Source organism: Platichthys flesus, chromosome 23 (genome assembly GCF_949316205.1).
Source record: "Platichthys flesus chromosome 23, fPlaFle2.1, whole genome shotgun sequence".
Classification (NCBI taxonomy): Eukaryota; Metazoa; Chordata; class Actinopteri; order Pleuronectiformes; family Pleuronectidae; genus Platichthys; species Platichthys flesus.
In genome coordinates, this window is record NC_084967.1 from 7,940,740 (window position 1) to 8,455,668 (window position 514,929).

The window sequence follows — 514,929 nt, forward strand, 5'->3', positions numbered from 1 at the left end:
CCGATGACTGGATACTCCAGCATTTCAGTCCTTTTTGTAAGTATAGCAGATATCCAGATTTTTCATTTTAAAAACAAGTCAAGCTACAGAAAAACAAGTATCCTAGAATCTCCATAATCCAATTCAATCGCATATATCCTTAGATCCTAACCACATTTCTCAAACCCCATCCCTCTGGTTTGTGTCCCATATTGTTTTGAATTTACAAACACAAGACAAATCCCTGACAACTTTATCAGGTTGATTTTCTGAGACTTCAGCTTCTTCTCAGAGCCACACAACACATCGTGCAACTGCTTAAGTAGACTGCTACTCTGTATGAAGAGCAAACATAATATAATGTATAAAAGCCGTGGAGGGCCTCTTTGACCACACTTAAATGGAACTGTGTGTTCATCCATGTGACCAGAGAAAAGACTGCAGCTGTCTTCTTCTTTCCTCGAGTCACCTCAAGCCACTTATTTTGTATTGTGCATGAAATTGAGCCAGACTGTTTGCACATACACAAGCATGTACAACACACACAGCCACAGTCGGGGACAGTGAACAGTGACTGAGCACATGTGACAGATTTAAGCACCTGATAACCAACCGTTTTCGCTCAAACTGAAACCTTTGCATTCTAATTTAGCTGTTCACATGATATCTGTTGCATGCTCACGACAAAAAAAACCAAACAGCAACACCTTCTAAAAAAAAAAAAAAAAATAACATCAGGTAAAATTTCTGAATGTCCACGCAAGACATATTGACACCTGTTTGCATCCTGACTGAGTTGTCCTTGAACAGCAGAGGAGGGGGTGTGTGATAACTGCTGTCTGGTGCAGCAAACCGCACAAGGCTGTGAAACCACTGCTGAGGTCTTAATAATGAGGAACTATAACTGTCAAGTTCAGACGACCCACACAACACAAAAACACAAGATCTGAAACCCTAAATCCCCAACCCAGAAGACGTCAAAGATTTCATCTGTTGGTTTAAGGTAGAATCCCCTGAAGTGAAAAGTCGATTTATTAAACTAGGATGAACGGCGGGGAAAACACTAGACAGAAAAGTTAATGATTGACCGAAAAGGGGGACAAGGAAAAGCCGAAACGAGACAGACACGTCTGGAGCGATTTCATCATCCATTTTGTCCTGACCAGCCCTTTCTATATCAACAACAGGCACCTGATCAATATACCCACACATACAGGCTGAACACACATAGGTCCTGCGTGAGTGCCAGCCCGCTTCAACACATGACTCACATGCTCTGGGCTATCATTAAAAGTGGGTACATGATAGACATGTGGTGAAAGAAATGGCAGGAGCGTGAAGAGAAGAAGAAGGGGGGATGTGGAGGTCAGCGGGTTCTTTTGCGCTCCACTTACTGGTCATACCGCAGATTCACTTCTAGCTTCTCCTCCCCCCGCTCTCTCTCTCTCTCTCTCTCTCTCTCTCCCTCTCTGTGTCTCTCCCCCAACAGACATGCAGCCTTACCACACTCTAACGGTCTGAGTCAGTGAGCGGGCCGCTTATGAAATCCAGGTTTGCCACATCGTCCCTTTCTATACACAAGTCAGCTCTGACTTTCAGCACTCATCCCAAGATGCAGCACTGAGCCGATTCGCTGCCATTACAGTATATCCCAACCTTCGTGACACAAAACAGAAACAGGTGTGTGCGTTTGCGTGTGTGTGTGTGGGTGTGTGTGTGTGCCTGCCTGCCTGCCTGCATGCTTGTGGCCTACTTGTTGATATACGGCCCATTTAATCTTCATGGCTCGGCTTGGTCAAAACAAGCTGATTGAACGACTTAAAGCACTTGGCACATGTTCAAAAGCAATATGGATCAAAAGTTGATCCAGGAATTTATGGCAGGAAACTTATTTGCATATAAGAAAAAAAAGCACAACTTTGTTATCTAAATGTTTTGCAGGGAAAAAAGCAAGTAGTCTATGCACAAAGTAGTAGATGACGAGGGAGATAGAAAACATGACCCGAAGCTCGGAGGTACACACGGCTGCTCTACACAAATAAAATAAACCAACCGCACAATTAGAGTTGAACTTTTTGGGTTTGCTTTCAGTTAAATAAACAGAGAGGAGTAACAGAGCAATGTGGCGGACATAATGACACACAATTAGTTTCTTCAAAGTTTATATGTTGGTGCAGTAAAAGTTTCCCATCATCCTCAACGTTCACATTTTCCACGAGAGAGCAAAGATGGCAGCCCAGGATGCTTCAGCTGTGCCGTGAAGACATTGTTCCTAAACGAGCCGTACATGACGGCAACAATAACAACAAAAATACTTAGTTTTCCATTAAGTCCTTGGCCCAGTTGCCCCCAGGGGTGGGGCCAGGGAAGCACTGGCCCCAGCTGATTGGCCCTTTAAACCTTATCCTTATTAGTTATTTTGAAGTAATGTGCAATGATGTGTGGGTTTGCTCAAATACATAGAGCAAACAGTGAACAAGGAATAACTTATATGAGCACTTTACTGAACCAGGAACTGTATAAGGATGTTGGACATATAATTGGGCCCCTCAGTGTAAAGTGTGGCCCCTTTATTGCCCCCAATTGAGATAAATCCTACATCCGCCACTGGAATGCCGCATACCTCCGACAACTGGACTGCGACAAATTGTAAACACTCATAGATATGAGTCCTCTAAATACGCATGATTTTTCTTCCATGACAACATCACGTGACAGAGGTCAGGTGAGCATACACAGGAGACCTCAGTGGTCAAGGTCATAATAGAAGGTGAGACAAAATATCCCTGTGGTAACAACTAATAAATAGGATAAAGTCTCAAATGAAGATCATGTGAACATTTGCCAGTAAAGCTCTGCAGGTAGGCCAGTAATTTAGTTTTAGTAACTGTGGATTAAGACTCACTGACAACAACACATACACAGTCATGTGAGTCCGGGTGTAGAACATGACTGTCACTGATATGTGCAACCTACACCCAACACATCCAACTGCCCATCTGACCTCTGACCTCCCAGAGGAAAAAAGACTCAACAACAAAATAACAGTGGTGATCAGTTACAGCTGTTTGAACAGCGCACTACAGCATGCATGCATGTTACTGTCTAAATATACATTTTTTTTAAAATATTTTCCAGCAATATACAATTTAACTTATCATTCATTTGGTGGAAGTATAATTTATTTTTGTTTCATTTTATTGCTGTTAAAAAAGGAGATAATACCATTTTCTAAATGTTCAACATTTTTAATCTATTTTGTGACCTCCATCAAAGATTTAGTTTAAACCATCTTTATTTTATTTATTTGCTAGATTTGATTTTTGAAGGTTCTCTTCATCTTTTGATTCACTACTTATTTTCATATATATGTATCTTCTTAAATATTTGTATAGTTTTATATTGCTACGTTTGTAAAGCACTTTGGCTGAACATATATTTTTTTAATGTTCTATGTAAATAAATGTAATGTCACTCGACTTTGTTTCCTCGTCTTTTTTATGTGGTGTAAGAACTCAATGTCTGAAGAGGAAGTGACTGAACATATATTCACTTCCATCTCATGGCAAAAAACTGAAGATTTTTTAAGAATTAAAACAATAACCGGCAATCACAAACGACCTGTTTACACAAAAATGCACCACGGTCGCTGATTAAGATAAGCAAACACTGCAATGACAAACATGTAATACATGTGCTGCTTATTGGCATGTTGCCACTGTTTATCAAAGGGATTTAGATAAGTCATTTTTCATGTAGTGTTTGCATTAAGTCCTCACTCATTGTATATGTAATGTAACCCAGAGATCAAACTGATGGAGGTTTATTTCTAAAGAAGTTTTATCCCATAAACAAACATGTGTTGAAGACATCAATCAAACCAGGTATATGATTCTAAAGCCGTGGCGTCAAGAAAACCAACAGTAAATGAATATCGAAAGCAGAAAAGTGTGTCTGTCTTCTAAAGATAAGATAAGATGTCAATTCAAAATTGACATAAATAACAACAATAGAAATTACAATAAAAGCAGAACCTAAAATAAAATACGATATACAATAAAAATAGAATATATTATTTACAGGGCTGTTTTTCAAATTTTATAAAGATAAACTGTGTAATTTCTCCATTTTCTTGCAGTGTACAGACTCCTGTCTGTCTCCTTTCTCATGAAACAATTCCCACTTTTAAAAAAGTATCCCTTTATGTCACCAATAGAATTTCCTCGTAGCGATGTAGTCAGGATTGGCAAGGAGCCCTCTAACACACCCTCACACCCCACCATCCTGGCAGGTTTACTAACTGAAGGATACTGTGGATATCAAGGCCGACTACAGCACCACCAAGTCACATTAAACCTGCATCCAGTCTCACCAACTACATGCTCATTCCCCCCCCCCCCCCCCCCCCCCCCGCGACAGTGATAGAAGATCACTGTCGCGCGGCCAGTAATTTTCCTTCAGGGCTCCCGTGAGAGCCATACATTTTCACATATGGCAAGCTCAGTCTGGGTTTTATTGGGTGAATTGTTTTGGGATTCTGTGAGAAGAGAAGGAGTAAAATTTTAACTGTCAGTGGCAAGACAGAGAGGGAGAAAGAAAGAGACAGAGGGAGAGAGAGAGAGCCAGAAAGGGAGAAAGAGGGAGAGAGTTTTTTTTATCCCTCAGTTTAACTGTTGTGACATGAAAAACTGTTGAAAATTCAAAGTTATTGGCTCCATCTAATACACACTGATATAAAACCAGCACTCTGCACTTTGATGTGCGCTTCCTGGTGTTTCTTTTGTCTGCTGTTGCAACACTTTTCCAAGCAGCGTTCCATCCACACACACACCCCCACACACACACACACTCACACTCTTACAGGAGGGGTTGTCTCATTGAAATTCAGTGTTGCCGTATGACTACGATTAGGATCGGCTCATGGCCTCTGTTTGCAGGGACCATGTCTCTCGATCTCCACAGTTTGATGCGTATAAGAACCGAATGCACCGGGATAAATGAAATGCATCAATCGTTTATCACAGCTGCACTTTCATTTGTAGAAATAAATAATGCGAGGGAGTGAGAGTTTTACAGCACTTAGTGAGCTGGGGCCTTTTAACTTGACCTCAGTGATTGTGCACCAGGCAGACCAACTTGAATTCACTGCCCCCTGCTGGTAATAGAAATGGAGGATTAAACCTAAAGTGGTATTGAGAGAGGCCTATTGGAGATTTCAAATACATTCTGCTTAAAGCTTATTTATCTGTGAGAAATTAAACATAAAATTGATCTTGATTCATGTATTATGATCCTGCAATTTCTGACATCAAAAAGTAGACACAGGTTTGATTACACCACATGCAAACACTCAGTGTCTCGATGTGGGCTTCCTCTACTCCCACACAGGCTCATGAGATTAATCTAAAGGGGTCATCAGAGGAGGAGGATGATTACTGGATAACAAGGACAGGAAATAAGAAAAGTAGAGTCTTCTATGTACATTTTTTAGAGCATTAGTTAGGGTTTTATCTCTCCAGCGAAAACAGCCTAACAAGGGAGAATCCCTCCTCAGATCACTTGATCGTAACTCAGAGATCTGTGAATTGATCGGGTCAGTTTCTGTCCTGGAGATGCATGCTTGTCTTTAACTGGCCTGTAGAACCAGTACCCTCAAATGATACAGTACAGAACAGAGATGTATCTGCATCCAGATTTTGCAGATTACATAAGAACAGATAAAGACTTGGTTCAATCCACATTTACACACGTTGATCTTGTTCTAATATGTACCGAAATCAATGTTATATTCATCCTCTCCTCTTTTATATATCCACTATCTATATATTTATGTCCTTTGAGGACTGGGGTGGGGTCAGGAGTCGATCCCAGTTGAGAATGGAGGAGAGGCAGGGTACACCCTGGACAGGTGGTCATTGTATCAATTTACAGAGAGAAACAACCATTCACTCTCACATTAATTCAGAGTCTCCAGTTGACTGTAACCCTTATCTTGATGGAACTGTTTGAAGAAGCAGGAGGACCCAGAGAAAACCCACAAAAACACATGGAGAACATGCAGCAGGAACCTTTTGCTGTGAGGTGAGAGAGCCAACCACTGAAGCAACGTATCGCCCCATCTGCATACAAATAGTCTGATTTCCATAAGAGTATAGTAAAGAGGATTTGGTTAAATCCACACCTCCTCCTGTGGTGCCTCCCTGTTTAACATGTTCTAAAGTTTGCCATGACCAACTTTATATCGAAATCATCAACAGTTTCAACTTCTGTCAGTCTTTTTGGTGCTGTAGCTCAAAAATGCTCAATTCAACAATAGGTTAAAGTGCAACTGGAATTGCTGCTCAACGTCTTTCAGAATCTAGATGTAGAAAAATGGAGGCAGTCATTTAGGGTGAGGAAAAACTTCAACCTTCAATGTGACTTTTAAAAAAAACATAAATTGTAGCTCCTGCAGTCGCAACAGTCGAGCAACTGGTGTCGATCATCAAGCCTATCAACACCCGGCGGGTTATTTTATGGTCAATTTTTCCTAGGGGGCTGTAAAACTTGGACTCGCTGCTCTTTCAACAAATCTCAAGGAAGTTCCTCCAGGATAAGCTGCTGTTAACTGTGTCCTTCTCCTCTATTAAAACCGCGCCCTCGTCTGGGAGGATAACGTCTCCCTTCTTCCAGCTCAGCTTCTCACCTACAGTCTAAATAATTAAAAAGGAAAAGTAGTCGTCCTTCCTTTAGCCAGACCCCTGCTTACGTTCAATATGAGTCATGTTTGTCTTTTAGCTTTTTGGTTTCTTTTTTGGGTGGTATTTCATCGAAAAGAGACTAATTTCAACAGGAACCGGTAAAAGGAAGGTTAAATAAAACTTCCACTCCCCCCCACACCTTCCCCTCCACTCCAAAACAACCTGTACACGCCTGATTTATTGTTATTACAGCTGAGGAGAATCAAAGAGTGGCAGGGGCACAGACAGGAAAGGCAGCAGAAGGAAGGAGAAGCTGACGTGGCCTGAGGCTACGATCCGCAGATGGTACATGGACTTTTAAACGGAGCGGGCCAATATGGCATTTTAACATGTCTGGTAACTGCCATTTCCTCATGTGGGCCGGTTTGTCGTCTGGTAGGAAATCAAACACATTTCAGACGGCTCAGGGACACAGGTGGTATGCACTGATATATATTTGTTATGTGTAATATATGTTATTATGACAAAATATGAAAAATTCATGGAGGAAAACATTTAATTAAACCCCCGAAACTTGACTGATTCCTTGTTTTTCTTTATTTTCTGTCCACCTCTGCTCATGTTCTGCCAGTCTGCTTAGCTTTACTCGTACTCCTACCTAAAACATATCAGAACATTTTTAATAATTCAGATTTGTCATAAAGTCCAATTCACGGAAGCCAGGATTCACTGATGACATATTTTCGAGGCCTGGACGCAGCGTAATTCTTTTTTTCCTGTCGTTAGTTCTTCACCTCATGCTCTCAGAAAAGCACGATGAGTTAAATGGCACAGGCCTCTCTGTGCCAAAGTCTCATGACTGTTTTGCAAAAGCCAGGAGAGCAGTAATTGACCAGATGTTCCATAGTTTTTGACTCTCTTTCAACATAATACAACTGTATACAGTCGTGCTGATTGACTGACTAATTCACTCAACAAAACCTGCTGGGAATATGTTTGTAATCAAAAATGTATAATCCTTTCAGTATGGTGAAGAAGGGCTCTGGGATCAGTGATGGCTCTGGCAATATCCTATAAGTTTGTGTTTTTGTTTGCCGATGCAAAGGTTCGTTAGAAAAGAGCAGCTGAGAAATGACTTCTTCAGGTTCAAATGGCTTGAGGAGTGTTCTAACATCTGTGTGATGCGGTGATGAAATCCTTGTGTGAAGGGTGTTTGAGTCTGATTAATTACTTCTGCACCAACGAAGCAAGTGTCGGATTCAGCAAAACAGAAATTACATCATTTTAACATCTTTTTCATTTGATTAATGTCAATAAATGTAAATAGATCCGGGATAACATTTTGACAAGTTACAGTAAACCTGGCCCAAGCTTTTTACTCTCGCTTTTTTCCCTATGGCCTTTTAAGACTTACATACAATCTCACAGCAAAGTCCACAGATATACAGATTGATAATTTATCATCTAATGTTTTCACCGTGTACAATTTGCCCTGTTCCACAGATTACAACCTTTAAACTGAGGTCATGAACATCAACGAGAATCATGAACTCAAGGCCACAGATCCTCATTCTGTGCACTCTGTTCCGTAACGAATGGATGGTAAATGGATTTATATAACTGTATCTATATAGTGTTTTTCTAATCTCATCGACCACGGTACAAGTCGCAATTTATCATTTACAAGCACATTCATACAGAGCCTCTATGCACAGCAGTTTTTCTATCTTACACCATTGACAGACTTCAGGCAATATTGAGCTGGGGAATCAAACCTTCTGGTTGACTCTACCACCTGAGCCACAGCTTCCCACGATAATGGTGTATGACCACATATCCGGGTGAAGAAGTGGAGTCATACAAATCAAAGACACTGACAAAGCACTGCTAGGGTTACTTTGAAGATAGTTTCCTGACATTTCCCCTTCATGCACAGGACCGTAAGTTTGGAACAGACTCTTCCAAGCGCTGTGCTGTGCTAATGCATGTTGTGCTGTTGCATGGATGCAGCATTCAGCTCATATCTCAACATATAATTAGATGCTCATAAAGTTGTCAGTGCACTTCGGATGCATGCAATCTGTGTGTTTAATGGTATTTCACTGGAGCAGGAGTTGTAAATCTGTCTCAGCGTACAGAGGAATATGTCAAGTCGGTGAGAAATTAAAGTTGCAACATGTGTGGGATTTTTTTTTTTTTTTTACCAGAATATAAGTGTAACACTTACACACTGTGTCCCCTCGACCTGCTGTTTCCTGCTTCCTAATGCCCACGGCTTCACACGCTAAGTTCCCACCATCCACTCCTTCGTCCCTCATCCCTACTACCTCTTTTCCCTTCCCTCCATGCAGTTGCCTATATGGTTTCACATCCACTTACGGGATTCCATCCACACCTAAATCCCTCTTCTCCACTCTCTCTTTCTTCCGTTGCTTCTCGTATTTTTCCGGACCCTGCTCTCGCCTTATCTCTTTGACATTGCATCTATCTCCGTTCCTCCTCCTCAACGCTAAAATCCAGGTCCAGCTGAGTTCTGCTGGGAGCCAGAGCTACCAGATGACACCAGGCAGAACCCAAACATCTGCATTACCCAACTCGGCCCAAGTGGGGCTCCCAAGGATACGCAGCTGTGTAAACAGCTTGTGTGTAAAAATGCAAGCTATGCAGCCAAACACAGGGGTCCTCACCGGGTCGCTATGAAAAGAAATATTATTAATAATGATAATAATGAGAGAGGAAATACCTTCGCTTGAGACGTGACTCTGTGCTCGTGTGACAGTGGGGCATGGGAAAGATGACAGAGGCCTCAGGCTAAGATTGGATACACTACAGGGCACAGCTTGCCGCATTAAAAACATAATTCATTGCAGTTATAGTTACGCACAGTATCAACAGAGCCACAAAGAATAACTAAAGGAATAGTGACAACACTCTTGGGAGATTTCTTGCTTAGAGATGAGAAGATCAATACCACTCTCAAAGTATCTACTCTATTATCCTATGTTTTCCAGTTCAATATTCTGTTAACAAACATTGATCCCTCCATTGTGTTGGGGTAATAGGGTTAACATTGTTGAAACTTTAACCCCTGACCTCTCTATAAAAAATATGTGAATTTTGCTAGTCTGCTGTAATGGTATGAAAGCTACCACAGACACACACACACACACCCACGTACGCATGCCCGCACTCACACAGACACAGAGAAATATCCCCAAAAAGTCCCTTGTGGTGAAAGTTGAAGAGCACACAAAGGCCAGGATAAAGTGCAACAATGGGGCAGCACACAGCGCATGAATGACTAAGCCACGCTAGATGGGTTTTGGGCTAAACTAGGATTACCTGCATGTGGACCGTAACACAAGTATCTAGTCATACACGGCCTCTCAAAACTCAACAAAAGCCTGATCTGTCTTGTGTCTATTCAGTGTACATTTTAAAGAAACACAGATTTGGGCAGTTCTGTGTTTATGTGACGGGGGTGGATTATAATAGCTTATCTCACGGGGAGCCAGTGGCCTATTCTCTTTTGCCCCAAACTCCAAAACAACACTCAGGCCCACTTGAGAGTCCTCTGGGCTTGGATTAGCTTTGCCTCTGGCACAGAGACATCGACACAAGAGTCTGGCTGCCGCCCAAAGACAATATTTGTCAGAGTAGCCTTGTTTCAAACCTTTACTGTTTATTACATTTTGCAGACTCTACTCTTTTTTTTTGGCATCAGAGATGGGGTTCCAGATTCAGTCTTATGATTCCACTGGAAAAGCTTTTCATGTTTTTAATTGTCCAAAAACCTGTTCAAAGAGTGCAGTGTTTTTTCATCAGGCTGCACAGCTGCAGTAAGTGAAAAAAAAAGCCTGCATTCATTTTTCATCTGCATCATATGGTTCAAATAATTTTCCGCTCAATATTCTTTAAGCATAGCTTTCACATTGCACGTCAGTCTAGTGCAATCTGGGTTTGTGAATAGTTATGAGCCACACTGAAAAAATCACCTACTTTTAAATTCCTGCTTTTCTGAACAACATCCCATCTGGATGGAAAAAGTTCAGTGCCAGATTTAGATTTCACCTCCCAAGGTAAAGTAAATCTCCTATAATTGTTTTAATCAAACTAAATTTTATGCAATAACAACACAAACATGTCAAAGTGAATCTACTGGGAGGTATATTTTTCAATGCAATCACTGAGTAAACACTGCACTATTGCACAATCTAACCTTTGACCTCTGCTGCTGTTTGGTTGCGCAAGCTTTGACTGGTGGAATGTAATTTGTTCCTGTTCAATTGAATGCATTACTGAATGCTTGAAAAAACTTCACAGACAATGCAACAAGCCTTTTAAGTTGATGCAGTCAAGTATCAAAAGGCGGCAGACCCACAAGTGCCAAGGGTGTAGAGCAGTCAACTTCCTACACCTGCAGACTCAGCATATGGCAGAAGTCTGGACCTCCCGTGATAAATTATTCACATTATTCAAAAAGACAAACTTGCTTTCCAGAAGTGTCTGTGTGTGTATGTGTTTGTGTGTGTACATTTTAGCTGCTAAATTAGCTAACAGTTTTAACTTTGGGTTCATTTGTGACTGTGAGACTCTAAATTGACCGTGTGTGTGAATTGCTGTTTCTTTCTGTGAGTTGACCCTGCTAATGGATAAAACTGGACTAGATTTAATTTGGTTGTACCCAGTTTCTGTCTTCTCAGCAACAGCATCGAACTGCTTTGAAAGATCAAAGCGACATACGTGCCGTCACATCTGAGCGTGGGTGCTCATATTTCTGTGCTTGGTGCCAGCTTCTTCCTCTTAGCTGCAGCCTGTACAGTGTGGATGGCAAACAGCCACGATCCTGGTTCTCCATCATAAAGCACAGGAAACCCCTGGTGTCTATTGTTTGAAAACTCTCCCGACGGCACCACAGCCGCAGCTCTCAACAACGCAGATTCGCAAATGTTCTGTGTAACGTTAATAGAAAATGAGTGCAGAGGTCTCCCTTGAATGACTTTCCAGCACATTACTGCCAGGAAGCCGTTCATTTTAATGTCAGTGGTGTATTAGTGGTGCTATATAGTGTTTTGACTGTAACTATCGCAGCATTTACTCTAAATATACACACAGCATTTTTCTTCTGCTGAGCGTATCTTTAAGGCATACTTAAGTAATTACTGGAGATTTTAAAATAAACACATCCGGTGCGCAGACTCGGTTTTGTTAACAGTACGACTGTTACCACCCTTTCATGGTGTAGATCCAGGGCTGAATAACACTTGAGTCATTTCCCTGCTCAGGGCTTCTGTCCTGCATCTCACTTCTACAGCATCCTCCATATTTCATTCTGAACTTTTCATTTCCAAGGCCCTGGTGTCCTGGTTACTCAAGCTGCCTGGCATGAATGGTATGTGACCGCAGTGTTGTGCATTTAAATCTGGCTCGTGTCATGCCCCTTCATTTTCTCCTCTTCCTGTCTCACCATAGAGCAGTCACTTGTTGCAGTCTAGTTGGGCCTTATGTGGAAAACTGTACAATAAAGTGGAAATGCGTGCTTTTATAACGTTTCCTAGATGTTTTTAACAAATATTCCCTATCCGTTTTTCAAATATAATGTGAAATGCACCCATTTTTATATTATTTAATATAACTAATCTCTTACTATGATTAATCTCACACATTGTCCAAGGGCTAACATGCTAACATGGAGGTTGCAATGTCGACCTCGTAAATTTGATTTGAGCCTTTGTAGCGGCAAAACTCTGGCCAAAGAAAAATAACGAATATATATAAAAAGTACTCTTGGTTGTCTCCTGACATAGAACGTGTAATAACATTTATAATTGAGTGCAGTGTGGCTATCCAATAGCAAGCTTTGCCCTGTCATTGAGGACACCCCCCTCTGTCTGGCACAAGTCAAACGTATTACAGTTACATGCTGCCCTCTCTTCACAAAGAATGCTTGTTTTGGCATACATTTGGATGTGCTCTCCATTAGAGGCTTTAACACTCTCAGTGGCTGCATTATCTGCGCCCATTAATGACTGTCAAAACACGGGAGGGAGGTTGCATTGCCAGACACAGGATACTTGACACCACTTCTAATCTTTGCCTGCTTGAAATACCAAGCAGAAGTACATGAACAGAGGTACAGACAGAGGGACGGAGATTGTTGAAACGATGATGATTAATGACAGTGAAGTGGTTTCAGAGCAACGAGTAAAACGAGTAGCCATTCTGTTGAATGACTCTTGTAAACTGTAACTCTACATCCTACATATCCCATCAATCTTTGAAAAGGTGGTTGTGGAAATCATCGATTCTTAGTGTGGATTTTTGGCCTTTATTTGTGAAATTGTATTTAGATGAGAAGATTGGTTGTTTCACGTCTGTAAGCTAAATATGAAGCTACAGGCAGCAATCAATTAGCTTAGCTTGACTAAACCTCCAGGCATTTCCTTTCAAACACCTGCCTTTAAAATCTGTTTTCTGGTTGAGTCAGGTTAATTTGACCAGATGCCTTCTCATGTGCCTCAAGCCCCATTAGATCCTCTTTAACTGCCTGTAATAAGTGGTGTTTACCATTAGCTTGGAGAACTGTGTGTTCTAATTCTGATGGTAATCACTTTAATGGCACATTTTAGCACAAGCTGCTTTCTCTAAATAAAACTCAGGCCTCCTGTTTGATGTTTCTTTACACCCCTCACAAGCTCATGCGTTTCTCAAAATTCACTGTGAAGCTCTCTGTTTTGAGACAAACTCGAGCTGCTGATGCTGATTTGAGGCCCACTGCATCGGTGTGATTCATTCACTGAGCTCTGTTTTCTGTTGCCTTTATAATGAGCTGGTTCAGGGCCCGAACCAAACCCTTGGGAGCAGTAAACTCACAGTTTAATGAGCTGTATCAGGCCAAGTGCAGAGAGCTGAGGGATTCCTGAGTTCCTGAGGGGGCTACAGATCCTACCTGTTACCCCAAATGCTCCCATAACCAAACACCAGCATTTAATAGCAGTTAACCACAGTTTGTACGACCATTCTTTACGCCTGTATTAGCTATGGCTGATCAAGCTCATATTTGTCAGCAAACTTTAAAGGCCACAGGCTTAAATTGATTCATTTGTGTCTTTTGTAGTGGGTTTTAACTGGTACACATTATAGACTATATTGAGATGGACAACATGAGGGGCCCATAAAAAGTGAAGCCCAAAGTGTCCCAATCGCTCCCCTGTGGCTTGCTGCAATATTTTTCAGAAACCCCGCCCATCCATGTTAGTGGTTGGGACATATATCTAACAATAAGTCAAATTAAACATTAAATAACCTATCTCTGGTTTCTGTCATTTGAGATTCTGAAACGGCAGATTGCAATGTGCAATTGTATCCATCACAGCTCGATGAGACTATACAGCAAAGGCAATGACAAGCTGACAAAGTTCTGGTTAAAGGTGTCTTATTAGGTCTACCTCTTCTATGATGTGGAGGGAAGTTGATCCTTACCCAGTTATATCACATCTAGATATGTCCAACTATTTCTACATTTGAGGAGTTTGATTATCCAGCTTGCCAGGTACAATCAGTCCTCCTTATGGATATGTCTTCTAGCTCTTGTGAATATTGACCTTAGAAAAGTAAGTTCAAAGTCTTAGTACCGCCTGCACACACACAACGTAATGTGGCGTTTGAAATGTTTATATTCGGCACCTGTTATTTCTGGAAGAAGATGACTGGAAGGGTGTGCAAACTGGAAGCACTACAGATGGTATTACCTGGAGAAGCTGTTTGCAGGGTCATTTTCACTTCAGGTCACATCAAAGTACTGGGAACTCCTTTAATAAAGTGCCACACACAGGAGCGTAAGGAGGATTTCGAATATGGGAAAAACAGAAGTTGTTTTTATCAGTTCAAAGACAGAATTAGCTCTCTCATTGAATGCCAAGGCAGGTTTAATCATATTACACCCTTTGCAGTGAGTATGTATTTTTACCTGAGTTCATTCTAATATCTTCATTCTAGGCAGTTTTAAATGTCATGGTCTTCATTACCAGGTCTGGTTGTGTTATGGTTTCTTGTGAGTGGAAACTGACTGGAAGGAGACCCTTTCCCGGAGGCAGCTCTGTAAGAGGGCGACAGCCAAGATGTATAAAAGGACAGAGTCTGTGTTTGTACAAGTGTTTCACATAGGACCGGTCCCAGACATACTTCTGAATGGGACTAAGTGACGGACGATTTTCGGAATCAAAATTTTTTTCCTCTTGGATGAGTCCAGGGAGATTCCAGGGTCCACAGACGCCTGCCTCATTTCTCAGGAATTCATCCGCTGGCGCTACTGTGCTATACCCTTACATTTCTAAACACAGTTTTCATTTTTATTACCGGGGATTTTTTGCATGACCTGCCAAATGATGGTGCCTATCACAATTTTTTAGATTTCTCATGAAACCACTGAGCCTGAATCTCCAGACCACCCGCTCCCAGGTTTATTTGACATTCCAACACCTGATTGATTATAAAAGCTGCTGAAATGTAAACTGCATATTTGCAAGTCGGGCCAGGTTCTTCTGTTTACTACCGTTTCTCTCCTTATGTCTTTTGGGTTCTGAGGAGAGAAAGAAAAAAACGATGAGCAACGGCCTCCACCACATTACGGATCTATACTAATTGATAACATGTGTAGAAGGAGGTAACTTGATACTAAGCAAGCGCACAACTCAAACACGGGACACCTGCTGCGGTTTTTGGAGTTAGCAGCGTTTATCTCTCATCGCAGCGGTGGCCTGTCTGATTCAGGCAGTTCAAATGAGGACGGCCTGGTCAGAGTCCATAATTCAATCAATCTGCTTGTTCGCTTAAAAGTACAAAGTTGAAAAAGGTTGGGCAAGAGTGGGGAGGTTGCCTTTGCGGGAGTCAACTTCCAGAATACAATATTCGACTTTTGGTGAAAGTTATTTATCACTGTTCCCGAAATAAAGGGTCTCGAACATGTCAAAGTGGTGGGTTTTTTTCACAGTTTCATTGTGTGCTGTTTGGCGAGACAAAGTTTCACCTTTTCCTATAATGGATATCTCATTTTGGAACCCAATGTTCAGATTCAGGGGTGAATGCAGCCAAATTGACCCATATGTCATTCAGAAGATTTCATTAAATGTCTCTAGCCTGCAGTCATTGAATGTCTTCTGGTTTGCTCTCTGCCAAGTACGAGCTTATGAGCTGAGCGCAATCACACTCTTTACTTTCCCTCACAGGATTTTTTTTTTTCTCCTTCCATCCAGACAGTTTTGTACATATCGACTCCTAGCGCAGTGGAGCATCGTGGGGGAAAGGAGTTGAAACCTCTGCACTGTCTCCCAGACTCCCTCTGTGGTACAGAGAGACAGGCCCAAAGGCAGCTGCCAGCTACCACACACGCAACTGTGCTTGTCACTCCTAGGACACAGTTACAGTCAGGGGCTTGGACAGTACATAGATAAGATAACACGAGTCCCAGACGCTTCCCCTTTTCCCACATTTATCAAAGTGAGAGCCAGCTACCTCATGTGAACTGTACATTGAGTACAGTATGTCCGCCATAACATCACTATCTGTTCCCTGCAGCAATGAGCAATGCAGCTAATTTAAGAATGCCCAGTCACGTACTTTCAGCTTTTTCAGAGCACAATGTTCTGAACATGCTGGTGTGAAAGGAAATTCATTACTAAGGAGATAATTTTACAGGCAGCTTGAGTGTGTCAAAGTCTACTTGCTGCAATTAAGTTTTGGATTAGATAAAAGGTATATTTAACAGTAAACCTGCATTTAAATCATTTTATATGATTATTGCATAAAGTAGTGGATTACATGATATGGCTAAATCCGCATGATACATATTTTGGAACCACTGTTCAAAACATATGAAATCCATTGCAATCTATTCCAAGTTGACTGATACATGTATTTGGCTTAGGTCTTTGTCAGTATTATCAAACATACTGTACTCTAACACTATTAAAGAATTACTGCACCCAGCTTATAAATCCTGCTCGCGAGTAATGTTGAAAACAGGCTTTTCCCACAATCTGTGCAGCTGTGATGGCGCGTGCAACTGTAGCTACATCACAGCTGGGTGTGGTTGAAGAGTTGTCATCCAAGCCCATGCAATGCTTGTTTTTCCTCCTTCCATAATGTATTATGGGATCATCAACCCATGTGCTCCAACACAAGCCCCTTTAGCATGAATCTGATCTGTTCATGACGTGAGGCTAAGAACAGAGGCCTGCTGTATGTGCCTGGTGTCCTGAGGAGCTGACTGTTGGACACGTATGATTTGCACCAAGTTACAGAGTTGAACTGATGCCAACTCTAGCTCTCTTTTTCACACACACACTCACACACACACACACACATGTTCCAATGTATTTCTCATGTGCTTGGGATCTCACCGTGCCAAACTTTTTTACTGCTCCTCCCTCTCTCTTCTCTGGGCCCCTCAAATCATCTAAAGTGATAACATGTCACATATATTTCAGCCCTCCATTATACTTTTTTCCTTTTTTTTTTATGATAATGGACTTTCAGTATTTAAAACATCAGATTCCATCACATCGGGCTTGTTAAAAACCTATGGTCAGACCTTTAATAGCAGATTGAAAAACCCATCCTCTGCGATCTGCAGTGCTGGAACAAAAACCTCCCTTGTAACCCTTTCCAGATCTTTCCAGATGTACACAGGTTAAATACCTGCAGGAGCACAAATCAAAGCGAAGACCGGCTGAAGTGGAAAATGAAGAGGACTTAAAAAAACAAACAAGAATTTATATTTTTTTAATCCTGACATGTTATCTATTACTGTCATTTTAAGTGGAGAGCAGCAAGAGCCAAAGTATTACAGTAGAAATACAATGATCGGAGCAGGGCGCCATACTGCACGGCGTCAGACAGTTTGTTGGCAGGACGTGAAAGACACCTGTTGAAAGCTGCTTGGACAAAATGTGCAGGAGCTTTAGTGATAGCGATTGTCATTGTCAGCAAAAATAAGAGGAGAAAAAAAAGATGTTAACCACACCAGTGTACTGCCAGTTCTTAACCTGTCAGTTTCGAATGGGCTGTTTGCTGTTGTCACTTTTTTATTGTTTGTGTGCTTGACGTTGTGTGCTGGACGTTGTATGCTAGATATTGTGAGCTGGACGTTGTGTGCAGAGCTTTAGTCTTTGGTGCAGAGTGACGTTAAAAAAAAGGATACAATTTGAATTGTAGACAAACCAGGTAGAATGAACACAAAGTTTCCTATTAAAGAAACTCAAATAGCTTTTCTAAGTTTTGTTCACCTACAAATTCAAAGGAGTTGCTTAACTGCCTTTATTTTTTCCAACATTGCACCTCGGCCATTTCAGCAATCTGCACAATCGTCAGACCCAAATTCATAACTTTTCACAATAAAAGCACTGTGTCTTTATAGACAAATTGCTGAAGGGGAAGTGATGTATACATTTTGTTGGCATGTTGGAGATCATAACTCCCATCAATGCCCCTGTCAGTCTGATATGGTGAAAATGTAGGTATTATGATTATCTGGCGATGATTTCTGATCTGCAGTTTCACTCTGTTACCAGCCGCTGCTGATGTTTATCTTAGGACGTAGACAAAGATTAAACTCAGGTGGCAGACTGACAGATAGCCTCCTGACCCCACCCCACTGACTGTGTGTCAACTGGGAAATCGATTACGTAAGTGGTTCGTGAGACTCTTGTGGAATTAGTAGATAAAAAAACAGAAGTCGTACACCTGAGTGAAGGCGTGGAGCATTCTGGACATGCACACCCAGAGACAGCAGCTAAATGCGCTCTGGAGGAAAATAAACACGGCCACCAAAGAGATAAGCGTCCCCCCCCCGAATAAATACACAGGGTGATGAATGGCTGAGTGACAGCTTAGAGACAGAGCCTATTTGTATGGGCGTACTTCCTCATGGCAACATTACTCACAGGCAGCGCGTACAGTTGTCAGGCAATTTTCTCTCTCTGCAAATAGCACCGCTCTCTCAACACACTCGCTATTGCTCGGGATGCCGGCACATTAGGCCCCATTCTCTGAAAAAAAAAAAAAAACTCAATTACTCCAGTTGACATCAATGCCAGTATATGAAATTATACTCAACTCATCACCACGAGTGGAAAAACAAGCCTTGATTTCTTAGGAATACATACATAAAACACGCACGCCCAAACACGGGCCTGATGTTAATGTGAAAACCACATGTTACTGTATATTTCACCTTCCTTTTTTTCATAGCCACAGTAATTGTCAGTCAAACTGTTTTATGTCAGGCTGACCACTGTACTTTAAAACTGCAAGTGTGCCGCAGTGAGCGCCAAACAAAGGAACGAGTGGATCGCGTTTCATCCAGATTATCATGTTAGCAGATGGTCCACTCATACAGGAAAAGATATTATGATTGTGGTGTAACTCTGGTTGGCGGACACATTATCGTTGGAAAGCTGATGAGACGCTGAAGCTGAAAGGTGAAGGAGAAGATGCCAGGCTGCTTCCAGCTTTCAGATGAATTACCATAAAATAGCAATACATTAAAGAGTTCATCCTAAAAATAAACGTTGTGCATTCAAGTTGCATTGTGCACATGATTTACAGAGGGCATGTCGGCGGACTTGTTCAATTCCGCACCAAGTTCCTCACGTTCGCACCATGGGCTGCACATAAAAACCACATGAAGAGTGATGAGTCTCCGCACTGACACTTTCAGACTGGACCACCCTGCAACTATACTCTTGACAAAGACTCCCGTGCGACCGGCCTATGTCAGTGTGAGTGCGTGTCTGAGTGTGTGTGTGGTCATGAAGGTCACTCCTCGGGCTCCAGACAGACTCCTCTCTCTCTCCGTGCTCAGAGTAGATACGGAGTCAGACGATGTAAGGTGAGATAAGGGAAAAAATTGGGGGTATGACCCTTTAAAGGGTCTTTTTCCAGCTGAACGAGTGAGTGAGAGAGAAAGACAAAGAGAAAGAGAGGAGGATTTTAACCCTCGTCGTCGGATGCCATGACTAATGGTGGTGTAATAGTGGTGTGGATAAACTTGGACACATCCAGCCGACCACATGCAGACGGGCCTGACTGACTGACGCACCCTCAGGCCTGAAGAACGATGTGTGTGGCCCGAGCTTCCCTTCCCCCCCATCCCCTAACGGACTCTCCCTCCCTCTCTATGGCTATCTCCGAGCCTCTCTCACCCTTTTTTCTTTCAAAAATTGAGATTAAAGGGAGAGAAAAAAACAGTCGAGCTGCACAAGCCACAATGGTTTTCCTCTCCTCCTCTGTGACACGCTTTAGCAGCGAGGAAATGGAAAACCCTCCCTTCCTTCCTAATCCCTTTTTTCTCTCTCCTCTTTACTTCTTACCACTTCACTCCTTCTTCTGTCAAATTCCCCTCTCCTCTCCTCTCCTCTCCTCCACCGTTCTCTCTCCTCTCACCTCCTCCTCTTATGTTCTCCACATGCTTTGATGGCTCCTCCTCTGAAAAAAGGGGGGAAATGATTCAGTTCCCTGGCATGCATGCCAGGGCTGCAGCTGGACACTGCACCTGCAGCTGCGAAAAACAAGCTGACGGGTGCATGTTTGGAGCTCTTCACATGTGTGTGTGTGTGTGTGTGTTGCACATGTGCAGGCATTTTCGTGTGTGCACGGCCGAGCATTCCCGCTCTTTTCTGCACCCGCCCCGCCTCCTTTCTTTTTTTACTCTACTACATTTGGTATTCCCACACTTCTGCTCCCACAGAGGCAGCGTTAGACAAATTAGAATCAGTGTGAGTTGGCGTTAAGAGGAGCGGCGGACTCAATCACAGCCTCCAGGGGTTTTCAAGTTCGAGGCACGAGAAAACTCAATGGGCGTCGTATTTGTGTTGTGACAGCAGAAGAAGTCGGAGGCACCCGGAAGTTACAACCATGCTTTTGAGCACATTCAAATCTGTTTAAGAGCCGATTTCCAAAACGTTTAGTTGAGCCTTGTGGGAGAGAAGGTTTAAAAAATAAATTATGGAAAATTACATTACACTTTTCCTTTTGATTGATGGCGAATGCTGCGTAGTTGCCGCACCTCCTTGCCTCCATAGATTATAAATCATGATACTAGCAGAGGCAAGAGCCTGAGAGTTTCAAATATACGTTTGCATGCCTTGAAATGAGGTCACTATGTCTTCTGAGAGATTTTATAAGTGAATATGTGGTTGGTTTTAATGGACCATGATGTTTGTTTGGTTTGATTTCTGCTGAGAATAACAGACGTCAGCGCCTGTGATCAATGCACATCCGAGTCTTGCAGCATGTCCTCGCAGGTAGTGAACACAATGTGAGCACTGTATCTCTTGAAGGTGGAAAATCCAGTCAGATAATAGGGACCTGTGAAAACAACTCTGAAGGATGATTAGTTTAAACAAACTATTGTTGTTTCTAAGTGGCAGATAAGAGGGCTCTCTCTCTCTCCCACAAGTGAAAGTGCATGACATTTGTGTTTGCAGTGGTGAGAGATATTCCACACGCAGCTTGGCAGTGGAACTACACCAGTGCAGGATGTGAGGCTATGCGAGCGAACGCGTGCTTACTGGAATTAATTGAAACCATAATTACCTCCGCACTAACGAGCCAGTTGTCTTGAGCCGCAGCCAGGTGTTCAGCAGGAAACCAAATGTGACACTTTGGGTTTGGTGTTCACCCGTCTGCACACACACACACACACAGACTCACTCGTGTTCCAAGAACCTGAGTGAGTTAAGCAAACATTTCGCCAGCCGTCAGAGCTCGTCTCTCACCACATACATTCATCTTCCTGAGACGCTTCCTGTCCAAAAAGCAGGGCAGTTCCCCCACCTTGGGAGCCAGATAGGAAGCTGCGGTAGGATTTCACCGTTTGTTACTCTGTGACAGCTTCACTGAACATATTTGTTTCAGGACAGTGGTTTCTTAACAATTTTGATCTGATATACACCCTACCCCCCCCCCCAAAAAAAAAAGCCATAATGATCAACAACATCACCCATAACCTTTCAAATGTGCTCATTTCAGTTGAGCTTGAACCAGAGCTTTGATATATAACAGTGGCCCTTAACTGAATAACAAAATAACATGTAGTCACAGACCCTAGTCTGATCTGTCAATCACAATGTTTAACCTCGTGGTTAAAACCAAACATTCCCGGTAGATTGAGCACTTGGACGTGCTTTGGTGTGATGAGAACAATACCGAAAAAACATCTTAGTCACACATGTTCGGGGTGTCCTTTGACTTTCGATTTAGTCCACGTCCCATCCACTAACACGGAGGAGGCAGGGTTTATGAACTATACTGTATCATGCCACAAGAGGATGATCAAGATGAATCTCTTCACTTTGGGGAAGCTTTTATCTATTGCTTAGCTAATCTAATATTTTTTCCACACAACTGCTTATCTATCTAAGTACTTTCAGCTAAATTAGTTTGAAATCATTAACCTAATACACCCAGTCATATCAGGATTATCTATTGTTTTATCTTAATCATCCATAACCTTTAGCTAACTATTAATAATTGATAAAGGTTATCAGCTAACTGTCAACAAAATTATCTGCTCGATTGCAAACCAGTTTTGGCATGGCAACTTGGGTTAGTTGTACACTTGGGTTAATCAGTGTATAAACTCTGTGCGCCCGTGTATTTACGTCAACATCTGTGTCGGCCTGTGTGTGTGTGAATTTGCCACCATCAAGGTGACAGGTTCGGCACCTAGCGATGCCCGGGGGCCATCCTGCTTGCTGAGCAGGCACGAACTGAGAAACACTATTCCCCAGACAATACACGTCTATGCTCTGCTCTGCACCTGTGTTATGTTTTCAGGCTGACATAGATGTGCTTTGTTTCCATGACTCAGAGACTAAAATAGTAAGGCCACCACCAACTCTGAACTCGGGGCCCTTTGTAGTAAAACGACCACATAACTTCAAACACAGCAGCGACTGGTTAGAAACAAGGTTGTTTGCGGATTGCTCACTGTGTAAAACTGGCACACAAACGCTGAGTGAACACAATTTCCTTGGCTTTTTATTTGCCTCTCAGGATTTTCCAGCGTTGTAACCAAACTCATATTGTCAAACTGTTATTGGATACACTGTGTATTTACCCAAATGTGATCTCATGGCTCATAATCTGCAAACTGGAGGACGGTGGGAAAAGAGAAGTTCACAAAAAAGTCATCCAAACTATATAAACCAGCAAAGCAAGGAATGAGACGTGGAAAAAACATGACAAAGTTAACAAAAAACTCAGAGCTTCAATGACATTTATTTACATTAGTGTCAAAGTTATAGTGATGTTGTCACTGTTACGACTTAAAGAAAATTAAAAGCATCAAAAAGCAGGTTTATGTCATTATCATCAAGATCATATAACTAGAAAAAAATATACTACTGCCCCCTGGTGGATTCAGAAAACAAAATGCCTATGAACTGTCAAGTCAAATTACAGAGTGACAAACATACTGTGTAGCATATAAACTTCAATGCTTGACAGACAATGCCCTGTATAGAAGCACCTGCACTCAATATGATTCATACACAAACTTTTAACCTTTAATAAATCATCTTTTATATATATTTTACACCATGTTATCTGTTTGATTCATGAATGTCTGAGGAGTATCCTATAAAAAGGAACCAGCCGTTCCTTCCTTGAAATGAAATACAGCAGCATTTTCCTTTGGTAGAAACACAACAGCCACTTTCTGTTGAGTCCTAGAGCGTAACCCTCTGTCTCGCTCGATATATAAGAGGAGGATGAATATGGGATGAAAATGAGGAGGTGCTTATCTGAATTCCTTTTTTCTTGTATCAGTGCTTCAGGGCTTTTTTTTGTTAAAGTTGCATTATTTCTTGGAAAGAAATTTCATTTTGTTTCCTGGAACAAAGGGAAAGTATCCAGAGGTTTGAGGTTAGAGAGCTTATGATAATTTGCACAGAACAAACTCTGGCTAAGAATAGCTCAGAGAGATCCTTACCCAAGCCTTTGAGAAACCTGTTCACCCTCCGATGTTCATTCTCATTGATTGAGTCCAGATACTCCTGCAACCTCACTTCGAACAGTCCTGAGAAAGGAGAAGGAATTGTGAGCCTCTGTGTCACCTGACCAGCATTTGGGTTTGAGGGTGACCTTGCCGCTGCACCTTTGTACCTGTCAGAGCCTGCCTGTGGAGCTCCCTCTCCTGGATGAACCAGCCAAACATCTGGGTCTCCATGAAGACCTCCAGGAAGCGACGCACGGTCTTCGAGGGGATCGCTTTACGAAAGCCCTCCCGCTGGAAGGAGCAGGGGACCGGGGAGGAGGACGAGGAGGAGTAGCCGTCCTCCCGTTCACCGGTGATGAAGAGCGGGTAGTGGCCAACTAGCTCCACGAAAAAACGGACAAAGGCCTCAGATACGACCGTGCTGAGCTGTTCAGAATCTGAAAAGAGGAAGATGAACCACATGTTCATCGGTGTTGCTGCAACGATGCAAGAATTAAAGAGGTGCTTTGTTGTAGTGAAATGTCTTACCACCCGGTGCGTCTCCTCTCTCATTGGCGAGATCCCTTCTCCTTTCGAGAACATTCTCCAGCGCTGATTGAAGCTTGGAGGGCAAGATGGAGTCCTCATCGTCCAACTATAAGGAAAAGGACAAGATGATATTCTATCATCTGAACTTTTTCCACATCCATAATAATCATGCAGAGCCATAAACACCAACCAAACACGGGTCAAATGCATGCAGCCTACCTGTCTGAGAAACCGACTGTTTCCTAGATCCACAACCAGAACCTGTGCACAAGAAACATAAGTCATCGTAATTCAAAAGAAATCTGTCTGTTGATATGATAAATCTATTAACACCTTCAGATAACTTCAATTTCTAAGAAGCGGTTCCTCTCTGACCTCCTCCAGGGGCAGGTCAGTGAGCTGGGGCAGCGAGCTGGACAGCAGGCCCACGATGAACGGGGTCGGGGTGCACACGATGTCGAGCATGGCAGAGGGCAGCACGGGGATGTAAGTGTGCTGCCACACGAAGGGGTACAGCAGGGCCACCACGGCATGGCAGCACTGGGACAGTGTGCTGAAAGGAGAAGGACGAGGAGGAACAGAGGAGGAATATGAGGTTTTACTAGTTTATAAATAAATAACCGGTGGATTTGAATGTTTACACCCACTTTGAAACGCTTTTTCAATTTGTGATTGAAAGCAGAGCTGGGAAAGGATAAAAGAGAAAGCAACAGATGCAAAAATGACTTCATTCTCGCCACATGAGGGCAGTATGATCCAATGAAGCAGATTAATCCCTCAAGGTCCATTTCCCACTGAGGGAAACGAGGGTACATTCTTCTTTCTTTTAACGTCACTGAGACTTTGCATTCCTGTCCTCTGCTCATGTGACCACACTCTCTGGCTCTCACTGGCTTTTCTCCTGCAGCACAAACAAACTGGCCCCAGCACAACAACATCAACCAGCAGCCTGCAGGGCTCAAAATATCTCTCTGGCATGTTCCCTGAATAAAACTGGGACTGCCTTCTATTTATTTAGATATGAGGGGCTATGGACCACCCACACAACCTCTAACTTCATTATGAAAACATCATCCCTTCTGTCTTCATAATCATGTAAACACTGGGAGACTCATTTACAGCACAGCATTTTGTTTTATAAGAGATAGGGGACACATGCAGACATTAAGGGGATGCGTCACACAGACCTGAGTTTGTCAGCAGTGAAGATGACCCGTCGCTCCAGCAGCAGAGAGCCGAACACCCGCAGGAGCAGCCGCAGACTCAAACAGGAGAAGAGACACTCAAAGTTGACGTGCTCCAGGCGGGAGTCAGAGGGTCGACAGAGCTCCATCACCTGGGAAATAGCATTGGATCAAAAATTATATCAGATGAAACATTTAGAAAAGTCAATGCTTTATTTTAGATTTGAATAATTCAGGGAAGAGATAAAAGAGACAACACGCTCAAGTCTCACTTCTGTCTTCTACACTAAATGATATTAGCTATGAAGCTACTGTTCATTATCGCAGGAAAGACAAGTAATCGTTTCCTCATAATATCTTGGTGCTCACAGCGTCGCTCACCTCAGTGCCCGAGCCAGGCAGGAACGTTTTGACAGTGATGGTTCTGCCCGGAGCAGGAAACTGGGCCTCCATGATGGCTCTCATGAAGGGCTGAACCAAGGCTGGAGACAGAGCCCTCCGCCTTTCCACCTCATCCAGCACCTACACACACACACACCAACACACTGTCATTTGAACCCTTTGAGGAGACTTTGTTTTTGGGGACTTTTGATGTGTTTGGAACTTTTTTTGCTGAGTGATTTCTTTCTAGATCTTGGACGTAATGTTCTCGCTCATCACAATAGAACATATAATGCTCTTAAATGGCCATCTCTAAATGTAAGAAGACCCATTTAGTGGTTGCTGATATTAACTGTTAACTGATATTCAAACATATGCACTTCAGTTACCCTTATTATTTACAAGAATATCTTGTAGCGTTTAATTGAAATTATCAAATAATTATTTTCTTTTATGTTGGCTCCACCTCCCTGTGACCCTCAAGAGGATGGATGGCCTTTTACTCTTTTTATCATCTTAAACTTGGATGATTGCACAATAGTGAAAACATCACTTGGATCATTTTATTTATTTTATTTTATATTATTTTATATTATTTTATATTTATTTTCTGCCAATAGATCCCTTTCACCTAAATCTGACACAATGAAACTTTAAAGGTGGTCGAAGGTAAGGTTGGATAATGGTTCACAAACTTTGAAAATAAAAGAATATCTGCCATAATTTGGCATCTGCATCTGAATCTAGTCGTAACACACCTTATTAATAGTAATATTATAGTAGGGCACCAGTGTGAGAGATTTACCTTGGAGAACAAGTTGAAACAGCCGAGGTGACTGACGATACAATAGACCTCTGGCAGACGTTTGCCTTTTCCACTGGGCTGAGGAGAAAAACAAAATGTACTTGTGGAAAACCTCAATGTCTTTATTCAGTTAGTTGATAATTTCAGTCTGAGGGTAAGAAAATGATTTTACAGGGGCAAAGCATATTTTATTTTTAGGAGATACTGTAATCTCATCATTGTGAAAATAACCAAATTGGAAAAGCAAGGTTTTCATATGACAGGAAGAATATACTTCTTTCCTCTTCAATTTATTTCTGACCCCCTAAATAATTTAAAAAACACACTCAAATACATCACAAGATGTATAGAAACACACATATACACTTTCCCAGACTCACACACTTCCTCCCAGACTCTGACATGGACTCTTAAATTTTTTTCCCACAGGCACGTAGACTATTTTGGCACGCTTATTTACTCAGCCGTCACCGTGGTATTTGGCCACTTCCTGTCCAGTACAGCAGTGACACTTATTTCTTCTGTTCATCTCTATTTACCAGTAAACGCCGGCAGTATCCGAACCTCCTGGTCCCGTCCTCTCCAGTCAAAACAAAGGAGAACATCTCACTGTGGGGGACGCAGCAAACACACAAATAAACAGGATTCATATTTTGAAAAATACACAGTTATTATTATTCTAAACTGAGCTTTTTCAATCAAAAGCCCACATCGACAGTCATGTGCAAGTTTTCGAGAGGTAATAGGAGCGACATTTGTGTATGAAGAGGATCTGGGAGAGTATTTGAAACTACTTGTTGGACAATTGGATTCATTTTATATTCTCACCTTGGGAAGTTCTCCACCGACTCCCAGTCTTTAGCATCAGGGAAGCAGAACTGAGGAATGATCCTCAGCTGATCCTCTGTCTCCCTCATGAACTTGAAGCTTCGCTCCAACTGCAGCCCAACAGAAAACCAAACTTTCATACATTTCAATAACTTTTAGCATAATTTTATTTCTCACTCATGTAGAAATCTAAATTTCCAACATGTGCAATACTGCAACACTTTGTATATATTGTTTACATTGTACATATTACTAGTTTTTATAGTTCCTTGTGTTAATGTTCTATTTTTTACTTATTTATGTGTATTTTACTGTTGAAACTTTGCAACTCTTTAAGCTGAATCCTTCCACTGTGGGACTAATAAAGAGTCTTAATTTAGATTAATTGTAATTACTTCCGCCCGGTTATGTTTCCTTCCCTGTCAGTTTGTTTGTTGGTTTGTTAGTCTTGGTGTTAGCAAAATTATACAAAAACAACATAATGGGTTTCCACGGAATTTTGTGGAAGGATGCAGGATGGGTCAGTAAAAGATCCAGATCAGGGACATTTTGAGATGTGACGTTTGTTGATGTAGTCTCAAAATTTCCCAGAGAACAATTCATGGATCTTAATTTAAAACATGTTTAGGCAGCAGACATGAATGAGTGCGCACAAGTGCAGTTTGATGAATTTAAGGAGACTGTTGGCGCTTGGTAGAGGGATACATTTTGCATCTGCATCTCCAAGAAGGTTCCCAGTTCGATTCCAGGTTTGCTCAGGGTCTTTCTCAGTGGAGTTTGGATGCTCTCATTGTGTCTTATTCATCAGATGAATGGATGGATTGCAACTTAAACTTAGCCAGATCTTGTGTATTGGACTTGAGCTCGGTTATATTATTTGAATTGTTTGACTCTACCTTTGCCTGCCTGTGTGTGAAAGATCTTAATTTCTGTTTTGAGACATTTACTCCACACCATTTAAAAACAATGCGTCCCCTGCTCCTGACCTTAGGGGGGAACTGCTGCATGACCTCCGGCAGATAGTGGACACCGGCCTTCGCCTTCTGCAGAGACACAACCAGGAAATACTCAAAGAGCTTCCGCTGGTGGAGCTCCTTGTCCAGAGAGCTGCTCCTGCTGCTGCTGCCATTGTAGTGGACCTGGGTCTGGCTCGGCCGGCTCAGTATGGACTGAACGGACACAAGGCGCTGGCGCTGGCGGTGAGCTGGACGAGAGGAGGTAAGATAGCAGTGTAGTTAAAAATGTCATAATGTCAAAATTCAAAAAAAAGATGAAAGTTGTGTTTGAGGACAAACAGCCTTGGCGATGGACGCTACCTTTAGCTCGTTCTTCAACTTCACTCTCAGAGTCACTGTTTTCATCTGTTACTGTAAAGACAAGTCAAATATTTAAAGGCAAAAATCCACAATTTATACATTACATTCTCAAGTTAGGAAGCATTTAACGACATCACCTCTTCCTGAGGTCGTCTCAGCATAGTGGTAGATCCTTCTCAGATGTTTCTTTCCGATTCGAGCTTCAAAGATGCTGTTGATCCTCAGAACAAGCTGTGGGGAAAGAAAACTCAGACTCAGTGAAAGGATTTGGCAGCTCTGGCAGCTGTAAAGTAAAACAAATATCTGTGCTCAATTTGAGTTACCGTGAAAAAGGGTCAGTTTGCACAAAAACAAATCATTTCTCCATGTTTGTGATCTAGCCGAGCTGGCCTAACACTGGAACATATACAGACCGTTGGTATCCTGCGGCAGGTACGGCTGTATGGATCGCCGGGCAGCCACGAGGGGTGTTCTGGACCCGTGGGGGTGGAGGGAGGGCTGAGCCGGGGTGGAGATGACACGCCGCCGCTTCTGGTACCGTGTGTCTGCTGGTGGCCCCGCCGCAGTTCCAGCAGCTTAAAGCTCCTGCCCGAGTTCTGCCTGAAGAAGCCCGGCCGTGACGTCTGCGAATGAAACAACTCGTTTTTAATCTTTTCAATGTTATAAGTGTTGAAGGGTTTTTTGTAGCTTCTACTGCAGGGACCTTGGCTGTATCAGCACCAGGGGAGGAGGGCAAAGACTGCTGGGAGCACTGACTCTCCAACTCTATGTCCTCGTATGGGTTCTCCTTGGGCGAATCTATGGAGAGAGCAGAAGTGAAATGTATAATTCATGCTTTTAACTTTTCACCAAATATTACCTCCACCAAGGAGGTTAAGGCTTATTGCTGTTGGTGTGACTGTTGGCAGGATTAAGCAGAAACTAACCAACCAGTTCTAGTTACCTTCACCAAAGAAAATATGTGTGGGAATACCTCAGATAACCATTTAAGTAATTAAATAAAAACAGAACCTTTGCAAAAGTCCAATCTCTTTTAGTTACTTCCTCTCTGACACACCTTCTTCATTTTCTACGTTATCTACATTTCGTACATTTTGCTTGGCACAGATTCTAAAAAAGGAAATCGGTGGAGGATAAGTGATGTGTCTGACCCTGGATGTCTTCGTAGTGATGTTCCTTAGATAGTGTATGAGAGAAGAGCGGCCCAGTCGACCCTGCAAGGTCTTCAAACTCAAAGGATTTCCTGTCACAGTGAACAGAATGTACAAAACATTATATGATGACTCCAGGATGTTGGACATCATTATATTTAACATTACTTTAGCTCTGGTCAGTACATCAGCAAAGAATTGACTTTTCAGACCCGTCTCTACCTGTTGATGTTGTCTTTGACTCTCTCACCCCGGGGTCTCCCGGGGACACCAGAGGGAAGTTTTGAAAAGGATCTTGTGGAGATGGAGGGCAGCGGAGGGAGGTTCCTCAGCCCTCCGCCTTGCCTCTGACTCTTCCCCATAGGGCTGGCAGCTGGATGTTGGAAGGTACGTCTGGGTTTGGGGACGGGGTTAGTAGGGAGCTCTCCAGGTTCTGTGTAGACGTTCTCCTGGGGCTGCTTCCCATTTCCACTCTGACTCACAACTTCAGATTCTCTCTTTCTCACCTCCACCTCTTTGTCCTTACTTGGCGGGCTGAAGTAATTTCCAAGCTCCGGAGGTGTTTTCCTGTGGTGGTCCCCCAAAGCCTCCAGCGTTTTAAAAAGAGTGAACACTGCTCTCTTCTCTTGGCTGGTGTGTTCTGCCGCTCTCTTGTCACTGCTCTTCCTCAACGTTCCCCCCTGCTGCATCACCACCGTAGGCGAAACCGGCCTTGAATCTGCGAGCTTTTCCACGTTCTCTTTCTCGTGGTCTTGGTTTTTGTTTTGAGCCACTCTTTTACAGTCCGCCTCTCGATGGGTTTCATAGGGTTTACTGATATTGAGTGTCCCTCTCAGCTGTTTTCCAGTTTCAACGGGTGAACAAGGCCTTGAATCCCCCAGTTTTCCTATAGTCTCTTCCCCAAGATTTTCCTTCCCAATCTGAGCCACTCTCCTGCAACTGTCTCCACTCTGCACATCAGTAGTCTTATTTTGGCTTTTTGTCTGGGATTCTGTCCCTTTCAAAGTAGTGCACTGGCCCGAAGAATCTGAGGTAATGGGTGAGTGAGTGGGTTCCTTTCCCTCCCACAGAGAAATCTTGTCCTTTATCTTGCCTCCATTGGATCTGGGGAGCTTGTTGCCTAGCAAGAGAGTGTTCTCAGTGCCGTGAGCATCAAAGTGTGGCCTCCTGTGAGCCATCATGGGTGATTCTTCCCTCTGGTTGATCAGGTTGTCCAATGTGGTGAAGGGAAGTTTCGGCGGAACCTCTCTTTTTTGCCCAGATCCCTTGTTTTCCACTGAAGCAATATGGAAACCACTTCTACCACTGAGGTCGCCCTTCTTTAGCCTTAACGCAAAGAGAAAAAAACTTAGACTGAGTTCTACTATGTTACAAATGAACATAAAATGATTAATTTCAAGAACATTGTCAAAATACACTAGTAATGCAGAGAGGTAAGCAAGTTAATAGCACTTATTACCAGCCAGGATTACATGTTCAGTTAAATAAACAGTATAGATTATCATAAATACATACTAGATAATAATAAAATAAATGGATAATGCTAAAACTACAAAATAAACAAACAACTGTATAATACTTTTAGGATAAAATAATGAATTCATAGTTGAAATAGCTCAAATTAAAGGATAAGCATTGTAGGTCATGAGCTGAAAGTCATACATAAACCACTTTGCCCAAAGGTAATGGCTAAAGCTCCAGCTTCTGCCACTGTAAATAGTATGAATACAAGCTTATTTTGAATTGATATGTCCTTTTATATATACGAACAGATATTAAATAGCTTCTGTGCTGTGGGGATATACCAGAATTAAAAACTTCAAAATAATTCCTCAGTAAACCACATGTCTGCTAACGTATGGCTGCGCAGCCGGCTGCTTCGAGAGTATCCTTAACTTCCCAGTACGTTCACTGTTGCTGCCACTTCGGGGACATTCTGTCTTTTTCTGGCCACAGTGGGAAAATTCCTCCTGAGAGTAAATGCCAGAGGACAAGCCTATGACCGAGCATCTTCTTCTCATCAGCCTCGCTAAATAAACACATACTTGGCCCAGGGCCCATTTCATCAAACTGTTATGTTTTAATAAATAAACTGGAGGAAATGGGAAGCCCTGGGTTGAGAGACCTTTCCTGACTTTTCATTAATGGACGTGAGGAGTAAAGGGCAACATAAACCCTGTTTCTTATTTCTCAGGCTCAGGAGGGGGTTATTGAGGTATAATGACTGCTCTGATACAAACCTGTTGACAGTGGAGTAGATGCAGTCTTGCTTTGTTCTCATTCTCTCAGTGGCCTCCATGATGACTGAGCACCTGAAAGAGGGGAACGACAGAAGCATCTTCAGTCACCAACGTCACTCATTTCTCAGTTTTGTTGCGTGAGGGATTCAGAGTTGGATGTGATAATTGACATCCTGTCTGGCTTGGCTCCAGTTAATAATTACTGTCAGGCTTTTCCCAATGAAATAAAAAAATCCCTGGACTATTTCAATTGGATTTGGGATTAATTTGACTTTAAACAAAAAAGGAAATCCCAATAAAATTAAACACACTCATAGATGTCAGTGGTTTTTGCATAATCCTGCTGATAAACTCATACACCAACAAATCACCTAACCAAACTTGTAACCAGGGAACTCACCAATCAACCTCCCAATCAAGCAACACACCAACCAACCAACCCATCCAACCTACTACCAACACATCTACTAACCTTTTCCTCTAGGAGTGACAGAGTCATGTCTGGTTTTGAAATATCACAAGGATCGTTTATAAACTGCAGTTTACAGTATCTATACCACCACATGTCTACACATAAATCAATATGAGATAGGGTCCATGGTGAGACTGATATTTTCTGATTCAATCGCATCTGGTAATGTTCAGTGTTCAGGGGCCAGCTGGGTAGACTCAAGGGGAAAACATGACAGCATCTCCTGTGAGCAGTTCATCACACAAACCAACATTTCAACAGTCATTAGGTGAACTGTTAGTGATTGTGACCTTCGTCTTCCTGCCTTCTTTTCTTCAGTGTATTCTGCTGCCTCCTCCACACAGGAGACCAACGACCTTTGACCCTCACAGCAGCAGAAATGCTCTGTTCTCCTCATCCGACTCTCATATTTTCACGTTGCCAAGGCAAATGTTTCAAAGTTCAGTGGCCTCTAAGATAGCACTTGGTAAATTCCCAGATCTGGAACTGGTGCCATCATTTGTTTAGCTGACATGTTTCCCAAGATAATGTGCAGTCAGCCTTTACAGCAGGATCGCTGATTAGCTGGGACACAAGGCATTCAGATACTTAAGTGATGGGGACTGGATCCTGAGCCGTGGAATTAGTCAATCATGCAAAAAAAGAATATTTTTTAGTTAAAAAGTGACAGAGGGAAAAACATCTCAGCCAAAATACAGAATTGATTGATTCTTCTTCTTCGTGCATGCGCACTGATTGACTTAAGCTATAGCATTTTTTCATTAACTAAGTCACTATGTGTTTTCATCAAGGGTATCTAGCCTGTGACCTGCAGGCATCACCCTTTTTATTGTCTGGAGAAACAGAACACAACAGAAAGTGAGGAAAAGAGGGATCAAGGGAATAACGTTGTGATCCATTATGTTCCTGGAGTATCTGAAGAACAACACGTTTCTTTAGACGTCTGGAAATAAGTGATACAGATTAAGACACAGCCATGACGCCACATCCATCATGCTTAATAGATGAGCTTGTATGTTGTGTATCCTTCCTCTCTCCACACTTTGGCCTTTCCATCCCTTTAACCGTAAGGTCTCATGAGGACATAAAACAATCACATGACTTTGTGTTTCTTTTACTCTGCACAAAACCAGTTTGCATAGAAAACAAGTCAATGAATACACAAGACCGCAGCCTATCACATGATGTACATTACATACAACAAATGTTATGTCTCTTACCTCATTCTGTCGTAAAGATTCCATGTGTTCATTCGTGACATGGCAGCATTTTGCCAAAGATGCTGCTGTTACAGTATCCATTGGAATAAGCTCCTGTGTTGGTTGTGTGTGTCCAGATTAAACAGTCTAAATCTTCTTATTTAATTGAATCCTTCAGTTGTCAGGTGAATAGAGACAGGAGTCTCAAATCAAGCAGCTGTACATGCACTCGTCTCAAGTCTTTGACTTTCATTCACTCTCTCGCCTCCACACAGCTTGAATATGACTACCCCCTTCCTTCCTTACCTCCCTCTCTCTCTTTCTCTCTCTCTCTCTCTCTCTCTCTCTCTCTCTCTCTCTCTCGCTCTCTCGCTCTCTCTCTCTATGTACGGGGTTTCTCTCCCAACACTGACATTATGAGCTTGCTAAATACACTGAATGTTTAGTGTTCTTTAGACTCTTAATACTGACTGAGACCACTTCAAATCCCTAATCTTTCATGAATGATCATTATGAATGATGATCATCATTTCTGCTCCTCCAGGGAATCTGAAGTTTGCGGGAACTCACGTCACAGCTGCTCCAGAGCTACAGTTGGTCATGCAGCTGCTCTACCGAACTCAATAAAAGTCTTCCAGAGAAATTTGGAAACCACAATTTAGTAAGAAATAACAAGAGGGATCTAAATTATTCATTCCTCGGAGAAGTGTTTTTCTGCTTCAATACAGACTACATAAGGGGTAACCATTAAATGATACATTCAAATTTCCAGGACAATGATTTTAAAATCAGTACAAACAAAAAGCCTATATGACATACACTACTTTGTTTAACTTCAAGTGAAATTTCTTTCTTTTTATTAAAGTTTTTATGTATTTAAGATCCGATTATAAACTGCATTGTAAATCTTTCTATTTAAATATATTTTAAGTAACATTTATGGCATATGTACATTTTAGATTTATAAACATATATATCAATACATATATTTCCCGATACTTATTTTTCTATACTTACTTACTCTCATCTGCTGTCATTGATGGTATATTTTGTATTATATCCTTTGCTTTCTTTGATTTTAGAAGACATATAATCATATGCTTCTTCCGCTCTTAAACTTAATAATTTTATCTTTTAAATGATGTACAATCACCCCCCGTATATACAGTTTGAACTAACTCATAGATAATCCTTACAAACTGATAATACATTATTAAAACAGGCTTACCAGTATTCAAGCAGGCACTGCTGGGTCCCTGTTGCAGTGTCAAGCAGTGAACTTGGACTCTTTAATAGACTGATTTTTGGCGGTTACACATGTTAAACTATGCTGGAATCTGACTGCAGCCAATGACAAGTTGGGTCCACAACACAAGTCAGTGACAGGTGAGAGCTCAGCAGCTGTTTCTCCCTCAGCCCTCCCTCTATCTCGTGTTTACACCTGTAACTCCACCCCGGTCCTGCTGGTGGCAGCAGTGCGCCGCAGCGCTCTGCAGCAGTGCCGGGGACATCCGTGACACGAGAGTCTACAGTAAACACAGGGAGCCGCTGCCCAGAGAAACGAGCTGCTGAGCGACAAGCCGAGCTGAAAACGTAAGAAACCCGTTTGTTTTGCTTGATTCATTCAAAGGAGTCTAACTCTGTAACTGTCTCCTGTCTGTTCGTGGAGGGATACTCTGTGCTTTCGCTTTGATAAACCCGGATCTAGCTAAAACTGTCCCCACATATCGTGATGAGCCTTGTCACTCAGTAAGGAAGAGATGCAGGGTGGGGGGGTTGGTACCGAAACTGGCTGATTGTTCCTTTTAAGCATGTGATGTGGCTATTGTGTTGAGAAATAAAGACATGGCGCTCACACCTACGTCACTGCAACAAAACAACACCTCCTCAAACTGAACAGTGTCAATTAAACCAGGGGCACAAATCAGAGCTCATCTGTTGTGAAATGTGAAGGACATTGATAGCGTCTTTTGAACAGCACGTCCTGCTCCCATGCAAAGAAAATCCTCTCATTGTCATTATTGGGTGTGTTTCTTCGAGGTTGCTGCTGAAGGAATGGATGAGATGAAGTGTTACAATCCACCTGTGACTGTGATTATGTATGATACTGTAGATGAAGCCCAGTTTCAATGCAACTCCTTCTGCAAGAAGTGTTATTTCATCAATAACAGCATCTATCCCTTATTGGAAACTTGTTAAAATAGGAATCAGCAACTTTTAGATTTGTCCCTTTTGTCCTAGTAGATGATTAAACACAGAATCATATATGGATCACGTTGTTTGGCATTCAGCAACCTTTTCTGGGTGGTGTCGCAGAAAATAAGGTAATAGAAATGAGGCCACAGATGTTATCATCAGTGTGTCTTTGGCTCCTGGCCATTATAAACAAAGCCAGTCACAGTATAAAGACACAGTGTCCACAGTGGTTTATTTTAAGAAGCAGGCACACTCTGGCAGGTGTACAGGTAATTGCCTGTTCTATGCCAGTGAATCCATCTATTTCTCCTTTTTTTGGATAATGTGGTAAACAAGCCAGTTTTTCATACCACAGAGTTTTCTGGTATAATGAATATCTCTTAAGGCTTATATAACTTGATGAAAAGAAAGGAAGTGGATAGAGGATCAGATTGTTCACAACTTTCAGATACACACAGTGTAAATCTTAATTCAGAACACGAGTTGTTGCATCTTGACTACCTGGTTAGTTGAGTCCTGTGTAAACAGCGCAGCTGAGGCTGAACGTGTTGGTGGGGAGGAGGAATCAGAGGCTGTAGACGTCACAATTGGGCCATTGATACCTGAGGCAGTGCACAACTCAGTGTTCAGTCAAGACAAGTCTATTAATGGTCTTCTTTCACATCCAAAAGCAGGTTCTTACATTTAAATGCAGTGAAATGTAAAATAAATATAGTTCATATGGTTACTGCAAGTTATGGTAAACTTTTAAACAAATGGAATATGCAAGAGACAGCTGGGATTTATAACGGACTACTAAAATGTGTCCATTAATGTTGAATAGAGTTCTTGATGATAAACATTAATACAGTTAACTGACTTAACCCTGATTTCGTCCCTTTGCAGGCACAGCTTTGTTGTTGTTCTAGTGATGTCCTTGTCCCACGTGGCCTAGTGGGACTGTAGCTGCCCCTTCCCCTTATCCTGTCGCTGTTCCCCCCTGAAGACCTCCACCAACTCCACCTCCTTCCTCGTCCTCCACCTCCTCTTCCTCCCTCCAGCCGCCCCCTGTGATGCCTCCCTTGTGCTGTGGCTACCTGTCACAGTACACCAATCATCACCTGGTTGCCTTCCTCCTCACCTTCTTTAGGTAAACCCGGCCCATCCCGTGTCCTGGTTGTACGATTTTGCCCAAGTTGAAGCTGCTGAAGTGTTTATACCCGTGATGATAAGAGTCATGTACTTGGGGTAACGGAAATCCCAGTGTGGACATGATTGTTGAGCTCATCAGTGACCAGTGGGATGTCATTGTTGTCAAAGCAGCGAGAAATAAACTTCACTCTCATGCGGGGAAAAAATAGAGAAATAATTTATTGCATGAAGAAAAGCAACTTATAACTTATGACCTTTGCAAAAATGGCTCATCATGTACACAGTGACCAGGATTCATTGCTTCACTTTATCTTCCTTGGCTTGGATGACATTTTCACCATGGCATCATGAAATGGAAATTTAGCCAGTTGTTATTTTGTTGCCATTTTTGTTTCTTGTTCGCCTGGCAGCCTGGTGACCATACATGTGTTTGCATTTAGTTTTTTAGACTACTTTTAATTTGCTTGCCGCTTGGTTAGCTATTCACAGGAAAGAATTGTTTGAGATTTTCAACAGAAATTTGCAGGAGTTATAAAACATACATTTTTAAACTTCTTGTCAATAGACTGCTGAGCTGTGACAAGAGTGGAGATGTATAGAGGATGCAACATGAACAGGACATTTTAATGCACTGTAGCTAAAGTAGAAACACTGGATGTGAGCTGTCAATTTAGGTGAAAGGTCTTTGGGGGTGCAAGGCTAACTCTGGACAGACATTCCCTAGATAGTACTAAGGGTGTATATTGATTTCTATCATTCAGGATGGCAGCAGTTCACAGCCTGAATGTTAGAAAGTATGACATTTATTATTTTGTGGTTGTGATAAGTTTTCTTTATAAGAAAAGAACATTACAAATACTTGAAATATTGTTAGAAAATACAAATAACCATTTTTTTAAGTGTAGATTAACTGGTTGGACAAAACCTTTTATCAAACCCTGCATGTTGTTTTGAAAAGGAGAATGTGCGGGGATGTTGAACAGAGCAGAGCATGTATCATGTTTATGACCGTCTGGTAAACTTCAAACTTGTGCTTCTTTATTTAGACCCAACTCATGTATAAAAATATATATATATATATATATATATACTGTAGTCAATCATTAATCACTGGTTGTGATCTCATACATCTGTGGCCAGGTCACCATAGTCATGACTCACCTTATCAGGAACAGTGCAACGTACCGTCTAGAAGTTTGGAGCAAACAGTGAACTCAGCAGAGACGCTCTGTTTGCATTGTGTTATTTCCCCCATTTCACACTTCTTATATAATGCTGGACAACAATTCAGTGTTTCCTGTTAATGGATCAAACTGCTGCAACTTTGGAATTGAAATGTCTCCAAATTAAACTTCTGAATATTATGTATATGACCTCGTCCAATCATTTTTAAGGACTTTTAGTAGTGCTAGTAGTATATTGTGGCATATCAGCCATTTTTCTCAACCATTAGCACTTAATTACTCAACGCTTGATAAATGTACAGGAATAATTAAGTATTTGCTTTCCCTTCCTGAAATGTGACATTTTACCTCTTCCTACTTGGATACATTTAGTTAAATATATCAAATAGATTTAGCTTTTTAGTTTCTGACTAACGTGCATTTCTGTCTCTGCAGCTATGTGTTGCTGCATGCATCACGGAAGACATTCAGCAATGTGAAAGTGAGCATCTCGGCCCAGTGGACGCCGTCCACCCAGAATGTCAATGGGTCAACTTTCTCCCCTGGCGAGGTACAGAGCACCGAACAGAACAGCTTGCATTTCAACATAGAACAATATTTCACCAACACATAGTTTAGATGCAATGTTCAATCTCAATGAAAACAAGATGAAAAGCTGTGTAGCGGCGTCTGTGAAAAACTCCCACTAAGATGCTATGCAGGCTCTTTGCTGTGATGCATTCAAAGTTATCCAGGGGTCAAAATACGTTGTGGCGTCGAAATACAAACTTAAAACAAGATGTAACTGTCAAAAGTAAATATCAGAGCTCTACTCCTGTCTTAATATAATATCTATATAATTATCTGCAGCCTAAATAAAATATTCCCACCACAGGTTAAATATTTATTTTGGCTCACACAAGATGATCAGTTCGATTTCGATCCTGTGAGAAGGACCTTAGGGTTTTTGGCTAACATTGCCACTGAGACCGGTTACCAAGATTGAGATATTTATTTGACCTGTTATTCAGTTAATTTTTACTTTTGCTGTAAAAGCTTTTCACTTTCACCTTTGTGATTTTACTACATGCAGTACTGTCGACAGTCCTATTTAAGTCGTGGCCTCTATTGGTCCCTTGATATAATGCATATAACTCAGTATGTTTTCTGTCCCAGACATGGGAGGACAATCATCTGTTTGCAGATGAAAAGCAGGCCACTCTCTTCCTGGGAGCTCTGGACTCCATCTTTCTCTTTTCGTACGCCGTGGTGAGTATGGAACATTGTATTATGTGACAGTGAAATAGATAATGTCAAGGAACATTCCTGTGACATGATTAAACAAACCTGACCTGTAGTCGTCTTTTTTCTTTAAACTGTGTCTTTTTTCTTCCTGTCCACACAGGGTCTGTATTTGAGTGGTGTGATTGGAGACAGAGTAAACCTGCGCTATGTTCTCTGCTTCGGCCTGTGTGGCTCTGCTGCAGTGGTACGTACACATACTAAAGGTTTTATTAGGTCTTATATTATCATGTCACACCGTTAAAAAAAGAAAAAAGCCTCAAACTGATGATATGCATCTTAAAACTAGTCTTAGTCTAAATAAATAGGGTCATGTAAAGTACATAAATGTTGTGGTGTAATTATTAGAGAGTGATTTTCTTTTCCCCAAAAGAGTATGCACATTAAGAAGCGATAGTCTGTATTATTCATCTTCCTGTGAGTGAAATATTGATTTTAGAACAGAAGTCAGTCTGATGAAGATTTAATCCTGGTTTGTTTTACTATGATTCTGTTTGTTCCTGTGTTTGCAGGGATTTGTGTTCGGCACTCTGACAGAGTGGCTCCACATATACAACGTCTACCTGTACTGTGGCCTGTGGATCCTGAACGGGCTGCTGCAGTCCGCCGTCTGGCCGTGTGTGGTGGCCGTCATGGGCAACTGGTTCGGCAAGACGGGGTGGGTGACATTTCTCTGTTTGGAAAACCGTTACCGGCATCTGTCCAGCCAGAGATATTTACCAAAGAGCTTATGACACACACCCACACTCAGACACACACAAGCCCACACTTGCACAAAGACGTCCATTTATTGGTGCTGTTGCCAAAACACAGACGCCATTTAGACTCAGTTTTCCATAGTCAAAGAACTTGCAAACATAATATGCTGAATATACAGAAATAGTAGGAAGTCACTGAGCTATTTTTAATGTAGCATTACACCCTTGTTACCTTGTCTTGTGTTTATTGAAGTTAATTGAACTTTTTTAGATTTTGAGTAGTTTCTTATTTTTACATATTGTATTTTTACACTTTTAAATCTTTATAAAAGGGACAATTAGATATTTTTAACTTTTCCAAAATTTCGTTGTGTTTCGAGAATAAAGTTCTCGAATCTTGAAGTTTTCATTTTATAAAATATAGTACATTTAGTATTTTAAGTGTTTTCAAGAGATGGTATCTAAAGGGTTTTATAATATGCATATCTTTAAATAATTGTACTTCATGATGTTGTTCTCCAGGCGAGGCTTTGTGTTTGGTCTGTGGAGTGCTTGTGCCTCTGTAGGCAACATCCTGGGGGCTTTCTTAGCTTCTAGTGTGCTCAAGTATGGATACGAGGTAACGCATTTACACACACACAAACACACTTTGCTGTTACTTTTTAACATCATATTCTGAGAAGCTAAATGCTAACATGATGCTGTGCGCAGTACGCCTTCCTGGTGACGTCAGTGGTGCAGTTTGCTGGCGGGGTGATTGTGTTCTTCGGCCTTCTGACCTCCCCAAAAGAAGTCGGTAAGAACTGCCGGCAATATGCTAGTAAATGTGTGTATAGATGGATCTCAACCTTATCTAAATGCGGCTTATTTATTCCACATTTTCACAAATGTCTTTTGGAAAATATCTGGATTTCAGTGCATGTCGGAAAGTAGCGTCAGTTTACTTTTAATTGAAGTTTTTCCCACTGAAACCTATTTAAATTTGTGTCACAGTTACACTGGCAAAAGTGCACCTTCTAATATAGAAAAAAGTGTGTTTGTCATAACCTCAAGTCTTTTCTTCGTTTAGCCACTCTCCCCAGCTTGACTATGTGTTTCTGTGTGTGTGTCAGGTTTATGTATGGAATCCGAGACTGGCCTCAGCCCGGTGGAGACGGACACTGACAGCCACAAGCCTCTGATGAGCGACGAGGAGGATGAGGTGGAGGTCTATGGCGCACGACACCAGCCGGCTCAGCAGCTGGATGAGCCCGAAGAAGAGTCCCTTCCAGCTGTTGGCTTCTTCCAGGCCTTCTGTCTACCGGGAGTTTTACCTGTGAGCCCCACAAGTGAAGACTGATTAATTTACAAGAAGCTATCCACAAGTTTGACTCCATGTTGACTCTGTTTCTGTTTGAACTGCAGTATTCGTTGTCTTATGCGTGTCTGAAGCTGGTCAACTACTCCTTCTTCTTCTGGCTCCCTTTCTACCTGAGTAGCAATTTCGGCTGGAAGGAGGCCGAGGCCGACCGCTTGTCTGTGTGGTACGATGTCGGAGGAATCATCGGTAAGTGGCAGACAGCAAATTCTAGTTATCATCCTCTACTTGAATCATTTTAACACATACCATTGATTTTTTTTGATTTCAAAGAAAAAACAGAATTCATGTATTTAATAGATATGAGGCCAGAGCTTTTCTGTTTTGAGCTTTAAAGTAGAAAGGCTCACATATAAGCTGGAAATTAATATGAGCTGAAATGAACAGAGGATTAGTTGATGGAAAAAGACAAATAATCTGCAGCGATATGTCCTTGTCTCCGTGTGTCAGGAGGAACAGTTCAGGGTCTGATCTCTGACTGCATGGGTAAGAGAGCCCCGGTGTTGGCGTTGAGTCTGGCAGTGGCGATGGGAGCCCTGGTGGGATACAGCCGTGAGTACGCACACATTTAATCTGTAAATCAAACGCACTCTTTGGAGACACAGGGTTTGACTGATTAAAATAAAATAACAGCATGGAAATTAATTAATTAGCTTTTATTATGCCTTTTTTTCATAATTGCTGCTTTTCATTATTTCAACACAAGCACTTGTTCAATACATTAGACTTTTTCATGATATCTGCACTCAAGGCTTAAACATATATAATATATCCTGGTTCTCAGTTTACAATTGCGACTCTCTCTCCTCTCAGGTTCACCTAACGACCAGGTGATAAACGCCACACTGTTGGCCTTAACCGGCTTCTTCATTGGCGGCCCATCCAACATCATCAGCTCGGCCATTTCTGCCGACCTGGGGAGACAGGAGGCTCTGAGGGGCAGTCAGCAGGCTCTGGCTACTGTTACTGGTATAGTGGATGGAACCGGAAGTATGGGAGCTGCAGGGGGACAGGTAATCCCAAATACAGGATGTAACACAAGGAGACTTCAGATGATTTTACTTAAGAATCCTCAATGTCTTTTTAAACCTGTTCTTTAATAATGTCTACGCCTCCGCACCAGCCAGTGGCCGGAGGTGTTACGTATTAGCATTGTTCATCCGTCCATCCGTAAATCCATCCCGTTCCTGTTAACGCAATATAAAGTCAGACACACAGCTCTGGGTTCAATCAGAGGCCTTTCCACAGAACGATGTTCATTCTGTTTCTCCTTCGCCTTCTAGTACCTGGTGTCCCTGATCGAGAGCAAGCTGGGCTGGATGTATGTGTTCTACTTCTTCGTCGTCATGGTAAGATCTCCTAAAATTAAAGCAGGCTTTATTCACAAAGGACTTTTTGACAGTTTGCAGAGAACAGGTGCAGTTCTTAGTTGTTAAAAAAAAGAAAACAACTAATAATGCACATTAAGGGGCATTAAAGCTGTCCTGTCGTGTTGCTAGGTTAAGGAAATAAGGACGGGACAAGCTGGTGGTGAAATTTTCTTTTGACCAGAAGGTCACATTTTACTTCACTAGCTGCTAAGACCGAGTCGTCTGAACAGGGCAGTCCTCGAATTGAGACACAACTATAGAATGAAAGACTGCTGAATTCCATTATGCTGCTTCAGAACCCATCTGTGATGTCTTTGTTTCTACGTTCCAGACAGGGGGCAGCATTGTGTTCATCACTCCCTTGCTCCTCAACGAACTGCGAGCCATGTGGAGGGACAGACGAGCGCTGCAACACCAGCTATGAAAACCTCAGTGCCTTCCATCCGCAGCGTTTCGACCATTGGCGCAGACGGCCTGCTCAGAAACGGTTCTGTTTAGGTGAGTTGTGGGATGTGATAGGATGTGGTGGATGAAGTTTCTCACAGTGGTGAACGTGACTGAGACTCACACCCACAACCACCAACACACCGTGTATGTGTGTGCACGTGTGTGTGTGTGTTTGTGCACATGTGAGTTTGAGCAGGCCTAGCGTCGTTGAGCACAACACTTGTTTTTTTTCCACTCTGTAGATAACAAAAATGTAAATGTACAAAGTGTCCAGCTGAGCCAAGCTTTAAAAGGGAACTGACCGTCTGTTTGCGCCAGGCTTTGCTGAGCCGTCACAGAATGTGCTTGTGTATATATTTAATGTTTGAAATGGATTTAATATTTATAATGTACATGCGATGAAGTCATTTGAATTTTAAACCACAAGTTCTTAATTTAAAAACGAGACCCTTCAAGACATGTTTAAGGTCGGTACGGCTTAAAGAATGTGAACAATATTTGTAATGTAGACATTTATTGTCAGATTTTGTAGATATGTATGATATTTAGCTTTTAGTTGAAACAATGAACATTGCACTCTCAAGATTCTCACGGAGACGAGATGGAGTCTTAAAGGTTTTAGTGAACCACTTTTATCTGGGTTTTTAGAAATGTTCACCACATATATTTGATTTCTCCTGTGTACAGTTTTGTTTTATTGGGGTAAATAAGGATGCTGTCAAGATTGGTCACGACGGGGACTGGTTCTCTTTAAAATGTCACTTGTTTCTGTCACTATTTTGATGTATCATAATAAATCATTTTAAACTCGCTGGTCACTATTTCTCACACACACGCACACAGTAACAGACACATTTTACTCTGCACTCAATCTACCATGTTTTTCTTAAAGGGATAGGTCATCCAAAAATGAAAATTCACCTATTGATTGCACTGTCCCTCATTTTTTCTAGTGGTACTGCTCCATTTCTTCTGATTTATCAGCAGCTGGTTGATCATTTACATGTTGATGTTTATCTTCATTACTTGGATACTTCTGACTCACTGGAAGGATGATTCCTTTATTCAAACCAGTAAAAGAGACCAACATTTTCCAACCACTATGGTCATTAGACACAACAGGTAGTTTGCACCTATGCGTGCAGATACATGGATCATCATCTCGACTATTTTTAAGAATGACAAGAGGATGTAATATAATCTGGTACAAGTTACTGATGCCAAACCTTCTAAATGCTCTTAATGCAAAGGAGAAGTAATGAGACTTGAACCTCTAGTGTCTCTGAACTTGAACTTTAAATGTCATGGAAGGTACCTTTTAAATGTGTCTGTTGTGTATATTTTTGTTTGTTGACTTTTCAAGTTTAAACCAATGTAAATGCAACGGTTGTAAATAAACGCAAATTTAATTTTTTGCAATTCATGAACATTTCTTTCACTTTGAATACAATCTTGAATTATATCTAAGATGCAATAATATTACTGCAAGCGACAGAATGACATCAACTTCATTGTTAACATGTGCAATGTTATATCTACACCACCAGGAGGTGCTATAGATTCGGCCCCTTTTAGTCCATCTTCATATACTGTGAAACAAAACTCAACACCAGTATTTTTAAGGCTTATCATTCATTAACATTTAATTATTCTCAGCACACTATGTGATCAACATTGTAAAAAAGGTAGCAGTGCACCAACAACTCAACAGATTCCATACAAATATCTATTAAAAACGAAAAGGATATGATTCTGATCCCATGCATATACACTTCTTACACGTTGCAAGGATACACAAAATCGGTATTAAATTACAATATCATTATTACAAATCGTTTACAAAGATTATCATACATTCATGCATATACAAAAGTAATAGAGAACACTACATTTGTGATATAGCTGCGACAGTTAAATTAGGAAAGCAGAGTTTGCTTGGGCACTAACAGACCTGTTTTGAAACCGTCATTATAATTTATTTCCTGCCAATGGACTTAAAAATTTGAGCGTGAATGGTCCAGTGGGAGGAAAACGTCTTTTTCGTCAAGAAAATCTGTGCCTCAGTTTCTCAATGAGGATTTGTGTGTTCTTCTTTTAAAGATTACTTAAAAAATATATTTCTCTTGTCAACAATGTTTTAAGTAGTGCAAAGATGTAGTTTCAGAAATAACACAATTAGTTAACAATAGCAACAAAAAAAAAGGGAATTTGTAATTAGTTCCCTGAACAAAAACAAAAGATAGAAACCCAAAATAAGTTAATAAAGACATTGAAAGTTTTGTCTTTAACACGCTGAGAGGATAGTTGCACACGAAACAACACGGTCTCACACTCACACACATAGATAAATTAACAAAAACAACAAGTAATCCTGGTGAACTATTTTAAACAGCCACGTGTGCTCTGTTTAAATCTGGGAGGAAACAGCCGAGTAGAGCCGTGAAAAAAAGCCAACGTTGTGTTAACATGATTATGAGCGGCTGCTTTGTAGACAATACTTAGCAGAGACTGAGGCGGTTGGTTTATGAAAGAGGGACTGTGTGACTTTTTGAGGGGGGGGGGCGGCAGACAAAAGCTAAATCACAGGCCTCTTGTGTGGAGGGAGAAATGCTTTTGCTTCCAGGATCTGTTGTGTTCCCCTGAAGTATCTCGCTTTAGAGAAGCTTTTTATTCCGTGCCCTCGTTCCCACAAACACTAAACTCCTCTGCTCTGTCTGTTTCTGCGAAGCTGTCAAAGCAGAGAGAGGCAGTGAGAGAGACCAAAACAACAACCCAGCCCCCTCCTCCTAGAGGGACCAGAGTTTCCTCTGCTCGGAGTGCCCCCCCCCCCCCGCTCTGACACACTGACTCTTTTACCTTGTGTGAAACTCTACACTTCAGCGCTGAACTCTCCAGCTTTTAACCACAACTGATTCGTGGCTTTATTTCCTGCCTAAAAACACAAACGACCTGAGCATTGTTCTTTTTTAGTTTTTGAGTAACTGGATGATGAGGTAGTGAGATTTGATTAATTCAGGTTATGGCTTTTTATTCTAATGCAAACTAAATTATTGAAGGTAAGGAGAGAAAATAGGCACATCCAGTTTGAGTCAACTTAAAGTTACGGATCCCATGAACATAGTAAACCAGATATAAGAACAGAATTTTTTTCCTTTCTTTGTGCGCTTTCACTTGATAGTTGAATATTTGGAGATGTGACCTTCTCTGACCCATTGCCAATCACTCAAACCATAAGCAACTTGTTTCACTGATGTGTTCCTAATTGAATGGCACAGCAATTTTCTCTTTGGTTAAACTGCCTCAGCTGCCACAATTTTTACTACTGGTGAAAACCCGAAGATAAGAAAAACACACCGACACATTCGTACACAAACACGTATATGCACACAGACACGATAAAAACCCTTAAAAACTGCACAGCGATACAACATGTGATGCAGCTCTTCTGAACATTTAAACGTACAGACAAAAGTTTTGATTCCTTTTGAGCTGCAACACAGTGAGATAAATCTAACCGAGTGGGAAAATGCTACATCGTTAGAAGCATAGCTGAAAATAAAAAAACATACAACCAAATAAGGTATATTCTGGTGTGTTGCCAAAATATAAACCTTTACAACCCGACAAAGCAAAAAGGGAATAGTTTGCAATTTGTATATTTTTTGCTATGTTGTGATGGTGTTAAATATTACGGGCAATACGGTGAGTAATGTATGAGCCATGAGGAATTATAGTCTTTAATTTGGGGGAAATGGCACAGGTTTCAAAAGACAACTTATCTGATTTCGCTTTTCACATTATCCTTTTATTTTTATTTTTTTTACTTTATTTAGTTGATGAACTAACATCGTGAAATGATAAATAAATAGTAACATATGGAACACTGCTATTATTACTCAGAATTTGAAGTCATTATCCTACAGGGTGTGGCTGCATTACCTCATCGCCAAACCTCAACAGTTGACCTTTAACCTGGCGCTAATCGCAGACACGCAGCTGAATTTTGAACCCTGTGTGAGGTTTTGTATCCGAGCGATCAGGGAAGGGCCGCGGGATGAGACTTAAAGCTGTGTGCCATGTGAGGCCAAGAATAGTCACTCATATAATCGAAACCTCTAATGACTTTCAGCAAGAGGGAGACAAAAAGGTCAAGGGTTGAGGTCAAATACTATCAGAGGCACGTTCAGAGGAAACTAAACCTCCAGGAACTAAAGCCGGTTTTTCTGTTGTTTCCTGAAAGAGTGCATTCAAAAAGATTTCACAGTATAGTCAGCTAAGGAAAACAGTATATAGAATATATACAGTATATATACAGTATATATATATATAATTTATAATTATCTACAAAAACTGTAGAATCCAAGCTTGATTAACTACAAAAACTGTAGCTTCCTTGTGCTGAAAGATTAAAAGGTACGTTGTGTCGGAGGAGTTTTGTAAGCCCATGCTGAATGAGTTTATGGACAGTCAGTTACAATTTGCTACAAGTATACATAAGATATGAGACATATCTATGTGAGGTGACACCTGGAGGGATGGGGACCATTTATCCTCCACCCGGTCTCGTTGTGGTTTTCATAGCCGGGAGGAAGATTTGTAGTGCAGAAGCCTGCTCTTCTTCACCTTGAAGAAATCTGAAGGGAAAAAATAACCCAAAAGTCAAAGAAATCCTACTGACAGATCAATCTAAACCAAAACGGCAGACTATTTGTTGTGTGGACTCACCTGTGATGGCGGACTGTCGACGTTTCCCTCTGCAGCACCTCTTGGTGCTCAACTCCAAGTACTCATCCCCAGACCCAGACGAGCTGCTTGACGTCGGGGACGAGGACAATGTCCGCTTCATCCCCTTCTTTGCCTCAGCCCCGGGCCCGACCACCGGCCTAATCATGCAGCTGTGGTAAAATGCTGGGACATCCTGGCACTTGAGCTCCTCCCATTCAATGTTGGAGCCCTCTCCAGGCACGTCAGCCTGGAAATTGAAGTTCCACCGCTTGTTGGCCATCTCCATGCTCATGCAGAGCAGCCTCTGGAAGTCCTGCTGCAGCTGCTGGTGGTCCAAAGGCCCAAAGAGATTCCTCCTCACGGGCCCCACCTTCATCTTCAGGGCCTCGATGCCCCCTTGACAGGAGAGCGCCGAGTCAGACGCCGTAGGTGATCCTGTGGTTGATTTTGATGGAGAGGCCATTGCCATGTCCCTATCAGAGAACAAACACAGACACACAAAGAGTTAAAGGAAGGCCAGAGGTCAAGTGCTTGATTTGTCAGCCCTGCAGAGGTTCAATGAGGTGTGATGTGCGGTTTTACTAAAACCCACACACACCTCAGCTATTAAAAGCTCAAACCCCCAACATGCTGTACGCCTGCTTGGGTGTGTTTTATATGATCAAATCCATGTGTGCTCTAACCTGCTGAGTAATTACTGCAGTGACGGATAACTAAACCAACACCAAATAAATCTCCTGCAACATTCACAGCCGCGACGCCTCCACTTCAACCTGATCATCCACCTGCTCTGGTGTTTGAGGGGGAAAGGTCGACAGTAAAGGTCAGAAGGTCTCATGGAGAAAAGGCTTGTGTGCACCACTTGTGAGGAATGTTTTCTGCATTCCCCATCTGACACATTTCATTAGAGTAAAACTGTTGAATACTAACCTGGACTGATCATTGGCTTTCTACCTGGACTGTAGATTGTATCACTTCCAATCTAGATGATTTATTTTACATGGCGGTGTATAATAACCACACGCCTGGTGTCAATGATCCTCTTGTCTGACTCCCTGCAGACAGGCTGCTCAATGCTTTATCAGATGTGTGACGGCAGTAAAAGCTAATTATGTATCTAATGGGAATGTAACTACTGAATTGAGATATGTAGCTCTGCTGCTGAATACTATACTAAACGAGTCCTCTTTCAAAGACTGGATGACCAAGCCTGGGGGCCCAGACCATAAGGGGACCCTCAGCAAATGCAATTTGGGTTGGTAATAGACATCAGACACAGACACAGAACTCTATCAAAAAGGCCTTAAGATGATTTTATCTTGTCATGTGCCTTTGTCTCTATGTTCAAATATAGCAATAGTACCTCCATTACCAGGGCCTGACCAATTTATCGGCTAGCTTATCTTTTTCTGTTTTTCCGTTTGCTCATTAAGTGGCCCACGTTTGTGCAGCCATGTACTGACTCCTAGTTAAGAGATGAATACAAGTACAACTCATTTTGCATATACACTTAGCTTGGCAATGCATTGGACATTCTGATGTCACACAGACTCAGAACTGGGCAATAATAAAATATCAATACTTACACCAATATCCTTTTTATCAATAGCATGTCAACAAAAAGTCCATATAGCGATATGATGCCTATGCTTGAGGATGTATGGTTAATCGTTTAAACCACAGCCTTCACAGAGTCAAAATAATTACGTGACATTTATCATGATAATTTTCAACCGCTGTGAAATTGTAGTATCTTAATTTTGACCATATCGTCCCAAACTTGGACCCAGGACTGAAACATTTTAATTTTTGTTGGAGGTTGTTAATAGAAGTAAGTAATTTGTAACATTTGCTAAATTTAAAAGGGCTTTGTTGGTTCTTTGCACTTAAAACAATAAAAAAAAGAACAATGGGACTTCAGCACCTTATCAGCCTGAAGACAGAAATGAGAGGCCGTGTTTTAAAAACACCAGAGGGTTCGAGGGTGGAGGTGTCAATGTTGCGCAAGTGACACACAGAGAATACATCGCTGAGAAAAGCACTTTCTCAAGTCCTATAGGTTTTATTTATCTGTCTGTCCATATAAACTGTTTGTCACAGTGTCAGGTCGATTTAAACCGCATCACTCCACTTTGATCGGCTCGGTTTCATTCACAGCGGAATGATTATGAATACAAAAATAATAGGAAAAGACATAAAAGTGTGTAGTTGCTGCCTTTGACCGACAGGGCTGCCCCAGTCTGTCAGTGAAAGTTGTTTGCGTCGAGAAAATGAAGTGGGCGCGGTTTTCAGATCAGGTTTCCCCGCGGTGTACCCGGGAAATAAAAAAAAACGCACACTACCTCCAACTTTTCACGCAAACTAATCCCTACAACACAGCGGTTACAAATTCGCCATTTATCAACGCAAAATCCAAACACGCAACCGGGCAACGCAACGCGGAACGACACCGGGAAGTGATACCACAGAGTTTGTAGGAGCGAGGGAAGATGCGGAGAGAAGACGCTGGTGACGCAGTTCCACTACGAGAATGTGGGTCAATGAGATGCGACACACTTACAGCAACTTGTCAAAGCCTCACCCTCGTTTTTAACACGCAGCAAACACACAACAATCCCCTAAAACACTATAAACCACAACTAAACAGTGGCAGCTTGACATTTTCACCAGCACCGACTATTTAAGCGCTTGTTAATGTTTGGAAAAAGCGTGTTAAACTTACGCAGCTATATGTTTATCCGCGAAAAAAAAACACTAACACAAAATGACAAAAAATGTTAGCGTCATAGCTACACAGATACTGAAGTATCTAAACGTTTTAGAGAGTGCGACGTGACTGTGTCAAAAACCATCATCCACAACAACTCTAAACACACGCAACAACCACACAACACTCACTTTGTATAATATTAACAAGTACAAAAAAGTGTTGGCTTAAAATTGAAACCTGTTATTACGTTTTAATGCTTAAATAATGTTGAGAAAAGCGAAGTAAATGCGTCAAGAACGTATCGGCAGCCTTACATTAATCCGCATCACTTGTTAATCTGCAAGAGCTCTTCCAAACACAAAAAGCAATTTAAAAAATGCGTGGAAAAATTACTATAAAAACATGACAACGTTGAATACTGACAATAAAGTAAAGATACAGGTTCAGATAAACGTGTTTCTTACCATCAGCGTCAGTAGCTCAAAGGGTCGAAAATGCGGAGTTTGACGTTAGCTCCGTAAACTGCGCAGTGTCAGAGCAGTGCGAGGTGTGTGTACTCCACGGACCCACGGGAACAAATACTGTCACTCGGAGGCGTGTGTGTGTGTGTGTGGTGTGTGTCTTTAAAGTAGACCCGATCCACGCGATGATTCCTTCTCGTCCTGGCTCTTATCTATCTGCGACGTGTTTGTTGTGGACTCACTGAGGAGGGGAGTGGACGAGGGGCGGGGTCGCCCTGCTCGAGCCTCTGGGTCACGTGATTCCCTTCATAACAGTTGGGAGTCCCGGAGTGGAGCCAGGAGGTAAACAACAACTCGATCAGCTCTGACGACAGCACAGTTTGCGGGTGCATCGCTGCAGAAGTGCAAAGAAAAAACACGCCAAAATGCACGAAAGGGGGGAAGGGAACCATTATTATGTTTATTACTCATATATGCAGTATTATGAAGTATAAATGCACGCATGGAAATCCTCGTAACCTGTATTCTGGAGTTATACAACGCTTCCCTGTGCGCTCCTGTTATACAAACCTGTTGCTCCTTCCCTCCGCTGCGCCCCTAGTGTTCTCATTCGTCTTCCTCTAGTAGTAGGTCAAATAACTTGGCAGTGGCCGCCATTTGCTACTCCGCCTAAAATGTGACATATATCCTCGTGGAGCCCTTGCATCACGTTTTGCCTTAGCACCTCGTGCACGTCCTCCAGTCCCGTTGGGCTGCATCGTGACAGGGCAAATCCATTATGGACTTTGGGCATTTTGTCCACCTTTCTACCACACATCCCCATTTGGTAACTATATGTGATCAAGTGGATGAAGTGGTAACACACACACAAAATGTAGTGAAACACGCCCTGTGTGTCATGCACTCGTAGTTGTCTGTTTGACCTCTGCACAGACTTATTTTAGATCTGATTCATAAGAAGCTGTGTGAGAAAAGTGCATTGAAACAGAGAATGAGACTGATCTGATTTAACCACAGGAGAAATTCACATTTTAAGGCTTATTTTATTTAACCATATTGTTCTAAAGCAGCGCATCTGAAATGTTTGCACTATAAATCCTTAACTGACTCAAACTATTTTAGCAATTCAATATTTTATCACAGGTTAGGAAGTTGAAATTCAGTTCCAAAGTTGTCAGACATTCTGTCAGTGTATTACACATGAATGAAAATGAATCACACCCCTTTTTTTCCTAGGGAGCCCCTGCCACCCAGAACCCACTTTGAGAACCCCTGTTCCAACGCTTTCAGGATGAAAATCTTCCAATAAGAGGGATGGTCTGGTGAGTAACTAATTATTGAAAGGACTCAACAGATAAAATGATCAACAGAAACTTAATCTGTCATGAATTGGGAAATTTACTCATAATTAAAGTCATTTTAACAGTGAGAAATGCAGCTTTCTATGTTTTTAAGATAATATACTAATATGATGCAATGTGGTACTACGGGATACAATGTGATGCAATACTACGCGATAAGCTGCAATATGAGGTGATAAGATACAATGTAATAAGACACAATGTGATTAGATACAATGTGATTAGATACAATGTGATAAGATACAATGTCTCACATTTTCATGTATAAGTTGCTGAGTATTGATCCCTTTAATCATCGTGACTTTTGAATTTTTTTTTTCTTTTTTTTAGATTTTGCCAAAATCTTTATTTACAATTATTTAATGACAACTCAATTTCCTGTCTATATGGCACCACCTGCTTCCCATTACCCAGTGTCGATACCTATTATGCCGCGCTGTGGGCTCCCCTTTTCTCCTGTCGTTGTGAAATATAGGTTCTCCTGTTTCCTATTATTACACAGGCTCTGTTTTATTTTGTATTCACACATTACACAAGGAGCAGTCTTATTGTTGCATAGCTGTTCAGTGACATAAGAGTCATCTTTGAGGCTTGCACACTGACCCACATTCAGAGAGGTTATTCCCGGTTTTCAGTTCCGACACCATTCACTCTAATCAAATTAAATTTTTCAATTAAGCACAAATTATGATAAGAACTGTTTAAGTAAATCCAGCTTGGGATCCCCTGCTGTGAATTCTACAGACTTTATAATAGGTCAGGAGGATGAAGAAGTCTGAAGAGACTACAGAGTGTCTCAGACATTTGCGTTAATGCATGAACCTCCTCTGAAGAAAATACGGAGGGACTTGTGGAGTTCAGTGCATGTCTGAGAGCAGCTAATGTGATGTTTCCTGGCTGGGCTACGTCATATTTTCCCGTGAGGGGGCAAGTAAGACAATATTCGAGATAAGGATCAAAGCAAATTAACCATGCAACAAAGTGCATTACAAGTTTGAATAAATCTCAATCTGGGATCTAATTTACTTGGATTCTTAAGGGACTGTATGGACGTGATTAGGCGGGGGAACAATGATAAGTCTCTTAATTAAAAAAAACGTCTCGATGGATAATCTGCTCCTCCGCTGACGTCACCTCGTCAGCGCAAACCCTCTCAGGGCTGAGTTTCGCTCCCATCATGACACTTAATAGTCAAATTAGGGTTGTGCCCCAGTTCCCTAATGCCCCTCTAATCTGGGTGATTCAACGTTGCTTTATACTGTGTCATACGTGACAGGAGACAATGAGGCCTCAGCAGAATCATCCCTCACTGTTAGTTCAGCCCTGTGACCTGTATTCACAGTTATTGTTCTTCATTAAATTCCTAATCCTCTGCTTGTTGTCTACAGTGCTATGTGTGTGTGTGTGTATTTGTTTTGGTGCGACCCCCCCACCCACCCACCCTTAATCCTGCGTTGTTGTGTTACAGTTGGTTATTGCAGTCATTAAGCCCATTGTCTCATCTCCACGGTCAGCGCCCCCTTTGAATGCGTTATAGTGTGTGTGAATGTAAAACAACAGTCACATAGTAATCATGTGACTCTGGGGTCAGAGGATGATGGGATATGTCCTGGTGAGCGTCATGAGCCCCAAAAGAACCTGATTCACCTCTTTTTCATTCAAGTGCTTCTTAATTACTGAATAAGAAGGCAAACAAAGAAGACGTCATTGAGGCTGTTAGGAGCTATGTGAGTGCACGTAGCCTGCATGGATTTGATTTACTACAGAGGATACTGATGAGGAAATTACTTCAAAACCAAGCCACATGCAACACAGGAAATGTATTTAAGACAAAATAAATGTTTCATAAGTAGCCTTTGAGCTCTTTTAAGTGTTTAAAGTGACTTTAACAACTAGATTCCCACGTTTAAACACCTTGATGAGTATATTGTTAAAGGAAAAGATTTCAGTGTTAATCAGTTGAAAGTTATGAAATGTAAAAATCAGATCAGGAGGAGAATAATACACATTATCAAAGGATGCTGCTTGTGAATGAAAGGGATTCAATAGTGAATGATTAATGTTATGTATTACTGCAGTAATTTCTTTTAATTTCGTTCAAAACCAAGCAACAGCAACACGGAAAATGAATCAGAATCAGAATCAGAATTATTTTTATTGCCATGTATTTTTGCACATACAACAAATTGCCTTGGTGTGGTTGGTGCACTGTACAAACAACAATATAAAAACAACAGTATAAAAAACAACAACAATATCGAACAACAATATATACAGTAAGTAGAGTTACGTGCGGTTCTAAGGGGCAGAGATTGGTGATAATGCCAATAATAAAGAGTTTATGTGCATACATTGACTTTAGTTACCAGATTTAAACACCTTTCTGAGTCTGTCTCTCTCTGATTGAAGGAAGAGATTAATATCTCGGGAACTCAGTGTACTCACTTTATTGTTAGAGAGTTAGATGAGAAGAGTGATACCACACATATGATGCTGGTAGCATAATGTCAAAAACTCGTAGTTAAAACAAGGGGAACGTCGACCATGTTGACTCAGACCGAAGGAAAACAAGATCTGCCAAAGTTCAGTCAAAACAAAGTGTTCAAATTGAAATTTGTGGTTTATTATTTTTAGCGCGCAGCGAGAGGCAGAGCGATCGTCTCATGCTGTCTCAGGAAGAAAGCGATAAAGTGGATTTCACACAATTCCTTGACGCCCATTATTTACCAAACAATAATAAATAATGATATTCATTTTATTTATGGGAACTTTTCAAAACATTCAAGGACTCTTAACAGAAATAAAAATAAAAAACAGCAAAATATCAGGACATCAATAAAACAATATACAATAATATGCCACTAAAATAATGATTAAAATCAACAACGGTAGACTTCATGCAGGGCACGGTCACACAGAATGAGCAAGTATGTGTTAATGCAAAAGTCTGAGTGAAAACTTTCGGACTTGCTGAAGAATTTCTGAAAGCCTTGAAACTCAAGAGTTTAGTGCTAAAGTTGCTCTCTACCGAAACACCACGATTAGCGGATGCACCGTGCCATGTGGCAGTCTGAGAAGAACAGGAAGTCTCTGGTGAAGGGGAAGCTGTGACGCAGAGAGCAGGATGAGGAGGCGGCGGTGTTGGTTCACAGGTGCAGCGTGGGGCTTTCCACATCCGTCTGCCCCTCAGTTGCGGGAGCAAATACTGAGAAGAGGCTCGCCGCAGAGGAGTAGATTGTTTACGTCAGCCATTATTTCCTCACGTACCACAACAAATCGTGAATGAGAGACTTGACATGGATCAAAATGAGCAAGATCCAAACTAAAGGAGGGGAAAGAGAAAGAAAAGTGTGAAGCATCATTCAGTCAAGCTTTTAAAGCTGCTCATTGCAGATTGGGGACATGAATATGCTGTATTCATCTGTAAACTTCATTTATTGCATCTGATCAGGGCGTCCATATGTGCTGACATGCAAACATGTATGTTTATATGCAAACAATTATACTGCCGATGGAGATCTAACTAAAAACAAGCGATGCACAGCAGGGTTGAAGGATGCCAGGAGGCTATAACAGTGCAGATTATTTGTCAAATTAAGTGATCCCAGTCCACATGGAATTGGAGACCAACTGGTTTTACAGGAATTGCAGGAATGAGTAGAATTTAAAGTTAAGTATAAAGAAGTTAAATATAACGTTTTACATATTTTGTGTCTGTTGTTTCAACAGCCTTTAATTTGATCAGCCCTAATCGTCTTAAAGGTCTAGGATACAGGTGAGAGGGATGTTTTCACTATTAAATTGTACTAATGGTTGTTTTCTTTACCCTAGAATGGGCCGTTTATGTTTACATCGGGACCAGGTACTCTTTATGGATTAGACTGGACAAACTACACAACCTTTGAGTTTTTAGGACAACTGAAGGCTACCACAGGTCCTCTCTCATGTTTGGAAGGTTTCATCATTAGTAATAATTAAATTCTGAACCTTTAACTTAGATATACAGGGTAAAAAGGTTGATTAAAACTTATTACCATGAAGCTTCTCTACAGACTACTTATCATTTTCTGAAACATCATGTTTAAATATGCAAATAAGGCAGTTGCTAAGTATATATGCACTAAGCTGTATCAAAACAAACATTTGAACAATGGATGAGCCTTTAAAATATCTTGTTTCACTTTGTTGTCATCGCATTAGATCTTGTACACATAACACATTTTATAAGTGCACCTATATGAATAACATGTCAACAAACCCCTTTACACACCTTTAAAGACAGAAAGTAATGTTACTTGAAATCTACAGAAGAAGATGGCAGTCAAATAAAAACCTAAACATGTTTTTTCAAAATGTTCTCCCCATTAATAATAATAGAATAAAAAATAAAAAGGATTGATATCCGCTGTTACAATTTCACATTTGTACACGTTTGTATTTGAGTCTGTCTGAAGTTTCCAAAGCAGATATACAGGTGTTAATTAACATGGTGATTTTATTTTCGATACATGTCTAATATCCTTCTAAGAAGTTTCTCTTGTAATGTTCTTTCACAGACTAAGTAGAAGTGTCAAGAAATCATGAGGCGGGGAGGTTAACCTATATGTCGAAATATTTTCCTCTTGTAAATAATTGAATCTGTTCTCATTGAGATATAGACAGAGACATTTATTATCCAGGCCGGGATACCCACAGCAACACAATATGCTTTTTATAAACACAAATGATCCCCGGGGTGTAAACTAAATTTGGAACTTTGAACCCTGTGAGAGGGGGAGGGGCGGAAAATATACAGAGAAATAAAAGTCAGTGAACCCTAAAATGTCTCACACACACACACACACACATTCACACACACTCCATATATAAGTGGGACGTGTTTCCATGGGAGCATTTGCCCAGCTGTGGAGGCCACAGGTGGGGCTGTGGGGGAGGGTGGAGGAGTGAGCTGTGCTCTGATTTCATACTTGTCTGTGTGTGTGTAAGAGAATGTGTGTGTGTTTGGGGAAGGTCTGCAGAAACGTGGGGTGCAGAGGGGGGCTGCTGTTGCTCGCTGGCAGCTGGATATTGTCAGGGGTTCACCAGGGGAGCCTGCGTGTCAGGGTGAACGGGTTTAAGATGAAATGTGCCCAAGAAGACCCTTGCTCACTGTGTTTGCTTTGGGGGGCTCCTCGGGGTCCTGCCTTGGGGGGGGTCTGGTGTAACGTATATATTTATTTTCTTTAAGCACTGGTGGCCGGTCTGAGGGTTCATGTGTGTGTGTCGCTATGTGTGCACATACCTGTACATTTAAGGCCCTTCTTGTTCCTGTCAGTGCAGCCTGTGGTTCGAGGTGATAACATCACGCTGTTTGAAATGTTGTTTTTGCAGATTGTGGGCGTGAACAGAGAAGAAGAGGAAGAGGAGGAAGAGGAGGAGGGGGATGGATTCAAGGGCGGCACGAGCAGGGTGTAAATTGATCCTCTGTTTTTGTCCCTTTGGCATGTGTATGTGTAAGCGGGACTTGTTTTGGTCTCAAGCCAGTGACTTTGAGACTTGTTCAATGTCAGAACCAAGGAGACACAAAACATTATGTCAGAGTCGAGCAAAAATAAAGCAATTATGTCTCTTTCAACCAAAGAAATGGAAAATTTTCCATTTAGTGATGCTTCCAAACGGAACCTCTATTGCCTGATAATGTATATACTGATCTTCAATGCCACATAATGTAAGCAAGTTCTCGGAATTATTCTTATAAACATAAAAATATACTGTATGTGTCGTTCAGAACTTCTGGTGTGAACTTCTGGTCTTTACTCCGTGCAGCTGAGGTGAAAAGGTGGTACACTTCAGCTGATGTCATTTTCGCCGTTATCTGTTGGGAACATCTGGTTCACATCTGGCTCGGCTCCGTGCAGTGTCGGGCCTCATAGGCAAGCGTGACAATATGTGTGTTTGTGAGTGAGAGAGGGAGGGAGAGGGCATGGAATATGTTTGGGAGTTTCGGATATGAGTGCGTGACGAGGGGTTAATTGAATGAGGAGGGGACTCTATGTCTGTCTGTGTGTGTGTGTGTGTGTGTGTGTGCGTGTGTGTGTGTTTGTGTGTGTATGTGTGTGTGGCCTGGGAACAATAGTGCTCTAGCTTTAAATCACAAGAAGGCAGGACAGAAATCCTTAGGTTTATAATAATTCTGACTGATGTGACTGATGTGATCACTGGAGAATATAAGTGCATGATTGGCAGCCTTATCGATCACTCAACAACTGGATTATGTCATTTGAAAACATCAGTGGATAAAGTGAAGAATGAGTCTTAAGAATACCCCAAACAATTTGCATCACCATGTAAGAAGGGGAAGCAAGTGAGAGATGGTAGAAGAGAGGAGGAAAGAAGAGGTCTTCGATTTTCTAAAGGGGGTAGTTGGTATTTTGAGACCCTGTGCTGGGGGCCCATGGTTTGGAAAGAGCTCCAGCTGGACTTGTGGGTAAGACTTCAGAGAATTTTGTGTGACGGAACCTGTAACAAACAATGTCAAGAACAAAAAAGGTAGAATGCGTTAAAACCTGTTCAGGAGTATTTCCTAGAAATGTGTTCTTTGAAAGAATATTTCCACTGGGGTAAACCGGAGACGCTGTAGCTGTACAATGGCAAATGTGAAGAGCAGAGCCCTGAAGCCATGTGACATGAATACGCTGTCCCCACATAGCACATGCATGTTTAACAGTTTGGTTAGTACAGACATGTTCAGTAGTAACTTCTCTAAAGGGAAAAAAATAAACTATGTCCCAGTCCACATACACCCCAGGCTGATGACAAAAACCAAACAAAGCAAAAGTGCTTATGATAGGGAACTAGAGTAAGTAAAATAAATTATTATGAATAAAAACAGTATTTAATCAAAATTAAACAAGTTGGGAGAAGGAAGGGAAAGTGGGGGAGCAAACTACCCAGTATTTCATTTAAATACCAAGTGAGTGCTGAAAAACGATAAAACATCAAATAACTTTAAACTGGTGGAAAAATATAGAAACATAAGAGAGAGCCACATGTGAGGGATTCATACACCAGGAAGGACCGAAGTGTAATATGTTATTTGTAGCAGATTTACAACTAAAAAATAATAATATAATATGCACAACCTTCATTACAAAAGTAATTAAAAAGTATTAAAAAAAGTAGTTTGGTGTGTGGATACATGAACAGGCCTAGTTATGATTCCAGCCAGTGAGTTTCTATGTTAAAAATCTTGCTCAGGTGCATTTATATATCCAGTGGAGCAAGTTTTATCTTAGCACCATTTTGCGTTTGCATTGTTTTTTCTGAAAAATCCAGTGCTGGGTTTTTGTGACTCAAGAGATGGAGGTGAGCGTCAGTCTCTAATGAGGCCCCTCGAGACACACTTCTATCATTCCTGTGTAAGTGTGTGTGTGTCTGTGTGTGAGAGAGAGAGACAGAGACAGAGACAAAGAGCGAGAGAGGCTGAGGGGGTTACATATCTGGATAAGATTCCTGGGAGCTATGATCTGGAACAGTGAGCCTTGACTGGCCAGTGCTGGCGTGACCCAGAGAGGCGAAGGGAGCGCAAGGCTTCTTTTGGCCTGTAATATTGTATCAATTCCTTGTGTGTGTGTGTGTGTGTGTGTGTGTGTGAGAGAGTATGTGTGTGTTTGTGTGTGTGTGTGAAACAATGAAGGTGCATAACATTCCAGCTGCTCGGGTGCATGTGTGTTTGTGTGGGTCATTCTCATTCTTTGTGGTTTAAACAAATATGCATGTGTGTGTGTGTGTATGTGTGTGTGTGTGCCTGCGTGCGTGCGTTCGTGAGTGTGTATGTGTGTGTGCGTGAGTGCGTGTGTGTGTGTATGAAGGAGTTAGACAGGAAGCATCTAGGGGCCCACTCTTGGCCGCAAAGTAGTAGTAGTGACTAAAAAGTGAAGGGGAACATCTCAAAGCAGTATGTGTACGATATGAATGTGTGTATTTAAAGCTTGTGAATACACTCTAGCAATGTGCATGCTATGTGTGAAATGTGTCTTGCGTATATATATATATATATATATTTACACTGTTTTGTTTGACGATGAACTTCCTGTTAGGGGGCCCCCAGAGGAAGCTCAGCATGATTCTCAGTGCATCTTTGTGATTACGGGGAACTTTCAGGTCGGTGGGCATCTATAAAGTGAAAAGAATTATAAATTCAACACCTTAAATCTCTTGTACTCCTGTGTTTGCTCTCACAAAGGTCATAAATCAGCTAAATCTGTACTGTTGAACACATGATTGTTCTGTTTTCGTTATATCAGGAGACCCCTTTAGTGCTTAAGGCTCTTTTCCGGTCACACGTCTTATTAGATAATGCACGGTCATGGGTTCCCCTCAGGCTGCGTCTCTGGGATGCTACAGCTCAGAGACTCCTTCCTCTATAGCAGCTTAATCCCATGTTTTTCACCCGTGCCTCAGCTCCAGTGAACTGTGCTCACGTGAGAACTGTAGCTTTCAGTGCCTTGAGGGATCATCCACATTAAAGTGACAGTTTAGTTTCCTCGTCTTGAGTCAATGAGATGAGGTTCGTGTTGTTTTTCAGCGTGTAACGAAGAAGTCAAACTACGAGCCCTATTATTGGAACATGTTGCGTCTTATGCAAGTTGAAATAACAGAAGTGGACCACAGCTCAGGGTGGAGAGAGGCTGAGAACACTTGACATGCTTTAAGGCTCTCCGGATCCGTAGTGTCGAGCGCCACCTGGTGTTTTGTGGAAGGTACAACTGCAATATTTAATGAAAATATCAGGAGATACAAAATGTCAGCTCTGTCTGAACTAAGCCTCACTTTAGAGCGTCCCCTGCTGGTGAAAGAGCAGGACTGCAGCATATAATCATTCAGCAGGCTGGATCTGTGCTGATAGAGTCTAACAGGGAGGTTTATCTTCAGGAGAAACAGACTGAGCCGCTGGACAATTTAAGCTCAATATATGATTTATATACTGCAACCATCGACCCCGTTTAGCTGGGGGATGGTTGATTGATCCTGAGAGCGGGTAAATTACAAAAACTCTGAGGCCTACATTCCCCACAGTGCAGCTCAATACTGTCCCCATGTCACCTCTGTCTATTAGATCAATTATTTATTTACTGTCTGTTCTGAAAGTTAAATTTAAATATATATTAAGTAACTTGTATATTCAAAAGGTGTATTGTAAAAATGTGGCTAGAAACTGTATAAGTCTCAACTGTATGATTTGCATGATGTAACTGTATGATACATACTTTTACCAAAAGATATGAGCACTTCCAAGCTGTGATCATACACACCAATGAACTTTGACCTTGGCTAAGCTTAGAAACCAGGATTTAAATAGGGAAACTAAGGTCAGAGAAGGTTTGTCACATGAGGAAATCCCACCCTTCTTCTACATATGTGACAAGACTTAAATGATTCAGTGTTACTCCAACGGCCAGTTAGGCCTGAGGCGGTTGTTATAAAAAAAACACGTGCCAGGGATTTTCTGTGCCGACACTGTGGCTGAAATCCATCTGCACACCGCCCTGCATCCATCCCCTCTCTGTTCTCATGAACACAACTCTCCGATTTAATAGGGCTGTGACCTCCACTGGCGTGCTCGTCCCCAGGTTATGTCACATTCCAACATGAGGGATGTGTTGGGACAGGGAGAAAATAACACACCTGTACGCTCTTCTCATTGAGCAGAGGGAAAGTCAAGTCTCCACCTAGGCTGAGGGATGATGTGATTTCTGGTGACGCTCTAGCTCAAAACTCTGTTGTTTTCCTCCCTTGTTTCTTTAATGATGACATTTATGATGACAAATATTGTTCATCTACACCCTCCTCTTAAATCTCACATTTCCTGCTGTATCTCATTCTCTGTTTTCTTTGACCAGATACCCAACAGTTTTACCCTACCTCCACATCTCTCTCTCTCTCTCTCTCTCTCTCTCTCTCTCTCTCTCTCTCTCTCTCTCTCTCTCTCTCTGTTTGCGTGCGCCACTATATGTCGATGAACCAGTCATGGCAGTGACATGTGGAATTTTTCATAACCTCGCCCCGGGGGCACCACGCTGCCTGTGCCTGTGTATCATGCTGCTGCATTTTTTTCCCCTACTCCTGCCTTCTATCTCTCGCTCTCACACACACCCACACACACATACACACATATTCATTCTCTCCCTGTGCTATTATTCAGAGTCAGCCAGTGTGGTTTGTTGTTTGCTGTGCAGGCGGCTGTATGGGCTAGTATCCTGGACATCAGTAGAGACTGATCTCCTCTCCATGGCCTGTCATCCCTCCAGCTCAGGCTCCTACACAGTGGTGATCATCCCACTCAGGAACAGCCTCTACAGCCTGGACGCATTGCGCTTCTACCTATGGGTGAGGAGGGGGGGTGATAGTGTGTGTGTGCTTTTGATTGTAATCTGTTGCATCTCCCCTGTGTGTGAGTCAGTGATTCGACCTTGTGTATTCGTAGGTGTTTTGCTTCCCGTGTTCTCAGCAGTTTTTTATCAACAGTCGGCAAAATGACTTTGTTGTCATCTCAGTTAACTTCCAAATTTTGACTTATCGCTAAACTTGAGTCTTTACTGCTTCTCATGTTTGTGTGACCATGAAAACTTTGACCCTTTGGCCTCTTCTACTTTTCAAAACTTTTACATTGCAATATTAACTTACACTAAAAGTAAATCCATAAAAAGTGACATACATTTGTGTCGAAAGACGTTTTTGTTCAGTTTTCTGTATTGAATCTGAGACTAAAATCGACATTCCGTTCTGTACATGTTCATATATGTAAAACATCTCATTGTAAGTGGAAACAAGCAAGTACAAGCCAGTAGGAAGGAGTGCCTCAGTACAGTAGCAGCAGGAAAACAAGGCTGTTACCATGTGTTGACTGGAGCTGAAAAACTGTCGATCATTTTCATAATCGTTGAATCCAAACAATACAGCAGGAGAAATTTTACTGAAATATGATCTATGTAGGCCAACTAATCGATTATTGAAAAATTTGCTTATTGAATAATGAATGATTCTTTTAAGTTGTATGTCTTGCAGATTTCATTTCCAAGACATTTGTTTCAGAGCCTCTCAAAACAGCCAGGAAATATAACTCAGACAGAAATACTGATTTGTATTTTTTAATCTGTTGTTTGATACTAAGCAGGATTGTGCAAAAGCTACAGGACGAATTTCCACAACCGCGGTGGAAGTATATGTTATACGTGAGGAAAGAGTTGTTAAAATGTTGGAGTAGATTCGGATCAGGGGGCAGATCCAGGATTAAGACATTATTCAACATTTCCCCTGATTTCTCAGAGAAACTTTGTGGATGTTGAGAAATCTGTCTATTTCTGTCTTTAAAACAAAAACATAAGGGGTTTGATAAAGAGTTGAATTCATAGGGAGGGAGCTTGAAGCATTGTGGAATTTTTACTTCACTACTAAGGAGGGCAGGTTGTTATAATGCAGATAGAACAGGTTTTATTTCCTTATGAAGTATCAAATCAGAGGCATGTTGACTTGTCTGACTGGATTTTAATATCAAGAGCCTAACCCTCAGCCTTTCTGAATCGAGTTCATTCAGGAGGTAATTTCACTCATTGTAATTTCAGTTTGAATTAGTTTAAAGGTAAACAAAAATATTCATATAAATCAGATAGAAACTAGAATGTACCGGATTTGTTTTCATCAGATTTAATGATTATTCTCTGCGAAAACGGTGGAAATGTTGAAATACGTCCTATCTTGCAATGTTAAAGACAGAGAAACAATAATCCTGGATCCACCCACTGATCTGGAACCGCACCAGAATGTAATGGGTTCTTTCTTGTCCAATCCCACATCCTCCATCTAGTTTCATGATGATCCATCCTTTGGTTTTTGTTTAGTCTTGTTTAAATTCCAACCATTAAACAGGAACAAGTATCTAATCAGGGACATGTAGTGATAACTCCTCTTATTATATTATTAATGGAAAGAGCATAACCCTAAAAACCTTTCTAATCTGTTAGTGCATTTTTACAGAAAATGTTCACCTTAAATGGTCTTAAAATCTGATCTTTAAAGGGGAAGTGAATTATTCATATAAATCCAACAGAAAGTAACATTTCATGCTGCTTGTCTTCCTCTAAAAATACTCAGATTTTCCATTTGTGCTCCCTGAGGGTTGTTTTGGAGGCAGCACAGCTGCAGTCAGACCAGTGACACATTCCCACATGTCAAGTCTGCTCCTCACAGTCTTCTGCTAAAGCCTCAGTGCACGTAACCTGGTTTCCACCGACTGTCGACATGGTGAAATCCCCAAAGTGGAACTTATCTGCATCACCTGAAAATGTTTAGATAGACCACATTAGTAATTCACCAGTGATGCAATGGTGTCATGAGTTTCTAATGTCCTCCTAATCTATAGCTCCCTGCTGATCTCCTATAACATGACCAAAGTGATCACAACGCCCTGACCTCATGATGCCAAAGGTGGAACCACCACGTTTTCTGATTGCCTGCCTGCTGCAGAACGGTTACTGTACCTCTGTTCAGGCCTGTATGTGCATGTTATCCAGCTGAGTGTAGACAATGGGAGTAAAAGGCCCCCTGCTGCTCTGTAGATTGGCTCCTCTCAGAAACAAAAGCCTCAGGGCCTCTGGAAGACAACAGGCCGCACTGTGCCTGTCACTTTACATCAGGCCGCCCAGTCGGGTCAGCAGTGGTCCGGATTGTTTAGCCAGCCATATACATGTAAACAAACAAACACCTCACAGAACTGGGTATATGAATAATCTCTAACATTCTAGTTATTTTATGGTTCTTTATGAGATAGTAGAGGGGAAATATGACAGGAAATTAATGTTATGGTTTGCATTGTCTTAGCACTCCAGTTTTGGTTAGTCCAGTTCAGAGTGGAGTTTACAGGACACAGATTAAAATGCAGTCATTAGAAAATAAAATTCCAAGGTAGTTATACCTGATCATCGTTCATCTTATTTCAGATTAAGCGCCTGAAGGATCTAGAGAGGGAGAAAGACGCTCTGTGGTCTGGGCTGGAGATTCTAGAGAGGGCTCGATTCTGGTACCTCCAGCGGCTGCATGAGAACCGAACCCGGCAGGACAACATCGAGACCAAAACGAGGCTCGGCTCCTACAAGGAAGATCCAGCTGAGGTACAGAGCAGTTTAAACAAGACATAAAACCTTGTTTATTTCAATTGGGGGTGACAATAACCATAAATATCCACAAACTGTTTGGTTAGTAATTTTAACACAATACAACACAACTTTATTAATCCTGAAGGCAATTTTGTTTGGGCTTAAGAGAAATTGGGAAACAAAATACAGTCATCCATTCAAACAATATCACAATAAATGGTAATTTATTTATATATAGTACTTAAGTCTTGATGACCACTCATTGCACTTTACAGTATAGTTTTGTTGCTTACACACACTCATACAGTGCGTTTATGTGCAGCGCTTTTTCTATCACACAACACTGGGCTTCAGTGTCTTACCCGAGGACACTTTCACATGCACAATGGGGGAGAATGGGATCAAACCACCAGACTTGTGGTTTGTGGACGACCACTCCACACCCAACAGTTAGAAGTTTTTCTTTGCTTTTCCTTTTTGATAATAAACCTTTGAATGTGTTCATCTCATGGACCAGGTCTTGGTCCCTCTCACTGTCCTCTCTGTCCCTCTCCAGACTCGCTCCTGCCTCCTCAGGTCTCGGATCCTGAGGGTGAACGGCTCCCTGGGTTCTGTGATGACGGAGCCCAACGTGATGAGCAGCAGCAACCCCTCTCTGCCTGAAACTGTGGCGGACAGCGACCTCCGGTGGCACAACTCAGTACTGACTCAGGTAAGGAAAACAAAACAGGTACCTGGTGGTTTATAATGGTCAAGAAGGCAGAGAGTAGTTAGATATGTATTGACCATAAACAGTTTTTCTTGGGTCTTAGGATTTTTGTGTTTCTGCTTGACTCATGTTCTGAAACTTTATGTAGATTCATCATTTTACTTTATCTCAGAAAAATCTGTAGGCATCAAGCTGAGGCTTTAAATATCTGTTTGTATAAAGTTATGCATTTTTTCCCCATCAAGTTTCTTTTTACAGCTTCCCCCAATATTGTGTGTGTGTGTGTGTGTGTGTGTGTGTGTGTGTGTGTGTGTGTCTGTGTGTTTGTGTGTGTCTGTGTGTTATGGCAGTGCATGCTTACCTTACTTAATTTGATTTCTCATCTTTTAAAGGGCGTGAGCGACAGAAATCGTCAGATCTCCGTGTTGGAGCTGGAGAAAGACGCTCTACTCGAGCAGCTGGATGAACTGCAAGTCTACTGACAGCACACGTACATAAATATACAGCCCTGCCATACTGCTGATTTACATTTCACTGAATGTGCCACAGCTAATTGCTTTCTAACATGTAAATATGTATTTAAATTAATAAATTACATCTAATGATGCATCACTTGTTCCGTGAACCAGTTTCTATGAAGCCAGGCCCTGCTGTCACTAGATTGATAAAATAGTTAAAGCTCATAAGTGCTTTCAAGAGCAGTTTATACAATCGATGATCAATATAAGAAGTAGATAGAAGAATTAGTACATGCAACTTATAGTATCAGTTTATTAAGGTTGACGTATTATATAGTAATATAGTATATTTACTAGACAAACACATATGTCAACAATAATGATCCAATAATACAATATACAGTAAAACACTGATTGGAACCAATCTGTCCTGTGTAAAGAGCATTTTTTCATATACAATGTAAATTTGTTGGAAACATTTTTTATTGGTAATTTATTTTTGCTTTATTTTTGTTTTACTTTAATGTTTTAATAGTTTGGTATTTAGACTTTTAATTAAATAAATTGTCTAAATCCCACTGTACAAGACCATATCACTTTTCCCTCAAATTCGATGTTAAGAGCTCATGTAACATTTTCATCAACATAGAATAAAAGCTGAATTTAATTCTCAACTGATATCCTGACCTACAAAATCTATATGTATTAAGTTAAATCTCAGCCGCAGCGAAAGAACCTCAGTGTTTATTCTGAGTTGATATTTTTCTGCAGCGTTTACAGGAAGGACCCAGCATCACCGTGTGTCCTGTAACTGCCAGGTTCTTCCGTTTCCGATCCTTACATGCGGGCTCTGTGTCTCGACACGTAGTAGCAACCCTTTCCCGGTGGTCCCACACTGATCTTACTTCATCTGATAATCTTTATCTAACCCAGTCATCATGCGTGTTTGCAGGAGACATTCTCTTCCAACTGCACAAGTGTGTTGCAGAAAAAGGCTTAAATCTCTTGCACACTGAAAACATGTGTCCAACAAACCACTTAAGATTTTGTAGTTCCACTTTACTTCTTTACTCAACTTTTTTATCAGTAACTTGTTTATATATTTCTTGCCTCACATCCTCAATCCATGGCCCATGGTAGGCCTGTGTCTCTGCCTGAGTGTTTGGAAGAGATATAGTTGTTAATCTGAACTGCAGAGCCTGACCCATACCCCAAAGAGTCGTAAATAGAGCTGAGAGTGAGCAGTAAGTGGTGTACGGGTGTTTTGTTCTATTTGTTGGTTTTAGACGACCAGGATCTGTGCCGTTTTTTGTGGCATGTGACAGATTAAAAAAGATAATCACCAGTAAATTGGAATCAAATCACATCCATATACGTCATCAGAAATACTAAAGATGTCTCTTGCCCTCTGTGTAAAAACACATACGTGCATTAGGGAAACAGGGCAATGTCTGCAGGGAGTCTGTACAGGAATCTGATTAGAATCAGCAACAGGGATGAAAACATCCATTATGGCAGAGAGGCTTTCATTTAAGTAGCTGCATGTTCTCTATCCTCACAGTGCCACTGAACCATCAAGCGCAGGGTACCAGCACTTGGCTAATTATTGGGTCTAATTCAAAAACGGCATCGCCCAACACCTTTTTGTTGATGGCTTGTCATGCCATCATGATCGTCAACGCCATTCTTCCGTAGCAGCAAGGTTCACTGGAGCTGCACTCTGCTGGTCTCTCACTTGTATAGCCTGCAATATAATGTTTACTATTCCGTTCGCACCCCACATCCCTAATTTGTCGTTGGGGTATTACTGAAATCAGAAAATGTGAGCTGAGCTGTTTCCGTGCAGGTCAGCGGAGGTGGGAAGCATAAACACACAAATAGGGTGGAAGTTGGGTGTCTGCATAGGTTCCTCTCGCAGGGCTGAGGGCTCCCTGATAAAGGCATTCCTTCCGCTATTAGGGAGAAATACACTTCCTGAGAAGGTGGAGATTTTACAGTAAGTAGGTGGTCTTTGAAGAGCACTCAGGTAACTGAAAACAACGATGGAAACCTTTCTCCGTGCAACCACCTCGGGGTATGAGATGTCATTTCTGCGCAATAAGAACCAGATGGACCTGTAAGAGTGTGACATAATGTTCCTGTCTGTGACTGAAATGTTTGGAACAGAATAGGAGATGTTCAAAGAAGACTTATCAGTAAATGCATAGATGATATAATCAAAAGCTGTTATTTTAGTTTAACCTGGTGTGGCTGATCAAATCCTATCAGTTTAACCTGCTATTTATATTCAATTACATTTTTTTATTTTAAATGGTTTACCTGATGGCTGTTATATCCTGGCCAATTTAGCTGCTGTATAGAATACATTTAATTTATTTATTTCAAGTTATTTTAACCTGATGGCTTTATTTTATTTATCCCATCCAATTCAGCTTCAATCATTGTTATTTGTTTTCATTTTTGTATTATTGTGGTTGGTATTGTTATTGTTATTTTTTACAGTTATAACAGCAAAGTGTTGTGTGTAGAACCAGGTCACTGTCACCCAATGCTCTTAGTCCAATCATCTCCTGAGTTGTTGTTCTCCTCGTGCATCTTAACCCACTTCTTCAGCTCACAGCCTTTGCAGACTTGATGATACAAAACCCACGTTAGCCTTCCTGCAGGTGCCTTAAGAAAGTGTGTGTCGTGATTTGGTGCTATAAAAATAAAGTTCAATTGAATTGATTAACAAAACACCATGTGTAGGTGCATTTGAACACTTGCACTACACCCATTTGAACAGTTGCACTACACTGTTACCTTTTTTTTTTTTTACTCCTGTATTATCCTCCCTATAGTATATTCATATTTATATATTTATCTTGCTTAAAGTTATTATATCATACAATACCTGTTAACAATGCACTACTTCAGATATACTACTTACTTCTCATAGTTCTTATATCATACAAAAGCTGTTAATACTGTACTATTTCCTTTATTACTGCTCATAGTTCTTATATCATACAATACCTAATAACTAATCTAATTCGAATGAGGCCAGACAATCAGTAGAGGCTTGAGTACATGCACTCTACATGTCATGATGGGACCAGTGCACCCATGCTCCATATACCCACTCACTGAGGTCGCGTCTTGCTTAGTGTGCCACACACAAACTACAAAAACTACAATGAAGCAGCTTCCTGTAATTACGCGAAGATTTGGAACAAACTCCCACTATACATTCCAAATGTCTCCTCATTTGATATCTTTTACTGTTTTAATATGTTCTGGTTTTTGCCTTATGTTGTATATGTAAAGCACTTTGAGCTGCATGTTATGCTATGAAAAGAGCTATATAACCACATTTATTATTATAAGTATTATTGTTATATTATCTGAGAGAGTAAGCGGTCCACTTAAACGTAGGATTTATTATTTTAGACAATATCACCCCTGGTCTGCACAGAGAGTGTGTCTATGTAAATTTCAGATATTAAAATCTTCCACAACCTTTGTCCTGTTCATTTGCTTCGACACAGAGTCAATAATAGCTTATTGTAATAACTTCTCCAGAAGACTTTATTACAATACACAAAATTATAATTTCCCTCAAGCAGTGGCTCAGTTTGTCAACTGAATAATTCCTTATTTATGTTGAAACAAGCCACTTTACTCGTCAAATGTTCCTGCAGAGAAGTAGAATGAGAAAGACTGTTTAAAGAATTTACATAACACCACTTTCATTGATCGTCATTATCCACGTAGTCTTGGTTTGGTAAAGACTTGGTTCACTGAAGCAGTGTATAGGTCAATAAGCAGCCAAAGCCAAAGGCCTCATTCAGGCACAAAGCACCAAATCACAAACAACTTTTCATCTCAACTGCATTCAAATGAGCTTAAACATTACATTTCCACAGATGAAGGTTTATTGTTCTTTTCTTTTAATACACAACAGAAAATATGTTCTTCTTCCTTCCTGCATACGTGTAAACAAACTATACCCACTTAAGTTTAACAGAATACTTAAATACAGTAGGCATGTTTTATTTAATTCTGACCCTTTATTTACACTTCAGTGTTGTATAATTAATACACATATTGTCATAGAAAAGTTGAGTGTGTGTGAAAACTATACAGTTTCTCCACTGTCACTGAGGCCAGCTTTGGATTCTCCATCACTGCTACACTCTGTCCTCTGCGGCCGTGGCGCCCGGCAGCGCTTGTCTCCAAATGTCTGCATCTCCTCCATCCCGGACACGTTGAAGTCCAGCAGGCTCTGCAGGTGTTTGATATAATCTATGGCCGCCCGCAGAGTCTCCACTTTACTCAGCCGCTTATCCTCAAGCTCCTGTGGCAGATGCTCCCGGAGCCGCGCGTAGCCCTCGTTTACGCAGCGCACCCGGTGCCGCTCTCGCTCGTTCCTCTTGCGGATGAACGCGGGCTCGAAGGAGTAATCGCACACGCCAAGGGCTCCATGGAAAGGGAAGTAGGACAAGCGTCTGTAGGGCAACATGTGGCCGTGCACCGGGTCCAGGTATGAAGCGTCCAGGTGCAGGGGCAGCCCGAACCGGAGCGCGTCTTTGGTGTAGTGCGCACCGCTGTCCTCCATGGAGAGGCCGTGCAGAGCCAGTGAACACTTAGGGAACATGCTCCATTCACTCCTCCTGTGATCGGACAAATAACTCAGAAACTGAAATAAATAAGAAGATAACAGTTAGGAACAAGTAAAATAGTTTAAAAGCAAACAGTTCTGCAACAAATTATCCTGCACTCACCGCGTCAGAGTCTCCACACAAACATGTGTCTCTTTGTGGAAGAGGCTCCTCTTGTATCTTTTATGATTAAAGATGTCTGGGTTTAAAAGTCCTCTGTCTCCGAGCAGGACACCGTCAGTGGCAGCTTGTTTGTGGGGTTTTCAGGGTATACACGGTAGGGAGGGTGTGACCCGGGGCGGGGATGTAACCGTGAGTCTTCCTTCCTGCTACGATCCATAATACAACAACAAATCACAAAATATGAAGACAAGGTGTCCATCCAATCAGAAACGAGCCTTGTGGCTGGTATACCTTTTCTTTAGTAGTTAAATCTTTTTGTTTTCGTGTAATTTGTGGTTATAGTTATTATTTTCTTTAAAGAGGGTAAATAAAATATAATAAGAAGTTTTATGCTGATTATCTCTACATTCTAATTAACTTGAGCGTTTTTCACCATTTGTAACCATATTCATATTTATTCTTCATGTTTCCACTAGATAAGCTGTTGACCTATAAGAGGTTTTATCCTCGCAGCCTTAATGCTTGCTGGATGGTTGTGGTATTTCATAATTTTTGTTCTTATCAGTAAATTTTGACGTATTATTTTCACATTTTATTTAAATAAAAGAAGTCATGTTTTTATTGTATTCTTTTTATTTTATTATTACAGTCCTATTATATAAATATAATATATATATGATGATATAATTTGGCCAAATTTACATATTGCATTGTTACTAATGTATATTATATTGTAATGTTATGTTATGTTATTTTGTATTGTATCGTATTGTATTGTATTGTATTGTATTGTATTGTATTGTATTGTATTGTATCATATATTATATTATATTAAATGAGACCATGATCATATGCCCCTCCACTATGTGTCGCTCCTGCGCATGCGCACTGGGGCGGTCCACTGCCATGGTCCCGGCCAGGGACGTGTTGTGCTGGTATGTTGTTGTTTTTCAGGCTTCCTGCTTCTTCACTATTTAATATTTAACAACGAACTCACACCGACGGATATAAAGAAGATGGTCGCTCTGTTCCAAACTGAAACCCTTCACTTTTACCTGTTTTAACGATGTATGGAGGCGTAAGTTAGCAAGGCCAACGTTAGCATTGTGTTAACACTGGTTGACAGTAGCTCAGCAGTCGTTTAACATATCTCGTGTGCTTGTGCACTGGTTGTGTTATAAACATGAACTGTGCCTTTGGCTGTTTTCATACCGTCTCTTTTAATTTGACAGGCGGAGTAACACACAAGCTGAATTCAGCAGAACACTGTTACTGATGGACACTAGCTGTTGAGTTCAGGTAAGCTAACGTGGCTAAATCTGCTTACGTTTGTTTCTTTATATGCTTTCATGAATACCGAATATGAACCATGTCCTCGTGATAATGTGCTGCACTAGTTACAATATATCTGAGGCAAAGACAACATTGTGTATTTGCAGTAAAAACAGACATTGGATCGTAATGTAATAATGTTGTTTACATTGTTTGGTTGTGTTTCCAGGATGAACGACATGAACCTGAGTCCTGTGGGCATGGATCAGCTCAGTGTGCCAGTGAGTGCCGGCCACCTGGTTCTGCCCACGTCCCCCACACACAACCCCATCCCCACTCAAGGTATGGAAGATGTTAACAGGAGGGTTGGCCTGAGACTTAATTTAGCCTAAACAAATAATTAAAAAAAAACGTATTCAGTCCCTCACCCATTCAGAAAAGACTGATGGTGAGACACAACACGTTCTGATTATATTGTAAACTTGCTGAAACAATTGGATCATTAATCAATGTGTCCGGATTCAACCGGCTATTTTCCTGAAATGTTTTTGAGGGGCTGTGTGTGACAACAAGACATGTAGGAGACACAGACACTGGTGGTTGTGCTGTAAACAACGGAATTTATACGCCATTTCCTGCCTCCTTTACTTAGCTTTTGTTGTGAATTTAACAACTGTTTCGTAAAGAAAATACATTTAAAAATCTGTAATATGTTTTGCTATATCTTGTATAAATCCATCATAATCCATTCTACATTGTATTCTGCCCTCACTGATCTCATGATGTTTATTTTGGTGTAGGCATGCCAGTGGCCATCCCCAGCCTGGGTCCTTCCCTGGGCTCACTCCCCTCTGCCCTGTCTCTGATGCTTCCCATGGGTCCACTGAGTGACAGAGGAGTGATGTGTGGCCTGCCGGAGAGGAACTACTCCTTGCCACCCCCTCCATACCCCCACTTGGAGAGCAGCTACTTCCGACACATATTGCCAGGTCTGTGTGTAAAATATATAAATCATTTCTATCAAATATCTAAAAGCAATGTATGATATTCTTGTAGTGTGGGTCTTTCTTGAATCTGGATTTGACCAAGATGCTGTTCGAAGGGTACACATTCGCATGTTGCCTTTTTAAGTTAGTGAAACATGAATGCACATTGCCTCTCTCTTCTCTCTGTAGGTATCCTGTCTTATCTGGCAGACCGTCCACCACCTCAATACATTCATCCCAGCAGTCTTAACATGGATGGGACCCTGTCAGTGGCCAGCAACAACCCCTCCGGTCTGGAACCTTACAGTGGCCCTGGCGGCCCACTGGAGCAGGGCCTGGTGCCCATGGATTCCAGACAGGTCAGCGGGCAGGGAGACCTCCACCAGACCGGTGCTCATGAACTGGACTCCACAGGATTGGCCATGGAGTCACGTGTCAGCAGCCCCATGTCCCCTGACAGGATGGGAAATGAGCTGGCCTCTATGGATGGAGTTGGGTTGGTGTCCGACAACCGGCTGCAACTTAGCAGAGGAAGGCAGCCTCGACCGCATGAAGGTTTAGCTGGGGTGGACTCATCTGGTGGCGTGTTGCCTCTCCATGGGCCCCCCGTGCTTGAGCTACCAGTTGTAATGGAGCCGGATCACATGGGGGGCCGAGTTGGAAACGCTGGGGGAGGAGGACTCAGGGTGCAGCTCCACTCAAATGGAGAGATGAACTCTGGAGTTGTCAGCGTTGTGCTCGCTGGCTCCATGGCCAGTCAGGGCCAGCTGGAGCCGGTGCCTCTCCATGGGCACTCTGGGATGGGGCTGGATTCGGTGAACGTGTCCCCCATCACTGCAGACGTGTCACTTGGGCCAGAAAACAACCTGGTGTTGGTGAACTCCACGTTGCAGCTCGAAGATTCTACCTCCAACAAGGAGAACATGGTCACTGCCTACACCATCTGTGAGTTTGGAATTTTATTCCGGAAGGAACGGAAAGAAATCATATTTGGTTATACAGCTTCAGAAAAAACGTACACTAAATTGAAAGTTGAAAAAATCTGTCATAGAATTAAAGTGAAATGAAGATTGTGTACAAAAGCAAGATCTTGTTCCTCTATTCATTTTTTGTGCTGGTTTGTCGTCTCGCAGGGTGCACACTGTGCGAGCGCTCATACACCTCAGACTGCCCAGAGCACGGCCCCGTCACCTTCATCTCTGACGCACCCATCCAAAGCCGGGCTCGCCTCTCGCTACCACGTCCACTGTGCCTTCGCATCTCGGTGGCTGATGAACCACTTGGTAAAAGAACACACCCATTTCAACAGTGTGCCTGTTAGAGTAGGAAAGACCTGGGTCATTATTCTGTGGACTGATATCAGATCTATAGAGTAAGGACAGAATGTGACCCCCATTTCATTAATGCATCATTTGTGTAACTGAGTAAAGTTTTATGGACACAAACATGATTCTTTTAACAAAGCAAAGGCACAAAAAAGGGTTGTGATAAATACACAAAGTTAAGTAGACCATCATGGAAATTGATGATGTGCCCACTGTAGGAGTTTTTGCACGAGACGTCATTCCTCCAAGGACTTGCTTTGGACCAATGGTTGGCCAGCATTGTAGCAACGTGGATCTGTCTGATTGGCCAGAAAAGGACACACCACAGATATGGAAGGTTGGTCCAAGTGGCTTTTTGTTTTTAGCAAGAGATTTTCATAGTTCTAAGGAGTTAAAGATGATGAGCCATTTTGTCTACCGCAGATGTATCACAACAATGTGCTTGAGTTCTACATCGTGACAACAGATGAGAACGAATGCAACTGGATGATGTTTGTCCGCAAAGCAAGGTAAGAGCCAGAGTAGCAGCCGGGCTTGTATAAAATGTAAATGGTTTTACTCTAGAATCATGTACAATGCAACTGTATGGTGGGAGAGAAACCTGTGTACAGCAAAAGACCATGTATGATACATAGGTGCAGTTCAATTCCCTACCAATATGATCAGCGTTCAGATTGTTGTTGTTTTATTTAAATTAATCCAAGAAGTTAATTAAGTGTTCTTTATTTGTTTGTATTTAGGGCTCGTGAGGAGCAGAACCTGGTGGCGTACCCTGCCAATGGTAAACTGTTCTTCTGTACAACCACAGAGATCCACCCGGACCAACAGCTGCTCTTCTACTACAGCAGAGACTACTGCAGGATGATGGGTGAGATGATAGATGAGTAGAAATCGAAATTTCAACCCTTTAAGACCTGAAGCGCAGAATAAAAACGCAAAGTGTTATTTCTCTTCCTTAAAGGTTCAGTGTGTAGAACTTAGTGGCATATAGTGGTGAAGTTAGATATTGCAGCTGAATACCCCTCACCTCACCCTCAACTTCTAAACATGAGAGAGAACCTGTGGTAGCCTTCAGTTCTTAAAAACTCCAAAGGTGTTTAGTTTGTCCAGTGTGAGCTACAGTTAAAACATGGCGGCTTCCATAGAGCGGACCCACTCCCGATGTAAATATAAGGTATTTAAATGTAAGGGCTCATTCTAGGGGAAAAGAAAACAACAATTCGTACAATTTAGATGAAACACACCAGTGAAAACAAATGCTCAATTATATATTATAATCAATTACAAGCATTACTGACCCTTTTGTTTTTGCTAACAGCTCTTTCTGCATTTTACAGTGATTCAGCTGCTTACCATTATGTCTCTTCAGGTGTTCCACAGGTGCCTGAGGGTCAGATCTGCCAATGTGGCAAAGAGTGTTCCTCCTTCTCAGAGCTCAAGTCTCATCTCAACAGCCATAACAGCAACCACAGCCATAATCCACCTCCACACAGCCACAGCCCGTCACAACCGGACCACTCTCAGCAGCAGCAGCAGCAGCAGCAGCAGCAGCAGCAGCAGCAGCAGCAGCAGCAGCAGCAGCAGCAGCAGCAAGAGCAACAACCTCAGCAACAGCAACACACTCACCAGGAAGAGAAGCTGACCAGCGGGACCTCAAGCTCCTCCTCGTCACCGTGGCCCTGCCATGCTCAAGCTGGAGCACAAACAAACAGTGACAACAACAGCAGCAGCCGGGGCAGCGCTAATAGAAACTCTAATAATATTAAATCCAGAGCTAGAAGGCAGGGTCACGTGCGGGAGAGGAAATTCAAGTGCAGCATGTGCTCCCGGGCTTTCATCACATCCACCAAGCTGAACGTGCACTTCATGGGACACGTGGGGATGAAACCCCACAAGTGTGAATACTGCAGCAAGGCCTTCAGCGATCCCAGCAACCTCCGGATGCACCTCAGGATTCACACAGGTACGGAGAGGAACAATGGAAGTGTAAACCGTCGGACATACTATATTTGAGCCGCCATATGAGCCCCATGGTTCTTCCTACTCTAATACAACAGTTTTTTTTCCAAACCCTTGTCTGATAATGTGCAACAGGTGTTAAGCCTCACAAAAGAATAGAACATTTAAGGAAAATCTCAGCACACTTGAAACATTTTAAAACATCATCGTCCTAAAGGTTCTTAAAGGAACAGTCTAACACTTCAGACAAGAAGAACAAAACAAATGTCACATCAGTCCAATGTAGAGTGCTGCTTGGGCCACACATGCCTGACAGGAATTCTGTTTTCTGTCTGAAACTGGCCCGAGCTTGATGTTTTTGCCAATTCCAGGCTTGTGCAATGTTAAAAAAATTAAGTAGATCACTCAACCAACTCAACTGTATCCAACCCAAGCCCAAATATTATTTCAAAGTTTTTGTCTGAGGTCATGACGGCTCCTGGCGGTCTAAAGTCAGGTATCCACACTCTTGTCCAGTAAATAGTTTCATTTGAAACATGTTTTAAACTCTGCACCTCCTTTTCCGACTCACAGGTCAGAAGAACTACAGGTGCACAGTTTGTGAGAAGTCGTTCACGCAGAAATCCCACGTGGCGTCACACATGCTCATCCACACCGGAGCTGAGAAGCTCAAGTGTGACCTCTGTGAGCGGACCTTCTTCAGGAAGCAGGATCTGAGACAGCACATGGTCTCCCACTCGCAGTATGTAACTTATTAATTGTTCTCTGCACAAAGCTCTGAATTGTAGTACTGAACATTTTTTCACTGATAACTGATGCTTCATTGTTTTCTTCCACAGTGAGCGGCGGATTCAGTGCCCGAAGTGCAACAAACACTTCATCAAGACCAACCACCTGAAGAAGCACATGAACTCTCACGAAGGCCGCAGAGACTTTGTGTGCGAGAAATGCCACAAGGCTTTCCTCACCAAATACCACCTCACCCGTCACCTCAAGATATGCAAGGGGCCCAAGACGGAGCGAGCGTCCCGCAAGGAGCAGGAGGTTGATGAGGAAGAGGAGGAGGAGGAGGAGGAAGATGATGACAGCAGAGGAGGGAGGGGAGAGAGACTGAGTGACTCGGCCAATAATGAAGACTGTGGTTTGGACGCAGGAGGATATAACTCAGAAAAATCCCTATCGCCCCCTCATTGACCACACTGTGCCTCTTGACATGTCTTGTTTATTTGTTTACTACAAAACTGATCTTTACCTCTTTCCCTTTTGCCAAATATCTGTTACTACAAACCTTTTTTTATAACATTAACACAATCAGTTGACTTTAATTTCCACATTAAGAAAACAGATATTTGTTTCTTCTAAAACACTCTTCGTATCATAACTATTTGTATTTCTATGACTCTTTTTTCACTTAACTGAATCTGTGCAATATTATTGGTTGATGGGATTCATATAAGCTGTCATTCGCTGTTAATCAGATTTTCCTGGTTCGATATATTTTCATTTGTAATTGCAAATTAACGTCAGCAAAAATATCTGATGCCATAAATTTACATAGGAGACCTGATCATGTGTAATTTGCTCAATTGCCTTTTATTCTTTATTTATTGAAAGCATTTTTTTTATTAATATTATTTAAACTGTGAATGGATTTGAAAACAGATGCCTGGGCATTATTGTTAAAAGACTTCACTGTGTGAATGTTGACTAAATGTTGAAATAATGTTGTAGCTCCATCCTATCTTTGCATTATGTAAAATAAATGAACTTGTATAGCTGTTTTATGTTTTTTAATATTCATATGATAGAGTTTAAAACATACATTTGAACCTTTTTGTGACCACATTGTTTTTTATCATGTAAGCTTTCAGGTGTGGTCATAGTTAAACCAATCGTCTTCATATTCAACACACGGTCACACATGTCTCAAAGCACATGGGTAATTATACACTTTGGAGATAGCGCCCCTAGTGGCCATGTATATATCTGACCACTCCGCCTGCCTCCTGTAAATCACAGTCTATTTTTATGAATAACATTAAAAATATCTGAGTTGTACCCAATTTTAGCTCCTTTAGATATATATTACTAAATTTGGTTGTGAGTCCTTCAAGGTGAAATTAAATAAATTATCTGAGAGTAAAATGATTAATGTAGTTGAACAGGGTTTCAAGCTAAAAGCCTAAGGAACAAGTTTATTTATAATGCATTACATTTAATAACAAAAAGTAATGTGCTTTTATAAAACTTATATTTCATTAATTTGTATTTCTCCAGATGTATTAACTATCAGTATCTATGTGATAAAAATATAATAATTGCTAAAAACTGTGGGTAGATTAAGTTTTTGCTTTTTAAAATTGTAAGAGAATTGGCACTACACCTAGCACCTCAGGCTAAGGGAAGTAGATACTTATGTTTTCTCAATTCTTTCCGAGGGAGAGAATAAAACAGTACACAACAGATAACAACCACAAAAAAAAACTTTGATACATAACACAAAGATATTCAAATTAATATGTATATAATTGGTTTTGATAACCTTTTTGTTAATAGGTTTATGTATCAGATTTATGTATTTGTTTAAAATCAGATGACACGAATAAGTTGTTAGTACTAAATTAGAATTTATGGATACAAAACCTCTTCATGATAAAAAATATTTATCTTATTATTATTTCATGTAAACTACAGATTTTAGTGTACCCAGTCCAGCAGGGGGCGGTAATGCACTTGTATGCTGGTTTGTCAGCCGCCATTAGACCAAGAAGAAGAAAATCCTGCACCTTCCGGTTAAGTACAAATTATGCAGCGCTTCAGTTGTTATTCACTTCAGCGTGGTAAGAAATATTTAAATGAAAATTTTGCCCATTTGTTCTTTACTTGTGTCCTTTTAATAAACACTGTATTGAATGATGTAACATATAAAAGTAAATCTAAACCCGCCCAAGCGCTCTCCGCAAATTCTGTGTTTATTTGTTAGCTTGCTAATTTTAGCCCAATGTTAGCTGGGCTCTCAGTCCAGTTGTCGTCAGGCCACACAGTCACTCCTCACATCGGGTTGAAGAGCAGCAGCTAATCAGGCCGCGTGTAAGTGACTTAATTCAGTGGGTTGTCTCGTCTCACGGTGTTCGTCTCCTCCGTGTCTCAGCCTGAGCAGAGAGGTGGCGCCATGTTGAGCCCACAGAAGGAGGGGATGCCCAGTATGATCGACAGCGCGCTGAGGATGAGGAGAGAGGAGCAGGCTCGACAGGTGGTCCTCGCCTGGGCTGTGCTCAACGTGTCTCTGGCCGGGATGATTTACACTGAGATGTGAGTCCTGCATTCCTCCTGAAACACTCAACACATTCAACCACAGCACTGCAGATCCATGTAGCAGCTTGTATATTGTACATGGACAAGTGTTGGCTGGTGGTTGAAGGAAACACCTCTTTTTACTTTGGGGAAAGAAACTATACACAGGATTACAGATAAACAAGCAACACTTTAGATAATCTTGGCCCTTTTGTCAATGAATTTACAATATTTATCTCATATTGGATGAGTCCGTGTAAAGTTTATTGAAGCAGAATCTTGAATATATAGATGGATAGAGATAAAGAGAGCATTATGAATGTTGAACATTTAATTATGTATTTCACACGTTTATTTAAGGTAATTATAATTACAAGTACAATAGTACAATATGTACATAAGGTAATTTAATTTAATATGTTTGTATAAATTGTTGAAGGGATAACAAATGTAAGTTTGTTTACATTCATTAAAGTCCTTTGTTGCAAACTAATATAAGTTATTGTTTATAATGTAGCACTGATGTAACTCTCCCTCCATCTCTTCTCGTTCTGATGATGGATGTGTGTCTTTCTTTTCTCTCAGGTCGGGGAAATTGCTAAGCCGATACTTTAACGTCACCTACTGGCCCATTTGGTACATTGGTGAGGTCCCACAGCACTTTAATTTATTATAAGGATGTTTGCTGTTTGGAAAAAGTAATAGAATATCTCAGTATATGTTATAATAGCAAAAAAAATATGATTAACTAAAATTGTACTTTCTTATATCATCAGACTTTGAATCTTAAACAGTAGAGTAGGTCTACTATCACTATCACATCCCAGGGTTTTTAAATCAGACACTGAAATTTAACATGACACTTTAAGTCACCTTACTATTTATACTTTGTCACAGGAGACCCTCAATGATATATGTCTCATTTTTTCTCTTTTCCTTCACAGAACTGGTGCTTGCCTCCCTCTTTAGCCTCAATGCTCTTTTCGATTTCTGGAAATATTTCAAATACACCATGGCTCCATCCACCATTGCTGTGTCCCCCCATCAGCATCGTCTCCTGGGCCTGAGGAACACAAGTCAGGCTCTGTTCTTTTACCAACAGACCTTTAATACTTCAGTCCTTTTGCTTAATTGTGAATCCATGCATGTACATGGACTCATTAAGTACCATCAATGTTGTCTGGCTGTCTTGCAGGTATTCAGGCCTCTCCGCCACAGAAGCCAGAAAAAAAGGAGACCCCGGCTCCAGACCAGTCATGTCCCTTGCAGGGTCAGAGTGTTCTGAGTTTCAGCCCCTCCAGACCAGCCACCACCAGCCCCAAGTTCTCCCCCAGTTGTGTATCTGGGTACAGCCCTCCCCTCGGCAGTCCATCCACCCCAAACAGCGCAGGGGGACCCTTTTCCCCCTCTGTGGCCTTTGGAAAGGTACGTTCATCACAGCACTAATATAGAGTGTAGGATAATCTCAAGTACGTTTCGATAACTCCATATTCTGTTATTTCTGCTTCAGGTGTTGAACTACAGCCCCTCCCCTGGTTCCTCTCCCTACCCCAGCAGCATTGGTCCAGCAGAGGGCTCCAGCCTGAGGGCTCGATACCGCACTTCACCCTCAGTGTTTAACTCCCCAGGAAGCAAGGAGGACTACATGGAGGATTTGAAAAGTCTGGAGAGGTTCCTCCGCACAGAAGAAGAGAAGGGTCACCGCAGCCAACTAGGTAGAGCTTTGTAGGAACCTCACTGCAATAACTAATTGTTTATTGTAGCTAGAGTCAATGGTATATCTGAGTCTGACCAAGGAATTGCTTTTAAATATGATTTAGTAATAACAATTATTTTCTCAAAATGCGGATGTATATCGTATGAAATTAAACCTTTCAACTAACGTGTTTAACTGATGACCTGTGTAGGAAGTCCAGAGTCTGTGTCTCCAAACCACAGTCCAACATTTTGGAACTACAACCGCTCTGTGGGGGATTATGCTCAGAGTCTGAGGAAATTCCTGTACCAGCCAGCCTGCCGCTCTCTGGCCCCGTCCGCCCACAAGGATGAGACAGACCTGGGTTCCAAACAGGCTGCAGAGGAGGTCTGTACTTTATTATCGTATGGGAACCTGTGTGATATCTTAATAACAAAAATGTTCTTTGGTGTCTAAGTCGGTTGAGGACAGAGTAGTATATATATTTAGCATGAATTTACGTCTTTCTCCCTTCCTGTCACGCAGGTGTGGGCCAGAATCACAACCAGTCGCCCGGTAGTGGACCGCATCGACAGCTGGACAGCCAAGCTTAGGAATGTGAGTTTCACACACATATACAGGATACATGTTGAAGAAGTTTAATTTCTGGTCTCCATCATAACACACAGAAATACTGCATAATGTGTGTGTTAAGAAGTATTTTTTTGTTTGCAGTGGATAAGTGACACAATCTTGGTCCCTCTGGTGAAGGAAATAGACTCTGTGAACAGCCAGCTCAGGAGGATGGGCTGCCCTGAGCTCCAGATAGGAGGTAAAACATCTGCAGAGAACAGATCGTGGCAAATATATGAATGATAAACTGCTGTTTCCTTCATTCAGGAACTGTGGTTTATACGGGACCAAAGAAGGAAAATCAGTGTGAAACCATGTAGTAACTCAGAAATCTGATTGGTCAACGTGACAAATTATTATACAATTGATTTTCTTCTAATGAGACAGAGCGCATGGATATCTAAATGAACATGCAACGTTTTTTTAGAAAACTATTACACACTTTACTCTACTTGAGACAATCTTATTTATTTTGGAGTCTCACTAGTTCTGCTCCCTTCCACCACCAGAGGCCAGTATAAGCAGCCTGAAACAGGCAGCGGTGATGAAAGCCTCATCCATACCCACCATGAACTCTATTATCCAGTACCTGGACATCACACCCAACCAGGAATATCTTGTGGAACAGATAAAAGGTACGTTCAACTATAAAGGTCTCTGATGTGTGTTGATGTGCCTAAAGTCCCTTTGACCAATATGTTGTGTGCAATTGTGTATATGTGTGTTACATTTAATATTCTAATGTACAGTGAAATCGACAAGTACTTAGATCATTTGCTTTTTGTTATTCAGGCTCAGATGTAATTGAACATTTGGAGACTACATGTTTTATGTGCAGGTTTATGTTTGTTTCTGTGTTAGTTCATGAATTAAAGAGATTGATGTGTGTGGCTGTATGTAAATTTGTTCTGCCCTATTAGAGCTGGCTCACAGCGGCTGCATGAGCTCCTTCCGTTGGAACCGGGGTGGAGATCTGAAGAACAGGAAGTGGGACACAGACCTCCCCACTGACTGTGCTGTGAGAACACGCACACAAAGATACTAACATTTACAGATCTAGTAAATTTTATCCCTTCACAGGATCAGCTAAGGTTTATTTTCACGTAATCTACTTGAAATTTTCTTTACAAATTAATTTTTTGACCTCTAAAATGTTAATATTATTCAAATTGAAAGGGTCCAGAGACCAAGGTGATTTCTTTAGATGCCTTGTTTTGTCTGACCTCGTGTGAAAGCTCCAACTTACTCAGTTTACTATCATAAGATCCTAAGAAAACCCCCCAAAAAACTACATCTAATTACTGAAACTAGCAATTTCCTTTAAACATTTTTTATTTAATTTTCAGAAATATAAAATTGAATCATTTACTTATAGCTATTCATTTCACTTGCAACTTTGAAAAAATCGAAACAGTCTTATTTTTTATACCTTTCACAGAATAATAATAAAATAAGACCCAAAAAAAAATATGATAAAGAAAACATGCTCTGCAGTTTGGGATTAGACAACAAAACATACAAATGGCCATTACACTTTGAAAGTCGCTGTGCCCTTCATTGGGTCTGTTGACTGTGGGGGCTCTGCTCCAGTTGTTACATTTACAGTCTTGGTGACTCCCTTGTAAAGTACCTTACACTGATCAATACATGCTTAAAGTTTAGCTCCTATAGTCAGGTCACTGTGTTTGTCTGTTCTCAGATCCTCATGCACATGTTCTGCACATACTTGGACTCCAGACTACCCCCTCATCCAAAGTATCCAGACGGGAAGACGTTCACCTCACAGCACTTCAGCCACACCCCAGACAAACCTGGTAAATGCACAAAACACACATGAAGGAAGAACAATCAAAGACTTGGGATTTCCTGTGTATGCTTGTTATCTTTGATAAATCTACTTTATTTTCATTATGTTATACTTCACATACTCGCAGAATTTCAGTTTTTGTGCCCTTTTTATACCTCTTTGTAGATGTAACCAAAGAGAACCTCTTCTGCATCCACCAAAGCAGCACCACTCCTCCTCACTACCAGTTCATCTACCAGGGACACATCTACAGTCTACCCAAAGTGAGAGACAAACACTCAAGTGTGATTTTATTACGTTTGGCTTAAGAACAAACTGAACTGAAACCCACACTGAAACAATTTGTGTTTACTGTCTAGATTGTTTTCCTCTTCATTACAAGACAATTTATCAAATATATGCACTGTGTAACTGCTGTAAATCTTAGAACAGACATGTCATTCATAAACAGTTCAGGGTGTGTTGCCCTGCTAAAACACTTTGACTGCGGCAATCTGAACCCACCTTGATTTCTATCATAGGGCCGGAACAACCTGTTCCATACGATCCTCATGTTTCTCTACGTCATCAAGGCCAAGGAGTCGGGGATGCTGGGGTGAGTAATTCTACTGCAGAAATCCTATAAATACCCAGCTTGCCAAAAAGTAGGGAATTATTAAATATTGATTTGGTTCCACCAAAAGGTCAGATTGCTTTTTGTTTGAAAGTATTGGTTTGACTTTGCTTGGCTTCTGAAGGATGGATAATTAAACTACCTTTCATATTTTTTCAGGAGAGTTAATCTTGGCCTCTCTGGTGTGAACATCCTGTGGATATTTGAAGACTGATGCATTGTAATTTACAAGCTGCCTACACTGGTTGGAGTATCCACCTTAGCAGAAGGACTGCTCTTTACGGGACACATGGGGGTGGAAAAAGCGCTTCTCTCTGACAAGAAATTCATATTTTTGGACAGTTTCACAATTTATATCTACACATTGGCAGCATGGGGTATTTTCATTGATGCAATGCTGTAACACCACAGTGTGCTTATGATACAATCCATAGTTGCATTTTTAACATTGTTTGGTTTTCTGATTTTTTTTTTTTTTGAGAATGCACCAGCATTGTAGCCTTGTAAAAAATATACCTTATAACAGGTGGATTGCAAAGGGTTAAGGCTTGAATGTAAATACAGTTTTGCAGCTTTTTCTTGTTTGTTTATTGTCTAAATTGTTGTTGAACGAATGACATACTCCCGACATGTGCTTGAATTTACTTTAAAAAAATTGACCTGTGCAAAATGCGTCAATGCTCCAATAATGTAATTATTGGAGTTTTGCTTGGTCACAAATTTTTGTCTGTGCACATTATCATGTTCAGTGTTCATTTTAATTGTGACAGAGAACAGATGAAAAGCCTCTGGATACATGTCTTCTACAAAGGAGCTTTGGGTGTAATTTATCCTGACCTCTCATCACCATTCATTAAATTTAATACTTTTTCATCTTTGCTTGGTTTCAATGATGCTATTTTACAACTGTCCCCTGAGACATGAAAATAAAATTTAGATATATAAAAAGAACTTGGATTTAGGTTTTTTTTACCAGCGTTCTGCAGTTTTTCTGACCATCATGGGCATCCACTTGGTGTCAGTGTAATACCTTTTTACTTTTTTACATAATATGACCTTACTCCTGTCCCCATTTTCTCTAATGTCACTGCACATCCCCTGCATTGTACTTTTATGATGCTGTGTGTTGTGCAGGTAGATCCAGTGACGTAAAGGTTCTGATAATAAAATGATTCTGGGTCAACGTTGGTTGAGTGTGAGTTTCATTGGGAATTGGTAGAGTAACAGGATGCCCTTCAAAAAAGTGCATTATTAGAAGTGATATTAGTACTTTAAGAACCTAAATATGTGAAATTGAGAGTTGAGGATATATAAATGAAATGATGTTTAAAGGGAGATGTAGAAAGAGATGTGATTGCTCTGTGAGCAGACCGCATTATCTGGCATGGGCCGTGTTTGTTTTGTAGTTTAACGTTGCCATTTTTATTATGAACTTCTCTTCCCATGATGCATTCCGGAGCGCAGCTTTACCTGCATGACAATGTAGTTAAAAGATCAGATAAAACAGCTTATCCGCTGGTTGGGAACACGTGTCAGTTGTGTTGTTTACAACTCACACTGAAAAACACTTTTTAAAATGTCAGTCGTGTTTACATAATTTGTATTTAAGGTGGCATACAGGTGGGAGGGTTTGAGATACTAATAGGAACTACGGGGACCACAATGCACCTCGCCCGCAGTCGCTCTGCTACGTTCACATCCGCTTGACTCGCCACTGTTGGAAAAAGGACTTTGTGGAAGTGCAGCGATGTCAGTCCAGGTTGTGGCAGTGAAAATGGCAGAGGTCGAACTCAAAGACGTCCCCAGCGGCAAGGGGCTGCCGGCCGAGTCTCCTGTGACACCCACGTCGGAGGGCAAGAGCCTCGGCCGGGGCGACCTCCACGAGGCCGGCTCCTCCGCCGCCGCGTCCCCGACAGCAGAGCCCTCCGTGAAAGCCGGGGACAGCAGCCCGGGCTTGCTCACTCCGAACCCCGCGAAGATGCCGCAGGCATCGGCTATGAAGCGCACGGACCCGCAGCAGAACGGCGGGGAGGCTTTTGTCAACCGTGACGGGACCGTCGCCGAGGCTCCGCGGATGAAGAAGGTGAGAAACGGGACATGTTTTTCCTCCATACGCACCGACATCCTCGCTGTTGCCGCAGAGAAAGCTCCGCGGAGGAGCTGGCATTGTGCGACGGTGCTAGCAGGCTAGCTGGCCCCCAAAGCTGATTCAGCTGCGGCAGTTTACGCTTTAAATGATGGTGTCTGGTGCTAATAACACTGCGGAGAGGCTAATGAGGGGCTGAACGTGTTTTGAAACAGATCTGCTCTCTTTATTTAGGCTGACATCGCCAAAACTTCAGGGCATGGACGTTAACCGGAGTGTCCAACTGTTGTCAGTTGTCACAAGTTTAGTTGAAAATAGAAGGAGAAGGTTTTGAGCTAAATGGATGTTTGATTTAACAATAATCCTGCACCTTCCACATCATACTGAACACGATACTGTCAGATTAATAACAGCCACACGTTTGATTAAAAACTTAATTCACTGTTGGTTCATTAATTTCGATTTTGATCAACTGTTTAAAAAAAAGAAATGGACTTCCACTCATGGTTCACGTGGTGCTCTGTCTCATCATGATAGCACATGATAAACTGTATGTATGCTTGTTTTCAACATGAGCGTAGTTAGATATCTAATTGTAGGTTGATACATGATCAACATATACTTAACTCTAGTTAATCCGTTACAAACATTACTGTTGCTGGTCTGTGTGCTTTGCCTTGTTGCATCTGTTATGAGGGTTTTTATTATCTGTGGGTCTTGTTCAATGATAATATGAGGATATTCTTATTTCACCGTCTAAAATACTTTCCAAAGATAGGCCTGATTTATCTAATTTGTACAAAACTTAAGTCAATAATTTGTAAACCCAGGGAACGCCCATCACCTAGTGCTCTCCTATGATTAAACCTATAGAGCCCCTCATCTGATACAGCCAGTGATAGCAACTCTTTCCCTTGTGTCTACACTCAGAAATCACACTTGGCAAGCAGGGATCTCAGAACTGCCCTGCAGTGTTTGCACCTTGAATGCATCTTATCTGGATTAGAACAGTAGTGGATGTTAGGGGCAATGTTCAAGGAAAAAGCTGTTGTTGTATTTCGATAAGGGATCCTTTGAAGAGGCTGCCAGCTTTATTCCTTTATTTGATCCCAGTTATTATTTACAGTTGATAGTGATTTATAGTCCCTCGTCAGTATAGTGTACTTTTATCAGTGGTGGTCAGATTCAGGATTTGATTTCAGAACTTTCTAATTTCTTAGATTCTGTCTGATACATTGACGTGATGTGGGCAAGCTAATTATACTTTTTTGGTGGGTGTGATTCCGTGCAGGTCACCTCCATCCTCCGCTGCTTTTCCATTATTGCAAAATACAAATTTAGTGTGTTTTCCCAACAAACCAGTGAGATAAAAAAAACTAAAATATTGGGCCTGTCAGAAGTAGAAAAGGTTGAAACAAGAGACGGAGCAAGTGGGATGGGACTCACTCAACACCCACATCCATTATTACGCCCCAAAAGTCACCCCATCCCACTAGACAACCCCTATGGACACCACAACAAGACCCACTGGGTATTTTATTGTGAGGATGGACTGCAAGCGGACAGCAGCTCAGAGCAGATGGCTTTACATACCTCACACTTTCACAGCAAAGACGCACAAGGAAGTCACCCAGCAGCTGGAAACACTGGGCCCACAGGGTGAACAGCACTTGAGAGGCAGCGCAAAGCTTGACCTACCAGACGACAACAGCCACATCTGGATTATTGAGGAGACGAGGTTCGATTACAGGACCATGGTATAGAGAATCAATTTTACTTTATTAATTCAAACTATCACAATTAGCAGTTTGTCGTTTATTATCTTATAGAATAAATAAAGATAAGATATTTATAGGATTTTGTTGTAAAATGTTCCCTAGTGTTGCATCATATTTGTTTGGAAATGTGTACACTTGCTCACAAGGCTAGCTAATTGTCATAAACATATATTATATCCGAGTGTAGTAAATGTTTACATCCTTGATGCTTTTATAATAAATTATAATAATCTAAAGAGAAAATGTAATTTAACCAAACAGGCTGCATTGTTGAAGATCTGTGCTTATATTTGTTTATTTTATTCATATAATCTAGAGACCACTAAGCCTGAGTAATGGATAATACACACTCCACATAGATTGGGACAGAGATCCATCCATTATATTAATGTAAATACCCTGTTGTCACTACATTTCTCTGATCAACCAAGTCAGTGTATATCCAGTGGGACAGCAGGTTGCTTGCAGCCTATTTATAGGATTGTGGGTCTTATGGCAAGCTGCATTATAGATATATGACCACAGCCTTGACTTGAGCTTCTGCTGAATTCTGCCCGCCCAGTGCAGTAAAGGGTAAGTGAAGCAGCGGTGATGCTGATGCAAGTACGTAGGCAGCAGCGCTGACTGAGTGATTGGATGACGGGCCGGCCTTTAATCCAAGCCTTTATCATGCCATCACATGAGGGGGATTAAAAGGCCAGCGATATGTTGTAGGTGGGCCCAGATGTGAGCTTTTGGAGTCTAGGCTGAGTTTTGCTGAAACACGCACGGCACAGCATGCACATCCCTTGGTTCTTACTTCTGAGAACTTCTGGGCGAGACCTCCAGTTGGGAGGGAAGGAAATGAGCAGACCTAGTTTGTCACCCTCATGGCCACAGTGTATGTTACTAATGGCTAAAGGCTCAAGCTTTAACTAGTCTAGTTGTAATCTCATACAAGGTCACAAGGTCTACCTCATTGTATATGTCTTATTTGAAGTAGATGATTAACCTCATCGGCAAGGCGGACCAAACACAAGACCTTTAACCATCATGGTAAATTACCTTTGACATTTGGGCACAGCTCAACATCCTGTCAGGTTTAAGGAAGGCATGCACAGTGGTATTTGTAAACGACTCCAGAGAATGGTGTGTTGTAAGATCATCCCTCTCTGATGTAAAGTTATGTCACCTCCCTCTAAGCCGGTGTTCCTGGTAATGCTCGCTGGTTAACAGGCTTATTGTGACCTGTGGCTGCTCTACCTGGGCCGAAAACCCTGCGGAAGAGATTCTATATGAAAAAAAGACTAAAAACCTTTTGCAATTTAAAAATGTAGACTCTACTTAGAGGCTCAAGTTTGTCCTCTTTGATGCTGCATGTTCACTGACTGCACCATCTCTGTTTTCTGACATTATTACATGAGAATTGCAACATTTCTGTCAGCCTACCTTTTTACTCCTGACCCATGGAAAGCCTCTGTAGAGTCCTGTTATATTTACAAATGTGATGAGATAAAAAAGGAGACGGGGTGATTGTACTTATTGGATACATTAGAGCTAACAGAAGGCCCCCAGTAGGAAGTAAGTTCTATAATATAGTAATTTATACCATTCATATTCTTACAACATTACAAAGTTGTATAGGGAAGTATAAGAAGTCTGGTTTGTCAGCATTGTCATATTCATACAAGTTCTCTGATCATCTTCATCTGCCTGCCTATGTCCTTTACTACAAAGGAAAATGTATCACTTCCCTTCCTCCAGTCTCTCATTTGTGAGTAACCTCGGTGATTGAGCAGGTGTCTGTTAGTATGCACGTACAGTGGTAATCACACACTTTTTTTCCCGTGCAGATCCTGCCTTCTGCATCAAAGTGTAGTCATCGCCTAATCCAACTTCTGTCGTGAACAAAAAGGTTCTGAGTGACTTTTTTTCAGCCTGCAATAAATGGCGCCGGATATAGTGATCAACATGTCCGTCCATTAATCTGTTCAGCTAGAGCTGCGTTGTTTCCAGTTGTTTTCAGTGCAGAAGCCAAAAAACATCTGAACGTTTTTCATAAAACTTCACAATTATGTGGGTAAAGTAGCGAAGTGATGATATAAGAGTTGATATGTTGGCTTTGCCTGCAGGATGTCATCTGCTGATGACTTTAGTTTAGTTATTCAATAAGTCACCTGAGTGAAAGTCACCACTTAAGTCACCATAAGTCTGTACATATACGTATTACAATGTGTTCCTGGAGTGACTTGCATTTGGATTGGATAAAAAGTATGATTGCAGTTATGAAGATGTAATTAGTGTTTGTAGAGAAAATGTTCATGTCAAGATCTCATTGGTTTTGAAAAGGTCTATCTCCAATCCACACTACCACAGTGACTTTTTAAATGTCAGTGGAATGTGGCACCACTGTGACTTTAGAGATATTCCCTGAAAAAAGGAGACAAAGGGAATGTTGGTTAATGATCTAGTGGTCACTCAGTCTTCCACATTTGTACATGAATTTTGAGCTTTCATCCATTTGACTGGCTCCCAAATCCCAGATCACCCACAAAGTCCTCCGGCTCACTGACAAATCCCTCCAAGGCCTTGCTCGGCAACACATATCTGACCTACTTCGACCCTACACCCCATCAAGGAATCTGAGTTCCTTTGAGTGGACTCTGCTCACCATCCCCAACACCAGACTGCGGAATTTTGGAGACAGAGCTTTTAGCGTGCGGCCCCCGCCCTCTGGAATGCTCTTCCAGTTGAGATTCGCAATGCCACATCCCTAGTGACATTCATAAAACTACACAAAACTCATCTTTTTGAAAATCCACAATACCTGATCTGATACAATCTGTCCTTGTCTTTGTCTCTGTCACCTTAAATACGTCCTTCTCCCTCAAATATATAAAGCGTCCCTTGAAAGGCGATATAAAATTAGGTTATTAAGTTATTAAAATAAATATTCAATATTTACAGTTGGTGAGATCACATAGGGTGTTCGTGAAATAATTGAAACTGCCACACAGTATACCCTTTTTGTGCTTGCATAGACTAGTAGTTTATAATGTTATTTCACCTCTAAACAATCCATAATGGTAGAAAACACTGATGCAGTTAAAGCATATTATTTGAATAATCGACTGTAGGTGTCAGACGGGAAAGACATAAACATATTTGATTGTGGTATGCTCAGCTCGTTTTTAATTATAGCCAGGCTATCCTTCACAACAGGCCCAACACAAATGACTGAAATGTTATCATATTGAAATGTCTAAATATGGCTGGCCCGTTCATATTGAGAGTATCATTCAAATGCGTTTGGAAACCCAGTGACAGGAGATCACCTTAAAGTCCCTGCTTTCTTCTGGCAGCACTGTATTAGATTATGAACAGTTGTGCGGATTCATGTGCTGACAGGAGATTTCATCGGTTATTGAGTCATCAGGGAGGACAGGAAGTAAGTTTGACCATTGTCAGAGGTCATTGAGGTGCCCTGCAGGATAATGGACAGACCATGGCTCTGAGTGAGAAGAACACAACAGAGAAAGGAAGAGAGGCTGACATTGTCTTTTCATTAACAGTACATAATAAGCCGTGCTGTGTCTGATGATTTGCATTCCCTTTACCCCCTTTTTTAATGCTGTAGGTATTAGATTACAAGTCATGTAGCTAGCTAGTTTATGCAGGAAGAAAAGATGGTGTGTACCATTTACATTCTATAGTTAGTATCTACCTGTAGCAGGAAGCTTTTGCTTATTAAGGGCTATTTAATCATTTTATAACATTCTTCGAGGGCCGTTCTTAATTGTTCAACATTTATATCACACTATATTCTCTAATGTTATGACTGGAGTACATTTTCTAAAGCAGGTTTTCCAGTCTTGGGTGAGTCAGTCCTGATCCGAACTGAACTGAGAAAAGTCGGTTTTGAGGACGCTTCAGAGAATAAAATGATCCCAAATGTAAACTTAAGTGCATGTCTCATCAGAGGCTGTCTGTCTTCAGTCACATCAGCTGTTCCACTTTAAACTGGAGCAAATATATTCACTTCCTTTTGTTTACTTTTGATGTTCTGAAACCTCACCACATGCCTGAAAGAGTTTTAAAAACTCTACAGCACGTTCAGATGTCACAGCAGGATTTTGTTATTGCAGAGGAGAAAAAGTGCAATCAAATTGCACTTGTCACAGCATGGATGGGTCACAAAAACAAGTGATCCCTCCTATCATACTCAACAGTGATCCCAATCAAAAAATGACTAATTGGGTAGTATTTGTTAAATCTGTTTGTTGTTGGGCTCACAAATTTAATCCAAGCATGTTTGTCATCATAACTCATTCAGTTTATCTGCACATATTGCATCTAAATAAAAGCTTGTAGGAACCCAGTGGTGCTATTTTGTAATATGACTAGTTTTAGCTGCCTCCATCACCCATGGAACAGGGTGTATATTTGCCCAGCTTTGCCATCAGTGCACTTCTCCTTTGGGTCACCCGCTCTTTTGAATGACCTATGAGCGAGGGCTTCATCATTCTTGTCTTTCTTTGGTGCTCTCACGCTGCTCTTCCTGAAATTACCACAGCACCTCATTTTAATTTGATACATTTTCACTTAATCTCATTTCTATGTGGGGCTGGTCCTGTTTTATTGCCTCATTTTTACCCACTCAACAATACTTGTACTGTACTTTTCATCAAATCAATCAATAGACTACTGAAAATAAACCTCAACTAAGCAATTAGTCCTCTCTATCTAGATTACAATCTACAGCCCTCACAGAACACCACTTCCTCTGGTGTTTCTTGTTTTCAGGCCCCATGTCTTACGTTCTCACAGTCTCATTGTGTTGCTGTACCGGCTGCCCTGTTGCAGTGTCATCTCACACAGCAAAGGCATGTGTGAGATCACACTTCACTGACCAACTTCATACAGGCAACAGAGGCCGAAACAGGCGGTCGGTCATTATAGTTTCTTTCCTGTTTGTATGTATTTAATAGATTCACCAAATTTTTCTTGAAGAGGACAGACACCTATTAAAGAATGAGTGTAAATAAATAGATGTAAATCTGCAAATGTGTAAAGTAAAAGTAAAATATGTATTAATATTCACAGATTTTAAATAGGCATTTCAAAAAAAGAATGTTAACCCATAGATCAAAGCAGACTGCTTTTATTGTGTAATTCAGCGATGATAGTAGTACTTAAGCTACATACTTAATATGTCCATGGTCAGTTTTGGCTGTACTTGCACACTAGAGTGCAGCTACAATGTTCTGTCTGAACCTGTCCGAGCCTGAACAAACTAGAGCCTGACCGGACCCGACTTGCATCCTGTTATTTGTATCTGAACCTGACTTGACTCCAATGTTTCCCTGATTACAGGCATGTATAGTGTAAAAAAATGTAGTTGATGGCTAAGCTAGCGTGACCGAACTCAACCTGATCTCGTATATTATTTCTGAATTCTTGTCTGGACCTTGCCCAACCTGTCGACGGGCCGACAGGCTCAAGTCATGTATCTGTACTGCATTACACACACACACACACACACACACACACACACACACACACACACACACACACACACACACACACACACACACACACACACACACACACACACACACACACACACACACACACACACACACACACACACACACACACACACACACACACACACACACACACACACACACACACACACACACACACACACACACACACACACACACACACACACACACACACACACACACACACACACACACACACACACACACACACACACACACACACACACACACACACACACACACACACACACACACACACACACACACACACACACACACACACACACACACACACACACACACACACACACACACACACACACACACACACACACAGAGAGAGAGTGACACTCAGTGTGTTTCTCTGTGCGATATTGGGTCAAATCTGTATGCAGTGAAACCCATGTATTGGTTTCAATTAAAGCCATATCCAAATGATAACGCACTTCAATAAATGTCAGTGCAATTTGAATACTGGTCTTTAGCTCTTGGAATGATAATAGCAGACCTTTTATGACATTTGCAAAACAATAGTTAATGAGGATTGCCTTGACATTAAAGATGTGTGGCTGTTCTCTGTGGGATTGAAAATACGCAAAACACTTGTACTTGAACTACCAGCCCCTTTCCAGGATTTCTGTCAGCGTCTGCTTTGATCAACGTTTGCTGCCGAATTGTTTTTCTAACTGAAGTTGAAACCCACCAAACTTCATCTTTCTACCCAACTTTAAAATTTCAGTCAATAGCTGATAGAATGGCACGGGCTGTTGTACTTTGAGCCGGGCTCGACATGCCATATTCTATTTTCACACTCACTATATTGGAGTCCTAACACTTCCCAAGGCAGAGAATCAGGTCAGCTTGGCCCTGGTTTCTGACATGTGGCTCTTTGGATTTAGGACTTGATTTCTTTGGTGTGGTCTCTATTTTTAAGCTGGTATTGGTGTCATCGCCGTCTGTGCCTCACTGCTCCTGAGTGTACCTCCCACACATATCCGAACGTGTGGCTCCCCAGTTGTAACTCATTTCCTGCATCGTCATTGCAGCTTGATCTAACTGAGCATGTGCAGCTCATTGAGTTACACATCTCCCCATCTAAAGCTATCTTACAAGCGTCTGGTTCCTGGAATGGTGAGTGAAGGGAAAAGGAGAGCGCTCACTTTTCCTGGAACCTGTTTCTTCACAAGGAACCAACGTAGTGTGAAATTTTAAACCCCTTGGTGCCGTTAGAATTGAACAAGTGAGCGAGCATTAACCCATTCGTAGTGTGTGTGTGTCTATGTGTGTTTGGTCGTGTAGCTTTAGGATCAGTAGACAGTAGTGGACATTTACACTGAACTCGCTATGCAGCATGACGAGGAATGCAGCTCCATACCCGAGCACTGCATGCGAACAAAGGGCCAACATTGTGTTCAAAAAGTGCTGCCTCACAAAAGGGCCCACTCAAAGCCTGAAATGAACCCCCACACACCCATCTGTCTGCCCAGCTTCCTATTAGGCAGACCAAACCACTGATACCCTGGAAGACAGGAAGAGGATAGCAGCTGAAAACAGAAACTCTACTGTATCTGTATCCGTACCAACATTTTATTGGTTCTTTCTAGGCCCATGTCTCATCCTTCCAACAAATATTCTTAGAAATCAGTTCAGCAGTTTCTGCGTAACCTGCGAACAGAAACAAATCAACAACCAAACAAACGGGTGCGAAAAAACGTAACCTCCTTGGTTAGCTAACACTAACCAACAATATCAGAAAACATAATCCATTTAAAGAATTGCTTCACACTCTATTTAATATAGATTATTGACCCCATTATGGGTTATTCAGAAATAGACCAGCACAACCCCCGTCTCTGTGACTTTGATGTAATTATACTTTCCCTGCAGGGAGAGACGTCAATTTTTGGCAAATCAAGAGTAGACGAGAAAAGACACAAACATGCCATTCCAGAGATGCTTTAATTTGGGTCTTTTGTATCTGGTAATCTTAACAATTTTTTCTTTTCTTTTTTCTCTTCTGCTTATGGAAGAGTTCCTGGTGTCATTTAGCTTAATGATAGACATTATCAATCCATTTGTTTTTCAATCTGACGAAAGGATTTGTTCTCCTCTTCAGAGCTGGAGTGGTAGAATATGTGGTGAAAAGAGTGTCCTGATGGGGATGGATGGTCACGTTGCTGGATAGATGGGTTGATGGATATACAGTAGACATAGCTTGCTGTTTAATTTGCGTAAAATCCATAGAATTGTTGATCCATCACTGGGTCAAATGTCATCTACTGTATGCAGTAGATTGTTTTCTCTCTCATCTGAGAAAACAGTATAGAGTAGGGAGCAGTCAGTCATAGTTATAATAGTTAAGGATAATATAACACCTGGATGCATATTTATATGTAATTTAGGGTAAAACCATATTCCTGTAGTGATTAGCTGCATAAAAATCATAAATTATTAAAAAACACATTCAACGATCCTTTTTATTTATTAATACGATTAAAGGAAAACTGTTAATTAAAATGGGTTGCTTGTAAGAAAGAAGCCTGATGAAAGCTCTGACTTGTCCTTGAAGGACATTTGAAGCCTGCATTCTTAGCACTCTCCCTCCCGTAAGTGGAAGATAACAAGGAGAAGCCATGTGAAAGAGAAGAACACATAAGAGAGGAAGTCCTGAGTGGGAAGCCTGTTCTCATCTCCTCCCTCTCTGTTAAGAAGCAGGTAGGGTTTAATCTGTCACTAAACCCCATCATTCATTGCCTGTTCTCTTCTAGTATTAGTGTCCCTGGTTTTTACAATGACTATCGGACCATATCAGAAGGACAGAGATTGTTGTAGTGGGTAATGCTCACATTAGACAGCCTTGGATACTTTCAGTCGTTTTATAGCAGCACTGTGGTCATGCAGGGCCTTGCAGTCAATTACAATTATCAATTTATTTATTTTCACCAAACCTAGTCATTTTCATTACCGTTACTATGTTTTTGCCCCTGTTTGTTGGTTGATGGTTGGCTTGTCAGAAATTGAAATTTCAATAAAACCTGGTGGAATGATGTGACATAGGCGAAAAAGAACCCATAAAATGTTGGCAAAGACCCAATATTTTTGTTCACTTTCTCAAACATTGTGACTTAGTTTTTCTTGACATTTTCACACCCTAAGGTCATGGGTCTTCTCTTATTTGTACAGTAATCCAATATTGCCACATCCAGAGATAACGTTCATAATGTCAAAGCATCTTTATTCAATATACACATTTCCGAAGGATTTTTTCCCTTTTGTGCTAACATGGAGCTGACATTTGTTTGTAGTACAAATGTGTGGGGGCACGCATAACAGCACTGGTAATAGCATGTGGGATCAGTCGCTGCCAAGTGTAGGCATGGTAATGGATGTGTGAGTGTATTTTACTCATGATTGTGTGTGCATGTGCGTGCATGTGTGCCATTATTTACGATTTGAACACTTGTCTCTGTATATTAATCAGCAGGAGTCATTCTTACGTCACAGGCCCCTTAGGGCAGAACACTGCACTCTGATACACACACGTGCACAGCACACACACACACCAACGTACTAGCTGTCTCCTCCCTTCTTCTCATCGTGCTTGGAGCAGCCACCTTCTGTTTGAGGACTTTTGCCACTTTTTCTTTGTAGTCAGTCTCATTTCTTGGTGATGCCATCTAACTGCCTGTTGTTTGTCACAATAGGCATAAAAGCACTTGTGCATTGGAGTGCCATTCTGCCATATTGACCTAGGAATGACCAATGTAATGTCAAGGTCATAACAGCTGGCTCACACATACCACCCATCTCTACTCATGAACATTACACAAGGGCCTACATTGACAGGCATTCATTCATGGTCTCTTCATGCTCTTGTGAATATTTACATACATATTTTCATCTTTTTGTCAATATTTCTTGTCTGCATTGCTCCCTGCCTACACATGCCTGTGTGCAGTCAGGGCCAGAGATTAGCAACTTCAGAGCTGTAACACTTAAAGCGAGAGTCTTACACCAGTGGTCTTAACTTCAGGCAGAATGTTTTTTAAAATGCCTACTGTTATATGTAATACATTTTTTTCAAAATGAAAGTTATTCTTTTGAATTTACACAACAGGTTTAAGAGCCTTCAAACATCAGAATTGTTTGTCTCAACTGCAAGAGAAAGGAGCTGTTTTTGCTGTTCTTGCTTTTTATTTCTCTGACTAAGCATTTTTCTCATTAAGAAGACAAAGGTGATTCTACTCAGTAACTTAACTCTTAGCTTAGAAAGTGCCACTGATGTACAAAACGGAGCATTAGTCAGACGTTGGGTGATAATGACATTTAACATGCATGCAGCCCCCTGCTGGGCGATTAAATCTCAACAGACTTTACGTAAAATTGGTTAGCTGGTATATGAATATGCAGGTTTGACCAGTATATAAATTCATACATGAGAGACTATGGATCTAGATGTAGGAGTTTTATTTATTTAAATACATTTAAAAAGTGCCCTTTTCTCAATGCTAACTTAAATAAATAGATATACAAAATTAACACAGTAATATAGCGTAAGTATTCCCCACTTTGCTGTTTCCCATTATAGAAGCTGAGACCACTGGTCATTCAACTTGCCAAATGTCTGTTAGTTGACAATCTACTGGTCTTGTGTCTAAGTGAAGCCAGTAATCCTCAAGGGACACTGTGGCCCAGTCTGTGACAGACTGTCCTATACTGTGCAATAATGGCATCAGGCTTGATTGTCAGTGAATGTGTCAGTCAACATAAGAATCAAACTTGTAGGGCCTGTCTTGTTAAACATCAGTGTCTTTGAGTCTGTGGCAGTAAACAGCACAGTCTCTATCTTTGTTATTGTTGGACATCAGTGCTGTGTGAGTTGAATCAGAGGACAGCTTATCCCAGGTTCGCTGGGATTGTACTTGATGTAGCTTAAAAATCAGATCCAGGGAAGTTGTGAGACTATGCAGAGTGGTGGTAGAACGGCAAAGGGAGACGAGCAGAAGGAGAAAAACACAGACCCCTCTCTGTCTGATTTTCTATTTTTGGTTTTCTTCCACACAAGCACAAAAGTAATCCAGGAATAGCAGTTGAAAATGCTGAGAATCATGTCTGCACCTCTTTGAAGTGTCATCCAAGGGCTTCTTTAAAACATGCAAATAATAAACTGTGGTGTACTGTCCAGGCTGCATCAAGCTGTGTAAGGAAGAGGGTTGTTACTAGGAAAGAAGGAAGGGAGAACGGAAAATCGAGGGGGGAAGTGACTAAAACGCAGAGAAAAGAAAGAATGTGTAAGTGCACATCTTCTGGTGTGCGTAGGAGATCTGAAAAATCAGACACCTGTTGCTTAGTCCCCCAGCCTTGCATCATGCAGGGCCTAAAAGATGGCTAAACAAAAGGACTGCTTCTAGAGAAAAGGCCAAATGTACAGGTAACTAGATGATACAACAATATGCTTTTCCATCACAAGGTCTTGACAGCTCTAGCTACCAACAAATCCTTTGTACCAAGCGTCTGATGATAGATGAACACACTGCTGATATTTATATGCACCCTAGGGAGAATCTGATGGACTGAGTTGGATTGAGACCCTTGGTTGTGACTGCTAACAAGTGTGTGTGTATGTGTGGTTTTGTGTGTTTCAGTGTCTGCATATGCTTGCGAATAGTAGATTATTTCCCCCAAAATCATACATTGATCATTCTGACACAAATTACAAGAATAACATTTTAACTGATTTAAAAAACACCCTGCAGTGCAACCCTTAATGACAGATGAATGAAGTGTCAAGTGCCACACAACAAACATAATATTTTCTCTGAGTTGTGTCTATAGTATTATAATAATGCCAGAAAATCTTATGGTTAGCATCCAGTCAACTTTGATGGGTTTGTCAATCCAACACCCTGGACATTTAATTCACAGCTATTAAAGGGCCACCTCATCCTTTCTACACAGTGAATTCAGTTTACTAATAACAGTGTTACAAACTCACTAACCAATGAAAACAGCTGTCTTGTGTCTTTGCTATTTCTGGCGGCGCTTTACCGTCATCAGTCATTTGACTGTTCATAAAGATGGATGACAGGACAGCACCTATGAGTGAAGCCAGGAGAGCCGTTCAGATCTGCTTCTTATTCTTTAACTGTTCTGTCAGAGGCTGTTGTGGACTTACAGGCCTGATTTACCTGTCCCTAAATTACTTGCAGATTGGGGACAGTCTGGCAGAAGCAGTTTTAGGATTTGGCTTTGAGGATATTTCCAGACATTTGTTTGTAGCATTAAGCCGTTAACGGAACATGTTCCTCTTTTCCTCTCCCTGCACCAAGTCTTTTTTTTAACACCATCACTCACTTTTCCAGGCCTTTTGGCAGACGGCATCTAAACATAAAGCTATTAACAGCCCAATGCCACTTTGATTTAAGAGTACTCATCCTTGCACTTAGACCTGTCTGATCTGTGTGTTCTCCTTTTAACTTTGTTTAGTCATCAGGTATTATACTGTTATCATCACATGGAAACTTGGCCTGATTTTACCGCCAAGCATTACGGTGGGGGAGAAATTCATCAAAGCAAGACACTAGATATGCTGGTAAAAGTCATCTGAGGCTATAGAGATTATCTAGAAGGAACTTTGCTGCTAATTTGTCCGTATATCTGAAAAGCCCACCACTGTGATTGTTGTCTTGATCTGTATTGAATGTTTTCTAAAGGTGATTGGTCTGTGTGATGTCATCACAAGTCTGACTGACATGAGCTGCTTTGTGCCAACACACTCATCCACCCATCCCCGATACAGAGTGTCTGCGTGGTAACATGAGATTTCCTGGTCAGTGCTAGCTTCCCGTAACAGTGTAGGTGTTGTCACATCACTTGAAAATACCGTAGTAGCAACTAATGTTTTCACTTTGAAATGGGTCACCACTTCACTGACAAGTTTCGGTCCAGTGCGGCCAACTGCTAATGGTGTGATTCAGGCTTGAAAAGCACCTTTTGCTACAAATTTCCAGTATTGATCACATCCCATAAACTGAGTAGAAGAGATATATTTTAAGCTGCTCTCATACATGCCTTGAAGTCCTAACATTTTCCAGAGGGGCTTCACGTGAGAAGAGAATTCAAATGTCTGAGTCCGCTGTTTCCCGGAAGTATTCCTACGTAGCGAGCACACAATGGAGGAAAAAATATAATTGGGAGACGTCACCAACTAAGAGGTCTGCTTGGAAAAACAATGACTGTTGGGAGCTTTTGGTGATGAGCACCAAGCGAGTGAGGATGTGCTGTTAACAAAAATGTGCTTCCTTTGCAGAATTTACACGTCATGTCCTGCTCTTCACAGTCGTTATCCTTCGCCTGATTATCTGGATATTTTCCTGTTGTAAACGCACCTGACCCAGATAATATTGTGTTGCGTTCCTCATATATGAAAGAGAAACTCTGGAAAAAATGTCTGAACCTTTAGTCAACATTGATCATCTAATATCAGTTCATTGACAAAGAGGTATTAGCTTCTAAAAATGTTGCTTTTATAATTAGCATGCTGTCAGTTTGTAATTAGTTGTTTGTACTAGTTGTTGCCTTTAAATTCTGACTAGTGTTATGAAATGGTGAAATATAATAGTTAAATGAGTATATTCTCTGCAACTGTTGGTCCTGTGTTCAAAGTGCAGACGCATCAAGAAGAGGTACACTATCTCTCAAGATAATGCACAGAAAATACAGACCTTTTGATTCCCTGGTGTTCCCCTGGCTGTCTGTGTTGCCTGCCACAAAGCCCCCCCCCCAAGAGGGGAGCAGCATGAGCAGGTACAAACAGCTTCCCTCTGGTTCTGGTGGAGAATGCTAACTCCTGTTCTCTCTCCTCGTTTCCGTGACGGAGGATGTTTCACCAGGTCTCTGCTAGCCAGGCCTGGTTTGCTTCTTGTGCATTTCTCAATCTCTTGCCTGGTTCAGGTAGATTTCCAGACTCCAGATTCACTGGATGATAGACTGCAACCTCTTAACTAGTCTTCCATCAACCAAAGAAATATCCACATGATTCATTCTCTCCAAGGTTGGCCTTAGTTTGTTGTTGGATCAGCAGGTAGGCAGATCCATCACTCAATTATTGAGGCTTGGTCATGACTCTTATGTGGCTTGACTAACTCCTCAATGTATTTGTATTGTGATATAACTCCAGTGACTTAAAATAGCTTCATCTTGCAGAAATTTTTCACTGACGTGGATAAAAAAAACCCTACTTAGCTGTTTTGAGATTTCATAGCAATCCTCCTTGTTCAGTTTTACTTCAACAGTCTTTCATCAGAAAACACAGCTGTTGTAATTTGTCTCTATAGGGTTGTAATAAGATGTTCTACAAATGATTGTTTTTGAATTTAATTTAATGTTAAGAGACTTTGCTTCAGTTTCCTCTTTTATACTTATCTCTGTTGTCCTCAGTTCACCAGGCACATTCCTCCCTGGTTCCCAATGAGCTACTGAGCAGAGGCTCACAATTTAAAGCTGCTGTAGAACATGACGCTGCATGCAAATATCTTTCTTAGTCGAATTTGAGTTATCTTTATGTAATAACATTCAGAAACGTAGTCCTGTCCTTTGAAACCATAAGAATCGGGTCTGCTTAGTTTGTGCTAGTATGGTCTTCTAGCATAGAATGACTAAATGGATAAGAAACATGTTACACAGAAGGTTGTGTGCCCTTATTGAGCAGTTCAGGATCAAGGGGAGCTGAGCAATGCAGTTCCAAGACTGTTTTAGTCCACCTGCATTGCAGCAAATTAAGCCAAAGTAAACCATTTGCTTCATGGACATCATCAAATGTCAATTTTCTTTACAGCACATTACCTCGTGTCAGCAGGGATATCCCCTGAGTGATTATACAACCCCACTGCTTTCTGTTTCTCCCTGCTCAGCTCAGTAAACACGGCACTCTGTGAACGAGTAAATGTACGCCCCGAGGCTTAACGTCCACCTAGTCGTGTCGGTGAGTGATGCAGCAGGTAGTGGGATGGTACGCAAGTCAGGCCAGTCAACGAAAAAAAGACATGACTGATGCCATGCTCTTACATGGCTAGTTTTTATGGTAGCTTTCAAATACTTCACTCAGATCCAATAACATCTTTCAACCATCTTTTCACAACAATATTTGTATTGAATTTTATTTGTATAGCGCCAAATCATAATATACATTATCTCAAGCCACCTTGCATAGGAGGTCAATAGGGAGGTTCAGGTGACATGTTTCCAATGTGCGGAGACTAGCGAGGACCTAAGACCCGACTCGACAGCTCGAGAGGCCCAGTGTTGTGTTGCTGCAGGGGTCTCTGCTCCATCCCATGACCCCATTGTGTTTGATTAGGATCAAGTTCCTTCCTACACAGGTCTGGAAACACATACGATTAATCTCTTCTGGTGTGCAATGACTTCAAATAAAGCAGGAAAGGCCCTCGTACAGAGATTCATACCTCATGTAGTCATAGCCTAAGGCCTGATTTTGAAAAACTGAAATTTTTAGAGGAACACCCACAGAGGCAACCTGTGAGTAGGGGATTTTCAAATGGGACAGATGTAAACCCCCTGCAGACAACACAGCTGTGCAGACAGAGCTGTGTGTATCACACACCAGCCTGTATCTTTATAGTGGCAGCTGAGTAAATACACAATAAACATAGCGTTGCATCAAATGACAGCATCTCAACCTGCTTTTGTTGTAGAATTAATCTATATTTTAAAAAATGACCAACTCTGATATATGCTTAGTACAGTATACTCTAAGAAATAATGAACAATCTAAGTAGTTTATATCTTGCCATTAACTCTATATCTACCAGTGAATTATTTTTTTATTCTTCTAAAAAATTGTTAATTTCCATATCATTACACTAAAGTCCCAGACAATGTCTTCCAATTGCGTATATTGTCCGACTAACAGCTCAATTTCAAAGATAATCAGTTTAGAATCATAAACGTCAAAGAAAATCAGCAAATATTCACATTTAAGAATCTGGGGCCCTCCAAACAAAACGATTTCAGTCGGTAATAACAGTAAGTGTGCTTCCACTGGTCAGCTGTTGTTTTAACTTTGTGGGTATTTGGCAGATTTTGCATACTTAAACAGCCGTCCCTGGCTAAACACAAGCCAAGGTAAACTGGGTGATGTCAAGCCTACGTAGATTCTGTTATAAATGTGTTAGAGCGATGTTTACTGACTATTCACCCGTGAGTGGCATCACTGAGGATGCAGTGGTGGTAATTATTTAAATTTTAGATTAGTCTTCAACATTCACTGTTGATTTTCTGCCAAACATCAACCTTTTTCATGCAGCCTTTGAAATTTTTTTCTATAATGACTTGCAAGGAGTATGAAAATCTTTTTCTGTTTTTGAGTTCAGCTGAAATGAAGAGTTAGACCTCACATGTCTATGTTTCTCTGCGATATCTACAGAGTTGTTATTTGTTTGGGGGGGAAATAAAAATAAATAAATTCTAAGCTGTTCCTGTAGAACACACATTATAAGAGACTGGTTATTTAGCTTTCACACCTGTTTGGAACATTTCGTGAAAACTTTATAGGTGGATCTGTTGTAATCCGTCACCTAAGACTCAAGTTTCCTACACAAACAAGTGTACCTGTAACCAAATCCTCCCTCCTTGCATTGTTTTTGCTACAGCATCTGTAGTTAATTTTTGTTCTGCCTGCGTGTTTGTCAGGGTACACTCTGTACAAGCAGCAGACAGGAATTTTCTCTCCTGTACTCTTGAGTTTACTTATGTTTGGTAGCAGCACCAAAACATTCTCTCCTTGAGAATGTTTTATAATTGTCTCCTTTATTGAATGAGGCTTAAAAGGAAACAGCATGGTGGAGACTGGTGGGTCTGAGAATGATGGAGACAAGCAGAGAGTCTCAGCACAACAAGGTAATGCTGAGTATTTGTTTGTGGTAATGTCAGTGCATCAAAGTGCTGCATTTTGTTTTAGATATTCAGAATAGATAACCTTATCCTCATTCAAGTTTTTAACAATATTCAAAACCAGAGAAATCCCCAACTTTATTCAAGGCAATGTTATGTTTCATGTCGGTCGCCTTTTAACTGTGTGATATTTGCTTTACCAGCTGCTTTATATTTGTGTCAATAACTCACTGCTAGCCAGTTATCCGGTCATCTTTTTTTCCCTTGTTGGTCACTCGTAATTTGATCACATTGCTGCATAATGTGAATGAATCTTGAATACATTATTTTATACATCAACATGATTTGGATCAGGTAGATTTTCATCAGAATTAGTAGCTACAATGACGCCTCCAGTGATCCCACGACATCATGAAAAAAGGCTTTTTGATTTGTTTTGATTGAGAGACCCCTAGTGGCCAAAGTTACACATTGTTTATATAAGTCAATAACCACAGACATCGTCAAGCCTCAGGGTCTGGCCCTTTGTTGTCTTTCTTTTCGCCTTGTGTTTTTTTCTAGTAAAACTGACTCAATTCCCAGGGATGTGAATAGAGCAAGATGCCAGGTCAGCAGGATGAGCTGCCTCTGCAATAAATGTCCATGGTGGGCAAACCACCACGGATCCTTTCTCATCACATTTGCTGCTGGAGTACATCTGCGCCTGTTTGCTTTCCTTTCACTCTCGTCCAGAGGGGTTTCTGTTTTTTCACCGAGCCGGCTCCGGTGTTCTCTCCATCCTGCATCACAGCTCCCATGGAGTTCAGCAAGCTTGTTGATCGTGTTCTGCTCGGGATTCACCCTGTCCTGAAACATAATGTCCCAGCACGTGAACAGAACAAAACCATGTCCTCTGGAGAGTTGGCATGCTAGTTATATCAGCTGGAAAGATTAACATGTATTCAGATTATTAATGTTAAACCATCACCATCTCACAAAATTAAATTTTTTTTTATACTTGTCCTCCTGCTAACACAAAAATCCCTCTTATTAGGGCCCGAGCAACGAAATCAGTCGGAGGCCCTATTGAATTTGTAATTAAATTTCTGTTTTTATTGTATGATCAAACCACTCCGTTCCCCTTCTCGACCAAGTGCAGATCATGTTTCCTTTTTAGAAATGTCATAGTTTGGAACATTTTTACCCAGCTCTAAATCTGTTAGAAGTCTAGTCTGTGTTTTTGTTGTTGTTTTGATTTTGGTACTTTTAGTTCTAGAGTTCAGAGACCACCATTTGTAATTGTTGCTTAGCAACATTAGGAGCCATTATCAGTGCTGGGTACTTGCATCAGTGTGGAGTTTCTGGCGTTAAAAACAAGTGTGAACAAGCTTTCCAAGTCATCCTTGCTAAACTTCAGAGTGACCTGGCTTCCCTCTCAGTATCCCAGACATCCTTTCTCCTGTACTGTTACTTGTGTATTCTGGTAACTACTGAATTTTTTCCTCTGATTTGAGTTTGATTAACTCATTCTCTTGGTTCCCTACAATCCCATTTATATGTGAAGCACATTCCCAAACACACAGATGAGACTATGGAGGCAGACCTGAGTTAGCTCTCATGGGCCCTAATATTGAATTAACATTCATTATTCACATGTCATTAGTCTCCCAATCAGTCATTAGCCTCCCAATCAGTCACTATCCATAATGTAAAGGTGTGTGCACTGCAAGGTCAGCTAAACGGAGACCAAATGGAAGATCGTAAACGTCAAAAAATAAAGGTGGAAAAAATAGACCGTCACAGGAAAGAGACTGATGGTGAAGAAAAGTTTGACAGAAAAAAAGTGATATTCATGTGTTCAGTCCACAAAGGCGGGTAGGTTTTCAGCAGGATCCAACAAAAACAAATGCAGGGATTAACATGACACTTGATGGAGGGATGCATTATGGGTCAGGGAAGAAGGCATAAACTTTTGGTGCCGATCAGGGGGCAGATCCAGAAATTTTCAATCGCTTTCTTCATCATTGCAAGATGGCGAAATTGTCGCCATTCGTGTGTATAATTTGGTGCAGCTTGATATAATTTTGCACCTTGGCTGTGGTATCTGCTCGACTGAATGCTAATCTAGTTTTGCCTGTTTTTTATGCTTCCATGCAGGTGATGGCCTGAGGCATTATGTTTTTCCTCTTGGTAAATTAGTACGCCTGTATGGTCGCCTGCCTTTCCCATTATAGTGGACACAGTATCTCAGGAGCACCTCCTTGGACTCCTTTCAGATTTCGGACAAAGAAGCACTAATTTGAATTTGGGGATGAGTAGGTCAAGGTCGCTCTGAGTTTTTATAAAACACGTTTTGGTCTTGTAACCACAACATTTCAGGAAAACTTCTTCATATTTTATACAAGCTTTCACATGGACTGTATTTGGACTTGATTTTTTGGCTGGAATTCAAGACTAAGTGATGTTTTTGTGAAAGTGATATATCAGCAACACCATGTCAGTATAAAAAAAACAATTGCATAAATTAACAATTGAATATGTTCATGTCTGGAAAATAATAAGTAATACATGTAAAGGGAAGTCTCCAGCTGCTCTACATTTTCAACAGATTGAAGGAGCTCCACATAATGATTTTTCAGCAGCTGCTGAATCATGCAGACTTATTCCTGGGTAGCACTCCAATGTACCAGTACAGGAGCAGAGTGTTGCTGTTGTCGTTCTGTTACATAACAAATCTCTCTGAGCCTCATGTCATGTCAGTTCTATAAACAATTGGTATTATATGATAACATTCCCGCAGATAACAACCCTACACTGTGTTGTCTCTATGAATGAAGTCAGAATCACAGATCACATTCTGAATAAAATTAAAAAACCTGCATAATTTAAGGTAAGAATCAGCCATAGAATAAAAATCAAAATTTCTTGTTGCCATCAGAATTTATATCTAGATACTATAAGAGTGTAATGTTTGTTAAGAAATACCTAAGGGGTGAAAACAGCATGGATTACCTCTGTCCTCTCACTTGCTCTGTCAGAAATGAGCAAACCACTGTGTCACACTCTGGCAGTACCCTCTGTTCTGAGGCCTGAGCTAACCTTTGGTAATCTTTTCCTAAAAACGTCTCGTAAGCCCACTCTATTTCCTCCTCCTGAGCTCCCAAAAATGACCCCCAATCCTTTACTGCAACTCTGAGCTCCTAAAGCCCGTCCTCTAACCTCCATCCTATAAGCCAGAAGAGACCAATGGAGCTATTATTACCTGTTTATAGAGGCCAGGGTTCATTAGCACCATCAACCTCTCATAAATGATGAACTACCACTCTGTATATTGCTCTCTAGCCATTTGCAAGGACTCTTTTATTGGCTGGAAAATTCGGGTCACCTCGTAATATTTCATGAATAGAGTCCTAATATTAGGCAACACGCCATTTTCCAGGGGTTGTATCTGACGATTAGCCTGCATTATAATGAGAAATGTGGAACATCTTGTTGAGTTATTCTTTAGCATACATTTCACAAATCCTCAGGTATGAGGACTTTGATTTATTGATTATGTTGTGACTTTCTTTGCAATTCCGACATATTACTTTATTCTTGTAAATACTTTACTACCAAAATCTATGAATTTATTTTTCTTTAACATGGCCCTAATACTCTATCGCACTCTTGGTTCTTGATAGAAAGACCTTTCATAACAGTTGATGGTACATGTAGTACAACAGCTCCACTAAGTCCCATCCTACTTTTTTAGCAACACTTCTAGACATCTTCAGGACCTCCATGCTTCCTCTGATAGATTTGTATATATGCATGGGTATGAAATCATCTTCATTCTTATTCACAATTGAGTGATTTTTTTGGTTTAACTGTATTTAATCAAGTTAAACCTCCCCAGTAGTTTTCCATCACTTTTTCAATAACCAGTCCTTCCAGCGCTGCACTTAATAGCCAGGGTCAACTGGGGTAAAGCTTAGCTTCGGTTTTGATTCAAGGATCCCAATCTCTCGAACAATCAACAATTAAACAAGAATACAGCGGTAGGAGAGAGAGAGAAAGGGAGGGGGTAGAAAGAAAGGAAGGGGGAAACAATTTGTTGTATTGTGTTTGTTGGCGCATGGTCTGACCAGTTGGAGCTGGATGCAAGAGAAAGCGGGGGCCAAAAAGTGGCTGAGGGAGAAGAGGTGTAGCAGCGCTGAAATGATCAGACCTTGAATGATGAGGTCCATTCACTGCACTAAGCCTTGCATTGCACACACACATATGCACATTTGGCAATGCTGAAGAAGAAAAAGGATGGGGGAGTAGGAGAGCCCCGTGTGAAAAAGGTAAGCAGGGGAGAGAATGGAGGACAGGGCGGATTAATCTGGATTTGCTGCTGGTTGCAGGGAGATGATGCTGTGACTGGAGGCTAACATAACAGTTTTGCCTGTTTCTGTGTTAAATGTCTCTGTCTATTTGGAGAGCTGTTGATGCTTTAGTCCACAATTTCATTATCGGATGTTAGGAGATCACAGAACTGGAAATTTAAGCAAATCCAGAAATGAGAAAGCGGTTCATTGTGTTACTGATTTCATGAGCCTCAGTCTTTTTTGATTGGACAGCAGCTCTGCCCTGTGTCATTCACACAGTGCCTTGCACATTGAGAGAACGAGTGACTGAAGACACCCACACACACGCAACCTCTTGTCGTTTGACGTACAAGCACACAGGGCTGTGTCTTAATGTCAGAATTGTTTTGTAACCTCTTTTTGATAAAAACCTGAAAACATGCGCTCAAGGACAAGCTTTTTGAGCGAGGAATGACGCTTGTTCCGGCACTTTTTAATCAACCCCTTAAAGCTTTTCAACACCACCGTCATAAGACCCTGGCATTGACAGAAACTCTTGCTTTCCAATTCATTTCTTGACAGAATGAATGCTGATCCGTGGGTATTATTCAACAACTTTGAAAGACATTGAAAAAACACAAATTAGTGTTTTCTTTCTTCAATACACCCCCACTACCTTTTTTTGTTCTTGTTGAGAGGTTTCATTGCAGTAATAAATCAGCCATTCGTACTCTAATATTATCAGCACATAAATGATGATGCACCAGACTATCGGCTCTGATGTAACGGCTATAAGATTAACATGGTGATAGAATCATTATCAGTGCAGTGGGCTGACTACAGTGAACAGCCAATCACCTCCCACTCATTTCACAGGACCAAGATGAACTGTCAAACCGCGTCTGGCCTTGTCGCTGCTTCATAATCGCCTCATTGTCTTAATCTGTTAAAAGTGGGAGTGAAATCAAAGCTGGTCTCCTTTCCTAGATACTGAGGTGTAATTATATATATTTTCTGTTTACTATCTGCTTCTGTGTTTCTTTTATCTCAAACAGTTTTTCAAAAATATCTCTTTAAATGCAGCATAACCCGACTCGAAAGGATTAAAGATGAAGTCAAAGTTTGATTTTAATGGTCATGGAATTTTAAGTGTCATCATAAACTTGTTAATATATAACCACACTGTGTGCTATTATACGGGATCTGTGCATTTGAGTGTTCAAAGCCTGGCACCTTCTTTTAGTTAATTTCACGATGAGAAGGCCAAGTTGTTAAACCAAACTGAGTATTGATCTCTTGCTCTCTCCCTCAGATCCAGTTTGCCGACCAGAAACAGGAGTTCAACAAGCGCCCGTCCAAGATCGGCCGGCGCTCTCTGTCCCGCTCCATCTCCCAGTCCTCCACAGACAGCTACAGCTCAGGTAAATGCACACATTTACACACACACACTCTCTCTCCCTATTGCTCAATCCCTGTAGCTACTTAACAAGGTTCAACAAAGGTAAAGACTGAAGAGGGGGGATAGAAGACTGTGAGCTGAAGTATTGGGTGTGGTTTCAATTGAATGGCATGGGTGACACAAATCCTCTGTCTTATTTAGGACTTTAGAAGGTTAAAGATGCATACATATTTGCAGCACAGATTTATAAACCTTTCCATCAATCCATAAACAAATTATGAAGGTTCCAGGCAACCAGGGGAGTCTCCATTCACTAGAGAAAAGTGAAAAAGCCTGCTGCATTCTCCACTTCTGCACTTCCTTATTCTCCTCTTAACCCTTCTGCCCTCCCTTCTATTCCTCATCTCTCTAAGAGCAGCAGAGTTTTTAGCAAATGTTTATTTTCTGCATAAGCTGTTCCGTGTTTGGAGGCTCTCTGACTTCCTGCCGTGCATTCAGAGTGCACGGGTCTTCCAATGGCACCATTAGCATAATAAATTAATCTGTGTGTGTGATACTGTTTGGACAGCATCTCTACTCATGGCACAGTATGATGGACAGACAGATGGATGGCAGATGGACAAATGGACTCTGAGTCAGTATTAGTGGAGGGCCATAATCAGTCCCTCGGGTTAAGGGTTCTAAAAAAAGTATTCTGAGTACTCTTACTGAAAGAAGATGAAATATTTTGGTCCTGTGACTTGCCATCGGCACATTTGCTGGCTGCTGCATGTTTTTGGAGGCAAGCGACACCAATCGGGGTCAGCTGAAAAAACGACCTTGTGTTTTAGGAATAAAACAAGATAAGACAATAAATAATCATTGCTTCATTATAAAATTAAGACACACAGCCCTTTTGTCATTCATTAAGCTTTATTTTAACTGTGGAATACATTGTGGTATAATATAGCTTAGCAAAGAAATAAACATTCCAGGACATAAAGAAAACACAAATAAGAAACACTAAAATTTGCAAAATAGCATAAAGAAGAACACATGTAAAAGCCTTAGGAAAAGAACCCAGTACTTACAATGAATCGTAAACAAATGAGTTGATTAAATTAAGAGCACCTGCAGCTAAATAAGGTGAGATTCAAAAATGTTATATTACCTTTTGGATTATAATGAGTGGAGCTTTAGATTGTTATGTATGTTATTCCTTGCGTGATGAGCAAAACTGGATTTACAGTCTTGAGGAAAATCAGTTGGCGCCTGAAGTGTCATTTGAGATTATTTTGTTAGAAAAAACATATTTTGTTCTTACATATTTTCCTTAGAAAAAGGGCCTAAATTATGATGCGACCTCTCCCCTGGACTTAATCTCCTGTCTCTGGTCTGAAGCTTAAGTCATGAAAGCTTTTTTTCTTCCTACATGTTACAAGGGTGATGAGAGCACTTATTCAGCATTTATGTCACTCATTGATTCGACAAGCTCACTTTCAACTCCACTGTGGCGTTCTTATGTTTAAACTTTTAACAGCAGCCATTATAGTTTGAGTCCAGAGTCGTCAATGCTGCCAATATTAAACGATTTCTCGACATTTGTTTAACCCACTGTCGTCTCGTCCCCCTTCTTTTGAATTCTGTTCCATGCTCTTTCTTTTTTTCTTCCTCTCATCCCTCTCTGCTGATTGCCTGTCTTCTCCCATAAATCCTTCACTTGAGTGCTCCTTATTTCTCTGATGGTTCCCACAGCACAGAGAACAAACCAGCAGCACTTTTCCCAAGACCATTAATTTCACATTTGTTTAACGCAAAGCTTTAAAGATTTATAGAGTGATATGATCAAAGTAGTTGCCAAATTGTTAAAAGGGAGAATCCTAAGAAGCTTTTAGGTATCAAACTGAGACCAAACATTACATTAAGTCATTGTCATGGGTTATTTATAATCCCCTTTATCTTTTATAGGTATATAAAACCATTCTGTATTTGGAAAAAGACATAATAAATCCTCCCGGTTGTGATTTTCTTTTCCTTCACCTTCACACTCTGTTAGGCTGTTTTACAGTATCCCTTGGAATTTGCAGCACATCCCTCCTTAACCCCCCTAAGATCTCCACCACTCACATTACCCCCAGTATGGAGGCAAGATTTTGAAATTAAGATTTTTTTTTAGGAATGATACATTTATTACTAGATTTTCTTTCAGTTTCTATGTTTTAGTGACACCTAGTGGCGAAGTTGCATGTTGCAGCTGAATACCCCTCACCTCACCCTCTCATTCCAAACATGAGCCAGTGGTAGCCTTCAGTTGTCATAAAAACTCAAAAGGCATTTAGTTTGTCCAGTCTGGGCTGCTGTCAAAATCATTGCATCCTCCGTAGAGATGACCAACTCCTGATGTAAATGTAAACGCTCCTTCTTGGATAAAGAAAACTACAATTTGTACGATAATAGATGAAACACACTTGTGAAAACATCACTAGGAATATTTTATCTTCAATTTCGATCCCTTTACCTAAATCTTGCACATCTTTAACTACAGCATCGTTAAAGGCCCATGTTTTATGTAGTTCTGGTCCACATTCATATCGTGTACCTGCTCTGCACAAGCAGAACCAGCGCATCTCTCAAATGAGGATTAATTTTCTTGCACATAGCGGCAACATTTTTGCTGTTTGGGTGAATAGTCTGACATTTTTAACATGTTAAGGTGTTTTTAACTTTTTCTGAGATTTTATTGATAACATGATTGTTTAATGATAAAAATATCTCTAGTTGTAGCTTTTGAAAAACAAATTTACATCGCAACAGGATGTGCTTGACATACTGCCGATAACATTTTGCATGTCTGTCTTTCAGCGGCATCATACACAGACAGCTCAGACGATGAGACGTCTCCTCGGGACAAACAGCAGAAGAACTCCAAGGGCAATGGAGACTTCTGCATCAAAAACATCAAACAGGCCGACTTCGGACGCAGAGAGATCGAGATCGCTGAGCAAGGTAAATGAAAAATCTTGTCACAGCTAATCGTACAAACAGAAAACATGAGGGTAAGCGGTGTAAATTAAGTGAAGATCAGATAAACCAACGGGAAAATAGTGTTGAAAACAAAACTATGTTCAAGTCACATTTCATATGGCATGTTTTTGTGTTTACATTTTACTTAATCACTATTTCCTTTCTTTGATGCAGCAGATAAAAACATTAGTTAAGACATAACAAATACAGCATCATTAGCTTGGGGTCAAATTGTATTCTGCGTGTTTGAGTGTATCAGCTCTCTACACTGCTGGGTGACCATATGTCCCCTGCCACCACAAGTGTAAAAACTCAACACACTATTACACATGATTCCCTAATTACTTCACAGATCATGAAGGAAGCCAAACACACACATAATCAAAATCACACAATGATAATAAATTATTGGAATTCTGTCCATACACATCCAGCTGATAGCTTTATTTACTTTTTCTTTTAGAGATGCCAGCACTGATGGCTCTGAGGAAGCGAGCCCAGGGGGAGAAACCTCTCGCCGGTGCCAAGGTGGTTGGCTGCACCCATATCACTGCCCAGACTGCTGTGAGTAGGAAAGAAAAACACAGACACTCACATACACACACTCATTCACAGCCTAAACAGTGTAAATACAGTGTCTTTTCAGCAGATCCATCAGAAAGCTAAACATGATGCTCCCCGCTCTTCCTTCAGGTGCTGATGGAGACTCTGTCAGCTCTGGGCGCTCAGTGCAGATGGGCAGCCTGCAACATCTACTCCACCCAGAACGAAGTAGCAGCTGCCCTGGCAGAGGGAGGTGAGACTCTTGGGAGTTGCTATGTGTGACACCTGCCTTTTTTCATCTCTGCTGTCTTTCACTCTCTTAAATAATCACTCATCTTCCTCCTGTTTGATTTATCAGTTCCACTCTATCTTTTATGTATAAAACGCTTCCTATCTCTTTCTAGGTTTCAGTGTATTTGCGTGGAAGGGTGAGTCGGAGGATGACTTCTGGTGGTGCATCGATCGCTGTGTCAACGTGGAAGGCTGGCAACCCAACATGGTAGCACATCTACATTCTAACTGAAGCCTGCTAAAGCATGCAAAAATCATCTTACCATTCATTTACATCCCACAGTGGCACATCACCTGCTTTTTTTTTACCAGGAAACTAGATTTTGCATAATGGCTGTTAACTGCCTTTGAGGCTAGAAATATAGGAAGGAGCCTTAGGAGATTAATGTTTAAAAATGTATTTTGTGAACCATAACTTTTGTTTGCCATTCAAGACTGCACTGAAATAAGTTATTTCAATAATTTTATGGATAAATTTGAAGAAAGAAACAGTTTAAGTTTCAGTTTTAAGCTGGTTCCTTTTTATTTTCATCACTATCTTCTCTTAATTGTTCTCCCTCTCTTCCCCGCTTCATCTCTGCTTCTGTGTCAGATCCTGGATGATGGCGGAGACCTGACTCATTGGATTTATAAAAAATACCCAAATATGTTCAAGAAGATCAAGGGCATCGTAGAGGAGAGCGTCACCGGTGTGCACAGGTACAAACCCACGCTCCTCTTCTTGTCTGGCTTCTATTCATCGTAAAAGTCTGACTCAACGCTGTGCTTTGCCAATAAAACCACTTCTCATTATTTCAAATGAGATAGTGCAAGCACATTTTTACACACTCGCACAGTTTCTAATGTGGTAACACCACCATCTAGTGGTGAACATCCTCTCTATAAACACAGTATGATTACACAACTATTGCAAGGCTTTTTCTCATAAATTAAACTGTGTAAACTATCCTAAAATAAATAACCAATATTAAAGCTCGATAATGTTTTCTCAAAATGTTACTGTTTATGTGTAGGTTGTATCAGCTGTCCAAGGCAGGGAAGCTGTGCGTCCCAGCCATGAACGTCAATGACTCTGTGACCAAGCAGAAGTTTGACAACCTCTACTGCTGCAGAGAGTCCATCTTAGACGGGTGAGAATCAGTGTTTTGTTAAAAATTGAATCAGTTTGGTAATTCATCCTCCTCCTTTCTTCTCCACAGTCTGAATAAATGTCAGGCTGCCAGTGAAATATTTGTGCTTCTCTCCTCAGCTTGAAGAGAACCACTGATGTCATGTTCGGGGGAAAACAGGTGGTGGTCTGTGGATACGGAGAGGTGAGGCTGACAAATACAGGCTTATACATAATGCTGAAATACTAACATACACACATCTATATGTAGGTTAGAAGACAAGTAAGAACAGTTTGCCTACTTATAAAGTAACTGGACATTAAAGGTTGCGTCCTTCCAAACCAACCAGGCTGGCAGATTGTTTGTCTCTGCCAGCATTGCACTGCTGAATAAACTTGGAAAAGAAAACACTTTAACATCAGTGGGGAATGATACAGCACATTGCTATTATATAATGCACTGTAGAGTCCTTCAGGTTGTGTCAATTGAGCTTTGGTGTTTTGTGTATTGGATTATGTGGAGTTTCTTCATTGTGGAGGATGTTTTTGTCAGTCATTGATGTCTATCCGTTTAACTTATGACAAACGATGAATTTCCAAGAGGACCCAATCAACAATAACCGGTGTTGATTATTGATCTATCATTATAAATTATTGCATCTCATTTTCTTCCTTAGGTTGGCAAAGGCTGCTGTGCTGCCCTCAAAGCGATGGGCTCCATCGTCTATGTCACAGAGATCGACCCCATCTGTGCCTTGCAGGCCTGGTGAGACTCCACTTTTTTGAGTTTCCTTTGAGTCCCTGTCAGCGTTGACAGCACATTCTTCTAATGTTTTTTATTCTGTTTCTCCTCACTACAGCATGGACGGATTCAGGCTGGTGAAGCTGAATGAAGTAATCAGACAAGTGGACATCGTGATCACCTGCACAGGTTTGGTTCTGGTCTCTCTTTGACTTTGTCTCAAAATATGTTAAAAACTCTGCAGTGGGAACTTAACATCCTCGACTAATCACCTCCTTACAGCTGCATGGGCATTTTTTACCCACAAAGAATAACAGATTTCATTAAATGCACCTAAATCATTGAGGAATTCACTATTCTGTCACTGTTGTTTCAGTAGGATTGGACAGTTTCAGCTGCTGTCATCCGTCTGCAGCAGTTACTACATAGGTTCTCAGCTCAGCAGCTTAATGTCTTGAACACTTATTCAGGGCAGAGAGTTATTGAGTCTCTGCTGACAGGCCTTGAGCTTTGGACAGAAAATGCAGTAGAACAGGAAAGATATTGATAAGAGAATAATGAGGTATTTCTGCAAGAATCTGCCAATAAAGTTACAAAGTTCTGTGAAATAGTGAAACAGTACAAGCATTCGCTCTAATAAGGTCACATACTGGGGACGCTATTACTGTCGTCTCATTAGAGCGCCTGTACCAAACTTCAGAAAGCTAATTGGAGCCCTATAGAGCTAATTGTGTGATGATTGTTAAAAATAATCTTCATTTCTTAGCATCCCTGTAGTTTTGAAAAAAATTACAGGGTTAGTAATTTTAGAAACAAGCACATATGCCTAAAAAGGCACTACGTAGGCAGGTGAAAGACTCAGACTAGATCACACTCAGACTTAATTAACGATGTCTAAGCACTATAATAAGAAATAATTAAAATACTGGAAAGAATAGACGGATGGAGAGTTTTTAATCCCAGTGGGAAACTAGAGTGTCGCAGCAGCCACTTCACATAAATCACAGAAAGTAATGAGGAAAAAAATAATATGGTCCCAGTTCTCTTACTCTGTCCTCTGTCCGTCGGCTGTCATAAAGAGATATGAGTTTAACCTTTCCTGCTTTTATCTTCTCCCTCTTTCCATCAGGCAATAAGAACGTGGTGGTGAGAGAGTACCTGGACCGCATGAAGAATGGCTGCATTGTCTGCAACATGGGACACTCCAACACTGAGATCGATGTGGTCAGTTAACAGACAACACCAACTTAATAATGCTTGTTTTTCTTTCAATATCTCTGAGAAGGAGGTCATGTTTTCATTTGTGTTTGTTTGTCTGTTCATTAGTTAGCAGTACGACTCAAAAACTGCAGAACAGATTTTTATGAAATTGTGGAGGTATGGCACCTGAGAGAGAGAATGAATTAAAACGTATCCAGAGAAATGGGTGGCTCCAGGTTTTTTTTTCAACATGGCAAGATAGGGTGTTGGCTTTGGCGATAGGTATGCACACTCCGGGGGACCCTCTTGTTTGTATTTGTGGTAACTTAAGAGATTCAGACACAAGAGGAAGCCGTGACTCAGTTCTCTGCTGCTTGCGCCCTGGAAAAGACCAAACATGTGTTCTCAGCTTTTGGCCAATAGTAAAATATGGGTGATCGTTTGTCCTAACGGAAATGAGAAAGCAAATGGATTAAGGCAAATGATCGTCGATGGTGTTTTGTTCACCCTGCAGACAAGCCTGCGGACTCCGGAGCTGACCTGGGAGAGGGTGCGCTCTCAGGTGGACCATGTCATCTGGCCCGATGGCAAGAGGATAGTGCTGCTGGCTGAGGTATACACACACACAGGACTTTGTAAGGGCAGGTCATTGCAACTAAACTCAAATTCCATGTTGAGTCATGCCCAGTTATTAAGAAGTTCACTGAACTTTGTGGAAAATCCTCAACAAACAAGGGTAAGGAAATTGTATTATTTGAAGACATGCGCTACCCTGCATAGACACATTTTTAAAATGTGTGTGTATTACATACTGTGACAGAATGAGAGCAGTCTGACATGGACAAGCAGACAGACAGACCACCAGCTTTAATCTGAAGCAGGGTTCAACCCCTCCTCCATCCTCATCTCACCTCCCTCCAGATTACAATGATCCAAACAGCTCTGATCCAAAATGGTTTAGTTCCTAAACTGTCACCTATCATTTTTCATATATCTAAAATATATAGCATTTAGGTAACATTTTTTTTATTTTCAGCTTGGGAGGCTCTTTGTGTACACTATGCAAGGGTCAACACAACACAACAAGAGACCAAAGAAAACATTTTCTACAATTAAATACACAGTTTTACTTCACCTCACCTTCTGCAGCACTTGATCTCCACCAAAGTCTCTCTCTGCAATGCAGCATCTCAGACAGCTGCAGTTCCTTATTTTGGAGGAAAAAAAACGTATCTTTTCTGTCGTGTCTGCTGGTGTAAAACGATGCACCACAGCAACATACAGAGATGGAGCAAAAGTAAACTGGTCAGAGTCAGATGTGAGAATGGTTAAGAGATTTTTTGACATTCTAAACTTTGAAAAGAGAAGATTCTCACATAGAAATTACCTCGCTAAATAATTTTATTTGCAGTAGACATTTTGAGCACACAGCTCTTTTCTCAGACTTCTTAATATCCATCTATTCTAATCTTTTATGAAATGAAAGATAACTGATTAATTCTTCAATAAAATGTCTAAAAACAACTTGACCTATATATTTTTATGTTATATAACATTGTTAATATTTTTAAAACTTCAAACTTTTTGTCATCTTGGCAAAGCCTCTGAGTCTTCTTCCCTCATTTACTCTTTAATCTAACTAAATTACTTTTCCTTCCTCTTCAGGGTCGACTGCTGAACCTCAGCTGTTCCACTGTGCCTACTTTTGTGCTTTCCATCACTGCCACGACACAGGTAGATTTACGTTTGTCCTATTTACACTTTGGTACGTGACTTTTGCCTTGCACTTGCTTTGATGGTTGGTTATAGAATCTGAAAAAGTTACACTTGTTTCTGTGCAGGCGCTGGCTCTGATAGAGTTGTACAATGCCCCAGAGGGACGCTACAAGCAGGATGTTTACCTGCTGCCCAAGAAGATGGGTAAGATTAACTGGCTTTGATGTGTCAAAGAAAGACTGTAAAACTAAAGAACCGTAGTATGTAGAAGTCTTAATCTCTCTTAGATACCGTAAACAGTAAGTGATCAGGCCAGGGAGAGGTATAACCATGTTGGCTTGTAAAATTGCCACCAAGTGAGGAGCTGATAGCAGAGGGTTTGTTTTTGCCCCAGCAGAGAGCCTGCAAGCTTATTGCATTTATCTCTATAGGCGACTCACTCTGCCTCAACTGTTGTCCAGTCGTCTCCCTGGATAGCAAAATTCTTCACAGTACAATGAGTCCTGCATACGTTAAGCCCACAGCATGTGTGCAGCGCTGGCTGCCACATTTGCTATCAAACATGCATTGCACAGACAAACATGCAGGGAAATGTAGGTCACACTGTCGGTGACATCACACACACACACACACACTGACAGAAAGATGATGGCGAGAATGTGAGGTGGAATGCAAAGAAGGAAGGAGGGTGAGGAGATGGAGGACAGAAAAGAGATGGAGAGATGATGAATCTCTGAGTTTCTTCCCTCTTTCATTCCAATGATTTATCTGCCACACACGCCGGCTGTATGTTAACATGTTCCTCCTCTCTCTCTCCCTCCAGATGAGTATGTGGCCAGCCTACATCTGCCTACGTTCGACGCACATCTCACAGAGCTGTCAGACGAGCAGGCCAAGTATCTGGGCTTGAACAAGAACGGACCCTTTAAGCCAAACTACTATAGGTATGAAAACGCCCCTGGACACGCAGCCTGGACAGCTTTTAAATAGATTATCAGTTGTTTTGAGTGTGTATAACAGTATCTGTGGTTAAGCAACATTTTTACCAAATCTGATTCAGCCACTGTTGAATCTGCTTATTCAATTTTAAACCTGTTTCTTATCAAATCCAGTTCTGTTTAGAATCCTATCTATTAAATAATTAGTTTCTCAATTTAAAAATGCATTATTGTAGTTTACATTATTAATGTAAACTACTCTGTAGCTACATCCAAAAATTAGATTTTATATATCTGGCGTAATATCAGCATTTTGAAAGTGTCCCATCTGCAAACATGGAAGAGGCAGCGTTTATGACCTACACAATAACCAACCATCAGGGGGCAATCCAGATGTTTTGGCTTCACTTTGGGCAGCTTTCATGACACCCATCTTTATATAGCGTGTATTGATATATCAGTGATCTGTTAACCGTCGTCTCATGGAACTGTAATGATCCCAATCTGACTGAAACCCCTCTTTGTCTTTAAGGTATTAAACCAGTGTGGGAGTCGGACTGTGGAAATACGAATTCTCCATGAATCGCACAGACTTGCAGAGGAGGACGGAGAGGAGGACAGAATAGTCAACACACTTGCTTTATATTCATGGGGAGGAAGGGGGGAGCTCCGACCGAGCCTGAAGAAGAAGGGGCGTTGGCGGAGAGGAGTGATTTTCACATGCTTATGGCGGCCGTTTTATTTATTCATGCTTGACGACAATAATAATAACATTAACTCTTAACTCTGCGGAGCTGCTCCTGCCATTCGCCACTAGCTAGCTCCCCCAGCGTCGTTTTCTTCTGGGAGATGTTTTACTTCCCTTCCGCTCGGCGTCACACCACCACTTTCTCGTTCTCTTTAGACGCTCATTTGTGTGTCGAGTTTTGCGTAAACCCCTTCATCCTCCCCTCCCCATTGCCAGATCTTTTATTGTTTAACTATTAAAGATGAAATTATTGATGCTAAAAAATATATATACTATATAAAAAAAACTTGATTAAAAAAAATCTGTGTGAATGAAGGTGACCTTTTGAAGATTTAGTGACGGAAACTTTTTCCTGTCCTTTTTTTGTTGTCTTTCTTTTCTACTTGTAATTATGTTTTTGTTTTCTCTTGTGTAATATTTGCGAGGGCGGGGTCCAATCATATCAGTCATTTCTTTCATCATTTTATTGAGATTCACAGTCGTATCTGTTTTTAAACACTTTGTATTATGCGGTTTGGTTCTTTCCGAGCAGCCTGTAGTAATTGTTTAATGCTTAGTATGACCAGTGAAACCATCTCATTAGCTGCTTCTCTCTCGGCCTCCAGCTGCTCACATGTCACCAATGTTGAAGTCAGAGAAAGTATTTCAAGCTTAGTGAGCTCTGAACCTTTTTTCAGTTTGTCTTTTCCTTTACAAAGAGACGATACTGTAATCGAAGCATGACAGGTTGTCAGATCATTACAAGGGTTATACTGTATATTTAGATATTTATATAGAAAACCTACGATTTTTCTATCTTTCTCTCTTGCGCCATCTAATATAAGTTTTGGTGAAGAAATCAACATGCGTCATAAAGATAAAGCAATTAAATGTTCTAATGATAAGTGTGATAAATGTACTTAAAACCTGGATTTCTAAAACTGTGACAAAACACAAACCAAATGTGGAGCAAGCTGTTGCCAGTCCGGTACTAACGCAGATTTCCTCAATCAGGTCGTCTTTAATGTGTGGTGCTGTGTAGATGTACTGCACTGACCATGCACAACACTACTCTTTGGTACTCGCTGATACAGTGAATCGGTTCATCTTGAAAAATCTGAATTCCACAAGGATTTATTTTCTTTCCATCCAAGAAACACAACAAGCTTCTCTGAAAGTTCATGTGCATTTTCCTGTAAGGGGATTTTTCAAGATCTCAAATATATAGATCTTCTTCCTCATACCTGTGAGGCTTAGATGCTTCTTGTATAATGAGCTGCACAGTCGTCATCCCCCGACAGCTCTTTCCAGGTTGGCCTGATAAAGGAAATTAGAAAAACGGTCATTTCACCTGACAGCCGAGTGAAGCCTGCTGCCACCGGCTCTAAACTGCACCTGAACCGTTCTTTGCTGGCCTGCTGGGAGACACCGCCTGCTCTGCTCCTGCAGAAAGGCTTCAAACTGTTTGAGCACACCAGTTTGTCGGCTGAAATGTTGTGGTGTGTGGAAGTAAATTTGATTTTGCATTGAACAGGTGAAAATAGCACAAAAAGCTTTACCAGTATATTAAATACTTTGACTTTAATGAAGTACAAATATTTCAACACAATTTATGCAATCTTTAACTTTTGTGACATGAGTAATATCGTTATACAGGAATAGATAGGAATCTGCTCATTTGCTTTCTTGTCGAGAAGCTGGATACCACATATGTTCTTTATTCTAAATTTGCAGCACTAGCTAGTTAGCTTAGCTTAGCAAAGGACTGGAAATGGAGGGCAGCAGCTGGCCAATCGTAACACATGTCCGCCTGCGCCTCCATAGCTAATAAGTTTACTAATTTTAATAATATTGTTTGCTCAAATTGTACTGAAACAGAATGTCAGAATGACCGTTTGACTGTGGGATTACTGATATTTTTTACACTTGTCATTAGTAAAACCTTAAGAATTTATTAAATGTAGTGGTCTGTATCGATTCTGGTGTCAGAAGCAGTATCAGTTTCCCCTCGCCTCCACATTTTGCTCCACTCTTTAAATATCAAACTATTCCTTTTAAATTCAAAGCTGTGTAGACAGACCTACTCCTCAGATAAACCTGCTGCACACCCACATGACGATTCCTGAAGCTGTGTCACAAAACCATGTGACCTCAACACTACTCTGCCGATGTTTGTGCACGTCACCTTGTGCTGTTGAGACTCCCCCTCTTATCCAAGCGTGACCTGTCGTCCTTGTAGTTCTTAAGTCTTATTTCTCCGCTTTGTGTATTGAGCGTGTTAAAGAGTAAATGTACCTCTTGAAAGCTGAGGTGTGTATGTGAGTGTGTACCCATCCTCTCTTCTAGGCCTTGGTTGCTTCGTTAACAGCTGCCTCAGGATCCTAGCCTGTGTGTCGGGGAGAAACCATTTATTTTATAAAGTTTTTATTTGTTTTTGTCAGTTGTGAGCTGACCGTGAACGTGGGCGGGCGGGGGACGACACCAGCATCATATGTGTATATATACCTATTATATACATATATGACAACCTTTAAAAGTATAGGAAGGAAAAAGAAGAATCGACTCCTGTATTTATTGTTGTAAATCCTCATGCAGTGCAAACTGGCAAAAATCCCAAACATGTTTTAAGTTGTCTAATAAAGAAAAAAAAGTACCCTATGTTTAAATATTGCAAGTGATAATGTTAGATGATGAGCAATAATTACAAAATTCTGTACTCTTAATGAATAAAGATGTAGAAAATTTTAACCAGTTTTTTTTGTCCTGATTTCCACAAATATTTTCAACAGTTAATCACCTGCTTCGTCCTCATACATGTTTAGTGTGTGTTCCAGTGTGTTGTATTAGTGGACTGATTGTGTGTGTGAGTGTGTATGTTCGTTCCAGGGGGTGGGGCATGTGTGCAGCTGCTGAAGTCTGTTGAAGGCACAGGAACGTCTCGGACATGCTCAGATCAGTCGTTAGATTTTGTTTACTCCTCACACACAAATTGCAACACAGGAATCAACAAAGTTTCTGCCCCGTAAAAGCAAAACAATTATAATTTACACCTCCATCAACACAATATACATTTAAAAAAAATATTCAATAGGTTTTATTGGCTTTATATCTATGTCAGACTTGAGTCATCTGTGAATAATTATTCATCATGAGCTCCCCTGCTGTCCTGCCATGTGGTCACACTCAACCAGGAGCTCCCGCCCATATTCAAGTGTGCAATCCAATCATGTCATCTGAAGTGGTTTGCACAGCCAGGCTCTGTGTGTGTGTGTGTGTGTGTGTGTGTGTGTGTGTGTGTGTGTGTGTGTGTGTGTGTGTGTGTGTGTGTGTGTGTGTGTGTGTGTGTGTGTGTGTGTGTGTGTGTGTGTGTGTGTGTGTGTGTGTGTGTGTGTGTGTGTGTGTGTGTGTGTGTGTGTGTGTGTGTGTGTGTGTGTGTGTGTGTGTGTGTGTGTGTGTGTGTGCACGCACGCATCAAAAATGTATTTTTGATGAATTTTAAAAAAAATGAAGTGGCTCCAGAGTAGGTAGTGTGACAGGAGGTGAAGGGAGTGCATCTAATGGTCGATCCACTCCTGTTTGCCAGATCTGGGCACAAGTAAGTTCTCCTGTCAATCAAAGGTGTCCCAAATTTGTTTTAATTTAGACAAATTATTAGTCAATGAACTCATTGGATATTTTATAAAATGTGATTACTGTTCCCGTTTATGTCATTGATGTTTTGGCACATGAATATTTCATCAATGGTTAAATATTCATAAAATCCCATCAGATCAAATTTTATCTGTATAGCCCAGTTTCACAAATCTCAATTTGCCTTATAGAACTAAACAAGGTGTGACATCCTTAGTGAATGAAAGGGTTAGGATCAAATTCTATTTCAAATATTTTGTGAGTTCTTTTAAGAGAAAAGAAAAAATAAATATACAATAAAATAATTAGTTATTAATACATATCAGGATCAATTGATTGACTGATTATCATCCCTCTGTACAATCTCCATTCACTGTGAAAAGCTCTCTCTCTCTCTCTCTCTCTCTCTCTCTCTCTCTCTCTCTCTCTCTCTCTCTCTCTCTCTCTCTCTCTCTCTCTCTCTCTCTCTCTCTTCTCTCTCTCTCTCTCTCCCCCCTCTCTAACCCCGCCCTCTCGGGGCGCGCAGGGACAGTGAATCAAACAGACTTGGCTGGTTTGCATGCGGAGGAGAATCAGACCCTGAACTTGTTCTCCTGACCGAGTCGCTTGGTGTGTGGGTGTGTGATTCCGCGGAGCTCCCCCTGGTGCGGCGAAGCGTCAGCAGCTCTACACGCCGGCCCGGCATGCACCAGTCGCGGGGTACGAGGAGGCAGTGAGCCGCAGAGACCCGGAGAGATGCAGGCGGAGGACATGGAGGTGCCGATCATCCATAACCTGAACGACACCGGAGACAGACTGAGGCAGAGGGGGAAAGATGTGTTCAAGGAGCAGCAGAAGGAGTCGGAGGTAAATCCGAGAGGCGTTTGTGTACAGTGGGAGACGCCAGCATGTGGTGTTGGGGCGCACTGGAGGTGTTTGTGTGTGTGAGTGTGAGTGTGTGTGTGTGTGTGTGTGTGTTTGTGTGTGTGGTTGTGAGGTATAGAGAGAGAGAGAGTGTGAGTGTGTTCGTGTGTGTGTTCGTGTGTGTGTGTTCGTGTGTGTGTGTGTGTGTTTGTGTGTTTGTGTGTGTGTGAGTGTGTGTGTGTGTGTTAGACAGAGAGAGACAGAGTGAATGTGTGAGAGGGAGAGAGTGGTGAGAGTGTGTGTAGTTGTTGCTGGGGAGTTTTCAGACTCAGGTCTCCATGTGTGTGTGTTTGTTTGTGTATGTGTGTGTGTGTTCTGAAGCATACACATGCAGACAGACAGGCTCACAGACACCAAGGTGCTATTTTGGCACTGGCTCCTATAAATAACCCAGCAGTAATCCTACAGTGGTGCTCACTGAGGGGGAGGAAGGTGGGGAGAGGTGACTGCTGCTGTCAGGACCTCCACCTCTACCACCACCACCACCACCAGACCCACTAATACCACCTAACCACCCACTGCCATCACCATCCCTAAATCCACCACTACCACCACCACCACCAGATCCACCACCACCACTAAACCCTACACCACCACTACCAACAGCACCAGATCCAGTCAAACCACCACCAGACCGGCTTCCACAACCACCAGATCCACTACTACAATCACCACCAGACCCACTAACATAACCAAATCCGTTACTTTCAATTAACAATCTTTATCCAGTCAAAAAGGCTGAGACATAACCTCATATCACGTTTATTATGATGAATGTTTGGAGTCGCCCTCTAAGATATGGACCTGTATGTCTCCTTTGGTTTTTATTCACATTTTGTGGTTAAATGACAAAAAGATGGGTTCATATTTGTGGGTTTCTCAGCCCCTAAACAGATGTCTTCATCCAGGGCCAAAACCCTCCACCTATTGTGTGATCACATTGAATGTTTTTGAAGGAATTGGAGCATATTCATGTCCTACTGTACTGGGAGGGGTGGGGGGGGGGGGGGCGTCTCTGATAGTGTATTGGATGAATGACAGAGACATTGAAAGCACTTTTCGATGCCGTGGGCTGATGCTGATGCTTCCTCACTGCACTAGAGACCCGGCGTCTGTGATGTTAACCTCAAATCGGAGTCGCTCGTGTGTGCGTTGACCGTGAAGCAGTCATGTGTTGTCCATGTGGCAAATGTTGGTCAGAGTGGGGGTGTTGACGTCGTGCCTGGTGATAGATAGCACGCTGATGTGGTGCAGGGTGTGTGGCCGTGCCAGGTTGGCGTGGGGACGGATATCGCTGTCAGCTGGTGGAAGTTGGGGGGGGCAGTGAGTGAGACTGGAGAGGGAGAGAGGGCGAGGAGGAGTGAGTGACTGAAAGAGAGTGAGAGGGTTGTCTGTGTTGCAGGGAAATCTCAGTATGCTTTGAAAAGAGCAGTCAGTCACTTCAGGTGACAGTGGGCTCTTTAGTAAACACCTCAGGGACGGGGCCACTTGGTGATTTTGAAGTCTTTGAGTCAAACATTCCCCAAAAAATTCATCTCAACTCTTTATAAAGGGACATTGGTTGGTTCCAGCTTTTTAAATGAGAGGATTTGCTACTTTTCTCAGTTTGACACTTTTGCAGATCAAGAATCATTTGGTTTTTACTTTTTGGGGTCAAAATAGGAGACATTTTGAATGTGTGCTCCAACAAATTGAGACAGGTATAACTTGTGACACATCATAGTAAAAAGCTTATTGATTTAATTAAACAGTAATTGAAGGTTTAAAGTGAAAATCATAGTAAGTTTAGCTTCACACTTTATATCACTAATTTACAATCTTTAGACTCCTGTCCTTTCTTTTTCCCCAAAACTATTTTCTTTTCATTCTTTTTTTTTACATTGATATTAGTTATATTAATTCAAAGGCGTTTTAGGGTTATTTAATTTAAGGGCTACTCCAGCAATTCACTAGTGCACTTCCACGAATGGGATTCAGAATAAGCAGATTTTAAAAAGAACATGGGATAGTGTCAATTGAAGTCCTCAGCAACAAGCCCAAAAAAGATCCTTCTCTTACTGTAATATGCAACTATTATATTCTTGAGTTCCGGCTGCACCCACACCTCTAAGCTAGAACACTTATTCGTAAGTGCTTCTTTAAAAAGGGAACTTGAGTCGTGGGTCCTCCATTTAATTCTGATGATCTGTTGATTGGACAAAACAAACACATATTAAGATGTCCCTTTGGCCTTGTGGACTGAACTGATCATAAAAATGTTTGTTCATAATCATAATTTTTTTTCTTTCAGTAATAAATAAACTTGAATGTGAACGGACTGTACAGTGATGACTGTTGGTGTATGGTTTTTTTTTTTATATTTTGAAATTTAACTTTGTATAGTTTAAGCAGCAACCACAAAATCAGCAACATGTGATTAAACTATTAATAAACAACAAGTATTCATCCATAAAATTATGATCCAATGACACGGTCACACAAACTCGAATACAGGCAAATGTTGAGGGTCAAAGTTTGCTGAAGTTGAACTCCACAGAAAGCCATGTCGCAAATTTGCTTCACCACAGGAAGTAATGGTTTTATTCGGCCCCTCGCTGGCAAAGATTAGAGGAGAACAGGAGGTGTGCTACTGATATATATTCCATTATTTGTGACTGTACACTAATAAGAATTTCTGCACATTATCATATGAGAGCCAGCAGTGAAATTGCTGCTCCTAATTGGCCCCTTGCAGCTTGATCACTACTGAGCAGTTACCCAAAGGTGATACTATGTCGTTACATTAATTTGTAGTGTTGGACGCTTAAGATGAGACCAAAGATGTATGCATAGCTTTTGCCTTTGATCTCAAGGCCCCCCCGCCCTGTTGTGGGTAATTTTGTGGTGAATCATCCGTGCTCCCAAGCGTTTTTTCATTTCCTGGTTTACAAGTGCGGTAATGACATCAAACCACATTACTGCGGCTTGGCGTCATAAACAAACCGGTGGCTGACGTGCTGCTGTGTATTTCAGTTGGTGCTGACTCGGAAGCATCAGGTATTTATACATGACAGCACACAGCAGTTATTCACCCAGGGCCGCTGACTCAGAGCACATCCTTATTTACCGTCGTGGCCTCAGGGCGGCACTCGAAGGGTTTAACACGTCTGATGCTCGGATCCTGGAGGCCTGCCTGTGATGTCCTTTAAATCTCATTAACATGACATGAATCTGTAATCATCCTTGTAGGGAAATGTCATCAGTTCAAGTCTCACACCCAAAAGATAAACAGAGAAAAAACAAGAATATTCCTGTCGCCAGCTTCATTCTCTTACTTCTGTTTCCCTGCTGATCGTCCCAGGAGGTGATCTAAGACGTTTCCTTGTTCTTTTATTTGATTCTTTTCTTTATCATATGGACTTATTGGAAATCCACTACCTGGTTTGTATGACTGCAGGCTTTTTTTATTAGCTTGCTTTTATTGAGGTGTGACTATATGTGTACTGAGGATGTAAACTCCTCTTTGAGCCTGTTTGCTTGTGTAACTGACGTGTGTGTGTGTGTGTCTGTCTTTGCACTTCTTAACTAGTTTTACATCATTAGAAAGAATATGAGGTTGTATTATAATCTGTATACAACGATGGACGAAGCCTCCATCTTGCAGTTTTGACATCATTCAGAGCCAGAATCTGAGCAGTAATGATTGAGGTTTGGAGCTTTGGCATTGACGTCCTGCTGATAAACACGCTCGACCAATCACAAGATAGTCTCAGCTGTCAGTCACGACTTGTCACCCCATTTTTATAGCATTAAATAACTATGGTAACATGGAGGTGGCATGCTTTATAACCTTTACTGTAGCCAGCCACCATGGGGTGATCAGCACGGTTTGGCTTCTCTTTTGAAGCTGTCATGTGCCTATCTTTGTATTAAGTCTATGGGTTGTACTGTGCTTTGAGACGAGCAACAGCACAACCCACTCAACATCACAATTCTAACATAGTGATGCTTAGAGCTTCAGATTCACTTATCCACTGCTATATTTATTCTATTAAACACCTGCTGTATGTATATATATTCTTATGTTAAAATATTTATTCATTCAGTCCTGTACATATATACTTCATTCAGCTTAACTGTACATAATTCATGAAAGTATTACTGCACCCACTTTAATCATTCAGTATTTATTTACCTTCTTACAATCAGTTTTCACGGCCGTTATCATGTTCACCGTCCTTTTACACTCATAGACACTACTCTCACTTGTTGTTTTTGAATTGGAATTGAATGCTCTTTTGAGTAAGATGTTATTTTGTAAAAAAGTATTTAGTAAGGAAACTTACACAAGCATATTCCAAAGTTATCAACAGTGGTTTGGATATTTCAGTCTGGATCTCAGTGGTGGACTGACATCGTCAGCCCTGGAGCCGCTATCGTTTTTCATTCCTGAAAGCTTGGACACGTGCTAATCAGAGGGGGAGGCTGAAGTCAGATCTGAGAGAAAGTCTGGACACAGCAGCTAATCTGCTCTGCAACCGGGGCCATGTCGACTCCTGCGTCCTCTCTTTCCTGCGGTTTATTGCTTCACTGGTGCAGCAGGACGGACGAGAACCTCCTTTGACTGTTCAGTCTTTCTGATTAAAGCGGCACTGTAGCTGTGTGTGCCCATTGAGAGCACCTGTAATTGTGAGTGGCTCCGGATAAGAGGGAGTGAGAGATACAATTATGTAAATTACTTATCAGCAGGGTGTTGAGATCCAGCAGATAACACACACACATGATCAGGCAAAATTGTGAACGAGCCTGAAGCGTGTGTGTGCCTGTGTGTGTGTGTCTGAGTGAGTGAGTGTGTTTGTGTGAGTGAGTGTGTTTGTGTGTGGTTGATATGGAGAGCTGAAGTGTGTACGAATGCAATTGGAGTGCAGAGTAGTGGTAGCTGTTGCAAAGTGCGAATAGCCTGCAGTGTGTTTGCGTGTCTGTTTGTATGTGGGTGTGAGGGCATCTGTGATTGGCTGAGTTCAGTGTCACACTACTGCACAAGCTCATGTGTGTTTTCTTGCGTTCACAGAGCTCCATGGACTCTCCCAACCTGGAGTTCGAGTATGGAGACACGGACACAGTCACCGCCGAGCTCTCAGGTCAGACTCCTCCACAACTCACAGTGAAATGTTTTAAAATCAGTTTTAAACTGAATCAGCTCTATTTGCAAACACACTTTTAACCCATCATTGTTTTCATGTCTGATGTGCTGCTGAAGTCATGAATGGTTTTCATGTGTGACATGGGAACTAACCCACACAATCCACATAATACCTCTGGTTTCTACTCAGCTTGCAAATTACTGTGTGCTAATGAGTGTTAGAGTGCATACCTCTGCCAAAGCCCTTGAATTCAATCAAGCCGCCCAGAATCATGAAACGCTAGAGTGCAGTGCCTGTTCTAAACATGCCTGTTTGTTTGGCCTGTGGTGATGCTGGCTACAGTTTTCTTTCTGAAACTGTAAAAATGTCCTTCAATAATTGAGCTGTGACAAAGTAAAGACCGGCTGCTGGAGTCAGTCCACAGAACCCTGTTTATTCAAAGTTCAGTGAGGCAGAACCCCCGAACGTGAGAATCAGTTATTAATATTGAACGAGTCACACCAAGTTCAACACTGCACTTCCTTGAGCCCTCAACAATACAAAGGCCAAGTGTGAAGATTATATGATGACAAGTTGTGGAGGAATATGAGCAACACACAGAGGGACAGAGATTTGGGATTATTAGATTAGATAGTTTCCCATAAAAAGTGAAAATTAAAGTCCAGGATTTGTCCCATGGTCCAAATCTGCGCCTTAATTTAATGTCTCTCTCGTGGTCAATGTCCCATTCTTTCACCAAGTCTTGTGGAAGTCTGCTCAGTAGGTTTTGGGTAATTCTGCTGACGAGTCAACAAACCAACACACAAACCAATGGACAGGGCTGAAAACATGGTGGAGGTCATAACCCGACACGTTGTTAAAAAGCTGAGAACCAAATGTTCTGGTCACACACGATCTTCATTGTGTGAATAATGTTATGAGTCATCATAAACACTGATTATACATTCAGGCTCCAGTATCTGTGTATATGGTAACAGTTTATAAATCCCAAAAGTGACAGAGAAACCAAATTCAACAGTTTTTTATTGCTGTTTTTTATTCTGCTCTTAAATATCGTTCCCCTAAACCAAGACATTAACAATAAATAGAAACACAAAATAAAGACAGAAGTATAGAATAAAGATATTGTTAACATTTTTTTTAAATACACTATCTACTTTAGGCAGCTCATATCTATGAATGTGTGTAATTTGTTGCAGCTTGATTACATTTTATTTGGACTGTTTGGCCTTGACCGATGTGGGGTTTGGCTATAATTCTATATTATTGTGTTCACAGAGCTCTACAGTTACACAGAGGAGCCGGAGTTCGCCCTCAACAGAGACTGCTTTGAGGAGGACTTCGGGAGCCATGGTACTGTGTGTGTCTGTCTTAGTGTGTGTGTAGCCTGATTGCGTTGTCAGGTTAAGTTCACCCAGATATCAGAAAGATATCCTGGGTATTTTGAACTCACTTTGTAGTAAAGACCATGGATGTAACTGTCAGAGCCACTTGTACAGAAACGTTAACACAAAACAGGGTCACAAACAGACACACTCAACCAACACAAGTCCACAGCCAGCCGACCAGCGCTGCTGCTGCTGCTGTGGCTGCTGCTGTGGCTGCTGTTGTTCCTTGTTTATCACAGAGACCTTGACAGCTCCTCCGACTGTGTGGCTTGTGTTGACTGACACAACAAGACTGAGTCCCTTTGTGTAGCTCTGAATCCCCGACTGGCTCCAGATTACTGCCAGATAACAGCGTCCCTAAGTGAAAGGTTGAAGGTTTACAAAATGTTTCCATGCAGCATTGTTCTGCTTTCTCAACACAGTAAGCAAAAATAAATTAATTTAAATACAAGAAATATCTACATTTCAGATTGACTAACTATAATTATTCTATTGTAAGTCCATTTCCTTTGTTTCTTTCCTTTTGTGCATTTCTCAGCTTCACACCAAAAGCTGTGAAAACTCAGTTTTTCTCACGTCAGACGTCCAACGTGAGCCAGAGCTGCTCTTCACTGTGCGTCTGTGGGTTTTTATTTTTTAAGCCGAGTGGTGTGAGGCGAGGGTGACCAGGAACATCAAAGCTCTGCTCTTTTAATATGTTCAAAGACGGAATTTCCCCACAGATATTGATGGGAGGGGCCCCCATCACAACTATGCGATTAATGTGTCTTTGCAAAGAACAAAGCGGCTTTTCCGACGTGAACTTTGACATTTTTGCCAGTTTAACAAAGAGATCAAGCTTTAATACAGTGTTTCTTTACTTGATGTGGAAAAAATATTGAAGTACTTAATTTGCTGGACAAATTTGTACAACAACACACAATCGTGATTGGAATTTCTTAAAATGTCAGAATCCATCTCTGAGACTCATCTCTCTGACATAGAAGTTTTTGTTCCATCCAGATACATGGGAGCCAATAAGACGATTTGGCTTCACTTTTGAGGAGTTGTCATGATGCCCATCTTTATTTGTACAGATATATACAGAGAAATATCCCTGAACACTTCCCCTCAGCTATAAGGGGTGTTGTAGCCTCTTTTACGTCATTGTTTTGGATTATATACAGCCTATGGTTTATTTTCAGTTTCCCCCATTTAGTGCTTATCATTTCAGTAACAACCCATTTCTTTGGAATGAAGGACCAATAATGTTGAAAACATTGTGTCACACAAAGACCATTGTGGGAATCAACAAGATGCCACAAAGGACCCAGGGCTCTGTGAGCATAGACAAAACAAAAGCATCTTTCCGTTTGGACCAGAGCGAGAGAGCCAGATGATCTGTGTCCTCCTCTATCTCACAAGTCCTCTACGAGCTGAGTGCAGATGAATAGCAGGATTAGATGAGAGCTCCGGCTACTGTTTTTCAGAGATAGAGCTCCGAGCTGCCTCTTTGCATTACAGGCTTTTCATTAGTGTGTCTGTGTTTGTGTGAGCACTGCATGTGAGCTGTCAAAGGCTGGTTTTACTGATTTGCTTGTGCTCTTTGTGTGTGTGTACATCACGTCCACTGACAGTTTACTAATCGGTGTTTTCCGCATCTAGCTTTAATTTCTCGGTCACAAGAATGACAGTGATCATGACTAACATGTCTAATTTTAAAATGTGAGTTGACAGTGTAAGTCAGAGTCTCCTAGTAGAAGATCACTGCTCCTCTGATCATGATGGTCATCATGACTTTTAAGCTGATTACTGTCTACTTAATCAAATTCTTTATCCAGAGAAGGCCTGCTTGTCATTTAAGTTGTATCTTTTTTGTAGTAGTGTAAGATCTGCTTTACATAAGACTAATTTTTGCTAGTGCTAATAATCCTTGAATACATCTGCGTCAGCCAATGGCCTGGGGCATTATCTTTTTGGGTTGTTGGTCAGTCTGTCGTCCGATTTTCGAGAAAAACGCGATATCTCAAGAATGCCTAGAGATAATTTCCTCAAATTTTGGTAAAAACATTAATTTAGACTCAAGGAAGAACCGATTTGATTTTCTTGCCTGAAGGTCAAAGGACAAGATCACAGTGGCCTTACAACGGTGTGAATATGATATTCGGACTGTCCATAGTGAATATCATCTGGTACAATTCACTTGGACTCACTGATTAACTTTCAGTGTTCAAGGTCAAGGTCACAGCTGCTTTGACAATGCATTTTTAGCCTATTGAATGTCATATCTCAAGACTGCTTGAGGTAATTTCTTCAACTTTTGATCAGTTATCACTTGTACACCAAGATAAAGTGATTGTGTTTCAGGGGTCAAAGGTTAACCCCTTCTATTTCTTCTGCTTTTAATATCATATCTTTCCTCGAACTCTGCATTGTGTTCTAGGCAGGAGGTGGATCGAGCTGGCGGTGGAGGAGCAGAGGACGTACGTGATGAGGCTGCTGGACGCTCTGGAGGTGACGGACAGAGACAAGAGGCTGAAGGTGGCCCGAGCCATCCTCTACCTGGCCCAGGGTACGTAGACCTACCACAATACAGCCAACAGCTTTCACAGCAATCCCACTGTGTCTTTATAGAAGGAAAAATAAAGCTGTCACTGATATAATTAAATTAGTGGTTCCATTCTATTTTCGGGTCCTATAAGTCATGACATTGGGTTAGCATGACTAGTAGCAGAACTAAATGGAATTCGAGGCATTGTTTATTTTATATCCTTACCTGTGCGCTTCCTACTTTGGCACACATAGTTCTGTCACTCTTGAAATAATTATGTTGACAGTCTTCTTCCTTCATTTATTTTGTTGCTCTGAATCAAATATTTAATGGTCGCCATTAATGTCGTTGCAGGCCTGCTTTTTTGGTCAGGATTTTCTGAAACGTCAATATAGAAAATGAATGGGAAATCTTCTTCTCTAGTCTTTCTAAACGTATTTTATGTTGTGTGATGTTTACAGTTTGAAACGCTTTTTATGTGAGAGAGAATAATGTGCTATGGATCTGGGAATAACAGAAAAATTATAATCACATACCAAAAAAATAACCTTGCTTTGTGTCCTATTTTCCTCGCACCTTTACCCAGGAGTGTTTGATGAGTGCGACACCGAGGTGGACGTGCTCCACTGGTCCAGACACAATGTCTTTCTGCTGTACGACATGGGCATCTTCACGGCACTGCTTGAGCTGCTCAGCATGGAGATAGAGTGAGTAGGCTGCACTGCACATACTGGGGATATATGAGTCCTTAAAATCTTTTATCTGCTTCTATAATAGAAAAATACTGCCAGATCACCAATTAATAATATAAAATCAATAGCATCTTTCTTAGGGAGGAGCAAAACAGCTCTTTTTAAAATTAATTTCCCTCTTGGGTCAGGGCCTGCAGCAATAAAGGAATGGAGAGGGCTGTAGTATCGGGAAAAAAACGGATTTATGATTTCTTATCTGGAGGTCTTTCATTGAGTGGGCAGCAGGTTTCACACCTCCAAAAGGTCATAGGTTCAATGCCAATAAGAGTCGACATGTTTTTTTGACTCGTTACAAGATCAAAGTTCTCCCAGAATACTCCAATTTCTGAAGTTCGGGTTCCCGTCCAAATCCCCCATCTCCTTTTTTACAGCTCACTCAAATGACAGCAGAAAAGGTTTCTGGGCTTAGAAATACACACAGAGAGAAACCCAAATGCAGAAACACAGGAAACACGCCGACTGTGATCCACACTTCAAACCATCCGGTGAAGACGCAATGTGGCTGCGCCTCCTTGAAGTCAGCTCTGCTGCTGCTGGTATCAGTCACAGTTGGGATCCAGTGTTTCTTTGTGGTTACATAAGCTGCTCTTCGGCATCATTGTACAGTCTGTGCTATCGCCAGGCTGCACAGCAAAGCAATCCTGAAAATGCACATGGGGCTCTGCAGGTCATGGCTGGTTATACCAAAAAAAAGGAAAATAAGAAGGCATCAAATGGAAAATGAGAGTGGGTTTGATCTACATAACGTATCATTATTATGTGGTGGTCATACAGAATTGTATATTCTCACTTGTCCTCTATTTGATTGCTTTAATGTGCAGTCTGGCTTATAATTGACTATTAAACAATAAAATAATGTAATTGTTTACTTGTGTATGTGTTTGTAAAGCAACAGCCAGGCGTGCAGCAGTGCTGTGAGGAAACCTGCCATCTCTCTTGCAGACAGCACAGAGCTCAGGTGAGGAGTATAACCACAACACTCCACATTCTTAACATAAGGACAAAGCCAATAATTCATAGGCAAAAATATGTATATGTTTTTATATTGGATTTTCCTATTTCTCAGTTTTATGTTTCCTCTCTTGCTGTTTACCCTTGTGTTGTTCGGCCTCATTTATAAACAGATGTGCAGACTTACCTGCATGAACACGTACACATCTAATCCACAAAATGTAATTATCTTCAGTGTTGCTCACATTCATTTTCAATCTTTGCTTCCACTTAATGGGATTGATTTTTTAGCAAAATTGGCTAAACGCTCCTTTAAACACACACACACCCACACACACACACACACACACACACACACACACACACAAACCCAAAGCTCCCCTGTGCAACCCCCTGATGAACACTTGCATATAATTACAGGCTAGAGGAGTAGATTTGCAGCTAATTACAGCCGTTAGATTGAAAACCGTTGTAGTTAGTTTGAAAAAAGTGAAGCGTATCAAACCCATCAGGTGAATGTGGATGGATGCTGCATTATTCATCTGGCAGAGCCCAGGAATTATTTCCTCTCATTTTTTACAGGCAAAAGCAGACTGCAAATACCCAGTGTTTTTTTTGTTTATTCGCCATTTTATTGTTTTAAAGTTTTTTTGTACGTATTTATGCTGTTTAGGGCGCCAGTTATATGCCTCTCACACACACACAGTCAAACTTACCTGTGTGCATGTTTCTTTTCTTTGCAGAGTGTTACTGAGTATCATGTATTTGATGGTGGAGACCATAAGAGTTCCAACAGAGGATGACAGACCTGAGTGGATCGCAGCCAGAGAGGTCTTCAAGAATGAGTTGGGTATGTGTCATTCACTCCTGGAACTACACAGTGCTATGTTCTGAGAGAGATATTGGCTTGACCTCTGTCTCGTTAGGTTCACCTCTGTACAACGGAGAACCCTTTGCCCTGCTCCTCTTCACTATGGTGACCAAGTTCTGCAGCATGAACGCCCCACACTTCCCCATGAAGAAAGTCCTCCTGCTGCTCTGGAAGACGATACTGGTTAGTATAAACATGCACAAACATGCCGGGACGGAAGATAATAGAAAATCTAAATATTAATAATTGCTCCACTATTTATTTGATCAGCTTATCTATTAGTGGGTTGTATTGTATTTTAGATGTGTAAAGACTATTTCAGATATGTGTTGAATCTAAATTGTATCAGCTGAAGTGCTAACAAGTCACAGACATTTTAAACTTAACATATTATGTTGTATTTATGAAAATTACTGAAAAAATGCAAAAACCACAGGTTTATATTTATATATATATATTGTGCATAGCATTACATTTCCCCACGCTTTCTTACTGTTGGTCCATCCTTCTGTCCAGTTCACCATGGGGGGCTTCTTGGAGCTCCAGCAGATGAAGGTGCGGGGCCGGGAGCGTCTCAACCTGCCTCCGCTACCGGAGGACAGCATCAAGGTGGTCAGGGCGATGAGAGCGGCCTCGCCCCCGGCCTCAGCCATGGAGCTCATCGAGCAGCAGCAGCAGCAGAAGAGGGGCCGCCGCAGCCGCAGGGTAGAATCTCCCTCATCCTCCACACACATAATCTAGATTTATGAATAATTACCTGGGAATCTGCGAGAATGTCTAAAATGTTGCAATTAGACAGAAATGTCCCGGATCTACACCAAAATTAATTGGGTTCTTTTCCAGCCCATGTCCCATCTTTTCACCAAGTTTCATTGGAATTTGTAGTGTAGTTTTTGAGTAATCCTGCCGACAAACAAAGGAACAGGAAAACATAACCTACTTGTTGCATGTAGAACAATCAGTGCTTAAGTTTCTTCACAATAATTAATAAGACACTTGCTGTTTAACCAGCTGTTAATTTATCTCAGTAACAGAAGACTAGGGTGTGTTTAATGTCTTTAACTCAACAACATAACTATATCACTAACATCACATTATAAAAGCTAACCAAGACTCATCTCTATAGTTTGCGCTTTATATTGTTGGACAGCTCAACTTTTTGATTTGTTAAATTCCCTCTGTACCTTTTCTTCCCAAAAGTCCAACATCATCAGTACCCTGTTGTAAGTCAGTGACCACAGATGATCTCGGTGCGGGTGTCGGGGCATCTCAGCCCCTTGAATTTTTGTAGAGCTTTGACCCGACAGCCTCTTTCTCTCTCTCTTTCTAACTGTCTTATGGTTTCTCATTGCCCGTCTCCCTTGTTTCCCCACAGAGTGCCTTTGTTGATAGCTTGGAAGGAGACAGTCCCTTTCCCAAGAAGCAGGTCTTTACCCACAAATTCCCTCGTTTTCTTTCTGCATTTTCCTCTCTGCATCGAGCTGGACTTTATTGCACTCCTCTCCCACGTCCTTGCAATCTTCTCTTTCTATTTTCCTCCTCTATCTGCCCCATGCCCTTCTTCAACCTTCTTCCTAATTGTTCTGTCCTTCCCTGATCTTCCTCCTCCTGTCATTTAACCCTATCCAAGCTTGTTGGTGTTTGCCCCAGTTTTCCCCTCGCATGTAGATTTAGATCTGATCTGTGTCAACAAAGAAATGGATCGGAAACTCAAAAGTTAAAGTTTGAGTCATTGTGTTGTTACCTTGCTCTCTGCCTCTCTTCCTTTTCTCCACCTGCTTATTATTCACTTTCCCCCTCTTGTCTTCTATTTCTCTCTGTCCTTCACTCATCTTCCTTTAATGCTTCATGTTTTATTTTTAATCCCCACCTGTCTCCTCCATACCCTTGTGTACTTTTTCAATCTTACTTCCTCCTCTGCTCTTTCTCCTCCCCGTCCTTCCTGTCCTCACACTTCCCTCCCTCCATCCTGTGCTTTTCCCTCTGTCTTCACCTCTACCCCCTTATCTGCCATCATACAGTCCTCCCCTCCTTACCTATTTCTTCCTCCTTTGCTCTCCCTCCAATCTTGTCATCCGCTTGCTGCTATTCCTCCCACCTTCCTCCCACCTCTCTGTGCTTATCCCAATGTTTTCATCACTTCTCCAACATCATACCGTCATCCCCTCCTCTCCTTATCCTATTTCTTCTTCCTCTGCTCTCCCATCTTTCTTATCCCTGTTCATAGTTCTCTCTCCATTTCCCCTTCATCCTCTTACTGCTTCTCTGCTCTTCCTCGCACTTTCCTTCCTCCTTACTGTGCATGTTACCTCCCTCTCCAACATACTCCTCTCCTTATTTCTTCCTCCTCTCTCCTCCTTTTCCTTCTCCTCCACTGTGGCCTGCTCTGTACATGGGTATGGGGTTTTGAGAGATAGGGCTGACTTGCTGGCTGTTATCATTGGCACTGGAGCGTTCACTGTATCCACTGTCCCCATAAAGACGGTCACCTCAGACATCTGCAGTAGTAGCATCCCCTACCCTGTGTAGTTTTCATCACATTGCTATTGGGTTTGGCCTCAAAAGAAATCACCTTGCACTGTGGACTCTGGACTAGGGGTCAATGTCATGAAGATGCATTCATGGAGGAGGTGAAGCGAGGTCATTACGAGCATTGTTTTACCTCTGCAGGTGTTTGGGTTTCACTTGACCTCTCTCTGAAATGGATGTCATTGGAAGCGTCTGTCCCCTAACCCCGACGGAAACAACATTTAGCTTGACCTCTCTCAGCAGAGAATGGCTTCTCCATAGAGAATGGCTCCCAGCACTGTTTCTCCTCCTCCTCCTCCTCCTTCCTCCCTCTCCACCATACACTCCTCACTTAGCATTGTCATTAGCATTAGCACTGTCACGGGCGCACCATACCTCGAATGCACTATCTCAATTAATGTCTAGGCCTCTGACTCATATGCCTGATGCTTGCACTATTGCCACACTCATTCATTAGAGAGTTTGATACTGTGTGTGTATGTGTGTGTTTAACGCTTGAACTAAATTGGATTGTTTGTTGATGAGAGCTTAATATACAGTTTGAGCCATATGGGCCTTGCTTGCATTTGTTGCTGTTTTTGTTAAACGTGTGGTAAGTCTAATTGCTAATGTTGCTTGAAGTTGCTGTGGAAACTAAAGATAAATGTGACATTGATCTATTTATTTATTTTTTGGATACTTAAATGTTATTTTTTTACACTACGTGACAGAGGTCAATGTAAATTCATGTGACTTTTCCAGTCCATTGTGACGTCTTACAATCTACAAACTACAAACACACTACAAACATTACAAATTTGATTACTTTTTTCTAGAGTAGCCCGATCAGCAGATTGAAACAGTTCACACGCACATATTCGATTTGTTTTCCAGTTGAGGACCACATATGACACTGGCATGAATCTGAACTGAAAATGCCTGGTTAAGTGCTTTTCTTTGTGTTCCTTGTGTTACCTACCTGAGGGAATGAAAATCCTGTTTGTAAGTTTACCTGCAGTGCATTTACATTATTCATACGGTCATTGGGGAGACACCAAACCTTTAGGGGGAATACGGGAAAGTAGATGTAGCTATCAGCCAATAGCCATTAATCCAAAACAATTTCAGTTGTCTCCTAAACTTCACCTCTTCTAAATAATGGCATAGTGGCAAAGCATCAGTATTGTAATATTTAAAGCTTCCAATGAACTCTGACTGTTTTACTTTGCTGTTTTCAAATGTAGGTTTCAAGTTGTTCAAATCAATTTAGTCCATTTTGTTTGACAGTATCACACAGTGTATACAGTATTCTGATCAGCCTACTGGTTATGCCATCAGGTAAAGTGTGTGCACTGGTTTTGGGTCAAGTCATTATGCAGTTGTATGATTTTGCAGCTGGATTAAAAGAAATGTCAAAATCATTGGATGGATTTGTTACTCAGTCTCATTCTAACCACCTGTCCTCTCTCTCCCAGCCCCTGGTCAAACAGGACAGCCTGGACACGTACAACGAGCGGGACCCCTTCAAGAACGACGACGCCCGGGACGAGGAGGAGGACCCAGAGGACACGGACAGCGGCATCGAGGGCGAGGTGGACCCTCTGGACCGCGAGATCATCATCCAGCCTCCACCGCCACCGCCTCCTCTGAGACCTCCAACGGAGAGGGTCAACTTCCCCAAGGGCCTCCCCTGGGCCCCTAAAGTCAGGTTAACTGCTCAGTTTATTTGTTTCGGACTCAGCTTTCAGCAGCACCCAAGACACTTTTTAACAATTATAGGCTGCGGCTTTGTTAGGAAAGAAAGATAAGGTGCTGTACCCTTCAATTTCTCCCATACTTTGTAATGATATATAAACACTTAGAGCACACAAAGCTGTGTTACAAACCGCTTATGTGAAAGCTTTCTATTGAAAGTAACACAGGCACTAATTGCTCCTAAAATGATCCCCAGCAGACGTTTAAGTCGTCTAACAGCACTTATTCCTAAGAATACAACCTCCAAGTTAATGTTGGCCACCTGCCATGTTAACCACTACATCAGAGAAACCTTGGCTGGACAACCAGGGCTGAACGCCATTATCTTTTTGGAAGCTCTGAGAAATTAAAGCTAAATATATGAAATCGTCTCTCCTCGCTCTCTCATCCAGCAATATGTTCTCCATCTGTGTTTTCCAGACAGTCGCCTGTGTGTCTCCGCAGGGTGCAGGCTCGCTGCTGCTTGGAGGACATGAATAATGCATCTCAGAGAGGACACTTTATATTATTTATCATGCCTCAATATCTGCAAACCTAAATATCTGCAGACCTAAAGTGTGTTTATGTCCATGTCTGCAACTGACAGGCCTGATCAGTGGCAGCTTCTGAACCCACTGCACAGAGAGCAGCAACTGATAATGTGACTGATAAGATTTGAGAACGCTCGTGTGGGTTTGTGTGGGTGTCTGCTTGCCTTGAAAATCCTGTTAATAGTTGCCTGTTTGAATACATAATTTTAGCAGCGGGCGTTCAGACATGGATCCAAAATCTGACTGAAGCCTATCTGTGTGTCCTCAGGGAGAAAGACATCGAGCACTTCCTGGAAACCAGTAGAAACAAGTTCATCGGCTTTACCCTGGGAAAGTGGGTATTTCTTCTGAGACGTGCTCGTATTATTCTTTCCTCTCAGAGTCTGGTCTAACTGAGGGTTGTTTTGCAGTGACACAGAGACCTTGGTGGGCTTACCCAGACCCATCCACGAGAGTGTCAAGACTCTGAAACAGGTGAGCTTCTCATTCTCTGTGTAGTTTTTAATCATTTAAGAGCAAATGTCCTTTCTTCTTTTCTTTGGCTCATTACAGTCTCCTAATCAATACTCCCTCGCTGCTGAATCCCCCGACACTGTTCTCCCACTTAAAAATCCATACGTCCTGTTTACAGACTGAGAAGTGTAGTTACACAGATTAATACCCCTCTGGTTGTCAGTCAGCAATGCTAATTAACACTTCTACTTTGATTTGCAGTATTTACTGTTTTTTTTCTTTTTCAGCACAAATATGTGTCTATTGCTGAGGTCCAGATCAAGAGGGAGGACGAGCTGCAACAGTGTCCGATGACTCTGGTCAGTTATCTTTAAAAAAATTTAACATGGGAATTTTAAGCTTTTCTCAAAATCTTTGAAGACCACACATGAAATTAATTGGAATTTCTAAAGTGATGAATACTTGATGAGGAAATGTTGTGTATTGTTTGTTCAGGGGGAGGAAGATGTGGAGGAGACTTCAGCAGAGATCCTGTACCTGGGTATGCTTCCTAACCTCTCCCAGTATGTGGTGAGTAGCTGATAATACTAAATACATACACTTCTATTGTTCTTTGTTTAATGTGGTCGTCCTTTGCTGCATGTCATCCCCCCTAATTCTCACCCTTAATCACTGTCCTATCAATAAAGGGCTTACACTTACAAAAATATATTAAAGAATTTAAATCCTGATCTAATTTAAGTAAGATGAGGGCTTGAAGTTAAGTAGGAAACAGATCTTGAAATGTTTTGGAATATCTATAGTATGTCTTTTAGTACGTTTTTTTGTCGCTGCAAACCTCTACGTGGATAAACAGTAATTATCAGATGTATTGAGGAACAGCAAATTAAGTTCAGGGGAGATTGTCTCTATAATCAGATAGAGGAACCATTTCCTTTAAGTAACAAGGTTCTGTTGATGTGTGAGACGCAAAGGTCTTGAACTCGGCTAAATTCACCCTTCTCTAAGATGATGAATGTGATGTTTTTTTTCATGTGGCAGATTGCCCTCCTCAAGCTGCTGCTGGCCGCAGCTCCAACCTCCAAAGCCAAAACAGACTCTATCAACATCCTGGCTGACGTGCTGCCTGAGGAGATGCCGTGAGTCCTCTCCCAGACTTCTGTTTTCATGCAGCCACAGACATACAGAGCCCCATATACAGTAGCTGTTTGTTGAGCATTAAAGCACTCGAGTCACAAATGTTCATATAAAGCAATCTCCTTGCTTTTCCTCTCTTTATTTGTATAAACATAGGCAAGAGAAGTTTAGTTTGTATAACATTTATTTTTTATGGAAAACTATCAGAAATATGGTTTCTCTGGGTTGTTTTTCTGCAGGTGACTCACTGACACTGAAAGGTTACTTATTTAGAAAAAGATTGTAAAAACTTTATAAATTCACAACCCAGTCTGATAGTTTTATCACTGAAATCCATTCAGCTTGACATCGATGGAAAACTCTGAACTGAAAGTATACTTGTTTTAAAAGAGGAATTAGCTGTCAGTCTTCTAATCCTTTGTTTTCTTTTATGGAGACAAAGCTGTATTATTATAGATACGAAGGCCTCACAGTCAGTGTGTGCGTATGTGTGTGTGTTGTGGGTCTGTCGTGCCTTCCAGTATCACAGTCCTTCAGAGCATGAAGCTGGGAATTGACGTGAACCGTCACAAGGAAATCATAGTGAAGGCCATCTCTGCTCTCCTGCTGCTGCTCCTTAAGCACTTAAAACACAACCATATCTATCAGGTAACACATAAACACACACCCACACATATAAACGTGCACAATACACACCTACAGGCAGCTCACATTAACATCCATTTCTCTCCATCCGTCATACATGCACTAATAACCCTGCACCTCCCCCAGTGCCACCTAGCCCCGCCTCCATCTGATTATCCGGTCAAGCATTCCAATTTTCCTCCTCTTTTCATCTTTGTCTCCTCCCCCACCTTTGGACACACAGCCGCCCACATCCCAGCCTCCATCTCAGACTGACAGTCGGAGCTCTGTTCATCTTAATGACAACAAAAAAGAGATTGAAAGAGAGAATATGGATGAAAAACTGCTTCTTATTATAACAATATAATATAATTTAGCAAAATACTTGGTTTTATTTGTATTAATCTCTGCAGCGCTTTCATCCAATCGCTTGCAGATATTTTCTGTTGCTAGGAAGGGACATTCCTCCACTGTGTTCTAATTGGCTGCTCCTCACAGTTATGGTTGTGGCGCCCTCAGATGCCACAAAAAGAGATTACATTAGCAGAATGCGGCTGATGTGGGGAGTCGATTCGATTCCTCTTATTTGATCACCACACAAACATTGTATTGTAACAATGGACAAATCGTTGTACGCAGTAAAATAAAGCAGAATCTAGCACATTTTCAATAACCACTCAATAAAATACTGAATTATGAGCTGATGAGTTTCATGAAGTGAAGGACTTTCATCATGATAGAAACCCACTGGTTCTTGACCTGTTCTCTACACAGCAAACTCATCAATGGGTTATTGGTTATAGGTTCATCATATTCATCTGTCCTTTTCTATTACATCTAAAAAGTGATACATGAATTTAACATTAAATAATTTTCTATACGGACAAATGTTAACAAAAATCTGTCTAGTGAATTTCTTCTTTGTGTGAATTTGAATTTATCAAAAAAGTGCAATACAAATAAAGCTCATCATATTATTATTATAATTATTATGTTGTCAGCTGTTACTCTTTTCCACACTGTCAGACTGTCTAACTCTTCCACACTGACGCCTTCTCTGTTTCTGCAGTTTGAGATCGTCTCCCAGCACCTGGTGTTCGCCAACTGTATCCCACTCATCCTCAAGTTCTTCAACCAGAACATCATGTCCTATATCAGTGCCAAAAACAGGTAGGATCCTGTTCTCTGTCCCTCTTAACACTGGTGACGTCTCTAAATAGCACAGTTTATCTCTCTATATCCCACAGAAAAGAGCAAAACTGAGGCGAGAATTGGACACTTTGTTTTGTGTGTTTTCAATTCAGCATCTGTGTGCTGGACTTTCCTAACTGTGTGGTCCATGAGATGCCTGAGCTCACAGCTGAGAGCCTTGTGAGTCACAACGCACATGACACATCCTAACTGCATGAAGGTCAAGTATGAATATGCTCTTCCAGAATTTACTAGGACCTGAGTCTGTGTGTTCTTTCAGGAAGCAGGAGACAGCAACCAATTCTGCTGGAGGAACCTGTTCTCGTGCATCAACCTGTTGAGGATCCTGAACAAACTGACCAAGTGGAAACACTCCAGGACCATGGTGAGGAACTCGAATCACAACAGACTCCGGAGATGTGTCTTAAAATCTAAATTTCTAAATACATGAATCTCTTGCCGTCACCTTTGTCCTATCAGCATCTGACATGGACTTAACACTAATATGTTATTTAAGTCAGATCCAGGGCTCGATCAGATTGAAAAGAAAAACTAAGGAGAGTTACAGAAAACATTTTCCAGACATGGATTCATATTTAAATTGTAAAACACCAGGTCTGCTCTTCTCTTTTTCCCTATAATAACCTTCAACAGATGTTGGTGGTGTTCAAGTCGGCCCCCATCCTGAAGAGAGCTCTGAAGGTGAAACAGGCCATGATGCAGCTCTACGTCCTCAAGTTGCTCAAGATACAGACCAAGTACCTGGGCCGCCAGTGGAGGAAGAGCAACATGAAAACCATGTCAGCCATTTACCAGAAAGTCCGTCACAGGCTCAATGACGACTGGGCGTACGGAAACGGTAATGAAGAGTCTGGGGAACCAGAGTCATCAACTGTTATAACTGTTCACTTTGAGCAAAGCTGAACTGGTAAAGAGAGAGAGTTTAAAAACAAAATGAGCCAGATTGTTCACAGTGTATTGCAGATAATTTAAAACTTAATGTTTTTTGCTGATGGAATTTTCTCAAATATAGTTTCTGTCATTATAGGTTGTTCTTATGGAACTCATTATGTTTGAGCAAGAACCAATTCACTTGGTTTTCATTAGTTGAGGGAGGAAGGGGAGAGATTTTGTCCATCTTTATTTACAGTCTAAGGTACAGAGAGTAAACAGTTTGAATAATGACAAAAAAATTAATAAAGATTAAAGAATAAAAATGCATTCACTCAAAGCTGTGATTTCAGGTTAATAGATTCTAATTGTATACTTAATGCTGCGTTTATGTTTCTGTCTGTATGGTAACACTATGTTCCAATATGTTAGAACTACACTGGCACGACAGCCTCTGGCGACTGGGGCTGCGTTGCCATGGCAACAGAGAGACGGGGGACTTTTCAGGGTCACAGTCCATTTTGTGGAAGAGCAAGTGATCTGTCACCATTGGTGTTAGAATGAATAGATGGATAAAACGAAACAAAAGGGAGAGCATGAAGAGAGAGACACAAAAGGACTGAGAAAAGATCCGAACATTTATATGTATATTTTAAAGAATTTTTCCTCCTCTCTTCCCAGATATCGATGCACGGCCCTGGGACTTCCAGGCGGAGGAGTGCGCCCTGCGTGAGAGCATCGAGAAGTTCAACAGCCGCCGCTATGACAAGAACAAGAACGGCGACTTCATGCCCGTGGACAACTGCCTGCAGAGCGTGCTGGGCCAGCGCGTGGACCTGCCCGAGGACTTTCACTACAGCTACGAGATGTGGCTGGAGAGGGAGGTGTTCTCGCAGCCGATCCAGTGGGAGGGGCTGCTGCAGGATCCGTGATGGAGATGAGAGAGCGAGGGGGGTGGGGTGAGAGGAGGTGGAGTCAAAGGTCACCCACACACAAGCCTGTCCGTTTGGTTGTAGGGGTGCTGCTGTTGCCGCAGAAAACAGAGCCCTAGGAGAATAGGAGTGAAGAGGGTAATAATAATCTGCACATCAGTGATGTGGAGGAGAGGAGTTGGACGAAGTCGCCTCTTGGGCCCGGATGAGAAGAGATGGAGGAGAAGAGGTGACGAGCAGACGGAGCTTCCTGCGACGAGCTCGGCACAAACAGACGCCACACGCATGCACACACACTTGACGCTAACATGTGCCTACGACTACTATGAAACACATGGACGTGACAGGTGAGAAGAGAAGTAGCAGTTCACAACAAACATCTGATATGACCGTAGCAGGAGACAGCTCTCGCCTCTTTACTGCCCCTTAGTGTTACACAACAACAGAAACTCTTCTGTCCCCTCTTTCTAAAATGTTGGTGCTTTTTAAACTCACTGATATTTCTTTTCTTTGTTGCGATACTGAAAGTTAAATGTTTTATGACAAACCATTTTTTTCAAAAGAAGATGTAAATTAAAATGATTTCTATTTCAGTTGATGCCTTTTTTTTATTTTGAGACGGAGCCTATTGGGTTGTAGTTTCTCGGTGATGGATCAAGTTTTTCTTATGTATTTTGTAGAAGAAAAATGCCTTTTGGAAGCAAACCACAGGGTCATTTTGATAGTCCAAATAAGTACAAGTTCTTTGAGCTATTTCCTCCTAAAAGAAGGCACCAAAAATATACAAATATATATATATATATATATATATATATATACCAGCTGTACATGTATGGTTTGTTTGTGGATGTTCTAAATATAAAAAAAAAAATGCAGAGGATGGTTATTTGGGCACAAAGCAAACAGAATCTGCTTGAAGATACTGCATTTTGAGGTAGGTTTTATTTACCTATTTGATCTCTTTTAAACTGAAAATCCTCTTAACACTAGAATCCTTGTTATTCCAGAAAAGCTCAGTATCTTTTACATCACAAAATAAGATCCGTAATAACTCACTTCCTCCAGGATCCATTTGTGTGCATGATTAAAACCCCAGCCATGATCAGAGTAGAAGGAATTCTGTTTGGAACTTCAACCTGCTGACGTGCTCTCCACCAGTCTGACAACAGCACAACACGTAAAACTACTAAGTATTAAACCAGCTCCCCGTCAGCGGCCGTTGCCTCGCTTGTTTGAATGAACACAAAAAAACACATGGTGCTGTTTTTCTAGTTCGTCTTCAACTGAACCCTATTTATCAACTACCTACCACCTGAGATGAGAGCTTTCTGTGCTTGAAGCACATTCACGAGCACAGAGGCCAAATAAGCGTGGCCACCTTTTTTTTCCACGTCACTGGTTCAGATTGTTACCGACTTGTGTCAATGGGTCAGGAGCCGTCATGTATTATCTGTGTGTATAGAAGGATCTTCTCTGTGGGAATGTGCATGGCCGCTGTGTAGTTTTGAGTATCTGTTCACACTTAAATAACTGTATGTGGAATGTCCTTTATTTGTCTAATGATGTATCCAGCACAATAAGTGTAGTTTTTTAATCCTAAAGACACAGTGTGCTGCTTTACGTGGGGTTTTATTTTTCTTTTCTTCTTCAGGAAGGTGACATGTTAGAAAAAAGAACTATAACAGATTCTCAGGTTTATGGAGATAATATATTGCAACAGTTTTACAAGCTTCTGTCTCATTGTCTAGCTCACGACATGTAGTGATGAATACACGTTTTTTGTCAGATACTAAAATTACACCTCTTGTCCATGGACTGTTTATAAATGTCGATGACACCTGTTCACTTCCTCCTCCTATCCAGAAATGAAGCTAAAATATCCCGGATACGAACCCTGTTATCTTGTGCATTTGGAGTCAGTCTGCACAGTAAAGATAAAGGGATGGAGCTGTGCGAACGAGGTCCTGTCGCTACACATGCTCGACCAATTACAAGTCAGTTTCACAAATTAAAACCAAATTGGCGCTTGAGCAAACATCAGTGTGGTGAGAACTACCTAAAGTGACAAAAATCATCTTTGAAAGAAATATATTTGATCTGTTCCATCTGCTAACAGGTGGAAGGATTTATGACATATACTGCAGCCAACCACTAGAGAGCGATCAAGATGCTTTAGATTCACTGTTATGTCATCCATCTTTAGAAACAGTTCATGATCGAAACATTTACTGAGTAAGCAAAGACAATAACTCGTTGGTTAGGATTTATGTATTTGTTGTATCTTGTGCCAAACTAGTGTGCCATTTTCTCTTTTTATTTAATTATTGTTGCCTCCATGACGATATGTATGTTTTTTTCATTTTTCACCACTAAGGTTTGCAATACAGAAATGTTATTTTCTACCTGAAAATTGTACAATCAATGAAAGTGCTGTTTTCTTGTATCTGGTACAGTATCTTACCAGACGTGTTTAGCATTGTTTCGATATTACTTCAGTATTTATGTGTTTTTTCTTACATGCATTAACATATCTGTATCGTATAGATGAATACTCAATGCTGAATTTTATTCAGGGGTATGTGCAATTACAGATCAATAGAGGCATTATCAAATAGAATTATGAATAACAATATCAGAGTTGCTTATTAAACAATGTTGAACAGTTGTGATTGTTGGGGAAATAATTATTTGTCAGCTGTGGGAGTTGTGCAGGGTGACAGCGAGTGGGAGAGCTAGGTTAGACACACACACACACACACAGTGAAGGTCACACTGACCACTCACTCACATCACACACTTCCTCGGGCCAATGTTCCAGCAGTTCGGGTACAGCTGCTGCGAATGGGGTTGTGAGCATATGCCCTCCTGTGATGTTAAACGGCGCTATGCTTGTCGTTCAGCCTCAGAGTCAAAATACAGTGTACAGTATAACAAGTGAAAGGTGATTCAAATGTTCAGGTTTTAATCACTAGTCAAAACTAAAGTGGGGTCGAAGCAACTAAACAAAAAGTTTCCAAAGAAATATCTTGACAGAAAATGTCCTGGATTTATTTGAGTCGTGCATTAAAAGTTAATTATGGTAAGAAAAAAATAACCCCTGAGTGATATTTCCTGCTCACACAAAAAGACACTCTGAGCAACACAACTAGTAGAGCAGGATACAGAGCTGAGAGCGTGACTCAGAGGAAGATACATGACTCACTGGTTGCATGGCTATTTAACAATGAATACACAGAAACACATGTGATCCTCAGTCAGTATTTAATTCACAAATCTGCAGATTATAATTCCTTAATGGAATAAATAATTTTCTGATTCACAATATAAAGTATTGTACAATGTTTTGTACACAGCAGAACAATAATGTTTGATCTGGCTTAAATATTGTGCTGCATCATCAGGCCCAGCGCTGCTTTGCCGTGAAACTCTCCCGTCCAAACCATGCCTTGTGTGTTAGTGAAAGCTCCTTCTCCTTCCATCCTAGAAACACACATCAGTTCAATCATCCGTAAGATACTAAGACATCGATAAGAAAAAGAAAAAATGGAAACAGTTTGGAGGAAAATGTTTTATTTGACTTAAAAAAAAATCAAAACCAGAAACATGGCTGGTGCTGTCTTAAAATAATGTCCTGTCTCTGAACCATATTAGGGGGATAACAGTGGGGAAGTATACAAGGGCTGCATCTAATGATTACTGATGTTATCAATTAATCAACTGATTACTTTTCTCGATCAATATGGAGAAACGCTTATCCCATGTTCGTGCAACAGTGCAAAACCCAAACGTTCTGATTTACTTACTTAACGCATAAGACAAAGAAAAAAGCTAATCAACACAGGCAGCACAAAATAACATTGCAAAATTGATAAGTAAAACATATTATTTATCGGCCTTTGACTGTTAATTGACTGATATGGAACAGGAGCCTTCCAGCTGCTTTTGTATTATGACCCTCATATACAGTATATTAATGTGAAAACTCTAAAAAACACAATGGTTGTCTAAACTGACTTCTTTTTACCTGTTCTCGAGAAATTGACCTTTGTAATTGGAGCCATCTTGGAAGGTATATGTTCCCATGCCGTGGAACATGTTGTCTTTGAATTCTCCTTCGTACATGACTCCAGAGGGATACTGCAGGGTCCCTTTGCCATTCATCTGTGGAGTATGTGGGGAGAAGGACAGAGGACGAACGTGACTAACCCCAGAAAAAACACAAGCGTCCAGGCTTGAGTCACAGATGCCCGTGGGCCATTGAGACATGTAGTTGTTGCATTACCTTGTCCTCTAGCCACTCTCCGGTGTATATGATCAAATTTGCTGTTGTCTGTTTACCAACACCAGTTCTCACCATTACTCCAGAGGCCGACTTTAAGGACTCTCCTTCTGTGGGAGGAGGAGAAGTTCAAAACAGACCCCTGCAATGTAACTGTCTAGCTTTAACATCACATACTCACCATATCTGTCTCCATTTGGAAAGATGAGGGAAACCTTGATCACTTCTTCCCCTGCAAACAAACACACACATATTTACTTTAACTGTCAGATATTCTATTTCTATGTTTGAAACTTGGATAATTCTCATGATTTAAAGGATCACTTTCCTTCTTTTTCTGAAAATGAAAATAAATGAAATTAGGCATGTGTGTGCGTCTTGTTTTCTGGTACAAACACTGAGGTTATGGAAAAGATGTGAATTGTAGTTAGGTTAAGAGTAAAGGTTTAAGTTAATGTCGGGTTAATAGTGTAGGTTTAGGTCAATGTTGGGTTAGGGTAAGGCAAGTAGAGGGTAACCTTGATGTTACAGTAGGAAATCATTGTAAGTCAATACAATGTGTGTATGTGTGTGACCCTACCAGACATCAGTGGTTCTTTCTCTCAGCTGGCAGCTCTCTCTCTCTCTCTCTTGATCAGCACCGACAGGAAGGGCGGTGGTAATTTCTGTCAAAGGACCAATTGCAAAGTTGTGGAATAAAATGAATTGCTTAGTTTACTAAATTACCCTCAAATGACATTAATATAATAAGCGAGAAAGAACTCGTCTGTCTGTGTTGCTGCTGCTCGACACAAACTGCTGTTACCATGGTGACGGGTTTGCCAGGGTTACAGAAAAGTCATTTTTTTAAATAGTGTCACTTAAATCAACAAATTTTAGTTTAGTACAACAACAACCAGATTTTTTCTTAATTCATATTTAAAAAAAAAAGGGTTTAATATATCCTCGCTCCCACTGCCACCGGAAGTGAAACTTTAAACTCCAAGTTTGGACCAATCAGAGAGCTGCAGGCTGACGGTGATTCAACAGCTGATCACAGGTCTGTCTCCACCAGTTGTGACATTTTTATTAATGTTACTCTTTCAACTGGACTGAGGCTGTACCTCTCAGCTATCTTATCAGAGTAAATACAACTGTAAATGGTTTATATGCAACTGGAAAGTAACATTTTGTGCGTCTCTCTTTGCTGTCTTCTAACACAAAAACACAGAATCCTTTATTCAGCCTAGCGAGAATAAATATATATGGAAAGTGTGCTTGGTCCTACCCTTACTAAAACCGTTGTTCCTTTGTGGTATTTCTATCAACTGTGGTACAGTTGTAGTCAATATATTGATACAGAGCAGTTGCATCTCTGTACATCATTGCTTGCATGTAGTTATCACCATCTTATGTAGAATACAAGGAAAAGATAAACATAAAAATGTCTCCTTTTTTTGAACAGCCTTTGAAGCAACACTGTTATCAGAGGCATGGGAGTTTCTGTTGACTGCTGTTACCATGGTAACGGGTTTGACAGGGTTTTAGGAAAGTACTTTTTTTAAACAGCGTCATATTTGTAACTCAACGCATGTCAAGTTTAGTTTAGTAAAGCAACATCCAGATTTTCTTTTAATTCACATAATCAAGAAAGATTTTAATACATCCTCGCTATCACGGACACCGGAAGTGAACCTTTGAACTCCGAGTTTGGACCAATCAAAGGGCTGCCGGTGTTTCCACAGCTGATCACAGGTCTGTCTCCCCTTGTGCTGAACTTAGTTTTTTAAAGCGCTGTATCGGTCGTAATGCTTCTTAATCTATGATTATAGTGTTCTTAAGCATGTTACTCTTTGAACTGGACCTGTGAGGCCGTTCCTCTCAGCCGAGCTAACGCTAGCTTGTTAAGCCAAAAGTGATGAGGTGTGTAGCCTGCTAGCTAGCTAAAGCGTGATACTCGAAACTAACCAGACGATAGGTTTGATCCCCGAAAACGAGTTGTGCCCTTCTCTCGTGTAGTTTAAGTCAATAAAACCCACTGAGAGTTAGCCGAGGATGGAGTTACACGGTCATCGCTTCTCTGTGGGGTGCTCACGGGCTGCGTGCTCGGGTTGTGTTGTATAACAGTAGCCACCAGCGCTGCGTGTCAGCCACCAGCTCACTGCTCGTACTGGAGTCGCAGAGAGGAGAGAGCCACCTCACAGGCATGCACTGCGCTGGGTGATGTGCAGTAGCAGCTCAGCCCCGAAACTAGCAGCTCATCTAAACACACTTGCTGCCTCTCTTCTGAGATTGTTGGCTACTATGAGGGGACACTGATCTTTGGCTGACAATTTTCTTTGGTAGTAGTGTGTTTTAAGTAGCCCATTGTTTTAAGTCCATAACGTGTTGTTACCTGTGATCTAACTGCTGCATTCACGTTTTCACAGAGAAATGAGTGCGAGGAGAAGAGGCGGACAGCCAAACAGAGGAGGGGGCAAATTTAACAAGCCAAGAGGAGGTGCAAGAGGTCGTGGACGTGGTGGTGGTGGTGGTGGTGGTGGTGGAGGTGCTGGTAGGAAAGGTGGAGCAGAGCGATGGGACGATGACGACGATGGTGATTTTAGCCTTGATTTTGGACCTTCTCATTCCAGCAGGTATGAATGGATTTTGGAAGAAATCATGTATATCATATTCATATCAGATTCTAAATGATCACATTCTTGTGTTTGTTTTGTTACTATTTGTGTTTACTTTAGTTGTTTTTATTTGTTTTGTCTTCTGTTGCAAAATAGCAAATCATTCATGAATCAGATCAAATAATTATCTTGTTGTCCTCATTTCATCCTCTCCCCTTCATCTCTCTGTTTATTTGGCTCTATCTCCAGACCTCAGAAACAACGAGGCGCTGGCAGCCGTGCTGGTGGAAGCCGTGCTGGGGGCAGGGTAGGAGGCAGGGATGGAGGCAGGGGTGGAGGCAAGGATGGAGGCAAGGATGGAGGCAGAGGAAGGGGAGGGAGGGGACGAAAGGATCTAAACGGCAGAAGCGATGGGAAAAGTACTGGCTTTCCTAAAACTCTCCCGAGCTCCCTGGCGAGAACCAGGATGAGCCCAAAACCAGTGGATAGCAGCAGGTTGGAGTTGAGCTCCATGCCCATGCAAAAGATTTTCATGACCAATGAGAACCAAGAACAGCTCAAGGAGCTGCTGCGGGACCTGCAGGCACAAGACTCTTATGACCCCTATGAGTAAGTACACTGTAGTTACTGTGCATGGAATAGGCAAGATTAAGTTAACTGTTAATTTTCAACAGATTAACATGATTTTACAGTTAGAAAGGAGCTTTTACGGGTGACTATAAGTCCACATGGTTTAACACCATCCTCTCTTCCTCAGTGAAGAAGATTCCGATTATTCGGGGGAAGAAGCTGATGAGGAGGAATATGATGAGTTGGATCACCGTGATGAAGGCCAGTTTTGGAACACTAATGATGAGCCTGTGGAGAGAGCAGAGAGTCCATCGTATGACATAGAGTCTGATGATGAACGGCCTCCCCCTGAACCTATGATCTCTTTATTTGCCATTGGCAAACTCTGCAGGTAATGTTCAGACCTGTGTTTTCTCTTTTTGCAGATTTTGGATGTTTGAAGCTTTTACAATCATCCTGCTTTTGTGAAATTCATCTGTAGTTTCTCCCATTTCCTCTCTGCAGGTTTGGGTTTGACAGGGAGCGCAGTAAGCTGGCTCTCGAATCATGTGGGGGGGATTTTGGGGCCACCTTGGAACAGCTCCTCCACCAGGTCTTCAGTGAGCGCTACGGCCAGAAAGCAGTGTCCCCTGACAACCTCAAGGGAGTGCCTATGGATGAATGTTTCAGCCAGAGGCAGGAGGAAGCTCTGGTTCTCACTGCAATTTTCGGTGACCGCTTCAGTGAGCGCATTTGTAACGCAGTATGGGTAGTGAGCCTGGACCTCTCATTCCTCCCAGTCAACAATGGCAAGAAGCGGGAGGGTCAAGGTGGTGGAAGACCTGTTCACATCCGTGACGTCTGCAGATTCTTCCTGAAAGGGCAAGGCTGCCGCTTTGGAAATAAATGCAAGTTCAAACACCAACTTCCTGACAAAGGGAGGTCTGGTTCCCCAGACCCAACGGGCCCAAGTCAGCCTGGATTCAGCAGCTATTCTCCTCCCGAGTATGAACTGGAAATCCGTTTCCCGAAAGGAAATCGGTACCCATTTCAGGCACCGATAGTCGCCTTCAGCACCAACAATGAATCTATTGGAGCCCCGGGGAGGCTCAGCGTGACCGAGAGATTATTTGAAGAGGCACTCTCTTCAGCAAAGAGCAGCGAGCCTGTTGTTTACAATCTGACTACCTTGTGTGAAGATGAAGCCATGATGATGGAGCTGCTGGCTGTCAGTCACCACAAATACAGCACGCCTCCGCCTGTTTTGTCAGTTCCTCCCCCCTCTCTCGCCATAGCTAAGAGTAAGAGTGTGAGGAGCAGTACAGCAGAGGAAAGCCGGAGTAGTAGTACCAGTAGTAATAATCACTCTCACAGCAGAAGGAGTGCTCCATCCAACAACCAAAGACCATTAGATAGTGAGTCAAACAGTTGATTTACTAAATTTAGAGTCTGTTTTCATTTAATATAGCTGATAATTGTGTGTATTTGCTTCTGTATTTAATCATTCACCTCCTTTGTTTCAGTGAAAGAGACAGTGGAGGTAGAGGAGCTGGACGAGAGAGATGAAGATGAAGAAAACGAGGCTGTTCCTGTTGTTACAGAGAGTTACATCAATCTGAGGAAGAAGATGGTGACTAAGCACAACCCAAGGTTAGACAACGTACTGCAGGAAAACAGCAAGCTGTGTCGAGAGTTCAAAATGAAAAAGGTAAAAAATAACTGCTTTGATTGGTTTATATATTCTTACTTTACATAATTTTCCAACTCTATCAATCTATTATAATGATTTGCTGTTCTCTCCTGCTTCTCTTCACCCAGTCATCCAGGCGCTTCAGGTCCATGCTGGAGCAGAGGAGGAGCCTGCCGGCTTGGCAAGAAAAAGAGAACATCCTCGACATTTTGGACCGGTGTCAGGTGCTGGTGGTCAGCGGGATGACAGGGTGGGTCACACAGAGAGACAACTATTTGCATTCACAAAGATTCGTATAGACGAAGTGCTATGCATGCAATCTGTATTTGGATTCATTGAAGGAAAGATAAAACTGAATTGAAGCCCAGAATTGCTGCTGCTCAGTAGCATCCTACATCATTAGATCAATTGGATATAAAAACTAATCCTGAACATTTATTTAAAGTAACAGACTAAACATGCCCAATCTTTCTATTCCACACTCTGTATGATTCTATTGAGTTTTATTTTCTCTATACCTCTCTGCAGGTGTGGTAAGACCACCCAGATCCCTCAGTTTATTCTGGATGCCTCATTAAGTGGTCCAGCTGGTCAGGTGGCCAACATCATCTGTACCCAACCACGCCGTATTTCTGCCATCTCTGTGGCCCAGAGAGTGGCACAGGAGCGAGCAGAGAAACTGGGCAACTCCGTGGGATATCAGATCCGTCTGGAGAGCGTCAGGGTATGAACCTATTCTGCATATACATCAAGTTAATAATATTATTAAGATGGAATCAACAAATCAATTTCTGTAATGTTGTGAACATGTAATTTTGAAATCACCAACAGAACGTCAGTAAAAAACAAGAGGGTCGTTCGTTGTCAAATCATCACACTTTTGGGATGCACATAAAAGATTGTAATGCTGTCACAACCTATGGAATCAAATTGAACCTGTCACGGATCTAATTAAGGGCGATATGGGCTAATGGAGTTTGAACTTTGGTTAAATCGCCTTTAATATAGCTAACAGAGTGAATTATTTTAAAGCTCTTTTTTAGTTTCAAATTTATCTTAAAGGTATATTGAGTGGCTAAAAAATGTAAAGTGAATTGCAAAAACCCATATATTTTAGAATTGGTCACCAAAGGTACAAAAGGTACTGCATTTCTTTTCAGACGTCTGCAACGAGACTCCTGTACTGCACTACAGGCGTGTTACTGAGGAGACTCGAGGGAGAGGCCGACCTCAAAGGCATCACGCACGTCATTGTGGATGAGGTACATGAGCGCACGGAGGAGAGGTGAGACTGTGCAGATCATTCATCTCTGCATTATGCATGTTTGGATCTTACTTCACATCTTTGGAAATGTATTCAATCCCTTCTTAAAATACATTTATTCACACACTTTTCAATGTCTGTTTTTCTTTCTTTTTTATCAGTGACTTCCTGCTGTTGGTGCTCAAAGACCTGATTGTTCAGAGACAAGACTTGAAGATCATTCTCATGAGTGCCACACTTAATGCCAACCTCTTTTCTGAATACTTTTACGGCTGTCCCTCTATCCATATACCAGGTAATACATGCAGTGTCTATTGTACAACATAATCGGAATCATATTCCTCTCGCATGTCTTTTGCGGCTTTCCCCCCTAAATGAACATGTATCTCGTTCCAGGGCGAACTTTTCCTGTCGACCAGTTTTATCTGGAGGATGCCTTGACTAAAACTGGGTAAATAAATTCTCCTACATTTCAGTAAATTCAACTTATAATCGTTTTAGAAAAACTATAAGCACGTAATGAATTATCTAGGACTTGTTCTGTCTCTGATACACTTTACTTTGCTTTATTTTCATAGTTATGTCATTGAGGATGGCAGCCCTTACATGCGCTCAGGGAAACAAAATATGTCTGGTGGACGAACGAGCAAAGTAGAGCCGAGGAACATGGTGGATGACTTGGGTGACGACATGTGGAACTTCATGTCCTTCAGTAAGAAGGACACTGTCAAAGACTCGATCCCAGACCAGCAACTCAGCCTGCAGGACCTTACGGTCAGATACAGAGGTGAGTTGAGAACAAACGTCATAAATATAATTTATCTTGTCTCAAACTGCACATCTGGGTCATATTCACATAAACTGCTAGTGCACATCCATGCTTTAGCATCCCATTTTGTTTTCGTGATTAATTCAGATACTAAGAAGTCTGTGCTGAAGACGATGTCTGCGATGGACCTGGACAAGATCAACATGGACCTAGTGGAGAGTCTGCTGGAGTGGATTGTAGATGGAAAACACAACTATCCTCCAGGTAAGAACAAAAAACATACTGAATATTTAGTATACTTGTCGCTTTGAACCCTGTGTTTAGTTTAGTTGTGTTTCTGTCTCCAGGTGCAGTGCTTGTGTTCTTGCCAGGCCTGGCTGAGATCAAGACGCTCTATGAACAGCTCCAGTCCAACAGAATGTTCAACAACAGGGGAACAAGCAGGTCTGTGTCAAGATGAGTGTGTGAGAGTGTTTGCAGTAACGTTTGTTTTATTGTTCATTATTTACAGAGAGATATATCACATCCAAATTCAAGTATTCTAGACTTAATCTACTTTGATCTTTTATTTCCTGATCACAAAAAATGACATTGGACTTTCCTTCATATTTAAACTGAGAAATATCAGATGTCAGCAATCTATTTTGGTGAAATAATTTGTTCAGAATTATTTAGAGTCATTTCCAAAGTGAAGTAAAGTGTGAAATTGATATTTAACTAAGTACTAGTCAAATTATAATGTATGTGTGTGTGTGTGTCTTCCCATCAGGTGTGTGGTGTACCCACTCCACTCAACCTTGTCCAACGAGGAGCAGGAGCGAGTTTTCAGTCGGCCACCTGAAGGCACCACAAAGATTATCATCTCCACCAACATCGCAGAGACCTCTGTCACCATTGACGACGTGGTTTATGTTATCGACTCTGGCAAGATGAAGGAGAAAAGGTGATCTAATGTTTCACCTAAATTTTTACACTTAATAACAGTGTATTTTTGTAAAATACACTGACAATAATGGTTTTACATTATATTTTATTCCGATTTTGGTTGGATTTTCAGGTATGATGCATCGAAAAGCATGGAGAGCCTGGAGGACTCATGGGTTTCACGGGCCAACGCACTGCAGAGGAAGGGTCGAGCGGGTCGCGTGGCTTCAGGAGTCTGCTTCCACCTCTTCACCAGTCACTGCTTCCAACACCAGCTGTCGGAGCAGCAGCTGCCGGAGATCCAGAGAGTGCCTCTGGAGCAGCTCTCCCTCAGGTAGCTCCATCTGTTTGCTCTTTGCACACAATGTTAACCTGCTTTGTCGTCTCTTTAGATACATATAATAGAGGTTTATATACAATAGGGTATCAGGATTCATGATTTATGAAAATCTCACCTGAGAACATTGCTGGGACATATTGGTATTTGTCTAATCTGCCTGCTTCATGAGGCATTTTCTTCTGCTAGGCCTTACCTGAGGTTTTGTCCAGAACATGCAAAAGCAGCTGTTACCCATGCTAATATTTACTACCCTCTCTCTACGACAGGATCAAAATCCTGGACGTGTTTGCTGAACAGAATTTGGAGTCGGTCTTCACTCGGCTCATCGAACCCCCGGAGATGGGAAGCTTGGAAGCAGCCAGGCAGCGCCTGCAGGACCTGGGAGCTTTAACTGCAGACGAGATGCTGACCCCGCTGGGCTACCACCTGGCCTGCCTTCCCGTTGACGTGCGGATCGGCAAACTGATTCTATTTGGCGCCATCTTCCGCTGCCTTGACCCGGCGCTCACCATCGCTGCCAGCCTGGCCTTCAAATCTCCTTTTGTGAGGAAACTAAACATCATGATTATTATTGACCTGAACATTTTTATGCTATAGAAATAGCCTCTTTATTTTGTCCTCTCTCTTCCAGATGTCTCCATGGGATAAGCGAGACGAAGCCAATGAGAGGAAATTGGCCTTTGCGGTGAACAACAGCGACCATCTTGCTTTGTTACAAGCATATAAGGTACCGACAAGGATTATTTAAAAATTAGCACATTATTGATATGTTAAAATATTGGATGTAGCATGTATTTCGATGTAACGGATTCTCCCTCTGTTGCAGGGATGGTGCTCTGCTGCAAAAATCAGTAAAGGGGCCGGCTTTGCTTACTGCAGGGAAAACTTCCTGTCATGGCGAGGCTTACAGGTCAGACTGTGTGTGCTTTCTGAGGCTCACTTCTCTTCTAAAGTAGTGTAATGCTGGCTGGGCTCTAGAGAACTGTTTATTTTTACTGGATTTACCCCAAATGCTGACATTATTAAATGCTAAACCTCCCTTTATCTGGAAACTTAAGTTTTAGTAGATGTTTATCTTGCACTTGAGTTTAATTGTGGTTGAAAATGTTTCTGTGTGCAGGAGATGGCCAGTCTGAAGAGGCAGTTTGCTGAGCTGCTGTCTGACATCGGCTTCATCAAGGAGGGACTGAGGGCCAGGTTTATAGAGCGCATGTCCTCTAATGGCTCTGATGGTGTTCTAGAGGCCACTGGCCATGAGGTAACACACACACATACTTTGTCTTAAGATAAGTGTTCAAATGTAAAGTATTTGTTAAGATAAAAAATTATACGATTTATTTTTGTCTGCTACATCACCTCCTTACCTCTTCAGATTTCTGAAAGATCCACTTTTCATCCACTTAATCTTGAGTCTTTGTTGCCAGGTTGTGAGTAGGGATTTGTTGTGTTGTGTTGTTACTTGCTAAATACCATAAATAGAATGTGTAGAAAAGGTAGCTGTCAAATGCACAGATCATTTTTTACTCATTCTTGCCGTCGTGTTGACAAAAAATAGAAGATTCATAATGCTGCATGTTGTCCCTCTCCAGGCAAACCTGAACTCAGATAACATTGGCCTGATGTCTGCCATGCTGTGTGCTGCCCTCTATCCCAACGTGGTCCAGGTGGATTTTCATTATCATTGTTAATTTAATGGAAAACCTAAATCCAGTAATATACCCTACTTACCTTCACGTTCCTGTGTTATGATTCAGGTACGAGCTCCTCAGGGAAACTTCAAGATGACCAGCAAAGGAGCGATGAAGATGCAGCCTAAAGCCAACGAGCTTCGCTACATGACCAAAGACGACGGATGCGTCCACATGCACCCCTCATCTGTCAACTACTTGGTGAGATAGAAAAGCAACTTTAGAGGATTATATTCAATAGATAAAAAAACTGAAATAATGACAAGCACCGTGACTCTTTTTGGTCTTCCAGGTTCGTCACTACAACAGCCCCTACCTGGTTTACCACGAGAAGGTGAAAACGAGCCGCATCTTCATCAGGGACTGCAGCATGGTGTCCGTTTACCCGCTGGTGCTGTTTGGAGGCGGTCAGATCAACATGGAGCTATTCAAGGGAGAGTACATCATCTCTCTGGACGACGGATGGATCCGATTTGCTGCCTCTTCTCAGCAGGTTAGGGATAAGAAAGAAAAAAAAAAAAAACAAGTTGATCACTGAGTTGGAATTTCCCTTGTCCGTGAAAGGACCATTCCGATTTTTTATTTTGTGATAATTGGGAAACACAGTGATCTATTTATGATAAGCAAAACAAAACTCAATGCTCAGTTTAGAAGCTGTTTGTAAACTTGTAATGATCTTTCAAGATTTTGGAGTTTTAAAGGGACTCCAAAGAAAACTAACGACAGCCACATATGTTAACAATTTAAAAGGTTATTTAGTATGAGCATAATTCTAATGAAAATAGCTTTATAAATTAGTCATAGTTTGTGTTAAGATAAATTATTGTTTATGCAACCCCAAATTTACAGATGACCGTGGCTCTGTAACATGTGTTGTGTTTGTCGTACTCAGGTGGCCGAGTTGGTGAAGGAGCTGCGCCTGGAGCTGGACCAGCTGCTCGAGGACAAGATCAGGAACCCAAACATGGACCTGTGCAACTGCCCCCGCGGCTCCGGCATCATCCGCATGATTGTCAACCTCATCACCACACAGTAGCTCTGCACTTCATTAAACCCTTTGTGTCACTATCAAGGGCTAAAAATGCATGAAGTTCCAATGTCTTTGTGTTCCAGCAGCTCTTCTACATAACACATCAGAATATGTGGAATCGGGCTAAACAACCTCAACACTGGTAAAACTAGAATTATCATCATGCCTCTGTCAATCTGTATATATATCAGTGTGTATACATAGGTTTTTCCTGACTCGAATTAGGTCACCGTGACCTTTGACCACTGAAATCGAATCAGTTCATCTTTGAGTCCAACTGGACAAACTTTGAAGAAGTTCATGAAAGGCAAACTTTAAAAATCATGTCAAAAGGCCAAATACATGTTTTATTAGGCCACTGGGACCTTGCCCTTGGACCCATCAAAATCCAATCGGTTCATCAGTTGGAACTCATGGACTGACGTACACCCGGAAATCATAGTGCCATTTTCTTTGTATTTTTTAGAGACAGATTATCTTGGCAGATTTAGTTCTGGATTGGAAGTCCTCTGCAGTAGTAGTGAGGCATTTTTCTTACTGTTACATCATTATGGATAAGCCGCGGCTGTGTTTCTGCACCATTGATGCTGGCCCTGCCGGAGGTAGGGTCTAATGTTACCTGCCCAATCAGATTGGTCAATTTTTCTTCTCGATACTCATTACTGAAAGTGAAAAGTACTTAAATAAATCTACTTAAGTAAAGTACAGATTCCTTATTTATACATACATCATATACATACATTCAATTAAATAAAGTTGAGCTTCAAGGGCAGGTTCACAATCAAGTCTGGTTTAAAATGAAATCACATGGAATCAGCTTTTCCTTGCTAACTTGTCAGGAAGAAATCCTCCTCATACATTTTCATTAAGTGATGAGGGACAAATTCACAGCCCTTCTGTGGACCCCCCCCCCCCCCCCCCCCCCACACACACACAAATAATCTGAAGTACCACTTAACTGCTAGGGTCGCAGTCACCACTTTATTTATCACCATCGAAAGGTATTTATTCACACCAAGGTGTCATTGTGATTCTTCACCAGAGGCTTTTTATGGCAAATTCTGCCTTGAAAGAAAAACATAACTCTGTGCAGGTGATCAACAAACCTCAAGCAGTGTTGTTGACGTTTGTTTTGATACCGATAGAAAAAGTAAAAGACAGTTGTTTTCCATACCAACTACTGTTTGTGCAGTAAATCGGCACATTGATTGTTGAATTCAATGTCAGACACAGGGTGTAAACTGCATTTTTATTGGAGGTTGTGTGTTTTGCTCACAACTGAGAACTTCTTAGGTCCATATTGGACTTATTCTTACAGTAGGTGCACACTTGTTGTGGATATTTATTACATATATGTGATGCATGACGGACAGATCAAGAGCTTCTGCATGAGTTTACATTTGCTGAATGTATTTAAATGCTTCAATAATGTCAGAACCACACTTTTATAATGTGAATGCAAGTATTTTTTTTTAAATCAGGAGATTTAGGTGGGAGCGACCAAAGAATCTGAAAACGTACCATCTTGACAAATGATTCTATCGACTGCTCTAAAAATAAACAATTAAAGATACTCAAAGACGCTTTTTGATTTATTTTATCTATAATTTCTAGTTAAGTTTAATGTTGTATTTGGAGACTCGCTTTGTGGTGGATGCAACGTAGGACTTTACAGGCATGTGGACGAGACCAACCCCCGTCATTCATGAGCGAGTCCACTCTGTCTCTATGACGACAAAATGTAAACAAATGGGTTGTCTCTGTCGGAGTTGAAGCCATTCAGTTGCCACTTAGAAAGGTGCCAAGTCCAGAGCTGGTAAGATACATGAATACAGTCTAAATTTGTTTGTTACTAAAGCATCTTGTTTGTCTTGACAATTACTTTTATGTGATTCTTATTATAGAATTCAAGTGTGTATTGTATTTTGCAGATGGGTAGAAAACCAACTCACACTCGAAGTAGCCTTGACGTTTTTCACCATGGTAAAGTATATTCAGGACTTTTTTATTCTCCTTTGAATTGTAATGGTTAATTGTGAACAATTCGATATGGTCTTTGTGAAGGATCAAAACTTATTGTGAGTAAATTTCTTATTTTTCTTCAAAGCCCACCAAATCCAGGAAATCGAGTTCTAGTCCTGCCAAGAAGACCGGCGGTCTAAAAACGCCTAAAAAGAGTTTGTCCAGTGCCAAGACCACCAAGACAGAGGGGGACATCTTCAGTCTAGCAGCCAGGGAGAACGTCTACTACATCTCCCACAATGCAGTGGACTGTCTGGCATTCAGAGGCTTTGGGTGGCCAAATGCGAAGAAAAAGAAGAAAGGGAAGAAGAAGGGAACAAAAAGGAAGAAGAAAAAGTAGATCATAATTTTGCATTAGATGGAGTTACATTTGAATACCTTGGTAATGGTACCATCTAGTGGACAAACATGAAATAACACCCCAGATTAACTTGTAGTAATGTAGTGCGTCATCAGTTCCTCACTAAAATCTTACATTAAACAAAACTTTCCATGAGTCAGACTTTTTATCATCAGATTTATTGTAAGATGTCCGATTCAGAATTGTTAACTCAAACATCATAAAAACTTTGGCAGCTGTTTGACAATTTTAAAGCTTTGTGAAAGAATCTCCTTAAATGTAGTCGAATACAACACAAAAGAGCAAATAGACACTCGTGTAATATAAATTTATCTTACAAAAATAGGCTACAATGGGAATGTGCCTATTAAACTAATGGAAGCAAATACTGTTCCAGGCACTGTTGATATTATCATACATATATTATCAGTCCTTTCAACAAATGTACACTCATATCACAACCCTGTAAAATAAATAGATGCTCTGCAGAGTCGATCTGTTCTTGCTTTCCTCAGGGTGCAGCTTCGCTCACTCTGGAGGCTTCTTCTTGGCCTCCACGTCTTTCTTAAACGCATCTATTTTCTTGGCTATGTTTGGGACCTAGGAAAGAAACAATATGGTTAGTATCAGTTCTCAGTTCATTAGGTTCACTGCTGTAAAGCAATGCAAGACATCATGAAGGGTATAATGTTTCAGTTTCTGTTGTACCAGTTTCACAGTGTAGGTTTTACACTGTACGGCATTATACTGAGGTGTTACTTATATCTTAAATATGTCCAAGAAAGGGTGACCGATGTTGAACTCCTCAGAAATAATCCTGATTCGGTTTGCATGTTTCTCAAGGTACTCCAGCTTCCTCCCTCAGTCCAAAACCATACATATTATTAGGGTAACATAAGGGTAATTGGAGATTATTAATTGTCCGTTGGTAATAATGTGAGACTGTAAATGTTGAATACACTGGCAATCTGTCCTGGGTGTATCCAGCTTCTTGCTCATTGACAGCTGGGATTGGCTCCAGCCACACCCTTGACTGGATCTCCAAACAACTACTGACACAACACCTAACCACCAAAACACATACATTAATAACACTTGAAAGGATACGATTTATTTCAGACTATAGCAAGTATCGTTCTAACTGGGTGTACCACTGGGGTGGGGTGAGGATGGCTGCAGGGCCACATGGGACCTCGTTAACTTATTGACCTGTAATTGGGTAAGGTTTATGACTAAAGATTAAAACCAGACAAACTTACATCATAGTTCTGAGCGAGGTACATCCCCACAACATTCCCCAGAGTGAAGCCAGCCTGAGGATGAGGCAAAACAAATGTCAATGACGAGATCTAATGACGAACATCACCTTCACACGTATGTTCATGTTTATTCAACGTAGTAGTAAAGTGTTGACTTTGTGTTGGTTCATTTAAACAGTCTCCTTAAACTGACAACTTGAATTAGCATGATAATCATCGGTTAAGTCTACTGACACATAGTTTCCACTATGCTAACATATTAGCTAAAATAGCTTCGCTGACATCTTTCAAAAGACCTGACAAACATCGATATTTTGACTGACGATGTTGATTTAACTCACCAGGAACTGTAACATGGTGGTTTAACGACGTCGTTAACGAATTGTCCACAGTTAAACAACCCGCTGACTGACAAACAGGCAGTGAGTTTAGAAGTTGGACTGAAAACCGACTGTTCAGCTAGGCTAACCAGTTAGCCTGTCACCAACACTGCATGGACGCATGCGCGTGACAGCAGACTATCGCAATATTTCCCTTCGCCGCCATTTTGTAGTCTTTACCTCTGTTTGAGCTGCAGCTCTCGGCCGCAGGAGAACTACACCTCCCAGGACCACACGAAGAATCAGCTACTCTCCTCCAGCCGGTGGGTGTTGCTGTAATGGTGGTGTCGGTGGGACATTGAATGACTTTGGCTCCATCACGAAATTAGCCGCTGTTTGTGAGATATTCGGTGCAGCACAAACATGGAGGCTCTTATCCCGGTGATAAACAAGCTGCAGGACGTGTTCAACACGGTGGGGGCGGATATCATCCAGCTGCCGCAGATAGCAGTGGTCGGGACTCAGGTAAGATGCTGGTCGTGTGTGCATTCATTTAGCTGCCATGCTAGCTAGATAAGCTAGCTTTAATGACAGGTGTGAATGAAGGTAACTCTGCTAGCTGTGTTTACTCAACTAGCATGCTACATATTCAGACACCACAGGTATTTAGTGGCTGCATGAGATGGTTGTTACCCAGGAAGCTCTGCTAGACGCCACTACACATTGAACTACACATTGAGCTACACTACACATTGAACTACACACTGAACTACACAACTCACTGAGCTAGACTGTACATTGAACTACACTGCACATTAAACTACACTACACATTGAGCTACATATTGAACTACACTACACATTCAACTACACTACACATTCAACCACACTACAAATTGAACTTCACTATACATTAAACTACACTTTGAACTACACTACACTGCTGCAAAGCTCATCTGCAGTCAACTCTGGCAGAGGCACTGACATCTATTTTGATCATCTTCAATCACTGAATCTCTGTAGGGGATACCAGGTCAGTGCTTGAGTAACAGACAGGTGCAATGCAGCTGTGCAGCCTCTATCTCTGGTGTTGATGGATACAGCCCCTGGCTTCTCCCTCATCTAATCACTGCGCGACAATAACTAGTATAAAAGACTATCATGTGTATGTTTTTTAGACGAAAGTCATTATGTGACTCATAACTTGCTCATATTAAACATTCTTTTTTTAACCTTGAGAGGTGGCCTGTATTTCACGTCACACTTGTTCATGGTGACCCTCACTGTCAGTATGTAAAGCTTCAGAATATTTTACTGTAGAATATCTTTGAGAAAATAAGGGGAAAGTCCAGTACTTTTTCAGCATGGCACTCATAACCTTTTGATATTAGTTATTGTTTTAAGAAATCCCTGAGAGGTGACACAGATATTTCACCTCACACTTGTTCATGGTGACCCCCCCCCCCCCCCCCCCGTCTACATTTCAAGTTTCAGGAGATTTTACTGTAGAATTTGTTGGGAAAAAACTAAAGTTGGCAAAGTTGGTAAACTTTAAAATGTTGTCTTAAGTTTTTTGCTCCAAATACCTTAACCGTAAGATCACGAAATAGATGCACATACATTTTCAAAGTGGAGGGTTGCCATAACCGTCATGGACAACATGACCTAAATATCTAATCCCTGTCTCCCTCTTTATTCTGGGTCTGTAGAGCAGTGGTAAGAGCTCGGTGCTAGAGAGCCTGGTGGGCAGGGACCTTCTTCCTCGTGGGACTGGCGTCGTCACTAGGCGACCACTCATCCTCCAGCTGGTCCACGTGGATCCTGGAGACTCGAGGAAAAATGACGACGGTGGTATGTACAAACATCCCTCTGACCTCAGCAGGTTTTCACTGCTAGGACTTCAACACCCAGGTCGGATGCCTGATTATAAGAACCTCCGACTAAGGGTCTGCATGTGTTTGTTATAAAGCAGAATTACACAAGAACTTGGTGGATGATGTGGTATGGCTTAGGGAAGAACCCACTCAATTTTGGATGCAGATCTGGATCAAGGGAGGATCCAGGATATTTTTTTCACATTGTGAGATGCAGGATTTTAGTCAACTCCAAAAGAAACGTTGCAAAGGTATTTTTCCCAAAAATCTGGGATATGCTGATATCTTCCTACGGGGAAAATATGGTTAGGATCTGGATTAGGATCCAGTTATTAAAAACCTACTTTGCCTGTTTTCAGTGTGAACTGTTTGTAGATAATTTCTGTGTATGTATATGTATCTGATCGCAATATTGGCCTTTCAGCCATAGGAGGGTGTGTGCTCTCTTAGTGCTCTCTAGTTGAGCATATTAACAATATTTAGATTGTTCTCCACACAAATGGAGGGCACATGATTAAAACTGTTGTTGTCCAGGTTGAATAGTTTCTTGTATATATGTTGTTTTCCTCGTCCCCAGATGCCAGCGACAGTTTTGAATGTCTGTTTCTTTCTTTCTAATTACTTGCAGATCCCAGGGTGTGAAACCCCACTGTTCTTCACTGAGGTGCATTATACAGCTTTGAAATAACCTAATTCAGCCTCCTAGCTCTACCCCCATCCATCCTGGTGCCTTATTCACAGGACTAGTAACTCTTGACAGTTCTCGATCCTTATTGTGCATCTAGTGGTTTCTGTGTTTGCTTAGCCGCCTGCTCAGAGTAGTTCAACACTTCATTCCTCCACGTTGAGAGGGCTGAGTGAATGGCGTGACCCAAACTGCTTTTATTGTGATTCGCAGGTAGAGAGGGTGAAGAGTGGGGCAAGTTTCTGCACACAAAAAATACGGTATGTGCCTCTGAGAAGTGAAGTGTTTCACTAACAGCCTTTTGTCCTGATTTTTTATTTAAATTTTTTTATTTTTCTTTACACAGATCTACACAGATTTCGATGAAATCAGGCAAGAAATCGAGAATGAGACGGAGCGGGTGTCGGGGAATAATAAGGTGAGATGATAGATAATGAAGAGGTCTCTTGTGTTCTCTGTATTTTTTAAAGCAGACCCCTGATTTACTGCATTGGGTGTGGCTGAGTTTATGAGCTATTCTACAGCCTGCCACCAGGGGCTGAATGAGAGGCTTTGGCTTCACTTTTGGGGAGCTGGCATGTTGTCCATCTTTATGTAGAGTCTATGGTGAAGACAATGCATAAAAAAAGAAAAAAAAACACATGAAAAAATCAGTTTGACGACCAAGGTTTGGAAAGAGCGGTGGAGATCAGAAATCTAAGAAAGATATTAAATAATGACATACAAAGCTACATTAATGTTTAGGTGCACCACTATTGAACTAATGTAACTGTTAATGATGGGAGGCTGGAACATGACAAATATAATCCTTGCTACTTTACTTTTTTACTTATAAAACTAAGCACACATTCCCAGGCTACCTGCAGGCAGAACCAGGGATTAGTGACAAACGCATATGTTCAGAGATTTACAATAATCCTGACACTGTGAGATGAAAGCTTACACAACTTTTGTTACACATCTGACAATGTGAGTAATGCTTGAGTTTGAGTTTTGCCCTGAGCTAAGAGCAGCAGATTCTACTGCAGAGCTTATATAGTAGGTTTCCCAAGTTTGAGACCACAGCGGAAAATCAAGCATGTAGCTCAGGACAACTGGGACCCAAAGGGGGTTTGGAAGTGCTTCTTGAAAGCTGAGGAGAAAGCAGATAGAAGAAGGAGCTCGTAACATAACCACACTTCTATTATTTTTGTTTCGTTTTGTTTTGCATCCACCGTGGTTAAAACATAAGGGTAATAAACATCGACAACACGCCCACTCACTTGCTGTTCATTTTCCAGACATTTTGCCACTCCATTCTCACAGCGGGATGGGTGGAAATGTTCCAGATAATGTCCAGAGCAACTGACTCAGACATTTGTGTTCTCACGTACAGCCCTTCCGACCAATATCCGGAGTTCAGTGCATGTCTGCAAGCAGCTTTAGTCAAAACACTTCCAACAGGCCCCCCCCATCCTCCCCACACTCCTCTGGGTAGCCATTAAAGACACTTAGCCACAGTTTGTGCCTCATATTTTACTTAACCTAAAACCTAACCCTAACCCTACCCCAGGTCACAGAGCGATGCATCCATTTCTCTGAGATGTTTGAAAAACCCAAGAGGTCATGTAACAACAGTTCCAGCTGTTACAAAGTCATTTTCATTTACGTTTAAAACTCTTTGGATAAAATAAGCAATAAAAACTAGAGGGGCTCAGAGATATTGCACACAATTCATCTCAGGCTGAAAGTCTAAGACGATTATAAAATTACTTTTCAAACATTTCCGGGTATTTATCATTAAGAAAGATAAGAGCTGTGCATGAGGGAATTAAAATGTTTCATCTAATATCATTATCATTCAAACTGTCATCCAGTAGGCAAAATCTGTGCTCTGACAGTTAGTAAATTATTTTTAACTTGTTCTAAGATGAAAAATACACCAGTAAGTGTTGTGTTTTTGTTCCTTTGCAGGGGATCAGCGATGAACCCATTCATCTGAAGATATTTTCTCCTCATGTTGTCAACCTAACACTGGTGGATCTGCCAGGAATCACCAAGGTAACCCATGTCACCCCCCTCCTTCTCCTCCTCCCTAAGATGAGGCTTTACCAGATTTGTCTGGTCGATGCTGTTGTGTATTTGATATTTGTACAGAGCAGTGAATTATGAACTCTTTGTTACTACGTCTAAACTTTCAGACTCTGGGTGTGTACAGGCTTTGATTCCAGCCACATTAGTTCCTACCCTCTGGTGCAGCATGTTCATTTGACACGTTGTGTGTCTTTTCCATCGCCTTATTGTCCCCTTCAGGTTCCCGTAGGGGATCAGCCCAAGGACATTGAGGTTCAGATAAAAGATTTGATCCTGAAGCACATCTCCAACCCAAACTCCATCATCCTGGCTGTCACGGCTGCCAACACAGACATGGCCACCTCGGAGGCGCTGAAGGTGGCACGGGAGGTCGACCCCGATGGTGAGAGAGACTAAGAAGAAGACATCACAATTTAATGATAAACGGCAAATAGATCTGTGTTGGTAAGCGTTTCTGTGACTCACCAGGCAGGAGGACACTTGCTGTGGTGACCAAACTGGACCTGATGGACGCTGGTACCGATGCGATGGATGTTCTTATGGGCAGAGTCATTCCTGTCAAACTGGGCCTCATCGGAGTCGTCAACAGGTCTGCAGAGTTAATTGTTTACTGTACTGAATATACTATACTACTAAATTATTTAATAATCATGATGGAGATGTGTGTAATAATTGAAAAAGCTCAGTAGAGATGAAAGTACCATAATACATTTTTAATGCTGCTGTTGAAGGCAGATGTATCACTATCTATCTAACTATTCATCTATCTATCCACCTGTCTATCTCTATCCATCTACCTTTCTCTCTCTCTCTATCTCTCTCTCTCTCTCTCCATCCATCCATCCATCCATCTGTCTAGCTTCTATCACAGTAATTACACTGTGTGTTGTTGTTTAATATGAAATGGCTTCTCCCCTTTTAATGTATCATGCAGTTCACTATAGTCAGCATCAATCAGACTCATATTAAACTAGATATCATGATATTTATATAAATAATGTAAGATGTTACTAATGGTATTTATTGTTATTTATGGTTATTGTCCAGCTCGAATTATCTCAATGTTATGTTGCCTTCAGGAGCCAGTTGGACATCAACAATAAAAAGTCTGTGGCTGATGCCATCCGGGACGAATACGCTTTCCTGCAGAAGAAATATCCGTCTCTTGCCAACAGAAATGGAACCAAGTACCTGGCCAGGACCCTGAATAGGTAACCACAAACAATATCATGAAAAGATATAACGGCAGTCAGTAGAGTGTGTACCTCCAGCCCACAGTCGCCTTATGAAACCACAAAAAATGCCAGATCTGCGCCAAAAGTTATTGGGTACTGTAATTTTTGCATAATCTTGCTGATAAACAATCAAACAAATCGACTGGGGCAAAAACAATCTATCACATAACAACAGAAAACGTTTATCAAGCTTGAATAAGGAAATTAACATGATTTATCTTGGTCTAACTTGTAGAAGCAAAGATTTTCTGATAGTGAATTATTCAAACTTAGAACAGGATTTGGACTGTGCTCAGAAGGATTCATGAATGGTTAAAATATGAGAGTAAAAATGAATAAAGTAAATAACTGAATTATTTTTTTCCTCATGAACGATAACATTTTAACCAAAAGTTAAATGAGTGACACAGATGTGTGTGTATGGATTTAAACACCAGGACACATTAGGCTATGTCAGCAACAGTGTGTTGAATGTTCTGGCATTAATCAGCCATCAAGGGGAAAATTATTATCTCTCATTCAGACAACAGGCATTTAGCTTCACTATAGTTCACACATCTGCATAAAATCTGAGCCCTCTGCCCTTTTGCCGTCACAATGTCAGGTTACTGATGCATCACATCCGAGACTGTCTCCCTGAGCTGAAGGCACGGATCAACGTGTTGGCAGCTCAGTACCAGTCCCTGCTCAGCAGCTACGGCGAACCCGTCGAGGACCAGAGTGCCACGTTGCTCCAGCTCATCACCAAATTCGCAACAGAATACTGCAACACCATCGAGGGCACGGCCAAGTACATCGAGACGGCAGAGCTGTGAGTACCGGCCCACTTCCTCTGGTTGGCCACAGAGAGGTGCTGTCTCTCCAGCGTTGGGGAAATGAGCAAAATAGCTGCATTTGTTTCATCATTTAATATGACACAACTTGTGAGTTGAGGCACGCACAGCCGCTGTGAGGGAAGAGCTGACAGGAGAGGAAGGCTTCACACCACAGCTAATATCCCCCCGCTGCTGTCTTTCAGGTGCGGCGGAGCTAGAATTTGTTACATATTCCACGAGACTTTTGGCAGAACATTGGAGTCTGTGGATCCTCTGGGAGGACTCAGTACCATAGATATCCTGACAGCCATACGGAACGCTACTGTGAGTGTCGCTGCATCATCCTTATAAAGAGTGACATTGTTACAAGAAGAAAACATGACCTTTTCTGCTCGATGCAGCCTATTTTAGTTCTTTGAACACAAATTGCCCAAACACTAACCTGCAGCTCCCTCCTCACACCAGGGCCCGCGCCCGTCGCTGTTTGTGCCCGAGGTCTCCTTCGAGCTGTTGGTGAAAAAGCAGGTGAAACGCCTGGAGGAGCCCAGTTTGCGCTGTGTGGAGCTGGTCCATGAGGAGATGCAGAGGATCATTCAGCACTGCAGCAACTACAGCACACAGGTTATCAGCTCTGCCCACATCTTTGTCTGGGAAAGTATTACATTTTTTCCCTCGATTATGGACATTCATATCGTTCTTGTCATGCAGGAGCTGCAGAGGTTCCCTAAGCTACATGAGGCCATCGTGGAAGTGGTCACCTCCCTGCTGAGGAAGAGACTGCCCATCACCAATGAGATGGTACCTGCATTTTCCACCTTCTACTAGCATGATCTCATATCTCTGTGCTGAACTGCCGACTGACATTTTCCTCTTTACTTGTCACAGGTCCACAACTTGGTTGCGATTGAGCTGGCCTACATCAACACCAAACATCCAGACTTTGCAGATGCCTGTGGTGTCATGAATAACAATATAGAGGTTTGAACTCTCTCTCTCTCTCTCTCTCTCTATATATATATATATATATATAGAGATATCGAGCAGAAAAGGTGTATATATATATATATATACATAATACATACATAATCATGGCAGAATAAATAGAGAAGAGATGTGGATGTTACTTCTTACAAGGCCTAGCAGTGAACACCAGTATGTAAAAAGTATTTACTGTCATTCAATTAGAATATACAAAAGTAAATGAAAATAATCTTAGATTCAAGATCCAGACTCAACAACTTTATTGTCATTTCACCAAACATCATCTGTGCAGGGCAGAAGATCAGCTACATCTTTTAATGTCAGACTTTGAGAAGGTTCTGCCGTTCACAATTTCCAGTGTCAAATGTTTTACATACAATTTGCTTAATCCCAATAATTTTTGTCTAAAACAAGTCACGTCTGGTAAAAGAAAAAAAATCTAGGTGATAATTACAAAAATTCAGAAACCAAAACAAAGTATAGAAAAAGCAAACTTGAATATCCAGATTATTTAGGAAACGTTTTACCTGGAGCTTTTAATTGATTAACTTCACACACCCAAAATGACAGGTAGACAGAAATGGTATGTAAAAACGTATTAATTTTCTGACAGTTCACCGGGTTTTTGCCTAAAAGCAGGGTTTGGCGATGAGACTGGTGAAGGGGATATAGAGTGCATTTACTTGAGCTTACAGCATAGAAAGATGCCACACCTAACTGGTTATATATTCCTTTTCTGTGGAGAATGAATTTGACAGTTGGTCAGTTCTTACACATTGCCCATTTTAATGAGTTAAGAGGAATATTTCATGCTCCACCTCGTATAATAATTCCTCTGGTGCCCTCAAACATCTTTCTGTAAAAAAGCATATTCACTTCCAGGGAGTGCGTAGGCGTAACATAATGTTACTACGACACCATCTATGTTCCTGAATCAAGAATGTATCTTCCTTCCTTGTGATATTACATTTGAAACCCATCATGTACAACCTGGTTTATAAGATGAGGATGCACCCTAAAAAATCCCCATTCTCTGTAGTTTTCATACTTGACTCAAGTAGGGTTTTAATGATGGCTTTTCCAGTAAATTATCTGCAATATGTTGAAATAATTTAGCCAAAACCAGTAAAATCAATTTTTGTGTGTTTCTAGGAGGAAAGGAGGAACAGGATGAGAGAGCTGCCCGCTGCAGTGCCTAGGGATAAGGTGAAAGAAACAGTCTTATTTGAAAATGTAATAGCAGAGAAGAATAAGGGGTCTTGTGCAGCGTTAATCACTCGTAGCACAGCGGCGTGAGGATCTGTGGACCAAATGCTTCGGGTAGTTTCCGTCCAGGAATTTGATCTCGCCTCTCTCATTCCAGAGAGCGTCTTCTCCTACCATCAAATGTCTTTCCACATTTCCTCTGTTTTTCTCTCTCCACTCCTGCTCTCATATTCCTGCTAGTCTGTTGGCAAAGGCCCGGCTGGTCCAACTGTGGTTTCTGTCGAGCCCCCCGCGTCTGGAGCAGACATGGATGGTGCCAAGGTGGGCACGTACGCAGCTCGCTGGCTCTGTGTCTGGCTGGCAGTGGGGCATGGATGGGCATGGGCTGCTGGCATGCACTCTGATCTTTGTCTGCTGATGCCGTGCTCTTGGATTGCTTCCCCTCGGCCTGTGTGGACGTGTATTAACAACTGTTACTTTCTCTTCAGTTTCTCTCTCCCTAAAGCTGGTCCACCTGTCTCACACATAAAGCCTGCTCCCTCCTCTCTCTCCTTTCCTTTAAACACTCAGTCTTTTTGTACTGAAGTCGTTGGCTGTAAATTCATATTTAAGGAGGATGAACACTGACTGTTATGTGCCCATTTTTAAATCTATAGCTTGTGGAATCTCTGCCTGTTAAACCTGTGGTGGCTGTCCTGCATAGGATTGTAATGTTATATATCCATAGGCTGTATATAAAGGTTGACAACAGGACAGCTCCCCAAAAGTGAAGCCGAAGTTTCTTGATTGCTCCCTGGTGGCTGGCTGCAATACAGGTCATGAACCCTGTCTTCTCCATGTTATTTTAGCTAGTTCATATCACACTGATATGATCAGTGTTTATTTTTCAAGTTGTTTGATGCTGTAAACACAAGGTTAATGTCATGATTGACAGCTGAGACTAACTCACGGTTGGTTAAGTGCATGTATCAGCAGGGGCTCAACACAGCGGCATCATTCCCTGATCGCCACTGCACAGACTGGCACCGAATGCACAAAATGTCAGCGTTTGTACATACAATATTTTGGCTTTATTTCTGTATAGTGGGAGGAAATGGTAATGCATCGTCTATCTTTATATACAGTCTATGTTTATACCCTAACCATCCTCTCCTGGTGAACCCTGTTCTGATGAATCACTGGCGAGGGTGGTTTGATGACAGCGTCTACATTTTTCTTCTTGCTCGTCAGGCTGAGCAGGACGGCACAGGCAACTGGAGGGGGATGCTGAAGAAAGGAGAGGAAGCCCCCGGCTCTGGACCTGGAAGCCCCTTTAAAGGAGCCGTCAACCTGCTGGATGTGGTAACGTAACGTCCACCTGTTAGCATGCCCCAGTACGAGGATTACAGTGACCGACTGGAAAAAAAACACCTTTTTCTACACTCTCCCTCCAGCCTGTGCCAGCCGCCAGGAAGCTGTCATCACGTGAGCAGCGGGACTGTGAGGTCATCGAACGCCTCATCAAGTCGTACTTCCTCATTGTCCGAAAGAACATTCAGGACAGGTAGGTCCTCCCAGTCCGGTATAGATGATTTTATGAAGGACAACTCTGTCCTTCTCACAATAATCAGTCAAGGCAGTTTATTTTGACAAAATCCTACTTACACGAATCTACTGCTGTAGAAACTTAATGTTGGCACAAATAAAATGTATTAATTAAAATAAATGTAGCATTTACTCTTGTTTAAGTTGAAAAACAGCAGGCCTCAGCTGTTGTAGGAAATTACCTTAAGAGAATAAACTAGCCCAAAGATTGTCTTATCAAATCTGATTTCCTAAAGAAAGTATTGAATATATTTTTTTTATTTAGAGTCTCATCATAATAATTTGAAAAAACAAAACAATATAAGAACTTGTATCTCCTTACCTAATAGGTCAAATTTGATCTTACCAAAGAAAACATTACAAATTTTCACCATATTGTTGGGGTGCAGGGTCCCCCGAGCTCAATTAGGCTACATATCTTGTATTTAGCTCGTATTTATCTCCCCTCGATACCTTGACAGCCACACCTGCTGGGTCAAACTTGAGCCCTTCCATCTGGAGGAGGACACAATCATCCGGCCGTCTTGCTGCCTTGTTCTCAACCATCTGTTCGATTTGTTTTCCCTCTCACTCTGTGTGCCGCAGTGTGCCGAAGGCAGTGATGCACTTCCTGGTCAACCATGTGAAGGACAGCCTCCAGAGTGAGCTTGTTGGCCAGCTGTATAAATCTGGCCTCCTCAATGATCTGCTGACCGAGTCAGAGGATATGGCTCAGCGGCGCAAGGAGGCCGCGGACATGCTACAGGTAACACACTCCACCTTGATGGTGTGTATTTTTTCTCGATGAGCTAAAGCTCTCTACAGCAGCTTACAGACATGCACTGATCTCTGTATAATTGTCGGACATTCTCCAGAGAGGCTTTATGTGATAATGTCCAAGTGACAGGCTACAGATTTTCTCCGGCCAGCCCCCTGGTAATAAGTCTGGAGAATGTCCAGATGAGCTGATGTGCCATACACCACAAGATCTTTAGGTGATAAGAGCTGACTCTGATGTAAACAAAAACGTGATGTCTGCAGCAGAATTAATTTGTGAAGTCCTGCCTCTGCCTGCTGCTCCTCCCCTCACCTGAACGCTCCAGAGATTTCTGTGTTGTTGTGAATGCATCTCCTGCTGCGTTGTCCATGTTTTACAAGCAAACTCTTGATCTAATGTTACGGACAGCCTGCAGAGATAATGTCTTAAAATAGCTGATGGGTGTTATAATTTATTTTGCACAGGCGTTGCAGAAAGCCAGTCAGGTGATTGCTGAGATCCGGGAAACTCATTTGTGGTGAAATGGAGCTGAACTTCATCAGTTCTCTCATCGTTGTGCACAAAGGACTGACGCTCCTTGAACCTATCATCTCTGAACTTGAAGTTAAGGTTTTGCAACCATGAAAATGCACTGTTCTGCTCCCTGCTCAGACCTACAGTAAGAACAATTTTGTCTCACAGGCTAGCTGAAAGAAATGTAAGTTGGCTTCATTTGTTATTTAAAAAGCTTGGTGTTATATTGAATATTGGAAAATACACTGCTTCTCGTAGGCTAAGGTAGAAAGTGTAGTTTGCTCCTGGAGCAATCAAAAGGCAAAGAACTGTTCGGCAGACAGCGGTTAACCAGTACGAAAATAGACTTTTGTTTGATGAGGAATTAAAATGCACACTTTGCTCACGAATCGCAGAAAACGTAAGTCCTGTCACTTGTGTACATAGTCCATTATTTTTTTGCACTGTTGTCACCACACTGTACTGTATTGCCAAAACGTTTATTTAAGTATGTGGATAATGTTACAAGCACTATTGCAGCGTGCTGCTGTAGGTTATTTAATTATGTTTACATATCTATCGACATGTGAAATTTACTGTGCACTGGGTTATCTGTGGATGGCTCACAAAAGAATAAATGTAAGTATTTTATTGCCACTTGAGTTACTTATTAGCACCAACACACAATATAAATTGTCTTACAATACCATCAGTTTTTTAGTAGTATGTCAAAGAAAGTTGATTGAGATCCATACCATAGAGTCCTGCAACCTTTGTCAGACTAGGAACCAGCTACAGCGAATGGAAGAGGCAGTAACAGTCTCAAGGTAAGAAACCAGTTCTCTAAATTCCTGACTTTGAAACACAACATATTTTGCACACAAAGAACTGTGTCTTGGAGCTGTCATTTTGCAGGCAACCCTAGAGATGAACACCAACATCCCTTGGCTTTCATCAGCCACACTACGGTGAAGACAGAAGCCCTCGAGTGGATGGCCCCATCACGCAACCATTCTCATCACAGTACATACAATCCCGGCAGACACAATGTAACAGCAGATTGTTGCTTTAAATCAAAAATGAAACCAGTTGAGTGTGTTTTTTTCTTGATTTTTGACTGTATTCTACATTTTTTAACTAATACCATTGTGTTTTGTAGATTTGGACCCCACACTATGCTGTCGTGTTTTCTTTTCGAGATTTTCGTCGCGGCACTATATACAATGTTTATTTTTAATCTAGATTTTGAAAGTTGCAATCCATTGTCGTTTTTTTCGACTAACTTTTTGAAAAATCAACACACACTATGTTGTCCTTTCTGGACACCACACTATCGTGTTGCACTTTTCTAGATTTTTGATGCCACACTGTCATGCATTTTATACCTGGATTGTGGACGCCATACTTGTGTTTTCTACATTTTTTAAGCAGTACCATATACTTGTTTCGACTGCTTTTGAGATTTTGGAAGCTGCACGTTTTGTGATGGCACATTATTGTATTTTTCCAGATTTTTCGAAAACCCACCATGAAATAGTTCTAGATTTTGTAGATCTGGGCATCTAGATTTTGGACGCCACACAATGCTGTCCTGTTTTTATATCTGCAATGGCACACATCATGTTTTTTTTTCTAGATTCTTATTTCTTTTTTCCCTAGCTACAATCTAGAAACAGTGGTTTGGTGTCCAGACTCTAGAAAAAAAAACAAAAACATTATAAGTGAGGTAACCAAAAAGTAAGTGCACTAAAGTGTGGCTTAAAAAATGTAGAAGTACAGTATGGTTTCAAAAATCTAGAAAAAAAAAACCACGACCGCAGTTTGCCACTCCAAGAAAACAGACATACTATATGTGCGGCTTCAAAAATCTAGAAAAGACATTATGACGGTTTCTAGCAAAAAGAACAGTGCGACGCCCCCAGAATCTAGAAAAAATAACACATTTTATGGTGCCTGGTTCCAAAATCTAGAAAAGGAACACAGCCGTGGAGTGTGACGCTCCAATAATCTATATCATATAACATATGATCCGGCTTCGAAAATGTAGAAAAAAAATGACTGCTCAGTGCGTCGCTGCAAAAATCTAGAAATGGACAACATACCATATGGTGTGGCTTCAAAAATCTAGAAAAAAATGACAGTACATAGTGTGGCAATCAAAAGGAAACACTAGTGTGTTGTCCAATATATAGAATAGTGGCTCAAAATCTAGAACAAACAACAATAGTATAGTATGGCATCCAAGATCTTGAAAAAATAACACACAAGTGCAGTGTCCAAATCTAGAAAAGAAACACAGTTGCACAGTGACAGTAATGTTGGTATTTAAAATCTAGGCCAAACTTGCGAAATATCAATACATAAAAGGCATTTCATTAAAAGGGTATTTGAGTTCTGCTCTTGAAATGATTATAGACTGACCAGCAGATTGACACCCTGACGGATGGAGGACACACTGTCCACTATACCTCCCACGAAATGTCAGGCACTATGTAATAAATCTGATTCACCACTGCTGCACGTCTTCAGATGTTCCCTCAGAGAACTCCTATCGCAGCCTGCCTTTGGCTTTGACTCTTCCCTTGGCGCTGTGGATTCACAGACAAAAAAGCTACGTGTTAGAAAAACTCCATTACGTGCATTGTTGTTATTGTTGCTCGGGTGTAACCCAAACAAACAACTTGTTTAAATCTGTGTTTCTGTTGTTTTTATAATATGGAGAAACGTCAGGAAACATAGTGTGGAGCTCTAAAAAAAAAGAGAAGATTGCAAACACTAAAGCTGGATGCTATTAAAGGAGGGCAAAGCACGAAGATTCACACAGGACAAAGCTGCAGCCTTACTTTTCATACATTATTTTTTTTGCTGTCCTTTGCCCTTAAGATCTGACACTATAATCCTAGAGAGGGGCTCAGCAGGGCAACACATGTTTACCTGAATTCCAAAAATGTTCATCGGCAGATGGGGACCCACATCAAGTAGTCTATCAATCAACTAAATCCTAAGGGGTGAGGCAGCAGAGGCTCAGAGCTGCAGTGTTTGTGGCATTTTGGGTGTTCTTGCATCATGAGCAGTCAAAATGTCCCTTTCAGCTACAACTGAGGGATGAGACACTGACAGCAAAATGGGACTAAGATCAAATAATCCCTGTCAAACAGATGGAATTATGTTGTGGATATCTTATTTTAGATCAGACTGTGTTAAAAAAAAATTTCCATGAAAGGTAGTGGATTTAAAGTAAATGAAACCAACGCCTCCAGATACTACATTTTATGAAAGATGCTTTTCACTTAATAAAATGATAAGATTGATACAACTCTGGTGTTAGTCCACCAAATGTGAAGTTGAAACGAGACACAGGTTAACTTAGCACAAAGACCGGAAATGGCTAGCCTGGTTTAGTCCAAAGATCATATTGTTTAATAAAGAATTACCTGTACGCACATTAAAATTGGGGATGGTGGTTATTTCTGGCAGCTACAAAAATTTGGAATAATGTGTGAATTCTTCTAAATTGAGGGAGAGGGTTTTCCATTCTGCCAACATTGCATGAATATCTCACTTCAAACGTCTTTAATTAACGAGTTTTTTGCCTTTGGACAGAGTCTGGCCCAAGCTGTTAACTTTACACTGCGCAGATTGGTATTGATCTCTACATGAAACTCACATTCAGAAACCAAATGATTTCAAACATATATAATTATTGTCTTGTTTTTCTAGTTTCTTTAAATGGTGCCTACTTTAGTGGTGATACTGGCTGTAGCAACATAATCTGACTTTTTGGTACAACTTTCACCTACTGTTTGTGTTGATCCCCGCTGCCCAGGACTCGGTTGCTGAGCCTCTAGCACACAAACAGCAATAACTACACAACCAGAGCCTCACACTCATTAACTATTACTCACATCTTCTGCTGCACAGCGATTCGGGTCTGGAGCACATTGATCTGGAAGTCAGGCCACATTCTTTTTAGATAGTTGCCCCGAGGACAGTCTTGCATTAGTGGTTCATACGTTTCGGCTTTCACATTATTTGGCTTTTCAGAGAATCAGTATATCCCATTGATATAAGCACATAAATCTAAGCTAGATTTTAGGCACATCATACTTCATTGATTTCTTGTCAATTAAAAAACTAAATTACATTAAAAATGTTGCAAGCAAAGCTAAAATGTATAGTGTGTACCCTTTGGGAAATATGTTTGTAATTAATTTTCCAGTATCATATCTGTATGGAGCTGGATCCAGATGCAATTTAAAAAGAAACAAAATTAGCCCAGCACTTCTAAAGTTTAATAGATATGAGCTGTGTTTCAATTCAGTAGACAAACTCTTCTGAAGACGCTGTCATCCCACTTTTCTACCGATAACATGGTTAAAAAATTTAGTTTGGAGAAAATGACTTTCACTCGTGTAATTTCACAGAGTAATCAGCACATGAACATCCAGAGGCGAAGTACTTACATCATATTTCTGTCTCTTCAGTTTCTCGGTGAGCTCGTACTTCTCAGCCTCCAGTGTCATGAGCCAGTGCCACAGCTCATCGGCTATCTCCCTGTCGAGCAAAACCTAGTTAAAAAACAGAAAACTAAAAGACCATGTCAAAACTAATACAGGGAAGGGGAAGTTGATGGCAGTTTATACACAAACAAATCACATAGATCAGACTAGAAATGTGTCCGACTACAGCGCTGGTCATAGTGAAAACTCTCCTCACTTCAGTTTGACCTCACTGAGACGGTCGATGTTGAGCGGCTTCCTCCGGTCGGCAAGGATCTTCTTTTTCTTCTCTCGCTCTGTCTGCTTCCTAGCTCCCTTCCTGCCGTCCTGCTGGATGGAAGAATAAATACAGGAGGAAAGGATAAAAGAGGAAGCCAAATATGATTACCTTTATTTATTTAAACTCTAAACTCAAATACATGTTTGTAAGCCGTCTGACCCTTTGTTGGACGCCGGCATACTGGTGAGTCATGTTTGCCAGAGCTTTCCTCTTCTTGGCGTCCTCATCCTGCTTCTTGCTTGCGTCCTCCTGCTCCTTTCTCTCCTTTTCTTCCTGCAGCACAGATTGTACAACAATGACCGGGGGAATAGAAACACCTGTTCACCGGCCAACGACTTAGGTAACCTTTAGAGTAGCTGCAAGAAAATCTGTTCATCATAACAACAAGTTTGTTATTGATTTCTAACAACATGTTTTGGGCCTCTTGTGGGCAGCAGAAACAAGCTGTAAACACAACACTGACATATAATCACTACATTGATACCACACAGTTGTCCATTTACCCGGCTCATATGAAGCAACTATGTATGGGCAATAAAATGACAAAATAAGTTTTTATAAGTACCAATATAATACAACTTCAATATATATATTATTGATATACTGCTTATGTATTGTGCAAAGACAGTGAAGAGGTATAACACATCATTTTTCTTACTCAGATTCGTAAAATATTTTGCCGTGACAATTCTGTAATGTGTAATCAGTAAGCAGCACACTCATATTTCAAAGATTGGCCTTCCTCTGCTGCTTTACAGGATATGACAATAAAGAAATATAGGTGAAACATAATGGATAGGGTATTTCTTCACTGTTGACAGGGGCTTTTACACCCAGTATCTGTCACTCCCTGCAGCCTGAGAAGATTGCTCACCAGGACACACACAGTCCCAACTCCCTAATCATATTTGGGACACTAGGTGGAGCTCCAGGGTGCCAGTCATTTATTTGTTGTATACAGCGTCATGTCTTGAAAAAGATGAGATGGCGGCGATTACTCACAGCAACATGTGCCAGTCTCTCGTTCTCCTGCTCAGCATGGATCCTCTGCTGTTCAGCCCTCTCAGCACGACGCTTCTCCTGCACATCCACACACACACAAACACATGGTATGATTCAATGAATCACTCCAGCGATCTTGGCCAGCGTTCCTGGAAGACTTACGATCCTGTTAACGAGAGTGATGAGTTCCTGCTCGTCCTTCTTCCGCTGGATGAAGTGGGCCTCGATCAGAGAGTGCAGCTCAGCAAGATCCTTCTCCTGGCGCTTCTTCTGGATGTCCTGCAGCCATATACACACGTGTGAAGTGCTGTTCTTAAGAGGACCTCCATTTGTAACATTCTCTTCTCAAATTCTAAGTAAGACCTAGTACTAACCCTAGTTCACCCCCTTCTGTATGTTTGTTTGTTAGTCAGCAGAATTACACAAAACCAACTGATTGAATTTCCACAAAACTTGAGAAAAAAGAGGGTCTTTGTTTTTACTATACTCTTAATGGGAAATAATCAGGCAATTTAAGTTGTGATTTTATCTGTGTTGCTCAAAGACCTAGTTTGACTTTTGGGAATTAAACTTATAGACCTTCTTTCTGTGCACTAAGGATATGTCTAGTCAGTTAGTATAGTTTAGAATGGCATAGCAGAGCGTGGAGACTGTTAACTGTGGCAAACAGCTAACCGGGCACTATCACAAATACACTAATTGAAATGATCTAAAGCAATCAAATATATCTTGATTGGTTCACCTGTACAAAAACCGTTGGTGTAAGAACTGCTTCCTGTCTTTAGGATAAGCTACTGTAGCATCATATTTCTGAATAAATTAATCATCTCATCAAATGCGCTGCAAGAAAATCCCCAAATGTCAAACATTTCTTTTGAAACGGCATCAATCACTCACATCAAAGTCGCCTTTCTCTCCCTCTGGTATCTTTGGCACAGCCATCGCTGGAGTAAACGCTCTAAAATAAAACATTAGAAGAAGAACTTTACCCAGTTTGTCAGCAGTTGGACGATATAAACAATGACAGAGGACTTACTTTGGTTTGGGTTTTGGGTCATCAGCTGTCGTGAAAAGAAGGGACATTACAGTTAAGATACCACCTTATGCTCATATACAGTTTATTTGTATTTGTTTATTGATTTGATCTTTTTAAGACTAAGATGTTAATATTGACAAAACAGTATATTTGTCTAAATTGTGCATCTCACGTCACATTGTATGATCCTCGATAGATAAAATGACAGAGGTCACAGAGCTTGACTCGCTCCCATGGTATGGGAACATCTAAGCAACAGATTATCTATCACCATACAATACAAACACTCTCAACACACACTCTGACATATGTACTGTGTCTGTAAATAAACTCTTTCTGGATTCAGCACAATGGTTTTTGTGTTTTTTTGTTACATTCTTGTCTGTAGCCATTTTATGCACGATGTCCAGTGCAGCTGTCACATAATGAGCAGCATGTGTAACACAATGTACAAGTGAAACAACGATGGGATCTTCATAATATCCCAATATCCTGTTTTTGAAATAACACACAGCTTTTACTCTGGCAAGTGTTTGTGAGCATGTGTTGCAGAGCAGTTGTTTTGCAGCAGTTGTCAAACACACACATCAGCTAGACAACAATAATGATCACAAAATCCTCCTCAGCAGCGAACAGTACCTTCATCTGCAACTGGAAACTCTACAGTAGAAGAAGAAAAAGGAAAAAAAATCAGCAGGCAGAACATAAATGGATGTACTTTATTATTTGCAAATGCTGTTTCCCTCCGTGCTGATATCTGCTTTTGTATATTTTGATTTGGAAAAGTTTCCTCACTTCCAGGGGAAGAAATAGAAAGTCTAAACAACGCCTGAATGCTTTTTCATATTGAGTTTACAGTAAAAGTATTATCTGGGTTTCAGGGCATGAAAGCTTTACCTTTTGACAGTGGAGGCAGTTCTTTTATAAAAGTGTATTATCAGAATAAATATAAAGGCATGAGGGGAAGAATAAAAAAAGCAAAGCATTTACACCCAATATGAGTTAATCTGAAAGAGGGAATTTAAAACGTACTATTATTATTTCCAACAAATATAAGGTGTAAGATCTTCTCTCCTGAGCTCAGTGACTGTGAAACATGTTGGGGTACAGAAGCCAGAGTGATATAGTGTTATTCAGTCACACCATGCATTAAAGCTTAAAAACAACTATATGCTACCTTCTTCTGCAGGCTCTTTGTGGAGGTGATGTGAGCAGACGTTTCAATGATCGATGGAAGAAAGGGAGAACAGCTGATCAGAAAATTATCTGTTTTGTTTAGCTACGATGCATGAACATGATCTGAGGTAATGGGTCAGAATGTGCAGTTGAGTTGGTCGAAAGAAGAGGACAGTTTGTTTTTATTCCATTTATAGTATTTTATAGATTTTCCTTCACTTAAAAGTACTCATTAATTTACTGATGTTTACTTCTGACTTCCCTTGCTGCTCGAACATCGAGAATTTTCCCCGTTGTGGGACAAATAACAGTTGACCTTATTTTAGCAAAGATCAAATTACAAGGATCTTTTTTTCCAAATATGAACAAGAATAGCTTAAGCTCAAGTCAAAGTCTATTGTTGATTACCTGACGAAAAAATATGAGAGTAGAACAAGTCATTACCTTCAGTGGTGGGAGGAGGTTCTGAGGTGGTGAGAAACAATAATTAAATAATTACAACATGATTAGATGCAATAAGACACACAGTAGAATAAACAAACAAGGTTTCCAAAATGTTCAAATTAAAAAGAACAGTTTGAGATGTTTATAATCTGTTCATCTTCAATCAGTCAAATTGTAAATGTTAAGCCAATATTCAGAACTCACACAGGGCTTAACAACATGCAACATCATCTGTCCTTAACACTCAACTACAGGGAAAACCACCAAAAAACCTTTTAGGGAGGAAATAATCTTCTGCAAGTAAATAGATAAAATATTCTGAAGTGTTTTTTCCTTGGATCCCAGTTCTAATTATTTGTCTGAGTTGAGTGTAGACACACGTTTCACAGAGCAGATTTTGGAATGTATTCAACAAATACTAACTCAGCAGGCGGCTCATTCGCAGCCAAAGTTGATAAAGGTTAACGAGAGGCAAACATTATTTTACTGTTAAGTGCAGGCAGAGGCTCTAATTGAAAATAAAAGGTTTTTATATAGTTTGTACATAATGCAAAAGCATTGATATGAGCAGCATTACACACAAGTACTAAAATAACTACTGTAATTTCAAGTTTACAATTAATGTTATCCATTTTCTACCTATTTATTATTCTATAGCAGAAGCAGTTGGGTTTATACTGACAAATACAACAATAAAGAGATTTACCTTCTACTTCAGGTGCAACTTCTTTGATGTGCCAAAAAAACACAACATAGAATAATGAGGACAAAAGGGTTGTTGTTGGCAAAATAACACAACAACAGGAGGCTGCCAGACACACACTCCACTACAATAACATCCCACAGTTTGTAAGTAAAAAAAAACATAAATAAAAGGCATTATTTCCAGACAAAAACTATTCATACAAACCTTCCTTTTTCAGTGTCTCCATGACTGGGCAAGCAGACTATGGATTAGTGGATCAGTGAGATGCTGGCAAACTGCTCGCAGCTGGGATTTGGTAAAACTCTGAGAACTGTGATATTGTCTCTTGGGAGAAACTGAAAAACCCACTGCTGGTATCTGACATTCAGTCTGAACAAAGCTAACACAGGGAACAATGTCGGATCACAAAGTGAGGCTGTGTGCTGTTTTGTAAAATTTTACATATCAAAGCAGAATCTCAACATGTGACAGAACAACAGGAAAGAAACATGTATTTTGTGTTTACTTTGTGTAATTTTATCCAGTGAGAATGAGAAATACTCAGAACAGGGTTTCTGCAGGTTTCAACAAGTCCCACTTAGGACTTTTAGGACTCATGTCAAGTACGACATATATGAAGGAAAAACCACAATACCTGAAAATTCAACATTAATTAACAAACTATTCATGCAGTGAATTTTTTTCTTTAATATAACTTATTTTAAAGCACAACAAAAGGAGACAAAGGGAGTTAAATATACATTAATATAAACGTAAATGTATTTAAGACTAGCATATAATAGTTTGATACATTAAAGACGTTGTAGGGCTGAAAATTCATAACTTTCAATTTCTTTAAAAAAATATATATTTGACAGATATTTTGTGAAGTAAAAGTAAAGATAAAGCCACTCAAGCAACTGTGCAGTAAGGGCGTTTTATAGATTAAATGTAAATATCAAAAACAAACATGATGATTGACAAAATAACAACATGGTTTAAAAGCCCCAAACATACTCTTATAAGTTCACTTGAGAAAATCTCCCTCGCAACCTCTGCCAGGAGATTTAAATATACAGATGTACGAAGGCTCAAAATGGGATTGAGATAATTTTGATGCAAAGTGACAGTTACACATGAGCCGACGGCCCATTCAAACAGAAAACATGGCTTTCATCGCTGACAGCAGATATGTAGGGAACGATACTGTACACACACACACACACAGTGCCGTGCAGAAGTTCTTACCTTCCTCTTTCTGTGTTTCTACCCCTGAAAAGACATAATCGGGTCAGCTACGTCTAGCGATGTATCTTAGTAGTGACATTTTGCTTGAAGAAAAAAAACACTAAACGCTCTCAAAGCCTTTACTTACCTTTGTCTCTGAGAAGAAAAGAAGTGAAGATTTGAACTTTTAGACCAATAAGACAAAAATATGATCTGCACATAAAACACAGGAATCGCTCGGAAGAAGAAATAAAAGCGCTTACTGCATCTCCTCAACTTCCTCTTCAGACATCTTGGATTCAAATGATCTGAATCAAAGAGGAAATCACACAATCAATCCAAAAATCAGACATCAGCACTTCAAAATACATTTTTAACGAAGCCCCTTTTTTGGTGTTAAGAGTTTTATCATGTAACTCAGCTGTTACGATGACACACACCTCTATGCTCACTTCTCTGGGGTTCAATATAATTAGGGCTGTTCACATTGATTTTTCTATTTGAAGGATTTTCTTGTTCTGATTTGTTGTTTAACTTCATTATATTTTCCTCTTTATCTTATCGACTGTAACGTTGTAATGGGCACTTGAGATTTATTTCCCTTGGACAGATGGTTTCTCATCTTCTTCTCTCCGCTTTTATCATTTGTGTAAACAGCCAAGTAAAAACCGACAAAAAGTGAGAAAAGCTTGGCTACGTGATGGGAGATCGGAACAATTGTAGAATTTGAAATGATTCCACCATGGGCACTGCGAGCAGGGGCCCAGGGCTTTCAAACAACTCCAGGCCTAATCCTCCGTCATTTCCTCTTGGCACTGATCAAGGCTGCAGGCGGCCGACTGGCGTCTGAGCAGCTCTGAAACTACCGGCACTGCACAAGTTCTTCAGGGACGCTCTGACGCACCTGAAGCTACGCACGTTGTATCAGCTTCAATACAAACACTCAAAAAAATTTTCCAGGAGCTCAAAACACTTTGAGGACCTGCGCCGGAAGAGATATCCGTCATATCAAATGTGATTTGCTGCTCAAATGTAACGTCTTTTATTCAAGTGAAAAAAGCAAGAGAAGTGAAGCCAAAGCATCTTGCGCACCCTGATGACATGCTACAGTAAAACCACCCTCCTCCTCCTTGATGTTGGAATGAACAAAATCAAAGTCTCAAAGATGCTTTCTGTCATTTTATGTAGTTTTTCTGCTGGAGAACGTCCATATATAATAGAACAATAGAACAACACTGGGTTGTTTTGTGTCAAGGTCACAGGGATGGATTCATGAGGCTGCTGATCCACTGGGTTCCTTACTTGTCGAATATGACTGTGCACAAGTCATATAAATCAAATCACCAGATCATAAAAACTGGGCTCGGTAGGTCCAAACCGTGGTGGGAGGGGAGAGCAGGGGTCTATTTTTAAGAATAATAGAGCATTCTTTTGAACAGGTGTTGAGTTGCTCCTCCAGACAATAGGTTGAGCTCACCTCAGCATTTATACAGTAATGGGGGGGGGGGCACATTCATAGGCTATTTCTGTCATTGCGGTTGACATGGGGAACATGTTTTGTCTTTCAGGGGTTTGTCCTATTTCTTAAACATCTCCCTCATCACAGAGACAAGTCCAGTGCTTTTTTTTTTGTTGGTACTAGCAGTAACATGTTTGATGCATACATTTACAGGGTGATGTTGGGATATGAAAAGTGGTTCCACACGTGGCATCCAACCCTTCTCCTCCTGCTGCTTGGCTGCAGTTCTGTCTTTCCAACCAGTTTCAAAGGCCCAGCTGCACATTCAATCTCTGCATGGCATATTAACACCTTCCCTGCATATGGTTTACAGTAAAAAAAAGAAGTCATGCTTCTGTTAAAATTCGACTACATCTCTACTCCAATTCAAACGATGTGGCGCTTGGCGTCCCAGCGTGGTTGTTACTTGTTTCATCAGATTGAGCAGCTGACGTTGAAAGAAAAAGAATGAGAAATGTGAAGAGAAAGAGAGCGAGACTGGGGAGGGCGGAGGAGGAGGAGAAAGACAAATACCAGATGGCTGAGGGAAAGCACTGCCTGGAAAACCCAGAAAGAATTCACAGGGCTGTCATGGCCGGGGTATTAAGCATGCATTTGCTTTAATGCATGTGGTCAGTCCCCGTCTGGCTGAAAAGATGGAATTACACAGAGTCTGACAGTGGCAGGAATGTTGCGGGTGCTGGTTTCTGGCATTAGGCGGCATTAAAGTCAAACCCCGAAGCATGCTAGAAACACGACAGCCTCAGGGGCGAGCTTAGCACCTTCTTCACCAGCATATGCACCCCTCGGATCAGGATACATCACACAAAAAGCTATCATAAAATCTTAAAGAGGCTACTTAGGCAACGTCTAAGCCAATTTCATTCAGCATTCAAGGCTTTGTATGAGTGGCAGCAAGTTCTTAGTTCATGCTGAGAGGTTTTACAGATTTGACTCAAGTCAAATCTGTAAACTCAAGTTTCTGTAAAATGTCATAAAAAATACAAAATATATCAACTTTACATTGATGCAAATTCAATGACATGCATTGAGTTGTAAGGGTTTTGCAGCTATGTGCCCAGAGGTCATGTTCTTACCTCCTTGTGTTTCCCAGAGGAAGAGATGGGATTACCAGTAAGGTCAGGTCTTATCCTCACATCCAGACAGACACAGGTTCAATCATCCAACCCACCAGGAAGCATAGTTAACACAGCCTTGGCCGTCATGTGACCACATATCTCTTCTCTGACTGGTTGGGGTTGTCACTTCTACTGGTGGGGTCAGAGAGATGAGTTGTACCTGGAGAGGAATGCTGCCTTCCAGTGCTCCGCGTAATCTGCTTCATTCCGGGCCTGAAATTGGACTCACAACTTGTTTCCACTTCAAATGACCTTTAGGCCAGAAAATAAAATTGATCTTGTGAAGTTTTGTTGTTTCCTTGTTTATCGTTTATTTCAGTTTCTAAAAAAATAAAAAAACATCCGCACTGGGCGGCTCTGTGCTGCTGAAGAACAACATGAGAAGTAGCAGAAAGCAGTGCGAGGGTTTGGAGATTGTAAATTTATGCAAAACTTTTTCCCATCAACCATCAAATATTCAGTGCTGCTGTGGAGTCTGCTTGATGGTGATAAAACGCCCAAACAAAAACATATTACATTTACAAGTCCACAGAGCCGTGAGGAGATTATCAGCCAATGCTCACATTCAGGAAACAATGAAAATGCTTTTGATTTGTTCGACTATAAAAACGTCACGAGGAAAGTCAAAACATATAAACAAGCAACACAATGAATGATAATGTTGTTGAATAATCAAGATATTGAAGAAAGAATTCCAAAGCTTTATACTTCACCTCCATTTGGTTGACAGCAGCAAGTCACACTAGCTAAAAAGCTAAAGATAAAATGTTTACATTTTTACATTTCTGCTCATAAAGCAGCACAATGCAAAGAATTCCTTACTGTTAAATTTGACTTTTTATAGAAGTGTCCATTTCTAAAAGTTCACCTCCTGTTGGTTGCTAGCAGCAAGGTAACACTAGCTAACAAGCTAATGCTACTTATATCTCATAACATGAGCTAGCAGGACTTCAGGGAGCCGCAATATAATTAACTTAGCAGCTATGACCTAACTCAGCTAGTGCTAGCGTGTCTCACCTGTCTCATTAGCACGGTGGCGCAGTGACCGCAACTTCCGGTGCCGAGAGAGGAAGCCAATGCGGAAGTGCAAAAAAGCGCGTAGTTCTTTAATTGTCCTCTAGAGGCAAGTAGAAGTTAAAGGAAAATTATTATTTTAACAATGTAATTCAATTGTTTATCTAAGAACACTATTTATGTGTTAACTCTTTATAATTCATTTAATATTACAAAATCTTTCATTTATATATTCACCTATTATTTCAACACCAAAGACCCTTTGTAATAATGATCAATGTGACGGCTCCCAAAAGTGAAGAAAATGCATATCGACCGGCTTCCATTGAAGGCCTCCTCTATGTTAGTGGATGGGACATGAGCCAAATTAAGATGGAAAATACACATCAACAGATTTATCTTAAAGATGGTTCATTCATTTTAGGCCGCTATAAGCTAAAGTGCAAATTTTTTCAGCAACTCTGGTTTTAATTTGTGATTTTATGCTCTAAAAAGGGTTTGAACATCATTATTGACAGTTGACACTTGTGATTGGACACAAGTGCATGCCTCCATCCCCCGATTGATAGTTCGCAGACTCTGGCTCTGAAAGACGTCATGGCTGCAAGAGGGCAGCCTTCGTCTCCAGGATATTTTGGCTTTGTTTCTGGATAGCGGGAGGAAGTGGAGATGTGTCGTCCATCTTTACAAACAGTCTAAGGTAAACACAGTGTATAATGTGGAGACAGATCATGAAACAGAACAATGTGGAATACCTCAAGTCTTTATTGCTGTTGTTGAGTAAAAGGGTACAATGTTTAAAACATCCATCCAGTTGGAAACTGCCCACTTGTATGACATTGGGAGTGTTCAGAGAGACTACAGATAGTGTGTTTTGCATAGGCTTAGCGCTACACAAACAACAAAGTGTCTGGTTAAACATGGAAATAAAAGCATAAAAAAACATAAACATACAAGGTTGTAGAAAAAAAAAACAATACGGCATTATGAAACCACTGTACTAAAACAAAAAAATAAATGTCACATTAAATCACGCTTTAAAATATTTTGGTCAAGCTCCCCTGCTCTTTTTAGGAGCCATGGAATGTGATTGTCAGACTTTTGAGCAGTAACATGGATCAATTTAATGCCCGGGCAAACCATTCATACGCTTGTCAAAGCTTCTGCCGCACAACTATTGAAAGGGAACACGCTGCTGTAAGACCACGTCAGTGAAAAATAAACATGAAATCCAGTCTTAATTTCGTACTGAGTTGCTTGGAGGCTTTTATGTACTGTACCTCAGCTGTCACTGCAATCATAAGGGCCAGAAGAGTTACATAGTGGTAAATATCCTTGTACTGTACTTGTGTCTTGCTAAATGCTTAGGCACCATAATTTTACTTTGCATGCCCTAAATTAGAAAATGATTGCTGAGCAGAGAAGTTTGCACAGACTAGAGGCAAAAAAGTATTAAAAAAAAAAGTGGTTTGACGATTTCCCACATTATAAAACCTGCGTCTTTCAAGCAGCGGCGGCACTTGGAGCACCTGCTTTTCAAGAGAGGAATGTCTGAAGATTTTTAAAGTGATCAAACAGGTACAAAAGCTACAAAAACAGCTAGAAATAGAAAAGAACAAAACACATTAAAACATAAATAAAATGACATAAAGGATAATAAGAGTCGTAATGGCCTTCTGAATATTCAACACTCCTATCACCTCCAAAGTGAATTGCCCGTTGGTGAATAGTATCTGGATACAAAAAAAAGCAAACAATAGCTTTTGTTTTTGAGTATAAAGATGTTATATACGATACAGTATGATAGGTCATATTCAAAACATCACATGTGCTAACATATATTACTCAGACCATTGCTGCACTATTGGTAAGACAAAATAAAAAGTGAAATCAGCTAAATTCTATAAGTGCTTATATTTCTATCCTGAACTGGTGAACGTTGAATAAAATAGCAATGTGTGAAGCTTTTGCTTTAAATATAAATTAAAAAAAAGAGAGATGGAAAAGGATCCGTGTGAGGGAGAGAACTGATTTCACCCATCTCTTGTGAATGTGGAAACGTTTATCTCATCCATTCTGTCTCTTATCAAAACTGTTGGCGTGGAGTACAAACAAGATAAATCTAAATTTAATTAGTTTTCCTTCTTCCTGGCTGAATTGTATAAAGTAATTAGTAACAGTAATTACAAATGTCCAAATTTCACAGCATTTTGTTTCTTTTAGAAAGCAAAAAAATAAAATCATTGTGCAAAGGCACTATTTGTGGCAACCGTACAAAAATTTGATGTTGTTTCAGTACAGTGCTCGGACAGCATCTCTCCTGTCCCTCTGTTCTCTTGGGGTCCCCTCTTGGGCGTGTGGTCATTATTTGGTTCTTAAGACAAAGTCAAAGGAAGCGTCTTGGATTGTCGTGGTCCCCAGAGTTAGTGGCTTCTTCAAGACATTAGTGCCCCATCCCTGGTGAGAGACACAGATCAAATCTATCAGAAGCTGGACTAAGTCTGCAGACAGGTGTTGGCTAAGGACAAGGACCCTCAGACACAAAGGGTCAAAGCAAGAGGCAGACGCCACAGTGAGTCAGGCAGTTAACTGCAGTCAAAATGCAGTTTACAGGATATTTGATGCCGGCTCCAGGGAAACTTAGACTGTACGCAACTTGTTAGAAAAAACTCAAAACTCTTGTGAAATAGTATCTCTCCACAAGTCATATCAATAAATGTACTGCTCTAACTTGTTTGTTGGTTGCATTTCTCAAGAAGTATTGAATGTATTTAAAATGGTGCTTTGAAGGTTTGTGCTTTCCGAGTTTTCAGGCTACAGCGCTGCTCCTCTGAGAGATTGAGGAAATGGCAGCAGCATTTACCCATTTTCAGATATTTCTTCAAAGGACTATGATCTGTTCCATCTCCAAATACACAGTCTTAAAGCGCTTCACACCATCTGGAGTATTTTATCTCCTGATCCAGCAGAGGGTGATCATTGTCATCTTGACCTATTTGGGATGACCTCTTGACCTATCAATAAAGTCAACATGTAATAATGCATTATGTTATGCTTTACTAAGATAATGAAGGACGCTAGCAAGCAAAGCCCTCGTGAGTCGGCAGTCATGACACCAGGGTAGCATTGTGTGGACGTGTTTAGGGTTCTACAATAATAATGAGAACTACGACTCTGTGAAACTTTTCATGGTCCAAACCCAAATATCAAAACGAGCCTCATCACTTCATACTTCATCGGTTTCCTGATGCAAACTTGGAGCAGATCAAATTGTGCTTTAGTGATATAATATTGTGCAGCGTAATACTACTCCACATCACTTGAAATCATTCTAATTTTAGTGAGGGTTCGATTTTTATCTACACCAAACTTGGCGGCTCTCTATCCCAGCCGAGCATGTGGAGCGTGTGTCTCTGTGAACTTGCATGTGGTCCAGGTTTGGTGTCAAATGTCTGTAAGGTCCTGCAGCCAACGACTGGCAAAAACACAAAATCTTTACAAAGCCTCTTGTCATCCTCTGAGTCAGACTGTGATGCTGTGCTAATCTCCAACATACCAGCTATTAATGTGACAAACTGGCCTGGCAGGGGCAGCGGCTCTGGAATGGAGAGAGGCAGGGCGCAGCACAAGTGGATGTGCACAAGAGTGGAAGAGCTGCAAGGTTTGAGTGGCGTCGAGATGGCTGTTGAGTGGGTTTACAGAGGTGAAAATGGTGTGTGTGCGTGTGGAGGGGGGGCAATAGGAGGAGGAGGCTGCACTCAGATGTAATTTTTAAAATAGCAAGCAATGTTTAAGTGGTATCCTAGCAAGCAAAAGGCCAAATAGCAGCATGTAAAAGACGCAGGGGAGGATATGACAAGATCAGTTATTGGTTTGTGGACACAATAACTTATTTAAATCTATGATTGGAACTCTAGTCATGACAACAGTAGCTTCCCCCAATCAGTTGGCTTAGACACATTTCCACAAATTGTATTTCACCTCTCGCTTTAGTTCAGTTGCCTTTTTATGGTGTTTTCTTGTTTTATTATGAAACTCACATCTTGTCTTGTTACAGGCTACTTCTCTTCCTGTTCCCCCTGTGTCCCCATGTCTTGTCTCTTTTAGTATTAAACTACTGAGTTTCTCACTAGTTTTGCCTGTTTATCTTGACACATTTGAGTTCAGTGCTCCAGTTAAATCATGCGTGACCTCTGATCCTGCTTGACTTACAATTTCTCTCTTGGACTGATTTTTTGTCTACTGAACTTTTGTATAAAGGAATTTTGAGCCTCACCCCGTCTCCATTCTGAGTCCTTTCCGTCAGACCAGTGTGATAATGTGAGCCTCTGTGTTGACACTGCAGAGCCACAAGTTTAACCGACAACGGAGGGTTCACGCTCACATGCCTGCCCACGCATTTATATCGTTGCTTGCACACAAATTTACAAGCTCTGCAGTTATGAGCCAATACTTTCTGGTGCCTTATAAAAACTCACCGTTGGCGACTGATTTGGTGTCCCCTCTGCCTGCCACCTGCAACACACGAAGACAGGAAGTCATAAAGCAGCAGAGATATATTTAGCCAGACAAACATACCTGCAAAGCTGCCAGTCAAAGCCGCGAGCAGTCTAACATTTCCACCTATGCAGACTCTCGAATTTATCCCGATTCCAATCACAGATCGTCATCCTGCTCTCTTCCCTTCCCTGACATCACAGCATAGCATGGTTAGCTAATGACACGGTTGCTACCCGCCACCTTTCCTGTTCAGGCCCCTTTTTACGTCAGTGCAGACCACGGCCTGGTGCCCTCCAACCCCGCTACCCGCTACCCGCTGCAGCGGACCACAGCCCCCGGCCTGCTCAGCAGCTGTTGGCTGCAGAAACCATCAGAGTAGGGAGGAAAGTTTTTATTCTTCTAAACGTGGGTAGGTAGGATTTCCTTGTCATGCTCTATTTCACAATGCGGAGTTTCACTTCAATTGAGGGGCTCTTTCTTCTTGGTTTCTTTTATACACAGAAATCAACATTTGGAATGTATTTACATCCGGTCAGACTTGTTTGAAAAGGCGAGGTGATGACAGTGATTCATAGCTGTCAAAGTGCCTTTGCGAACTCAGCACTGAGCCCGACTTGTAAAGAGCGCTGTAAACATCAGGGCAATAAAAAGTCAAGTGAAGCTGGACAGAGAGCAGTGATTTGTGGTTGTCAGAGGAAGGAGCAGTGATGTGATACAGCCATTTGTGAGAAGCACTCAGCCTGCTGTGGGACATCAGGCACACTGTTTAATATTATTACGGCAGAATTTATACTGAACTGTAATCTTCTGGATTTTGTTGAGTCTGCTATAGCAAGTTATGAATGTTAATAGAGCCAAGAACATAATCCTTCTCTGGATATGGCTTCACTCTGGCTCTGTTGATCAGTTCATTCTGTTCCTTTTATTTGACACTCAGAAGATGTCGTGACTTTAGTGTTTGAGGAGCTGTGACAGTGTTAACTTCAATAAAACTGATTTGTTATATTTTGTCAAAAATGTGTCTGAAGGATCTGGGTACAGGCACTGCCATCTTTTGCTGTTGATGTACCAGTGTCTGCACAGAAGAGATTTGGAAGTGCATTGCCAATATCTCATTTAGGATTGAAACACTTAGACATCTATTATCATAGAGCTCAACAGTGTGGCTCTGGATGTAAAAGTCCCATTCATTATCTGAATACAGATTTTGGTTATCAGCAATCATATTTTAACCCTCCGACGTAGGCTTCCCACAAGCTGTAGAAGCCACAAATCTGTGGAGATAAAACTATTATAAAAAAGGTAAAATCTAAGAAGTGCAGCGGAAGTAATTTGAAAGGGATCATTTGCAATGGTTTCTGGGATGTGTCACGCTTTCAGTCTTAAAAGGCTTAAAACACTAAAGCATCAATGGAGAAAAAGTGGGCGATTACTGTTGCGCTCTACTATGTATGTATTATATAAACTTTATTAGATAAGCAGATGTGTCCATCCACAGCAGAACAGAGCTCAGCCCTGCCGACGTCAGAGAGCATTAAGGTCGACAGTGTGACAGCAGAGTGTGAGGTCACTGTGTGATCAGCGACTCTGAAGAAACATTGATCAAATACGACTTTACCTCTTCAGGCTTAGTCCAGATTTAATGCTGAGGTCAACTAGCTATCAGAGTTCTTTAAGACAAAAACAAACACGAGCCATTGTTACTGCCACACCAATTCAAATAATTAAACGTTATTATTTCAATATTACATAATTTCTTTAACAAAGTATCTTCTTGTGAAAAACCATCAAAAAATCCTTCCCAGGCCACAAACCAATTACAAACTACAGACATGTTATTCTAAATGAACTTTCCCACTTTATAAAATGAAAAATAATTACCTTGGTTGGAGAGCCACCTTTATTTTCCCATAGACTCCTCTTGTTGGTGACATCCACAGGCTTCAGGTCCTGTGAGAGGGAGACAGAATACCATCATATCAGTGAGATGAAACCTGAGATGGGCAGGGAAGGAATGACGGGAAGTTTAGGCGTGAGAGCAAATGTTGACAGACACTATCACTTCTTGGAACCTCTTTTGTAAATATTTGTATTCATGATGTGCTGCATGGAAAGCTCTCTCATAAATATTTGGATGAATATCACTGAAGCACGTATATGGAGCTTTATACAAGAGCATGAGAGAAATAAACTCATGGAAAACTGCAGATAAAATCCTTAAGCGCCATTATTTACTGTTGCCTGACTTAAAACATCCAAATGCCCTTTATGTAGGTATTTTTAAAAGCTCTGCTGTTTTAATCAGGAGCCACCAGGTGGTGCCAGACATATAGTCTCACTAATATACACAAGGACATTCTCCACCAGCTTCCACTTCATCGTTTAAAAAATATTATAAAAGATGTTCAGCATCATCATATAATAATAAAAGTGAGCATTTTAAATGAACATTAATGAATGTGTCAAGTTCTGTCTTCACTCAACTCAACTTCACATCACATAAAGCCACTAAAGCTTGATAGAACCCCTTATTCCTCAACATTATTGGCGGGGACATGGAGCAAAATAAAAAGTCATAGTACAAGTCAATTCAATCTTTCTGAAAGATGGTTTCTGTCAGTTTAGGTCGTTCTTATCACCATGATGTTTGTGATTATGATCACATAAAAATCATCTAGTCATTTGATTCTAATGAAAATGGGGTAAGCCATCGTGATTGACGGCTAAGACTTGTAATTGGTCAGCAGTGTGTATCCGCAGGATCTTAACTTCCACTTCCTAATCACTACTGTGCAGACACTGGTTCCACATGACGTCAACAGCACAAGGTGGCAGCGCCCGTATCGAGAATTCTTTGGCCTCATTCTTAAACAGTGAGAGGAAGTGGAGTCGCGTTGACCAGTTTTACATACAGTCATTGTACAGTTCTTGTTAGTAGTAGCTGCAGGGGTTGCTACAGTGACGACCTACCGCTGGCCTTCCTCCTGGTGTTTTGCCGCCCTCAGGGGTTTTATTCAGCCAGTCGTTGATGCGGCCCGCCACGCCTGTCTTCATCACAGCTGCTTCCTGTTTGAACAGAGTCAAAGGTCAGCTAGGCCTGGTCGTCATCTGCAACAGGGCCGAGCAGGAAGTGCCAATGAATTGGTCTCTTTCCTCTCTCTCTCTTTGCTCCAGTGACACACACAAAGTTTCATCAACTTTCCTCCACCCACCCTGACTTTTACCTTGAACGTGTTCCCGCCGCCCCCGGGTGAGCTGAACACGCTGCCTCTCTCCCACATGCTCTTGATGTTTCGTATGCTGTCAGTGACCATGGGCAGATCAACCGCTCCGGAGCGAGGGGATCGAGACTCCTTGTTCTCTCTCTGCAGAGACAAGGTGGTGGGTTAAAACTGGTGAACAGTAGGGAGAGAAACATGACAGAGGAAAAAGGGAAGACAAAGTATGAGGGAGACACATGACGTGCCAGTTCTGAATGACTGTTCTGTAATCAGTGGTAATAGGACAGAGGCTGGGTATTAGTGGGCAAATTTTAGGCCCAGAATGACTCCAATAAGTTGATTATCTATCATATAATAGTTGGAAATATGTGTGAGTCTTAATGCTCAAACCTGATTTCAAATTACTCTTTATGCCACTTAGAAAACAAGAAAATAAGAGAAGGACATTCTCTTATTTTCCAGGGATGATCTGGCCCAGGATAATTTAATCAAGAGCTTGAATATACTTGTTTTATAAAATGTATTTCTATCAGATATCTGTCAGGACTTCCCTGCCATCCTTAAAAAATTATTTAAGTCAACTTTGATTAGATGAATAGTTTGGATGGTTAGAGGTGTATATTAACCAGTTAAAAAGGTAAAAGGTCCATTTTAGTATACAGCCTGAAACAAGAGTACTGGGCATATTTGTTACAATCACACTCACAATTATTCCATAACTAACATAATGGAAAAATACTTGAGACTATTTAAATTAAATTTTAAAGTTTTAAAACCTTAGACATCAAGATTGTTTTCTTCTTACTGATGTGTTTTCCTAGAAGATGTTTTTTTTTATTTTGCTGATGTTTGACATACACTGGTGTTGTGTAGGGCCTCGACAATAAAAAAAAAAAAGAAGTGGAATCTAAGCGAACCTGAGCAGCTGAGGTGTACTGCTCCAGCCTGTTGTCTATCTTGGACACCATAGGAGAATGAGCTGCCTTCACTGTGCTGCTGGGCAAAAGCAAACAGTTAGAATACAGCACATACAAGAATGAGGCAGCTTGTATGTGCTCACTTCTGGGTTTCACGCTCAAATAAAAAATCATTGAGACACAACATGATGCTTCAGTTGTGGGGTTAGGGGTTTACCTTTTCTGTGCTGACTTGTTCAGGAACTCCGCCCTCTCTCCGATCTGCAGAGAAGGGTTAGAAAGCCCCTGGGTTATAAATATGGCAGTGATGTTCCACTCGTGCATACATCACTGCAACACAATATTATTCCTTCACTCTTCAGCAACCTCAAAACAGATGTTAAACCAAACCCTCCTTTTGATTTCCATGTCTCTATTGTTTCTTTATTGTTCGTATGAGGAGTTTCATTTGTAACTGAAGTTTATGGGTCGATACAAAGACACACACATGGTTCTGTTCTAAATAATTACAGGTCCTTTCAACATTCATAACTTACACTAAATAGTATTAAGCCCTCTTGTCAATAACCATTTAACTACGTCAGATTGTATTAGTTTAATAGTGGATATTTAATTTTGTTTCATAAGCTCAATAAGTTGCATCAGGATCACAAAATGTAACTAATTGTATCCTCTGTGCATGCACACCACACAGACACACACACACACACACACACACACACACACACACACACACACACACACAACATGTTTTTCCCTGTCTTTGGACTGTGGAAATGCCAGAGGGTTGTTTATGATATACAACAAACAGGCTAAACAAGGGGGCCACATATGCTCTCCTCAGACGCTCGCAAAAAAAAAGAAAAAACTTTAAACAGACAAAAGAAGGAATGGAAGAATGAGCTCTCTCCCCTCTCTCTCTGTGAAATAAAAGGACCTTGCGCTCTGCTGCTACCGACTGTGGGAGTTCCTAAAATACTCCCCGACAGGAAATTCCCCATTCTCCAATGCATTTTAAAGAGCTGTAGCCATCCGAACGCAGTTACAGTAATCCTGTTAACCATAATCACGTCTCTGCATCCCCGCAGTCTGTCCTTCATTCTGTCTCTCCATCCTTCTCCAGCACAGAACACTGTACTTTATCTGTCGTGTGGAGCAGGGTTATGCTGGTTTACTGCTGATAACATGAAGGCGAGCTCCTGGGACTGTGTGTTCCTCCGGGCAGTGATTGCTGATAGCGAGGGCATAATTCTCCTTGTGTTAGTATAACAAGTGCCATAAGATGGCAGTTGTCAGGCAAAAAACACACAACGGTCAATGAGGAAAACAAATATATGTTTGCCGTGATATTAAATTGACTGGGCATGAAATTCTCTCAGCACATAAATCTGATATATGTGACAAAAATGGAAAAGCAGATCTATCTGCAGCTCTGTAGTGTTTACATGGCCCTAGCAACATATATAAGATAGATATGAATCCCTCTCTGGGCATTCCTTTTATTTCATGAAATAATCGTGTGCTGTGAGAATAAAAACATATTATAAAGCTGCACAAACCAACAGTTACCAAACTATCCATTTCACATCAGTGCTATGGACCTTTTGTAGTGTCTTTCAGCTCATTGTTTTGGTTTATAGGCTGCCACCTCAATGTTCTGCTTCAGTTTCACTGCCTTAGACACTGCTTCATTTTAATCTCAACTATACATCTTCATTTGTGTTTCATGATGCTAATACGGTCATATTATCTGTTTACAGGCAGACAGACACCTCCTATGTGGTAGTTTGTGCTCAGTAGGCGCCTCAAGGACCACGTTATGTGATCGAACACCCCCCCACACACACAGTCGAAATTAATACCAGTGATGTTGTCGCAGCTAATAATGGATTCGAAGTCGGAAAAGAAACGACACGTAGCCCAACTGTATTATGACCATGTAATACAGTCTTACACCACAAAACAAAAATGTATCACACTGCAAAGCCAATATTCATATGCACAGTGGTGTGCAGTGTATGAACTATGCAGCAGACAGTTGCACACACACATACACACACACACACAGCTGTACCTACAGTGAACATGATGACAAAGTAAAGCTGCGTCTGGGGGGAAAATACAGTTGAACAACATTAATTTCAAAACTGGCCATAAACAAACAAAGCACTTGATTCTGGTACGATCAGGTCTCACACACCATTCGAGCTGAGCTCTGGAATCTGAAATCTCACTCCTAACTGTCACTAATTCGATTTTCTACACGAGCAGAAAATCCCCCTTGATTTTCAGTATGTGGGATTTGGCACTGGAAACATTTATTCACACTTGAGTTTATTAAATGTTCCTTTGCCATGAAAAGCATTTAACTTTGGACGAGCTTGGGGAGGGCATGCACTGGGTTGTTTCCACTGGGTGGGTTTTTCAATGTATTTCTCGTGACAAACAGGTTAACAAGTCAGCAAAGTTTTAAAGTAAACAGCCCAATTTGCCAGAAGCTGACTTACAAATATTTCTCTCACAGTGCATTGAAGTTCTTTTCAAATACGAACTCTCCTTCATCTCAGTCAGATAACAATTCATGCAAAGAGCTAAAAGAGGTGAGAGGGGCAGTTGCGGGTCATCTAGCACTTAATCTCTCCAAATATTTGTAATGTTTAGCTGGAGCTTTGCTGCACTGCCAGCTGAGTGGGATTTGCAAGATCTTTTATACTGACAACTGTGTTGGGAAGGTATGCTAATGCAGCACAGGAAGATAAATACAAATACATAAAAATGAACTTTCTAAAAGTTTGAATGTTGCAAAGCCAAAAACAACACAAAAGAATTTGTCTGCTGTAATGTAAGCTGCTAAAGTTAGCATGTGTAGCTACAGGTTACATTGTTTTTTTACCCATTTGAATGTTAGAAGGTAACTTTTTTAATGTGACAACCAAAGCTACCTTCGATAGCCCCGTGTTCGTGCTCACCTTTTAACACTTTCTCTTGAAACATTGAAAGTGAAACACACTGTGTGTAAGTATGTAAACAAAGCGGACACACAGGGTTATTTTAAAATTAATATTAACTAGAACAATGCTGTTCTCTGCTGTGTTCAGAGGAATCGCCAGCAGAGGAATTTGGGCTTGTTGGCTACATCCTCAGTCTATTACCACTAAAGCAAGTATAATGCCATCAAGAACATGTTAAAGTTCAAACTTTTACAAGATCATCACTTATCACAAAATAACATAATAATATATATCACAAAAATATTTATTTTATTCCAGAGCTAATGTTAGCCACACTAGAGCAGCTAGCTACAGCTGATACATTTTTCCAGTGACTTTTGTTTATTCAGGTGGCATAACTGACATTACTGTGTGAAATCAAGAATTTCCAGTAGCAAATCTGCCGCAATGATCATCATAAACTGCACATGTGCTGTGGCAGGGAAGGAAAATGGTTAGATGGCAACTTAAAACTGGTTGGAGACTCCTTGGTCGAGGTCAGAGGTAAAAAAAATGGTGGACTGACCTTCAGGGAGGAGCCTCGGGGGCTGACACACTTAAAGGGTTTATCATCGCCGTCCACAATGTCCTCCACCTTCTGTCTCTTCTCAGCCGCCTCTGCTCTCCTCCGTTCAATCTCCTCCTTCATCTTCCTTTTCTCCTCCTGAGAGAGCGAGATGTGTTTACAGTCTGAGGTTCAGCAGATACTCTTCTCAGAAAAACATTAAAATTATGTTAAGTTAGGAGCAATGCTTAATTTTTTTCTTAAGGCAAAAAGAATAGATAACCAGAGTGCAGCTGGTCCAGACAATAGATATATGCCATTTTCTAATTCATTTACTTACTTTATCCAATAAAGGAGGTCAGGGACTAATTAAGTTATCCCTGAGCTAATTCTTATTTATGGGGATTGCCTGTCTCAGGAAGCAAAATGCTATTTGGAAAGCTGGAGAAATGCACAGTTCCAAGAGCCCCCCCCCCCCCCCAAAAAAAAAAATAATGTATCAACCATTTGTACTGTATTAAGAGGAGGGTCGGTGGTTGGCAGTATATCAGCCCTTTCCAACAGCCTTGTCTTGGTTAATTAGTCTCTCTGTATCTCTGGGCCATCTTTTAATTACAAACCAAAAGGCCTCATTAACATCACACAAGAGGAGAGGAACAGCGGCTGATAGTGAGAGACGGGCTGCCACATTCAGAGCCAAGATCAACAAAGACGACCAGTCTGGCTAATAGTAAGAACGCTGGGCGGAAGCATGAGCAGCTGAAGGGGAATATTATGAAGCAGGGTGAGAGCGGGAGGTTATCATGTTCTAGATACATAGGGAAGAGGAGGAAGAAGGACTGACATGTCTGAGTTAGGAGAGGGGACCACATAGGCTGAGTCATGATAGCAGTGAACTATAGGGAGATAATGTCACTGAGGCTCTGGTTTGGTTGTAAAGCATAGGCTTCAGCTCAAATTGGTGTAAAGACTAAATCATCATGAAGGTAGTGCGCAAAATCTGTGAAAAAATGAGCGTGTATGTGGGCTGTGGAATAAAGACTTCGGGATATAAATTTAGGTCCAAAAGCATGTACATCCTTGGTATTTGTTTTGTTTTACTTATTACATCAAAGCAGTAATCACCGAAAAGTGCTTTTAGTTTCCAGCTGTGATAGCGCTCTTAGAATTTTGAGATCTTTACGGTAATCAAATTCATCTAATCGCATTATTGTTGGTCGTTTCTTGGCACAATCTGTGATCCCATTATCCTGTACATTACTCTGTACGTTAGTAACTGTACTTTGCATCGTAATGCTAATAACAATGCGATGTAAATGTTGAGTTTACAGGACTTCTTGTCGCTCTGAGATTTGACAGTCTGTTTATGTGTCCTCTTCACATCTGGACCTGGATCAAAATGATGTCATGGGTTTAACACAGCAGTGTTCCTATACGCGCCATTTTGGCTTCATGTCTGGATAGTGGGAGGAAGTGGAGATGCTACGTCCATCTTAATGTTCAGTCTCGGACCTGGACCCATGAAGGGGCGCAAGAAAAAACTAGCCATACCCCCTTCTTTCTAATGGAGGAGAAACACGGCACTAACATTAGCAAGCTAAACCATTAAGCTATTGGAAAGACTTAACAGCAGGATGAAGTGTTAAATTGTTGTAATCAGAGGTCTCAAATCTCTTTGAGTACATAACCAGCACTATGTGGATTTGTTTAAAAATGTGCACATAAACAGAATATCACATAATGTCCCGTAGTCAGTCATTTCATTGTCAGTAACCGATGGTCATGGGAGACACACCTTGGAGGATTTAACTTTATTTTCAACTGCATCAAATGGAAACAGATTATATTAGTTGAATAACATCATATCATATCTCTCTCTTCTTCCTACCTCCTCTCGGTTTTTCCTGTCTTCCTCCTCCTGCTTCTTCTGCTTCTCCTCCTCATCCAGCACCTTCCTCCTGTCCTCCCTCTTCCTCTTCAGCTCCTCCAGCTCAACTTCGGCCTCCTGCTGCTTCTGCCTCATCCTCTCGAACTCCTCACTCTCTGCATCATCGCGGCGACGCTTCAGCTCCTCTAGCTTGCGCTCCGCTTCCAGGCGAGTGTCGTCGTCGTCCTGCTCATCATCCACCACGGACACCTCAGTGGAGCGTACACTTCCGCGACTGGGTCGGAAGCATTAAACCAAAGATTAGAGCACAGAGGTAGATTACAACAGAGAGAAAACCAGTGCAGGCGTGACACAAGGCTTGTTGACAGACAGGTCAACACCAGACATGTGATACAAACTGAATATTTAAACATGCACTGGAGGACAGGCAAATCGACACAGACACAGAACACTAACGCCAGCCGTAACCTTTGCAGAGTTAAAGCAACAGCTCAGCTGAGGTTTCATTCAGTGTTTCAAACGGAATTTACTGTAGTTGACCCATGTCAAAAACACACAATACTCTGCTACCCCTCAGTGCTGAACAACAGCTCATTTGATTGAAAAACTGATTCAGAAATGATCTTCAGTTATTCTGCACGATGCCTCAGGGAATACCTGAGTGACAAACAATAAGTGTCAGACTCTAATACAAATAAGTGCCTGCCTGACTAAACTGCCCCAGTTCAGCATATGCAAAGGAGTGCTGAGAAAATGGATTGCAGAGAAAAACATGTAGAATTCTCCACGATTCCAAACTAAGAATCACCAGTACTAATAAGGTGAATTTAAGGGGGATATATTTACTTTAAAATGTTCTCTCTTCTGTTTTAATGATGTGAAATTTATTGTTTTTTAATGTGTCTTTTCTTTGCACTTCTGAGAGTCTTATTTTGGAAAGAAACAGTGATCTTTGTTTGGTAACTTGATCTTTTCAGCTGACCTTTGTGTCGACAATATTAAGTTACTGCAAAAGGTTTCCACAGCTGGACAAGTGGAGAGAGGCACTGTTCTATCAGGTTACTGCAGAAATTATATATGTTTTAAAACATGACTTTATTGAAACCAGTGCAAATGTGACAGCTACAAACTATTAAACAGTTTTTTTTGGTCCAAACAGGTTAAAAAATACCCCAAATGAACACTGAATTAGTGATAACTTGATAAATACAACCAAATTATTAAACAGCATTTGTATGGGAATGAGTCCGTCCCAAGCTTTTTGATCTATATAAACGGTTGATCACTATATCTGTGATCAATATAAGCAGTTTAAACTATTTTAACTTAGCATTTTGTACCAGAACCATTGGAAAATCATTGAAAATGCCAGAGAATACTGGGGGAAAAGTTTCTTGCATAATGAATACTTGACAATGATCCTCAGTGTGAGAAGTAGGTAGTCATTTGCTTATGTCATTGTGTCTGTACCTCAGGGTCCTCTCAGGTTCCCTGTGTTGTTTGGGAGCTTCGTCCTCGTGCAGCCCTCCGTTCTGCTTCCTTTGCTCATCCCTCTCCTCCCTGGCCCCGCCCCTCTCATTCACCTGTACAGAAACAAAGACAGGGATCGAAAATGCAACTGGTGGATGGGCTGAGTGGGCGGGATCTAGCGTGTGACCTCACAGGATGTAAAAGACAGAGAGCACATCCCCAAACAAAATAACACAGAACATCACATCAAACAGGGTCCACTCCAGAATTACTGCTGACAGCGGATTATCAGGTGATTAACATGGGAATGTCTCCAGCAGTGTGTAAGCTCAATGTATACACTGCAGGCCAAGCCATACAAATAATACTGTATTTTATTAATATGTATCACTGAATAAACTCTTATCCTCCTGATGATGCCATCTAGGATCATCATGAGGTCTAACAGGTCTTTGTAGTTATCTGAGAGGCCATGATATAGAAATTCCAATGTGGAAATAACACGTTTTTGTTACGGCACATTGACACCAGCACCGGCCCTTAACGCCAGAAGCTCTTGGATATTGTTTTCTTTTCTAGCTTATATCTTTGTCGGCATCTACTACATGTATGGTAAGAATGACTATAACATGTGTAGACATAACATGACATCTCCTTGTAGTATACACACACTGATTATTACTGGGTAGGTTACGTTTATCTGCTGAAGTCAGATCTCAGAGTGGACTCAGTGCAATGTGAAGTGTTGCTGCTCTCATAGCTGAGGTGGAAGACATGCAGGAGTGTGACCACTCTGTGGAGCAAGGCATTAACCTTATTAAAAAATCTTACCACACGGCTGCAACCACACCTCATAAAAACCAAAGGCTCAGTCACCACCAGTTTTCAAACGGTGCAGACCACACTGTGACGAAACAAGGTGTCTGGGTAATTTCAGCATCTGGCCCAGGGAATGAATCACATCAACAAGCCGACTATGTGGCCTTATTAAGGGATTTCTTGCGGTTTAGTCAAAAAAATATTTTTTTTAATATCACATCCCTGAATGATGCACTTGGACAGTGAAGTTACCCAGAGAGAGTTTCTGTGCTGTGCAGGACACCTCTACTGAAATTCTTACCACATTTATGATACCTCATTATCCTCTGAGTGCAGTATCTCAGATACCTCATTGTCCTCTTCAGTATCATTTATGGGTGTCAAAGGCTCATTCTCTGATGAATTATCTACATTATCATCCTCTGGTACCTCTTCTTCCACGCCTGATTCTACTGCATCCTCCTCAGCCTCTGAATTTGCTGACATGGCCTGATTTGAAGCCTCACTTACTAATGAATGCGTTTCTTCTTCAGTGTGTTCCTATGAAAAGGGGATTATAGTAGTTCTTTGAAAGAAAAGTCCAGTGATCAGCTCAACACTGCGGGTGGCAAAGTCGATAAATCCATGTGCATACCTTGTTTTGAGTTTTAGGCTCTTCAGCTGATTCCTACAGAAAAAAGCATCACATTCCCACGATATGTGAGATACAAAAAAAACAACAAATTTCCTAAGTAAATGGAGTATGAGCAGATGACTCACCTGTTCCCTCAGGTAAGACCTTCTCGGTTTGTCCTCCACCACTTCCACTTCCTGCTCCTCCTCTTCATCCACACCCTCATCTGCTTCCTCTCCGCCCCCAGGAGCAGCCTCCTCTTCTTCTCTTGGCTCCTCTCGCTGCTTCTCGTCTCTCCTGGAGCTGTACGTGAACGTCTTCTCCTCTTCCTCCTCATTATTATCACGGTAACGACCCCTACGACAGGATGAGGACCTCTCCTCCTCCTCATTGTTTTTCTCCATGGCGACGCTGCCGTTGTCCTCTGTCTCAGCGGGGTCCCCCTGCCTCTGTCTCTCCAGCGCCTCTTGCATGCGCCTCTGCCGTCTCTCCTCGCGTTTGGCCATGCGGTCCAGCAGGGCTTGGTCCTCGTCATCCCCACCGCCTCCATAAGAACTGCTCACAGACACTGTCTCTGTCACACTAGGAGGAGGGAGAGGAAACAAACAATTCACTGTGTTGTAGGGAGGAGGAAGTGTTGAGGAAAGAGATGTCAGCTGTGGAAATTTGTGCATCATCAATTTGTATGTTACCATGAAGATGAGAAAGACCCATAAAATAAACCACCATACTACAAACAGAAGATGAGAGTCTTGACCTAGATATATGCTGTTTATACTGGAAGCCCCAAAATACTGGTCGTTGCCCCGAGAGGCAGATTTATTGTCAAATGATAGCTGATGGGCTCCAAACTGAATGGTCGCTGATCCCTCAAAGAAGTAAATGGTCAAAAAACACGAAATCCCTAGCCAACTTTCTTTGTGGTTAAAATAAATACCTTAAAAGGAAATCAAAGTTTGCAGAGTGGCTATAAATGGCAGCAGACATTTGGCCTAATTGACAAGGCTCCACCATATCTGTGAAATATAAACTAATGGTCAAGACTGAAAATAAATTCTGACATTTTCACTCGTATTACTGGTGCAAGTATCTGTCAACTAAGAAAATGTGGTTGACAGTCTGTCCGACTGACTGACTCAAAGGCAAACTCCCAAATATTGTGACCTAAAAGTCTGGCAAACATTATCCTTACATCTACACAATCAACAATGGCTAGTCAGCACACAATCCTGCCTCAGCATCCTCCTGCACAATCCCCTTGTTGTTTGACCGGCCCAGGATGTACGTAGCTCATAGAGGGGAAACATTCATGGCCACAAAGCATCGACTGTGTTGCAAGAGGTCAGAGCAACCCACCATCTCTTCCACTCTTGCCAAAATTATTGATCTCATAGCCTTAAAATTCATAGAAATTGATATTTTGCCCCTTTTTTTCCTATAGGAGTCTCTGATGGATGAACATGAGATCATGTGTTGGTTGTTATATTGACAGCTGGGACTGGGTAGGGAGTGGGGTTCAGCTCTTGAACTTGTTGACTTCAATATTATTTCAGAACGCAACGCCTCACAGTATTACAATATTTGGCCAGCTTAGCAACCATAACTGGGCTGATTCACTACATGTTAACGCTTTACAGACCATGACCTGTACCAATGGACAAAAATTCTCAAAAGTCTCGGTCCGGCTGAAACCAAACCATAGTTCAGATCCTTTGCAGTGTAGAAACACTTTTTGGGATATTTCAAACTTTTAGTACCAATACCGTAATGATATTGCATCGACAAAGATATTAATGCAATTAACTGGTTCATTCATTTTCTCACTTTGCTGCTGACGACATGTTTATTTAAGACAGAGTTTGTGATGCTGTGTGTGTGTCACCTGTGGCTATTGGTCATGACCAGGCTGTCTTGCTGTCCACTGGGCTCCTCGCCGTCCCTGGTCTTCAGCCTCTCCTGGCGTGCCCTGCGCCTTCTCTCACGAGCTGCCTCTTCTTCGTCATCATCATTCTTCGCCAACCTGTGATGGACAAAACAGGAGAGAAACTGAATAAGGAAACAAAAGAGAGACATTTCTTTTTTTTCTCCCCCAAATTCCAACTTTTAACCTTTCATCTGTTTCTTCCCTTCCTCCATTTAGCTTCTCGGTTTGAAACTTCAAAGTGAGCGATTCTTTAAATTGGACTGTAATCATCACAGTGACCAAACCTGGTGGATTTGTCCTGAGCTTTTTTCCCCTTCTCTCCTATCAAGCTGACCTGTCAGCTGTGCAACAACTAATACTTCTTATCGTGGCTGCAGTTTTCACGAGCTGATAAAAACGTAGTCTGGAGAAACAGCTTGGCTGAGGATAAGAGAAAGACACAGAAACTGCTCCTGGCCCACAGTTTCGACTGGTCTGCTTAGTGCTGGAGCACATCAGACTGGGGTGAATAGGTGTGATTTTTGTCATGCAAAACAACCACTCGCGTTAAAAGTTTATATTTCTACAAGGAATTTAATACCACATTAAATCGAATAATCGCATTCTTCTTGAAGTTAAAACATATCTCTTGTCAAAACTACTTTTCAGAATTTTGTGCTGATGCCCTAAAAGATCATAGTTCATGTTTTAATAAAATAGCAGAGCTCCGTTTTGCTGAGATGCACATTTCAATACAAATATCACATTCCCAGTCTAACGGAGTTATTCAACGTTGTGCAAAATACACTAATTTGCTCTATTGGCAAGAATTAGATGGGGAAATTGACACAGCTCTTATACTGTATATGTGTGCTAAATATGAAGATACAGCAGAAATGTTGAACTATTCCTTAAAGAGACTAAAGCAAATCTACTCAACAGAGAACAAAGCTTCAGGGTGCCTGGTTTTAAAGATACTGCTTCTGGAATACTGCTAACATGACAGATATGCACAAATTGCACCAGCACTTTAAATATCCACTGACTGCCTGGTAAGTTTTAACCCTTACAGTATTAGTTCTTCTTTCTCCACTAATATATTTTGCCTTAAAAAAGAAACTAAATCCAACCAGCCATGCAGTGGATTACATGTCTTTTTATAATTGTGTATTAAGTAAAGGGTGCGGGCTCCATGTATTCATCAACACGACTCCATTGTTCAGGAGAGCTACTGTGTATTTATGTGCTTAAAGTTGATTGAGAGCAACATGTTCAGACCGTTCTCTGGGGCCACGCCAAAGTCGTTCAAGAAGTATTAAGTGATGTAGAAGGAGACAGGTTGAGGGAAAGAGGCAACACCCAAAAAGAAAAGTACACTTGATACTATACTACATATTTAAGTGTGATGAAACCCGAGATAGAAATGTTCTTGTATTCCAAATTTTTGAATCAGTTCCCGAACAGCTTTTCCTCGCCACCTGACATCCATGAACTCGGCTCCATGCTTCATCTGTGTTCGCCCCAGCCGACCTTTACACCCACGGCTGACCACATGCCTTGCTACCTAACATCACAGCGCAGCCCTTTGAGGTCGGCTGGTGAAGCGTGCTATTGCATGTTAATTGCAACATGTGTGGTGAGCCGAGCTAAAGCTGCTTGGATTTATGTGAGGTTTTACAGCTTGTGAACAACAGTTTCCCCTCTTCCTCTCCTTACCCCTCATGTCGTCCCCCCATCAGCCTCCCGTTTCTTTTTTTCTTTCTCTCACATGAGGGATGTTGTCATAACAGAACGGATGAATCAGTAAACGCCCAGGCCGGACCTACGGGACGGTGACATCAGTGACGTAACGCAATAATGTACATGTCTGCATGAGTAAGGGCTTGGTTCAGATAAGTCCGAACCTTTGCAAATATGTGACTAAGGATAAACACCGGCAACATTTAGATTTCATCAAGTCAGGAAAGCGAGAATCTACAGTATCTGAAGTTTCTCAAAGGCTGCACCTCTTGCTAATTTTGGGAGGATATCTAGAGTTAGGTGCTTGTCTGAAAGCAGTTTTATTCAACTTTCTATCCATGTTAAAGAGTAAGTAATTTTTTCACCTAAAAAGTACTGCAGTAGTTTTCTTCATAAAGTCCATTTATATTCCATCAACTTCACATGACTTTCCCTGCAGTAGAAACAACATTAACCCACATTTAAAATGCCACAGTGATGTGTTGTTTCTGTTAAAAAATAGAAAGTTGCGAAACAACTGCCTTAACTCCCAAAGGACCGCAGCGTCCCAGAAACAGCAGCAAATGTCATGAGAAAGAGAAAAGTGACAACAGCCAAATATGGAACCAAAAAAGCTTTGGTAGCTGTGACGACGACAATCTCAGGGTTAAAGACTCCTCAGTAGGAGGGAAGAACAAACTCCTAAAAGCTGAATTAGCATTCCTGTCAATCACAGCTTTGGCTGGAGACGCATACACAACCAAAGCCCCCGGTTTAATATCCCTCTCCTAACCTAGGCCCCAAACTCTATCAGCATACTGACACAAAAATATGGGGAGAGGTGGGAGAGAGGAGGGGGAGGGAGAGGAACAGAAAGAGCGAATGAAATGGAAAGTGAGGATAAAGAGGAGAAGTAAGAAATGAAAGACAGGGAAGGAAAAGGAGTGCACGATAATGGAAAAAGGAGTAATCTGCAGATTTTATCGCAGACAACACTTTTTCCTGTACAGAATGATGTGTAGCTACAGTTTGAAACTGCAGGTATTTGTTTCTGCCTGTATAAAGTACGTAAAAGACTAATTTTCCCCGGGTGGCCAAGTACAGCAACAGCTAAGATGGACCCGACACATTTAGTTTTGCATGTGCAAGCTGATACAGCTGCAGAGGAAATTAAAAGTTTTCTTACACATGCATAAATTCCTCATTCTATTCAGTCGCCACATGCTGCATAGCACAGGAAAGCTGATTAAGGCAGTATTCTGCATTCACAAAGGAACACAAAACATCACCATCATTGAGCCTATTAGAGAGGAAATATGTCCAAATATTTTCTTTAAAGCAAATATCTCAGAAATGTCAGTGAAAACAATTTGGGAGAAGCCCATGAGAAAAGACTTCTTCACCCCTCCCCTGCGAGCGAAGAGACGAGAGAGAGGGGAGGAAAAAAGTAAAAAAAAAAAAAGATGAAGATAGAAGGAGAGAGAGAAAAGAAAAGCTGCTGTGAACAGGGGGAGGGGGAGAAAGAAGGGGAAAGAGGGTGGGGGCCTGCGCTGTCAGAAATGCTGACCCATTCCCACGCTGGTCTCTCTGGACTGTTTCCCTTCCTACCGCGGGCCCGAAGAACCACATCGTACCCCGTCTCTCCCCCCCCCCCCCCCCACCCTGTTCTCTGCTGGGCCGCCTCCAAGAAAACACAATGTGAGGGCTGAGAGAATTCCCCCAGACTGCATTTATTCTTTCTCACAGATGAATGAAGCAGTAAGTAAACTACAGTAAGTAAAATCAGGCTTTCAAAATCTGCAAGAATAGCTTAAATCCTCTCCAAGCCCATGTGGTAAATGTAAAGTTGGCATACATGGATAAACCTCTCCCTCCAGATCTCTATCTCTTTATCTATATCTCCCTGTCTCCTCCTGTCAAATCCAAAGGGTTTACGATGCACGACTGGGTCATGTTTGGAATGGTCCATTCACTCAGGGCGGGGGATTCGCTCGGCATGGCTCATTCTCAGAGGATGGGTGTTATTTCCTCAGCCCTTCCTGGTCTGGAGAGGACGCAGAGGGAGAAATGGATAGAGAGAGGGAGAGGAGATGAGATCGAGAACAAGATGTGGGCAATGAGACAGATGGTGAATGGAAAGAATATGACATGTCAAAAGGAAGGAACAGGGATAGGATGAGAGAGGGGGAAAAGGTGAAAGTAAAAGATGAGGGAAGGATGTGGCAGCAGAGAAGCAGGTTTTTTTAAATCACTAAAAACCGCCAGTAGAATTTTCGGGTTTTATGTGTGGTAAGGGGGAAACACAACACACAACAGGAAGTTTTCTGCAAATGTTGCAGTATTTACACTTTTTCAAACTTGTCTGCGATTTCCGATCACATGCAATTTCAGATCAATTGCATTTTGCACGATGCAAAGTAAAAAAAGATATCACTGTTGCACGTTGTTCCCGAGCAGTTAAAAACTATAAGTACAGAAACGTTCATGGCTATTTACGCATCAACGCCTTGAAGTTCAACGATCTTCACAACATGGTGTCGGAAAAGGTACATGTCAGCATCAAGACTGACCTCATTTTCATATAGCTGCACATCAGACAAAAGCCAGAAATTTGGGGAAATAAGCTTATTCCCCTTCTATGTGGGACTAAGATGAGGAGACCTAAGTCACTCTTATTTCGGCATGACAAATATAAAAAGCCTGCAGCTGTTTACCTTAGCTCAGAATAAGACTGTGAACAGGCCTTTGTGCCTATTAAGAATACAGTATCATCGATATATGAACAATGTGTAAGTATTCTGTTGCAGCCAAGTCTGGGACCAGCACAAGTGTTTTAGCTCCTTTTTAAAGAGAGTATCAACAGCTTATTTCTTTTAAAGTAAATTATACGATCTATCACTGTAGCAGAAGACATTTTTTAGCTGACACAAATACACTTTGGTCAGTGAATTGACTGGGAAAATTCCCCATCCATGTGCTCACTTTGGACAAAAAGATGGGAAAAAAGAAAGACATTCCCATGTCAGTGAGTGTATGTTTCAGTGAACAGAAACATACTAAAGCACTGATGACCAGCACGTACTAGGTAATTGAAGAACATGAGTGTGAGAAACCTTAGTAGAGAAGGAAAAGGTCTGTGTGTCTTTAAAAAATACAACTATCAGGGATATTGAGGCCAATTGCGCACCTCAATGTCAATGGTAACTTTCTTACAACAATAACTGACAGTGATGTGAGACAGAAAACCAGACACATGCACACACACACACACACACTTGAAAAGTGAAGGGAGCTTGTCAAGCCATCATCACCTGATGCTGATCCAGACACACATGCACACTAATGTGAATATCCGCAAGCCTAACTGCATGCACACGCTCATCCTAACCCCAATGCAAATGCACAGCCCACACAGACATGAGCATAGTCTCACAGACTGAGACACAAAAACAACTCACAAAAAAAAGACAGAAAAACACAGACACAGGTTTGTGCAGCTATTCTTGTTGGGACTTCGCATTGATTTACATTAATTGTGGATAGTGTAACCAAATCCGTATACCCTCACTTTCACCAGAGCCTCAGAAACTTTATTCAGTTTCATTAGGACCGAGCTGTGGTCCCCATGAGGTCTACTGGTCCTGACAAGGTCAGTGTTTATGCCTAGCTCCTGAAGAAGTAACAAAAAGGAGTCAGACACAGATGAATGCACGCACACGCACACACACAAAGACAATCTCAGTGTCCCAGCATGTAGGAAACAGCTCAAGGAGACCTGACCAGTAAACACTTATAATAGCCAGGAATTTGGCATTCCTGCAGCAGTTATTAAATGGGCCCACACTCTCCCTCCGCTCTCCGGCTTCTCACAGCCCGTTCAGTGATGGTTGAATGGGAGCCGGCCATTGAGACGACATGTGGTTTTGACTAGTCTGACCAAGAGGGGCATGTAAATATTGATTGTCTCAATATATTGGCAGAAAGGGAAACAATGTCGAGATATAATCTTTTATCAATAGCATCAGCAGCATGTCGCCTACCAGCTGACATTATGGCTGCTCTGAACACGATAAACAGAACATGAGCAAACTCCTGCCGAGCTTAAAATGTAAACGTCGAAGATGCTCACAAGTCAAAACTCTTGTTTGTTCATTGGTCCATTTTGTCTATCAGTCGGTCAGGCCTCATATCGAGTCTCTGCCGACTCTTCTTAGTCTACATCTTCTGCCAAATTCCATCTTCTCCATGTACATTAACATTCCAAAACTGCATAAATAATTCTAGCAGCAGGGGGTTCATGAGGGTTGTATGAAGGAAATGTAACAACAGCATTACCATCCAATTCAATCAGCTATTTAAAGTGCGCCTGGGATATAAGGCTGAAAAGTCTAAAATAGATAAAAACTACATTATGCCAAGAAGACGAACATCGCATAACTGGTACGGAAATTTGTATTGACTGGCTTTTCAATGGTTCTAGGAAGTTGTCTCATGGTGGAAAGGCTTAGCTCTAAGCTATGGTTGTGCTTGACTGGTTGGTCATTGTGCACTTGAAATGAGATGTCAACACGATGCCTTTCCCCTTCTGAATCGCTCTTAGGTTACAGTCACTCAGTGCAGTGTCTTCTCCTGAACAAGAGCTGTTGCTGCTGAGAAAAATGTGACAACACTGCCAGAAAAAAGGTAAAGAAGAAGAAGAAGAAACACAAAGATAACAGTTTTGGCACAGGCCTCATTTCCTCCAGGAGCAACACTTTGAGCTTGAGAGTACTTCTTTGCATTTACCAGTCATTTTTTTTTTTTTTTTTTTTTTTCATAGTTCCCTGCAGAACACCACGTCCCTCCATGTTGGGTTAGAAATACTATTTTTTATTAACCGCACATCCAATAAGGATTAGTCAGACCAATACTCCACTCCCTACAGCCTGAGCTCTACGCAACTATTCAGGACCTTTCAGTTCATTGTTTTAGCTTTGTCAGCCCAAAAATGCTGTTATCATCAATAACTTTTCCAGCCTTTACCCGGAAAATATTTTCAGCGACAAAGCTTTGTTAAACCCACAGTGCACGCCCTGCTTGGTATCCAAATGACAGACGGACAAAGTCAATGAACATAACAAAACTTTTAGAAGTTCAGAGAGCTAAATATTATCTCTAGAGTTGGTTGTGAACAAAAAGGAGAACAACTATTTGCCAGGTTTCCTGAAACATGACACCAAATTAATGATGATGCTGCTGCTAGATGTGTAAATAAGCAACTGTTACAAAATATGACATGAACAATGGGACTAAAATGTCATATTACATGTCCACAATGATTGAGCGTTAATATCAGAAATATGGACATACTCTATGGACAGGCTCTGTTCTCTTTCTTTTTATCATTCTTACCAACGGTTTTCAATAAGCTAAATTTGTCCTAAAAAATGATTATCATCTAGGAATTCAGCAGTGATCAGACTTTTTTTTCATCAGCGATGAAGTGACTGGCTGTAATAAAACACTTCTCACAAGATGCATCAAAAAGGCGACTGACCTTGGTCAGTATCTGACTCCTAATCAACCTCATTCTTAATTGCAAGGGCTGCACCACGGATGAAGAGGCTTTTGTGAAAAGGCCCCATAAAAAAGCCTCCTTGGCACCATATGTATTAAGTTCCAACATTAAACCCCCTCCCTTTTTTTGGTACTATTTTGGATTACTGTACTTGGCGTGTTACCACTCAATTTACTGAAATTAACTTTAGTTTAATCAATTTCTTCCATTGAATCCAAAGGGGTGCACAAAGCCCCGGTATCTGGGAGAGAAAATTGGAAAGAGGGAGGGAGGGCATGATTGAACATTCCAACTTAAAGGTCATCACATTGCTTATCAGATTTCTTATCAGGCCTTTTTTTTCTTCCCGTCAGAGTTTATTATTTGCTGGGCAATTTCTTTAAAGACAGAGAGGAGGGTGCAAGCTATTAAAGCTAGCTGCCTATTTTTCCACCTTGGCAAGAACTTCAGAGGAGGTACGCTGTGAACTGACATCCAGAGCTTCATTACACAACACAGGCTGCTCCCGCAGCTTCACAGAACCTCGGCCGCACGATTATAAATGACAGTTACTTCGCCCCCTCTGGACAGCAGGACCTTTGTGGCTCCAGCTACAAATAAGGCCACTGTGGAGGGCTCATTGTTTAAACACTTTCTGCTTTGCAAGAAATCCCGGAGCACGCATCTGTAGACATAAGTGAAAGACAACTAAATGGGTCTTACCTTTCGGCCTCCAGGCGCATCTCCTCCCGCTTCTGCCTCCTCAGCTCCCGGCGCTGCTCAAAGTCCATTTCCTCCATGATTGTGCCCTGTGGGATGACATCATCGAACACAAACACATGTTAATTTACTCAATTTTAGGAAGGTGGACAGTTTTGAGAGGGCAGACATACTGGCTTACCAGTCATATAAAACCCTAACATTAACAGATATCTTAAAAAATGTCCTTAGATTGAACATATTTATGGTCGGCTTTTTCACAGCCATGTTGATTTAAAGCATAGGTCTTCAACAGGGGGTCCGCGACCCCTAGGGGGTCCGCAGAGGTACTGCAGGGGGGTCGCAAAATCTTTTGTTGATTAAACAATTTTTTAAATTTTGTATAATTTTTTATTTTTTTTAATTTTTGAACCAATTTTTTTCCCCACAAATTGAAATGTCTTTAAATACACATTTACATGCGTCCAACATATTGTGAGGCTGATATGACCCTCTCCCGGGAAACCTCCATCCGTCCAAGATTAGATAAATTGTGTGCTATCCATCAGGGTCCGACATCTCACTAATGTGGGCGTATGTGTGCCATCCACAGATGGCTTGAGGATTCACTGTCTCTTCTGCATGCAGCTTTAAAATAAAAACATGAATCTGTGAATTACTAGCTCAGTGTTGAATGCAAGATGTATGTTTATAAATGGCAGTGGCATGGCAACCCTGTACCTTGCACATGTTTAAATTAAAAACATGAATAAATGAACCCTTGTAATATTTGATAAGCTTAGTATTGATTGCACAACAACAGGGTAGCTATGTTTATACAAGGCACTAGGCCCAGTTTAATATAAAACACAATTTTATACTATATATATATATATATATATATAGTAGGGGGTCCGTGCTCCATCTCTTGCACAGTTTGGGGGTCCTTTGCCTGAAAAACGTTTAAGACCCCTGATTTAAAGTATATACCTCAGGTAATTACCTCTCTATATATTAGTTTTATTGGCAGATTGGTGATCTGCTTCAAAATATACAAATGCAATCATGCATTGTCAATTTTTACATTGACATCAAGATTTTCCAGGTCCAAACATTACAGTCAGAAACAATACACGTATACTTCTCACTAAACCGTCCAAAGATGTAAAAAGTCCACATATAAGTATCACAGGTTCAGTAAACAGCATAAAAGTGAACAGGAACCCAATAGGACCTCATACATACTGTATTATATCCACATAAGCATTTTTTTTTTTTTTTTTTTTTGTTTGCTGTCATATTAAACAGCAGTTTCCCTTATTTGTTACCAGACCACCAGTGTCACCAAACCAACCATGGTTGAAATCCAAAGGATAACCGACTACACATGGTACTGCCCAGAGGTGTGTAGGTATATCTCTTAATGAAGAGTCCTAAGTTAGGTGACCAAAACCTGGCTGGAATGAATGCCAATAAACTTTGTTGGAAAAATGAAAGAAAGAAGAGACAGACAAAAGAGAGGAAGGAGAAGCCAAGACAGGATGTTAACTCAATCAGTTAAGAACAGCTCTCACTAAAAATACCACGCTAGGGTATGTGACTGGCTACGCTGTGAGGACAGAGACCACCCAGGAGCTGCTCCCATCATACATCTACGATTACAGCTAAACCACCGGCAACATCCACTGTACACAGGAGCTGAGCAAACACACACAGGCCACAAGCTGAGCAGTGGAAGGTAAAATACATAGCTGGGTGACACCTTGGTGAATAAAAGGACAGAACTGAACTAAGTCATGTTTCATTACTCAACACTTTGTTGTGATACACTTGAAGAAGAAAGCAATGGCAGAAAACAGGATGCTTAAAGGTGCTTACAAATGTGTAACAAAGAAGTGAGCCATACCTTGAATTATCCTTCAGACAATGTCTTCCCCTTCACACCATACCAGCTGCCTACAATGTCTTCTCCAAGCAGATCGACAAAGCAACAACTTCTAGTAATCGTATCTAACAGTCCAGCCTCAGCTGAAAAAAAAGGCAAATACTTGTTCCTTCCCCTCCCTGCTAGTCGTCCCTCCCTCCATCCCTCAGTCACCTCCTTCCTTTTTTCCCCTCACTCCCTCCCCCCTCGGTCCCGTCTCTCTTTCTCCCCCTATCTCTGCTGCTAACTTTTCCTGTGTTGTTTATCGACATGTCAGAGCTTGGCTAAACTCTGCACCAGGACATGACTTGTTGACTCCTGAGCCCAGTTTCCTGTTTGTCATAAGCATGTTTACTGTCTGGATTCCCCCCTCATCAGCAGGAGAGGCCAAATAGTTAATCTTTATGCAAAGATATGAATATGTGTGCATGCACCCATGGATGTAGGTGTGCATGTATTCCCGCTTGTACTACAGAGGAAACACAGGTCTGTACACATGGGGAGGAAACACACATAGGAGGGAAATGCGACAAGAAAGCATGACTCCGAGGGATCCTGCTAACCCTCGCCCTCCCCACTGCATCTTCTCACCCAGTCTCCTCCCCCCATGCACCCACACAGGCTTGCCTCCCCCTGCTATTACACTGTAAAATACAGCAAGAGCGGGGGCGAAGATATTTTAAATACCACAAAAATCCACTCTGTGGTTAGATGCGTGCTCAGTCTCATTGGTGAAACTGGCGAGCTTGGTGGTGGAGGATGACGGGGGCAACTGCCCCATGGATCTGGGGCTTTTCATAAAACCCTAATTAAGACAAAACGAGAGCAGTAACGACAACCGACGAGGCCTCCAAACATCACCAGTCTAATCACACACTTCCGAGAACCGGCGACGCCAACGGAGACAAAGTTATTAGTAATGCAAGCACAGCGGCATATAAATGTAGAGTTATTGTTGCCGATAATGCAAGATTTATGCGGCTGAGAGGGCTAAGCTTTCATTTGCTGTTAAACTTTACACAAAAATTAGTTATAGCTCACTTTAAAGACCCATTATTTACACTTAGAGAATGATCACAAAGTAAATTAAAATAAAAGGTTTGTTAACAAAATAATCACTTGATCATATATATTCAAGGTTTTATGTGAATAATAACCATAAAATAATTACGTCTTCAACTGATTTATGATGTCTGAAAAGGGCTGAATGCAGTATAGCCACATTGTCTCGTCTCAACACGGGGCAGCGCCATACAGAGCAGCAGAAAAGACCCTTGGTAAGATGTACTACCGAACTGTACGTTGGGGGCAGGACCACCCACACTCTGCAAAAGCGCACAGAGGCAGAATGAAGAGAAAGACAGCATTCCATAAAGTTGAGCAACCTCGAGTCACAAGTTTGTAACATTTTCTGACTTTTTTACAAGGTCGGCCTGTCTTAGCCTGTCAACTGCAAACCTCTTCTTCCTCACTTTGCTTCATTTGCCCAGTCACTCCATCATTTATCTCCATCCAACAAACTTCTTTCTTACACAGTCTCGCTCTTATTTTCCTCCCCTCCCACTGTTTCTCTTTCCCCGTCTGCCCAACCTTCCACAGCGGCTATAATGACACATTTACCAGTCAAATTACTACCTGTCGAGACTGCCAGACCCTGGCACCGTACCCAGTGTCTAAGTGCCTGCCACTAAAAAAGCCCTAAAAGCCAAGTTGATATTATCCTGGGATTACACCACCTTATAATGCCACTATCTTCCCACAGAGACTTGAATTAAAAGCAGCTAAACACAAGGACTTTATCAGCCAAATGAGTCACAGAGTAGATTAAGCAGAAGTCTGGGAGTTGGGCTGAGGAGCAGGTATGAGCCGGCAGTGCATCTATTTTTGGCTTTGGTGAAATGTTCCTTACGGTGGCTTAGCATTCTGTGAGAATACTGCAGCTCGTTGGTCAGATTTGTTACAGTGATACTTTGAGCTGCGATCGCCTCACAGCCTTTAGACAAACACATTAATCTCCACATTATGGCTATAGAGCTATGCGAGGAATGCTCCTATTTAACCTCTGATTTTAGCTGAAGCGACTTGAAAGGGCCTCCAAATTACTCATTCACAAGGCCAGTTAAAATGAGCTCCTCTTGAATTGTGTGTGCAGTGACTCTTTGGTTTTTGAGTAAAATGCATTAATGCTAAGATAAACAAGTAAAACATAGATTGTGTTTGCCAGCTGTTAGATAAATAATAGGAACAATGGTGACTTGTTACATCTGCACAGTTGTCTTTCACACATGCCCAACACAGCAGGAGGTTCTCTGCACAGTCACGTTCACAACGTCATCAAATCCTCCACATTATTCAGGAAAGAGGTGGAGCCGCTGGGTGCAGCTGGCAGAAGCAGGAAGTGACGAACACAATCTGCTGCAGAGATCACGTGATGAACACTGGTGTCAGCTCTTATCACCAGTAACTTTCTTGACATATTGTTGTGTCTTCCATGTGTCGCTTTTTCACAGAGAGATATTTTTTTTCACAACCGTCACCTTTTAGGAGCACCATCAAACCCCCCACTCACTCTCTGTGTATCCAGTGAGGATCCCCATGTTGTGTTCTCACATTGACTTCTCCTGGATTCCTAAGGACTTTATACTAGGATGATCCTGATGAAAAATAAAATGGGCATATTTAAAAGACTGATATCTAGGCTGACAGGGCGTTTAATTTTGCGGAAATATAGGTCTTGGCAGGGGTAATTCTAGTTAGCAATGGGTTTACAGAGCAAGCAAATAAAAGCACAACACTGTCTGTTGCTCTCCTCTTGGTTTCCAGGGGAACACACTGTTAGTCTAGAGCTCAGAGGAAAGGTTAAACTTCCAGCAGCTATGTACTTGCAGCTGTGCAGGTGTCCAGGTGAAGAGAAGTATCCCAGTAATCTGGAATGTGAAAGCAGCACTGGCACAATGCCTGGATTTCAAAGCGTTTACATCAAGGGAAGGGAATATTTTGACCACCCGTGGTTGGTATGTTGAAGACCTCATGAGCCTCTTCCATTCTTTAACCAAACAGCAATAGATATAGAGGTGCTATCGTGAAATATGTTGTGACAAGATAATGTATAAATATCTCTGAGATAATATATAGAAATGGCTGTAATCGGAAGCCTAAAATAAGACCACATGTGAAGAACATGTGAAAATAAAGTTTTAACAAGGTAGGATTTCAGTATTTTGCCATAAGCTCTATTCACCCAGACTCAAAATTTAGGTCGGGAAATACAATTCCCCCTCTAGGCACATTTGAGGCTTATATAGTGACAGCAGGATTGCCTCTCTTCAAATGCTTCCATGGGTCAGTCGGGCAAGCATGATTCACCCGTCATTCACATACAAATAATTACCACAAATCTCCTCTGTCCTAATGTATTTCTGAGAAACACCTTATGTTTACATTCTCAAACAATGCATTGTGTGTGTCCTTAAGGGCTGAATACATTTCCTTCGTGCAAAGCTACATTTTTGTGTTGTTTGCATCCGTGTTTCTATATCTATATTTCTATAACCTTTCAAAGTAAAATCTAGGAGATTGGAAACCAGGGATTAATGTGAATTGTGCATTGGACATGTGAGCAAATCTCCCTTGAGTTCAATCATTACAACATTCCTCCATAGGATAACCTACAGCAAGTTGACCATTTAGGGGAGTGCGGGATGTTAACTTCAGAGGAGTTGGACACACATTTTGTACACACACACTAAATGAGAGGTAAAGGAGACTCACTCCTGTGGGAAAAGAGATAGAGACTGAACTCTATTTCTTCTATCTAAGCAAAGAGAGATGGGCAATGTGTTTTGGCAAAGTAAGAACCATCATTTTATGATTATTTTATCACACAGATAAAGCTTGTGCAGTAAAGCAGGGAGGAACAGAGGAATGAAGAGAGAGAGATACTGCATGCCTGTAGGTAGCACACATTAACAGCTGTTTTGGCAGAGGCTCTGGGGACAGTTTGCGTTGGGTAAACCTTGCGTTTTCTGCGGGGGTAAAGAGTCTCCTGAGAGTAGGCTGACAGGGCGTTTAAATTTATATGTTCAGACTGTGTGTGGGGGTGTGCACATCATTAGAAATGCTTTTCAACAAACAGGATTCACATTTGTAAATGTGTGTTTTTATGTAAATGTGCATTTTGGATGTGATAAACGACTTTTATTTTGTGTTGGAATGCAAGTGCATACTTTAACAACTCTAATACTGCATATATGCAAGACCAGGTATGAGCCAGCAGTGCATCTATTTTTGGCTTTGGTGAAATGTTCCTTACGTTTGCTTAGCATTCTTAGCAAATGTTGCATTCTGTGAGAATGCTACATTTAGTACAGCTCGTACTAAATGTGTGTTTATGGTATGGTAAATGTGTGTACATGTGTGATAGCCATCACCAACTTTGTTTGGAGAGCTGGCCATGTGGTTGTGGGTTTCTGTGCTATGTGTCTCCAGCATTCGGCAGCATTAACACGTTTACAGGCCCAGGTTGCACAGCGGCCGTGGATGAGCATTCATAAATTCCCTGGAGGTTTTTAGCACAACAAGGTCAAGAGTTTCTCTCTTCCTTCCCATCTTTGCTTGTCCCTCGCTCAGCTTCATCTCTCATCTCTAGTCACTTTCTATGCCTGCCTTTCAGAGCCTGACTGATTATTATTAAAATTGACCACCACCATACACTTTTTAACTTGAATAATTTAAAAATCAATTATTCAACTAAAAATAGCATCTTCTAATACATCAAATGTCCTGTCAATCTTACCACTGCAAGAAACGCTAAGAAAATGATAAACAGAGGCAAGTCACATTGAGGAAGAACAAACAATATACACCTACCAATGAAGAAAGAAATTGATAAAAGGTTTTGAATTTAACAAAATAGGTTGGAAAATGAAGCTGCAAATATTCTTTCCATGAATGGAGGCACAACTTTATAACAATATTTAGGTTCAGGATTCATTGGTTATGATCAACTCTATTTGACCAAGTTGTGCTGAGCATCAGATTTAATTTTGTGAAAATGCTTGTCTATGGGCACATTTTAATTTAAATGTTACACTGAAAAATATAAACTTAATTTACATAGTCCTCATCAACCATGTTTAGGTTTTAAAAATAGTTACTGCCAAGATACTGTTGAACTCTCAGCTATCCATAAAGTAAATCCTGAAGGGGTTGACTCTTCATACAGTTTACTTGTCTTTCTCTTTCACCCTTTTCTAACAGATTCTTTTCCTTCTTTGACCACAATGCAGCAGCATAGCCAACAGCTGCACGTTATGTGTTCAGCTACAATCTGAAGAGAGACGGGATTGCTTGGCTATGACCAACACTTAGTGCTGGGTTTGAATTTTATAGGATTTAGCTGTATCTAAGCAGCCAAGCTTCTTTCTGCATTTGTCTGAGTCTGCATCTGCATGCCGCAGGGTGAATATCAACCACAATGGCCTCTGTTGTCAAAGCCCCGGTCTTCAGCTGCAACTATATATTCTGGGCAAGATATGAGGAGGCCAACTGCATCAGAGCACGACTCAATCTCAATACCATCTGCTTTCCACTAACACTCCCCCCAAAACAAATTTAAAAAAAAGTGTGACTTCAGCTCAAATGAGGAAAATTTTCACCGAGTATGAGCAGACGGTATTCATAGGCAAACCTGAGATGCTAATACCACTGCGACAATTGATATGCAGTCGGATAATGTGCCGACAGTTTTGAGGTTTAGGAAAAAAACTGGGCTTGGAACCTTGAATGCCTCAGACGCATTGTCATTAGTGACTTAAGATGTGCCGATCATACACACACACACCCTTAAATTGCCCTCTGACTCTATCAGATACAAAAGGGAAAAGACCTGAAGGTTAAAGATGTTAAGTTTCCATTTGGTGGAGAATAAGGAGTCTCCTGCATTCCCAGACAATGGTTCACATTCCGTAACATGTCTGTGTGCTGTGTGAATCATACACAGAGACAGACAGACTGAGTTCATCTGTTCACACACTCAAACGCAGCAAAGGAAATCTGAATGGAATACCTCAGAATTATTTTGTAAAGGGTGCTAGCAGGCTAGAGTCTGCACTTCTGGGTTAACAAACCACTGAATTCATCACATAGTCATTGACTGAACCGATCACATGTGCAATCAAACTAATAATTAATTCACCAGCATTAACAGAATCTAAACTGTGCAACACTAAATGTTTTGAAAAGTATTTTAATTGTACATGATTCACTTTAATGATTCAGAACTAAATGAACAACAATCACAGATACAGATGGTCCAACCGAGTTCTACTTTTGTAGGTAAAGCTAAAGTCTAGGAATGCAACAACACTAAAATACATCCAACATAGGGAGCATGCATACAGGTTAGCGGAAATTATTTGAAGCTAAAACAAAGGTACATCCCTTTAAGGGCAACTTATCCCTGAATTCATTGTACACCGGTGACAAAGCTTACAAGTTAATTATGCGTGTGACTGAGCTGCAGTAAGTGTAGCTGCTAAAAGAAGCTAATGATGCAACAGTTAGGGCGGGGCAAGATGGTGAGGCAAATACAATATCCTCCATTAACCAAGCCATTTCTTTTGAGTTTGGCCTTTGCGGTTCTCGAAAGGATGCAGCCCCTAAATTGGGAAAAGCTATAGACTTGCTTTAAAGACCCTCTTCCTGATTCAGCATGGGCCCGTTATACTACGCTGTATTATTAGCAGCGTATTTAGGGTGCTCTCAGGTTAACCTTGAAATAAATTGGATTGTTAAAGACCTGTTTAGTGGTCTGAATCCTCGAGTTTCTTGTTGAGTTGGACTTTGTTGTAGCAATATCAATTAGCCTTTTAATTTGATCTTTTTGAGAACTGCGTGCAGCTACAACCCCTCTAAAGAATGCCATGCCAATAAAGACTTAAAAATGTCTTTTAAACTGACAAACAAACTTTAGGAAGTAGGCTGTAGCTTAATACTTTCTAAACTTTTATGTTGCTCCGATAGAAACAAATGACTCACTATGATGCATATTTGAATCCTTTGTTTTATTTTCCACTGTCAGGGAGATAGCCTTACTATACTTTGAGCACGCTGTCATCGGTTGTATATTTAGACTATGACTCACTTTTCTTTTAATATTTTTCTCCTCCCCTGGTTCCGCACATGGACGGGAACTTCAAAATTGGGGCTGCGCTACATCTGTGGGTATTATGACCTTTCCCTTCGGTGGAGCGAAAGCTGCAAACACCTGCGCTTCAACAGCAAGCGCCCCCCTTCAGGCTGAGCTTGTGTTTATGTGTCCTTAAACCTCACGCCTGAAGTGAAGTCACACTTAAATTGCAAGAAAAACATTACCCTAACATGCCATATCCATCATCTGAAGTTCGCAGGTTTCTGACAGGCAGCTTTTTAGCACCATTTACACTGCAAACATATCTTCTTAATTTTCACTAGATATGAATAAATCCAGCATCAGCAACTTTCAAAATCTCACTTAAGGCCTTTCACAGTTCACAGCTGTGAGAAGAGGATACATTATTATATGTCAGTTGCTGATCCAATTTACAGAATTACAAAAGGAACCAGAAGGAGTTAATGCAGAAGTTGGCTGAAGAAGACGACAGCTATAAAACACTGTCTCTCTTTTAAACATTGGTTTTAAGAGAGATATTTGCATTAGGAGTTGGATTCCTACCCATTATAATCATAAATAAAACTGTAAAAGGGCAACTGCTTTGTGAGAGAGCAGCAAGAACCAGTCCAATTCCACTCCAGTCTTAAACTTTTAAAAGGCTTGTGTCCCTTTTTAAAAGTTCAGATGCTATAGCCACAGTGAGGCAGAATTGGAGAAAAGGCATTCCAAAAAGTACAAATCCCACACAAAATAGGGATGTTTGTACGGCATCAAAAGGCTACTGCTCCCTGGCGGTGCTCCATATGACCAAATATGGAAGGAAAAAGTGCTGCCTTTTCCCGTAACCAAACTGGGAAAAAAGAGAAAAAAAAAGGAGGAAGGTTTTCTTGCATGCTGTGTACACAGCAAGATAGAGCTCTCACACTACACAGTGGCCAGAGAGCAGGCTCCCTCTCAAAACAGCATGACTGATGGTGATGGTGGACCTGTCGTGACATCTCAGTGAACACCGTTGGACGAGCACACACATACAATGCACACACCTACACGATCCACGAGCCTTGAAAGAGAGGCACATCGATCTTTGCGCTGCGCTGACATTTCCTTTTTAAACACACAAAAGCTTTCTTCACTTTCGCATATGAGCTCTATACAAGAGTCTCGGCCTCGTACTCTGTATCGGAGCCCCTTGGAAGGGAACATTCCTCTTGGTGAAAAAGCAGCCGTCTCAAACACCACAGTCCTCTGCTTAAGTTAGAAACAGTTTGTTTATCCAGCCCCCCTAGCTATGTGGAGCGGCTCTGACATTCTCCTGCCACTGCAGCGATGCAAAAAAACGTTTCTGTGTGGGTGTGTCATATCACAGGAAACAAAATATAGCACCAAGGCGATACATAGAATGACTGTAAATAACTGTCGAGCTGAAAGTGTCACTGAACATGTTAAAGTATCAGTTTTACATTTTAAACATGCTCGCAAACAGTTTTAACATTTATGCTACGCTTGGTAACCGAAATTAACTAAAACAATAAAACTGATTCTCATGTTAAGTGATAATGCAATGATATACACTATGTTGAGAAATGATTAGCTTATAGAAATAATTAGCTTAGCCTACCTTAAAGACAGTATCCTAGTTATGCTCAAAGGCCCAAAAAACACACACACACAGCTTAATTTGTTTTCTTCAATGACGCAACAATAAAAAACAGCAACCTGTGGTTTAACGTGGGTTAGTACTTTGTTTACGCTAAATTAAGCTACTTAGCTATGTGAAGGTAAGTCAAGCAACAGCTAGCCTAACTCTGCCTGGAGGTAAAAGGAAAAAAGGGTTAGGGTTAGGGTTAGTATGGTTTTACAAAGTTCTTTGTCTCCTTGCTCCCAGTTTTTTTTTTAATGCTAAATTAAGCTAATAACCTAAGCGTCGACAAGTCAAAAAACCTGTTGATGGGTGGCCTCTAAAGAGCTTCCCTCAAAACACAGCATTGAGCTATGTTGAGTACACAAGGACAACATCACCCAGTCTCTGCGGTCGCATCTTTTAAGACTATTAAAGAGGATTGTAAATAAGTAATGACAGACAGCTGCTGAATGAAGCCACGGACCAAACAGCTGATAGCAATCTCAATGCACTGAGAAAAACAACTCATCTTCATACCGGGTAATTCAATGATCTCTGATACCTTTTGCAGCATTAGTAGAATTTCTAGACTGAACACAAGAACATTTGACAACCCCTGCCTCATCCTTCTCTTGTTCCATTTCCAGGGGAAGAGCAGTCTCCTCTTGTTCCTTAAGGACAAACCAGTCTTGACACCTGCCTTCTGTCAGCGTAAATGAGGCCTGGGCAGGAGTCTGTGTCTCCTCAACAGGACATTAATCTGCTACTAGAGAGCTGACCAGGGAGACTAGTGGAACCAGAGTGCTGATATATGACGGGTTTTAGTCTAAGCACTGCTACTGCCGACACTGCAGCGAGGGAACACTTTATCCAGGTGATGGCAACGGAGCGGAATCGAATGGAAAAGGGTAAAAACAGGAGGGAGCAGGACAGAAATGACCTCTGTGATGCTTAAAGTCATGCTTTCTTTCAATCTGTGGAGTTCTTATAACGTGTAGCTGAAGGGTCTGAGTTTCAATCACAGCAAAAAGGCAGTGTGTCTGACTGAAAGGCCCCCAGGCAACATCTTAAACTTGCACAATTTTAATAAGAGTAAGTCACACAGGATATGCATCAAGGCTCAAACACAAAAATGTGTAAAAGTATACGTGATTAGCATGATTCAGACTCACAGCAGCCTCTGGTACACCGGCTGTAACATGACATACTGGGAACATTAGTGGAACATAAAAATATATTTCTCATAAAGCTTGAGAGGTTCCTGATGTGTTTCTTTAAGGCAACAAAGAAAATGGTTCTGCTGAACGTTTGTGACATGCTTCCTGTAAAAGCCACGTTTTTGGTCGAGGTGGACATGCGGCTCTTTGTGGCCGGAGAAAAATTAAACTTTGGTGAAAGAATGAGAGAAAATTGGACGGATAAAAAAAAGAATATAAACGGCAGAGTGATTTATGTGGCTGGCTCAAACCACACTATGAGAGGACGTCTTCCCATCATACCTTACATGGAAACATGCATGAGGGTAGAGTGAGGCTAAAAAGCATGATGCAATCTCCCCACACACTGAGACACTGCTAAAAACATGACAGCTTTGTGCAAACCCTGACATAAGTTTGCCTTTTTTGCACATTCACCAGAACCCAATCTGAAAACACAAGGAAAACCACTTTCACAGAGGACACATTTATTTAAATCTCACCGAAATGCCATAAATCTTTATCTTTCTCGCCTTGTTTTAACACACAAGTCGGTAAATCATGCAGCAGAGGGCCAATTTTTTGAAGTGCGCTGCAAGGCTTTTCACGGGTATTACATGACAAGGTATTTTTCAAAATAAGGGGCTGCATTCCTGGAGAGATAGGAGGAGATTAAGGGGTGGGTGTGGTGGGGGTGGGCGAGCGATGCCCTGACTGAGAGGGTCTATTACTCACAGTGGATGTCCAGTTCCCTTGACGGTGCTTTCAGCTCAGTCTTACTGAGGGAGAATATGAGGGATTCTGAAGGGAATGCATAGACAAGACCCAGGCTGCATATACGCACTAGTGAGAAGTAGGTATGATAATAGAGAGCCTTTTCACGAGAGACAGTCAGGGGTATTTGTTTTAATCCTATGACTCTCTCTCTCCCCCTCTCTCTCTCTGTGTATTTATGCAGCCGTGACATGCTCTCAGTGAATTGATGCAGGACCAGGAGTTTTAATGAAGGATGTGCTGAGACGCTTCAGTCAGGTGTACAAACTAAAACCTTTCTCTAAGCTGTAGATATTTGATAAATGGGCTTCAGAGGTAATGATATTGACTAAGAAACGATTACCTGCATGAGGCAGTCAACGTGCTTAGCTTACACTGGCTGTCACTGTTAGATCACCTTGAGGGTGTTGTGTGGAATTTTCATTTGAACTGTTGAGTTGACATTCTATACTAAAAAGTATCCGTGTGAATAGATCACTGACATATTACCACCTTACAGTGTTGATAGGGTGCACACTAATATTCATCTGGAATCATGTTTCAGGCCCCTTGGCAAATGCAACCCTACTATTCTCTCTCCTTTTATCTTTGTTTTGTTCTCACCAGTTCTTCTGCATAAATACAATAGTAATACATTTTATTTAGAAGAGGCTTTCAAGACATCCAAGGCCACTGGGGACAGGGTATAGCTGGATCTTATGCCTCTAAATGCTAACTGTTAGGACCTGGACATGGAGCATAGAGTGTGTTTACGTGGTACATAAAACCACAACAGTTTACTTAAAGCCTCTTGAAATACGACTGTAAATTTAAGAGGAACTCAAATTTGCCTTATCTGCATCAGTGTGCTATTCCCCTGCCTTTACTACATTACTACATTATAACTATCAACTGTTGATTAGCTGCACAGTGTGAAGCATTTCCATCTTCTCTTATTCTTTATGCTCTTTGTCTTGCATCCACTACATACGTCCAATAATCTATTGCCCTCTACAGTCAGCAGGAATCTATACTGTACTGTCTCACTGGCAAACATTTCAACACTACCTTTAGTGTGTTTCGTTGAGATTGAATTTAATATTGAACCTCAGGATGTTTACAGTGATGCTTCCTTCAAGTGAAAGCTGGTGCAAACAGAGGGAGCAAAGAGCACATGGAGGGTAATATTTACAGGAAGGAGCAGGATTGTAATAGAAAAAGCTGGAGCTCTCGAAAAAGGAGCTCTGCAGAAGTCAGCACAAAATTCAGTGGAATATAAGAGAAGTAATCCCAGTCCACCTATACTGGTTGACAGATATGATGCCAGGAATTAGAAATATGACGCTCTTTCATCCATGCGAAGATGAAATCCCAACAAACATCACACCCCTGTGGAAAATGTGACTTTTTTCTTTCATCTTTCACTGGTTTGCAGTATCAAATTCGAAGATATTAAAGCATTAGCATTGCTTTGGAATCAGCGGATGCACATTCCCTAAGTGACAGGCAGCTCACCTCTCCTTCCAAAAAATACATTCCACTCTCCTCATACCGCAAATCCTTTCAGGGCTCTGCCGGGCTAAAGTTCACAAGCTTTACCAGATCTCATTTTCGTGCATGGCTGTGCTGGCTGTTATTATTAGTGTGGCCGCCAGCCAGCTTGGACGGGTACACGTCCTCTGTCCCCCTCAATCCCCCTGGAGGTGAAAGGCCCAGGCCAAGGTCTTTAATCTGTGGGTATATACTAGGTAATATATGCCACTTTATACTCTGCACTGTGCTGCATGTGTTTGAACTGTGTTCATCGTGTCCGTCAGTTTTGAGTGACCACCGGAACAAACAGCAGAGATCGTCATACCTCCAGTTTACGGGGCAGAGGAGCCATTTTCAGCCTTAAAGTGAGACTTGGAGAGTTATCCCATGTCTTCCTCTATTCTTCCTCTCTTTCTGTGGTTATGTGACTTTTGGATCCACTGCCAGACATTTCAGGAAACCTCACGAGCTGCATGAGACATAACAAAGATCTCTCTCTTCTCCGTCTTTGTCTCTTTCACTGTAGATTACACTATGTTTCTCTGTCTGACGTCTGCGGGCCTGGAAGCTCAGCGGCACGTTCTCCCTGGGATCTGAAAGTCATTTTATTCAGTGGCCGATTGACTCGTATTATATAATTTGAAAAGGTGGTGTTTCTTACTTTTAATGCCTACGCTAATTCCGGACCACACAACAACTGCAGAAGACACAATCATTGTTTAATACCATTAGCATGATGTTGAATTTACTGCTAATTTAGGGATGAAATTCAGCCTTAGAGGATAATACATGTGCTGTATTTAAGCCCCCTAATTCCTAAATTCATTAGAATAACACATATCTCAGACAGCCATGAAATTGTAAATAATTGAGCGGTGCTCTTAGGAGGCTTCTCTGGTTGCTCTGCCTTTTTTTTTAGCTGATGGCAAAACTGGAAATGAGATTTGATTCACAAAGCAGCGACGCTAAATGGGAATAATTCCAAAACCACGGCCCGACCTCCCCCCCGGACACTAATCTGTCCATGGGGGTTTCACCATCTCCTCTCCCTCCAAATTGTCTCGTCCACCTGCGTCAACCTTGCTCTCCAACACACAGATGCATGTCTGAACGCCCTCATTCACACAGACAGGCACCTACAGACATACCTTTCCACCCCTCCACCTTCACCCACCACCCACCTTGTGTTTATGTTCAGAGCTTGAGTGACTGGTATTTCATTTCGGCCTGCCCGGAGCCCTCTTGCACAGTTTGGCTTGGCCAGTGTACCATTACTGGTCATTAAGTCTAACCTGAACTAATAGGGGCCCATTTTCCAAGGTGGTCTCCCAGGTGGCTGTCATGGGAGTGAGTGGCACTGGAGGGCTCAGGGTTTGACTTAGGCACACAGGGTTTCATGAAAAATCTGCTGGGATGCCAGCCAGGCTCCATCATACATTGGAGACAGACTCTTTGATAACAAGAACCCATTGTTCTGGTGGGGTGTCTGGGTGTTTTGTTTCTCATTAAGGCAGGTTTAATGAGGCCAGCCAGAATATGTACCCCAGCCCATCTCTCTTATACACTCTGCCTTATTTTTACCATTCAACACCAGACCCAATGAATCATCGACATCCTTCCTAAAACTATTCAGTCTCAGTGAAAAAAAACATGTCTGGCCACGAAACGTGCAGCAAGAATATACTGATATTCAACCTGGTAGCAAGGAGAGTAAGATGATACATTATTCAGGCAAACATCAACTTCTTATCGGTATTGGTAGATGTGTATCGAGGTAAATTATGCATTTATGATCCTCATCAACAATTCTCAGCAAAAACTACTGTCCACCAAAATATAATTACCTGACCCTTGACAGGTCACCAGTGTATCACAGAGCTTACATATATAAGCAACCATTCGCACTCATATTCAAACCTACAATCAATTTAGAGTTTTGGATTCACCAAACCCTAATCTGCATGTCTTTGGAATATGGGAGGAGGCTAGAGAACCACTACCCACAGAATACTGTTGACACAAGGAAAACATGCATCTCCACACAGAACCTGGATTCGAACCAAGAACCCTATTGGTGTGAGGTGACAGTACTAACCACTAAGTCACAAAACTTGTGCCGACAGAAAATACCCATAATCAGAGCTTCTTGAATCCCAAACTCAAGTTTATTAAACTGCTTGTTTTGTTTGTTTACAGTCAAAAACACGCGCCTTATAAGGGTTCCTTCAAATAATATACTGTAACATGCATATGTCCATGATAATTGGATAGTTACAGTCACATTTCACTATATGCAATACTACTCTTTCATTCAAGGTCACTAAATATAATCACATGATTTAAATCATTTTCATTACAAAGCCTTGTCACATAAACAGACTGTCAGCATAAATACAATCCGATTTCAAGATATAAAACTATGCATGTTTAAGCTGTGCTCTCCTCCGTGTGACATGTGTCACCATTAATCAGGAAAGAAGGAGCCATTAGTCTAAATGTGGGGGTAATTAATCCACGCTCACACCCCATTAGACGTCATGCTCAATTTGTGCAGAGAGCTGTGTGCTGGGTAAATAAGCAGAGATGACGGGACCGGCAGTTCTTATTCCTGAATACCTCAGCTGTTATGATACAGCTGAGGTGCTAACGTGCATCTTCGAGAAAGCTTCCATCTAAACCTGTGAGTTCAAGAGGACATTACAAATTAAATTAGAAGTAGAACAACATGTGCTGCTGTTTCTATTAAAAATAACTTGTTTTCAAGTGACTTTTTACATAGGAAATTTGTGAACTTTGCAGGCTGATCAGAGGATAATTGTTCACATATGTATCTCGGCCATTAAACAAAATGTGACTGGACTTCAGCATTACAGACAAACCATATAAGCCTCCAACAAGGTTAAACTGCAGTACAGGCATACAGTATGAATCAGCCCTTAGTTTAATAAGTACCATTTGGCTGTCACCTCCGTGGCCGTAGAGCTGCTCTATTACAGTAAAGCCCCTGCAGTACAGAGCTGGGGTTATTCAATAAAACCCTGACTGAGTGTTTCTCCCAATCACCACTGGCAGATCTCTGATGAGGTAAAGAGCTCTCCTGTGCCAGCCCCCATCCCTGCGGAGCACTGTCTGATTAAAATGGTTTTGTGAGACCATATTTTTGTTCTCTTTGTGCCCTTGCCAGACCTGAGTTTGAGTACAGAGAGAGAAATTGACAAATTACCTAATGCATACTGAACGAATCCACAAAAAACTGATTTAATCTATACATGTTTCCAGTAGGTAGATAGATGAGAGCATTGGATTTCTTGCTCTTTTTGAGAAATCGCTGGTATCCATGTCTCAAAGACACAGGAGGAGAATGCTGAAAGCGTGCCTTAACATACTCTACATTGTTTTACTGGTGTTGAGGGAAGAATGGCTTAGCATTAGCCATTCTGCTCTTTTGATCTTCAGCCTTAAGCTTAATCTTCAACCCCCCCACACACCACTTATCTTACTCGGCCATGACATGAAGTGGAAAGAAATGGCAACAGTTGAGTGGCGCACCAACTCCCCGATTTTCTTACTCCCCCGTCCGTTCGGCTCGCTTGTAATACATTCCTGAGCCATCGTCGCAGGCTCATATGTACATGCATGAGTATGCTTCTGATTAGGAGGCACAAAGAGTACACTCTATAAATGCACTTTTAAACAATTACCACTGCTCCCGACTGCCGCCTTGACACAGACCTCAGACTGCGCTGCTGCCTCCCTTGCTTATTCAGGTGGGGAAGATGGATACAGACCATTTACGACACTGTGCCTTGCTATAGGACACGTGCGGCGTTCCTGACTTTACATACCAGACTATAAAAGGGTTGAGAAACATCAGTATTTTCCTTATATCCACTTATCTGTGGTGGCACTGACTTCCACATATTGTCCTTTTTGGGAAATGTTACCTCCATTTCATTGTATCTCAGCCCACACTAGGCAGGGATCCACATTCATCACCCTGAGGCTAGACAATTGATTAAATGATTAGCTGACTGAAAGAAACGGTGTTTCATGCACTTTAATTGTCGACAAACCATTTGAAGCTGCTATAATCAATATTTTTACAGTTGAGATGCAATATATAGTGGTGCCAGGCTCACAGTGACAAACTGTCGGCTATAAAGAGAGAGTTTGTGTCATTTTAGACATTGTTTTGCTTTCACGCCCTGCAGCTTTACTGTTGGTTCACTGCTGCAGACTCTGCTAAACCCGATGTCCACTACCTGGCCGGCACCAAAACACAGATTGACAAAGTTAGAAGCTAATTGGAAACATAGTGCTGCATTGAAGAGCTACTGAGTCAGATATTTTCCTCAAGAGTATGTGGAAGTATAAATATTTGACTTACATCAGACAGGTGTCAGGAGATACTTCTCTAAATGAATGGTAATGTTGCTAATGTCTGCTCGATGAGCAGCTGGTTGCAAACACTTCAACCACATAGACTGTATATAAAGAAGGACGACATGGCTGCTCCTCAAAAGGTGAAGCCTACTGCAAATTATTTGAAGGGATAGGGACCAAACTAAATACATTTTCTTTAAGATTGAATATTCTTATGTGTGTTCAAGTGTTTTTTCCATTAAGTTTGGTTTCATTAGTTATTGGATGCTATAAAAATGGTGTTAAACATTGACAGCTGATACTGTCTCATGATTGGTCGAGTGCATGCATCGACAGCGGGCCCCCTATCTCGGCTCCATCCTCCCATTTGCACAGACTCTAGCTCCAAATAAGGAAGACGGCAGCATTTGTTTATCCAATATTTTAGCTTTATTTATGAATAGTGGAAGGAAGTGGAGACATGTCATCTACCTTTATATACAGTTCATGGTCAAGCAGACACGACAACTTAAAAGGGGATAACATATCAGTGTTTTGTTGAAAAAGTATTAATGCCCTCTAGAGGGCAAAAACTGTTGATAACGTTCTGCTTGTCTCAGTTTTATAATATTATTAATCAAATAACTGTGTCTTTAACATGTTGGTCACACAAAACAACCAATTAGAAGATGTAACCTTCAACTCTTGGAACTGAAAGATAATAATATTTAAGTGACTAATCCAGAAAATCATCAGTCACTGCTCTAATAAAATAACATGAATTAATATATTAATAATTTGTGTATAATGAATTTTCATTCGATTTTGCACCAGGACTCTGGTTGGAATAAAAACCTACTTTGAAGCTTCTCCAAAGAAATAAACAGAAATCTGACTCATGTGAATACCCATGTAAGGACACAGTGATTGTTTTATATGTATGAGGTAAGTCCTCACTTCCATCATTACCACATACGAGCCTGATCTCGCCCACGCCAAGTCTCACTCCCATGATGGCGGCCGTTCAACATGGACTTTGCGAGCTGTCCTTCACGTTTGCTGTACACACTACAATGCACACAGCAGCACCTCTCTAGCCGCAAGCATAAATCCAGCAGGCTTATAACTGACTTGCACGCTGCCCTGTTGCACCCCCGCCCCCATTCGATTCATAGAGCAGTTAACCTTGCGAACTGTGTAAACATATGACCTCAATGTTCATGTGCTTACACTCAGTGGTATTTTTCACACATGCCGCAGGGATTTACATCACCTTATTACCTCCACGTTCCCTTAATTCCCCATTACCCTAAAATATGGGACTTTTAAAAGGTGATATGACAGGCTCTTGATTAGCACTGTTTGTTTAGTTTTGGGGGTCGCAGTGGGAGGAAGGCGATAGGCTGAGAAGAGAAGGGGGGAGGAGGTTAAGAGAGGACAGATGGGGAGAATGGAAAGCTGGAAGAGGGAAGGAATAGGGTGAAGTGAGAACAAACGTTATAGTAATCATTTATTTCTGGGAGAAAAGGGCTGAGGCAGACTAGATTGGTGTCAGAGAAAAAGGAGCGAGGCGAAGGGAAAGTTAATTCGGCTGTTACGCGAGAGACGAGTAAGGTGGTTTCTCTGCCACAGGGACACACTGTGCACGTCTGAGGTCCCAGCGGGAGGACGCTGAAAGGAAAACACAAGGCCAATCAGCTAACTGAGACATTTCCTGTGCTTGTTTTATCAGATGAGAAGAAGCCCAAAGGCTAAATGTCCCTCTCAAAGAGTGTTGTACACCTCTCAGAATAACCCGCTTTGGGGAATGAAGGGGAGAACATGCATCTTTGTGGGATGACATCAGGAGCAATGCTTCGGAGCACTGACCTCACTCTCGCACAATCAATCATCCACAAAACAAAAAAAAAGAAATGCAGACCACGTGAGCAAGAGAGGAGGTTTTACCTTTTACGATAGAAAGCAAGGCTGCCTCATGAATTAAATCATCACCCACTTAAAAAGAAAGATTTAGTTCGGTGAAAAGGAATACAATATTTTTTTTTTTTAAAGCCATAAAACTTCTGGTGCAACTTGGCATCTGGTAACTAGCAGATGGTGAACCAATATACCAATTACCAACACTGACATGCCATGCTGCCTATTAGGCAATCTGGCCTTGAGTGATAGCACTTTTAAGTCTGAAAACGCCACGAGCGAGAGGCTGATCTAACAAACCCTCTTCATCAGAGTGTGACTAAAGCCCAGTGGAATTCACACACAGGTCTTTCATGCCCCACATGACTGCTTCAGTCAGGATAATCAAAGTTTGGGAAATAGTTTGGAAAGAAAGGAAGTGGAGATATGGGTCCTAGGAGGAAGGATCAATGTGAGATTCCTTTTGCATGTGCAGTGCATTCAATCTTCAAAAATAGCAAAGACTTCATTTGGTGGTGAATCTATTATAGTCCAGGGAATAGGTCGACGAAAAAATGAGGGGAAAAAAAAGATTTCAATCACCCAAGAGACAACCAGAGTGCAACGAACAAACAGCAGAACATCCAAGAGCCACGTGGATATTCCCATACAGAACTGTTCCATGTCATCTTGGCTTCATAATGAGTATCAACAAACAGAATAGGAAGCTAAATTACACAGAGGAAATCTCATGGCATGAGAGTTTTTTTCAATGGCATATAACAGGAATTTGAATCTATATCACAAATATCTGGAAAACTCATACTGCATATTTTCCAGGGCCTAAATAAACATCATCTAATGTTTCCTGCCCTTGTGTGACTTCACAGGCAATTAAGCAGCACTACCAGCTTTTGTCTACCACTTGTTGACTGTCATTACTTGGTGAAAGAGTTAAGGATTCTTTTCCAACCCGGGATCAGCCCGCCCGTACAAGCTCGCCATATTATACAACTTAGTGTGCGGTTCTGGATGCAGCACATTCAAATTATATGCTAGCAAATTCAAAGGCGAGTGGGGGAACAGCACAAGTACGCTGTGGGGCTCAAGTCCAGGGCCAGAGTCCCATGAGCGCTAGCTGCACGTCAATCACACTCGCTTCAAATGAGCTGAACCCTGTCCTATCCTGCTGTTGTCCAGAAGACACAAACCTAAAACCTAACCTTAGCTTCTTTTCCAAGGAAGCAGTGGACCCGACCCTAATGACAAGGACACCGTTGACGAAACAGAAAGCAATGGTTTTGCTTGTGGTTCTCCAGGCATTGGGAGGCTGCATCTCTATCTCAATCCACATTCTTAGGACAAAAAAAGTCTGCATAAAATTAAGCCAAAGGGCAAAATGTCTAGAACACAGGAAACGTGCTTGACATAGTTTCACTGGTCCTTTATGAGGAGAAACCAGAAAATAAAGTTCTGGCACCTACTGTGCAGAAACAATGTATGTTTGGACTGACGTGTCAGAGTGTGATCACTGGAAACTGACCACATTTGAAAAACCTTAACACGGAACACAGTATAGGTAAACATCTATTTAAAAAAAAAGAACAGAACGCTCTGATCATTTGTGTTATAAATTTATCTTTGCCAGTTTTCCACTCCATTCAAATTCATCTTGCCACTTGGTTGGCTGCCTTCGCTCAGTGGTGGTAAGAAACTATTGCCTTGCAGGGAAACTCTGGATTCTTGCTTTGGAATTCGATACCGTGCTGGATTATGAGTATCTAGGATCAGGGTTAACAAACTATAACAAAGCGTCCACACATGATGCACGCATGTAAACACATAATTGTATATGGACAGAGTAATGAATGCTCCATGCTTTAGCAGACGTTGATTATGATAAGAGCAAGGCACAATAATAACCTGATCCAACATTTAAATTTGATCAAGTGTATGAGGGAAGGGAGGGAGGAAAAGAGGGAGCCAGCATACAGTAACTAGAAGCCTTCACCGCACTGTGCAGTCCAGAGCCAGACTCCGGAAATGCATGGCAGTGTTCCCTACATCCTGCCTGCCCGCCCGCCCAGCCCTAACCCTGGCCCTGGCTCTAGCCCTCCACTGCCAAACCCCTGTTATCACTCTGTGCAATTACCTCCAGATTCCTCTGCACCCATATCATATCATGCCAATTATAAAATCCCCCTCTAAGTACACTACAAAGCACTACATGCATTTGACTGTAAAGCCTGCTGTTTTCTGTGTGTTTCAGCCCAGAAATAGCAGTATGTGTGAATGTACAGTATTGATGTGGGCTGGCATGCAAAAATTGAAAAAAAGTTATACATAAATCCTACAGCAGGGATTCCAAACCTGGGGTATTTGTGCGGCTGCCAAGAGTACTCGCAAAGGTGGAGTGGGTCAGCTATGATCTGATGAAAACTATATATCCACATACTAACTGAGTCAGCTGTATCAAATGAACATGTGTCGATTGATAGGGTGTGAAGACTGGTTAGCGAGTAAGCTGAGAAGATAGAAATGTGTAAATATAATAAAGTTAACCCTGTTCTTATTGAAATTTAAGGCAGTTTATGTCCAGCCGATAACCTTAAAAAGTAAAAAGCTAAGTTGTTAACAGCCAAAAGGAGAAAACAACTGTTGTTTTTCAAGGGTTAATATATGTGTTAACTTGCAGCTAACATGCAGCAATGCAAGGAGAATAATTATTGAGAGTTACCTGAACTTATCCTACAAGTGTCCAAATTTTGTTGATGACTTGCAACAACACTGTCTGTACAAAAGCAGTGTTTGGAACATAAAGTTACAACCCTGAACTCCTACTGTAATACAGGAAGTGGTACTGTATATTGTTATTAGAGACAAGTACCAAAAGAGGACAGACTGGTTTGCTCAGGGTTGATCCTACAGTGAGATAATGACCCAAAACACTAAGAGAACAGAAGCAGACGGAGGTTTCACATGATTAAGAGCAGCTCAGTGTCCAGACATACACGTCATGGAGCTGGTTTGAGATGAACTGGATATATGAAAGAAAAGAAAGTGTGGAAACTTGCAGTTTTGGAACAAACTACATTGTCTATTTGTTTATTTTTTTTCTATGCTTCTGTTTCAATAACACTTATGTCTATACATTTCGATAAATGCAAAAAATTGGTTTTCCAATTCCTTTGACACATACAGTAGTGTACTACCTACTAGAAATATCAAAACGTTATAATGCATGGTTAACAACTTAGAAGAAATGTATGTGGTTCAATTAGTTATCTGAATATGACTAATTAATAATGGAAACAGATTGCATAAAAGTGAGAAATATATGGCTAGAAGTGGCTCATAGTTCATAGTAAAGAAACCGAAATGCACCTAAACTTTAAGGAAGTTGGTGAAAGAAATTAAATAGTGAAGAAATGGATGAAATAGCTAAAGGATGTGGATAAATGCCTGCATTGTTCAGCTTCTGTTTCTCCTAATATTAGACTTGAACTTGAGTAAAACTGACCAAAACTGACAGTTAAACTGTGTGAACGAACTATCGTAGCAGCATGTTTATATAAGTTATACAACATCAGGTTTAAATGAACATATGAACATTTGTGCGATGAGACAATGTTGACGTTAATTAAAGGAAACTGAGGGCATTTGACAGGACTGTGAGGCACATCAGACTAAAAACATTGGGAACCACTGTACTAGAGGATTGTTATGTGCTGCATTCCAGAGGCTATTCCAATCATCTGTCACCAGGTTGGGCCTGTGCCTTATAAGGAGTTGATGGCATTCTCCATGTGTTTTCCAAACACTGCACAACTTATCAGATACAGTTTCATGGACAATTACTATGCTGTCTCTAGCCCGAAGCATTATCAAAAAAAAACTACAGATATACCCACTGCAGCTTCCTCCCACCGCCCGCTCCCATTTTCCATGCTTCCATTTCACAGATACTCATATGTAATAAAGCACAAGATCAAAAGACTTTCTACCCAACGCATGTACAATGAGTGAGAGCAGTGGAGTCTCTTTAGCCTCGGGGGTGGTGGGATGGTAAGAAAGTGATACTTTGAAACGATGAGAGGTGGATTCAACCGTGGATGAGTGGGCCGAGCCTTCTGCAAGGCTGCCTGTGGCTTTGTCTGCAGGAGATGCTGTATGTCTTCACACCAAAGGACATTTGCCATGTGCAACCCTTAGGGTCACATTTGATCTTCGTGAAGCCAAGCTTGCCATGAAAGCACTTTGAATACGTTCTACAAGTCAGATTTCAGCTGGTTTATCCACATCCTGCTGTTATGGCTGCATTTTTTTAAGGGTTTGGGGGGGTGCAATTGACAAATGTGAATCGTAATTTGGCCTGAGAAAGGGCAGTGCTCGCATTGGTGTGCGATCTGGACACACTGTTCCAGCCACATGATTGGTTTGGCGTGGCGCTAATCTCATTATAATTGTCTGTTCATGTCATCTGTCAAAACATGGATGGAATGAGTTCTATAGACGTGTTATTGTCCGTGTCTTAGATTTCTAGTGAAGGAAAAGTTATTTTGTGAAGATTATCTTTATCGTTCTATCGCCGACCTTCTATATTAATAAAAAAAACTGAATGGCGGACTATAGAATCATCAGTGCAGAGAAACCGGATAGGATGAATACTAAGTTGTCTCACTACAATAGCAACGACAATCCAAGCGCACACAGAATGTGAACGTGTACTGTAGAACTGTTGGACAATGACGAAGAAGTAGAGTGTAGCTGTGGAGCATTAACACACTGCACGAGTCTTATCCCTAAAAAGTAGTTCCAGGCTGAGGTTGACCCCCCCCCCCCCCCCCCCCCTCCCCGTCCCGTCCCGTCAGACTTTATCTCGATAAGAATCTGAAGCGGTGAACACGGTCCAGGGTTGGACCTCCGCTTTTGGCCTCGAGTCTCTAACTTTAAATCGGCGTCACAGAAAAGTTTCACCCACGAGTTGCAACTTTACTTCGACACGAGTTCGCGGGAAACGAGAAGGTTAGCGCACAAAGAAGAGGGAGCGGAGGAGAAGAACCCGGGGTAACAGTGGACGGACACAATGTGATGCTCCCCCCCCACCCCGGCCCCTCCGCCGTGCTAAATACCGCGTGTAAAGCGACACGGGGTCGTGAACTCCGCTGGTTAAACAGCGACAGAGGTCGGATGAGAGGCTTGGCTCTTACCTGTGGATCCTAACGGGACAGATTTGGAGCGGTAGAGTCGAGTGAGAGCAGTGGAGAGGAGAAGGGGCCAGTCTGCAGTCGGTCGTGCTCAACAAACCCTCCGTGATAAAACCAGAGTCTAGCCCCTCGACAGGCCCCTCCCTCCCAGTCAGAGCAGCTCCAACATCCCCTCTCCTCAGCCCCAGTCTACGACACAGCTCAGCCTCACAGCATCCGAGTCCAACACATTAGAAATCAACCGTGTCAACAGGCTGCAATCCTCTGCGGCCGCAGGGGCTTCAGGCAGAAAGTCCTTTTTTGGTGATCCTTCAGAAAACCATGAGCGAGCACATGAAATGTTAAAGTTGGACAAAAAACAGGACGGGTTGTTCAAAGGCAGATCATTAGAGCTGAGGGGTTTCATGTTAACAGGCAACTTGATAAACGAGTGGGTGACCTCAACTACCCACCTTCATTGTCAATACTATAATATAATATTAACAATGATAAATCAATAACATGTAGCTTAAGTGTTTTTTTTTTGTATATGAAGACGGAAGACCACTTCCTCCCATTATTTAGAAGTTTAGCTAAACCATCAAGCACTGCCATCTTGCACATTCGGAGTAGCAGCAGCCACCGTCAATACACACACTATTTACATTTTATTTATATTTTTTGTTTATTTAATTTCCACCAGTTTGCTTACTATTCTTTAACCGACAAATTGGTATGATGGTACGATATGATGAAAAGCTTAGAAAGAAAATGACGTATACACCATACATAGGACAGAAAATATAAGACACCTACATTCAAAACCCACACGTTCATCTATGGGTAACAAATACATCCATCCTCCTCCCCCCACACTGTCCACTGCTGCCAACCCCCACCTTGTTCTAATTCCATGTCCTGTATTCTCCACCAGAGTTCCCCCCTCCCTCCCAACCCTGCGACAAGGTTAAGAGGTGCTTTTGAAATGTAAAAGGTGTCATAAATATACTTCCAGATCTCACTCAAGTGTTATGTTTAAATGTTATCGTCAGACAATGTTTTTTCTATCTTTACCAGACATGTCACCTGGTTTGAATTACAACAAATAACACTTAAAAAACAAACTTACAAAGAACTGAACACTTGAACCAATTTCCGTGTGATTCACTTCACTTTTGAGGTGCAGTAATTTCCTCCATCTTTTTGTACTGTTCTAGTCACAGAGCTCAGTGGCTTCTGATCTTGGAAATAAAATATATGTGGCGATACCGGAAAATTCCAGGTCTTTAACAATTCTCCCTGCTATTTAGCATAGTAGCATATTAACATCTGTTCATATTGAAAAAAAGAAGAGAAAATAGAAACTTTGACCTCAGTGGTCCAGTACAGGAAAAGTCAGGGATCACCAAAGTGATTACAAAGAATCCTGACGGGGACATTAACCAAACTTTGAGAGATATTTCAAACAGTTACAAACTGGGGCTACTAAAAATAACTGCACAAAATCCAATTTCTATATGTTCATTTACTCCAAATATTAAGCACACAGTTCAACTGAATTGTGCCTCAGGCAGAGAACAGAGGTCTAAGCCAATCAGAACCCTTCTCTGATCCATACATAATTTTGCCCAGGAAACAAAATAAATGCTCTTAACTAATTTATCCAGTTTCCAGAACATTATCCAGAAATGCTATTTCCCTGTAGAACCCAAAACTAACAACAGTTTGTGCAAAGCTATCAGAGAAGTTAAAACTACACACAAATGATGAATAATACAGTTCAAATTGAGAGAAAAAAAATCTCAAACTCTTAATTGCCTTAGGGGATAACTGTACTATTTTATTATTAAGGATTAATTAACTAATATGAAGTAAATTCACAAATGTATTGTAAAATAATTGTATTATCTTGGAGGTACGGTTATTTTTACAGAAAATATATAGAGGACATGACCTCAGCATCCTCAATAAAAGCCACTTAAACCTGATTTGTCTTTGAACAGTATTTCTCTGAAATGACGATCCTGCATCAAGAACCAGTTTCTGTGTGTACTGCATGTACAGTATTTTAGGGAGGTAAAGAATAATAATAAAAGTGCGGTGTCATGTTTAATTTCCTCCTCCCAATGCAGCCCTGCTATTTGTGACCTTTTCTCTGTCAGCAGTTTTGCAAAGGATGCAGGGAGTTAAGAGGTGACGGACACAATAGCCGCAGTGTTCTACTTTCTACTATGAAACAGCAGCATGTGGACGCTGCCCTGCATTGTCTCCCCTGTTTAAAACAATGATGCTCATGACAAAGAATTAACTTAAGAGCATTAGGCCACTGGTGCGGAAATGAGCACCTTATGCGCCAGTGGTCGTTTTGCACATGTTTTTTAAAAGATAGAATAAATGTCTGTGTGCAAGTGCAAAGTCAGTATTGTGTATGTGTGTGTGGCATGCATGTGGCTCTGTGTATGCAACAAAAGGAGAGGGAGAATGAGCGGGGGGGGGGGTTCAAGCGCCATCCAACTCAACAAATTTGAAAAATGTATTTATCTTTATTCCTTTAAAAAGTGATGTATTTCAAGATAAACCTGTCATCATTCGATTTGCTGTTTTTTTTCCAGACCTAATCTCCCGATCCAGTTTGCACACAACATCTTGGCCCCAGAAACCCTCATCATCCTGATCCAAAATAACTTCATGGCATAATTTGATTGCCAGAATGATGCCATACCTGGGGCATGTTCATACTTAGTAAAATGCCTCATTCGTGATGATCAGTTTGCTATATTTGCATCATAGGCTCATGTTTTTACCTCAGTCTCCTCAACCTCCACAGCATTTGAGTTGAATTGAAAAGAGGAGCCTTACTACATCTGAAAGCCATATTAGTGCCAGCAGAGGTAGCTGCGAACATATGGACACTGGTTCGTGTTTATCTGGACAAAAACCAAAGAGGAAACATTATGGCTCTTGGCTGTTGTGCTTTCTGTAAGCTGCTCACAGCTGCTGTCAGAGAGGCACAGATCTTTGGAGCCCTGAGCCAGAGAGATTTGTATTGCCACCTGACATAAATGCCTTCAGAATGTTACATCAGATGAAACACAGCCAATTATAAATGTTTTAACACCACATTGCTTTTAACAAACCTTTGACGTTTTCTCTATTACATCATATTTTTCTCTTCAATCAAATGAAAAGGAATATTTTGCCATCTTGAGTGAAACTGACATTATTGGAGAGGATTTGCCCTCAGTAAGTTGCATTCAGCTTTATAAAAGTTATATTGTCAATGATGAAAGTTGCATGTGGTATTCTGCAACTGCATTATAACAGCAGTTTCCATGACAACAACATAAAATGGCCCCATGGGACATCATGGGGTCACTGCAGTTTTAAATCTAATCAGGATCTCTCGATTTAAGAATAAAGTTAAAGTTATTAATGTCACACACAAACTTGAAATGGATTTTCACACTGCAGCCTCAGACTGAGTATGTATGATGGATGATTGGTATCTGAGATGTCCCGGTGGTTCAGCCGGTCGATGTGCATACCAAATACCTGCAGCATCCTGGGTAAAATCCAGCCCTTTTATCATTCTGATCTGTCCCCTGATCCTCTCTACGTCTCTCTGCTTCGTAACTGTCAAACACAAGAATATCAACAAAGGACAGGCACCTGCAGCAGTAAACATCTGGATTGTTTCCCTGGTGTATGGTTCTTGTTTGGCTTAATACTGACAAGTGACCTGTCACATTCCTGGGAAAAACAACAAGATTATCATAAGGACGTCAAATTCTTTGTCTCTACCCCTCCACTGTTCTGAGTATTTTTAACAGATGTAAACACTACACATAAATACAATATATAAACGGAAAAGTTTATACTGTCTTGACATTGATATATATCTACAAGGCTGATGTTATCTACGCTAACATAAGCATGCTAACTAATTGGGATGTATTTAGTCATAAGCCATATTATTGGACAAATCTATTAAGTTTTGACTTAGCAGTGGTACTGAAGGAACAATAAAGAGATCACCAGATCACCAAGAATTTACTCTGAGGATAATATGAATGTCTGCAGCAAAAATATCAAGGGAATTATTCCACAAAAATATGTGATTCATTATCTGGGAACCACAAATGTTTTGCCCCAACCCCTCTTGTAGATGTTGAGATATTTAACTGGTTATGTGACAACTTTGTGCAGTTGGTAAGGGTACATGAAAAGACAAGGGATCTACCATGTCACTATGGTTCATCCCCTGAGGATCCTGAGTATCTGCACAAGATTTAGTGTAAATGCACCTAATGGTTGTTTAGATTTAAAAAAAAATACTAAAACATCATCGAAGTCATTCGGCTTCATCCTCTGCCTATCAAGAGTGTCTGCACCAATTCCCGATAATTGATCTCGATATATTTGAGATATTCCAGACAAACAGCTCCACTCCTTTAGCCAACCCTGTATCACTGGGTAATGTTTATCCATTTAACATATGACAACATTAGAGCTGGAACTACAGTCACTACAGGAGTAGCAGTGACATGCAATGTGAGCCTCTTCTGTTAATGTGCATGATGAAAGTGGCTTTGAATCCTCGCGCTCAGCCCTCTGACCCCTTCCATGGCTAATTTCCATTATATAAAATGATTTATAATTATCAATTACGCATAGCGTGCAGGAGGCTCAGGGAGGAATTAAAAGCCTGTGCGGTGACCCACCTGGCTCGAGTTCTAACTCTTTCACATGTTCAAGGGCCCAAGAATATGACCCTGGGGGACTCCGTCACACTGGCTGCAAGTCAAAGCAAAGCAAACACAGAATCCCCTGTTTGTTGACTTTTTATGAAACGTTAAATTTAGTTAGGAAAATATGAGCATTTGTTTTAAAAAATTGTCTCGGTGCAGTTATGTGAATAATGTGATTTAAAGGTAAAACTCTTTCATCATTTGTGTTTCATGAAATCAAAAGTAGCTCCAAGCTGAATTACCAAGAACTGAAGCTACACATATGAAGAGATATGTTTGACATTATTTTGTCAGTACATTTTAAGGATACATCGATGGAAAATACATTTCCAAAAGGCAAAAAAGAAAAATATATTTGCTCTCTCTCTTCATGTCCATCTGTTAGCTGCAGTCACCCCTGTCAAGATCTCTCATGACCAAAAAAAAAATATATATTTCACTAGCATCAATCTAACGGATAGATGCAGCGTAAGTGGCTACTTTCCTGCAGCATTTATTGTAAAACATCTTAAAAGTGGTTGCCTATCATTATTTGAGTCTTACTTCTTTGCTAAAACACAGGACATTAAATTGTATCGCATAGGAAAAAGTGTGTTTGTAAGAAAGAGGGGAGAGTAAGAGAGAGAGGATGTCACAGAGATTGTTCAGGGAACCTCCCATCACAGATGTTTAACTAAATCATCCCCATGACACCTCTGTGATGCTCCTCTGAATCTCAGCACCGCCACATCAACAAACAAAAAGATAAATATCTGACACTGGATGGATTTCACATCCGCGTTACATGAGAGGTAAATTTACAGACATTTCACGTAGAAATTTATGGCAATATGTATGATTCTTGTTGCACTCACTCACACACACACACACACACACACACACACACACACACACACACACACACACACACACACACACACACACACACACACACACACACACACACACACACACACACACACACACACACACACACACACACACACACACACACACACAAACACACACACAAACACGGCAGCAGGAGATGATAAAGCTTTGAAATAATTTCTCTCCGGAGTCAAAGCTGGGGCAAATATACTGTAACACTGTGTGGGATGTTTGATATTACCAAGGAAACCCCTTCTGTTATTCAACATTAACAAAAATATAGGAAAGACAGTAACAAGGAAGAGTTTGAAGCACCAGGATGTTTTTTCTTATCTATTTTACAGATATTGTTCATATATTGAGCATGTGAACATGTAGTTGGTCCCCAACTACATTGTTCAACAATGCACTGATGCTCACCGAAGTTTGTCTTATCAACAATTCACATACACTGTGTAGTGTCTCTGCACCAGTTAACTGTGATCCTGCAGTGAGGGTGAAGCATGATCTTCTGGCTATTATGCTCTTATCTCTTCATGCATGTGTTAAGGATGAATGGATGAATAGAGGGTGATGCTTGGACAGCCCCTGGTGGAGATTATAATAAAATGAACATTGAAAGTATGACTCAGACCCCTTTATTTGTTATAGTGTCAGCGTCCTGACTTATACTGCCACCAGCAGTTCAGAATTTAAAGTAGATGAAAAACACTGTTTTTTTTTATGGCAGTGTATCACAGTAAAGATCGTTAAAGGTTTTCCTGAGATAACATTTAACGAATAGTGTAATATAAAAAAAGCAACAACATATGTTCTGTGAGCTGCTTCTTGAATGGACCAGGCCTTGAGGGCCTTTTAGGTAACTCAGTCCACCTTCAATATTGTTTTCTTGAGGTTCTTGACTTTAAGCAAAGAAGCTGAATACAGTGAAATTCCATCTCAGTGTAGACAGTGTGTGATAGATATGTCCCCAGTGTAAGTGTGCGGGGAGTCCAAGGGTCACCAAAGCATGCCAAAGTGGAAAATCCCAGCCCAACATCTTTTATAGCCAACAACAGTATGACACTGATGGGTTGAGTTTGATAACAGACAAATCAACACAAGGCTGTATCTACAAAAAAAAAAATCCCCAAAATTAGAAAAAACATTTACTCAGAATTTATGCCATCTGCAAAACATGTATATCAAGTTTGGGTCATTGCTATTAAAGTGAAGAAGCTACGTTGAGGCCACATCACTAGCATTTGAACTTGAAATCATGGGGGTGCTGAGTTACAGATTCTCTGAGTCAAACTTCACAGAGGCGTAACTCAGTCAGAGCTTAACACACATATTTTTTGACACAATGTGACTTACACTTCCCCAGGATGTTATATCTCCAATAGCCATCGTGGACCAACTGCCACAAATCCACTTAGAAATCAAAACAGAGAATATGATCCTTATAACTCAACTTTTCTTCAGTGTCAAAGTCGTTCAGTTAAGGTTGTTCGTGCATCCATGGGCAAACTGACAGGAAGCCTAAATGCGTTTTTACCGTACATGACTCCATGGCATCATTATATTTCCTTTTTCAGCACCTCATATTAATAGAGGGTGTCATACTATAAAAAACAACAGCCAGAGGGGAGTAGAGATGCAAGATGCAAATTGTGTTTTTTTCAGAGTCATTAGATAATTATGTATATTTACATAACATACAGTACAAAGATACAATAATTAATATAAAAATAGTTGCATGCATTCTCAGGGAAAATTGAATCCCCCATTATCTATACTGCTTATTCCAGCTGACATTTTGCGAGACGCGGGGTTACACCCTGGACAGGTTGCCACATCGCAGGGTCGACATGCAGAGACATTCCACCATTCCCACTTGATTTCACATATGGTCAAAGTACAGTCTCCGTTTAACCCATCTGCATGTCTATGAGCTGTGGAAGAGAAAGCCCATGCTGACACCAGAGGACATGCAAACTCCATACAGAAAGACGGTGTCTAAACCAGGATCGTTCTTGTTGTGAGGCGAGAGTACTACTCACTCTAGCACCATGCCGTCCACACATCAAATCAAACCATTAGTAGAATCAATGATTTATAGGGCAAGTTGAGCTCAAAACTCCTCACCATTTTTTAAATCTATATTTTGTCTTATTATCTTATTTAATACATCTTATATCAGTTTTATTGGAAGTTCTCTACTGCACATCATTTTTAATGAAAGTAAGGGATCGTTACAATTACATAACCACTGGTTTTGCTAAGGTTTTTATAGGAGCTCTGCTTTATTAACAAAAACCTACACTTACTGTGAATTTAACAATAAAATTCTTTATTCTTAAAGTTCTACCTGTTCAAACTATGCTAACGTCTCCATAAGGGTCTACCTGCTCTGTGGCTTCAAATAACACTGTGCTTTTTACACTGCAAATTACAATATGTCTTGACTTCTTGTGAATAGGTGATGCAGGTTTGACATACCTGTATAAGAAGAATATTACATTCTTATTAAATATGACAGACAATGAATGAAAAGGTGGGAATTCTATTCTTCATATTATCACACGCTTCAAACTGAGAAAGAGCATCCTTTCATTTCTTTTTTCCAAGAAAGCTGCACTTTAGGATAATGCACTTTTCTGCAGCTTTTAAATGCCAACCAATGAACCTCTGCACAATATATATATTGGTTTTAACTAAGCTGCTGCCTCCAGCTTTACTTCCCTCTCTCCTTACATTGTTCACTGGTTTGGCCTCTCATGAACCTCCTGTACCAACTTCTTCCAAAATAACGAACCGGATCTGTGGGTCAGTAAAAGCAGTCAGGGTGTTTCTCTATTTCTCTGCAGCCTGGATGTGGATATGCTGCAGCGTGAATACCGATTATCTTCTATTCCTTATCCTTTGTGGATTAAAGCATATCACAAAGTCTGCAGAATCCCATCTGACGCTTGGCTTTCATACCGATCTATGCAATTCCCTATGAATTCAGACGCTGCGTAGGAGATCATAATTTCACTTTGGTGTGGTAAGAGATGTAAATAGATATAATCTTGGAAGGAGGATTGCGATGAGAGTGAACATTTGATCTTCAAAGGGCTGCAGGTTATCTCAGGTACAATTGTGGTTGGCTGTCATTAAAAAAAAGAGGAAATTCTGACGCTGAGTTAAACTTCTGCTTCATTTCCATTACAAAGACGAGTACCTCTCTCTCTCTCATTCCTGGCCACCTTCAACTCAATATCGTAGCGCTCATCATGCAGTGTCGATGTCTGCGTGCAAATCCTATCCTTACAGAGCTCCTGTGAAGCGAACAGACTCAGGCTTCTTTAAAGCCACAGCGAAAGAAAATGCAAATAAAAAGAATGAAAGCAACGATTCATCTTCAAATGGCATGTAAAAGCCACGGCTTTATACATTTCCCTCAGACGTCAAGTAGACATGTGGCGCGAAGTCTTTTAAAGTGGATTTTTTTTTGGGGGAAAGAAGAGTTTACAAGGCGAGCGAGAGACGCTGTTTATGTGGGAAACACACTCTATTCTGCACATGGCAAAAAAGAAAAGGCCTGTTCGATATTACAGACAAAGTTTATCCATATGTGCAAGTCCTGTGCACACATCCAGGAACCTGTGTGTGTCTGTCAATGGCTTGTAGTAGCGCGAAATAATATGTGAAAGCTGAGCGACAGTGATGATAAATCATAAGAGCAAGTGCACTTTTGTACAGGGAACAATGGAAAGACCACAACAGGCCAACAAAGAAACAACAGAGACTGTGATGACAACCTGAGTCCGATTTCCTAAGAGGACACAGCCTTAAAAGCTTAACCTTTACCCAGCATGCATAGCAGCGGTTTGAGTATATCAAAGCAGTAAAGCAGTTGCCAAGCCAAACTAGGAGTTGAAGAGCGACTTGGAGCTGAGGGGAACTGCACAGTCAGGTCATACAGGGATTCTCTGAGGATTTGTCACTGAAGGCGACACCTTCACCTCATCATCCACCCATCCCTCCATCTATCAACTATACCATTTATTAGGGGCTAGAGCCAATCCCAGCTGACATTGGGCTAGAGGCGGGGTTAACCCTGGACAGGTCGCCAGCACATCACAGGGGCATCAAACAACCAATCACAGTCACACCTACTGTCAATTCAGAGTCTCTAATTAAACAATGAAGCTGGATGGACTGCAGTGAACCCACACGGACATAGGGAGAACATGCAAACACGGCATTACAACAGAGAACCTTCCTGCTGTGAGCTAAGACACAGCCTAGCATCCTAAGCCACACAACCAATTAAAACAGACATACCTGAAAAACAAACACTTGAAACTGTCAAACAGACACAACTACATACAAGGGAGCCTTAACACATTCACAAATGTCTGTCAGACATGTCCTGCAGAGGATCGCCGCAGTTTCTCTTTCAAACACGCACAAGGCAGCGGGGGTCCTCTGCTCAGGCTCATTAACAATAGCTAGAAATCCACTGCAGGATTCAGGTGAGGGGCGTTGCAGCAGACAGAGGCAGATTGTATCGTATTCATTTTGCTGCAGTGATCACATGTTTTAGTTTTACATCCTATCGACACCCGCGTCGGCCCTTTTCCCCACAAACTCATTTGACATCGTCTTCGGTGTCTTCTACAAGTGTGACAGTGCTTTTTCCTCTCAAGACATTCATATTATTTTGTAGCGTGTTTGAAGTGTTATCAATTCCCCTGCTAACTCTAGGTAAATTCCCCTCCTGTATTCTCACTTTGGATTCTGTAAACTTTCTGCTAATTTTACATCAGGAGACCAGGCGGAGAAAGAAACTGTGGAGGCTCTCGCTCGGACATCTGTGGAGGAAATGTGCCGGATCTCCAGAGCTCAGTGCATGTCTGAATTAAGCATGCAGCCAAAACAAACAACAATTTAATGCAGAAATGTTATAAAAAGGCATCTCTATTTAGTTCATGCAGACATATGTGAATGAGGACAGATGATTTAATCAAAAACAATGTCAATGTGTGTGTTCTGACCAGCAGACTTTAGCGAGAACTTCATTGATCTCTTTTCTTTCCAGTCCTGACTCTCTGCCCCTCAACCAGGCGAGGCCCCGGCTCTCCTCAGCATCTTGCCACGTTGATTAGCCATGTATTCAGTTTATGGTGCATAGTGGAGACAGCGAATACTACCCAGAGCACAGAGAGGGGCACTTTGATTCCAACGCACAAGCCTCCATTAGACTCATGACACCAGAGGCTGCAGAGTGGATTACCCTTCAGTGATAGCCTGCAGGGATGAAGCCCGGTGCAGATAGGTTATTTAGATATGAACAGCTAATGTGCCGCAAAAGGAGCATCTGAATTGGAGCGGCAGTATTTTTCTTTTTCTTTTTTTTTTTCTCGCAGCATGGAAATGTCACAACATTGTGGATAATTGCAGGCAAGAACCCCCCTGGACTTAAGTTGCTGGAAGGACCTTTTTATTCCACAAACCTCCTTAAACAGACGGCAGTGTGTCAGAGTCTATTGTCAGACCCGCCGGCACAGGGGACGCACATACACACAAACACACAGAAGAAGCAGCTCCACAAACTTCCATTGTTGCTGAGTTTCCTCCTTGTTATGCTCTGCTAGCCCACACAAATGGTTCAAAGGGGTCAAGTGCAGACAAAACATTGTTTTATCAGTGGTGTGTGTCAGCAGCTGTGATCTCTTCACAGGCTGTCATTATTCTGGTGTTATGAAGGTCACATTCTGCTGTTTGTGTCAAATATGCTGGAGCTCTCAACTGCATTCAGGCTGTGGGAAATGCTTTTAAATGTTAGTTAAGGCTCATTTATGTTCAATGTGTATACGAATACAGATGGAACCTTTGTGTGCGTACGATGCACTTATTTTTTCCATATTTGTGTACGTCTTATGAAAGCTTATAAAATGGAGCAGTATCAGGTTTACAACCTGAATGCTTTTGCGTCTCCTCCGCCTTCGCGATGTTTAATGCTGCCCTCTAGTGGATGGACAACTACGCCAACGTAAAGGACGCATGGAAGTACGTGGGAAGGGACAGATACATTTTTTTATTATCTCTTTTGCACATAAAGGCAACATACAAAATGTGACACACTTATTTTGTAAAGGCTGTGTTTGTTCTGAGTCACTTTGGATAAAAGCATCTGCCTCGTGAGTAGATGTGGCTGAAACACTACTTAGAACGAAAATAAAAATCTTGTAAGAAGACTTTTATGATTCTTTAAATAATATTTTGGTTAAAACAACAGTGTTTACTGTCATATTTGTCAGTGTTACTGTCAAGCTTTTCAGTAGAGGATAATTAACAGGAACGAAGCTACCCGTCCCAAAGAACAATGAGATAAAGAAATGAAAAGTTTTGACTAAGGACAGAATGGATAACCTTTCACTTTTTATAACTATAAAAAGTCAGGTTATTTTTAGCATCAGGTTGAGAGGAAATTATGACAGAAAAAGCCATAAAATAAAAAGTATAGATAGAAATAAAAACTATTCAAGTCTCTAAATTGAAAATGCTTTTGGATTAAATGGACCAGGACGACATGAGAGACGACAGACACAATAGCAAATAAAAAGAAAATCACATATGAAGACCAGTAATTATCTCAAGGTACCAGACAACAAACAAACCCATCAGGAGTTAGAGAACCATTTCCCAACTGTGATCAATAACAAGGACATTAACGAGACGACTGATGGAAATGCAGAGGGACAGACAGACAACGATACGACGACAGGTCGTCCTTGTTTAGATTTCTGATTAGCCAATTGGCTGGCCCACATTCACAGCTGTGGCATGTCATACCAGGCGCCATATGGCGTGTATTATAAGATTATGAAATCTGATTATGTTCTATTAGGTTACGTGTTGTAAGATATTTGCATTGTTATTAATAGTAAAAGTCCTGGACCGTGATTTATGTAAGAAAGGCTTGATACATATGAATGTTATTAATATGATGGGAAGAATCGAATATGTGAACACACCGTTAACATGAACTGTACTGACCTTGTTTTTCACACAGCATTGATCCTCGCACACGCTCAGAGAAAGCAGCAAATATCGATACATGTTTGACCTGCGAATGGCTCCGAGCGGCTCTAATTTAACATCACATTGATTGAAGGAGCAGCCGGCTGTTTATAAGGATGTAACCATATAGTGATCCTCTCCTTCTACACAGGTCCTGTGATTTCTACTGAAAATGCTATTACAGCCATCTCTCCGGGGACTGGATCGACATAGGTCCTCATGGTTTCCAGCTGTGGATAAAACAGCTGACCCCGTCTTCCTCATCACACGCAGAGATGAAGACACCTGAGAGGGGGACGAAAGTTCATCCTGCGGGTTAATGGTTTCCTGGGAGGAAATCACGCGGATGATAGCAGAAAAAAAAAGAGGGGAAGAAGTTTGAAAAGAGATCCCTCGATTTCTCCGCTCTTCCTATTGTGTGGCCGATTGCCCTTCAGATGTTTTGAAGGAGAGCATTAACTTGTAGGAGATAAGATTTCATGCTGTAATTGAGGCTTAGGGAACATAATAGTGTTACAGCCACGGTGTCTGCAGAACCAAAAGACCGGCACAAGGTTGCTGAGTTAAAGAGACCGCCCGCCTTAATGTCACCGGTGTGACATTACACGCAGGGATTGAACTTGTGACCTTCATGGTGACACATCATTCTGTTGGTTCTGGTGGCCTTATTAGCTCCCCTGAGCTAGGACACACACACACACACACACACACACACACACACAGACAAACACAAACAGAGACAAACACAAACAAAAACACAAAGAGACACACACATTAGTTCTGTACTGTATGTCACAAAGTCACCAACCGGGATGCAGCCATCTCGTTAGAAGGTTACAATACATTAAACAGAGCTTCTCGACAGGAGCTCATTTCTCTCTCTCTCGCTCTCTACACACATGCACATACACACGCACACGCACACGCACACAGACACACACACACACACACACACACACAAACACACACACACACACTCACACACTGGTATCTCAGGTTGCAAATTAATAAAAATCGTAAGGACGGGAGGGGAATGAAGTCAATGCACCATTTTACAAGCAAACGATCTGACACCAATAAAACGCAGCTTTATTGGAAGAATTTCATGCTTAAAAAAAAGGGAGGATATGAGCTGTGACCCGCAGGATGGCTCAGAGAAGCGTCTCCTCCAGCAGCCACATGCTCGCATTAAATACAAAATCAATCAGCTGAGTATTTACGAAGAGGACTTGACCTATTTGTATTCATCATCATCACTCATTCATCTTGTTGTGAGAGGGAGTCTCACAGCGTTAACTCTGAAAATATCAGCCAATGTATATTCAGCTTGGACTTTTAAAAAACCACACGAAAACAAAACTCTCAAATAATAATTGTATTTATTTTAACACATTTCATTATCACGCAACACATTTTTAGAGAGTCAGTGTGAAGTGTTTAACTCTGAAATCGACTGCAGAGAAAAGGAGAAGTATACATTTGGTTCTGATGATTTACTGGCAGAAAAAATTGTTCTGTTAAAATGAAGAATTGGTTTAGGTTCAGATTGTGTTGTATAAGCAATCTATAACTTGGGTTCATGCAGTTTTAGGAAAAGTCCATCTCCACCCATCACAGCATAGCAATCAGCCACGGGCAAGGCTCACAGAGGTCAACCAAACAGGGGTTTAACACTCTGCAACTTCCTGTGCCTTGTGGCTTGACACAATTGCCAGAGCAGAAAAAAAACACAAACATAATATCAAGGCACACAACTGATTTCCACTAGTCTCTGATCCAGTTTAGATTGTTCGTTAGAGAGTTTTCCTTTTTTAAATATCTGCACCTAGATTTGACTCATTACAACATGTACTACTTCCTGTGTGCAAGCTGTTCTTATCTGGACAATATCCAACTCCTTCAGTGTCTCACTGTTACCACATAAAACCAGGCCGGGGAACCAGGGAGATGGAGGGTCAGTAATTTTGGCAGGATAAGCAGCCCCCGCCCACGTCCCCTACGAAACCTTCCCTTCTCTTTGGCCACCTCCAAAGACAACACTGGCTGTGAGTGTGCCCACGGTCAGGTGGTGCAGTCGTAAAGCATCATAATTGTTTAATGTTGCGTTTTATGAGGCTACACTATGAGTCAGTGCGGCCCAAAGGCTCTGAATTCCAGATGATAACACGTTGGGTTCGGTAATGCGAGGTTAATCACAGGTGGATATTAGTTCACTGTGGGCTGTGAGCAGCTGCTGAAGGTGTGTGCAGCCTTTGGGGGAGGAAGAGGTGTTTCCAGAGCTTTCTGCCCGCCTGCCTGAGTCAGGCTGACCTTGCTGTCTGAGCCCAGCCACACATCAGAGGGGATTGGGACATGCTGTTCTCATTGCAGATGAGCCAGAGAAGACGCTAATACCTATACTCGCAAAAACACACATGCACACACACATATATCTATATTTACTCTGTGTGAACACAGTGACACACTAAAGATTTGCTGAGGTAGAAATCCACACAATTTTAGAGTTGCACGCACGCACACACACACGCACTCACAAACACACACAGACACACACACACACAAGCACACCAGTACAGTCATACAAATTATTAATATTAGTATTGACATACGCTGATTGTAATTTTCCATGATTTTAAAATAACCTACATGTAGATACATTAAATAATTAACTATACGCAGATTCTACAACTTTACCTATTGACTCTGAAGAAGATTTGCAGGTGTCTATTGTCTTATTATTAATATTAATATCATCTGGGTTGTGCATCATTGAAATATGTGCTAGCAGAATTAGTAGTAAGTAAGACATACAACACCACACAACAATGTTTCAACAGGCTCTCATTTTGGTTGGTTTCTTCTTATTTTCTACAGTGAAAATGAAAAATACAAGTGAAACTTTGCTTAAATTGGCAGTAACTTTAGAGACAGAACTAGAAAAAGGTTTGCCTGCTTAAGAGTAAGATCAACTTCTTCCTATTTCATTTTGCTCAATCACTACAATTTAATTTAATCCCTATAAAGACCATTTTATATGTAACATATCATTTAGCAATCATGGCACGTTTTTGTTTATTATTCCCTACCTTGGACCCTCATTACATGTCATCAATCTTCTTCCAGTCAAGTCCAATCGAGGTGAAAATGACAAACAAATGTTTAATTAGAAAGGAGAAATTATTCTAATTAGAAATTAATTTACATTTCCAGTACAAACTGAGAGATAATGTGTGCATGGATCTGGTAATCTCATGTGGGCCGGAGATGCATGGATGCATGACATTGAAATAGATTAAATTAAAAGAATCCCCCCCTCTCTCATCTCTGCACATACATACAGTATATATACAGTACATTACACCCACGCAGGCTCAACGTTGTATCAGAGCGAAGGAGTTAAGCCTCGAAATCAGATGACAGAGTGTAATCGTGGCGTTAAAGCTAGGGGCCTGCAGCTCGGCTCTTACGCATACAGGCTATTAAGATAATCCTGCGAGGTAAATTTCAGAGGGAATATGACATATAGTCAAGCGTGATGTCGTTTACTAATGCCTCCTTCATGTCGTTTCTGCTGCTTGAAAACAAGAGTGAGTGTGCTTTTGAAAGAACAAACTAAACTTCAGCTTATTACCCAACTGCCATACCTTAGCTCAATACCACCGCTCCGCTATTTGTTTGGATTCATTCTGAGATGCAAACAGATATGAGTGTGAAGAGAAATGCAGCATGACTGTGAATTAGGTTATGCAAATGAGGCACAATAATAATATGATTTAACATCCCGTCTCCCCATCCATACCTTGGACTTGACTAGTGTGGTTCTAATTTTAATTAGATAGGATTTACATAACGTTTTCCTATTAACTGGGTCCCGGGTGACCCCCGCACTGATGGAGCCAACTGGTTCCTCTATTCGCACACACACACGCACACACAGTCCCTCGCCGTTACTTTGAAGTCTGTGGGTGGTGTAACTATTTAGTGATGCCAGGCGTGTACTATTAATACCAAGAGCAGGTCTGATAATATCGCTCTGTAAAAAACGAGAAGTGTAAAGTCATTAAGTTTAAACTGTTTTTGTGGAAATGCTGTGAACGTATTAGTCACCTCATAGCATTTTCTTAGAATGTGCCCTGTGTGGAATCAGAATCAACGATCAGGGCTGTTGCAACAGGCCAGTTTTGCATGGGGCTGCAATCTGAAAGCCCCCCCCCCCCCCCCCTCGTGATAACGACCTGAAGATGACAGGATAAGTCCTGGAGACTGCAACAAGCCTTGTCTACACTATTGCTTCAAACATCTTATCCTTTGCAGTTTACACCATGGGCAAACAAGGATCAGGAGTTTGAGAAGTGGGAGAAGAAGGAGAAGAGTGGTCTTATAGCTGACCTAAAAACAACTCCTCATGGAAAATCTCCATGTCTCAAAGACACAAAGCCACACTATCAAATATTTACTAAAAAACTGTGCTCGATCACTATGGATGGGGGGGCTTGTTTGGTAAGGAGAGGAAATGAGTGTGAAACATCTGTGCAGCATTACACTCTCTCTCTCTCTCTCTCCCTCTCTCTCTCTTTCTCTTTTCTTTCTTCCCACTTGCCCTCAATTCAGCTGAGTGATTATATGGACCAGTATAGGGACTTTGCAGTGTGACCGATGCTTGCTGTAATTCTTTCAATGCTCTGGGATCATGAGAGAGCATTTGCATATGTATGATCGAGCTGCACAATAAGTCATCTTGCCAACACACGCATGGATTCACTACGCACCAGTGACTTAAGCCCTCAAACCCAATTTCACATATACTCTTTGCAATTAAGGTGCCTTTTTGGCTGTTTGGCTTTTTCGGATTACCATTACTCAGCATGTGTTTGATAAGGCTGAGAAGGGAACTCCGGACACCTTATTATTCATATGAATATGACTCAAAACAATCAGATGTGGGCAACAAAGCTATTTTTTTTTTCTGCCTCTGAGGCAACACTGTTAACTAACCTCTCAGTTGCACTACCTGTCCTGGCCACTGGGAGGTAGAGGTCCTCTGCACTGAGATGCTGCAGGGACAAGAGAAAAACTGATGCTGTGATTTCAAAGCGTCGGGCTTGTAAACATGCCACAGACAGTTGTTAAAGATGCTAATGAAAACGAGGGGGGAACCAGAGTGCACGGCACGATGAATCTTTTTTCCAGTGTGCATTAAAGGCAGGGGAGAGGTGGCGGGTGGAGTTGTAGTAACTGCTGTCGAGGTAAAATTTTAGATTTTACATCGTCCAGTAGGTGCGTTTACAATGCCGCCGTCTTAAATCCTTAACCACTCCCACACCCCTGACAGCATAAAAGCCTCACTCACTTCTTGTAAGCAATTATTGTAGCTTTTAATTGCATTGTTGTGGAGAACGGCGTCTCAGTGTATTCTGCTGTCACTCAGACCTGCCAGGGGTTCGCTTTGGAGGATGGGTGTGTCTGCTTTGTTGTACATGAGGGTGTGTGTGTGTGTGTGAGAGAGAGAGAGAGGGAGAGAGTGGCAGTGACACATCTGATCAACTTGTGTCTGGGGTGAAAGCGTCTAGGAGCCGACAACTGAGTGGTGATAGAAGCTGATTCACCTTTCTCCAGGTGACACAGTGTTGTCATCCACAAAGACGCAGCGTATGAAGAGGGACAGTTAAAAAAAACTCCTCTCTTCTCTTCTGATAAGATCCTGTGTACTGTCACTAGAACTGATGGGAGGTAAATCCAGGCTGCAGACCACTACGAGCTGCCTCGGAGCACTGCGGGTCAGTGTAAGTATCGGCCAGTGTGTCCATCACTGGTCTGACCTTTGGGGAGCCACCGTCCCTCAGCTGTGGCTGTATCTTTGCAGGGGGAAAGCTACACACAAATCTATAGTGTACATACAGACTGCCCACAGGCAAGAAAAGCAGCGATTGTGGATGGAGAGCATGGCAAAGGCTGAGGGGAACCTGAGGAAAGAGGAAACTGATACAGGGAGGGGGCCGGACAGGGCGGCCAGGGCAGTCAACAAAAGGCTGCAGGAAGAAACGGAGGAGGTTGATGGATAGAGATGGGGCAGAGATAGGCAGCCAGAGAGAGAGGGATGTATAGGGATGGATCCTGGAAGATAATTTTACAAGACATGATAAGGGGTACAGAGCTTTTATGGACAGATGACAATGGACTTGACAACGATCTGGAGGCAAGAGGACACAGAGAAATACATCTAAGGATGATAAATAAATATATGTAAAATCTTTTGAATCATACCCTTTGTGATACCAATTTCCCATCAGACAGCTGGTTAGTTTAGCTCGATCCAAAGGTTTTAAATAAATCTGTCTACCTGAACCTCTAAAGATCTAAATTGTAAAAACCTTAACTTTGACTCTTCTGCGCCGGTTGCCTGGCAACTGGTCCCACCAGCATTTAAAACACATTCTTTTTCATTAGCCGATTTCCTTTCAAGGGCAAAGTGAATCTGAATTTTTTATGTCAAGTTCAACTCTTGTCCACTTTGACCCGCTGATTCTTGCCGATGACAATAGCGAGCCGTTCTGAGAGTAGGAATGTTTGATGGGACGGAGAGTCGGAGAGTCCACAGTTGATGCTATTATAGCTTATTATCTGTTCTGCACTGTTGGGTTTTCACACACTTCAGACAGCAGTTGATGGCACAAATACATCTTTGGAATTACTGGGTGAATTGATTGTGTCACTGCTGACAACTGACTGTTAGCGAGCCTATTCAAGATTTTTTTTTTTTTGCTTGGAGAGATTTATTTCTCCTCTCTAACAACTTCTCTATGGAACAAAACCATGCACAATGGTAATAACAGTGCCAGGGAAGAGGTAAACAGAACACTGGAGAAAAAAAATCACAGTCTTCAGCTACTTTGAGTGACTAGTGCTAACCTGTATGGCTAATGGGTTAGGTCTAGTTAGATACATCATTACAAAAAGCAGCCCAAAAACTAAGATAATATATCATAAGATAGAGATTATTGACTTGAATAAAATTGATCTTAGACACATTCAATAGTATAATATCATTGGCCCCTAGATCTGTCTCTGCACTTCAGTTGTTGTTCAAATTAAACCTATGTTAATTTGCTATCTGTAGAGGTGATACAATGCAGACAACAGAGGTGTCATTATTGTCCCATTTAACTCTTGGTGAAATTGCAAACAAGTGATGATCATGCAGGTGGGGCTAGAGCCGCGTAATCTCCCTGCAAATTGAAAGCAAGATACATATTTGAAACAACCACAAAGTTTCATTCGGGAACAAAGCACAGGGTGCAAGCTTATTAACTTATAACCCTGGACTAATTGCTTTCTGTCTGCTCCAGATCCCGCAGATTAAAAATTCAGCTTTTGTTGAAATATAATGGTGATCGAGGTATAAGAGCATCAACAACCACGATGTGCCTTATCAATCCAAGCACACACAGTCCATTAGCAGGAGCAAAGACTTTGAGCTGATTAATTGATTTTTAATTGGCAGCGGTGACGTGGCGGCCACAGGCACAGCGTGATGGCTTTATGGAGGGAGGTGGGGTTGGGAGGGCTGACACTGACAACCCGTGGCCTTGGTTATCCCTTGCACATACACACACATATACCAGTGTTGTGTACTTGATTGTGATGATGTTAATTGAGAGGTAAGGACTCCATGCTCTCCATGCTACGTAGCTTGCTGGGAACAGGATAATGATTGGGACTCTACACAGACTCCTGCTCCTCCGGCCCACAATCCTTTGCTGCCAGGAATGCTCAGGGGCTTATTTGATGTCAGGAACCCTTTTCGTCCCTCGGCACGACTGTGATAGGGCAGGCAAACTTGCCTTTATTATATAGGGTCCCGATACACCCCATAATAAAGTCTGGGAAGACTATCACAGATGCTGTTGGTTTTATTTCCACATTTATTATGTGCAGCCACCACTGCGCGACAAGCCGAGAGCTATATATTGTAAACTGTTACCATTCTAACGTCATTATCGGAAAGTCACACTTCCGCAAGCTCACATATACACACACACATGCAAAATCCATAATGTGACTAAACATTTATTTCCCGGCGCTGCAGCTTCCGTCAAGTCAAACTTCGATATGTAAAACCTCCATGAATGCGAGGTGCCGTGTTTTGGAAAGGGAAGGCACAGAAAAGAAATGTGATTAGACACAGCTCACTATCTCATACCCCCAAGCGTCCTCACAGAGAGGAGCAGTCTTATAACTTTGAGAGGCGCTCCCGTGTTTTTTGATGCAATCTCCGCGGTAAACATGAGACGCGCCGGAGAAGGCGATGATTCATCGTGGAGACGTGGGACATCTTGTTAAGACAGGATGTTGATACAGGAGTGGTGCACTTTGCAGAGGGGAGTTTATTAGCATTTGTCATTGCACCTTAAGCGACAGCAAAAAGAAGTCTGCTCATGAACATATAAAGGAAATTGTCTTGTTATGGAGACAAAATATGTGTTTGTTGTCAAGGAAGCTTTTCAAGAAGCTGTTTTCATTCCTACAACCGTTGCATTCATGTCAGAGGACTTACTATCGCTATGGAACATCATATATTCTGGTGCCACATTACAGTTTGATATATTGAGCCATATATACACTGTACTGCTACATCCATACTACTACACTAACTAAGACAATCTGTCACCACAAGCGTTTTGGTTCAGTATCAGTTGTAATCCTCGCCCATACTGCTGGACACAATGTCGCAGACTGCTCGAATAATAGCTTGTCTCTCACACACTTAAGCCGTTGTATCATTGTAAAATACAGAATTTAACTGCACAACAGCTGTTAGCAAAGACAACAAGGTCAGCAACACTTGTAATTCATTATCCATGTTGTGTTCTACACTAGCAGCCGAGGCTAGTGCTGGTGTCTTACGGAAGGGGGGGGTCATGTGATAGGAGCCTGACGAATCAGTAAGGACGTCATGACTAAAAAGACCCAATCAGGGAGCTCTGTTGAATGTCTACATCCTCATATGCCCCAGAAATATCCATGGCAGACGTGATGCATCCCAAAACGTAGTGATGTAGACATAGCCTACATCTAATACCAAGAACTGGCAGAAGTCATTCACGGCTCCTTGTATCTATTTTGGCATTTCTGCGAGATTGGGAATATTGCCTGAACAATAATTACACTTCCACTCAGCTGCTTAGGCGAACGGCTGCTGTGAAGCAGCAGCAGAGTGAGACAGGCCGGATGCCTCTCAGCTTTAACTACCTTCAACAAATGAAGGGGATTTCTGCGTTGCCAGAACCTAAACGGGTCGAAGTAAATCGGCCAAAAACTCTGACCTAATGCCGTGAGTAGACTCCTCTGAGACACCTGTCTACTCTGTGGTTTTATCTCTGATGCCAGCTCCTGAAGATTCAGCTTCACATCCTGTCAGCTTCAGATTCTGTTTTATGAAAAATTGAAATTCTTACGGGTGTACATCATATTTGCAGAAAATGATTTTTCATTTTTTTCCCATCAGGAGTCTTTTCCCCCTCTTCAGATTTTAGCAGCAACTGTTTTCTAAATCTCCAGGGAGAAACGAATTTAGGACACATTCTTATTTGCTGCATTTCTCACATCACAACTGGAATATTTATGTGAAAGTTACACCGAAGCATAACGCCGCTGATCAGGAATACCAATACAGTTTTATGTCCAGCTCCTTGTGTTTCTTTGTCCATGTAATTGTTGTCAGCATCCAGCTCATGACACAATTGAGGGGAATTACACCAGTGGATGGGCGTACAAAAAGCCTCAGTTTCAACCACCTTACTCTCTTTTTCCCCCCCAACACTCTGCAATCAGTATCTTTAGAACTGCCCTGATTTCCATCTCCTCATTCGTTTTTGGTGGTGAATATGTATTGCCATTAATCACAGATGATAGAAATTTGCAAGTTTAATTCTGCCCTCTGAAACCTCAGCTGCACACTAGTAACATTTGAATAGAGTTTTCTCCCCCAGCAAACATTTGCAATAAAATATAATTGTAGCCGGATAAAAAGCCTTGATGATAACTCTGCCATTTCACGTGCACTTAATGGTCTATTGTCTAAATTTGTCAAGCTCCAAGAGTTGTTTTGTTGTCTTTTAAAGCGGTAATTAGCCAAGTGCAGTCTGTCCTCAAAAACCATATCTACATGACTCAGCCATTTCAGCCAATTTATCAGGAGATTGTCACAACAATGGGAGCTGATGAGGAAAATGGACAACTCAAACATCCCCCTTTCACTACCACACAATGCTGCCCCGCTTATTACAGCAGCACTTACCCTACATTATGTTACTTTAGAAGACATTTCATTTGAGTTAGTTGTATACTACTAAAAAGTAGACCTACATGTCATGCACTTCAAAATAAAATCCGTTAACATTTCAAAATATATGTACATGTAGTATGATGCTGAACATTCAAGTCCTTGGAGTTTTTCTTTTCTTAAAATGTCATCTTCAGCAGGAAACAAGTTTAATGGAGATACAGTCATATATTTTTGTTGAGAGCAAAGATATTTTAGGTCAACATTTTTCAAGTTTCTGAGTCCCATAGTCTCTTGAATCGCCACACGGAGATAATTTCTGTGTGTGGTCCTGCGTCCTGACTAGTGTGTGTGTACTCATGATTAAAAGATACAAAATTACATCTGTCGTTACGTCTGTAGTCTCCCAAATAGTTTTACGTTTGAAAAATTGTCTAGTGTGCAGCAGGAATGGGCTGTCATGCTTTTAAAGGCAAGATCAAAATAAAGTTTCTTAATTAAAATTAAAAAAAACTGTCAAATTAAATGTGGATCTGATGAATCCAACAGCGGAAATAGAAGAAATAATAAGGGCACCTGTAATGTGGCCTACAAAATACAGGAAATTACAATAGTTCTTATAATTGGATGTTATAGGCAGAAGTGAGTATTTACATCCCCTGCTATTTGCTGGATGACTAATGGATGTGTTTCATGAAGTAAAACTGAAAACTGGTCAATGTAACTAAACTAAAACCACAAACTTCATATCCCCTCTGATGTAAACAGGTCACACAGGTCGTATTTGTTCCTGCTACAGAGTCTCTTCACAGTGTGGCAGCTCACACTGCCGTCACTTCTACACTGAACAGCTTACAGCGTAATACTGTAAAAATAATGAGCTGTGTTCCCTAGCCATCTTAAGATGAACACCAAACTCCTTAACACTATGAATAATGGAAAAATAAGTTTTAAACATTTTTTGATTACAATTACATAAAAAAATACTTTCTGGTAACTGGATTTTGTGGGTTTGTCTAAGATGTGTTAGTAAACTGAGTTCAGTAAAATAAATAAAGCTTAAGTACTGTATTTAGAAGTTAGCAATAATTATCTACATCCTCTTATTTGCTTGAGCCCAATATAAAGAGAGAAATAGATGTTTCCCCATCCCGCCTGCTGTCTTCATTTTGTCTTGTTTGGTGATTTTCCTCTTGTTCACTGGTGTATGTGCCACAGAACAATAATAGAGTCCCATCATTGTAAGAAGATTGTGTCCAGAAACAGGAAGCAGAGGCAGCACACTCCTTTGGATCATCTCCCCACAGATTAAAAGCTTATTCAAATTATATTCCTCCCTCTCTTCTAAACAAGGCGAGCATCTCCGTCCCTGCAGAGAAGTGCTGGTAAGTAGCTTTGCAAACATTTGGGTCCAGAAGCGGACAAATTGAAGCTTGAATGAGCCACTTCTGGTTTGTGAAATGAATGCTAAAAAACATAAATGGATTATAAGTCATTTAACAATATTGTGGGAAACAAATGTGGCAATTGTTTTTTGTAATCTGATATTGACTCAAGATAATTGTCCCTTCATTGCTGGAGAAAGGAAAGAAAAACTTTCTGTAGTGCAAAAGAAAATTAATCCTGTAAACAAATTTTGCCTTGAGCTTTCGAAACGTAGTTAAAACAATCTTTGTTTTAAGCGATTCCCCCATAAAAATAAATATGATGTTTCAAAATAGGACACAGTGGAGCAATATCACCGGATGGGTTCATGATAAAGTAGAAAAAAAACACAGGTAATACGGTGACAAGCAGGATTTGTTTTATCATTTATAGGCAGCTGAAATCGTTTATATAAAAAAGACTCTCAGGTCTCCACAATAACCATGGCCTGTGCTGTACCTTCCTGTTACCTTCTTTTGGCAGCTCAGCGGTCTCATCTGCATATCAACGCGAAACGACGCCTGACGACAAAAACTGCAAAGCCCTGACACCTTGTCGCAAACACACTCGACAGTGGTAAGACGCTGGTCCTCAGTATGAAAGTGCAGATATTTGGACTGTCAGGTATATGGTCTGCGTCTCACTGCAGCGTTTCCTCCACTCTGAATCATTTACGGGTGGGGGTCGGAAAACTGTGGGCCCCAGCTCGTGCGTGAGGGATGACTGCTGATGACTGAAACAACACGTCAGGAAATGTTTTTAATGAGGTTGAGTCGTCCCCTCTCTCTCTCTCCTTGTCTTTAAAACAAATTCATAGAATATTGATATCGCAGAGGAGTCACAACACAATCACTGCTCAACTGAAGATGAACTTGTACGCATAAATTATTACTGTCTCCCAAGAGATGAAAGTCCATAATAAAGGCACACTGTTTCAGGGGACTGTCTGTATTCTTGGCCGCTCTGCACCTATTATACACACTATGTCATCTTCATAGAATAAATACATTTAGTCAGATGATGGCTCACTCAAAGCAAAAACACACGGGTGTCGTTTTCTGGCTGCGTCTGAAGCTATGAGCATATCTACACTGATAAAATGGTGCTAAACTTCCAGTAAGCGTTCACATTATACAGTCAGGCCGTAGTCAGATTAATCTAAATAAATGATGTGCAATTACCGCCCCTGCTCCCCTCATAACCCCCGCGCTATGTGCACGCACAGGCGTCGCTACGGCACGCTGCCTCCACAATTCAAGCAGGGATGTCATATCGCATTATGAAGAATGACCTTTGTCTTTGCTGTATCACAAGCCCGGAGACTGTACTTAATCAAAGATGATTAGCTCAATTTACTAAGTCTGCTCGCTAATGGCTGCACACAGGACCGTTGGCACTCTGGAGAGGTCAAACTGAGTGGGATTTGCCCCCTCTGTCATCTGAATGATGCCTTTGGGTAAACATTCATGGTGGCTCAGCGGGTGAGGATGCATGCCATCTGCAGCATTCTAGGTTTACACATTTGGTTTAATTCTCTCCTTTTTTTATGTTTTACATGCATTATGCATATTTCTGCAAATACGCTTCCCGCAACTCCTTTAAAGTAATCACCAGCGCCCACATAGTGCCATCTGTCCTGTTTGTTCTGTTCAAGAGTCAATCAAATTATCAAGTGTAGTTTCACATGTCATAGCATATTATTCCCTCCTTGTAAATGCACAATTGCAAAATGCATAAGAAATGCATTTGACATTCTTCAAATTATCCAGTTGGGTTTGCTGTATTTTGGAATGGGAGAAAAGTAACCAGAATAGCACTCTGTGTACAGCACACACCTCCGCAAAGGCCAGTCTCCTTAAATCCAATCAAGCTGCAACACATTTCACACACTCCTAGTTCCCGAAATGTGCCTGATTTGTCATCAATATCTATAAATTATTGCCTTGGAAATTGGTGACAACGTAATGTCAGGCGTCCCTGACCCATATCTCACCCTTCGAAGCCAAGCTTTGTGGTAATTCAGTAGTTTTTGTGTAATGCTGCTGACTAACAAACAAACAAACGCAGATGAGAACATAACCTCCTTGGCGGCGGTAATAATGTGTCAGTAGCAATAAAGAGAGAATTCAAACAGCTAGTGTTTAAACAAGCTACGATGCAGTCAACTAAACGTCTGAGTAAATATATAAAATGGGGAATTGTCCATTAGATCATTTTATTAAATCTCAAATAGTATTGTTAAGGATGGGTGTTGTGACTTAAGGAGATTTGTGTGTGCAGTATATTCAGAGGGAGACTGCATATTTGTGCACCCTTAAATATTCAACATGCAGGGATGTGCGATGTCGTGCTCCTCTCAGACATGTAGGTCTTGCATTTGCCTTTTGAGGGGCCCTCCCCTGTCACACCTAGGTGCTCTCTCCCTGTGAGATGTGACCGCATGCAGATAAACTGAACCATATGTCAGATGTGACAGCCGCAGATAAAATCCTCACAAATTGCAAATGTCAGGAGTGAAAATCTACCTTCTGCTTTCACTGCTTTCCCTCCAGTGTTGGACATGCACCAAGCAAATAAGCTTTTCAGCTTTTTTATATATTTCTAAAAAGTGTCACTATGTGCTATTCCATTTTTGCGTTTGGAGGCTTGTTTCAGTCAGTTCTTGATGTGCGGAATGTAAAATGGCCTTCATCAGAGCTACGCCTCAGTCTAATTTGTTAACTGATAGAAAGTTGTTCAACTCTCGGATGCAAGAGCCTGGCCCTGGGCATTGGCTCCCTCTACCAATTAAATGAAAGCTAATTAAAGCCATTTAAGCTAAATTAAACAATTCAAAACAGGTTTGCTTGCCACAGGTTATAAAATTCCCAGTTAAGACATGCATATCCAATAGAGAGCATGCTATGGTTATGTGGAAACAACATTAGAGACACAAGACATCAATATGTTGAGTGACAGCTCACAAGTATTTGGACATCTAAAATGTTCAGTTCTACAGGCTCTGTGCTTTGTCACATTCAATTTGAAACATCATAATGGGCCGAGCATTAAAATGCCATATCTCAGTTCTTTTAATTTGAGTAGGTTGACATCCATGTTGAAAGAACAGTGTGGGAGTTATTGCCATTTCATATACAACACATGAGGTGACGGCTCCCTTCTTTATGTCTCTGCTGTGTGTGTGTGTGTGTGTGTGTGTGTGTTTGTGTATTCTTCTGAATTCATATTCTGCCAGTTCACCTTTACACCTGCAGCTGATCATGTCACGTGCTCAATAAGCTCCTGCAGTATTTATGGGTTATATGCAGCCAATCACTTTCTTCTGTGCAAAGATATAGTGAAGAATTGCATCAGAGAATAAAGTCACACTCCTTATCTTCTGATCCAAACCTCTCTGTTTGTTGTCATGGTAGCCGGTCCATGTGTATTTTCAGCACACGTACATGCAGAAACATGGCCTCTGATCAGCAGTGATGTAAATATAAGGTAAACACGTTCATTTTCACTTCTTCTCTGAGTTGTGACATCTTTCAGACACAAACACTGTTCACACACCTGTCAACTGCCTGTTACAGTACTGTTAAACCATAAACACAGTTTACCTCATTTGTATGGGTGTGTCCAGGCTACACACAGCACAGGAACACAAGAAACACAGAATTATGCTAAAGATGCTATGCAATGAAAATGTATTTTTCTCGCCAATTCAGGGTTTGGTAAATTAGTTTTTAAAAAGCTGACTCACTCAGGAAGACCAGCAAATGTGAAATGAGCTGTTAGACTGATGATCCCAGGTGTAGTTGATGAGCAGAACACCAACGCTTTATAGTGCACAGCAAGTCAGGAATGTTTCTCCAGGATGTAGGCGGACATGTTGCCTTGTCAAAGATAAAGAGCAGACTATTTCCTCAAAAGATACAGCACAAGATGCAAAGTGCTGACAGACCTTGATTCCTGAAAAAAAGTTCTATAGATTGATCAAACAAAAATAAAGCTCTGTCAAAATGATGGGAGGAGTAAAGTGCAGAGAATAGCAGCAAGAGCTCAAGACTCACAGGCACCGAGCAACAAGATGAATGCAGAGGTCTGCAGGAGCATTCTGTGCTCAGCTTCAGTCAAATGCATCAAAACACACTGGATGACATTTCATCATTCAGCAGGACAAACACACAGCCAAAGCTACCAAAGAGTTTTATCGAGGTGAGGAGGTGGAATATTTTTGATGGATGGAGTAACTCGCCTAATCTCAGTCTGACTGAGCAGTGGCCCTCGTGTTAAACGCAGAGAGACCCCACAACGAGTGAGTGTTGACGGAGGCAGCAGTGGAGGTTGTGAAGGGCATCACCAGGGGAGATACAAAGCCGGCAGATCATTAAACATGATCATGTGACTGAGGGGGTAAAGCGGGTGTCCTCTAACCTGAATGTTGGCGATTGGATCCCAGTCTTCCCCATCTGCACCCCGAAGTGTCCTAGGGCAAGATACCAAATGTGTGTGAGTGAACGGATGAATGGTAAAAACCTGCACTTAAAGCTCTTGGACTAGACTAGAACAATTCTGTGTAAATACTTACCACTAACCATTATTTCTTAACCCACGACTTATGGCCATTTTATTTATATGGTTAATTAACTGAAACAGTGCTTTGTATATTGATGTAACTTACTCCATTGAAAGCTGAGAGTAAGCTTTATAATAATATCCATTTTGTAATTGAATTTGGTGAAGCACAAAGCCTGATGAACAAAAGACCGGAAAGGGGGGGGGGGGGGGGGGGGGGGGCTAGAGGAGGAAACACTGATAACATTTGTATTTTAAATACATACTATTGTAGTAATCAGCCTTGCACTCGAGTATATTGGTGTGCGTGAGTAAAAGTCTAAATATCCCAGTGGCGTTGGTGTTGATGATTCTAGAGCTTGTATGCTCAGTAAAACTACATGGACCTTTTCACCTGGACTGGGACACTTTCAGACATCTCAGAGCCGTTGTTTGGTGCCACCCAGTTTGAAATAGCATTACTCACATCTGACCAAACAATTCAAAAAACGGAATTGTTTGGTCGGCTCCAAATACACTTGGTGTCTCTCTGACCTAACAAGTTTTTATACATTTGTTCAGGCAGTCTATACTTGTGACCCTTATACAGCACTGGCTGGCGGATGGTATAAATACTGCATAGTTATGGATTGGATACACTATATCTTAGTATGTAGATTATGGTATTAATATAGCATCCACCAGGAGCAACATTGATCTCCCGCACTGCACTGTTAGGGACTCAATTATGCATCTCCTCTCTGTCAATGTGTGCTAGATATATACATGCTGCATATGCGTTGAATTAGATAGCATGCATTTGCCAAATGACTGTTGGCCCTTTAGATGCATCATCAAACTATAGATAGACTATAAAATAAAGGGCAACAGGCTTGTATCTTGCCTTTTATGTCCATGATGTTCCAATGCCTTCTGTAGGTGACACTGTATCTCACTTCAGTTTCCACTTATTCAAATTATTCATAACTGTGAATAGGATGTAAACCAGGTGATGTAAACCTCAACCTTTCTTTTACCAAGAGTAAATGTGAAAGTGAGTTGATCCCTTAGGAGCAAGGATTAGTATGGGGTCCATGTCAACGGGGGCTGTTTCAAAAAGAGGGTAGAGCAAACGATGGAGGGTAAGAGGAGAAGAAAGATAGAGAGCGAGACAGTGTGCTGGTATCCAGCACAGTGGATGTGCCAGCCTGCTATCAAACCTGAGCGGTATGAGAGACTGCAGAACACATTTATGCCTATTGAAAATATCCTCGCTGCCTGATGGAATCCCATATGGAGATGGAGATACGAACAGTGTTGCTTCAATATCAGCTGCGGATCTAATTTGACAAATGGATATCTATTATACAATTTCCTATGATGGGTGCGCTAGGCAGTGGAGTGCGGGCTGCTGCCACTTTGAATTTAGAAGAAGAACATCCACATCTAGCCCCCCACCTCCCCCTCCCCCTCCTCCTCCTGTACCTGGTAATCTCCATCTGCCTGGTTTTGCATGTTCTCTTTGGGCTGTATTCTGATTGAATTCACAGGAATGCTGGCAGTGCTAAAATAAACACAAAAAAAACACACTTTAACTTCACCTTCAATACTTCTTGATCAAGCTGTGCTGCAGAGGCTAAATGAAAGTTAGTGTTTGACACACAGTTCACTTCCACTTCGAAAACGCTGTCTGACCTTTTTCCTATTCGTAATTAGCATTGTGCAAACATATAACTCAAACAGCGTGTGACTCACATTAATCATGTGTATCGCCATAGTCTCTGTCTACCACCACCAACAAAACATACCGCCGGGATGTTTCTCACACATATTCTGCAAACTCTGCAAAATGAAATAATTAAGTTGTGTCATGTGTGTGACAGGATCTCACCACAGAGTTTATTTTATTTTTCTCTCTGTAGAGGTGCATCTACTCGCAGATATTAAATCTGCTGCTCTCTGATGTTTAATTAGACCGACCCTCTCAGGGAAATGTGACATTACAGGGGCTGTGAGTCTCACCGGCATACGTGGTGAGTGATTTTATTATATCTCCTCACGCTAATGATCTTATTTCCTACAACCTAAAATAACTTCACTGATACTTAATTTGTCAGAGGCAGCTTTTGCTTATGGGGTTATTTTTGTAGAGATGAGACATTAACTGAAACCTGGTGTCAGATGTGTGTAGCTTGTTTCAAAACATTATATTAAAGTGTCACTATGAACTTTTGCTGAGCAGCGGCCACACAAGTGGCAATTACAAGATAATGGTACACTGAAATATTTATGTTTCCCAAGACTCTCTTGACTAAATGGCTCTCAAATGGCTATAATCTTTACACAGAATGAACAATGGATCACATAACTACTTTTTTGTGAAGGGTGTGACAAATTCAAATAGAACAACCTTGTGATTCTGCAGTTCCCATTAGCTCAAGTTGAGCTTTATAGTGTTTAACTCACAGCTTGCAAGTTTATTATTTTGCTTCACTCTCAGTTCTTTCATCAGTCACAGCAGGTGTTTGTTTTCAATGAAAACAGTGAGCTCTACTTAAATAATCTAAAGCACATGGTGCAAATCTACTGTTGCTAGTTTAACAGCAGCAAAATAAAGGTTACTGGCAGGGGCTTGGTTCAAAAGCGAGATGTTTTATCTGTTAATTAGACATAGGTGCAATTTTGGAGTAACAGGTAATAAAACAATCATTATCTGCATTCCCTTTAAAAGCCAGGTGCAACTTGCTGAAAGACCAGATTGGCCAGTTTGCCTTTACATCAAAATGAGCAGGTATACACTTGTTTTTTAAATTTGATTAAACTCTGTAAAAGAGGCCATTAACTCTTGTCATTGCCAGTAGAGAAGTTTTTCTCTTTGTTTTTTTCCCGGTGAGTCACTTACGACGTCACAAATGCACCAGAAACTGAGGAGCTCTCTCACCTTTCTTGCCAGTGTTTCTGTTGCACGTTGTACCCAAATGTAGAAAAACAATAAGTTCACTAACATTCATCACTATTTACATGGAAATGCCTGGAAATTCAATGTGCATCATAAAATCGATTTAGATGCTGAATCAGCGCCTAGACTGCCAAGTAAAAAATAAGACATAATTAGCCGATCACCTGGTTGTCATGCATCCATCTCCTCCGATCTCAGATGAAGCCAATACAGAACCTGTTTCTACTACATTATCAGTCGACCCGAGAGTGAAAACTAATTCTATCCATTCCTGTTGCGGACAAAAGTCGGATGTTAGTGGGATTTTGACTAGTCGGAAAGAGGCTTAAGAGAGAATGCTCTCTGCAAAAGAAAAGTCATGATTTGCACCAAGGCAGACAATCTGTGTTTTTCACTGTTTATACATTATATTATATTATATTAACCTAAAATAAGGGTAAAATACTGAATGTGCCTGAAATATAGTGGCAAAAAGGACATCCATAACATCTTGTTCTGTTCTTATTTGCTCTTTCATGTAATATTCAAATGTTGATGTAGTTCATATGCTGATATTCCAACCATGGAACAAAGCATTATTAAATAATCCAATCAATATCTCGTCATCAGCTATGGTTCTTGTTTGACAATGTTTGCCTTTGCGAGACATTAGAGTCTTTCCTGTCATAACAAGGTTCTATATGTGTATGACTTTATCTCAACGTAGATTCTCTGCTATATTGCAGATGCACTGAACTTTTAAACCCAAAAAATAACCTGCCTGAAAAATCATGTATTCATGTATAGCTTGTGCATTTTTAACAATCTTATAAAATTGAATATTATGAAGAATATACCATATCATAAAACTCAACATTTAATCACATACTGTTCCAAAAACTGTCATAAAGAAGTGATAAAATCGTCATGAGCTTGCTCCAATGATGTAGGTGATTTTAATGCTTTTGATGCCATATGGAAAGAGCCTGTAAATAAAGATTTAGGAAAATCCAATACAGCTTTGGCTCAGACTCAATCATGCTTTAAAGTCTCATTACATTCAAATTATATTTAACCGATGAAAACCTATATTTGAGTTGAATTGTGTCAGCACTCCTTTATTCATAGTTGCTGCATAAGAAAAAATACTATCAACCAGTTTATCCATTTAACGATAAGAGTGTGAAATAGCTCCTCCGACTTACAAAACCGAAGAAATGGCCACGCTGCTCTCTGATAATGTCAAATTCTTCTTCTTTCTAATCAGAGCAGTCCGCACTGATAAATGACTTGTGCGTGGCCCACTCATCATGAGCGAGTTAAGGGATTAGATGAGAGAAGAGTCCGGCTGATGGATTTACACTGATCATAACCATTCTGAAGATGGCCTCTTTCTTACAGCTAGCACTACATCCTGCAGCGTGCCAGCTTGCCAAACCTCTGACTAATGCAGGAGTTGTCAGAAAGCTTATCACTGCTATAATGTAAGGAGGTGAGCCGGCACTAAATCTTGATCACAGTGGCAGGCAAATAAAACTTAAATTTTTGCCCTTCCTCTGTTGTCGAAGGGGACGTTTCACACAGAGTGGCGGAATTATGTTTTCTTTTTTTCTTTTACATTTAATAATGCCTCCATCCTCTGGTCGCTCACAACTTCACGCCTTATCAATGGAGATGAAGTGAGCTGTTTATTTGCTTAGCACTCATGGTCTTTTAATTTTTAATTTGGATTTCGATCAGCTTTCTTGTCTCATCTGTACAGAGGAAATTGCCAGTGCTAATGAGCGGCAGAGAATTATTCAGTGAGCTTCTCAGCCAAAATAAATAGTGTTGCAATTCTCCGACAAATGAATGCCGTCTGCTGCTTCATCTTTTCCGGGGTAAATGACTTGTGACCTCTGGAAGGTGTCAGAGTGGAACTACAGAATAAGGTCAAAGATAAGTTGTGATCATTTACTTAATTGGGAAAAGAGACTGTCCCGTGCACAACGACAGGTTTAGTGATTTAATATATCAAATTATTAAAACCAAACTTGCTTGAAAATTCAAAATTTGAGCACTTGAACAAACATCAGTGTGACAAGAACTATCTTAAATGACGTGCAATTTTACTTTTTAGTTTTGTCCATGTCCTGTTCACTAACATGGAGGAGATTTGGGTTTATGAAATATACTTCAGCCAGACATCAGGGGCTATTGAAACACTTTCTCTTCACTTTTGGGAAGGTGGCAACTCATCCATCTTTTTACACTGTCTAGGATAAACACAGATATGCATATAATCACCTAAGTGTAGCAGAAATATATATATATATATATATATATATATATATATACACAATGTATTTATAATACATATATATAGCAGTTTGCCTCAGCTCTAGGGAAGTTTTAGTCTCTTCTAGACAATTGTCTCAGTTGTAACCGCGACCTCCTCTTTCACTCAGCTCTCAGAGACTCTATATCTCAAGGGTTTTTAACAGGAATGACAAACTCGGTCATTTGTGTGATGTAGCATTTCAGAAAACATTGTTTTGGAAAACACTGACAACCGGCCTATTTTGTCTTTTTGGCTGAAGTGAAAGCTTTTCACCTCTCCATCTGGCTACTCGAGGAATATGTAGATTTGTCGGTAGGATAAATTGGTGTTATGTCAACAGCCGTCAGGGACAGAAGTGGTTATTCGCCCTCCATTCAGAAACTGCATCACAATGAGATGCATGGTCCTCGTTTCCCTCGGCTGCCTCGCGCAGTGAAGAGATGACAGTTGGCAGGCGGTGAAGCGCGACGCGATGAAACTCATTTCTCCCTTCAAACCGGGCTAATCAGTAAATTAGCTTTCAATATAGATGTTAGCTATTCCACAGGGTGTTGTGATGATCGGCTCGATGGCATTTTCAACAGATCTTTCCAGAAAGAGCTACTCTGCGGCTCGTGCATGAACAGCACTGGACTCCCTCTGATGCACACTGATATTAAGACACATTTCTAGCTATACTCTAGCCCGTGATACTGCATAAGATCTGAAGAGACAATATGGCCACTAACAAACTCTTTCTCCAAATTAGGCAGCACGCTTATAACACATTAACCCAAAGTCTTAGACTCTTCAAGTATCCTCAAATATTTCCCTAAGTACTTGGTAGTTTAAAAATAGACTACCCCCCCCCCCCAATAATTTAAGCTTAATCTACCCCTGGGTGCCTCCTTCTGTGGAGATGACACTGCCAAGGTTTTAAATATTTATCAGAGGTATTGGTTAATTAAAACAGAGAGGGCCTTTAGATATCCTGCATCTAATCCGTTTTAACCAACATCTGCCAGCCATGTATAGGAGAACATGTCATTACATTTTGCTGTAAAAATTTGGCACTTTTAAAACATCCTCCCAACCAATAAGATCCTTCTGAATTATTGAATTAATCACAACAAACATGCGCTTTAAAGAAAATCTACTGACTAACCTTTGCCCACGGCTTCAAATCATTTTGCACGAATCAGCTAAGCAAGTGTTTTCCAGAGCAGACACCGTTGTGCAAGGTGTTATCCTAAAGTAAGGTTGTGCTAAGAGGGAAATCATATTTTCTAGCAATACAATGAAAAAGTAGAGAATCCACCTATAAAGCCCCCAAATATAAATTGGTTAGAATGTCCACATTTCAACAGTAAATACAGAGTATTTTTTACTTTCTCTGTTGAGGTGATAATCCAGTATCGAGCCGAGTAACTGTAATATTTACCAGCCTAACCTTTCCCCACACAATTCATGAAAAGAAGCAATTATACATTGGGACAATACATGAAAAAGAGCCATCACCACATGGCAAAACCCCCTTAAGTCTCCATAATGGAGGAGATAATCCTATCAAAAGTGAAATGCACTAACATTTCTGAGGTCAAGTATTGGCAACAAGCGAAAAAAGGGCCGTTTCTCGCCTGCTTTCGAAAGAGACAGGAGGCATGTTGGAGCAAGTACCAGCAGTGCATTTTCATTATTTCAAGACAAATTCAGAAAAACATTTTTTAGGGATTTTTGAGAAATGTTTCAGGCTTTATTCTTTCCAACAACCTTTCAGATGTGCACTGAACTCTGGACATCCATCTAAAATTTCTGTGAGAATGCAAATGCTTGAATCAGTTGCTACGGACATTTTGCATGATGTTCTGAACATGCGACGGATGTGAAACTGGAAGAATACAAATAGCTTAGGATGAGAGAGAGGTGCCATACACCTGCAAAACACCAACTAAGATAACAACTCGGAAAGACGAGGATATTTGTGAGCTTGAGGTGAGAAGGGCCAAGGCAGAATGGATATTTTCCTGTTGTTGTGAACGTCAATCTCCTGCTGCTTTCTTCTTTCATTAAAGGCAAACTCCAGAAAATGTCTCGATACTCAATTTTCCGGCTCAAGTAAGATCCAACACAAATCTTTAGAATCACTATTCATTCTCAGTAGTGAATCAACACTGTGTAATACCGAAACAATAAATTACCGGCTGAATGTGCAATATGTGAGCGCTGCCTGTTTCTCACATAAAATACGGGGCTGTGGGACGTGCTTGCCCAGCTGACGATAAGAGAAGCGAGGTTTAACAAATGAGAGGCAGAGAGGAAGATAGAAGGGGAAGAAGGAAAAAATAAACGTCCAACTTTGATTTACAACTGGAATGGAGAGCAAAAGGAGTGTGAGGCTGTGAAGCTGAGACCTCCCATCTGCTGTGCTGCAGGACAGAGGCAGAGCGGGCCATCTGCGCCCGAGTCTGCTTAAACATTTACATTTGGGACAGAGGAATAGGCGATCTAGATAGCAGCCCCCGATATTATAAAATCGTCTGTCACTTTATCTTAATATACAATGTACACTACATCTTCCCAACTGTGCGTGGGAAGAGCTGCCAGCGGTTAAGAGGTAATTTCATTTTTCATTTTCACTGCTCAACTTGTTCTAATAAAGCCATGTGACATCATTTCACAATAATTGTAGCACTGGCTAGTTCAAGATATTGGCCAAGACAATGAACCCGGCCCATTTATTTCATATAATAGCATTGTTAGCAGATGTAGACCTTTTGCTGGAACTAATGCCATTTCAGATTTAAATAATCATTTCCTGAGAATCAAATGTCAGGACGCTACGTTAAAAATGAAATGACATCTTTTCTGGCTCCTGGACCTTGGACTTTGAACTAATGTCTCATATGTGAACAGATCTGCCAGACGTCACCCTGAGATCAGATCAAAGAGATTAATGATGGATAGAACTTTAAACAACTTTCACATTTTCTCACTTTAACTGATCTTCATGATTTTTTTTTTCCACCTCTGAATCTTTATATCGGTTAACCATGTACACCTGATACAAAAACATACAAAGATTGGCTTTTGTTTTTTGGTACTTAAAATAAGCAAATTCTCAAACAAGAAGAGAATAATTACAGATAACAGCCTACAGCTGATTTCTACATTGGAGTAGGAACAGGAGGTTTAAAAAAAATGGACTTGAAAAGGACGGATGGATGGATGGCGGGATGGATTAATGGGTGAGTATATATTATTTTCAGTACTAGGTTAAACAAACAAGGACTTCCAGATGGATGTAAGGATGGATAGGTCGGTGAGTTGGTGGGTGGATGGATGAATAGATAGATTGATAATGATGGACAAATGGATGGGTACAGGTTAGACAAAGAATTACTTCAAAGCGGAGACTAAAGAAAACAGTCTAAAAAATGATGGAATGAAAGAGAAGCTCTGAGGCTTCAGTGCCACACGTCCGCTCGACCCTGGATTCAGCCGGAGCCGTCCTGTGCAGATGATTCACACTATGAGGCGCAATTACCAGCGTGACATTTCCTTTTAATTGGGTTACCAATGACTCCTTTCTGCGGCAAAGGTCATTTTCTGGCACAAGTCAAAGTCTTCTCCCACCTATATTTCAATGGAGGATTGATAAATTATGGGTTTTGTGAAAGGCAAAGGAAAAAAATCCTGCCAGTGCTGAAGTGATATTTACATGTAATTTACATGCTCTTCAGTGAGTGGAGCTGTAAAGGCCATGAGGCACATTATATATCAATCCCTATGGAAGCAACTTGTGTGTAAGGCTAAATCATCTTAAGCAAACAAACTAAATGTGATAGGTTATTATTTGACATTGGACATTAAAATATCTACTCTTAATTATCTCTGACACGTACTTCATTTATAGGTACATATAAGACAAATGAAAAACGTCAATAAAAGAATAGTTTGACATTTTGGGAAACAAATTCAATTTAGTGTTTATCAATGTGAATCTCAGCTCTTTGAAGGGAGCTGGATCTTATGGCTCCATTCCTCTGTGAGAGCTGTGGAGGAGGGTTACTAGGTTTATGTGTGAAATAATCACAAGGATAATGATATGATCGATCAAACATCCCACCAATACCTCTTACGTGCGTGGACTACGTTTAACATCACTAAATTACTTTTACAGCCAGACCTAATGGTAATTATCTGGATTGTAAACATTACAAATTGTGATGCCATATCAATGTAATGAATGAGGGGGTGGGGGTAGGGACGTCTCCCCTGAATGAAAGCTTGTGTCCTCACTGTCCATGTGAAAGGGAGTGGAGCAGGTACACCTCCCCTTCTCCTGAGCTGTATTGATTGTCTCGTTTTAATTCTTGCCAAAAAAGTAAATAAGAGTCCTGCCCATACTGCTCATCTATTCCTTTAATGGATTCAGACTGCTCATTCACTTCAACATGACTGCTGCCAATTTGGTGCACTCAGGCATTATATTAGAGCGTATTGAGCTACAGCCCATCCTTTTTTTTACCCTGGGTCTTAATGTCTTACAACATGTTAACTGACTACTACCGGAGACCTGGAACCTCAGCCAGTTGGTGACAGTTAGCGCAATTTTGCCACTTGCTCACTTTTTTCACCGCAAATAACTAATCAGGTCAGATAATTAGTGAGCTGGCCCCAAGGTGTTTCCTAGCAACCATGTCGGCGCGGTCGGCCCGCAGTGTTGGTGTGTGTGATTCCGCGGAGAGGGGAGAGTTACTGCTGCAGTAAAACTGTCCATCGGCCCTAAGTGATTTGCGACTACCCTTTCTTAGCTATGCCAGTGGAGTGGAAGGCACGTACCGTCTTTTGTTTGAGCAAGCACACTTTTATTGCGAGGAGGAGATTGGCAGGTGGTGCAGGATCTTTCTTACAATGTAATCATGCTTCATCCAAAGGGCTGTGCAGCGCTGTCTCACTATGAAATATGGAAGTTTGATGAATTGGAACCAGCTCTGCAAAATAGAGTGTTCTCCTTTTGTCTTTTCCAATGAATATATGTGGCTCACACGTTGCAGGAGTACGGTACCTCAGCAGATCGGAGCAGAGAGCTGGTAAACAAAAACAACAGATGTTCGTATTCAGATAAATTGATCTTGTTCTTGAAGATCCAAATGTGGGTTTTAATGAATACGTTTTAAGCTCAGCTGTCCCACACTGTGGCATCATGTGCAGAGCCCACATGAATAGGTTAGGGTATCGCTTGGGGTTATTTTCCAATTCTGGGGCTATATTGATATTTAAAAAACAGTGTTGAAATGAATGCACGTGTAATACAGCCACACTTTAACCGTTTTGGTTTAGTCATTTTGTTACCTCAAGTTTGAGGTAACTACTAGTTAACTTTAGGCTAATGTTACGTGCTGCCACCAGAACAAAGTGTAATGTTAACTGCAAATGTGTAGTCATGATTTTGGAACCCATCCCTAAACAGAGCGACACAATGCAGACATTCCTGTTAACCTCCGGATGAACTGTAATAACTTTCCCTTAATTTTCCGTCTATCCTTTAAGACCTTATCCAACAGAAAATAATATGAATTAATTTTACAAATACGCTGTGCACAGGCATTATGGGATATTCATTTTCAGGGCTAACGTTGACGGCACGAGTAATCAAAGCTGCAAAATTGACCGGTTAATATTAAACTGGATTTCACATCATTATTGAAATGTGTGACAGTTTAATCACACGCTGCGGGTTTCACCTCATCTTGAAGCTTATTTTATGTACCGACCAGATCATTCAATCTCTTTCTGAACAAGCGTCACAGCAGTATTGTAAATTTTGCCTTCTTGTAAACTAAGCCATCCAGCCGCTGTGTAAAATTATGCAAAACGACACATCCAGTGTTTCAATAGCCTGCGTGTTTGAGTCCTAATGAATGTTTATCAACCTTAGATTGATGGATGATTCAAGTTGTACTTTATTGCACATCAATATTATGGCCAAGTGGACGAGGGTGGCAGCTCCGAGTCCGAGCCACAGTACGTACCAAGTGAGAGAGAGATTTTCTGTACACTTCTATGCTGGTGATGATCGGTTATGGGAGGAATTAAATGATCCCAAAATATGTGATCACAGATTATCCACGATGTGCTTGTTCTCGTGGCGGGACGGGAGATAGACTGTGAAATGATCCCCCTCTTTTTTTTAACTTCTGGCTGCTGTTCGGCTTTTTGTTAGACAATGCTGTTACAATGTTATTCTTACAGTGAGCTGTTAACAACACAAAAACACTGTCAACTGCCTTAGCTGCTGACGACTTCATTAGCCGGCATAAACTGTTCATTAGCTTAAGAAGTTGAAAAATGATAGTGACTGGCAACAAAGCTTTTCTTTGATCAAGTTCAGTCATCCCGAGGGGAGGCTGGCTCTTTGTCTCTATGATTTCTTGACAACAAACCCCATAAGTAGGTCCTCTGTACTTTGAGTGTGTGTTTATGTGTGAATTGGAAGGCACACATTTTTGTCTGAAACTGAATGTGTCTTCAGGGTTGTGTGTCTCTTGCTGTAAGTGTGTTTCTGTGGAGAGCTTGGAGAGTAGGAGAGTGTGCTGTCTGTTTGTGTGTGTGTGAACTGACAAATCTGAAGTTGCTTTGGATCTCCCCTCGGCGCCGGCTCCCACCAGCAAATCTCTGTCTCTGTTGTGTTTGTAGATTATAGGGGCTGTTGATTTTGGAATGTTTCTTTTCCCGACTTCAATGTGCGACTGATCTTGCTTGCAGTGAGGGACTGAGCCACTTAAAACTTTCATTATTACTTTCCGTGTCTTACTCTTACCCCGGTCCACACACACATACTCACATGCACAAGTGCGATGTGTATTTTCCGACAACTGCTGTCTCTTTCCAGGATAGCAGCAGGGCCTGACATACAGCTGCATCTACCGTGCCATTACCTAAGCTCTGTGAGATGTTAAAGACACTGCAGCGAGATGGACAGCTCAATCACATTGGTAACAGCTTTAGAGCCAGCGTTAATGCGAGGCAGCGAGGACTAAGCTGCCACTGGAAAGGAGGCACATTAAAAAATCCTACTGAAATCAACTAGAACAACTTCAGAGCCCTTTAAAGGGAGTTGAGAGTTAGAGTGCATTACAGTGCATGCATTAGTAAGTAAGGGTGGTTAGTAGGAAATTACATTTTCATTTCAATCACAGACTCTGTTGGATATCTTTATTCAGCTTCAAGTATTTTCTATTACACTGAAGTATAGTCTTTAAATGTTCAGGGATATGATATTTTCTTATTTGTTTTCCATTCAAGGTTAGAAATACATACATTTTAAATTAGATTCAGTTTGTTCACATGCATTATGTTCCTATGAAAGTGCTGCATGTCCTTGATTTAATCTTCCTTGTGCTGTTAATGTTGTGTCCTTGTGTACATTAATGATGCGGGCGTGAGAGTTGTTATGTCCCTCTGGTTTTAATTAAGTTGTGGGAAACAACAAAAAGGAATTACAGATATGGGTAAAGCTACCAATTGAGCATACATTTGCATTGTAAGAGAATTTACAGCTGTGATTCGAAGCCTTAACTTAGGGTAAATGTGTCAGGTTTTACATGTAGCGATTGAATTAGCAAATTCAGCCTAGTGGTGCTGTGTAATCCCTCATTGGCGCTCATTATTTAAGTAATCCTATTGGACTTCAAGATTAGAATCATGTTTCTCTGATCAGTCAGAGATTCAAAGTGGGATTACTCCGGCTGTATCACAAATACTAAAACGATTAAAGGCTGAAACCCTCATTATAATCTAAGAATAAACGATACTCTTAGATTATAATATTTCCCTGATTGATTGTTGATACAGATGGAATTATCTTTTCTGGGTAAAATAAATGTTCTAGGAGTCAAGAGTCAGAGCAATTACACAAGATCAAACCAAGCGGCTGTCTTGAGATTTGATTTATGTAACTGGAGCTCTTCATACAAGCAGTGTCCATAGCAACAAAACCCTGCGTGTGATGTACTTGAAATCTGACAGTTGATTGGTGTGAGCGTCCTGATTTCACAGTCGGAGTATGTCTGTCTATTATCGTTCTCTGGAGGACGATCAGCATCGAGATAATCAGATTTAGAGCTATCATGTCAATTTGTCGAGAGGGAGGTAGAAAGGAGGGAGGAGAAGCAAGCACATTGAGATATGAACAAAGCAGATCTGGGTTTGCATTTATCTTGTACTACATGTGCACGTCCTGTTCCCTCCACCCTGGGTACAACGCTTCCTGCGTGTTTTTTTTGTATCTTAAGAAATCAGCGGCTGATATCCTACAGTACTTGTAAAACATGCTTCCAAACCAACTTCGGCTGTGTAATTAATCATGTAGAAATTAAAGTAAAAGGAGAGGGTTTGACCTTGTCCTCAGAGAGCTAACCCATGTCCGCAGCACAGGACTATTTTTACATTATTTTCAATTATGGTCTGAAACAGACAGGGACCCTTGAGGAAGGTAGCCTCATTTTTGCCAAGTCCCTGTCATTGAGTCACATTACCACATTCTTTATATAGCTGAGCTGTGGAAACACGGTCGGCCGCTGCACAGAACGTCCCTCACTTCCATCCCCCTTTAGATCAGAGGCCTGATTTGACAGAAATGTTGGATTTCACTACTTTCCAGCATGGTCTTGTCTGCTAATTTGCAATACTGCAGACAAAGGCACTGTTAAAGTGATGAATTAGCTGTAGAAAAAATTCTGCTCTTTCATTGCATTGTAGCACATTGCATCCACAGCAGCAGAAAGACGAGTGTTGACAGTGCACAGTGCATTACTTCATAAAACCACCTTGCCTGCATAAAAATGACAGTGAAGAATATTGTAAAAAATGTCACTTGAGTAATACCATAAAACCATTCTGCTGCCCGTGTAGTGTCCAAGATAATGACTAGAGACCGTGTCTTGTTATGCACCAAATACTTTGTTTAGTCTGACAGCCTCTTAATTAATACACACTCTGGGGGAGCCTGAGTGGACTGGGTGCCCGTGGTGATTGGCAGATAGATTAATATTGTCAGACCCTGGAGATTCGTGTCACATTCCACTTGAAGCCATTGTTACTTGTTTCAAGGACAATTTCCCCACCTCGACTCCGCCCCTCCTTCTCCATTCCACCGCTGCCGCACTGAGAAGGAGACTTCGAGGGTCAGAGTCAGTACCGTTTACATCAAAGTCTTTAAAGACAAGTGCAGGGGCCCATGGGAGACGGACTTCTCCGTGCAAAACATACCGACACCTCTGATTGTTGTTGTGAATATTGCTTCCAAGTATAAAATCATAATAATAATAAGGTAAGGACTGACCCTCAGCAGCTGATTTGCTAACTACCTTCCCCAAGAGGCTTTATTAATATTACTGAATATTTTTGTTTGCTAAAAAATTCTATCTAACTGTGATTGTCCAATTTAAGCTTAGAAATGGTAACCAGGCACTGCAGGCCTGTTAACATTTGGCCTTCTCTGCTTGTGGCTTTTGTAAGAGAGACACTTGGTGAAAGAATTACATTTTTTTTTTCTTCATTTTTATTATATACTTTTTAAAAAGCCGAAAAAGATACGAGCAAAATTGTAAGGAATGGGTTGAGCAGGGTATTTGTCTGCTCCAATGTGAGCACACATTAGCACGTATGGGTAACTAGCTGAGTACCTGCAGTTTCATGGGGCTGCTTTGCCCAGAGGCTACATATGAAGACAGATTGCATCACAGATGCGCAACGTGTCTGTCCCATTTCGAAGGCTCCTTCAAATGCAGCTGACAAATGCGTCCGTATTTCCCCACGAGCAAAGAAGGCTGGGTGGATCCTTCTCAGGCCAACCTATCCCATGATTCATTGTGCTCTGTTACCAACTGCTTATCACAGAGCTAATGATGTGGCAAGCAACACGTCCAACGCTTACACATTTCCATAATTCAGTAAGCAGGTATCGAGCCTCAACCAAACATCAGAAGACAGGTTCGCAAACCAAGGAGCAGCTGTAAGGTCGGGACAGGCTGCTGACGCAAATTATGGAAATCCTCTGTAGACCACCCCTTTCGGTTCGGCCTTCTTGGGCCATGTACACGAGGTACTACGGAGGAAGGGGCCCCTGAATTGGGTCAATGCTTACATTGTTAGCGTAAGCATATCATTAGCTGGATTCCAGGTTCAAAGGAAGCCTCACTCCTGTCTAACAGATATGGATGTCACAAATGAACATCAGGGTTGGCAGAACTGACTCGCTCTTAATTGAATTTCACTCCAGTAACCACAACCAGACTCATTACCTCAGAAATGACCTGAGTGTTAAATTAGCCAAAGACGGTTTGTTCATCCACATTCTCAAACCCTAATTTCTTGGAAGGTTAAAAGTGAAACACAATGTTTGATGAACAAAGCTTGGGTCTAACGAGATTTTGGAATTTAAAAAAAACGGATTTGCCAGCTGCTTTCTATAATCATGAAGTCAATATTTTAAATATGACTTTGACAGAAAGACGTGTGGGAGTTAAATCTAAGACCATTTTTGCTGTTCAAAGCCAGAATAATAAAGATTAATTAGCTTAGCAACAGTAACTAAGTGGAGCAATTCATAGCCAATGAGTTATTAGAATAAGAGATCACTTCTTTAGTATTAAAGATCTAATGTTATATTGTGTGTGGAAAAAAAGTCTTTCAAGGTTGTATATTGTCAAATGTACATTTTTATCACGCTGCAACGGTGAGAAGTGGCGACTTCATCACTGAGGTGTCAGTGATGAAGTCGTTTTGTCATTCTTGGGACATCCTTCAGGTTTTCATTGGTTCCTCTAGTGTTTTTAAGGTCATCGTATAAATCAAATCAAAGACATGTCTGGAAGCCAGAGGTATTTTACGCACAGTTTTAACTCTACCAGGGGCTGTCTTTCACTTCCCACACTCCACTTTGTATTTCATTTCCCCCCTCCCTTCACCTTTTTCCTCTCCCATATGGATTCCCCTTCGTTTGTACTATGGTTAACTCTGCCTTGGGCTCAACTTTGGAATGAGTCTGTCTCTGTCTCAGATTGGCGGTTGGGTTGCAGCCAGGGACAGCTGGTCTCTCAGAAACCTTCCCGGTGTTTGGAATGCATTAGCGGCCACTGCACTCAAGGTGCCTTGATGTAGCTGAAGAAGTCATGCTGCCTTTGACACTCCATCTTCTTTCAATATCTTGTCTGACATTTGGGATGTAGATTTATTTCTTTCAGCGCTTCCTGAAAATGAATTTATTCCATCTGGTTATTTTTTTTCTGCACCTCTGTGGTGCATTAGGATCATATTAACACATGGCTCTGTCACTCACAGGCGGTGGCATTTCTCTTGTTAAAATTGCCTGCTTATGCGTTCACTGAAAGCAAAGTTACTAAACATCCCCCAGAGTCATTCTAAACATTTTATTTATCAGGGACTGACAGTGCCCCTGAGTTTTAATGCTGCATTTGTTATCATTGCTTAATTGCAGACTACATGTTTAACACTCCACTGGGCCATGGATGATTCAAAATTGCTTAATTTAAAATGACTGCCAGTCAGTAAGGGAAGCTACATGCTCATACAAGGCTGCTTTGTCAGGAGCAAGAAAGTGTGAAGGGAGAATGTCATTAGCAAAGACTTCCTTTGTGAATATCACCGAGTAATGAGTAGGAAAGTATTTACAATAAAATATAACAGCTTTAGAGCTACAGCCTTCCCAGAGAGATGTTACTCAAACATGAGCTAAGATGGATACCCATAAAAGCATAATGTAACTATTTTCATATATGTTATAAAAAATACTTTAGTAACATTCATCCTACCTTCAGGGGGGCGACAAATTAAAAGAATAACCTACATCAAGTGTCTTTGTAGGGTGTGGAGAAGTGTACCATTCTGCACCATTATTGGTGTATGCCACACATGCATTAACCCATTTGTTAAGAATAGACCCATTTAGTTATTATTGAACCTTTACAAATATACTTCATATATGTCCTAAAGCAAAAACAAACTTGTGATGTGATGTGGAATCTTTGCACTTTCTTTTATGTATTTTTGTAAACGTGTGTGTGGGTGGGGGGTATGTGTGTGGGTTGATTTGTTTGTGTGTTGTATTGTTGTTTTATTTTTATAATTGGTTTTCTTTGTTTGTTTTACATTGCTATATTATGGGATGAAGTGATTTAATCATGTGTTTCCTGCACACTTAGTTTAGATGGCATGCATTATGGTGCACATGAATAATCTTTAGATACTTGTAATTATGTAAGATGTTATTACATGCTGGCCCTATTTAATCAAAAGAAAATAAGACAGAATAGTGAAAGAGTTCTCATCTGAATACATCACATCCCCCCCCCCCCCCCCCCCCAGAGCTCTGTGAGCCAGGACCTATAGTTAATGCACCACTGAACACTAGGATATGGAAGTCATCTTTGTAACAAGAGGTTTATTCACTGCATCTGTATTATAATGTAATAATGTATAATGTATGTAACTGTCGATGGACACAGCTAACACAGTCTGATCACATCTTGCATTGACACTACCAGTCACTTGATAGAGCTTCTTTTGTGTTTTATATATATATATATATATATATATATATATATATATATATAGTTGCAATCAGAAATATGCAACCCCCTCACCTCAATAGACATTATAGTGATGTGGATGACAGATAATGACAATAAATGACAAAAAAACCTCATCAACCAACAAAAGATATTTATTGATGCGTATTTTAGTTATTTTGACAACAGAAGTTGACTTAACTTTGAAGTTCAAATGAAAAATGTAACTCTTTCAACACATGTGCATGTGCAGTATTATTCAACCCCCCAGCTTCAGTACTTTGTGGCGCATCCTCTAGCTTTTATAACTTCTAAAAAATGTTTTCGGTAAGTGCGGACAACCTTCTTACACCTCTCGATTTGAATCTTTGCCCATTTTTCAAGTGCAAAAGCCTCTAGATCAGTGATGTTTGATGGCTTCCATGCTGCAACTGCCTTCTTTAATTCCCACCAAAGATTTTCAATCAAATTTGAATCTGGTGACTGTGAATGCCACTCCAGGACGTTCCAGGATCTTTTTCTCAACCAAGCTTTGGTGGACTTGGAGATTTTGCTTTGGATCATTGTCTTGCTGGAAAGTCCAATGATCACCAAGGTTCAATTTGTCAACAGAAGGAATCACATTCCTCTTTAAAATGGCCTGGTATTTCTGTGAATCCATGATGCCATTTACACAATAAAGATTGCTAGTTCCTGCCGCAGAAAAACAGCCCAACATCATCTTTGACCAACCTCCATGCTGGACTGTGGGGATGGTATTCTTCTGGTCATAAGCCTGTCCTTTCACACGCCAGACATACCGCTGGTCCATACGTCCAAACAGTTCCAGTTTGGTTTCATCAGTCCATAGAACTGTCACCCAAAACTCTGTTGGCTTATCCAAATTCCTCCTGGCATATTCTAGTCGACTTTTGATGTTGCTTGTGGTCAAGAGCTGAGTGCGTCTTGGAGCCGGCCATTAAGTCCTTTATTATTCAGTGCATGTCTTATAGTTGCCACTGCAGCACTTGTACCAGCCTTCATCAGGTCATCCTGTAGGTGTCTTGCAGTCACACAGGGATTTATCTGAGTTGTTCTGACTAAGTTGCTGAGGGTCCTTGATGAAATGCTGGGCTTTCTTCCACGGCCAGGCATGTTTGAAGCTGCTCCATCAGTTGTAAACTTCTTTATAATGTTCCCAATTGTGTCTCTTGGAATATAATTTTTTGGGGAATTCTTCTTCTACCCAAGGCCTTTCAGGTGTGATGAAATAATCTCCTCTCTCAGCTTTTGTGTAAGCTCCTTTGTCTTCCCCATGATTGCAACTCACCTTGAATACCTTCATGGGTGGGGTTTATATATGCATCACAGCTGAAGCAAATGAAGGATCAGTATAGAGTTCCCAAAGGCTTAATAATGATTCAACTCAACTTTAGGACAAAAAAAACTGTCAGACAGCTTTAAAAAACAACAATATCATATAGGGGTTGAATAATTGTGACATGGCTAACCTAACAAAATATACTGCTACACGCAAATACTACATCATGCATTTTCCGTGTTGATTTTCTTCATCACTCAACTCATAAAGAAGTCATCTGAAGCAGAATCTTGATCAAATAACAAAATTCTGTCTACTTTAATTGATAAATCCTTAAAATCTTTGGGGGGTTGAATATTTCTGATTACAACTGTATGTATCACATTAAAACACATTTCCAACCTTATATACAAATGTCTTTTTCCTTGATCTAAACGCAGATGTCCCTTTCTATCAATGGACCTATTGAAACCAGTTGAGCAGTTGTTATATGACTGAAGTGAATTGTGCCCCAACAATGAACCCTTACTTAAATTCACCTCCATCTTGAGGCTAAATCAGTATCAACTAGGCCTTTTCGATATATGCATACATGCCAAAGGGCATGATTGGATGTTAATAGCTTCATTTCACGTTGATGCAGTACACCTGTGTGGAAGCATCTGTATTTGTTATGTCTCTTCATTCATTTATTCAGCTTTTTCCGTTTATGTGACACCCATCTGTAGCTATTATTATTTCTCCTAGATTATACTTTCCCACCAGCATGCATCTAAACGTGTGCACCATTGTATAGACTGTGGTGTTGTAAATAGAGAGGATCCAGATGCTGGAACAATCTCAAATTTGTAATCTCTTTGAGAACATCGAGAAATATGACTTACAAAGATAAATAGTCACAATAAACAATAAACAAGTGCAGATGCAGATTAAAGGTTTAGTATGTGTTCTACTGAGCGCCATTCATTAATACTCATTGGTATCTTCACTAGATTCCAATTATATCAAGTTATGAAGGATGGATCTAGTTAAATGTGTTAGAGTGGCGGTCAGCTGGCATTTCACCCTGACTATGTGAGATGCCTGTGCTTGATTTCACCTTGTGAGCTTGATTTGGAAAGGGCAGGTTTTTATTATGTGAGGCTCTTCCAGTGTGAATTGCATTTCACAACTGGAGCCTGAGTTTTATGTCTGTCCGTTGTGATGATGGCATTGCTGAATGCGCCCCAGCCAAGGACAGCCCTCCTATTGCCTTTTGCCGCGTGTTGTCCAGCTATTGAAGTTGCCTTTGCTGCTTGGCAGGTGAGAGTGTATGTGTGGCCAAATCCCACTGTGAACGACCTCCACATCCTTGACCTGGCCAAAGCTGCCATCTCTGTAATGGCTATCATATCTCAGGACCGCTGTTCATGCTTTCCAACTGTGCCACACTCTTTCTCCCTGTGCCTGTCTTTTTTCACTCACTCGCTTCCTCAAATTACTGCATAAATGGTGTTATTTAACGTCAGCCTGATGAAGAAGATTCACAGATAATTTGTCGCTGCTCGTTTATCACGGTACACACTGTGCAGCATGTTGCGTAAAAAGAAGACTCACTTAGAGAAATTTGATAGTAAATAATAGACAACATAACCAGTGGTCTTTTTTCCTCCGTAAAATAACCATGGAGAATTGCTGCAGTGCTAATGGAGTTATTGTAATGAAAGATACAGTAGCGGCAGCCCGGCCGAATGGTGAAGGTACAAAGTCGCCCAAGGCATTCTCATCAAGTCAAATAATACATTTACGAAACATTTTGTTCTCTACAGTACATTAGGCAATTCGCTTTTCCTACCCGCTATGCAAACTTCCCAAAACAATATCTGTCACAGCAATCAACTGGAGCAAGAGCAAATGCACGTTTCTGTAAAGTAAATAACTGACATTAATGCAAATGAAATTAAGTGACCACTGAAAGAAACTGAGCCATAACAGGGGCTGGAGTCGGATATTTTGCAGAGCAATATTTCCCTTAGGAAAAGAATGTCATCTCATAGGTCTTGACTGTGTAAAATAATCCTACCTCTCTGTGAGGTTTCAAGGAGCCTCCCATTTGATTTATCCAGGTACTGAGCATAGCTCTTGTCACTCAAACCTAAAACAAGTCACTTTGCAGGCTAATCTTGCAGTGAATCTGTGTAAAAGCAGTAATACGTATCTGAACCATACATGTGTGTTTTTTTTTAAAGAATCCCTCAATTTCCTTTATGTATACACAGTCTAATCTTATAATAACTTACTGTTAAACCAAATGCACAGAAAAGGACCAAAAGTTTGCAGATACATTTCCTATAACAGATATTTGCAGCAGCCTTCCTTTGCCTTTTTACAAACAAGAGCATTTAATTGCAGATTTAGCTCCTTTCTCATGAAAGAAAAAAAAAGGGGGGGGGGTGCTTTAGCTATTATTTGTGGTTGACCTCTTGAAACAACATATTCAATTTACTGTTTGTGTCAGCGTTTTGACTGATTCAGCTGCACATGTGTTGCCATGACCAGATGCTATTAGTTTGCTGGCTCAAATCATTTCAGAATCACGGCTGGCATTGTTAGACGCCTGCAGTGGACTGCGCATAAGTTCATGAATAATGGTCGCACAGTGGTAGATTAAACTGTCTTCAGGTTTGAATGTTATTTCTAAATTAGTACTAGGATCTAAGAAAAAGAGGTTCCAGTCGGCTACAGCACAAGGCAGTGGCTGGGGACCTCGGTGGGGGTAAAGGATTATAACTGTAATTATGATGTTGAGATTCAGTGAAGACAAATAAGATATCACTAAATTTACAATGGAAAAAATTACAATACAGTATTATAGTAATTTTAGTTTATTCAGATTCAGAAACCACTTAGGACCACTCAAATTATCCCACTTTGAGAACTGGAGCCATTTATACAGAAACTGAAAGACGAGAAAATTATGCAGATGCTCCTTCCTGCAATATAACTAGAGTTTAGCTCTGTCCAGTCAGGATGGAATATGACAGGACGGAATATACTGTGGTTACCAGATGCAGTGCACATTTTAGTGCACAAGGTAGTGCTCGTACGCTGACACTGACGTTACAAACAAACTTACCTGAAACGTTAACACTTGAACATACATTAGTAGGATTTGAACTGATTGAAATGACAGAGACTGCTTTAAACAAATATATTTCAAATTGTTTCTACTAACATGGAGGAGGTGAGGTTAACAATCTATACTTCATCCATTCACCAGGTGGTGGTGGAGATGCATTGAATTCACCCATATACAGTCTTCAAGCATGTAGCAGTTTGCCGTGTTGTATCAGCCACTGCAAATGGCTGAAGTACTTGGAGACTGAAATTATTAAGTTTTTTATATTTTAAGTGTTTAAGTGTAAGCATTCAGCTGGACTGTACTACCAGAGTATTCATAAAAATCAATAGGAGGTTTCTCCACTCTTCCCATTCAGCATCCACAACCTCTGACCGGTCAACACTTTCAAGTGCATTAGGATCCAACATACTCTAGAGTGCACAAATTGCTCCCACTTCCTAAAAGGGTCTAAATTATATGCTTTTAAGACACCCAGATCAAGAGAGGCAGAGTGCCTGTGTGTCTTGACCTTGACCCCTGCGATTTGCATAATAGATTCTCAAACGACCAAGCGAGTATTGAGAAATGGAAGCCATCGAAATTGTGTAAATGGTCCACAGTTGGCAAACCTAAGTAATATCATAATAGAGAGTGAGGATGTGGTTGACTGGAGGGTTAATGTGTCAGCGTGAAGACATTAGAGGGTCAAAGGATCTCTGTGAACCACTGTCTGATCCAAACATGGTCTGTTTTAACATAGACTGTATATAAATATAAATACATCACATTGATGTATGTTTTCATTTTATCGTAAGTCTCGTTTTATTGAATTATTTGATGTTAATAAAACGGGTTGAAACATCATTATTGACAGGTGAGACTGGCTCGCGATTGGTTGAGGAAGTGTTCCTGCATGATGTTTTACCGCGGCTCCATCCCCCAATCCCTAAAGAGCAGACTCTGGATCCCAATGCACAAGATGGTAGCCTTCGTATCCAGGATATATTGGTTTAATCATGGGGCGGCATCCAATTTCTCTTCAACATCCGGTCCATGATCACCTCCCCTCTGCTGTAGTTGGAAATGCTTTTGCAAACAAAAGTTACCAAGCAACATAGGCTGATGGTAAAATGTATTCTTCACTAGTGAATAATGTTTCACACGTTCCAACGCGTGAGACAGATGAGAAAAAAACGTGTCTGTCTTTCCCAACAGTCTCATGCTAATAATCTGAGGGTTCAGCCTAGTTCCAGCTTCCTGCAACAGGTGCCTGTATCTCCTCTGTTCGTTCTCCATGCAAACTCTCACACCTGCATATTTTCATCTTCTAAGTGTGGGTGAACAACAGCTTTAACAATCTCTGCGATGCTCTTTTATATTCTGCCGACTTTTTTGAAGCTGCACAGCAGCAGTCGCTGGTGACCAATATAAGAGCTAAGCAATGCCAATGAATCATGCATTTGAAGCAGTTACAATCTGTGTTTTTTTTGGGAACATCTGCTATAAAGAGTCAAGGTTAAATTTGCCTCCAGGGTAACCATAATTGTTGGGAGCATATGTTGTTTATGAGCTGTGCTGGAGCTTTAAACAGTCAAGCTTCCCTCCTTTATTCTGCAAAATAATGACTGTCCAGGATTACGTAATGGTTAACTGGTAGGACTAATTGCCTATTTGTATTCATGAGGCACATTGCTGTTTAACAGAACACAGAAAATGAAAAAGCGTTAAACTGGATGCTTTTGGCAAAAATTCTGATTTCAATTGTCTCACCTGCAGTTTGAATGTTCCCATGTGATTCATTCATCTGCATTGTGAGGTAGACAGCAGGTGTTTTGAGAGCCAAGATTATATTTTGTCTCCTATGAGGCAGAAATCAAATCCTATCAGACAGCTCTTAGGCAGCCTTTGACTTCCGACTAGTGACAGATAACTAAAAACAGTCATTCCCCAGGGACGCCTCCCATCATTCTAATGTATGCCAATTTGACTTGTTCCTCTGCCAAGGACAGAATACCACCTGCTGAGCGATCTGATTTTATGTGCATTTTTATGGATGTCTTGGCTTCAGGACCCTGGTTGAGCGATAGCTCACTGCTCTGCAACAAGAAACCTGCCCTACCCATTGCCACACCTCTCCACTCATTCATCAGAATGACAAGGAGAGGGGAGAATATCTCCATATCCATCCTCTCTTCTAACATGGAGGGGATAGATGTCTGCAGAACAATGACAGGCGAGATGAATTAAATTCAGCGTATGTCGAAGGGGAAAAATAACCAGCCAGTGAAGGAAGAAGAGATGATATTTGAAGTTCTTGAGCAAGTACAACAAATTAAGAGACAAAATATGTCACTCAACCTTCATAGCATAAAAGCATTTCCTGACATGATGCTCCATCAATTAATTATCATTTCTCTGTGCCTCCAAAAATTGATTCAAATCAATGTAAAAATAAATCAGAGTCGAAACAATAATGTTTTACAACTATATAAACTGTGAAAATGGTCGACATGACGTCTCCCAAAAAGTGTATTGTATAATATTATTTGATATAATATTTATATTATCTTAACAGCTACATCCCCTTTTCGCTACGGCACATTCTCTGGCTCCAAATGTGCAAAACAGCAGCATTCCCATGGGGATATTATGGCTTCATTTCTGGATAGTGGGAGGAAGTTGAGACCAGTCATTCTATTACTAACCCTCTATTTAAAGTCCATGGTCTGTACACATACCACACAAGGAAGTGATAATTGACAACAGGAAAGCAAAAATAAAACAAATGCCCTCTTCATAAAAGTTTGGAGAGTGAATATGACAGAGGAGCTCAGTGGTATCTCTACATCCTGAGGCTACTAAAGGGAAACAGTCTTTCCCCCAAACAACTATCTGTGAACTTCTTCAGCAGAGCTATTGAGAGCAAACTATCACACTGCATGACAGAGTGAAATGCTGACAGTACACTTCAATCAGGCCAACAGGGAAGCACTCCAGCGGATACTGAACAAAGCACAGGATATCATCGGGACCCATCTACTGGATTTGGACCTGTGGCATGCTCACAAGATTATTAAAGTTCCTTCCCACCCGAGCTGCTACCGGTTCCACCCCTCACTGCCTGGAAGGAGGTACAAAAACATTGCAGCTTGAACATCCAGGATGAAAAATCAGCTAATTTCCCAGGGCACTGGTCCTATTAAACAATGCTGCTTTTACCCCCAAACCTTAACCCTCCAGTGTGCAGTAACTGCAGCAGGCCCAGTACTTTTATACATTTGCACAACATGTACATGGGAAATAACTAGAGCTCAGGTACAGTACGCTATGTACCTCTCACTTTATGTAGCAATTTTTTTTCTACGTCAATGTTACTTCTATTATTATATGACATTATTTCTGCAATTTGAAAAATGTGATGGGCACTCTATGGCTCTGTAATTATGTTTTCTTGAACAATGAAAGTGTAGTACTATCGATTTATCTACAACTGCTAGTTTTTCTGTCCGTGCACATAAAGAGAAATAACTAAACTATTTGTATTTTATTTTGGAGTTTACCAGTAGTAAAGACTTTAAGATTTCCTTAGTTCATGCTTGTTAGTTTCCATCTGAAATAATTTACTGAGCTTGGTCCCTCACTGTTCCAGTCGTCACAGCAGAGCACTTTATTGTAAATGCATGTGAGACTTCCTTGTTCTGTACAGTGTAAGAGCAATGCCAGAAGAGGTTATAAAACGATAATCACGTCTCGTTCTATTTTCATGAATAAGTTAATGTAAGAGCACATGGTGCAGCGGGTCTCCAGCTGACTGATACTCGACCCTTAGGGTTTCCATTTTTCATATAGAAAATTCCTATATTGTATTTGAGAGAGAACAAACTATATACGTAGAAATTCTGTCAAAGCCTTTACAAAAGACACACAACACTGAAAAAGAGAATAATAATTTAACAAATAAAACTAAAGAAAAATTATATTAATATAATAAGGTTTATCCTATGAAACAGAGATATAGCTTATTAGTATGATTACCAACTTATTGCAGCAGAACATTGGGATTGCTATAAAACCAGTGGTGTAGTTGAGATTGTGCTCCTGGATATGCACATATCAAGCAGTCACACAATGTCATACCTTGAGTCTTCACTGTGATTCTCTTTATCAAAAATTGGGCCTCTGGTTTAATGTGTGTGCTATAACATTCATCATGTAGGCTAACACACATGTTGATCAGGATTTTCTATTTAAATTGTTTTACTATGCAGACTGGATGTGATCCAGACCAGTGAGCGAGCAAACATCAGATTGTTTCCCTATGAACATGTCCTAACCTGCTCTGTGCATCAGACAACAGGCTGACTGACGTGTCTCTTGTTAGAAAAAACGCTCTTCAAGACTCTATTGTTGAGCAATTTCATGCATTGCCCCAGGTGCATTCGATTTAAATTGGTGTATTTAAACCTGACAAGACGATAGGTAATAGAAATTAAGATAACTCTGTTATTCGGACAAAAACAAAAACTGATATATCACTTATTATAACAACAAATATTACATTATAATGAGCCAAGATATAAATAAAATGACATCAATGAATCTATCCAATGTGTTCATTTCATTTGCTTATACTGTTTCCTTAGGCATGGTGGTCCTGTTGACAATGTCCACAAGATCTCAAGGACTTATAACGATGTGATATCACACTGCTAGGAGAGACAGCATCATCCGTGCTGTAGAGCATCAGTGTTGGATTGATACTGTGACAGGTTCATACAGGATATTTTTGGTAAGCAGCTGAGCCCAATTCCAGAGTCCCAGTGAAAAGCAAGTTATTTGATTCTCGCTTGCAGCCAAACGGTGAATCTTGAGACTCAAGACTAAACTGATCAGAAAGCAGTGACAGTCCAGCCCAACCTTCTCCCTAGGATAGACACACATACACTCATAACAGGCAGTTGACAGGCAGGTGCACACCGTCTGTCTGTCAACACGTAGACTCAGTCACACAAAAAGCCTGTCTTTTGGCACAGGCTTTCCACAACGGCTGGGATTATGCCTTCACGTGAGATCCCCCCTGTGTAACTTCAGCTAATAAGAAAATGCTATTGGAGCAGAGCTTTCCGTTCTCCTCATGCAGCAGTTCCACACTGAGCCACCATTTCTCTCACAGTATGACACATTTCAGCCTCAGGAATTATACATTGAGCTACTTTATGCCTCACTTGATACCATTTCTGCTCTACTGTATGCTAGCTGAACACTGTGTTTATATGTCCTATCTGAACAGCTTGTGGTCTGCAGGGTTTTGTATGTCTGATTATGTCTCGCTGCACTTTATATTATGGACAAACTAAAGTGTAAAACTTCATCCAAGTAATGGTCCCCATTGTAGTTTAGAGTTTCTGGGGAATGAGATTGGCATCCCAGGTACACTGATTATTGTCGATAAATTCCTAAACAAATAAACATGTCAACCTCATGGTGGCGCCAGACAAACAGTTAGTTAACATAGTCAGACACCTTGATGCCTCCTGTCTTTGGTCATCAACACCAAGTCCTTATTAGAAGTAAGTCTCACCACACGGCAGCCATTTAAGTTACCAATCAATTTGATAAAACTGGTTGATGAGTTGGTCAAAACAAGGGTTGAAATGAGGTTCTATACGTTATACTCCTACCTATTTGCACCATCCTCCTTGAAATTTCAATCCATTACACATTCATACCACAAGATCACTGGAATAAATTATTTCTGTTTTGATATTTTCTCTGCGCCCACTGCTGCCACTCAAAATAAACCCCATCTCTGCACTTGCATCAGTGCAACAACACACATGACTTGCTTCATTTCAAAGTTTCAACACCTGATCGGCTGTTTCAGTACATTTAGACATATGTTCATCTTTATGACATATTTAGCATTGCAAACTAATGTATTTGGTTTTCTTTAGGTGGGCTTTGTCCTTCTTCTCCGGTTAACCTCTGGCCGTGTGTTTTCACGTTGGGAGATAGTTACACAATGTTCATCTTGAGTTAGTGTTTCTTGAAATACAAGACAGAGACTTTATCCCTTTATGCAGAAGGAATCACATTATTGCTGCTGACACGTCCACAGTTGTGTTTCACATCTCATGATCAAATCAAAGTCTCTTAGATGGGAACTGTGCTTTTGTAATCACTGTGTATGCTCTAACATGATTACCCATTCGTAAGTAAAGGGTTCTCTGCCCCTCTATGTTCCAAGTACATTTTGATGGATGTCAGCTGGTTTGAACTCCGACGCACCACAATGCCAAATTGCAGCTATCTGCTGATGTGCTTGAGAAATAGCATTCTCCATCTCGCCCAGTCGACATGCCACGCTGCTTGGCCTGGCGGCGATGTATTAAATGGTATATTGATAATTGCAATCTTCGCGGCCCTCGCTTTGCCTTTTTGCTGACTGTGATTTTTTAGGCAGATAGTTTCTATTACTCAAATGCAATTGGAGAACAGAGAGGAGGGGTGGAATCAGATACGCCTTCTGAAAAGAAATCTGATTTTATTATACGACAATGTGTTGAGGTTTTATAAGACATAAAAAATACACAACAAATTGTAAAAAACGCACCGGCAAATATGACAGCATATTATCTTTATGAATACAATATGTTTTATCCTTGTATTTCACTTCCCCCATTTGGTACAGCACTTAATATACCAAACGTACTTAACAACTGATAAATGTGGACCTCACAGGTTCCCCCTGACTATGTGCATCCGAGCAATAACCAGATCACTGCAGCACAAATGAGAACGCTTTTCATTTCCATCGCCTCAGAAATATCACATTGAAGGGTAATAGCCCATCTCGTTTCGATTCCAATGGACCTCATGAGTGCATTTTCACCCATGGCGCTCTGCTAAAATAGAAATAGAGCAGACTGTTGACAGTAACCAATGTCACATAATCTCCCCCTGAAGGACAAGCATCAAAGATCAATTTATTTTCCTAAATGCTATTCATATATCCATCTCTGCCGAGCGCCCAGGGACATTGCAAATCAGAGTTTAAATCTAATGTTGCATGAATGGATTCTACAGAGGGGCAAAAGACAATAGAGTGACACAGAGGGTGGACACAGGAGAGAGAGAGGGAGAGAGGTGACAAACAAGCTCATAGAAAACAATGGAATGAATTGAAAAGCCCGATGGAAAGTTACTTGGGAAATGGTAACAATGTTTTTCCGCAGGAAGGCTATTTACGCTGCGCCTGGAGAGGACGTTGCCCCTGACAGAGATAACTGATCCACCTCATCAAGGACGTGTATTGAAAAAGATCAAAAACAAATCAAAAAGTGCTTATTAGATAGAACCACAGAGCATTATTAAAGATAATCGTAAGTGTGTTTCTTCGCTTACACCTTTGTTGTTCCAACTGTTTTAAGTCTTTTTATAGCTCATGCAAAACCTGCTACTTCTTGCACTTCATAATTGCTCAGCACACATGGGACTGGGAGGCTTTGTTTACTGTACCGCGAGCCGGCAGATCAATTCCTCTCCTTCTCTGCCCCCTTTGGTAATTGCTGAGCAGAAAATGTGTGTTAACAGTTACAATTCTGCCAGCTCTGAAACACTTTGGACAGGAATAAAAGCGAAAAGGGCTGTGAGGTGAATTGGAGCAGCAGAGAATAAAAAGCTGGCAGCATCTTTGTGAAAATGCAAGGGCCTGATATGATCGCTGAAAAATCAATACTATTAAAAATGAGGGATGGGCCAACAGAAAGCCCTTCAAAGTGTCAGATTCAATAAAAGATGGCGCTGCGATAATTAGCCGGCGTGGAGAAGACACGGATCTCCTGTGTGACCTTGCGGAGAATTAGCATTCAAAAGTTATGCTGACTGAGTGAAAGGGATGGACAGAGCTGCACTCAGTCTCGGTGAGTCACATAGATTCTGGTAACAACAGCGGTAGTAGTAAATAGTTCAATCGAGCTGGGCATGGATTTTGTGTGCAGTCTGAGAACTTATTTACCATCACTGTCTCTACAAAGAACCACTGCACTGAGCCGTCCACCTTCAACACATAATGTGAAACACACTTTTTAAAGCTATACTGTGTGATTATTGCGTCCATTTTATACTTTTAGTTATTTGCCTTCTCTATTTTTTAACCTATGTAGTATCTTCAAGAATTTTTGTGTTGAGGTAAGATTTGTTTATTTCTTGTGTTTTGGGATTAAGCAACACATTAAGTGAAATAAAACTTGAATTAGTGCACTGCAGTGTTCTGCCTTTGCCGCTGCTGTCTACAAACCTTTTTTTTTCGTCTAGACTTACAGTATATGAGGTCACCGTGACCTTTGACCACCAAAATTCAATCATACTTTCGATCAAAGTGACAACGGGTTGAAAGTTGGAGCAATTCCCTAAAGGCCGACTTTTAGAAATCAAGTTCAAGAGGCCAAAAATATTTTTTGTGAGGCCAACGTGACCTCGACCTTCAACCAGCCAAACCTAATCAGTTAAATCTGGAGTCTAAGTGAACATTTGTGCCAAAATTCCCTGGAGGACTTGCTGGGATGGGATTTGTGTTTTGTGAGGTCATGGTGACCTTGATGTTTGATCTTACAAAATCGAATCAGTTCATCCTCGGGTCCATGTGAGCGTTTGTATTTGAAGAACTCCACAGACGGGGCTCTTAAGATATTGTGATTACAAGAATGTGACGGACAGACGCGGCGCTTCCACATGGAGGGAAAAAAAAATACATTTTAGTTACACAGGTCAAAACCAGCAATTAACTAAAAGGTGTCAAAACTAGAACGTTGGAAACCCCTGCAAAAATCTGCAGCAGACTGAATGTGTTCCATTGAACCTGAACCAAGATCACAATTTATAGCTCAACACCAAACACATTAGTTTAGTGTTGAGCTGTCAAATTAAATCTCTCTGTCTAAAAAATCTTCTTTTTAATAAACAATTTTGCCCCAAACTACTCACAGCATGATTGACCAGACCGCTTTGGCCGGAAAGTTTGTACTTCCCATTTCATTATACCGCATGCAATATGAAAACAAGTCAAAGTTATTGCCCAAATGCAGAAATGCTGGCAGAGGGTAAACATTGTCCCATATAGATTCAATGTTTACAGAATGGGAGTTTAAGTAGCACCCAGCTTTCATGTTGTCACTTAAAGCCCCACATTTCCCCAGCCATGACGGGCAGAAAAAGGTCTGGGTAAGAAAAATAATATTACCCTTTATATCTCTTGGGAGGTGGGCGTCCAGCGCAGGCCCCTACCCTTGAGATATCGGAGTGGCTGGTTGTTTATGCACCTCTCCCGTCCCCCAAGTGTCACCACCAAAGTGACGGTGCAAAGGGATCTGCAGGCATGGCAATGAGGAGTGTACTTCTCCAGAGAGACGGGGTAAAGAGAGGCAATTTCTGAAATGATGGGTGCTGAAGATGATGCCCAATATGCTTCAGAATTTACAGCCTCTGCAACGCTGTGTGTAAACAGCTGAGGAGCAAAACAGGGTACTCTGCATTTCCCCAACAACCCCCCACCCCATCATTTGTTTTGCTGCTTTTTTATGCTCGCTCGGCAATGTCCTTCAGAGAAAATAATTTTAGATTTCTCTGGAGAAATACTTCACTGCAGTGCCGAGCCTATTGTTTTGATGCCAATATAGCAGTTCTTTACCTGAGCATCTATCAGCGGTGACTGAGTGGAATTCTTGTGTTAACTGCTTACTGGAGGGCAATGTTGCCTGTATAAGCACGCAGGTGTTAAGAACTCCATTATGAGCAGGTGTTTTATGAAGAGCTGGAGATATGACAACAGGAATTAACTGCTTTTTCGATGGAAGGCAATTATTGTGAATCTTTTTTACGATTCGTGTTGGAGGACAGAGTTTTCTTTCAAAAATAGAGACATCAGTCTGTCCCAGATAATATAGTACTTCAAATATTTTAAATATTTGGACCAACCTATGTATAAGCTGTACAATCCATATCTGTGGCTCATTGATTATGTTCACAGAATATTTTATTAATTTCCCTTAACATGTTACAGAGCATAGCATAAATAGTTGAATTTACGTTGCTACCTTATAGCATTTGGGGTATTTCCTTCTTATTTGTAAAAGCCACGACTCTTTTTTTATTCTTCCATGCTGTTTACACCTTCGGGCATGTGGTGTCAAGCAGTTGTTAGTTGTTGTATGTAGATGTAGCAAAGATGCTGTGAAAACTCCAGGAGACCAATTTAATCATTGCTTATTCCAAGTGCGACCTTATTCAGTGACGTTAATCAGCATGGGCCTTCTATGTAGAAGTGTCTAATTCAGAGTGTTGACTTGACTACCATCTCTTTGTACACATTGAAAGAGGCACAATGCAACAAGACACAAATGCATTCAACTGTGTGAGAAAAATAAGCAGAATCTGCTACTTATTCCTATTTAACACAGTATTTTTGCAATAATTCACTGGAAAGCCCTGAGGGAACATGGGGCAAAGTATTTTCAAATTAAGTGGAATACTTTTTGCCCCCTGGTATTACACACAAAACATCTGTGTTCTCTTGTAATAGACTGAGCACTTACGCCCCCAAGCAGAATGACCAGGATGCAAAGTGAACGTAGTGTTTAAATGTCTTTTGTATTTTAACAAGAAATGTTCCGTTTTCACTGGCTGTGGCCTAAATTTTTTGTCCGACCTATCGGAGTCAGACAGAAAACGAACCAAGCCTGACCCATATCTGTGAGGCTTTGTGTTTATTGTGTCTTAACCCGACCCAAGCTCAACGTTTCCCCCATTGACAGACACGTGAAAAGTAAAAAAAAAAAAGTAGATATTATAAGTAGAAAGCCCAGCCAACATGATAAACCTAACCCAAAGTTTTCTTCCAAACTTGATCCAATGAGTTCTGGTTGAGAATCAACACTCTAATAGAAAAAAAGAACCACTTTAGATTTGTTCTTAAGTGCACTGAAGAATAAAATGTGTCTAGCAACTAAGAAGAGCTGTTACCACACAAAGGTTATATAAGCACAATTGATTACCTTAATTGGAAAATACTTAATTAATTTGTGCTTTACCTATTGAAGTAATTTTCAAAGTTGTTAAACAAAATAGTTTTCAGTGTTGAAAGTAATTTGTTTCACCAATTTTTTTATCTGAGGCACAATTCAGCTTCACAAGTGAAGTTGGACTGTGAGTCACACTTTCAATAATATTTTCTGCTGGTACTTTTCCGAATTTGACACATTGTGTGTTTGCACTGGCACCCTTCTTCAAATGAAAAGGCTGACAAGACAAAAGCTTCTGTTTCTGCTGCCACCATGGGGAATTTGTTTATCTTGCCAAGAGGACATTTAGAAATGTAAGCTGGAGCTGAGCCTCTCGTCCTCCTCACCCACACCCTCAAGCCTCAATTTAAAATAATTACATTTGTGACCATTTCTAAATGTAAAAAAAACAACTGTTATTGGAAAATAATATAGTGCTCACCATTAACATCATGATGCCTGAAAAATTTGGTGAATCCCACTGGAAACACTCATGAGTGAAAAAGAGGTTTATGATGATAGGGCCAAATATTCTTGTAGGAAGTGCAAAATCAATTTGTTACTGCCATCAGCCGCTTTACCGCTCTCAGAACTTTAAATTGGAGGCCATCTTGAAAAAAATATAAACCTTTACTTGGAAAAGTAATTTAATTAAACTTTATTTAAATCAACTGTACATACCATTGCACAGGAGAAACTTTTACTTCTTTGAGCAACTATTTCCTTTTCCAAGTTGTAAGTAATGTGGGTATTACTTTCTTTGGGGGTTTGCACACACGTCAGAGGTCAAAATAGTTCATGCCATCTGAAGTCTTGGAGGTCAATTTCCTGCTGGCAGCAGAAGGAGATACCGTGCCAAACATCTTGAGCTTTGACATCACGAGAAATCTATCGCTCACTCTGGCCTGCTCGTCAAGCTGGAATCTTTTTCAGACCTCAGTGCTGATCTTTAGCTGTAGCTGCAGGAGTCCTTGAATGCCTGTGCTGGCTCTCAGGTCTTGGGGCCAAACAAGTCAACGCACACTGTGAAGGCAGACTGGGAGAGCGAGCTGTGGGTTTGCTCTGAAGTAGCCCCGTTGTTCCTGCGAGCTTGCGACTGCTGGTGCAGTGTCTGTACCCTATGCAGTGCATGGAGGCGTTATGCAAGGTAGCGTGGATAAGGAAGTGCTTCTGTCCACCCACAGGATTGCATCTCAGGAGTGTGTGCATGCGAGCGAGTTGTGTGTGAGCGGGGAGAGGAAGGAATGAGGGTGGTATATCTCTAATGTTTTTTCCCGCCACTGCTGTAAAGGCTCCTGCACGTTTCTGCCCCTGTGCACAGCAAGTGTCCACTCAGTGGCCCCGACCTTTCATGTAATGCACAATAAAATGTGTAAGTGGCATACCGGCACCAGTGAACTCTGGATAAATTGCCTCAACTTTTCTGTGGAGCTCCACATCTTTTAAGATAACATTGAAGACTACAGCACAACGGGAAGCCACAAGATTAAAAACTACATGTAGAAGTAAACATTGCTTTATTGTATAGCTCGAAATGCTGACTGTGTATTTTGCATTTTGTCTCCTGATTCCCAGTGTCTAATCACTTTTTGGAAATGAATCCTTCACTGATAAACGTCTATATTACACCCTTGTTTCTTCACTGCACTGTTTGCTAACATCAAGCATTTTACAGGGGGGAGGGAGTAAGTGAAAGTCAAAAAAAAATAACTAATGGAAAACATAATACATATTTCAGCCTGAGAAGCCAATGTGATGGAAATGCACAATGATGATGATTTATGCATATAATGGATCTGGCACTCCAAACAAATGAGTCCGTGGCGCAACCCTTCAAATCCATTTTCAGATACAGTGTCAAGCTGTCACCCATGGCTTTTAATTTCACATAGAGCCCCGAGCCATGTCAAGAGATTGTTTGCATCCAGTACACCTAGAAAAAAAACCATGAACCAGTTTTCCTCCTGCCTTACTTTTACTGTTGTACTTCATGAAAGTGCAGGGTAGAGGCTATCTTTAGCAGACTTTGTAAGAGACATGCATAAATGGACATGCTGTTGGGTTTGCAAATGTGCTACAGGGCAATTCAAAATGTTTTTTAAAGAGCCATTAAGAAGATATTTTTTTAATTAGCGTTTTGAAAAACATATTCATAATTTACCTCAGCTGAATAAATCTGAGCGAACACTGAACCAAATTGCCCATAATCCTTTTGTGTTTGTTCGACGTTGGCGTAGAGGAATGAAAGCCTGGACGAATCATGTGGGGGATAGGAGCGTGGCGAAGTTAGGAAAGTGCACCGCTCCTCAAAATAAAACCATAAATCACAGTGTGACATAAACAAGGCATGGATCAAGTTGTTGCGATGTGGGCTGCATGTATCTGTGTACATCTCGGCTTTGGGAATCCCTTCAGGGGAACACTGAATGCCTTCGAACACACACACATTCAGTCTGCTCACAGAGAGATCGCCATGAAAAGGTGACTCCTGGGAAAGGTTAGGCAACACAGTAAGATGGACACAAAGCTTTGGATGCTTCCCAGGTTTGCAGGGCATGTGCTTCAGTATCATTTCATATTCACATCACACACGGCAGCAGCGAGCACTGTGATTCACCACGAGTTTCACTTGATTTGAAAATAAGTAAAGAGAGATTTTCAAAAAGAGGAGATGTTTAAGTAGAACAAAATGGGTACATTTGTCTGAAAGAAATCCAAATATGAAAGTATATAATGAACTAGCCACACACATATTTTACATCCTAACTTGGGTGAAATAAACATCTTGAATTATTGAAAACAGTTGCAGAAGAAAAAGTGTGATTACTCTGACACACCGGGAGATAGGGAGACTATTTTTATGAGCTGTTTATGTATTTACTACGCCAGTTGTGGCTACATTTGGCAGAATCGCCGGGGTAAATGATGCACAAGTGAAAGTGCAAGATTAATAAGCAGTTTATCCATGAAGGGGTAACGTCCCCTGCATCTTAATGTCCTCATGGTTTTCCTTGTGTGAACATATATGCACGCATACACCGAAACCACAAAACAAAATCATGTTAACAAAAAAAACAATTTTCATGATAAATGTTCTTATCTTTTGGTGATTGCATTTTGATGTGTGCATACATAAAATGAGGTGTAATTATGCATTTAACACCAATTTGGACTGAAAAACTAAATCTGTGAATCATTCAAAACTAATTGGAACATCGATGTGATGCCCATGTTGTACTGCAAAGGGAAGACACTTCCTTTCAAAGTAGCATGTCGCAGAAAATGCTTATGGTAAGAGAAAGTGCAAGACATTGCAAGAGGATGCATATGAGCTGCTGATTGTTCAGCCCCTCAATATAATTGAAAAGACGGGAAAGAAAACAGTAATTAACATAACCAATGTCCTTGTTACTAAGGATAATCCTAAAACCTCAACATCAATAGTTTTCATATAGGGGCTATTTTGTCAGAGAAGAGGAAGCTCCTGTGGAAACTGGAGGTATGTGGATTAATTGAGACCTTTATTTTCCCTGGAAAGATACATTAGTGTTTCAAATGTCTTTTTTCAGTGTTTGAAGCTGTACAAACTTTCTATTCACCTCATTTTGTTCTGGAGGCACATATGAAAAGCTGAGCAGATAAATACAAGGACTATGTAAATGGCTGGATAGCAGTATTGCCAAGAAAGAAAAACCAAGAGAGAATTCTTTCTATTTTTCTAATTTGCAAGATAAAAACCAAAATGTATGAGCCCTGCACTGCATCAAGGTTCTGGTTTATAAGAAAAAACTCATATTCATAATCAAGGTCCCTAACTACTATTACTGATCTCTGCAGAGCGCAGTTAAAAAATCTGCACTGATAATAAAACAAAACGGGACTTAATCTCACACTTGTTCATATTCAGCAGGCTACAGATTCTCCCAGAGGGAGAGGTTTTCATTAGCAGACAGGCTCCAGGTAATTATAGAATTTAGAAGTTGTAAACCTATCAAAACCATAGTAGTTAGCTAAATAAAAATTTAGCATAGTGTTTGTTTAGGCAGGTCACAAGGTCAAGCTCGGCACACAGACTCAAATCAACAGCTGAGAGCAGAGATGCCAGCCAACATCAGCTGAGCCATCAGCTGCTCCCTTTGCAGACTGCAAATCTGAGGGTGGGCGGCTACTCTACCTCTCAGGGAGGTCCCAGAACAAAGCCTGACAAAACCCTTCTGCAAAAATATAATTCATAAATTTTAAAGTTTTCTGTGAATAAAATGGTCCTTTTTCATTACTCAATATCATTGATGATTAAGTAATATTTGATTTGCAGCAGAGCATGGGAACCTTCTTACGAGCCTCTCACAACATACTTCACATGCCATACTGAACATCTGAACACAACAACACTTACCTTTTTGATGCTATGACTGGCTTGGCCTCCCAATGGTGATGTCAGGTCTGACGTCAGATGGTAGAGATGATGATGACTATGGCTGCTTGATCATTGTGTCTCTTGTATCACTGCAGACCAAAGAGAAAAATGTGCAATTATATTATTTATATGTGTAATTTAGTGATTTTTTATATCTTATCTTATGCCATGTCAGTGATTTGTTCTGCAAAGGTTCTTCAAGACAAACTGACACTGAGGGTTCAGCTTTTCAGCTATTATGGAAAAAACGTATGTCTGTCATGAAGCATAATGCAATTCTGTAACCTGCTGTTATTCTGCTGGAGGTTGGAGGTTCTCCTCCCATGGTTAAAAGGATTAAATTATTAAATTACTTAAGCCTTATGTTTTTCAATTCACTGCTTGTGGTATGTAGCAATACAGAACAATTAATTTAACTTAGAGAGTATTCCACACAACAAATAACACAGTTTTCTTTTCTTATTTAATTTATGCTTTCTGCCACCACCTCATATATAAATATATATGACACCTGTACGTTATCTCTGCAGCTCTAAATCTCTGATGTGACTTCTTTCGACAATAAGTGGCTCAAGTCCAATTGCAAACGCAGGTCAGATACTGCTGCCACTTCTTCACCTGCAATTCAATGACACTGGCTGGGTCAGTTTGTGGGAGGTGTTGGATCAGTGACAGTTTGTGTCTTCTTTATTCGGTGTTTATGCTGAACGTTCCAGGGGCCTTCCTCCATCGAATTTGTATTTTTGGCCTCTAAAATTATCCTCAGCGATTGCTTGGATTTCTGTAATCTTTGTCCAAGAAAGCTGTTTGATGTTGAGACTGAGTTTTCTTCATTCGCAACAGGGTCTGAATGAATATTTCCGCCATATTTTGGAAGGGAGGGCGATGCTGCATGACAGTGCCAGCCACCACCAACTGTGCCCCCTTTGAAAATGTCCTGGAAAATACGGCCCTCAGTGGCGTCTTTTTCCCCCGAAAGAGGAACAGGAGCAAAGAGGGAATTCTGGTCTGTGCTATTTCCAAGCCGTAAAATATCAAACTTCCTATGTGACTCACACCACACATGGTGAGCTCACCCAGAGGCATGTGTGTACGTCACTGAATTGTTCATCAACCAGTGACTATTCCTGTTTGAAGGTAATTCAACATGCTTCCACGACTCGTTCTGCCTCAACAATATTATAAATTCCCCCTTCACTCTCCACTGTAGATCCCACTCCAAGCTGCAGATCCCCTGCTGCCAGACCGCTCAGCTGTCCGTCATGCGGCAGCCGTTAGCATCTCAGACAGTAATTGGATGGGGTTGCTACACACAGGCAGCCTCCTTCGTTCACATTATGCCGTGAATATCTAAACCGATGATAAGGAGAAGTTGTGTGATAGAGTTATATGGCTGTATTAACATATCCAGCACCATAGGGGGAATTTTCGAAGTAAATGCTAATATGGATCAATCTCAACAGGAAGACCTGTCAGTGCAGAGGGATGAGTCGTGGAAAAGGAAGAGAAGCAAAGAAAATGAGGAGAAGAAATAGTAATGTTCTTGTTTACCTCTACTTGCCTCACACAACGAAAGCATTCGGACAAACACCATTCAGAAGCTCACATGAGATGGGAAGAAATACAGGGAGAGTGAATCATGCTTTAAATTCAGATTTGGTTGTTGGCCTAGAGCCTCTTTTCAAGCTGTCAGGTGGTGCAAAGGTCCAAAAAACTTGGGCGTCGCTTCCATCGGAGATGAGGCTGAGACAAACGCAGCGACATGAGTCGTTTTTATGCGCACGCTTAAATGCATCAAATGTCCCATTTATTTCCCACATCTGTTGTTTATGCTTCACACGACAGCCCGCGCTGGAGCGGGACATCGATTGGCATGCCGAACAAATTCCATTTACAGCATGCGACAATATTGTCCTTGATACCAAAATACCTCCTGTCTCTGTTTGACTTAATGCTCAAACGCACCCTTTTGACAGTAACAATAAATAATGCACTGCCCTTCTTCCAGAGGGAGATATTATTATTTATTGCCCACAAAAGCAGTCACTTCATTATATTGGTATTAGTTATGAAACTGACACAAGATTTGAGGATAGTTAAAGTTACTCTATAATGAAATATTTAACACCTCCTAATTATTTGAGGCTTGGCAGCCATTTTGAAAGCCAACTCAGTGGTCGAGCCAATTTTGAAATGAAAAAAATCCTGTGAAGTTAGCCGTGGCTCCTATTAGTATTCTGCTATGCAAATGGAAGATAATCTTCCCCATATCTAACAGTTGGGCTGCAGTTCAATGAATGACTCAGAACGACGTGTCTATCGATGGCTGAACATAAATTCAAGAACTTCTCTGACTCTTTCAAAAAACAAGAGGAGAGCTGAGGCATGGAAAGTTTATAGAGTTAGACACGTTAGCAATAACTGAAGGCTGTAAAGACCTTTTCATATTTAAGAGTCCGATTCTATGAAGAGTGTGTTACATTTGTTCAAAATTGCTATACTTCAATTTTTCTATTAATGTTCTTTGCTTTGTGTGTGTGTGAGAGCTAGATAATCATGTTGCTCCTCTAAAACAACACAAATTTGAATTGTGAAACATGAATAAAATTGTCAGTTTTCAAGTATACCATTAAACAGCATGTTCACAAGCCAGTTACTGTATAGCTCTGAATTAATACTGATGTCAAAAATCACAGAGCTGTAATCAAAGCACTTAAGATGAAAATAAGAGCGCCCATCGACTTATCTTTTAATCCCACATTCTCTCTTTAGAGGCATTTGATCAGATGCAAATTCAAACACTTTTTTGATCATGAGCAACTAGCAGCTAATCTTAAGGAGAACACTTTTTAGAGATTAAGTAGAATAAAAAAACAAATCAAACCTCTACAGTTCGATGATTACTGAGCAAGTGGCGACCAAACAAGACGTCACCCATTGGTTTAACAACAGTTGTTGTTTCTGTCAATCCAATTTTATGCAAATCCATGCTTCATCATCTATTATACACTAAGTGGGATCATAATTTACAAAATGAACATCATGCTGTTTCAAAGAATAATTCAAACTAAAGATTGAAACCATTAACTGGGGATACAAATATTTACTTACGCAATAAACACGTGAGAAGTAGAGTCATTTTCAAATAGACTTTTGCAACCAGTGTAGTCACTGTCAGGGAATTTGTTATTTATGCACATTTTATTATTTTAATACCATGCCTGACCAAAATTATGTTTCACAGATGGTCGACATGAGTGGCTTGAAGGTATAAAATGTTTATAAGTGATTGACCTCTGATGGACATTTGAGAAAATGTGCATTTCAGGCACTTCCACATTTCAGTTTTTATTAACAGAACACCAGACTAAATACATATTGCAACATACAGTAACATGGTTATAGTTGAGCACTGAAGTCATGCCTCAATTGGCTAATTAACATATTTCACTATATCATTCACAACTAGTATAGGAAAGATCTGAAATTGTAACCTATACATTACATACTCTCTTGAATTCTTTGACATTTGCATCGGTCAACAGTTCAACAGAAGTTCCTTGAACTGTTTGATCAAATAACACATATTTGCTATTAAATTATACCCAAATAAAATCTAAAAATAGTAGAATTAGTCTTTAAAATGTGTATCATTTATCTTTGAGGCACCAAGTGCAGCATAATAATCCTGTCCAGGTTCACGGCCACAGTGAGCTGTCTATCTTGAGATAGTATCTTGCCTGAGGCTGAAGAAACTGGCATTCACGAGGCTACCACAGGCATCTAAGAAAGCAGATGGCAGGCTCAGGCAATCTGCCATTAAAAAGGCAATACTGAAGCTCAATCTTTTTCTTTTTTTTTTCACATTGTGTCTGTACATTTAGCTTGACTGCTCATTTATCAAGTCCGCCAATGAGGTTATGTTTTTACCGCGTTTATTTGTCAAAGTATTACAACTTTTAAGCCCGCTTGTACCAAACTTCGAGGAGGGATGGGCGTGGGACAAGGATGAACTCAATCAATTTTAATGCTCGTCTGGTTAAAGAGGCAGATAACTTTTAGTGTCACTTTTTTGGGGCATTTTTCACCATTTTATCAATTTCTCTGACATATTTATAGTGTCTATCGTAAATCTACCACTTGGTGCAGATTATCAGACTACTTCCTTTTACCTTTGATTTTTCTATTTCAGACAGTCATGCGTAGGACTGTTTGGTCTTTGCGGTGGTATGTTATTTTAGTTTCTTAGTGGTTTTGTCATATTTGGTTTGTCTTCCCTTTGCTTCAAAAATATCTTAGTTAGAAAATCAAAGAACATGCAACATATTATCTGACCGAACTTGAGCAACAAAATCCTCTTCCAATCACCAAATCTAAATCTTAACCCATGATCCCGTGTTGACCTAACTTTGATGAACTAAAAACTTGACTAAATACTAAATGCAACCTACTGGAAAATAGTGTCAGCTTCTAGCTCAAATCACCACAGTGCCAATACAAGTACGTTGAATACAGCCTCACAGAGCTTCTAGCGTGACTTGCCAAGTCTTGTTTAGTTTGTTTGTTTTCATGGCTGTTTGTTCCTTTGAACAGACTGAATCAAAGTGGCTTGACAAGAACAATGGGAGGTACAACTCTTTCCCACACGTGCCCACAAATTCTCTCTGTAAATGCTGATTGGGGCAATGGCGCTGACTTAAAATGCAAAACAAATCCAATGGTAAGCAACCAAAGCTTCATGCAGACCGGAAAATGTAGAAAAACCACATCTCCTTGGTTTATCCTCCTCTGCCATGTGTCTCCTGAGAGCCGTTAAGGCCTGGTTCCAGTGACGACAGTGTTTGGCAGCCAGCTCCGGAGTAACGCCTGTGATACTACACTGGGGGTCATTATCCAGCCAATCATAGCTGGGTTCCACATTGTTCTGTACTTTGTGATGTCTCGCTCCACAGCTCAGGGAGGGGATCGAGGTCTCCCTGGCAACTGGACGGATGCTGTGCAGGAGACATTACGGTTCGGCTCCTCAGAAAGACTCAGAGCGCCCACACAATATTATTTGTGATGTTCACCGTTAACTTTAACCCTTGGGAAGACCAGTGGACCAAGGCGGCTTCTGTGTTTCATGCGCTGTTAGGTAAGCCAGGCGCTCCTTATATCTCAGTCCTGCCACTCCAGCACAGAGTCCATGAGTGAATAACCCTGCTGATACAGGCAGATCCACAGCCTCCCATGGGACCAGATGGAAAACAATGTCCAAAACAACTGAAGCATTATCAGCAAAGGGAGCTGGCTTGTCATTCTCAATGCAGATATCACATGATTGCATATAAAAGAAAAAAGAAGCGGTTTCGTAAATTCTCTGCAGCACTGTTTGTATTTGACGTACCTCAATGGGAGACGAGTTGATGGAGCAGAAAACAAAACAAGCGGCCTTTTTTGCATTCTGAACACTTGTGCGTCACCGCGCTTGCCAGCTTGCTTCACAGTCCCAGTGAGCGAAAAAGGGTTTTGGAAATGAACAGGTCCAGATTGAGATTTTCCATTATCTCATGCTTGATCACCTCACAAATTACAATATTTCACAGAGACAAATCTGTTCCTTCATGCTTTGCAAGTTTTAGGTTGGATTGTTTCATTCGGTGCCTAACCATAAAGTCATTTTATGGTTTGTTTTACTAAATCATGTTGTGCGGAAACAGGCCATTACTTACACTAATATGACACAAAGCTCATTCTGACCAAAGGCCCCATATTTCCCAGCCTCACTGAAGCAAGTCATATTTACATGATAAAGACTTATTCATCTACCAAACCTACTACAGTCGCCTTCAAGCCTTTTATCAGTTAGAATGTAATATTGTGCCTCTGTGCCCCCGCTTCACAATGTTCCTCAGATCCAGTCAGGCCTTTTTCCAGCAGCGGTTCTGTCAGTGCAAACAGGTGGAATAGTGTTTTGTTAGGTCACGAACTGCACAGGCAAAATATCTCCGCTGATTCCCTGTCTATATCCTGTCTGCCAAATAAAAAAAAAAACAGGGAATAAATGCTCGCCGCTGCCATATCAGAGCCAGATCTTGACCCCGAATGTCCTTGCGGTGTGGCTGCGAGATGGACGGTACCTTTCAAAAGCCATCAGCTAATTTCAACAGCCCTCAAAGGATTTGCTAATATAATAGATAAGGCAGAGCAGCGTTATAGCCCCACTGTGCTTCTATATGCCATCAGGCTTGTTTGTACTGCATTACTGATTCAATCTTATTCAAATGTACTCTGGTAATTAGGCCCTACAGTAATTATAGGGAATGATTGTATTAATGCAAACTTGGAAATTGAGAATTGATAAATGCAGGGTTAACAGCCGACTTCCAAATTCATCTCATATTTATTCATTGTGCTTCGATGTACATCAGAGAGACAAGCAGGGGCGTTACAGACCGAGCGCCAAGCGCAAGAGACCATTAAGATTTAAGAGCATTGGTACAGAGAGCGAGAGCGAGAGCAAGAGAGAGAGAGAGAGAGAGAGAGAGAGAGAGGGGGGGGTAGGTGAAAGAGAGGATGCAGTGTTCGATCAATATTCAAACTGAAAAATGAATTTGACTGGAGCGAGAACTTCTCATCAAATGGGAAAAGAAATTGGATATGAAAGATGACCTGCCATAAAATTCGATATCCCACAATGCCATCTGTCAGACAGCGGCCAGGGAATAATGACAACGGCTAATGAAAGTTGAGCCGAGGTTCGGGAGTGGTTTAAATCAGCTGCTCGCAGCGGTAGCCTGGTTGTGCTGACTCAGTGCTCTATCCTCTCGTCCATCCCAGCTGGATGCCACAGAACATGCGAGAGGGAGACACCTGACATTTTACCCAAACAGTTTCAAACGGAAACAGGCGAGGGATCGGGCGGAATGTGATGTCACTCGCCTCCTGAAGGGGACACTTACTAACGGGGATCTCAAAGGTCAGGTCAGCTATAGGACAGCCTTTGTGGAGGTGGTGGAAATGAAGGAGGCTTCAGCAGTGTGGAGGCTTGTTGACACGGAGGCTTCAGCATTGGTCTTGCAGTTGATGGACAGTCTAAATGCTCACTCTTCCACTCCGCTGCCTAAAATGGACAAAGTACTTGATGTGTCAGATGAAATATGGTTTTTGATTGATGTCAGGTGAATTTTTTTTTTCATGTGGGCAGTTTTTCAGAGTCTCTCAACTCACACTGTGAGCTGTTGATCTTTAATACCAGCCCTAGTTCTGATTATGGACAGTTCTTCACAATATTAGCATGTTACTTTAGACTAATAGGATCTTGAGCCACATGGAAAAATCACAGATTGACAGATTGTATCCCCATGTCCATTTTTTCTACAAAAGCTGGTGTTGCTCTGCTGATGGCTGAATGGTAACATCACAGGCCACATAACCGCCAGTGGTTTATGTCCATGGTTTGATCCGGGCTGTTGTTTTTTATTGCAGCTCATGAAGACAAATCTGCCCAAAAATAATATATCTAAGAAAAAACAAACACTGATGAGCCACATTGTGCATCACAGCCCATTCTTCCAAAGTTGATCTCATATAAGCCATCGAGCTGAGTATTCACTCGCAACCTAAAAATAGCAAAGCACTCTTTAGTCCCATTTGATGTTTGCGTAACACTACATTGCCAAGCTGTTTTAGGAAATTAAACTTCAAGCAACACTGTGCTAATTAATTCGGTTGGGCCCCAGTTATCAATCGCTTGAGTTGTGCACAAAATGAGCTGTCCCACTCATGACAATGAAACACGGCCAAACGCTGTATATCCTCATGATCCCATGCCTCCAGTAATCAGAGGTACTGTTTCTGTGCAAAACATGCTAAATGCAGTTTGACCTGGATATTTTCAAAGTATCAAGCTTAAAATCAATGACATAAAGACTCAAGTCTTCTGAATGGTCTACATTTAAGCATTTCATCAGGTTAGGTCGCTGGTTTACAAACTTCTTGTTGGAAATTGCTAAAACAGAGACTAGCTGGGCACACAGTGGGCATTGAGGAGGCACCATTATCTCTCAGTGTACAGTGAAGTTGTGACCCATATTTTAAGTTGTACATCCTCAATATAAAAATAGGCTTCGGGCTTTATGGCACAAGGGAAGGAAGTTGTAAAATACTGAGAAAAAGATGAGCACACTAGTGTTTTTATGGAATTTATTCACTGTAAGAAACATATAGAGTAACAGCAGCCTCACACTTAAACCTGATCCTTGCATTTGCTTTGAAAAAAAGGATCTGTGTGATTCAGCCATCAAGATATAACCCTTACCCTTGACAAACAGATTAAATGGAGAAAAAAAGTGTTATATTCGCAAAAATATATATTTGTCCAATATTATAATTATTTCCCTTAAAGATGAACTGCAGCAAAAAGGGTAAACGTTTGTAAGGGTTGCCAGTTTCTACAATTGTGTTATCTGACTCCAGCTCCTATTTCAGAAAGGGGCTACGTACAATCATATGGACTGCAAGAGAGAAATACATGTCAAACTGTGGTTATCTCTGAAATATATGTATATATATATATATATATATATATACATATAGTCATAGTTTCTCTTTTTTTCACAAATTCCTTTTCTGAGCACAAATATAAAAAAAAACAAAAAAACAAAGGCAATGGCTGAGAAGTTTAGACAAACTTTAAATTGTCCTTTAGTTTGGTCCCTCCACTTTGTCTTCATCAAATGTTCCAACCTTCAAAGTTGACATCCCATCTTACAAAACAATTCACAGAATATGATTATGATTAATGTGCAATTTCTTTGTGATTTACCGAAAGAAGTGCCCCCTTAAGACTGACATGAAATACGAAAAGGTCAAGCTGTCAGTTTCTCAGCATTTCTTCAGTCTCTATTAGCAGAACTACTTCAGATGTAACCGGCAACAGCAAGCTACCACTTCAGAAATTATCTGCCAATTAATGTTTCAATTAGAGAAGTGTTTGCCTGGTATCTCTTCAACATTTTGGATGCTGAGAGAGCCTGAGCCTGGGGGCCTTAACTTGCAATGCATGTGAATGCATTTCTAGCTAAATTAATGGCCTCTTAAATAAACTGTCAACTGTGCCACTGCCTGCCTTGTTTTTCACCCAGCTGAATGCACATATCTTCATTTTCTTCTCCTCAGCCATGGAAGATATTCTCCCACACATTGAAATCACCCCACCCCCATCTTCCTCTGCCCACCAGCTTCCACTCCACCCTCTGTCAAACAGCAGATTAAATAATTGATCCCATTTGATCCTGAAAATTTCCATTTCAATCTACACCTACAATGCCCAGACGGAGGTGGGGACAAAGCAGTTGTGACTGGGAAATCTCAGGAAGCAAATAAACTGTATTAGACGGATTGTAAGGGTGCAAGGTGACTAATGTCAGGAGAGGGGAGGGGGGCCTTATATCGAACTGTCTGATTCAAATACTCTGCTGTTGGGCTGTCAGCCTAAATGATGGCCCGCTTTTTTCTCTTGGCCAAAATTGGGAATTAACCATATTGAATCTGCAGTTGAATATTGAACTGCTTTTTTCAAGAGCTAACAGCATCTTTGAAACAGCAATTAAAGCCAGCAAAAAATAAAGTATGGTAAAAAGAAGAGCTGAATTGGTATGAGGAATGTGTTTTAGATTCATTACAGGACATTTCTGTAAAATTGGTAAACCTTGGTGACATCATACTGTGCTTCTGAGGCTAAATATTAAAATGAAGACTGCCTAGTAATCCATTAAACGTCATATTATGCTATTTGTTCCACCAGGGCCAATAAATGTCTAAAATACAGCTTATAAGCAAAGGTGCTGAATGCTTGTTCTTTGCCTCAGTCTTATCAGGTATAGACATTTGGACTATAGCTATCCCCATTTATTTTTGCCAGCGAGTATCTAAAAGCAGTTTCCTTGTTAAATATTCATTCTGCCCTTCACTTTCAGGCAGGCGGAGATTTTTTTTATAGTGTGTAAGTGCTGTATTGGTGTTTCGATGCCGGGGCGTAAATGGAGCGTGAGGACTTTGGCAGATGTGCAGCCCAGGATTCAGCTGATAACAGCCGTGTCCGTTACATGAGGGGGAAACATGGAAGCACGTAGTAATGACATGTCTACTTTTGTTTGTGTGGAGGAGAGCATGAGAGACAGGGAGAGGGAGGTGGAGAGGGATAGGAGGGGAACAAGGTGGTGGGATTCCTCAGTGATCAGCCATCAATAGAGGAGTTTTGTGAAATCTTTCTCATTTTGTGAGTTTTACCTTCTGTGTCCCTGATCTCACCCACCCAGCAGCCCTTTACTGGAAATCTCAAACTTGCATGTCCTTGAGAATAACCTGCTTGTAATGAGTGCTGTGTAATTTGCTGTTAGACTTACTTTTAATTGACAAAAGAACCATCAAAGGCAACCTCATAGCTGGGACTAAGCGTAAATCATGTTTTAATTAAGGGGGATATAAGGATTCCTTTCTTCCCTTAGCGAGAAAATACTTTCCCAACGGACTGCCTTCAAATTCTGCGGTAACGTTCTTCCAAATAGCTTAACTAGATGCTAATTGGAGGCTGTGCTAGCCAAGAGGAGGCCACATTATTTTATTTTTTTTCATAAATCTTTTAGGAAAAGGGGATTGAGTGGTGTTTTTTTTTTTTCTTTTTCTTTTAAAGTCTACTAGCCCCAAAAAAGTACTTATTTTTAGGCGAGGGATTTTGGAAACATGACAAAACAGAAGGTTAGGAAAATCTTGTCAGAACATTGCTTATGGCCTCGTCCTTTGATTCCTCTCTCAGAAATTTCAATTGAATAACAGCTGGAAAAATAAATTTAATTTGCTGAAAACTGTTAATAAGATGTAAGGCAGTTCTCGAGGTTGCCAAATTAGAAAAGCTGTTGACGTTGCAGTACGATCTATCACCACGAGAAGTCAAGATGAAGACACAGAGCTTCTGGAGCAATATGGACACGTCGATGATCATGAACATTCCCATAGCCTTAAGAAAAAACTGTCAATTCATTCTTTATCTATACCACTTATCGTTTAAGGGTCACAGGGAGGTGGAGCCATTCCTAGCTAAAATAGGGCAAACCGGTGGGGTTCCGGGGGGGTGCTAAAATTAACATGTGGGAGGAGGCTGGGGAATCTGCTATGAGGCCACATGCTAAACCCCGAACCAAAAAAATTTGACTTAAATTGTAAATTCTGCTATTTTTTAAGACAATGTTAAGTAATTTATTGAATTGTGTTTTTAGAACATGCAGTCAAAAGTATGATTCAATAACCTTGAGGTATAAATGGCCCACACAAATCAACACCCATGGGAGCTATTATCCATTTCCGAGTCATTAACAATATCATTTATGTATATTGGGGTGTGAGGGTGAGAATAGGCCATCTCAGGACCAGGTGGAGGAATTAACTCGCAAATCACTTAGCGTCTGCCATTTCTATTGGCAACGTGTATAGCAATAAACACAAACTCATTATTGCAGTGCCACTCCTTGGCCTATAAATGTCTCCAGTGCTGAGACAGGTAATAGTGATGAGTAAAGCTTTACATCACTGTTTGGCCCGATAGGCCAGAAGGGAACACACCCAGCATCTGTGTGTATTCCACTGAAATGGCTGAAATGGCAGCTGCAATGGCCTGCAAATTATTTGATTAGGGCTCCCTGTGGACCAATCAGGCTGCTACAGAGAGAGGATGAGAGGGGAGTGGGCCGTAGATGTGCATGAACTACCAATAGCAAGTCATATTAATTAAAGAAACAGTTCAACATAATAGTAAATATCAATGTCTTGGCAAGAGTTTTTGCGTTCAGTACAAGGTTAGGGGTATTGAGACGTTTAGCTCAGTTAAGCATAAAAACTGGAGGGATGTAGAGAGATAACAATAGGTAAAAAAATCTTCACAAAATAAATTAACATGTTATGTCTCGTTATACTAGTAAATAAAAAACTGAAGTGTAAACATTACAATTTTTGTTTTATATTTCCTAATGTATACAATTCCTAATGTTAAGTCATACTTTTCACTGTCATATGTATGAGATATTCCTCTGGCAGTGTTTCACAACACAGCCCACTATAGTAATCATTTTGAAGAGGCTAAAAAGTTAATAGATTTTTTCCTCCCTGGCTACAAATGCTAAGTGTCCCATCAGTTGGCAAACAACCTCATCTTGCTGGGGCCTTTAACCTTGAAAGCTGGCATCAAATGCAAAGGCAAGTTTTATGATTCAAGACCGGGCAATGGAAAGAAAAACTGTGACTCACTGTTCATTTACATCTGTAGCAGCTTGCCCCCCCGACCTCTAAGCAAAGGACTGGCCCCAACTCTTGACTCACACATTTGTTAATTCAAGACAGAGGCCGATCAACAGAACCGCAGTCTGACTGACTGACCTCACCGGCTCTCCACATCAGAAACACCCTCAAATTTCGCCAGCCCACCCAATCCCACATCAAACGTGGTCGCTAATGAATGGCAGAGCTAATTAGCCTCCTTTCTTTCTTCAGCCTCCCACTCCCTTAACACAGGATCACAGAGTGCGGGTCTGTCGTTCTCAGTGTGGAGGGCAGACTATTCACAAGAGAGCCCTTTACTGCGGAAACCACCAAGATGCCGGTGAGCAGCTTGTCTGATTAGCGCTGATTACTCTCTAATTGGAGTTCTCCAAAACACGATGACCTCTGCTTTGTTTACTGATGGGATTAATCAGAGTCTGGCAGAATTAGAAATCCCAACTGAATTCATTCCTTCCTCATTATTTGGTGGCTGCATAGCTCAGCCCCCTGTCCTCACCACCCTGCCTCTTTTCCTTTTGGATTGGGAGCGGCCAGTATATTATTCCAGAAACTGCGTTTTCAGTGCAAGCGGTGTGTGATAGCCCAAGGTGAACCACTGCCATGGCACTCTCCACCTTCTTGGACAGTTTAATCCTGAGTCAGAGAGGTTGACTTGAGGCTTTACACCGCCTTTGTGAAAATACAGCAGTTTGATTAAGGTAATTACTCACAACACAGCTATAATGATCTGTCAATGCGGCTGTCAATTGATTTCTTTCATGTTCCTCTAGCATAAATGTTGTATCTGGTGAAAAGGTTAATTAGAAATCTTTTTGGGATGAAACAGACTCTTTCCTACTTTTGCCAAAGCCAGGCTAGCTTTTTACAATGTCAACATAATGTATAGACAAACATAGGTTAAATATAGACATGTAAAGGACAGATTAAAAAGGCAGTTTTAAAATGGGAGACATATCCGTTAAGAGTATCAGCAATGTAGCTGTTGACAAAAACATATTGTGCAGGCAAAGGGATGAGTGTTGAAGCCAACAACCTTTAAGTGTGAGTGACCCGACAAGGAAACCAAGTGATCACACAAACCGAGAGAGACACCCACAGAGAACAGTAAGGAGCGGAACAGTTACACATGTAGACAGGTACAAAGACAGAAACACAGATGCTTGTAGATAGCCTCTGATGTGACAGGAAGAAACCAGCCAGCAAGTAAGAGGACGGAACAGATGCTCGGGGATGGGACTGGGCTCGCTGCCGTCCCAACCACACAGTGTGTTGTGAGTGCAGAGAGGTTGATAGCAACATCACAGATCCCTCTCAAAAGCCCACTCAGGAGCGGCGACCGAAACCCAGACAGGCAGCCGGCACTGTTGTGTAGCTGGCACTGGCAGAAAAAGATCAGGTTTCACATGATCTTGCTGACATCTGTCACCCTCTGGATTTGTCAGGGTATACCACTCCCTACTATGCAAAATATTTCCATCCTACAAAAGTGGCACATTACTATTTTCTCCCAGGGGGTAATGTTTTCAATCCTGTCAGTTTGTTGATTGGTTGGTTCTTTGGACTTGGCAAAAAAATACTGAACAGATTTCTATGAAGGTTTAAGATTTTTTGACATGTTCATACGTTTTTAGTGAATAATTGATTTTGTTAAATCAGGCATATTCAGGGAACTGAGATCTGTGTGTGTGTGCAGTTCACTGCAGCTTTCTTGAATTTAAGGGGACAGTTGGAAGAGGAATGCATTTGGACCTCTAGTTGAAATGTTTTTTTTCCCCTTTCTGCAAAGTTATGCCTCATTGCTTTCTTGCTAAGAGATAAGACAGTAAATGTGAAGCAAGAGCCAGGCGATTAGCACATTAGCATGAAGACTGACAAAACTAGCCTGGATCACATTTCTAAGTTGAAAACATCATCTACCTCTAACAGACAATTCCCCCCTCCCGGGGATCAATCATGTTTTTTTTCTGAGTCTGATTCTGAAAGTTTCTAGTATCCAGTCCTCAGCAAGAGAGGGTGAATGTGTGTGTTAAATCAAAATATATCCATTTTAGGACATTCCTTGTATGGTAGCCCTGTATCTTGACATTAAAATACATTTGGCTACTTCGTTTTTTTATGATTAGTCAGAAGTACATATATCATCATCAGCACCCATCATATGCCATTGAGAGGTACACATTTTAACATGTGACAGCATAAATGCCACAACCAGCTGTTATGAATACATTTTGGAGAGCTAATGTTACATGTTCCTCTTGCAGCCTATTCTGAAGACATCAAATAGCACATTTTAATATACCATGAAATAGTACATGAAAACTTAAGTCCTTGAACACTTTTTTGCATTAAGGCTGAGGAGCAAAAACCCCTAAAGGTGCAACCAAAAACAAAAATGTGTTTACATTTACCCATCTAGATTCAGTGGCGGAAATACTTCAAATTACAAGAATAAGGAGCTGAACCGAGTGATACTCAGTATGGGAGATCTTTTAAAAGCCCATCCCCGGGTAGAAAGATCTCCCATCAATAAAACTGAGCCTGACACATTCTGATGAGTGAACGGGGCGCTGTCATTTGTGCGCTATCAAAGCTGCAACCGCTCCGAATGGTTAAAGAAAGAACGTCTCCGTCACATCGCATGAGCCCCTGCTGAACACACTTTCCGCTCCTTGTAGCCTGAACCAAATTGCCTTATCTCCTGTAGCAAACGACAGAAGCGCCATTACAGACAAGGACACTAAAACATTTAAGTGACAGCTTCCAATTACACACCTATTGATTCCAGATGATTTCTCTATCCTTCTCTCACTTTTCCCTTACTTATCATATGTGGCTGTTTGAACCCTCTCTCAGATGACAAGATGGTGAGACTGAAGAGACTCCCAGATCAAAAAAAGTCCTGTTTTTTAGAGAGTAAACAAATGTAGTCTATGTTTGGACGAGAACACTGTGGCAGTAGCAAAAGAGCCTGGCTGACAATAATTGCAACAGAGACTAGTAATGGCTCACAATTGCACTTGCACACTTTGTACCCTGTGATCAAAAAAGCTCTGGAGGCTGTGGACATTTTTACACCAGCGTTTAACTGCAGAATATCACACACACACACACACACACACACACACATACACACACTAAAGACTTTTTCTCGTTTTGAAGGTTGCAGAGTTACATAAGGCTGCATGTCACTGTCTCTTTTTTTGTTCAACTGGCTTTTGTAACCCTGCTTTTGATGAACCAGCCTCATTCTCATCACGAAAATTTTGAAACGAAAGTAAAACAAGGGTCACACCAAAATAATTATTCACTCTGGCCCTGATATTTCACTACCACAGCCGACTGGGCTGCCGCTGACAGAACTGTGCTTACTAACGGAATGCGAGCGACATAATTGGCTATGTAAAACTCTTGCTTCTATTAGATGAAGGGACCATGGTGCCTGATAGCCTTCATCACCACTAAAGCTCTCCATTAATCTCCATCCACAAGGTCAAGGAGCTGCCCCGTACAAGACAAATGAATTAAAGCTCTGCCATGAAGAAATTAACCTTGTGCGATCAAGGGGTGTTTCGCAGATCTGTTGAACTTGTTATCTTCATAAGGTGCACTGACCGTTTATTTTCTGCCTAAGGAGGAGACTACTCTTTTGTTGGGAAAGTGGTGGTCATGAAATCAGTGGTTTTTTTTCTTGAGAAATACTTCATATTAAAGTACATTTTTATAAAACCTCCCTTTAGAATGGGTAACATATTCCATCAATCCATCGTCACAAAGGAAACCGCTTAACTGGTTTGCTCCACACATCCCCCTCTTTCTAGTCACATGTTCCAGCTCCTCCTGTGGGATCTCAAGTTGTTCCAACATTAGATTGAATGAGCAGGCTAGATTGAATGTGCAGTCAATGCAGCAAGTTCTGCGTCCACCCCTGGGTCTCATCCCAGCTGGGCATGCCCGGTAAACCGTCCAGTGGAAGGCGCACGGGACTCGTCCTGCTAACATGGTCGAACAACCTCAACTGGCCCCTTTCGACGTGAAGGAGCAGCGGCTTAACCCTGAGTTCCCTCCGGATGTCTGACCTCCTCGACCGATCTCTTAGGCTGAGTTGAACCACTTGAGTTGAGACTGCTCATTTCAGCTGCTTGTATTCATGATCTTGTTCTTTTGGTTTCTTTTCAGAGCTCATGACCATAGCGGAGGGTCGGAAAATAGATGGACTGGTATATCAAAAGTGAAGGAGCTTAAGTATTTTGGACAAAAGAGGCTTTTAATGCAGATCTATTCTTGTGCCTTGAAAGCCCTGAAAAATCCCCACAACAAAAGAAAACTACACTTCCGCTTCCCAACGCAGTCAACAACTCAGGGCATTACCTGTTCTTTTATGTGCCTAGCTCCTGACCCTGAAATAATTCTCCCTCTCCACCAAACCAAGCTTCCACTCAAAGGTAAAGGTTAGCCTCCAAGCCAGCATGTAATTTAGAGGAAAAATACTGCGCGCTACACAAATAAATCAAGTTGCATTTAGGACCGCCCTGAACTCAGTCATACCCTCTGAAGCACGCTGCAAACACACACATGCACCATCTTCCTCCCGGCATCAGTAGTGTGGGCAGTAAACACAAAGGCGGCGTTGATCATACTAGAAATGAGTGCTTTCATCACCTATCCTCAGAGGTCCTCTTTAATCCTGGGTGCAGGTGGGTGTGAGGCTGCAGGTGTGTGCCCTTTTGCCTACCAGATTTTAATTAAGGTTTGCTAATGGCAGATGAAATGATCACATTCCCGTGGCTGGCTCTACTATTTTATCAATAGGTCTGGGTCAGCTGCAGGGCACCCACCCTTCACAAAGACACTCGCTTATTAATGCCTGCAATCAAAAGTGCATTGGCTGACAAGATGAGGTTATATTCATGATATACGCCCATTTCACAAATCCACTTCCAATTTGCCTATATAGAATGCTTTTGAGCTATTATATCTTGTCGTCAGGGGACAAGGGGAAACAGAATCTTAATGGAGCTGGATTATGTCAGGTGGTTTTGATGACGGACATTTTGCCGGAGAAAAAACAGTTGAGACTTGACTGGAGGACAAGGCTGAGAAGCAAGTGCTTTGACCTCAATTACACGTGGGCCCCTCGGGCAGTGGCTTTGCTCGGGTTTGTGTTGCGCACCTGCAGATATGCATTTGCAAAGGTCCATGTTCATACACAAACACAGAACACTCACTCCATGCGTGTGTGTGCATGTACCGTCACACGCACATGCACACAGTTGCAGAATGAACAGAGAAACATTACATTTTATATTATCAGAGAAGCTTTATGAACCTCTCTGTAAATTAACTTTTTTTTTTTATTCCGTAGATTTATCTTAAATTAGATTTTTTAAGTTGTGCCTGAGGAGAATATACTTCATTATGTGATTTGAGGTGGATTTGAAGAAGTTCTCCTTCTTATTTATGAGTCATTATAAGATGATTTAAAAGTTGCAGAGTGGAGTTCTCTTAAAAAGTTCTGGTAGCAATCATTTATTACTTACTTTATGCAACATTGTGGTAAATGAGTGCTTTTTCTTGCGACATTTACAAAACAGTTTTTTTCCATTAGAAACAGCAATGTGCAACCGACATTAAAAGCATTAGATCAGATGCAAGTCCATTAATTGTGGGAACATGGACAGACGAAGAGGACCAAAGAAACTGAGTCAGACTGAACCCACAGAACAAACTGTGTATTAACTCTTACCAAACCTACCTGCCAGTTAAAAGGTGTGTGTTACAAATATATAAATTAGTTCATGATGGGTTGATTCGTAATTTTTTTTTAAATAAACTATTCATATTTAAAAGCATCCCCACTTTGCTTTTTAGTGACAAAAATATTTGCATTGCAATGCATACATTTTTAAACTGTGCTGTGTTGATATCCATGTTTTAGCAGTTAAATCTAGAAATCAAATGGTGCCTCTGTTTTAAATAATTATGAAAGTTATGTTTTATGTCTTTAACAGCTTCATAGGATTGAATATGTATAAAGCTATGTTCTAAGAAGACAAATGTTTCAGCAATGCATTGACTTATGTTGAATAGAAAATCAGTGCACAATGTCTTTATGAGTTTGAGTAATTGACATTGAAGAGAAAAGCTTAAACTTGTTTATAATGCGGTGAAACTACAGTTGCCTAATGAGAAAAGTAGGTCCTGGCGTGTTTGGAAGATTGGCCTTTGTTAGTAACAAAAAGCCTCTGTGGCTTCAAATGGAACAAGTCGTTTTCTAATCCGCGCTCCAAACTCTATCAAAATAAAATACAAAACCTTAAGTGCTCATTTAAGAGCCTTGCCTGAATATTTAAGATTAAAAAAGTATGTAAACGCAGCTGTAAAGGCTCTTGTCCGGGTGGGCCGAGGTCTCTGAGGCAAGAAACATTTCTGCTACGCTGGCAGCCGCTCCATCTAAAATGCACGCACTCAGTCCGGCTCGCACACGATCCAACATATACTACAAATTGTGCTCATTCATGCTCACATACATAAAAGCCAGGAGCAATAATGGAGGTGAAAAACTGGTCAAGGTCAGTGGGGGAAAGTGGAGGGGCTGCACACACACAGTCACACATGTACAACAGTCGCCCAGCACTTATACATACTCCTTCTGATAATAAGTCAAAGCTCGCACACATTAATGAGCAACATCATTTGTTCTCGTGCAACCGCTCGTGGCGCGTGTGAAGCTCGGCGCCCCACTGCTAAAGATCATTACAAGTCTGTATGTATGTGTTACTGCCCAGTGGGAGGGACACAGAGGCATGTTAGCCCCCGAGCACTTGGAAGACTGGTGACTGTTGTATTACATGCTCATATCAGAGAGGGGAAATATCTTTTGTTAATTCAGTATAATTAATAATTACAATATCTTTATATAAGTATACCTACTGCTTGCTCGGTGTCACTTATTGTTTCACCTAATATTAATCTTTGTATTACCTACTGCTGTGTATAATACTGCTATTTCAAGTGCTACTGCACATTTAAATGTTTTTGTAAGCTGCCAAACAACTTATAGGACTGTTTTAATACATTATAATACATTAATGATGGTTTAATATCACATTTATTACTAAATTTATTAAAAAAACTATATATTTACAGGTTGAACGCTCATAACGCCACCAGGTTTTAGCCCCGCCTCCCAGCCCTGCACTCTCAAGGCTTTTCTTTTGAATTTCCAGGGAGAGACGCTTTAAATCTTACCCACTTTGATGAGCTACAGATTATTAACTCCCTTACACATAATCGGCAACGCTGAGGAATTATCTTCTTGAAAATGTATCATTTTGATTAAAATGACTGCAAAGTAGCTAAATATTGACTGAGCTGAACTGAATCATTCTCTACCTCTGGTTTTATTACCTTTTATATTACAGCCCTGTCTCTTGGCTGCTGCTGCTGCTGCGATGCGAAGCTTGGCTGCATCCAAGCACAACTGAACAACTGCAGCACCCCCTGCAAAACAGAAGACATTTCAAATATCAGGAGCTCAGTGGGAGGAAGCTCCCCCTGCAGAGCACCTGGAAACTCGTTTTTTTGTTCCAACAATCGGCAGTAATGTTACACCTCAACGTGTAGCCCTGATGCCTCACACGCTGGCTCGATGCCCTGCAGTGGTTAAATAACACCACTGGGCCTAGTTAGTATGTCCCGGTGAATTATGCTAATGAGCAAGGTGACTCAGCGCTCACCCTGCTGTAAATGGCACCGTCCCACCTCAGGTTGATAGTAGAGGGGTTTCTGTATTAGTGACCTGTGACAGGCACTGTCTTTCCTGCTCTCTCTGGTTAATTGGATAAACGAGATGGATGACAGGAAGGAAGGCAGTGACAGAAATCAGGCATTGGGCCTTGTATTCGTGGCCCGTCAGAGCATTCAAGGCTTCAGTGAGGTCAATAACGTGGGAGAGCTAGAGTGAACGCTGCTTCCTCAAGTACAAAGACGCACTATGTTGATTTGTGTGACATGTAAGGAGGAAGAGCAGCTCAGCCATTTATCATGTCATGTTTAGTTAAAAAAGGACTCCTACAAATTCAATGCAAATGCACAGGGAGCTTTCACTCGGCTTAAATGACATTTGTGAAGCGACGACAAAAAGTCACCTCAAGTCTACCGCTTCATTCACATGGCGTAGTCCTCTGACAGCCTCAGCTTTTTAATCCCAGCCGTTCACCGACACAGCAGGGCTCGGCTCACTCTATTGCTGTCTTGCCTCCTGCCGGGCAGCTCACCTGTAGTTCTCTTACCCTATGACACTCACGGGTGGACAGTATTATTGTCACGGGCTGTATTAGGTGTTTCCTCCACACAATATCTCCACTTTTTGCATAAGACATAATAGGTCTTTGAACTGGAAAATCAGGTGTCATGGCTGTTGTCGTGAAGGGGCACATTGTCGTGAATGCTCGACTGTGGTGATCGGAAAAGTAATTTGCAGTGACTCCTCTAAATCCGACACAGCAATTCCTTGGTCTCTTAACAGTAGAGTTGCCAAATGTAAAGCTAATCAGATGAATGGTTCTCAAGACAATAATTCCACATACAGATTTTTGAAAATTTATAGAATGATGAAAATTTGCCTTCGCCTCTTATTCGTTATGTTCAACAGAGCCTCTTGACAGCAGCTCTGGTCCTCACTTTGTCCATTGGCAACGTTTACCACCTACTGCCATAATAGACAACGATAACAGTGAAGTTTCTCTTCTCTAATTTCTGCAATAACCAAGGGAATGTGTGAAATGTATGAAGGTAGAAGCAAATACTTGATACAATTTTTTTTCTTCTACATTCTCTACGTAGACAATTTAGATACACATATTTGTATTTATATTTACTATTGGAATAAACATGACTTTACTGGCGTGTACTTGGATAGGATGCGGTACAATCTAGTAATAAACATAGAAAAGTCTTTGTCTTTCTTGTTGTTTGTCTATCAGCTCATCCATCTTTTGATTCTCTCAACAACCACTGATCCGATCATCCCCAGACTTAGAGGTTGTATTTGTGAGGGCCCCAGGAAGTGTGGTGTCGACTGTGAAGTGTTTAGGATGAGTGGTTTCCAAACATAATCCCCCAATTATTGTACATAGTGTCATGGTGGGAATTAAATCTTCACCTTGAAAGAAAACACAGTTGTAACAGGTGTATCCAAGAACACTGTCAGTAACACTGTATGTGTTGATGGAAACAAAAGGGTTTCATAATCATCCAAATTACTGTTTTAATATGTCAGTAAAATATTTTGTTTTACCTCCCCCTCGATGTAATGTAACATGCCTTTGTTTTTACTCGTCTACAAACCAGTTAAGGCTTTTCTACTAAAAACCCTGACTTCAACAGCAGCAATCAAATTTCAATCGGTTTGATACACTTTTCTCTTGCAAGGACAGAACGAAGTGAGTGATAAAAAAGTACAAATAAAGAAACTGTAAATGCAGTAATGCCTTACAGACAAACACACACACACACACACACACACACACACACATAGCACACAGCCTTTATCTGGTAGATAGAAACAGCTCTATTTGGGCATTGGCTCCAAGCACTAGAAGATAACACTGGAAATTAGAGCGTATAAAAGCTTCCCCAGTGGGAGCGCTATCAATGTGTTTACTGGCAAATTTGGCACAGTGTGTGTTTGTGTGTGTGTGTGTGTGTATGTGTGTGAGTGAGTGTGTGTGTGCGTGTGCTCATGTGTGATTATATTGTATGAGTTGTGCATACAGTATGCGCCTGTGTGTGAGCTTTAACAGGTGCATATGACGTGATGAGGGAGCGAGCGTGTGTGGCTTGTGTCTAAGTGGGAGAGTGGAAGCATCTGGAGAATTATCCTGAAACAGCCCCCTCCCACCGCCGCCACCACCTCACCCCCCGCCTCTCTCTATACTCTGCTTCTCGCTCACGACGTCACTCTTTCTCATGGTTTGATTCGAGGCAGAACTCGATTCCTCAATTCCACACCCTGAGTGCTGTTGATAAGGGCCCCACGTCGACTGCAGTGTGGGGGCCCCAGAGAGGGACGCAGTGTGCCCGCAGAATGGCAGAAAATCGAATTCCTCAAGACAATGAGGTCCATTTGTGGAGTTAAGCCGGATGAAAGGCCCATATTTAGACGACCACTGTTTCCCGCCGCCATCTCCCCATTTCCCATTGTCGCGACAGTGGGAAAATAAAAGCGTGATTAAGAGAAGGGAAAGTTGTGTAAAAACTGCTTTGGCCCCCTTAATTAGCACTGCGCCAGATTATATTTACACAAATTTGTATGAATTGTATGGATGATTGACATTATTATAAATGAAACAAAAAATAAACATGGGAAACTAATTAATATATCACAGAGCGAATAAGAATTGTATTTCTGTCTCTGAGTTTCCTTCATTAGTGTAAATCAACACAAATTATTAATTTAAAATTATTTCAACAAACTTTATTATTTATAGCAACCATCTAATGATGTGAAAATATGATATGTTTACCATGATTACATTTCCCATTTGTTATTATAACTTTGCCATCACTAAGTGACAACATGGTCAAACTCTGTGAAATGTGCTGTACCTATATTAAGAGTGCAATGTTGCTAATTGACAACATGAGCAGCTTAATGCAGGATAGTAAGCGTAAATGGGATGTTACAGTGTGTGTGCGCTCAGTGAAGCAGACAACCATTAGTTCCGGTTATTCCTCATTAACTAAGTGTCCCATTGATTCCTCCATTGGTGCGGTAAATAGAACAGACCTCAGTCAATGACCTGCTTGCAAACAATCTCTGTGACTGGGAAGTGGCATCATCCACAGCACAAGGCCGTGTCTCAACTTAAGATCTTTACATTTTTTTCATACAGACTTTTGAGCTGAATTGTGCATTTGTGTGTCGGTTGTGAGTGATACAGTGTGGCAGAGGGTTCCTATAGCCCTTCAGTGTGACTGTGCACCAGATGAACATCCTCTTCAGTGGGGTTGCTTCCACAAGGACAGATGGTTGTGTGACATTCAGCGTACCATCCAGAGCTTGTGAACATACAACACTGGATTTAGAGAGTTTTTTTCCGCTGGTCATGAAGTTCTAGACCAATATTAACCTCCAGACTCTGGCCTGGCAGGCAGCTGATCATCTACCCACTGATGAAAACCCTTCTCAAGACTAGGATTTTGTAATGTGTATATATGATGTGTATATATAATTATTTATGTATATATGTACACATATACATTTTGTTTATACATTTTTTAAACCGAAGAATCATTCGAAGAATGGAATGATGTGGTTTAGAATCATGTGCTCCTTTGGGGACGGCATGGGATTGTGTATGGCTCGATGCAGAGCCCCTCCAGTTCCTTTCGATTTTGGCCCTTTGAAATGCTCCTACCTAAATTGAACTGTGCTCATTGATATCAGTTGCTCTCTATAAAGTCCCTAAGGTACCAACAGCTGGTATTTCCTTTTTATCTTATGCCCACAAGATAACTTTTTTTTCCCCACATAATAAATGTGCTATTATTTTAAATCTTCTAAAAAAAAACAAAAAAAAAAAAACACTAACAACTTTTTGAAACTAACACTTTAGTAGCACTTAAATGACACTTACTTATAGCACTTTGTAGTTTTGCTTTATTTGAAGAAATTGTACTTTCTTGATTCTTGTCGTCCTTGGTATGTACCCTCGGGTTTGAATGCACTTATTGTAAGTCGCTTTGGATAAAAGTGAAATGTAATGTAATGTAATGTAATGTAAAAATCTAAAAATATGCTGCTAACTACTATAGATGCCCACATGACGGAGAGAACTAAGCCAATCAATTTACTTTTACCTTGTTTCCAGAATAACTTCTTGCCTCTATTGTATGGAGACACACAATTGTTAATCAATCATTTGCTGCTCATATAAACTTGTCCACAAGGTAAATATCCTGTGCATACAAGTTTGTCATCTTTTGCAGTCATAATTATCATGTGAGATCAGGCTCACATCTTAGGTCCACAAGATAAAAAATATCTTTAGTTCTCTCTGGAACTTTATTGGCTCAGTAGTTCTCTCTTGTTTCAAAAGCTAGTTAAAACATGTATTTTCAAGCAGGTTTTCAGCAATGCAGAATAAAACATGTAGGAGGAGTGTGAGGTAAAGCAAGCTGCTCTTATGTTTAGAGCATATGAAGCGTGTGAGGGGTGGGCGTTACTGACCTGTGAGATAAACAACAACAGGAATACTACTTTTTGTACTGAACGGAATACAATCCTTCAAATTAGAGAAGTGGTTGACATTTCTGCCTAATGTGTCCAGACAAAGCTAATGGTGCTGTGTTGATGTGTTTGCCAGTGAATGAGACACAGAGAGGGAAGCAAAAAACAAAGATGCAAACTGACGCAGGCGGACAGTGAGAGAGAAACAACAACCCCTAATTTCCCTATCAATGTGTAAAAAGGTTTCCTACAGTGTAAGGCGCGGACCAGCTGATACCAAATGTCTGACACTTCACTTCCTTCCTGTCAGCTCCTCCTTCTCATCCTCCTCCTCCTTCAGTCATTTCCTCCCCTAGGAAGCGCAGCTGAGGCGGCCCTATAATGATGTGTTTAATGGCCCTTAGACCTGCTGCGACCTACACAGGCCTCTACAAGCACTGCTGCCGCCTCTGCTTCCTGTGCTCCTTTCTGACAGCGTCCCGCAGAGTGATGGTTGGGAAGACGTGGACGGAAAGACCGACAGAAGCCCGTCTTCACACGAGAGAGACACTCAGAGGCAGAGACACTGAAGAAACACTCTCGCTCCATATTTCATGTGAATCACTGCGTCCTCTCTCCTCGTCCCTTCTTCTGTCGGAGGGAGGTGATGACTTGTGGGTTTTGGGCGGGGCCAATAAGGCGGAAGGGGCGCCATTATATTGGCATTGATTAGAGCATTATACTGTGCATTGCTGCAGGATTATTACATTAACCGGGCCGCCTTATCACATTAGGAATGCGAGAGAAAAGAAGGGAGTATGTCATATCCTGGCAGATACATATCCTTGGCCTTTCTGCTCAGTTAGTTTATTTGGCAGCGGGCCAGGCGGCTGTGAGAACTGTGGGAAGTTGCTGACCTCACCGACGAGTGGACTCTTATTTTTTGGAAAGGCAGGAGGCAACTTTTGCTGGGTGAGGATTTATGTTGTATTTCTGTCCTTGATGACTGCAGGGATCGACCCCACAGGAGTCTCATGGATTTTAGTTCCAACCTATTGTTCGGAAAACCTGGAAATGACGTCCCTTTGTTCTCTAAAACTAGAAAAGTGGATCAGGCGAAAATGCAACATCTGCGGTTAACTACTGACTTTCTTTTCTTTGCTGCTGGTGAACTTCTTCAAAAAGGTCTCACAGCACCTGACCTCCACTATAGGAAATGTGGCTGAGAGGAGGCGACATGCCAGCCCAAAGTGAGGACCGTTTGTAGTTGATATGCTTTCTACGCCTCATCGCCCCATTATCTGCTTTATGCAAGCACCCTCACAGCTGGAGAAAAAAACCTCTGCCTCATCAGTAGCTATAAAAAACTGTTCTTCAGAGCCCAGCTCAGACTGCTCCACAGGTTAATTGACCCCATGCAGGCAGTCTATGCGCCCTCACCCCTGTCAGGGGGCCACTCAGTGCAGCTCCTGAAACTCTCAAAGCTGGCCTCTCTGTGGGAGTCAGAGCCTTTCCCATTTCCCCCTGAACCACAGGCTTTTAACTGTGCTGTCTCTTTTCTCATTTACCTTTCCCCCCTCCAACTCTATTTGTCTCAATCTAAGTCTGTATCCCTCTCAATTTATCTGTGTATGCCTTTATATAGGCATGATGAGACACCTCACCTCTCAGAGAGACCTGCCGAGGTCGGCTGCCAGGACCCCACCTGTTCACCAGGGGCCACTGCACCTCCGAGCTGCCCTCATTAGGGCCTGAGTGAATGCTGACGTGCTGCGTGTCTGTCTCTGTGTGATTGTAACCAGGGTACGCGATGTGTCAATGGCAGCTGCGTACAGGTAATACAAATTCAACTTGTTACTAGATAAATGATGGCGAGACCCGGCAACAGCCTCCATCATATCTGAGAAAAGAAAGCAACTAGATCAAAATGGGTTTTGCGGGATAACAGAAATAATTTTGGAGCACAATAGTGAAAGCTTTAAAGTTACAAAATTTACAAATTCAACCTCCTCTGCACATGGAGTAATTCTGCAGCGGACGATCAACAATGCATAAACGTTTGGAAAATATCACCATGGCCACTATCGCAAAGCCCCGAGGTTTGTCCAAACCGGTAAATATACATACACCCATGGTTTCCTCCTCAGCAGTCAGAGAATTTCAGAAAGCCTCATTCTCAGCTGTGATAATTACCCATACTGCTCTCCGATGGAACATTTGCATAATCATCATCAGCCATTCACAGAGGACACACAAAGGATTATAATGAGGCAACAGAGAAACAAGAAGCATTTCGGGGAGCCATTGAAGACTTGCACTGAGTGGGCAGTCATTGTCGCCTGATTCCGCACATAGAGAACCACAAAACAGGATGAGAAAGATGTAACGATCATCTGTTTAGTGGGGAATGGGGGGGGAACACAAAAATATTTTGGCTGATGTGTTCCCAAGTAATCCCATTGCATAACTTGGAGCACTTAGGTTGCTGAGATGCTGCATTTGTGGAGGGGTGAGCCAGAGTGGGAAGTGGGAAGAAAAAACTCTTATCCTTTATAAAGTAGTAGGTGGAAGTGCAGGAGCTTTGAGATACGCCTGCCTTTAAATGAACAGGTACATATCCAAACTTTGTAGTGCTCGCTGAAGCACTAGTGCTTCCACATAGTAGCAGATAGCAGGTCAACTTTGTTTTACTGCACAGTGCAAATTCAAATAAATATGTTGCATTTTACAGCCTCAATAGTGCATTCTATATAATGCGTATAAATGTAAATTTTGGCCACTGGGGGTCTCAAAGTTTCCCACAATTTCAGATGACTATCGGACTCAAATCATATTCCATGATGAGATAATGTATTTATATTCTATTCATGGTTTGCAGCAAATGAGAATGAACGATGGAGTGACCAATACAAACAGTGAAAGTAAACCAGCTAACAAGCAACGTGTTGTCCATTGTCACACGTTGTTTGCCCCGGATGTTAAAGCAGAGCCACGGAAAAAAAGCAGATATGATGGGATTGATATGATAGGCGACTCTTGCCTTGAATAAAACTGGGATTTCTCTGGGTTTAAACATTGATGGAAACATTTTGGATATTGTGAGTAGACAAGTCAACAACATACACTACTGTTCAAAAGTTTGGGGTAACATAGAAATGTCCTTATTATTCAAAGAAAAGCACTGTTTTTTTCAATGAAAATAACATTAAATTAATCAGAAATACACTCTTTACATTGTTGATGTGGTTAATGACTGTTCTAGGTGGAAACGTCTGTATTTTAAAGAAATATCTACAAAGGTGTGTAGAGGCTCATTTCCAGCAACTATCACTCCAGTGTTCTAATGGTACATTGTGTTTGCTAATCGCCTTAGAAGACTAATTGATGATTAGAAAACACTTGAAAAACCCTTGTGCAATTGTTTTTTTTTTTTAGCTGGTAAGAGAAGCTATGAAACTGGCCTTCCTTTGAGCTAGTTGAGTATCTGGAGCATCACATTTTTGGGTTCGATCATACTCATAAAATGGCCAAGAAATGAGAACTTTCATGTGAAACTGGCCAGTCTATTCTTGTTCTTAGACATGGAGGCTATTCCATGCGAGAAATTGCGAAGAAACTGAACTTTTTCTACAACGGTGTGTACTACTCCCTTCAGAGAACAGCACAAACGGGCCCCAACCAGAGTAGAAAGAGAAGTGGGAGGGCCCTGTGCACAACTCAGCAAGAAGACAAGTATATTAGAGTCTCTAGTTTGAGAAATTGACACTTTAAAGGTCCTCAACTGGCAGCTTCTTTAAATGGTACCCGCGAAACGCCAGTGTCAACATCTACAGTGAAGAGGCGACTCCAGGATGCTGGCCTTCTAGGCAGAGTGGCAAAGAATAAGCCATATCTGAGACTGACCAATACAAATAAAAGATTGATATGGTCAAGGAACACAGAAATAGACAGAGGAAGATTGGAAAAAATATTTATGGACAGAAGAATCAATTTTGAGGTGTTTGGATCACACAGAAGAACATTTGTGAGACGCAGAACAGGTGAAAAGATGCTGGAAGAGTCCTGACGCCATCTGTCAAGCATGGTGGAGGTAATGTGATGGTCTGTGGCTGTTTTGGTGCTGGTAAAGTGGGAGATTTGTACAAGGTAAAAGGGATTTTAAATAAGGAAGGCTATCAATCCATGACCTGTGGACAGCGCTTGATTGGGAGCCAATTTCCTCCTACAACAGGACAATGACCCAAAGCACACCTCCAAATTATGCAAGAACTATTTAGGGAAGAAGCAGGCAGCTGGTAAGCTGTCTGTAATGGAGTGACCAGCACAGTCATCAGATCTCAACCCCCTTGAGCTGTTGTGGGAGCAGCTTGACCGTATGGTATGCAAGAGGTACCCATCAAGCCAATCCAACTTGTGGGAGGTGCTTCAGGAAGCGTGGGGTGAAATTTCTACAGATTACCTCAACAAATGAACAGCTAGAGTGCCAAAGGTCTGCAATGCCGAAATTGATGCAAATGGAACATTCTTTGACGAAAGCAAAGTTTGAAGAACAAAATTAATATTTCAAATACAAATCATTATTTCTAACCTTGTCAATGTCTTGACTATATTTTCTATTCATTTTGCAACTCATTTGATAAAAATAAAAGTGAGTTTTCATGGAAAACACAAAATTGTCTGGGTGACCCCAAACTTTTGAACGGTAGTGTATATAACAAAGGTCTAGTTATATTAAGATATTTTAAAGAATAATGTTGCACACCATATCCTTAAAAATGTTTACACTGCTGCTCTTCTCTGCTGATAAGCAATGCCATGAAATACATGAACCACTATAATAGTGAGATATTTGACTGTAGGATAAGCTGTGTGCACTGATCTGGTAATGGACTATTTCCAGCAGAGATGTGAGCATTTTGTTAAAATGTTTTTCCACCTTTAGCTGTGTTTGCAGAGGCTCAGGTGTGCTTCGACCTCTTGAGGCTACTGGATCTTATGCAGCCTTTTCATGAAGACTCAACACTACAGCCTCAAAATCCATTCAGTTTAATGATAAGAAATGTGGAAGGCACTGCAGCAAGTGCAATAATAACATTATCAATAATCCAAAATCTCTTTAGAGGTTGTTTTTTTTTTTCAGATCAGGCTGTATGAATGGAAGGTTTCATGAGAACCAGTGCAGGGTACAACATTTGCCTGGATGTTTTCCAGACCTTGCTCTCGCTGCATCAACACTTTTGATGCCAGGGTTAGATTATTCAATACTTTAGTTTTTTTAGTCCATTTTGAACCATTTTTTATAGAACTGTGTGATGTACAGATTTTATTAGGGTAGGGAATGCTGGAAGGGGATGCCAGAAAATATCACATCCCTCTGCGCTGCTCTGCAGTTTTTACAGCTGTAACGTGGATTGTTGATATTGGATATATATGCATGTTCGACACATGTCCGTCTTAGCTGTCAATTGTGACGTCGTCCCTGTTTTAATAGCATCAAATAACCAAACTTGGCTGGAAAATGTACAATAGAACAAACATCAGTGAGAACAATTTATCTGACTTGTTCATGTCCCATGTAACCTTAGGAGGTTGGGTTCATAATTTATACTGTAGCCAGCCACCAGGGGGAATCAAGGCACTTTGGTTTCCTTTTCGGGAGTTGTCATGTCGTCCATCTGTATATATTTCTAGCATCAAAATCATTTGCTACTATGACACACACAGTGATAATATGAGCAGTCACTGCACATATCACCTATACCTGTTGGGTCGGGCCATTGATGGTCGGATGCCGTGTGATTTGACTAAACCTTTGACCATATACAAATATATTGACTCATTCAAACCTGGATTACATTCAGCCGACTTTATTCTTCTCTTTCCTATTCTCGCTTTTTGCAACATCTGTGCCTGACAAATATAGCATGGATATAGATGGATAGGGATGAAGTCATTATTGGGTTCAGGCCACCAAAACATGGAAAAAATCATGATTACAATTATATTAATGCAAATGTGAACTTGTGACTTCTGTAATAGACGTCGGTACTTTCTTTACTTGAGGCCTTGGCAGCAAACAGAGCAATTGTACATAAACCATGAGGTGCTGAGCTGAATTCCTGGAGGTACTGATCGAGCTGACACATTATTTCTCTTTCACTCCACTGGCGCTCCCGTGGATCAATGTCATGGACACCGTCATAGCAGTCGTCAAAGTAGGAGAGAAGGAAAACAGACGCAATAGTTTGTTTCAACTTTGTTTGATTTCCTATGCTGCATTGATTTCCTTCTCCTATGACACACAACACAGGAAAATAAATACACAACAGTTGCTCCTCACGACTCCTTTTACAATGACCGTTTTTTTTGCTGTTGTTTTTTCCTGCCAGTGGGTCGCCATAACTTCAGTTAGAGAAGCATCCATGTTGCTGCGGGTCAAATTGTCTCATCAAAAGGGTGCTCGTAAAACTAGTTTTGTCTCCATGGAGGGAAAAGACATAATTGATCATTCTGTGCGCTGTCTTGGTGACAAACACAAATCTCCTGTTGAGCTTTCTTTTCTACAGCGAGGGATTACTCAACTATAAAATGTATGTGTGCTCATCAAAGAGAATAGCATGGGCACTGATCAACAGGCCTTACAACCTTCCCCCAGGAATTTTTCAAAGTAAATGCATCTCTACTTTGAAGTGAAAGTGCTGTATTTATTGGATTCTTTACTTCTTCTTTTTTCAATCCCAGGTGGAAAAATACCAGCGTAAGCCTTGTCTCTGATAGGTTGGTTATGGAAAGGAAAAATATCAGGGTGAACCAATCAGATGCCGCATATACGGGTCTATGACCTCTGCCATGGAGGTTATGTTTTCATTGATATTTGTCTGCAGGATTACACAAAACTACAGAACCACTTCTACTGAAACTTTGTGTAAGGGAGGGGTACGGGTCAAGGAAGAAATCATTAACATTTGGTTTGACTTAACGGGTTGATCAAGGATTGTTCTGTTCACTTTCTTGCCCTTCTAGTGGGATATTAGGACAGAGAAGTAGAAAATGTGGAATAAGAAGATAAGTAGGAACATGGAGGGCGAAATGTTGATTTCATCCAAGCTCGTCAAGTCTATATAGTGGGGCGACTAAAACATTGATGTCAAACTAACGACAGGCTGTTGCGACTAAATAATTCAGGTAAAGATGATCATGCATGCCTGCTGAGTCGGATGTATAAAAACATTATCCATACATGTACGTACTGCAGATACAAACCTTGCGAGTGAATGCACAAGCGTCTGTAAAGGCTGCTCGTGTCCCCCTGACTTGATAAATTTATGCTGCATAAAGCAGCGTGTCCCTCAACTGACAGGCTTAGATTTGGTTTATGTAAACAACAAGCACATTATGCATTCAGCCGTCGAGCCGGATGTGGGCAACATCACCCAGTGAGCTGTGCAGTGGGGCTAAGCTCATTTGAAGAGCACTTGCAGATCAGCCAACCTGGTGCAGGAGTTCCATGCCTGAGTTTCTTCTCCTCAAAAAATTGCGTGGCTGATGGTGCCCCCCTTCCCCTCGTCTTCCCCTCTCCCTCTTTCTGCCTCTCCGCAGCTCCTTCACTTCACACAAACTCCCCAATGAAGAGACTTGTCATCTGTACACCTCCTCCGTGTCATATTTTTTCCTCCCTCCCCTTCTCCAACCGCCGCCCCCTCCCCACTCTCTGTAACTTTCACTTGCTCTGCCTCGTCTTTCCCAGAGCCTGTCCATCGTGACAGTGCTGCCTCCTCCACTGGATGCTGTCGGGTTGACAGGGAGAGGGGAGGCCCAGGAGGCACAGAGAGACCTGCTTGCACTCTTGCCAAGATAGGTAACAGGGGGGAGAAAAGAAAGAAAAAAAAACCACAGAAAACGAGCTATGACAGTAAAGGAGAAGGAGAGATGCATAAGGAGAGAGAAAGTCGGAAGTTAAAAGATTTAGAGGTGGAGATGCTGCAAAGGGAGAAAAAAGTCAGGTTAGTCCCAAAGAGACAAAGTGGGAGAGAAAAGGGAGAGATATAGTAAGATGGAGTGATTAAGAAAATGAGATAAAAGAAGTAGAAGAGAGCAGAGAGTGTGCAGGGCTGTGGGGATATAAAAAACATCCTCAGGCAATATTCCTCACCCTCAGCTCTCTCACGGTGAACAGACAAAAACTCTTTTATGCTGTAAACTTTGCTGCATTGTAGACAGGGCTTATAGGAGTAAGTGCGGCACGGTGAGGATGAGGAATACAAATGTTAACTCTCCTTTGACTGCCAAACATGAGGATTATGGTTGGGCATTAAGTGTCTACTCGTGAGGTTGGATCTTTCTGACGAGGGCATGGGATCCACCGGAGAGGCTGAGTGGAATTTACCCGTGGTCGAGTTGACCTGCTGACACAGAGTAGCATCGTTAATTACAGTGAACTCATACAGCTCCTGTATGTTTCCCTTTCTTCCCATTTAAAACGGTCCACAGTTGGATTTTAATGGGGGAGATTAATTAGCATTTAGATAAATCCCTCCCCTGAACCGCAGCTGTCAAATCACAGCTTAGCAGTAGTAACTTGGGCGACCTCCAAGGCGTTAGCATGTCATTAGCCACCTCAATCTGCATCATTCTGTGGAGGTAAAGACAAACTCAGCAGAAGCACATACATTGTAGTGTATTTCTATACTTCTGGAGGAAGACTTCTATCTTTATTTACAGTCTACTGTGCCAAACTTGTTGACTAGCCCTCATGCTAAAAGGCTTTTATCACGTAATGTGAGTACATATAGGCTAACAAACAGATACTTACTGTACTGTGCAATACAAGATGCAATGCTGATTCTATGTCTTCTAGCAAAACAAATTATCGTCTAATAAAACTTCTTGCCTGGGACATTGAGCTTTACCTTCAGTCTTTATGCACAATGTTACAAATGCAATTGTTAGGTGCATAGTTGAGACCACTTAAGAGTCTGGTTAAAAAAAAACGAGTCAGATGGAAACATTAAAATGTTGTGTGAGACCCTGTGAGGAGGACACGCTCGACAGGCAGAGCGGCGGTAAGTGAGGGGGCGGGGCTTAGGCCAATTAGCAGGGGAAATGGAGTTTTTGAAGAGGCTGCCTCAATTCAATTTTAAAAACCTCCTGCATATTGATTATCACCTGGGGTACTCAGGGCTTTTTCTGACCACATTTGGAGATTTGCGCTTCAGGCTGTGAAGTGTGTGTGTGTGTGTGTGTGTGTGTGTGTGTGTGTGTGTGTAGGAGGTTCAGAGAGGTGTGTGGGTGAAACTGAAGCATTTTGACTGCTTTAGAAGAACAAGGTCTGTCGAGATAACATGACATGTCTCTCACTCCCTCGTTCTTTTGCTCTCTCCCCCCTCCGTCATCATTCTGAAGTAAATTGGCCTGCCGCACAACAGCCAGATAGTCTTTTAATGTGAAGTAGGTCATCACATACTGTGGCGTAATGACTCACTCAGGATCCTGCAGGCCGACTCTGAGCATTTGTCCATTTTATCATTACAGATGTCTATTTGCATGTAATATGAACGTGATGCAAATTGCTAAAGTACATGTGATGTTGTTCCGTTTCATCGCAACAGGAGAAAAAGTAAATAAGTCTATTTTCTAACCTACACATCTTAGTGTGTACTGTTTTTTGTTAACTTTAATTTCCAACATTAAATAGATTATGCGTAATATCACGGATGGCGTGCTGTTTGTTTACTCCTGCATGGTTGTTGTGGGGATTTTCTTACATCATCCATCAAACACCACCCAGTATAATTATCAGGAGGAAAATACAATTTCCTCTCACATGTTCCTAAAGGCCACTCGGTTTAATTCAATCACGGACACAACGTGATACAGAGAGAAGGAAAAAGAAACAACAAAAAATGCAAGATGCATTTTTTATATATATATATATATATATATATATTTCTAACCTTTTATTCTTGGCACATAAGCAAATAGAGCATAATGAGAATTTGGAGACCTGTGCTTTGAGAAAATGTTTCTGACGTCCAGGTTGGTCATTTCTGTGGGGCTCTAACCAAAGCAAACAGACAGGAGCTGGGAGTCCGTAGATGCAATGGGAGTCTTTACTATTATTAAAAGAATCACTCTTGAGGGCTGACGTCTGACGTCACAGGGATAGTGAGAAATAGATTGTTATCAGAGCGAGGAATGGCTTTGTCGAAGGAACACAACTGGTTTAAATTGTTCAACATTCTAGTTCTGATTGAAATAACAACAGAGAGGGCTGACTCAGTGGTTTTCATTTTCACTGTAAATAACTGATGTCTGGCAGGTTTTTCACTCTCCTGGTCTTTAGAGTATTATAAATAGTTTGCTTGAAAAAGAAAAGCTATAAGTTGAGAGTGTAGTCAGGAACCACCACAGTGGATTATAGTTTTCATAATGACAACAATTACAGTAGTTGATCAGAATTCACTTTTTTAATTTTAAGCTACATTACACTTTAACTCAATATATTTCCAATGAAATATTGTTCTTTTTTATTCTACTACAGTTATCTTACATCAGGAGTCAAAATATTTTATGGCGATCTATCCAGGAGTTTTTGAAATATTTTAGTCTGGAAAGCTTCATCATGCATTGTTAAAGTTTAAACCAGGGAGAACATTAAAGTTTTAGTGCACAGTTTGGCTTAAACAATAAATGCCTATTTATTTCCATTTCTCTTGAAATGAAAAGCCAATAAAAAAGTTAACAGATAACAACAACAATAAACCAGTGCTTCCTGAACATTTTGACTTTTTGCCCCTTTTGAAAAAATATTTGATTGGGTCCCCATGTCAGGTTTAAACATGAGGTTAAACATGTTTAGGATTAATAGATAATAAAAAAATGCATACATAAATTAATAAATGCATTAATAAAAAAATGAATACAGATTGTAATGAAAACGGTTATTTGCAACTTTGGCTAAAGGCACAGCTCGGCGGCCAACTCGAGACAGGAACAGTGGATCCAATCATCACACTGCATCAGTCACAGAAGTCCCGCTTGAACTCGTACTTTAACGTTCTATTAGATCATAAATACAGGACGTCAACTCATTATGAAGTATTTTCACAGCGTGATATATTAAGCTCATTACTCAAATGAAGGATCTGAGTTGAGATCCTTGACCTGTCATTCCACTGAGCTCACACAAGATTCCATATCTTGTGTGAGCAGCAACCAGCTCCATGGATTCTCTTCAATCACCGACTTCGCTTTGAAGAGAAAGAAGAAAGAGGTGTGATGTGTCTGATACACAGACAGACCCTGTCGCTTCACAGTGTCTCACCTCACCCGAGCATTGTTTACTTGGGAAAAGAAGTTTCCCAAGTTTGCATAGAAAAGTAGAAAAAAACATCAACAAAAACTTCACACTTCATCCACGTCGAGATAACTTGATTTCTAAACAGTCAACTCTCACTGTGTGCAATACAGCTGTATTTTTCATAACGCTGCAGTGTGAGGAAAGACATTTAAGCCTTGGGGTGGCTTTGTGAGGGATATGTATTGTTTGAGAAACACTGCATGGCGTAGACAGAGGTCTCTTTGTGTAGGGCTTTTTCTCCAGAGATGATTATTCTTCTGGAGATCTCCCTGTAGACCGTCTTCAGCGCCGCAACAGAAGTCTAAGGTTTTTACAAAACATATAAGGCAGATAGTGAACAGAGCTCCAACTATATACAGAAATGTAAATGCAAGTTGTTCACACGGTGCCTGAGGAGGACAAACATGTTGCTCGGAGACAATGTATCTGGCGCCTTAGGTCTTCACTGTTCGCGTGCCTTTAAATACTTTGCCTTCATTGTCGATTCCTTGCACAATATTTATCAAAAAACAAAGCTGTTGTCTATTGAATGAAACGTTATTCAATGCGAGTGCCGTGACTGCTGGCAGTACACAGAACAAGTTTACAGATCTCCGCCGCCTCGGCAGAGAACAGATCATTTTCTTTATGTCACTTGTAAAAGACCCATTTATAACTGTGAAATTCAGTCAATAAATTCTACTGCCCTCTGCGGCCTTTTCTCCCTCTGCGGAACACATCGCAAAATGTCACCATGAAACGCCGTTGGAATATTCCCTCAAACCCGGCAATAGACAACAATGAGCGGGAGCATAACTCACACTGTAAACACCTCTGGCCTTTTTTTACAGGAAGCTCCAGTCTCCAAAATAATGTTTCACAGAATTAAATTTGATGCATATTTTTCATGGCAGGGTGATATCCGTTTTTTGGGGTTGAGGAAAATTCCAGAGCTCCTCCTTGACACTGCCGAGCTGGGGTTTTATGAGATGCTGACTGCACCCTTCACTGGCTCCATGAGGTGTGAAGACACAGCGGTGGAATTATACAGTCAAAGGTTCAAGGCAGAAAGGTGCTGAGGAGAGAAATGCAGAATCAGGTCTGAGGAGCCACCAGTGCCATTCATCCTGAACATCTTAGAGCTTAAATATGATTGTTTTACAACTGTTCCTGGTCCCTCTCTACTCCCTCTCTCTTCTTTCTCACCATATATCTCCTCAGTTGTCACGTGTTTACTCCTTGTAGGAACTGTTAGGTTTCTTTAACATTTTGAAAGGTCTCAAATTCACTTTGTAAAGGGCCTTGAGATTATGTATGCTGTGATTTAGCGTTATAAAGACACATTTGAATTCAAGGCTTTGTTTGGGAAAACATGAGCGACTCTGGGTGCTTTCTCTGTGTATGTCAAAGTGTATGCTGATCAGAATGCCTCTCATGTCTAAACTGTCCAGACTGTGAATGACAGGGTGCATGAGTAAATACTCATGGCTGAATGTATAATTCCATTACATTGTAAATACGACAAGGCCCCTCAGTAGAGTTCATTTCTCCACCAAGGCCCAATAAGCTCCTTAAATTCAATTAACACTCATGAAACTCAGTCCCCTAAAAATGTCTGATCATTTTTATCAACACATACACAATATCGACTGAGAATATACAGACTGTAGCTTCTCTCACTGCTGCTTCTACACACACATGAATGTGTACCTGTTTGGAATTAAAGCAGCCTGCTGGTTTTGCAACCATTATCACACAAAGCTGGGGTCTCTTTAAAGGCCGTTTGTCCCATTATCATAGTCCAAACTAGCATTACGAAAAAATGCTGAATAAGCAATGGAGGAGCATATGGAAAGTATTTATGAAAAATTGCATAAATATTTTGGTGTGAGTAAGCAGCCCCTGGGGCATAGCGGAATCCTCTGCATCCAATTAAAAGGAAACTGTCTAAATTGTCTCATGGAAGTATATTTATTAATAAAGGTTGTCCGCTGATGAGCAAAAAGTATTAATGTATTATTTTGAAGCTATTATTAATTTACATGAAATTAGAATGTTTTACGTGAGTTTTAAAAAGGGGAACTTGTGTTGATAATGAACCAGCAAAAAAGACCTGAACATCCCTGAGGCTTACAGAAAAGTGAGTGACACCTCACAGATAAAAGAACACCGTAATGTTCGGTAAGGTTGTGTATAGAAAGACTTAGACCTGGGGAAATCAGTGCAGTGCAGTGCAGCCTTTGGATCGGAACCCTTTGGGCTGACAGATGAGTTATGTCTCTCTCTCTCGGAGGCTGTGGATAACCCTGCTCGACCTCCAGGACCATCAGTTTGTAGAACATTGTGTTAGAAAATCCTCCTGGGATCTGAGTCAGGGGAGCTCTGGAGCTAATAGGTACAGATATCCATTTTCTCGCCTGCCTACCGCCTCCTTCCTCATACCCCTTGTGCACTGCAAGAAATGTCCAAATGTGATTGCACACCAAGAGGTGGCAGCATGCTGGCAAGGGCTGCCGCGGTTTGAGATGATTTTCAAACAGACAGCTGCAGAAAGAACCACAGCGGCAGTGCACTTGTGGTGTTATTCTGAAGAGGGAACAAATCTGCATAAAATCACATACTTTATGTAACACTTGTGGTTAAATAAGATGTCAAACTGCAGAACAGTAATTGGATGATATGCTGTGACTTCAAATCAGAAGAAATATGAATCCATTTGGTTTCAAGTTAGGAATATTGCAGTATACAGTAGAAAGGAAGCACATATCTGGAGTTAAGTACAGTGTTTACATAGTGTGTATCCTGCTTATAGAGTGTAACAGTGACTGCCCAGTTTAACAACGGCTCTGTTTCTGAAAGTAAATTTCCCATTACTTTTCTCCATCTGCGTTTAAGAAAATCTTTGTGAAAGAAAAGAAGTCATGAACCAGGCTGAGTTGAATCGAATCCATGAAACATGAAAAACAAAAAAGTAAAGGTGCAGGTCACTCATCACTCACTCATCGTCATCCGCTTATCCGGGGTCGGGTCGCGGGGGGAGCAGCTCAAGCAGGGGGCCCCAGACTTCCCTTTCCCGGGCCACATTGACCAGCTCTGACGGGGGGATCCCGAGGCGTTCCCAGGCCAGTGTTGAGATATAATCTCTCCACCTAGTCCTGGGTCTTCCCCGAGGTCTCCTCCCCACTGGACGTGCCTGAAAAACCTCCCAAGGGAGGCGCCCAGTGGGCATCCTTACCAGATGCCGAACCACCTCAGCTGACTCCTTTCCTAAGTAAAGGAGCAGCGGCTCTAATCCGAGTTCCTCACAGATGACTGAGCTTCTCACCCTATCCCTAAGGGAGACGCCAGCCACCCTTCTGAGAAAACTCATCTCGGCCGCTTGTACCCGCGATCTCGTCCTTTCGGTCATCACCCAGCCCTCATGACCATAGGTGAGGATAGGAACGAAGATCGACCGGTAGATCGAGTGCTTTGCCTTGTGGCTCAGCTCTCTTTTCGTTACAACGGTGCGGTAAAGCGAACGCAATACCGCCCCCGCTGCTCCGATTCTCCGGCCAATCTCACGCTCCATAGTACCCTCACTCGCGAACAAGCCCCCGAGGTACTTGAACTCCTTCACTTGGGCTAAGGACTCATTTCCTACCCGGAGTAAGCAATCCATCGGTTTCCTGCTAAGAGTCATGGCCTCAGATTTAGCGGTGCTGACCCTCATCCCAGCCGCTTCACACTCGGCCGCCAGCCGATCCAGTGACTGCTGAAGGTCACAAGCCAATGATCCAATGAGGACCACATCATCCGCAAAAAGCAGTGACGAGATCCTCAGACCACCGAACTGCAACCCCTCCCCCCACGACTACGCCTCGATATCCTGTCCATGTATATCACAAACAGGATTGGTGACAAGGCGCAGCCCTGGCGGAGACCAGCACCCACTGAGAACGAAACTGACTGGCTGCCGAGGACCCGAACACAGCTCTCGCTTTGGAAGTACAGAGATTGGATGGCCCTGAGGAGAGACCCCCTTACCCCACACTCCCGCAGCACCTCCCACAGTTTCTCCCGGGGGACCCGGTCATACGCCTTCTCCAGATCCACAAAACACAAGTGGACCGGATGGGCATACTCCCAGGCCCCCTCCAGGATCCTTGCGAGAGTGAAGAGCTGGTCAGTAGTTCCACGTCCGGGGCGAAAACCGCATTGTTCCTCTTCAATCTGAGGTTCGACGATCGGCCGAACCCTCCTTTCCAGCACCTTGGAGTAGACTTCACCAGGGAGGCTGAGAAGTGTGAAACCCCAGTAATTGGTACAAACTCTCTGGTCCCCCTTTTTGAACAGGGGAACCACCACCCGGTTTGCCACTCCTTTGGCACTGTACCCGACTCCCACGCGATGTTGAATAGGCGTGTCAACCATGACAGCCCCTCAACACCCAGAGCCTTTAGCATTTCTGGCTGGATCTCATCAATCCCTGGGGCTTTGCCACTGCGGAGATGTTTGACTACCTCAGTGACCTCCACAAGGGAAATTGACGACGAAACACCATCAACCTTGAGCTCTGCCTCCAACATAGAGGGCGTGTTATTCGGATTCAGGAGTTCCTCAAAGTGTTCCTTCCAACGTCCGACGAACTCCTCAGTTGAGGTCAACAGAGTCCCATCCTTACTGTACACAGCTGGGATGGTTCCCCGTTTCCCCCTCCTGAGGTGCCGGATAGTCTTCCAGAAACACCTTGGTGCCGACCGAAAGTCCTTCTCCATGGCCTCTCCGAACTTCTACCACACCCGCTGCTTAGCCTCCGACACGGCAGCAGCTGCAGCCCTTCGGGCCTGTCGGTACCCTGCAACCGAGTCTGGAGTCCTCCAGGATATCATATCCCGGAAGGCCTCCTTCTTCAATCGGACGGCTTCCCTGACCACCGGTGTCCACCACGGTGTCCGAGGGTTACCGCCCCTTGAGGAGCCTAAGACCCTGAGGCCACAGCTAGCCACCGCAGCTTCAGCAATGGAGGCTTTGAACACCGCCCACTCTGGCTCAATGCCCCCAACCTCCACAGGAATGCCAGAAAAACTCCGCCGGAGATGTGACTTGAAGATACCTAGGAGGGGGGCCTCCTCCAGACGTTCCCAGTTCACCCGCACTACTCGTTTGGGCTTACCAGGTCTATCCGGAAATTTCCCCCATTCCCTGATCCAACTCACAACCAGATGGTGGTCGGTTGACAGTTCCGCCCCTCTCTTTATCCGAGTGTCCAAAACATGCGGCCTCTGATCAGATGACACAATCACAAAATCGATCATTGATCTTCGGCCTAGGGTACTCTGGTACCAGGTACACTTATGAGCACCCTTATGTTCGAACATGGTGTTTGTTATGGATAATCCATGACTAGCACAGAAGTCCAATAACAAACGACCGCTCGGGTTTAGATCAGGGAGGCCGTTCCTCCCCACCACGCCTCTCCAGGTGTCTCCATCGTTGCCCACGTGGGCGTTGAAGTCACCCAGCAAAACTAAGGAGTCCCCTACTGGAGCCCCATACAGGACTCCATTCAGGGTCTCCAAGAAGGCAGAGTACTCTGAGCTGCTGTTTAGTGCATATGCACAAACAACAGTCAGAGTTTTCCCCCCTACAACCCTTAGGTGCAGGGAGGCGACCCTCTTGTCTACCGGGGTAAACTCCAACACCGCGGCGCTCAGCCGGGGATTTATGAGTATCCCCACACCCGCCCGGCGCCTCAGACCCTCGGCAACTCTGGAGAAGAATAGAGTCCAACCCTTATCCAGGAGTACGGTACCAGAGCTGAGACTGTGCATGGAGGTAAGCCCCACCAGATCTAACTGATAGCGCTCCACCTCCCTCACAAGCTCCGGTTCCTTTCCCCACAGCGAGGTGACGTTCCACGTCCCCAGAGCCAGCTTCTGCCGCCTGGGTCTGGTCCGCCGAGACCCCTGACCTTCGCTGCCACCCATGTGGCTGCGCACCCAGCCCCCAACGGGTCTTCCCACAGGTGGTGGGCCTATGGGATGAAGAGAGGGGGGGTGCCACGTAGTTTGTTCGGGCTATGCCCGACCGGGCTCCGTGGCAAACCCGGCCACCAGGCGCTCGCCATCGAGCCCTCCGTCTGGGCCTAGCTCCAGACAGGGGCCCCGGGCTTCCTCCGGGCCGGGTCACATCTCCTCTCCTTCCGTTATTCATTGAGGGTTTTTTTTAACCATTCTTAGTCTGGCCCCTCACCTGAGACCACTCTGCCATGAGAGACCCTACCAGGAGCACAAGGCTCCAGACAACACAGCCCTCAGGTTCATAGGGACACGCAAACCTCTCCACCACGATAAGGTGACAGTTCCAGGAGAGGTAAAGGTGCAGGTGCTGTACATAATTATATTAAGAGGGAAGGAACTACTCATCCCATGAATCATTGCAAATTATTCATGTTTTCAATGAATTCCAGTGCACTTCATCTTGAATCCCACCCGTTGTTAATATAGTGTTGCAATATCTAGTTTTTTTTTTCAAACATTACTGTGCCTCAGTTTGATCTCGGTCGACACTAGTTTGTGTCTTCTTGTATACAGCTTTGCAAATAGTAGAGCAACCTAGAATAGTAGCGCTGGTAAACCGATCACAGCTGGTGTGGTTTTTGTGGTTGTGGTAAACATTTTCATCGTAAAAAACAGCTCTAAAGAAAAAGTTGCTGCTGAGAGAAAATATGACAAAAGACAATGGTGCAAGTTTGAACATTACACATCAGCAACAAGAGCAAAGTGCATTGCCATTTACAGCTTTTTTTCCCCAGTAACCAGTACAAACAGGAACAAGTGTTCAAACGAAACACATATAGATCAACAATTCATGACTTTAGAAATGAATGACTTTTGTTAATCTTTGGCAGATGTGTAATATAAACAAGTATACTTAATAAGGGGTTGCACATATTTTAAAAACTTTCCTCTGCCATCTCATACTTGCACTCTATTATTGACTATTTTTATAATTACATGGAGCTTTCTCTTCTGTTAAGTATGATGCTGCAGTGACTTCTGTATGAATAATGATGAATTCTGTCTTATTTATTACAAGTTGCAATTTTAAGTGATAGTGCAGCATTGACAACTGGTCACCAACAAATCTGTATATCAAGTAAGACCATAGTCTTGATAACAAAAAAAATTATAATAATTATCGCAATATAATTTTCGTACACAGCAATAAAAAAAGAGTCCCAATATATACTGATATTAAGTGATTGATCCGCCTCAGATTTGTAAAATATCCATAAAGGAGAGTTTAAAATAAGCTTTCAAAGCACAACCTTAAATCAAGAGTAAAACAATCTTTGTTTCAATAGAAAATGTATAATAATTGGATTTGTATCTTCTGATATTGACCGATAAACTAACAATTGAAATGTTGAAATCTCTTATAATACAGTATTGGCCAAATCGCAGACCTATAGTGCAGACTACGTTACAGGATAGTTGAGTTGGCCACATTTCAACATATTATTATGGAGCCCCTCTGTCACTCTGCTATCAAAAAGGTTTGTTTTCCTGACTTCAGTTGTTTCTGATCACAGAATCATCATCTATTTTTTATTTCCTACATATAACATGACCATAATAATGTATTAGTGCCTATCTCATCTCCTTTTAACACCCACTGACTTGTTCCTGTGGACATTTTTTGCAGCGTGCCTCACCTCCAGCTGAGGAGGACATGGATGAGAACAGGCTTCTGGGATATGACTGACGGCTGCTCCCAGCCAACCAGGGCGGGGATGCTGCGAGCAGCTCGCCCGCTTCTCTCACGCCATTGGCTGTTGTCCGGAGAGACGGGCTTTGCACTGATATTAATGACTGCTGAGGAGACGGCGGAGAGCATCTATGTGGTCCGCCTGACAGTTGATCGAGGGGGAGAGAGAAGCGCCGTGAACAGCCGCTGTGAAGACGGGAACGGGGAAGGGCACCGGGAACACATGCGTTCTCTCTGCGCGCTCTCGCCACGCTGATTTTTTGGAGGACTTCTTTGTTTTGGCTTCATCCTCCTGCAGAAGCCGTGTGTGTTTGTCTGTGGAGGAGAGTCCAGAACCGGTTCCTCCTCGGCTGCGTGAGGAGAAGAGGACCACACATTGTTGACTGGCTTTACGTTGCGCGCTGTGGCTCTCTCGTCATTGGAGCGCCGCACTTGATGGGAATATAGACGCACTGATCCGAGGACTATGACGGTTAAATCGGGTAAGTTTACTCTGTTAACTCCTCCGATAGGTTTCAGTAATATCATATATATCGCCTGTTATATCGCAGATTGCGTCTGCGCCATGCATTTGGCAAGTTAATCAAAAACGCCAGGTTCGGCGATGTTGATACCGCACACGCTGTATTTTACTTGAAGGCATACATCATCGAGCTTCACCGATACTAATCACTAGTGAGCGATAAGATAATTTGAGGAAAAAGATTGAAGATTAATTATGCGGATGATTAGCCTCGAACCTCTCGCTTGACGTGCAGACGCGCAACTATGCAGGATGCGCCTCAAAGAGACCGGATCCATGGTGGAGTGCGGTCGGAGTATTAAAGCCGAATTAATTAAGAGAATACCGTGTGTGTGTATGTGTGTGTGTGTGGGTGTGTGTGTGTGTATGCGTGTGTGCGTGTCTGTGTGGTGATGGACTGGCAGTTTCACGTCCCCCGGTCCTGCTTAGTGAGCGCACACCAGACACGTCTCGAACAAATCCCCCCCCCCCCCCCCTCCTCCCCCTAAACCTTCTTTTTGCAAAAACACAACTCGTCCCCTACACACATGACAATAAACATCCTCGGCCTGCAACACACAATCACACTCACTAATAAACGGTGAACGGAAGAGAGTCTGTTTTTTCCGAAAACCATGTCGGCACGTTACATTCAGCCTCTGCGTAATTATGAAAGCTACAGAGGCTGAGGCATCTTCCAGCGCATTCACCACCATCGCACAACCTGCCTGTACACCCACACAACCAGGGATCATGTAATAAGTGCATTCATTTATTTATATATTAAGAGAGAGAGAGAGAGAGAGAGAGAGAGAGGTATTCATAATCCCATAACTGCAGTGGGGCGTCTCTCTACCCTCTCTCTCTCTCCCTCCCATTGTATCTCCCTCACCCTCTCTGTCCAAAATGTCCAGCAAATGTATTAATCATGAATATTTCAAAAGGAAGATATGCAGATAATGGCTGATCATGACAAATGTGATTTTCACCAGGGGGGCTATTGAACCTGACTGCTGTAATCTCCTGTGTTTGCATGTATGTGAGAGTGTGTGTGTCCAGTAGCTTGTTCCCAGATGATGGATACAATAGATTTTGGCCTCCACAGTGTGCGAATGACTCACCCACAGCAGCTGCACGAAATGAAACACACTGTCAAATGCCACACGAGAGCCATCATGCCCTTCTTCCCATCCATCAGTCGCCATGCGGCCACGCTGAGAGAAGCCCGTCCTCCGCACCGTGGCGTGTTCCCACTTCGAATTATTTGACTACCTGCTGATTGTGCCAAGGACGTTTGCAGCTTATTCCATTGTACTCAGCCACCAGCTCCTCAAAAGGGAACCTGCAGTTGAGGCTCCGTGTGATCGCTCCAAACAGTTTGAGAAGCGTAGACCTAAGTGCATGCCGTCATAACACTGTCCCCAGGCTGCCGCCACCAGCCCCATGCTGACAGGAAGAATCATCACAAAGCACAAATGGCTTTCATCATTAATTTGGGCACATTTGTTCAAAACAAATCAATAGTACATGTCCCCAACAAGTCACACGCTTAAAGTGAGTGGCTTTGCGAATTGCCTATTGATCTGCGTGTGAAACGGTAAAAAGCGGAGTGCTGGTGAGGGGGTTATTGTGCCTGCAGTGGACTTGTGGAGGCTCGGAGAACATGACAGACAGCACAGCGTGGGTGTTCCATATTAATTTCTCTATAGGCGGAGGGCAGCAGGTTCCTGTGAGGTGAAGGGATGTGTGGGTGGCAAACGCTGCTGCAGGTGGTTCAAAGCCGGTGTTGGAGAAGGTAACGATTGCGCCATCAAAATCAAATTGATCTTAAGATTTTTTTTTTTCGCTCCCATACTAGTGGTAACAAGATGCCCAAGGATCTATCGGGACTCCTGAGTGAAATGCATGTAAACATATTCAGAAGACGGCTGCAGGGGATCAGCCTGTGCAGCCAAGCATGGGCTCTCTGATAGCATCCTGCTCCCAAACAAACACAGGCATCCATTAAAATGGAATAAGCACAGACAGGGGGTAAAGGGATTGGGGAGTGGGGGGGTGCATGTTTGATTTTGGATTGAGTCGCTGGACTGTAGCCGAGCACGAATTACATCAAAAGAAACAGAGACGGAAAGAAGGGACACACACAAAGTGAGGATGATGGCAGCATCCATGACATTTTGGTGTTTCCAATTTCCCAAAATGGGAAATGATGCTTGTTTGACACACAATCCTAAAATGTTTCAAGCCAGAGAACCACTAGAACAAAAAACTATACTAAAACTGGTTGTGTATAATAGATAAATGTCAGGTATAAATAAGTACAAATAAAAAAGTCATTTATTGCTAGTAAGTCAAATTTTCTGCAGATTAATATAAGAGTTGGACGTGATGAGCACATTTGCCCATATTGCAGTTTCAAACATGAGCAGAGAAGAAGAACAGGACATCTAAAGGCTACTGCTGTGCCGCCCATCTGCTCTGCATTCAGACTGATACATATAGGCCCTCTGAGCGCTAATGAAAAGCTCGGTGAATGAGTGATGCTGCATCACGAGGCCAGACCCAAAAGTGCACGCACTGATGAAACTGCAGTGACTCATGCATGGCAATATATAGATATACAAACTATATATACATGCACTCTCATACACATGTATGGAAATAGGCATAAAAGCGCACATGCAGAGCAATAGCTGCCACCAAATTGGCTCATCATTGTAGTGTCGAGCCTCTGAAAATATGTGGCGCCATCCTGCCTTTTGGAAAAGAGCAAATTCTTTCATGTCTTTCAACTGAGGGAAGAGGAGCAGAGAATGAGAAAGAGAAAAGAGAAAGCCCATGAAATCATAATAAAGAGGTCCGGGCCGGCGATAAATGCATTTCAGTGGCATATAATGATTGATTCCGTCTACAGTAGGAGCTTATTCCCCGCAGGCTTGTGGCCCCTTGACCAGCCATATATTATTCATATAAATATAGATAGCTGTGCATCTTAGAGGCAGCACACATGCCACATTTGCACCTGCAGATTCAATTTGGCCCTGACTTTGAGGGATATGCCGCTGGCTTCGTTCCCCCTGCCTGCACCCCAACCGCCCGCCTCCTCACACCTCCCCTCTTTCATTTTGGCTAGCAGCTATACATGGAACATTATGCAGATTTTTTTTTGTCAAGAGTGAGTGTGATTACGTTGAGGGAGAAATGAGTGTCGGAATGTTCGCTACGCCTTTGACCTTATCAGCAGCAGCCTTAAGCTGGATACCTTGTCTTAATTTTAATAGATGCAGCACTATGCGAATTAGACAGGGGGACCTAGCTGCGCTCTCTGTCTCTGTATGGTGTGTTCTGCATGCATTTTGCCAACGAGCGGCTGCATGTTTGCTTTTTCATGTTCTTTGTGAGATCACTGTTTGCTAAATTGCATGTGCAGGCCTGTGTATGCAAATTCATGAATCTCTCTGTGTGTTTGCATTTTCTTGGTGTGTGTGTGTGTGTGTGTGTGTGTGTGTGTGTGTGTGTGTGTATGTGCGCACGAGTGCAGGTGGGCGTGGAGTACCGTTCGATATAGTGCAGCATGTATGTTCCCCCACACTCTGCACAAGGACACATCTTGTCCCGAAAAGAGCTGAAAAACCAGAGTTGAGGGTCCTGTGGTTAATTTGGTGCATTGATTTTACATTAACAGTTGACTCTGCATTGATTCATGGCCGTACAAGTGCAGATGTAAGGGGGAAAGGTTTCCAGCCGCACCCACGCATGTGCAGAGACGCGGATGCACATACGTACTGGAAGCTTCATTATGCATACATGCTGCGTAAAAGGGTCCCTTTAATGGACTCTCCCTTACCTTGGAGAAAGTATAATAGTAAATCAATGAGGTGAAGGGCAGAGGGAGGGACAGTTAAGGCTTCCAGAGGCACCCACCCATGAAGGGGCCTACCCAGAATGTCTGACAGGAGCTGCTTGGTTACGTTACGGTGGTGATACATGTCAACAGGAAATGTATCTGTGGTGTTGACTTCAGTTGGTTTCACATCATGAATCTTGAATCTTGAGCAGTAATTTAAAAAGAAAGAAAAAATAAGCTTAGCTACATTTTTACATATAAACGCATGCTTTTTTAACAATTTGTGTATGAGCCCTTAAAAGATTAAATATTGAACAAGATAAGAGATAAGCATTTTCCACTTACAATTTTTGCAATTTTGCAAAGCAACTGAGGAAATCAAGATAAACATGGGATGTCTTTTTTTTCCCAATGGAAACAGGTCAGATGTGTGAAGGTCATTGATTCTCTGAGCGCAACAGCTATGGTAACTGTAAATTACATGTGGTGGAGAGAGCGGTGTTACCAAAAACATAAAACATGGGCCAACAAATTTGTTTACTCAACTTAAAGTTAACGAGTTATAACAGTTGCACATTTTAATACATTTTCTTAATTTGTTTAAGTTGGTAAAACAATTGTCTTTTATCAGTGCAGTCATGTTTGTAATTAGACAATTGGCGCTGCAGTCAGACAGACATGTAGATCGACAGGTTTGGCACAGCAGGGGTGACAGGTATTGAGATGGCAATTAGGCTGACATCAAACGAGCGACAGAACAGTGAGATGCCCAGAAAGAAAGACAGGGACCTGAATATGCAGGGACACTAAATTAAATCCCTCTCCTCTATTGCCGGCTGCTCGGTCGGATTGCGACGCTAATAGAGAACATAAGGATGAATGTTCGCCATAAGGGTTTGAAGAGCGGAGAAAAATGTGAGAGGGCAGGATGAAAAGGACAAGATTTATAAAAAGAGCTGTGGGGGCTGCAATATCAGGAGCTCAAGGAACGAGCAGGGGGAGGAGCTCTGGAAGGGGGGGGGGGGTTGTAGAAGAGAGCCTTGGGAGGCTTATTACCAGTGGATCAAAACTCCCACTGAACCATTTTTTCCAATACACAGGCTATTCTCCTGAAAGACGAGGCAATCCGGCTGCGCCCTACTTTCCACTTACGTCTGACCTTTATGTCTTCCGCCCAGTTTTACCACGGCGATTGTAATGTCTACCTCTTAGCAGATGCAATACTGCCTTGTTACCGCTTAAACCACACAGTCCTCATAATCATCTCCCCGAGGGCCAATGTGCTCCCAACAAAACCCTACATCTCGCGACTTATTCCACAGCATATATCTCACAACTTCCCATTTTTATGCCCGCCATAACCCCAACAGAACATATGCTTTGTATAATAGATGCTTTTATTTTTACATGAACCATAGGTCAAGTTGACACTTGGCGGGGCAGTGATGAGGACCAAACCTGCAGCAAAGTAATCACCTCCAGGTCCCCAGTCTGCAAAAAAAACTGTCCGAGCCCTGGGAAGCGAGGTGGAAGATTTATACCTCATTTCAATAAACAGCATAAAGCAAACAGTGCTGCCCGGCCGTTTGGCTGCCCGGCCGATTTGAGTCAGGCCTGCCTGAATTAGCAGCACAAGGACCATCGCTCTGTGCCCCTTCTGTGCACACTCATTAATTTAAAGTGGTCATATCTCACTGGTCTCTAATCAAACTGTATTTGTGCCATTACTGTCCGGAACAGCCACCGTGTTAGTATAATGGAGGGGGGGTCCGGTGGGAAAGTGAGCGCGAGTGGTTGCCAAGAACAGAATGGAAAAGCTTTTCACCTTGACAGTGACTGAACATCTTAAATGTATCCCTCCTCAGGTATATCTCGATTAGTGCGGGTGCCATTTCCTAAGAACAAACTATGTCTATAATCCACATTTCGGCCATACAAGTATGTGTATAATGAAGATTACGGAATAAATGGAGAGAGTTATTCAGGTTTTTACGTGGCGGAAAAACTGTGTAAATGAGCAGATTTTAATGAAGAGAGATTCCAAGGTATCCAGTGGAGTAAAAAGTCGTACTAATTAAAAGTGAAATCTGTGACTAATGTGTACTAAAGTGATCCCGGTTTGATGATGCAATGACACTGTCTTTTCTGCGCTGCTTCTCAGGCGAGTAAGTAACATAACTTAGTTGCTCCCAACATGTGATAGTGATGCAAAGACAATGTCATATATATCTTTATAATATAACTCCAGCTTGAAGACATGCATGACAATTTGCATGTTATCGGCCCGGTGTACAGATAAGTGGCTATAATAGCTTTGTATATCAGTCACAGTCTGCAGATTACCAAGCAGAGAGCACTGACAAGTTGATTATTCATTGATTATTCAACTGTAACATGTTCTGCTTAATATGTAAAAAATCACACTAATATGAAGGGATCTTTAGCTAGATTGTACCATGGTATGCATTTGATTTGAAAATAAAAATGGAAAGAAAGATCAAATTATAAAAAAATGTATACTCACAAATCCAGTATCAGTAATTACCTGAATCTGTACTTTTTTTTGCAAATCTAGTACCACAGGGTATAGCCAGCTTCACCTGGTGAACATCGTGGAGCATATAGCTGCTTGTGTACCTGTCATTTTCTTCAATAGTTGGTGGAGACCAAAACAGAGGTAAAAGGGTGAATATTGGAATTCCTCAGGAGGAAAGCAACATAACTCTAAGTAAAGGCTAGTGCTTGTTCATATCTCCTGCATGTGTAAATAGGCAATTGTTTGTTTTCCCAATTGACTTAAAGTGTCAGAGTTACAGTTTGTTTATGTAGCCCCAGAGTGGCGGGAAAACGCCTCCCCCTAAAACATTACAGGTTTCACTAAACAAATCGAGTTGTATTTCACACACTTGAAACAAGCCAGATACCAGGAGCTTGTTTGTTGCAATTTTCACAGCCAGGATTATTACTGGTGAAAGTGAAAAGCCCATGGCTTAGACTGTCAGCCTGCTACTGCAATGGTGGTGCTTTGGAGGCTGTGGCTTGAATGATTCCCACAACCTCCCTTGTTTCCTGTGACACCTGGGAACTCGTGTTAGCTCCATGAGTGAACACCTTAGCCTGACCTATAAAATACTTCCATTGGCTCCCCGAGCAAATGTCAAAGCTTTACCTAATGTGTTAGTGCAGGTAGACATTAAGTTAAGGGAGATCCCATGTCAAGCTCCCTAGGTTATATTACCAGCGGCTGATTATGTACCTCCCTAATCAAGATTTCCAATACTTTTTTCACCCAAGCAGAGATTACAAGCATCCATCTTTGAATTGTATTTGCTCCTGCCATATTAACCGCATTTCTTTTTGTCCAACAGCCACGTGGCCAAGTAACCACTTATAGACATAATTGCTCGCTAGGAGATCCTTGTATTATACCAATCGTTAGTGGGGATTTGGCTTATTTTCCAGCATCACAGCCTCACTATGGTTAATATTCCCTGCAAAGACAAAAATATTGGGGTCACCAGGGGTTAATGCACCACCACTGATACCATGACAATTTCAAGTTCTTCCTCTGGCAAGTCATTTTGTCCTCCGGATCTCTATTCTCCCCTCTTGTACCACCAATTACTGGCCACAGAGCAACGGATGTGGGAAATTAGCTCTACAACGAAGTAGTGTGTGTGTGTGTGTGTGTGTGTGTGTGTGTGTGTGTGTGTGTGTGTGTGTGAGAGTGTAGCTCCACTGGACCTCTTACTAAAGGTTAGTACAAGTGTAGTGTGGACTCCATAGCCACTGCAGTCAAGGTGCAAGGCCTCTTCACAGGGCGTCACATTATGCGAGCGTACAATACCAATTTACATGCTCAACTGCCTGTATTAGAAGATTAGAATATTACACATAAAATGATGCTGTTCGGTGGGGAAGTATACTTCACTATATCAACCTGTTGTTCAATGAAATAAGCCCAACTTCCCCTGCCAACCAAGCATCCTAAATGGAGACTGAAGGAGTGCATTGTACACAACATCTTCTTAGTTTCTGTATCGCTAAGTCTCAATTGTATATATTACAAATTGTTTTCTTGCGTAACCAAGTCATTGACTCAACGCGATTCCACTCAAGCGGCAACGGGGGCCTGAAGACTCGGTACATTTGCCACATGAGACACGATGCAACACAAGGTGTCACCTCCGATTCAGTCAGCCTCTTCTTACAAATGACTCTTAATGTTTTCCTTCAACAACCCTTCACCGGGACCTGAGCTGACATCTAGGAGATTGGAAATTAAACCTGATTTACATAGATCTGTCTGTAAGGTTTATACATTTATTCATCACTTCAACATATGCAGTATTTAACCTGCCCTGGCTCTTAGTGTCAGATATATGCAGCGATAAATGGCAGCAGAAGTTTGAAAGCAGCATTAATAATACTTTTGACAACAAAGCTCTATTTCAAATCTATCGAGGCTAGAGCTAATGTTAAACCACAGTAAGGGATACAATTTTGGAAAAATACAGAATGAATCATGAGTCATTTTAGAAAGTAGTCTGAAAATGAATTAGCAGCAGCCTAAATAGTATGTACATTACATACTGTAATTTTTCTACTAAAGCACATTGTGATGCTTTGGAAATATTGCATTTACTATGGCCACAATCAGATCTAAAATCTAGATTTCTACGAACTAAGTGTTAGATTAATAACACAATTTAGCAGGGAAATGTTCGGTGCTCGCTGGCCACACCGTCCTCTGCTAATCTCTGGCATAGCGTCACTAATCCTGTCCTAGATTTTCATCAACGTGGGACGACAAACATTCACATTAAACTAAAATGATTTCTCACAGTCGGCCTCTTCTACCTTCTTACCAGCCGTGATGTCCTCCTCACATCCATCATTACACCTTGCCAAAATTTGATTAGGTAATACCTGATTCAACGTGTGGCAACACTGTTTCTTATTCTGCGACAATAGTGCCAACACATGCTTTGTCTCTGAGTGCTGCAAAGTCTCAAACAGAAAATATTGATCGGGAAAATGGTCGGTCTTATATGTCTAAATATGTCCCCACTGACACAATTAAAATCGCTGGTAAAACAACAGCCCGTTAGAGCCTCTAGCAGCAACTGCACAATTTACCTCTGCATTTAACAGTTAACCCGACTGCATTACACCACTGGTAATTGTGATTAGTACAGGAGGAAAGCCACAGCGAGCAGAGACGAGACCGAAATGCTGGTGTTACAGAATCCAGCCTGTGTTTCCAGGGCATGGATCAGCTGCATAGCCCACAATGAAGAGCCTGCTGAAGAAGAGAAGCTAAACCCTGTTTATCAGAATGCTCTGGGTGTTGCAGCTTATTAAAGTGCCAGGTGCATTTAGAAAAATAATACCCCCTCTCTCTTTCTCTCTCAATCTCCCACTGGCTCCATGTCTGCCTCAGCATCCTCCCTCCTCCCTCCTCCCTCTAGACCAGACTCCAGCCAGTGCTGGAGCAGAGGTTGAGAAATGAACCTTTGCGAGTAGGGCAAACCGCAGCGTTTCTGCTGCCATCAGAACTTTTAGCTTATTTATTTATTTTGCCTTATTTCCCCCCCTCCACCTCTCCTGTGGCCCCTGAGGTGGAAACAGTGAAGGTGATGAAATTAAACCATTTCTTTCTTTTATTGTTCTCGCTTTCCTGTCGCGTCACACTCCCCTTTCTCCCTGTCCATTCCAGACCCCGTCTCTCTTGACTTTACCCATGATGATGTGATGTGTGATCTAAAGACCCAAAATATCACAAGCACCCTCAAACCCATATAAGAGCAACTAATTATGACTTTGATTACATGCTGCACTTGAGCTGTGAAGCTTCCACCATAGCAGGAGACAGTGAAAAACACATACAAGTTGGCATATTTCTTGATAGTGTATTTAGAAGAACTGCATCACCTCATCAACACTATAACTGGCAGTCAAAAGAACATATCTGGATATGTGGTGGATTTGTTTGAGTTTTTACTGGTAAATGTACTCCATTTTACAACAGGGTAGATAATACCCAAGCTATAAAATATTCCAAAAATTCCCAGAAACACAATCGTTTTGTGAACTGTGTTTTACTCTTAGTTAATTAGCAGTGAAACAACAACCATTTGAGACATGACAAAAAAAAGGACTTAGAACAAGTTGTTACCTAAAAATTGTGATAAATGTAACATTTGTTCTTGCTACAATGTTTCACGTTATTTAAAGAGGTGCTGTATCTGAAATGAGTCCTAATGTGTGACCTCTGCCAAGTAGGTTATGTTTTTAATTATTTGTTAGTAGGGATTAAGAATTGAATAAGAATTGCCTAACCAATTTCCCATCAAACTTAATGGAGGGATGGGTTCCATGTTATTTAAGGGGACCTCCAGGATATTTTGTCACTTTCGCTTTAGGATTGTTAGGCTTTGTTGGAGATAATGCTCTCTACTGAGTGACATTCTAGTTATAGACTTAAAGACTTATTTAATTGTTTGGATTCTTAGTTGAGACTTTATACATTTCTGAATTCATTGTTCTCTAAAATGTCCACAGTGGAATTAAAATGTCTGGGGCATGTTTGCTTCTCTCTGTCAACAGACACAATCTCTGCATCTGAGACTCATTTCAGACAAAGCTGACATGTCAATCTAATAAAGATGTTTATCCGATACAAAACTATAGATGTAAATTGTGGTAAACTCTTTTAAGACTTTTACTGTTATACATCCATTTGTCCCTAGAGTAAAAATCACTGAATGTATTTTTTTCCCCATCAGGCTTATGTGTGTGTGCATGTGTGTGTGTGTGTGTGTCTGTGTGTGTCTGTGTGTGTGTGTAGAAACTAGCATAGTTGTTAGTTATGTGTCGCCACCAGCAAACTGTATGATCTGCATTTTCCAGAAAAGTAAAATCCTACCATTGTGCAGATTTGTTGATTGCACAAAGATTAATTATGTCAACACATTAATGTGTTTTCATGGTTGCTGTGTCTTGTCACAAACAGGTGCAAACAGCATCTGGGCCAAATGCTTAGATTGCATGTGCAGCTTCGCTGTCTCGCTGGGTTATCGGCTGCCCATTTACTTGTTGCTATAGCCCCTGACATATTCCAGTTTCTTTAAGCGGCTTGGCCTCAAGGCTAATGCTTAAGCCCTGGGATGTCTGCCATTTAAAAATCTTAATAAGCGTTGTCTTCATCCAATAATGAACTTACACTGCTGTACATCAGAAATGAATGCTATATTGCCGGAGCACATGCAGTACATCCCCAGAATGAAGTCTAGAAGGTCAAACAGATATAAATCCCCGGTTCTTTGTCTTGAAGGGAGGGTGTATAAATGTCAACATACATCAGTGTGCCTATAACAAATGTCAATATGCCAAAATCCTTCTCTCGCTACCTTGCTTAGCCACCTATATTATCATGTAATACTCACACCACTTCTCTCTGTCTTGTTTGTCTTACACAGGTAGGAATGGCCTGGGCTGTGGACCCTGGAAGCTAGTAACGACAATCAATGAGGACACGCATCTTTAAGGACAGGGAAGAGTCTACATGGATATCTATAACTGTGCTCAACGTAGGTCCTTTGAGGTATAATATTAGTGAATCCTTTTAGTTCCCCCCCCACCCACCTTCTCGGGTCTGCCTGGCTGCAGTATTGGCCCTGAACCCTGACACCAGAAGGCAACATTGAGTGATTGGTCATTACATCCAAGGGCGTCTACGCAGCAAGACAAAAATAATATCTTTGGAACTGCACTGCAGCTTGTGGTCGGGGTGGTGAACGGGGCGGTGAGTCAATCGCCTCAGAAGCTGCAGCAAATGATTCATTATTTGTCAAGTTAACAGCTCAGACCACTTAATCTACAAGGACCCATTTCTAACTGGAGAGAATCGGTCCAATATGAAGGACGTGTCATTCGTGGATTGTCTCTTTGTCGGCTTGGCCATTGCCTCTTTTGTTGTGGCAACTGAGGAGAGGCCCGACTGCCCAAAACTCTGTGTATGTGAGATCAGACCCTGGTTTTCTCCAAGTTCCGTGTACATGGAGGCACAGACAGTTGACTGTAATGACTTGGGACTCTTTAGCCTGCCGGAAAAATTACCAGTGGGCACACAGGTACTATTACTGCAAACAAACAATGTTGCCAAGATTGGAAACCCGTTGGATTACTTGGCAAACATAACGGAGATTGATTTATCACAAAACAACTTATCCTCTATCAGCGACGTCCATCTGGGGAACCTTCCTCAGCTTGTATCTCTTCATATGGAGGAAAACTGGATACGCATGTTGCCAGAACGATGTCTGGCAGAGTTGCGTAACCTGCAGGAGCTCTACATGAATCACAACCTCATATCCTTCATCTCTCCACTGGCTTTCCAGGGTCTCAGCAACCTTGTAAGGCTCCACCTCAATTCTAACAAACTGGTGGTCATTAAGAGAGAGTGGTTCGAACCCATGCCAAATCTTGAGATTCTGATGATCGGTGAGAATCCAGTTCTTTCTATCGATGACATGAACTTCAAACCTCTCAGTAACCTCCGCAGTCTTGTTCTCACCAGAATGAACTTGTCCCAGCTTCCTGACGATGCACTGGCTGGTCTTGATAACGTTGAGAGCATTTCGTTCTATGATAACATTTTCCCCGAGGTGCCTCATTCAGCCTTGAAAAATGTCAAAAATCTAAAGTTTTTGGATCTAAATAAAAATCCCATTGCAAGGATACAGAGAGGGGACTTTGTGGATATGCTTCATCTTAAAGAACTGGGGATCAATAGCATGCCGGAGCTAGTTTCCATTGACAGCTTTGCCCTCAATAACCTCCCTGAGCTCACTAAAATAGAGGCCACCAACAATCCTAAACTCTCCTACATCCATCCTAATGCTTTCTACAAACTACCACGGCTGGAAACCCTAATGCTAAATGGCAATGCACTCAGTGCCCTGCACAGGATAACCGTTGAGTCCCTCCCAAATCTCAGAGAAGTTAGTATGCACAGCAACCCTATCCGCTGTGACTGCGTAGTCCGCTGGATGAACATGAACAAGACCAACATTCGCTTCATGGAGCCTGATTCACTCTACTGTGTGGAGCCTCCAGAGTATGAGGGGCAGCATGTCCGACAGGTGCACTTCAGGGAGATGATGGAGATTTGTCTGCCACTCATCTCTCCCGAAAGCATGCCTGGGCATATCAAAGCAAAGAACGGGAGCTCAGTGTCACTCCATTGTCGGGCATTTGCTGAACCTGAACCGGACATCTATTGGATCACCCCATCTGGTGCCAGGGTTCTGCCCAACACCGCCTCTGAGAAGTACTACATGCACCCAGAGGGAACCTTTGACATCTATGACATAACAGAGAACGAGGCTGGTCTTTACACTTGTGTTGCCCATAATCTGGTTGGAGCTGATCTTAAATCGGTTTCAGTAGAGGTAAATGGATACTTTCCCCAATCTATAAATGGTTCTCTCAATGTTGCAGTGAAATCCGTGGAGACCAACTCCATCCTGGTTTCCTGGAAGGCTGGACCTGGCACCCTTGCTCCCAACATTAAATGGTACACTGTGTCAGAAGCCAACCATCCTACTATAGCGTTTACCACCAGAGTTCCCTCTGATGTCCAGGTCTACAACCTCACCCATCTCAACCCCGCCACTCACTACAAAGTATGTGTGGATGTGCGCAGCATCCACTACAACCATGACACCAAATGTGTCAATGTCACCACTAAAGGAATAGAGCTGGCAGCCAGGGATATGGAAAAATGGGATGCAGCAGTAATTACTGTCTTTGGTGTGCTCTTGGCCGTGATTTCAGTGGCCTGCCTGCTTATTTATGTCTCTCTGAGGAACCATCACCTTTATGGGGATATAAGGAAATGCGACTCCAAAGCTCCGCTGAAACCAGTGGAGGCTACCGGTATGCACTCTCCTTTCTTTACAAAGCTGTGGGTTTCGGGTAAGGGACTGCCAAGTGGAGTGGAAGTGAAAGCCACAGTCATAAATGTATCTGACAATGCCTTTTAAGAAGAGCGGCTTTGTAGAGCACCACACACCAACTACACTGAATGGACGATAGGACAGGGGTGGACAAATCTGTTGTACTGTTTCAAAGGCAAACTCATTGCTGGTCCCCAGCTCAGATACAATGGCAAAACTATTAATGGACTGGGATGGAACGGTTTAAAATAGACTACATGCTCTCCCAGTTTCAACCCTAGCTGAAGAAGTGGCTTTGCAACTGATGCATTACACCAAGCTCACATCAACAGGAAGGGGCATTTACTGCAAAAAGATATATTTCGTTACCATTCATACAGGAAATGAAGGCAGGGAAAAAGGAAGCGATGATGATGATGATGGTGATGATGATAATGATGATGATGATGATGATGGTCAACTCTCTTGTAATTGACTGTTAAATGTGTTCAGAGTCGTGGAACTGTCTGTGTGGTCCCAAGCAATACCGTCTGTGCTTTGTCAAACATCCATAGACGAGTTAGAGATACAGTTATAACACCTGTCTATTACGGGAAGGGAGATTTAGTAGAGTAGACAAATAACAGTGATTATGGTGTAAGCCTTTTGATGAAATACAGTATACCCCCCCTCTTTTTCTATTTAAAAATGGATTATTAATTTTTCATGGAAATACTGTTAGATATTATATTATGTTGATGTAATGACAAATGCTCTGTATCTGAACAGTTCAAATGGGTTTTAAATCAAGGCACGGAGCAGACTACTTTTGATTACAATGTCACATTAAGCTTAATGGAATTCTGCGACAAAACAGGCATCTAGAGAGGATATTTCTCCAAATGGCTGTTTATGCTGTGTACAGTAGTTCTCATTGCAATGGTGACTGGAAAATAAAACGTGGGTACGTTGGACTAAGCAAGATATAACAGGTTGAGAAAAAACTGAGGTGACCGGCCTTTTCTGAGCAGACATTTTGATACGTCACAGGTGGAAAAGTACATGAGGTACTGATAACATTAAAGATAGCTCCCATCAATTGTCGTGTTACAGTCAGACATGCACACAACCCTGAAACGGGAGCAGATGTACGGAATCCAGCCATCTTTCATTGTATTAATTACACCTGTGCTTTTCGTACCATGACATATCAAACATGTCTGCTCTGGAGAAAAAAGGCCTATTGATTTGTTATTGCCTCAAGAAAGCGGTCTGTTATGCCCTGGTAAGTGCCTACAACAAGAACTACATGTGGTAAACGGAGAAGAAACTGAAGAATCACATCAGCCTCAGCAAAACATGGCCATGTCATCATTGCAGAATCACAAGCTACTCTCCAGTACTTTTAGTGGAACTACTTTCTCAGTATTTTTAGCATACATATTTTAAGAACACATTTCGTTGTTGCTTTGGGTGTAAAGTTAAAAAGCCATTTTTATATTAACTGTATTATATGTGATCAATGGGCACAACAGACTAATTAAGAAAAGTGCTAAGAAAAACAATAAATGTCATTGTTTCTTTTACCAACAACTGCCTACTTTCTCTCTTTTGCTTTCCTCTCATATCAATACACCTGATTAAATAAAGAGATTCCCACTGACTTTTATCTGTGACATTTTAACCGCAGGAGTGTAGAGCAAAAATAGCGATGAAGTGGTGCAGAACAACAGCCGTCTTCTGAGTCAGACCACAGGGGAGAAGTGGAGAACTCGGCTGAATGGTTGAATGGGCCTCCTAATCCTAACCAAGAAGAAGGAAGAAAAAAAAACAGCAACAAAAGAACAGAACTCATTAGCCGCCTCATTAAGACCATGTTCGTCCTTCAGATGGTCTGAATATAGTCACTGTGCTACACCTACAGCTGCTGCAGCTCCTGCTTAGATAGGAACACGGCGTCCTTACGACAGAGAGATAAAGTACAGTACTGAAAAGTCAACACGGGGTGGGATAGAGCTGACTCCAAGCTTGGGGACTCACATTTTATTTGCCTTACTGAATTATACGGCACACAGAACATTTCAAATGAGAAAGCCAGGCATGATGAATGGCTGTCAGAGGCGGACTGACATGGCGGATTTATCAAACAGAGCCGAACGCTCATACATCAGGCCAGCCTTCAGCACCACGGACAGAGGCTTTTAGAGCCAAGGCATCTGTCAAAGACAAAGGGAGTTAAAATATGACATGGTAATGCTCAGGTCACTTTAGAGTCAATTTTTTTGGTGCAAATGCAGGGACAGATGCAGAAACAAGCCTGGCAGAGCAAAACAAAATCTATATATGTTTATAGGAAACAAATTCAAGGTCACTGACTGACACAAAGAATAACTTATAGAGGAAGCAAAAAATGTGGACATTACACACACACACACACACACACACACACACACACACACACACACACACAGTAGCTCTCCCAGTCTGTGTGCCCAGAGAAACACAACATGACAGCCAAAGATGCCACTAAACGAGTCGACCAGCTCTTTCAAATTAAAGCAGCTCATAAATATTAGCCACACTGCCCCCCCCCCCCCCCCCCTGATTTGATTACATACTCGAGTGAATAAGCTGAATGTTATCTGGAAGTTCATCTCTTCCGCTGTCCGACCCAATCTTGTGCATTTCCACAAAATCTCTCTATTTTCTCTCACTTACTCTTCCTCTCTGTCTCACTGCTCTCAATTTGACACTCTCCCTCCACCGGCAGCCATTTGACCTTTTTCATGTCTGCATGTGTAAATTCTAAGCAAACCTGTATTAGGAAACAAAAAAAAAAAACCTCCTGATTTAACTTAAATCCTACATGAAAAGAAGCAGTGAGCTGTCACCATTTAATCCACAGGGAATAGGAAAATAAAAAAGATTTTTCTTGCTGAATCTTCAAATATTATAAATATCAGAAGCACCTTCTTCGATTCAGAAGACGCCATCTGCTCTCAGGTTGATATTAAAGCATGCTGTGTGAGGGCTTATAGAAGGTGCTCCTACTGGTAACGTATTCAGTTTAATTTTGTGAGGATCATTGACAGGCAGCCTGAGATTTTGATGCTGCAATCCGAACCATGATTGATGCAAGGTCATTGCTTTGTTTATTTATTTAACTTTTTAAATTAAGGCAATTTGTGAGTCATTTGCTGGAAGATAATTTCCTTTTTAGATTATTAGATTGAGTAACGGGAAACAATTTAATACAAGGGATGTGAATTTGTGAGGCTGTTAAATCAGAACTGATACTTGAACAGTACGCACATGGGAACACTAATACAATGACTCATTTCTAAGAGCATGAATGAAGACTCTGGTTAAAAGTAAAAGTATTTAATCGTTATCCAGTGTCACACAGTTAAAAAAATAAAATTCCACCAAGGCCAATTCAGTTTCTGTTTTTCTGATTCAGATTATTATGTGGATCTACACTGTCCACAAGTAACCATATACAAGATGTGTTATCTTGATTCACACCTATATGTGATTCTAATTCTAATGAGAGGGAGAGAGATCTTACTTATAGACACTGAACAACTACAATGACATTTCGCGTGGAGCCAGCCTGTAGATGCCTAATGCCAAGGTTTTCCACCCCTGTCCGTTTGTGTGTTGGTTTGTTCTTAAGCAAGATTACGCAGAAACAACTCACTTTTTAACTAATAGTTTACCAGGAAATTGGTGGAAGAATGCAATGTGAGACATCTAAACATTTTCATGATTTCGAAGAGAGCAATTCATGGATCTTGATGAAAAAAAAAAATCATAATTATGGGACTGATTTATGGGTAAATTCAAGTGAAAAAAAATGTCCTATCTCACAATCTTGCTGACAACACTGGGTGAAAACATAAACCTTCATGCTGTAGGGTTAGGGTTTTAAATATCTAACTTTTCCTCTATCTGAGACGAGATAACAGAAAAATCCTTCGGCTCTGCAAAGGCTGCAGAGAGCAAACTACGATCAAGCTGCTACCGGCACTTTTATACGTTTGAATTATTAGCCTTTTAAAATTACAAACTTCCACATTGGTCAGCCGGTGTAGCTGGAGGCAGCCACATAGCAATGAAAAGTGAAATGTCAACGTGCATTTACAGTCCTGCTGCTAGCAATGTGCTTAATGCCACTGGTTGCTTTTAAGAGGCCTTTAAAGACAAATATTGGAGAAACAACAGGGTGACCTATGGATCATGAAAAAAAAGAGCGGATTTCTAACCTGACAGAATGTAAATGTATTGTCCCCTCAGACCTCGTATTAATTAAAGCAACCAGTTTTTCCGCGGCGGATGCAAGTTATTATGAGCCCCGTCCCTCGGAGCTGACGTTAGTGCCGATGACAGGTGAATTTTTCATATATCATCAGTGAGCCAGTGCATCACAATTCTGAACATGCATTGCCGTGCATTTCCTGAAAAGTAGAGACGGAATGTCCCGGCCGATTTGCCACGACTCGTCAAAGCGCAACCAGTCAAAAGCCATTTGTGTGTGTGTGTGTGTGTGTGTGTTTCTGCTCTGTCTGTCTTCTTCCTGTCTCCATTTCCACTCCAATAACCATCACTCCCAACGTGCGCCGCTAAAAGTGATGCCCTTTTTCCTTCCAGGCGATGCGCGGCACACTTAAGAGCGGCACGGAAACACATCTATACGCTCGCGTTTTCCATTTACATACAGACAAAGTGCCCCAAGAAAACCCAGCTGCGATTAGTCACTTCCTCTTTGAACTCGCATTTGGGATGAGAATTGCCTTCACATTTGCATTCTTCCTCCAATTCACAATTTGCATGACACATCACTGAAACTCCACATATAAAAAAAAAGGGAGCCCGTTGACTCAGATGGCCATGCAAATCAGATGCTTCTCAGGGTAAGTAAGCCAACATATTGATAAATTCACGACTGGGAGTCCCAGCGTGGGCCAGAATGAAAAATCAACCTGGATTGAATGTAGGATAATGTGACTCCGCAGAGGGCTTTCCCGCTAATTGGAAGACCCGTTCTCAAACAGATGATTGGTTTCCTGGGCTACTGATTGATTGCTGCCTCCCGCTTTTGTCTCGCTGCTGCTTCCTCTGTGAAGTGTGCATGCAGCCTGTCCCACAGTCGGATCAATGCAGGGACTAATGAGTTATTCACATGCATGTGCTTACTTTAATGATGGAGTGGGGGAAAAGAACATGGTGAGGCACTCTGCTCGGAGGGGAACACTCTGCAGGAACACTCTCAGTCTCTTCAACAAAGCGTTGTCATGGCAAACATGCGATGTCGTCCTCATCAGATTCATTAGCGCAGTGGAGACTGTCGATATTGATGGCAGCCGGCATCAATCATCACTGAGCATTAAAGTCCCGGTGTGAGATGGAGGAGGAGCCACCTACACTTATAGTCCATCTGTGTAAGTACTGCTTCATAACTTGTTTACATAACGTGTCACTAAGCTCCATCTATTAAGTACGGTGGCCGAGATGTCTCACACAAGCGTATTGAAGAGAAATACAAACACAGGTGCCACAACACAAAGGTCTAACCCTCACAACATCAAAACATTCACAATGTAGTGAAGGTGTAACGGTACCCAACACCTTGAGTATGCAAGCATTACGTTTTAAATGACTGTTGGCTTGATTGGTTCACTTGACCACAGTAACAAAGGGCCTGGTCACACAAACACAAAGGTTTTAGTGTCAAACATTCTCCTACAGTTCACTTCCAATTAACACAAGTGAGGATACAAATAAAACATTAGCTTCCTGTAGGGAGGTTAATCGCAGCATGGTTTCCCTTGGAGTTCATCCTTGGTGAACCTCCGATGCTGGTAGGTGTGACCGTCCCCTAACTTTGCTTGTGTCATTATCAACATCCCTTGTCAATCACCTCAAGTGTGATTGTGTTTTACGTTGTGTAGCTTGTTGTGTTGTGACTTTTATAGTTGGGTTATCACTTTTGCATTTGTGTTGTGGCTTTTGCATTTGTGTTGTGGTGTTTGCATTTGTGTTGTTGCATTTGTAGCTGTGTTGTCACCTCTCCATTCGTCCTTTTCCATTAATGCGCTTGTGGGAGACGTCTCAGCCACTGTAACAGAGAGACCTGCTGCAGACTTCCATCTCCATTAGGATGACTGCCGGTTTCAGGAAGAGTTAGGTAATAGTTGCTCAATGGAGCCTTGAGGTAAAGTACCCCTGTCTCTGGGATGTTTTTGTTTTAAATAATGGATGTATATAAAACTGGTATTTGCAACAGCATGAGTACATGCTCATTTCACTGCTAATTATGCACTGGTCAAATTGATGGAGCATCTCTGCCAACTGTCAACATTTTTCACATAGGAAAAGGAGCATGCATGTGAGAGGAGGGAATGCAAAACGACGAGGAACGTATTTTATGTTTAATCTAACAAATAGAGGAGGTTGTGTTATTATTTTAAAATGCTGTGTAGCAGCCATTTGACAACAATCCTTTCTGTTAAGATACAGAAACATACAGGGAAAACAATTCTGTGTCTCATTAAAATCACCTTTTTTCTTTGCTTGCTATTTTCCACCATAACTGAGACTTTTGTGATTTTTCAACGATTACAAAGACATAAAATGCAGCTTTTCTTAGGGAAGTAAACACAAATAGAGCAATTTGGTCGCAATAACGACAAACATCAACAACCAAACCGCAAAGCCGCATGCCAGAGGAAAAAAATGCAACAGAAACACAACAGTACCAGCTTTGCGTTTAGATTGTTGGCACACTGTTTGTCTGTCAACCTAGTTAGTGATGAGTCAACACAGCTTGGACTTAATGAATACAGTTATGAGGAGAGAAATTTAGTAATCCTATTAGAGCATGAACAACGTGTTGGTTCATATTCCTCAAATATAGATTTAGTAGATCCAGGCAAGCAAAATGTTAATCAGCTAAAATGTTCCTGTAAATTCTCACACATTCTGCTTCGGCATTTATTAACTCTAAAGTTTATATGAAAGCAACAGTAAAATGATCAACAGTCATAATTACCACGTTATCTGATTGCACCGAAAGGATGTAATGGTAATATGATAGAAACTATTATAATTTGTTGTACAAATATAATAAATAATATATATTCCATACAGAATGCACCGTTATTTATGTAGTAGAGCTTTAAGTTAGGGAATAGGATACAGTCTGCAAGTACTTTTATTTTTAAAGTACATTTAAAAGCAAGATATATTTATATTGAGTACATTTTAGAAATGTGAAATGTTTGAGTACTTCCTAGACCACTGACTGTTTTCATTTCAGCAGTACAGGACATTAAATCATTCTAACTATGAAATGAAACCTCCTCATGAAGCAGATTTGAGCTATTTCTAAATACGGACTAGATCGAAGTGTGTATTAAGGACATGACTTAAAATGTGAGCACATTCAATAACTTTTAAGGTTGCATCATTAAACTTGATGTCTTAATATGGCGTTTTGAAGGGCATCTTAAAGGTGAAAATAGCTAACTTTACCTTTCCTTTACTTATTTGAATTCTTTAGATGTGGTATTTTCTGTCAGCATCATACAACGCTTCAGAGAATGTGTGAATGAGAGAAAACCAGAAGCAGCACATGGGGGGGGGGGGGGGGGGTATCCTAAATAAAACGGCTCAGCTTGTCTGTCATCCTAACGGGTGGCCTTGTTCTTTGATCTAATGATGTTGGACGGGGAGAGGGATGGATTTCCTTGGATGGGGGTCGAGGCTCATGGGGGCCATTCGGTGGAGGAACACCTGCGGCTCTGGCAATGCTGCAAATTACTGCAGATACCTGTGCCTGCTGATTGCACCGCAAGCACACGATGCTCCTCCGTTTCAGGAAAAGCTGTCTCCGTATGCGTCCCCCTGCTGTCCGTCAGAGTTGTTTTCGACAATATGTTAAACCTGTTCCTAAAACAAACAAGCAAATGGCTGCATTCTACCATCAATCATTTGTCCAGCCCCCCCCCGCACTCTGTATGAGTGGGTGGCAGCTCTGTGTGGTACCAGACATGGCGGAGCAGCATGTGGCTCACAGTAAGGTTACACAAAACACCCGGATTCCTTCAGTTCATTACACGCTTCCCTGGAAACTACAATAACGAAAAACCAAGGCCCTGTGTTTGATCTTCATTATCTGTTTTTCCCCTCTCCCTCCTTCCTCTGTGTTGATTTTTGTGCTTTTCTCCTCTCATCTCCAAATAAGACAAATCCCCCCGTTTAGATTTGATCAAGGCAAAAAAAACGAATGACCGTTTCATATCGATGATAATTGTGCTTTACATAAATTATCCATCAAGATTATTTGCAATTAAAATGAAGAGAGCGGGGAAGTTAACAGTCTGGCAATCTGCTCTCCTCCATAATGTACGCATCCAGTACAAGGTTTCTACTGACTGAAAGCTGTTCGCCTATGAAATAAAAGAATCGGAGTGACCTATTAAATGATATTATGTTAATGCTGGAATCGGTAACAGACTGTGGAATACCACTACATTCATTATTCTCCCAATAACAAATTATTCTCTCTGGAAGCCGTGTTTTTCTCTCACCAGGGAAAGAAAAGCTGCCACATCATTTTGTGAGGGCGTACTACTGGAATATGTTTAGATAAGTCAAGAAGAAAAAAGGCTGTCATGGAAAAGCCTGTGAAATATATATATATATATGAATATGAACTCGCTGTGTGACCGGCTGTGTGAAGATGGGTGCCATTTGTAGGCCCTATCAATTCTGTGAGAAAGAGAAAGCTTTCCTCAGTCCTCTGAAGTGCGTCCAAAAGAACATGTGCGATAACAAGGGCCTGGCTCTCCTCTCTCAGTCCTCCGGGCCATTAGCGTGAGAGGCTCTTCGCTGAGTCTCGACTCTGAGAAGAAGACTATTTCTGTCCCGATTGCCTTTCTATTTAGACCAGGAAAATGCTTGTTGCCAACTTGTCCCTGTTAGCTTTAAATAGAGGTTGTGAGCAAATTTCGTCTCGAAACTGTAAAGAAAGATTAGCAAGGTAAAAGGGGTTGGTGAGCCTGATCCAAATCAAAAGGGGAACTGAGGTAATGAGGGGGATACGATTAAAGGAATGGGACAGAACAAGGAGGTCTTAACCCCACAGCAGTCAGCAAACAGAGAGTCTGAAGTTACTCAACCAAAGTCACATTATTTATGGGATTCACTCTTCTAAAGGGTAAGATTTAACTCCAAAATTGTTTCAAATGATAAACCTTTATTATCTTGATTACTTATTAATCAATTTTAAGAAACTTGGTGGAAGAATGGGATTTAGAACCCAATAAATTATGAAGCAGTTTGGATTAAAGATGTGGATTGAGAGCTTTTTAGGTTGTGAGCTTTTTAGGTTGTATTTTAAAAAAAAAAGGGAAGTGATCATTGTTAAGGTAATGTACAGTGACAAAAAAACTTCCTTTCAACAAATGATATATTTCGATTAAGAAGATAGACCCAGGATATATTTTTCACCCTTATTAACATAGCAAATTGTGTTTGTTTTTTTCTTTTACAATTTTTTTTTGAATTACTCAATAACTATTGCTGATATCTTTATGAAAAAAATAGTGTTATTCAGGAGACTAATATTTATGAGTGTGTGTAATTTTGTGTGGCTTGACTGCTTTTGAGTGGAATTTTTTGTTGTTGTGTATTCTTGTCCTACTGTTAAGGAAAACAATCACACTGCAACATTAATTTGAACCCAAACCACTCCCTCCTTTTACTCATCGCTCATAAAACTGCTTGATTTCTTGTCAGCTCCCTCCCCCTGCTTGTGCAGTGTATTTTCATAGTTCAATAGTCCAAATTGGATATTGTTTATGATGCATGATATTGAAAGCAGACTCCGGAGGGAGCTGTGACAGTCTCTTCGACTGACTGAACAAGTTAACAAACAGATCCAAGTGATTTCTGTTGATGCTCGTAGACGTGTATCTCCCCAAGCACAACAAAGGGACATCCATTCTATATTTATGCCACCACTGAAGTGTCAGGAATATTGATGACCCTGGGCAGAAATTAGCCCGCTTGTCAAAATAGAATAGAGCAAATGCAAGGTTTTCCTTTCATCCGGCACAGCGCTCCCAGACTCTCATCAAGTGACTAGAAATTGTGACTGAACAAGCACCGAGCCCTGACGCACCGGATCATTGTCAGTCTAAATTTAAGCTATGCACATCTGTCACTTTGTGTCACTGATGCACAAAAACGCTGCAAGGTGAAGGAAGTTACTTGCTTAACTTAAATGAGAAAACTTATGTCGTGTCGTTGCTGTTAGGGAGTTTTAGTCTCGGCGTGTCTGTGACTGAATGGAAGTGTGGAAATAAGCCCGACTAAATTGACACTTTTAACTGCGGCACAGGCGACCAAATTGTTCAGGGGATGGCACGGCTTCTTTTGTTTATGTTTTATTTGTTAACGGAGCTGGAGAACTCTAATCTAAAATCACTTTTTCACAGGCCCAGACTTGTAAGTAACAGATGAAAGCATTGATTCCTGCCCGAGATCGATTCCTTTATTTCCTTGACTCAAAGTTCACCATGAAACTCTTAACTGCAAACAGCCCGGCCAGGCAGGGGAAAACAATCAAAAAAATAACAAAAAACATCAGCGGCCAAAAAAGACAATGGCAATTGATCAGGCGTTCGAGGAGAGAGGTGGCATCTCTCCTATCAGATTCATTCGTTTTCCAGCCGCTCTGACATTTCCATTTGCACACTCCAATTGACAAAATAAAATACCCGTCCGGCTCTCATCCCTCAGCTATACGCTGGGTGATCACTCCTCCGCTGCACCATACGCTCTCTCCGCCTCTGTTCCCGCATTCCTCCCTCCTTTAGAGTGCAGCCTCATCATGATGGAGTATGAAACATAAGCACGGAGTACAACTTCCTCCAGAGGAGTCAGAGGAGAATGCATGCCACTGAGCATCCCTTCAGTCTGGGGTCACTTGAACCTCAGGGAAGGGCATACTTCAACTTATCATTTTCTTCCCATCAACTCCTTTCTTGTCTCTTTCTCTCTCTGTGTCTTCCCCTCTCGCTCCTCCTGCATATCTAAATAACTCCTTCGAAGTGTAGCCATCTCCTAGAATCAGCATCAGCATCTCCCTGCCTGGCTATTGACTGGCCACACACTCGCGGGGAGTCTCTCAGCCATCCATTTCATTTAGACGCAACTTTCTGACTCCTGCACATCAGGGGTCAAACTGACTCTTGACAAAAGAGCTTCGGAACGGAGGTAAATTATACAAATTGAGTGGCAGGAGGGAAGGCGGCGTGGCTGAGCCTTGGTGGCTCTGTGAACCCAGACAACCTCGGGTTTCCTTAATGATGTCTTTGCCAAGCCAGATGGAGACACATGGGATGATTATGCTGCAGATCAGGCAGAATTCTCCCATCTCACTTTTTCTCTCTGCACCCCTCCATCGCCCCCTCAACCTTCCCACAATCCATCACCTTTGCTGTTTCGCTCCTTCCCCTCCGTCCTCCTCCTCTGTCCCCTCTTATCCATCTTTCTCCATTCCACTATGCATTCATCCTCCTCCTCCGCCTCCCTCCAGCTCGTCCCTCTCCATCCATTTATTCCCCCACTCCCAGACTTTCTCTGAACTCCACCCATTTGAGGCTGTGGCAACACGCTGAGAGACTTTGGTCAAATCTGATGATGCTCCCTTCCAACAGTGGCATTTAATCAATCGAAATCTTATTTTGGGGATGAGCAGAGAGGAAGTTGTTTTTTTCATGAGCTGCTCTATAATAGAATAACACTGCCAGAAGGCCAGGTCCCTCATCGCCGGGGACTCCATAGATTGAGGTGATTGAGTTGTATTAAGATGAATTTTGAATACTGCCTACGCCGCCTGGCAGGCTCTGCTCCAGTAACTCACTTGAAATTTAGGAATAACATATAAAAATGTCAATAAAACATTTAAATTAGATTGAAAAAAAAATCTCATGTAGCTTTGAAGCTGGCTTTGTTTGCATTACACACATTTAGGGATGTGAATAACAACAGAATGCAATAGTTTCTCTTATGTATTTTGTATATGGTATCATTGATTTGTGCTTTAACTTTAAAAATCCTGCAATAAAATCAAATTATAGCACAAGTAAAACCACAAAAGTTTTTTAAAAAAAGTTAGAAAAGTAAAATACAACTGTTGTGATGACCTTTTCTTCAAGACGACATTTGACAGTGTCTCCAAAACCTGTCACAAATTACTGTTGCACAAATAACAGATCTGACACTGAATTTTAAAGAACGTAATTATCAGTCAAGGTTACTGGCACAGACTCATCATGCCTTAAATTCAATTTTCTCCTTGTTACCTCAACCAAGAAGGTTATGTTTTCAACCCCATCTGTTTGTTTGATTTTCAGCAGGATTACGCAAAAACTACTGAATATATTTCAAGGAAAGGATGGAGGTGTAAGGATGGAGCGTGGGCCAAAGAAGAAGCCATTACATTTTGGGGTTGCGATGGACAAAGGAGCAGACTCAGGGTAAGGTAGTTTAGACTTTTCACAGATTTCCCAGGGAATAATTCATGAATCTTGATGGGAAAAATCAGGTATATTAAGGTGATTGATATGTATGAGTGTGGGCCATTTGGTTCGGCTTCAGGCTTCATGCTTTGGAGGAGGTATGCACTCTACTGAGCACCATTCTAGTTACTTCTGCAATCGCGGTAATGGTTCAAAGAAATTATCGCCATAGGACTGTCCATTGGAACAGAGATCAGTGGTCTGTCGTATCACAATCAAAATTGTGTTAACCCATCTATCCACCCTGTGGATCTTTATCAACACAACGTCATCCAATGGTCCTATTAACAAAAGTCATAATTCTTATAGCTGCTAGAGGAGTTCACCAATTCAAAATAAACAAACATCATTTTTGGGCATTAGCTCAAGATAAACTGAGCGTAAACAAATTCACAACATTCAATGACAAATTGCCGACTGATATAACACAATATCGATTTAGCCCACAGTTTATTCAAGCTTGACCATTTGCCATTTTAAATGCAGAGTCAGGCTTGTACGCGTCTGGTCTAGAAGATGATTAACAAGATTTTAATATTCAACTGTATAATAAAGTATATACATTGAACTTCAGTTTTTTTGGGGGGAAATAGTGAATATTTAACTTCAGTCGAAAAATAAACTCAGCGTAGAAGAGACATGCCCTTCAGCCATATGTACTTTTTGATTCCTTTAGTCTCCAACAAGAGGAATATCCACAGAGAGCAGTGGCGATTCTAGAAAATTTTACATGGGGTGGCAGAAGGGTGGCAAGTTAAATTCAAGGGTGGCAAATCACACACACAAAGTCAAGTCAAGTATTTTTATTGTTGGAAACACACATGCCTGGTGTCTATATGTATTTATTTATACCAATCGCTAATGAAAACAGTTAACATATTTATAATTCGAAATTCCTCCCAGCCTTTATACCACATACACAATAGGGTCTATAGCATATAACCGAGTCATCCTCTCACATTTTAATGCAGCTGTATAGCGAGCTAGCTACTAGTCCTATCGACTTTTGCAAGCTAGCAATTAAATAAACGATGAAATTACAACGGAATTGTCTATCACATATGACCACCCATCACATTTTCTTGATTCAAGTTTCAGCTGTACTGTACCCTTTTTCATCACTGCAAGCGTAAAGTTGGCTTGTCTCCAGTTCTTTGGCTTTCAAACCGTTTCTGTCTTCATTTGAATGAAGCGGCAGATGCGCACGGTGAGAAGAGAGCAAATAGGATTCATGGACTCAACCATTTTACAGGGGAGGGGGGACATAAAGATTTTAGTTCTTAAACTTAAACAAGTTACCAATGAGATCAACAGCTTCAGTAGCAAAAAATATAATACCATTCAATAAATGTATATTGGAGACACTTCTAACAACCTGGGTGGCAAGTGGGGTGGCAAGCATTTTTTGGGGGGTGGCAGCTGCCACCCCTTGCCACCCCGGTAGTTTCGCCACTGACAGAGAGGACAGTGATGAACAACCCAGTGTCCAGAATTGTATTTTTCTAAGATAGACTCCACTCAAAGGTAACATGCTGGAGCTGTAAGACTCCAGGATATGAGCTCTGCATCAGATCCGCCATCTGACAGCAGCCGCAGCCAGAGCCTCCACAACAGATGGGAAGCTGAATACTGGTCAGGTGTCATATACGCACACATGCACAGCTTGCACGCACACAAGGGCACACAACACGATACATGATCACCAATTCTGCCTCGGCAAAATGATGCACAGCTACTACTACCTACTTCTTTTAAATTAACCTTGTAGAATCTGTACAGTATATCAAAGGCATTTAAAATGTAAATTGCACAACACAATTACAAATGACAAATGTAATCTGTTTTCCTAGAATATATTTCAAAGCAATATGATAAGGTTAATTGAAACATAAAGGTTCCTTGCTTTAGTAGCCAAACAACAACCATACCTGGGACAGAGGACACAAACTGCAGTCCTCAGTATATTAGGGTGTAAAAGGTTACACTCCTGCAGCTGCCCTTGACCGAGGCGCCGACCTCAGGAAAAGAGCAGGTCCTCAGGCACTGCCGCTGCTTCTAAATAGTTAGGATGGGTCAAAAAGCAGAGGACGAATCTCCCCATGGGGATTAAATAAAGAGCAACTTGACACGCACAGAAGACCTGAGGCGCAATCATGCACGTGAAAACCATTTACAGGAATGTATGTGCTATTATTGGGCGTAAACAACACACACACAGAGATTCACACAGAGACCGATGCTAGTTTGACTGATGGTGATGATAATGACATGGCATTTGGCAGGTCACCCACACAGATGGTGGACACCTAGTGATTTCGCTGGCTCGCTGCAGCGTGTTAGATTTGGAGCCGGGGCTCGATATCCGAGCTGCGTCCTCGAGAGTTCAGAGGGAAAAAAGGGGGTGTTGGGGAGGACTGGCCCCCACAGATTAACGGAACAGATGCTCTCACCTCCTCCATCACTGGTGGCCAAAAAACACATGATGGACCAAAAGAGAACTGCAGATATAAGTTGGTCTGAGTTTGGACTTGACTGGCAGCTGACGTTAACTATACAGCTCTGTTTTTGTGTGAGTCAGACGGGGGCCTGTATCTAGATAGCGTTGCTTTGAATTCTGGGTCTCAGTTTAGCAGAGCTCGCTCTCAGCAGGGAGCATTCAGACTGGCAGGAACCCACATAATGAGCACCAGCCCATTCTCCTGCTCTCACCTTCCTACTACCGTTTAATGCATCAAAATAAGACGACTAAATATGTGCATGGCATTAGCCCTAAGAGAACTGTGTCCGCTTTCACTGATACGACACCTCAGAGGTAGTGTTTAAAGTGAGTGTTTGCTCGAGACGCAGCGCCTACAGTAAACAGGGAGAATAGGCTTGGCCATGATTGGAATAGCAATGTTCCTTGTCATATTGATTTTGGCTAAGGTTGTACCAGGACAGGCAGATACTTGATCTGTGTGTGTGTGTGTGTGTGTGTGTGGCACTGATATTTTGTGACTTGGCCTTTTGCTCGAAAATAAAAACATTCCTTCGACAGAAATAGCCATAATACAACACTTAGGGTGTTCACCCACAGACAACAGGCGCTGCTCGGAGACAGTGACAGAGGCGCAATGTACCAATACAGTATATAGACATGCAATGCACACAGTACAGTCCTTTTTGGGCTTGTGACTCATCCAAGCCTGAAAATGTACAAAGCATCTGCTGATCTTGGTGTCCGGGTAATAGCTTTCTCTCTCTTTGTTCCTAATCTATCCATCATACAAATACCCATCCATCCTTTCTTTCATCATCCATCCATCCATGAGGATCTAGGAATTATGTTATTATCCTTGCATCCATCCGACCAATTATTCTTCCACCCATGTTTCCAACGAATTAGCCATCCATCAATCAAGATTTCAGAAATTGGTTCGTCCAAGTATCCATCCATCTATTCAACATATACTCATTCTACTAACTATCTATCCATCCATCAATGACTATCTAGGATTCATTCATCCCCCTTCCATCCATCCTTACAAATATTCGTCAGTCAACCTTTTCAGACATCCATTCATGCAAATATCAATCCATCTATTTGATTTAAAATCCATTCCTCTGTAATCTTCAGACAATGACTACCACCATTTTCAGACATCCATTACTTCAAGAATCCATCCAGTTATTCAAGGTAGATTAAAATCATCCAAATCACACCTCCATCCATCCATCCATCCATCCATCCACATTCCTGTCCAAGTATCATCCGTATAATAATAATATTCACCAAGTATCCATCAAAATATCTGCCAATTACCTATTCAAGAATGAATCGATCTATCCATCCATCCATCCATCTATCCATCCATGCATGCACCTAATATCTAACCATACATCCATCCACGCATCGTCCCATGTACACACTAAAGGCTGCTGACTGCAGCGAGATAAATAAGCCATAATGACACTTTAAGGAAAATGAAAGAGCCCCATGAGGCAACCAAGAAACAACAGTGTAAATTAGCAGTCAATAAAGCCCATAATGCTGCCATTTCATTGCACTGTGATTATGCTGTTACCATTAAATGACAAGATATACTGTACAACTGCGATTTAACATCCCAGTGACCCAAACAGAGAAAGTGCAAAAACAGAGAGGCCGGAAATTAGGCTAACTGTTTTAAGATTGAGAATCTAATGAATTCAAATTGGTTATTCTGAAAAAGATTTACTGTGTGAGTGAGACAGCAAAAGAGAGCGTGGATGAGAGGGGGGCCTTTAATGGGCTTCTCAGATGACTAACTAAAGATCCCAGGCGCTAGGCTGCTAATTAGTCTGATTCACCAGCCATGCTTAAAGCGTTGTGGTGTGTTGTTTTGCTATTATTTTCTATCTTGTGTCGGATCATATTCTTTGGGGGTCTGCTAAATGTGACATCTGAAGCCCTGTGGAGAGGAAACCTAGTGAGGGGACACCTACTATTCACAAGAAAACATTGTTGTTTACCTTCTCCACGGTGTACGAAATATTTCAGAAACTGGAGTAACTTGAAATTAACTTAACTGTATGAGAGAAGAAAAAGTTAACTGAGATAAAGGGGAGAAAACACAGTGCAGGGATTGCCAGCAGAATTGTCGGAGGAGCGGGAAGCTGCAGAACAATCTCCTCATAAAAGGATTTCAGAAGCAGAGACACATTGTCCTCAAGGCTCAGTGTGATAGCGGTGGTCAAACCACAACAAAAACATTATTGAACGAGGAAAGAGTGTGTGTGTGTGTGGGGGGGGGGGCAGAGGTGGCCATGTACAAAGGTGGCAAATAGAGACACAGAATATTAAAACTATTATTTCCCTGAAAAAGCTGGAAAAATTAAGTTCTGCTATGTGAACTGGTTCAATAGATTGCACCACCTTTTGTCTAAAAGCTGCATGAAAGAAATCAATTGAGTCTCTAGCTCTAGCTAGGAGACCGGCAGTGGTTAAAAAGTCTGGTAATCAATAATGTAATAACTTTCTCAGGGGTGTGTAACCACAATGAATGCAGAGCACTCGAAGCGCTGCCTTTTCAGCTGTTTGGCATGCAGCATTGTGGCTGTCGAACAAGGTGTCTGAAAACAACAGATTTGGAAGATAAACACAAAACAATAATCTAGGCATTGCTTTTATAACCTGCAATGAAATACATCTAGATGTATTTATATAGCCTTTTATTCAAAGCTGCTGTATTTTTATATTTACTGGAATTACCTCCAGCAACCAGTGCATTTTCAGTCTATACCTTTTTTTTACAGACTCATATGAGATCAATGTGACCTTTACCTTTGACCACAGAAACCCTATCAATACTCTGATTCTAAGTGACAACTGGTCAGAACAAAAAACCCTAAAGACAGACTTGAAAGATCATGTTTAAGAGGCCAAAGAGCTATTTTGTGATGCCACTGTGACCTTGATCTTTGACCGCCCAAATTAAATCAATAATCTGTGGGTCAACATGAACATTTGTGCCAAGCTTGAACAGATTCTCTCGAGTCATAGACTGTCTCCGAAATCACAAGTCCTCATATAGTGAAAGAAGGGTTTAGAAAACACAGCCATACTCAAGATATAATTTTCATAAGGAAAAAAAATAAAGTTTTGCAAGGTCACTGTGACCTTGAATAAATTCCCTCAACGCCTTCTTGAGATATCATGTTCACAAGAATATGATGGACAGACGGACGGACAGATAGACAACCCAAAACATAATGTCTCCAGAACAGAGGCATGATGGTGGATAAACCGACTATAATGTAACAAAGGTTTTTTATCGGCCGATGCTACAAATGCTAGGTCAACTAATGTAATTAAATGTTGCTATCATGTCTTCATGAAGCTTTATTATAATAATCACTGTGTGTCCCAAAGCTTAAATGGATAGATAGTGTTTGTACACATAAGACAGATGCAGTAATAGTATCACAGGTAACAATGCTTTTACGAATCTACTTATTTGATTATTGATGATATTTGCTGATTTTTCATTGAAAGTATTTGAAAGTAGAACTATGTTTAATATAGTTTCTTATAACCCTGTTTCAAGGTGTGTTTTGGTTGTCTCAGCTGCACAGTAAACAGACTGTTTCGCTAAACTTTTGTGACTCTTTTGCTGACTTTGGAATTTAACTTCCATTAGCAACTTACTTGCAGACCAAAAAAAATTGCTGGGTTGTGCTTTTCAGCACAATGACAATGCTGTAAGTGATTTCCGCACTCGTGTTAGCTCCAGACCCATCCTCACCAACAAGAAAATATTAGAAATGAAATTCTGATGATTTGACAATCCGATAAAAATAAAATGCTGCTCGTGTCTCCAGCAATGATGAGTGCCTCCAGAGTTTGTAGTGTATCGAGGCTAGCAGGTGATGCACTGACTGCTGCCGGGCATTAAGAAGCACATTCAGGAAGTAGCTGCTGCCTCTGTATATGTTTTCAGGACTCTGTGGGAGTGAAGTTGAGCTGAAAACCTATATATCACCTTCCTGCGAACAGGCAATCAAAGTTGCATGGCAAAGAGTGTGGGTGTGTGTGTACGCGAATGTGTGCACAATGGTTTCACTGAACAGAAAATTATTCGAGTCTTCATAGGGGAAAAGGATTTTGATGCAACAGTTTGGATGCAGAACAGCTTGTTTGCATATATTATGTGCAAAACGTCTAATTAAAGATTGGCACCTTTTCTTCCTTCATCAGCTGTGCAGGGAAAGACCCATAAACATAGTTGAAGAAAAAACTGTCACTGATGAGGAGACGATTAGCGACAAGTCGAGTAATCATGGATGAAGTTAGTTTATTGGGCGGTGTTTGTTTTCCTGTGCATTATTACAAAGTGGTGTGTTTGACAACATGCAGCAGTGTGGTGACACAGATCAGCAGGTGACGGTGGTGCTTGGACAGTTTCTGATGCGGGAGGATGTGATGTCGAACAGTACAGAGCTCCACAAGCAATTTACCTGATTGCACTTGAATCGGAGTTAGTTTGATATTGAGTACCTCTGATTAGTTTTACAAATATTTTCACAACTTCTTATTTGTAGCATCACATCAAGCTAACTTGTAAATAAGTGCTGAGCCAATGAAACAGGCCCTGATTTCTTCTTTTGGTGTCTTTTCCCGTCTCAGAGCGCTCCTACCTACAAACGGCAGCCGTTAATGAAGGATATTTCATCATCACCCCCTTTTACTCTCTCCCCTCCCCAAGACCCCCGCTCATCAGTCGATTGGTGGAAGGGAAGCTCGTCTGTCTCTAGCTTATCTTCCCTCACTGCTCTGCAGTCATATCACCTTGACCTGACAATCCATCTTCCACCATCTCCATGTCTGTGTGTGCATGTTGGACCTTGAGCTGCCTGACTGTGTTGTATTTTGCAGCCCTTCCAACCCTGCATGTTTCCCCTCCAACAGGCCCTGAGAACTGCTCTGCTCCCCGCCTGCAGAGCCTGATATTCTGTTGCTTGGAAATTACTTTATCTGTGTTGCGCAATTGAGAGGTGGAGCAGGCAAGAGTGTCATGAGGTCTGCTTCGCTTTCAGCTCAGTTTATTGTGGGTGATGTGTCTCAAGACAACTGCTGACAGCTCCGCAGCCCATTGAACCGCACATCAAAGGAGGACAAAAAGGGTGAGCACTGTGTGGCAATTTGATTGGTTGAAGTGAGTCATTGCCATCAGACACGGACGATCACTCATCTGAAATCCACAAAAAAGTGAAAAAAGTTTATGGAAAGAATGTTTACTGCTTAAGATTAGATCACCCGAAAAAAACTCTCTGATGCAGCATTAAAAAAACAGAATATTTTCTCAAACATATTAGCACAATGCTACTCTTTCCCTTTTCAAGGTTCCAGACTAACGACTGTTTTCACCTCATCTCTTGTTAGTTACATGATATAAAAAAGGACTATTAAATGTTAAGGAAAATACAAATTATACACACTATCCAGAGATGACACCAAACATAAGCTGCCATCTTGTTGTATATGTACAGTAGTGATATTGGGATGAAGCCACAACATTGAAGTCCCGCCAATAACTATGCTGAACCAATTGTGAGACAGTTTCAGCTGCCAATCACGATCCAACTTATCACCTGTGCTGCAGCCAGCCACCAGGTAGTGACTTGAGGAGAGCGTTGTTTTGGTCCATCTTTGTAAAAAAACTTCTGTCACTGCTGAAGCGCTCTGATCCCAGCTGCATGCAGTCCAGGCCCTGATTCCCAACCCCCTGCTGCAGAGTTTAGCAAAGTACTTGTTTATCAGTTCTAAACATGATGCTTTTCCAAACGCGACCAAATCATGAACCAACCACTCTTTCTTTAGGTTCCTAGCAGCGATACAATCGTCTTTTGTGAAGTTGACGGGATGACTGATTCTTGAGGTATGTGAAGGACAGAAGCACAGACACAGAGACAGGGACCTTCTTGCTTGAGAGTTTTATTAGATGAGATATTTAGATATACGCTACCTGCTGTGACCCTGTCTCTGAAGCCCCAAATCAGTTTCTGTATTTCTTAGTATTCCCTGTTGTTAGGTTGCTTGGCTGGGAGTCAGTAATTCGCTGCAGAGCTACTCAGCTCTGCTCAAGTTTTAGAGGATTTAATTAATATTTCCCTCATAAATAATGTATAATTTCACTAACCGAGACTTTGCTAGTTCAGAGTATCTTCATTCATATGACCCCACAAGTCAGTGTCTTCACTACTGTCCATTTACATGATATGTTTTCTCAGTGTTTAAGAATTAGATGACAGCAAATAGACCACAATCTTACATTTAAATTGTCTGTATGTACGATTTTGCTTATATATTCACACACAGCCAACCAAGCTCTTGTATAGTAAGCTTGATAAGCAGATATTTGCACTGGAAGATTCAATTGAAACTATGAGTCACCACGGTTGTAGGACTGAGTCCAGCTTGTCATTTGTTAAGCAATATTTATAAATATGTAAACTTCCTGGAGGTGGCACAGTGAAGATCTCCATTCAACCCAAAATGGGTGGAGATGTGTATTTTCTATCATTCCCAGTACAACGATAGATCATTAGTCCAGAGTCCTGTCAAATATCATCTGGTGGACAAACTGCTCGATCTTAACTTCAATGGTTCCAAACTCACCTAAAATGCTTTTGAGGTTGAAAAACTGTGCATAAATCACAGCAGGGTAAATAAACAGGTGCAAGAGATACGACTTTCTGGCTTTGGTTAGTCACACAGTAATCTATTTCAAATATTTACAGAGCATAGATGAGGTGCTCTCTAGCTTCAGCTAAGCAATCATTTGCTTCAACACACTCAGGGGGAAGGACAAAATTAAGATAAAGGGATGATGGTAAAAATGCAGTAGCTGTACCATGATGTTGTTCTGAACAAGGCAAGGCAGTAGAGCTCATTTGAATATGGATCGCTGTCAGAAAATGTGCTTTACATTGTACAGCGTCAAATTTTAAAATAAAAACAATACATGATGTTCATGCTAGACTGAAGACTATGCAAGATGCCTGCAACTTCCGCGACTTCAGGGTGAAGAAAGCAGACACATTCATGGAAAAGCAAAATAACAGCTTTGTGTATATTTTTAAAATATGATACAATGAGAGATAAGGAAGTAAAGGCGAATGCTGCAGAAATGGTTTTGTAATAGCAGATTTAATTCTGAAGAGGAGCCTTTGCAACCCAAACTACTTGCGCAGAGATTGGCGGAGATTTGTTAGTTGTACTATTTCTCATCATGAACAACACCGGCTCAAATGAAATACTACACAATTACATATTCGAAAGATAAATATCTATATAGTGGCTTTCAGGGTTGTGTGCAGTTGTCATGCTGTTAGACTAACATATTCATAATGAGTCTTTTATCTCCCTTTAAGTTCATCAGGAAGTCCAGTTAAAGAAGTAGGAGATTGTGATGACACGTATGCAGTGCTTTGTTCGTTAGCGTAACAAAACAAGCCAAAGGAATCCTCCTGACAACTTGATTTCAAAATGAGGACTGGAAAGCAAATCAAGCTGCCAATAATAACCAAAGTCAAAGAATGTCAGCAGCTTCAAAAGACAAAAAAAACACTGCAGCAAGAGAAAATGATTCCAACCGCTTCAAAGAGCCAGACAGACGAGTGAGAGTATGTGACTCAAAGACAAGATACACAAATGTTGGATTTATGTTAAGGATGTAATGGTTGCATTTATGTTTCAATTTTACGGTGTTGTGTGACTGACCAACAAAACCCTGGTCTTTAGTCAATAGCGCAGCACAACACTGTTATTTTGGAGGGCGTATTATAAAGATAGTCATATGCACCTACATAGGCGTGCATACACTTTACTTGTAACACAGCAACAACAAATATTTTTCCTCTCCGGAGAAACATTCCTAATTGCTACATAGGAAACACCAGGTTTTTAAAGAGAAGAGACAGAAGGCCCTCTGATTAGGTTATCACATATATTCAAAACAGACCCATGATCATTTGGTCTTAAGGGGTTAATGCAACATATGCATATATATACACCTTTAAGACTGAGCAACAATTTCCATTTAGAGTCAGGTGAGACCTTTGCATCAATGTAATCGTTGTAATCGAATCATGAAATATCGCGATTCAGTCAAATACTTGCAGTATAGGCAAAATTCATTATTTTCAGACAATGGCTGGTGATCTGAGTCACAGGAGTGATATTGAAGCAGATCAAAGCAGAGTTTCAGTGACAAAACAATGAAGAACCTAACAGTGAAGAACATCTAGACCTAGAAGATGTTCATGCTGAACCAGGATAAGTCGGTAAGAGACATGTTTGAGGAAGAAAACTAATATATTTTCCATTGTCACCTCGTTAACACATCAGAAAAACCATCAGGTTCTAGGAGGTCATTTTTAAACACTGCTTACAATTTAGTGTGTTTTCATTCTGCTGCTTAGGTCTTAATAGGCAAAGACACTATTATGAACCTTGTGAACCATGAACCTTGCCCTGTGACCCCATTTTGGCCGTTAAACGAGGATGTGTAGACGCCATAAATGCACTCGCGGTTTAGACCACATGCTTGTTAAACTGCCCTTGGACTTTGACTCTTTAGCTGTGTCTTAAACACACTTTAGCAAGGGACTTGTGTTACCTATTTTCTCTCCATACACTTCATTAATTTCATACATTACCACGAAGACAGCCAAGAAAGCGGCTCTGATTAAATTCATGCAAATTGCAATCTAAAATTCTCTCACACACAACATCTGCAGAGCAAGCTAGCATATTTAAATACCAGCATGCCACATCATATAGGATTTCTCCTATGACAAAATTTGAATTAAACATACCAAGTATTAAGCTGAGTGGCCTGCAGTGAGATGGACACCATTTATATCAATTTGTGTTTTACTACGGTAACACGCATATGATGTGGCTGGAGAGGAGGTAATTAGGAGGATACCCGGTCTGCATGTTCACAGACTCCTCTCTTTGTCATCTTGTTTGTGTGCAGTATATGTGTGTGGATCTGTCCCAGGGGACGTGTGCCGTCTCTTTCCTGTGGGTTATTATAGGTAATGTAGGATGACAGAGGACAACAGCAAAATTAATAGCATAGGGACAACTACGCTGACTTACGACACCCTGGTAATACAGATGTGGAAATAGTGTCTTCAGGTAAGCACATTCCCTCACAAATGTGAGCACTTGTTGTGTAAATACAGAGGCGGACGCACACAAAAGACACAAAGGCTCAGCAGATAAGGAGGTTTGTATAGCAGCGGCTCACCGTGGCCTCTCTGTTTACCCAGATTCCACTTGTCAAGCATTTTCTATAGCATAACATCTCATCAGCTCTGATCAGCGTGAGGCCAATGGATTGAGTCAGTCAATAGAAATTAGCAGGAAAGTGTGGATTTAGATGTTGCACTGCGTGAATGTTTACCATCGCATGCCTGTGTGTGCATACCGCATGTATGTTTGCATGGATGAGGTTCACATGCCATCTCAGTGGGACCATGTGTTTGCATTACTATCCAGCAAAGAGAGGCAATTTAGCCGGCTTAATACATAACCTAGAATCAGTGATGATGGGGGGGGGGTGATTGGTGGTTGTCATTTTTATATTTAGGCGGCGGGGCTGTTGTCGGCAGCTGCTGAATGTAACTAATAAAGTAACTTGTAATCTAACTTAGTTACTTTTAAAATCAAGTAACTTTTAATCTAACTTAGTTCATTTTAAAAGCACGTAATTTGTAAAGTAACTATTTCATGGTAACACCATTCATTTATGAGACACTCCAGAATAAGAACCTCAAAGAGTTAAAGATGGATCGATGAAACTATTGACCCATCATGACCTTTCTTTGCCCTAGCTAACGAAGCTAAGAGACTTTTTTTTTCCCTGGTGTGGAACATGTAGACTTCACAGAAAACCTGCAGCCCGTCTTACAAGACACATGATGTGTTTTTATGGCCGTATTATAATCATCAGCGTGATTGGCACTGCTGCGGGGGATTTTTTTCAACCTTTCAAATCCTGCTTTTTTCTGTGAGACAATCAAGAACCAACTGAGATTGTTCCACTCGTGGACAAAGATTCAGATAAATACGTGCTTTTACACTCAAAGAATAATCCATTCCTTGGTCCCATTTTACTTGTTGACTTTGAATGTGTTTTTCTCAGTCTCTCACTTCATACGGCTAACATAGGATGATATTTATATTAATACGACCACACCCACCCCCACACAGCAGGTTATGGAATCAGTAGGCAGCTCACCAGGAGACACAGAGCTCCCCAGGCATAAATCATATGCCCACACTGACCCTCCCTTCTCCTTCATCCTGTTTTTCTCCATTCCCCCAGCTCTTCTCTACTGTACTCCCCCCACATCCCGCTCTCTACCTCCATTTCCTTTGCTCTTCGATTCCCGTTCTCATCATGTCGCCACAACTGCCTCACTATAGCTCATTCTGCCTCTTTCTCATACTTAAGGTTTCCTTTATTTCCTGTTTCCTCCTACTTTGTTTCCACTGTTGTCTTCCCTCCTCCTCCCTTTGTATCTCTTGGTTCCCCCGCCTCCTCCTCCAAATTTACATCACACCATCCTTTGTCTCAAACTGAGAGCGAATGAGTTGCCACCTGCCGCGTACAGCAGGGAGTTAAAATTATACTCCAAATTATTATTCAGAGTTAATAAGACTTTGAGACAAAGAGGTCAACAGGGGTGGGGTTAGATGGGGGGGTCCTGGTGGGGGGGAGCAGAATGGAGAGAAACGGGTGGCAAAAGGATGAATTACAAGAAAATGCTTTTTATTTCATCATAGTCACTGGAATTATTCTGCAGAAATGACCACAAATTGGGTGTGTGCGCTCGTACTTTCTCTGTCCGGTTGCTGTGTGTTTGCAAGCTGAGTGTGGGTGTAAGTGCATGTGGGAGTTTTGCTTGCACACAGGGCCTTAATTCCAGCCTCAACATCTAATTACTTAAATTGTGCTTACAGGTCTTATTGTACTGTCTTCCCCTTGGAGAGCTACACCCTGTCTTCCTGCTTGCCTGCTGCATTAGCAGTGGAAATAAGCACATTAGGCAATTTTGTGCTCCATAATAACTACTGCACCTGAGGGATGTTTTTGAGTAAAAATGTATGGACGGAAAGAAAAACAGCTTTCTAGCCTAACAACACTCCTGTCCCTCTTTCCTCCGCTCCCTGTGTCTTCCCCCTCTCTCCTTCTCTTCTGTCCCTCAACGCTGGTGCCGGGAGAGTTGAGTTATATGGCAGAAAAGCCCTTGCTTTGTTTTTTTGTGCCAGCCACCCCTCGCCAATGATTGCGCTGTGATTTTACAATTAGTAGACAGGACAGTTCACCACTTCAGGGAATCGTTCCTCTCGGCTTTCTCGCCCAATCAACAGGTCAGATTGCTTCATTCATGGCACCTGAAACAACAGCACTTAAAGGGATACCGTGCACCTTTTGAAATGCGTCTCTTTTTTATAGTAACCACGATGTGTTTGTGTAAAAAATAGGATTGCATGTTCTTCATGGTGGACCCACAGCTGTAGTTTCCATATACACTTCAAATCAGTTTACGGAAAATTACGACAAACTCCCCGACACAAATTTCATGGTTCAGCCAAGGCTAACGGTATGCAACAACAGTCCACTAAAGCTAGCTTGACTGGTTATTTACACCCATAACGTTGCTTTCTTTACTCAATTTGATTGCATTACCCTTGCCCTCTATGGCCTCTATCAATAAAAAAAAAATAAAAATCCATGAAATGTGAAGTATAAAAGCAAACTGTTGAAGACAAAAATGTTAGCATTGGTGCCAGAATGGGATTGGATTCCATATTGAAGGCATGACAATTGCTGAAACATTTTTCACAGTGGAATTTATACCTCACGTCCTTCTTCGCTCTACGCAGGAGACATCCCTCCCATGTTCTGGAAATGATCTTCCTCATAGGTGGAAAGCTATTTGTTTTAATTTGCGAGAGTTCACGTCTTAAAACAGCTCTGCAATCCAAATCCAAACGGGCGCATGCTATCAAAACCGAATCCTCTCAGACTGAGTGAACATTTCTGATCTTTTCTTTCAGCTGAGTAAAAATAGCATTAAAAAAAGTTCAAACACGATCACAAAGGCACGTGCACATCTTCATTGGGGAGTTCTCTGGGCTTTTGTTCTGAGAAATCTTTGTCAATAAGTTACAAATGCAGAAAGGAAGGAAATACAGAAAACAGCTGATGAAAGCAGCACACAGGCAGTGTAGCTGGACTCCCTTATTTAATTATTTATTTATCTACATGAAGCAGTGTTGGTCTTGAATCACACCGCCATGATTATAAATGAATGATCCTGATTCCCTTGGTGAGATAAGTGCAGGAAATATCACATTCTCACCTGTTTTAATCACTACGAGCACAATAAACAACTCATAACATGCACATTGTCAGAGCTGGAGAAACAAAATGTAGAAACATATTCAAGGGCCACACATTAGCAAGGGACTTCCACTCCATTAACTTCAGTAAGGGCCTCTGTTTGGATGTGCTGGTAGAGGATGGGGCTCTCCTCCACGTGTGCACATCTAATGAGGCGAGACGGCAGGATAGTGAACATGTTAAGTGTGTGTGCATGTTTTTGTGTATGTGTCTTTCTTTGTGTGTGTGTTGGTTTGCAATATAATCACCGGTCCCCAGGTAATGACAAAAACAAAAGAGAGAGCAGCTGATGTGGAGAAAGCAGTCGTGTATGAGGTTTGTTTTTGTGTGTGTGTGTGTTTATTAGCGTACTACACGTGTCACCACTGATATTCCTCTCAACAACATGCATGAAATAGCTTCATTGCTGGAACAGGAATATAGAGAATCTTTGCATAATGTTGTTAGGCATTATAGTTTTAAGGCGTCTTCAACGGAAGTTTTAAGGGAACAATTCAAACATTACATCTCAAGTGGTCAAACTAACTTTTAGCTCACATTTTCAAAGTAACAATCCTTAATATTAATAATATCATCCTACTGAATATGAAAACGTGTGCGGCAGATAAAAGACTGAAATATAGGTCAAACATGCCTCTTTCATAGATTCCACGGTTTGACTGTGCACGTCTGTGTGTGAGCCGGACACAAAATTTGGCGTCGCCAGAATAAAATATTTCCCAGGGGCCTCTCCACTTGGCGCTTTGCTGAGGGAAAGCCTGGAGCATCTTTTCAATATCACCCCGTGAGAGAAAAAGAGCATTCATGGAGGGATTAAACGAATCCTCCTCCCTTCTTCCTCTCCGTCTTCACCACAGATAAGACAGGGCTTGCGATGGCACTCTGGGTGCAATGCGGTGTAGAGGCTGGGGCAAAGGTTTGGATGGGAGCATGTGATCAGAAGTGTGTGACTTTATGAGGTAATGCTGCTTCACTTGAATCCGTATTTTAGCCACCGGGCAAGATTTCAAGCAAACAAACTACAGTTAATTGCTTTGATCACACATATCTGTGGGGTTCTCCACAGCTATGATGCTATGACATACTAACCCTCCACCTCTGTGAAAAAGCTGAAAGCGCCATCTGCCCAGTATAGATCTGCCTTATTACTGGAAGCTAGGCGAGAAACAAGAAAAGGTTTCTGTTAATCTTGTTTCTTCCAATCTACATTCTATCGATACATACTACGAGAAAAACATTTTATGATTTGTGCTTAAAATAATTGTCCTCCACTTCATTCCTCATCAAATCAGCATCTCCTATCTATGCACTTTAGAAAGATCAAAGGTTTGACAGAAGAATGTCAAAATTCACAGGCAAAACATTTCCTGAGGGCAAGATATAGCTTGTTCTTCCCTAATCTCCTAACTACTGCACTAAAACAGCACAAAATCAATATGTAGCAAAAGAAAAAGATGTGTTGAAAAGATGCAGCACCTCATAGGCTGACTCAACCTCATGTCCATATAGATCTCTTTTTTTTTAACAGTTGTTGAATCCATAAATGCAAAATGCATGTTGGATTTTCCACCAGATGTCTAGTCGGGCTGTTTCACCCAAAACCATGAATGTCAATGTCATGGCAGCACTAAAGGAAATGTCATGGGACCAACAAAGCCTTTAAAATCCATCCTATTGGGATCATAAATGACTGTAAAAAATGTCATGGCAATGCATCCGATCATTATTTAGAAATCTGAGTCCTTGTGAAGGAACCAACAGAGAAAAACAAAGCTTTCAACTCTCATCTCCTTTAACAAAACCAGCTCAGAAGGTGTTCTTCTTTCCTTCACATACATTACATAGAATAAGTGAAGGTTGCGATGTGCATATGAGTTGAAAATGTCATTACAAACTGAAACTCCTTCGGACCTGTTACAGTAAAGTAACAAATCATTATCGTTCAAATCACATGTTCCTGCTTAATGTAAAAAGAGGGACCAGATGGTTTTGGCTTGAAGCTGGAAGCCTGCTCTTTCAAATCAGGGTTGAAAGTTGGATGCAGAGCCACTCCCTGTTGTGTGGTTAATTACACCATGACACAAAAGGCTGAGACCTGCTGATGACAAGAGGAGGAGTAGGAAAAAGGAGGTGGAGGAGGGAGGAAGGCAGCAATAACGTTGGCTGTAAAGCCATCAAAGCTGCAGTAAATGTTGACTGAGTGTCCTTGAGATCACAGTGGAAGACAGGGCGGTGGGCCTCTGTGCCTTCATAACAGACTTTGTGAGAGCTCATATGAGCTCATATAAGTCAGCATGTGTCTATATGCATGTGAGGATAATAATGGGAGTGGATGTATGAAATGCTAGTGAGAGTGCGCATGAGTCTGAGAGTGAATTTTGAAGAGGGATAAGTGACCAAAGACAGAACATGTCCACTTCCTTCTGATGTGCAAGAATTAAGTGAAGATAGTTTACGGCCACACAAACAGGGATGTGTCAGTGGCGTACCTTCACCACCTCTTCATCTCTAATCTGTGGGAGTGAGGAGGCGGATAAAATATCAGCTTTCTGTGGTAAATGAGGCAAGCTGTGATAATCACTTTGCATTTGTGTACTTGGGAAAGGGACCATATCCTCGGGTATGGTTGGTGCCATCTTCTGCTGGTGATGTCACTTGGAACCAGAGTCTGCACAATAGTGAGGTGGAGCCACAGTATCTAGGTGGTGCGGACACACACACTTGACCAATAGTGAGTCAGTCTCAGCTGTCATTCATGATCCCCGTTTTTCTAGTATCAAATAACTAATAAAAAACAAACTTCAGAAACATGAACATTTGAACAGACATTGAGATCCAAACTATCTAAAATGACAGATATCATCATTGAGAAAAAATTATTTGGCATATACTTGGACATTTTAGTTTGATCCATGTCTTGCTCCATGTCCAACCTGCTTACATGGCGGAGGCAGGGTTTAAACGTCTTACTGCAGCCAGCCGCCGGGGGAAATGCAAAATTAATTGGTTTCACTTTGTGAGAGCAGCAATGTCGTCAGGCTTTAAATCCACCTATATCACAATATCTATGGATCCCTCGTCAAATTGATTAAACAAGTATCAGCTATAAATGAGAAATCTTAGAAAAAATCTAAATAAATATAGATGTGAATGATACCACAAACATTGTACCTAACGCTGAACAGTGCAGTTGACGGGAATAATAAGTGTTTGTACTGAAAACAATATATTTCAAATTTAAATAAAGTAATAAAATAGTAAAATTATTCTTCCTAGTCGTTCTCACACACATGCACGCACGCAAGCACACACACACCGACCACAACAAGCCTGCAGGGTATGAACTACCACTGTGAGCTACCAGCTAATCAGGCAGTCAGCACATGTGCAAATGCAGATAAATGAGCATTGGTGTACATGCACAACTTTCACTGCTCACTCTAAGTTGATCACCACCTTGCATCTTCCCTATTTTACCCGGCAGGACAACTGACAGTGTGTGTGTGTCTGTGTCTGTCCGTGGTGACAGGAACCTGCCACTATGTTTGTCCTGTAATCCGCCCTCAGAGGGGGAGTGTGCTCAGCACAGATTGTGCTCCACATGTAATCTACAAGGGCATTGTCATCTTCATACAGGCAGGCATATATGCAAACAAAGCTTACCTGAGCACACACACACACACACGCTAGACTTGGGCAGTGTGACAACAATACATCTACTGTATGTTAGTGTACACAAACACACAGAAAATAAGGTTATAAAAACATTTATAGAAAAACCTTTCCCCTTGTAAACATGCAAACACACACACACACACACACACTACACTGGGTGGCCTTCAGCAGCATCTGATAATTTCATTCATCCAATCAATTCCCATCAGCCCACTGGCTGTGAGTATATAGTGAAGGCTCTAAGATAACAAACGCACACATGCACACACGCACACACACACACCCCAAACAAAACTCTCATATGCTCCATCAACCATGCACACACACACACACACACACACACACACACCCACACACACACCCACACCCACACACACACACACACACACACACACACACACACTTCACCTCAAAGTACGGGGATGATGAGGGGTTTATATGCAATTTCCTCTGTACGCAAATTGTAGCTTATAGTAATACAGAGAACAACTAAAAAACAAGGACACTCAGGGAACCAGGCTAGAAGCCGTCTCTTGCCTCATTTTCAGCTCTATTTCAGCTGTGCAGAATTTATTTCTTCACTGTTCTTAATCACGTTTCTTCCAGCGCCGACGAGTCCGTCACATTTGTTTTTTTACATCATAAAGCGCAGACGTGAAATGACTGCTCTTTCAGGCACAGCCGGCTGCAATGATGGTAGATCAGTGTAAATGGAGAGGAACACCAGCAGCAAGGGTAATAAAAGTGTGTTCACGCTGGAGCAAAACTACTTCACAGGAGTGCTGCTGTTTGCATCTGCTACAGGTGACATCCTGTGAGAGTATTGGAGGAGCTTAACTCTTCCACTGTGAAACATATGAGGCTTTTCTCTCTGTCTCTCACACACGGTCTCACAGACTTATGAGGACATACTATTGATTTGCTTTTAACACCCAGCTGAAGCTACTACTTCCCTAGCCCTACCTTAAAACGCGTATTGATTTACGTTATGGGCGCTTGCAATTTTTTTCCACATATGAACACTAGTCCCCACAGTGTGACTGCATAAACACACACACACATGAACAAACACAACAGAGATATGTTCCTCTTTAAAGTTTCTTTGACTGCAGGTCTTTCTGACCATAGGACAAAAGAACTGAGGGTAAAAGGAACTCTCTTTTCATCTCCCTTCATCCTTTCGGCTTCATATTCTCTCTCGGAGCCTTAAAAGCTTAATCTGATTCACTCTGTCCCACGTCACACTTCCTCCCCCATCCCTCCATCTGTCTTGATACATTAACCCTCTGCTATACACGTCATGTACCACAAGGAAATCCTCTTTCTTTTCATTGTCTTAAGCCTTTCATGTCCGTCTTCACCTGCGGGTCTCTGTGATCTCGTAATGACCAAACATTTACAGACACCAGTGGTCCTAATTAGGCTGAAAAGGATATAGAGAGACCACAAAGGGGACCTTTTTTTCCTCCTCTGCCGTCCATGAAGATTCTTTATGGCCACTTGGAATGTCACATGCAATTTACTCAAGGGCTGGTCTTTTTCCCAAAAAGCTCCATTCAGCAGAGCAAGGCTTCAGTGGCACATCGGCTAAAGTGGTAAATGCAGAACCACGGAGCAGCTGAGATGCAGGGAGACTTATTCTTAACATCATATCAGGTCTTAGAGGTTGTATTATGTAAGTCAGTGCTTCATATTCAGACCTTGAGGCCCAGCTCTTGCAATGCTCAACATGTTTGCTAATGAGAGCTGCCAAACATCCTACTTTTGGATAGCAGTCATTTCATTCATCTTTATATACAGTCAACTACTGATATAGACAACATACATAAACCACAGCGTTTTGTTTCTACACTTTTCTACACAATTTTATCTAGATCAAAGTTCTGACGTGTTTATGAATAAGTACTAGTCATGTGATTATTTTGCCTGGCTAGCTAAGCTGAGCTATCCTAATCACTTAGCTGTAGCTTCATATCCAATCTGCATTAATGCGCTAGAATGCAAACGTTGATTAAATAAGCCACTTTAATTTATCTTTACCACTTTTATTTCACATTCTCTGGACAATCTTATCCTTACAATTAGAGAAAGAAAGAGACAAATTGTCTTCAAAAGCTGCTGTTCAAGTCAATAAGAGTAGCTGCTACACAGCTTCTCGCTTTGTCACAGGATATGAAAAAGTCTTTCTCTCATTCCATTTCCAAACCTTCCATTTAAGTGGGGGCAGAGAATGCCTTACCCGCTCCTTCAGAGGACGAGACAAGCTTTTGAAGAGGCTCCTCTTGTCTCCCCAAAAGCCATCTCGAGGATGACGATATTTAATATGAGGAAGTGAAATGGTCTAGTGAACCGACCTCAGCCCGGCCTTGTTATATCCTGCTGCACAGAACATAAAAGCCAACATGTCCCTGTATTGTTCATAAAACATGAGGCCTTCAGCAACGCAAAGTGCCTAATGAGGTACAAAAACGTAGATAAGTTATGATCCTTTGTCTGTCTGCAGAGGTAGATGTTCTTCAGACGGAACCGCTAAATGAAATCCCTATGTCTATAGTGTTTCACCAAAGTAAAGACATCCGTCATTAATTAAGATGGGTTCCCATTCACACGCACCTGCCTCTCTGGTTCAATTTGTTTAATTGATAATGAGTCAAGCCTAGTTGTTTGGCATGTGTAATTAGCTCATAACATCAAGCACTCCTTCAGTGATGCAATTAGACCGATACACCTGCGTGGCTGCAAATGCACCTGGTTTTACACAAATCAGTTTTACATATTGTCATAAATACATTAATAAAAAACAACCAAATCAAGTGGAAATTTAAGAAGAAAATGTCAATAGATGTGGCTTAAAGGAAACTCAGTTACAACCTAGCGAAGACAGGCAGTCTGCCCTTACAGTGGGCGGGTGTCCGTTTGTATTTATACATAGTATGATTTGTAAAGACCAAATAATATAGCATAAGCCATTGCCAAAGCCAGAATGTAAATGCAGGAAAGTGAACACGGTCACAATCCAACGTGGGAGGTTGTACAAGAAGCTTATCGCACTTCCATTTATATCATCCGGAAGAGAAAGCAAGCAAGCTAGCAGCAGATCCCACTCTCGTTTATTTGCCTGTATAGATTTTTTCTCTCTCCGTCCCTTTTTATTTTTTCCTCTAATGGAACTCGGTGCTTTGCCACTTGCCAAAGTGCGACGGTGGAGAGAGAGAAGAGCAAAATAAATACTGTGTGTCTGTGTGTGTGTGTGTGTATGCATTCAGGTGTGTTGGGAATTGTGGGAAACCAAAAGGGAAAATATGTATGTGTGTGTGTGTGTGTGTGTGTGTGTGTGTGTGTGAATGAGCGAGAATGTTGTGGATTCCCTCAGCGTTTTATGTGTGCTGCTGTCAAATGACTTCACTGTACAAAGAAAAAAAAAAGCAGAGCAATCAGTGGGCGCTGGCATCGGAGGCTATCTGGCAAACCAAAACACAAAACAGTCTTATTGAATTGTCTTGTCATGTCACGTCGCCCGGGCCCAGTGTTTTAAAAAGCAGCCCGGTGTGGCTGAAACGCGGCCAAATGGGCCTTCACAATCAATTAACTGATTTGGGGTCTGCTGGCTTGTTTGCCCAGAGAAACGGGGACGACCAAGAAGAATTATGTTTACTCAACGACAGAGACGCAGAAAATCACAAGCCTTCATAATAAATCTCTTCAGTTTGCCACTCATAGGCTTCTAAGACCATTATCTTTCAAAAGCGACTCACATCCTGATTACCACTGCAAAGTGGATTGCCATTTCAATGACGAGCGGTAAATAGAGGGATGAATTATATTGTTTATTCTTTAACTTCAGCGGAAACTGAATAAAAAACATCATTGTGTTAATCTGAAGTTCCTTTTTTCCATTTATTAAAATATTTGAAAATATAAAAAAAATTGTTTATGTTTTCCTGAATTTATTTCATCACAGGGGATTTCAAAGCAATTTGTATTTGCAAGAGCCAATCACACAAGCATTGTTAAGTCCTAAATTACCTCTGTGAAGCCATTTCTTTAAATTTTGTGAAGAAATATGCTCTTCATTGCCTTAGGTGTTACAGTTTTTTCACCTGGATGAATGGCAAAATCAAACTATGGCACTGTTTCTCATTTTACTTAAAGTCACCTCATTCGAGCATGGAAAGTGAGCAGTCAATTCAGAGGCATTTACGGGAGAAAACGGTGATTGTGTTGACTGCTGAATGCTCGTTTAAGTTTTCCCTCATTCACGGCGAAGCTGCAAAAAATGGTGCCGGCTCATTACTGTGCACCTGGGATGAAGGAGATGTTGTTATTTGTCTATATGTGTGTGGACCAGGAGAACCAAGTGAATGATGTGCCTGGGATGCTTCATTAGCAGCGCGCACCTTTTGCTCATCTCTCTCCAAACATTTGTGTGAGTTGAAATACAAGGCTACAATTTGTTCTACTTAATGCAGTTTGCAGTGCAAGACACATTTCTTTATATATATATATAGGTACTGCAAAAGAGGGGATCAACAAGCCATAAACCAACTCATTCGTAAATGATTAATCTTAAATCTTAGCTGTTTAACCTACACACTTGAACATCATCATTTATATTTCCTAACACGTGTAAGCGCACTGTATAACCCTCTGCTGCAGTTAGTTTTTTAAATGTGTGAAAACATGACAAAATCCAATAATGAGCAGGAGAAAATGTTTGCCAAAAGACCTGAAGCTTGGCAGACCTGTGAGGAAAATCTTATTTTCTTTATTTTAGTCATTGTGCAGATTAAACAAGATGTAACATGTTCATCAGAAACCAGATGAGAGGAGGTTTAAGTGATTTTGTAAGACAAAACCAGGAACTAGGACAGACAAAAACAAAATCAATCTTCTCATCTAACTCTCGGCAAGAAAGCAATCACTTTATTTTTCAGTTTTGAAGTATATACCGCAGAGCATTATGCTATTTTCTTATCATGGACAAGTGGACCTGCAAACACACCCACACACATACCGAGATAAGTACAAACAAAAACATGGAGATGGAGCACCACATTTCCCTTAAATCACACTTTTTGATAGATGGATAAAAAAAAGAAGGGGGACATCTCCTTTATCAGCCAGACAGATTGTATCAGATCTGCCGCTTGCTGCGGGCGCTGTGCTGCCATCAGATAGCATTTGATAAGGGTGTGACAAACTATGGCAGCAGAGGTCAGGACATTTGAGGGCAGCAGTCACTGGGCTGCTGAGGGAGAATGTTGTGGGTCGGGGTCAAAGATAAAGTGATCGACTCAAGGCAGAAGATGTACTTGCATCAGGAGATTTACTGCATCTGATGCAAATTTCTTTTTTTCCCCCAGTCAAGGCTCTCGTCGGATTCACTTGTAGAAATGTGCTGGGAATGGAAAAGCAGGCATTTGAGGGACATATTTTGTAATGCAAAGTGACAGTGTTTAGCATCTATGAATTGTTGAAGCCATTTAAATACCAAGATGGGATTTATCTAGGCTTGTAGTTTCAAGCCCTTAGAACGCAAGGCAGCATTCGATTTGTCGTCAATTGCTCTATTACAGAATAATCTTGATGTCACACATTGCAGCAAGGTCAAGGGAGTTGCACTTTTAAGCCAATGCAAACAGGGCCTGTGCCTCTGCCAAGCCGTTTCTAGCAATCCCGATTACACACACATTAACATGCGTCGGTGCTCAGCTCCAATGAGTTACAAAGGAAGCAGAAAGAGGAAACATTAGTAGCAGTTGGATGGACTCGATGCATGGAAATATTATAATGATTTATGGCCTCTGTCGATAGCCAGTTCCAAGCAAACAGCGCCGTGCAAGCAAAGCCCCCCTTCCTGGCATCTTAATCCACCATTTTGGTACAATGCGGACAGGGAAAACTGCAATAATCCTTCAGCATTCATCAATGATTAAGTGTACCTGTGAGATTCTGCCCATCACGCCCAAACTGCTGTTGTTAAATTAAATCCTTATCCAAGTCATATCCATATCCCTTCCATCAAATTGGCCACATAAGTAGGAAAACCTAGGTTAGATTAGACAAGGACACAAGAGTAAGATAAGAAAAAGTATATTAGAATGTCCCTAGAGTCTTGTAAAGATCAATCTCCACAGCTCTGTGTCAGCGCTGGACAGTGTTACAGGCTGCAGAAAACAGACAAACACTCAGGATCGTCTTGGGCGGTGCTGAGCCCTGGATGTAGAGAAGCTGTGCATGTCAGAGGTTGTTAAGGTCTATTTTGTTGATTTATCTTTTACTATTTTTCAAGTTGGGATACAGAAGTTTAAAAAAAAAACATTGTTAAATCTTGTTTCATCACAATCAAAAGGAGCCTTTGCACATATAGTCTTCTCTAGGATCTAAAATGCTCCCATACTACAAGATAAAGAATAATGGCACATCACACACGACAGGATATTAACGTTATTGCTCCAGAGGCAGCGACAGACCACCATTAGTCTCCCATGTGACCTCATGGGGAAGCAGAGTGGCGTGGAGAGACAACTAGAGTGTCATCTATTCTTCAGGTGATCTTTTGTCTGTCAGTTATTATATCTGTCAGGAGCAGGCTAGCTAAGATTAGACTCTATTTACTGTTGCTTGGCAGAACCTTCAGCTGCTCCAGTCCCACTGTCTCTTTCTTTGGCTCTTGTTCCTCCCAGATGATAGGTCATAGTCCCAATTTCTAATTATCAAAAGGAATTCATAATTATGGGGGAGCCCCAAAGAATCCGCGGGCAGCTCGGGAGGTTTAAGAATGGGTCACACAACCAGATAATCTGCATTTACTGAGGTTCCAGACCAGATGTCCCAACTGGTTCTCAGGGGCCGGAATCTAGGTTTAATTGCCCGAACTTCCTGTCTTTGCTCAGTGTTACTAAGTAGCCATTGTTTTATTTTTGGACCTCCCTTCCCCATTTGTCATGACACAGAGTGAAGTCGGGGAGGCGGATTATCCAAAAATATTGGAGTATTAATAGGAACCAAAGATTAAGTTAGGAAGCCAGATGGATAACACATCTCTGAGAGAGGACACTCTTGACAGCCTTGGTGACCGATAGAGAACAACGGTTTGGCGAGAAGAGACAAGTTTTAGATACATTTTTGGCATGAAGGCTCAGATTTAGTGAGATGATGGGAACCCAACTGTTGCCTTGTTAACAACTTGTACGGCTCATCAGCCTGGGCTCCCTAATGCCTTCAGTATGGAGAATGAACAGTTCTGCTAAAGACATCATCTATCTCTAAATAAAAAAACTTTTCCTTCACACTGCAAGATTTCCCTCACAGGAGGGAACCTATTTTGGTGGAACATTTGCATGTGGGGAGTATCTCTATCATTACAGTGGCTAATTTCCTCAAAGAAAATGCACAAAACAGTTTGATCACTGTATTTTAAGAAGACAACTGCTTTGTCTGAACTCAAATTAAATATTTTGAGAAGTGACATCAACTTTAGGCTAGAAGCTAGGTTCACGCTGGACAGATCGATCGCTGATGTATCGCCAACATAAATATATATATATATATATATATATAGAGAGAGAGAGAGATAGAGAGAGAGAGAGAGAGCGAGAGACCAACAACTGTTATCAGCTACGATCAATCTAAAGTCTCAAGTTAACCCCAATGTGCATATCTTTGGACTGTGAGAGTGCTGCTGGAGTAACCCCAAAAAAACCTGACAGACAAGGGGAAAGCATGCAACCAGGACACAGAAAGGCACCGGCCAAAGCAGGATTCAAACCTGGAACCCTAGAGCAATGAGGCTACGTGCTAACCGCCCTAGAATTTGTTACATATGCAAGAAAATAGATATGTAGTGATTGTTTTTGTATCAACAGTTCTACATTATACATGAGCAACTGCAGGTGCCCCGCTTTAGCACAATCTAAGAGCGGGTGGCTGTTGGCCTTTCATACAAAAGCTATTGTACAGTCGGGTTGGGTGTTAGGGCCTAAAGCGCTCCGTGTCTCACCTTGGGGGTAAAAGCCAGAGGCTGGAGGTGCTCTGTTGACGACATCAGCTCACTGTTGAGGGGATGGGTGGTTTTGTGTAGGACAGATTTTGGTTTATTCCGCGCTCTCCACACTCCTATTGCCTTCAGGCTGTAGCAGCAAGTTTCCTTTTTTTTTTCTCCGGACCAGTTTTGTTTATTCTGTTTGCCTTCCCTATCTCTGCGCTGCCACCTTTTGCACACTGGCCACCACTGATTCAATCTTTTTTTTTTGTTCGTGTCTGGAAATTTTGCTTGCATGTTTGAATGGGTACTTGTGAGACTGCACCATGTCTTCCACCTCACTTCAATGCAGAGGGGTGTCTGTATCTACTTCTGTGTGAAGTCAACTACTCGTTTCTTCACCTTGTCCACCCCAGGATGAAGAGAGAGACATTTTAAAGAGAAGGAAAACCATGTGCTATGTGAGAGCTAAAAGACATTCAGAGTCCTCCACCATACCACCGAATACAAGCTCTGGTCCTCCCTCTTACAAGAGAAGGAAAAGCTGCTTCTTATAACTTTTGCAGAGATATGTCCTGAGAGCTTTTACAAAAAAAATTCACTGGAATATGATTGTCTATGAAACCTTTGTTAGAAGCCTTCATGACACACTGTTGTGCATTAGCTGTCAAGTTATTCTACCATGTATCAACAGGGACCTTTCACCTGTGTGTTTCTATGGCAACCTTCTGTATTCATACTATACAGGGAGCACTGTATGTTCTGACCCTATCTGCTGGCAGATCCTGCAATGCAATTGTCCAACCCCAGCAGCCCAGGATGAATCTTGGAGAAGATTTGCTGCAGGATCACCGGCCACTCAGAACAACTGTCCTTCATTTTAGTTTGCTGCCCAATGGGTTTGGATATCTTTGTTAGGGCTCACAAACACATGCCTACGTCATGTGACTGAACTTACAGTACTCGCAAAAACGCATGCATGCACACATACGCTCACTCATTGGGGGATATTTAAGTCAGGAATATAACTTGGATGTTCTGTGGAAGCAACGAGTTCCGAGGAGACATTTCAAGCTCAGTCTCACCACAAGGTCACAGCCTGCGGGCAGCTGCAGTAGCAGCAATAACGGCTCTTCATCTCCCAGCCCCATTTAACTGACTGATGCTTTTTGACATGTCGGACCAATCGAGCCAGTTAGCCTCTGGGAGGCTTCAATTAGGACCAGGACTTAATGCAGCAGAGAACTTTGCAAAGCCCGGATATGAGGTTAAGGCCAGACTCAAATCAATAACGAGAACATGGTTAAAGACGAACAGACTGCACCCTGTGCTGACAGAACAACTCGGAGAAGGGTGTAAGTAGATTTGGCGAGAGGCTACACTGCAGTCTTCTATTTCTAGCAGATTTGTATCAGATTTGTATCAGCTGTGTATCTTCGTGAGGCTAAATAGTCCCCAGGTCGTCTTCTGAGAAAAAGTTAAATCCTCATAGGTGGTTAGATCACTCTGAATAAAGTGGCAGGCTGAGGCAGACAGGTGTGTGTGACTGCTGGTGTCAAAGACGTGTTTTGAATCTTAAAAAACACACATACTTGAAACTGTTTCATCCGCCCCTTACACGTATAGTCTACCACACACACACACCCCAATATGATAATGAAATAAAGGAGCAGAGCTGTGAGTGACGAGTCTGCCTCACTATTTCATGGCCTTCTAGACAGGTCCATTTCCTTGTAGGAGCCATGTGATTTGGCTGAGGCTCCTATATAACTGCCAGCACCACCTTGCATCGGCCCGACAAACCTGATTTATGGATAAGATGCTTGCACTTATACACACCCTCAGGGATCAGGCCCAAATGATCGAAAATCTCACCAAAAGTCGAAGATTAGAGATCACGACACGGATATGCATGTCAGAACTTGGTTTTGTCTTTGTTCCTTGTCATTAAGTATCTGCCTCAGACATACCTGGTATATACAACTCTAATTTTCCAAAGCTCTAAATGTTGGAGCCACAAATTTTGATCATATTATCTGTTTTCATATTTTCATTCTTCCAATTATTCATTTTTTCTATTCATATCGCTAAATGTAATTTTAAATTATATCTGTAAATCTTACTTTTACTCAGCTTTAGTCTGTTTTATATTTTAATATATATTTGTATTTTCCCTCCTTGTACATTTACAATGTACTGTACTACTTGTGCTGCCTTCATTTGCCACTATTATAAAGGCATGTTGGATCAACTGCTGTTGCTTAAATGAGCTATATAAATAAATCTGACTTGATTTGAAAAGAAAGTGGTTCAGACTAGTTCCACCTGCAGCAGCTACACAGTGCTCACACAATGACTCTTCATTAATAATGTAATGATGTCATTCAAATCAATACATCAGTCAGAGTGACCAAACCAGTTATTTTCCCCCTATTTTTTATGGACACATATGTATGTACTTAAACTCAAGTATACGTTTTTGAAAGTCTTTCAGTTGTAATTATTCGTACCTTTATGTATTTCATTCCACCACAAATGATGGAGCGTGCAAAGTGTAACATTATGAACTGAGGATGATGCATTCTTTTTTTTTTTAAGCTTTTTGATTTATTTTTTTTAATCAAACTGGTAATGCTTTTTTGTGAGGAATGGAAGTATTGCACATCTTCCACATATTTGCATCAGCTTCAGTGAACTGCAAATATCAAAAGCACAAGTTTGGGAAGACTTCTTCTCAATTCCTGAGTAAATATTACATTGCTTAAAACTTCTCTTCTCTTTTTTTGTTTGTTTTCATCAAAGCAGAGTGAGTGGTATTCTGTGCCAGAAAGAGCCAGTTTGATTGAGCGGTGGAAAAACAACTTTGCGGCGGGCAGGGCCTTGAGGTTGGCTGTATATCATTTTCCCCCTCACAGTGCGAGTGCATCATTGTCTGTGCTGTAGCAGTCAGAAATGACAACAGAGGGTGACACTGAAAGGTGCCGGGGTTCAGCTGCCTGAAAATGTCACTGGGCTGCCTCTGACAGAATGCCACAGAGAGGGGGAGGGGGGGGTATATAACAAAACAACAAACTGAGAGTGCTTCAGATCGCGCGCGCGCGCACACACGCACGCACGCACGCACGCACGCACGCACGCACGCACGCACGCACGCACGCACGCACGCACGCACGCACACACACACACACACACACACACACACACACACACACACACACACACACACACACACACACACACACACACACACACACACACACACACACACACACACACACACACACACACACACACACACACACACACACACACACACACACACACACACACACACACACAATGCTATATACATAAGCCATCACCTTGGATTTTGGGTTCTGGAATACAAGTAGATGAGCGATTATCTTATTAAAACGGGAAAATAGACGAAAAAGTTTAACTTATAATTTAATGTACTTGAGTGCAGTTCGCTGATTACTGACATAATTTCTAGATGAAAGTTATAATCGTTACGCGTTTCATGACATCAGAAGTTATTTTTGGTCCCATTGGTTGTTGATGTTTTCCACTAAAATCAAGTATATCAGACTGTGCTGGGCAATTAACCAAAACCGATATTTATAACCTCTAACCGACCTCAACTGACCTGTGCTCACTTTACACTTTAATAATAATCACCATCACTAGTCAGAAGTTATGAGGACCCGTACAGTACTTTAAGTTTACTTTTGTTAGAGTTGCAAGTTTATGAGACACGTATTTAAACATATACAGAAAAATGGAACTGGAACACTGCTATTGTTTATTCAAACCTCCAGGATTGAACCTTGTAATCCTCCTCCTCCAAGGCAAAAGCACATAAATGTTAAATAACACTCATAAATAAAAATACATATATTGCTTTTCTAGTCTAGTCTAGTCTGCAGCATCTAAATACACAGCGCTTTGTCTGTCACACATAATTTACAAGCTGATAAAATAGCCATCGGGGGCAATGTTTTTGTGCCTTGCATAAGGACACTTCAAAATGTGGCCTGGAGGAGGAACTGGGGCGCGAGCCATGTACTTTCAGCTCATGGTAGATCTGATCTACCTCCTAAAACCACAGCTGCCCATCACATTTATAGCAACCATACTTCTCACTCTCTTACCTGAGCTCTATAAAGTGACTGCTGGTTAAAACAGTTCCTACTGTTGCGGCTCCACATTATATTAGCAAAAGGGCCTTTTTTCAGTGGATAATTTTAAGATACTGCAGGGAGTAAGGAACAGTCGACCCGCCTCAGATCGACTCCCCAGCAGGTAACAAACTGTTCTGTTCCCTGTTGTTGTGCTAAGAACTGCCTGTGGCATGTGCAGCAGGAAGTCAGACCAGGTTTACTATAACAACCTCTTGATTCTTGAAGTAAAACAACAATAGTTTGCTTGGCTGTACTGTAAACAAACATACCACTTGTCTTCTGTTGTATTTCTGACAAAGTAGGCGGTGAAGGGGTTAAGCCACACTTGCTATAACCATGACAACCACAAGCATCACCACTCAGATTGAAATGTTAAGGATTGATCCTCAATGGACACAACTCTCATGTTTGCATATCTATCCAACTGTACTCATAGAGTGAATGTTTGGAACAAAATGTACTGAGGACGTGACAGTCCCTCTCACAGCAGAGCACATTCCTATGAGTGTGTGTTCTGGAAAGAGGTAAGGTGTGGATTCATCACAGCTTTCAATCTTCTGATATATGACTGAGGGGAGGAGAGAGTAAGGCACCAACTTCTCTCCTCATTAGACCTGACCGCCCCCTTCCCCACATCTCCTCTGCCACTTACAGAGAGACTCATATCCTACCTCCACCAGTCGTCTCCCTCATTATGGCATCAGTCCATCCGCACTAGAAACTGGAGCTCTCCCCCTCAAGTCAGAATCACTGCATCCATTTGATCCAATTGGCCACGCACGTCAGCATCACCTTGTGTGAACAGGGGAGATAGAGCAGAGTGGCTCACCGTCTGAAGTCTGGCCAAGTCCTGCAGCTTTGCTGTCACAACATTAATGTAAAGTACAATTCCCGGGGGAGTCAACTTATTGTTTCCCCCCTTTCCCGTACTGCCAGCTTCAGTTGTCTCATCTGTGCAGCTCCTTCTGACTCGCTAAACTAATAAGATGGCAAAGAGCATGAAGGATTCAAAGTACCTGTATAAATAATTCAAGAAAAATCTGGTGTTATAACAATGTCTTATTTCCATAGTTTTGACCAATATCTTTCATGTTTATGTTAATGTGACATTTTTATCCAGCCGCATAACGCTGCTCTATGTGTACACAGGAACAGTTTGTGAGCATCTCAGCTCGTCGTCCATCATACGACACAGGTATATGCTGCCATACGTCTATAGTTACATAAAAACATCTCTCTCACAGATGTGGGCAGATGCATGTGTGCAATTACACCCGCACAATGACACACTCAAACATTCAAACACACAGACCACAGAGGTTTCCCTGGTAACCAAAGCCAAGGAAAGTACTTGTATTGAGCGACACTGTATTCAGTGTATATGATCATGGTGAATTTGTACTTTCCATTCAATCTCAACCACAAATTATATTCAAAACATTTGTGAGAGAATAACTGTGAAAATCCTCCAAGACTGTTAAAATACCGAGCTCATTCCTCGAACAGCTTGGATTGCTTCTTTTATGGATTACTGAGTCTGTGATAACAGTGCTTCCACAGATGTTATCATCGCACTGCATTGCAAAGCAGATGACTGTTACAGCATGTGCAGAGTTTTTGGATATTCATTTCCATAAAGGCGTATAACAGCAAGAGTGTTGAACAATCATTTGCACCCAAAAAGTGCTGCGGTGTTAATTGGAGGAGCTGTTGTTATCCTCCAGTCGTACCTCTGAAGTGATTAGTAATATGTGCCAATACGACTTCCTGTCAGAAAACTCAACACGATCATGTGACGGTTGCTAAATCATTAGCTACGAGGCTTGTGTCAAAGTGAGTGTGAGGTTGCAAGGAAATGAAGATTAGCATAGCTCGAAGGAAGCGCAGCTTAATTTAAGAGGTTTCAAATGAGGCCCTCACTCTCGCGAATGTATGTCCAATTAGTGGAGGGTTCACTGTGATGGAGGCAATTTCCCCCCATCACAGTTTTCCAAATGCAGCAGCTGAGCAGCAGTCATGAGCTGTCGATTCAATCAGAAGCTCACAGTCGGTGTGTCTCAATCCCGCAAGAACGCCTCCTAAGGGATCTTAAACCTTATGGTGGTTGGAAGAGTGGGAAGTGGAAATGAGGAGTAAGTTCTGATATTGTCAGTATGAGCGTTAAAGATAGCTTTACCCCAGAGCTGTGTACTCTTTAAGAAAAGATACAAAATATATATGCAATAAACAGCCGTATGTATCAAAGAGAGAAAATGTTATGGACGTCATTGAGTCCTTGCATAATCGCTGCTCGTGCATTATGCATTCAGGATCTTCAGCTCCTAAACGATGCTCTTTCATGAGACTGCCCTCCACAAACAAACGGGATTTTCACTCACTTGCTCGACAGCAGGTGTTCCCTGCATCAAACCACGGCTTGCTCTATGTTAGCTCGACATGCATTCGTCAAGACATGCTTAACAACGGAAATGATTGTTTGTCCCCCTCCAGAAAAATGTGCTTTAGTCATTTAATTGGAAAAGAAAAGCATATCATTTGAAAGATTTATGGCTGGTTTCTTAATCCTGTGACTGGTGAGCATTAAAGTTTGCAGTCCTGATCATACTCCTTTTCATATTCACAACCACCCACAACAAAATGAATAAAATTATACATGTACTATTTGTTGTCTTGCTGTGCAGCACTTTGTACTTTATGCTGAAAAGTGTGCCTATTTTATACTTTCACGTGGTTCATTGTCTACCTGATTCTGCTGCTCTAACAAATGAATGTTCCCTGTGTGGAATCAATTCAGTTTGATCTTATCTCGTCTAAAAAAGCTCATCATGTGTGTAGACATAGAGTCACAGTAAGAAGAAGGACTGAGAGTGTCACCATATGATGAAAAGTAAATGACATACTTTATGTGAGGAAAAAACTTAAAACATGCACGTTTTAAAAAATGTACAGAGAAGAAGTGCAGCGCTGGGAGTTGCAGTCACTCCAGTAAGTGTGACTCTCCTTGGGGTGAATGTCTTGATCAGTGAGAGGGGAGGAACAGGAGGCTGGGAAAACAGCTTGTAGAGCTGGTATAATCAGCTCTGGCTTTGGCAGAGAGTGGCAGCGCTTTATTACTCCTCTACGTAAATGTATAATTGAGCGAGACAATTCATCCACCGTTGAGCTACACTGTACGCTGAACAATGGCAAGACGCAGATGAATTGATTGGACTGATGTCTCGACAACTGCCGGTGAAGCGACTGGCATGGCTCAGGAAAATGGGATTCTTACAGCGTTACAGGCATGTTGGAGAAAGAGAAGAGTTCAGAGTTCAGCTAAAGCTTCTAGAAGAACATTTTATGGACTGATGAGATCAAGATTCATCATCTTTTTAAAGTTACTTTATCTTGGAGGTCAAAACCTCCTACGGTGTTAAACACGTCTAGATGCAAATAACAGGAAATATGAGCTGAGATTCCGAACTCTTGTTTCATATTCATCTTTTTAACATAAACCCAAATGTCTACAAGTGTTCAACAAAAACAAAGAAATCCAATTGTTTTTGAAGAACTGCATATTTTTTTGTTATCCTCGAAATGGTGGATAATGTTGCTCGTGGATTCCCAGGGGATGGCAATAAAAGAAGAGTGAGATCAAACGTTCCCTGCACTCTCAATTAGAAGCCATTCCACTCGAGTCCACTTGATCTCTAAAGTAAAAAGCTGTGTGTTGCAATTATTTCGGATTTAGTTTATTTTATTAAAACAAGGCCCGGAGGTTAGGAGGAAAAATCGGCATACTGGTGTTAATGCTAGTAGTTTATCTGGATGTCAAATATTAAAATCAATAAACCAAACCTTTGCAGTGCAATTTAGCATTAAGCTATATACCTAACGCTCATTACGGGTAAACTGTATGAGACTGGTGGCTGACTTGTGGCTAACACAAACTGACATTAGTGTTCACAGTTTCAACTGATGCATGAAGAAAAAGCACCAGTACCACAGGATGCCTTAATCTCATCATAAACACCGAGCACCTCAACATTATGGAACGAGGAACAGAAGGGGTTTCATTTCCACGGAGCTTTCTGCATCATTAACGATGGCTGTGATTAATGGTTTACATCCAGCCAAAGCCCCACCTGTGCGGATCGCAATAAACATGATCATTTGTCGGCCCACATCCGACATAAATACGAAGAAGGAAAGTCAAGGCGCGCGGGGGCTCATTTTGCCTTGCACCTGTGCTACAGTCACCACTGGTGTAAGTACGTAACTTTCTAATCAGCAATTCTGGTGCCAGTTTGGAAGTGGTACGCTGTGGGCAAGTTCGATTGGGGAAAGAGCCTTGCATCAGTTCTCCCGTTTTCAGCTGACCTCTTTGCTGTTTGCAACTCACCCATGTAATCCATCATTGAGACATTAATTATGTACTAAGCTCTTCCAGGACAAAGGCTCTAATGAAGGGCCTGTCAACGCAGGCCTTTGCCCCCAAAACAGTCAAGGAGGGACTGTCATGCTGAGCCCCCACTTTGGAAGAAACTGAAAAAAGTTCAATTGCATTTACAGTTCTTGATTGTGGTCGTGCTTGCTCAGTGCAAACCTGGAAATGCAAACTGTAATGAATACACATGGGCCACTGAGGGTTGAGCACCTTAGCAGCAATCCTACCAAACTTAATTTGCAATCTTGAGGCAGTTTTTTGGCACATCAAAAGTTTGTGAAGCAGTGAAGAGTATTCGCTTTGATGCTGTTACGGCACAAAAATTACATCTATAACTGCAGAGTCCACTTCAGGACTAGACAGCTGGTGTTTACCATAATATCCCTCCTTCAAATGCTATTACCTCTCATCTTTTTGCCGTCTCCTTTGTACAAATGACAGTCAATCTCAAACATATTTTCAGAACGGAACCAAAGCAGTGCTCCATATCGCAGCATGGAATGACATAGAAGGAGAAAAAAACTATTTTACAAAAGTCTCTGGTAATTATGCTTGATGCAGAGGCTTCAACTAAAGTTTTGTATTTGGTGTTACAGTTTGTTCAAGAAACTGCAGAGGAACTCCAGTAAAAAGAGCAAATCATGTCTCGCTATGCAAATTACTTTTCTTTGAGGATATACATTGAACATACACAAAACCCAAAGGCTTTCCTATAATTATTCAGCACATAAGACAAGCAACTTTCCATGGGAGACTAATAAAATGAAAATGAAATAACACTGTTAATATAACAAATATAGATTAATTAAATACTGTTGTATCATGAAGGAAATAAAAACAGATTATTATCCGATTAAGATTATAAGGATTCATATTTATTATGCTGTTCTGTTTTCATTCCCTACCTATGCATAAACCAATAAAACAGTGTGATTAAATACTAAGGTAAGTAGTTTCTTACTCACCTAGAGGTTTACTGGAAATCAGCACAGTTAAGATAATCCATCTACTAAAGCAATGATGAGTACGATACAAAATGGAAAGAACTAGCACTGAGTCAACTTGATACCCCCATTCAATACAAGTTAGGTCACACAACTTTATGATTATGCATTCAGATAAATGCATAAAAAAATTGTACAAATCTAAAACTGGATAAAATGCATGGCTGTGGAGAAGAGTAGCACATAATAGAGACTTTAAACCTGGGAGTACTAGGAACCCTCAAAACAAAGCTTACATCTGATAACGTATGAGCTGTGTTGTGTTACCCCAGGTGACGTGTCTTTTCAGTGCTCCAGTGGATTTGTGTTCCACAAAAACAAAACCTTATAAAAGCAAAGCACTAAATATATAATTTTCTCATGAGGAATCTTATCCAACATGTCATGTGAATACAGGAAACATAAAGCTAAAGCCGGCAGGTCATTAGCTGAGTTTAGCTGTAGCAAGTGGTGCCCCAATTAGCTAGCTTGACTCTTGTTGAGGTTCAAAACTAGCACAAACCTTGGCCATGACCCAACAGCCCCTTCAAATAAAACAAGCCAAATAGTTTATTATCCTAGATCCCTCGTGACCCCACATTTAAATCCACTGAATCAGGATTTTCACTTGGAATTGTGAGATTGGACACACTCAATATCAACCCTTTAATACATCTCAATATTTTGAATCAAAACTGATACTTAATTATCTGACAAATAAGTAAAATGTTGAAAATTGCCCTCTCTTTGTGTAATCTTGTTCACAAACACGCAAAACATCCAAAAAAAGAAACAGACAGGGGTGAAAACATAACCTCATTGGCAGACGCAAATATGTCTCAGCATCTTTAATTCAATGCTGTGGCTCCTTTTTAATCCGTTCCAAAAAAGCCCTGTAGAGTAGGTGGTTTTACAGGGTGGCAGACAACATGTTTGAATATTTCTTTGCTAATTTTGGCTAAGTTTATTGGCACATGGTTATCAAATTAATTTTAGATGTTCATGCTCAAATAACAGCAAAACAGCAGAGCGTTGGTGGGGTCGTTTCACCTGGGAATTTACCTCCTTGATTCTTGTGTGATCCATAATTATGTGGCCCAGACAGACATGACAAGTCAGCCAGACAAAGCACCTCCCTGCCAAACAGCCAGACTGAGACAGAAGTGAGTAGGCGGCGTGATGGATTTGAAAACGACTGCTGCAGCTGGACACCTCGCAGCAGCTCTGGCCCTCGCTGAGCCCCGAGCCTCCGAGGCACGGAGGGATGGTTCAAGGTGTGAAACCCAGAGCCATAGCGGAGCTGAGTGGGCTTTTGTTTCACGGCTAATTACCGCTGACTCCTCGACTCTCATCGCCTCCACCCCTAACACCCCTCCCCTTGCTTTGTCTTCCCTCCATCACTCCCTCCGTCTGCACTGTGTTGCTGTTCACCTCTGGAAAAGGTATTACTAATGACAGAAGAAGGTTACCCAATTTATCTTCGGGCAAAACCTTTCAGAGCTCGCTCTCCTTGCGTCCCCTGCAGAGCGTGGTTTGCCAGAGGAAAAAATAAAACACACACATACCAAACAACAACAGCTGCAATGTGGGATTTAGCTAATCCCAATCTGATTTTTGGTTTAAGTACTACAATTATTTTGGATTTCTTTGTTGAATATTTTTAATTTTGGGGGGGTCTGTGTTAACAGCCACAACCTCAAGGTGATCATCATCCATATTCAGTTTAAATTCTATCCAAGGATTGTATGTGCTATAGGCAAAGAAAATCCCATCTTCTGGAAATATTCTTTAAAACGTAGATATCAGATACAGGTGGTTTACTAGATATGATGCAGATGTTGTGACAGCAACTTGAAGAGAGCTTTGTTAGTTTTAAGCCACTGATGCAGTTTAATTTGAAAAAGTCCTTTAGGCATAAAAACGAATCGGCAGTCGGAAAATAGAAAAGTTCTTGGTGCATGCCGTTTAAGATGTTATCTGACATTTATGAAAGCACGTTTTGTTTGAAGCCAAGTAGGGAAAGCTGTAAAAAAAGGATTCCTCTTGAGCGGTTCTGCAAAATGACTCCTAATCTGATAATTTGTTGATGGCTGTCAGTAAATACAGGCTGTCATGGTAAATGTAGAAGAGTAGAGACAATCACTACTTTACTGATAAGTTGAATCCAGGTAAAAGCCATTGTTCCGTGTTGGTTTCACTGCCCGTGACAAATAGCATGAGAATAAAGAAGCAGCAAATCTGTTCCAAAATGATTTTTAAGACTTGATACAAGTGAGATGTTAATCCTAAAACCAAGGGCTAGATTTTAAGATATTTTGAAGGATGATTAAGATCTGAAACAGGGGCAAACAAACATTGGAATCATTTTGAAAATATGTCCACTAAGACTTCTGAAGCCCAATTATAATCAAACTGTACAAAATAAGAATTGTTCCACATTTCCTAGCTTTTTCTTGGATAATAAATTCCACAGGGATTTCTGGAGGATGACTTAAATAAAATGGACACCAAATTTTATGATGCATTTATGTGATGCATTCATGTGATGTGAATAATCAGAGAAACGAGTTCCCGACTGTAACAATTCTTGTCGAAACATAGACCCCGGTAGACAGCGGAAATGGAACCTTAGTCGCTGACGACATCACTCATAAACTGATTACCATAATATCACAATCAGCTCTTAATAGTTACTTTTAATGTCGGCGTATTAATTATTAGACTTTTTTTGACGTTTGCAAACTGTATCTCTTACGAGTGACTAACACCAGACTTTTTAGCAATATTAAGACTTTTTCTCTTTGCCTTTATTATCATTCAAATACTATTCGATAAAAATATATGAAAACTGAACTATTTAGTACTTCACATATCCATCATTTTTTTTAACAAATAAAATAGGTGATAAGAGACATAGTTAGGAAGACAAGAAAAAAAGGCACTAATGCGGCAAGAGGCTGAAGGAGAGAAGATGAAAACACAAGGAGATTGTGACTGACGTGCCAATGCTAACGAAATGAGGAGCAGGATGTAATTGTTAAGGGCTAAACCCTGATTAAAGAGTTATTAATCAGCAGAGGCCGAAAGAGTCACTCAAACATTCGTTCAGGTTTTATCTGCTCTGCAAAGGCCAAAGATGTACAACCACGAATAAAGTCAGATTAAAACACAGGCCGACAGAGTGGTAATGGTGTTAGGGATTATTTTAACGTGCATGTCCAAGGTGCTGACAGGGACCAAGCCAGGGATATTAAGTTTCACCAGTTTGTATTCTAAAAACCACTTCCCACATTGAGGATGTTGCAAAAACACAGGGATATTGGATATTAAACGTAGCCAATTCAATCCAGTTTATTCATGTAGCGCCAAATCACAACTCTCATTGTTTCCAGGTACTTCACAAAGTAAGAGCAGGACCTTACAACACAAGAGAGGAAAGCCACATTTCCATACAGCGCCCGTCACCACCTCCTCCATCTTCCCGGGGAGTGTCCTGCTTCATGTCTGCCGCCCTTGCGTCCTGATTATAGAAATGGCAACTATTCAGTGTCGCAATTTATCACAAAGCTCTCCGTGTAGACTGTGCCTCCTCTGTTACAGCACCGGGGCAAGCTGTCAGTTTGAAACCCAATTCTTGTTTTGACCTTTCTGATATTCATCCCATTAATTTCCCCGCTTGTGTAGCTTTTTGAAGGTACACAAAAAAGCTGCCAATTGCCTCTGCTGTGCACACAAAGGCATACAAAAAAATAGAGTGATAGATTTACAGCAGCAATTCCTTTTCAGCTGAAAATGCCGATTGAGTGATGTGGCAAAGAACATAGGCTGCAAACTGTGGAGTTGGTGGCGATGTCACCGTAAAGTGCATTAATGACTGCTACATGTAGGAATAAACATGCTCCACTCAGTGTTGCTGGTTTTACAAGGGATTCAGACTGGTGTGAAAAATCCATGAAATGTGACCCAGCCAATATGGATCTGTCCATAAAAAATATACTGACTGAAATTAATTTATGTAAATGATGAGCGAAGGCAAGGTTTAGGGTCCCCCCGACACAGCGTTGCATTCATTTCTTTCATATGCTTTGGAGTAATTGTGAACTCTAAATCTATGATGGCTTGTGCGACTGCAAAACCCACATCTGTGCTTGACATTTACGGAGGTTCAGCTCCTGTGTTATGGTAAAGACATGTGGAGGAGAAGAGTTAATTCTGACCTGCCGCAGATGGAAAAAGATTAGTCTTGAGTGCATGAAAACGTACAGAATATTACAGGTCTGAATGGTACAAGCATATCAAACTGAAGGAGCGTTTGATTAGAGGCTTTGCTATTGATTGAGCTGGGCAAAGGTGGGGGTTTTCATGAGCTGCTCTGGTTTTTGTGGAGCAGTTTATTTTCCAGCTGGCAGCGGGCAGAGAGGATCCATCCTGCAGAAAAATGAAGCTGTTGGATTAGGAAATTTAAGATAAGAGGGGAAACCGTTAGGAAGACGGGAGGGACAGGGAATGGAATGGAGACAGAAATATATAGATTTTTTTTTTTTTTCTTGAATTGATGGAGCTGCAGAGTTGGTTCTATCTTAAATTTTCAGCCCAGTACAGGGTTAAAGACATGCAGTAGGGAGCGGGAGAACCAACAGTATGTGAAAAGTGAAAACAGAAAGATTGAGAGCTGATGGAAGACGGAGCAGGCCGCCAAGATGAAAACGACGGAGGGTGCAAGAGATCAGCGTATAGCCGACTAGCAGTCTACAAGACTTTGTGGTGTGTGGTATGTGTGTGTGTTAGTGTGTTTTGGGCAGAGTGGGGGGGGGATATGATCATCTTGGCAGAGTGGTCTCAGCAGCTGTCGCATCTGGGAGCAGAAGCAGCAGCATCAGCAGCAGTGGCTGCAGCATCTGTCTCTGCTGCCGTGCCCTTTAGTCAGCCGTAGATTGCAAGAGCTCCGCCGATAAGTGTCCCTCCGATAAACCCAGATCTGATCTGTATTCAAAAACAAACGCTGCCTTTTAAACAGGAGCGAGCGCGCTGTGTTGGGCTGATGGTGCAGTCCTGTTTATGACATGAAACCTCCTTTAAATTCTGCCTGATTTACTGGATGTTTATACGAGTCTTCCATAAAATTGGTAATTTGTGGATTGGAACTACGTTGAATTACTAGAATCACAAAGTATACAGTAATCAAATTTGTTGTGAGAGTGATAAACACACAAGAGCATTTAGAGGTAGCTGTGGCGTCTTAGTTACTGGTTTGAGGGCTAGAAAACTAAGTTAAAAAAGAGGTAAGGAAAGGGGAATAGAGGCTACATAAGACAAAACCATGAATTCAGTCATCCATTCCATGACTCATACGTGACTCATATGTGGCAAAGTTTGTATAAGAGCAGAAAGAAATGTAAAATTATAACTGCTCAACAATAGCTCCTATCTCACATGCTGTGACATTCACAATGACAACTCCCAGTGCGCCAGTAGTGCAATAGAAATAGTCAAACAGTTGAGTGCAGGATAATGGACATGCAGCAGAGAGGGAGGGACCACGGGTGCATTTTGAAAACGGAGGCTGCTGAAAGAGGAAACACAATTCCATAGCAACCATTTCCCGCCGAGTGCATGTGTGAATGTTGGTTCATGTGAGAGGATTTTTGGATCCAGCCTTTGTTGATAGGATAATGAAGTATAGAGGAAGGAGAGAGAGCTGGGAAGTGCATGCAGCAAAGGGCCAGGTCAGAACCTCGGAAGACGGCTAGAGGTCTAAGTTCATTTAAGATAGAGATTGTGGTCACATGATGCTATTGTCATTTCCATTGGGTTAATAACAGCCACAGTTGATCTGGGAAATCAGACGGTTACAATTCAAGCACCTCGCGAGTGAGTGTACTGTGTGTGGAGTGTACTACTTGTGTGTGAGTACTCGATTTGAGACGAGGCATCACTGCGATGAAGAATACTATTTTTAAAGGGAAGAACACAGGGGAACTTTAAGATGAGACGAGAGTTAAGTGTGCTAGATTTTGAGAACTTTGTGTGCCTGGGTCTTTGATAATTCACAAATACAGTGAATACACACACACACACACACACACACACTTGCACTGATACTGTCACATTACGAATGCAGCTCTTGACAAGGTCGCAAATGCTTTTCAAACTCACATGCTGTCACTCCAAACACAACTTCAAGTGAAACTAGTGTTCTCACAATTCTAACATCATTGTAATAATATGAGAAAACTGTGTATTTTTAGTAGTTAGAGGTATTCTAGCAAAAAAGAACACATAAAGATAAACCAGTCGGTCATTTTGAGACCTTCTCACTGGTACTTCCTGGCTGTGGCCCTTGCTGGCTTTCTCAATTTGCATAAATATGAGGAGTTTATAATGTCAGTGTGAAATGAAGCCACCTGATGAGCTCATCCCGGGTTAGCAACCAGTCCACTGATTTTATGGGTCTGCCAGTTGGAGGTTAGACATGTGAAACACGTCACAGACTGCATCTGCAAGAAATACAAGCTGCCTACGATTCACAGAGCGATTTAAATATGTATGTGTAGCAAATGTGTAGGAGTGTTTGCAGACACAAAATAATCACACTTGCACACATTCTATACAAACACACATGTCAGATAAATAAACTTTTTCTTTATGAATTTATTATTTAAATTAAATTAAATCTGTATATTCATGATCAGAACATCAGGCACAACTGCAAATTTGAGTGTTTGTTGATGTTCTTTGCTAAAACTATTGTTTCCTCAAGGGAAAGAGCAAACTACTTACCAAATGGATTTTTTTTAACCTTTTATACTATCTGGAACTTGCAAAGCTTAAATAAACAGCTTAACTTCTGGTGATTATTACACAGCTCTGTCATTTAAACAGCTCCATCTGTTAATCCATGTCTAAACCACAGGATGTGGGCAATATGTACAAACCACCCACAAGCAAAACACTGCATTTTAGCTCTTCCTGTTGTCCCTTTCCGCTCTCTTTGCTTTCATTTTTTAAGTTCCTGTCTTTATCGGCTCCCCAAGCAGGGGTGGAAGTGGGTTGGAACTCACCCCAGAGGAGTTACAGCAGTAGAATTTGAGCAGGAACGGAGCCCAGTTCAGGGACTCGCTCAGTGAAGGGATTTGAGCCTCTCAGGCAGCGCTAACTCACAGGTGAGGATTAGGGTCATTGTCAGGGCGTTTGGGTCTGCCAATCTCAGTACGAGGGTGGGAGGAAGTGCTGCCTGGGAGGCTCAGCTCCTGTCAGTGAGCACGTTTTATGGACTTTCACCTTTATTTAATACTGATGGAAGCAAAGCTGGGTTAGCCTGTCTGAAAGTGTCAGTAAATGCAAGTCGAGGACCGTTCCAGCTAAAAGTCTGACAGTGTAGTATATATCGCCTTGACAGCCAATTCACAGGCCAATTAAAATTGCTTATGTTAGCTAAATTATGTCTAATGATATGCTCCGCACAAATGTGTAGCTTAAAGGGATAGTTCAGAATATTTAAAATGCGGTCGCAAGAGTTAATTTATCAGTTTATTCAATTTAACACAATTTTCTCGAGGCATTCTTGATATATTGCGTTCACAAAGCAAAACATGTGATTTGAAAAGTCAGCATGACATGGACCTTTAACCTTTAACCACCAAGGTCTAACTAGGTCATCTTTAGGTTGAACTGAATGTTCATCACATTTAACGAAGAATGGGACGGAAGAACAGAAGGACATGCTGAAAACAAATGCCTTTGACAGCGAGATATCACTGGCACATATGCATAAAAACCTGTTTCTGACATATAACATTCACAAGAACATTAGGTCGCATGACCTTTCCCTTTGACAACTGAAATCTAGACCACCTAACCTGCATAACTCCTGGAAAATCCATCTTCCAGTTGCCATGCAGGCATACGATCAGTCTCAGTCTCACAGTCCTGAGCTCAGTGCTATGACAGACAGCTGGGCTTCAGACAGAATCCAACCCAAAGTGTGGTGTCGACATGGATGAAGGGTCGTGTTTCTTCAAAAGGGAATGCAACGTTTTTCAAATCTTGCTCCATGCTTTCACACAGAAGACTTCCAGGCCACCCACCAACACACAAGCACACACACACAATCACTGGTCTGATGTGCACGATGGGGTGCTGGAGGTAGGGAGTACAACATCACACAGAACATCAAGACAGAATGTGATGCAGTCTGGCCATTGAAAGGTACGGCACTGAGACAGAGTGACAGCTCCTGTGACAAACTGTGAGCATCGTGTTCGGCTGGTAGTGGAGCATCCACTGGCAAGGCGCCGGAAAAAAAGACAAGACAAGCAGAGACAAACTGCAGGAAAGGAGGTGTGGAAAGTAAAGAAAAGCTGGCTGCTTTATGACTGCTCGCAGCTCCGAGGGACGGCTGCTGTGTTTGATCTCACAAGGAACCTCACGGAGGAAAGATAACTCCGCAGCACATCTCAGTAGGGCTCTCCTCTCTCCTACAACCACTGTGCACTTCTCTCAACCGAGGGCGAGAGAGACTGACACAAACAGGAGCGAGGGAGTTGAAGATGAAGATGGAGAGAAGATGAACAAATGGGGGAAGTATGATTTATAAAAACTTCTGCTTGTGTTGGGGTAAACAACGCTGATTCCTGTGAGGGAATGTGTGAACAGACCTTTCACTCAGTCTACCTCTGTCATGCACGTGAACACAGAGAGAAAAGGAGAGGAGGGCCCTCCCCTGCTCCTGCTGTTCTCTTTATGCCCAGAGGTTTATTTGTGCTGACTTCTTAAAACGGCTTCAGGGTGTCACTTGGACACAGTGGATGAGCCTAATTGCATTTAGCAAAGTGGCAGATCTGTACAAGCGAGAATGTATTGAATGTTTTTTTCTTTTTCTTTTTTCTTTATCGTTGTACTCAATCGTTCCTGTAATGCACCTCCATCGCTTCGCAAAGCTCTTGTCAATGTGTGTGCTTTCAACGTTTCCCTTAATTTAGGGTTGGTTTAGCACTTGTCATTTTGACTAGCAAGCGCTGACACTTAAACAATCCTCGACGGCCGTTAAGGGAGCACAGTAAACTCTCTGAACTCTGCACATTAGCCGTTAGCAACAGCATTTTTCGCGTTTTCTATCTAATGAGTTGGACCTTAATTCATTTCACAGCGAGAGGTAAATCATGATGTCTCCCTAATGTCTTTGCTTCCACAACCGCAGTGTGGGTTTGTATGCAGAGCAGCAGACGCCCGCTCACGTGAGTGTTGTTTAGTGCTTTTCATCACGGAAATCAATGCACTTGATGGTCATTAACTGTATTTGATGATCATATAATTCCATCTCTATAGCTGCTCAAATCAAATCTAGTCAACTCTCAGACTGAGGCTCTTTGTTCTTGTGCTCAATATCAAATGAATGGCTTCGGTGGCCGAGACTATCGATCAGCGGTTTACAATATATTGAGAGGTTGTGTCCAATAAGACACCGTACACACTTCCTTACATGGCAAAGGCTGTCTGTGTCCATTTAATCTAATTAATCCAATCTAAATCAATTGATGCTTGTGGATTTTAATAGTAAAAAAGCTACTAACTGTAATTGAATGACACAAAATCTGGGGTCTCTATTAGAAGCTTAGAGGTCAACTAAAATTTGTCAATATTTCAAATACTTAGAACAAAAAATAAAGAATTCACAATATAATGTCATATGGCTGACTTTTTAGGTTAAGTGAGGGACAGCCTTGATAAATAAATAAAAATATTTTTTTATTGTTATATGTTGTGGCCATACGGTATTCTATTAGTGAGTCCGTTTTTTGTTGTGAGCACAGACGTGTCAGTAATAACAGCAGAACAGAGAAGTCTCTAGACAGCTGAGATTTAAACAGAAAAAATAACTTCACTAAAGAGCACTGGCGAGTTGAACAAAAACAAAACCACAGCTGTGTCCCAATCCATGTTCTTTATCATAGGGAAACCTCAGTATACAAAGGCGTGGTCATTCTTGTTTACTTTTCAAATAATGAGAAGAGGAAACAATCACTTAATTAATTTGTTCGTATCCCATATACAGAGTTTACAAATCTCTTCCTCCTCTTCCTGAAGTTAAAGGCATTCCTCATCAATCCCGGCCTCACCCCTCCCTCACTAATGAGTTCCCCACCCCAGCTCACTTGCATAGCCAGCTGCTTCTCATGAGCAATTACCCTCAAATATATATATATATATATATATATATATATACACACGGGACAGATGTTTTAAAGACCATGTGCCATCTTCAGCCCTCTGGATTAATTTCCTGCTCTGGCTACTTTCTCATTTACCACCGCAATCACTCATTTTTACTTACAATAACTGTTTCCGGCTCACCAGCTCTGCCTCCCGAAAACCAGCACTATGATTCAGAGTCCTTGTCCTGTCTACCTCCCACTACCTCCCCCCCTGGGTGACCTTTCAATAGTGAGCGGTGGCGGCCTCCATCTTGGAGGGTGTCGCAGCTCCTTGTGAGGGCGATAATGACTGTTATCATGGATGTGAGGAGGCACAGGCAGACGGCGATCATGAATGTGAGGAGGCAGAGGCATACGGTGCGTATATATTATGAAACCATGCGGATAAAAGGGGAGGGACAGGGGATTATGAGGAGCAGCATGTATTAACAGCTCAGGAGAGAGAGTTACAGTTAAATATAACTATCAGCATGTGGTATTTTAAAAGCTTACTGGTGCCTGTGAGGTACTGCCTGCGACAGACTTTTCTACATACAATGAGAAGCAGTGTGTGACAGGAAAACTTCTACCTGATTTCTCCTCTCTGCTTTTAAAGAATATTGAATGTTTTCCGTTAATTAAAGTGCTACTGCACACTTTAATGTGCTTTTTGAGTTGTAAACCCAATAATAAAAAAGTGTTATTTGATTCAAAAAACAAAACATTGATGATGGTTTATTATCACATTTTATAACATGAATTTAGGAAAAAATAGAAATCTACATTTATGGGCTGTACCTGGCTCATAACGCCTCCTAGTGCTTCAAACCATGTTGGTCCTTGCAGTGTCAATGTTTACATAGAGTCAACCATTTGGTATGTCTCTACGTCATAACATTTATACATATTTGAAAAGGTGAGCTTCTCAAAAAGCCCCCCCCCCCCCCCCCCCCCGCCACCAGCAAATGCTCATGAGTGTGAATCTCATTTGAAAATCTGTCCTAAGACTAAACCCCTAACCCACCACACCATCTACCATTCAAAGACGTGCGTATGCCAGTGGTTTAAACAGCTCAGGACCACTGCATGCTTCAGACAGAGTTGAGCCACGGGTGTCTCGGCATCGGCTGCCTGTGCTGGCAGTTCCAACAGCTCGGGACAACCGTACTGTACTATTTAAGAAACTCTCACCATTATTCTAGTCAGTGCATTCCCCCTGAACCACCTCAGTCTGCAGCTACGTCCTGCCATGTCTTGAATGTCAGATCCATTCATTGCTCTTAGATCATTAGAGTGGACCTGCATGCTCATGTGACTGACAGTCCCACACGTATAATTATAACAAAGAATTACTGCTCACTCAGCCTTGAATCAATACCCTTCCCCTCTTGAAAACACATTCATCTCTGTAAAAAGCAATTAAACACTGACAAATCAAAGGGTGCGCTCTATGATACACCCTGCCTGCGATGCCTGCAGTGAGAGGTCAAACACTGAGCGACAGGATAGATTAAATGTATCAATAATACATCCAGGCAGAGTGAATCAGTGGGGGCACCTAAATGAGGCGTCACTACCTTGTCACATTGGGGAACAGGTGTGCTGCTGCAGAAGCGCGTGTATATTTGGCATGTCAGATGAGCAGGTGTTGTGTATAATTCATCTTTGTTCCATATTTCATGTACAGGAGCAGGAGAGTGGGTTTTGGAGTCTGCTGGGGGGGGGGGGGGGGGGGGGGCTTTCTGGAGTAAAAAAGGCCGGCAGCCTTCTGGCTCAGTGTGGTACACCTCTTCAGGAGATCTCTCAGTGGGATACGGTGTTGTTTGTGTGTGTTTCTTTGTTTGAGCCCTGTGAATATGTGCATGTATGGGCATTCATATATAGCTCCGCATATTGTTAACTAACAATCAAGCAATGGTCGGGTAATCATGTCGGGTATTTATTTACACAAAAACCCGCTAAATGGAATCTGCTCGTGAATAAATGGCGGACCTCTCCATTAATTAAAACTCAAATGCATTTTGAATCCTATCTCAGAGGAACTGGAAAACCCTCAAAAAATAAAAAGATGAACATGAAGTAGAATTCTGGATTAATCCACAAAGGCAAGGTAACGTACGTGAACGAACTGCCAAACCGGTATTCATTTTATTTTACTTTCGAACGTGATAACCCTGCCCCCTAAAAAAATGCACTCCGATACGGTTTTAAAATATACATTTTGCACAAGTTAGACAAAAGCTTCACTTTATTTGAATTGTATTGGATTCTATCACAGCTTTGTGAGGAAAAAGGGATTCAACTGCACCACTCAAAGTAAATAAAGTACAGAATCTCAGCGACTTCTACTTGAAATTGGCAGTTCCCCCCCTCAACAACAATACAAAGGAGTCGGTGATCTGCTGCTCAGATGCCTGGAAGGATTTGCTTCGAAACCTTTTTCAACTTTGCCTGTAATTCATGTGTTGTAGAGCTCCCATTGTCAGTGGGGTGGGCTTTTTCTTTTTTTGAGCAAAGGTCTGGCACTGGGACAGATAGAATTCAGTAATAACACAGTGGTTGAATATATTTTCATCCGTGTCAGAGGACTGCTAAAGCAGGATTTTCGATGGTAAGTAGGTTACGGTGGAATTGAATAGGACATTAGATAACACAATGAATGACTTGGTTAAAATGAATATTTTTTGTTTTTACTTCTCTGAAGAAGATTGGTTGAGCGTGACTTCCCATTTTTATCAACGGCTCGGAGAAAAATAATTATAAGTGAAGTGAAAGGTGTTGCGATAATTATCACCAGACTTTGCAGTTTCAGCTCTACTGAGCTTTTAAGCTTCTGTCGCCGTTTTGGCTCAATGGTCTGCTACTGTTTAGTTTCACAATCTCTGTTCTCATCAGCATCCCAGAGGCACCAGTGACAGCAGTGAAAAAAGCCTTTATAAAACACCTGCATAGATCCATAAGGTAAAATCTGCTGTAGTGACATGTTTACTTTATAAGGTGTTAATATGATGCATCGTATATACATATATACATGTTAATGCTGGTTTTATATATATATATATATATACAGCAAAAGAATAGCAGTGGTTGATTGCTACTGATTCAGACAATGCAATTGGGGTTGGGATGGCACTTTTGCTACCTCCACCAAGGAGGTTATTTTATCACTGCTGTTTGCAGGAATATGCAAAAATTGCTGAACAGATTTGATTGATATTTGGAAAGTTGGGACTGGGGCAGAACAAGAACTTAAGGATTTTGGAAGCTTATTCGAAATAAGGGGGAGATCCAGGCTTTTAAAAATATATTTGAACATTGTGATATAGGAGGTATGAGCTCTTCCAGTGTCTTCTCTGACAGGACACTAATGTTTCATCTGAGTTTGTTAGTTAGCAGGATAACGCAAAGACATTTTGTGGACAGGTGGGGCCTGATCCAAGGAAGAGCACATTTACGTATCTGGTTCTTTTTTTCCACTTTCATTAACATTGAAAGATGTGGGTGTCTTCTTTAAACACATTTTTGTTTATTTATCAGAGAATAATTCATGGATCTTGATTTAAATCTATTTTCATAAGGAAACTGTTGATCCTTGGTGGAAATGTGTATGCCATTGTAGTTGTTAACTATGACATTTAAAAATGGAACCTCCGTAATTGTCAAGATAATGAAAACCAAATAGCTGGGCAGAATGTACAAACAGTTCATAATTAGAATGTCCTATTTGCTTTGTTGGTTCTAATCTCACAGAAACCTCTGATTCCATTGTGTAAGGCTCACTGTAAAACCCCTTATTATGCCACTTATACAATTTTATGTTGTGCACATCCCTCAGTGTGATTGAAATGGGATCAGTCAGTGGCACAGACAACAATCAAAAGCCTGGTTAAGTTTGTTCATCCTGATTAGCAGCCAAGTTGTATCCTGAATACGCAACAGAGCCTCCAGAACAAAACACTGGTTGATATGCATTTGAGGTGATCAAGGCTGTCCCTCCCACAAAACAACCTCTTATCCAAGGCCCATATGAATAAGGCCAGTCACTTTACAAAGACAGATGGTAATAGTGTAGTCAGTCAGGGACTGGGAGAGCCATGTGTTGCAGCTCTCTGTTGCTCAGTCATAACAATATATAGTCAAATGAGGTGATAAATTCTGATTAGGAGACATAAGGGCCATCAAAAGCCTGCCAGGCATGTAACACATCATCTGTACAGGAAGACAAACACGAGTCCTCCACCAGTCAGCAGTCATCCTTCTCGATTCTGGCCGAGATGCCCCCCCCCCATTTGTTTGCCCTGAAATGTGGTGGCGATGAAGACAAATGAAAAACACAATATGTTCTGGTTAGCACAGAGCGGCGCACCGTAACAGACAGAAGTCAGTTTAAATGCCAAAGAGGATGGAGGACTTCTTTACAAGATATTTCCCTATGGCTGCTGACGGAAAGTAAACATGTATCCAGACAATTTTGATAGTATTGATATTCAAATATTTGTTTAAGGTATACAAATCGATGTCCACTTTTCTCTCCAACAACAAACCTATGTCTGATTTAGTGTGATTTGTAACTTATCTTCTGTATATATTTTGGGTGTAGTCTTTATATGAGCTATTATAGGTTTCTGTGGACTTTGGGAGGAAGTCGTGGTATCCGGTGAAAACCCACCCTTGTACATGTCAAAAAGATGAATCTTGTTATACATGTTACATTTCTGAATGTCATGTGATACGATACATGTTGATCGCTTGCTGCCAGATCCGGGTTCCAACAATCTCACTACTCATTTGAGAAATGCCCACAAACTTAAAGGTCACATGTCTGGTTTTCCATAGTCAGCCGTGTACTCTGCGTCGGCTCACTCGCCTTGGAACAAGACACTCAACTCCTTCCTGCTGACTCAATATGAGCAACAAGGAATAAAAATGTCAGCTTAATGTTTAAAATGTAAATGTGCAGTGGGAGGGAAATAATCCAATAAAGGCGGCATCAATGGTTGTCATAACAACCTACATGCTACCTTTAATATGGATGCCAAGACCTAAAGCATGTAAGAGATCTAATTCAAGCTTATATTAAATATGCAATGTTTAGTTATTTTTTGAGTGCACTGATTTGTGTTTAAGAGACTACTCTGTGGTTGATGATGTTGCCTGCAAACCGTTCATTAGCTCCGGCAGAAACACTAGGCCTTATGCGCCTGTGACTCATCTGTCTGAATTTATAAACAGTAAACAACCCTCATCACAGGAAGTACATTTAAAAAAAAGAAAGACAACGCGTGATCCCAAGCAAATGATTCTTTGCCAAGTTTCGCAATCTCCCTCAGATATTGCTGCGAATGTGCATTGTTCTCCCTTTATGTGGAAATATTGCTGACATATCATTGGAAAAGGCCCGGGATACTATATTACACAAACAATGCGCTCCAATTTCCTGAAATGGTACACTGATCACCATGCATGGTTGGAATTGAATTTTTCTGAAATGTGATATTTGAAATGATTACGTCTCGGCGAAGGCAGAGTGAAGGAAAAGAGAGCCATTCATAAATCATTCCTTGACATTGCTGCTTCATTACCCCAAACTCACTTTCTCAGAGTCTCTGTGTGTCTGTCATCAAAACTCCATAATCCCTGTCAAAGCTGTCTGGATTGTAGGTTAAACGTGAAGCAAACAGGGGGAGAGAAGAGGAGGAGAGGATGGAGGGAGGGAGGGGTGGAGAGGACCAAATCTCCTCTGGATGGAGCTCCGTTCCACACACTCCTGTGATAATTACATCTCGCTGGCTTTCACTGGATCTATACAGGTTCTCTTTTTTTTTTCTTTTTCTTAAGGTGCCGATAGGGTAGAAATGGATTCAGCTCGTAATAATATTGAAGGAATTGTGCCCTCAGTGAGCACACAAGAGAGCTGATCGTAGGATTTTTCACCAGAAATGTCAGCTTGATGGATTTAAGTCAAGGTCAAGCTCTGATTAAATACAAAAAACGGAGTGCTGTTATGGATCAAATGTTTGGAGAGCAAAAAAGAGAGAGCAAAGGAGGCAAGTGCTGCACAGATTCCAAGGACTGCAACCTCAGACCATGTAAAGAAGCTTATGGTCAGCAGTGAATGATGTTAAGCACAGAGCGTTTTGGATCAAGTGGGTGAAGGATGAACATATTTCACTTGAAGCTGATCAACACTCACTGCACCACGAGAAATTATACAAAGCCAAAAAAGGTACTAGGGGAAGAAGCAGTGGTCAGAACGATAAAAAGTTAACATTTGCGGATGTTTGGCTTTCACATCTTAATATTAAGGAATGATTAAACCACTAGAGGGCTCAAAGGTAAAAGTACACCATGCTATCACCACACACCCACACCCACACACACACACACACACACACACACAAACCACCCAGTATCTTTTGTGGCTCTCAACGAGTGCTCTAAATTCTGATTTGATTAAACAACTGTAAAAAGTAGTTCATGCATGGGTTTTGGCTACTGCACTGCAAGATGGACAGGATTCACACAACGTCAGTTTCCCTGATTGAAAATGAAATGTAGGTCAAGTTGAAAGAGTGAATTATTCAGCAGCCACCGTGTGGTAATGAAGGCAGAGAGGTCACATCCCTACTTAGTCACGGATTCACTTTTTTCAACGATCTACGTAATCACCTCCTTTTGAAAATACTCTAGATATAGATCAGTGGATGGCATAATTGAGGAGCCTCAAAGTTCAATTTTGTGCGAGGTAAGTAAGCCACAGTTTGCCTGCTAGCAAAGTAAAGGGCACATTTAAAAAATATGGACCCAAGTGACCATGTCCTGATGTCGAGAGGAATCTGGGAGAAATTGGGGAGAAATCTGTGTTGATTCCAGAAAAGCCAGTTTCATCTTTCAGTCGCTTTTTGGAGAATTTTTGACATGAAAAGTACTGGATTAGGTTTAGGAGAGAATCATGCTTGGGTTCAAATACATGAATGCTTTGAAGACAAACTTCTCCCATGTGCATACAAATAACAAATAACAGCTACAACTGACTCATCTTAATATCTGTGAATGTGGACAGGGTCCAAAATTAGTACCCACTAATCCAAAAATCAAAAGTAAAGAATTGACATTGGCATATAAAACAAATGCAGTCAGTTGCCAGTGGAAGGTTGTCAACTTAATTTGATCCTTGCCGTTTATTGTTGTTATAGCTCGATAAACATATTTTGACAAAACTTTATCAAAAGAAGGGGCATGGTTCAGGGAGGAACTCATTAAATTTTTTCTTAATTTTCTTTCACATTGCAAGAATTTTCTAAATTTGTGTGGATTTCGCTGACAATCATTAATGGATCTTGATGAAAAAACAGGCATGTTTAGGGCACTGATATTTATGAGTGTGTGCAATTAGGGGCAGATCCAAGTGACTTTACAGAAAAAATGGTTTGATAAGGGCCTTGGTTGAGGTATATGTAAGCTCTGAGGGAAAACTTGCATCACCAACCACTCCATGTGAAAGTTGACTCTGTATAAAGTTACCTCTGTATAGAGAGAGATAGTAACACTTGATTACGATTATAGTGCTTCCATTGCAATGACAGCATCTTAGGAATTGTAAGTAGGGCAGAGGAAGTGAGCTGTTCTCAGACTCAACGAGTGGGAAGCTGTACATTGTAGGATAAACTTATTTAATGATAAGCTGACATAAGTTTAAGAAAAGTCATTAAAAATGAAAAACAGAGGCACTTACAGAGAATGAGGGAGTTGTTCTATTAAAGTCACATTTCAAACCTTATCCAGCACTGACTTTATAAGTGATTCATATAGTGGAAATAAGAAGCAAACAAATGCTGGCTGGAGAAACGTCTGACAGTCGCTGTCCATGGTGCTGAATTATCTCTCCCTCAGTCTGTCTGTCTGTGTCCATCTGCCCCCGGTCAGTGTGTCAGCACACGTTGCCAGTGTCACTCAAGACTGTCAAAGCAAGGCCGCCGCGACAACCCCTGCCACGCTCCCACTATAATGTCTCAGTCAGGTGATATATAGGCAATCTCTGTGTTCACAGTGTCAGTGGTTGCAGTCAATATGTCCTTTTTACTGGTTCGGTATGAGCCCTAAAAACTACCCCACAGCAGGTGACGCCCAACGATGTAACCATGACCTATTCAGATAGGTGTCACACAAACATTGACCCCTCCCATCACACACATACATCAAGCCTTGGACTATCTTCACAGTAATGCACTGTGGCAGCTGATGTGATTGAGTGTGTGGGAAGCGGCAGACTTAGCTGCTGTGCTGGTAAAGACAGCGGCTGATTGACAGTCGCACAGTGAGGCAATCTGGGAGATATAGTGCTTCCAGTCAGACTCCCCGCGCTTTCCACAGGGAACATTTTCCCTTCCTTTATCCAAAACCACATCTAAAAAAATTAAATGACATACGTACCATGCATGTACGCTTGCACACACACCTATGTATAGGCAGACATACACCAGGCTAGAGACAATCACAATGAAACATTATCATTTAAATGAGGAAAAAAATGTGTTTCTTCTCCTCACAGCGCTGTAAAATGAAATGTCGAATCACTCACAGCATGCGACCTGGAACCTGAATTGAGCTGAATCTTGGCTTTGAAAAAATATCAACCCAACACTTTAATGTGTTTTTTCTCCATCGTTGCATATTGTGATTTTTAAATAATTGAATTTTGACTTACCGTGCGAGTTCACATCTGCTGCAGATTTGATCCACACCAATTCATTACATTTTTCGTCCTTTTATCTTCCGTTGGTTCTGAAAGAGAAAAGAAAAACGGTCCCTTTGTTATTTCTCAGGAAATAGGTTTGCATTAATGGAACGGATGAGCAATCCTAGCTAATGAATCATTACGACATAAGAAAGAAAAAGAAGGATTATTTTAATTTAGAATGTGTCAACAGTTTTTGAGATACATTTCAAAATGCAGCTGCAGCTTAAAATTAACATCAAGCTGTTTTTAGTGAAATTGTATTTTCCGTAATGGAAGAAGCTGCCACTGCTTCTCAAAAATTCTGTTGCATTTTACACGTCATAGAAAAATAGCGATTTCACTTAGAATATGCTGTATCTTTAAATCTATATCTGTTTCTATTAGTTATTACATTTTATATTGCTCTAATAAGGACGTTTTATGCCTTTATATAATATTCATTTCACACATTTAAGAGAGGCCCAGGGCTCATGACTGTTTCACTGATTCTTACAGTGGGCTTCACAGTTAAGAATTCTAATTCTCGTTTTCAGTGGGTTAATTTAATCCTAACTGCTCCTCTGGTATATCAACATTAATTAAAGATGGCTGAGAGTGCAGCGCTCTGTGTGATGGGTTATAAGTAATCAGTGCAGGTTCTCCTCTAAATCTGACAGAATGTGTTTGAAGCAAGGTTTTCTGGGAGAGGTCAAATACCATAAACAATTAGACATTTTACATATGTAATGTTCAGTTTGTTTATTATCAAACTGAATTATAGAAATGGTTAATCAGGGTTTAACTGAGCTATTGGCAAATATGTTGTACGATTTTTATTTGGCGTCAACCGTAAAACTAATATATTTAACAAAAATTTAATTTTGTCATAACAACTGACCTTAACTGACTTTATCATGCATCATTACATCTGCTAAGGAGGTTATGTTTTCATTACCAATGACTTTTAGCAGATATAAGCTAAATGTACTAAACCAACTTTATTAGAAGATGGTGGTAGGTTTGGACATAGGAAACAGAAGAGCTGATTAACATACATTAAGGTGGCAGAGGCAGGACATTTTGAGATAGGGCATTAGCCTAAGTGCTCCCCAGTGCCCTTCTAGTAAGCAGATGTTATAGTTTGACAGTGAGAGAAAAACCCATTGCTCAGTTCTTAATGTGTGCAGATCATATTTAGTTGGGTAGTTTATCTGACTATTGTTTATGACCTACTAGCTTTTACAATCAATAAGCAATTGGCTGCTAACTAGCTAGCAGGTTTAAATGAGATGTGCAGCCAGCACTGACTAGATTATTGAGCAACACACTCATCATTATGTTGGTCTTTTTAAATAATATAATAAAGCAAACCTTGTTGATGGACAAACCAGTGGGCTTATTTTGCAGGAACTGGGGGGTTGCAGTGATTAGAAAGGCCAATTTGGAGCATTTGGAAATTGCAGCTGGAAACTTGGTGAAGTCAACACTTTTTAGCAGAGATTGTGAACCATCAAGCAGCTTCAATCAGAGCAAATTCTGGCAGAGACAGGAACAAAATCCTGCTACAGCGTCTGAATCTACTGGCGAGTTTGCAAAACCCCCTCAGGCATTTGACAAGAGGTTTCAGGACAAAGTGGAAGGAACTGAACATATTATCTATTTTGCTATTTTTCCATTCTGAGGAGACATGCACTTAAGTTTACCTACAACTGTTAGCACTTTTTTTCAATATTGGAGAAGCCGCTGTGCATGTAGCCTCATCATCACTATCCTCTAACATCACACCCCTCACCAAAGAGGAGTGTCAGAGGTTAGTTTGATATGTGTATTCAATACATTTGTATGCCTCTCGAAGGTATAACGAAAAAGATGGTCCTCCACAGGAAAATGGTTTCTCACCCCCGTCTTAAGGTAACATTCTAATAGAACAATCCAATAAAGTTAAAAGGACCATTTAGTAATATAAGGAAAGTTATTTGTATCTCTATAAATGCAGATGAAACAGACAACAGTCTCATACTAGAGACTGCTCCCAAACAATAAGCTCAGAGTGCCACTCTCGTTTCCATTTCCCCCCCCCCCCCCCCCCCCCCCCCCCCCCCCCCCCCCCCCCCCCAAGCCATGCATATTCCCTTTCATGAATATCCTTTGCAATAAATTGAATTCAGCCATTTTCTGGGAATGCTTTTCCTGCTCGAGTCCCTTTAGGTAACATGAGAAATCAGCAAGAAGAATGAGCTCAATTCAATTATCCTCCTCTGTACTCAGGGGTGCCAAAGAGCCTTTAACAAACCAACGACGGCTGAAGTCGATTCAGGTAAATGGAGTAAATCTCACTGGAGTATTTAGGTGGGGGATAAAAGGAGCGAGGGACCACATCTTGCTCCTAAAAAAGCTGACAATATAATCTGCCACTGAAAGGGATAAAGCTTTGGGGAGGCCACAACAGCTTTGTGCCAACAACCGTCCTCATCAGGGAAACAGGAGCGAGTCCAGTGTTACGTTTGTTCCACTCACGAGGCTTTATATTCTTTGTTCGCAATGCAAGATGACAGCTTGGATTTTCGGCCTTGTCTTCTTCCAGTATACTACACCTCTGACGTTAATGTAAAACCGATGCCTTTGTCATGGCCGATCACAAACATTTTGTAGAGATTTGCTTTCCTGCTCAAAACTGTCGCCTCGATACCTAAAGCAGCGGAACCCGTAGTTTTTCATGCTAAACAGAGAAGAGATGTTTCCCCCACTAGTTGGGTTGTCTCATTTCGTACGTGGGACTTTATTTTATTTTCTTGTCAGTGGAGTGGCCTCATTAAATGTGGGGGTGCTGTGGGCTGCAATAGATTTTGTGGGTGACAATATATCTTTTTGTATTATATACCAAGTGTGAATCTATTTTTGCTTTAAGCATGCATGCATGTATAGATTAATCAATGTACTGTTACCATTGACAGTACGAAGTACAGAGGATGAGCTAGATAAATAGGAGATATTAATGTTTGACATGTGCACGGAGCAAAAAGGCAGCAGAGCAGATAACACTCTCTCATGTCGGATCCAGTTTGTTGCTGCTGCCCTGTTCCTGTGGGAAGCAATTTGATTGTCTTCCTCCAGGCTGGAGCTGCGGTGGCAACGCTTCGTCTACCCCCAAAATGAAGAGGCCTCTGCTGGGGGAAATCACCTCCCAGTTTGGCCTTTCCACTGTGAGATCCCTCATCTCCTGCGCCACAACCTCTGAAAGCACCTGCCGCGCGACCATTACCAGGGCGCTGGGGCTTTAAGCAGGGGAAGATGGATCTTGGGGCTGTCCCAAGCCGAAGCTCTGCACATCCCTCTTCTGTATTCCTAACCATTAGTGTCTCGCCGCCTCCCTCACTTTCCTGCCACTTATTTTTCTCTTAATGCTATTTTCCTTCTCTTTTGTGTGGTAAGCCCCTCCAGGCCAATGCTGTAAAATTAATAAATATCTGGAGGTATGAGCCACATCAAATAAAGGAACCTGATGTGAATGGCTGTGACATGCGATCACAACATTTGAGAAGTGTGACAGAAATGTATTTGCTCAGTTAAGGTTGGTGAGTCCTTAAAGCAGTCCACTGGAACCAGCAGACAAATGGACAATGAACAGGGGTTAACCATTGTTTTGGGGATAGGTTACAATAGTCACGTATTTTTTTGTGGCCATATAACGGTTAAAACTCATTCAACCATTTCTGTTTCAGAATTTGGCACAAAATCAGTGGAATGTATAGAGATCTCACCAGAAAAGTCTTCCAGGATGTCAATTGTTTTTACTTGCACACTGACAGTCTGGGCTAAATGATTTCCCAGCTCTCTAATACAAGATGACTGCTGTCACTGGCTCAAGTCAGTTTGCTGGTAATACTGTCACATCCATTCCTCCTGCATGAATACACCTCTAATTGTATTAAACCCCAAAGACAAAACATTGGCGGCGTGCTTTGATCTGCCATGTGGGGCTGCGTTTGAAGAGCAAGCAGGTGGTCTGAAACAAACCTGAAAGGGAATCAGTGCCCTGCCTCTCTATCACACATGCAAACCTTTCTGGCCCTTATCGCCTGGCCCCCACAAAGCGACCGCTTTAAGCGTGGTTAAAGCGCAAACACGTCAGAACTGTGAACTTCTTAAATTGGGAAAAACTCGATATATAGCTCGACAATGAATGAGTTTAATTTATTTGCTACCTCTGCCAAGGAGCTTATGCTTTCACTTCTGTCCATGTGTTTGCTTGTTTGCCAATTGGTTTGTTTGACAGCAGGATTAAGCAAAAAAAAAGAAGATTGCCACTCAACTTGGAAGGATGGGACATAAGCCAAGAAAGACCCAATTAAATGTTGGTGGGGATCTGGACAAAGGAACGTTTACAGGATTTGGATCTGAAAAATCTGCCATATTTAGGAGACTGATATCGGTGAGTATGCGCAATTTGGTGCAATTTGAGGAGACTGTTGGGCCTTGGCAGAGGTATGCGCTCTTCTAATTCGGTACTATTTTCTGAAGGATTCTACTGAGCTCAAAACTTAGACTGACTGACATTTGTTTTAAATGAATGTATCTCAATACATATTGGCATCCTTCCCATCTCATATCCCAGGACATGTCATTGATGAACATTGCTAGAGTTTGAATCGTGCTTAAGTGGACTATTGGGAATGGTGATAATTGCCACAGTCCAAGATTATTCAGCAACTCACACAGAGTTGATCAATAAAACTATGGACTTAAAATGAACAGGCAAAGAGATATGCTGTTGATTGTACAGATTTCTATTGATTTTACAAAGTGATAGAAGATCTCTATAATATACAAATTTTCTCGTTAGCTGCCATTTACCACGGATTATAGAGATGCAACTATAGCTCTGTCCCACTCCTTAGGTCTTTTTCCCCTAGTGTGCCTCTTGATAAAATGCTCAGAGTGTTGGTGGAATGCCAGAATACATGAATGGAAATGAGGTGTCCAGACCCACAAATATGATATGCAAATTCAAAAGAAGCCTAAACCAAAGAGGTGGAACTAAGTAAATAGTGTTCAACACAAGGCTCAAACGAAATGGAGAAATTGATGAAATAATTATATTCCCACCAAACTGAAAATTGCTAGAGCTGACTTTTGTTAAATGAGCAGGGACAAAAAGTAAATAAACAGTAACGTGCCTTAAGCAGGCAATGTTTGGCATGCCCTTATTGTGGCCCTATAATCAAAGAAAGGGGATCACCAAATCAGTAAATATCATCCTCTGTGGACCATAGATGTACAACATTTCATATATGCAGCGGTAGTTAAGATTTGTAAGTGTACACCAAAGATTTGGACTGACCGTCCAACTGTCAAATCGATAGAACCATCAGCTTGAGGGCTGTGACCTCTAAGGTCGGCTTCTTGGCAAACCCAAACTACTTTTCTAAGGTGAGAGTGTGAGGGAAAGGCTTGATGCATTACTCAACGTGCAGACACACCGAGGAGGCTCAGAGCCACAGACAAAAACACTAATGAAGGAAGTCAGGTGGAAAATGTAAGAACAGTATTACTAATTGACCTGACAGACAACTCCAGTGTGTCTCACAGGAAAAGACTGGTGGCATGGCCAATAGCAGTAGTCTATGTGTGTGTGTGTGTGTGTGTGTGTGTGTGTGTGTGTGTGTGTGTGTGTGTGTGTGTGTGTATGTTTGTGTTTGTGTGTGTTAGTGTGGAAAGTCCCTCACCTTTTTAGAAAAATCTTTCCAATCCCTCTATTTGAGGGGTGTAACAATATATACAATACAATTGACCTTACACAAGAGATGCAACAAGCCTACATCCATAAAAAAGTCCCCTGGATCAATCTAGATGAGCCGGTTGATGCCCCATCATTAACCCGTAGTATACTTTTGAATTATTCATGAAGGTGCAACTTCTACACACAATGTCTATGAAGACAAAAGTAACATGTCAGACTCCACTGGATTAATTTCTGCCCCAAACTGTCATGTCTAGAAATAGATGAGCCCTCAGATGCTGATTCCACGGGTGGAAAATCCAATAACCAAAAGCTAATTTGACTTATGGCTTACAGGTAGAGGCATCAATAAAAAAAGAACATCACACAGGCTGGAGGCACGGTCAAAAAACCTAGCTGGGTAAATAACTCACCAGGAAACACTGGGGAAATGGTGGACCACTGACATAGAAAGTGACAAGATGAACTGGGATTGAACAAAGAGAAACAGGGAGGCTAAATACACAAAGTTAGAACATCTCCATTAAACACAGAGTTGTGTCAGACCGCATTGCATAGCATCAAATTGTTACACTGTTTTTTCTCTGAATTGAATTCCCTTGCTCTCCCTAAATATTTTCTTCTCCCCTAGTGTCCCTTTATCGTCTATTCATCTGTCAGACAGTGTGGGCCCACTTTCATTTTTCAAACACACTCTCAGGTATGACCACACACACATACTGTACACATTGTTCTATTTTAGAGGTTACTGCTCCGATACAATCCCAGCAGCGCTGTCCCCAAAAAGCTTCCTCCATCAGCGGAACAGAGTGCATGTAAGTGCTGGAGCGGATATCGCAGCGTGTTGGCTGACCCTCTAAAGTGACAAAAAGTAGCAGCAGCAGCAACACATAATAACAACATCAGCACTATAGGCCACACTGGAATATTGTGCAGCACACGACAGTAAACCCAAGAGCAAAGAGGTCCAAGAAACTGCAACACAGAGGAGCTCCTGGGAATTGAATGGGATTTATGTGTTTAAGATGCCCGCATCATACCTAAATCTCCCTCCTCCAGTTTTACCCTGCATATTGTAAGATTCCTCACCTTCACAAAGCAACACTGAGGGATTGGGTTCTCCAGCATTTGCACTAGACACCTCTCGGGGCATTGGGGCACTGAGCTGGCAGTAATTGGGTTTGATTTAATGCAGTAATGTATCCAACACAGCTGTCGTGCTAAACAAGCTTGTGCACACAAGTACCATCTATTTACCTCTGGCGTGAATGTGTTATCTCCAACACACTGCCTCGTGCTCTCAATTAAAAGCTCCGGAGTGCAGAAGTCATTTGTTTTATTCAATTCACGATCATTAACTTCCAAAATATTATTTAATTGAGTTTTAACTGGTGTGGCCACTCAATAAACCAGAGAGGAAACATTGTGTGTGGGTTTGAAGAACAGAAAAGTCTGCAGAGTGGCAGAAATCCATGTGAATGCACATTCCCTTCTGGATAAGTTGACGTGCACTTGATGTATCTAACAAGACACTAAAAGGATCTAAGTACCACACAGATCACCCGGGAATCAGAGTAAATAAAACACTTCTCATTTTGTATGAAGGTTTTCAAAATTTACTCCACTACTGTTTTGTTCAAATCTTTTTTAAGTTTAGAAGGGAAACAAAAAAACATGTGGGAATATGATAAACTTCTCCCGTTTTCTAAATGTAGGCCACCCCCTTAATTTATTTTATTAAATCAATCATTGAGAAGGAAATTCAAATTTTTATGAAAGTGAGAATGCAATAGTTGTTTCACTACAGCAGATATGGAGCAACTTGTCAACTGCAATAATATCATCCTCGGTCATTCGGAACCATTAAGGAGTCAAAATCCATTTGTCCCTTTCCCCTGTGAGCCGCCATGTTAAAGAAGACACGTCTCTGATGCAGTGCACTGTCATGTCAAGACAGATAATTGCATCAGATGGAGAAATGGAGCAAAGTGTGAGTACACCCACACAAATTTGTGTGTACATACACTTCACGACTTTTCCAAGCAGAACACAAACTCATGAATACACCACGACTTGATGTTTAATAGTGTGCTTTGTCACATCATACTACATTGACCTGATCTTAGCATGACTCAGCACCGCTATGATTGCATGCAGCACTAAGCATGCAGACAAGAACACAGTTATGCATAAGCAAGCAGGAACCCCACAGTAGATGCATTCATCCAGCCAGTCTCAGCGGGGGCGGCTTAATACCTGCTCAACCTTGTAAATCAATTCAAAAACAGAATATCATTTTCATATTTCACTTTTCGATCGGTCAGTTGCCCCAAAGCTCAAACAGTTCCCATTTAACTCACAAAACAAGTGCATAAATCACACCGTGACCTTTCTGTGGTGAAACAAGCAGAAAATGCACAGTAGCATTCGTTGTCCCAAGGCGTCACTTCTCACATTGTGTGTGTGTGTGTGTGTGTGTGTTTACTGGACCACCGACTACAGGGGTTTTCAAACCATTGCATAAAGTTCGATGGAAGCAATAAAACATTGCTGCATACAGTTGAATTAACTATATTTACTGTTTCCTTTTTTAATATATGTATGAGCTGTCTGTGGTAGTTAGAGGTACATTTTGGGAGAATTTAAAACAACGAGAGTGCAATATTGTGGCTATACATTCAAAAGAATTAACACATTTTAATTCTTACAAACACAAAGCAATCAAACACAATTCCACAAATCATACGCCAAAGATAGATCAATTGTTTCCAATTAGATTTCTATATCTAACTTAGCAATAAAGAACATTCAGTCTGATCAAATCTATCTTTGCCTGATACGTATTTTGTGCAAAGAGAAATACTTAAGATTAAGCTAAACCAAAGTTTCAAATACTTTAATAGCATTTAAGATATTTTGCCAATTGGATTAATTGAATTAGACTTAGACTTAACTTGTGTGAACAAATTAGACTTAATTTGTTCACACAAGTTGGAAGATGAAAATGTGAACAGACCTAATGAATTAGTGAAAAACTAGGATGTGCATATATTCCAAAACAGAACTTAAATGCTTCCATTTTGTGCCCACAGGAAGTGTAGAGTGAGGTCTATACATATCAATGATGGATCTTAATGTTTTCTCCAAGTCTCTTTCACTGTCGTCATAATCTGTCCAATCACTTCATCGCAGCCTTTGAAGAAATCAACAGTTTCAGACAATGCAACACAATCAGGCTGACTTAAGAGGAGAGGCTTCTGTTCACACACACACACATACACACAAAAAAACAACGTAGTGATGGAATTAACTAATTCTCCCCTGCTGATTATGTAAATACCACTAGATTCCAATCTCAAAACACCATTAATCATGTCCCTATGCTTTGACTGCGTGTTATTTTAATTTCCCTGTGAAGGGCTCTTTTGAGATGCAAAGCTAATCAATTATGTCTCATTATCGTGGCATAGATCTATGTCTGTGACACTGGACACTCTGCACAGATATCGACAAAAGACTGATACTTGAACAATTCTACAGGAGAACATCAGTGGTGTGACATGCCACAGTGCAAATTGGAGTTCACCTGTCGATGCCATTGATAATTAAGCAACAGCTAATTACTCATGTGAAGCTGTAGCCGCAATAGTTCTTGCCAAATGCTAGCATGAGCATGCTAACAGGCTCATCAGCGTTTTCCACAAAAGTCATTCAATCTATGGCGGTACTCATGCACCACCGATTCTGACAATCACCTAAAGGGAACTTTGAGGGTACGTGCACAACTGCTGCTGAACTATGAGGTCTGACTGTCAGTGTGGATTGTAGCAACTTTATGAAGCTCTGTTTACTGCACCAACAGAGAAAAAAAAAAAAAGTATGAGATTTTGTTATTATGAAAAGTGTAAAAAAAAAACTGTGGCAGGACAAATTATATGGCGAGATAATTAATGGGAAATACTTCTCATGATGATGAAAATCTCTTGATTGCCCTTATTCTGAAAAATACATTATTTTGGTTATGAAGTTTCCAGGAGTTGTTATTTCATTTATACTCCTGTTAACATGCTACAGAGCATATGTATAACTCATGTCAACATGACGGTCATAATTTTGAAAACCCCAATTGATATTAATGTTATTATTATGTACACCTTATTCTGGATAAGGTCATCAGGAAATGCAGATTACATTATAGGTTTTTTTTCTTAATCAGGTCAACATCTGAGTAGTGTTTTCCATTTAAAACTGTCTAATGCTATTATGCTGATTTTTGGAAGGCAATGTTTTGACTTGTTTAATATATTTGATATTCCTGCGTTTGACGGTAATGACATTGTTTGTATGTACTTGTCCAGGAATAAAACTATAAGTACTGAATTTTCAAAAAGATATGGACTGTTACATTAGCATATGATAAAGTGAAACATGCAGCATCCATGATTTCTTACATTAACACACTTCTCTGACCTTGATGTTTGCTACTGTTATTTGCAATTAAATAAACCCATTTTTATTATTGTCACCATCTCTGAGCTCATAACACGTATTGTGTGTTCTGCACATTAATCATCACAGGAACAGCGCTTGCCTTTTAAATTAGTCAAGGAAATAAACAGAATGTCACACTAATACTAAGACTTTCACCTCTTGCCTGTGCTGGTACTTTAATTATAAACTGTTGTGCAGCATGCTTTTAATGACTCAGTTTTAATAGAAAGCACAAATTAATTGTGTACATCCTGCCTTCATGACACGTTGAAATAATCCAGGGAACTGGAATAATGAAGAATCAATGGAGCAACATATTGGATGGAGAAGTTCATCAATATGGTTGTGAGGAAAGTGCAGGCTCGCTGCTTGTGGATTCCTGTCAGGGCCAAGGAGTTGGGGAACGACGTGTTTGTGTGTGTGTGTGTGTATATGCGTGTGTGTGTGTGTGCATGTGAGCTCTTTCCAAATTAATCACATCTTTAATCAGTTTTTTTTTTTACTTCTCTGATGCATATTAAATGACACCCTTTATAATGAAGTTGGTGACCCATGGACCCATGAAAATATAAAATGAAAAAAAAAATAAACAAATAAACAACCAAAGGCTGTCAAACAACAACCCTGCAATATATTGTTATTGAAAAGTGCTCTGTGGCTTCAAAGTCACGAGGAGCACAGTGTCTAGACGCCGGCTAAGTGAGACGGAAATTATTTGCATTTTCCTGTCACTCATCCCTGCGGGAGACACATTTGGGGCTCGTCTGCCAGACATGTCTGCACTGTTCCTGGGCTTGGATTGCTTTCTGGCCACTATCTCATATGAGGGACAGTGATCCCACATTTGAATTAACATGCAATCCACTTTGGATAGCCTTCTATGAAAATAGCATGAGAGGCGAGGATCGGGGCAGACAGACTAATTTAAAAAAGCAGGCCGTAAAAAAAAAGAGGCCATTGGCAACACTGATGGATGGAGCAGGAGTGGAGGGAGAGAGGGAGGGGGATGAGAAGAAAAGTGGAAGGGAGTCCTTTCAAAAACATGTGGCTAGTGGGAGGAGATGCATCTTTGTAGCGTGTATCCATATTTGAATTATGTTAACATAGGAAAGGCCACTGTGCTTATCAAGGTGAGCCACCCTGTGCCATATCTTCTCCCTCCAGCAGACTTGGACAGATCATGCTATTGGCCATCTGAAGATTCTCTGTGCCCACAGCAACCAGTGAGCGATTGGAATTTGTGCTATTTACTTTCAGGATGTGACGTTGAAACAGTAGGATGTTGGTGCCCCAGTGCATTCATAAGTTTGGGCATACGATTGATTTAAGAGATATTGTTGCATTCACCAATTTTCGCGAAATTTGACTTTCTTACAGTAATGAACATGATAGGCTTGGCTATACGAGCGCACCAGACCTGCTGTTGGATTCAAGATAAATTAATCTGTTGTCGTTAAAATCATGATTTTAATTATTATTTTGAAGCAATAAAGGAATATTTAAAATACACTTCATAGTTATGTTTACATTATTCTATTTAACTCTGCAATTCAAAATGCGTTAATGTACCTGCTAATTGTTACAGATAAAAGCGCTTATTGAATCTGACGTGTCATTTTTCGCATGAACTCATCAAATGAACACATGGAGATGATATTTAGGAGAAAAAGGCGAGAGAAAAAAAAGTTTCATGCATCAGAAACGTTGTTCCCTTATCCATCAATAATGACCTGAAGCAACGCACCAACAAGTCTCTTAGATCATGTCTTTGAACAGTTCACAAATGGTGAGCAAGCACCGTGGTTGCCAACACTTATCGAGTGCTGATCTGTGGCTTTTCTTAGCTTTTTCCAAAAACCGTTGAGTGGGAAAATCAGGGCTAAAACTGTGCAGTGTGAGGCCGTACGTATACGCAATATGACAGGTGTAAAGAAAAAAGTGTTTTAAAGTGTGAAAGGAGGTGCTGTTGTCCAGGATGTGACAGCCTGTGCACTTAACTCACAGGCGTATTATCAGGCCCCTGCTGGTGACAAGGTGTTCCCATAGCCACAGCTGCAGGGGCATGTGGCGTGATGGGAACTGGCTGACAAGCGGTGGGTAGCCAAGCGTCGGGAACAAATTTGCAGCAGCTAGTCGGCTTGCGGGCGAGAGGCGAAGTCCAATCGCCTTCCGCTGTGCATTCACTTCCACAGCATCCTCCCTCCGACAACTGGAACCCTTTGGGTGAGCACAGATCTAAATGGTCAGACTGAATGAGGGAAAGCTGTCAGTCACGCTGAAGAGCCACTTCCACGCATGTGACACGCTCTCTTTAAATAGATGTAGACAGTTTTGCTCTGCTGATAAGATTCTACATGACATCCTCATGGTAAAATGTTGTTCTGGTGACACCACGATAAAGGTGGCATCACACAAATCACAGTGTGGAAATGCCACACTGTGAAGTGTTAGTGTGACAAACTATTTATATTTTTTACAGAAAGTGTAGATTGATTCCACTTGCTAGAAGTCCATAAATATTATTTTGGTATTAAAGTTAGTGCTATATTAACAGAAATGAACACCAACGGTTAAAGTCAGCAGCTGTATTATTTCGACAAGTAGGCCCGAAAGAAATGATGCGAATTGCATGTTTGTCGATGTGCTCGTAATCCTGTTTCATGCTCTCATGGAGAGGAGTTGCACCATCATCCCCAGGCATGACAATCCCACCTACAGGAGTATATCAGCAACCTCCGCTTCACCAGTATGACTGATGTGTTTACGCATTCTCTTATCATATTTACCCCCACAGTGTCATCAGCACAGACTACTCCACATTTATAAGAAGTGATTCACAGACCATCAAGAACAGTGGTGCCTTATTTGAAAATGTGGGGGCAGCTCTACTGCTGCTGCTGCAACATTTTTCTTCATATAGCAGCATATTGACTTTAAACCTCTACCCAGGATGTGAAGAAATAACAATAATCTAGTTTGAGCAATGCATGGCGCCGTTTTGTATAGTCGACCTGCTTCTCCCACACTGGGACTAAGTGCTCAAGAGGAGGGAGAAGGGGGAGAATTCAATCACGCCTACATACTTCCATCAGGGTGAAATCGAGAAATAAATGGCGGTCTGGTATTCATCCCTTACCCCATGATAGCTGTGACTTTCAGTGCCCCTCTGATAGCCCGAAAATGTACAGCCCAGAGGTCAGCCTTCAGAAATAGACAAAATGATTTAGGAGATATCAGTGACAGTCGAGGTGATGCACTCTCTCCCTCTCTGCTGATGTATGCTGTTGCCCAGACAGAAAGAGGAAAAGATAGAAAGAAGAGGAGTTGGAGGTAGGATGAGATAAATAAATAGGGGGAAAAAGCAGTCTATTGATACTGCTGCAAATTTTCCACTGGCCAACTCTGACAAAAATAGATGATTTTTATTAAGAGCCTTGGCTTTGAATCTTCCATCTCATATATCTCTCCCAACAGAGGAAGGCCATCTCCACGCCAGACATAGTGCCGCACTGCTGTTATTTTGAGTGGAGTTCCCTGTGGCTTTTAATGTGCATGTGTGACGGGGGATGAGACACTGTACACAGAGTATTTTCGTTAAGTTTAACAGAAAAGAATGTTTAGCTTGCCTCAGATCATTAGTTGTAAGGTTGGAATAATTTCTCAAAGAAAAACGGTATTTGTATTTTTCATTTTAGTGTAAGAATATGAATATTCAGAGCATTTCTCAAGAAGGATAAAACACTTCTTGGGTTTATATGGCACCTAAGCAACAGGCCTCGACATTAGTGTTTCTTGTGCCAGTGGCTGACTGATATTCAAGAACTGTCTTTGCTAAATGACAAGCTGACAACCTGCTTGCCGTACAGACTGCAAAAAACGATGTTCAACAAGCACACATGGCATTAGTCATCAATCCATGTAAGGTGTCTGTCCCTACATCACTTCCTTTCCACTGGGGCACAACACAGATCTGTGCTTCCAGTAGTTTTAGGCTGATTATCAAGTCAGTATTACATTGTGGTAGCATTCATATGTGGAGGTACTGTATTGACTACACACACACACAAACACCATCATTCCCTTTCTTCCACCCAGGAGCTTTAGCCTTAGGTTGTTGTACTCACAGTCTGAGACCTCTGAACCCGCCCCCACATCTCTTCCCTCCCTGGGGAGTCTCTTGCCACAGCTTCTTTGTGCTACATGCTCTGTCACGTCCCTATGACAGGCGCCAAAAACCACTGTTGAACAAGATAGCCCACCGCTCTGCTCATTGGAAGGCCTGTGGGAGTAGCATCGGAACACGAACAAGGGGACAAGTCGGGTCTTATGTTGATCAATAATGTACTCTCTCCACCATCACTCTGTCACCTCCATTTCTGAGAAAACAACAGAATAAATAGCAGAGCCTGGATCTGTTGCCTCCAATGATGGATAATGGCTGATAACGTTGCCTTGGCAACAGCTCTACAGTGTACACACAACATAAGGGTCTCAAGCACTAGCTTTTCTAACTCTGAGCCTTTATCTCTATACCCTTATTGGCAGACTGTCACTGTAAAAATCCTTCTATAACTCAAATTGACAACAGACTAAATAAATCCTCTCCTACACAACCTCTTTTAGGTATAAACACTGACCAAGTATTCTGTGCATTTTTTGTGCTGCTACTAAAAACAGAGGAGATCATTCGCAAATAGAAGAAATTAAATGTTCAACTGGGATAATATAGTAAGTACTTTCAGTATATTGAGGCTGATTGGTGCAGCTGTTCCCCACATGAATCATTCTGTCCCTCTGTCCACCATCTGTTAAACACGTGACAAGTGTGTACAGATAAACACGTCATGTGCTTTTAGAGAATGGAGATACCATCTATATTTTAAAAGTCTAAATGCAGGTGAGACTTTAGGTTCAAGCACTCAGAATATAATCGATGTTCATAAATAGAGAAAACACACAATGTACTTCACAGTGGTGGAGAAAAACAAACAAACAGGAGAAAGGTCATCTAAAAGCGCAGATCTAAAAATATTTTTCGAGATACATCCCAGTCACCTGTTCTGTCCTGGCTTTGTTTGTCCTTTAGTGGTGTAAACAATTACTGCAAAGCGGACTCAACCAAAAGACATAATGTCAAACAGTCATACATTCAGAGCAAATCAAAACGGACGAGCCAAGGCAGAACATTTAGCCTCCTGTGGCTCTGCCTGCCTCAGAGAAATCAGTCACGGCCAACTACGGTAATGCTTGAGGGACTGCCTGCTGTCAGCCAGAGATGAGCACTCAGAGTTCCTACCACAGGTTCCATGTGTTCTGACTCGCTGTACCCAAAATGAGCTTTTAGCTGCCCACCTGTCAGACAGAGAGGAGCAGACCAGAACAACCTGTTTAGAGCGGAGCGAGTGCCGGAATAGAAATCCAGACACTAAAGAGCCTGATACAGATTAATGCTTTTAAAGGGTAATGCAAAAACACAGTGGCAGAAAGAAAGAGTTTTTCTTTTTCGTACATGATGGCTTCTGCAATGCGTTTCTTACAAGGATGAAAATCAGGTCCATTCAAATCTTTTTTATGGCTTTTTATAATAAAAATGTTATTTTGCAATAATAATGACAATTTTAATGACATATTAATGTCAAAGTACCTTCTCCAATGTTCTGTCTGTCAATTACAACAGTGATCCTGAGCATCTTCTGATCTGCTGCTTCTATGATATCTGATCAAGTGGCATCCCACCTAGATGTCACCCTTTGAATTTAGCATTATAATTTAGCTTGATGATGACGCTGAATCAAACAGGGAATTGATCACGTATTACAGTTTATCATAGAGGGAAAAAAACTAAGTCTGTTCACAATACAAAATGGTCACAATCTCATGGTGGTCCTAGAAAGGTATTGTAAGCATTGGCAACATAGGGCACCAAAGTTAACAGTAATATGTAAAAATGTCTGCAGTGAAAAAGATCCGTCAGCCATTATAACCTGCTTGCAAAGCTCTGCAGTATGAAAACACCATGTGGCATTTCCTTTTCAGGTCTGAAGAGAAATGTATTATCGTCATGACCACAAGATGTTCCACGTCAAGACAGACTGTGCCTCGATTCTTTTCATATATAATTGCAAATAACTGAATTACTCTGAGAGACATCTGTGCTCTGGAGATGACTTTGTTGTTCTTCCACAACATCTGGCCTGTCAGCACGGGCACGATGTAACGTTATCATGGTGACGATGAGCTTGTGGAGCGCGGCTGTCGACACTGCTATACCACAACTGCCAGAGAAACTAAGAGCCCTTGAAAACACTGTTGTAAAGATTGTGATATCATGGACTATGAGATAAAACTATCAAACATTTCTTGAATGCAAATAATTTGAGAATGAGCCGAAAAAGCATGCATTATTGTGTCAACATTTCATAAAAGGAAAGAAAATAATAACTTGTACAATTTCCTTTTCTGCCACCAATAGTTGTAGACTGTTTTATGTGATCGCTGACACACTAATATTTACCTGATATGATTATGATTCCTCAGTCCCTGAAGAGTGTGTATTTCCGCTTGTCATGTTTTGGATTTGTGGTACAATTGAAAGATGAGTGGAGAAGAAATTACATCTCCAACTTTATATAAAGTTTATAAAGATTGAATGTGCAGCATGTCAAGCTTGAACCACTTCCGGCACTTGGGCCCTCAACAATACACATGCTAAGTGTGAGGCTGATAAGAGGAATTGTTCTCGAGATCTATAAAAAGAAATGAATATTTCACGGAAGTAGTACATATATGAAATTTAACAAAGTTCAAGTATTTACAAAGGAAATTTTTCAACTGACGTCAAACCACTAAGAAGTTCTGCATTTCTTTCCTCTCAACAGCTCTGAAGAACAATTTGAAAGGAGTCAACTCGTCATTTAAAAAAACATGCACATGCATAGTCAGAGCGACTCAGACGTATTTAATTATTGAAAAGACCTTTTATACACTGTTCAAACAGCTGCACTGAATTCTTATGAGCTTAAAACAATGCATATCCCGACAGTTCCATTATTTTAATCAGGACTTCTTCAAATTAATTAGGAAAGATTACAAACAATGAATGTCGAAGCGGAGACTCGACCCCCTGTTGTTTTTAATATGAGTTGTTCAGAATTCATTCTAATGAAGGCAAAAGGACAAGCGTCTGTTCTCTTTGTGATCTGCAAGTGAAAAGCTTGCAAGCTCCAACTGACAAATGTCTGGCTTATATAAAAAAGACAAAATATTTTCTCCACTCGTTGCATAGCAGTAGAAACATTTTATGGAAGCATTGGAATTAAGCTGTAAGTGGCCAATAAGGTAGTTTGGAGTTGGAGGGAGAAAAAAAGAAAGTGGCAGTGACCTGGCCAGTCATCACCGCCAGGTAAAACGCCTCAAGGACCAATTACTGAGCCGGTCACCTCACAGTGAGACATTCATACATACACACACACACACACACAGCATGAGCACACCCTGCGAGGAGCTCAGGGGCCTTTAGTTTCTCTTGTTCTGAGTCGCTGTGTGGCCAAAGCGCCAGCAGCAGGGTTTCTGTAGCAGTAATGTGCTGCACTCAGATCTGGTTTGAACAGCGATATGGAGCCAAATGGCCTCCCAAGATATTCTACAAAACCCTGAACAACAATCGACTAGCTTTGGGTTTCGCTGCAGAGAGAATATTTATGCTCACTTATTGGCCTGTGGTAGTTGAATTTACATTTTTGCAGATTGCCTCTTATTTCCCCCTGCGTTACACTTCGTACAGTGTTTTGCTTACAACTCTTTCTTGATGTTTTGCTCCTTCAGAGGCTCATATAACCCCCCCTGCCACCCTTCTGCTCAAGGACAGGAGGGAATGAGATAAAGCGGGGCACAAAAAAAAGGACAGAAACAATGATGGCATGAAAACCAAAGGGTAGAAAGGGGGCTCAGAGGAAGAAATGAAAAATGTAGGGAGTTAATAGAGGTTGAGAAGAGGGATTAGGAAGGAACAGAGGAGAACAAATGAATTCCACGCTGTCCAATATACCCGCCTCTATGTGGTGTAGTGCCACGAGCCAATGCCCTATTTATTCCAGGCATAATTACACGGCAGTAAGGCCCTGCTGATGCCCAACACGAGGTTAAGTCGATAGGTGACCCAGATTTAGAGCAGCCGTGTCCCGTAATGGCATCTACAGTCAAAGAGCCCTGCCTGGATTCCAATAACCCATCTCATCTGTCATAATAAAAATTTAGCGCGCAATTTGTGCAGCCCACTCCGTCCCTTGCTCCCTGCCTCTCATTTTCCCTTTCCTCAACCTCATTCTCTTGTTCTCTCGTTCTCTCTCTCTCTCCGACTAACACTTTGTCCCGTACACACTTCAGTGAACAGATACATACAGAGAGAGTTAAAGAGAGAGAGAGAGAGAGAGAGAGAGAGAGAGAGAGAGAGAGAGAGAGAGAGAGAGAGAGAGAGAGAGAGAGAGAGAGAGAGAGAGAGAGTGGATTGGTGGTAATACTTTATGTCACTGGGCTGTTATCGATTCCGGAACAGTATCCACCGATTTAATTACCCATGCTGCATATAAAATACCAGAGCGACCAATCATTATGCTCGGAGCAAAGTGAACCAGTGCGGGCGGCTTGAGGTATCTTGCCTGGGAATCCTGTTAAAGCATAACCTTTAGTGCTTTTGACCACACTCCAGAACTACTGAGTCCTTGACCCCTCTGTGTATTTTTTTCACTTCCCGCTAACCATTCAACCTTTTTCTCCTGCCTACCCTTTTGTTCCAATAACCAGCTCTCCCTCTGGCCAAGTCCCCCCCCCCCGTTCAAATGTGAATGTAAGGTTCAATAACACTTTTGATAGAAAATTGCTTTTTGGAAAACATATAGGGGCACATATAGGGGCACCCTTACTGAGAGAGCAGCTGTATATATGCTGACAGTGTGTGGATGTGATGGAGCTCTCTAAAGTCTGAGAAAATATCCTGATGATCTCATCAGGGTCATTTTCCATAACGATGTCATCGGGATTATTGACTATTATTCTGACTTTTTAACTCAAAGCCTACATTACAGCTTTGAACTTGGAGTTTGAAATTTACAAGACACTGAGGCTCTAATGAAACATGCTGCTAACATTAAGGGAATTGGAGGATGTAATGTTTTTGGGAGTTTGACTATACTAAGGACTGAAACTCAGCATCTGCTGCATTAGCCTTGACCATTTCTTTTACAATATGTCCTGTGAGTGCCCGAACTTAATGAAAGTACATTGTTAAATCATCGGAATGGCCTTTAAAAAAATGGCTGTTTAAAAAGAATGACAACATTTCTCTTTGCATTATCCAGAAAGATGCCCAAAATAACCAGCCAAATATGAATGCTGTAATCTTGCTATTTTGGTGGTAGAGAGGTCCTGCCGATAAATCTGCTCGACCAACTGTTAGTCAGTGACTCTTCACCAAAAGGCTCGTAAACACAGAACAGTACAGTTTAAAGTAGTGTCAACTTTTTACAATTGGAAAAATCCATCAATTGAACTTAATTAAATTAATCCACTGTTGTGAAGCTTTATGTTTCTTTTCTATCCTGGGATTCTTTAGTACTCTGAATAGAGTTTTGGTTTAGAATATTAGGTTATGGGAGGTTGAAAGGCTGCCAAAGTGAGCATGTCGATCTAAGTCTTGAACAACATAATTTTGACTTGATTCGGAAGATCTATTTTAGACATCACATTTTATGAACTCAAATCCCATTATGTCTGACAGTGTTCCCTGCCGTTACTTTCCTTTGTGGCTGGACAGATCAAAAAGAGCTTTAAAGACCAAAGAACGTGTCCCAGAGTGAACAACAGTGTCCGATTATGTAAGAAGCTGTGGTCCAAGTGTTATGCAACTGTCTTCCCTCTGACCTCGGGTAGTTGGTGCAGGAGCGCTGAGTGAAAGATGTGCGCAAATATTACAAACATTACCTAAAAGTGTCCCATTGTCATCTTTTTTGTATATTTTTCCGACACTGTGACTCCATCCCCCGGGGTGATGGTTGTGTAATCTGTCAGCATGTTTGAGATGAAAGACAAAGGAAAGTGACATCTGTGCTGGTGTAATGACTTGACCCCTCTGTCTCCGCTTGAATATTATCTGAAGCCTGTCTCTCTTGGGGCAGAGAGAGTGAAAGTAAGCAATGTGCATTTGAAATTTGTTTGACATTCCGCGTCAGTCTCAAAGTGTCACACTTGATATAATATGAAACATCTGGGTCTTCTTGTTGTTTGTGTCAATTCGGTGCTTATGCTGCCATTAGGTCTCTACAAAGGCTTGAGAGTCAATTTGGAGACTTATAAGCTGACTAATATGAAACAATTATATTCCCTGAGATGTTATGACACAATTTGTGATCGATGTCCACAATAATCACTGTTTTATTTTACCTGCTTCAGTTTAATGCATCTTATAATGACACACAATGTACTTAGGCCTCTCTAAATTAGAAAAACATGCAAAATTGTTTATGCAAAACATTATGTTCAATATTTTATTTTGAGGTCAGGTTTTTTCTTTTTTTGATCAGAGTTGCTTCTTATCTCGGTGTTTTGAGGCTGTGTGGCTATTGTACAAAGTCTTAAAACATAATGTGCTTTATTTAACATTTTTATTTTAATAAATTTATCAAATTAATATTGCTAAAGGTAAACAGTATCATTCATAGGGATAAACCAACAGAATGAACCACTCCCCCCAGTATTACAAGGGTTTGGTTTTAACAAGCCAAATTAAACTTTTTAAGGCCATAATGAATGAAATGTAGGAACTATAGTTCAGATATTCAGGAAAACAATACATGCTGCAAATATATCTCTTGAATAAGTTATTTTAAGTTTGACAGCAGTGGGCTTAATTGAATGTTAATAGAGTTAAGATCTACCCAAATGTATACAAGAATTAGATTGCAATCTTAAGATGTATTTAAAACTTTTCCAAGACTAAATTCAGATGATTACTTTTTTTTATGACCCTGCAGAAACCCTCTCTACAGTGGTTTTGTATATATATATTTTCACCGACCGTTTTCATTATCTGAATAAAGACTTCTTTGCTTTGGTCCGTTCTCACTGCTCTCACTGCTTTAAACTACAAGTGGCAGTTCCCCATGTCAACTTAACATGTGATTGCATTCTATTGTTATGTTAACACCTTGTTTCCACTGCTCCTTAGTGAGCAGGAATAGAGAGTCACTCTAGTTTTGTAATGTGTAGTCACTATCTGACCATGTGTTGAACACATAATCAATTCATGTGTTCTGCTAATTATGTCATATTTTAAAGTTCCAGTTCTGCGTTCGTCCAGGAGCACTTTGCTTCAGCAGCCCATTTATTGTTATTTGACATCTGACAGTCGTGTTCATTTGAGTCAGGATGAGATGCAAAGTCATCATTGTCTAATGGTGCAAACCCTGCAATGGCATGAAATCCCATTATGATCCATTGTGAAAAGTGGACAGTGGGTCTTCGCCAACTGAGCAAAGCTGTGTTTGCGAAACTGTTCGCATTTATCTCTCCTGAAACTCTGTAACGATCGCCGCAGTGAGAGAGAAAATGAGAAGTGCAGCCATTAAAAGAAAGGAGGTCTGGGATTGCGTCCAATTAACATTTAACCTGGATACGATCAACTGCAGGTGGAGGATGAGGGAGAAGGGATGTGAAGTGGATTACCCTCATTCTGGATGCCTGCCTTCAGAGGCCGGTTTTCTCTATCGAGGATGTCCACTTGATTGTGATTCAAATGAGAAGTTGTGGATGGCAAAACTCAGCTTTTATCACTTCCATGAGAACTGGAGGGAGAGGTCTGACCAGCCCAACTGGTTGTTTTTGCTTATATTTTAAGCAAACATAGAAATCCCACCAAGCACTGATAAATAGAACCATTTTAAAAATGCAGGCCCTGGTCAGGGAAATGAGACTTGAGACTTAATCTTGCACAAATGCCGACATTACGTCACATGCATGAGAAATGGAAATAGGTTGCAGGGCCTGTGTGCTTTGATCAAATAAATATACAAAAATATTTGCAGGTAATATAATGCTTAATGTTGAATGATGAAATGTTGTATTTAAAACAGGTTAATTGGCCTGAGACGCTGAATTTGACATCTATTCCCATTTACCTCTTTAAAACTGTAATAACTCACAATCTCTAGGTATATTTTGTTAATATATTGTGGTCCTTTTTTTTTGTTATTCAAATACAAAACAAACACTCCTACAGTCAGTTTTTCTTGACAAAGCTAGCCCCTTCACCCCGCTCATCCTTCTCTGCCTATTCAGCAAGTGAGGAGGGGGAATGGCCATAAATCAGATCCCCCTTTCCTTCTGTCATGCTCCCCAGGTTCAGGAGGACAGTGTCCACTTCCTTACATTAATCTTTTAATGGACTCTCCTTCCTTCTCTTTGGCAGCTGCACTTCCCCCGACAGGTCAGCAACGATTGCCAGGGTCATTAGTCCTCTGATAGGCTGAGCGATAAGACCAGCAACAATGGGGACAAGGTGTGGAGAGAGACAGCGCTTAGCTAGCTGCGGGTTAAAGAGGAGAAGTCGTCTCTGCAAGGTCGTTCAGAGAGAGAGAGAGAGAGAGAGAGAGAGAGAGAGAGAGAGAGAGAGAGAGAGAGAGAGAGAGAGAGAGAGAGAATTGGCAGTCAATTTAAAACTGAGGAGTGGCATTTGAGAGTTGGAAACTGTATTCCCATCATGGCAAGAGCAGGAGTTGTGATATTGTGTCTCCAATAATAAATTAGTTTGATCTTGGGTTTTGTGACAGCCTTTTTTCAAAGTACTGACTGCTCACTAAAAATATTAAAGTTTTGAAACTATTTTTTTCTGAATCTGAACCCTTTGAGTGTGTCGAAGCTTAAATTTTCAGGGGGGAATAACATTTCAAATATCTTTAGTAGAGCGCTGGCCCACAGATCAAGGTTACCAAGGCCGAGTTCTTCAGTTCAGATCGCAGAGGATAAGGCTGCAAAAAGGCAGATTTTCTCTTAATAAGCCTTAGGGAGAGTATTTCATAAAACATGACGAGAAAAGGGGAGGGGGGTGTTTGTTCTTCAGGAAAAAGCTTTGGGCCTATATTACTGATACAGTTCTCACAGCTGGCTGCATCCCAGTTCAAATTATCCACAGACAAAAACAGTTCAATCAATAGTGTCTGAGGGGAACAAATGGGCTCGAGTTGATGTGTTGATGGCGGGTAAATGTATTTCTTAATCTACACTGGGATGTAAGGGTAACTGGGCAAATGTGGCCCACTACTCACAACAAGTCCCTTGAGAGACCAATTAGCATTTCAGAAATGAATTCAGTGACCTAAATTAATGTGAAATTTATGTACACACTGTTTTCCATCAGACTATTGTGTATGTGTGCGTTATACACTTAAACCCATTGCAACCATCAAAGTCAAAATATACAGTCAGAATAATTCATACAATTCTGACCATGTCCCGCCTGACATGGTCCTACCAAAACACAGAAGATTAAAAGGTGAATGGGAGAAATAGTTGTCATTGACTATTTTTATATATATAATATGTGTATTAATATATACATTATTAAACATATAATAATAAATACAATCCCCTCATCACAGACATTATTTTTAAGCCGTGGTGGATTCAAAATTACAGACAATATATTTAATCAAACATTTAAAATTGGACCCGGTCTGTTGGATATGGAGCCTCTCACATACAACTATAACCTCTGTAACTGGCAGAAGGTTACAAAGGTACAATCATATCTGAATTGACTTGGAGCTGATTATTTTTCCAATATTTACAAGATGTCTCCTGAAACTGAACTGCGGTTTTTGATGGTTAAACATAAACTATGACCTTTGTCTGTTTATCTGAGCTACATTCAGTATTTTTCGTATTTTTACCAAAGTGGTTATTTCATACGTGTTTGTTATTCTAGCTTTTTTGTTTGATTGTTTCTTAATAGAAGGGTTACATATACACTACCCAATCAATATTTGAGATTGCAGGTTTTTGTGCATACTGGAGTAATTTTTAATTAACTTATTTGTTGCTGTTAGTATTAACATGATTGTTACATAATTGTTATTCTAGAATAAAACAGGAACATTATTCAATATATCGTCAACAAACCGAGCTTGTATTGTGCTTCAGTTCCGGCACTTCAGATTAATACGTTTATCTTGATTAAAACCCTATTATCTGATATCAGCTCACTTGCCTCCATGCAGCTCCTGACAGAAGCTAACCAAGATTGGGAAAGGAGCAGTAGGCACCAAAAACAATCTGTGTGCTTTTACTCTACATAACATTTATGAAGACAGATTATCAAAGAAATCCTGAGATGTGCCTTCCTTTGATAAGTAATTACATTCTAGCCTATAATCAAATTAGGCTATATATGGATTGCATAACAGCAACCCAACAAACACGCACACACACACGATGAAAACACGCCAGTCAAATTAAGTGAGCGGCGTGGGCTGTTGAACCCTTACTTAGCGCAACAGCTTTCTCTCATGTTATTATTTTAGAAGACACAAAACACTTGGACTGATTAGTTCTGGGAATAAATGATCTCTAATTAGGCTAAGTGCTTCAGAGGGAATATTTTAGAAGAAGAGGAGTGCTGAATGGCTGCGCACAAAAACAGGAGCGAAAAAAAGAAATATTTTGTGTTTCTTATGATAGTGAGAGGCAGAGAAAATGGAGATAGGCTGAGTGGGTGATGTGGTTTGTGTAGTACTCAAACTAGAAGTGTTTCTTCTTCTTGTAGATCAATTAATAAACCATGAACTGCTGCACTTTCCCACCAAAAAATGTATAAGCCGGAGATCCCTAAGACGAGAACATTTGAAAGTGTGTAATCAAACATCAGAAAACTGCATCCAGCTCAAATGTTTATTAGAAGATCAAAGGGTAATAAGGCAAATAAAAGGACGCTAAGAGAGCAGATTTCTCTGGACAGAGCTGTTCTCCATTTCTGTTTAAGGGACACATTTTATAACTATCTGTGATATAATCATAGTCAAGTCAATGCATGCCATTCATTAACAAGCATGTTGTCACATTTGCAGTTCACCGCAGCTTTTGCATTGTTGCTGAAAACCCTTTTGTGCATTAGAAGCGATATGCTGTTGTACATGCTAATGTATGTACATGTTGTGGCTTTTGGAGGAAAACATATTTTATGGCTTGTAAAATGTGTTTATTAGCCTCTTTTAGCATGTTTTGGTTTTACAGACATACATTTGTTATGTGATTAAGTCTGAGCTGCTTTCACCTAATCCCAACAAGTCAAAACCTCTGATGATCCCAATGAACATGACCTTCCGATCATCACATGTCAAACAAAGTTAACAAATAGCTAACAAGATTCATGTAAGCAGCTAGGCTGTGTTCAGGCTTCGAGCTCGATGCTCACATGTTGACATTTAGCAGGTACAACATTCTCACTATCTTAGGTTAGCTTGTTTGCATGCAAGTGTTCGATTTAGCTTAAATTTGAAAATCAGCTAACTTGATCTTTAGCACTGTCTTTCAATGTTTAAATGTTGCACAGGTTTTGCTGGGCAAATACAGGAAACAAATCAGAGAGATATCAAAACAAAATACAGGCATTGATTAAGATTATTTTCCATATAATGAGAAAATATATCAAAGATAAAAATGTAATATAATTAAGGAGGACATTTCTGAAGCCTTGATTTGTAATTTGTGACAGTTCAGAACAATACATGAACACTTGTACATCTGTTGGTGCAATATTGAGTGAACACTGAAACGACTACAATGCAATCCCATACGGCATTTGTCCATGTCTGCGTCTAATAAACGTTCTAATAATAATTTGTTTGCTACCAACGGGTTCAGACTTTTAGTAACAGCGTCTGACAACATCACGGAGAGGAGATAGACGTGTGTCCAACATGTAACAGAAGTCTCACTCAAGCAGAAGTCCTGCTCTGTAATCTTGCAGGATGTTGCAGAAATACTAGAGTTTAGATGTGAGTTAGAGAGAGCTGTCTGGGGAAATGTTGAAAAACAGAAAGATGTATTTGTCTGTGTTCTTGGTAAATACTAGACCGACTCCACACATTTGTCAATTAATCATTGTGACCTATAAAAATGGGAAAATAGGGTAAAAAGGGTAAAAATACCCAATTGATCCTTTTATGTCGGCAATTTTAATTAATGTTTGAGTTATTTTCTGAGCAAAGCTACACTTTTATGAATGTTTTAAATTTGTACTGACTACATAGTGAATGGAAATGCAGCCGATGAAAACTTTGAATCATTCCACACTACTTTTATTTTTTGGGGAGGACAACGTTAAGTAACGATTTTGACAGAAAGGGAAACATTGGAATAAAAAAAAGAACTGAAAAAACTGACACAGAGTATAAAAGTAAAAGGTTATATAAAGGTAAAATAAGATAATGTTTACCTATTTGATGAAATTGTTATGAAAAGGAAAGAAGGCTGAATATGATCTGAAGGGTCAAGGCTTTGCCAAAGAACAAGGACATTGTAGATTTCAGTTTGTCCCTCAGCGATAGTGCAAAGAGAGAGCAGGCTGTCACTTTCTGTAAAGCCAGGCAGCATGCAGCAATAAAGTGCCGCACACTGGCAAACCTTGCTTGAATGCAAAGAGACAGTAAATGATCTCTTTTGTTTTGTGTCCCGATGAATACCCTGAAATTCTACTCAAATTGTATGCCGCAGTATACAAGTGTCCAAGAATCCTTTCAGACTCTGATTGGATCATAAAAAGAGTCTAAAAGAGGGATACAAATGCAGCCCACAATGCTGGAACCCACACTAAGAGCTTTTCCTGCTGGGCTCCAGTAAGACGCGGTATAAATAGCTGCCTCAGCCAGCCCAGTGTATACCAGCTTGTGATTCTTTTTTTTTAAAAGAAGGTTCCATGACACATCAAGGGAAATGAGGGTGGTTTTATTTATCTTGTAAACACATGGACATTACTAATTAGAGCGCATAGCACCTTAAAAGAAATTCCACCTCCATCAAAGTCACGACTGTTCGATAAAGAGCGATTTCTCCTCTTTTCTTCTATTCTCACGCCAGGACAGGATGAAAAGCTGGTTATCGTTCAATTCCTTTAATGTCGCTTCTCTCCCCGCTGCCGTTTCAAGCTAATTAAATTTCCTCTGGGGAGATGCTGTATTGGCCGGCTGACAGGTAACATTATAAAGCGTGACCTTCCTCGAGTTGTTATACCGACAGCTCGGAAATCCTGCTGGTGGGTTGAAGGCAGGACAGTCCCCCAGCTTCACACGCCGTAGACGCACCGTCGAGTCGTACTTTATTTGTTTAGCTAATTTCATATTTAAATATATTTGTGCTTTACATAGAGGCGACTAACCATTACTTATATTCTACTGTACATCCTCTTAATATAATATGAAAAAAACACTAGCATGGAGTATAAAATGCCGTCAGCAATAAAGTATTTCTAGACTAGAGTAGGAGGAGAGAGGAACAGGAGCTTACACAAATCACCTAGGTGTGTGTGTGTGTGTGTGTGTGTGTATGTGTGTGTGTGTGTGTGTGTTCCTTTCCTTTGTCTGTGGGTTTCCAGTGAGATATCATTCTCATTATATTTTGCCATTATCATTAACTGTAATAATTTTTGAATAAGGGTATTCCTCATTGTTTCAGCGCTCTGTAAACTTACATGGATCCACACATTTTTAACTCTATCCTTGTTTGCAGAGTGAAATTTGTGTTCCCCTGCATAGTCTGTGAGTGTTTTCTGTTATTCTTCTGTGTGCGCGGGGGCTTGAATGTGAGTGGAATGTGTGAGGACAAGCCAGCACTATGTTCAATTGTCCGTTCACTGAGCCCAGCAGGGTGTGAGGGCCCTCTGGTCAGACAGGCCAACACTGACTGTTTGTCAGGGTTCATTTCAGATTCCCGAATAATTTCTTCTTGAGCTGCTGAGGCTACAACAGACCTGCATTTTTAACGATCGTATAAACAGTTTATCATGTTTAATAGAGTTATGTGCAGGCAAAACAAATTAAATGGGGGGCTTCTGATATGGCATAGGCTGTTGTGGAATATCATCTATTTCAAGAGCTAGGTTCTCGCCTAAGAGATTTAAAAAATATAGGTTTAGTATTCAGTATCTATTATCTATTAAATGCTTCTTAATACTATCCTAATTGCCTACTTGCACAACACCAGCAATTAGCAGCATTTTCAATAAATAAATGTAATTTAAAATGAAAAAAAACACTGTGGCTTGTATCAGGCGCAGAAACCAACAGTTTCCCAGGGTCAACATGATCTCACAAAAGGCAATGAATGGGATAAGAATTGTTACCTAAAAGAAAATGAAACTTTCCTTAAATTGCTGAGAGTGAGTTTAAGTGAGTGAAAATGAATGGGATTTTCACTGACATTTAATGTCCATATCGACCTCAGTGGAGAAAATAAAATCTTAAGTCGGACATTAATAAATTGTGTGGTGTTGTTCACAGCAACTGGGACCAGTTCCGCACTGAAACCATAGAGACTGCTTCTGCCTCCTCAGTGTCAATTTTCACTTCATTTCATTTGGCCTATTTATCTATTATGGCATGGACAATTGTGAGATATTAATTTCTTAGAAATGTGTGGCTTATTCAAAGTACCGCATATGGTATGGGACCCGCTGACCATCAGAGGGTTCTTTCACTCACTGCTGATGACCCACTTTATTTAAAAATCCCTTGCTTATATTGTTGAAGAGAGAATGATAGGGATTAATGAGAAATAAAATGCAGCACAGTCTACATTAATTTCAAGGTATTTACCACAAAACAGCCTATAGAGTTATACAATTATTATAATTTTATCACAGTGATCCGGCAGTAAATGATTCGAGACTCAGTACCACTCCTGGGATCTTCTGTTGTACAGTACAAATATCCAAACAGGTCTCCTAGACATTTAGCTAATTCCTGATCCCCCTAAAACAGAGATCTGATCTCTTGACCTCTGCCACTTTCCCAACACATTGAGAATGAAAAGGTGGCTTATTATTGATAGGACAGCCAACTCAGAAAGATTAAAGAGACTCCAACAAAGCATTTGTATATTTTTATAGAGCTTTGCAGATATATTGGATGGAAATAGTCAATGATTCCAAAAGATGGAGTCATTAAAACTGTGTGCTAAAAACTATAATAACGGCCTGATATTTTTTATCCATAACCAAATATACAGAACATGAATGAAAAAAATAAGTACATTCCCCTTTGCTCACAAGGCAATTCAACAGGTTGAAGAAATGTAAAGGTTATTAATGAGAAAGACAGAGAGACTTGCACAATGACACAATTTTGTGGTGATTAACTTGAAAAAAAAGGGAGGCTTGACAAACATTTTAACAGATAGACATGCCAGGAACGTTTTCCCACTAACCACTTGTGCCTGTGAGAAGCAGAATGTGCCAAGAGCTTTTCGGGCAAACCCTCCAGACTGGCAGGGAGAGAGATGGAGCTGGAAGTATGAAATTGTCTTCATGGTTAATTGCACATGGTTTCTCAAACCTCACGAGCCATACCGACTCTGTGCATGACAAACTCAGGGCTCAACTAGGAATATTTTTGAATAATTTCTCAGCTGTTATTTTAGGTCAATAATGAGTTTTGGGAAAGTATCGGATTCTTTTAAAAAGCTCAATTAAAACAAATCACAAATTCCCAAAATTGGTAGCAATTTGGGTGACGACACAGTAAAGCAGATAAGGGCTTTAATCGACCTTCCTTTCAACCCAGTGCTTCATGAAAATAGGAAAGGTTCCAAATATTTTGTAAAGTTTAAAATATTTCTGTCCTACAACAGCCAATAAAGCACTCAACCAATTTATGGGATCATTCAGTCTGACCTCTGCAGCCAAAACACTAAACTGACCTTTTTAAACTACAGATTTTTGGATGCACTCAAAAGGTGTCAGTGCCACAAACCACTGTCATGCTACTGGCTTCTGGAAACAAAAGGTAAACACTGACCTTAGCCAGCAACAACATAATACTTGTTGGTAACTTGTGTGTAAAGCTGCAAGCATCATCATTTAATTGTTTTCTGTTCTGGCCAACATATTAATCATTTTTGAATAGGACACACAGACAGAGCTCACTTTCCTTTGTGTTTATTTTGCCAACGCTGCTTTTAACAGGTTGTTCTAAATAAAATGATGCCTGCCATTAACCAACAATTATGTATGACAAGTTATGGTTACTTTATGAAGGATGTTCACATCATATTGACCCACATGCAGTCATAACTCTGATCTTGATCTTCTTGTGGAAAGGGTGAGGCAGTAAATGTTTTTCGGACCAATTTCAAATTGATTGACAGCAGATGACTCATAATAGCTGAGCTCAGCTGCTTCTTATTCTTTGATTATTAAAAAAAAGGACTTGATGTCCTGATTGATCACTTTGTGTAGGGATTATTAATTATCAGATTCTCTCTTTTCCTTGTACTTGTTTACAGGCCAGTCTTGCCTGCTTGAATATAACAGTGACATGTGGACACGATGGGCCGGGTGCAGATTTATATTTTAGGTAAGAGGGGTTTATTCGTTTGAATATGGATCATAGACTGTAAATAAAAGGTGGAAGATATGACTACTACCCAAATGTGAAGCCAGAGTTTCTTGATCATCACCTGGTGGCTGGATGCAGAGTAGATCATGAACCCCACCTCCTTCATGTTAGTTGAAGGGACAAGGACTAAATTAAAAAGTTAAAGTAAATGTCACATCATGACATGTGTATTGGAGGGACCTCACAACTGCTGCTCCATCCCTCACTTGCTACTACTCAGATTCTGGCTACAAATGCTTAAGACAGCAGCGTTCATATGTGGGAGGTTTAGGTTTCATTTCTGGATATTGGAAAGAAGTGGAGCATCTTCCATCTTAATATACAGTCTCAAATTGAATTAGCTTGTGGGCGATATTAGCCACAAGTGTACTGCAGGGTTCAGAAGTGTGAGGTTGGATATCATTCAGTAGAAACTCTTTTCATTTCCAAAAGAGCACAGCTAAGGACTAATCAATTTTCTTCCCTCTCTGATCCAGTCCCTAATTGAATCACACTTGTGAAGGAGTTGTGGGTGACGATCAAGAGCTTAAAATACCCGTGGCTCCCATGTTTGCAAAGTCATACTCACTTTTTAGCAATCAAATTACACCCCTCATTAATTTACAACCCACTTGAAAAGGAGATTACCTTACAGAAGATGCTCCGTTACTGTCATTTCAATGTGAGTTTAGTTGAAAGAGCACATTGATTTAAAATACGGATAAGTCATACTTACAAATGCTGTTGGAATAAAACAACACTGCTATAGCTTCTCTACTTGGCCTGATGTTCGGTAATTAAATACATACGTAACACTTGCTTTAAAACGGAAGCAAAAAAAAATGAGTCCTCGGCTCCCCCCCATGCTCTCTGCAGTCTGTCCTCTGAGAGTTGCATGAGGAAGCAATAACAGCTAAGTAAACAACATTTGGAATCATAAAAAAGATGGAAGAGTTTTTAAGTGAGTGTGTGTGTCACACAGCTATTCATTGTATTGCATCCGCTAACCATTTGAGATGTAAGTCCTGTGTGTGCTGCTCCTGAATGTGATTCTCGATACCACTAAAAACATCCCAGGACATAGTTGGGACAATCATATTCAGCATTAGGGATTTATTGTAGATAACTACACAAATAATACACCATGCAGTGCTTGCCTCTCCTTTATTTGACCATTTGGCACTCCAGCTGACCTCACAGACCACAAGACACCTCACTGTTTTGCACATATCCCCAAAAAAATATCCAGAAATTGTGCAGCAGTGGTGGCGCAGCTTTCAGTATTCTGTACACTGAGTCCTGCAGAGGTTCTGTCTTTATCATGGCTCAGGTTACTTTTACAGCTTCAGAAAGAAAACTGCAATGAGCATTACCGCAGGCCGTGCAAAGAGCCCTCGCTCTGTCTGCATGATGGAAACAAATATCTGCATGTAAGCTCTTGAAACACAATTCCTCCCCTGTCGATACCCTGCTGCCTCCCTCACACCCCGATCCATCTGTCTTTCTCCTTCTCAATGCCTCCCATCTTTTACCCATCTCCCTGTGCTTCCTTTCGTGTCCCGTCCAACACCGGTCCTCCTGGCTGACGGACTGATCTGTGGCCAATACTCCCTGCATTCTGCAGAATGTTGCCAGCCCTACCCCTCCTTGTATAACGCCACCATTACCACCTCACCGTCGCAGTCTATCTTCATTTTAGGCAATTTTCTTCTCTCTCCCTCTCTCTCTCTCTCTCGTTCTCTCTCTCTCTCTCTGTAGGGAGGGTCCCTAATACCGTTTGTAGTGTGAATTGCTCCGACCTCGCGCCCCTTCCTGCCTCTCTCTTAGCCATGTCACAGCATCGCAGTCCCTTCTTTCCCTCTGCCTCTCCTCTCAACTTTTCACACCATCTCATTCTGTCAGGTGGGGATGGCTTCTTCAAATCTCTTTCAAGGATGCAGTTTTCCTTTGGTGTTGACATGCAAGTCTAAACACTCACTCGTATATGTACTCACACATGTGATCCGCTCTTGGGTGACACCACACAACATGCACGCAAAGGCTATTGACTGGTGACAATGGAAATAATCACCTACACTAATCCATTTAGAGCCTTTGTCATTGATGCTAGCCTGCAAAGGATTGAGTGGGATTGTACTGGCTCTCCTCAATGTGACAAATTCTCTGCAGACAAGCCGAGATGTGTCAAAGTCAACCTCAGAACCGCTGTTAAACAATTCTAATCCAGCTATGGATTGATCTGAGAGAAGGAAACACAAACCAAGAAGTAAACATCTTCTTAAACAGTAGCATGACCTGACCTTCTGCTGCTGAACAAGTTTGATGTCACATCTGACCTTTACGACTTGATGAATTTAAAATAGATTTTACAATTGGTGGTCTGCCATTTTGAGAAATACACTCTTTCGCTTTCTTTCTGAGAGTTGCTTGAGAAGATGGAGCCAGGCGGTGGTAAGCTTATTTTGCATTAACACAAATCGTAAATGGGGGGGGAAACTGCATGCCTGGCTATGTAGTCAAAGGTCGCAAAGGTAATACAATATGTTCCACTAATGTAGAATGTTATATCTTGGTGATTACCCAGGGTGATATCCTGGAGTCTCGTCCTCACAGTGAACATAGGGTAGTCAATTATTTGAAAAATCAAGCTTGAACAAATTTGACATGACAGGCAATTTATTTAAATGTCTTCTAAGAGGCTTAAACTTTTTTCCCTTAAATCATGTTGTTTGTCCAGGGTTGTGTTTCTAGTAACCCCACACAGTGGCATGAAAAGTTAATATGTCACATAGTCACAATGGCCACAATTGATTTGAATAACAACCCATGTTGAAAAATAGTGACATTATTCCATAACTGTGACTGAATACATTTCCTTGATCTATATACCTTATGTATTAAACATGGGGATGTTCCAGTGATGTAAATGTATTATGGATACAACATAATGACACTGCTTCACTGCTATTATATTGGTCTACAATTTTCTTTTACAAAACTAAATACCTCACTTTTCTCTCTAACCCATCTCTTCTCAATGCTATCTCTGTAAACTTGATCAATAGGCTGCCACCGGCTTTGTATCCATCAACAAACAACTATGCAAATAAAAATCAATGGGCCAATTAAAGCATACCATGGCCCACAGGCCTTTTAAGACGGGTGCCGTGGCCTGCAATAAAGAGGGTGACAAGTCTTGAAGTGCTGGTTAATTATATATCTTGTGTCCTTATTGTCAAGCACATGACCATTTTTTCTCACATGTCGAAAGCCTGATCATAACATTAGAATGACTTCAAGACAGCGACCAGTGAGCTGAAAGGAAGCTGAACATCAAAACATGCGTGATTGTCCTGCAGGTAAAATATGAGGCAGTTCCCTGTGCAGCCTGTTCTAAGCTGCTTTTAGGAAGCCCTTATCTGTCAGCGTTATCATTATCCTCATAATCCAAACACACTCAGTCATTGACCTTCTTATTCAATTGGTTTACTGTTTGAACAAATTATACAGCTCATACCCTTTCAAGAGGTTTTGAGCCCTAAAATAATCGTGCAGTCAAAGTCTTGTAGACGCGCAATGGACGGCAAACACACACAGACACACAAACACACACAGTTCCAAGCATGTCTTTGATTCAACCTGTTACCCTAGCAACCACATGAAAAATGGCCACCAAGGCCTGTCATTTATAAAGCCCAGTGAAAGGGATTATGAATGAAAGATTGAGGTGATGAACAGTTGCTCAGATCTGCAGAATCCCACAAACACTGGAAATAAAATCTAAGCATATAATGACTCTGTATGCATTGCAGGTTGTGTGAAAAGAGAATCTTTCTTCAGAAGATGTTTAAAATCCATTTATAATATATAGGCGAGTGGATTAACTTGACAAATGGCAGTAAGAAACACTCTTTTATACACAAAACTAGGTAAATTCACAGCACTGCACAGTGCTGAATAAGGTAACAGACATTTTAAAAGTGGAAAACTGTGACTCAATTCACACTTTGCAATATCTCAAAATGCTTTCGTCACAGCTGAAAACAACCACAGATGCAAAGCTTTGCAAGCCGGTTCCCTTCATTTCACTGAACTCTGCTCGACAAAGGTATTGCGAAATGCTTCAAATTACAGCAACACAAATGCAAAAGCAGCAATAAGTAGAGACTAAAATAGCAGCGTCTCCCGTCAGCTTCCCCACAGCAGACTGGAGAGTTGAGAGCGCTCTCAGATGGGCCGACAGCCGGGTCTCCACCTCCCACTTGCATTAATCACTGGAAAGATCATCTCATATAGGAGACTGGAGGTCGAGGCTGGGGATTGTCGGGGGCTGAAGGTGAGGGCTATGTGGCCAAGATGATGGAAGTTAAGGGGATGATGCTTAGAGGAGAGAGATAGATAGGGAGAGCGAGCAAGCGAGAGAGAGAGAGAGAGAGGGAGAGAGATCGGAAGAGATAGGTGTGGGCTTTGCTACTGAAGAATCTTGTGAGGTTATGGGTAATGAGGATTAAGGGCAAGATGGTTGAGAGGGTTGGGGCCCATGCTGCTCTGGGCCTTAGGGTCCTTGACCTGTTTTTAATAAGAAGTGGGGGCAGCTTAGGGGCATGCAGAGAAGAAACAGGGAGTGAAGAATAGATTTCTTTCAGTGTTTTCTTTCCACTTAATTAACCATTCACCCTGTGACCTAAACACAGGACTGTTACAGTGTAATATATATAAGGAACGCAACACTTTGTGCTTGGACTGAGCAATTAACTACTTTTAATGACAAAGAAAGTAGAAAGCAAACATCGCTGCCATTTAGCAAAAAAGGTCACCACTGTGTGAAAAAAAGAGAAAACCAGCTCGACATTCCCCAGATGCGTTATCTAAATAGGTGTTGCACTTCAACCTAAGATGTGACATGGTAGATAAACAAAATGAGACTGTTTCTTTGTACAGACTTCAAGCAGCTATACTAAATACTTGTATATACTGTAAATAAAGGATCATATAAGATGGCTGACATCATAGCTCCCCACAAGTGAGACCAAAGAGTCTCAATTACCACCTGGTGACTGGCTGCAGTACAGGTCATACATCTGATTCCTCCATGTTAGTGGATAGGACATGGGCCAAATTAACAACTCAAACTAGACATGAAATAATTTTTCTTGTTGTGCCGGACAGCTGAGTGACCTGAGATTGGTCGAGCATGGCGCTGCTCTATCCCTTGTTTGCTACTCTGCAGGCTTCAAATGCTCAAGATGGCAGAGTTCATGTCTGGAACATAGTTGGCATTTGGCTTAATTTCTGGTTAGTGGGAGGAGGTGGAGGCAGTGCCCTCTAGCTTTATATACAATCTATGGATGAAGCAATTTATAACCTGTCGTCTCTGCAGTTCCCTCTGCTCTCTTGCACTTTAAAGTCCTTGTTTTGATTTTCTGACCTTTGACTTCTCCGTCTTTGTTCACAGCTTTTATCTTTTTTACCTTGGGTGTCATTTTTTCTGCCAAAACTGACTGCACCGAATAACAAACAGACAAGAGGCAAAGGCCCAGCGATTGAACACAGCAGCTCTTTTAGCTCAGAAGCCAGATATTTTACTCAGGGGAGGAGACCAAAAACGGAATAGTGAATATTTGACTTAAATTTGCCCTCTAGCCAGGTACTGAGCTCTGCTGTTGCTCCACGACTGCTCACACTGGGAACTGATTGTTTAGTGGTTCACCATGTGAACTAAAAGGTGATGTCATTGTTGTGAGCACAGCTTCTTTCTGTTACCCCCAAGTGAACAAAAATAACTTATTACAACACAAAACAGCATTAAACAGTTAGTTGTAACATTTAAGTTTTATTTAAGTGTCTGCACCATGAGGTACACTGATAATTGTGCTTTTTAAGATGATGAGTTTTTTAATGCAACCATATACAACAGTGATTAAAGCAAAACAGGAGAGAAACTGCAGGGGCAATATAATGAGTGAAAGCGAAAGCAAACTACTATCAACGGTAACAAGGGTACAATTGCTGCCTGAAGGTATCGACTGCTCAGGGTTTACTTAATGTTTTCCAGAAAAAATATATTTAGGAATATAAGATCCTCCAATTCCGCCATTTTAATATGACCTTTAAAAAGCAATAACAGGATTTTAAATTAATTTTATTGAGCTCTTCCTTTCCATGTGTGTCTATAGACTGAAAACAGGCAGCACTGAAAATAACTAAAAGGGAATATGAGTTATACTTACTACAAAAGCTCCACTGTAGATCTGATGGCTTGGCCTCTGGGCAACACACACACAAAACACACACACACACAGACACAAGTACACACCATGGGCCGGGTCATATTTCACAGCATTAATGAATAACTGCAGCCACTGGTGACAATCCCCCCCCAGTGCTGAGAGAGAATAATAAGCTCTGCATAATAACTGTCCCTCATCAGCGTTCACTCATCATAGCACCGTAGCAAGCTCGCTCCCTTCTTTCCTCCTCATCTCCCTCTTCACACTTCTGTGGAGGAGGGGGGTTAGTAAAGCAGAACGAAGCGAGCAACGAGGCTCCCATGGGAGCTGGCTACACGATAGAGCCATTATGGGGAAATAGGCTCGAGCATTTCAGGGGCCAAAAGGGGGCATGCTTAAGTAAAGAATCCCCACTATTCACTTTCATAGCAGAGACACAGCCAGAGAGCGCTGTGAAAGTCTCCGACAATGTCTCACACACACAGGCACAATCCTGCATTGCACTCATGTAGTATACAGAAAACGCAGGTATTGTGGCCCACACAAGCATGCAAATGTATACACACATTGACACACCTACGAACCTGAACCGGGCTGAAAACATGCCAAGGTGTTTAACAGCCAGCAGCTACCTTCATTCAGAGGCATATTCAAATTACCATCAGGCATTCTACTGCCGCTGCACATTCCACCACTGTTTAAGGTATGAATGGATCTGTTGGGTAAAGCCATTTTCATTTTTCAATGCGGTTGCAGAACACTCCTGCGAGAATATTATAATGGCATCCCGTACCGCTCTTCTGCTGTCAAACTGTATCGCTCTGGAGACCTATGGCAGACATGGTAGGTTTGTTTATTTCAAAATAAGGATTAAGATTGAATAATTTATACAAATGCATCAACAGCTACACAACAGCCCAAACACATATAGTACCAACTCAGTCTTAAAACACATACAAGACTGACTTCTCTGTCTCATTTTGCTGTTCCATTCACTGACTGTAATCTCCATCCCAAATTAATGTTACTTTACACTTCACTATGTTAAACTGGAACCACATATAATCAACACATTTACTCTATGATAGGCAATAATAAAATTGTGATGTAGTGGGGGTAATGAGGTGCACCGAGAGTAGCCACAGTTTGCTGAGTTCATTATAAAATAATGTGATGAAATTAGGACATTTGAGTTGAAAACATGTGGTGTGTACTGTGTCTGCCAATATACTGCGTGATGGTCCTGGCCTTGTGAATATTACATACAGTATTTGTATATTATAGGACTTTATCAAGACATTCCATGGGTCTATATGCATTGCTGTGCAGGTTGGGCTGAATTTAGTTTAGCTTTTATTTATTAACTCTTTGTTGTGTTGTGTTTATTTGCTGATTGGGAATATCCCATGTTCAAAGATCAAACGTTTAGATATGGGAATAACTGAGTCTGGTAAATTTCTCTGGGTTTTTCCACAACAAATGACATTTTCGCTTAACATAGTCTATTGATCCATGGTTATAATAAATAAGGCTATTAAAAAAAGGTTCAACAAATACTCCATTGAAAGAAACTGGATATATACCTGTATATATATTTTATGTAGTGATATGTGAGTTATCAAGGTTATTAGTAAAGGTTAAATACTGCAATTACGATTGTGCAATGCTATTTATTTTTCAATAGATAGAAAGGGAAAAAAATAGGTGATGCAAAGAATAAATTTTTCCTTGTGAGAGGAAAGGAGGCCTATTTTTATCCTTACTCATGTTCAATGAACCCACAGGGACTTCAGCAGTTCTTCCTTGATCCAGGCAGGATGGTGGGTTTAAAGGGATTCCTGTCCTTTTCCATGGGAGCCTAGAGCCAACTTCAGGGTGAGGTTGCCATTGCGCTCCATGTGTCCTCTATACCGGTTTTCTCGAATGTGCAGTTCTCTCTCCAGCTCATTCTTAGCTGATTTAGCTAGTTTCCTCTTGCTACAGTCTCTTTGTATGATGTTCTCCTTCTTCCCAGCACAATTGCTTTTAGTCACATTTTTTGGCAGGTAAATTGCACAACATTTCCAAAGCCCAAAGCAGGCCCTTATTGATAAGGACAGGACCAACGTCTCTAGATATACTAGACGCATAAGTGCAGATGCAATTTGGCATCCACAGAATTAAAGATATTAAAGTATCGTAATAGCAAAATACTGCTTCTGGGTCAAAAAGAGCCTTACTACTGAACCTTAATATGCCATCTTTCAACACTCAATATAGTATATATTCACATAGGATTTAGTTCACTTTCGCTACTCCCCTCAGTAGCTCTCTATTCCCATTTCTCTCGTTCCCCATCTCTCTACATCTCTCTCAGTTCTCCCTAAGCTCCAGGGTATATTGTTCTTTAAGACTGGAATCATACTGGAGATTTAGAACTTGCTGGATTAGAGGAAGCAGTGTTGTCCCTGGTGGCTATTCCCTTTTGTGGAGCAGACCCAAAAATAAAGGTGCAAAACCGCCTGAGGATAAAGGAAACAATCCATCATACAAGTTAGAAAAAATACACTTGCGGTCAGTTAAAATGATAGTGTACTATCCGTATCCGTAGTGCGTGTCGGTGTTCCGAGTGTGCGAGCACGCACCCATGGTCTCAACAGATGCGGAATACTAAATTGGCATTTAAGGATATACTATGCATCTCGGAGGATTTACTGTAACATAGTCCTGAAATCCTGCGAGAATCACAGAGAAAGTCTTATGTATAACATCTACACTACTGGAATTATGCAAACAAAAATTGGGTTTTCCTCACTTTGATCACCGTTCAGCTCAAGGTGGAACACTGCGCAATGTTTTTTCTTAGAAAAACCAGAGCAATATAATTCATAAGACCGTCCCTTTTTCCATGAGTGAACCACTTTTAAGTATTTCAGGGCATTTCTCATGTTAACACACGCAAATCTTTTTGGAACGGTGATAGAGAAGTTGAGTTTGGAAGCGCAGGCCACTAAGTTGTTGCACAAGGAAAAAACATCATATATTTTGTGCAGTCAATCAGGTATGTGAAAAGCAAATCACTTGTTGCACTCAAGGGACATCAAACCTTAACAAGTTTTTTGTTTAGATTAACACTATCTTTAATGCAGGGACATCACATATGTATAAACACATCAATATATTGAAATTAGCAGTTCAACTCTTTAAATTAATCATCATCAAAAAAAGACATGTATATTCATATAAGTTTAAGATCATGTGTAAATGACTTATATAAGAACGTGTGTGTGTGTCTGTGTGTGTTAGATCTTTATTGTCATCATACTCAGTTCCATTGTAACTGAGTATGATGACATTAAAAATCTTTGACTTTTTTAATCTTGTGACATTTATGTCTAGCTTGATGTCCTGAGAAAAATAATGGATGGTTCGTAGGGAATTATGGGATTTTCTGTTTTATGTATGGACGACAGAATGAGACATCGTTTTTTCAACGGACTAAAAACTACCAAGTAGCCTTGGGACATCAATTCAGGTCACACACAAGCCAGGAGAGAGACTCTCACATCACAGTCCACACACAAGCACAATATAAAAGATAAACATCTTTAGTGTATGCAGTACACATGTCATTATTTAGAAATTGTTGCTCTGGAACTTCTGCTAAATACCCAAAGCCCCTCTCATCTTCAACCTCCCGGACCTGTTCAAACAGCTGCACACATCACAGCCAAACACTGCTTCGAGTAACCACAGTCATCTCCTGTCTCCTGCAACTAAGCAGCTTTTCTGTGGCAGTCAGGGATTAACACCTCGCTTAAGGCCCCTTCAACATATAATTTCTATGGTTATTACTCAGTGAGCAGAGAGCATTACTCAGCTACTTCACTGACTGGTGTGAGATTTCAAACTGGCAACCCTCCAGCATTCTGCCAACTTCTCCAGGCAGTTAACATCTAGTGCTGCACATACACACACGCACACAGACACACACATACACACAAACATGCAGACACACACATACATAGGACAAGAGGAATGAAGTGTTTTGTGTGAAATCGTTTTTAACCACACTTGTTGCATGTCTCTAAGGATGTAAGTTTGTGGGTCTATTCACTGCTTCGGTCTAAACTGAAAAATCTCAACAGCTATTAGACGGCTTTCTGCAGTATTATGGGCACAGGCATTAGTGGTACACAAAGGATGACTCCTACTGGCTCTGGTGGTCCACCGACTTTTCCTCCATCACATCCAGCATGTTGACATTTATGGTTCAGAGTGAAATGTCTCAACAAATGTACGATGGATAACCACTAGAGCTAGACTGATTTATCAGTTGGCAAAAAAAACTCTATGAGACTTTCAGAAACAAATCAGTCTTGCAGATATAAAAAAATTATTAAGAAAACAGCCAAAACCAACTTGAGGTGGCAGACGGTGCACCACAGGAAATGTTTGCAGTGTACACAGGGGGACAGTGTCATTCAAATTGGCGAGACGGAGAGCATGAGTTCAAAGAGAAAGTTGTGCCCCTGAAGATACGCAAAAATCAGCAGACATCACCACACCCATGCTTCCCGCTGACGCACACGCGCAGCATGCGAGGGGGAAAGAAACCAATGGAAAGCTACAGAAAATTTGGTTTGTAGCAGCATGGGAATGAGTAATGCATGCTGAAGGGTGTCTTTGGAAGCCCTTGGAAGGATGGATGTGTGGCAGCTTGAGGCTTTGTGATCTGTCTTCCATTGTCGAGACTTATAAATACCTGAGATCTGACAGGGAGGACAGCTCCTGGATACAGACGATACCTGCGCGCCACAAAGAATGCTCGTGCACGCAACACAAAAAAAACAACAAACCTGTGCTCGCAACACACGCACGCAAACCAAAAAGTGTAAATACAAGAAAGCCTCAGAGACGGCTCTGCTCAGAGGCAATTTTTTGTTTTAGGACCACATGCTTTGAGACAATTTGTCAGCGGAGATAGGGTTCAGTCATTGCAAATTGACTGATCAATCTTCATAACGGTGCTTGGTACGAAAACAGATGTTTTTCCTCTTCTCTCCATTGGGCGCCTGTTAAAATGAGTCCATCCTTATTCTCCACCAGCGGCACTCAAACTTACATCCACTCTCACTTTTTTTTTTTTTGTATTCAAGTTTGTGCCAGAACAGTCAAAGTCCACAGTCTCTTTTAATGGTGCTAATGTGAAATCATCAGTTGACGTACACTAATGATGTGGCACAAATTTAGAGTAATTATCTATCTTTTATTGCTCTCAATGTGTCAAAGCGGTGTCCTAGTTGTCTCGTCAGTGTCATTAATTTCAGAATGATGGAAGCCGTCCTTAAGTGTTTAAGTGTGTGAGCATGAGGGGGGTGGAGAAGGAGGTCGTGAAGCTTTTAGTCTTTTAACAGATCACTCACTGACCACAGTCAAATGCTCTCAGCTGAAAATAAGATGAAGTAGGCTAGTACAGAATTATTATTATCTCTCAAACAATAGGCAGCAGGTTTCCATTGTCTTCCCACAGCAAGTGCATTGGTCACATAGCTTGTAGTTTTATTAAAACATGATAATATCTGTATCCCTACAAACTTTGCTTGCCACAAAAATATTTCAAATTTTAAAGCTTAAAATGGCGTTAAATTAATGTGATATTAATACCTTCTTAAATTAATTCAATACCTAGTACGTAATATCGTAACATTTTCAAGACTTTTTAAGGCCTAAAATTCACATTATTTGAATTATTGAAAAAACCCTAAATAGTCTAAATACATATTACAAATTACTACAAAGTCATTTTTAAATCATGTCATCTTGCCAACACTGCACACACTACTATGCAATTGTCTTCTTCAGAAAATGTATCAGGAAAATTAACATGGGAGGTTTAAACCTGTGTTTACATACCTGCAGGAAAACTCTGATGAATCAAGAAAATTAAAAAATTTAAAACAAGCCTGAATGTCCATTTGCATCAATCATTAGATGCATAACACATTTTGTGAGGCACAGGTGTACTATCAGTCGATCTAAAATATGGTGACATATGTATTATGTCACAACGATTACTTACTCATAGATTCATTGGCTATGTTTTCTCCTGTGTATTGTTCTAAGACAACAGAAAGACTTGGAAAAAGAAGATTCCACTTGCTTCTAACAAGCCTGTGCCTACTATTGAAAATCGAAATTGTGGTTTGTTCTGTCTCAAACTCCCTGCCAGAGGTCCACATATTACAGCAAGTGTATGGTGGCCTTGAGGGAGGCAGACATGTGGGCAGTTGGAGTGCCATTAGAGCGTGTGGGTGGCAGGAGGTGGGGTGCCATTAAAGCAGCCTACTGAGCTGTGCAGTGAGTAGATGGCCTGGGGCCCTTGTGTCAAACCTGTTTAAAAACGGTTTGGCTTATTCACCCTGTCCCCTCCACCATTTGGCCCGGCTGCTTATAGCCGAGTGATCTCTCTCCTCCCACTCCACAGCTCTCCGTATCGCACTGTCCCCTGCAGTTTGTTTTCAATTCCAGCCCAGTCGGCTTTCTGTCCGTCCGTTATCATTTTGTCCAGCTCCTTCAGACAAACCTCTGTCACCACAAATGAATGGCCTCTTTTCTGTTGAGGAAGCATCAAACACCCTTTTTGTCCAAAGCTTTGGAATTTATGTAAGAATTTACCTACAGTATATAAACGTCATGTTCTGTACTGAATATATTATCATATGAAACCAACGTATTTCATATTAGGTTTGGTTTAATAGCTGACATGGCTGAATGTTTTCTATGCTGCATTTACAATGATAATAATTTTAGTAAACCCAATGCCACTGTCCATCACAACATTTCACTGAAGGATATGTATATCGTCACTTGCCAATTGAGTAGCCATCACCCATCCCTTCACCTCTAAACCTGCAGATTAAAGTCTCACTTCTCACCTAAGTTACCACTGCTCCGTCTCCCCCTGGAAATTCAAAAAATGCAAATTGACTTGAAAATGAGCATGACTCTCCAGACTCACACTCACCAGCGGTCGCTGATGGTGCTGAAAAAGTTAACAAAACACAGTATCTCTTAAATATACAGATGACAAAAAGTAATGTCAATTTAAAATGCTATGAAGTCGAACAGATGCAATGAGTCAAATACTTGTTATTTAACAAAACAAACAATATCATTTCTTTTTTAAGGATGTTGAGTTTCTCAAGAGTTTGTAATTTCTGGTTTTCAGTTTTTCAACTTCAGGGCCACACTGGTGTTTACAAAACTACTCTATATCTGATACTTCACAACGTCATATCCAACACCAGCTCTATTCAGCCACATTGCTGTAAAATCAACAACTTACTGTCAGTGATCTCACACACACACACACACACACACACACACACACACACACACACACACACACACACACACACACACACACACACACACACACACACACACACACACACACACACACACACACACACACACACACACACACACACACACACACACACACACTTTACCTTACTCCTTTTTACCAGTCAGACAACTAACCACCATTTAAACTTGGCTACTAAATTTCTTACTGTCCATTGCCATGTGTTCTATTTGAATACTTTTAACATAAGAAAAAATGCTGATTCTTAATTGAATGAATTTTTTTATAAAAGGCTGACTCATCTCAACTATGTTTATATAATATCATGTATTAATGGTTTATTAACTTCAAGTAGCTGTAAGCACAATAGATTATTAAGTATATATATAAAGTGTTTGTTTTCTGGCTATGAATTATTCCCTAATAAACACTAATAAATGATTGTTGCAGGGTGACAACTATATAATGTGTTATGAACCGGCTAATTAGAGTTTATATGACTCTTACAAGTGTTGGACTGGCAGTTTAAAATAGACAGGGAAAGACTGGATCAAAGCAAGGCTTATGGGACTGAATGATGCATGATATTAATGTATTATATCAATGCACTGTATGAAACTGCATTTTTGGTGACAGACGTGGAAAAGGGATCTTTCATGTTTCATTCTCTGTGTTTTACTCCTGTGCTTGCATGGGACACAGTTACGGAGGCGTATTGCATTCACTTGAAAAAAAAAAAAAAGCTCTGGTTAAAAAAAAAAAAAAGTTAGGAAAACAGGATTTTTCCTGTTTTTCGAACTTTTTTTTTTTTTTCCTGTTTTTCCGAGATAAATTCCTGTTTTTCGAACTTTTTTTTTTTCTGTTTTTCCGAGATAAAATCCTGTTTTTCGAACTTTTTTTTTTTCTGTTTTTCCGAGATTAATTCCTGTTTTTCGAACTTTTTTTTTTTCTGTTTTTCCGAGATAAAAATCCTGTTTTTCGAAAAAAAAAAAATGTCATGGTAGTTTTACTGGGATTCTGAATGACGCTCTCACTTGTTGGAGATTCGGTGGAAGCAACAATGTCCCGTCTGCTTACTTTAATCAGGTTTTATTTTGTTTTGGGCTTGAGACACTGGGAAATACTTGTGTCTTTAAGTAATATAGATGGTGTTTGTATTAGTTTGTCGACTTTGCGCAGGCACCTCAGTAGTCTGCGGTTGTTCAGACGGAAAAACTATTCCGATCTGCTGGACGTTGCAGTTTTCCTACAGGATCAGTTGAGCGAATATGGAATGCTTCACGGATACAAGATGATGCATCTGAAAAGCATTCAGGCCGGCTACGTGGTGACTCAAGAGACAATCAGGCATTTGCTGAAAATACTGGATCCCCGCGGAGTGGAACTGAGACGCCGTAAACGCCTTCGACGACGTTTGTATCAGAATCCCGGTCCGAACTTTTTATGGCACATAGATTCATATGATAAACTCAAACCATATGGAATCTGCATCAATGGTGCAATAGACGGGTTTTCAAGGATGTTGGTGTGGCTACATGCATACTCTACAAGTAGTGATCCAAAGGTAATCGCTGGATACTTTATTGATGAGGTGTCATCGAGAAATGGGACTGCTACTCGAATTAGATCAGACCTTGGGACAGAGAATTGCTTCGTGGAGCAGATGCAAATATTCATGAGACATGATCATATGGACGAATTTTCGAACAGATGCTTTTTGTACGGCTCAAGCAATCATAACCAGCGGATTGAGCAGTGGTGGGGTTTTTTGAGGAAGCAACATGCACAGTTCTGGATGAACGTATTTCAGGATTTGAAAGAGTCTGACCACTACTCTGGTGACTTCCTCGACAAAAGTCTGATACAATTCACATGTCTCGAAATAATAGAGGTAAGAACTACTTTTTTTCGCTTTTGAAATGTAGCCTATAATTCAAACATTTTTAATTCATTATTTTGTCCATGGTGTCATATGTTAAGCAAGTTAGTGAGGTTCTTCTATATTGCCAGCAACAAAAGTGGATTCCAGTGTTAAAAAATGAAACACCAAAGGAGGTCCTTAAAAAAATATTTAATACCAATAAATACCCAGAAAATTATAAAGGACTAGTAGTAAATGTTAATGTTCACCAGTGTTGGGAGTAACGGCGTTTAAGTATAACGGCGTTACTAACGGAGCTCTTTTTCAGTAACGGAGTAATCTAATTAATTACTTTTGTCATCGTTACAACGCCGTTATCGTTATTGATAATGTAAAGTGGCGCGTTACTACAATTTGGTTGAATGAAGCGTGCGGTTGTAACAAATCACCCTGTTCAAACCCCAGGGGAAATGCTCTACGCTTTTAATTTTAAGGACACGGGCGGACTCGAGCGGGTCGAGTGCGCAAGGTACACAGCCGCACACAGCGCGCAAGGTACACAGTCTGTGTACCTTGCGCGCTACCCGACCAAGTTATTATAAACGAAAGATCCCTGGTTGGACCGATGACCTTGTTATCGGTCTAGCCCCTAATTAAATAAATATAAATATAAACGAATTCGACACAAAAAGGTTGCGTATTATAAGTGTATTTAAACAAATATAATCTCCCCAAAAAACTGTATATAGTGTTTTTATTCTTCAATCAGTTAATATAAACATCTTTGACGTTAAAGATGTTACAGAACGTAACAGCGTTATAAAACATGAAAAATAACGCCACAGTTACTTTGCTGAGTAACTAATTACTCTAACAATGTGGTAACTGAGTTACTAACTCAATTACTTTTTGGGAGAAGTAATTTGTAACTGTAACTAATTACTTTTTAGAAGTAACTTGACCAACACTGATGTTCACTGAGATAATGGGATGGTTTAAGAATAGAGTTCAGCTGAGTTAGAAGGATTGTTGTTTAAGTAACCGAGTTTTCCAGAAGGTCAGTGAACATGTCAGTGTTTGGGCACGTGACACTGCTTTACATGTGTAAAGCAGTGTCACTATTGATGAATTCTTATCTTTCAATCAAAATGACTCCTCTTCATATTCATTGCTATGGGAGACACTTAAATGTTACCTGAGAGGTCAAATTAAGAATAAAGTTGCACAAAATACCCTAAATGCAAATACTCAAGACAAGAACCTAAATTGTATCTTAAGTACGTTACAGTCGTTGAGTAAATGTAGTAAAATTCCCCCACTGCAGACAGTTGTGGTTGGGCTTGGGACAAAAATCACATTTGAAGACTAATTATTTTCGAAGAGGATTAATGCAGCATATCCCCCGAAAGATGATCGAGACTCTAACTCATGTTTTGGTGGTTTATTTGAGCCTTCCTTAAATAACACCGTACAACACCTTACAATACCGTAAGAACTTGTGCCTCTTTGGAGGTCATACAATGAAATTGTATGACTTTAAATTGAGCAAATATTACGCAATAAAATAACAGAAAGACAATTCAAAAATATTAACAATAACATAGATTGGGCTATTTACAATTAACATGCACCCTTTTCAGGGTATATGCAATGAAAATGTTGTGAAAACCCCTGCTCTATTGTGGACAATAACCATTTATTTTGCCTGCAGATGGTTTGCCACGTTTACTAATTTTCTCACTTCCCCACTCTTTTCCCTTATATTTAGAGAGAACTGCAGGATGTTGTTCACCTCTGGAACACTCACAGAATTCGCTCATCCAGAAATGCGGTGTCCCCAGGAGGACGTCCGGTGATGATGTACACCATACCCCAACTATTTGGTGCTAGAGAGTACCTGAAAGAGGTATCCCAACAGAAGATACAGGCATGCAGGGAGGAATGCCTACAGAGAGGACCGTGTCCCTGTGACAATACTTTGTTTGACGTTTGTTGCTTTGTCATGGCAGAAACAAATCTTCATCCACCCACCTCTCCAGAGGAAGCAATTGAGCTTTATAAGTTTTTACGGGCTTACATATATGCCCATATTTAATAATCACAAGTTGTTGTACTGGATCAGATGATTGAATGTGAGCACCCATCTTCAACAAAATAACGCTATGTTTGCATTTTTTCTATGGGTGGAAAATGTAATGTTGACTGCAAATTTCAGTTTAAATGATTAACAGATGTATTGTCTCTAAGTAATGAATAATTAACTCCTCTCTGAGCTTCATATCATCTCTTTTCATTCATCATTATGGAAAAGTTATATACTCAACAAGGTCACTGGGGCTGTCCTGAAAATAAACGTCTCACATTTCTGCTTTACAAAAAATGTCAAATTTGTCCTCATTGTGGAACTATGTAGCATGACTGAATGTCATCTGACACACTGTGGTTATTCTTGCATAATCATCCATAAATCAAACATGTTATAATATCTTATGATGATGGGTGTCTATGGGCTGAAACTTTAAAACTCCAGTGGTGTGTGGCATCAGACAAACCTGGTAATACAGAGAATAATTTAATTTAGTTTAATTTCTCCTCTATGTGATTGAGTGTTTATACACTATTTAAGCATTTATGAAATTCCTTCCTCTTTGTGTCTTTCTCATCAAGATATTTCAACTGCCACGAAATAATGACATAGCATTTGGTGATGTAGAGGATCTTAGGTGTTGAAATATATTATCTATTATTTGTTGCTGATAATTCAACTATCTTTTATCGTTTGAATAAAAGCAGGCCATCTTGCCTATGTAGCCTAATAAAATGTGGTCTGTCATCCTAATATCTTTTTCATTGGCAGTGTGGTTACCATGACACCATCAACAAATAAAGGCTAATTTCCACACTAATTAAAGTGTGCCTAGATTTTTTTCCTTTTTCAATTAAACCATGTTTGGTCACATAAACATTTCTAGCTGTTATGTTCGTGTTTCGAAGGATGAGGCTTAGTTAAAGTCCCAAAGTAGCTTTATTGCAAGATGCCCTAAGCAGCATATATGTGCATCTTTGTGTTTTCTTACTCTAATCTTTTCTGCTTCTTTAATAACTCATATTTAACAACTGCTGCCACTTAGTGTATAAAACATGCAGTAGCATCTGATCACAACAATAAGTAACAGGGAAATGTCTCCTTAAAAGATTATTTGTGAAGGGATTTGATGGATAATATAAGTTGTATCCATTGCTGTTATCCAAAGTCAGCAATTCTGCTCTGTGAGAAAGGGTCAACCAGTTTTAGAACAAATAAATGCTTACAATAAATAGTCAAGTACCATTTGTGGCAATGGATAGTTAAACTTATCTGTAGTAAAAGCACAATTAATTTGATCACAAAACAAGAGAGAAACCAATGCTTTTTATTTATAAACAGTAGGACACTTTTGAGGTACTCCTTAATGTATATTTCAAGAGATTAACAAACAAACACAGCCAGTAATAAAAGCTAACATGAGCAAGAAGCTCCAATTCAATTATAATTTCTCAGAAAAAATTGCAACTGTGTGAGAACCATTTCCAAAAAGATTCTTCTCCAACTGATAACAGACAACGTAAATCAAAGTAAATTTGAAATAGATGTTTCTTAGTCATTTAAATAACAAAATGTGTGCAAAACATGACTTTTGTAAAAGGCTCAATTTGTTTATAGGTCTAGCTTCTTTATAGAATCACAGGGTTCAACAGATGCTCTGTAGAGTGTCATTAATAACACTATAAAATAAATGAAAAGCTTTTCAAAATAATTCAAGAAATTCGAAATTAGTGACATGTAAAAGCCCAGCCTGTTCAGGCATTATAAACATCAACATTTTTCAAAAACAACACATCCAAAATATTTCAACTCTACTTCAGTGTAAAACCTTGGACACTTTAACACAACAGAATGCACAAAATACTTCCTGTTAACAACATCAGAAAGGTTTAGAGGATGATGTCTTTTGTATCACTTAAACACTTTCACATTGTCTACAAAACTGTACTGAGCTGTATATTTAGCTGAAAAAAGTACGCAAAGCAGTAAACTATTTTGCAAACTATGTGCACATTTGTTTTTTGGTGTAATAGTCCTTCAAGTGCATGAACATACTGTTCATAAACCATTTGTTACAAACAGTTTAAGTGAGGGGATGACTGTTTCGATAAAATAGAAAAAGCCCCCCCCCCCCCCGAGCTCATAATACAGCTCCTGAACTAATTACCACATCTTCCCCACATTAACTCTGTCTCACAATCACACTGTTTGGATCTTGACTGTCGGCTCCAATAAGGCTACAACCGTACAAAAATTTAACAAGAAAGGGAAAAGTGTGTACATGTGAGTGAGTGATAGAGGCACTCCTATGCAATGTCCATTGTGAAGGAGTTACTGGACAGTATAGACTCTATTTCAGAGCGAAGCTCAGGATAGCTGTTGTAAGTTGACGGCAGCTCTAAAGTTGGGCCACAAGTATGTGCAATTGGCCGCCGTGCCAGCCCTTCCAACGAGGTGAATATGACTTCAATTTTCTTAACGCAGATGACATCAGACCCAGTCATAAATCTTAATATTTTCCGGAGGCCTATTTCATCCAATCCCCTAATGTACTGATGTAAAAACCGCAAACTTTGGTTCTCTGATGCTGTATTTGGAGAGGCTGTGATCAGCTTTAACACCTTTCGCGTTGTTGGTCTAAGATCATCATACATCTTATGGATTTCAAGCACACTGGGGAAAAACTTCCTGAGAGTTGGCCCTGCGACTGCTGCAATGTTATCTAGTGCATATTTGGGTTGCTGGATTATTTGCTTGTGGGCCACTTGAAGAAGCACAGCCTTCAAGTTTTCTTGTGTTGGTACTGTTCTTACTCCCATGCGATCCATAAGATCAAGGAACTCATCTTCATCATCACCAACTAGAGCCTCTTGCAAAGCAGTAGACAAGAGATCACGCTCAGACTGACTAAGATACAACATCAGGGAGTCAAACAGTAAATCAGGTGAGACCGAATGTTCACCAAATGTGACTGCTGCTGTAAAGGCTTGAGCGAGCCGAAAAGGGAAATATCCATGGTCCTCCAATCCCTTGACCATTATTCTACCAAGAGATCTCCATTCTTCTTCTTGCCATTTTGGGGACAGCGATGGAACCCTCATATCTGCACCCTCTGCTCCACAGTCTAAAAATTCTGTCCAGAATGCAGCATATACGTCCCTGGACACACCATCCACATCTGCACCAACTTCATCAATGAAGCTGTATTTCACAGAGTAGCTAATCATGTTTTCATCCTTGAATTGAGTAATCAGTTCTTCTAAGAGATTTACTCTGTGAAGTTTCACAGTCACATGCAAAAGTTCAAAAGAAGGACTTCGTGAGGCAGCAGGAACTGTTTCAGAATGAATAGGAGTTGAGGTGAATGTGTCAGTGTTTATTTGTGCGTCTTCTACTGGGAGGATAGGCTCAAATGGGACTGTATCATCGAAAACACCTAAAAATGCGTCACCTTGCATAGTGCCAAAAATGACTTCCGATGTATTGTACAAAGATGTAAGATCGATAATCTCAGATGCAGTAGAGACTAACGCTGACATTTTGTTGGTACTTTGCCCATCTTCTTCCACAGTGTGTGATTGCTGTTTACTGTCTGGTGTTTTCTGTGTCAGCTGCTCAACATTCTCTGCTGTCTTTTTTTGTTGTTTGTCTGCGTCGGTCTGTTTATCAGCTCCCTCTCCCATTTCTGTGATGTCTTCTCTATTGGTCAGATGCTCTGTGAAAAGGTAAAATCTTAACACCCCAAATTTCTGTGCCTCATAGAGTTCTCTAACACTAATACTGTCTTCAAGGTTTGCTTCCTGAAAGTCGACAATATCATGACTAAACTCTTCCCACATTCCATGTATCGATTTCTCATTTGGGAAAAATAGCCCCTTAGCATGTGACAGAATGTCTTTCTTTGTGGCTGTCTTGGAAATATCAAGAAGTCTGGTTCCTCCACCATTGCGTTTTCTCACCTGTCTCTTATCATTTATCCAGCCTATCTCTATTTTTCTTGTCATCTTTGAGGCCCTTCTGTTATTTCTTAGATGCATGTTAGAATGCTCTTCCTCAGAATCTTGATGCCTGTCTTTGTTGCTTTTTGTGTACATTTTTCTTTTTAGTTTTTCAAACATGGACAGTCTTTTTGAATCAACTCCACCTGTTGTCTTTTTTTCCATACAGAACCGCCTTGTAGCAATTCTATCACCATATGCTGGAATGTAGGCAGCCAAAGCGTCATCATCAATTTCTTCAACTACTGAGGTATCAATCTGTAATTAAAACAAAACAACATATCAAGACAAACATCGTTAACTTAAGTGTAAGAGACTGGCTTAAAAATACACCTGAAGTATAACTATAAACTATTGTTATTGTTTATTTCTGTGCTGAAATTATCCTCTCCCTGTTCTGAGACTTACACGATCCTGCAGCATTTTCTGAATATTCTCCTCAGGAATACCCCGACTCTGAAGAAATTTCCTCAGACCTTCATCTTGTGGTTGGGGTGTATTTGAGGATGTAGCCATTGCTGGTTCTGTACAAATGTAGGAAAATGCAGAATCTATGAACATTTTTTTTGCATCAACAAATATGAACAAATTTAAGATGATAACATGAAAATGTAATCTTTAAACTTTTGTAGTTGTTATTTATACAGAAGGATAGTCTGAGAGTTTTAAGCGATGCTGTACGTCATGGCACTAATACAAGGGCAGCGCTGGAAGGGCAGCTTGCGGATCAGCAGCTCCGTAGATTTCTGGTAGCGACGGATCTCTCTCAGTGCCTCGGTACCGGGCAGATAGCGGTGAGGCTTCTTAACGCCGCCGCCGGCCGGGGCTCTCAGCTGCATCCTGGGGGATTTGCCTCCGGTGGATTTACAAGCGGCATTTGCGGCATTTCCATAGATTTATTTAGAGAGTGTATAAACTCGTGAAACAGAGAAGGAGGCTACCATCATGTTATCCATTGATTTCAACAATGTAACTGTATTCTGAATATCATCCGAATAACCCCGGTACATGTATTCCGTTACTCCCCAACACTGCATGAAGCACGCTGAACAAGGGCTCTATGCGAAACGTCCATGCAAAATGTAACTTCATCAAAATACTAGATAGCTTATAATCAGGGTCTCGAACACAGCTAGCTGGATCGTGCCTTAAGGGAGACAGGTTGCCGTCACAGTCGTTCGCTCTCTTTTGTTACATGTGGTCAAAAGACGTAACAGAATTTGGCATCTTACATGTAACCAAATACTTTCCTTACCTGTATTGACACCGTTGAACTCGAAATCATTTAGCACTGTCGGTCTGATGCAGCAGCAACCATAATCCATGCGTGTGAGAGCTTCAGGAAGAATTAAGGGAACGCCTTTTCCGGAGAAAATTTAACTCCGAAAAACAGGATTTTATCTCGGAAAAACAGAAGAAAAAAAAAGTTCGAAAAACAGGATTTTATCTCGGAAAAACAGAAAAAAAAAAAGTTCGAAAAACAGGATTTTATCTCGGAAAAACAGAAAAAAAAGGTCGAAAAACAGGAATTTATCTCGGAAAAACAGGAAAAAAAAAAAAAGTTCGAAAAACAGGAAAAATCCTGTTTTCCAAACTTTTTTTTTTTTTTACCCAGAGCTTTTTTTTTTTTTTTTTAGTGAATGCAATACGCTTCCGTACACAGTTGTATCGCTTCAATATTAATAATTCACACACCCACACACATGCATGTTATTCATGTGGTGACAGCATCAAATCTCAGATGAGCATTCAGATGAGAATCCTTTAATGTTTTACCCGAATCACGGAAATAGCAAACAAACAGATCTAGATATACAACACAAACACACATTTATTCTGTATGTAAACTGAGCATTAACTGTCCTCTAAACTTGTGAGGACCAGCAAAAATATCCTCACTTACCTAAAATGGCCATACTCCATATGGTCTTTAATTCAAACTGGTCCTCACAAAGATGTAAGTACGCTTTCTCCCTCTCCCTCTCTCTCCCCTCTCTCTCTCTCTCGGGGCACACATCATCTATTGTTTCAGGGTGAGATGAAATCTGCAATCTGTGCACACTGGCCGTCTCGTACTAAATATTTCATTGACAATAAACATTGGTGTGATTGATGTGAAGCTGAGTCAGTCAGGGAGGAAGGGCGAAAGAGGAAAAAAAGAGGAAGAGAGACAAAGATGAAGGGGGGAAGGAGAGGGGTTGAGGTTTAGAGGAAGACGGACGCACTGTAGACACAGAGCAACAGAACAGATCTGGATTCTGCTCATTATGATGCTACAATAATAGAGGTTTAGAGGTCAGTGCATGCTTAAAGTGAGAACACATCTTTTATTTTGCAGAATAGGGCCCAGCCTTGTTTGTAATGAGGACTTCTGACTCGTAACGCTTGCTATGTTTAAGTGGGGGCGGACATTATGGTGCTGGATGTGAAGGCCAAGCAGTCTCTCCTCCATTTGGGCAATTTAATAACAGCAATCAGAAGATCAAGAATTACAAAAACATGTCTCTGAAGTGCCCCATACCTCATGATCACCTTATTAAAGCACTCATTCCCCCTTCCCTCGCTGTAAACGGGCCAAAATGGCATTTCCTCTGGGACAACAGGGTTTAGAGATCTGGGCTCGATTGCTCTCCTGTCGTCATGGTCGTCCTCAAACCAAGACTGAAATCCCTTTTTTGCTCAAAACAACAGGAGGGCTCATGAATAAAATATACAGACGAAAATATGAATAAAAACACAGGAGGCACAACGTATTAATAGAACCTTTGCATTCATCTGTGATTCGAGGTCATCCTCCTAAGGCTGGACACAACTGAAGTTTTAAATGAATTCCTAAAAGGTTAGCACTTTTCGCTGCGGGGGAAAGAAACAAAAACTGGTAAAAACATCTGGCATGGAGTATTTATTATGCATCAGAGGGCACAGTGCTGACTGGTGTGAGAAGCGGCAGGGGTGTGTGCAACTGACCATTCACCAAGCCCTGCAGTTACTGTTGCCACCCCAAGCTCTTCGTTCTCACATGTTTGTGGTTTAAACTGTAGTGATAGATTATACCGAAATATTTGAACAAGTTTATCTTGTTTCAGAAGCTGAATCGATGACTGTTGAATAGAAGATACTCTTAGCTAATGTTAAAGCCCAGTGAATTAGCTGCAGGCTCCAAGGGTTCCAAAGGTTTTGGTGGCTGCATACATGAGGAAATGCTTTGAGGATAAGGCCACAAGTCCCGGGCAAAAAATGTGCCGCCTCACTAGCTGAATGGACATGTATTGCAGTGTTGAATAAAATCAATTGGCAACACAATAAGACATGACAAAATGCTATGAGGCTAAAAACAGTTAAAAGTTATCATCCTCCCAAACTAATCAGATCTGCACTGCTCATATTTTACACGGTAGAATAAAATGGAAGGTCATTTAACACAACATTAACTTTGCATGAACTCATTTCGTCCAGTCAAATCACAACACGTTTTTATGAAGGCAAATGTGCAGATGTGTCTAAGATTTCACCGTCCTATTCATTTTATTCATGAACGAGCATTAAACAAACAATTTCAGGCAGAGCAAGTAGCTTTGGTCAATAAACACTGATCTTTAGATGAGTAGTGCACAAATGAACAAGAGTAGAGCAAGGCCTTATCATGGAAGGTTAGCTTTGAATGTGAGCCCTAATAGCGGATCTTGTGTACCACCATCTATCTCCATCTGCTGTAATGACAAGTCTAGTAAGGGCACCGTAATTGAATGTGAAGATGGGCTGGGCATCCCCCAATACACAGACACAAAGGGATGAGAGGGGACCACCTCTGCCGAGTACAGTGTGTTGTAGTGTAATGCTTCCTTTAACAGATGCTGGAGCGCCCAAACAATCTTCATGCACCTGTCCAAGGGTGTATGTGTGCTTCCACGAGGGGCGAACATACCTGACGATGAGAAAGAGAGGGCTCTGGGCCCACCAGGGACCAATTTCCCCAGTCTCTTCCAAAGGCCTGTTCATTACTGCGAGCAGGAGGGAACAATACTCCACAGCCCGCCAACTTCATTTGCTACCATTTTCTCTCATTCTCCCTCTGTCCTCCTGAAACACAACAGTGCGCCACCTCGACTTCCCACAGTGCACCACTGCGCGCCTGTGAAGCAGAGATTGGTTGCTGTGGGCTCTCCGAGGTTTCAGAGCTGTCGTCTGTGACTAGAACGCATTTTCTCTCTCATTCTATTTTTAATCTGTCTTGTTTCTGAGAGTGAAAATAAACCAAATGTTTTTGGTTTTAGGTTTTCTTTTCTTCGTGTTGCATGTGGGCTACGAGAGTTTCAAGTTGGCACCGAAGAGGAGGGAGGGAGCGAGACGCAGACAGCAGCACAGCAAAATCCTGCATCTGAAGGATGATAATACACTAAGAAAGCAGCAAATTGAACTTGAATGAACTATCGTTGTCTTTTAAAGTTTGTTTGCCTGTTTTCCCATTGCTCATGCATAAATATCTGCATATGCAATACAATGAATATTTAATTTAAAAAAGATGACACAAAATAAATAAAAAATCCTGAAAATATGTCTGTGGTTGGGAGTGGGGATACCATGCAGTGAAGTGGAAGATACAACGTGTATTTCTGTACAGAGACGTAACTAAAATGAGATGGCTGATGTACAATAATGACACTATATCATACCAACGTGTGCTGCATGTGATGGATCCATGCGGGAAATGAGATCTCATTCCACATTTCCTGCAACACTTGTTCTTAGCGTGCAGGAAATACCGACAAATAGAACCATCAGATGGAAATTGATCCTTTGCACAAATCAGTTTTACAGGCAGCTCACAGATGGGTGTGCTCACAGGAGCATGCTGAATAAATCAGGTTTGTAATGGCCCCGACTGCGGGCATGACTAAAAAGTCTGGAGGAGACACTGAGCCCCCACACAGGCCCATGGCACGGCCGGTGACAGCATGTTTCTGCTTGGAGTGAGACGCCGCATCTTGAAAATGAAGGGGAAAGATTTTCTCTGTGGGCCGAGATGTTTCCTTGAACTGTTTGCTTCCAAGAGTGAATATCAATGATGAGTGGGAATTAGGAGCTGTGCTAGAAACAAACATGTTTGAAAGAGTGGTGATGAATAAGATATTCGTTCACATTGAAACTGGAAAATGAGGAAGGTTTCTGTGGTCTCAAGAATTATGCGGCTGCTTTTGTGACACTGAGATGGAACCCTTTGAGTTTTGACTGCCAGCTTGTTTGGACAAATGTTTAACCTTGCACTAAAAAGGCTGCAAAGAAATTTATATAACTAACAGCATAAAATCTGAGTTTATACAGGTTTGCACATCAAATAAAAATGATCATAAACAAGTGAAGCAAATATTAACAGCATTAGATTTCTCATGCTTCAGGGTCAGAGCGTGTCAGACACTGCATGGACACATGTTCACAGGCACAGAGCTCTCGAGCTAACTCAGCCTCAGTGGATATCTGGTTGTGGGGTTTAGACTTGTTTTCACCTTTCTGACAAATTTCTGTCACTGTGTTGACTGACAGATATAGGGAGCTAATACACATCAGGCAAATTATTATGCCCCAGAAGCGCTCAGTGCACTTTGTCAGGAGGAGAGGTGATGTAAGAGGGGATAAATGTTGCAGCCCTAGCCCCCCTCCCCACCCTATCAACATCCCCCCACACAGCGACACACTGCCCCCTCTGGGCAGTGAAACGGTAATGGAGATTATACACTTAAAACTATTTAAATCTATCTGCCCTTTTACAGTGATTTATCTAGATATCTAGTGATCTATGAACCTGATGACTGTCTTTGGAGAGCAGAGTGCTGCCGTTAGGATACCTCCCATCATATTACAACCAAATTATGTACTGCGTGAATGATGTTAAAGTTGGAGATGATAACTAAGGCCTGCAAACTCAGGGGAGATGAAGAAGATGATCAAAAAAACATGTCCACACAAACAGATAAGTTGTTCTTTTAACTGCTGTTGAGATTAGATGACACATCAACAGTAAGTCAACAAAAAACGTCATAGCCAACAACCTTCAGCTTCAGAGGAGTTACTGTTTTCCATCATAGTAAAATTTTATTAAATTTTGTCTCACAAAACAATGAGAAGATGTCATCCCAGTCCTACAGACTAATGAACTTAGCAAAAAAATAAATAATAATTCAATAAAAATTTACTGAATAATTTAGGAAGAAATTACTTGCTAATTATCAGACTCATCTTTTTGCCAACTAGGATTTTAGGTACTCACTGTATCTAAAAAAAAAATTGTATAATGCCAATTTAACCTTACCTTGTGCAGTTCGGGTTAAGGTTAAGTGTGATGATTTGTTTTACTATATCTAGAACATTGCTTGATTTAAAAAGAATATTGGCAGGAATATACAAGCATTTGTTTCTACCTTGGCCTTTTCAGTCACTATAGAAAGTAATGATTATTTAGACTTTGTTCACTCTGTTTATATTGTTTATATTGTTGGTACTTGCTGTCAAATGTGTGATGATCACTGAATAAAAGTTAGCTCAGTTTAGACAAGGTAAGGTTACTGCAGCAAGAAAACAGAAAACTCAAGTAAGCACTAAAAATAATAAAATAGCTTTGAATTGTTTGTCAAATCACTGGACAACCACATGTCCACCCTCTTCACCCCCAGGCAGCGTGTGATATTCCTCATAGGAAATTCCAACCACAAGGTTGCATTTTCACAAGCCTAATGATATGCCTGAATAAAGAATATCTCTGAGGAAGACCTTGGTAAGATGTGTTCTTACTTAAAAAAAGTCTTTAGCATTCAGTCCCGTCACAAGTTCATCCAGTATTTTGATTTATTGCTTTAAAAGCTGCTGTAAATCCACTTGTGAGGGGAGTTAATTGCCAAATACACTGATTTGACTCCATCACTGTTGTTACGACATACGATTAGCATAACATGTTGTTTGCCTCTGACAAGAACATTAGAAACCTACTCTTTGAAATTTGATTCACAGCAGTATTCAGCATTGTTTCATGATACCACAAGCATAACTGTGATTGAGTGCTACATCTGGTAAAGAGCAAAACCTCCGTTTGCATGTTCTCGGAGTACCAGAAATCATATGTCATCTTAGTATAGCAGAATCAAACATGGTTCTGTATTCACATTCTAAAAGAAGGAAGAAGAAAAAGGCTGCAGGAGGGTGAATCACAGAGGAGGGTAACTGGGGCAAAATCTTCCTCGTATCATGCCTAGACCCTTGACATAGCTCTTATAACAGTATGGAGAGCAGAACAGAAAGAGGAAAGGTTATAAAAAGGGGATGTGTACTCGTTAACAACTGTGAAATTTATTCCTAAAGTGCTCTTAACGCACAAGTTGTGTTTTCCCTCCAAGTGCTTCAGATAGAACTGAGGTCATGAATAAAGATGAAAAGAGGACAGAAAAGAAGAAACAAGGATTGTGATAACGGCCAAAGCTGTGAGGTTGTGTGTATGTGTTGCTCCAGTTTCTTTGTTTAACCTAATGATAAAATGTTTCTTAAGGTGGAACAGTTATCCCCCGTTAACTTATACTGTAAATGTTTTTATATGAAATATGTCAGGGTCAAAGTCATTCCAGGACATTTAAACTAAATGCTTGAATGAAACCGAGCATGCATGAAGCTGTTTGTCTTAGTTTCAGATAATGTGTTAATATAGGCTTCATGGCAACAAGATCTATATATAAACCATTAAAAGTGACAATATGACTTTCCCAGGACTGAGCCCTGAGGGACTATATTCATTGCTTGTAGACAGCATAGTAACTTAATAGAATCCTTAATAAAGACATTAAGTAAGTTTGCCTTTCTTATACGATTAAGGCAGCATGAGAATGTCCGCGTCAGACAAGTTAACAACTAGAAATTGTCCGAATCATTCAGGTGAGAGGTGGCACCTGGGTCGAGCACACCAGAGAAACCACACAACCAATACATTTACTGCAGAATTCACAGCCAGCCCTTATCGCAAAAGCTCTTGAATCACATTGTCTATTCAAACTGACATCTTTATCAGCACCTTCTACAATTGATTTCAGACAAAGATCGAAAAGATTGATAGCTCCGAAACATTTCCTAAATAGACTTTAAGGAAAGTTGTCCTGGCTTTTAAGTCTGATGGCACACTAACATTTTATGTACTGTGTTTTGGCTCCAGTGAGGAAGAGTAGTTCTCTAGAGTCTCCTGGTTTGAAGCAGTTTTCTAAACGTTCTCATGCTCCCATCAGAGAAAGGTGTTCATAGCATAATAATGTCCATCAGTCCGTGTCAGAAAATGTTGTGGTAGTAAGGTGAGCTTCAACTGAGAGTTGGCAATACGTTTTGGCAAGCTTAGGCGTAGTTAAAGTTCAATTCTTCATGCAAGAAAAGCATCACTGGGACTGAGTGCTGATGCATGAAATGGTCCTGACAGTTTGATTCAGAGTGCTGAAGGTAATTCAATACTGGCTTGTTAGCTTGCTGGCATCATGCTATGTGTCGGAACAGGTATTGGGTGTTAAGAGATGCGTCCTACATGAGCATGTCCCTGGTTAACCTCACGTGTGAATACTGGACTTCTGGAAGCAGAGGAGTGTGAGGGAACAGGGGGAAAAAAAAGGATTCAATGGATAAATGCTCTTAGGAATTGATCAAGCCAATTGGATTTCAATCGCTTGAACTAGGAAGAAAAAAAAAACATTGCTCTGTGCTGTTTGGATAATGATGACAGGGGGCTTTAGATACCTGGGCAGAACAAACAAGTTTCCCGTTGTTGAAATGTAAATCAAGCTGGGTTTTTAAATGATGACCTATTTTGAAATTAGGTTGCATCTCGCACAAGAGGAGGATCTTCACAGATATTCTTCTGTCTAATCTCAAAAATGCAAACCCTCCAAGACTTGAAAATGATGGCACTATAGGAGAGTATGATTATTGCTCCAGAGAGACCAACGCACCACCTCATGTCACCTCTGCAATGTTTTCCCAAGAGGAAGAATGTGCAAACACAACAAATACGATGGAGACTGGTGTAGTGCAACAACTTGCTCCATCTATAATACTATAATAAGAAACAGAAGACACGAGTCAGGATGAGACAATTGTTGGGGAGACGGGGTCAACACGACCTCTCTAGTCATCAGCGAGAACTGGAGATAAGATTTTAATTGTCATTTTTATCTGTCGATGAGCCTGACCTCCAACTAAGCTGCCCACTGCCCTCATACAGCAGCGTGTTTTCACGGTAGACACTCTCAAATCATATAATAATCCCGATTTTAAATCCTAAACATCAAATATTCCTAATGTTCGATGATTATCGAAGACGACCCTGATTAATCTGTGGGCAGTTTAAGATTGGCAAAGTAAACCCTCACACCACCAGATAATCTTTACTGAACATGGGTCCTGACCAAGATTCCAGACCCAATTAGTCTTTTAATTCTCAGGGGGGCCGAATTGGGGTTAGAGCGGCCTGAAAACCCTGTAGTTTGAACCAAGCTTAAGTGATGATATGTTTAAAACTGTACTTAAACTCAACAGCCTTGTGAGCCCCAAAAAGATATAAACCAGGTATGAAGATGATTTCAGTTAATGGATGATTCCTAATCTAATCATATACCATGTGCCTCCATGCATGTTACTATTACACCTAATAAATGTAGATGCAATTAACACACCTTTGCTGATTAGCAAATTTAACACCATGGCTCCTTCGCAACGCAGTTTTCCTAACAAGCTGCAGATGAGTTTGGCTGCCTGCACACTGTCTGTCTGTCCTCATTTCTTGGCTCAGCTCACTTTGAACTCATCCCCAGCTAAACTAGCCCGGGCTCCATGTATGTCAGCCTAAGGGGCCTGTTTGTGGATACGTGTATGTGAGTGCGCATGCGTATATTTTGTTTCTGCCCTACCTGGCACAGTATAGAGGATCTGCGTGCTCGCATCACTCCAGCTGTCTCCTCACATCCATCCACTCTCTGATGACTGAACTTCACAGCGAAGGGCTCCACCCAAACAGACACACATTTCAAACAATGCGTCTCAGGACTGGAGCCAAATTTACGCAGTGAAAAGTGGAACTTGCACATCAGTGTGTGCAGGAGGAGCCGGCGCAGGCAACTATCATATTTGAAGCAGACTAGTATTGGGTGGACAGGTTCTCTGAGATCAGCTGAGTGTTCCTCCTCTGATGTTGACAGCACAAAGCCTAAAGCTGATGCTAACAGACAACAATCTCAGATTTTCTTCCATTGTTCCACTCTTACAGAGAAGATTAGGCAAACTGCTCAAGCCGCATTTTTTCAATTTCATATTTGCCAGGTTTGTAGCTTCAGTAAAAGAGATCATGCCTGATTTTATCTGCAGCTCTGTATTTTCTCAAGGTACTGACAGCAGAGATAGACCTCTATTTTATTTAAAGACCTTCACCATACAGAACACAAACAGCTTCCTCACAAAAGACCTATGGCCATTATCAACCTTCCCAAGCAACAAAGCCTGTTGGTAAATTCTGGTTCCAACAATACTCTCGTAGGATGTTCACGCTGTAACAATAGTCTGTGAATCAATATTTAGAAGTACTGCTCTGTGATGTACTTCACATTTTAGGGTAACATCCTGCAAACAGGTTGGCAGCATGTGAATGTGAGAGGGAAAGCCTTTGTCAGCCTCTGACAGAACAGCCTGCTTGAAACCAGGTGGGTTATTTCAATTTGTTTTTCGAAACACGTCTGAAGCGAAGGTGTTTATTATGGGCTCTCAGCAGCCACACTCGAAGGCCACATGAAAACCCTTCTGTCCTGGAGAGGGGCAAGATGTATGAATAATGACACTTTCAGATGGGTGGTTGCACTAAAAGTAACAGAAGTAGTTGGGGGAACACTGAAGTGAATTAGGTTAGGTTAGGAGTTCACAGTCTGAGTGCTGCAAGATTGTACAGATGTGTCTCAAGTGTAAATATTTATTTACTTTTGCACTTCATGTTGCCAATGTTGACCTTGTAGAGCCAGGACTAAGTATATCTTCCTCCAATGTTTGTCAGGAGATTTTATATGTTATTCAGCTGCTACCATCTATTGCCAAATTGTACAAGTTTACAGGAGACATGTAATGCATTTTCCATTATTCTCTTTCCTCTAGTGTGTTATGTAAGACTTTTGAATGTATAAAAGTGCTGAAAAGTTTAAAAGCCCAAAGTCCGTGGGTAGGGGAGCTCCTCCAGAAAATAATGCTCCTGAAGCTCCTGAAACACCTCATATTACTTATAAGCTTTTATTGCACTAACCGTAATGAGCTGCCAACCTGTCTATCCTCTGCTCCAGTGCGTGTGTTTTGGGAGGGGCCATGACCCCCACACACACACACAAGTTGAAACAGCAAAGAAGAGAAGGCAAACAAACTGAGCCATAAATGACAGCAAAACACAATTAAGACTCATACACATGAAAAGAAAAAGAGTGTCTTGGGGAACCAGGCAATTTGTGTATCTGGAGAAAGTGAACTGCCCCACGGAAGTCTCGGCTCCTTCATGTGGCTGCGATGGTGAGAAGGTGCCATTTAGTTTCACACATGTATACAAGCGCTCACACATGCACACAGGCAAGTGTGAACCTCCCAGACCGTTTAGATCAGTCCTGTAGAGTAAGTGTTGACAGAGCGCTACAAGTGTGGGATCGGCAGCTAGTTAATTAACTGCCACATTTTCAGTTCCCCAAAGAAAAACAACACCTGTACGGGGAGAGACGGGTCGTGTGAATTTCATCCAACACATACAAAACGGGAGAGATGTCCACCATAATGAATATGCATCAAAGTACAAGACTGCAGAAAACACTGAACATGAGTCCTGTTTAACGCAACTAATTCCCTGCATGCATTACTTTAATTTGAATTAAACATTTTACAGTCACATCATTTTGTGAAGCTGTTTGGCTTCTTAAAGTTGATTCTCATGTGTCTTCATCTGTGATTTTTGCCTCAAGCATTTAAGAGTTAAGGTGTTTTAATGTATACGTTTTGTTGTTGATATTTATGAATTCATTTCCAAGAGGTCATCCAGGTTGGTTAAAGTTATTAAAGTGAGGGTAACAAGCTCCAAAACAAACAGCCACAAACTATATTAATTGGTCACCCATCACCACAAATGGATTACATTAGGCAGGTGTGTAAGTGCTCATGAATTAGCATAACTTGAGGTGTAGTGATAAATATATTTGAGTTTGTTGACTTTCATTCCTGCTGCAGACTGTTCCCTCTGGTTCCTCTAATTAGAACTAACAAGCGGTTCTCTGATGGGGTCAGTGCGCTGTTGCTCTTCTCTATAGCATCAAAATGTCTCCACACTTTTATTATGAAGAAAGGATCCTGTTTAATTTTGCTGCGCTTTTGAGCGTCAAATTATGTTAATGGTGTGCAATTATGAACGCTACGACATGGCTGTATTCTCCGTTTGAGTGTGAAAGACTAGATTATGTGTTAAGTTCAAAAGTCATTAGTCATCAGAAAGAAACAATGTGATTCATAGTCAAGAATACATGAAGGTCAGTTTAAAAACCAGGATGCTGCAAAAACTATCCTAGCAATCCAATCTGACTGGAAACAGTTCCCTTTTCAAAGTAAAAATATAACAGTTGAAATGGCTAACCCAGCTAAAGATAATGCCATTTACAATGATCTGCTTAATTTGAAGTCTTTTTTTGAGCTGTACATGTTGTGGTCTTATCATTCATTTAATGTTTTTATATAAAAGTAATGAAACTGAACCAAAACAGTAAAGTTGCTGGTCCTAAAAACCTAATTCATGCATCCATCTGAAGTTTGTATTGTTACTAGGGCCGACACCTTTTAAACATCAAGTTTGATAAAATTTGAAGTAACACTAATTTCGTTCAAATAAATTAGTATAATATATTAGCATCTACCTGAACAACATTATACTACCATTTACGTGTAGCCTGATCCTGCTTTTTGGGCATCATTTAATTTAAATAAGGGTAACAAATTGCCAGGAAGCTGTTAGAGTAGCCTGTGGCGGCATGGTTTGAGGAAAGTTTTTATTAGGCTTTGAAATTTGCATTACTTGGCCTTTCCTAATGATGAGTGTGAACAAGCCACAGCCATAACAAGCTAATTACGGTTTGAGACCTTGGTAACATTTAAAAATATAGAAAAATAAAAATAACACACAAGTTCTGCTTAAAATGTTTCGCATTCTACTTAATGCTTCAGTTCATCTTCTACTCATTTAACTTTTCACTTTGATTTTGCAGTGAAGAATATCATCTGTCATCTTGCATCACATAACTTTAGTATCTAAGTGGTGCACACTGAATATATTACTCCAGAAACTTGTAAAAATCAACACACTGTTAAATCGACATTATTTAAGATAACCGCTCACAGCAGAGACACAAATTACATCAGATATTACCTCTAGATTAGAGCTCACCAGTCTTTAAAAAGAGGAATTTGAGCCAGGTTGTGAATAAAAACAGGGGAAATATTCATTTTTGAACACCATGTGGGGTGTGGTATGATTTGGCTTTCATTTCTCCGCAACAATAACATTTGAGTGTGGAAATGGCAACAAGCATCCAAAGGCCTGCTGTCGCAGCGTGCCTCGCAGATGTGATGCCTTTGCTGAGTAACAGGCCTAATAAATCAACTGCTGGATGAGAGGTGGAGAGAGAGAAGGGGTTGGAGGAGGGTATGGATGGGAGATGCAAATGTTTTGACAAAGATGAAAGCCGCATTGAGAAGAGTTATAGATATAAAGATATTCTGGGGGGGAAAGAAAAGTTAGTAGCCCTATGGAGTAACCAGAGAACTTTGTCAGATTTTGAATTTACCTGATTTCCTCAATGTTTGCTTCTGCATTACACAGTACCACCTGCACAGCTCAGCATTGCTCAGCATTGGAAATCTGCATAGAACCAGAAGAATGCTGTCTTTAATCTCATCCCTGTGCAATATAAATCAACCTTGTTCTATTTGACTGAGCAGGGGCAGAAACAACAGCTATATTTAGATGGTAGGTCCTCTCCCATGATTAAACATGGAGCACAACAATTAACATTTTAAAGGTTGGCATCTCCGCGGGGAAATGTCCGTAGCACAGCGCATATGGCACAGTCTCTATTCTACTCTGCTTTGCGATGCAAGTGTTGTTTAGTGCATATCTTAAGAGTTTGACACAGTTAGGATGGAACACACGCTTAAGGTTCAGGGATAATCCCTCAGAGAGAAACTGAGGGGGGAGAAAAAAGTATGATTATAAGAAAATTATGAAAAACTGAGTAACATGGTGCAGAAAGGTCGTGTTTTGACTATGTTTCAACATAGGTAGGGGCAAAAAAAAGCAAGACTTCATCGAGAGATAACTAGCGTGAGGCAAACGGGGGGGGAAAAGAGCCTCTGCAGTGTCTGACCCAACGCTGATTACATGATTGCATTTGACCAGGAACAAAAAAATGAGGTAGCGATGACAAGGGCGCAGATGAATGGAGATGCTTGCAAAGTCTCTGTCTGGGATAGATCCAACAACAATTAGCGTGTGATGCTCGCCGTCGCGGTACCAGCAACCCCAGAGAAACGGTGGTGGGCAGGAGAGAAGCCAAAGTGCCATCTTATAACTCATGTGTGAGAATACAACCTTAGGTAGAATCTGTCTTTTGTTCTCTTCCAGGCAGAGAGCCGAGTATTCCCATTGGACTCCATATCCTCCCATATTACAGAACTTGCTCAGAATGCAGAGGCCACGGCTCTCTCTGTGGTTTCTCTTTGATTCACACTCAAGTCTGTATTGACACATGCACAAATACAAAAAAATATTAACGTCTCAACAGCAGTTATAAAAAATAGTAGTTTAATAGGCACTTAACCAAGCCATGCATATATTTATTAGACCTGCCACTTGCACTAGAGTTTGGTTGATGTGCATGAAATATAAATAGAGACTACGAAATACCACAAGTGCCTCATGGGCACAGTGAAGCTGCACCTCCTCCACACTATGTGATTGCCAAACCTGGCACTTGGTTCACACACTACAACACAGTGGTGCACCTCACGCACACACACATCAATACCAAAATGCTTCTGTCACATCATACTATACCACATCCCAGTCAGCCCACCCCATGGGATCATGTTGCTTCACTATAGGATAAGTGCTCAAGATGGTGGGCAGGACACTTTCTTTTATTGTCCTGCCAAGAGTTGTCATTGTACTATCACTATCAATTGGACCACTGCTGTTGTCACTCGTCGTGGTTTATTGTAGTGCGACTGCCAACACTAAAGTGCATTACCCTCATCCCACGCCGTTGAAAACATCAAGACTACACTGGCACATGAAAGAATGGCCAGCAGGTATATTTCATTATTTCCTGGAGCATCAAGCGTGTAGAGTCTGGGAGAAGTATATAGCTGATGGCTCTCACCACAATCCCAAAGGACATATACTCTCTGTCTTTGTCAGGCAGGTGCATCAAGGAAAATATATGTGCCGTTAAATACTCTGGTATCTGGTCAGACGGAAGGATATTATAGAGGTTTACTGAGGTTATAAGCGAAAGGCTGTGCAAAGGTACTTTATCGGTAAAATGTATTTAGCTACACAGTCTATTGGGAGAATTACTGCTGTCTACTCTGGACTTTTTCATGCTGGAATAATCTACAAGGTGAACTTCATTTGAAACATAATACTTCACAAAGAATGTGGTCGTTTTAAATTGGAGGGGTTATTTCAGGTCCAGTTTTATTGTGCTATGTGTAATTGCTTTATACAGAGAGATAATGTTCCTTCTTCTATAAAAAGGACCCATCATTAAATAATGGTTTACAGAGTTCTAAGACCAATAGTCTGCAGCCTTGTGATAGCAGCCCTGTGATAGCAGCCTTGTGAACCTGTACTTGCGGTGCTTTGAGCACAATACTATGCTCTCAATGGCAGTGACGCTAACATGCTAATAACTAATTCATCTAGTGCCCAAAGAATTTGTTCAATACATCCTGCTGGGAACATCAATGCCTTAAACATTGAATTGTTACAATATTTCAGTGGCAGACCGATAGCCGCAACCATGCTGTTTGCAGCTAAGGGACAAAAACAAAACGTGATTTAGTACTTAATCTGAATTTGCTCACATGACCGGACTCTATAGCGGTTGGAACAGGAAAGTGAGCATGTGGGGAGTTGGAAAAGAAAATCAACAGATCAGATTAGTACTTCACTAATCTAATTGCCATTTAGACCAAAATTGATTTCCATAGGAAGGACCCCCGGCCTCAGGGTCTCCTTGTTCAGAGCCCGTGGCCTTATTCAATAGAAGCTAAAGGCCAGGCTGATGTTTATAAGGGAGGTAATTAGCTTAGTGTCTCACCATGCTAAGTAGCAGCCCCTCCAAATCAATCCAGTCACTGTGACCCACTCTACAGGGTCACCTGCCTCAGCAGACAAAGTATTTTGTGTTTTTTTGCATTGTTTCTATGAGCACTCAAAGCAATGTTAGTTGGACTTGTGAGTTCATATTGAAGCTTTCTCACCAATGAGCTGACAACAAAACCTTTACCTTCAGAGAGATACACAGATGCTGTTGACCAAAGTGGTGACTTTACATAGCTATAGTGAAAGTTTAACAGTTCGGTCAAATATATGGATGAGTGTGTGGGCATAATAACAGACTACAGTAGGCATACAAAGAAATGTATGAGACTCTCATACACTGATGCCCTAGCAATAGCAATATGGATGTGATGACAACTGAAAATATAAGTATTTTATTGTCTATAGATTGTACTCAACTATAGATTGTTCTCAACTTTCTGTTTGGTGAGTTAACCAGTAACTCAGATGAATCTCAGGCCCTCTAAGTAAATAGCTTGGATCATTTAACCTACTGACGTGTATGGTCCAATTATTGTAAACTGCTAAAAAGCAATTCATAGTGTCACAGACTAACAAATAACTCACATGCAAATCTTTATGCACACAAGAGACAGTGAAGTGAGAAAATAAAGCTTGTGGAAAGAATGTAAAGAGGATATGGACAGATGACAGAGTTTCGAACAGCTTCGGTTTATCGACGGTATTCCCAGGTTTTCAAGACGCCGTTTATGTGAGAACACAAATGTCGGATTTAGTTGCTCCAGACATTTTCCAGAATTTTCCTGCCTCCGCCCTGGTAACAAGTCTAGAAAATGTCAGTGAGTTCACGTGAGACTACAGAAGGAAAAACGAGTGAGGCGTGTTGATGATGTTTCTAACATGAAATTGAAAAACAATACAAATATCTCAGGAGCTCTTGACGAGAGATTTTGACTACATGACTGATACGGGCCAATGCCAGTGTCACTGGGTGTAAGCAAAAACACATAATTACCGCTGCAGAATTTATACGTCATGTCCTCTTGCATGCTCTACCCAGGCGCCACCCCTCGCCTAAATGTTGTAGACATTTTCTTGTTGTTGTGACAGTGTCTGATTCTCCTGCTCTGTTTTTCATATATGAAGGGCAAGCTCCCAAAAATGTCCAGAGCCTGTGAAAACAACTCAAAAGAAATAGTGGAGAAACTAATAAAAGTAGGGGATGAATCAAACTTCAAAGAGGTGGTTTTGGGCCATCTGACTCCTTCAAAAATGCTGATATCATACTTAAAAATCCATTGTTAAACACAGACTGCAGAGGGTATCTGAAGGTATAAACAGACAAACAACTACAAGAGAAAAAGGAAAATCTAGGCGCTGAGAGAGCTGGATTCTAATCTTACCGGGCAGCTTGCTGTACTGTAAATATGTCCCACTTGGTGGGAAACAGTGTAAAAGGCAGCTAGCAGCTGGTGCTTAGCAGGATCGTGCTGGCCCAAACCCACAGCCGCCCCGGCTCACTGATGAAGACAGATGGATTGGGCTACAGCCCCGATGCAGGAAACGCACCCCCGAGCCGGCAGATTAGAGCCAAGCTTCCGATGGAGCCCTGATAGCAAGCTGAGGGAGAGAGCGCAGACCGGGCAGAGAGCTAACACTTAGGGATACACACAAGCATCTTCCCATGAACTTTTGAACTAGGAGATGATACTGAGTTCCGGTCAGCTGAATGTCAATGGATTAAAAAGGTGCACCGAAGTACTGGAAATCTCAAGATCATCATCAAGACACAGTGAAAGTTAAGGGCAGGTAAATAAACAGCATCCAAACCGCCTATTTAACCAAATTCAAGAGCAGAACAACCATTAGTGTTTTCACTAATGACTCATCAATGACAAGGTTACTATCCAGAGCACATTTGACCTCCAGTAAATTGATGCATTTGTCCATTAACACCCTGGTGCAATGTTTAAGTGGATGCGGTCAGAGAATCTCCAGGTATACAGAAATGGTAGGAAGGTTGAAAAGAAGTCTTCAAAACAGCAGGAAAAAAGGTTGTACAGATGCTCTGGTTTCATGATTGTCCCCTTAGGATAGCTGTTCTTGCTAGCATCTTCCATTTTTATATCAAAACTCGATTACAAATAGCTCAAGAGGGTATGTAATTGGTCTAGCGGTTAGGGAGCCCCCCTCTGCTGGATCACAAACTTCATACGGTCTGTTTTGCGCTTTTTCATTCATGTTTTGAGTAAAAAGGGACAGCTCTACTGAACGCTAACTTCAGCTAATGACAGCTAATCTTCTTGGAATGAGATGAAAAAGAATATAAACACTACGGAACATGATAAAATGTACACTTAGTTTTCAGCTAGAGAACAAACATATCTTTTAAAGCACCTCGACCAGTGTCAAAGCAAGAGTCAACCTCTCTGCTGAGATAAAGTGACTGAGGAGGCCTGAGCTACAGTCGTCCTGGGAGGATATAATCTATTGATCACTAAATCCCTGCTTGGTGTGTTACAGTTGTCTCAGGCGCACCTCTGATTGACTTAGTGTGATGAGAGCATAATTAAGACTGTAGCACATAAACAGATGGCCTCAGTTTCACACTGAGAGTGAGCGAGGAAGAAGATGCCTGGTGTGCAAGTTATAGTACACTGGATAGCCCTTATCAAAGCATACAGTGCCTAGATGTGCGAGTACAGGCTCAAACCAACCCTGTTTACAAGGCTTTGCATAAGCGCCCGACTATCAATAAGTAATTACTTAGTTAAATCCAGCTAGCTATTTTATTTTATTAATCATTTGATAATAATATAAAAGTTTTGATTAGCGAGTTGCATTTTTATATGAAAATGTTATGACCACTAGCCTTCAAAACAATATTCCCATCTGTCTGTATCAGCCTCACTGCCACCTTTTCTATTTTAGTGTGCATGCTCAGCTGAGCAGACAGCAGAGAGCATCCTTCAGTGTTTGACAAAAAAGTTCATGACAAAAGACATCAAAAACTGCATCGACTGCACAGACGGGGGACATGCACAGGGCTGCTTCAGAAAGCACAGTCGCAGCAACTTTACAATTGCACAGTAAAAGGCCACTCAAAGCTAAGCATGTCCCACACATAAAAATAAAATGTGTTTTTTAAAATCATACAATTTATCCATGGTTTACATTTGTGGTTTTCCTGTAATTGAGCAATTTTCTCCTGTTTTATGTTGAACAAAGTGAATCTTAAAACATACCTGCTTACTGTTAACATTGTCACTTATTGTATTGCTGCAGTATGTGATTAGTCAAATGTGCGTTTGTTTGTAAAGGCTGTTATAAAAACCAGAGAGAGCATCATTTGGCTTTATTTGTTATTCCTCATTTAATAAAAAGATTGAAAGGGTCTAACAAATCTTACTGTAGAAGCTCTGATCAGTCATGAATATGTGTTGTTTTTAAACATATATTTACTGTATTGTAGTCTAGTGTTTCTTTACTATAATATGTGACATGTTAACAATCAGAAAGACAAACTCATTAGAATATAAACAATAAAATAAATATGACTTATTATCCTTTTCATTTATGTGAGCTTATTTATTTCCTTGTTGCACTGTTCAGTTAAATTCCATTTTAGCTCTCAGCGTTTTATCTCATCTCCCATTTAATGTTGTTGCTTTTAAATCATACAGCTTATTAAATTGCCTTGTACTTTCTTTAATATGTTGTTGTCTTTTTATGTTTTACGTAAAGCACTTGGATTCACCAGGTTGTCAAAAGTTGCTACACGTGTTTATCTGACAAATATATCAATTAACGTTAGTCGATGAAAATAAGGCATAAAGTCAGCAATGTTTATGTTACTGTGACAGCTACATTTCCAAGTGCATTAAACAATGATAATAAAGGAGATTATCTTTCAGTAACAGTTGATAGTAGTTAATTTCATTCATTAATCATTTCTATGTGGAAGATGTTATATCTTCTTTGAAAATAAAATGTTATCCTTGCAAAAAGGCTTTGTAGTCTAATGTCTAAAACTGTCAAAACAAAAAAGGATCAACATTCATCACATTTCCTTCATTCTAGCTTTGATTCTGCCTGCCTTTTGTTTAGCTTAGCCAGACCCCCCCCCCCCCCCCCCCTGCATACAAATAGGATATAAAGCTAATGGGAGAGGAACCTCGGAGAACGGATGAGTAAACAGTAGTCACGACCCACATACAATTTGATGACATGACCAGAAAAATCAATAGGAATTCACTGTGAGAAACCCCCTCAGAGCTTCACCGCCAGAACAAAAGAACAATTCACTGCAGTCTAGCTGAAGCGGTAATAGCCCAGTAAAGATATTGTCCTGCAGGAATCAAACCATGCATGCTCAAGCAGTGCATTATCCCCGGATTGGTGTACCCCCCGCTGCCACGCTCCTGTCATCACATATCCGGGCACCAAATTCTGACAGTGTTGTCTTTTGAAACACCATTTACAGCTCGAGGGCAGTGGAAAAACAAGCAGCAAAATGACAAGTTTGCATAAAAGGGACCGAAACAAAAGTGTTTGTGTTGTTTCTTTTGGCAGCCAGCTAGCTGCTTTTGTTGAACCCTGCAGAAAAAAGTCAGAAGCACTTTGTAAATTCCAACGAGGTACGAGTGGATGTTGCGCAGCTTCCCAGCTTCTGTTAGCTCTGATCATGAGCCCTGATATGAGGGTCAGTAAGTTATAAACATCACTGCTGGATACTAGTGTATCAGAAACTTTACTGATATTTATAGAAACAACAAACTGTATGTTAAAAAGAAACACCCACTATTGACAGATAAAATCTTTTCCATCTAAAAAGGCTTAACTGGTCAACATTAAACGCTTTAAAATGAAGGCCCCTTACGTCTCCATATTGAAACACTGCATACTAGACTCAATTGTATAGCGTGTATAACAGACAGACACTTTGTGTCTCTGTGCAGCCAGATGGTGGCACAAAATTGCCAGCTAGTTGCAGCCGGTCTGTTTCCACAGGTCCTTGGATTCCTCTGCAGTCATACTCTTTTAACACCAGCACAATATAAAAAACGAACTGAACTGTTTCATATCACGATACTACAACTTGCACTAATTTATTAAACAGTGTTGTTGTGCATATTATTTGTCTACTTGCACATTCATTGTATATGTTTACCTTTAAAACAAATTTAAATTATAGCATTAGCACATATATAGTATGCTCAATAGAAGCCGGGGTCTACCACATCTGACTCCAGTTGCAGGCTAAGCAGAGTTGCCCCAGAGACTGTCCAGCAGGGCAGTGTTTCCCCTTTGTTCATTTGCAGTGGCCGCTGCTTCAGGATCAGGGCAGATAGACATTATGAGTCTGGTATCGTTGTACTGTGCCGTAAAAACCTGCTGCATATCCTCCCTCCTCACTCCCCGGCTGACCTGCCCTCACTTTACACGTAAACATTTAACAGCATCACTAATCAGAAGTTATAAGGACCTCAACAGCACGGACGTTTACTTTGTTTTTGTTCGATTCGCTCAAGAGTTTATGAGACACGTATTTGTACACATTGGGGAAAAAAGTCCAACGTTTTGCACGCTCCCTGTACACACAACACGAGACGTGACGCAAATAGCCGGGACATCAGGGTTAAAGTGAGTGGAACGATTCCATATTCATGATGCGACACCATCGACTAATAACTACATAAATGATATTTTTTGGAAGCAACAGAGACGGGCAGACACCCACAACCACACAGGAAAGTTATTCCAGCAGATTATGAAGCAACACAGTGTTTTCACTCCATTGTTGTTTTTGGCCAGCTGTGTACAGTGCCAGAGTTTAAGGAATTGGTTTAGAAATATGATGCACTGTCACATAATAGAAATATCCAATAAAACATGAAGCAGCTAAAAATAACACAACACATACTATGATGTTAAAGTACCACTAACATGATAAAGTATGCCCAAGTGCACATAAGAGTGTACTGCATGCATGTTCACTAAGACAATGTCATTAATCAACCACCCCTCTGGGTATTAAATGCAGAGTGAAGAAAGTCTGAACAAGAGCAGGGAGCTCCCTGCTCTTGTTCAGTCGTGGATAACAGCAGCAGGTAGGTAAGCAACATGTCTTTCAAACTTCAAGTGTATTTTAAACTTGCAGGTTCTTAGTATCACATGTTATGTCCCAACTATATCAACTTCCCTTCAGGGCACTTCCTCTTTAAACGTATTAAATTGTGTTCCACTACTCTGAGGTAGTCTGGTTTAAACTGATAGAAGCTTACTTCTCTCCGCTCCTATGTGTGCCATCACGCCTGCCATAATGGAGCCTCCGAGCTGGTGGTAAACTCAACAGCAGATGCTTGAAAATCTCACCTGACTTTATGTTTATTCATGTGTGTAGGACAATAAGAAAGGGCCTCTTCACAGGTGAACTATCCAGGCAGAACTAAGGCAATAACCCAAGAGAGTGAAGATGGAGAGGAGCCCAACATCTAATTTAATACATGGCCCTCAGAGAATGAGGGCAAGTGACAGCGTGAGGTTAGATAAGGGCAGAGCGGTACCTTGAAACATGGCCGGCCGAATGCGAGTCTCGACGCCGCTGCCCTCTGGTCCCGCCGCGTGGAATACTGAACCGCAGGGGCTGGAGTGGAAGGAGGGATCAAGACCCCTTGGTGGATGCCAAAGCTCAATAACAAGGGTCCCTGTTCACTGACCTTCGGAGGATGACTCACTGGGAGGGATAAGGGTTATATGATAATGAGATGAGATTTTAATTTAAATACTGGATGAATAAATCTCAAGAGCCATGAGGCACAGCTGTAGCATACAGAGATTAGTTCATACTTTAATATTTCATACAAGCTCCCTAAATTCTTTGATTATTTCCTTCAACTTTCAGCTATTACAAGGATTATTTCTTTGCAAATGATCCAAAATCAATCATCAGCTTGATTTGCCTCTTAACTAAAGTTATGTGAAGAGGTTCGCATGGAGGAAAGATATTGCAATTGATTATTTTTTGTTGCAAATGGAACTAGAAGGCTGCTCTAAAAGTGCGGACCTCTGCCTAGGTTATGGCCTAGTGAAAAAATCCCTTGATCTCATCTCATTGAAATTGGTTCAGATGTTTTTGAGGAATCCTACTTATTTAATCACAAACGCTGATGAAAACATAACCTTGTTATGGATGTAAGAACTAGAAAGTTTAATAAATAGAATCTTTGTCATTAAATAGGTCAATTCAATCAATTATTATTCGGTGGAAATTAAATTTGCTTAATGTGTTTAAATTGGCAAAAATGATAGAAAGCTTTTGTCAGATTAACCACAGGTGCATTAATGCGTGTTTCCTTTGGATTTAATAAGTTATTTAGGAGATTTTACAAGCCTCAACCCTTAATGTAATGAGTAGTCTTTTGATTTGGGTAAAAAGAAAATGAAGAAAATGTATTTGGCATTCCTGGTTCTCCATAAACCAATAGAAATTAGATGTAATACATGGGATTGGTTTAAGAGCAGATTCCACTGATTCTTGGTATAAGAGAGAAAAAAAATAACTTGCTCCAACATCAATATTCCCTGTAGGATTACAGCTCTGCTGTATTAGAATGGACAAAAGTATTAAGGGGATTTAAGCTTTTTGAAATCCTAGTTTTCAAGTAAATTTGAACCTTTAAGCTTGGAATATCCCAAACTCATATTCTTCAGGGCTTTTGAATTGTTTTAAGAATACTGAATATTCCACTGCTACAGCAGCTGGTTCAATGTGCAGCGCACGAATACTGTTCATGAGCACATTTAGGGAATTAAATCCATCAGATATCTTAATACATTCAAAGAACTACTGTACATCTGTTCTATGTCAAAATAATGAAAAGATGATGTATTAAAAATTATCCAATGTCACATGAAACAGACGTCTGCACACCTCAGCTCTGCAGAATCCTTTTATCAGGTGTTTTTCTGTTTTCTTCTGTTTTCTCTGGAGAGAAGCTGCAATTCACTGTTGACAATAAACACCATTACTCACATATTTTTGTTCTTTATCATCGTAAAGATTCATATGTACTGCTTACTTCATTGATCTTGTTTCAAGTGAATCATTATTTTTTACTCATGTCATAAAATGTGATGATAGAAAGAAACCCTGTCCTTCATCTCTTTACTGTTACAACAAATGCTGAACCCCACGCTTCACCTTCCTGCTTTTGGAAAAATACTGCACACACAACTGCAGGAATATATACAGTCTCTTTTATATATATATATATATATACACACACTCACACACACATCGGCCTGATTTAGTTTTGCCTTGTGCACCTCTTCTGCATTCAAAACATCTTAAACCAAGAGTCAACTCCCCGTTCAGCTGAGGCAATTGTCTCCTCTGAGAGCGGCACAAGTAAAAAAATTCAACTTCACTCATCCTGCCATTAAAAACAACCTGGAGTATTTGAAGCTGGCAGGTGAAAAATCCAAGCGGTAGCTGCAGAACACAGGAGAGCAGATATGGGAGAGAGGAGCAGGGAGATAAAACACGGCACCTGTTCTCTGCGAGTTTCTCTCTTTGAAACTTCTCTCTTTAGATGGAGGTTCTTTGCTCCCTGCAGAGCTGCTCCAGCTTCTCCTCTCCCTGGGGAGATTTGCAGAGTGAGACAAACACCTTGGGTTTCTCTGCGGCTGTGTGTTCTCCAGAATTCGCCACGGGCAACTTTAAATTAATACCTAGCATTGCCTTTCCCCTGATAATTATGTATCATCACCCATGAATGCTATAAAAGGGGGATGTTTAGTGCTTGTATAATGGGGCTAGACCGTTCCGCAGAAAACCTTGTGCCGGATATAATGAATGCTGCATCTTTAAGAAATGTGCTGAGCGACTCCACAATTACAGTGAGCTCTGCAGGTTCATAATATTTACATGTTATTACAGCTCTTTGGCTTCCAGCTATGGGTTCCCATTGTTGTAAGGAAGCTATT

At 41.2% G+C, this 514,929-nt stretch overlaps 19 protein-coding genes across 29 annotated transcripts; 11 read left to right on the top strand and 8 right to left on the bottom strand.

The window, feature by feature from the left end:
* Nucleotides 1-22,921: 22,921 nt before the first annotated feature.
* LOC133949027 (DENN domain-containing protein 2A-like) lies at nt 22,922-34,025 on the bottom strand. Of its 2 annotated transcripts, XM_062383152.1 has the most exons (20): nt 33,784-34,025; nt 32,092-32,163; nt 30,074-31,177; nt 29,852-29,943; nt 29,404-29,498; nt 29,114-29,323; nt 28,838-28,931; nt 28,701-28,751; nt 28,371-28,588; nt 27,385-27,494; nt 27,096-27,165; nt 26,557-26,634; nt 25,752-25,892; nt 25,374-25,522; nt 24,562-24,739; nt 24,406-24,447; nt 24,187-24,292; nt 23,826-24,095; nt 23,653-23,739; nt 22,922-23,552 (listed from the first exon to the last, which is right to left on the bottom strand). In XM_062383152.1, the coding sequence occupies exons 1-20, from the start codon at nt 33,822-33,824 to the stop codon at nt 23,521-23,523; spliced, it is 3,240 nt and encodes a 1,079-aa protein (XP_062239136.1). In that variant the 5' UTR covers nt 33,825-34,025; the 3' UTR covers nt 22,922-23,520. The 2 variants fall into 2 exon arrangements, 1 of the variants encoding a protein (XP_062239136.1); XR_009920118.1 differs by lacking the exons at nt 22,922-23,552; nt 23,653-23,739; nt 23,826-24,095 and having other exon boundaries at nt 24,213-24,292; nt 24,520-24,739.
* Nucleotides 34,026-35,228: 1,203 nt separating this feature from the next.
* Nucleotides 35,229-44,845, top strand: slc37a3 (solute carrier family 37 member 3). Its single transcript, XM_062382428.1, has 14 exons — nt 35,229-35,355; nt 36,844-37,087; nt 38,709-38,823; nt 39,429-39,521; nt 39,658-39,741; nt 40,067-40,212; nt 40,775-40,871; nt 40,964-41,048; nt 41,365-41,567; nt 41,657-41,798; nt 42,060-42,161; nt 42,423-42,622; nt 42,893-42,958; nt 43,311-44,845. The coding sequence occupies exons 2-14, from the start codon at nt 37,011-37,013 to the stop codon at nt 43,401-43,403; spliced, it is 1,503 nt and encodes a 500-aa protein (XP_062238412.1). The 5' UTR covers nt 35,229-35,355; nt 36,844-37,010; the 3' UTR covers nt 43,404-44,845.
* Nucleotides 44,814-51,466, bottom strand: cdkn1d (cyclin-dependent kinase inhibitor 1D). The gene is made up of 3 exons (XM_062382431.1): nt 51,326-51,466; nt 48,152-48,624; nt 44,814-48,060 (listed from the first exon to the last, which is right to left on the bottom strand). Exons 2-3 carry the CDS (start codon nt 48,618-48,620, stop codon nt 48,002-48,004), a joined length of 528 nt encoding a protein of 175 aa, XP_062238415.1. The 5' UTR covers nt 48,621-48,624; nt 51,326-51,466; the 3' UTR covers nt 44,814-48,001.
* A 63-nt stretch (nt 51,467-51,529) lies between these two features.
* Nucleotides 51,530-67,661, top strand: sapcd1 (suppressor APC domain containing 1). 2 transcript variants are annotated; one of them, XM_062382430.1, is made up of 6 exons: nt 51,530-51,664; nt 52,559-52,644; nt 62,901-63,051; nt 65,661-65,831; nt 66,373-66,528; nt 66,918-67,661. In XM_062382430.1, exons 2-6 carry the CDS (start codon nt 52,637-52,639, stop codon nt 67,005-67,007), a joined length of 576 nt encoding a protein of 191 aa, XP_062238414.1. In that variant the 5' UTR covers nt 51,530-51,664; nt 52,559-52,636; the 3' UTR covers nt 67,008-67,661. The 2 variants fall into 2 exon arrangements, with proteins under 2 accessions (XP_062238414.1, XP_062238413.1); XM_062382429.1 differs by lacking the exons at nt 51,530-51,664; nt 52,559-52,644 and having other exon boundaries at nt 62,741-63,051; nt 66,918-67,658.
* Nucleotides 67,662-70,978: 3,317 nt separating this feature from the next.
* LOC133949128 (achaete-scute homolog 4) lies at nt 70,979-71,883 on the bottom strand. The gene is made up of 2 exons (XM_062383317.1): nt 71,747-71,883; nt 70,979-71,661 (listed from the first exon to the last, which is right to left on the bottom strand). The coding sequence occupies exon 2, from the start codon at nt 71,617-71,619 to the stop codon at nt 71,101-71,103; it is 519 nt and encodes a 172-aa protein (XP_062239301.1). The 5' UTR covers nt 71,620-71,661; nt 71,747-71,883; the 3' UTR covers nt 70,979-71,100.
* Nucleotides 71,884-72,628: 745 nt separating this feature from the next.
* Nucleotides 72,629-79,066, top strand: prdm4 (PR domain containing 4). Of its 2 annotated transcripts, none has more exons than XM_062383139.1 (12): nt 72,629-72,681; nt 72,979-73,045; nt 73,248-73,360; nt 73,819-74,007; nt 74,194-74,949; nt 75,138-75,287; nt 75,548-75,666; nt 75,753-75,838; nt 76,070-76,197; nt 76,699-77,292; nt 77,862-78,030; nt 78,128-79,066. In XM_062383139.1, the coding sequence occupies exons 3-12, from the start codon at nt 73,249-73,251 to the stop codon at nt 78,480-78,482; spliced, it is 2,658 nt and encodes an 885-aa protein (XP_062239123.1). In that variant the 5' UTR covers nt 72,629-72,681; nt 72,979-73,045; nt 73,248; the 3' UTR covers nt 78,483-79,066. The 2 variants fall into 2 exon arrangements, with proteins under 2 accessions (XP_062239123.1, XP_062239124.1); XM_062383140.1 differs by lacking the exon at nt 72,629-72,681 and adding an exon at nt 72,689-72,824.
* Nucleotides 79,067-80,039: 973 nt separating this feature from the next.
* Nucleotides 80,040-86,188, top strand: tmem209 (transmembrane protein 209). Its single transcript, XM_062383082.1, has 15 exons — nt 80,040-80,128; nt 80,440-80,600; nt 81,168-81,226; nt 81,527-81,658; nt 81,778-82,007; nt 82,093-82,297; nt 82,490-82,665; nt 82,804-82,875; nt 82,993-83,089; nt 83,400-83,525; nt 83,811-83,908; nt 84,590-84,704; nt 84,863-84,960; nt 85,219-85,292; nt 85,470-86,188. The coding sequence occupies exons 2-15, from the start codon at nt 80,461-80,463 to the stop codon at nt 85,522-85,524; spliced, it is 1,677 nt and encodes a 558-aa protein (XP_062239066.1). The 5' UTR covers nt 80,040-80,128; nt 80,440-80,460; the 3' UTR covers nt 85,525-86,188.
* Nucleotides 86,189-86,972: 784 nt separating this feature from the next.
* ahcyl2b (adenosylhomocysteinase like 2b) lies at nt 86,973-124,356 on the top strand. Its single transcript, XM_062382752.1, has 17 exons — nt 86,973-87,393; nt 111,254-111,362; nt 114,182-114,325; nt 114,807-114,907; nt 115,037-115,139; nt 115,291-115,385; nt 115,770-115,876; nt 116,191-116,307; nt 116,427-116,490; nt 116,963-117,051; nt 117,146-117,216; nt 118,157-118,251; nt 118,742-118,840; nt 119,893-119,961; nt 120,069-120,147; nt 120,767-120,887; nt 121,414-124,356. Exons 1-17 carry the CDS (start codon nt 87,058-87,060, stop codon nt 121,418-121,420), a joined length of 1,806 nt encoding a protein of 601 aa, XP_062238736.1. The 5' UTR covers nt 86,973-87,057; the 3' UTR covers nt 121,421-124,356.
* Nucleotides 124,357-125,810: 1,454 nt separating this feature from the next.
* strip2 (striatin interacting protein 2) lies at nt 125,811-150,442 on the top strand. 2 transcript variants are annotated; one of them, XM_062383208.1, is made up of 22 exons: nt 125,811-126,084; nt 131,192-131,261; nt 132,543-132,617; nt 135,075-135,203; nt 135,769-135,889; nt 136,824-136,892; nt 137,629-137,735; nt 137,812-137,939; nt 138,273-138,461; nt 139,132-139,182; nt 141,740-141,972; nt 142,818-142,883; nt 142,960-143,023; nt 143,290-143,361; nt 143,498-143,572; nt 144,044-144,141; nt 144,661-144,787; nt 145,833-145,933; nt 146,068-146,134; nt 146,235-146,339; nt 146,609-146,813; nt 147,527-150,442. In XM_062383208.1, the coding sequence occupies exons 1-22, from the start codon at nt 125,974-125,976 to the stop codon at nt 147,775-147,777; spliced, it is 2,514 nt and encodes an 837-aa protein (XP_062239192.1). In that variant the 5' UTR covers nt 125,811-125,973; the 3' UTR covers nt 147,778-150,442. The 2 variants fall into 2 exon arrangements, with proteins under 2 accessions (XP_062239192.1, XP_062239193.1); XM_062383209.1 differs by lacking the exon at nt 139,132-139,182.
* A 136-nt stretch (nt 150,443-150,578) lies between these two features.
* On the bottom strand, nt 150,579-152,901 carry morn2 (MORN repeat containing 2). Its single transcript, XM_062383210.1, has 5 exons — nt 152,637-152,901; nt 152,238-152,288; nt 152,060-152,166; nt 151,802-151,938; nt 150,579-151,257 (listed from the first exon to the last, which is right to left on the bottom strand). The coding sequence occupies exons 1-5, from the start codon at nt 152,641-152,643 to the stop codon at nt 151,155-151,157; spliced, it is 405 nt and encodes a 134-aa protein (XP_062239194.1). The 5' UTR covers nt 152,644-152,901; the 3' UTR covers nt 150,579-151,154.
* Nucleotides 152,902-154,468: 1,567 nt separating this feature from the next.
* On the top strand, nt 154,469-164,486 carry dhx57 (DEAH (Asp-Glu-Ala-Asp/His) box polypeptide 57). Its single transcript, XM_062382679.1, has 23 exons — nt 154,469-154,671; nt 154,903-155,262; nt 155,411-155,614; nt 155,728-156,617; nt 156,726-156,910; nt 157,021-157,142; nt 157,421-157,616; nt 158,053-158,177; nt 158,318-158,451; nt 158,553-158,607; nt 158,735-158,943; nt 159,073-159,189; nt 159,273-159,369; nt 159,695-159,868; nt 159,983-160,183; nt 160,456-160,732; nt 160,821-160,916; nt 161,016-161,099; nt 161,310-161,447; nt 161,779-161,853; nt 161,944-162,078; nt 162,170-162,370; nt 162,770-164,486. Exons 1-23 carry the CDS (start codon nt 154,469-154,471, stop codon nt 162,911-162,913), a joined length of 4,422 nt encoding a protein of 1,473 aa, XP_062238663.1. The 3' UTR covers nt 162,914-164,486.
* A 176-nt stretch (nt 164,487-164,662) lies between these two features.
* LOC133948723 (small lysine-rich protein 1) lies at nt 164,663-165,269 on the top strand. The gene is made up of 3 exons (XM_062382682.1): nt 164,663-164,723; nt 164,839-164,890; nt 165,015-165,269. Exons 2-3 carry the CDS (start codon nt 164,888-164,890, stop codon nt 165,267-165,269), a joined length of 258 nt encoding a protein of 85 aa, XP_062238666.1. The 5' UTR covers nt 164,663-164,723; nt 164,839-164,887.
* Nucleotides 165,270-165,429: 160 nt separating this feature from the next.
* stmp1 (short transmembrane mitochondrial protein 1) lies at nt 165,430-167,028 on the bottom strand. The gene is made up of 3 exons (XM_062382683.1): nt 166,870-167,028; nt 166,529-166,582; nt 165,430-165,869 (listed from the first exon to the last, which is right to left on the bottom strand). The coding sequence occupies exons 1-3, from the start codon at nt 166,882-166,884 to the stop codon at nt 165,798-165,800; spliced, it is 141 nt and encodes a 46-aa protein (XP_062238667.1). The 5' UTR covers nt 166,885-167,028; the 3' UTR covers nt 165,430-165,797.
* A 106-nt stretch (nt 167,029-167,134) lies between these two features.
* LOC133948722 (dynamin-1-like protein) lies at nt 167,135-179,206 on the top strand. 2 transcript variants are annotated; one of them, XM_062382680.1, is made up of 19 exons: nt 167,135-167,373; nt 168,557-168,698; nt 169,620-169,666; nt 169,753-169,824; nt 171,360-171,446; nt 171,699-171,861; nt 171,948-172,068; nt 172,559-172,690; nt 173,319-173,525; nt 173,733-173,853; nt 173,995-174,150; nt 174,238-174,327; nt 174,415-174,507; nt 175,663-175,716; nt 175,957-176,037; nt 176,947-177,057; nt 177,150-177,259; nt 177,886-178,045; nt 178,522-179,206. In XM_062382680.1, exons 1-19 carry the CDS (start codon nt 167,272-167,274, stop codon nt 178,576-178,578), a joined length of 2,106 nt encoding a protein of 701 aa, XP_062238664.1. In that variant the 5' UTR covers nt 167,135-167,271; the 3' UTR covers nt 178,579-179,206. The 2 variants fall into 2 exon arrangements, with proteins under 2 accessions (XP_062238664.1, XP_062238665.1); XM_062382681.1 differs by lacking the exon at nt 175,957-176,037 and having other exon boundaries at nt 167,136-167,373.
* A 1,029-nt stretch (nt 179,207-180,235) lies between these two features.
* tnnt2e (troponin T2e, cardiac) lies at nt 180,236-189,190 on the bottom strand. Its single transcript, XM_062383039.1, is given in 11 exon segments — nt 180,236-181,137; nt 182,455-182,495; nt 183,013-183,103; nt 183,266-183,378; nt 183,488-183,601; nt 184,331-184,408; nt 184,493-184,609; nt 185,228-185,274; nt 185,356-185,391; nt 185,741-185,748; nt 189,162-189,190. Coding segments are annotated over 11 exon segments (714 nt in total). The 3' UTR covers nt 180,236-181,097.
* A 4,104-nt stretch (nt 189,191-193,294) lies between these two features.
* Nucleotides 193,295-245,113, bottom strand: cald1a (caldesmon 1a). Of its 5 annotated transcripts, XR_009920092.1 has the most exons (17): nt 221,236-221,369; nt 219,354-219,439; nt 211,355-211,492; nt 209,619-210,054; nt 209,494-209,526; nt 209,289-209,399; nt 208,041-208,153; nt 206,571-206,844; nt 204,704-204,841; nt 201,405-201,448; nt 201,188-201,266; nt 200,274-200,414; nt 200,020-200,115; nt 198,931-198,999; nt 198,668-198,719; nt 197,028-197,064; nt 193,295-195,006 (listed from the first exon to the last, which is right to left on the bottom strand). XR_009920092.1 is itself a non-coding variant. In XM_062382697.1 (16 exons), exons 2-16 carry the CDS (start codon nt 219,428-219,430, stop codon nt 194,993-194,995), a joined length of 1,800 nt encoding a protein of 599 aa, XP_062238681.1. In that variant the 5' UTR covers nt 219,431-219,439; nt 244,978-245,113; the 3' UTR covers nt 193,295-194,992. The 5 variants fall into 5 exon arrangements, 4 of the variants coding, with proteins under 4 accessions (XP_062238681.1, XP_062238682.1, XP_062238680.1 ...); XM_062382697.1 differs by lacking the exons at nt 198,668-198,719; nt 221,236-221,369 and adding an exon at nt 244,978-245,113; XM_062382698.1 differs by lacking the exon at nt 198,668-198,719 and having other exon boundaries at nt 201,188-201,263.
* A 110,218-nt stretch (nt 245,114-355,331) lies between these two features.
* Nucleotides 355,332-370,019, top strand: LOC133948486 (leucine-rich repeat neuronal protein 3). Its single transcript, XM_062382264.1, has 2 exons — nt 355,332-355,672; nt 367,021-370,019. The coding sequence occupies exon 2, from the start codon at nt 367,459-367,461 to the stop codon at nt 369,586-369,588; it is 2,130 nt and encodes a 709-aa protein (XP_062238248.1). The 5' UTR covers nt 355,332-355,672; nt 367,021-367,458; the 3' UTR covers nt 369,589-370,019.
* Nucleotides 370,020-482,520: 112,501 nt separating this feature from the next.
* On the top strand, nt 482,521-486,312 carry LOC133949096 (uncharacterized). Its single transcript, XM_062383270.1, has 2 exons — nt 482,521-483,509; nt 485,248-486,312. The coding sequence occupies exons 1-2, from the start codon at nt 482,640-482,642 to the stop codon at nt 485,572-485,574; spliced, it is 1,197 nt and encodes a 398-aa protein (XP_062239254.1). The 5' UTR covers nt 482,521-482,639; the 3' UTR covers nt 485,575-486,312.
* A 1,368-nt stretch (nt 486,313-487,680) lies between these two features.
* LOC133949095 (uncharacterized) lies at nt 487,681-491,150 on the bottom strand. Of its 2 annotated transcripts, XM_062383268.1 has the most exons (4): nt 490,819-491,150; nt 489,972-490,087; nt 489,710-489,821; nt 487,681-489,280 (listed from the first exon to the last, which is right to left on the bottom strand). In XM_062383268.1, exons 1-4 carry the CDS (start codon nt 490,886-490,888, stop codon nt 487,872-487,874), a joined length of 1,707 nt encoding a protein of 568 aa, XP_062239252.1. In that variant the 5' UTR covers nt 490,889-491,150; the 3' UTR covers nt 487,681-487,871. The 2 variants fall into 2 exon arrangements, with proteins under 2 accessions (XP_062239252.1, XP_062239251.1); XM_062383267.1 differs by having other exon boundaries at nt 487,681-489,821.
* Between the last annotated feature and the right edge of the window lie 23,779 nt (nt 491,151-514,929).

Excerpts from the sequence above, each read along its gene's own strand:
- ahcyl2b (XM_062382752.1), top strand. The coding sequence starts at position 87,058 with ATGTCAGTCCAGGTTGTGGCAGTGAAAATGGCAGAGGTCGAACTCAAA. Across the intron at positions 111,363-114,181 it reads CACAGACAGCTACAGCTCAG|CGGCATCATACACAGACAGC; the intron begins GTAAATGCACAC and ends TCTGTCTTTCAG. Across the intron at positions 115,140-115,290 it reads AGCTGCCCTGGCAGAGGGAG|GTTTCAGTGTATTTGCGTGG; the intron begins GTGAGACTCTTG and ends ATCTCTTTCTAG.
- prdm4 (XM_062383139.1), top strand. The coding sequence starts at position 73,249 with ATGAACGACATGAACCTGAGTCCTGTGGGCATGGATCAGCTCAGTGTG. Across the intron at positions 75,667-75,752 it reads ACACACCACAGATATGGAAG|ATGTATCACAACAATGTGCT; the intron begins GTTGGTCCAAGT and ends TGTCTACCGCAG. Across the intron at positions 76,198-76,698 it reads AGACTACTGCAGGATGATGG|GTGTTCCACAGGTGCCTGAG; the intron begins GTGAGATGATAG and ends ATGTCTCTTCAG.
- LOC133948722 (XM_062382680.1), top strand. The coding sequence starts at position 167,272 with ATGGAGGCTCTTATCCCGGTGATAAACAAGCTGCAGGACGTGTTCAAC. Across the intron at positions 168,699-169,619 it reads GAGGAAAAATGACGACGGTG|GTAGAGAGGGTGAAGAGTGG; the intron begins GTATGTACAAAC and ends TGTGATTCGCAG. Across the intron at positions 171,447-171,698 it reads ATCTGCCAGGAATCACCAAG|GTTCCCGTAGGGGATCAGCC; the intron begins GTAACCCATGTC and ends TGTCCCCTTCAG.
- morn2 (XM_062383210.1), bottom strand. Across the intron at positions 152,167-152,237 it reads TCCAAATGGAGACAGATATG|AAGGAGAGTCCTTAAAGTCG; the intron begins GTGAGTATGTGA and ends CTCCTCCCACAG. Across the intron at positions 151,939-152,059 it reads GAGAGTGGCTAGAGGACAAG|ATGAATGGCAAAGGGACCCT; the intron begins GTAATGCAACAA and ends CATACTCCACAG.
- LOC133949096 (XM_062383270.1), top strand. The coding sequence starts at position 482,640 with ATGACGCTCTCACTTGTTGGAGATTCGGTGGAAGCAACAATGTCCCGT. Across the intron at positions 483,510-485,247 it reads CATGTCTCGAAATAATAGAG|AGAGAACTGCAGGATGTTGT; the intron begins GTAAGAACTACT and ends CCTTATATTTAG.
- stmp1 (XM_062382683.1), bottom strand. Across the intron at positions 165,870-166,528 it reads ACCTCGCTCAGAACTATGAT|GTCCCAAACATAGCCAAGAA; the intron begins GTAAGTTTGTCT and ends TTTCTTTCCTAG.
- slc37a3 (XM_062382428.1), top strand. The coding sequence starts at position 37,011 with ATGCCTCCCTTGTGCTGTGGCTACCTGTCACAGTACACCAATCATCAC. Across the intron at positions 41,049-41,364 it reads GACCTCCCCAAAAGAAGTCG|GTTTATGTATGGAATCCGAG; the intron begins GTAAGAACTGCC and ends TGTGTGTGTCAG. Across the intron at positions 41,568-41,656 it reads GTCTACCGGGAGTTTTACCT|TATTCGTTGTCTTATGCGTG; the intron begins GTGAGCCCCACA and ends TTTGAACTGCAG.
- LOC133949027 (XM_062383152.1), bottom strand. The coding sequence starts at position 33,824 with ATGTCACGAATGAACACATGGAATCTTTACGACAGAATGAG. Across the intron at positions 27,166-27,384 it reads TCGGTGGAGAACTTCCCAAG|TGAGATGTTCTCCTTTGTTT; the intron begins GTGAGAATATAA and ends CGTCCCCCACAG. Across the intron at positions 24,448-24,561 it reads CTGACCTGCCCCTGGAGGAG|GTTCTGGTTGTGGATCTAGG; the intron begins GTCAGAGAGGAA and ends TCTTGTGCACAG.
- LOC133949128 (XM_062383317.1), bottom strand. The coding sequence starts at position 71,619 with ATGTTCCCTAAGTGTTCACTGGCTCTGCACGGCCTCTCCATGGAGGAC.
- strip2 (XM_062383208.1), top strand. The coding sequence starts at position 125,974 with ATGCAGGCGGAGGACATGGAGGTGCCGATCATCCATAACCTGAACGAC. Across the intron at positions 137,736-137,811 it reads GGTCTTCAAGAATGAGTTGG|GTTCACCTCTGTACAACGGA; the intron begins GTATGTGTCATT and ends CTGTCTCGTTAG. Across the intron at positions 138,462-139,131 it reads GGGGCCGCCGCAGCCGCAGG|AGTGCCTTTGTTGATAGCTT; the intron begins GTAGAATCTCCC and ends GTTTCCCCACAG.
- dhx57 (XM_062382679.1), top strand. The coding sequence starts at position 154,469 with ATGAGTGCGAGGAGAAGAGGCGGACAGCCAAACAGAGGAGGGGGCAAA. Across the intron at positions 155,263-155,410 it reads GACTCTTATGACCCCTATGA|TGAAGAAGATTCCGATTATT; the intron begins GTAAGTACACTG and ends TCTCTTCCTCAG. Across the intron at positions 160,733-160,820 it reads TGGCCTTCAAATCTCCTTTT|ATGTCTCCATGGGATAAGCG; the intron begins GTGAGGAAACTA and ends TCTCTCTTCCAG.
- LOC133949095 (XM_062383267.1), bottom strand. The coding sequence starts at position 490,888 with ATGGATTATGGTTGCTGCTGCATCAGACCGACAGTGCTAAATGATTTC. Across the intron at positions 490,088-490,818 it reads GTTCAACGGTGTCAATACAG|AACCAGCAATGGCTACATCC; the intron begins GTAAGGAAAGTA and ends ACATTTGTACAG. Across the intron at positions 489,822-489,971 it reads AGAAAATGCTGCAGGATCGT|ATTGATACCTCAGTAGTTGA; the intron begins GTAAGTCTCAGA and ends TTTTAATTACAG.
- sapcd1 (XM_062382429.1), top strand. The coding sequence starts at position 62,761 with ATGCTGCTGCATTTTTTTCCCCTACTCCTGCCTTCTATCTCTCGCTCT. Across the intron at positions 63,052-65,660 it reads CATTGCGCTTCTACCTATGG|ATTAAGCGCCTGAAGGATCT; the intron begins GTGAGGAGGGGG and ends ATCTTATTTCAG. Across the intron at positions 65,832-66,372 it reads ACAAGGAAGATCCAGCTGAG|ACTCGCTCCTGCCTCCTCAG; the intron begins GTACAGAGCAGT and ends GTCCCTCTCCAG.
- cdkn1d (XM_062382431.1), bottom strand. The coding sequence starts at position 48,620 with ATGGCAATGGCCTCTCCATCAAAATCAACCACAGGATCACCTACGGCG. Across the intron at positions 48,061-48,151 it reads TCGACAGTCCGCCATCACAG|ATTTCTTCAAGGTGAAGAAG; the intron begins GTGAGTCCACAC and ends TTTTCCCTTCAG.
- cald1a (XM_062382697.1), bottom strand. The coding sequence starts at position 219,430 with ATGGAGGAAATGGACTTTGAGCAGCGCCGGGAGCTGAGGAGGCAGAAG. Across the intron at positions 201,449-204,703 it reads CCCGAGGCTCCTCCCTGAAG|ATCGGAGAGAGGGCGGAGTT; the intron begins GTCAGTCCACCA and ends CCTTCTCTGCAG. Across the intron at positions 199,000-200,019 it reads CACCAGGAGGAAGGCCAGCG|GACCTGAAGCCTGTGGATGT; the intron begins GTAGGTCGTCAC and ends TCCCTCTCACAG.
- LOC133948486 (XM_062382264.1), top strand. The coding sequence starts at position 367,459 with ATGAAGGACGTGTCATTCGTGGATTGTCTCTTTGTCGGCTTGGCCATT.
- tmem209 (XM_062383082.1), top strand. The coding sequence starts at position 80,461 with ATGTTGAGCCCACAGAAGGAGGGGATGCCCAGTATGATCGACAGCGCG. Across the intron at positions 81,659-81,777 it reads CCTGGGCCTGAGGAACACAA|GTATTCAGGCCTCTCCGCCA; the intron begins GTCAGGCTCTGT and ends GCTGTCTTGCAG. Across the intron at positions 83,909-84,589 it reads ACCTCCCCACTGACTGTGCT|ATCCTCATGCACATGTTCTG; the intron begins GTGAGAACACGC and ends GTCTGTTCTCAG.